This window comes from Pelodiscus sinensis, chromosome 11 (genome assembly GCF_049634645.1).
Source record: "Pelodiscus sinensis isolate JC-2024 chromosome 11, ASM4963464v1, whole genome shotgun sequence".
In the NCBI taxonomy this organism is placed as follows: domain Eukaryota; kingdom Metazoa; phylum Chordata; order Testudines; family Trionychidae; genus Pelodiscus; species Pelodiscus sinensis.
In genome coordinates this window covers 39,769,536-40,346,251 of record NC_134721.1, presented here as the reverse complement: position 1 = coordinate 40,346,251, position 576,716 = coordinate 39,769,536, and the positions used below count along the sequence as shown (strand labels likewise).

Below are 576,716 nucleotides of genomic sequence, written 5' to 3'. Positions count from 1 at the left end.
ACAGGTTTAGAGTCCAATATTGGATGAAAAGTGCAGTTACCTTAGGAACTGCGGCAGACACGTCTAATTTGGGGGTGGTTTAATTTATCAGTCAAAGTTAATCTGTGAAATACTAATGATCATAGCTAAAATGTGATTCTCCAGATCAACATCTGAACAGAGGTGGAAAGTGGGTTTGAAATATATAAATGAAGACTAAACGTACAGTAAAAATAATTGGGCAAAAGCGCATTAATTTTTTTTTTTTAGTAAAACAGATGATATAATATCAACATAAAGAGGAAATTCCCCTACTCCAGTAAGGCTAAAGTAGATGTGGGAGGAGATTGGGAAGCACAGTGAATTCTTCCTCCTCCTCCTTACCTTGTGCAGTAAGAGCCCCCGTATTCCTGTTTAAATCTACTTTATCCATTGCCTACTGCAACTGTTTTGGTCCAGTCCTTCTGCTATTTTCTTGTAGTACTTGATCATGCTACCTCAGGACCTTCTTCACCACTGCCATTCACCTTCCCATTACCAATGCTATCTTCATGCCTTACACTGATTGGATGAATTGTCATCCACATACCTTATTTACTCAATCCATCTACTTATTTTTAGAAGAACAATACCACAATCCCATCTATCCTCAGTTTCTGGCACTTAATTAAAATAACAAAAGTAATTAAATCTAAACAAAAGAGCAGCTAGTATCAAGAAATATACAGTTCATTGTAATGGTATTGTCCAGACCTTCTTACTGTATTTAAGAAATTATCCCATGGCATAGTACCTGTAATCATAAAACTATCTCATTTTTCCCCTTTTTAAAAGTAATCATTACTAAATAAATTATTTTTACTCTTGATTGAAACAGACATTAATGTCCAACAAAATGTCAGTTTAATACCTATAAGTTTCTCTCTCAGAATATAAGAATTAGTCTAAACTGAGTATATAACACAACAAGGCAATTATATATCAGGGGTCCAAGTGCACATGCCTAACAGTAACAAGAGCATGCATAGATCTGTGTATTAATCAGATTAATAACAATGGACCAATTCTTCATGAAGAACAACATGTACACTAACTGATCACATTTGAATACACTAATTAGGTACAACAAACACAGAATGAAAAGAAAATGAAAAATCTGTAGGGCAATTGCAAATTTCACTCCTTCAAGAACACTTCTATAGCGTTGCTCTGTAATAAATTCTATGGGAGGGACAAAAGGTCAATATCTTAACTTTTTTATTTTTTTTCTGCCCACTTTATCCTGTGACCTGCTCCATAACACCAGTGGAACTAAACACACTTTTGAGACCATTCCCTAGTTATTAAGCAAATGCTGGTTTCTGTTTGTTACAATTTATATAAATACACATTCTACTTATTGGTCTAGATTGGAATCAGATTTCTGTGATGTAAGACTGTTAAACCAATCTTTAAATATTCATCTTTTAATTCCCTGCTTGCATGTACTTAAGAATGTTTTCATAAATACATCAATAACTTTCTTGTATGGCTCATTAAGGAAGCTTTTTATCCTTTAGTGTAATAGTACAGTTTACAGCTGCCTGTGAATCATTTTTATGGACCTCCATTAAGTATGCCCTTCAACCTGCAATTATTTGTCAGATTTTTTTTTTTTAGATACTTGAGCAATCACCAGAGAATTTGTGAACATTGAGAAGAGACACAAACATTTGGAACCCAAAACTGGCCAATCTCCAGCAATATGTTATCTTATTATAACGGGCGCTGATACCATATTTTAACAGATTTCTTTAACAGATCCACTCTTGTAAGTGAATCTGTTCATCCAAGTGAAAGACAACCTGTTCAAATGGACTAAAACATTATCCCATAAATTTTCACTTCAAACCTTTTAGGAACCTTTTTTGAAGTTTGAAGACATTTTTTCCTTTTTCCCTGGATACTTTACATTGGATTCATGATATGTCTACATAGCAGGGCTAAAGTCGAATTAAGCTATGCAATTTCAGCTATGTCAATTGCGTAGCTGAAGTTGAAATAGTTTAATTCGGCTTTTGGTGCTGTCTACACAGCAGGAAGTCAACATTCTTCCTTCGACTTCCCTTACTCCTCATGAAATGACGGTTACAGAAGCCAGAGAAAGAAGTCCTCCAGCTCACCGTTATTTCGAAATAATGGCTTGCTGTGTGGATGTGCACTGTTATTTCGGAATAACGTGAGTTATTCCTAAATAACGCAGCTGTGTAGACGTAGCCTGGAAACGGTAGTTCCAAATTAGAACATAAGAATGGTCACACTGCCTGAGACTTATTCTTCATTTAGCCTAGTAACTTGTCTTCTGGTGCCAGATGCGTCAGAGGGAATCACTGGAACAGGGCAACTTACTGGATGATTCAAAATAGAAGGATACGGAGTTTTTTGTTTCAGTGGTGCTATAACAGTTTTTAGGGCGGGGATGCTGAGATGCACCCCCCTTACCTCTGTGTGCGCCCCTCACTCCCCGCAGGCTGGCGTTACAGCTGGGGGTGGCTATGGAGCCCTGGGCCAGTAGCTGGAATCCAAGGGAGAAGCAGAGCCCCTACGGCTGGTGGCTGGGACCCCAGATGACAGCAGCAAGGCCGGAGGCTGGAATTTCTGGTGGTTGCAGTGGGGCCAGCAGCAGAGCCCCTGAGCATGGAGGCCAGGACGCTGGGGCCAGCACCAGAGCCACCAGGTGTGGGGTAGGTGGCCAAGAGCCTGGGTGACAGCAGGAGTGCCAGGGTGCAGGCTGGTGGCTGGGACCTTGGCTGGGGCCACACTGGTGAAAAGGTTTGGGGTGCTATGGCACCCCTCTGTACAAATACTTCCTATGCCCATGCCCAGAGTAAGCTGGCCCTAACCAGAAGTGAGAAGTAAAACAACATGACAGCTAGAAATCTGACATGGTCTGTGTTGCCAACTGAAGTAATTTACACAGATGCCGTGCTTTCAATCAGGGGTTCTCAACCTTCTCTTTTCTGAGCTCCTCCCCACACCATACGCTACATTCCAGCTGTGCTACAGCTGTTTTGCTGCATATAAAAGACAGCATCAGCATTAGAGGGTTGCAAGTAGAGCAGATCCTCAGAACCTGACACCATGGGGCACCACAAAGCTAAGTTACTCAGGCCTTGGCTTGAGCCCTGGAGATCCGGGTTGCAGTCCTATGAAGTAGAACTCTGGTTTTTTGCACTGGCCCGAGCAAGTCTGGCCATGCTTGGCAGTCCTTCTGGAACCTCCTTGCCCCAGGAGGCCTTGAACTCTGGGTTGAAAACCACTGCTTTAAACAACACTCCCAACATTTGGGTATATATTGGAACCTTGAAACTTGTAAAGATTCACCTACACAAGTTACCAGGTTTCAAGGCTGCTGTAGATGGGAAGTTTTTAAAAACGTGTATTAAGCAAAAATGGTGGAAATACAACTAGGAATATGCTTGATAGAAGAAGCAGCTCATTGGAGACCCAAACCTATATTTGGGTATATAGTCCAGCTGAATTCAATGGGACTGCTCTTCTGCATTCAGTTGTGGAACTGGCTTCTTGATTGATAACTCGGATAATTGTGAGGTCAGTGTGGTTTTCAGTCGCATTAACAAAATAATTGTTAATAAATATTCTTGGGTCTTCAGTGTTTCCAGACTTACAGCCAAATCTTACTCCGGTGCCTATTACACATTATTGCGGTAATAGTATTTTGCTACCTGTATGAAGTTCTCGAATCCAAATGTGTGGGATGAAATGTATCAAACATTTAGGCTGATTGGAATTCATAGGTGCATGCCATTAAGCCTGCAAAACATTCAAGAGATCCTTCAGACTGAGAATCATAATCAATTAGGATTGCAAGAGACCTCAGGGGGCCATTTAGTCCAACCCCCTGCTCGAAGCAGGACCAATGTCAACTAAACCATCCCAGCCAGCGATTTGTCAAGCCTGACTATAAAAAGCTCTAAGGATGGAGATTCCAACCACCTCCTTAGGTAACCTATCCCAGTGCTTCATCACTCTCCTATTGAAGTAGTTTTTCCTAATATCCAACCTAGACCTTCCCCGCTGCAATTTGAGACCATTGCTCCTTGTTCTGTCATCTGCCACCACTGAGAACAGCCTGGCTCCATTCTCTGTGGAATCCTCCTTTAGGTAGTGGATGTCTGCTATCAAATCCCCCCTCACTCTTCTCTTCTGAAGACTAAGTAGTCCCAGTTCTCTCTGCCTCTCTTTATAAGTCATATGCCCCATCCTCATAAACATTTGTGTTGCCCTCTGTTGGACTCTCTCCAATTTGTCCACAGTTTTTCTGGAGTGGAGGGCCCAAAACTAGACACAATACTCCAGATGTGGACTCACCAGAATAATCACTTCTATCTGCTGGCAATGCTCCACTATGCCATTAGCATTCTTGACAACAAGGGCACACTGACTCATGGTCAGAATGCTGTCCACTCTACTCCCCAGGTCCTTTTCTATAGAGTTGCCACTTAGCCAGTCAGTCCCCAGCCTGTAGCAGTGCTTGGGATTCTTCCATCCCAAGTGCAGGACTCTACACTTGTCCTTGTTGAACCTCATCGGATTTTTTTTGGACCAATCCTCCAATTTGTCTAGGTCACTCTGGACCCTAAACCTACCTTCCAGAGTATCTACCTCTTCCCCTACCTCAATGTCATCTGTGAACTTTCTGAGGTGCAAACCAACCCATCATCCAGATCATCAGTGAAGATGTTGACCAAAACCAGCCCCAGAACTGACCCTTGGGGCACTCTGCTTGATATCAGTTGCCAACCAGACACTGAGCCATTGATCACTACACACTGATCCTGACGATCCAGCCAGCTATTTATGCACCTTACATTCCATTCATATAAGCCATACTTCCTTAACCTGTTGGCAAGAATACTGTGGGAGACGGTATCAAAAGTTCTGCTAGAGCTAAGGTAAAATAAATAAATGGAGATGCCTATCTCCTAGAACCAGAAGGGACCTTGAAAGGTCATCAAGTCCAGTCCCCTGCCTTCACAGGAGGACCAAGTACCATCCCCGACAGATTTTGCCCCAGATCCCTAAATGGCCTCCTCAAGGATTGAACTTATAACCCTGAGTTTAGCAGGCCAATACTCAAACCCACTGAGCTAGCCCTCCTCCCACTGTGTCCCCCCTCTCTACATAGACAGTTGTCATACAAGGCAAGTAGGTTGCTCAGGCAGGACTTGCCATTGGTGACCCCTTGTTGACTATTCCTGATCACCTTGTTCTCCTTCAAGTATTTCAGAAAGGATTCCTTGAGGACCAGCTCCATGATTTTTCCAGGGACTGAGGTGAGGCTGACCAGTCTGTAGTTCACCAGATTCTTCTTCTTCCCTTTAAAAAGATGGACACTATATTTGCCTTCCTTCAATCATTCGGATCTCCATCAATCACCATAAGTTTCCAAAGATAATGGCCAGTGGCTCTGCAATCAGACCAGCCAACTCCCTCAGCACTCTTGGATGCATTAGATCTGGCTCCATGGATTTGTGTATGTCCAGCTTTTCTAAATAGTACTTAGCCCTCTTCTTTCTCTATTGAGGGCTGCTCACATCCTTTCCACATTGTGCTGCCCAGTTGATAGTCTGGGAGCTGACCTTGTCCGTGAAGACAGAGGAAAAAAAAGCATTGAGTACTTCAGCTTTTCCCACATCATCTGTAATGATGCCGTCCCCATTCGGTGAGGGTCTCACAATTTCCTTAACCTGCTTGCTCCTAACAAACTGGGAGAAACCCTTCTTGTTATCTACCACATCACTTTCTAGCTGCAACTCCTATGTGTTTTAACCTTTCTGATTACACCCCAGCGTGCTCAAGCAATGTATTTACACTCCTCCTTATCTGTCCAAGTTTCCACTTCTTGTAAGTTTCCTTTTTGTGTTTAAATTCACCAACAATTTCTCTGTTAAGCCAAGCTGGTCGCCTGCCATGTTTGCTATTCTGTCTGCACATCAGAACGGTTTGTTCCTGTACCCTCAATAAGGCTTCTTTAAAATACAGCCAACTCTCTTGGACTCCTTTTCCCCACATTTTAGCCTCTCGGGGGATTCTGCTCATCAGTTTTCCAAGGGAAATGAAGTCTGTTTTTCTGTATTCTGCTGGTCTCCTTTCTTCTTTTTGCCAGGACCCTGAACTTCGCCATCCCACTGGGCCACTGCTGCCCAGGTTGCCACCTTCTTCTACATCCCCTACCAGTTGAGCAGCAGGTGAAGAGCAATATTATCCCTGGTTGATTCCTTCTGCACTTACACCAGGAAGTGGTCTCCAACAAATTCCAAAAATATCCTGGTTTGTCTGTGCTCTGCTGTATTGCTCTCCCAGGAGATGTCATGGTGATTGACATCCCCTATGAGAACCAGGGCTTGTGATCTGGAGGCTTCTGTTAGACTGGTGGTCTATAGCAGACGCCCACCATGACACCCCTCTTGTTGCGCCCACCTCTAATCTTAACCCCAAGAATCTCAACAGCTTTTCTCCAATTTCATACTGGAGCTCTGAGCAGTCCTACTGCTCTCTTACATGCAGTGCAACTCCTTCTCCTTTTCTCCCCTGCCTGTCCTTGTTGCACCCTCCTTGTGATTCCTCCTGTTATCCTACTTCCCCTCTTATCTCAGGGCTACTAATGTTGTCAGGCAACATTAATGGCTGTAAGGTTGCCAGGTCCACTGGGCTGTGTGATAGGGTGACTACCCCACACTGGCCAGAAGGGTTAAAGAAGGCAGGAGGGAGTCTGCCCAGAGCCCTGGCCAATTGAAGAGGAGTTTTTAAGAAGCCAGTCAGGGTGCAGCTTGCTGGGGCAGCTGTGTATAAAAGGAGCAGAGAGCAGGCAGTTAGACCCTGACTGGGAAAGATGCAGGACCTGGTTCCAGAGAAGCACTTTGGGAGAGCACTGCTGGGCAGGCTCAGGGGGGCTAGAGAGAGGCTCCAGGCTGATACCTGCCCGGCTGTAGGTCTTGCTACAAGGGCCCAGAGGATGCAAAGGGTCACAGTTGAATTGCTCCAGGGAATAGAAGGCAGTGAAGGGGAGTAGAGGAGGGAAGAACAAGGCTGTTGTCGGAGGGTCCCTGGGTGGGGACCCAGAGTAGTGGGAGGGCCTGAGTCTTCTCCTTTCCCCTTGCACCACATTTTGCCACCAAGTTGCAGCTGACACAGACTGTGGCTTGCCTCTGAGGTAAGGGGCTAGACTTTGGGGCCACAGTTGGCCACAGTGGCAGGTGAAATGGAGAACTGCTGATACCCTCCTAGGAGGAGGTGGTGGCCCATACAGACTGTGGCTTGCCCCTGAGACAGAGGGGTTAGGCTTGGAGGAGACAGCAGAGACACAGGACTGCTGGTAAAACCCCCAGAAGAGGGCAAGAGACTACTATTGAGGGCACTGTAGGAGGACTTTTGGGACCCACCTATCAATATTGTCTACAAAGCATAGAAAGCTGCAAGTTTATTGCATCAAAGCCCAATTCTGTGTCTCCTCCAGAGCACCCACCCAATAATATAGAAATAACCCATTGCTAACATTGGTTGTCAGTAGTGGGTACCCTCCCTGCCCCCATCAGTTTCTCAAATAATGTGGTAAATGTTTAACCCATGATTACAGCCTGGACTAAATCATTTTTAGCCCTGTTCCAAAGAACGTGCCTGAGACTTCTTCGGGAATGAGGGCTCTCCCCTCAACCTTAGGGCCAACAACAACCAGCTAACACTTTTTAGAGGCGTTAAACTGTGTCACCTCTCGATGTCAAACAATGTTTAAAAACATGTTACCCGGCTTTCAAACATGACCTGCTTTCCTAGTCCAGATGGTGAAAGAAGTGCGAAGTTGACTATTTCCAGCTGATGACATTAGACAAAGTCTGAGAGGTTACCAGATCAACCGTGAAACTTTCCTACAAGAAAGAGAAAATGACTTTTCCGACCACTTTGGAATGTTCATTTTTTCTTGTCTAGTATTCTTTTTTCTGCCGCAGATCAATATTTCTTTCACAAAAACAGGAGTGACCGTAACAGCAGGCAATAGTACAAAATCAGTTCAGTTGCACCATTGTGTGCATATGCTAACATCTGATGTCTGGCACCATGTGAGAAGGCTACCCCTCCCACTGCTTTGTTATTCCCCAACATCGTTGCTGATGGAATAAACCTGGTTTTACTGCCCAGTAGAACTAAAAAGCAATTTTAATGGTATTTTCCCCAATTACCATCTAAATAGTCATTAGCTTCCTAGATCTAATTGTATAACACAGACATACCATACAAGTTAATTGCTGCAGCACTCTGCAATAAGTGGAAAATCATTATGTATTCCTTTGGTATTCGTAACATTAATTGTGAATTGTTTTGGTGCTTATATGAATGCACTGTCTGATGCTTTATGGGGAGATGAACTACAGCAAAGACATTCATATATGTTATAAAGCTACAAAAGCAATTGGTTTGAAGTTTATAGTCAGAAATGTATATGCCATAGCAACGATAGGCAGTGCCCTTCAGACAGCTTGTTGTGATCTGCAGCCCTTGTAGAGGGACTTGTCATTGAAATACTATTCAATAGATTTCTATAGCAGTGGCTCAAAAATACTGATCTTGCAATTAATCATCTTAAACTAATTTGCCCTTGCAGGCTCTCTCTTTTGGACAATGCCAAGCCACTGTTTTCTGTTGCTCCCTGCCCTTGGTAGTGAGTTTCACAAGGTCACCGTTCTCTTCCTGAAACACTTCTTTGTTCATTTCCTTCTTTTTATACTGTCTAAGATTTTATTGCCTTCTCTCTTCACTAGACAGACCAGCTGAGCTAGAGCTATTGTTTCCCCTTTTCCTGAGCACTCATGTAGACTCGCAGCACTGATGGAATGAAGATTTAAATGTGCCAACGAGTGCTTGTAAGTCATTCTTTTCTCTATTCGTCGTGTAGCATTTGAGAGTCACAGGTGTAACTAGATAAAAGCTCAGTAACTGGGATATGTGATGTCCACACTGGATTATTGTCACTACGGACTGCTTGATGTCCTATACATGAGTGAGGCAGAACAGGTGACACTGCGTTTCGGTCTTTTTGGAACATATAAGCAAGTATCACTGGCAAACTTTTGAGTCGGGCAGATTGGCATCTGAACAAATTGGTAATAGCTTACGCAACCAAAAGTTTATACATCCATTATTTGTTTGAGGGTCAGATTTCCATCCTGGAAGGTTGAAGCACCACTCCTTCTGACTGTGTCTGACTGGTTCACTTCTACTTGCCATTGATCCTACACGATCTGAAGACTGAAAATGCACATCCAAGGTCTCCATGTTGTGGGCTGATGTTTTGTTGGTGGTGAATTGGGAATCCAGGAGCGTAACAGTACTCTAAGGAAATCACCATCTTTGGCCTTTTCAATGTGACTCTGCCAAATGCAACCTAAACCATGTAGGTTGTGAAATGGTGAGAGAACAGGTTAAGGACTATTTAGAAAAGCTGGGCATGCACATGACCATAGGGCTGGACCTAATGCAGCCAAGGGTACTGAGACAGTTGGCTGATGTGATTGCAGAGCCATTGACCATTATTCTTTGAAAACTCATGGCGGTAAGGGAAGGTCCTGGATGATTGAAAGAAGTCAAATATAGTGCCCATCTTTTTAAAAGGGAAGGAGGAGAATTTGGAGAACTACAGTGGTGACAGATGACAGAACAAGGATCAACGGTCTCAAGTTGAAGGGGGGGAGGTCTAGGATGGATATTAGGGGAAAAAAAACTTATTTCACCAAGAAGGTGATGAAGCACTGGAATGGGTTATCTAGGGAGATTCCATCTTTAGAGGTTTTTAAGGCCAGGCTTGACAAAGCCCTGGCTAGGGTGATATAGTTGGGGATGGTCCTGCTTTGAGGTCTCCTGAGGTCTCTTCCTATCCTAATCTTCTATGATTTTGATAACATGCCAACATCCTGCAGTGGGTTTGGCTGCATCTACACAGCTAACGAGAGGACACACCAACATTCGGGTCAACACACAGCAGCCTCCATGGTGCTGAGGCAAGTGGCAGCAACACTAGAATGACCAGCAACATAACAAGTTTAGGTATCATAATGTAATTATTTTGCAACCAATCTTGCTGCAACCATGGAGCTGCTTCTATGTCAACTTGACACCCTGTCACACAGTGCAAGGAGCTACAGCTGACCCAACATGATGGTTGCTAAGGTACCAACTATTAAGTCCAGGAGTGGACTTAATTGGGAGATGGATGCAGAATGGCTCAAGCAGTTAGGAGGCTGACAAGCTAATGAGAACAATCAACCCATCAGCAGGGAAGAGTTAAAGGTGAGGAAAGAAGAGTAAGGTAGGAGGCTGGTAGGCACTAGAAGGACACGGGATCTCAAGAGGAGATCTTTCCCTTGGCTTCTGGAGAGTGGGCTAATGGGAACTTTTTCTCGTAAGCTGCCACATAAGCCTTTGCTGCTGAGCTGGGAGACCCAATGAATAACACAGAGCTGCTTAGGTATGTGTGCAGCTGGCCACTAACTGGTTATCCAGCTGCAATGGGAGCTGGCTAGTAAGTCAGTCACAATGTGGAACATTGTACAGGAAAATCCAATAACTTGCACTACTCCCTTGCTGTAACCTCCACCCAGGAGCAAACCAATCCCAACTCAAACCTCCTGCAAATATTAGAAAGGCATTATTTATCCAGCATGCAGAGTTGATAGAGGTCTATAAAATCATGACTAGTGTGGAAAAATGAATGAGGAAAAGTTATTTACTTGTTTCCATAACATAAGAAATAAGGGTCACCAAATGAAATTAAGAGGTAGCAGGTTTAAAACAAACAAAAAGAAGTCTTTCCTCACACAGGGCACAATCAACCTGTGGAACACCTTGCTAGAGGATGTGGTGAAGACCAGAACTTTAACAGGGTTCAAAAAAGAGCTAGACAGATTCATGGAGGTTAGGTCCATCCATGGCTATTAGCCAGGATGGGTAGGAATGGTGTTCCTAGCCTCTGTTTCTCTAGAGGGAGGGATCACGTGAGGATTACTTGTTGTGATCCCTCCCTCTGGTGCATCTGGTTTTGGCCACTGTCAGCAGACAGGATACTGGGCTAGATGTATCTTTGATCTGACCCAGTATGGCCGTTCTTATGTTCTTATGTTGATTTTTTTTTCAGTTCAACAGTCCTGTTTACAGAGGGTAACAATGTAAAGAAGAAAACTGGCTGAAATGGCCAAGCATTTCCTCCCATCAATGTCACTGGGTAAGAGGCAGGGTTTTAATCCCAGTATTGTGTATCAGGAAGCTCTGGCTGGGACAGATAAAACCATCTTCTCTGCCCTGCCCTCTTGACTATAAACATCTCCATGCACATTTACACGGACGACAGAATCAGAGGCTGTTGACAGTCGGGTTCTTTTGCAAACACTTCCCCAGCAGTAGCAAAGGTGGGTGTCCACAGCCACCACGGCTGGTAACACATTGACTAAGCCTGCTCAGGACACAGCTAAGCAATTTTCAAGACCGCATTTACTAGGATTCCCATCTCTAATACCCATGGACCTTCTCCAGTGGTAACAATGGTGGATTATTTTCATAAAAACCTCTTTAATATAGGTCAGGTCCAGGAGTTTGATCCTCTTACTAGATTTGATAAGAGTGGGCCTGAACCTCTCTAGGTGGCACTCTCTGGTCCAACAGAATCCCTGCTCCAGCCTGATTTTAGTTAGCCACGTGTCCATCCCTGTCTGCACCCCTCACTGCCTCCAGCTGACACCACAGCAGGGAGCAGCTGCAGTGGTCCAGCTAGGGACCAGAAATTGAGACCGATGGTTGGTGGTGGGAACGTGTCTCAGTGGCTGGGACCCTGGGGCCAGCATCAGAGCCCCTGGGCTGTGGTTGACCTCCCGTGGTCCAGCAAATGCCCTTGTTCAGCACCGGTCAGGTCCTGAAGGTGCTGGACCAGAGAGGTTCAATCAGTACTTCTGGACAAGCTCCAAAAGATAAGTAATGAGAAAAGGGGCTCTACCGCCTCTTTCAGTACCAGATTACTTTCCCCAGCTTATTAATGGCCTTGTCATTAATAAACATTTTTGGTGGGTTTTTTTTGTTCATCTGTTTGTTTTGACTAAGCATCAAATTGCTTGATGGTTTACTTCCAAGTCTTTGTTCAGCATGTGCTTTGGCAATTATTTCAGTGGCAAAATACCTCACAATCAAGAAACCGCTAAAATAAAGAGTCTGGCTCGATACACAGATGTTGATTTCCAGAGCTGAAGTGGTCTGACTCAAACAAAAGCCACAGTGTCTGCAGCTATGCCTCACATTGCATTTTCAGTCACAACAGTGTCTCGGGCTCTGGAAGCAAACACCTCCCCCTATACCGGGTCCTTATTTTGCCACTTAAACATGCCAGTGACTATTTCTAATTTTCTGTGAAGTAGGAAACAGACACTGCCCTACTTCACAATGTATTATGTAATGCACTGATGTTTTCTTTAAGGAGTTTCTCTTACAAGTCCTCCAACACCTCAAAGATGGACACTCTAGATATCCTTCCATGAGCTCCCTGTGCTCTATATATTTAGACTTTGCACAATGCCATGTGAATTCATGAAGTTCTATAAATAATGTACATAATTAACCATTTTAATCCAGCTGTTGTATATTGGGCTGTCGTAGATATAGATCTTGTGTTGTTATAGTAACTGAGTTAGATCATTTGGGATCAGCCCTTCCAGTGCTGGCTGGTTCTAGTTAGATCTGTATTATGGAATAAATGGGAAGCTTGCAACTGCTTCAGCTCTTTGTGTTTCAAGTGATTTCTTTCTTTCAAAAAATGAGTTTTAAGGGTTATTTCGAGGAAAGGGTTTATCTCAAAATAACCCCATTGTTTTCTTTCGAAATAGTGCTATTTTGAAATAGTGCCATAACATAATTATGCAAATGAAGCACAGGATATTTAAATCCCCACTTCATTTGCAATTTTGGGTGTCTGCATTTGCATTCCTCTCGAGAGAGAGGAATGAAATGTAGATATACCTTAAGAGCCCCAGGAAGACCTGGGGAGTAGTTACATTGAATGACTCTGGGGAACAGTTATTTTGAAATAGAGGCAGTGGTGTGTCTATACTACCACTATTTCTAAATAACTATTTTGAAATAGATTTATTGGAGTATAAGCTTTCGTGGGCAAAGATCCACTTCGTCAGATGCATGTAGTGGAAATTCCAGAGGCAGGCATAAATATACAGGGCACATGAAAAGAAGGGAGTACCAATCAAGAGGAAGGCCAAAGATAAGGAGGGCAATTCAGTCAGGGATGATGTGTCCCACTTACAGCAGCTGATGTGGAGGTGTTAACACCAAGAGAGGAGAAACTGCTTTTGTAGTTGGCTAGCCATTCACAGTCTTTGTTCAATCCTAAACTGATAGTGTCAAATTTGCAAATGATTTGTAGCTCTGCAGTTTCTCTTTGAAGTCTGTTTTGGAAGATTTTTTTTTGCAGGATGGCTATTTTTAAATCTGCTACTGTGTGTTCAGGGAGACTGATGTGTTCTCCTACAGGTTTTTTGTATGTTACCATTCCTGACATCTGATTTGTGTCTGTTTATTTTTTTACATAGGGGCTGTCCAGTTTGGCCAATGTATAATGCAGAGGGGCATTGTTGGCACATGATGGCATATATTATATTGGAAGATTTGCAGGTGAATGAGCCCGTGATGGTGTGGGTAATGTGGTTAGGTCCTGTGATGGTGTCGCTGGTGTAGATATGTGGGCAGAGTTGGCACCGAGGTATGTTGCATGGATTGGTTCCTGAGTTAGAGTTACTGTGATGTGATGTATAGTTGCTGGTGAGAAGATGATTCAGGTTGGCGGGCTCTCTGTAGGTGAGGACTTCCAAGGTCTGTGAGAGTGGGGAATCATTGTCCAGGATGGGTTGTAGATCACTGATGATGTGTTGGAGAGGTTTTAGCTGAGCTCCCATCGATGGAGCCATGTAGATTAGGGTTGTAGGCAAAGGCAAATGAAGCCGCGATTTAAATGATCGCGGCTTCATTTAAATTTACATGGCTGCCACGCTGAGCCGACAAACTGCTGATCAGCTGTTTGTCCGCTCAGCGCGCTAGTCTGGACGCTCCCTAGCCGACATCAAAGCCCTTTGTCGGCAGCCCCGTTATTCCTCGTGGGATGAGGTTTACTGGGGCTGCCGACAAAGGGCTTTGATGTCGGCAGGGGAGTGTCCAGACTAGCGCGCTGAGCGGACAAACAGCTGATCAGCTGTTTATCGGCTCAGCGCGGCAGCCATGTAAATGTAAATGAAGCCGCGATTTAAATGATCGCGGCTTCATTTGCCTTTGCCAAAAAAACAAATCTACATGGCTCCGTCGACGGAGCCATGTAGTCTAGACATACCCTAGGTGATGGCCAGTGATGTTCTGTTGTTTTCTTTGTTGGGCCTATCCTGTAGCAGGAGGCTTCAGGGTACACGTCTGGCTCTGTCAATCTGTTTCCTCACTTCCTCAGGTGGGTACTGTAGTCTTAATAATGCTTGGTGAAGCTCTTTCAGATGTTTTTCTCTGTCTGAGGAGTTGGAGCACATGAGGTTGTACCTTAGTGCTTGGCAGTAGACAATGGATCGTGTGGTGTGTCCAGAATGGAAGCTGGAGGCATGTAGGTAGGCATAGCTTTGAGTAAGTTTTCGGTATAGGGTAGTGTTTATGTGACCATCATTTATTCACACTGTAATGTCCAGGAAGTCGATTTCTTGTGTAGACTGGTCCACGCTGAGGCTGATGGTGGGGTGGAAACTGTTGAAATCATGGTTGAATTTTTCCAGGGTATGTCTACACTACAAAGTTAATTCAAACTAACAGCCGTTAGTTCAAATTAACTTTAATAGGCGCTACACATGCAAACTGCTAGTTCGAACTTAATTCGAACTAGCAGAGCACTTAATTCGAACTAGGTAAACCTCATTCTACGAGGACTAACGCCTAGTTCGAATTAAGTAGTTCGAATTAAGGGTTGTGTAGCCACTTAATTCGAACTAGTGGGAGGCTAGCCCTTCCCAGCTTGCCCTGGTGGCCACTCTGGGCACAACGAGGGAAACTCATCTGCCCCCCTCCCGGCCCCGGAGCCCTTAAAGGGGCACGGTCTGGCTACGGTGCCCGTGCCAGGTGAAAGCCTGCCAGCACCCAGCCAGCAGACCCTGCACCTGGCACGGCACGAGCCAGCCACCCACTGCCACTCAGCCCTCCGCCTCTTCCCGGGACCAGGCTGGAAGCTTCCAGGAGCCTGCCTGGGGCCGCAAGAGGCGGGCGCCTGCCTGGTCTAGTGCGGAGATCATGGACCTCATCCACGACTTCCGCACTAGGCACAGGAAAGTGGCCGTCTAGGGCAGGATAAGCTGCCAGCCTGGCCACCAAAGGCCACATGCAAACACAGGAGCAGGTTTGCATGAAAATCAAGTTGGTCCAGTGAGACCTCCGACCCTGAGCCCTGAGCTTAGACCATGAGAACATAAGAACGGCCGTACTGGGTCAGACCAAAGGTCCATCTAGCCCAGTAGCCTGCCTGCTGACAGCAGCCAACACTAGGTATCCTGGAGGGGATGGACCAAAGACAATGACCAAGCCATTTGTCTCATGCCATCCATCTCCAGCCTTCCACAAACTTTGGGCAGGGACACCACTCCTACCCCCTGGCTAAGACTACTCCATGGACCCAACCTCCATGACTTGATCTCACTTCCCTTTAAACTCTGTTCTAGTTGTAGCCTTCACAGCCTCCTGCAGCAAGGAGTTCCACAGGTTAACTATTTGCTTTGTCAACAACAACAACAACTTTCTCTTACTAGTTTCAAGCCTGCTACCCATTCCTTTCCTTTGGTGTCCTCTAGTCCTTCTTTATGGGAACTCAGGAAGAACTTTTCTGAATGCACCCTCTCCACCCAACCCCTGCTTTTAGAGACCTCTATCCTGTCCCCCCCTCCGTCTCCTCTTTTCTAAGCTGAACAGTCCCAGTCTCTGTAGCCTCTCTTCATATGGGACCTGTTCCCAACCCCTGATCATGTTAGTTGCCCTCCCCTCTCCCAGCCTTTCTCTTCCCCTCTCCCACCTCCTTTTCCCAGTCTCCCCCAGTTTTGTTCAATAAAGACAGAGTCAATGTTGGAAGAAACGTTATCTTTATTTTGTACATCAAAAAGAAGGGGGGCTAGGGAAGGGTAAGTGGAAGGAGGTGAGGGAGGAATGGGGTACGAGCCCCCCATGGGGAGGACTGGGCTGGCTCTGCGGGCTTCTGGGGGTGGAAGCTCTCCTGCAGCCCCCCGATTGCTCCCTCTCCCCAGATGGCAGCCTGCGGCAAGTGCAGCCGGGCTGATGGTCAAGTGGTGTGATGTGCCCAGTGTGGGTACTCCGGGCAATCCAAGCCAGGACTGCTTTGCAAGCGGGGCACCCCTGAGAACTGTCTGTCCGGGGTGGGGGTCGGGACCCTTTAAGCGCAGCCCTCGGCTAGCCTGAGACAGCAACTCCACGCTCTAAGTCCTCCTCCGATGCCCTGCCGGCACTGCTTCCGGCCATCCTTAAGCCCTGTTCAGGGTCCACTCAATGTGGACTTGCTAGTTCGAATTAGCAAAACGCTAATTCGAACTAGTTTTTAGTTCTAGACGCGTTAGTTCAAATTAGCTTAGTTCGAATTAACTAATTCGAACTAAGTTAGTTCGAACTAGCGCTGTAGTGTAGACATACCCTTCGTATGGGACCTGTTCCAAACCCCTAATCATTTTTGTTGCCCTTTTCTGAACCCTTTCCAAGGCCAAAACATCTCTTTTGAGGTGAGGAGACCACATCCGTACACAGTACTGAAGATATGGCGTACCATAGTTTTATACTTCCTCTACTTCTTCCCCTGGCTTCCCCCTTCCAGCTCCCTCCTCCCAGGTTTCCCCCTCCCCTCTCCCACCTCCTTTTCCCAGTCTCCCCAGAGGTTAATCCCCGCCCCCAGTTTTGTTAAATAAAGAGAGTTTCTATTTTTGAACACGTGTCCTTTATTTTTTACATCAGGAAGGGGGGCTAGGGAGGGGTAAGTGGAAGGAGGTGAGGGAGGAATGGGGTACGAACCCCCGATGGGAAGGACTGGGGTGGCTCTGCAGGCTCCTCAGGGTGGAAGCTCTCCTGCAGCCCCCCGATTCACCCCCCCGGATGGCAGCCTGCAACAAGTGCAGCCGGGCTGATGGTCGAGTGCTGTGATGTGCCGAGTGAGGGCACTCAGGGCACTCCAAGTCAGGACTGCTTTACTGTCCCTCATCAAGGTAGACAAGCAAACGGAGAACCCCTGAGAACTGTCTGTCTGGGGTGGGGTCAGGTCCCTTTAAGCACAGCCCTCAGCTAGCCTGAGATAGCAGCTCCACACTCTAAGTCCTAACCTGATGCCCTGCCGGCACTGCCTTAACTTCGGTTCAGGGTCCACTCAGTGTGGACATGCTAGTTTGAATTAGCAAAACGCTAATTCGAACTAGTTTTTAGGTCTAGATGCACTAGTTCGAATTAGCTTAGTTCGAATTAACTAATTCGAATTAAGTTAGTTCGAATTAGTGCTGTAGTGTAGACATACCCCGGGTATGTCTACACTACCCCGCTAGTTCGAACTAGCGGGGGTAATTTAGTCATCCGCAGTTGCAAATGAAGCCCGGGATTTGAATTTCCCGGGCTTCATTTGCATGAAGCCGGCCGGTGCCATTTTTAAATGCTGGCTAGTTCGAACCCCGTGCCGCGCGGCTACACGCGGCACGGACTAGCTAGTTCGGATTAGGCTTCTAATCCAAACTAGCTGTACTCTTCGTGGAGACATACCCCCCCAGAGACTCCTTCCCATGGGTCTAGATGATGAAGATGTCATCAATGTAGCATAAGTAGAGGAGGGAGGATAGTGGCCGAGAATTGAGGAAGCATTGTTCCAGGTCAGCCATAAAAATGTTGGCATATTGTGGGGCCGTGTGGGTGCTCATAGCGGTGCCACTGATTCACACCTGCCCTTCAGCTGCTATAAGTGGGACACCTCATCTCTGACTGAATTGACCTCGTTATCGCTGGCTTTCCTCTTGATTGGTACTCACTTCTTTTCATGCGCCTGTATTTTTATACCTGCCTCTGGAATTTCTACTACATGCATCTGATGAAATGGGTCTTTGCCCACGAAAGTTTATGCTCTAATAAATCTGTTAGTCTATAAGGTGCCACAGGACTTCTCTTTGTTTTTGCAGATTCAGACTTACAGGGCTACCCATCTGATATTTTGAAACAAGCATTATTCCTTGTGGAAAGCAGGAGTTATTTCAAAATAATGGGCTTGGTCGTGTGGATGCTCCGCTTGTTATTCCAAAATAAGGGGAGTCACTTTGAAATAACTCCCTAGTGTATACCAGGGCTTAGAGACTAACAAATATATTAGATCATGCGCATTAATAGATAAAACCCACTTCATCAGAAGAGCTGGAGTGGAAATTATAGAGTCCAGAGCATATATAACAATGAAAGCAGTTACCTGTTAATTGTAGGGCCAGTGTGAATGACACTAATTGAGTCAGGCTGGATGTGTCCCATTCATAGATTTTGATGTGTAAATGTGAATATCAAAGGCAGGGAAATTGCCTTTGTAGTGCATTAACCAGTGAATATGGTACAACATATGGATGATTTCAGGCCCCTGACTGTAATAGAATGAAAAAGTAATTTAAGCAGGGAGTGGTTAGAGCACAGCACATAACTATACCAGGGGGGTCAAACTTACTGACTCTCTGAGCCACATACAAAAATCTTCAGATGTTTTGAGAGCTCAGTTTGCTCTAAGGGGCAGACCTGCTGGGGTGTGGGTCTTCTGCTGTGACCCCCTGCATGGGGCTAAAAGAAACTCTACTTTCCACCTCTCTTCAGGGAGAGGGACCCCGCCACAAGGAAGAAGTTCCTACTCTCACCACTCCTCTGGGGCAGAATCTGGAGCTCCGCCACACTCAGTCTGGTAGACAGAGAAGTGGGGGGGGGGGGGGGGAGGGGCAATGCAGGAGAGGCTCTGCAAGCTGCACTTTAACTGTAAAAAAATTACATCCAGCTCACTAGCCACAATTTGAAGATGCCTGATCAGTACTATAATATAGCTTCAAATCTAAGCAAGACAAACCAGATATTTACATGAAGGTGTTTTGCTGCAAGTCAGGAATTTCTTGCATAGGACATTGCACAGAACATTTTGAACACCCCCCCCCCCCCATCCGATATGGAATTAATTATTATACTAGACACACAATTATAACTTTATTAATAGCAAACATGCTAGGCTGCCTAACCCCATTTTGTCTTACATTAACCAAGGCAGGTCCGCAACTGAAAACAGAATATACAGATGTCTTCAACCTCTTTTTGCACAGTGCTATAGAACAAATTCTGTACTGTGTCCACCTGTTCATCACTGCATTTTACTGATACACTATCACACACAGCACACGATGGCCTTTTTTAAAAAAGGCCAACTTTCAACATAGTGATGGAAACAAAACAATATGTTTTGAATTCACTAGCAGGTTAGCTTTCTGATAATCTCTTGCTTTTGAATAAGCAGAAAAACAGATTAGTCATGTAGAGTGCTTTAACAGAAAAACACTCAGTCTAAAACTGAAGGGCATGAGTAATACTTTGTGTCAGTCTTACAGATAAATAATTGTAGAGGCTCAGAATGTAGAATTGAATTTCCAGTTTAAATGTAAGCACATAATTTAGTTTAATCATCTACTAGAATGTAAAACACAACAAATTCACAGAAAGGCATATATTTGACTAGGATGTATTCTGAATCAGTGTCAAACTTCTCTCATCTTTTTTCTATAAAACAAACCAAATAAATCCCTGCTGTAACTTTTGAAGTCATTAGGCCCAATTCTTCTCCTCTGATGTTAATTGGATTACTGTAGATTCATATTGATGTAAGAAAGATCAGGATTTGGTTCACTCATTTGAACACAGTCCCACTTACATATGAATTTGACCTGATGTATTGCATTGTAACATTAGAAACATGTGTGAGATGGAGAAGAAAGTCCTATTAGGTTAGAGTTCACGCCAATATCTTGGCCAACATTTATTTTAAGATAATTGGATTCTTTCAACTTTCCATGCTGTTCAACTAGACATGGTCTTTTTCACTTATTATTATAATATTAGCGTGCGTACATGACTCCTGGGAGGATTGTGCATCTCTGTGCATGCACAGAATTCATGTCCCAAGAAGATCCATATATTTTATCTCCTTTAAATTGGTGAGTAACCTTAACTGAAAATTCATAAAGTGCTTTGAGGCCACCTTGACCATCCTCCTCACAGCATATTTTCTAGCTATTTGTCCAGTCGTGTTTTAAGCTGCATAGGGATGGGGCTTTTACATTGCTTTGGAGACTAGTCCATTGTTTAACTAACTTCATTGTTAATTTTTTCCTGATATTCCCTGAAATTTTTCAATTCCTTAATTTTATCTCTTATTCCTAGTTATACTTCTTCTCTGGAGAACCCAAAGGAGAGCTGCAGAAAGCTGTTCTAATTTGAGCAAAGTTTATTTGTAAACTTTGTCCTACCAAAGAAAAGTTATACACACTATTTCTGCTCTCTATCCATCTTACAAGCTTTGAAATAGTCTGAAAGAGATTTAAGGTAATCAAAATTGTCACCAAATTCATAAAGTATTTCACAAAGTATTTCACATTTGATATTTAATTTTAATTTTAATTTGTTCCACTAAAATCATCACTTGTCTTAATGACAGGGATTACTATTGCTGATGATGAATGTTGTGATTCTGCAAGTGCATGATCAAAGCAAAGATAATGCACCACAATGTACTTTGTACATTTATTGTATTTATGTAACAGTAAGGGTCCATCTACACCACACAGCTATTTTGGGATACTGGAGGCATCCCAAAATAGCTACCACGCATCTACACAAGATGTCTCGAAATATAGCGTTATTTTGAAATTTGGTGCTGTGTAGACGTGCCAAATTTCAAAATAAGCTATTTCAAAATAGATTTGAAATAAGATATGCTATTTGCATAATGCAAATTGCATATCTTATTTCAAGTTTAGGGTGCTGTGTGGATGCACCTTAAGGGAACAGTAATATAGTGTGTGAAAGTGACACTTTGGTAATGAGACTTTATTGTTAAACCCAGCCCCTCGGGAGAGATGCCATTACTAAAGAGTGAATGGTGGAGGGGCTCATTCACCAGATTCTACCCGTGGGTCAGGTATTAAATCTTTGCTGTCAGAGGGTAAAGATTTTTAAGTAGTTGATAAAGTGAACAGTTACAAGGGGTCTAGTGTAATCATTAACTTCCTGTAGTGGACATTAGGTCAGTTATATCCTGTTTTTAGGAAGAGGTTTCCCCTTTGTTTTCCCACATATTCTTGCTTTGCAGTAGTTGGAGTCCCAGCTATTAGGGGTTTCTATCTGAAGCTCTATTCTATTCTGTGCCCAACTCAAGATGCTGGTGCCTCCTTTCTTCCTGATGATCTTAAACTTCATTAAGATGCATAGTGTAATATTGACCATATAAATCAATTACTGTGGATGCCACAAGGCAGTTATAAGATCACCCATGGGAGGAAGGTGGATCCTTATATTAAAATGTGGTCAAGACTATGGAAATATTCAGCACCAACTTGCTCTATCTAATCTATATATTACCCCCACCTTATTTTATGTCTTGCTATTATGACTGAAATGATTTGACAACATGAAATAATTTTCCACAAAGTAGCCTTGGAATTTCAGATTGCTGCTGAACAGAATACTAACCAGAAACATTTCAGATTTGCTATTCATCACATGGTAAATCAAAGTCCTTATACAGCTGTTACCATTATAAGCTCAGCATTGACTACTATAGCTACTCACAGCAACCGTGAAAGCTCCTTAACATAGAAGATGCCAGCATATTAAAATTACTGCTGAGTAGCACATTTAGAAGGGGGTTAAGCTTTATAAACTTGGATTTTTATAGATTGCAAAAGGAGGGAGAAAATATAGCCAGAGAATGTATTATCCAGTAACCAATGTCTTCATAAAATTCATATAACAAGCTTCTGAAATGAAATCCTTACAAATAATCACTAAGGGTATGTCTACACTAGCCCCCTAGTTCAATCTAGGGAGGCTAATGAGGGTGACCGAAATTGAAAATGAAGCGTGGGATTTAAATATCCCACACTTCATTAGCATGTTCCCGGCCAGTCGCCATTTTAGAAATTGACTAGCCCGAAGTAACTGCCCGCATCTACATGCGGCAGTGAAACGGGATTCCAAATTAAAGCCCAAAATCAAATTAGCTGTTATTCCTCCTGGAATGAGGTTTAATAGCTAATTCAATTTAGGGCTTTAATTCAGAATCCCGTTTCACTGCCGCGTGTAGTCGCAGGCAGTTACTTCGGGCTAGTCAATTTCTAAAATTGCAACCGGGTGGGAACATGCTAATGAACCGTGGGATATTTAAATCCCGTGCTTCATTTGCACCCTCATTAGCCTCCCAAGAGCGAACTAGGGGGCTAGTGTAGACATACCCTTACATATTTAACTATTGAGTTACAAATAGCAACTAATATTCCCAAAAGTCTGGGGGGGTCTATGTTTTCTAACATGGACAACTTTTTGGTTGAGAGACCATAAAGGACCTTTATCTATATAAATACTGATCATAGACCTGATAAAATTAGACCCCTTAATGTGCTGAGTTGAGAAACCAAAAACTGAAGGACCCAAATCACTAATCACTTACAAAAATTTAGGCCTCGACTTCTTAAAAATAAAATGAAAACCTTTAACTGTTAAGCCAAACCTTTCTAAAATGTAATTAAGGTATATAAACCACACTATATATATTTAAAACAAATATATTTAAAAGTGAAAGTGTATGTTAGTGAAGTATAAATATATGATAGATTATGAATATCCAACCATTCTCCAACATACAAATTATGGATGGGTAAATCTAGGTCTGAAACACTTAATTTTCATTAGATCTGGTGTCATGTCTCAATTCTGACTGTGCTTGTAATAAACAATCTTCAGTCTGATAAACATATACTGCAGATTTATAACAATTATTTGTAGTGTTAATACTCTTGTGAAATTATCTACATAAATTTGATAATTGGCCCACAAAATGCCAGGAAATTATTTTTACCATTGTACAAGACAACATGCCAACTGTGACTTGGGCTTAAAGGATAGTTGCCTGGCATATAATCTAGTTGTTCTACCCTTCGGTTTCTTTGAAAGATGGCATGTTTGCTCAAATGACTTTTGAACGTAAGTGTATTTGGGCTCATTATTACTACTTGCATTGTTGTGCATCTATAAGTGTCTGCCATAGATCAGACTCCATGACACTGTACAAACACAGAACAAAGGCAGCTCCTGCCCCAAAGAGGTTACAGTCTAAGTATGAAAACCAGACACAAGAGATGGATAAGGACAGATGGGGGAATAGGAGGAAACAGGATGGGTCAACATGACAGGTAGTGAGCTCAGTACTCCAGGAGCCTAGTAATCATCAAGTTTTTTTGTAGGCCTCAGGCTACCGAAAATTTTGAAGGAGGGTTTTAAGTAACTGCAGATGTTTACGAGGACTGCCTTCCACGGATGAGGAGCAGCTAGGAAGAAAGCATGATGGTGCTTGTTTGACGCTGTACTAAGTGGGCAGTGGGGGCAGGCGTCATGGGACAATTGGAGGTAGGAATCAACTTTTTGATATGTAATAGGATAGGTAGGGTGGGACTATGTCATGAAGGGCCCTGTCACAGGGCCCCTGTGGGGCACTACAGCCATATTACAAGTTATGGCTGTCTGCTCAGGATAGGATGGCTAAGGGCATACGCTCGCCATTAGTCTCTAAGCAGTTAAATAAACTCAGAATGTGATTGTTTCATCTTTAAACAAACCAAACAACCTGAAAAGGCAAGTGGTTAGTTGTTGCACTTGAAGACAAAGCCCTGACCTCACTTGTGGTTTTGGGCTAGCACTGAGGATATTCCTCCTCTGAGTCCCAGAAGCAGGCAAACCTTTTGAACTGCCATGCTGGATCCCAATTGGTCAGTGTTTCCTCCTGGTCCTTCTTGCTCTCTGAGCACTAATTCTTGCTGGCATCACAAGCTAAGTGGGCATTCCTCGAGCAGGGAATCGTCAGGTCTGACCAGCCCAGCAGAGAAAACCTGAGAGACAGAGAAGTCGCTTATGTCTGATGCAGAGATGGAATGGAGAGAGATAATGACATGGTCAAAATGATGGGCTATGAAGATGGTCTTTGTGGCATCATTTTGAATGGATATCAGCAGGGCAATACTGAATTTGTGAAGGTCGGAGAAAAGGATGCTGCAGTTACGTGGATGCAAAATGAAGGATGTCAGGATGAGATTTTTAGTTGTGTGGGTAAACAAGAGAGACCATATCTTTGAAAGAGAATGCAGAGAGCCTGGACATGAGGACCTAGAAAGGTCCAAGTCAATAACATGACATCCAGGTTATGGACCTGGAGTGATGGGCAGGATGGTGATATTAACCATAGTGACTAAGTAGCAGAGTGAGGGGAGATTAATAGCTCTTTTTTAGCTCTGTTGAGCTTCAGCTGACTTCTAGACAACCATAAGGGAAGGTAAGAGACAGGCTGATGTTTTAGTTTGGACAGTTGAAGATGGGTCTGGAATAGGGGAATAAATCAGCGTGTCATCCACAGAGAGATGGCAGTTAAATTTTTGTTAGCAGATGAGAATACTCAGAGATAAGGTTTAGAAGGAGAAGATAACCAAGAATAGAGCCCTGAGGACCTGCCCCCCCTTCAGAAACCAGGAGAAGGAAAAGGGTCCTTCAAAGAACAGAGCAAAAATTATCTTGAAAACAACTTACATGCATATCTTACCAGGTGGAACTCGTCTTCCACATGGAAACCCAAGCATATTTCAGAGGACTTCTGGCCCTCTTGCAGGATACGTCTAGACTACCGCGTTTTGTCGACGGAAGTTTTGTCGACAGATACTGTCGACCAAACTTCCGTCGACAATTTGCGTCCAGACACATGGAGTTCTGTCGACAAAGCAAGCCACTTTGTCGACAGAACTCCGTAGTCTGGACGCAACGTTACAGGCAATAACACCTTCTGTCGACAGAACTCTGTCGACAGAAGGTGTTTTGCCTCGTAAAATGAGGTATACCAGCGTCGACAAAACCGCGGAGTTCTGTCGATGTTATGTCGACAGAACTCCGCGGTAGTGTAGACGCTGGTATTGTTTTGTCGACAAAAGTCCACTTTTGTCGACAAAACTAGGTAGTCTAGACACACCCGCAGGGCGTGTTCCTCTAGGTCACAGTTTTACATCTGTTCTTGTAGAAGATGAAAATGACGTCTCTGCCTGGGGTGAGGGTGGTCACTCTATAGAGTTTTCAGTTCTTTGTTCGCCAGGCCTCCCAAACAAGATCAAACTAGCATATGAAATGTCCCCAAAGAGTTAAGACTTCTCCTAACTTCTTACCTGCCCCATCCTGATTCAGTAGATGCACTTCTACTGACCACCTACAGCAGCAACCTTTGCCCTGGCACTGCGATCCTGAGACATGTGGAGGTGAGGACCCACAGGTAGAATTCACTCTTTAGTAATGGCCCCTCCACCATTCACTCTTTAGTAATGGCATCTCTCCCGAGGGGCTGGGTTTAGCTCTATGCTCTGGGTATTACCACCTAGTGCACAGATTTTCAGCACCCTTCGGGTTTGGCCCACTTGTGACAGAAAGGCCACCAAGCCTACTTCAGGTGGGCAGTAACCCTTCACTAGTCTTTTCCTTGCTTTTAGGACTGTAAGCTCTACAACAAGTAACTCAGCAATATAAAGTAATTTAACTACTCTGATGTGAGTTGTTTTCAGAGCATATGGAATCCTCATTCTCAAAGGTCAAAGTTCTCTCGCAGATATTTTAATCGGGAGCATATTTCAATGGAAAACGAGTGGTGGCTTGTGAACCATGAACCTCTCAATGCCAACAGGCAAGGCATTTACAAAAATATCCTGATCCAAGTCTCCTTCTTGCTGCAGTCAGAGTCTGCAGAGTTAGGAAATGCCTCATGGTTCTGGGTACCCTGTGATCTATGGTACAAGAAAGAATTTCTTCCCTGCCCACCCCCTGTAAGCAATCCACTTTTACTCTCAAACATGAGATCTTTAACAGTGTCTTTTTCTCTTCAATGTAAGAGTGGCCAGCAAGTGATCAACCCACAACTAACCTCTGGATATAATTACATCGATTACACTTGCAAGCAGGTCTTCCCACTCTTTCAAGGTGCCTCGTCAAAATCTACACATGACATTCCTTATCCTTGACACAGTGAATTCTTCACATCTATTAGGACTGGCATCTAGCCAATGTGACAAGATACTACACAGTGTATATAATATATTTCTTGTTGCCCTACCTTTTACTGTATTACATTACCCGTTGGCAGGGATTAAGCACTCCTAAAGGGCACAAATTTCTCTAAAAATGAAAAATATGCTCTCCACTCTCCACCTAGCTCTAGTTTAAAAAACATTTCAAAATGCCCAGGAATGCTATTATGGACAGGATCCTATATATCTATATATTTTGCATCTTATATATATATATATATTACATATTCTACTAACTCAATAGCCAAGTCAAAGACTAGACTATAAACCATCACAGATGGTTGATTGACTAGGGTTAAAATTGTATATAGGCTAGTTTCAATGCTAGAAATATTTTATTTGCTTTAAATTACTACAGTTTCCAAACTTATTCATAAGACTCTTCTGTCAAGTGTCATAGCAGAAACAGGGCCCCTTTCAATGTTGTTCAGGACTTTGGTCTAGACATTTATTTTGAGCTTCCATCCAAAACCTGGAAGCAGATAAATTTTAGGAGCTCACAATTTTGGTGCTTATGGTCATCTTTGCAGGTGTTACTTGCCTAGAAGCACTTGTGAAGTTACTGCAAATGAGTTTTATTTGGAAAAGAACACAGTCATATATTTACATAATAGAAAGTGAGAAAAATCCATACCATTTATTGGGGGTAGGGCTGCCCCTTAACTCCCCATTAATAATAGTCTATCTTACTGAGTGATCAAAACACTTACCTGCAATGCTATCATCATTCTCCAATTCCATTACTCCCAGTGGGTGATCAAGCAGTCACCAGAGGAGCAGTGTTCCCTGTAACCTGCGAGCTTCAGCAGCTGCCACGGGGAGATTCAAATGCCACCCAGCTGATTAGCAGAGCACCCACAGTTAGGTTTTTGGTTTCTTCTGGTGGTGCTCAATTTGTACTTGTCTCAATGCACATAAAATGTATTTCATACATAGATGGAAAAAATCTGCACATAGATAGAAAAAATAGATCAGAAGGGAGATCCTCAGCCAGTCCAACAAAATATTTATTACTGAGACCCCTCTAATCTACCACTATCTGGTCTAGTTTCTCCAAGTTCAGTTCCACCATCTCTGCCACTAGTCAGTTGCCAAAACATTCATGTCTGGCATTTGCCAAAGAAAATCCCTGCAAGACAGATTATGACAAGAGGCCCTCTGGGCAGAGTCATTGCTGTGTCAAACAGGGCTTAGCCCCCAGACTCACTGCTGACCTTGGATTTCACAGCCACCAGTCCTCTGTGTTAGTTCCACTTATGGATGCATATTGCACAGTTCAGATGGCCTTTCATAAATACAGGATCATAGAATCACAGAATCATAGGACTGGAAGGGACCTCGAGAGGTCATTGAGTCCAGCCCCCCGCCCTCAAGGCAGGACCAAGCTCCGTCCACACCATCCCTGATGAACCTCTCTAGTCTGGCACTCTCTGGTCCGGCAACATCCGTGATCCAGCATAATTTTAGTTAGCCACGTGTCCACTTATCATGGGTGTGGCCAACTTTCCCACCCTCCCATAAAGTTTGTTTACAGCCACCAGTCCTGGCTCTCAGTGTTCTGTGTTATTAAGCTCTAATTTAGCCCTAAATGTCTTCTAAGAGCCCAGTAAATAGTGGAAATCTTGGTAATTCTACTAGACAATATTGACCTTCTGTGGTCCAGAAAATTCTCTGGTTCGGCACCGGTCAAGTCCTGAGGGTGCTAGTCTAGAGAGGTTCAACCTGTAGTTACATTAAATGACTCTTATATTAATAAAATGAGAATACAAGAATACAAGACTTTTGTCGACAAAACTATACGGTCTTTGTGTTGCCAATGGTGGTACTGCTGCTTGCGACCTTCTACCTTTGGGCTCAGGTTAGCTCTTAGGGAGGAACCTCAAGTGATCCCTCGCAGTTCTGGGATGATTCTCGTTGGGCCTTCGCCACAACGGAGTGTTTCAGGGATGGTGACAATGTGATGGTCCAAGGCAGGTAGAGATCAAACACCTCTGTTCGGTGTCTCCCCGATCACCAGTGCTGAGCCTTCACCACAGCATGGTGTGAGACCCCACCGCAGTTGTGAATGATCCCTCTGCCTTTTCCCTCTGTGGCGCTGTGCTGTCCTCACAGACACAGACCAGAACACTGAGCACCCACACCTGGGTGCAGGTGCTTTTTTTCCTTTTTAGAACCTCTGGCAGGTAAACTGTAAACTTGTGTAGGACGGTGCGCACAATTCCGGGCTGGGTGCAAAGGATCTGCGTGCCTGGTGCAATTTTGGTACTGAGTGCAGACACTCAAGGTGGGAAAAGTTTAACTGAATTTCCAGAAACTCCATTTTGTTTTCCTAAACTCCATTTTGTTTTCAGTTACTGATGGCATCAACCGCTCCTTTAAGTGTGCACCTTACCTACATCCTATTTACAACAATTACATTACATTATAAACAAATCAACATTATAACACACACCACTCTAACACCTGGGCCGGCTGCAGACAGGGTCTGCTGCCAGAGCAGCTTCCATCCGCAGACAGAGGCCCACCGCGGACAGAGGCTGCTTCATGATAACCTCCCCCACAACTGCTGTTACCTCTGATAGAGGCAGCAAGGTGGGGAAGGCAGGCAGCACCATGGAGAAAGTCCTGGGGGAAATGACTTTTAAGCCGGCTCCTCCAGCACTGGCTCTGTCCCCACACCCTTGCTGCCTCTGATACAGAGGCAACAAGGTGGGGGAAAGTGAGTAGTCGAGTCCTCAACTCAACTATTTGCTTGCCTCCCTACTATACACATAATCAAATGCTCTGCAAATGAATAAAATTAAAGCTTAAAACTACTTTTCCCACAACAGCCCTCAGCTCTGTTTTCTCTGCCCTGGTGACTCAGACTGCTTTCTCATCCAAATAGGTTCTTTATTACCCTTTTTTATATGTTCCAGCTCAGATGCTGACAAAAGGCCAGTTTTATTTTTAGGGGATTTATATAACCTGTGTATTTTAGAAAAAGGCTAACAGCTGTACTAATAAACACTACTGAGTCCTCGCCCAGGAGTACAAAAAGGGGGTGTTTTAGCCATATATCAAATACAGCCAAAAAGGTCCTATAAACCTGCAACCTTGACTGAAAAAATACAAAACCCTCCAGGCAGAAATTTTCCAGCAAATTTAGGTTTATGCCCTTTATCAGAACAAATTATGCTTTTCTCCCAACCTAGAATTGTTTTCAACACATATTTTGCTACCACAGAAAGAAGCAACATATATAATGCTACTCAGGTATATTCTTGTAGCTGGAGAATGCTGTTAGTCTCTTACCACCCTGCTGTGCAAAGTTTGCATTGAAAGACCACAAGTAGATCACATCCATGCTTTACAGCTCCAAAATGTAAACTTAAGAAGTTAATAAATTCAGGAGAGCCCAGTATCTCTTGTTGCCTTTCTGCTGTCAAGTTCCCACATCCAATATATTCTAGCTGGAATATGTACTGTATGCATAAACCACATCTGCAAAGATACCTGAGAATTCCTTATATTGGCTATCAGTACTTGATTTTGCAATCTTAATCTTCTTAATATATTTTCGTGGGTAATATATATTACCAGCATCTAAATGAATCTGAGCAACACTGCAAAGGAAAGAACAATGTATGGTGGAAAAAGTCATGGGTAGATTAAACTCAGTGTTGCCCCTGTGCATCTCTAACTCTGGAATATTTAATGAAACAGTGACCAGCGCAGACTCTAAACCACTATAAATGTTTGTAACTAATAATCCAAATTCATGGGAACCTTAAGTGTCTAACAAATCGGAAAACCAAGCTGTGAATACTATAGAGAAAATCCAGCTCATTTCTATCCACAAGAAAACAAAATGAGTAATGAGTCTCTTTGCTCCACAGAACGGTCTGAAAAACTGTGCAGGCGATTAAAGGAAGGAGCACGAGAGTGGGAAACAAAGTTTGACAAAGCCAAAACTCTCCTGCCCAGCAATTCCGCTTACTGAGCAGTTCTGTAGAAATTAAGATGAAAGAAACAGGGTTGCATAAAAATGATACAATTTATAGAATGTGACAGGAAAGGATATATATTCTCTAGCATTTAAGCAGCCTACAGAGTAGCATAGTTAAGACCTTTAAAAGATACTATATAGGTTGAACCTCGCTAGCCTGGCACCCTCAGGAACTGACCAGTGCTGAACCAGACCATTTGCCGGACAATGGGTGGTCAATATTGTCTAACGGCATTACCAACGCTTCCACTGCTTACTGGGCTCTTAGATGACATTTAGGAGTAAATTAGAGCTAAATAACAGCGCAGAATACTTTGCTAGGCGGGGATGTATATTTAAATTAGTCAATCAGGTAATTTAGATCCTAAAACAACAGAACAATTTCTGGTGACAATACATGCCCTTTAGTGGTACCAGGTATAAATCTGTCCCACTTTTGCGCGTGACATAACATACTTTCTCAAGTAAATTAAGCTGTGTTAAGAGTCTTGTTCTAGGTTTAGACTTTATGCTCGTATTTGGAGATAACTCACCTTTGAAGAGAAAGATCCCCCTGAAACAGAGTGTTTTGGCTGCTTTAAAGAGTGAGAGGGCTCAGGGCCCACCAATCCTGTTCCATAACATGGCTCCTTTAAGGAACAGGTGTTTAAGGGAGTAACAGACAAGATGATAAATGGAAGCCAGGTGGCAACGGAAAAGCAAACTCCCAAATAAAATAAAACAAACAGCAGCTGCTAGGTGACTCTGGGGGGAAAAAAGAGCCCTCTCTGCATCTAGCCAAGCTGGCATCTGGTGGGCTGAGGAAGCTGGTCTTAACTATTTCACAGCCCCGGGGGGAGGACTCTGGAAGACCTCAGGAAAGAGGACTTGGAAATTGATATTATGAGAATGGACAGCAGGAGAGTTTGTGGGTGGTAGACTTTCCGGGGAGACCAGGGGCTGCAGTGAGACTGATGTTGTTCCCTGGCTCAGGTGAAAGGAGGAAGAACCCAGAATCTGAAGCCCCGATCAGGGATGAAATGGAAAACCCCGCAGGAGCGGGTTTTCCCCAAAGGGCCAGAGTAGATTACGTTTTCTCAAGACTTAGTAAACTGAACCCCAGAAAGGGGAACTCTAAGTGCTCTGGGCTGTGAGCATGTTATCGGGAGAAGCAGGCGGGAACTGAGAGAGCCACCTTGCACAAGAGCAAGATGAAGGAGGCTGCTGCAGTTTAGTCTACAAGGGCAGAGTAGGCCATGAGCTGAAAGATTTGGCCTGCCTGCCTGACAGAACACACCCAAGGGAAGGGGGAGCAAGTGAGGGACATTGCGTTCGGAGTGTTCTATTGTTGGGTGACTTACACTCTCCAGTTCTTTACACGATTAACTATAAAGAGCGTAAAGTTGATAGGCTGCACCCAGCTTGAGTGCCGACTTCCTCACGACTGCTGTGTGTCCCAAGGGAGCTAAACTGTAAACTAGAAGCTTCATGCCTATTGAGTGGCATTCTGGGAGAGGGGTATGCTTGAGGGCCAGAGCTGTGCCCAGACTGCTCTCCGTGGCTGGCCAGCAGGTTCCAACACTCAGCGGGGGGTGCTACATAGGACATCTGCCCCATGGCATTGTGCTTAGGGCTCTAGGATTGGGGCAATGGCTCGATTCTCTTCATACTCAAGGAATCACCTTTGGAATCTAGACTGGGGCACTTAGATTCCCCTCAAAGCAGTCTTAGGGTATGTCTAGACTACAAAGTTAATTCGAACTAACAGATGTTAGTTCGAATTAACTTTGATAGGCGCTACACATGCAAACCGCTAGTTTGAACTTAATTTGAACTAGCGGAGCGCTTAATTCGAACTAGGTAAACCTCATTCTACGAGGATTAAGCCTAGTTCGAATTAAGTAGTTCGAATTAAGGGCTGTGTAGCCCCTTAATTCGAACTAGTGGGAGGCTAACCCTCCCCAGCTTGCCCTGGTGGCCACTCTGGGCCAAATCAGGGAAACTCTTCTGTCCCCCTCCTGGCCCCGGAGCCCTTAAAGGGGCACGGTCTGGCTACGGTGCCCATGCCAGGTGCAAGCCTGCCAGCACCCAGCCAGCAGACCCTGCACCTGGCATGGCATGAGCCAGCCACCCGCTGCCACCCAGCCCTCCGCCTCTTCCCGGGACCAGGCTGGCGGCTCCTGAGAACCTGCCAAGGTCCGCAAGAGGCGGGCGCCCACCTGGTCTAGTGCAGAGATCGTGGACCTCATCCATGACCTCCGCACAAGGCACAGGAAAGTGGCCATCTAGGGCAGGATAGGTGCCAGCCTGGCCACCCAGGAGCAGGTTTGCATGAAAATCAGGGTGGTCCAGTGAGACCCCCGACCCTGAGCCCTGCGCTTAGAATGGCCGTACTGGGTCAGACCAAAGGTCCATCTAGCCCAATAGCCTGTCTGCCGACAGCGGCCAACACTAGATACCCTGGAGGGGATGGACCAAAGACAATGACCAAGTCATTTGTCTCATGCCATCCATCTCCAGCCTTCCACAAACAGAGGCCAGGGACACCATTTCTATCCCCTGGCTAATAGCACTCCATGGACCCAACCTCCATGACTTGATCTCACTTCTCTTTAAACTCTGTTCTAGTTCTAGCCTTCGCAGCCTCCTGCAGCAAGGAGTTCCACAGGTTGACTATTTGCTTTGTGAAGAACTTTCTGTTGTTAGTTTGAAGCCTGCTACCCAGTCATTTCATTTGGTGTCCTCTAGCCCTTCTATTATGGGAACTAATGAAGAACTTTTCTTTATGCACCCTCTCCACACCACTCATGCTTTTATAGACCTCTATCATATCCCCCCTCAGTCTCCTCTTTTCTAAGCTGAAAAGTCCCAGTCTCTTTAGCCTCTCTTCATATGGGACCTGTTCCAAACCCCTGATCATTTTAGTTGCCCTCCCCTCTCCCAGCCTCTCTCTTCCCCTCTCCCACCTCCTTTTCCCAGTCTCCCCCAGTTTTGTTCAATAAAGAGAGTTTCTATTTTTGAACACACGTGTCCTTTATTTTGTATATCAGGAAGGGGGGCTAGGGAGGGGTAAGTGGAAGGATGTGAGGGAGGAATGGGGTATGAGCCCCCGATGGGGAGGACTGGGGTGGCTCTGCGGGCTCCTCGGGGTGGAAGCTCTCCTGCAGCCCCCCAACTGCCCCCCCTCCGGATGGCAGCCTGCGGCAAGTGCAGCCGGGCTGATGGCCGAGTGGTGTGATGTGCCGAGTGAGGGCACTCAGGGCACTCCAAGCCAGGACTGCTTTGCAAGCGGGGAACCCCTGAGAACTGTCTGTCCGGGGTGGGGGGCGGGTCCCTTTAAGCACAGCCCTTGGCTAGCCTGAGACAGCAGCTCCACGCTCTAAGTCCTAATCTGATGCCCTGCTGGTACTGCTTCCGGCCATCCTTAACCTCAGTTCAGGGTCTACTCAATGTGGACATGCTAGTTCGAATTTGCGCAAAATGATAATTCGAACTAGTTTTTAGGTCTAGATGCACTAGTTCGAATTAGCTTAGTTCGAATTAACTAATTCGAATTAAGTTAGTTCGAATTAGTGCTGTGGTGTAGACATACCCTTAGGGAGTGTCCAGGAAAGTGTGCCCACAATTTGGTCAAATTCCTTAGGCACCCAACTCCAGTTTAAAGCAGTGGAGTGGAGAACCTTGCTTTTTCTGAAGAAAAAGAACTAAAGCTGAACAAATACCCGAAAAACTATTAATGAATATTTGCTTGAATAAAGTCACTGAATTTGCATTGACTGTTCTTTCATTTGCTTTCAGCAGTGGCTTTGCTGATAGGAAGGTTCATAGAAAGAGTGCATTTGAAAGGACTATTGGAACGTTTTCAGAAAGCAAGTTTTGAATGCCTAACTAAGCATCCACACCAGAAACTGATCCAGCCTGCATACAGAATAAAACTGTGACTGGAATACTCAATAACATCCAGTAGTGCTTGTATGAAGTATTGACAATATACTGCTCATGAATTACCTTCAAGAAACTAAACAATTTTGGGAATTACTCCAAAAATTGAGGCCTGCAATCTGTTCATAAACGATTTCTGAATGGAAAAAGGTGAAATTTGTTGAACAAATGATTTGCCCCAACTTTGAAAAAAAATCGTGTGTGTGAGTGTACCAGTAAAACTCACTCTTGGTATCTACATGGCTCTCATCCACTAAATAAATTCCATTTACATAATTAAATTCCATTACAAATAAGAATCTCTTTTCTTTCCGACCCTCTAAGAGAAATAGCTCTGCTAATTCAGAAGTTGCTTGTGTGCTATGGGCAGAACTGGGGGGAAGCTAAGTTGAAGAAATAATTACAATTGCTGTAGTTGGGTGCAATTCTTATCCCTTTCATAGTACAGATCCTGCTGCTGTGATATATAAGACTGCACTTAGCAGTATACAGTTTTCTTGTTTTGGTGGGAAGCAGCTGTCATGGGGCCATGATTGCAGAAGAGCAACTAGGATCCATTCCGTGGAGTACTTTAAATGTCAGGGAAGAGACTGTGAGATGGACTCAGAATGGGAAACAACGCACATTTGGTCAACATAAATATTAGCTGAGCTCTTACAGCATGTGTGATTCTGGATATGAGTTTCAATAATTAAAACTTGTGGTTACAAGTCGCAGATCCTTATGCTCAGATCTGTCTGACAACATGGAAGTGAGCATTTTTTGCCTGCTTGGCTCTTTGGGTATTCAACTGCATTGAGTTGAAAGATACCCAGTTCTGTAGAGACTTATCTGAAGGTGGTGTGTTTTATAGTGAGGTCGATTAGAGAAGGCAAATTCTTTAAAGTGCTACCCTCTTCCTTACCAGCATCATCTTTGCATTGCTTAGATTCACCTGTAAGCAGCTGCTTCCGTCCAGAGGTTGATGTAAAGACGGTGTAGAGCAGGGTGGAATCTGCATACAAACAGGCATTTCAACCTTTGTTCATATGTATCAGTCCCAGAGTGCAAAGGATGAGCAAGGCATCGGAAAGAATGCCAGACTTCACTGCCTTCCGGAGCCCAACACCATATATTTCTCATTCTGACGGCAGAGAACAGGCCTATTTAGGACTCTCCAATTGCAAGAGATGCTCTGCAACACTGGTGTCCTTGATGGAACACTCATGCTTGAGAACTGTCTGCTGAGACGATCTGCTACCAAGTTCTAAAAACCTGTGGAACCCCCTCTTTCCTCCCTGGGTGACTCGGGAGCAGGCCACACTCGCCTGTGTGCCTGATGTTTCTAACATAAAAGGAATCATAGAACCATAGAGCTGGAAGAGACCTCAGATCCGGAGAACCGCAATGGTGATGTTGTATAGTTGTGGATTCCCTATCCACCCCCTTGCTGCAGTCCCTTGTTCCTAAAAGAATATACAATGGCGGTGTCTCCACCTGCCTGGCCCTGTACACACTTAATGGTGTGCCTTGGGAGCCTCCAGGAATAAATTTATTCCAGTAATAATCTGGATTAACTCCAAAAACAATAATTATAAATAATATTCATCTAATTGATTAAATTAGAATTAAGATACCTTTACTTAACCACTTAAAATACAGGGTTTAACAGATTAAAAGAGAATAAAGTCAATTAGCAAAGTACACCAAAAGAAAGGAAACTTATCTAACTGGCATTTACACTGCCACCATTTATCCCACCCCAAAGTGTGCACTCCTCTGGATTCACTTCCTTGCATGGGCATGCTTGAAGGTCTGCAGCTGGAGTGGAGACAGCCCTGTGCAGGTTGTGTGTGTGTCAGTCCAAGCTGAGCAGCCAGCTGCAAAATCCCTTTGCCACTGGAGCAGGCCCCACCAAATGCCAGCAGCTCTGGTTCACTGGGCTGGTCACTCTGCCTCGCTTTGGACCCAGAGTCAGTCTATTTTCTGTGCAGCACTTTTCCAAACAGCCACAAGTACTCACTGTACCTTCTATGCAGGGTTATACAGGCCCTTCTCAACCACAGGCACAGCCAAAGTCTCTCCATGCCAGGGACAATCACACCAATAGCCCCTGAAGCGGCCTGCTAGCTCCAAGCCCCTGCAGGCTCTCAGCAGGCTCTAGCTTCCAGCAGCGGCTACTGAACTAGAGAAAGGCTCCACACAAGCAATCTAGCTGCTCTCTCCAAAATGCAGCCCACCAACTCTCTCTCTCTCTGTCTGGAAGAGCCACCCTTCCCTACTTTTCCCCAAGAGCTCATGGGAGTTGTAGTCTTTAGGGCTAAACTGCAGCACAAAGGATCCTCCCAGTAAAAGTCAGAGGCTCCTGTAGTAAAAGGAAGACATAAGGAGAGTGGTGTAATCCAATGAGGAACACATCAAAAACAGAGACAAACTGACTCCTTGCAAGAGTGGAAAAGATCTTGCTGCTTTTTGTCTGCCATAATTCACAGTTGCAGCATATTGTCAGAAGCATATGGACTGAAATTCCCTGAAGTAAAGGCAGAACTATTCTGCACATCAAGTGGATTGTTTTGAGTTGTAAGATGAGCATCATGAGGGGATTTTATACCCTGAGTTAGGCACTCAAAGGCACTCTAGCTAGATACCCAATCATTGAGTGGAAGTGTCTGTCACCAAAGTCTTGGTAGAGAGAAGTACAGAGAAGGGTACTACACTGTACACATGAAGAGGGTCTTTTTGATAATTTAGTGAGGAACAGACTTCTTACGAGACTTTGACCAACATGGGTGTGTGGCGTATGATGTGTAGGTAGACTAATTTCAGCCATCCTTACAGACAGCATAGGTAAAGTCTGGCAAATTGCATCACGTTGGTTCATAAAGCCAGGTGTCCCAGAAGTCTAACTAATGTCTTTGGAGCAAAATGCAGGACAATGTAGCACTTTAAAGACTAACAAGATGGTTTATTAGATGATGAGCTTTCGTGGGCCAGACCCACTTCCTCAGATCAAATAGTGGAAGAAAGTAGTCACAACCATATATACCAAAGGATACAATTAAAAAAATGAACAAATATGAAAAGGACAAATCACATTGCAGAACAGAAGGGGGATGCGGGGGGGGGGGGGGGGGGAGAGGGAGGAAGGAAGGTAAGTGTCTGTGAATTGATGATATTAAAGGTAGGGAGAGTGGGATGTTTGTGAGTTAATGGTATTACAGGTGATAATTGGGGAAACTGTCTTGGTAATGGGTGAGATAGTTCAAATTCTTGTTAAGTCCTTGTTGCAAGTGTCGAATTTTAACATGAATGACAGTTCAGAGGATTCCCTTTCAAGTGCAGATGTAAAAGGTCTTTGTAGCAGAATGCAGGTGGCTAAGTCATTTAGAGAGTGTCCTTTCTGGTTAAACCACAACACTCTCTAAATGACTTAGCCACCTGCATTCTGCTACAAAGACCTTTTACATCTGCACTTGAAAGGGAATCCTCTGAACTGTCATTCATGTTAAAATTCGACACTTGCAACAAGGACTTAACAAGAATTTGAACTATCTCACCCATTACCAAGACAGTTTCCCCAATTATCACCTGTAATACTATTAACTCACAAACATCCCACTCTCCCTACCTTTAATATCATCAATTCACAGACACTTACCTTCCTTCCTCCCTCTCCCCCCCCCCCCCCCCCGCATCCCCCTTCTGTTCTGCAATGTGATTTGTCCTTTTCATATTTGTTCATTTTTTTAATTGTATCCTTTGGTATATATGGTTGTGACTACTTTCTTCCACTATTTGATCTGAGGAAGTGGGTCTGGCCCACGAAAGCTCATCATCTAATAAACCATCTTGTTAGTCTTTAAAGTGCTACATTGTCCTGCATTTTGCTTCAACTACCCCAGACTAACACGGCTACATTTCTATCACTAATGTCTTTGGGTGAGCTTAAAAGCTAGTCAATGGGGTTCTCTATAATATGGAATCTCTCTGGAGACTGGACAGCTCTAACACAGCTCCTGTGAACTCTGTGCTTTGAGTTAGAGTACGTGCAGCTTTTTCTCTAACGATGAGGCCCACTGTGAACAGTTTTAAGGATATCCCATCTAGACTGGCCAAATGGTGGAAAAGCCTCTTCCAGAAAAGCAGTCAGAAAAAGCTATCGTGTAGACCTAGCCTGAGGTATTTCCTATAATCGAAGCAAATGGATGTGAAGGCAGGCATTTTGAAGGTCAAAAGCTAGAAACCGGTTTTGAGGCTCTATCAAGGGAATTATGAAAGCCAGTGTCACCATGATGAACTTGAAATGATGAACTCAAAGCTCCAGAATGGGATGTCACTCCTTGTACTTCTTTCAGATAAGACAATAGTCGCAATGAGAATGTCTGCCCCTGAATCTAAATGACATCTCCTCCACTACCTCAGGATCTAGTAGGGAGACCTCTTCTTGTCTTAGCAGTATCTTATGAGAAGAGTCTCTGAAGGAGGGGGACAGAATGTAGGAAGAGACTAGAATTTGGTGGAACAATTGCAATTGACAGTTTCCAGGGCTCACTGGTCCAAGGTGATCAGAGTCCAGGCTTAGTGAAAGTCAAAGAAGCAGTTGCCAAAAGAAGGTGGGAGGGTGAGAAGGAACCTGCAAGAGGTTCTATCGTATTTCTCTAAAAAATACTTTTTGAAGAAGAATGACATTTTTTTTAATTGCTCAAACAGCCTGTTGTCATTTCAAGCTGGGTCTACTCATTTGGCCCTGCTTTGGGCAGAGGGTTGGAATCAATTACCTCTTGAGTTCTGTTCCAACCCGATGATTCTCTGATTTGATTATACATAAGGCACTTGGCATTCTTCTATTTCCTAATCAGATGAGAAAATCACATTTGTGTTTCAAGTGCAAATACCCATGTCCATATATTCAAAATTAATTGTAAGTCTGTATATTCATAATTAGGAAAGAGTTGCAGGACTTAGGCCTAAATGAGGTCCATGAATACTAAGTAGGAATAATGGGGTAAAGTTATAACTGACCATTTTTAACTTTGCCTTTCATAACTTGTGTCTATAACATATCAACCATAAGTTTGCATGGCTTGGATCTTTATAGTTATGCAAGAGCTTAAGAAAAGACAGCACAAGAAAACCCATTGATTGTGCAAAATGTGACTGTCAAGAAAAATGGTTTCCATCACACTTCATAATAAATTTATCTAAAAATTCATTTGTTTAAAGTATTGCCTGAGAAAGCTCCCTTGAGACATGCCATTTTGATGCCACTCTTTTCATTATTCAAATATAATGAAGTGATTCTGCATGGTTATGCTGGACTATAAATCATTGCTGTAAAGACACGCTCAGCATGCTAATGGCTTAATATCTGACTTTCCATATACATTTTATCCCCAACACATAAGCCCTAGACAGGAACAATCACCACTTCTCCAAAATCAATCATTAATAGATTTGGGAAGTGTGCAGAAAGGGGATGACTTCAAGACCAGATTAACATTTGGCAGTTTAGGCCCAGCTCCAACATACACACAATGTTTAATGACCCCTTGCTGTCTTGCAAGTGCCCATGGGAAAAATAGATAACGATACTGAAAGAGAAATATGAGAGCAAACAGTCCTCCAAGTTTATAAATGGTCAGTTGAGACTGCAGTAGGAGAACCTGAGTTGTTGGTCCTTTTGTTGGAGGCCTGATATGAGGCCTGAGCTAAAGTTGCAGGCAAGGTTGGCTAATATAAAAGCAAAGGCAGGAACAGTCAGGCTGAAGGAAAGCGTCAGACTCTGCCTGCTCTTGCAAGTTGACCGAATCTGGCAAGAAACACATAAAACTATGTGAACATAAGAATGGCCAGACTGGGTCAGACCAAAGGTCCATCCAGCCCAGTATCCTGTCTTCTGACAGTGGTCAATGCCAGGTGCCCCAGTGGGAGTGAACCGAACAGATAATGATCAAGAGATTTCTCTCCTGCCATCCATCTCCACCCTCTGACAAACAGAGGGTAGGGACACCATTCCTTACCCATCCTGGCTAATAGCCATTAACATACTTAACCTCCATGAATTTATCTAGTTCTCTTTTAAACCCTTTTATAGTCCTAACCTTCACAACCTCCTCAGGCAAGGAGTTCCACAGGTTGACTATGCGCTCTGTGTGAAGAAGAACTTCCTTTTATTTGTTTTAAACCTGCTGACCATTAATTTCATTTGGTGGCCTCTAGTGCTTACATTATGGGAACAAATAAATCACTTTTCCTTATTCACTTTCTCTATGCCACTCATGATTTTATAAACCTCTATCATATCCCTCCTTTGTCTCCTCTTTTCCAAGCTGAAAAGTCCTAGTCTCTTTAATTTCTCCTCATATGGGGCCCGTTCCAAACCCTTAATCAATTTAGTTGCCCTTCTCTGAATCTTTTCCAAATAAGTGCTGAGCCTGAGGTACTCACAGAACCCTATTCCAGAGGAGTGGTGCCAGAACATTCTGATATCAAGGATGGTACAAAAACATTCCCCAGGGATAACAGGAAGACACTGACCTCTCCTAAAAGATACGGTCACAAAAGCAGTGAAATGAATAATGATGTGTTGATTGAACCAACATGTACAAGAAGATGGGTAATTACTGGCCATGTCAGGGGCAGTAACTAACTATGTCAGAAGGCAGTAGGCAACTTATTTGTTTCAGGGTATATAAAGGTCTCTATGAGAAGGTGTTTTAGTCCAGCTGTGGGAGGAATGGAAAGTCCTGCCATTCACTGACCTGTGTTCATTGTCATGGGCATATATGTCTTGGTATTTTTGTAGAGTCTGCCAGGTTCTAGTAATGTCTTTCGTCAACAATAAACTTGGCCTGGTGGCTTCGTATTTTCACAGATCTTGTAGTCATTGGGCAGTTTGGTCTGCGGTGCCAACTGTGCAGAGCTGACAGCAGAGAGAGAAATCATAGAAGAGACTTTCATAGCAAGCAGGCAACACAAAGGCTCAGGCTGGCAAAGGTTTGTGAGATATCATTAGACTAAAACTGCAGGATGGAGCTGATGATGAGCAACAAAGTGAAAGTGGTGAGTCGAGCCATTTGGAGAGAATGGTTCCAGGCAAATCAAAGTTTTAGAAAGGAGTTAAACGTACATAGGAATGCCATGCCTGATCAAACCAATGGTCTGTCTAGTACAGTATCCCCTCTCCAATAGTGGCCAGTACCAACTGCTCCAGAGGAAGGTCCAATGACCCCCATAACAACAGTTGTGAAAAACTTTCCTCAAAATTTCTATCTAACTTAATGATTGTCTTATAAAGGTTTTGCTGTCTCTCAAAACTGGTTTTCTTATTATGTACTATTATAACTCTGATTAAATGTCTCATCCTTTTTAATCCCACTCATATCTTGTAGCAACCCTTTCCACAGGCTAACTGTGCATTATATGAAAATATCTAACTATTTTTTGAAATAGTTATTACATATCGAACTGAATTTGTCATCATTCAATTTCAGTTCATGCACAAAGTCAGAGTATTCTTGCTAATAACTCCACGATATCTATCCTATCTGGTGATGAACTACTGATTCACAGGGAAAGTCTGGCTAATAATCTGTATTCCTTAGTATTTGATTAGTTTATTTTGCTGTTGCTTTGCAACTTTTTGTTACTATAGAGGCAGCATGGAATAGTGAATTTAATTGGGCTGGAATCTAAAAACTCCCAAGTTTTTTAATCTCCACACTTCCCATCATTCCGGGCTTGTCTCAACTAGGCAACTTGAACAGGTGTAACAATATCAAGGGAATTACACTGTTACATCACCTCTAATGAGGTCACAGCGTGAATGCAAAACTGTGTAACATTAATATTACTGTACAGGAAGACAGCCAAATTGAATTCTAATGTAAACAAATGCAACTCGAGCCAATTGAGTTGCATCCATTTGCAGTTTGGCTGAGTTTCACACCGTGAATAGAAATGAATTTTTCTGATCATTCACTTTCAATGGATGTCAATCATAGTTACATGGGATGTCTGATTTTTGTTCAGAGGTTGTGCACCTGCAGGTCCAATTCACTGCTACGGGAGTTTGAGATACATTACATACCTCATAAAATTAAAGCAATAACCTCACATTATGTACCTGATTTTCAAAGAAGGCTTCTTAACGTAAACATTGCAAAGAAATTCTTCAGCTACATATTCTCTTTTCCTTTGAAGTTGCTGGCTATCTTCAGAAATGTCAGGAGCTCATCCTCTTAGAACAGAGGTTTTCAAAGTGTGGGATGTTCTCCCCTCTCTCGAATGGTTCAGAGATACATTCAAGGGGGGAGGGGAAGAGTGGCAGGGCCCAGGCCAGGCCTGCATGGTGGGTCTGTACCCCACTGAATAACCTTTGTAGGCCACCACCCAGCTTGGCATTTGTCTATTTTTGTCTGGGTTGGAGGGCGCAACCAAAAATTGTAACTCAAAGGGGCTTGTCTCAAAAAGCCTGAAAACCACTCTCCTAGGCCGTGTCCAGACTCAGGGGTTTTTTCGGGAAAAGTAGCCTTTTCCCGAAAAAACTTCCCCTGCGTCCAGACTCAAGCCGCGTTCTTTCGAAATTATTTCAAAAGAACGCGGCTTTTCTTTCGATGGCGGTAAACCTCAATTTACGAGGAAGAACACCTTCTTTCGAAAGTTCCTCTTTCGAAAGAAGGCGTTCTTCAATGTAAAGAGGCCGTCTTCGAAAGAGAGCATCCAGACTCGCTGGGTGCTCTCTTTCGAAAAAGCGGATTTCTCTTTCGAAAGATCCGCCTGCAGTCTAGACGCGATCTTTTGAAAGAGGCTCTTTCGAAAGATGCTTTCGAAAGAGCCTCTTTCGAAAGAAGCCTGCAGTCTAGACATAGCCCTAGAGGCTACCAAGCAACCCCTGCCCACAAGGACACTTCTCCTTTAAACGGCTACCTTGCTATGGAAGTTTTCACTTTTTTTAGCCTGTATATTTAAAATTGGGAAATTCATATCAAATTTTATGCCCCCTACTGAGTTTTGCTTATGTTGGTTTATGTCTAAACTCTATTTTTAATACACAGGTGTGATAAGCTTGTTTTTAATTGAGTCGTAATTTTGTCAGGAAGGAAGGACCCTATTCGAGCCATGCTTCCCACTAACCCGTTGCAAACTCCTCCGAAGGGCAAGAGGTGTCTGGAGCATCCGCCAGCTATTGTTTAGTACTTTGCCAGCATTTTTAACTTCCCAGTGTCCCAAGGCAGTTCAGCATGCTTTTCTCCCCCACCACCTATGGCTGGCTTCTGCACACCAATCCAGCTGCCACTGCTTATGTCGTGTATAGCTGGCTTTTTCAGAAGAATGCCCCCTCTCATCCCCACACACCGTTCTGTGCCATTAAAGAATTTGGGAACTATTGCAGAAGTAGAGCAGACTCCAATCTGGGAATCTTTTCTATAATGTCTTTTTTTTTTTTTTTTAAGCTGTCCGGTTGAATTGTACGGCTGAGTGGGGGTTTTGTTATCCAGCCAGGTCTCTAAGCACTTACTGTAGCTGGCTTGGAAGGCAGCCTGCCTGTTAAACCAAGGAGGAGTAAAACAGTGTAAACAGTTGTTTCCATTATCACAGTTTTCTGAAGACTTAAAGCTTCAACACCAAAGTATTTATTTTCTGTAACATAATGTAGCTTTCACTACTTAGTCTACAGGGAACTAAACTAGGTATGTGCACACATCTCTGTGTACATCTTTCTTTTTTAATCAGTCATCTTCCTGGGTGTCCTTACTGATCAATATTAGAACATTAGCAGCATCTCACTCAAGCATAATGAAAGAGCCATATGTCAGATATGAACGGTTGTAAATTGAGTATCTGTAAACTACTTTAAAATTCAGCTTTTAAATTCAAAAAACCAATTAAGACAATACATAAAAACTGCACAGCTAGACCAGACTTTTGGTCCTAGTCAAGCAAATTGCCTGCTTCAAATATATTCAGTGTTGCAGTTTTTACTCAAGCAGAATCCCAGAGGTCCCCGGACCAGTTGTGTAATACTAAGGGAAATACATTCTGCAACACAGTAAGACAAAAACTGATACAAGAAAATAATCCCACTGGGTTTAAATACCTTACTTATAAGGCAGCCTATTACCAGTCAATTAGACAGACATCCTGAGCACTGGACATAAAACACTGCAACTGTGCACATCGATTTCTTGTGCGAGTGTTAAGAGATCAGGCATTGCAGGGCAGAAGAGAGTGGTTTTAGGGACTGCACTGCTACAAACAAAGGTTAATAATCTCCCACACTTAAATAGTATCAATTATTGATTTTTCTTCCCTTGTGTATTTTAATGTTTTTTTTGGCACAAGACCACATATTCAATTATATTCTAGATACCGAGCCATCAGCTATACAAAGAACATATCCACAATGGGAATACACCTGACTTACACTTAATCTAATGCAAAATAAAACATTCCAGGGTTTCTTAAAAATTAGTTTCAGTGTTAACAATGCAAATTTGGGAAAGATGCCAAATGGGTCAGTGTGGTAAAAGCTATTTTATCCTGTTGATAGGAAAAACTCGAAAGACAATTGACTATTTACAGTAGAACGCTCTAAAGGTCAATATTTAACTTTTCCCAGAGTTACTTCAGATCTCTAAGATTCTTTGCATGGGTTGGGAAGAGAACATGATGATATTATGATACAGGCTTTTATAATGGCAACCATATAAACACATATTGTTGTTAATTAAAACAATAATGTGCTGAAAAACTTGGTAAAAAGAGTAAAAAGAATACACTGATTCATGAAGAATCTCAGCACAATTCAGTGCTCAGAATCTGGGCATGATTGTCATTCTGTTACTTCAACAGAGCAAAATCTGGCTAACTATAAATAATTTGGCCAACTAAATTTAATATGATAACGTGGAAACTTCCAAAATCTACTTAACTCTCATCTGTCTTGTCTTCACTGCTACAGAGTTTTAAGCTGTGGTGGTTGATCTTCTGGCATTCGATTTAGTGACTCTACTAAAGACCCGCTAAATTGAACACTGACAGCAACCTTGTCAATCATGATACTCCTCACAATCGTGAGCAAGGGAAATCGATGGAAACGTTTCTCCTGTTGATCTCCTGCTATGGGGCTGCCCCAGAAAAGTGGTGTAAGATACGTTGACTCCAGCTATGCACTTGTCGTAGCTTGAATTTCATCTCTTACGTCGATTTTCTCTGCCAGTGTAGACCCAGCCCTCAGTCTCAGTGGGTTTGCACAGGTCTCATAAAGAGTAACATTTAATCAATTATTTGTAATCCTATACAAGGAATAAGAGGAGCTGTGCAGTGACACATCTAAGATAATTCTTCTGAAGACTGAATTTTAAAATAAATTAAGATTTGAAACAGTATCCAAAATATATATTTACATTACTGCTGTTAACTCAATGATTAATCCTGCCCAAGTGAAGCAACCATAGACCCTCTTTGCTCAGCTAACATAACTTTAGTGAAGGGCAACCAATATCACTGAAAGAATTCAGAGGAACATAGGCGCTGTCATACCAGGACAATGTCCCTGCGTACCAGTCAACTTAATAATGCTTTTCGTGTGTCTTTGCAAAAATCTCTCCCTTTGGAGAACACTGACCTTCATCAAAGTCTCACTTCCAGATCGGATCCTCAAATATATTGAGTTAATATAACCAAAGGAGTGGGAAAAGGCTGAAGGAAATGTATATTTAATAGTCTTATCTCATCTTTCACTGTTTTAAGTCATATTTCAATATAAAGCATACCTATTCTGTGTACCGTCCTTCTTTGCAAGTCTAATTGAAACTTTCAACTCAATAGGTGTTAGGAGCCCAAATACCTTTTAGGATCTGAGCTATGTAGCTTCCGGGCAAGGATCTATGTCCTCATAAAGCTGTATGAACAACTATCACGCTGTCTAGGAAAACAATAATAATCTTGTCTTGTATCATGACTACAGCAGTTATCAATGCCTCTTTTTTTAGAAGTTGCAAATACCCATAAGTAACCTGGCCAAGAGAGGCGAGGAGTCCTGTGGCACCTTATAAACTAACTGAAGTGTAGGAGCATAAGCTTTCGTGGGCAAAGAACCACTTTGTAGTTAGCAAGCCATTCACAGTCTTTGTTTAATCCAGAGTTGATTGTGTCAAACTTGAAGATGAACTGTAGCTCAGCCGTTTCTCTTTGAAGTCTGGTCCTGAAGTTTCATATGCATATGAATATTCTCACCAGCAACTACACACCGCACCATAATAACTCGAACTCAGGAACCAATCCTTGCAACAAACCTCGGTGCCAACTCTGCCCACATATATACACCAGCAACACCATCACAGGACCTAACCAGATCAGCCATACTGTCACTGGTACGTTCTCCTGCACATCTACCAATGTAATATATGCCATCATGTGCCAACAATGCCCCACTGCTATATACATCGGCCAAACTGGACAGTCCCTACGTAAAAGAATCAATGGATACAAATCTGATATTAGGAATGGCAACATACAAAAACCTGTAGGGGTACGTCTACACTACAGCGCTAATTCGAACTAACTTAGTTCGAATTAGTTAATTCGAACTAAGCTAATTCGAACTAACGCGTCTAGAACTAAAAACTAGTTCGAATTAGCGTTTTGCTAATTCGAACTAGCAAGTCCACATTGAGTGGACTCTGAACTGGGCTTAAGGCTAGCCGGAAGCAGTGCCGGCAGGGCATCAGAGGAGGACTTAAAGCGTGGAGCTGCTGTCTCAGGCTAGCCGAGGGCTGCGCTTAAAGGGTCCCGACCCCCACCCCAGACAGACAGTTCTCAGGGGTGCCCCGCTTGCAAAGCAGTCCTGGCTTGGATTGCCCCGAGTACCCACAGTGGGCACATCACACCACTCGGCCATCAGCCCGGCTGCACTTGCCGCAGGCTGCCATCTGGGGAGAGGGGGCAATCGGGGGGCTACAGGAGAGCTTCCACCCCCAGAAGCCCACAGAGCCAGCCCAGTCCTCCCCATCGGGGGCTCGTGCCCCATTCCTCCCTCACCTCCTTCCACTTACCCTTCCCTAGCCCCCCTTCTTCTTGATGTACAAAATAAAGATAACGTTTCTTCCAACATTGACTCTGTCTTTATTGAACAAAACTGGGGGAGACTGGGAAAAGGAGGTGGGAGAGGGGAAGAGAAAGGCTGGGAGAGGGGAGGGCAACTAACATGATCAGGGGTTGGGAATAGGTCCCAGATGAAGAGAGGCTACAGAGACTGGGACTTCTCAGCTTAGAAAAGAGGAGACGGAGGGGGGACAGGATAGAGGTCTCTAAAAGCAGGGGTTGGGTAGAGAGGGTGCATTCAGAAAAGTTCTTCCTGAGTTCCCATCAAGAAGGACTAGAGGACACCAAAGGAAAGGAATGGGTAGCAGGCTTGAAACTAGTAAGAGAAAGTTGTTGTTGTTGTTGTTGACAAAGCAAATAGTTAACCTGTGGAACTCCTTGCTGCAGGAGGCTGTGAAGGCTACAACTAGAACAGAGTTTCAAGGGAAGTGAGATCAAGTCATGGAGGTTGGGTCCATGGAGTGCTATTAGCCAGGGGATAGGAGTGGTGTCCCTGCCCAAAGTTTGTGGAAGGCTGAAGAGGGATGGCACGAGACAAATGGCTTGGTCACTGTCTTCGGTCCATCCCCTCCAGGGTCCCTAGGGTTGGCCGCTGTCGGCAGACAGGCTACTGGGCTAGATGGACCTTTGGTCTGACCCAGGACGGCCATTGTAAGCTCAGGGCTCAGGGTCGGGGGTCTCAGTGGACCCCCTTGATTTTCATGCACACCTGCTCCCGGGTGGCCAGGCTGGCAGCTCTCCTGCCCTAGACGGCCACTTTCCTGTGCCTAGTGCGGAGATCGTGGACAAGGTCCACGATGTCCGCACTAGCCCAGGAAGGTGCCCGCCTCTTGCGGTCCAGGGCAAGCTCCCGGGAGCCGCCAGCCTGGTCCCGGGAAGAGGGGGTGGGCTGGGGGACATCGGGTGGGTGGCTCTGTGCCGTGCCAGGTGCAGGGTCTGCTGGCTGGGTGCTGGCAGGCTTGCACCTGGCACGGGCACCGTAGCCAGCCCGTGCCCCTTTAAGGGGTCCGGGGCCGGGAGAGGGGCATAGAGTTTCCCTGGTGTTGGCCAGAGTGGCCACTAGGGAAACCTGGGGAGGGCTAGCCTCCCACTAGTTCGAATTAAGGGGCTACACACCCCTTAATTCGAACTAGCTAGTTCAAACTAGGCTTAATCCTCTTAAAATGAGGATTACCTAGTTCGAACTAAGCGCTCCGCTAGTTCGATTCAAATTCGAACTAGTGGAGCGCTAGTGTAGCGGCTATGAATGTTAGTTCGAACTAACGTCCGTTAGTTCGAACTAACATTGTAGTGTAGACATACCCTAGGGGAATACTTCAGTCTTCCTGGAAACACAATTGCAGATCTAAAGGTAGCCATCCTGCAGCAAAAAAACTTCAGGACCAGACTTCAAAGAGAAACTGCTGAGCTACAGTTCATCTTCAAGTTTGACACAATCAACTCTGGATTAAACAAAGACTGTGAATGGCTCGCTAACTACAAAAGCAGTTTCTGCTCTCTTGGAATTCACACCTCCAGATCAGCTGCTAGAAGTGGGCCTCATCCTCCTTGATTGGATCCACCTCGTCATCTCCAGCCTGATCCTGGCCTGCATATTTATACCTGCCTCTGGAAATTTCCACTACATGCATCTGACGAAGTGGGTCTTTGCCCACGAAAGCTTATGCTCCTACACTTTAAAGTGCTACATTGTCCTGCATTTTGCTACACTTCAGTTAGTCTATAAGGTGCCACAGGACTCCTCCCCGCTTTTGCAGATTCAGACTAACACGGCTACCCCTCTGATACTGGCCAAGAGAGTAGAACGTATAGAGAAAGAGAATTAGCTTCTGCTTTGGAAAAATACCCTTTCATTTTTTTATCCCATGATACAACTATCAATAATACTCATCTATATATATATATTCTCTAAGCTATTTGCTTTACCAGTGATATATTAAAGCAGCCCACTCCACAGGTGAGAAAGGTATGAAATGCCCATCCCCAGAATAAAATGGAGCAGAAGTTAATAACCTGATTTTCAAAGCAAGGGCTGACACCTGCAGCACTTACTGGCTTGGGAGCTTTTAAAGAATAAATATTTACTCGCTCTTTTTCGTCTTCTTCTCAAGTTCCCATTTCCATTTGGAAGAAAAATTGTCTGTAAGAGATATTACTCCAGTGTTTGCAATCTGTCATCGGCAAATTACTTATTTCACCCCTTCCATGGTTTTTTTTTTTTTTTTTTTTTTTTAATTATTGAGCTTCTAACTACTCCCTAAACCAGAGGCTGTTTCTCAATTCTAAAGGGTGGAGAAAATAAGCATTCTTTCTCTGTCATTAATGTGATTAATAGCAATAATTTAGGACACAGAATTAGACCTAATTACTAGTGCTGATTCTGATCTTTATCCAGCACTCTGTAAACCAGAAAACTTTGCTAACCAGCATTGCCCCCAGCGACAATACTGCCACGTCTTCATGTGCACATCCTGACTCCCACCTGTCCAGTCTGCCTTTGCAGGCTTCTGACAACCAGCACTATTGGCTGTGTAATTCCACTGATTTCAGTGAAATTGCTCCAGAGTAAAGCAGATGCAAAACTTCTACTTCCAGAGTAGCTAAAATCTTTACCTAAATGGACCGATAGGCCATAAAATATGCTCAAGGTGCTGCATTTCAAATTATATTTTCATATTTGGGGCAATACTAGCCACAGGAGAGTGTGTACAAACTTGTGCAGGAGAGGCCAGACAGACAGACAGACAGACAGACAGACAGACAGAAAGAAAGAAAAAGATTTCATAACGTGGTTCAGTTTCTTTCTGAGATGTACCATCCTGAAGCCAAGGCTTAACAGTAACTAAGAAAATGGACAAAGTGCTGTGCTTGGTATCAAGTTCTGCTCCAAGTTCCTGTAGACAGCACCAAATTATGAAATAAGGTATTTTGGAATTAATTAAAAAATTAGCTACGGAATTTGCATAGCTCCAATTGCATAGATTATTTCAAGCTAGGGGTGCAGTGTAGATGCACTCTAACAGATTTACTTGGGCATAAGCTTTAGTGGGTAAAAACCACTTTGTCAGATGCATGGAGTGGAAATCGCAGAGACTGGGATGTGTACAATGGTATATCAAAAGAAGGGAGTTACTTATCAAATGCAGGATCAGTGTTAACAAGGCCAATTCAGTCAGGGTGGATTATGCTCACTCCCAGCAGCTGATGGCGAAGTGTGAATACCAGAGAGGGAAAATTGCCTTTGTAGTGAGAGAACCATTCTAAATCTTTATTCTAGTCCTAATTTGAACATGTTAAATTTGCAAATGAATTGAAACTCCAGTGGTGTAGTGAGGGAGGAGCGTGGGGGAGGGGAAGTTGTCCCCGGGCACCACACTAGGGGGGAGCCAATTTAGTCCCTCTCCACTACCCCTGTTATCCCTTGCTTTGCCTGTTCCTCTTCCACCCGTGGCTGCCAGCTGGAGCCTCCTCCCCTCCTCTCCGTCCCCAGCCTGACTCTCCTCCATCTCTACTGGTGGAGGCGGAGGAAGACGTGGTACAAGTCCCCCCCCCCCTCCGCTCCCAGGTTTGGGTTCAGCTGTGCGCCAGGTTCAGGGCCTAATTTTCTGCAAATGTAAAAAACTTGTTTGTCTGAGTGGACAAGTAGGACTGAATGGACTTGTAGGCTTTAAGCTTTACATTGTTTTATTTTAGAAAATAGTTATTTTTTCCAAATTTGCGAGTTCAACTTTCCTGATAAAGAGATTGCACTACAATACTTGTTATGGGGGAATTGGAAATGTGTTTTGTTTTTTATAGTGCAAATATTAGTAACAAAAATAATGATAAATTGAGCACTGTGCCCTCTATATTCTATGTTGCAATTGAAGTACAAGTATTTGAAAAGGTAGAAAACATCCAAAATATTTAAATAAATGGTATTCTATTATTGTTTTTAACAGTGTGATTAATCACAATTAATTATTAATCACTTGACAGCCCTATTTCCTATTCATGATGTGACTGATAACCATTATTTCTCCTCCCTGTTTGGACAAAACTTTTCTTCCACTGGAGAAAACATCACACAATTTCCAAGAAAGCTTTCCCTCAGTTAACTGCCTCCCTATTTCAAGACATCCTTAATCCCCCCACCTCCCCCGCCTCCAAAAGCCATTTAAGATTTTACAACACTCTATGGACCATGAGGCTTAAGTTATTAAATTGATTTATGATCTTAAACTACTTCAAATCATTTGAGGAGTTTACCAGCTAAGTCACAAAGACCCTGTGGAGAGCATCTACCCAGATCTGTTGGAGAATCATGGACCAATCATGTGAAAAAAATTGAAAAAAATAATTCACCTTGACTTTTGGGAGGAGAATTAGGGATTTTATCCTAACTTTTCACATATCTTTTGCTAGCAAATATGCTTGCACGAGGAACATAGCTGCTAGCCCCAGATACAGTATTAAGTATTCATGCCCATTCTTCACCCAACTTTGTACTGTTCTATTTTAAATCGCAAACTATTTAGCTACTTCCATTCAGATGGTTTAACACACCATCATGTTTTCCTGATATTCAGACAAATAAAGTTCAGAAAAGCTTTTAAATCATATAACTTCTATGCTCCTATAACTTCTTTCCTCATATTTGTGCTTGAATGAAAATTACACATTCACAAGAAATGGCATCTTCACTTGCAGCAATCAATCACTGGGTGGAGAAAAATACCAACAACAGAATCAAAGCAACTACCAGGGTCTTCTCAAAATCAATTAAGAGATCAAGGGCTCAAAAAACAGAGGGCAATAACACACCTCCCGCAAGGTATAAAAAAGAACTAGCAGCAAGTGGTGGTATATGTGCCCATATAACTCCAGCCAAAATAAATGTCTTGTATTAGAGAAACCACACAATCAAATAAAGTCAAAGTCCTAATGGAAAGTAATTGTACTATAGAATCTCTGTGGATAGAAATGTCATGCTTGAATAATAAGAGTATAGCAGTAGGGATATACTCCCACACATCGGACGATGCTGGGGACAGAGACTATGAAATGCTCAGAGAAATTACAGAAGCTACATAGGCATAAAGTGCAATAATAAAGTGTGGGAGAGTATTTAAATTGGCCTCATGGATATGTAATCACAGGAAGGGATGCAGAGAGAAAATTTCTACACACATTAAATGATTGCTTCTTGGAGCAGCTTGTCCTGGAAACCTCTGGGGAGAGACAATTCTTGATTTAGTCCTAAGTGAAATCCAGGATGTTGTCCCGGAGGTGAAAAGAGCTGAACCTTTGTGTAGTAGCAAACATAATGTAATTGAATGTAACATTCTTGGAGGGGGGAAAATGCCAAAGAAATCCACCACAGTCACATTTAATTTAAAAAAATGAGACAGCCAGTTAAAGGAAGATTAAAAGGACCAGACACAAGGATGAAATGCCTACAAACTGCATGGAGACTATTTAAAAACACTATTCAGAAGCCAAAACACTATTTAAAAACACTGTATCAGAGGCTAAAATTACATATACCCCCAAATTTAAAAAAAAAGTAAGAACTAAAGAAGGCTACCAGGGCAAAACAGCAGCGATATAAGAAGTGGTTAAAGGAAAATAGGAATCCTATAAAAACTGGATGTCAAATCCTACTAAGGAGGACAGAAAGAAGCATTAGGTCTTGCAAGTCAAGTAGAGGGGCAGCCCGTCTGGGCCCAATACTGGCCTTTAGGGCCTTCCACCCCAGTGTGGGGTTTGTATACCTCTCATGGGTGTCAAACTTGCTGCCATAGGATGTTATGAAGGCTACAACTATAACTGGGTTCAAAAAAGAATTAAATAAGTTCATAGACAAGAAAACAATCAATGGCCATTAGCCAAGAAGTAACCCCCATGCTACAGATGTCCCTAATTCACTGATTGTCAGAGGCTGGGACAGGGTAAAAGGGAATGGATCACTTGGTTATGGCTATGTGTGGGGGTTTGGAGTTCCCCCTTTACAGTACTTTCTGGACTGTCGTAAGTCTTTCATCAATTTCCGCTATTTCAGTCCCACCACAAGACACATGATGCACATGAAACACTGGCTTGTGGGGTTGGGGGGTCCGGGCCCGCCCTCTCTCCCAGACCCCAGCCCAGGGCCCTAAGGACAGGTTCGCGGGGACCTGTCCAACCGGTGGGGCCAACGCCCGAAACTCACCAGTTCACCGGCTCCACGCCCCGCTCTGGGCTACTTCCTACCCCACCTGTACCTTCCTACGCCCCATCCCGGTCTTCTTGTGAACGCTGACCCCGGCTCCGTCTCTCCCCACCGTGCTCTCTCCCGATCCCCGCGGCCACCCTGGTCGGCTTTCGCCTTACTCTCCTCCCCTCTCCTCCTCCTCCTCAGGCTCCGCTGCCTCTCTCCCCTCTTCTTGGCTCCGCTGCCTCTCTCTCCCTCCCACGACCCTGCTCCGGGTTTAAATGTCCCACACCGGTGTCCGGAGCGCATGATGTCAGCCGCGGCACACGTCACGCACTCCGTAACCCCCGTTCCCCACCTGCGCGCCGGCTGACGCCCTGTGCCCGCTCCGCCTCCGCTGCTCAGCTGAGCGGCAGTGGCGGTGCAAGGACCGCATGCTGATCATGTGCCCTGGGCCGCCCCCATGAGCGAAAGGGCGACCGCCGGATCAGTGCGGGGTGGGTCCGCTTCCGCGGGGTGGACACGGCTCGCCCCGTCACACGATGTAATATCCACTCTGCCTGTATCGCATGGCACTAGCCACTGTCAGAGAAAGGATTTGGAGTTAGATGGGCCTATCGTACTGGTTATCATACTGGTCTGACCCAATATGATTTTTCTTACGTTTCATCTGGAGATAAAAGGTCTTTGCATTATGTTCTCTTAATCATCCATCACAAACAAAATAGCTTCAATCTCTTCCTCTTCTGATAAATGTATATTGCAAAATATCATTTGTGGATGCTACTATATTAGTATTTTCAATTTAAAAATCATTAACAGTAAACTTTTAAAAACCCACATTCTGATCAGGTGTAAGGAAAGGCAGGCAATCAGGAAGAAACAGAAAGCTAACTCAAGCTGCTTGTTCCAGTCCTCATCAACAGTGAACTATTTCCTAATGTGGCAAATAATTGATTTTGAGGACAAAGAGCACATCACGTGTACACATGAAAAACTGAAAAAGCTACTTCCTCACTGTGTGAAATACCCCCCAGCTCAGCAGCAGCTGGATGGCAACCTTTCTGAGAGTTTATTGACAAAAGAATGGCCCCTCGAGGCTTGGCCTCTCTGAAATGATTCCATAGTGCTGTCAAAAATATTATGCGATACAATCCAGATATTAAATCTCCATTGTCGAGAGATCTTATTGAATCACCTTAAAAACGGGGCACGGCTTGACATGATGGGCAAGGGAATTCACTGGTGTCAAGAAGACGGCATAATTAATTGTGCTCGGTGGAACCTGCCCTTTCCATTATGTCTTCGTTATTGAGCACTTGAGACCTTGCACTACATTCTTCTCACTGTATTTCTCCTTTTTTCTCTCTCTCGCCACCATTCTGAAGCTTCTCTCCCTGCCTTTTCCAGGGAACAGAAATCCTGGAAGCCTTTCACTAACTTAGCTCCCTTCACACGTAATTGTTTTTGTGCTGGTCTTAGCAGATAAGAGAAGCACAGAGCTAACGTTCTTTAGATTGGATAGATTATTTGTTATATACACTTTCTGAAGCATTTCTTTGTGCTCCCTGCCATCAGTACGCATAGGTCTGTGTACCTGATATCAGCGTGATAGCCATATAAACGTACACAAATTCGATAATGGTACCTCAAGCCCAGGCTCTGAGTCATGGCATCTTCGGGATCTGTATGCTTATTCCAAAGTCAGCCCCCACCGGCCTTTCACAATGCTGTCATCCATCAAAACTAGCAGGTTACAGATTGGATCAACTGATAAGAGGTCAGAGTGTAACATGCAGAGTAATAGCACTCCTACATCACCGTTAGAGCTTTTGACTTTGACTGCCTGGCTTGCATGATATAATAGTCTCATATGAACTATAAGACTCATTTATAGAACTTAATCATGAACACTGGGTACAAAGAATGACTGAGATTTCCTTTTACCTCCCCTAAGTGATTGGTGTTACATAAATATTTAGAAATATGTATGAGGTGTTTCTACAAATTTACTACACACACAAACAAAAAGCCCAAGCAAGAAGTTGAGTCTGGCTCTAAATTCTGAATCTTCTCAAAAGACAGGCATACTTGGAGCTGGAGGATCAAGAAAATCTGTGACACGCTTATAAATTTTAAGGATAAATAGATGCAGTGCAAAATAATTACAAGAATTATAAACAGAAATTATTGAGTACTTCCTACTCAAACAAGGTTACCATCTACTGAGATAAAGAGCAAGACTAGGATCAATCTTTGTAATGACTAATTGAGCAAAGAAACAGAATACTGAAGTAAACAAAACAAAACAAAACTTTGATTGAATTCAATTTCCCACAGGCCCTTGCAGCCATACATTCACTGGGCTGAGTTTATCCCTAATATAAACATGTGGCTCTCAATAGTTAATGACAGATGAATTTGGCCTTTCATCCCAATTGCAATTCTTGATACCACATATGGAAAAGAAGGCATGCTGACATTATAGCAAATTCGAGAAACCCAATTTCTTTTAGGAGCACAGTCTTTCATTATATATGAGTCACTGTTTAATAAATAGTATCCTGACTTCAGTGTTTTACCTCACTAAACAAAGCAGCTACATTTAACACAAATGCAATCCTTATTGTGCTAATGGGGTGTGATGTTGTCTGAGCACAAATAATCATACATTTTCAGCTTAAAGCAGGATGTGCTGAGCAAACTGCTACCTCAAAGCCCTGATTTAAGATTTAAGGTGTGAAATTTAAACGTATAGAGGGATACTTATGAATAATTAGGTGCTACCAGATAACAAGTTAAACCTTGGTATACATTTCAGTACCCACACTTCTAAGTAAAGGTCACAACTGCCTCACAACTAAAGCCTTCAGCTTTTGAGCTACATTTTCCTCTGGCTGCAAAATGCCACCATTTGCTATTTATACTGCAAATCTACTGATCGCAATGGGCTGCCATCTTGTCTACAGGAAAATTGTTTTATAAACAGTTGTAAAGAAGTCACATGAGGTAGCGATTACCAAGATCAATTGATACTGTCATGTAAGTGACAGAAACTTCTGGGGGCGGGGGGGAGGAACACCTATAGATAAAAATTATTTATCTTCCTGGAAATTTTCTGTTCTCCTGAATATGATGCTGATATTTGTGCTCTATGTAAGAAGAGCCCCGTGTAGATACAAAATTTGTATCCACATCCAGGGCTGCACAAATGAGCTGCAGATAGCCGCATCCACATCCACAGATGTAGAGACTCACAGATATAAAGCGGATATCCATGGATTTGCAGGGCTCTATACATTAGAGCTTTCTTCTTCAGTGCACTGATTTCTGCTTTTTTGTGATCCTGAACAAAGCTCATAATTTGCCATTTGTCACTTTACAGAAATTGGTTACATTTGGTTACAGAAATTATGACTATGTCAGAAGCTCAGAATTCTGATCCAACACAAACTGAAGCAAAAGAAGAATATGAGCTTTGACTGGAAATCAATGATATTTAATCATAACAATTTGATTTCATGTAAATTAAAATACTTAAAAAAAATAAACCTATTTAAAATCAACATTCAAACTGACAGCCTATGTTAAGGCCTCATCTTCATATAATCTACAGGCAGTCCCCGACTTACGCGGATCCGACTTATGTCGGATCCGCACTTACGAACGGGGCGAGAAAAGCTTCTCCCGGTCTCCCTGGTCTGCTGGGGGGGTCCAGCAAAGCCGCTGGACCCCCCCCACCCCCCCAGCAGACCAGGGACACCCGAGCAAAGCCACCCAGGCGGCGGGAGTCCCGCTGCCTGGGCGGCTTTGCTCCTGTCCCCCTGGTCTACTGGGGGGGGGGGCCAGCAAAGCCGCTGGACACCCCCCCCAGAAGACCAGGGACACCCAAGCAAAGCCGCCCAGGCGGCGGGAGTCCCGCTGCCTGGGCGACTTTGCTTGTTTACCCCGGAGCAAAGCCGCCCAGGCAGCGGGACTCCCCCCGCCTGGGCGGCTTTGTTCCTGTCCCCCTGGTCTGCTGGGGGGGGGGGTCCAGCAAAGCCGCTGGACCCCCCCAGCAGACATGGGGGACAGGAGCAAAGCTGCGGAGCACGCCCGCAGCGGGACAGCCCAAGCGCGCCTGGGCTGTCCCGCTGCGGGCGTGCTCTGCGGCTTTGCTCCCTGTCTCCCTGGTCTGACCAGCAGACCAGGGAGATGGGGAGCAAAGCCTCGGAGCATGCCAGCAGTGGGACAGCCGCGGCGCACCTGGACTGTCCCGTTGCCCGCGAGCTCTGCAGCTTTGCTCCACGTCTCCCAGGTCAGCAGACCAGGGAGACGGAGCAAAGCCGTGGAGGACTTGGGCGGTCCGGCAACCCCGTCTCCCTGGTCTGCTGGGGGGGGGGTGCGGTTAGTGCCCCTCCCCCCCCCCAGCAGACCAGGCTTTTCTTGCCTACCCCTGGGGTAGAGCAGCTGGGGGCTGCCGGGTTGGTCCCGCAGTCCGGACCAACCTGGCAGCACCCCAGCTGCTCTGCCCCAGGCGTCCTGATTCAGCCGCTGCTGGTCAGTTTCAGCAGCGGCTGTATCAGGACGCCTGGGGCAGAGCAGCTGGAGTGCTGCTGGGTTGCTCCAGTAGCGCCGAGGAGCCGCACTACTGGAGCAACCCAGCAGCACCCCAGCTGCTCTGCCCCAGGCATCCCCAAGTCAGCTGCTGCTGAAACTGACCAGCGGCTGACTACAGGAAGCCCGAGGCAGAGTTGCTCTGCCCTGGGCTTCCTGGAATCAGCTGCTGATCAGTTTCAGCAGCAGCTGACTTGGGGATGCCTGGGGTTCTTAAGTTGAATCTGTATGTAAGTCAGAACTGGCATCCAGATTCAGCTGCGGTTGAAACTGATCAGTTTCAGCAGCGGCTGACGCCAGTTCTGACTTACATACAGATTCAACTTAAGAACAAACCTACAGTCCCTATCTTGTACGTAACCCGGGGACTGCCTGTACTAAAATCATTTCAATGTAATAAAATAGATTTAAGCATTACATGTTGGCTGCTAAAGTTTTAAAAGAAATTCAAACCACTGAACTGATGGAAGTCACTGGTTCAAGTCACTAGTTAAATATCTGGAACCAGAGTTTGCTGAATTGCTAAACCATCTTTGACAGCAGTAATCTCTTTTGCAGGAACAGAGAGAATATTTTCTTCATTACAGTTTATTCAATTAGTTCAATTCGATGACTACTTCATTCAAAGTTAAGAAACCAACTGGGAATTGAGAATGCAGGAAAGTCACTTCGAGATTCCAGTGTAACATAGACCAGGCCACAGAGCCTAAGTGAGAACATCTATGCTGATCTTTGATCTTTTTAGTGTGGTAGCAAGAGCCTTCATCTGTACATCCAGGCTCTGGATATACAGAGCTTGGATGTACCCTAACCTTAACCCTAACCCTTGTTGCTATTTTGTGTCTGTGTGGATCCTGCTGCTGTACAGTAACAGCTCCCCAGTGCCTTTTGATCTACCCTGTTTTGAAACAGGACTAGACTAAAGCACACTATGTAATGTTAATGCTCAACAGCACCATCCATATGGACCCTTAGTGCTCAGCAAGCTACTGCAAGGTAGATTTTACACTGCAGGTGGCAACAAATTCACAGTTCTTCTGGACAAACGCTGACAGACTCGAGGAGCCTTGGATATATTGTTTAGTCCCTGACCTGTTTTACTGTATTGCTATGGATTTAAATAGAAATATACCCCTTGAAACTTGGGCTGGGTTTGGCCCATCTTGCCTCACAAGGCTATGCAGAAGGTGATGTATTCATGTGCACAAAGTTTTGACGACTTAGAAAGGCGAACTATTATGAAAAATTCTAGTAAGTAGGAAATGTTTCAAAAAAGTTCTCCGAGAAAAAAAATATCCATTTTGGTCCTAGTGATTAGTTAAAACTTTGTTTCATGGCAGAAGATCACCGTTTTCACAGCAAATTCTATTACCTGCTCAGCTCTGCAACCCCTTTGCTATCTCCTGGGAAAGTGGTTGTGCCACTCCCTGGATCAGTTTCAAATTTCAGTTTCCTTTTTCTCATGAACGCAGACTGTGTTTTTGTCTCTCTATTCTTTTTTTCCTTTTGGCAAAGTGCCCTGAGATGTTCCGAGAATCTGAAAGAGATCGACATAATTAATTGAACATTTTACCCGGCTGTGAAAGTCTATTGAATGACGCAGCTTCAAGGAGGGGAAAGCATTTCTAAGGGTTTTTCTTTTTAGCTGATTCATGTTGGCATCTGGAATTGGCTCTCTCATAGAGTTGAGGGAGTTTGTCTGTCTGTGTGTCCATCTGTTTCTTCAAGAACTTCTCCTAAACAGTAAGAGCTAGGACCACCAAATTCTGTATGCAGCTTCCCCTTATCATAACTTAAAGCGCAGGTAAGGATTTGGTTGTGCCAGGAAAATGGGATGTGCCTGGAATGAGATTGCTTCACATTAAACCAAACAGAAAAGAGACAGAATCACCAGGCAAGTGAAAGAGGCTGGCTGGGGGCACCACCCCCTCCCCATTAGGGACTGCCCCAGCCCTGAGCTTCCCACCCCTCAAACGTCCTTTAGGGAGGGAAGGTTGAAGCTACTCTACCCCACCTCTCCCCAGTTCATACAGGAACATTGTTGGCTGTTCCCCTTTGTCAGGGAGCAAGAGGAAAGTGCCCAGTTTGCTGCATTTCTCACTCTGCCTGAGAAGAGCAGGGGGCCATGAACCTCGACCTGCCCCCTCTTCTTCTGGCTGTGCCCACAGGAGCTGCAACAGTCATGGAGAGATGCTTCTCACCTGGCCCCAACCTGATGCAGTGAGAGAGGGCTGGAGCGGTCCTCTCTTCCCAGACCAGCCTGCATACTGGGGTGAAATGTTAAACAAAGGAAAAAAGAACCAAATCGAGACATTGCATTTACTTTTAATAGGAGCTGGCTTAAATACAGAATATCTATAAACAAAGGGTTTCCTGAGTATGAAGAACGGCAGATTTTAACTCTATCGGCTGACCATTTGAGTGGAAATGGGTTTTGGACACTTTGTAGTTCTGGAAGACTTTGCAAGAGACATCTGCAGGAAGTCTCTCCTCCTTCCCACTGACTCTCAACCTATCACTCCCCTTCTGAGCCCTTCTCCTATACCTAGCTACCTTGAAGGGGTGAGATCATCTCTGATTCAATCAGCTGCCTAGTTTAGCAAGGTACTGAAACAGCAAAGGAAACAAAAAATAATAAAGTTGATAGGTCCACTTAGTGCTCCTGCCGCTCTTGTAAATGTCTCATCTTGGCTCTTGACCACCTCAGTGTGACTTGCTGAGAGAGCTGCTAAGTGAAGCTTTGTATTCCTCTCACCCACAAATGCAGAGAAGAATTATAAAGCTTTCCTATTAAAGCAAGCCTCAATATGGAATTATTTGGCAGCCTACTAAAAAGAGGTTTTTCTCCAGCCAAATACGTTGAATAATTGCTTCTTACATTGCAATCTCTTACTTCAGCTTTGTTTTGCTATAATTGATCAGTCTATGAAAGCTTTGTGTGGGTAGCTGGTGCCTCCAGACTGCTCCCCGTCAGCTGCAACTCAATTTGGAGTGGGGAAATCTACTGCTGGAGTCGTACTACTGCACGTGTGCATGACAGTAAATAGCACTCTGCTGTGGAGGGCCGTAAGTCTGGGAAACGTGCATGACGTAGCGGATGGATTTGCAGAGATGGGCTTTCCTAATGGCAGAGGGGAATAGAAGGCACACACGCCAGTTTAAGCACAAGAGCACCTTGCCACAGAAGACATCACAGTTGGTGCTGCTGGCCCTTGTGTGTCACAGTGGGCATTTCACACGTCAACACAGGGTGATCTAGAAAGGCGCATGAGGCACACATCTTCAGTAACCTGTCCAGAAAGCTCCAGGTGAAGGCTATCTTTCCAGACCACAACATTATAGTGGGGAGAAGTGGAAATGTCTATAAAAACCTGGGAGACCTGGCTTATCCCCTACAGCCCTGGCTCATGAAGCCTTACTCAGGGCACCTGGACAGCAGTAAGGAGTGTTTTAATAGCCAGCCGAGCAGGTGCTGCATGGCAACCAAATGTGCCTTTGGCAGATTTAAAGAGAGATGGAGGTGTCTCTGTGGCAGGCTAGACCTTACTGAGGAGAATATTCCTATGGCTATAGTCATGTGCTGCATTTTGCATAATCGGTGTGAATCTAGGGTGAACTGTTTGCTCAGTGGTGTATCACTGAGGTACAGTGCTTGGCCGCAGAGTCAGAGCAGCCAGATACAAGGGCTTTCGGCGGAGCCCAGAGGGATGCTATTAAGATGAGGGAAGCTTTGAGGAAGCACTTTGACAATGGGGTGCACTAAAATACACCTCTTTTGGAGTTGCTTCCCTGCTGCTTACCATGTCACATCGCGTGTAACACAAGAAAATGCTTGAACCGCCTATATCTAGGCCCAAAGTGATTGTTGTGTAAGTGTGTGGAACACAAAATAAAAATGCTGTAATGTTGACAAAGTTTGCCTTTCTTGATCAAGAGAGTGAAATGCACAAAAGAACCCATGCTTGCTGGTATGGGAGGGGCTGGATGAGATAAAACCTCCCAACTCTGTATAGATCCAGGTGTCATAGCCAACGTTGTGAAGTGTATGAGAACCTGAGGATTTCCAGACAGTGAAAAGGAAGGTCTGGACATAAAGAATTGTGCATGTGCTGCAGAGGAGATGGAGCCCAGATCTGCTCACTCTGCCACTTGATTAAACACTTGAGCATGTTGCTTTGATCTTTGTAATGCAGTCAGTGGTGTCCTAAGCAAATGCTTCCTTTCTTTCCTACCCTCTCTCTGCTTCCCAGTGCTCCTCTGGCCTCCTTGACTCTCTGGAGGAGCATTGGATCCCCTCTCTAACCAAATCCTCGGCCATGTACTCGCATCTTCCTTACCTGCCGAGGCCTGTCTGCTCGGGTGCATCTCTCAAAGCTCGAGGTTTCCCCTGTAAAACACAGAGCACAAAAGAGTTAAATTCCAGTTCAGCGTTGAAACATTTTATTTGTGAGCACCTTCTGCAACATGTCCAACCACTCTCTCACGGACCCTGGCAAGGCATGTATGTCTCTGCCCGCACTGTAAGCATGAGGAGGGTGGAGGTGCGCATACGGACAAAAGAAAATACAGTTGGGAGCAGCTTTGCAGGGAAATTGCTCTAATTATCCCACAACCCTCCACAGTCTAGCAGACATCTCACTGCCGAGGTTAAAAAGGGAAACCAGGGCTCAGCTACTGAACGTTTGCAGCTTTCACCCTGCTCCATGTGCAGCCCACTCTTTGTGACGTGTAGGTCCCTGCACAAGTGATTGCAGAGCGGTACGGGAGAGTGCCCTACAATGGGGAAAGGAACACAGCTGCTCTGCCATGGAACCTGCGGCACAGGATTTACTGGATGAGGGAGGTAACCTAGTGAGAGATGATGCAGGAAAAGCTGAAGTACTCAGTGCTTTCTTTGCCTCTGTCTTCACGGACAAGGTCAGCTCCCAGGCAAATGCACTAGGCAACACAGTATGGGAAGGAGGTGGGCAGCCCTCTATGGAGAAAGAAAAGGTTAAGAACTATTTAGAAAAGCTAAACATACACATAAGAACATAAGAACGGCCGTACTGGGTCAGACCAAAGGTCCATCTAGCCCAGTATCCTGTCTACCGACAGTGGCCAGTATCCTGTCTACCTACCAGGTGCCCCAGAGAGAGTGGACCGAAGACAATGATCAAGCGATTTGTCTCCTGCCATCCCTCTCCAGCCTCTGACAAACAGAGGCCAAGGACACCATTTTACCCCCTGGCTAATAGCCTTTTATGGACCTAACCTCCATGAATTTATCCAGCTTCTCTTTAAACTCTATTATAGTCCTAGCCTCCTCTGGCAAGGAGTTCCACAGGTTGACTACACACTGTGTGAAGAAGAACTTTATTTTATTCGTTTTAAACCTGCTACCCATTAATTTCATTTGGTGTCCTCTAGTTCTTCTATTATGGGAACTAATAAATAACTTTTCTTTATCAGCCCTCTCCACACCACTCATGATTTTATAGACCTCTATCATATCCCCCCTCAGTCCCCTCTTTTCTAAACTGAAAAGTCCCAGTCGCTTTAACTTCTCCTCATATGGGACCCGTTCCAAACCCCTAATCATTTTAGTTGCCCTTTTCTGAACCCTTTCCAAGGCCAAAATATCTTTTTTGAGGTGAGGAGAACACATCTGTACACAGTATTCAAGATGTGGGCGTACCATAGTTTTATGCAGGGGCAGTAAGATATTCTGGGTCTTATTTTCTATCCCTTTCCTAATAATTCCTAGCATCCTATTTGCCTTTTTGACCGCCGCTGCACTCTGCGTGGAAGTTTTCAGAGAACCGTCCACGATAACTCCAAGATCTCTTTCCTGATTTGTCGTAGCCAAATTAGCCCCCATCATACTGTACGTATAGTTGAGGTTATTTTTCCTGATGTGCATTACTTTACACTTATCCACATTAAATTTCATTTGCCATTTTGTTGCCCAATCACTCAGTTTGGTGAGATCTTCTTGGAGTCCCTCACAGTCTGCTTCTGTCTTGACTATCCTAAAGAGTTTGGTGTCATCTGCAAACTTTACTACCTCACTGCTTACCCCTTTCTCCAGATCCATAGGTCCTAATTTAAGACATCCAAGGGTTCTGAGGGTACGTCTACACTACAGCGCTAGTTCGAACTAACTTAGTTCGAATTAGTTAATTCGAACTAAGCTAGTTCGAACTAGCGCATCTAGAACTAAAAACTAGTTCGAACTAGCGTTTTGCTAGTTCGAACTAGCGCGTCCACACTGATTGGATGCAGGGGGGCATTTAAGGGCAGCTGAAACCGGTTCTGGCAGGGCATCAGGTCAGCAGTTGCTTTGTGTGGCTGCTGTCTGAGGCTATCTGAGGCTCGTGCTTAAAGGGACCCCCCCGGACAGCCGGTTCTCAGCTTTTCCTGCTTGCTTGCCAACCTCGCCGAGGGACAGCAAAGCGTCGGTCTCTGTGCCCGTCTGTGTCGGTGCTTCCCTTCGGGGGGGACTGCCGCAGGTGGCAACATGGAGCCACGGCTCGCCCTGTACCTTCTGGTGCACGTTCTGGACTTGCTGCTGCAAGCCTGCCACCAATGGCTCGAGGCTGCCTGGCACCACCTGGGGAATGTCAGCCCCCTGCCTCTCCGCCTGGCCGCCCTGGGGGCCGTGGAGGAGCCGCGGCGGCGCCCCGGCACCGGCGTGCCCCGCCGCATCTGGCGTCTGGACACCAGCAGCGACTGGTGGGACCGCATCGTCCTGGAGCGCTGGGACGACCGACAGTGGACCCAGAACTTTAGGATGAGGAGGGACACCTTCCTGGAGCTCTGCGAGTGGCTCGCCCCTGCCCTGCAAAGAAGGGACACTCGCATGAGGCCCGCCATCCCCCTCCAGAAGCGGGTGGCCATCGCCCTCTGGAAGCTCTCCACGCCGGACAGCTACCGATCCGTCGGGAACCAGTTCGGCGTGGGGAGATCCACTGTCGGAGCAGTGCTCATGCAGGTACGGCGCTCGTCGGCCACCGAGCCGGGGGGGAGGGGGGCTGCGAGGAGGGGATGGGCCGCCCCAGGGACAAAGGGGGGGGCGGGAGGAGGCGAAGGCGCCCCGCACCGGAGGGGTCGGGCTGTCCCGGCCGTACTACACGCCGCCAGGGGGGTTGCTTCCGGGAGTGGGCTCCCAGCCACCCAGGCGCCCCACTGATTGACGCTTTGCTGTGTCTCTCTCCGCAGGTGGTCAAGGCCATCAACCGGGTGCTGCTCCGCAGGGTGGTCCGCCTCGCCGACCCGGACGCCGTCATCCGGGGATTCGGCGCCCTCGGCTTCCCCAACTGCGGGGGGGCCATCGACGGGACGCACATCCCCATCCGTGCCCCGGAACACCAGGCGTCCCGGTACGTCAACAGAAAGGGGTACTTCTCCGTCATCCTGCAGGCCGTGTGTGACCACCGGGGACAGTTCACGGACATCAATGTGGGCTGGTCCGGCAAAGCACACGACGCACGGGTGTACCGCAACTCCTCCGTGTGCCAGCGGCTGCAGGACGGGACCTTCTTCCCCAACCGCCACATCAGGGTCGGGGACGTGGACATGCCCGTCTGCCTGGTGGGGGATGCCGCCTACCCACTGCAGCCGTGGCTCATGAAGCCCTACACGGGGCACCTCAATCCCTCCCGCCAGGCCTTCAATAACAGGCTGAGCAGGGCCCGCATCGTGGTGGAGGGGGCCTTCGGGCGACTGAAAGCCCGCTTTCGATGCCTCCTCACCCGTCTGGACCTGGCCGAGCACAACATCCCTCCCGTGGTGGCGGCATGTTGTGTGCTCCACAATTTGTGTGAGCGGAAGGGGGAGGCTTTCCTGCCAGCCTGGATGGCTGAGGCTGACCGCATGGCTGGACACTACGGTCAGCCCCGCACCGCCGCCGTCCGGGAAGCCCAGCGGGGGGCCATCCGGATCCGGGAAGCCCTGCGGGAGAGCTTCCAGGTGGAGGAGGAGGAGGACTGACCTCTCACTGCATGCCCCACCGGGGCCTTCTTCCACCCTACCCCCCCCTTCCCCTTTCCCCTCCCTACCTACTGTCAAATAAAGACACCTGTTTTTCCAACAAAAACGTCTGTTTATTTCACAGAACTGGGGTGGGGGAGGGAGGAATGAAGGTGGGAGAAGGGAGGGGGAAACCTGGGACGAGGGAGCTGGAAGGGGAGGGGAGGGAAGGGAGGAAGGGAAAGGAAAGCTCAGGGGTGGGAGTCCGGCTGCCTCTCCCGTCTCGCCACACTGCGGGTCCGGGGGCGTCGGTGGGGAATGGTTGTGGAGGGGGGGGCAGAGAGGACAGGGGGTGTGGAGGAAGCAGGAGCGGAAGCAGGAGGAGCAGGGGGAGCAGGGGGAGCAAGAGGGGGAGAAAGAGGGGGAGCAGGGGGAGCAAGAGGGGGAGCAAGAGGGGGAGCAGGGGGAGGAGGAAACGGGAAGCGGTCCAGCAGGCTCTGGAGGTGGCCTCGCAGGGCACGGCCCTGCTCCTCCAGGGCCTCCAGACTCCTCTGGCGCAGCCTGAGGTCCTCCTGGACCCAGTGGTCCTGGAGACGGAGCTGTCGGTCCAGGAACCGGAGATGCCGCCTCTGGTAGTCCTCCTGGTTCCTGGCTGACCTGCTTGCCCGGGCGCGGGCGGCTGCTGCAGGCGGTGTGGTGCGCCCTGCAGGCCCCGGTGCTGCAGCTGTGGTGCAAGAAGACCAGCGGTCAATGACCCCAGGGGCCCAGGTGTGTGAAACCCAGCTCCCCTCTGCAAGGCCAGGGCCCCTGCAGGATCCCCAGCTGCTGTTCCGTGGTGGGCAAGGCCCAGGCGCACGGTCCCGGGGCTCCCTCTCGCCCCAGCCCACCGTACACATAAGGGGAACACGAGGGTACTCACAGGTGGACGCCTCCCCGGCCTCTGATGATGCAGGCGAGCGGCTCTGTGGGGTGCCTCGGGGGTCCCGGGTCCTGGGAAGGCTGGCGGCAGGCTCCTGGCTCTCAGAGCCCTCTTCCTCCTCCTCGGTGTCCAGGAGCGGTCCCTCTGCCCCGGGGTCAATCACGTCCCGGGGGGCAGGGACGGCATGAGGCCCCAGGATGCGGTCCAGGGCATGGAAGTGGGGGCAGGCCTCCGGGTCAGCCCCTGGCAGGCAGGCCCGGGAGTAGGACTGCCGCAAGTCCTTAATTTTGCAGCGCACCTGCTCCCGGCTGCGCTGGTGGCCCCTGGCGGCCAGACTGGCAGCCATGCGTCCATAGACGGCCGCGTTCCGGTGGCTAGTGCGGAGATCGTGGACATTGGAGGCTTCCCCCCAAACCTCGATGAGGTCCACGATCTCCGCACTTGACCAGGCGGGCGCCCGCCTTTTGCGCCCCCGGGCAGGCTCCCGGGAGCCGCCAGGCTGGTCGTGGGGAGCAGTGGAGGGCTGGGAACCCTCGGATGGCTGGCTCATCCTGTGGCAGGTGCAGGCTGTGCAGGCACGGGTGCTTGCAGCCTTGCAACTGGCACAAAGTGAGTAGCCAGCCCGTGGCCCTTTAAGGGCTCCGGGGCCGGGAGGGGGGCAATAGAGTTTCCCTGGTGTTGGCCAGAGTGGCCACCAGGGAAACCTGGGAAGCCTTAGCCTCCCACTAGTTCGAACTAAAGGGCTACACAGCCCTTAGTTCGAACTAGCTAGTTCGAACTAGGCGTTAGTCCTCGTAAAATGAGGTTTACCTAGTTCGAACTAAGCGCTCCGTTAGTTCGAATTAAGTTCGAACTAACGGACCGCTAGTGTAGCGCCTAGGAAAGTTAGTTCGAACTAACGTCCGTTAGTTCGAACTAACTTTCTAGTGTAGACATACCCTGAGGGAGTTGGCAAATGTCATTGCGGAGCCTTTGGCCATTATCTTTGAAAACTCGTGGAGATCGGGAGAGATCCCGGATTGGAAAAAGACAAATGTAATGCCCATCTTCAAAAAAGGGAAGAAGGACAATCCAGTGAACTACCGACCAGTCAGCCTTATCTCATTCCCCAGAAAAATTATGGAGGGGATCCTTAAGGAATCCATTTTGAAGCACTTGGAAGAGGGGAATATGATCTGTAATAGTCAACATAGATTCACAAAGGGCAAGTCTTGCCTGACCAATTTGATTAGCATCTATGATGAGGTAACTGGCTCTGTGGACATGGGAAAGTTAGTGGATGTGATATACCTTGACTTTAGCAAAGCTTTTGATACGGTCTCCCACAATAATCTTGCCAGCAAGTTAACGGACTGTACAATGGATAGAAAGCTGGCTAGACAACTGGGCCCAATGGGTAGTGTTCAACAGCTCAACGTCAGGTTGGTGGTTGGTTTCTAGCGGAGTGCCCCAAGGATCTGTTCTAGGACCGGTTTTGTTCAACACCTTTATTAATGACCTGGATAAGGGGATGGATTGCACCCTCAGAAAGTTTGCAGATGGCACTAAGCTAGGGGGAGAGGTAGATATGCTGGAGGGCAGGGACCTGGACAGATTAGAGGATTGAGCCAAAAGAAATCTGATGAGGTTCAAAAAGGACAAGTGTAGAGTCCTGCACTTGGGACGGAAGAATCCCAAGCATTGTTACAGGCTGGGGACTGAATGGCTAAGTAGCAGTTCTGCAGAAAAGGACCTGGGGATTACAGTGGATGAGAAGCTGGATATGAGTCAACAGTGTGCCCTTGTAGTCATGAAGGCTAATGGCATATTGGGGCACATTAGGAGGAGCATTTCCAGCAGAGCTAGAGAAGTGATTATTCCATTTTATTTGGCTCTGGTGAGGCCACATCTGGAGTATTGTGTCCAGTTCTGCCCCCCACCCCAACTATAGAAAGGATGTGGATGCATTGGAGAGGGTCCAGCGGAGGACAACCAAAATGATTAAGGGGATGGAGCACATAACCTATGAACAGAGACTGAGGGATTTGGGTCTGTTTAGTCTGCAGAAGAGAAGAGTGAGGGGGGATTTGATAGAAGCCTTCAATTTCCTGAAGGGAGGTTCCAAAGAGGATGGAGAAAGGTTGTTCACAGTAGTGATGGATGGCAGAACAAGGAGCAATGGTCTCAAGTTACAGTGGGGGAGGTCTAGGTTGGATATTTGGAAAAACTATTTTCCTAGGAGGGTGTTGAAGTACTGGAATGAGTTGCCTAGGGAGGTGGTGGAATCTCCATCCCTAGAAGTTTTTAAGTCTTGGCTTGACAAAGCCCTGGCTGGGTTGATTTAGTTGGGGTTGGTCCTGCCTTGGGCAGGGGGCTGGACTTGATGACCTCCTGAGGTCTCTTCCAGCTCTATGGTTCTATGATTCTATGATTCTGTGAACTACCTCAGGAAAACTTTGGACACACCCTGCTTGGGCTTACCAATTAACTAGCTACTCAGAAACACAGTCAGACTCCCACTTTTCTATGCCCCACACCCACCTCTGCACTACACAAGCCACTGTCACACAGGGCCCCATCTCTTGCTTCCTCCTCTCCAGGGAGCAGCGACTGCGACTGCCTGTGCACCTCAGGAGTGAGAACAGTTACTGCCTGCCTGCCCCACTGGATGACCCTGCTGGGAGCCCCGCATCCTTGTCTAGCTCAACTGCATCTATTACATTATCCCCTGGATTAGGCCCTCTTTCTGCTGCCTCCTCGCCCTCTGGAGTATCCATGGGGCTCTTGGCAGTGAAGGCGGGGTCACCACCCACGAGAGCATCCAGCAGGACCACCAATGGGTGGGGGAGGGGAGATAAAGGGGACAGCTGACAGAGTCTAGAGAACCTGGCTGCCACTACTGCTACTATGGCAGTGGTGTTGGCTGGAGCCCAGGTCCTTTAAATCATTGCTGGAGGCCCACATGGTGTGTTGCAGAGCTCTGAGTGGTGCACTCCGGACATCACTGGGGGAGGCACAGTTGGGCAGCACTGAGGGCTGGCTGTCCCAGCTCTGCCCCTTTTGCCTGAGGCCTTGCCTCTCCTCGGAGAATGGAGCCAGGCCCTCCCATACCTTGCCCAGGGGCCTGGTGCATCTGTCGGCTCACTTGGTGTCGAGCTCTTTATAAAAACAACAGGTCTTAGCTGCAGCAGTGGAGCGACCGTTTGACTTCCTGGCCTTATGGTAGGCCTGCTTCAGCTCCTTTATCTTCGCTCAGCTAAGAGCTCATCAGGCCAGGGAACCAGAGCTTCCATTAAGCCGAAAAAAAATATCTTCCTATTTAAGTCTGGGTTGAGGCACAGACCGTGGCAGTGTGGGAAGACTCAGCTGTGTTTTAGGCCTGGTTTTTGTTTGTTGTTAATGCACATGAAGAATCCAACTCACTGGCTGATTTGTGCCAAAACTTACTGGGTGAAGGCCAAGCCAGGAACATTTCAGCCCAGAGGAATTTGTCTGAGACAGTTCTGAATATCTGAAATGAGGATGAGGGTCTTTACGTAGGCGAGCCTGTATTTCACTCTGGTCTACTTGCATTGGACCATCACAATCAAAAATATCTTTCACCCAATGAGCTCTATGTATTTTTCACAAGCTATATATTTTTTTCTATATTTTTCAAGTATTTCCTGCTCCCTTTCAAGACATACATTTGAGACTGGTAGGTAAATAGCTTTGATTGGAAATTGGGTGAAACCATGAGACTAACAACAACTGAAGCTAATCTCAGCTAGTCATTGTAAAACAGACCGTCCCAGACGAAATACAAAGCCATTATTTGCTTTGTAATCCATGCAGTCAGAACTACATATAGATGAACAGTGAGCCATATTTAAAGAGAATTCTATCCCTGAAAAAACACCGTTCCAGTGTTCAGAGAAGACATAGATTTATTACATAGTAGATTTAACTGATTACACCTCCACATTGTGAAAATACCTTTAATTGCTGGCTTGCTTTTCTCAAGGCAGTTAGATTGGTTTTCCCGGCCATTTAGAACATAAATAATACAGGAAGTGTCATTTAATTGATGGCAGTCGTGCTTTTCATTCAAAAGGTTAATTTTAAAAACTAATTTGACTCAACACTTCTAGTCTTGACATACACCCAATCTTGTACAAATTCAATCTCTGAATTAATTGCTCTGGGTTACATTTTGAGGTGCTTAGTCAGACCTAATGGAAGGTTAGATTGTACCATTTAAGTCCAGCCCAGAGTAAGAGGGACAGTGCTCTACAAGGAACACCAGAAGGCGCTCTGTCAGAAAACCATGCATGTGATTGCATCCCTACATGGGGTGTAATGGATGTCCCTCTAATGCCAGCACACCCCTGTCATCTGTGGACAGAACTGAACCTGGGACCTCTGGCGCCTAGTGCATGAGCCTCTAGCACATGAGATAAAAGCCAGCTGGCTCTCAGCTTTCACTTTTCAAAGAAGTGACTTGCTTTCACTTTTCAAAGAAGATATGCAAATTTGGCATGAATTTGCATATATTCTTCCGATCACTTTTTTGAAAGAGGTTCTTCTGAAAAAGAAAGTAGTCTAGACACGGTTCTTTCGAGAAAAAAAACCCTTTTTAAAAAAAACCGTTCTTCCTAAAGAAATGAGGTTTACACAGTTCTTTCGAAAAAGGGTTTTTTTCTCAAAAGACCCACATCTAGACAATTTTCTTTTTCAAAAGAACCTTTTGAAAAAGTGAGCGGAAGAAGGTATGCAAATTCACGCCAAATTTGCATCTCTTCTCTCGAAAGTGAAAGCAAGTCTACACGTGCCTGTAAAGTTCCAGAGCAGATTAATTATTCTTGCTGTAAGGGGTCTCAGTGCCTCTGGATGGGACAGTATCAAACCCATAAGATGTGCGGGTTACACCCCCACTTCTTTCTCACTTTTCACAACCCTCCTTGGGGTGTCATGTGCCCCAAGTAAGGAAGGGGCAATCCCTATGGTGACCACAGTTCTACTTGGTCATAACTCAAAGGGAAGGGGGAGAAAACCCTCACTGCTTCCGCCCACATAGCGTGCATCCGACTGAGAACAGGAACGACAGGCACTCAGTAAGGGCTTAGGATTTGGCTCTAACTTTCCATATAAGCTCCCACATTTAATGTGCTGCCGCCAAGATTCTTCTTAAATTATCACGAACATGTCTCCACTCAAATCTCACGTCACCATCAAATGTGACAGACCAGAGTACTGGTGTCCTTAGCCCCAGAATAGGTACAGGATGAGTGGCAGCAGTGTTGCCCTCTCCCCACCGCTAAGCCAGTAAGGACCGCTCCATTCATTTGCCTCATCTCTGATTCGAAAGGATGCCATGTAGGGATAAGACCAGCTAGGCTTTCATGCCCACTCGAGTGAGTGTTCTACTTTGTATGGTAGCTCTTGTGCCTTTTACATAGTAAGTTCTTCAAGGAAGGAACCTTTGTCATTGAATAGTGCTAGGTCCACACCCCAAGCGCTGTGGAAATAGTAAAAGATGACAAAGGAAATCCAGTCCATATTTCAGCCACGCTGCTAAGCGCTGCATGACAGTGCTCTGATTGTACGGATACCTCCTCTCACAGCTCTTCCCGGGATTCCCAACGCATAACAGCAGCTCACAGCATAAGGTTGCATAATGGCAGAGTCAAATCCTGCTCCTCTCACATTCAAGTGGTACCACTGGAGTGAACCTCTTTAAGATGCCTGTCACATTTTATACCTAAATACAAACACTTCGCATCTATTTGCCTTCTCTCCTGTACACAGTCAAGTACTTTCAAAGACATAGTCATGTTAATTAGTTTGTGAAAGGAGCAAGACTGATAGGGCTTCAGTACTTTTTTGGGGGGAGGGGAGGAACCCAGCGGATATAGTAACACTAGGAATGCAGTAGGACCAGGGATCTAATTGCTTATCTGGCAATTTCCCTAAGTTCATGCAATACATTAAATGATTTCTACCTGTACAGAGTCCCTGCTGTTGTTTATATGTTCCAACACAAGATCAGTGGTACCCATGTTGTTCTTTACTAACTATTTACCACATTACCAACTCTGGAGCCCAGTTTAGTGCACTGAGTTTATTAAAATTATAATTAATTGTATGAACTGTTTAATGACAGTGACAGGAACTGGAGGTGTCTCTAAACTACACCCTTCTGCCGTCAGAGGGATGTAGATTAGGCACATCACTATTGCAAATGAAGAGGGGATTTAAATATCCCGTGCTTCATTTGAATAAAAATGGCTGCCGCTTTTTGCGTTTTGCCAGCAAAAAGTGGCAGTCTAGATGGGGATCGGTCAACACGGAAAGCCTTTTCCGACCAATCCCTTATGCCTCATGCAACGAGGTTTACAGGATTGGTCAGAAAAGGCTTTCCTTGTCGGCCGATCCCCGTCTAGACTGCCGCTTTTTGCCGGCAAAGTGCTGCGTCAGCAAAAAGTGGAGGCCATTTTTATTAAAATGAATCACAGGATATTTAAATCCCCGCTTCATTTGCAATAGCGATGTGCCTAATTTGCATCCCTCTGTCAGCAGAGGGGTGCAGTTTAGACACACCCATAGATCCCCATCCTAACTATGTCAGATGCTATGGGAAGATACTGTTAGGCAACCAGCATATCCCTTGATAGGAGTGGTACAAAAGAAGACTTATTAATGAGGGTTAAATTCCTAAGAAAATATTATACTTTGGGGCCTGGATTGAAGTGCCAAATCTTTATGTTTCTTAGGCTATGTCTTCACTCGGAGGAAGATTGATGTTGCTGTGATCCATCTTCCAGAGTTCAGTTTAGCGGGTCTAGTAAAGACCCACTAAATCGAACTGAGAAGGCACCCCCATTAGCGGCTAATACTCCTGCTCTTGTGGGGACGGAGGGAAGCCACTGGAAGTGTTTGCTCCTGTGGGCCTCCCACTGTGGGGATGGCAGGAAAACTCAAGTTAAGGTACATCAACGCCAGCTATGTAATTAACATAGCCAGCATTGCGTATCTTATTTCAAGCTTCCCCTTTAGTATAAACCTGGCCTTAGTCTTAGCACTCTCATCTCTGTAACCAGAGCCAGTTCTCTCTTCCACTTGCCTGGCCCTCAATGCCTTTTCCAAGTATCCTCACATCCCTTTTATTCATTCACTAGTCGCTCAGCCTATTGTTTCTCACTCTTCACCCCAGTGGCCATCTTTGGTGTTATTTCCATTGTGAGGTGCACAGAAGCATGTTCTAGTTCTCCTGACAGCTGTCCAACTCAAATTTCCTATCACCCAAATCACCATCCAATATGACACACCAGAGTAGGACGTTCTTAGCCCCAGAATAGGTACTGTATGTGTGGCAGCAGTGTCACCCTCTCGCCGCCACTGAATACAGGAACTACGGCTCATTAACTTGCCTCATCTCTGATCTGAAGGGGTACCATCTAGGAATAAGACCAATTAAGCTTTCATGTTCACTTGGTTTGGATTTTTAACACTTTGCTTCTCAGGTAATGTGTGGATTTCATCTACCATATAATAAAATGCAACTCCCTTACAAAGTCACATAATTTTTCAATCCTCTAAAAGATTATTTCTCTACAGTTAAAGTCTTGGGCTCTGATTATTTTTATGTAGTTGCACAGATTTATTTGTTCCTAACTGTGGTGATGGTCGGAGTCCAACGACTGTAAAATTACTGCAAACAAGTACTGGGAGAGTATTTATATAATTTATATCCTTCATACTTTCCCTCGGGCAGATCCCACTCTTTCAAACTTGTCTATATACTATGACCGGTGAAGATAACCTCTCAAAATTATTTTATTAGGAACAGGAGGTCCCAAACTTATTTTGTTCTGGGAAGCACTAAATATTTAACAAGTGAATCATTTCATTCTTTAAAACCCCTCTGACTAACTGCAAAAAACATACAGGCCCCTGTTATAAGGAAGCTGTTCAAATATGTTTAACAGTTTAATGTAGTACCAGTGTATCATGTGGTACAATTACCTCATCACATTTATTAGCAGAAGGGTTTACAAATTCACCCATGTTCCACATCTAATCTGTACTGTCCAATCAACTTGGGGAAGGTTAAAATCAATATGAGAAAATGCTATTCTTTTCCCCAGGGTAATAGAGGCGTATCAATTTAAACACGGGTGTTTTCAACTCTAATAGAAAATATATCAAGACTCCAGAGCTCTGTGCAAAGGTAGAATTTCCTTCCCTTCAAAAAAGAGCATATTTTCTCATTATAAAGTATTTTATTATGTAAATAGCTATGAAAGAAAAATATAAAAGCAAAAGAAATAGATGGAGTGGGTGACATGTTGAAGTGAAAATGCTGAATTCTCTGAAGTGGGGATAACTATGACTAAGAATTGTTAAAGAGCAGTGGTTATTCTGCAGGGAAATATAGTTATATACAAAATGCAATTTAATATCCAAGAAATGTAACAAAGGATTGACAGTTTTTGCCTAAATTTTCTGAATCAGATTTCTGGATGTCATAAGGAACAGAGGACAGAATGAAGGATGCCGAAAATGCAATATCCCTGATTCTGAAGCATCACTCTAAACGTATCCATCCAATATGTTCTCTCTCCAGGCACAGGTTTCAGAGCAGGGCATAGACTAAGATGTATATGAGATAATGGAGACATGGACCATTTAGGGCTTTATTTGGAGTCAGCATCTTGAACTTCACATGGAGGCAAACTGGCAGTCACTGAAAAGTATGAAACACAGATATGATAATACCTCAGTAAGCTACACTACTTAAACCGTAGGCAGCCGCTAGAGACGTTTCAAGAAATGTCAATGGAATCATATTCTGATATCTGCAATTCTGTCAAAATCAAAATACACTGTGAAATTGATGATTTCACCATATTTTTTCTCCTAGTCTTCTCCCAAAACAAGTTCTGACAATATCAAAAGTTTTGTGTTTTCAGTTGTTTGTTCTGAAGTGTCTTTTCATTTTATAATCTTTGTTTTACATATACAATTTTAAAAAGTCAAAATGGAAATAAAAGGTTTTGTTAAAATGAAACATTTCAGTGAACTTGAAATGGAAAAAAAAAAACCAGAAATATTCCTTCTCAGAGTACTTGAATATTTTGGGGTTGTTCTGAGCTGGAACAAAGCCAGATTTTTAAATCTCAAAATCTTGTGTGAAAAAGAATTTCTGTCCTCTACACAGCTGTAGCAGCCACATTCTTTACCAGCTGGAGATCCTGAATGCCCTTCTAGGGCAGAGAGAGAGAGAGAGAGAGAGAGATCTTCTTGTAACATGTCAACCTTGAAGTGGCAAGGATGTAGATGACTGTGGCAAACTTTCAGATTACTGTGGCAAACCCCAGGCACTGTGCCCCACTAGGGACAGCCCTGGATAAATGCAAAGCGACAAAACAACACCAGCAGGAAACAGCGTTGTTAAATGTCACCAGTTTGGAAAACTCTCTGGTGTGCTAGTGAGGCAGTGAATACATTCTAAATGTTTGGGGACAGATTTAGCAGCAGGCTCTGCCAGCACAAAACAGCTGCAAACCCAGTTTGGCTGGGTGGTTGAATGGGGGTTTGGGTGCATCTTTCAGCTAAAAAGGAGTCAGTAAATCAAGAAAGAAATATAAAGCAAAGATTACTCCTCCAGCCACAGCCTATGACACAGCCCAGCTCCTTCCAAACTTCAGCTAACCAGTGTCCTGCCAGGGTTAGATCAGGCTGCAGGTACCCTCTCCTCAGCATCCCAGACCCCAAGCTGTTCTCCCACAACAATTACCCTCTACCATCATCACTCTCAACAAACAGTCTTAAAGGCCCCACCTGGGTCTCTGGTAGGGTGACGTGCTCCAGCTGACTGCTGTTCCCATCCATGAGACCAGGAATCCAAGACCTTACACCCATGGGCTTCTCCACTCAACCTCCTCCTGGACTGTCTCAGGACCCCAGATGGGTGGAGGGCCAGTCACACACTGCTGTGTAGGGCTGGAGTAATGCAAAGCAACCAGAGCTAATGGGTGAATCCCGTCCATCACTTGGAATCCCATTACTTTCCTGTGACACAAAGGCAGCCAACTTGCCTCTGTCTCCACTCTCCTGCCAACGCTGGCTGCTGAATCTCTGGCTGTCTTTGCTTTGCCTCTCTGCATCCAGCTGTATGCGCTTCCACGTCCCAGGGGTGGCACATCAGCTACCGGCATTGCACTGAACGGTAAAACAAGGCCGCTCTCTGATAAGGCAGGCCAGGGTTCTCAGGAGGGCTGGAGTTTCAGCCTTTGGAGAAATTAAAACTCCGCTTACAAAGAAATGAGACTCCCCATCAGTCACTGAATCATCAGTGTGAAAGCCGCCTTCCTTCAAAATGATCTCTCTCATTTCACAACCTGGGTGGCATCAAACCTGCATGGGTGTTGTGTAAGCATGGGACATTCTTTAAGTAGATGAAGTCACACCTCATCTCATGTGGGCCACAACAGCTTGAGGGAGTTGGAATCTGTCTAGGGACTCACAGTCATGTGAGGAGAAACCCTGGGATCTGCCATGATCACAGACAGTCAGGACTTTGGATTTTATAACCCTTCTGTGAGAGGGCACCTCCAACAGCCCCCTGCTCCCTCCTGCTACATTCGCGGAATGCACTAGCTTAGAGACGGCCAAGCCTTTAGAATCATCAGGACTCAGGTTTCCCTCCTCCAGGGCCCAGCCTTGCTCAGCATATGGGAAATGACCAGGTCACTGCCCCATGCCATCAGGCTAAGGCACGGAGCAGACTTTCCCCCTGCCAGAACAGGAAAGGGACTTTTCTCCAGCAGATGGAGCACCCAAGTCTGATTCGTATGGAGATGGTAGGGCAAGCAGCTAGTTTTCTAATGCAAGAAGCCTAGGAAACCAGCAGGAAGAATTAGAACTCCTGGCACAAAGAACTATGATGTGATTGGAATTCCAGAGACTTGGTGGGACGACTCACGACTGGAGCACTGTCATGGAAGGGTATAAACTGTTCAGGAAGGACAGGCGGGGGAGAGAAGGAGGTGGAGTGGCAATGTATGTACGAGAGCAGTATGACTGCTCAGAGCTCCAGTGTAAAGTGTGAGAAAAGCCCGCTGAGAGTCTTTGGGTTAAGTTTAGAGGCAGGAGCAACAGGGGTGATGTTGTGGTTGGTGTCTGCTATAGACCTCCAGATCAGGTGGATGAGATAGACGAGGCTTTCTTCAGACAACTAACAGAAGCTTCTGGGTCACAGGCCCTAGTTCTCATAGGGGACTTCAATCACCCTGACATCTGTTGGGAGACCGATACAACAGGACACAGACAATCAAGGAAGTTGTTGGAGAACGTTGGGGACAACTTCCTGATGCAAATGCTGAAGAAACCAACCAGGGGCCATATGCAGCTTGAGCTGCTGCTCACAAACAGAGGATTTGGAAGGGGAAATAGATGTGAATGGCAACATAAGAACGACTATACTGAGTCAGGAACTGCACAGAGACGGTAATTTCAGAGAAGCAGTATGATCAATCAAATACATGATTGCCTGTGACTTATTTGTTTGGTCTTAAGAGAGAACAAAAGGACCTGAGTCTTCCCTGCTTGGCCAATCAGCATCAAGACTCAGAGAGCTGGGAGGTGGAGTTGTCTCAGCAGAAGTCCAAAAGATGACCCAGGTCTGCTGGACGGGATCAGTCTCTGAGCACTATTCCAGCCCCACCTCTTTGTGAGGGTCTTCCACAGTGACGGCAACCTCCACTCCCGACACATACACCCCTCTTTGGTGGAGGCAGGGAGGGATGGAAAAGAAGCAAGAGGAGAAGAGAAAAGAGGGAGGAAAGAGGAAAGTTAAAGGACAACCTCCAATGCCCCCAACGAGTCTATGGGACAGTCCTTGGTAGGAAATCAAATCACCTTAACCTAGTGATTTCTATGCCTAGAATTCAGTTCCAGGTGGATCAGACGGGACAGATTTTCTAAACCTTTCTGAGGCTCTTGACCACAAAATCAGTAGTAGGGAAGGAGAAAACTCCAACGAGGTTCCTCCTCAGGCTCACATACGTTAATCCTAATTCTCACTCCCCAAGGAGAGACCTTGAGAAGGAGCCTTGCTGCTGCAAAGCCACCGGAGTCTCTGAGGTTGCCCCTGCCTTGCCCTTCTGTTTTGCCTGGATGATGTCAGGGTCTCTCTATGAGGTCACCACCTCCCCGCCTTTGTCCCCCAATAGGCTGAGGTCCTGCACCAGGCTTTTGTGATGTCACTGCCACACCTACCCATCCCCCACAAAGCTGGTGACCTGCCCCTGGCCAGCTTCTTTGGATATTTGAGTGCCTGGATCGTCCCACTTAACGACAGCTGAGTCTGGGGATCAAGCCAGCTACGCAATAAAGTTCTAGAGACTGCTCCCTAGGGCACACTCAGTTTCTCATTAATTAGTAGATTTTAAGGCCAGAAGAGACTATTAGAGCATCAAATCTGGCATAACGCAGCCCTCTTGTATATCATACTAGCTAACTTTTGATCTAAGCACATACCAGAAAGGCATTAGAAGACATCAAGAAATGGAGAATCCATCACTTGCATTGGTAGTTTGTTCCAATGTGTGAAATATTTGTGCCTTATTTCTAATATGACTGTTGGTTTTCACCTTGCAACCACTGGTCTTGTTCTACTTTTTTCTGAGACATTTAACAGCCCTTTTACACCCAACATTTTCTCTCATTTAGACACTGCAATGAAGTCACCTCTCAGCCTTCTTATGTAGAAGCTAAACAGATTAAGCTCCTTTCACTCTTACCATTTATTATTAGATGGAAAAACTCTCTCAAATATATAGTAGATAACTGGGTCCACATTAGAGGTTACACTGATTTGAATATTTCCATAAGTAATTCCCCAGACAAAAAAAATGGTACACCTGTACAAAATCTGTGAGTAGACAAAGTCTTGCAGATGATCCCAAATTAAGGATCTGAATACAATCAAAACCTGCACAAATCTGGCTCTATACTTCACAATTAGACATTATCTAAATAATAGTCCAAACTACAATCCCAGATTGGGAACCAGGCCCTCCTCTGCATAGGCCAGATATGGATCCAAAGTTCTGCCTTTCTCTAGTGAAGCTTGTGTCCCACCTCAATAACCATGAGGAAGAGGCTTGCACAAAATTCATAAGGACCTGAGCCCATTTTCCACAATTCTGACAGGCTGTAATGGTTAATGAAACATGAAACTATACAAGCGTCTTCTGGTTTTGGCTTTCATTACAAAACCATCAGTCAGTCATGTTCTAGTGCATCATGAATACCTCAAGCTGTTTCCCAAATCGCACTGTGATATTGAAAACCAAGATAGCAGTAAAGTAGCCAAAGTCAGGGTCCATTAATCAACCCTATTTTTAATGGTATATTATGGCTTCTTGATCTGGACTCAGAGTGAAATATTTCATCCTCCAAGAACTATTATGGATTAATACAGACACAATGGACTGCCTTCTAATATTTATTTACTAGAAGACTTATCCAGTATTGCCTGAGTCCTTCAGGGCAGGGGGTTGGTGGTGTGGGAGGTGCAGGAGTCAGGGCAGGTCATTGGGGAGATGGGAGGCTCAGGAAAGGGGGCCACAGTGTATGCTGGTAATGGGGGGTTGTGAGAATGAGGGTTGGGGAGAGGAGGGATTCAGAGCAGGGTGGGGGTGCAGGAGTTAGGGCAGGGGGTCTAGAGGAGGGAGAGCTTAGGAGAGGAGGAAGGGGACTCACGGCAGAGGGTAGGGATAGCTGCTGACCCTTCCCTCTCTCAGCTCTTTCTTGCCAGAGGGGTAGGAGGTGAGGATTGGGTTGGACGTGAGCAACACATCTTGGAGCATTACAAGAGCTGTCTTTTCTTCTTCGTGTGTTTGTTCATGTCAATCCCAGTCAGGGGACTCTCAAACCCAAGTTCAGGTGGAAGGATCAGAGTCTTGCGCTGATTGGAGCACTGCTTTCCCAAAGGCCATGTTCTCTCAGGCCTGCAGCGTGATGGTGTACAGTGTGGCAAAGAGATGGATGGATGATCATGTCGCCACTCGGACACGGGACATGAAGTTTTATGAAAACCTCAGGTATGAAATCCAGGGGTTCCAACTTCTGGAGGAGGGTCTACTTCCCCCTTCAGTCCTCCCATAAATAGCGCCCCAGACTCCTGACTGGCCTCTCATTTTTTTGTGGTATTGGAGATCGAGAGCAGCACCTGTGTGCAGCATGTAGGTGCTGAATGCTGCTTGTACTGTGCCACAAGGCCTTGCCCTTTCTTGGCACAGCCGTGCTAATTGCTCTGCCCTGCCCAGAGGGTCAGAACCACTGACTGTGTCTTTGTCTACACTTAGTTTAAGGAGAGCCACGACAGCACTTTAAACCGAAAGGGTACGTCCAGACAGCGTCACTATTTTGGGATACTTCTAGTAACCTAAAATAGCGTTTTCCATGTCTTGACAGTGCGCTAATATCATTTATTTCAAAATAACGGGCATGCTATTCCAACGTCCTTGTAAACGTCATTCTACGAGGATTAAGGGATGTTTTGGAATAGCGGTTTATTTCAAAATTTGGTGCTGTCTTTACGTAATAAGCTATTTTAAAATTAATTCAAAATAAGCTACTCGCAAGTTGCATAGCTCAAGTTGCATAGCTTATTTCCAGCTAAGGATGCAGCGCAGACGCACCCACAGTGTGGCCATGGCATGAACGCTGGGAGAGAACTCTCCCAGCACTCCATGTAAACCACCTGTGTGATGGAGTAGTTAATAGCCCTGGACGTGCAGTTCCCAGTGCTGTAACGTGATTCACATGGGTGCTTTACAAGTGCTGTAACTTGCTGCGCTTGGGGAGGTGGGTGTTTTTCACACCCAGAAAGTTACAGCCCCTGTAAAGTGCCAGTATTCCCCCTTGGCCTCTGTTCACTGTCTGCCTTAGCCAGGAGGGTAGGTTATAGGCTGCTTAACTATCTACTGTTCTCCCCTGCCCAGAAGGTTTGAGCCACTTACTGAGTTTGAGTTACTGCCTGCCTTAGGGAGGGTTGGAACCAAAGACTCTATTACTTTGCCCCGAACAGAAGGCAAGAGCCTAGATTGCATTTACTATCTACGACTGTATTTACCCCTAGCCAGGAGGCTTCAGTTGGAAACCACTAATTAACTGATGGTTATTGCCTGATGCAGCAAATCAGTGGCCTCCCTCTGAGCCTGACACAGAGGGATCACTACAGCCTTACACAGGCCATTCCTGTTAATACTCCCGAGAATGATATTAGCCTTTTTAGCAACTACATCACAATTGTTGACTCATTCAATGTGTAATTAATAATAACCCACAGATCTTTTTCTGCAGTAATGCTGTCTATCCACTTAGTCCCCGTTTTGTAGCTATGCATCTGCATTTTTCCTTCCTAAGTGTAGTACTTTGCACTTATCTTTATTGAATTTCACCTTGTTCAATTCAAATCAATTCTCTAATTTGTTGGTCATTTTGAATTCTTGTCCTCTAGTGTGATTGCACTCCTTCCCATCTTGCTGTCATCTTGCTCCACTCCCTTATCCAAGTCACTAATGAAAATAGTGACTAGTACCAGGCCTAGGACAGATCCCTGCAAGACCGTACTAGATAAGTGCCCTCCAGTGTGACAGTGAATCTTTGAGTATGGGTTTTCAACCAGTTGTACAACCATCTTGAGGTAATTGCATCCACATCACATTTCCATAGTTTTCTTATGAGAATGTCATGAGGGACTATGCCAAAATCCTTACTAATATCAAAATAAATCACAGCTACTGTTTCCCGCTATCTTGTAGGCCAGTAATCATGTCAAAGAAGGAAATTAAGCTGTTTTTTCATGATTGGTTCCTCATGAATCCACACTGAACGCCCTACAATTTGTAGGTGCTTTCAACCGGCTTGCTTAATAATTTGCTCCAGGATCTTTCCAGGTATTGACGTTACACTCACTGTTCTGTGATTCACTGGGTCCTCTTTGTTTGGCTTTTTAATAGGTTTTACATTTGCCTTCTCCTGCCTTCTGGGACCTCTCCCATCCTCCATGAATTCTAAAAGGTAAATATGGTCCTGTTCCGTGTCTCTAACTGGGTTCCCCTATATACTTAGAACCACTAGCTATATAAAAAACCCTCTATTTGACTTTCCATTCTGCCAATCCAAGGGGATAATGAAAGGATTATATCCAACAGTAAAAAAAGCCATAAAAAAAGACTAATATCATTCTATGGCTGTCTCACCAGAAGTATTAAAATTGCTCAAACCAACAGGCAGAGGGGCATCAAATGAGGGTTGTTTTTTTCAAACACACCGTGAAGATAAATTTCTAGTCAAATATTTAAAATCTTAGCACTAGATGTTAAATATAGCACTCATCTTTAACCAATATGCACAGGACAACAGCCTTAGCACAGAGAGGCGGTGACTGCTGAAAGTACCCTCTGTAGAAAGATACATGGGATACCGTTAACAATGAGGAATTTGAAGAATGTGATTACATTATTTTCATATTTTCTGCAACATGGTAATTTTTAGAAAGTAAATACAAAAAGACGGTGTGGCACATATCTAACATATAAAATGCTCTGATCTAAAAGAAATATTTATTATTGCCACAAGTACAAAACCATCCATCAGAGAATGTCATATCCAACTCGCTAGCTGTCTCCGTGGAATGCAATAGATCACTGCTACAGGCATCACAGCCAACAAAATTACTAGAACACGAATGATGCTTCAGTGTAGCTGCTTGAAAAATAATGCTTTACACTTGCAGTGTATAATCTATTTGTGTTTTGCAACACTGCCTTCAGTTCCAGGGCTTTTCCTGTTGTTAAGCAGTCACTATGATTTGAGTGATGGCAGGGAGGAAATTCATAAAAATGTCCAAATTATTTCACTGGACTTTGCCAGATACCAAGGCTTATCCCTGTAATGTTAAAAATAAGAGATCCTCACAATGATACCCCCCTGAAACCCCAATGAGGTAAAAGAGTTACAGGTTTGGCCAACTCGTTATGTCTCATTTAAAAACCTCTCTGACTGTTCAACGTATAATGGAAATGAAGGCTGGTTACTTGTAACCAGAGTTCTTAGAGATGGCTCTGTACATGTACCAGAGTAGAACGGGGCAAAAGACTGTGTATAAGCGAGCTGAAATGAACAAAGGCCCTAGAAACAGTCTGGCTGCAGCAGAGAGGAAACGGTTCCCAGAATTAGGAGTTGGACAGTGAGGCAACCCCAGGACACTGTTAATTTAAGAATCTGGGATTGGGAGCCCTGTAATCTAGAGTAAGGTGGGGTTCTCCTCTTTTTCAGCCAATCATAAGGAGCTCTCTGGAAGACTCTCTTTTCCCTTAGAAAAGGGGAGGCACTGGCAAGGGAAGGAAGCCAGGGCCAGAAGGCTAAATTCCAGGGAGAGAGAACTATGAGTAGCTACTCTGTGAAGAATAGGCTGTGGCAGCAGGAGGAGCCCTGTGTGGATGGTAGAACTAGGAACCTTTGGATTTCAGTGATAGACTTTATCAGTGGTTAGGAACTACTTGTGGACAGGCCCTCTCAGAGAATGACAGAGGCCCGGGCCACTTAGGCTGTGTCTACATTGGCCCCTATTCCGTAATAGGGATGCAAATGTAGCACTTTGGAATAGGCAAATCCGCGGGGGATTTAAATTTCCCCCGCGGCATTTGCATTAACATGGCTGCCGCTTTTTTCCGGCTTGTAGATAAGCCGGAGAAAAGCGCCAATCTGGACGTGATCCTCCGGAAAATAAGCTCTTTTCCGGAGGATCTCTTATTCCTACTTTCAAGTTCTTTCAAGAACTTTCAAGTAGGAATAAGAGATCCTCCGGAAAAGAGCTTATTTTCCAGAGGATCGCGTCCAGACTGGCGCTTTTCTCCGGCTTATCTACAAGCCGGAAAAAAGCGGCAGCCATGTTAATGCAAATGCCGCGGGGGATATTTAAATCCCCCGCGGATTTGCCTATTCCAAAGTGCTACATTTGCATCCCTATTACGGAATAGGGGCCAATGCAGACACAGCCTTAGAGTTTAGAGGCCCCAGCCCAGCCCTGGGCTCCCGATGTATCTAACTTCTCATCCACAGGATCATACTAACACCGAAAGAATATATAAAACCCATGAGGTGCAGGCCCAGCTGGGGGAGGCAGGACCCAGCCCCGCCCCTTGAGCCAAGCCCCGCCCACTCCCAGCCCGATACAGCCTGGCCACGTGGAGAGCCGGAGCCATCGTGATCCCGCAGCCCCAGGCTGCCCCCCTTATAATTAAGTCATTATACCAATAGCGTGTATATTAAAAATGTAACTTTAATTTGTAAGTTTCCACTGCAAGCAAAACTCTTCATTTTAGGAATGCTTATCTGGCTTTTGTTGTGTGCAAACTTGTTTATAATTGAAGAAAAATCTAATTTACATGCTACATCACTGTTAAACATTATGAGCCCATTCAAACACTCTTGTCCCCATTGTAGAACGATGAAAGTTCTTTACTTGTTTTAAGACACTGAATGTGCATTCAATAAAGCCAGTCCCCATTCAGAAAGGAAAAAGAATGACATTCAATATGTATTCAAGGAGTTTTTTCCAGTTATCAGTTTCTGTGTTCTCTGAGGTCTTCATTTTCTGCCTTCACAGTCTCTAAATCAAACATAGATTCTGCATCTATTGCTACTGTTGGCATTTCTGATTAATGACCTCCTCATTTTGAGGCAGTAGCATTGAAATGTCATTTGTGGATACAAAGTTTTCATCATCAGAACTGGAAGCGTCACTGTCAGTATGATCACTGTCTAATGATGAACGAGAAAGGATGATGTTGGCTTTAAACTCTTAACTGCTGCTTCACTCTGTTGCTTTCGCCATCTCTTACTTGCACCACTTTCAAAGCTCCATTTCATTTTTATAAAGCTGTTCTTTTGAAACACAGTAACACAAAAATTATATAATAATGGTTTAGGGGTATTATTTACTATGCCCTGTCAATGGTCTAAAAATCCCCAACACCTGGGTTAGGGCTCCCTTTTTGCAGGGCCAACCCATCTTATAAACTCTGTAGCTAATGTCCCTCTATCAGGGTATATATGGCCTTTCAGCCTGGTCCAAAACACAGTTCCCTCTGTTAGGGAATATACGGCCCTGCAGTCCTCGTCCCAAAGTACAGTTCCCTTTAGCAGGGTATATATGGCCCTGAGTTCTAGTCAAAGGTAAGCCTCCCAACTGCTAGGGAGTGGGTCTTGTTGCAGGGTGGGGAGGGTAGGGACACCTGAGCCATCCCACTCCACCAGGTCCCAGCCCAGTACCCTGTTGGCAGTGGAGTATTCCGCTGCCTGCTCAGTAGGGATACCGGCTGGAACACGCTGAGCTCCTGGAGGACAATCCTCTGCGCTGGGGTACTTCCTACCATTCCTGGGGCGCTGCACGGCTCCCGGGGCATCGCTCGGCGGGCCGGACCCTCCCAGACAGCTTCCCTAGCTGGGGCTGTCACTGGGGTTGCTGAGGGTGCTGCTGTGGCTCAGGCTGCTGCTGGGGCTGTTCTGGAGCTCGGACCTGAGCTCCTTCCCCTCTGGCGGTTAGCCCTGATTGAGCTGCTCCAGAGGCATTTATAGTTTGTCTCCAATGCCCAGCAAGGCTGCGGGGGTGGGGCCTTCATGGCCAGCTGGGCCAAGGTGGGCCCTTAGCTTCAGTGCGGGGCTGGGGCATCCCATCACAGGCCCATATAGCCTTATTTCAAAGTCTTGAAATTTAATCTGCTAACATATTCCCGTTATTAAATTCCTCTAATATCTGGGGCATTATTATGGATATTAACACAGGGTGATTGCCAGATTAGATATAAAGTTTAAAGTTTATTATCACAAAAAAAAGCCTTTAAAGGTGAATCTAAAACTGGACAAAGAGGTAGCTTACAGCTGACCCTGATATGGTTATTGTATATGAAGACACATTAGAAAAAACAGGAATATAAAAATCTCCTATGCAGAGATAAATATCTAATTTAAAGGTTAAATTTAAATCTCCTCAGACCAACCAAAATCACTTTACAGTATCAGAATTAAATTATGACTTTAAAAGCCTCTAAACTATGCAAAGACTGGAAACAGCATTTCATAACGTAGAATCACTAAACACAGAAGCTACTCCAATCTCCAGTCACGCAGATGAAAACTTGGATGTGACCGAAAAATTGGCAAAGGCCCAAGGTCCCACAATGATTTCAGTCAATTTTTTGCAGGTCTATCTAGTTTCTTTTGATGTTTCTCTGTTATAATGGCAAGGCGTATAATAAATGGAAATGACTAGGTAGAAAAATGTTAACATTTGAGGCCCCTTTGTCTTTTGAGGCCCGGGCCAAATTTCATTCCCCCCTGCCCCGATAGGGCCTGTTTGTGGGCAATAAAACCAGTCCTAAGTGGAGGACATTGAGACTTATAACAGACACAGGAGAACATCTGAAAGGGGCCCTGATTGGGAGAACAGAGGGAAGCCATTGCAAAGGGAATGCTGGCCATGGCGGACTGCTCAGTAAGTAGCAACCTTGACACAGTATCATGACTCAGGAATAATTTAGATGATTATCGAAAACTTTTAGTAACTATTTAAAATGTGCAAGAGCTCATTTTGCATCCAAAGTATATAAAATAGATCCCTTACTCCCCCCCCCCCCCCCCAATTAGAATGCAGCTTTGGGACAAATACTAGCAAATTAATTCTCTGTGAAATTCAGAAACCAATTGGGCTAAAATCTGGGATCAAATCCAAGAAGGGTAAGATCCATACCATTATGACAAGATCCTTGTCATTATGAATAGACAATTAGTGAATCAGCCATCAAGGCTTTTAATTCACTCTTCCTTCTGGGTGATGTTACAGTCATAATGAATGTCATCTTAAAAGAAATATAATACAAAGAACACTCCACCAAGGACTTGAAGGTATTGATAAGATAAAATTAGGGTGAGGATTTCTCAAAGGGGGATACATATTAGCCGGTCTCCCCATCTGTCTGTATCTTCTCTTCCTAAGACTCTTTTCCAGTTACAGAAGACAGGATTGCAAAGCTTTTGAATACAAAATATAAACGAGTATGCTTCATGGCATAAGCCAACCTCGACACAAGGGGATTAGGAAAAAACTTCCCCTATGGGCAGATTATTTCATAATTATCTCATGTAATTTCTTTTGAAGTAGCTGCTATTGTCCTAGGTCAGATATAGGATATTGTATTTGATGGCTCACTGAGTTTAATCCAATATGGCAGATCTTATATAAATATATATGCACAGACACAAAACTAAACAACAGGCTTTTGCAGCCCAGTGTCTGAATGGTCTACCCCACTGATCACGTCTGCCACAGAGGTGACCTGAGAACAGTGCAAGTACCTTCATGAAATGAAACAGTTTCAAATGCTGTGCCTGGAGGACAAAACACAGTGTCTGTAATTCAGTTGCATTGCCCTCCCTTTTGTGTTTGCTTCTATCCCTTAGATCAGCCTAATGGAACAAATACCAATTATCCATTTGTCAAGTCAATCTGCTACAATAGTCTAGAGAATAATAAAAACATAGAGAGCATGGCCTTTATTTGTTGAGATAGTTATGTGGCCCCTATTACTGTGGCATCTGAGTCATTTTGGTACGAGAGTGAAGAAACTAGAGTCACTCAAGGGTGCCAAATCAGTCCTGCATTTCCTTCATCACTTAAGTTGTACTGAGGGAAAAAATAAAAGAAACCTGCCTGGTATTTTCAAGAGTGGAAACACTGACAGGGCTTAACACTTAATCAGATGTTTCAGGAAAGCTTTTCATACTGTGCATTCTTTTTATTCATAAAGACAGCTCTGCTATCTCATGGACCTATCAAAAACCCACACCGCAGCCGGCAGCATTAGAGCTGTTAGCAATTCATTATGTGTTTGGAGCTCTGCAAGAAGAATAGAATTTGATTTCTCTGCTGACTTTTGGGCCCGTGTCAAGTCTTTAACGTCAGGCTTTAACAGAGAGGCTGCATGTAAGGAAAGAGTACTTCATTCCCTGTTTCTAATGCCCTCTCGTTCTAGCCAGCAAAACAAAGAGAAAAAAATACAAGAAGGAGATGGGAAGCATGGTGGGGGTGGGGAAACTGTACAGTGCTCGGGAACCTCAGGGTTATATTTGATATGCTGTTTTAAGATTCCTACTATCATTGCCTAGGTCCTATGCTTCAGTCTCTACAGGAAGCTGTGACGTGTAGGAAGACATCAAATGAAAGCCCAGGTGACTCGATGTCCCATTAATGGGACAGTCCCATATTTAAGCCTTCTTCTGAGTTTCCTGACATTTTGATAACGACAAGCAAATTGTCCTGTAATTTCTGCGACCACCACACAGAGCTAGCAGTGGCTGAGATTTTTCAAGGTGTTTAAGACAAATAAGCATCCACTGATTTTTCAAAGGCCATAACTCACATAAGCCTCTTTGCAAAGCCCAGTAGTTAATGGTGCAAATATTTGCCATTGTGTCTCTTCAGTTAGAAATATGTGAGCAACTGAATGGATAACTAAGTAAGTCTGAGCACTTGCAAATAACCCTTTAATGAACAATACTAAAGAAAGTGAGGTTACTTTAAATGGTTATTTGCCCCTTGAAAATAAATTGCCCTGATTTCACGGCTTGTCAAAATGCCTCATCTATCACTATTGTTTCACATCTTACACGGGGGATAATTCAGGGAAGAAGAGCACAGTAAAACTGTAATAAAATGCTGCAGTTTTATCACAGTGGAGGCCTTTTGTATTTTTCAGAAGCCATATAAAAATTACAGTTAGAAGGCACCCATGTAAAAAGGTTAGTGTATTGCCATTTTCAGCTAGACTAGATAGAAAAGACATGGCCTACAAACAGCACAATTTTCTCAGCTTATTTTTCTTGTTTAGTAAGGTTTTGGGAGGTTTTTATTCTCCTGGGAATAACTAACTCAGTTTCGCTGTGTGTTCCTTTAAAATGCTAGATGCCACTTACTGCATGATTCTAAGTAGCTGAAATTTTGAACAGACAATAGTTATTCTGGATATCTAAAGAAGCCAGATGATCTAGACCAGTGTTTCTGAAAGTGCTGGGGGCTACATCCACACAGCTTCCCTCCTCCACAAAAGACTATGCAAATGAAGCATGGATTAGCATATGGCCACACTTCATTTGCATAATTAATTAGGAGCTGTTCTTGCGCAAGAGGTTTTTGTGCAAAAAGGCGCCGTCTACACAGCACCTTTTTGCACAAAAAACCCCTCGAGCAAGAGCCGTTCTTGAAAAAATAAGGAAGAATGGCTCTTGTGCATGAGGGGGTTTTTGTGCAAAAAGGCGCTGTGTAGACGGTGCCTATTTCCACAAAACCCTCTTGTGCAAAAAAGGCTCCTTATTAATTATGCAAATGAAGCACAGTAATATGCTAATCTGTACTTCATTTGCATAGGCTTTTGCGGAAGAGGGAAGCTGTGTAGACAGAGCCTTAGAGAAACACTTTAAATGGCCATCCTGGTGTGTTTACTTACCGGCGCCGCCGCCACGGAGCCTTGTGGCTCCCACGGGCTCCATTTTGCTCCTTGCAGCAAAGCGGAGCAGTGGGAAGCGGTGGCTCAGCCCATGCCACTTCCCGCAGCTCCCCTGGGCTGCAAAGGATGAAACGGAGCCAAGGGGAGCCGCGAGGCTCCGTGGCCACAGCGCCAGTAAGTAAACACACCGGGGCAGCCAGTGAAAGTGTTTCTCTAAGGGTACGTCTAAATTACTATCCTCTTCCACAAGAGGAAATGCAAATGGAGTGCTCATTTGCATATGTTGTGCTCTCATTTGCATTTCCTCTTTTTTTCTCTTTTGTGCAAGAGGTTTTTGTGCAAAAAAAGCACTGTGTAGATGGTGCCTTTTTGCGCAGAGGGGTTTTGCGCAAAAAGGCGCCAACTACACAGCGCTTTTTTGTGCAAAAACCTCTTGCGCAAAAGGGAAAGAAAGAGGAAATGCAAATGAGAGCATGACATGTGCAAATGAGTGCTCCATTTGCATTTCCTCTTGCAGAAGAGGACCGTAGCTTAGTCGTAGCCTGAGTGTTCCCGAGGAACACTTTCAGAAACACTGATCTAGACAGTACTTGGTCCTGCCGTGAGGGCAAGGGTTGGAACTTGATAACCTCTCAAGATCCCTTCCAGATCTAGTGTTCTATGATAAGCCTTTTGAGTCTACTATAACTGCTAAGCAAGAGTTTTAATCCATGGAAATTCTCTGCAACAATATTTGGTGCTAACTCAAAATTTTAAGAATTATAAAATAATCCTGAGAGGTTGTGCTGTGACAGAATAATTAGCTGCTAAGAATGAGAAAGCTCAACAGAAAAGCTATTTAAACTAGACGTATATATTTTAGAGATTTGTGCGTCTGTCTATGAGTTCATCTGTCTGTCTGCAAGTCCATTTGTTCAAGAACTCCTCCTATGTGGTAAGAACTAGGACCACCAAATTTGTTATGTAGCTTCCTAGTCTAACTTAAAGCGAAGTCAGGGTTTGATTGTGCCAGGAAAATGGGATGTACCAGGAATCTGATTGTTTTCCATAACATGGAAAGGGAAGGGTAGGATTGGAGGGAAAGCTAAACTGTAGAGTGACCACAGAGGGGTGACCGCATAAAGAAGCCAATGGCCAGCTGGGACCAGAGCTTGTAAATTTGCAAACCACTGGCCAAAGTAAGTGTCCCCCCTTCTCCAAACCCCTCCCTTGGGCCCTCAGCCACACCACTATGCGCCCCCCTCCCCCCGAGGCACCACTGGCCACTGGGGCCAGGCACTGTAGCACTGCTCCAATACCTGTAGTTTGGGGAGGGAGGGGTGAACCTGCTGCCCAGGAACTGGCCAGTGACCAAGGGACTGCCTCTCCCCAGCATCAGGTCTAGACCCAGCTCCACAGAGCCGGGCCCACCTCCCTCCAGCAGACCAGGGAGAGGAAGCAAAGCGGCGGAACAGCGGGCAGCTGACAGCCCAGACGAGTCTGGGCTGTCCGCTGCCCGCGTGCTTCCGCAGCTTTGCTCTGCTTTGCTCCCCGTCCCCCTGGTCTGCAGACCAGGGGGGACGGGGAGCAAAGCAGAGCAAAGCCGCAGAGCACGCGGGCAGCGGACAGCCCAGACGCTTCTGGGCTGTCCGCTGCCCGCGTGTTCCGCCGCTTTGCTCCCCGTCCCCCTGGTCTGCAGACCAGGGGGACGGGGAGCAAAGCAGAGCAAAGCCACGGAGCCCGAGGGCAGCAGGACAGCCACGGCGCGTCTGGGCTGTCCTGCTGCCCCCGTGCTCCGCGGCTTTGCTCCGGACGCCTGTGGTACAGCAGCTGGGGCGCTGCCGGTTGGTCCCATAGCGCCGCTCTGGGCGCTACTGGACCAACCCGGCAGCACCCCAGCTGCTCTGCCCCAGGCGCCCTGATTCAGTCACTGCTGGTCAGTTTCAGCAGCGGCTGAATCAGGACGCCTGGGGCAGAGCAGCTTGGGTGCTGCTGGGTTGGTCCAGTAGCGCCGAGGAGCGGCGGCGCTACTGGAGCAACCCAGCAGCACCCCAGCTGCTCTGCCCCAGGCATCCCCAAGTCAGCCACTGCTGAAACTGACCAGTGGCTGACTACAGGAAGCCCCTGCCCCGGGCTTCTTGGAATCAGCAGCTGATCAGTTTCAGCAGCAGCTGACTTGGTGATGCCTGGGGTTCTTAAGTTGAATCTGTATGTAAGTCAGAACTGGCGTCCAGATTCAGCCGCTGTTGAAACTGATCAGTTTCAGCAGCGGCTGAATCTGGACGCCAGTTCCGATTTACATACAGATTCAACTTAAGAACAAACCTACAGTCCCTATCTTGTACGTAACCCGGGGACTGCCTGTATTGGACAAATCGGACAGTCTCTGACAAAGGATAAATGGACTCAAATCAAACATCAGAAATGTTAACACACATAAATCTGTAGGGGAGTATTTTAACCTACCTGGATGCTCAGTCATGGATTTAAAAGGAGCCATTCTTCTACAAAGGAAGTTCACTAGCCAATTAGAGACACTGTTACCCTCGGCTTGAATAAAGACATTAACTGGTTAGTGCACTACAAAGCCAATTTTCCCTGCCATTGAAATTCACATTTGCACATCAGCTATGAACGGGACACATCCAGACCACTTAATTAGCTTCATTTACACGGGTCCTACAACTGACAGCTTTTTCTGCTAGGTACATCTTAGATTTTGTTATTTCCACACCACCTCATCTGATGAAGTGGGTTTACCCAGAAAAGACCATGATTCTATATATTTTTGCTAGTCTCTAAGGTGCCACAGCACTACTCGTTTTTAAAGTTACAGACTAACACAGCTACCCCACTAAGACCATTTCTATAATAGGTTTGTGTGTTTACACAGAGTAAAAGGAAGAGTGATGAAACAAGAAACAATATTAAATCACCTCCCTACATAACATATATTTCACCCCTTAGTTAACTGGGGCTGGGTGCAGGAGGCTCAGTGCAGAGGGCTGGAGTGGAGGATGGGTTCAGGGAGGAGGAAGGGGCTTAGGACCAGGGGCTGGAGTGCAGGAGGGCGTGCGGGCTGGGGTTGGTGTGCAGGCTGGTCAGTGGTACAGAGGGGCTAAGGCAGGCTCCCCCCAGTTCTGGCTCCATGCTGCTCCTACAGCAGCTGCCTCTTGCTCCCCCCAGCACCTGGCACCTCTGGGCAGAGGCTCCTGGAGGGGTAGGTGGCTTCACACACTGCCCTTGCTTCCAGGCACTGCCACTGCAGCTTCCATTGGCTGTGGGTCCCCATTTCCACCTAATGGGAGATGCGGGGAAGGCACCTGGTGGTAAGGGCTGTGCACTGAGTCCTCCAGCGCCAGCCAAAGGCTGCTGGCCACTTCCAGGAGTAGCACAGGTCCAGGGCATGCAGGGAGCTTGCCTTAGACCTGCTGTACCACTAGACAGGGAATCCTAAAGGCCACCTTAAACGCCTTGACTGGCGGGATGTGGTCCCCACGACATAGTTTGACCCTGCTGGATGGTTTCGCCAAAGTGTTTGATCTACAAAACTGGACAGGACATTTTAGAAAAACTGGGTCTCTTCTGAATTCTCTGGACCTCTGGTCAAAGCTAGGAAACCCAGTGTCTGGCTTTTGGCATGAGCTGTCCCACTGTAATTGACAACCTAACTGCTGGGATAGATGAGGCGTCAATATGAAGGATATCTGAGTGCAGGAATGGAGCAGTTACACTGGCAATGAAAAACAAATACTAATGTTTCCTAGTGTGGACCTTAAAGCACAGTAGGAGATAGCAGCTATAAACTGCTTGGGATGAACCCGTCCTGGAATTCCAACTGCAAAGTACATACAAATCCTCAGCCACCTCTAGTCACTAAGGATACATCTACACTGTGCGGTTATTTCAGGATACGGAAGTATCCCGAAATAGCTACCCCGCATCTTAACAAACCACCCGTTATTTCGCAATATTTTTCAAAATAACTAGCATGCTACTTCAGCATCCCTGTAACCCTCGTTCCATGAGGGTTAAGTGATGTCCTGAAATAGCACGTTATTTCGAAATTTGGCACTGTGTAGATGTGCCAAATTTCAAAAGAAGCTATTTCAAAATAGAATCAAAATAAGAAACGCAATTTGCGTAGCACAAATTGGGTATCTTATTTCAAGTTTAGGGTGCTGTGGACAGGGCTGGCCATACCATGAGGCAAACTGAGGCAGCCGCCTCAGGTGCCAGACTGTGGGGGGGCACCACAAGGACCACAGCTGGCTCTAGGTTTTTTGCTGCCCCAAGCAAAAAAATTTTTGGCCCTGGGGGCCCTTTTGGTGGCTTTTACATGTTTGCACTTCGCAATTTTTTTAGTTTTGGTGACAGAGACAAGATTTCCAGCTCCAGCTCACACAAAGCTCTTTTTCGAGAGTGGGAAATGTACCTTAAATCTCTACTTTATTGTTCTTACAGAAATAAGCTACTTTGTAATGCGGTTTGAATGCATGAAAAACTATTAACACAAATAGTTTATATTTCCTTAACTAAGTACCAAAAATAGAAGGGAGAACTTGTGCCACATCTAAAACTCAAGTAGTGTATGGCTATACTTAATCAGTCTTCAAACCAATTACAATCAGCTAACAATACCACTCTGTTTAAACATACTTGTCAGCCAATTATGACAACTATAGCACATAGGACATCTAAACTACATCAATAAATAGTTGTATTGTTAAACTAGATTTGTTTTGGAATGCAGTGGCTCCTTATGAGGCTCTAACACATCTATGTTATCAGAAACTGAGATCAGTGGGTGTGAATGTGCACATTATTTTTGTGTGTCCATCTTTTTAGTAGCCATTATATATTCAAGTTTATGAGGTGTTAGAAGGAGTGGAGAGTTGTATATGCCCAATACAACTAGATATGGAATGAAGCTTGCCTTAGAGACATCAAACACAAAAGTTTACCCAGATCAACGAAGTTTAATTCTTTAAAGAAATATCTATGAAACAGCATGTGTGGTTCTTTGAAGAGTGTAGAACAGTTAATATTCTCTGTGTGTGTGTGTGTGTGTGTGTGTGTGTGCGCGCGCATGCACGCACGCACGCACGCGCTGGATCCTTGTTTGGTTCTACTTCTACTACAAACATGAACAAGACAAATATACCAGGAAAAGATTTCAAAGGGTCCGTGGGGCTGAGGCTGTCAGGGGCTGGGGGGAGAGGCCGGGGGCTGGGCCAGCGGGCTGAGTGTTTGTAGGTTTGCCAGGTGTCCGGTATTTTCTGATTTTTTTTACCGGACAGGAAGTGAAAATACCGGACACGTGGCAACCCTAGGTGGAAAGAGGGCATCTTACCTGGGATTTCCATACGATGTAGGCAGAGGGGTGGCTGATGGCTTGGAGTGGAGAGGCTCTCAGAGGAGGTAGCAGCCGCCGGGGAGGAGCAGGACTCAGGAGTAGGAGACAGGGGTGGCCAGCAGGTTCTGGGGCCAGGCGCACATGGTGGCAGTGCTGGCTGCGCAGATGCGGCATCTCCTGCGGCCCTTTAAATTGGCAGGGCGGGGCAGGGCAGGGCTAGGCGTTGCCGGGGGTGGGGAGGAGCAGGACAGAGAGGAGACGGGGGCGGCCAGCAGGCTCCGGGGCACATTGGGCCGCGGCCCTTTAAATCAGCGGGGCAGGGCGGGGCTAGGCAGAGCAGGAGAGGAGATGGGGGCAGCCAGCAGGCTCCAGGGCGCATTGGGCCATGGCCCTTTAAATCAGCAGGGTGGGGCGGGGCGGGACTAGGCATTGACGGGAGAGGAGAGGAGCAGGAGAGGAGACAAAACCGGCCAGCAGGCTCCGGGGCATATTAGTGCTGCCTGCTGGCTGCGCATAGCCGCGGAGTTTCCCAACATTTCCCGGCCACGGCCCTTCAAATCGGCGGGGCGGGGCTAGGCGTTGCCAGGGTGTCTAGAGCCTGATTTGCTGGTGTCTAGAGCCAGCCGTGACTAGGACCCAGAGTGTAGAAAATTGTGTCTGCTGCTGGTGCATATATATTCTCTCTGCAATACTACGAGAGGAGTAGAACAGGAAGAAGGCAGAATTGAGACCTTTTGAAGTTTTGGCCCAAGCGAGGGGATATGGGGGCATCATTTGAGCTCCCCACCTCAGATGCCAAAATGTTGTGGACTGGCCCTGGCTGTGGAGACACACCTTAAGTGGAAAGTCCACTGAATGGATTTGGAACCCTTTCACTGTGACACAGTTCACTGGAAAAGTGACCTTATTCACAAACAATACACAGACAACTTTCAGTGGAACTGAGCCTGGAGACGTGTGAAATTGCTCACAGAAAATACTGACCTGAATCATCTTCAAAATTCAAACAAACTTATTTTGAAGTATTTACGCCTGAGACAGAGACATACAAAATCCAGAGAACTCAGAAGAGACCTAAGATTTCCTATCCAATGGTGCAGCTCTTGCTAAAAATATTGATAGTTAAAAAACCCCAAAATGACCATTTTCAATTAAGCAACGCTTTATACAGTTCATAAAATATTATCATGATTTTTCTGTAAGCTTTAGATGGTAATGGAAGGAGAAACAACTGCAGAGACACTGACGTTTCTACAAAAAATACTGTTTCACTTGGAAAAAGCTGTGTCATGGGCAGACTGTGGACACAAGTTCAGGAAATGACTTCCCAAACTAATATTTAGCAACAGTAATTTACAAACAATTAATATTTGGCAAAATTTCCTTCATTGGTCACAGATCGGTTGGCTCTATATAAAACAAAAATAAAAAAACGAGTCCTTTCTATTGAAAGTTTCCCACCTTTCTTCAGTCACTGAATTTTTTATAATAAAGTTATGACTCTACTATCCTCTTTCTAATGCAGGAAAATACATACGCCAACTAAGACTGCACCTAAAGCTATTGCATATTTTCCCAGGAAAGGGTATCCAAGGTCAACTTCAATATTCTTGATCTTTGCCCTTCCTTTTCTCTCCACCTCTCAATGCCAATCTGTTTATATAATGAAGTGTTTCAGCAGTCACAATGTTTCCAAACACTCTTAAAATTTTCATTTCTATGGCTTTGTTCTTCCCCGCCTCTTCAGGAGCTGATCCATTCTTTAAACACACACAGTATGCTGGTCACATTCAGAACATAGCAGCCATGTCCAGGTCAAAGAGATAGAGAGAGAAAAATGCTTTTTCATATATAATCTACAAAGGCTGCATTTGCTCTCTCCTGCACAGGTTTTTGTGCCCTTGTGAAGTACTGGACCTAACATGGTTTTATAAATCAAGTAGCTTTGAGCTACTTGGTACACAGAGCCAAATCCTCTCTAAAGTCTACACTAGATGCCAAGATCTTCAGAGTCCACATTTAATCAGGTTTGTCTGTTTTTGGCTCATCTGTTTTTTTTCCCCTAACAAAGGAGGATCTTGACTCATATTAATTACAGCAAACAGTGAAAGGTGTTGTACATGATCTCAGTCCTATAACTTGACTGATGTAATCTGCTTTATCTTGATGTGTCTGTATCTGTCTGTCTGTTTGTTCAAGAACTCCTTGTATATGGTAGGACCATCAAATCTGGTCTGCAGCTTCCTCTTCTCCTAACTTACAGCAAGGTCAGGCTTTGGTTGCACCAATACAACGGGATGGGCCTGTGATGAGATTGTTTCTCATAAAACAGAAAGGGAGAGGTCTGCTAACAGGAATAGTTGTTACATTGTATAATGACTACAGGGGGCAGCAAGGGGCCAGAGATGGGGACCAGGACAGCAAGGGCTAAAGGGGAGAAAGGGACAGCTATCTACTATGTATTTGTGTTTGTGTATGTGTGTGCGTGTGTGTGCATGCACACGTTTATCTGTCCCCCAACTGGGGAACATGCACCCCTTCCCCATCTGTGTCCACTGCAACTGCAGCAGCCATGTTTAGGCGGTTCTCACCTGGCCCCAACCTGAGGCGGTGAGAGAGGGACGGGGTAGTCTTCTCTCCCTGGAGTAGCCTGCATCTCAGAGCAACCATTTAAATGAAAAAAACAAACATTATTTGAGTTAAGGACCTAAGCAATGCCAGGTAAATCCTCAAGTGTCATATAACTGCTTTTGCTGCAGGTGGATTTGCTACTGTAATATGCCTCCCAACAATTTGAGCCTGGAGATGTGTGAAAGTCAATGTGTGAAAGTCGAATGAAAGTCAATGTGTGAAAGTCGAATGAAAGTCGAATGTGTGAAAGTCGAATGAAAGTCTTTGGGAGTTCTTCAGTGGAAAAATGTAGGCCTGGCTTTGAAAATAAAGTTAGTTAGGGACAGAGTCATAGAGTTTAAAGCCTGAAAGGACCATCTAGTCAGCCCTTTGTATATTACGGACCACCAACACCATCCAGCACCTCACTAAACCCAACAATCAAAATAAGGCCAAAGTGTTTCAGCCCACAGAAGACAAGGGTAATACATTCCACAGGCAGAGAATGGGGGGGGGAGGGGGACTGAGGTGCACTAGTGTTTAAGGCAGGCATGTCCAAAGTCCGGCCCGTGGGCCAATTGCGGCCCGCGGTCGGATTTAATACGGCCCCCGCTTCTCCCGGCTCCCCGGTGCTCCTTTTAACTGGCGCGTGCAGTGCAGCGCGCCGCTTTGGGCCATGCTGCCGCTGCCGCCGCCGCCGCCACCGCAGTCCTAGACCCTGCCCTGTAGGGCACGTCCGCAGCCCCGCTCCCCCGCTTGGCTGCGGGTTCGCCCTGCCCCTGTGCCGCCGTGAGGCCAGCGTGCCCTTCGCTCTCCGACCCTGCGGGCCCTCCGCTTTGGGGCTGAGAGTGCAGGGACAGCCCCCGCTTCCTCCCCCTCTCCTGGCTTCCCGGTGCTCCTCTGAACTGGCGCGCGCAGCGCGCCGCTTCCGACCGCGCCGCCGCCGTCCATGGCGGCCACTGTGGTCCTAAAGCCTGCCGTGTAGGGCACATCCGCAGCCCCACTCCCCCGCTTGGCTGCGGGTTCGCCCTGCCCCTGTGCCGCCGTGAGGCCAGCGTGCCCTGCGCTCTCCTGTGCTGCAGTCCAGATCTCAGTTTCACCCTTCACATTAGTTTAGGCAAGTTTTTTTTTCAATTTGAGATGAATACATTGTAAAATCTCAGTTAATGTCAGTTGGTCTAAATCAGTTATAAATATATTTGGATACAACATGTATAGTTGGTGTTATGTTCCTGTTCATATTTTTTGAACTTAAAAGTTGATAATATGTAATGTACTTTACAATGTTCCTGACATATATTTCAGCTTCCTGGATTTTTTTTTCATCTGGCCTTCAGATATGAAAGGCAGAGTGATTTAAAACCTGTTTAGATTTGTCATCCATGTGACGAAATGAAAAGTATGCCGTTTGCAATAAACTTTGCATAAAATAGTTAATTTGCATTTAATTTTAATGGTTCAAAGAATGTCAGGCAAAATGGTCGGCCCTCACGCATGTTCACTTCTTCAAATCTGGCCCTCTTTGAAAAAAGTTTGGACACCCCTGGTTTAAGGCCTCTGCCCTCTGCCATTATAAGCAACTGTGTTAGATGGTAAAACAGCTGAAATTTGTCCATTTCTCTCTTTAAATAAATTGGGTTTTGCCCCCGCAACTTCTTCTGGAAGGCTATTCCAGAAACTCATCTCTCTCCACAGCTGATAGTTATAAAAGTTCTAATTTCCAGTCTGAAATTCCAGTTCATGGCCAATTTGTATCCATTTGCTGTTATGCCACCATTGTCCTTCAGCTTAAATAGCTTTTCATCTTACCTTGTATTTACCACTGTAATGCATTTACAGAGAGCACTCATATCCTTGTTCAGCCTTCTTTTTGCAAGATGAACCAAGCCAAGGTCTTCCAGTCTCCTCTCATCATTGCCCGCTCCTTTCCAATCATCCTCGGAAGAAGGATTTCTGGATCTTTAATTTCATATGGCAGAACTCAGTTTTGTACTTCTACAAAACAGATACCAAGACATTTTGGCCCCAATTGTATTTTCCTTACTTAGCAAAGAAAACATTTGAACATTACCTGTGGTAGGGCAAAAGATTATTACTTAATAATTTCACATACAAACATAATTCACATAATTTCACATACAAACAGCTTTAAATCCATTTTACAACATGGATTAAATAAAGCATTATAACTCTGCTAAAATGATAACGCATATTATATTTCACATTGTATTTGAAGAACCAGAGAGAGGGAGCTTGTGAGTTAGTGGTGACACATTCAGTAGTAGGAGAACCAATAATGGAAACCAGGAGTCCTGAACACCAGTTCTTTGCCCTAATCAATAAATATGCAACACTATTAGTAACAGCCCATGGGGGAGCGACATATTTAGCCACACATGTAGTGTCTCTATTGCATTATGAATGAGCTGCTGCATCAGGGGTGGGCAATAATTTTTGGTGGGGGGGCCAGTCTGAGATTTTGGAAAGTGGCCAAGGGCTGCACTTTTTTGTGGAGGAGATGTGGGGTCTACAATGGAAGTTGGGTGCAGAAGGGCGCACAGAGTAATGGACTGGAGCGCAGGAGGGGCTGTAGGGTCTGAGAGGGAGTTTGGGTGAAGGAGGGGGTGTGACCTGGGGTAGGGGATTGCGGTATAGAGTCAGGGAGGATGTGTGTGTGCAGGATTCTGGCTTGGGGGAGGGGAGTAGGAGAGGTACAAAGTCTGGGAGGGAATTGTGACCAGGGCAGGGGGCGCAGAGGGTTTGGATGGTGACTTGGGGAAGGGAGTTGAGGTGTGGGAGGGATTGGGGTACAAGAGGTTTCAAAAGCCAGGTGTCGGGGGGAGATGCTGCCACTTCTATAAAAGTGCTCATTAGCAAAACCTACTCTGTCTCAAATACCTTCAGCTATTAGGGAGTAAATTTAGCTACTGTTCTCTAATTTGCTTCAACTCATAGGTACAGATACCCAAGTGAACATATGTTGAACAGGCTGGTTAAGAACATTTAATGGGAATTTAGTTACTGATTTGTAATTGAAAAGTGCAAATGTGGCAGTTGCCATAGATTCTTGTAGTTCCTTGCTGGCACTGAGCCCAGGAAAGCTCAAAATATGCCACATATCGATGGGAGAAAAAGGAAGAAAAATAGAATATTAGGTGTAAGGCTTGCTGTAGCAATATTACTCTGCATATGGATCTTAATGAAATTTGTGTGAGCAAGACAAATAATTGTGAATGCATTTACGGATGCATTATGCTGCTGGGATTAATAGTCAGACCCTAAATTCACACTGAAATAAATGCCCACCAGCAATTCAGTTTCCTATTCTTTGTAGCAATGAACAGGATTGTGTTTATTCTGGATAGGTTCTACATTTTTTCAGCAAATGAAATGGTGAGGAATAAACTCTTCACTTGTACCTACCTCCTTGTGACATTTCTGCCATGGAAACAATGATCCCTTTTCTTTAAACCACAGCCATTGAGGAAGGCACAATATTTTCTAATTCCTAGCAAAATGAGGGAAAGTGAAAGAGACAGTTAATGAGCTATTATTAAATAATAGCAACCCTAATGCAAGCAGATGTTAAGCCTATTACATTAATAAATCATGATAAATCTCCTTTTTTCCATGTTCCTCTCTCTCTCCTATCCATTCTTCAGGTTCTTGTGTGTAACAACTAAATTAGCACATCTAGTTAAATTACTGGTTGCGTGCTCTGAGAATTGGACAACAAACCAGCTTGTATTGAAGAGGCTGATTCTGTGAGGCATAATGAGTTCCCACTGGTAAACACTCATACAGGATTGGGCCACAAACTTTATAAATTAGTTTTAAATTAAAGACAGCTTGGGAACACAGGCAACAGAAACTAGATTGGCCAACCTCTCTAGCAGAAATTACCTTCCTTCATGTATTGCCCAGTGCTAAGATCACAGGCAGAACTTAGTAAAATAAATAGTAATGCTTTTATAAAAGTACTGCAATCATCACCCAAGATGCAGTAACACAAGGTCCATTATCAGTTCATTAAGTAGTACCAGAAGTGGAGGTAGTTAGAAACGCCAAACTCTGGGCATGTTCTCAAAATAATCACTCCATTTCCTGGATCTTTTTAACAACTGAGTCCAGAAAGGTCAAATTAAGATTATGATTGCTGCCAGTTTAAATTGGGGGAAACATACAAACTAGAATAAACCTAAAGCAAACTACCTGTAGTTGCATCTGTACTTTAGGGGGGCAAATTGTAATTTCCCATGCTACATACAAATTAGCTGCTGATGTAGGGTCAGATTAAGACCTGCTGAGATCCTAAACTACGTCAAGTTTAAGAGGCCCCATAGCATTGCCAAAAATGCGCATTATTCTAAAGAAAGGACAATGAAAATAGAAATAACATTTTATATTTGCATATATACTGGTACACAGGCAAGGATGCAAATAAAAACTAGTGGTTTTTTTATTTAATTTGAGGTCCTACGTTGAAGTTTACTTAGCTTGTGCATACATCTGGCACTGAGGATTAAATGAAATCTGGATTTGTATTAAATCTTGTAGCTACAGATCTGTATAAATGTCAGGTGCATCTTCTTCCCCCTTGGTCAATGGAAGTGGGATCTTGAATTAACTACAGGGAATGTAACAGTACTCAGAAAGCGGAGGATGGTGGGAAGGATGTAAGAGCAGACATGTGACAAGATAGGAGCTGGCCTCTTCAGTTCCATTGTCTACCTTTTGGCTACGCCATTAACATTGCTGTTTGGCGTCCACCTATTCCCTCTCCATCGTATTTAAATCTTTATGAGATTTTTAAAAGTTTCTTGCTCCTACTCTCCCTGCCCTTAGTTGGAGTGAAGGAGCTGTTGGCTTTTAGGACTCTGCAGGTCTGTTTTGGAATCACAAAGAAATGTTTCCCATCGGGCCAAAGCGAGGTGGAGTATTGGGATTTATCACCTTCCTCAAAGCATCGTGGAGGTAGAGCTGAGTTGACAGAAATGGGACTTAAATGTTTAATAGTAGAATAGGTAAAACTATCATCAGTGTTCTATGCAGATAAAGGTTAAAAGGGCCAGAGGTAAAGTTCCACTTGTGGAACACATCGCTATGTAGAAGAAAAGATTGGAAACCTTCGTGGACCGAGGCTCCAGTTGGTAACTTCTATCCACCCCACATGCACACAGTAGAAGGAGGAGAGGATTCAGAAGAGAGCAGATGTCCAGGGGTAGGTCTAGGCAAGTCTAACAAATTATTGGTTATGAGAATTCTGAAACCCCACACTGGAACCAGTCCTATGACTGGTATGTGCAAATAGGGTACACACACATCGTAAATCTATCCCATGTGTTTGTCATTCATTCATCCATCCGTGTCCCCGGATCGATCTCTACACATACATAGAGGAGTGTTTTGCGCACATAAGTTATTTTAAAATTGCACCCCAAATGAACCGCTTTGTACTGAACTCAGGAAACACCAGCTAATCTAATATATAGAAGTGGTGCTTTAATGAAAGAGCTTTAGCACTTATGGATTCTCCTGATGATTTTGAATAGAAAGTTGTTTGTTAAAATCCTAGTAGAATTGTAAATATATCAAAGTTCATTATTACATCTCAGCATGCAAAAAAGCTTGACTGACATTTAACATGCAAGAATGAGAAACTACTGTAAAGATATGATCATGATAAAAAAAACCAAACTTTGCAAGGATCAGTTATTTAATGGCAGTCTAGATGCAGATCTGTCTAAAATAAACCCTTTTTTAACAGATCCTCTATTCCTCAAAAAATGAGGTTTACAGGATCTGTCGAAAAAGGGTTTATTTTAGACAGATCCACGTCTAGACTGCCATTTTTTTCGAAAAAGCTCCATTTCGGAAAAAACCAGCGGCAATATTTATGCTAATGAAGCACAGGATATTTAAATCCCTGCTTCATTAGCAATTTCGACGTGCTTGATTTGCATCCCTCTGTCAACAGAGGGATGCAGTCTAGAAGTAACCTTTGTGAATATGATGGCAGGGGGTAGGGGTTGATGAGTGGAACTTTGACTCAGCAAGGCGAACAGGAAGCTGGCTTCAGGCTGGAAAGTATTATCCTGGTCCCTGCTCCTGGGCCTATTTCACCCCCCAGGTCCTAATCCCTATCAACTGGTCTGATCCACGCACTGCAGCAGCTACTGTTCCAGTTGTAACAAGAGAGTCCAGTGGAAACACTGCTGAGAGTATCAGTTTCCGGGCAAATTGCTTAAAGGGTTACTTACATCCAGTGCTTTTTTTGTGATGGTATTGCCTGGTACGCAGTACCAGCACCTCCAGTCAGAGCTCAACAACTTTTCCCCTGGAGTACTGGCACTTTTTTTTTAAACCAAAAAAAAAAGCACTTATAGCCCAAGACGGGGAGTCCTCTGCTATGAGACACACTATGCCGGTCACAAAGAGCACTTCTGTTCATCGCACCAGCTAACAAGAAGAGAGACGTGCAATTCCCTCAGACACTCCAGTTCCGTTCCTCGTACAGATGAGAGGTTCTGAAAACCAGTCTCATCAAATAAAAAGGTTCTTCTGACCCCCAAAGGACCAAGCACGTTCCCAGGTCAACGCATAACTTAGACGTTCTGCAAAAAGCACGCTGTTGCCAACCCTTTAGAATCTAAAATCAGAAGGTTTATTCATAGAAAGAAAGGGTCAGAGTTAACATTGTTAAAGGAATCCAATACTGTGGCAGAGCTCCAGTTGTACCCCCTGGGTCCTGCGCTTCCTGGCAGATATTTGGTATGCCTCAGAGGCTCACGGTGATCCACCCACTACCTCGTGTTTCTCTCAGAGGCAAGGGTTCCCCACTTCATGAACTATTTTCATCATAGAAAAGTCACCAGGTTGGAGGGGGGAAACTTCCGTGGTCCAAAAGTCCAAAAGTCCCCCTTCCAGCCCACCAGGGTTCAGGAGAACCCAGTCCTGCCCACTTACTATGGCTTCCTGTCCAGAGCCCTGGGTAGCAGTTGCTAGTGGGGTTCTTGCCCTCATCCCCACGGAGTAGCAGCCTCGCCCTAGGCCACTTCCTCAACCTCTCCCACAGTACCTTCTCCTTGGGACCTTGGAGAAAACCCCTCCTACTTGCAAACTACAGATTGCCTCCACTCTGCACTTCCCCCCTTTCCAATCCATCCCTCTCCTCCCCCCACCTTACCTGAGGGAAGACTTTTTTTAGTGCACGAGTCAGCCTTAACTGGCTGCAGGTGTCCAATTAGCCTGCGTCTGCAGGCTGGCTCTTAATGAGTCCCAGGTGCCCACCTATCTTAATTGCAGAGCAGCAGCCTACTCAGGGAACAGGAACCTGCTCACCTAACGACCCGTATACCTGGCGACACCAAACCCCTGCAGCCTGCGGCCTTTGGTCTGCCGCAATATGCACAACTACAACACAGTTCTTGGATGAGGCTTGTAGCAGAGATGGAAGAAACTCCTGGCTAACTTCGAGTCTCTGGAGTAAATCCACAGTTAGGACAGGTCATTCAGTTCCTTCTTTAGAGCTTCCATTTGTAGGTGAGACAGGATTGACGACGGAGCAGAGGAGTTCCCAGAGCAGCCTTTTATATCCTTGGCCATGTGGAAGGAATCCCATTGTTCTTGCTGTGGAAAAATACAGTTACAAGATGGAGTTTGTCGCGTGAGCAAGTGACGTGTCCATGTAAGACTCAGTTCTTTACCGGTAGAAGCCATTCCTCCCATGCTCGTCTGAAGGTTCACAGAAAAGCTCCTCCAATGTGGATTGGTACCTCCCAAAGCCCATTGTTAGTCAAGTACTTCTGTTCTCTTGGACTAATAATCCTTTCACAATAAGCTGGCCCAGCTTCCTGTTGGTACCCCAAAAGCAAATATTTGAAACACAAGTGCAGAGCCAATACTTACTACTTCAAATATAAAAATGACACATGCATTAATAAACCAGCAAATTTTAGGCTTTTCATAGACACCTCACATGGTGCACTTACTACAAGATTTGCTGCACACATATAACAGTGGTTGCAACAATGATCTGTATGTTCACATTGCCTTCCAATAACATCGCACAGTATCTCTTGGTCTTGCACTTGTCTCTGCAGCTTCCTCCAAACACCAGCCATGCACAAGTTTATTGAGGGGCAGAGACTCCAGAACATTTTGATTGCAAAGGCGCTAGCACATCCATGGCCCTGTTGTTACATATACCTGGCTGTAGCGATTGTCCCTCCCTCCTCTGGCTCACTATGTCCCTCGGACAGTGCCCAGTATCAGGGAATTGATGAATCAAGTGCCAGGGCCTTTGTTTAGAGTGTCAGTTTGTAGTAAAGATCCTCCAGAGGCGAGAAATCTCCAGAAGTGGTGGGTTAGGACAAAACAGCAAAGTAATCTAGGTAGCTCTGACCCTCCAGTAGGGCAGAGCAGTAACGCAGTTGGAGTAACGTCAGCCCTCGTGCTGGGCAGAGCAACCAAGCAGTTTAGGGAGCTCAGAATCTCAGGCAGGGTAGAGCAAAAATAGCCATTCGGCTTAAGGTGACAAGACTTTCAAAGGGGCAAGGAGACCTGGGTCCACCCTACTCCACCAGGTCCCAGGACAGAGCCCTGAGAGTGGCAGAGGGAGCCCCCAGGAAGTCAGCGGGTATCTCACTGCAACACACTGACACAGGTCCACACAAGTCAGGCACTCCTGGGCTACTTTCTATCACAATCCAGTTGAAGGTTCTCAATCCAAGGTCCTGCATCTCATTGATGTACTCAGCTACTGGATAGCCTGTGGTCAGCTCTTTTCTCTGCTCCTCAGCTCAGTACTGGAGCCTACAGCAGGCTTAGGACACTTGGCTCAGGCAAAACTGGGCTAGAGACCCTACCTCTTAAACTTCTTGGCCTGCCTCTTAGCTTCTGGCATGATTCCAGCCTGCTTCTGTCCACCCAAGAGTGGGCCCTGCCCCTCTGGTTCACTGGGAGGCCATTCCACCTCACTACACCGACCTATCATTTCAGTAGCTATTTGCAAAAAGCTGTGAACATGCGAAAGCCCTACTCTACCACTGGCAGACAGGGGGAAAGGAAAAACGACTTCCTTCTAAGTCCACTTGGTTTTACCTTAGACACTAGGGCCTAGAGCACTGGTAGGGAACCTGCGGCCCCAGGGCCGGATCTGGCCCCCAAGGCTCAGGGCTTCCCCCAGCATCAGAGAGTCCCTGCTGGTGCTCCAGCTCCCGCCACTTCCCTGCCAAGCTGGAGCACACAAAATCTACTAGCCTGGGCTCCTGTAGGCTCTGGTGTTCAAAGGGAATGTGGGAAGTGTCTTTCTCCTTAGTCAGGGGCCACATCTCACTTGTGTGTGGTCCCCAACTGATTTTTCTGAGGGTCAATGGCCCCCACCCCAATAAAGGTTCCCCACCCTTGGCCTAGAGTTACAACCCATGTACTGGGAAAAGGAAGTAAGGTTCTTCCAAGGCTGAACATGGCAATGTTATCAAGTTACGGAGGTGAAAACATCCAGAAGTTAAAAGTAGGAAAGCCAAATTAAAGGGCCATTTCTCATTTTGAATCTCCTACCGAAGGCAAAGGGCATTCAGTGGTGCAGAGAATGTAAAACTTGGCCCCAGGGTTTTGAGAGTTATTTTTAGATCTTGTGGGTGCTTAATCTGTCATCTGTAGAAGAATGTTTTAAAAACAGTCTAATGTACTGCTCAAACTAGAACAGGTAAATATCCACCCCTTAAATATCAGATGACTTTTTAAAACTGTTTTGATCTGTTAAATTAATGTTCTGAAAGTAGATTACAAAAATATTTAGTGGATAACATGCAAGAATTGGAATACTTTTCTGGTGAACTTAAGTGTTTAACTGCTGCTGCATTAATGGAAAATAAATAAATCTTTCTGATAAGCATGAGAGTTTTCCTCATGCAGCCATTTCTGGACATGACATTGTTACTATCTTACAATAAGGGTTACCAGTTTAACCCTTTCTTAATATTGCTTAATTTGAACTGGATGGCCATTTTTCTACAGCGGGGTTTCATGTAAATGGAGTAATACTTTTCATCCTATGTGTATGAAAAAAACCTGCTGTGTGCACAGACTGCCACATCCAGAAGTGGACACATATGATATTAAATTACAGGCAGTCCCCGGGTTACGTACAAGATAGGGACTGTAGGTTTGTTCTTAAGTTGAATTTGTATGTAAGTCGGAACTGGTACATATTGTAGGGGAAACTCTAGCCAAACATTTCTCCAGAGCTCAGTTTTATTCTCCCACACCTCACTTCCCTCAGTCCTTTATTCTCAAGCTGAGGTGTCTGCTGAGAAAAGCCGCTCCACGTATCCCTGGTCTGCTGGGTGGGGCGCTAGCTTCGTGTCTCCCTGGTCTGCTGGGGGAAAGCAGCTAGTGCAGGGTTGCCTCACCCCATTTGTAAGTAGGGATCCGATGTAAGTCGGATCCATGTAACCCGGGGACTGCCTGTAGTACAGGTCTTCGTGATATTTTTGGCACTCTTGAATACAGGCAGAGTTGTGCTATGAATAATGTAGCACAGATGAGATTTGTTTTCCCCCCAGAAAAATGTGTGGATAGGTTCTGTTTCTAATGTTCAGACTTCAGAGTAACACAAGCCCTAATCAAGAACAGAAGGCTTGAATGTGTCAATAGTGAAACAGCAATTAATAGCTCATTCTAAAATGTAAAACCTCAGTAAGAGCTGGCTTCAGAAGAGAGTCTTTAAACTGCGGTCTGTGAGCCAGAATATTTGCTGGAGGTATGCTGAGACTGTTTGGTGATATGGCGTTGGTTCCTCATTTCCAGCTGCTAACCCATTCAATTCTTGCCCAATTACTTTTCTATTAAGCAACAATATAACACAAATCACATACACAATCTACAATCTAAATAAAATTAACAAGAACAAAGAATGTCCCCTACCTGATTTGTTAACCAAAGAAAAAGACAAACTAATTGCCATGAAATTCAAATCATGACAGTAGATAGATTGTCAAAGAAAATTCTAGATACTGTTGCTACTTCAAACCTCCTTGGTTTAAACTACACTAGCTTCCTGAAATATAGATGCATGCTATACATTGTGGCTGTTTCTCTCTCAACACTACATATAACTCACTGCTCACATGCTCCCGTTCCTTTCCCTGATGCTTATGTATCTGTCAATTTTATTTGCACTCCTCTCTCTACATGAATAGAATTTACTCACATAGAATTTCCAAGTTTGCATGTATAAAACCGGTGTCTTGCCAATCATTAACAAACCATATCAAATCCATAAGGGCACGTACTAAGGGAGAGACAGGTACCTGCTTCACAGAAACACACACACATAAAATACAAAGATCACTTATGTAACCTTAATTTAGCCAATTTGTGCATATGTATGATGATACAATCTCCAATTATGTGAGCACATACTATTTTTTTCACGAGGTTTACAGGAGCACGGAGCATAAGGGATCGGTCGGAGAGGCTTTCCTTGTTGACCAATCCCCATCTAGACTGCTGCTTTTTGCCGGCAAAGTGCCACGTCGGCAAAAAGCGGTGGCCATTTCTATTCAAATGAAGCATGGGATATTGAAATCTTTGCTTCATTTGCAATAGCGATGTGCCTAATCTACATCCCTCTGTCGGCAGAGGAGTGTAGTTTAGGCACACCCTCAGTGTGCAATATGGACATTGCTCACTGAATGGGCAGTTATACAATATTTCTTTTATACTTGTCATTCAATATGTGGTCCCCGGCATTATCTATCACAAACCATCATATATCCATAAATCTGGAAGGGACTTTTAGAGGTCATCAAGTCCAGTTGCCTGTTCTCCTAGCAGGATCAAGCACTACCTAAACTAGGAGTCTCAATCTCCCAGCCCACAGGCCAGTCCTGGCCTAAGCAATTATGCAATCTGACCTCTCTGGTAGAAGCCCCCAAACACTGCCCCTTCCCATCATTGCCCCACCTTCTCTACCCTATTACAGCCCATCCCCTGAGCACACGACTTTGGGGATGACCAAGGGGCCTGGCACTGCGCGGCGGCAGAGGTTGCACACCCACACCACATGCTCCGTGGCGGCAGGAACTGCTGGAGAAGTGGAGTGTGCTCGCCCAATATGTTCCATTACGACTCTGCCACCTCAGAGAGAGCAGGGTGGAGCGAGTGATCCCCAAAGCCGTGTGCTTAGGGAACAGGGTGCCATGGAGCAGAGAGGGCAGGGTGTTTACAGAAAGGGGCAGGGCTAGGAGGCCAGTAACGGAGAATCACACACACCATGATCTAGACCATCCCTGACAGGTGTTTGTGTAACCTGCTCTTAAAAATCTCCAATGATGCACTGAAAGCACAGAAAAGAAAGTTCCCCTGCTATCGGTTCTAGTGTCGGGACCACAGCAGCTCCCAGCAGTTTGTAGAAGCAACTGCAGGGAAAATATTCCTGTGAACCGACAGTCCCTGGATGGAGTATGCTCAGTCACTCTGTACAGATGGCACACATGCAATCCAGTGGGCACAGAGAAGCTGCGATGAGGATGGAATATGTTTAGATGGAATCCTTAGAGAATTTAGCTGCAAAGTGGGATTTTCAGAGGGTCAACCCTTGACCAGCTTTGGGTGAATTCCAAGACCCTGCTCCAAAGGATGAAAAACTTGACTGCTTTATACATTATTTGTTTAAAAGGTATTTTTTGAGTTTTTAAATTACAATGGCATATCAAACGCCAATCAAAACAGCCAGTAAAAATTATACAAGTGAAGTGTTGGAGAACAGGTATAAATTAGCAAGATGAGTGCTGACAGAATAGAGGAGTTACAGCTACACAAAAGCATCTGATGGGAAATACATTTCTGGTAGGGTACAAATTTAATCAAGTTTCTAATTATTTGTTCACATGAAACAAGTCCATTTCCACACACATTGTCACTGGGTTGGTACAACATTTATAGAATTTAGGACAAAGGCTTTAAAGGAGGACTATTTTTGTATTTTTTTCTGCAAGGTATAGTAAATATTATTGTGTCATTGCGTTCTGTGAACTCAGTTATTTTCCTTAATCAGTGGAATACTTAGTTCCTCCTTCCTCAGATAGTTCAGTTTTATCTAATACAAGCAGGAAGTTGTTGTATTCCTATAACTCTTTCTCTGATCAAATACATTTCTATTGATGCTGTTTGCTTCTGTAGCCAGAGTAAAAAAATCCACATACAATATACTTGGTTTTCTTTCCCCCCAAAGCCTTACCCTCGAGCACAGATTGTCCTTTCGAAATTCTCTCAAAGGTCTATTAATAGTGATTCTTACAGTATCTGGGTTGCATAACTGTGATGCCATTATCAGTGAGAAGGACAGAAAGCAGGCTAGACGGGGGGAGTAGTATAAGACACAAGTGTTCAGTTGACATGATAATGTCTTTCAATTAAATTGAAGAGAAAAGACAGTTACTTCTTGTAACTGGTGCTCTTTGAGATGTGTTGTCCACATCCATTCCAATTAGATGCATACACGTTGTGTGTACGAGCGTCAGAAACTTTTCCCCAAGTAGCTCTTGTCGGGGTTGGCAGTGGAGCCCCATAGAGTGGTGTTGCTATGGCGACCCTTATGTACCACTGCTGCCCCGACCCACCCTTTAGTTCCTTCTGGCTGGCCTATTTGGAATGGCTCCTGTCTGGGTCTTGCCGTGTATTGCCTATGTTGCTGTGGTTGGGGCCTAAATGGCTTCCTCTGGGAGGCTGGAATGTGCATGCTGAGGGATATCATAGCTGCCCTCGAATACCTGAGGCTATGACGGCTCGAATCTATTTGTTCAGAAAAGGGACCTTTGCTACTGAATAGGAGATCTGGTAAAGTTTGCTGGATTTCCGATGGGAGTCCAACACCTGCAGCCATAAGGAGCACCTCATAACCACCCCCGAGGACAGAGACCTTGCCACCGAGTCACCTGAGACCTGGAGTAATGTTCTTGCCAACACCTTGCCTTCTTCCTTTTTGGAGTCAGAAAGGAGTAGTTCTGTTGAACTTAGACATGGCGTCCCTTGAGTTAAAAGCATTTCTGCTGAGGATAGCTTGCTGATTTGCTAACCTCAGCTGCAAACCCCCCACCCCACCCCACCCCCACCCCCACCCCCAACTGCATAGACCTTTCTGCCAAAGAGGTCTGTTTTTTTTTTTAGTGTCTTTGTCTTAGGGACCAGGGCTTGCTGACTCTGCCTCTCCTTTTCATTGATGGCAGAGACCACCAAAGAACATGGATCTGAATGAGAAAAGAGAAATTAATATCCTCTAGATGGAATGAAATAGCATCTCTCTACTCCACTGGCTGTGGGGGAAACTGAGGCTTGGCTTTGCCACAGGGCATTGCTGTTGTTCTGGATAGTCCTTAGAATGGGTAACTCTATCCTAGAGAGACTCTCTGATGCTAGTATACCAGCCATCGGGTCCTCAGGCTTTGTCACTTCTTCAACTGTAGATTCATATTTCAGGATATTCGTTGAAGGTGTTGTTGGTAAGGCCTGTGATCAAAAGAAGGCTGAGAGGAGACATGATTGCTCTCTTTAAATATATTAGAGGAATAAATACCAGGGCGGGAGAGGAATTATTTAAGCTTAATACCAATGTGGACACAAGAACAAATGGATATAAGCTGGCTAGTAGGAAGTTTAGACTAGAAATTAGATGAACGTTTCTAATCATTAGAGGAGTGAGGTTCTGGAACTGCCTTCCAAGGGAAGTAGTGGGGGCAAAAGACCTATCTGGCTTCAAGATTAAGCTAGATGGGTTTATGAAGGGGATGGTTTGATAAGATAACATAATCTTGGTAACTAATTGACCTTTCACTATCAGTGGTAAATAGGCCAATAGAGGGATGATAGGAGTTACTATAGAGAACTTTTTCCTGGGTGTCTGGCTGGTGAGTCTTGCCCACATGCTCAGGGTTCAGCTGATCACCATATTTGGGGTTGGGAAGGAATTTTCCTCCATGGAAGATTGGCAGAGGTTTTTTGCCTTCCTCTGTAGCATGGGGCATGGATCACTTGCTGGAGGATTCTCTGCATCTTGGGGTCTTTAAACCATTTGAGGACTTCAATATCTGAGATATAGGTGAGAGGATTATTCCAGGAGTGGGTGGGTGAGATTCTGTGGCCTGTGTTGTGCAGGGGGTCAGACTAGATTATCATAATGGTCCCTTCTGACCTTAAAGTCTATGAAAGCAGGTTCTGCGGCAAAGGTGCCAGCCACAGCTTCATCCAGAGATGAAGACGAGGATGCTGGTGGTGGCACAAGAGGTCAGACTGAATCTGGGCCTGCTCTTGACCAGAGATAACGTCATTGCCTGGCGTGGGTTCAGGATCCAGCTGGGAATGGTCAGGCCCTGGTACTGCCCTAACTTCTGTGGTCTTGAGGTGGCCATGAGGCTCAGCTATCCTACAGGGAGTTGAAGTGATGGTCGATTGAAGTCACTGATCTGGAATCCCTGGATGCAATCTCTGGATCTGGGGTGGGCCCAGTAACCAGAAGGGCCATTATGCAGATGGAAGCAACTTTGGGTGCCAAGGCACTGATTTCTCAAGCGTATGCCAGCTAACATGGTTTCAGGTGGACTAGACAAGCCACGTCTGACTCTGAGCTGGAAGAAGATGACCATGGAGATGCTGATGACTCTTGAGCTGGGGGTCTGTGTCGAGGGGAAGGCACCGTGGAATGGTGCCGCGATGAACAGGAGGATGAATGGTACGCTGCCACCACTCAAATGCAAAAATCCCTTGAAGCCAAGAAGATGCACTTAGGAACTTTCCCTGAGGGGTAACCCCAAGCTCATACCCTCCGTTAGGAGAGAACTTGAAAACAAACAGTAATTTATTAGCAGACCTTCAGTTTCAGGCATGTGTACACAGAACCTCCTGCTTTTACTTAGGACACAGGAATTAGATTATAGTCTTTAAAAAGGTAATTTTATTAATAAAACAAAGAAATTGTTAAATTTGGTAAAGCATACTTGGTTCCTAGGTGTTACAGAGCAACTTAAAAAAAAAGATTAAAGCATGGAGATTTACTTCCCTGGGATTCATTTTAGTTGCAGTGTAAAGGGAGGTAACCAAACTCAGAAAACAAAGCTAATAACCTGATTGTGTCGAACTATAAACATTCCCTGATCTACTTACATCTCTGTTTTTCTTCTACCTCATCCAGAGCACCTCTCCCTATTAAGGAGGCCCTCTTGGACCTTGCCAAATTCAGATGGCAGACCCCCGTGTCAGTCCCACCAACATGCTAGAGGGCTGACCAAAAAAGGTATATGCTAGCAAAAGACACAGAATGGTACTGGCATGGTTCAGAGAGTGTTTCAAGTTCCACCTCTAACACAAAAAGCTTGAGTCTCAGTTCTCTATCCTATCTGGATCTGGGCTTCAGCTGTTGGCACAAACCATACTTCTATGATATATGGTTCTCTCCCAGGCAGTGGACACATTCAGAGTATCCATCAATCATCAGGATAGAGTCCATGCAACTGAGAACAATTTGAAATCCAGTAAATTGGGCAAACCCTATCATGAGGGTACTCCAACAGTGGAGTGTGGGGAGTGGAGCAAAGCCTAAAATGAAGTGGGGCGGGGGGGGGGGGGAGTTTGTTTGCTTAAGGGTTTTTTGAGTCATAAAGATACAGGAGTAAGTGCAAGAGAAAGAGGCATTTTCCTGAACCTTTCTTTGCTAGATGCTGGGAATGAGCCATAGGTGAAGCCATTGTAGTGAAGCCAATTCCAGTCTTCTTTTTGCCCCAGAGTTTCTGCAGATATAGGTGAAAGTTTAACAAAAGAAGCTCAGATGTGAAGAACTGTTAAAATTTTGATTGAAATACACTTGGTGGAAATACAGTTAAAGGGTTCCATGAAATTATATCCCTGCCACTCTCCAGCGTACAAATCAACTACTAAAACATCAAACATTGCATAATCTAAACAAGCTCATTGACTGTTTACAGCTTGAGCAACTAACACTTTCAAGAAGTTAAAAAATAAGTACATCTCTAAGCACAGGTTTAAAAGTCAGCCAGCTGTTAGCTTTCAGTCTTATCATCAACAGACCTCACATGGCTAATTCATCCCCAAATCCATTGGTAGGTATCTTTAGTGAGGGTGTTGGTGTAGCCATTCCTACTTAAGTGCTGCCAACCTGGTCTTCAAACACCATATTTCAAGAGACAAAAATTATGATTTTAAAGAAACAAGTTTTGGGTTTGTTTTCTTTGTATTTTGATTTCAGGCTTTCAAAGGACTTTCAGATCATGTTTTCCAGATTTTCTCCTCAGCAGCAAGGGCTAGAAATCTATTATTCATATATGAAAGCTGAGATTCTCATGTAACCACTTGACTCCGGGGTTTTAAAAAGAATACCAAAAATCATGATTCCAGATAAACAAATGAGTTGGCAACAACTTGTGCAGAAACAAATCCAGAAAGGAATCTGCTCTGACCATTGTTTTAGTGTCTTCACGACGGAGCCCTACACTGTGCTGACTGATAATACAAAGATTTAATAATGGATTGTTCATCTAGCAGAGAAAGGAATAACAAGATCTGGTGGTTAGATGTTGAAGCTATTAAAAAATTCAAAGTGAAAACAGAGCATAAATTTTAACAATGAGTAATTAACCATTGGAACTACTTACTAATGGCCATGGTAAAATTCTCCATTGCTGATCATTTTTACATCAAGATTGGATTTTTTTCAAAGAAATCTGCTCTAGAGATCATTTTAGAGAAGTTCTATGGCCTGTGTTACACAGGAGGTGAGTCTAAATGAACACAGTGGTCTCTTCTGGCCTTGGGTAATAATTATTATTGTTTGTTTAGTAGTAGGGATAGAAAGAGGTTGGAACAAGATGTAGAATTTGGATCTACATGTTATGGAGGTTTTAATTGCAGCATATTTTGATTAGGACCATCTCCAGAAAAGTCATTTTGAATAAAGATCCTTACAATAGAAGATCTAGAGCAGGGGTCTGCGACCTACAGCTCTCAAGCCAAATATGGTTCAGCATGGAACCAAATATGGCTCTTTTATCATTCCCAAAATACATGCGACTTTTTAAATTAAAATTAAAAATTAATTAGGAATTGCAAAAGCACACTATTGTTCATGTAGCTTGAATGCGCACATGAACCTCAATTTGACCAGTGATGGTTGTAAATTCAAAGAAATGTGCAAAAAGGTGCAGCAGCACCTATTAAATAAAGTCCTATTAAATAAAGTCTGTGAGTACAGTGTTTCATTTATGCTGCTCTTAATCATCATGTCAATTATCAATAATATTAAGTTTTCTATTTTCAGTTATGCAAATGGGCATTCTTATACAGCTCTTTGTTGATCACTTGTTCTGAATTTTGATGTAGTTTGGCACTTTGGTTTGAAAAGGTTGCCGACCCCTGGTCTAGAGTAACCACAGTGGAGGAAATGAGGACATTCAAACATGTGCAAGACTTTCTCTTTGAAATACTGATTTATCCTTTAGCTATAGATGTCTTTCTATTTTGCTTTCTTATGCCAGCAGAAAGCCTCCTTGAGAACAAAACAATATCACACAGCCAGCTTTACAAAACACAATCCCATCCTTTATTTTTATAGACAGTTTAATTAGTTCCCTACCTGCTAGAGATAAACAAGACCTTGACCCTGTGGAGAGTAGACTGGCTGACTGCAGAGATGGCTGCTGTTTTGCCTCAGGCTGGCATCCCCAACATGCTATCAAAATTCCATGGCATACCCGTGCCACAACAAGTGTGCTGCATATAAAAGTCAGATTGAGCATTAGGGGGTAGCAAGCAGGGCAATTGTTGGGGACCCCATGCCATAGGAGGCCGTGTGTGACATTGCTCAGGCTTTGGTACAGCCCTGGGTGGCAGCTTTTGGGGTAGAGGAACTTTGGCTTGTGCCCTGGCTCAAGCAAGTTTAATGCTGGTCCTGTGGAAGACCCATGAGACTAGTTGAGAATCACTGAAGTAAAGTTTCTAAGTAGAGATAAGGTTACTTCATAACTATGCTTCCCAATGCCCCGTGTAAAAGTTTTCTAAAATACACAGAGGCAGGAATAACATGATTTACCCTCCTGTCTCTGCTGCTGGTTCACCACATGACTGTAGGCAAGTTCTCTGCCCCCCATGTCTCCCATCTCTAAGACTGGTAGGACATACTTCAAAGGATGTTGGGAGGCTGAGTTAAAATCTGTAAACTGCTTTGAGATTTTGGGAGGAGAGGCCTGGTAGTGTTTCAATTCCTAATCACTGGTACAGAAGTCAAAAGCTACACATGCTTCTGAATTCACCAATCCTGGAGTATGACAAATATGCTTGGACGAGTCTACATGACTCCTCTACACTGATTAACAATGTTAAAGACCATTTTTGAAGACTTCCCTATGCCCACTGATGGTCTTCATTTGTAATATGCATGCAAATGGCAGACAACTCGCTGAATCTGGTGTCGTTTTCACCAAAAGCCCAGGTACAATGGGTTGTCTTTTCAGGCAGTTTCTCCCAGATGGCCAAGGTGCATCCTTTTCTGCTCGTTCTCAGCTGATCTCAGAATCTTCTCCAGACTGGAGAATCCTGAAATTAATCTGCTGCCCTACCCTTTTGAAAAATCTGCATTTCAGTCCCAAGGCTGGCGCTCATGAACCAGTTTTATACCATGCTAGGTGTTCCTCCTCTTCAAAGCATTAAGCAAAGATCACTGGGGTCACAAGGACATATCCCACATCAGTAATTTTGGAAAATGGCAGGGATGGGACTGTAAGCCCTATATTGAGGTGTGCACCACATTAACGGAGCCTGCCTCAGACTAATTTTGAGGCTTCCCCGTAGTGGGGACATGCTATTTCAATTTTGTAAAAACGGGAGTTAAGTCGAATTTAGTTACTTCAAAATAGTTTCCTAGTGTAGACATGGCCTAACAGGCTTCACTTTAACACTAGATCTGCGTATTCCTCTCATCTATTGTGCTAGTGAACTCCCCTCAGTTACAGAGATAATATCTAGTTCAGGCTGTTTGTGCAGTAGGAAAAGAACTTTCTATTTTAAAAATCTGTCACTGGATCAGTGTCACATTTGGAAACAAACATCTTGGTTTTGACGCTTGAATGCCTTGACTTTGCCTGAGCACTTATGAAGCAGCAAGAAACCATGGTCATTGGATAATGTTCTAGTCCTCTGACTTACCATCATTAAAAGTTCTGATCAAAATCTGTCTCTCAAGTCATCTAGGCAGCCATCTTGCTTAGAAGTGCCATCTGAGGCAGGGACAGCATTTCAACATGAAACAGTAACATTCTTTCTGATTCCTTGACAGGCAGCGAAGAAGAACAGAAATGGATGTAAAAACATCGGCCTTCTCCTCGCGCACTGCCATTATCATAGCCGATTGCACTTCCAGCCACACAACTCCAGCAGCAGAGAGGCAGCTAAGGAATTACTGCTGTGGTTCAAGTCTGCGCTGGCAAGTGACGGTGCAGTAAATCAGCTTCCAGCGCTGTAACTGCCAAGGTGCTCACACTGGCAAGGCACTTCATGTGCTATAGCTCTGTAGTTGCTACACTCTAGGTCGGGGCAGGCAATCATTTTTGAAGGGAGGGGGCAGTTCAAATTTCTGAAGTGGCCACAGACTGCCCCATAAGGGGCGGGGCCTCAGGCAGGACGGGCAGGAGCAGGGCCAGGGCACATCCTGTGCTCCCCCACCCACAGATCCTACCTAATTGGCCTGGGAGTGGGGGAGCGTGTGAAGGCATTGTGCTCCAGCTTCTAAAGAGAATTTCCAGCTGTTTTGAACAGCTGGAGGTTCACTCTAGGCACTGTGTGCGCCTAACAGCAGGAGGAGGCTTCACACGCTCCCCCCACCCTCAAGCCAATCAGGGCCCGGGAGTGTGAAAGCGCAAAAAGTCTCTTGCCCCCTGCCCTACAAGGGGTGCGCAGCACCTAGAGTGAACCTCCAGCTCTTCTGAATGGCCGACAGTTCCCTCTGGTGCCTCACTCCCCTGGTGGGGGAAGGAGACGTCGCGTGCTCCCCCATCCCCAGGTCTCGATTGACTTGGGGGTGGAACAGTGGCAGGGCGGACACGGGCCGGATAAACCGGCTTGGCAACTCCAGCCTGTGGAAACTGTCTTGCCCACTCCTGCTCTAGGTAAAATGCCTTGTCGAGACGCATAGAGCTTGCTGCACTCTGGATACAGCACTGGAGGACCAATGTAGACACTGTAGTGTAGGGCTCTGTTCTGCCTGGCTTCTGGTATCCTTCCCACAATGCCTCTTCTTGCCTCTCTGCCCTAGTGATGAACTCACCATTGTGGGGGGTCTTGTATCTTACGTGTGCTCATCCTGGGGCAGCCAGTCAGTGCTAGGTATGTCACCCAGTGCTTGCTGCTGTCAAGGCCCCCAGTATATGCCTTCATGAGTCACGGCATTATTGAGTAGGCAGGGTTTCCAAGGATCACAATGAGCATTTCCACTTTCCCCACTGTGATCTTCTGGTCTGGAAAGAAAGTCTCTGCTTGGAACAGGCCAGTGTTCCAAAAGATGTATGCGTCATGCACTTTTCCAGACCAGCCTGCAAGTGCCTAGACAACCATGGAGAAACTCCCCTTCTGATGAACATACTCAGAAACAAGGTGGTCTGCTGCCAGATTTGGAATATTTGTGCCATCTACCCACCCTCATTTCCCCAGTTTGGGAAACCCATCTGTGCAAAGCCATCCACAATTCCATGCACGTTGCCCAGAGTCAAGGTCTTTTGGAGCAGGATGCAATTAATGGCCCTGTGCAGTTCCATCAACACAAGTCCAACAGTCAGATTTCACTCTCCAAACTGATTGGAAGATGTCTGGAGTAGCCAGTTTCCACAGTGCAATTGCCACTTCCTTCTCCTCCAGTGGGGCAGGTGTCATTCTTGTGTCCTTGCACTGCGGGGTGGGGGCGAGCTCAGCACACAGTCCCACAAAAGTGGTTTTCCCCATCCAGAAGTTCTGCAGCCAATGCTCATCATCCCAGACTTGCAGGATGATGTGATCCCACCACTCAGTGCTGGTTTCCCAAGGCCAAGAGTGACATTCCGCTGGGGTCAGCACCTCTGTGGATGCCACAACAAACGTTGTGTCGTACGTACACTGCATGTGCTCCTCACCATCACCTTGTAGCTTCAGGAACAATTCAACTGCCATTCATGACGTGCTAGTGAGACTGATCAGCATTTTCTTCAGCAGCTGAGGATCCATTCCTGCACGCTGAGAAGGCAAAATGTGCAGCACAAAAGCCATTAAAAGGTGGCGCCAAATGCGGACAAAAGCCCAGGGTTTGCTGGGATGTGAAGTAATGAACCACAGGGCATTGGGACAGGACCAGGATGCCTCAGACCCTCCCTCGGCCTTCCCACAAACCTCAGCGGCAGAAGAGAAAGATGTGCTCTGTGGGAGAGCTACCCAGAGTGCACCGCTCTGAAAGCCACTGCAAGTGTGATCATGCTACTGTGCTGGTGGCTGACACTGTGGACACCCAACAGCATGTGCTCTGTGAGCAGCACTGTGACTGCCAGTGCTTTACACCTGCCAGTGCAGACACCGACTCAATGAATTGTTTAAAATACCAATTCCTAGTTTGTAAGCAGAATCAGTAAACCAGTGTGGACAAAATTAACTTTAGCCATCAGTTATCCTTCAAACTACCTGGACAGTTACACTAGAAATTGTTGAAGTAGATTAGATAAAAGCTATTCCTCCCTATGGTGCTGGATAAATAAATGGCAACTGGATTGGACAAAACTTGGAGACTCTACAGCCAAACTTTGGGTTTCATTCTCTTCTCTCATCATGGTTACTCAAATGAGCCAAAATCTATTTACAATCAAGAATAAAATTCAGCTAATCTTCCCCGCCCCAGAGTTCTCCCATATTCTATACTAAGTTCCCTTAACAAAAGCAAGATAAATTGTTCTTGTAGTAGGGGAAGGAAGGAAGGAGGGAGGGAAGGAATTTTCTCTATTTCCAGTTAGTCTCACATCTTCAAAAGAGTATTTTAAAGGCTGGATGTTTATTTGGAGCAAGTTTTTGCACTTACCGAGGTTTGTTCATTTATTTTATAAACAATACAACAAATGAATTTGATAATAGCAAGGTGAGTTTCACTTTCATTTATGAATAAAATTAGTGTATCATCATCTAACTTCAGCTAACAAGAGGATCTATCCTGACTGTGTAGAGAAGTGGATTCTGACCTATGCTGCATTTTTATTGTTAAAAAGTAGGGTCCTACCATCAACTCAAATTCCAGCAGCAATTATGTACACTTCACATTTAGGTTCCACTAATTTATGTTTATATTAGAGGTGAATTTAAAAAGCATGACATTGCAAAGAATTAACTGCAGAATTTCTGTTAATAACACATGCATCTGACGAAGTGGGTCTTTGCCCACGAAAGCTTATGCTCCTACACTTCAGTTAGTCTATAAGGTGCCACAGGACTCCTCGTCGCTTTTGCAGATTCAGACTAACACGGCTACCCCTCTGATACTTGTTAATAACACGTGTCACCTGAAATTTTACCTCTTGTATATTCATAGTAACACCTATTAAAATCATGTATAGCTTACTTCTATTGCTACTACTCACTGTGCTTTCAATAGCCTCAATCTAATGTAGTGCTAGTGAAGCATTTGAAATTGACAACATTGAAGACAAAGACCCACACACTCCAGAACAGGTACATGCTTCCCTGCTGGATGAGTAATATCTTTGCTATACTATAATGGAAGGAGAACAATTGTTATTCTCAGTTCCAATTTCATCCATTAGATTCTGCTGCACTCCCCGAAAAGGTCCCGTTCATACCACTTGTGGACTGTAACTCCAGATTTCGCACAGGCCAGAAGCTGCTAATGACGTTCACTCATATAAAGCAGGCCTATGTCCAACCTGGTGAGGTAGAAGTTGAAAGGCTCTAGAGCAGGGATGGGCAACCTTGGGTAGGGAGTGGGCGCATGAGTAGCCCTCCATCTCAGTGGACTACAAGACTGTGGTAACCAAGAGGGTGTCCTGGGATAGGGTAGTTTTGTTAACAGCACTTGCACACCTACAATTTGAGGGGGGTGTCGACTGAACCACAGCAGCGCTTTGATGGGGTGAAGAGGGAGCGCACGGCTCTCACAGTCAGTGCTGTGTGCCATCAGCATGCACCTCACCTCTGTGCGCTTGCTTTGCATGCGTGTCACTTTAGTAATACGAGTAGAAAAAAACCTCTGTGGACGGAAACCAGCGGATTCTGGCAACCTTGCTTGTTGGCAACAGTAAACAAAATGTCTTGCAGACCACACATAGAAACCAAACGGGCCACATGCAGCCTGTGGGCCACAGGTTGCCCACCACTGCTCTAGAGTTGGAATTAATTCCCTGAATGAGCTAGCCAGCCTCTTTCCTTATCTTCCAAGTATCCTTTTAAATTTAGGCTAATACATATATAAAAACCTTTATTAAAAATAATAGTTACCACTCTCTATGCTATGACAAGATTGTGGTAACTACAACTCTCAACTAGCAACATAAATCTGAGGGTATGTCTACACTTCAGAGTTTTGTCAGAAAAACGGCCATTTTTCTGACAAAACCTGAGTTACGTCCACACTGCAACTGTGTTCTTTCAAAAGGAAATAAAAAAACAGAGGGGTTTTTCCGGCATTGGTAATCCTCTGTCTACGAGGAAGAAGCCTTTTTCTGAAGGAGCTCTTCCGAAAGGCATGTGTGGATGGGGAAGAGGGAGTTCTTTCACAAGAAGAGGAAAGAGGAAAAAGCACAGATACCTGGTGGCCATTCCACCCATGGTAATCACCAGATCTCAACAATTAGGGCAATCTACTTGCCCGTGGTGAGTAGATTTTAGCCCGGTGCGGCCGCGCAGCACAGTCAGCGCATGCACAGCACGGTCTGCGCATGCACAGCGTGCCAAACTGCACAGCTGGTGAGCGGGGCTCGCCGCCGCTTGTCAAGCCCTGGTAATCACAGCTTACACGCAAGATAGCGTCCATTCAGTGTAGACGCTATCTGTCGAAAAAGCAGATCGCTTTTTCAATGAGCTTTTGACGCTCTGTTTCTGAAGAAGTTTTTTCAGAAGATCTCTTCCAGAAAAGCTTCCAAAAGAAGCCTGCAGTCTAGATATAGCCTGAGAGACAAGGTGGGTGAAATAGTATCTTTTACTGTACTGACTTCTGCTGGTGAGACAAACTTTTGATCTTAAAGTCCTGGAAAAGATGTGGGCTCATGCAGCACAAGCGCACACTGCACTGAAAGTACCTGGGAAATACCCTGGGTAGGACTCCTCCCATGCCTTCATTCCTACATCCCAGGGAGACATCCCCTTCCCAGGTGGGGCTGGATTTCTACCTGTGCTCTATAGTCAACACATGGCGCTGACAGCTCATTCACAACCTCTTCCTCTTCCACTGCTGTCACTTAATGAAGTCAGTCTAATAACGCAAAGGAGGGAAGTCTCATGTTGCCCCATGATAGGACGGGGGGTTACTAAATCTGTACAAGAGAGGGTGTCTTTACTTATTTCCTTTGGGGAAAAATCTAGGAAACTACATCCCAAAACTACATTTCAAAAAGATGGATTAAAGTTAAGCACCCAAGTCAGGTAATGTACAGTAAGGTCTGTGCAACCTTAATTCTGTCACATTGTGTTAATACATTATGACAGTCTTCAGTTACGTGATCACTTCTTATTTTCAACAGGGCTTCTGCTTCATTCAATGCACAATGTGGCTGCATAAGGGGCAAAATGAAAGTTGCATAGACAACTGAGAATCTGGCATTTTCTAACGTTTGAAGTCTTGACTTAGAAACCGCATTTCTGTTTGTAATTAAATTTGCACACATTACTGAGTAGGCTGACAGTAACACAGATGGCAACCTGTAATATGCTGCTGTCAGATAACCCCGCTCTGCCTAAATGTATGAGTATTTTTAAGACTGGAAAAAATGTTAACACAGCTTCAACATACAAAGAATGAGGATAACACTCAGTTATCAGAAGACCAATTGAAAAACTAAATATAATACTTTTTCATATACATACAAATCAGAAATGCATTAAAGCCCATTAAATAGAATCAGAAGGAGCTAGATACAAGAATGGGAATTATCTCAGGTAATACAAAGCAAAGCATTTATATTCTATAAATGAATAGAACAGCTAAACTAAAAAAAAAATTAAAAAAAAATTGCAGTGGGTCTGGCCAGAACATTTCTCAGGATCAATATGATAAAGGCCTGAGTTCCCAGGAACTTAGAAACATGGAATCATAGAACACTAGAACTGGAAGGGACCTTGAGAGGTCATCGAGTCCAGTCCCCTGCTCTCCCGGCAGGACCAAGAACCGTTTAGAGCATCCCTGACAGGTGTTTCTCTAACCTGCTCTTAAATATCTCCGGTGATGGAGATTCCACAACCTCCCCCAGGCAATTTATTCCAAAGTTGAACAACCCTGAGAGTTAGGAAGTTTTTCCTAATGTCCAACCTAAACCTTCCTTGCTGCAATTTAAGCCCATTTCTTCTTTTCCTATCCTCAGAGGCCAAGGAGAACTATTTCTCTCCCTCCTCCTTGTAACATCCTTTTAAATACTTGAAAACCACTGTCATCTCCCCTCCCAGACATCTCTTTTCTAAACTAAACAAGCCCAATTCTTTTAGTCTTCACTCGTAGCTCATTTAATGATTTTTGTTGCTCTTCTCTGGACCTTCTCCAATTTCTCCACATCTTTCTTGAAATGTGGGGCCCAGAACTGGACACAATACTCCAACTGAGGCCAAACCAGTGCAGAGTAGTGCGGAAGAATGACTTTTTGTGTCTTGGTCACAACACTCCTGTTAATCATCCCAGAATAATGTTTGCTGCACTTTTTTTTTTTTAAACAATAGTGTCATATTGCTGACTCACATTCAGCTTGTGGTCCACCATGACCCCTAGATCAATTTCTGCAGTACTCCTTCCTAGACACACACTTCCCATTGTGTATGTGTGAAATTTATTGTTCCTTCCTAAGTGGAATACTTTGCATTTGTCCTTAATAAACTTCATCCTATTTACCTCAGATCATTTCTCCAATTTGTTCAGATCATTTTGAATTATGACCCTATCCTCCAAAGTACTTGCAACCCCACCCAGTTTGGTATCATCCGCAAACTTAATAAGCGTACTCTCTATCCCAATATCTACATCATTGATGAAGATATTGAACAGTACGGGTCCCAAAACAGACCCTTGAGGAACTCCACTTGTTATCCCTTTCCAGCAGGATTTAGAACCGTTAACAACAACTCTCTGACTATGGTTATCCAGCCAATTATGCACCCACCTTATCGTGGCCCTATCTAAGTTATATTTGCCTAGTTTATCAATAAGAATATCATGCGAGACCGTATCAAATGCCTGCTAACTTGGTATCATCTGCAAACTTAATAAGATGATACCAAACTGGGTGGGGTTGCAACTTCTTTGGAGGATAGGGACATAATTCAAAATGACCTTAGCAAGTTAGAGAAATGGTCAGAGGTAAACAGGATGAGGTTTAATAAAGAGAAATGCAAAGTGCTCCACTTAGGAAGGAACAATCAGTTCCATACATACAAGATGGGAAGCGACTGTCTAGGAAGGAGCATGGCGGAAAGGGATCTAGGGGTCATAGTGGACCACAAGTTGAATATGAGTCAACAGTGTGATGCTGTTGCAAAAAAAGCAAATATGATTCTAGGTTGTATCAACAGGTGTGTTGTAAGCAAAACTCGTGAAGTCATTCTGCCGCTCTACTTTGCACTAGTTAGGCCTTAGCTGGAGTACTGTGCCCAGTTCTGGGTGCCACATTTCAAGAAAGATGTGGAGAAATTGGAAAGGGTACAGAGAAGAGCGACAAGAATGATTAAAGGTCTAGAGAACATGACCTATGAAGCCAGGCTTCATGAACTGGGCTTGTTTAGTTTGGAAAAAAGAAGATTAAGGGGGGACATGATAGCGGTTTTCAAATATCTAAAAGGGTGTCACAAGGAGGAAGGAGAAAATTTGTTCCTCTTGGTTTCTGAGGACAGGACAAGGAGTAATGAGCTTAAAGTGCAGCAGGGGAGGTTTAGATTGGACATTAGGAAAAAATTCCTAACTGTCAGGGTGGTCAAATATTGGAATAAATTGCCAAGGGAGGTGGTGGAATCTCCCTCTCTGGAGATATTTAAGAACAGGTTAGATAGACATCTGTCAGGGATGGTGTAGACGGAGCTTGGTCCTGCCTTGAGGGCTTGGGGCTGGACTCGATGACCTCTTGAGGTCCCTTCCATTCCTATTATTCTATGATTCTATGATAAGCATCCTCTCTATGCCAATATCAAAACCACTGATGAAGATATTGAACAGAACCGGTACCAAAACAGACCCCTGCAGTACCCCAAATGTTATGCCCTTCCAGCATTACTGTGAACCGTTAAGAACTACTCTCTGGCTGTGTCTACACTGGGCCACTTATTCCGGAAAATCAGCTGCTTTTCCGGAATAAGCTGCAAGCTGTCTACAGTGGCCCTTGAATTTCCGGAAAAGCAACGATGCTCTACTGTACAAAATCAGCCGCTATTCCGGAAAAACTATTCTGCTCCCGCTCGGGCATAAGTCTTTATTCCGGAACACTATTCCGGAAAAGGACCAGTGTAGACAGCCCAGTAGTCTTTTCCGGAAAAAAGCCCCGATCGCGAAAATGGCGATTGGGGCTCTTTTCCGGAAAAGCGCATCTACATTGGCCACAGACGCTTTTCCGGAAAAGGGCTTTTCCGGAAAAGCAGCCTGCCAATGTAGACGCTCCTTTTCCGGAAAAACTGAAAACAGAATAGTATTCCATTTTAAGCATTTCCGGAAATTCATGCCAGTGTAGACACAGCCTCTGAGAATGCTTATCCAGCCAGTTATGCACCTGCCTTATGGTAGTAGACTCATCTAAGTTGTATTTCTCTAGTTTATATGGGGCTAGCAGCCATGATTGTAAAGCTTGCTCTCACACCCTCCCTATGTTCTTTCCTACTTTTCTCACAACATCTCTTTCTTTTAAAGTCCCAGAAAGGAAGTGATGGGTGAGATAGCCCATCCCCTCATTATTTTGTCCACCAATTAGCACTAATATTCTATACATCAGTTCTGGTCCATGAATTTCAATTCCTCATCTGTTTTTAACAAGCATAATTTCATCAGGTTTGGGGGGATCTCTAGGTTGGATATTAGGAAAAGCTATTTCACTAGGAGGGTGGTGAAGCACTGGAACAGGTTCCCAAGGAGGGAACCTTATTGCATGTCCTGGCTCAATAGAGCCCTGGCTGGGATGGTTTAGTTGGGGTTGGTCCTGCTTTGGGTAGGGGGCTGGACTCAATGACCTCCTGAAGTCTCTTCCAACCCTAGGGTTCTATCATTGTATGGTTATATCAGTGTGACCTTTCTGGTTTAGGCTAATCCAGATTCTCTGCCAGATCCGTGTGTGTCAATGGAGACTATCTTTGTTGATAGATTCCGTGTAATACTTCCTTCTGCTGCCCACTACACACCAATAACAAATATCCAAATTTCTTAAAAAAAATCAGGAAAGTAAGCACACAGAAAAGTGAGAAACCCGAAGGATCTCAAACTACCTGTGATGGCTGCATGTCTGAGAAGAGGAAGATGTTCAACAGAGAGTTAAATTGTGCAGAGCCCTTTAACTCAATCCTGTGAGACTCAATTCTTATTAACATTTAATAGGTTTCAGAGGGATAACTTCAGGAAACCTGCTATAAAAGATAAGGATTGTGATTACATTGTCAATATTTAGCGTTAAAAGAAAGACTTGGGCATTAATTCACATCCTTACTACAAAACAAACACCACATATTAAATTGCACCATAAATATTGCCACATCTCTTAAAAAAAACCAGATGCTAACAATATGACCTTTTGTCTCTACAGTACATTTTATACATACACAAGACATGCCATATTTAACATTTAATTTTCTTTTGGTCTAATCCTGCTTTAATTCAAAGGCAAAGTTACAATGATGGCAGGATCAGGTCCATATATCATGGTAAAATGTTCCTGGGTGATGATAAATCACTTTCCTTTCCCTCCCCTCCTCACAACGCCAAGACCTAGCTATGTATCAGCGGTAAATTTTTATCTACATATCATAGACCCAAACTAAAAACTTTGCCTCAAACATTCTTTTATTTTTGTAAGGGAGGGATGTTCAGAACTCAACCTGGGGGTCAAGATCTGAATTTGGCTGTTAATCTAAACTCCAGTTCTGAACTCCCACATCCTAGTTTTATGTCGAAGGCACATTTATCTATCTGTGGGGTATGAAATTCTTTGCAGGGGAAGATTTCATAACCACTTTTCAGTCACATCATTTCTACATGTCTTGACAAACCTTCAGGTCAGCTTCCAAACATACCCACTGAGGCAGAAATTGGAAGTTGATGAAGCACAAGGAGTTAAATCTTCATCTCAATGTATGTGAAGAAAGTTAGGGTATTATCCTTCCCATTGCATCCATACACTCATATGTGATTTCTGATATGCTGCTTACAGTAACTAAGTGGCTTTACCACTACAATGTTTGAGAGGCCAAAAGCTGCCCCTAACCTCCCCACCCCAGCAGCTCTGCTTCCCACCGGCCACCCTCCCCGATCTCCCCCAGCCAGCCCCGCTGCCCCCGACCTTGGCCCCCCCACCCCCCGCCAGCTCTGCTTCCTGGCTCCTCCTTTCCTTCCCCCCCTCCATGCCCGATCAAGTGTGTCCGGGGTTTTTTTAGACTATCTGGTAACCGTAGCCATGGGGGGCAGGGCGGGTGCCCAAGCCATGGTGTGTGTGAGGGTGGGATGAGTCCCAGATGGTGCTGGGGGCCACAGACAGCAGGCACGTGACCTAGGGTGGGCAGGGCTGCCCCTGCAGCGCAGTGCAGAGGGTTATGTTTTATTTTTACAGGGTTGAGATCGGGCCCAAAAGTACCTTAAAACCTTCTCCTGGAGGAAAGGTTATCCCATGGAAAGTTTGGTTGCGGTAGCTCTTATACTGTCCAAGTTAGTAGTGCACAAACATACAAATGTTTTCCTTTATATATTAGATAGTACGCCCACATCTTGAATACTGCGCACAGATGTGGTCTCCTCACCTCAAAAAAGATATTTTGGCATTAGAAAAGGTTCAGAAAAGAGCAACTAAAATGATTAGAGGGTTTGGAACAGGTCCTATGAGGAAAGGCTAAAGCGACTGGGACTTTTCAGTTTAGAAAAGACGAGATTGAGGGGGGATATGATAGAGGTCTATAAAATCATGAGTGGAGTGGAGAGAGTGAATAAAGAAAAGTTATTTACTTGTTCCCAAAATGTAAGAATTAGAAGACACAAATTGAAATTAATGGGTATCAGGTTTAAAACTAATAAAAGAAAGTTCTTCTTCACACAGCGTACAGTCAACCTGTGGAACTCCTTGCCAGATGAGGCTGTGAAGGTTAGGCCAATAACAGAGTTTAAAAAAGAGCTAGATAAATTCATGGAGCATAGGTCCATAAAAGGCTATTAGCCAGGGGGTAAGGAATGGTGCCCTTGTCCTCTATTTGCAAAAGGCTGAAGAAGGATGGCAGGAAACAAATTGCTTGGTCATTGTCTTCGGTCCACCCCCTCTGGGACACCTGGCACTGGCCACTGTCAGCAGACAGGATACTGGGCTAGATGGACCTTTGGTCTGACCCAGTACGGCCGTTCTTATTTGTACTATTTAAAGTTGAGGACTGTGCTATTAATATTTGTATGATTAAGCATTTATATAACCTGTTATAAAATATTTGGCATATAGTAAATGTATTAAATCTTATTCATGGGGTCATGGTTAGTGCATGTACCCAATTTCAATCTTGTAGCCCACTAAGATGAAGGAGGGCTATTCATGTGGCCCACTCAGCCTACATTACCCATCACTGGTATACACACCATGCACTGCCTGTAGTGATGTGTAGTGTCACAAGGTGTCATACCGTATAGAAAACTTTACCTGTATACACATAGGTGCTCCAAGAAATCAAAACACTCTGCAATGTAGTACTACTACCGGGTTGGGGAATACCTGTAGAATATTTTATACTTTATTGATTGTATTGTATTCTAATTCTTTGAAAATTGGTATACCATTGGTAAAGTTCAACTCTCAGTGAACCAGAATATTTTATTATCCAGCACCCTTTATTCCCCCAACATGTCAGATAACAGAGCTTTTACTGTATTTTTTTCTAGATTTGCAATGATTATCACCTCTATGTCAAATGTACTATATCGTTTCTCTCTTTCTTCAGGTGAACAGTTCCCATGCACCTATATAAAACACAAAAATATGCAAGGAAAAGGGGGGAATTGGAATTAGGAATATACCACTTCATGGATTCTGGGGCTTTGAAATCATCCCAGACAATTTTGTGAAGTCACACAAAATGGTTAACTTCACGGATAAGTTTTTGGTTGGGTTTTTCTATAAATCTATTTCCCTTCCTCCCCCGACATTGCTAGGCAGAAGGGTTTTTAGTTTCCCTGTTTCAAGGGTGTTATACGCCCAGGGCTCAAAGGAAAAATGTGTGTGTCCCACCCCATCCCCGCCCCCATGTGGAGGGGTGCTGAACCTGACACACGGCTGAGCCCGATCCTGGGAGGGAGGTGGAGGGAGCTTATACCGTGTCTTCTCCCGCCCTCTCTAGTTTGGGGCTGGTCCCCCGCAAGCACTAGCCTGCCAGAGGAGATGGAGGAGGGTCGGGCTGGGGTCGGAGAGGCAGGGAGGATGCTCCAGCTGGTGCCAGTGGGTGGAGAAGGAGCAGACAAGCCAAGGGATGACAGGAGGAATGGAGGGGGACTAAATTGGCACTCCCCCCTAGTGTGGTGCCTGGGGGCAATTGTCCCCCCTCGCTATGCCACTGGCCTCTTTAAAACCAGCCAAGACCATGTTTTACAAACTAATGCAAAGATTTTGCTTATTTATGTATTAACAGAACCATCTCAAAGGCCGCTTGAATACTGTTCAGACAGATATCAAAATAAAAATCCAGTTTAGAAGTCATTTGATGTATACATTACACTATTAACTAGAAGTGTAAAATCCTGTTCAATTAGTAAGCTAGTTAAACATTAAATTTAACCAATTAACTGTTTAAATGGGGCAGATGAGGGGGCCATTCCAGTCCGCTGGGTTGGAGCAGCCCCACACGATGGGCAGGAGCTTAAAGGACACAGCTACAACTATAATGCATAAAACTCCCTGAATGTCACAGTCAGTCATTCACCATCATCTGTTCATTCAATTTATTGTCCACAGCATTGCGAGGGGGAAGGATTTTATACAATGCATATTCCAAACAGCACTGTAAACTACTTCCCACCACTGCAGCTCCACGCTCATGCTCTTCTGAAATACAGAAGTAGCCCTGCAGAGCTGAAAGGGATCCTAAGGCCTATCTTACCCATAACACAAAGCATGCCAGAGCCTAGTTTGTATGCATTAAAACATATAAAATACCCAGCCTCTTCCAAGTGATTTCCCCAATTCAACTAATCTTGCTTTGCCTTCTTATCATTCATAGCCCACTGCTTCAAAATGGGAGCAGCTGACTAAAAAGCTTCTGCCGATGGCAGTCCCATTTTGACACACCTGAGAAAAGTCATTGGATACACTTCCATCACACAAAGGCATTAAATAAGATGAACAAGATCTTTACAAGTCAAGAGAAGAGAGAAGCCCGTTTCTTTCATGCAAAGATACTTGCCAAAGTCTGATAGGTCAAAAAATAAATGAAGGAAATGTAAAACTTTTCAGAGAAAGTCTATGTCTGTGCAACAGCATTTACGGCAAATGAATAATTTTCCTTGTTAAAGAAATACAATATTCAATAGTAGAATAGTGTCCCAAAATGTAGTATTAGCACAAGAGACAGCTTATTTTTCCAGCAACATGTGTTCTTTTTTTCTCCATGGGAAAGTCTCCCTGACCTTCCAAAATAAATAAATAAAAATTTTAAAAAACCTCAAAAAAACAAAACACCACACAAAATAATTTAAGTAAAAGAAACCAATAGACTCTTATTTAACCCATTTGTCACTAATCAGTTTGGCCACTTCATTAAGATGACTGGTCACATATCTCTGCCACACATGAAAAATACCAAAACACTTAAAAACAGAAGCCCACAGAAAGCCTATGTCTGTAGGAGACTAGTCCCAGTTACCTAGAAAACCAATTAGCAACACAGACTCTCCTATGGATCACTAGCTCCACGTTTCGGCAAAAGGAAGGACAGCAGCTCTATTATATTTCCCTATTCTCTCTAACAGCTGTTGGAAAGGAAGCCTGGTGTGATTTACAAAAGATACAATGGCAATGCTAGTTCTACCGTTCACAAGCTTAGCACTCAACACCTTGTGTGTCATACTAAGGAAAGAAAATTAGGTGTGCAGGGTTTGCGCCTATCTGCATTAGTATAGGCACAGTTAGTCAAAGCATTTATTCATGAATAATTATTCAAAAATGCCAACATTCATTGGAAAGCTAATCAAAAATCACTTAATTTGCTCTGATTATAGTGAACAATAGCAGCTATAAAACACAGAGCATCAAACTGATTACTGCTGAGTCAGGCAGCTGTCATTCAAGCACAGGATACAGAAATGTGTTCCCATTGAGACACATAAGGCATATAATTAATTTACAAATAAAAGTAACAGATAATATTAATCTTTATCCCACTGTTACTGGCCACTCCAGTCCTTCCCTGAGACTAGAAACAATTACAAAATAAATTTGCACATCGATAAGTCACAGTTGGGAGATCCCCCGGCAATTATTTACATTTGGGATTTAGCAAACAAATGCACAAAGACAGAGCTCTAGACAAAACACATTTTATATTATTTTGACAATTCTAATGGAATATTTTACCAGGTACTTGTATTCACTACAGGTTATATCCCTCTAGTCCAGCACCCTCAGGACGTGACCAGTGTCAAACCAGAGAATTTGATGGACCGTTGTCACACACCTTCAGTCTTTCCACATTAACATTTTTTCTTATTTCTGATTCAGTGTCTTTGTACAATACTGAGAACTATGGCAGGCATGTCGGTCAAAAGAAACGTGTACAATCAGGAAAAAAAGTTATTTTGTGCCCCTTTAGATCCAGTCTTATACTTATCTTAGGTGTTTTATTATCGTTTAATTATAATTTTGAGCAATCTGTTAGTACAAATGTAAAGCTTCTGGTCAGTAATTCTCTATCATCACACCTAGAGCTTTTTTAAATTAATTTAATATTTGTATCCTTCAATCCTCAAATGCAGTAACAGTTTTTGAAAGGCTGCCTATTTTTATTGGCACCTCAGTCACTTCATTCTCACCTTCTTTTAAAATATTTACATGTATACCATGTGAGCCCATGGACTTTTTTAAATTATGAGTTTAGTACATCAAGTCATCCTAGTACACCTCAGTTCCTCATAATATCTGATGCTATTGTCAGAAATATATAAATCCAGGCTAGAATTTCCTCAAAATCCTATGTGGCAAAGAGTGATACAGAGAATTCATTTAACTTCCCAGCCACGTATTTATCCTTAAACAATGATGGAGCAGACCCTCTGACTCTTTCATAGGCTTCCTGCTTCTGCTATAGTTAAACAAATCATTTTTCTTATACATGCCACTACTGACTCTGAGTTTCCCCTTCACATATTGCCAGCTGCCATTTACACACTTAAGTGTAAACGACCAAATTCTGAAGGCTCTCCATGTGGTTTGCATATGCTGCCTTGCGAATTAGCAGTACTTGTTTACTTCTTGCCACTCTGTCCCCTTTTCTTTAGCAGCACACATGGCGTCTAACACTATTACCGTCTCTTTAAAACAGCGTCCAGGCCACGTCTAAGGATTTTTGACAGGACAATGAGATGGCAGTCTCAGCATCCTAGAGGATTTCACCAAGATAAAAACATCTTGAACTCCACTCAGAAGCCAGGGTAGTTTCTATGGTATAGATGTGATGTGTTCCCTCCACAATGTACTTCCACATTCTGCACCAACTGCAGTTTCCAGAGTGGTCTTTGCTCTAGATCAGGGGTTCTCAAACGCCATTGCACTGCGAGCCCCTTCTGAAAACAAAAATTACTACGTGACCCCTAAGTGGTGGGACTTGTACTTAGGCTCCGGGCAAGGTGCTGGAACTAGGGATGTTGCCACATCTCCTGGTTTGAAGTGGTTTCCATTATTTACGGAGTTTACAGTTTGGTTCAATGGCTCTCAGTGTCTCCTCTGTAAAAATTGTCCAAGCAGTCTTGGCCTCAGGTCCCAGTAAGATTAACAGCAAACATGGTGACCCCATTAAAATAGGGTCATGACCCACTTTGGGGTCCCAACCCACAGTAAGAGAACTGCTGATCTAGATCAAAAGGCAGCACGTTGCAGTAGCTCATAGTTGTGACAGGTCCACATCTGAAAGGAAAAGCCACAAACATCATTGTCACTGTTTAGAAAACTGCACCTCTATTCCCCCTCTGTGGGTCCAGCAAGGACACCCAGCCATTTTTAGCAAGCATGTTGATTCTTGAGGTGAAGGTATCACAGAGAAAACTCAGTAAGAACTTTAAGAACATAAGAACATAAGAACGGCCGTACTGGGTCAGACCAAAGGTCCTTCTAGCCCAGTATCCTGTCTACCGACAGTGGCCAGCACCAGGTGCCCCAGAGAGGGTGGACAGAAGACAATGATCAAGCGATTTGTCTCCTGCCATCTCTCTCCAGCCTCTGACAAACAGAGGCCAAGGACACCATTTTATCCCCTGGTTAATAGCCTTTTATGGACCTAACCTCCATGAAATTATCTAGCTTCTCTTTAAACTCTATTATAGTTCTAGCCTTCACAGCCTCCTCTGGCAAGGAGTTCCACAGGTTGACTACACGCTGTGTGAAGAAGAACTTTCTTTTATTCGTTTTAAACCTGCTACCCATTAATTTCATTTGGTGACCTCTAGTTCTTCTATTATGGGAACTAATAAATAACTTTTCTTTATCAGCCCTCTCCACACCACTCATGATTTTATATACCTCTATCATATCCCCCCTCCGTCTCCTTTTTTCTAAACTGAAAAGTCCCAGTCGCTTTAACCTCTCCTCATATGGGACCCGTTCCAAACCCCTAATCATTTTAATTGCTCTTTTCTGAACCCTTTCCAAGGCCAAAATATCTTTTTTGAGGTGAGGAGACCACATCTGTACACAGTATTCCAGATGTGGGCGTACCATAGTTTTATACAGGGGCAGTAAGATATTCTGTGTCTTATTTTCTATCCCTTTCCTAATAATTCCTAGCATCCTATTTGCCTTTTTGACCGCCGCTGCACACTGCGTGGAAGTTTTCAGAGAACTGTCCACGATAACTCCAAGATCCCTTTCCTGATTTGTCGTAGCCAAATTAGTCCCCATCATACTGTACGTATAGTTGGGGTTATTTTTCCCAATGTGCCTTACTTTACACTTATCCACATTAAATTTCATTTGCCATTTTGCTGCCCAATCACTGAGTTTGGTGAGATCTTGGAGTCCCTCACAGTCTGCTTCTGTCTTGACTATCCTAAACAGTTTTGTATCATCTGCAAACTTTACCACCTCACTGCTTACCCCTTTCTCCAGATCATTTATGAATAAGTTGAAAAGGATTGGTCCCAGTACTGACCCTTGGGGGACACCACTAGTTACCCCTCTCCAATCTGAAAATTTACCATTTATTCCTACCCTTTGTTTTCTGTCTTTTAACCAGTTCTCAATTGAAGAAAGGACCTTCCCTCTTATCCCATGGCCACGTAATTTACACAAAACCCTTTGGTGAAGGACCTTGTCAAAGGCTTTCTGAAAATCCAAGTATACTATATCTACTGGATCCCCCTTATCCGCATGCTTGTTAACCCCTTCAAAGAACTCTAATAGATTAGTAAGACAGGATTTCCCTTTACAGAAACCATGTTGACTTTTGTCCAACAAATGATGTTCTTCTACATGCTTCACATGTGAAGACAGAGGCAAAAAAAGCATTGAGTATTTCAGCTTTTCCCACATCATCTGTCATTAGGTTACCTCCCTCATCCAGTAAGAGCCTCACACCCTCTCTGATCACCCTCGGATTGCTAACATGCCTGTAAATACCTTTCTTGTTCCCCTTCACGTCCCTTGCTAGCTGCAATTCCAATTGAACAATGGGGTTTTCTGTAGCCACAATTTCATAACAATTTTTGCTCAACAAAAATACATATGCATACCAAATACAGGTGGAGTATTTAGTATTCAGAAACAGTAAATAGGTAATCAGTCCGAGAATGATTGTCTCCTCAGGTCATAGCTTGAAAAGATTAGGTCTATGTAGATGGAAATTTGCATTCATGATCTCCTAGGTATTTCCTGAAGTATTTTTCTAAAACCACTTAATTTTGTTTGTCCCAAAAGTTCTTTCTTGTTCATCACTTGTTCATGACTTTCCACATTTCACACTGGCCACCTCTCTCCCCTAGAGAAATGATAGGTCACCCCACAATAATACAGAAACTTTGCATTTATAATACAATTGACTCCTGAGCTATTTTGATTTAATTCTATAAGATCTTGCAAAGATATTGCAGGAAATTGTCTCAGTACTTACCGGGCACAATTTGAAAGAGGATTAAATGAAGTAATAGATAGAAAAATATAGTGTCAGAGGCAAAGGAAACAACACTGTCCATGAATATCAATCTTTCCTAAAGAGAAGTTTTTATTTTTCACTAGCAAGTCACTTATAAGAGCCGCTGTGCAATAAGAGCCGCTGTGCAATATATCAGAGTCCACCCTGTAAAGAAAATCCAAAGATGCAGAAATATTTGCAGTAATGCTTTTTTTAAAAAAAAAAAAAAAAAAAGATGCAAACAATTGAAAAAAAAATATTTGGCAGCTTTAAAAATCATCATTATAAAATTTTAAATTTTGTAGACATTCAAAAAATTGAGTTATAAAAAAAAGTCAGTAAAATTAGAAAAAATCCAAGGAGAGAGAGAAAAATTTCTCCTTTCACAATCACAGGAAATACTTTAATACGGATATTAACATCACATTTTATTGTATTCTTTTTGGCATCAGGTTATATTTATAGAATTTATAATCCTCCATAGTAAATAAACAATATATATCAGCATTGTTCATTGTTTGTCTGGCACAATAGCTGTTTACAAATCCTAGTTACAAAAGTCAAAAACATTTTTGTTAATCACATGTGTAAAAAATAAACATGTTTCTTTTACAGAGTGATAAAAACATTGATTATTTTAGGTTTCAATTAAGTTCCATTTTCATTAATCAGGGCCACAAAACTTCAGAGTCCACTAAATTCAGATACCCTTAATTATGTACCATGGAAACCAGGAACAAAACTCTGACTGCAGCAGTAGCAGAAACAGAGTTGTTATCTACACCATTTCAGTACTGATCTGCATTACAATGCTTGTTTGTGCCTTCTTTGCAAACCTTAAACTTTCACAGCAGACTACCCTACCCTAAGAAAGTATGGTAGGCTTCACTCGTAACTTTAATTCTGCAAGGTAAACAGAAGGTCCAAATTTAGGCCTTCTCTTTAAATAGTGACATTTGTTGACTCAAAACAAGGATTTCTGATGAAACACTCTGAATTTTATAGCTATAGATCAGACCACCTCAGTCCATAAAATAAATAAATATCAAACAAGGTCTCAAAAGGTTTTCCTGCTAAAACTGTGCAGCAGAATGTACATTTAAAAAAAAATAGTGGTGATACAGCACAGGTAAATCATTCAGCCATGCCATATATATGAAATCAATGAAGACCATGTCGATTTTCAGACTAACGTGAAAACAGTAACCAATAAACAAGTTGAACCCATCATAGTTATACAGAAGTCAAACATTATTAAATGTTTGTTAAATTTTAATTTTTAATTACAATTATTAAAACCATTATATCACAGGCAGGTTACAGCTCTGCAATAACTCCTTAACAACAAGGTCAGACAAGAACTTAGAGGGATAGCTCAGTGGTTTGAGCATTGGCCTGCTAAACCCAGGGTTGTGAGTTCAATCCTTGCGGAGGTCATTTAGGGATTTGAAGCAAAAGTTCATCAGGGATGGTACTTGGTCCTGCTGAGAAGGCAGAGGACTGGACTCGATGACCTATCAAGGTCCCTTCCAGTTCTAGGAGATAGGCAATCTCTATTATTATTAGAACAAGAAAGTAATGCAAAATGTACGGACACAGGGGAATTAAGTGTCTGACAAATATATTCAGCTGTAAAGAAAGGGGTAGGCTAAGAGAGAGGGGTAAAAGAATGAGGGGAAGGTTATAAATAAGGAAGATGGAAACAGAACAGATGGGCAGAGGAGACGAAAAGAAAAGTAACCACTTAAAAAAGGCCAATATTTACAGCTGCTGCTTTTCTAATAAGCAATTGTGATAGATGTCATAAGGATATTTTGGGTTTACAAATGCGAGAGGAGATATTCTCAAGAATATACAAGTAATAAGACTTACTCTACACAATTAAACTGATCAACAACGCTGATCAAGTATATTCTGGTCAAAGTTCCAAGTCAAGAAAAAAAATGAAACTGCTGTTCAACGCTTCTCTCATCTGGCATTTTTGGTCTGGTCCTTTCCTGTAAGTGCCAGTTTGCTCATTACGTGACAGACAATCCAAGCACTGAGACACTTATAGTTTCTTTTTAAATCTTTCAAGTCATTTTCTCTTACCCCATAATTAACTCTAGCTGCTCTTCTATGAATTCCCCCCATCTTGTCAACTTTCTGGAACAGAGGCACCCCTGACTGAAAGCAGAACTTTAGGTGCAGCTTCAACAGTGTACTAATGAGGGGCCTTAATGTTGAGAGGGAGGATGGTACAGCTTCCCCCACAGACAACTTTGAGGAAGCAACAGTCCATTACTCTCTCTAATTGTGTGGTGTTCTACTAATTCCCTAGGTAACCCATTCCAGTGCTTCACAACTCTCCTAGTGAAATAGTTTTTCCTAATATCCAACCTGGACCTCTCCCACCATAACTTGAGACCATTGCTCCTTGTTCTGCCATCTGTCACTACTGAGAACAGCCTTTCTCCATCCTCTTTGGAACCTCCCTTCTGGAAGTTGAAGGCTGTTATCAAATCCCCCCTAACTCTTCGCTTCTCCAGACTAAACAGACCCAACTCCCTCAGCCTATCCTCATACATCATATGCTCCAGCCCCCTAATCATTTTGGTTGCCCTCCGCTGGACCCTCTCCAATGCGTCCACATCCTTTTTGTAGTGGGGGGCCCAGAACTGGACACAATACTCCAGATGTGGCCTCACCAGTGCCGAATAAAGGGGAATAATGACATCTCTGGATCTGCTGGCAATGCTCCTCTTTATGCAACCTAATATGCCATTAGCCTTCTTGGCTACAAGGGCACACTGTTGACTCATATCCAGCTTCTCATCCACTGTAACGCCCAGGTCCTTTTCTGCAGAACTACTACTTAGCTGGTTGGTCCCCAGCTTGTAACAATGCTTGGGATTCTTCCGTCCCAAGTGCAGGACTCTACACTTGTCCTTGTTGAACCTCATCAGATTTCTTGTGGCCTAATCCTCCAATTTGTCTAAGTCACTCTGGACCCTATCTCTGCCCTCAAGCGTATCTACCTCTCCCCCTAGCTTAGTGTCATATGCAAACTTGCTGAGGGTGCAATCCATCCCCTCATCCAGGTCATTAATAAAGATATTGAACAAAACCAGTCCTAGAACCGAACCTTGGGGCACTCCGCTAGAAACTGACCGCCATCCTGACATCGAGCCGTTGATCACTACCCGCTGGGCCCAGCCTTCTAGCCATCTTTCTATCCATCTTACCGTCCATGTATCCAATCCACATTCCCTTAACTTGCTGGCAAGAATATTGTGGGAGACCGTATCAAAAGCCTTGCTAAAGTCAAGATATATAACATCCACTGACTTTCCCACGTCCACCGAGCCAGTTACCTCATCATAGAAGCTAATCAGATTGGTCAGGCACGACTTGCCCTTTGTGAATCCATGCTGACTATTCCTAATCACTTTCCTCTCATCCAAGTGTCTCAAAATGGATTCCTTAAGGATCCCTTCCATGATTTTTCCAGGAACCGAGGTAAGACTCACCGGCCTATAGTTCCCTGGATCGTCCTTCTTCCCTTTTTTGAAGATGGGCACTACATTTGCCTTTTTCCAATCATCCGGGATTTCTCCCGATCTCCACGACTTTTCAAAGATAATGGCCAAAGGCTCCTCAATGACAGTTGCCAACTCCCTCAGTACCCTCGGATGCATTAAGTCCGGACCCATGGATTTGTGTACGATTAGCTTTTCTAAGTAGTTCCTAACTTGTTCTTTACCCACCATGGGCTGTCCATCTTCATCCCATCTTGTGTCACTTAGCGCAGAAATCCAGGAGCCGACCTTGTCCGTGAATACAGAGGCAAAGAAAGCATTGAGTACTTCAGCTTTCCCCACATCATCTGTCACTAGGTTACCTCCTTCATCTATTAGGGGCTGCACACCCTCTCTGATCACCTTCTTCTTGTTAACATGCCTGTAGAAACCTTTCTTGTTATCCTTTACATCCTTAGCCAGTCGCAATTCCATTTGCGCTTTTGCCTTCCTGATAACCCCCCGGCATTCTCAAGCTATACATTTAAACTCCTCCCTGGTTATTTGTCCAAGTTTCCACTTTTTGTAAGCTTCCTTTTTGTGCTTAAATTCACCAAGGATTTCCCCTGTAAGTCAATCAGGTCTCCTACCATGTTTGCCTCTCTTGCTACACGTCGGGATGGTTTCGTTCTGTGCCTTCAATAAGGCTTCTTTAAAATACTGACAGCTGTCCTGGGCTCCTGTCCCCTTCATGTAAGCATTCCATGGGATTCTGCCCATCAGATCTCTGAGGGAGTCAAAATCTGCTTTTCTGAAGTCCAAGGTGTGTATTTTACTACTCTCTTCTCTTCCTTTGGTCAGGATCCTGAAATCTACCATCTCATGATCACTGCTTCCCAGGTTGTCACCCACCTCTACTTCCCCTAATAGTTCCTCCCTGTTTGTGAGCAGAAGGTCAAGCTGCGCACGGCCCCAGGTCAGATCCTTCAGCACTTGTGTCAAGAAGTTATCCCCAACATTCTCCAAAAACTTCCTGGATTGCCTGTGTACTGCCGTATTGGTTTCCCAACAGATGTCAGGGTGATTAAAGTCCCCCACGAGAACCAGGGCCTGCGATCTGGCAGCTTCGCTCAGTTGTCCAAAGAAAACCTCATCTACCTCATCCACCTGATTCGGTGGCCTGTAGCAGACACCAACCACAACATCACTGCTGTTGTTTGCTCCTTTAAACTTAACCCATAGACTCTCAACAGGTTTTTCTCCCTCTTTATACTGGAGTTCAGAGCAATCGTAGTGCTCTCTTACATATAGCGCAACTCCTCCTCCTTTTCTCCCCTTCCTGTTCTTCCTGAACAGTCTATACCCTTCCATGACAGCGCTCCAGTCATGCGAGTCATCCCACCAAGTCTCTGTTATCCCAAGTAAGTCATATTTCTTGGACTGGGCCAGGGCCTCCGGTTCTTCCTGTTTGTTGCCCAGGCTTCTCGCATTAGTGTACAAACACTTCAGATAACCAGCTGATTGCCCTATCTTCTCCATTTGAGACAGGGGTCCTCGTTTCTTGCTCCTTCCTCTCTGCATTTCTTCCCGGTATCCAACTTTCCCTCTCCCCTCAGGGTTTTGGTCACCGTCCCCCGACGAACCTAGTTTAAAGCCCTCCTCACTAGGTTTGCAAGCCTTCCTGCGAATATGCTCCTTCCTCTCTTCGTTAGGTGGATCTCATCTCTTCCTAACAATCCTTGTGCCCGGAAAAGAGTCCCATGGTCGAAGAAACCAAAGCCCTCTCTGCGACACCACCTGCGCAACCACGCATTTACGTCCTCAATTCGACGACCCCTGCCCAGTCCTTTCCCTTCAACAGGAAGGATGGACGAGAACACCACTTGCACTCCAAATTCTTGGATCCTTCTTCCCAGCGCTACATAATCCACAGTAACCCGCTCAAGGTCATTAGTTCCTACGTGGAGAAACAGGAAGGGGTAGCGATCCGAAGGTTTGATCAGTTTGGTAAGCCTCTCAGTCACATCCTGAATGCGAGCTCCCGGTAAGCAGCACACCTCTCGAGATTCCAGGTCCAGACGGCAGAAGGATGGTTCAGTCCCTCTTAGGAGGGAGTCCCCGACCACCACCACCCGTCGTTTTCTTTTGGGGGTGGTGGCCGAGGAACCCCCATCCCGAGGACTACGCATCCCATGCCTTCCAGTAGATGGTGTTCGCTTCTGGTTTCTTCCTTGTGAGGTCCCTTCCAAAGAATTCACCTCTGCAGAGCCTGTGGAGAGAGCTTGAAAGCGATTGCTTACCTCTATAGCATTGGGGGATTCCCATGTTGGCCTTTTTCCCCTTCTAGAAGTTACATGCTGCCAGTTCTCTTCTTGGTCACGTTCTGCCCTCTCTGGTTCCTCTGCTTTCCGTGCTTGAAGGATTAAACACTGCCTTCTATTGAGGAAGTCTTCATCCTCTCTGATCGAGCGTAGGGTCGACACTTGTGCCTCCAGTCCTCTAATTTTTTCTTCCAAAATGTCGACCAGCTTGCACTTCGTGCAGATGAAATCTGTTCTTTCTTCCGGGAGGAAGACAAAAATGGCACACGCTGTGCAGGTAACAGCAGCAGACCCATCACCATCCATCACTGCTGTCCTGGAGAAGGGATTTAAAAGAAAGGCAAGAGAACCTCCCGCCCTTCCCTCTCCCCTTCCCAACTCCCTCTCTAAACTCCGTTAGCACTCACGTGTTCGCAAGCTCCTTGGTCGCTTGCCCACTGCCTTATAAAGCCCTGGAGTGCCTGAAAGCCCCTCCCCCTACCAAGGCTCAGCCAATCAGCAGAGGCTTCTAGAATTCAAACTTTAATTAGAAGCCAACAGTTTCCACCTGTCAATCACAGCCCCTACCAATCATAGCCAATCATTGATGGGTCAAATGATAAATTTCTTTGCTGATTAGTGCTGAAGTTATTTTGTTGCCACCACATGCTTAAAACTGTTCATATATTCCTCCATACTCCCTTTCTTTTGTGATTGGGCGGGGGCTGGGAGGGGGACCTAACATCAGTTTCTTTGTGCCATCTTTCAGAAGGGTGGAGCCACTTTATCCAGTCATTGATAAAATAAAAGCAAAGTCAGTTACCTTTTTTTAAAGGTAGTTTCCCTATTGCTAGTGTAACTCCAGCTCATGATTTGTATGACATTTTAGCACATCTCTTCTCTGGTGCTGAAATATGAACTCTGAAAACTACATAACTTAAGCCACTAAGTACTAACCAAACATACTTCCCCAAAAGCAAGTTGATTCAGTCACCTGGATTGAAATACGATGCTTAAAAATGTTAGCCTAATAGTTTTGAACAGTTTTGTAAATTACTTTGGCCAGTTGTTTAGATTTTCCCGCAGCTGTGAATTAGGTTGAAAAATAGTGCAGCTGAACATAATGTTGCTTTGTCAGAAGAGCACTCACTATTGGCAGGGTGTCCAGCCTGGAAAAGTAAAGAGGTCATGACTCCGCATCTGCTTTGTGGAGAACATAGTAATACAGTGAACACTGGGAGTGGAAAAAATAACTCCAGAGTTTAGCTCCTAGTAACAATACGTTTTAGAGTTGCTCTGTAGATTGCATTTTGACAAGATTGCTCCCAGACACAGTGTAGGAAACAACTTTTGGATAAAACGCTCAAATATGAGGGTATATCTACACTACGAAATTAGGTCAAATTAATCAGTGGTTAGCCTCTGATTTTACAAAGCTGATGCTGCATGTACCCAGTTCAACCTCTCACTCAAAGCAGGACCAATCCCAACTAAATCATTCCAGCCAGGATTTTGTCAAGCCGGGACTTAAAAACCCCTAAACGATGGAGATTCCCCCTTCCTAGCTAACCCATTCCAGTGCTTCACCACCCTCCTAGGGTGCATCTACACAGCAGAGTTATTTCGAAGTAACTGACATTATTTCGAAATAACAATGCGATCATCTACACAGCAATTCCATTATTTCGGAAAAAAATTCAAAATAACGGACGGCTTATTCCGACTTCTGTAAGCCTCATTTCACAAGCTCCAATTTCGGAATAGGGCATGTGTAGACATGGCAGCTGGAGTTATTTTGAAATAAGGGGCCTCCAGGAAATCCCACAGGTGCCCTGCTGGCCACTCTGTCCACATTCATCAGGGCTCTATAGTTCCTCTTCCCCTGCAGCCTTTAAAGCTGCAGCCGCAGGGGAAAGGGCTTGTGGCAGGAAGCTGACCCTCACAGCCACACGGCAGCTGTCACAGCACGTCATCAGGCCAGCATGAACAACCCTCAAGTCCCCCCCCTTTCCACTCCTAGGTAACGATCTGACAGCTCCCAGGAGCCTGCCAGGCACCACAAGAGGTGCGTGCCATCCTGGTCGGGGCGGAGATCCTGGCCCTCATTGAGGTTTGGGTCGAGGAGGAAAACCACCAGGATCTCTGCACCAGACAGCGCAACACCAAAATCTACAGCCGCATGGCCGACAGCCTGACTTCAAAGGGCCACATCCGGAGCCAGGAGCAGGTCTAGATGAAAGTGAAGGAGCTCTGACAGGCGTACACCAGGGCCCAAGAGGGCAGCTCCTGCTCCAGGCAGAACCACACTCCTGCCCCTATTATCAGGACCTGCACCACATCTTGGGGGGCGGCGCAGTCTCTTCCCCACCCCTGGTGGTTGACTTAGGGCTGGAGACGCCTGTCGTCGCCTATCTGGAGGGCAGAGCCGGACATGGGGAGGAGGATGTGGAGGAGGAGAAGGACCTCGATATGAGCTGGTACCCCACGGCTTGGATGTGACCCAGGCATTCTCTGAGACCAGGGAGGGAACATCAAGTGAGTGAGTAGAGGTTGTGGGCGACAAGGGGCTGGGTGCGCTTCTCGCACGGCCTTCTAAGCAAGGGGAACACGCTGCAGTAGGTGCACACGGAGGCACGTGCAGCACCAGTCTGGGCCACACAGCCCCAGGAGGCTGCACCAGAGCATCCCTAGGCTCTTGCTCACAGGGCCTGGGAAGGCCAGCCACACTTCTGACACCCAGGTGGGACACCATCCCACCACAAGCCACTACTATGGGTGATGGGGGGGATCACATGAGGGATTGTGTCCCTTCCCTCCAGAGCATCTGGCATTGGCCACTGTCGGCAGACAGGATACTGGGCTAGATGGACCTTTGGTCTGACCCAGTACAGCCGTTCTTATGTTACTAGAAGGAGGCTGGGGACATGCCCCCCTGTGCCCCCACACACACAGGATTGCAGCACTCAGCACACAGCCATGCCTGCACACTAGTGGCAGCACCCACTCCCGGGGACAGTGCTGCCAGGCACAGAAGCATCTGTGGCTCACACACCCCTTCCCTCCTACCCCCTGACCCCCTTACCCCTTGGGACACACCACTGCCGGACCCAGTGTGCGTTTGGCACCGAGGTAAGCCCAGGCGGTCAGAGGCCCCCCTCCCGCCCACAGGATCCCAGTGCGGCCGGCAACTTCCCATGCCTGCTTGTACCTGGGATGTGGGGGTAGTGAAGCTCCCCACCCACAGGGACATCTGGGCCTCTGTAGGAAAGGGTCCGTTGTCCAGGCCACAGATGGCCTTGCTCCCAGTACATCACCTTCATCTGACCTGAAAACAGTCTGCCTCAGCTCAGAGACGAGGGAAAGGCTGCAGGGACAGTGTCTCCAGGGATGACTGACCATTTCTCTTTTCTCCACAGATGGACCAGCTGCGAGAGGGGGATGGGCCACACCACGCAGGGCAGCTGCCCGACACTGGGGGACCCACAGGTGCTGGAGAACACAGGAGGAACTGCTGCAGGAACCCATCTCCATGCTCCAGGCCCTGCATGAGATGATGGACCAGAGGCTCCAGGAGAACATGCAATTGAGGAGAGAGACCTGGAGGTAGTTGCTGCAGTAGGGACGCACTATGTGCAAGGCCATCCAGTCTCTCTTCACCGGCACAGAGCCAGCTCCTGCCCCTGCTGCCCCTCCTGCCCCAGCCCCAGCTCTTGGTCCTGCCCCACCTCCCATGCCAGTCCCTGCCCCACTTCCCATGCCTGGTCCTGTCCCACCTCTCTGTTCTGCTCCCCAACATCCAGCCAGGTGAGGAAGCATCTGAACCTTGCCTTGAGATGCCCAAAGGCGCCCTCCACCACCACAATTGGGCCCACCTGAGCTGGGCATTGAAGTGTTCCTTGCTGGGGTTAAGGTGGCCGGTGAAGGGCTTCATGAGCCAGGGCAAGAGAGGGTAGGACGCATTCCCCACAATGCAGAGTGGCACGTCCCATCCCCGACCCTGACGGTGTGGTTGGGGAAGAAGGTGCCAGCCTCCAGCTTCTGGAAACACTGGAATTGCGGAAGACAAAGATGTGTCGGTAAACTGGCCACAGTGGTCAATGAGGGCCTGTAGAACCATTAAGAAGAAGCCCTTGTGGTTGATATAGACAGATGCCCAATGTTCGGGGGCCCGGATGAGGATGTGGGTGCCATCAACAGCCCCCTGCAGTTGGGGAAGCTCATGGCAGCAAAGCAGGCGATGACGGGGTCCATGTCGCCGAGGTGGATGACCCTGCACAGCAGGATGGTGTTGATGGCCCTCAACACCTGTGGAAGGAGACAAACAGAGAATCACTGGGATGCCTGAGTCCTCGGGAGGTCCCCAAGCCTCCCCTCGCCCTCTCCTCCCTTCTCTCCCCCCACTGTCGTCCTCCACACGCACACCAGGAGCAACCTGCCATGTAGCCCATCCCCTGGAAGGGCTGTGTTAGGGCGGGACTCAAAAACCGCCTGGGGAAGGGAGCTTCCCCCCCACCACCAACACCCTTTCCCCTAGAGTTCCCCATTACAGCACTTCACCCCATTCTCCTGGGACCCGAGTGTGCCATACCTGCATGATGAAGGCCCTGACCGTCCACTTCCCCATGCCAAACTGGTTGCCGATGGATCGATAGCTGTCTGGCGTGGTGAGCTTCCACACAGCGATGGCAACCTGCTTCTCCAGGGGGATGGCAGGTCGCATGTGTGTGTCCTGTTGCATGAGAGCAGGGGTGAGCTAGACCCATAGCTCCAGCTGTATGTGGAAATTCTGGAGCCACTGCTGGTCGTCCCACCATTCCATAACAAGCCGGTCCCACCAGTCAGAATTGGTGTCCAGATGCCAGAAGTGACCATGCATGGTGGGGTGCAGCTGGAACAGCTGCACTCCCAGACAGATGGTGAGGGTCTCATAGATCAGCTGGGCGTTGCATTCCTGCAGGACAAGGAGGGCAGCCTGCAGAAACTGCTGAAGAAACTGCAGCACGACAGATAAGGGCTGTCACCTGCCCAGAGGTAGCTCTGGCTTCGTAACTGGCATGCTGAGGTGACTGCAAGGGCAATCACAGCAGTCAGAGCAAAGGCTTAGCTGTCCCTCAAGAAGGTAGGCAAAGGTGAAGAACCTGAGAAGCAGCTGTACAGGGGAGTCCCTTTAAGCATGAGTCTCAGATAGCCTCAGGAGCAGCTCCTGGAAGTAACTGCTGTCCTGATGCCCTGCCTGAAGTGGTTCTGGGTGGCCTTAAATGCAATTCAGCGTGCAGTCAGTGTGGATGCTCTATTTTGCAATAGCCAAGCACTATTTTGATGAGCTTTAACTTTTAACTTGCTGGCAAGAATACTGTGTATTAAAATCCTGTGTATCTAAAGTCTAGGTATATCACATCCACCACTTTCCCCCTATTCACAGAACCAATTATTCCGTCATAGAAGGCAATCAGGCTGGTCAGGCAGGACTTGCCCTTGGTGGATCCTTGTTGACTGTTCCTGATCCCTTTCTCCTTCAAGTATTCCAGAAAGGATTCCTTGAGGACCTGCTTCACGATTTTTCCAGGGACTGAGGTGAGGCTGAGCAGTCTATAGTTCCCTAGATCCTCCTCCTTCCCCTTTTTAAGGATGGGCCCTACATTTGCCTTTTTCCAGTTGTCCAGGACCTCCCCAAATCACTGCGAGTTTTCAAAGAGAATGGCCAGTGGCTCAGCAATCACATCAGCCAACACTGCCAGCACCCTTGGATAGATTAGAGCTGGTGCCATGAACTTGTGTATGTCTAGCTTTTCTAAATGGCACTTAACCTGTTCTTTCTCCACTGAGGGCCGTTCACCTCCCTCCCATACTGGCCTGCCCAGTGCAGCAGTCCAGGAGCTGACCTTGTCTGTGAAGACTGAGGCAAAAAAGCATTGAGGACATCACCTCATTTTTCTACACCACCTGTCACTAGGTTGCCTTCTCCATTCAGTAAGTGGAGAACTTTCTTTGGCCTGCTTGCTGCTAACAAACCTGTAGAAACCTTTCTTGTTACCCTTCATATCCCTTGCTAGCTGCCACTCCAGGTGAACTTTGGCCTTCCTGATTACACTCGTGCATGATTGTGCAATGTTTTTATACTCCTCCCTACATTTCCTCTTGAGTGAGCTTAAACACAAAAAGGAAGCTTACAAGAAGATTTCTCTGTTAAGCCAAGGAGATTTTCTGCCATAATTGCTACTCCTTCTGCACACCGGGATGGTTTGTTCCTGTACTCTCAGATGGCCATCTTGGGATTCCTGGGCTGCATACCAGACCCTCAACTGGAAAAAATCCATTTTTCTCCTCCAGCTCTGAGCAGGGAGAATTGGAGGCAGATGAGGGTGTTGCAAAGGAGGAGGAAAATGACATGGATCATGAAAGCAACTCATCAGCCCACAACTCATCATCCTGCCCATCATCTTGGTGGGTCCTACTGCTGGCCAGATCCCTGCTCACCACCCACCTGCCCACCAGCACTGAGTGGAGATAATGTGTGCAAGGCTGGTGGTGGAGGAAAATGCAGCACCTGGGGTCAGCAGCATCCCCTGCTGGTCTGTCAGTGCAGCCACTGTTGCTCTCAGGCAACAGCCCCCTGCTCCTGTCCTGTGTCTAGCGCGTACTGGCTGCAGCAGTTGGTGAGTGTAGGCAGGCACCAGATGGCGGCCAGTTACATGTCACCTCCGCTGCCCATCCATGAGCCCTGTGTGCTTCCCCATTCCTTAGCTCTCCCTGCTTTGGCCCTTCAATCTGCTTCCTCCCTCAAGCCCTGCTGCTCCTCCATATCCCCGCTAGTAGGGCACATCCTGCTCCCAGAACTGCAGGGAGAACCAGCCCCTGAGCCAAGCACTGAGCTCACTAACAGCAAGGCCGGCAGGCTCCTTCCTTCCCCCATGCCTCTGGCTGGGCCAGTGCCTTAGGAAACCCCAACACCCTCTGGCCCAGGAAGAGCCAAGTCCTGCATGTGCCAAAGTCCTGCGCAGCGCTGGTAACACCAGCCCCTCTGCAGCTGGTAATGCCAGCCCCACTGGAGCAGCAGGAAGAGGGAGCAATTTCAATCCTGTTCATACCCTTAACTTGCTGGCTCCACACAGTCCCTGGGCCAGAGGCTTAGCACCCTCTTCACCCACTTCTATCCCCAGCCCTTGGTCCTTCTATGTTCCCAAGGGTACCTTCCTCTGCTGAGCCAGCTCTGAGTTTGCTGAAGTCCCTGCAGTCAGGTTCCTTGGATCCTGGTGCACGATGCATGCTTAGGGCTTACCCCCTTCCTGCATATACTGTAACCAGGGGACAGGAGGAGGCTGGGTTATCTTTGTGGCCAGCAGCAGCCCGGGGATGTTAGCTGCCTTTTGATATTATGCGGCAGGAAGGAACAAGCTGTTTCCAGCCACATCGGAGCAGTGGAAGGGAGAAGAGAGGAGCTCTGCCATATCCTCCCATCCCCTCCTCCCCTGCAGCTGGAAGCAGTCACATCCTTTCCCTTCCAAATAGTTCCAAAACACTGCTGCTGGCCACATTCTTGTGAGAACCCTGGCAGAAGTCTGGGGAGGGGGCATGTGACCCTGCATTCCCCACCCACACGTCACCCTGGAAACACACTGTGCCAGGTACCACAAAAGGCACAGGGTGTTCCCTGGGAGCCCTTTCAGGTGTGGAGGACAGAGAGTGTCAGGCAGGAAGGGTTGGGTCAGTCAGTAGCCCTCTCCCTCTATGTGAGAGAGGTGTATGGGAGTGTGCGCATGTGCACTCGCTTGAATCCTAAAGCCTTAAAGATGAAGGTAAATAAAAAGAATCCAATCACAGTCTTTCCTTTTAACAATGGCTCAATCCACTTGAGGGTAAACTGAACATTTGTACAAATATCTGATTGGTGTTGAACTTGCTTGAAGAGAAGTAAATTTATCAGGTGTTCCATATTTAGTATTGGGAAATGTGGTCACCCTACGCAAGGTCCTCCAAGCTCACCCTGCAAAACACTACACTATCACCCCATGCTCTGGCCGATGTTATATTGGACCTTGCTGTGCTCTTTGAAACAAACCCCGTGACTCAAAGTCCCTGTCAACCACAGGGGAGGCAATGCTCTTCAGACATCGACAGGGGCACTGCTTGAACAAGAGGAGGGAGTTATTCACATTGGGGAGTAATGAGGGTTCTTTGGGATGTTTCCTTGTGACACGCCACTCTACTTTGGAGTTTGTGATGCACCACTCTAGGGGGAGAGGTAGATATTGGACAGCAGCCTGACCTAGACAGATTAGAGGATGGGCTAAAAGAAATCTGATGAAGTTCATCAAGCACAAGTGTAGAGTCCTGCATTGGATACGAGTCAACAGTGTGCCCTTGTAGACAAGAAGGCTAATGGCATATTAGGTTGCATTAGGAGGAGCATTGCCAGCAGATCTAGAGACGTGATTATTCCCCGTTATTCAGCACTAGTGAGGCCACATCTGAGAATTGCGTCCAATTCTGGGCCCCCCACTACAGAAAGGATGTGGACGCATTGGAGAGGGTCCAGCGGGGGGCAACTAAAATGATTAGGGGACTGGAGCACTTGACCTATGAGGAGAGGCTGAGGGATTTGGGCTTGTTTAGTCTGCAGAGAAGAAGAGTGAGGGGGGATTTGATAGCAGCCTTCAACTTCCTGAAGGGAGGTTCCAAAGAGGCTGTTCTCACTAGTGCTGGATGGCAGAACAAGGAGCAATGGTCTCAAGTTACTGTGGGCCTGATGTAAGCTGGATATTAGGAAAAACTATTTCACAGGGGTGAGGAAGCTTTGGAATGGGTTACCTAGGGAGGTGATGGAATCTCCATCCCTAGAGGTTTTTAAATCTTGGCTTGACAAAGCCCTGGCTGGGATGATTTAGTTGGAGTTGGTCCTGCTTTGGGCAGGGGGATGGACTTGATGACTGCCTAAAGTCTCTTCCAGACCCAGGATTCTATGATTCAAGTTCTATGGTAGAGAAGGATGTCAATGAGTTGTGTTGTGTCTGCAATGCATCAGACACCAACAACTCAGACAACCACTGTGCAAATGTGCCCCAAGGAAGCACTGCTCTGAAAATCTCTGATCTGCAGCATGGGGACACCCCAACACCTGAAGTGGAGAAACCTAGGACACACCTGCACAAAGTGGATAACTCCCTCTTATCTCCAGTTAAAAGTGAAGATAAACTGAGACAGAAAATACTATGATTCGGTCAAGATCATAGGTAAATTGATGACAAGACCATCATTAGGGCTCGGGTCTTCTTGATTCCCAAATCTGTACTCATTTCCAATCCTTCTCATTCCATTACCTTTTAATACAGGTACATACTCTGCCATTTGTTTTGCCTTATTTGATCTGACTAGTTTGACTAGTTATGAGAATGTATGTTCCAGTGCAACACAATGGTCTCCCCAAAAATTAATTTAACTCTGTAACCACATTCATCTCTGCTGCCCCTTGCATAGTAATTCTTAAGTTACACAGAGCCCTGTAAAGGACTCTGCCATGTCTTGGGAGACAGGAGAGATTCCAGAGGACTGGAAAAGGGCAAATATAGTGCCCGTCTATAAAAAGAACAACCCAGGAAACTACAGACCAGTTAGTTTAACTTCTGTGCCAGGGAAGATAATGGAGCAAGTAATTAAGGAAATCATCTGTAAACACTTGGAAAGTGGCAAGGTGACAGGTAACAGCCAGCATGGATTTGTAAAGAACAAATCATGTCAAACCAATCTGATAGCTTGCTTTAATAGGATAATGAGTCTTGTGGATAAGGGAGAAGCGGTGGATGTGGTATACCTAGACTTTAGAAAGGCGTTTGATACGGTCTCGCATGATATTCTTATCAATAAACTAGGTAAATACAACTTAGATGGGGCTACTATAAGGTGGGTGCATAACTGGCTGGATAACCGTACTCAGAGAGTAGTTATTAACGGTTCACAATCCTGCTGGAAGGCATAACAAGTGGGGTTCCGCAGGGGTCTGTTTTGGGACCGGCTCTGTTCAATATCTTCATCAACATAGATATTGGTATAGAAAGTTCACTTATTAAGTTTGCAGATGATACCAAGCTAGGAGTGATTGCGACTAATCTGGAGGATAGGGTCATAATTCAAAATGACCTGGACAAATTGGAGAAATGGTCTGAGACAAATAGGATGAAGTTTAAGAAAGACAAATGCAAAGTGCTCCACTTAGGAATGAACAATCAGTTTCACACATACAGAATGGGAAGCGACTGTCTGGGAAGGAGTATGGCAGAAAGGGATCTAGGGGTTATAGTGGACCAGAAGTTAAATATGAGTCAGCAGTGTGATGCTGTTGCAAAGAAAGCAAACATGATTCTGGGATGTATTAACAGGTGTGTTGTGAGCAAGACATGAGAAGTCATTCTTCCGCTCTACTCTGCGCTGGTTAGGCCTCAGTTGGAGTAGTGTGTCCAGTTCTGGGCACTGCATTTCAAGAAAGATGTGGGAAAATTGGAGAGGGTCCAGAGAAGAGCAACAAGAATGATTAAAGGTCTAGAGAACATGACCTATGAGAGAACGCTGAAGGAATTGGGTCTGTTTAGTTTAGAAAAGAGAAGACTGAGGAGGGACATGATAGCAGTTTTCAGATATCTAAAAGGGTGTCATAAGGAGGAGGGAGAAAACTTGTTCATCTTGGCCTCTGAGGATAGAACAAGAAGCAATGGGCTTAAACTGCAGCAAGGGAGGTTTAGGTTGGACATTAGGAAAAAGTTCCTAACTGTCAGGGTGGTCAAACACTGGAATAAATTGCCCAGGGAGGTTGTGGAATCCCCATCTCTGGAGATATTTAAGAGTAGGTTAGATAAATGTCTCTCAGGGATGGTCTAGACAGTATTTGGTCCTGCCATGAGGGCAGGGGACTGGACTCAATGACCTCTTGAGGTCCCTTCCGGTCCTAGTATTCTATGATTCTATGTGCATCCTAACTTTTGCCCTTATTCACCCTCTAAAGCAGGGGTCTCCAAACTACGGCCCGCGGGCCGGATGCGGCCCGCGAGGCCCTCTCATCCGGCCCGTGGAGACCTTTTTGTCTACGGAAAAAAAATTACGGAAATTTACGTGTATCCTGCCAAGATCAGCCGCCGCTTACGTGGACGTTATGTTTTTACCGAATTAAAATAGAGGCACGCAGTAGTGCGTTATGTTTTCCAACCGATCATTACATTGCAAAACCTTATTCGCTGCTTACTTTTTCTACTTCCGTTCACAGTCAATGAGATGATATAACGCCATCTAGTGGCGGAGTTTTTAAATGGTTTGCTGCTGGTTCAAGACTTGATTATTTTGATCACAGTACAGGCCAACAACTTGAAGCACTTTCAGCAGTGCAAGGTCTTCATGGCTGAAGCAACAGCTGAGTTCCCCACGTCATTTGCATGCGAGATCATCAAAGACCTCCAGCTGCAGTTTCAGCAGCAGTTTTCTGACTTGGATTCAAAGGCAGAAGAAGTGAGATTGTTTCAAAACCCATTTGAAGCAGATGTGGCCAGTTGCCCAGATGAACTGCAGCTGGAAGTCATTGAGTTGCAAGCAAATGACCTCCTTAGGGACAAGTTCAAAATAGGACTGGTGGGTTTTTACCAGTTTTTGCCCAAGGAAGACTTTCCTAATGTCAAAACTTTTGCATCAAGGTACCTTTCAATCTTTGGAACAACATACCTGTGTGAACAAACATTTTCAAGAATGAAATACGTGAAGAACAATTTGAGAACAAACTTGTCCGATGATAATCTCAGGTCACTGTTGATGTTAGGGACAACAAATCTAAAGCCAGAAATGTCTGCTATTTTGGCATCCAGGAAACAATTTCACCATTCACACTAATACAGGTGTTCATGTGTAGTGTATCAATGTGTTATTAAATAATAACTGAATAAAATAATATTAAATAAATAATTAAAAACAACATCCATGTTTTGATTGTTTTTTATTTGGACCTCAAGTGTGTAGTCGGCTCCCGAACTGCTGTTTGATAGTTAATGTGGCCCTCGGGCTGAAAAGTTTGGAGACCCCTGCTCTAAAGCAATCCTCCGGGTAGGGTCGAGAGTGAAATTTACCTCTAGAAATCAACAGTGTGAATAGCATACACATTAATTATTTCTGCTTTCTTGGTACAACAGCAGTAGCAGCTCTTGGAAAGAAGCACTATCTTCTGGAACCTCTGAGAATAAGTTTATGGATATACATGACAGACAATTCTGGCTCCCTATCTGGACAGCTGAAAAGTTTCACAAAAAAGAGCTTAGTGTGCAGTGTCAGATTGCAGTGTCTATAACATTACTATAAAGGCAGGCTTCTGAAAGTCACACAAAGATTTTCTAAGGAGAATTAGTTACCATATTCACCATTTTAAATGAAGAAACAATAGCGAGTAATGAATAAAATATAAGCAAATTGCTAACTTAATTCCAAGTACTATACATTTCACACAAACAATAACAAAGAATTAAGTAACTGTAAAAGGCATTCATTCCTCAAATTAAATATAAAATGCTAACTGTAAAAAAAACTAAAATTGGTTAGTCACTGTTAAACAGTATTGAAAATAATCTGAATATACATAAACTGAAAAAATTAATGTAGAAAGCTGTAAATTATGTAGCAAACAACTAAGCCTGGATCCTGCATATATTACCCATAAGAGTAATTTTACACAGGTGAATTATCTGATAGTCCAGGGAAGCATTGTGTTGCAAGGATTATGCTCTGGGACATCACCGCCAGGAGAAAGTCCTGTGACCAACTAAAATTTAAATGAGAGACTGAAAGAGGTTTAATGTTAAATATAATAGAAGTTAAAGTATTTTGACATGGTTTAAGCAAGATCTGTTTCATCTTTAGCAGTAAAAATTGTGCCTGAATGCCATGTTATTTATTTATATTAAAAATATGAACTGGCTATTTTTATTAGCAGAAGGAAATCTGTCCCCCCCTTCAAGGACCTACGGTTTTTTCAAGTAGGAAAAAACAAGAAACAATGTAAGAGTGGGTAGGAGCAGCTATTGAGGAGTGGGATGGAAGTGGGATATGAGATGGCTTTCACTGAACTTTAACACCAGTATTCCTGTAACTGGATGCCATTACTAAATCCATAATTTGTATAAAGACTGACTGAAGTGCATGCTTGTATGGCACCTGACCACAATCTACAAATTACACATTTAAAACCGTAAGTGTAAATGTTGCTGTTTTTCAGTAAAATGAATAACGTGGAATAACCACTAGATTTTGAAAAATAAGGGCAAAATCCTATACTCGGTAAATATAACTGATATATTTGGCTGTAAAAAGAGTGATTGGAATAATAGTGATGATTTCTTGATCCTTTCGCACCACAAAAAGCATCCAATACCTGAAGTCTTTTATATGTATTTCAATTCATCTAAAGGATGTTATTTTTCTATATTTTTTCTAGTTCACTTATATCACATGTTCAGTTTGGAAATGGGAACTGTAACCTACTATTTGAAAAGAAATGTACATTGCACTCTCTCCTTTCTCGCTCTCCCTTTCAGTTTAGTCAAAGTCCCTTTACTTCATTAGTTTACTTCATAAAGCAATTACATAACTGTTACCACACTAGAACTGGAATAGTGAATTACATTTACTGAAAATAACTGCAATTAATTTGAAATGATCTTCATGCAGTCATCTCCCACATATAACAGAATTATTCAAATGTCTCTGAACATTTTACATGCAGTACTGGAATGAGTTAGATCAATCAAAAATTAATTGCTTCCAAGGCATCAGCTCGGTCTTTTGGGATCAGTTGAATCCCAATATGTCACAATAGAGTCATAATAACTGATGTAGCACAGAATCATGCATTTGTCACTCACTCATAATAGAAGCCAAGCAGACTAGGTTACAAAATGAAAAGAAAAAAGAAATGAAAATAAGTTAAATACCAAATAGTAGCTATTAGTACAGATTGTACCTCTCTTGTCCAGGATTCTGTGGTCCATCAATATCCATGGGCTGGCAGGACCACAAATGTTGCTAGACCAGAGAGCCCCAGCCGAAGAGGTTGACAGTGGTTAGGAGCAGAGCAAGTCTGGTTGGTGGCAGCCTGCAGAACCACTGATATGGGGTTAAGGAGCCACAGGAGCAGCTGCCACCCTGCGCAGGGCTGGAGACAGGTAGCAGAGCCCTGGGAGCTGGCTGGGGGCAGCAGAGCCAGGCAGGGTAGGCTGGAGGAGGTCAGACCTTTGGACCAGGAACAGCCAGGAGGGGAGCCTCAGAAGAGCCCAGATGCCTGACCTTCCCTGGTCCGGCAAATTCCCTTATTCAGGACCACTCCAGTCCTGAGGGTGCTGGACCAGGGAGGTTCAACATGTATTGATTTGCTTCTGTGCTAACACAGCTAACATCTTAACACTTTCCTTATGCTTAAAATAGCTGTCCTTGTTTTGCACAATTACTTTTTTCAGTTATTTTGCATAGACAGTAAAACCTGGCTTTCAATTATCAGTGCAAAATATTTATATTTTGGCCTTTACTTTGATGACTTGGACAGCTGTGTGCTATTCAGTATCTATGGAACGAGGTGTACCGGTAGTTCGAATTAGAGATCCTAATTCGAACTACTTACTCCATGCCGCGTGTAGCCGCGGGCACGGCATTCGGACTAAGGGGGATTTAAAAATGGCGGCGCCTGGGAAGTTGCAAACGAAGCCCGGAATATTTAAATCCCGGGCTTCATTTGCTACTCTGGTTGCCCTCATTTGCCTACCTCGAACTACCAAGCTAGTGTAGACATACCCTTAGGTACCATGCAGACCATTCAATAGCAATCCTGATGTCAACTACTTTCCTTTAATAGCAGCAATTGGCCCAGAAACGACCCAGCCTCTTCACTGTATTGGAACTTGAATATTGGCCATTGGCATGATACTCTACAGTAACTTCGTTTTGAAAAAAGGCCTTTGCCATAGGCAGGTTTTCACCGCTGCAGCCATAGAAGGAAGTGCTGGCATGTTTCTTCCCTGGCTGCAGTCCTACAGTCCTCCCACCACACAAGCATGTAAGGGGCTTGGGAACCCACATCCCCATCAAGAGGGGAGCCCTTGCTAGAATCTAGCACCACAGACTGGCAGCATAGGCTGTACGCAAGACAGCAGCAGAAAGAGGGACTTCAGCTTGAATGCCCACAAGGAGTAGAGGCACTAAGGCTTCATGAAGCCGCATGCTACCTCTTCCCATCTTCTCTGGGGTGCACCCTTCCCTAAAACCCGGGTCCCAGACCCAGCACATTCCAATATTTCCTTCCCTGACTACGAAGTTCAACAAATTCTTTGATAAGATAACGAGCCTTGTGGATAAGGGAGAAGCGGTGGATGTCATATACCTAGACTTTAGTAAGGCATTTGATACGGTCTCGCATGATATTCTTATTGATAAACTAGGCAAATATAACTTAGATAGGGCCACGATAAGGTGGGTGCATAATTGGCTGGATAACCGTAGTCAGAGAGTTGTTGTTAACGGTTCTAAATCCTGCTGGAAAGGGATAACAAGTGGAGTTCCGCAAGGGTCTGTTTTGGGACCCGTACTGTTCAATATCTTCATCAATGATGTAGATATTGGGATAGAGAGTACGCTTATTAAGTTTGCGGATGATACCAAACTGGGTGGGGTTGCGACTTCTTTGGAGGATAGGGACATAATTCAAAATGACCTTAGCAAGTTAGAGAAATGGTCAGAGGTAAACAGGATGAGGTTTAATAAAGAGAAATGCAAAGTGCTCCACTTATGAAGGAACAATCAGTTCCATACATACAAGATGGGAAGCGACTGTCTAGGAAGGAGCATGGCAGAAAGGGATCTAGGGGTCATAGTGGACCACAAGTTGAATATGAGTCAACAGTGTGATGCTGTTGCCAAAAAAGCAAATATGATTCTAGGTTGTATCAACAGGTGTGTTGTAAGCAAAACTCGTGAAGTCATTCTGCCGCTCTACTCTGCACTAGTTAGGCCTCAGCTGGAGTACTGTGTCCAGTTCTGGGCCCCACATTTCAAGAAAGATGTGGAGAAATTGGAAAGGGTACAGAGAAGAGCGACAAGAATGATTAAAGGTCTAGAGAACATGACCTATGAAGCCAGGCTTCATGAACTGGGCTTGTTTAGTTTGGAAAAAAGAAGATTAAGGGGGGACATGATAGCGGTTTTCAAATATCTAAAAGGGTGTCACAAGGAGGAAGGAGAAAATTTGTTCCTCTTGGTTTCTGAGGACAGGACAAGGAGTAATGGGCTTAAAGTGCAGCAAGGGAGGTTTAGATTGGACATTAGGAAAAAATTCCTAACTGTCAGGGTGGTCAAATATTGGAATAAATTGCCAAGGGAGGTGGTGGAATCTCCCTCTCTGGAGATATTTAAGAACAGGTTAGATAGACATCTGTCAGGGATGGTGTAGGTGGAGCTTGGTCCTGCCTTGAGGGCGGGGGGCTGGACTCGATGACTTCTTGGGGTCCCTTCCAGTCCTATTATTCTATGATTATTCTATGATTAAATATACAGGTCTGCTCAACAGAACAACTTACAAACCAGACAGAACCAGAAACTTCCTGAAGAAAAAGACACTCAGGTAATAATGTGTCTGTCTTTTACATGGTAGAATAGACTTGTGCCACTGGTTCTTATTTTGGAAGTTGCATAACTACTATATATCCAGTTTGTACAGGAGAAATTTAAATGACCATATGGAATGCAAAGCAGGGAAAGTAAGTGTACACAGGAGCATGTTTCTGCCTTGCTACTCCCCAACAGAAGAGCAAGATTTTTCTGGACGGACTTCATATTTAGCAAAGCCATTGTAAGAAGGGTTTCTACTTCAGTCCTTTCTTAAAATCACAACTCTATTGCCACTAACTCCACTGGCAGCATCTGTGATTATAAACACAAGGTACTGACAATCACTTATGCTAAAGTACCTGAATGACAGGTTAATTATCTACTTCAGTCAACCTTTCTGAAACTTGCTTTCACCAAAACCTTAAACTTTATCTCCTGTGGCTCCTCAATTATCGAAAGGACACTGGCTTAAATGGCGAAGGAGTTTACAGTTACAGAAATCAGATTCCTGTAATGGTATTAGGACATTCGCCCCAAGCTCTTGAATTTAAAAAGTAGTCTTGTAGCACCTTAGAGACTAACAAAAATATATATACTATCATAAGCTTTTGTGGGGAAAAAAACCCTACTCTTGGATTTTAAAGTTACAGGCTAACACGGCCACCCCTTTGAGGCTGAATTAAAACCTTTGCTAAGTCTACTGAAGTCCAGAATGAAAGAGCCTCCTTAGCCCAATGACTGCACCCTCAGCAGGTGTCCACAGAAAAGTAAATGATAGAGGCAAAAAGAATAATATGTAGCATGAACCTGACTGCTTAAATTATTCTGTGGTCATTACACCAACACCCTTAAGGGGGTGTCATGTGTGTCATGATCCCGTAGGTCAGGCGTCTCCAACCTTTTTACACCCAAGATCACTTTTTTAAATGTCAGGGCAAGCCAAGATCTACCCCATCCCTTCCTCACGACTCCACCCCCTATCTTGAGACCCTGCCCTCTCGATTCCCCTCATCTCCATCACTTGCTGTCCCCAGCCCTTACTCTCACTGGGTTGAGATGGGAGGTGCGGGCTCTGGGAGGGAATTTGGGTGCAGGAGGAGATGGAAAAGCAGCTGCTGGCTCAGGGAGGGGGCTCCAGGCTAGAGAGTGTTGGAGTCAGGTGGAGGGTTGGGGTGCTGAGCAAGCCACAGGCTTGTTGTTTCGGTTGGGGTGAGTGAAGAGCTCGGGACAGGGGGTTCAGGTGCATAATAGGCTCAGGATTGGGGTGTGTGGGAGGTGCAGGAGTGTTCTGATGCTGTGTCCAGATGGGGGCGTGGCCCCAACTGGGGGCTTGCTGGTCAGGTTTCATTTTTAAATAAAATATTATGTCCAATACAAAATGTTGCAACATTGTCTTTCTTTATGAGAGGGGCAGGGAACCTGTTTTGGGTCAGGGGCCACTGACCCACAGAAAAATCAGTCAGGGACCACAAAAGTGAGATGCAAAAAACCAACCCCTCCAAAAAAAAACCAAGCCTCACTGATGTGGCCCCAATGGAGACACCTTCCTCCCCTGCCACTCCAGCCCTATGGTGGGGGAGTAGCTAGGACTGAGGTTCAAGGCCTCAGGCCAGATTAACTCTTCTGGGTTCCAGGATTAGTGGATTTTGTGGGCCCCTCTACACTATGAAGTGGGGCCAAAAATGAGGGATCTGATGTGTGGGACAGGGCTGACAGTGAATGGGATAGGGATGGGGGTACAGAATCTGGGTGGAAAATAGGGTACAGGAGAAAGCTGGGGATAGGTGTCTAGCCAGGAGGGAGGGGGCAGGAGCATGGTGTTGATGCATGTTTGGCTATGGTGGCTGGGTGCTGATGGGGATCTAGCCAGGGACCAGGGTGCTCGTGGGGGTTTGGGCAGGGTGCTGGCGGGGGTCTGACCGGAGGGGCCGGGGTAGAGAGAGGGGGCAGGGACAGTCTCTAGGGATGAGGATCTCTGGGTAGCGCTGGAAGATGCCGCTCTGGATTCTGCTCTGACATCTTCACCACCACCACCACCACCCTACCAAAGCCCGGGGAAGAAAGGGAAGACAAGAAAGCCCATCTGCTGTTGTGGGCGGGGGAGAGGCACGCATTTTCTTGTCTTCCCTTTTTTCCCCCATGCTGCCTGCCTGTGCTGTGGAGGGAGGAGAAGTCCCACGGCTGAGTGTCAGAGCCAGCATCTCAGGAAGTGCATCCGCTGCTGTGGGGAAGGGAGGAGCAGCACCCACTTCCTGAGACATCAGATCTGGCACACAGCCGCAGGACTTCCCCCACCTCCATTTTGGAGTGCTGATGCGGGCTCCTATTGGGGGTGGAGGGGAAGCAAGAGGAAGCTGGGAACACCTCGCAATCAAGTGGTCGTGCCCCCACAATCAACCAGTCGATTGCAATCAACTGGCTGGTGACCACAGCCATAAGTCATGGTCTGGAAACAAGTTATTCAAACACTGCCCAGAGTAGTGACAGCATGATCTAGTGAGCAGAACTTTGGATTAGGACTTGGGAGAGAGGATGTACTCTCCAGCTCTGCTACTGACCTTCTTTATGACCCTGGGAAAGTCGCTTTGTCTCTGGGACACCATTTCCCTTTCTGCTCCATGCAATGAAACAACATGGCTCTTAATCACTGAATCTGACAGTTCCACATTCAGTTCAAACACCACTGGATTTTAGCTAATATTCTAATTTTAATGACAAAAGTAAGAGCAATTGAACAAAGACCCATATTCGATAATAACTGCACACAATGAATAGCTCTATTATACACACTAAAACATACATTCTGGAACATACGGTCGATTTTTCTGTAGAAAAAAATAATTTAAAAAGGCCACTCTACACTGTGATTTTTACCTATTTCTACACCAAAAGCTTGCTTTCTCACAAAGACATTTCAATGATGCACCAATTACCTGTTCTTAACTGTAATAGCAGTCGCTCTACTTCAATAGTCATCTGTACATGTAGCTTCTTAGATCATTTTCATCAATCTCCATACCAAATGGTAAAATTTGGATGTGTACCTATGAAAAAAAATGTCTCTTAAAAGGCAGTATAAAGTTCTGTGTATTTTAGAGAGTGTTTTTCTGTCTGTGAGTCTGTTTGTTCAAGAACTCCTCCTACACTGTAAAAACTAGGACCACCAAGTTTGGTATGTAGTGTCTTCTTATCTTAACGTAAAGAAAGATCAAAGTTTGGTTGTGCCAGGAAAACAGGAAGTGCCTGGACCAGGATTGTTTTCCATAACATGGAAAGGAAGAGAACTGATTGGAGGTTAAGCTATACTGCAGGGTGAGCACTAGGGGGCAGCCACACCATCAGGAGAGTCTCCAGCTGGGGCCGGGCCCCTCCATGTTGCTAGCCACTAGACAAGGCAAGTGGCTCCTGTGCCCCAAATAGGGATGTGAAAATGTATGCAATTGAGTAACCTTATAACCGCTGAAAATTTCAGTGGCAACCTCCTGGGAGCCACCAGCTTTTAAAGTGGCTTCTGGAATGCACCAGCTCTCAGCTGCAGCATCGCAGGGATAGCAGCTGGCTCCCCAGGAGCAGGGCAGGAGCCTGTGCGTAACCGTGAACAACTACTGATAAGCCCAAGCTCATCGGTTAACCATTTATATGGTTAAACTTTCACATTCTTAGCCCCAAACAGTGCCGGATCAGGGAGGGGGGAGTCTGCCCTCCCACTGGCCTTGCCGTTGCAGCCCCCTGGGACCAGGACCAGCCCCCACCCAGTAGACCCTCTTGCAAAGGGAGGCTAGGGCCCGGAACTGCAGCCTGGCCCCTCCCCACCCCGGAGGAGACCCCTCCCAAGGAGGCAGTGGGGCCGGGAATCATGGCCAAGCCTTGGACCAGCTGCAGGCCAGGCCCCCTCTAGACCAGCTGCAAGGCCGGAGAGGCAACAGGAGGCTGGGGCCAGCCCACAGGGCCCCGCTCACCACAGACAAGCCAGGCCCCCTCAGCCCTGACCCCCTGGGAAGAGCCACCACCACAGCAGCACTACCTTAGCTGCCCTGGGCAGCTGCCAGTAAGCTCCCTCCCCTTCCAACCCCTTCCTCTGAATCCTGCATCTCCCTCCCACTACTTACACTTCTGCACCCCCGCTCCCTGCGGAGCCCCCCCCCCCCCCCCCCCCCCCACACACACACACACACACACACACTGAATCCTGTGCCCCCAGTCCTCTCAGCCGCCTTCCCTCACTCCTACACCTGTCCCTTCCCTGAGCCCCCTTTCATCCAAACTCTTGGCCTTACCCCATTCCCACCTCGCTCCCCACCAAACTCCCCTCCCTTAGTCCTCCACCCCCTTCATCACCCACCCCTACCCTGAGTCCTCCACCCACTGTCCTAATTCAATGCACCCTCTTTCCTGAGCCTCCATACACACTCAACCCCCTGCGCTGAGCCCCCCCCCTCTCCCTTCCCTGACTCCAGCACCCACCCACTCCCTGCCACAAGCCCTCCACATACTTCCCACCCGCCTGTTCCCGAGCAACGCCAGGTACATCTACTAGAATATAAAAACTATGAACCTGTCCTGCCTTCAGGACTTCCATTTTTCATGGCAAGTGCTTCTTTGTATTACTTTGTATTTATTCCTACTGTACCTGAATTATCACTATTTGATCACCAAGTGTGCTCAGCACTGTACAAACAGGACATGTGCCCATGGAGGCACTTACTGTTCAATACAGAAAAGCAAACACTAAATACATGTAATCACCTAATTGACTGTATTTAGGTGAAATTTTAAAAAGAATGAAGCGTGCCTGGCACAACCAGCAGGCATTTCCTTGGATCTCACAGTCCTATCTCCGCTCCCTCCCCCAAAAGCAAATTTGTGCACTAACGACAGCTATTTCAGTGAGATTTAAATGCCAAAAAAATGCACTGTATAAGAAAAAAAATAATGGGCAGCATTTGATATAAAATGTAAAGATAATTTCTGTCCATTTATCTTGAAGATTATTAAAAGCTTTAATGTGACTTCCGTAACATCACTGATTAGGTACAAAAATGAGAGAGCGCTTCATTAATGAATCCATTTATTCCATTAATATTACACAGTTCTGATATACTATGATTTTTCAGTTAAAAATGAATATTAAGTAGTGGAACTGATTACACTGAAGTAATGGGAGCACTGACTGATGATGCAAATCAATATTATGAATTTTTCCGCCTTAATTTCACATTCTTGTAAACAACATATTTTGTGCTATCTCTGAGATTTAATTAGCAAATGAGATATTTATAATATTAAGGACTAATTCATCTGCATACATATGTCACAAAGAAAAGAGTCTGGCAATTCAACTATGTGTACAGCAATAGGAATAATATTTAGTGTGCATCTGACCGGCTCAGAAGGCTAATTCCCAACAGTTTGGGGCTTTCATGTTTAACTTATACAAGGACAAAACTTGAACACTTTCATCACAACGCACGATTTCATTGGGAGCAAGACAGGAAGCATCCAACCTGTTATGGGTAAAATACAAAAGCAAACACTAGAAAACAGTTTCAAATCTGGGAAGCGTCCTGCCCCTTTAGTCAACAGGACTGGGCTCTGCTGCATATCAGAGATTTCTGTGTAATCCAGTTGAAACATGTTAGCAACTGCAAATTTCTTAGAGTATGCAACTCATTACCAGTTACGTAAATAAAGATGACTTTATATACGATTCTTGCTAAAAACATTAAGCAAGGATTTAATTAAAAATCTAATATTTTCATAAACTAAAAATAAATCCAATTTACAAATCCATTAAGTTAGGCAGAAGAAAAGGGTAGAAAAGAGCCAATATTCACAACATACTTCTCGCAGGAATACCAAAAAATGTATGTTTCCATTGAATTCAACAGGAAACATCATGCAAGTTTTCAGGTTTGTGAGATGATCTCATGTGTGAAAATGGATTCATCTGTATTACAGCACCCAAATATCTCAACTACATTCAGGCCTTCTTTTTACAAGGTGCACATATACATTTTAAGAAGTTGTAAGCTCTTTAGTATATGGACTTTCTAAATAAAAAAGGCACACAAACAATAAAAAAAATACATTTTATTTGATAGTATCCTTACATTCACCCTTAAAATGCAACAACTGCTTCAACTTTATGCCTCTCAGTGTAATCTGACATCAACACACAGAAGAAAGAGGCAAACTAACCCTCCTCCAGACTCAGTCTCAAGTCTTTCCAGTACATCTGCAAAAGAATTTGAGCCTCTCTAAAGTCAGTGAACTAAAGACAGGTTTTATGAGTGTCTGAAGCACTAGGGATCCACAACATGGGGACTCAAAATAAGTTGCAGTTGTTAGGGGAAAAATCATGACAAACAACAACGGGTTGAAATTTTAATCAACATCTTTTGAAACAAAAATTGATAATTTACCTTAGTCAGGAAAGCTAAAAACAACATTCACGTTAAAAGCTGCAACAATTTCTAAGCTGTACACTTTCTATCTCTCAGTCTTTCACAGCCCAAACTACATATTAGAAAACCATAGTCACAATTTTAACTTAAAAAGGAATGTATTCCAACCCTATAACAGTGCAACAGTTTATTGAACCATATTAATATTTTCCAAAAGGCAACTGGCTGATTAATATTAATCTATTCTTCTCTAAGTTAGTCCCATTTATGCATCCCAGTATTTTTCCCCACATCAAAACCTATGAAGATGAGCGGGTTTTTTTTAAAAAGACTGAACAAAGAATTAAAGAATTACAAATCAAATGTTCTTTGATGGAGGCAGGGACCAGATGACCTTTTATTTGTCCTTTTTTGAAAAAAAAAATCTGAAATACTGTAATAAAACACACAAGAATGACTGATCAAAGCTAGTTCACAAGATCAAAGCTAGTTCACAAAAGTAGAGACCCTCTGATTTGGCCAGCAGTAGGGGTTAAACCTGCAATAATTATTTATAGTCAGCACCTGAACTGCTTAACTGGGAGGCAATCATGTTCAGACCCTTCCAAAGCCTTTTCACTAGGAAATCAAAGTAATGATTCATTTTAAGAAAATAAAACTCAGAATTCAGCTACAAACCATATACCACTTAAAGGCAAAATTGTTAGAAATGGCATATCATCTCTCCTCAAAAATGTTAAGATTTCCCACCCTCACGTAGGTCAATGGGAAAATCCATTCAATGTGCAATAATCAAAAAAGCAACCAGAATGTTAGGAATATTTAAAAAGGGGATATAGAATAAGACACAGAATATCTTATTGCCTCTCTATGAATTCATAGTGGCTACGTCTAAACTACATCCCACTTTCAAAAGAGGGATGTAAACTAGGCAGATCAAAAGTGCAAATGAAGCAGGGATTTAAATATCCCATGCTTCATTTGCGGACGGCAGTTTCACTTTCGAAATACCCTTTTTCGAAAGAATGCTGTGACACGATTATGCAAATGAAGCGCAGGATATTTAAATCCTCACTTCTTTTGCACTTTCCATCTGCCTAATTTACATCCCGCTTTCAAAAGAGGGATGTAGTTTAGACATGCCCAGATCCTGAATACTGTGTGCAGATGTGGTCATCTCATCTTAAAGAAAAAAAGGTATCTTAGCAATGGAAAAAGTTTTTGAAAGGGTAACAAAAATTATTAGGGGTATGGAATAGCTGCCATACAAGGAGTAATTAGTAAGACTGGGACTTTTCAGCTTGGAAAACAAACAACTAACTACGTGTGAATATGGTCTGCAAAAATCAAGATTGGTGTGGAGAAGGTAAATAAGGAAAAGTTATTTACTCCTTCCCATAACACCAGTAGTAGGGGTCACCAAATGAAATTGATAGCCAGTTTAAAAAAGAAACAAACAAAAGGAAGTATTTATTTACACAATGTGCAGTCGACCTATGGAATTCCCTGCCAGACGATGTTGTGACTTCCAGGACCATAACAGGCTTCAAAAAAGAGCTAGATAAATTCATGGAAGTTAGGTCCATCACTGGCTATTAGCCAAGATGGGCAGTAATGTTGGTCAGAAGCTGGGAATGGGCAACAGGGGATGGATCACTTGATGATTACTGGTTCTGTTCATTTCCTCTGGTGCACTAGGCATTGATCACTGTCAGAAGACAGGATACTGGGCTAGATGGACCTTTGATCTAACCTATATGGCCGTTCTCATGTACTAAAATGGTTAGTAGCAAAGGTAAAATACCAGATACAAAGAAAAGCTTTCATGACAGTGAAAAAGGCAGGCTAGAGTAGGGTAAAAATCTTCTTCATACTTTTAAAACATCTTTTTTCAGAGACACTCAAAAACACTTTACATAAACATGAATTTTTCAAACTTCACAGTACTGTGTGAGGTAGTTATACTTTACAGAGTAAGATGCCGAAAACACAACAAAGTCTCAAAACATACAACAATAAAGAGAGACAGTGCCTGGAACAGAATCCTAAAGTCTGACTCCTGTCTTGTCCTTTTAGATGATGAAGTAATACCCCCAGATAATAAAACTATACAAGTAGATAACAAAATGGAAAAAGATCTAGACCTGCTGCAATCCAAGGCCATGTGCTCCACAATGCAATCATAATCAGCTAGAAGTCAAGAAAAAAAATGGTAAGAGAATAAAGCATGGAAACAAAACAAAAAAAGGCAAACCTATTCAAAGGGACTCAAGACATTTCAATGAAGATGCTGGGTTCATTTTTATCAGAAATTTGAGCAGCACAGAACCAGGTTTCTACTGCCCTCCACCTAAGAATTTAAAATATCAACATCATAAGGGAAGACGTTGCATACCCAAGTTTCTTCAAGAACACATTTTTAGGTCTGTTAAGGTCTCCCTCTCAAATCCATGACATTTTGCTGAAGTAGCAGTGATGTAAATATAGTCTGCTGTGTAGAGGTACCCAAAGTTAGGCAATACTCTTATGAAGGAAAGGGAGCTGATAAGAATGATAACGAGAATTACCTAGCTCCGGGTTGTTATAATTTGTGTACTAGGCTGGAATATGAATTTAAATGATTTGAAAATGGAAATAATATCTGGTTGCCAAATATTTCCATTTAAGCTCCACAGTGTCATAAATATTCAATAGGAATCTTTTAAAAAAAAGAAACCTTACAAAATATCATTATAACTTATCCTATATATATTTTATATATAAAATATACCTGTGTAGCAAACATACACATACATAATAATTATTGTGTACATGGTCATTTTAGGTTTCTTTCTTGGTATACCGCGACAGGAACTGAGTTCTAACAAAGTTAACCAGCTTGGTCTCTGCGAAGAATATAGTGATGAGTGTTGCAGCGAAGCAGAGAGCTCCCACAGTGATGTGGATCAGCCTTGCCAGCCAGCCTTTATCACAGCACAAGAATGCCTACAAAGAAAACAAAGTAAGCAAGCAGTTGTAGAAAGATTACTGGTAGAGAGGTGAATACTCTACATTATTGATAAGTATGATTTGGTATGTCTCTTGACCACCATAGCAGCACTACTGGCAGCCAGTCCTCATGCAAGGCAATCAGATAGATTCATCTAGTGTAACTTAAACTTGCAAAAAATGGCTCATAATGGCCATGTTTATATTTTTATAATACTATTAGCACATTTTCTCGGTGTTGCTTAGGTCCTTAAGGCAGGGGACTGGAAGTGGGGTAGAATGCAGGAGTTGGGGGTGGAAGGTGAGGAGGGGCTCTGGGCAGAGGAGACAGACAGAGGGAGAAAGAAAGAAGGGAGGAGGGGATGGAAGTGTTTTGCTCCTCTCTTTCCTGTCAGGGAGAGAGCAAAGTGCATTGCTCATTTGCCCCGAGTTCCCTAGCCAGAGTGAGGAATGCAGCAAACTGTGCACTTTCTCCTCAGTCCCTAATGAAGGGGAAAAGCCAGCAATGTCCCTGAATGAATCTGGGGGACTTCCCATCCCCCCACCGCACTTCCTAAAGGACACCTGGGGGGTGGGAGGCTCAAGGCTGTGCAGTCCTAGACAAAGAGGGTGGAGGGCAGAGGGGTTGCACTTCCAGCCAGCCTCTTTCACCTGCCTGGTGATTCTGCCTCTTTTCTGTGTGGTTTTATGAGAAGTAATCCTATTCTGGGCATATCCCGTTTTCCTGGCACAACCAAATCCTGACCTTGCTTTAAGTTATAAGAGGAAGCTTTATATGGAATTTGGTGGTTCTAGTTCTTCCCACATAGGAAGAGTTTTTGAACAAACAGACAGAGCAAAGCCTCTCAAATTTACAGTAGACTTCTATGAATACAGTATACACAACTAAGCATTTGGTAAATATTTGATCACTGTAGAAGTTATATGCCATCATACATCTTCACTGTGCACACATGAAGTTAAATGATATACTTAGGAAAACTATTTTCTTGTTATGCGTTACGACTAAAGCTGCACATCATTCCTTCATTTCTGCAACCATATATCAACCGATGTTTAAAAGGAGGCCCTACTGGACCACCTTTTACAATATAAAGCTGTGGTTTCTAGCCTTTCAGAGTCATGACTTAATTCATGTAATTGTTACAATAGAAGATCTGTAGTTAGTCAGGATGGAACCTTGCCTATCTTCTACCCTGGATAAGTGTGAACAGAGAAGGAATGCCACATACTGAGAAGGGAGGCCCACAGACAGAGAGGGGAACATTTTCGTGGTAAGTTGTTGTTGTTTTTTGGGGGGTGGGTAGCTGTTTGAAGCTGTTGGGAAATTTGAGATATTGAAATAAAATCCAAGAAGACTGATCAGTAGGCAGAGCACAGGAGCTCTGGTAAAAAATGGTATGATTAATTAAACTATCAGACTCCTGCCACATGTCAGTGATAAATATTACACACACACACACACACACACACACACACACACACACACACACACACACACACACACACTGCATGGTAGAACTTATGTACCTTATGTATATACACTTAGAAAAAACTATTTTCACATGTCTCATATATACATATATGCAATATAATCAGCCTTGCAAAATTGTAATGACAATTTAACAGCATATGCTCATAATCATAATAATAATGTATGCCTTTTAGTGAGATTCTGATAATGAAATGATCTGATATGAGCAAACTTTTAATAGATCAATAGTGAAATCTGACACACACTCACCTCTGAAAAAACAGTGATTACTGCACTTAAGATATAAACAAAGATTAGAGATGTTGAGAGTAGCAGCCCTTTCAAAGGCCTGTAAGGGCTCTCTTTGAAGTAATTGTAGATATAGCGAATGCTGTGTGCTATTCGAATACTCATATTGAAACAGTTTGCAAGGATAAAGCCTACACTGCCTTGCCACTGAGTCAAGAAATAAGACACACACAAGAATGTGAAGGACAAGGCCAGCATAACAAAACTGAACCTAAAGGGAAAAAAAGAGAAACAAATTAAGCAATGTATGCAGGGAAGATATATCAATTTACATCTATGTCAGAAAGAATCCCACATTTTTCCCCTTAAAATAAGAAACCAAACTGATTAATTTTGAACATTAACAGTAAGGTGCAGTCCAAAATTTCTGCATATCAAAAAGCAAGAGTGGAAAAGTTTTGTTGTTCACATTACTAAATAAAGGTTTGGGAGAGAAAGACCAGCTCTTAGCAAAGCAGAAAAAGATTCCGATTTAAAAAAAAAAAAAAAAAAAAAAAAAAACCACAGAGCCAGATGGTCATTAAAACCTAATATGGAAGTGGATAATTGTAGCCTACTTAATTTCTGAGACTAAACAGTTTTCAAACACAGCTAATACTGGGAAAGGGATAGAGTTTAAATAAAAACACGTTTTGTTAAGCAATATTAATCTATTTTATTTGAACTTAAGTGCAGTGGTGATTTACTATGCACAGTTTATTTTGTGTGTGTGTGTGTGTGTGTGTGTGTGTGTGTGTGTGTGTGTGTGTGTGTGTGTGTGTGTGTGTGTAAGTAAGTAAAAGTGAGCACACAGTCTCCTCGCTTGCTGGACATTTGGTACAACATGAAGTATACCTGCAATCAGTATGCAGAGAGCTAGACATAAATTTAGACAAAAATTCACTTCACTTGATCCAATTTCTATTTATTTTACAGTATCAATAGAAAAATATTTAGATCATACATGATCATCCTGAATTGCAACAAGTTCAGTAGTTCAATAAAGTTATGCCTCTGAAGATAAAATTGATATGAACTAATAAAGAATTCATGAAAATAGAAATTAATTCAACATTACAGACCAAGTCTAAAAGAGTACAGGCAGTCCCCGGGTTACGTACAAGATAGGGACTGTAGGTTTGTTCTTAAGTTGAATCTGTATGTAAGTCGGAACTGGCATCCAGATACAGCTGCTGCTGAAACTGACCAGCAGGGCTTCCTGGAATCAGCCGCTGATCAGTTTCAATAGGCTGAATCTGGACGCCAGTTCTTACATACAGATTCAACTTAAGAACCTCAGGCGTCCCCAAGTCAGCTGCTGCTGAAATTAATCAGCGGCTGATTCCAGGAAGCCCGGGGCAGAGCAACTCTACCTCGGGCTTCCTGTAGTCAGCGCTGGTCAGTTTCAGCAGCGGCTGACTTGGGGACGCCTGGGACAGAGCAGCTGGGGTGCTCTGCCCCAGGCGTCCTGATTCAGCCGCTGCTGAAACTGACCAGCAGCGGCTGAATCAGGATGCCTGGGGCAGAGCAGCTGGGGTGCTGCCGGGTTGGTCCAGTAGAGTCCAGAGCGGCACTACGGGGCCAACTGGCAGCGCCCCAGCTGCTCTACCACAGGCATCCGGAGAAAAGCCTGGTCTGCTGGGGGGGAAGGGAGGCGCACTAGCTGCACCCCCCCCCCCCCCCCCCGCCCAGCAGACCAGGGAGACGTGGGCGGCGGACCGAGATGCACGGTGGTCCCGCCACCCGGGTCCTCCGCGGCTTTGCTCCGCGTGTCCCTGGTCTGCTGGCCTCCAGCAGACCAGCGAGACGCGGAGCAAAGCCGCGGAGCACGGGGGCAGTGGGACAGCCCAGACGCCAGCAGACCAGGGAGACCAGCAGACCAGGGAGACGGGGAGCAAAGCCTTGGAGGACGCCAGCAGCAGGACAGCCGTGGCAAGTCTGGGCTGTCCCGCTGCCCCCGTGCTCCGCGGCTTTGCGCCGCGTCTCGCTGGTCTGCTGGGGGGGCTGCCCCCCCCCAGCAGACCAGGGAGATGCAGAGCAGCTTTTCTCGCCCCGGAGGATGCGGGCGGCGGGACCGCGGCGCATCTGGGCGTCCTGCCGCTCCCGCCCTCCAGGGCGAGAAAAACCCCGTTCGTAACTGCGGATCCGACATAAGTCAGATCCACGTAACTCGGGGACTGCCTGTATAGTGAACCACTTCAATGCACCATTGGTACAGTTGATAATGACAAGTCCAGCTGTCTCTTCCATTACATGAACACTGCATCTGTTGCATTTCCCAATTAAGCATAGATCAAAAATCTGCAGCCTTAAAGGCACATTATACATGTGACAAAAACTGAAAATTTAAAGTGAGGAAAGTTAATACAACACTTTTTCAAGTCAAGAAAAAATTATTATACCATAACAGTAATTATTCTGCTATAAGGCTGTGGTTAAAATGCAGTATATGCTGCCATATTTTCATTGCTCTGCTCTTGATGCTCTGGAGTGAAATTCAGTTTGAAACATGCCATCTCTGCAAGATACTTAGATTGCTAAAAAGACAGGATAGGTATACAGTCCCACTAAGGCAGGCAATTAATCAAACATGTTAAAAGTTAGCTTTTAAATCTAATATCAACTCATTTTAAAAATACAAATTTTGGAATTATTTTGATGAACTGAAATAAAAAAAAATCACAATTGGAACATTACGTTAATTAAAATGACATACTTGAAATAGACCAGTGTCTCAGAATTTGGACCTGTAAAGTCAAGTAATATAATCTAAAAAAGACTTTGGTCTAAACAGTACACATGTTTAAAACATAATGTGAAAATTTTCTGTGCCAAGTCACATGTTATAAAAATCTGTTTCCTCAATACTGGGTGCTTGCCAAACCAAAAATAGTCTAATGAATATTCTTATACTACTGCTTCCATTATTTTGACACTCCTATTATATTGCTAATCATTTCATTCTTAAACTCAACAATATGCCACAGAAGTAGAGCTGATCAGAGAAAAAAAGAGACTAAGTTTGTCCATCAAATTTTTTTTGAAAAATCTTATTAAATAATATATATAAAGCAGATTAAACAAGACAGCTATTTTGTGATGTATTGTAAACATTTATTCAGAAAAATACATGAAATTAAGGATGTTAAATTGCAGTTATCTAAATAATCATGTGGTCGATACAATTTGTATCGACTACGCAACTTGTTGATAATGACCGCTATGCAGAGTCACAGTGGGGCCAGCTCCAGCTGGGACTGAGCAGTTCCAGCTTGTGCCAGTTCTGGGAGGCACCCGCGCTGTGGCTCTGCATTTTAAATGTAGTAAGAATCGCCGGGCTCTTACTATATTTAAAATGCAGAGGCTCAGCATCCCGGATCAGCGGGAGCAGGAACTGCTCCGTCCTGACTTATGCTGATCTGCCACAAATAGGGGCTACTCCAGCAACAGCTCCTGTTCCAGCAGCAGCCCCTGGCCGTGGACAGTTCAGGCTGCTGCGAACAGGGGCTGCTGTTCTGCCCATGGCGAGCCTCAGCCCACTGTAGGCAGAGGCTGCTTAGCAGCAGCCTCCCTCATCCCCCTGTCCCGCTGCCTCAGATAGATGCAATGGGGATGGGCAGCACCACAGAGGAGGTGCTAGGCAGAATCAGCTTTTAAGCTGGCGTCTCCAGAACCAGCTTCTGTTCCCCCCACCCTTGCTGCCTCTCATAGAGGCAGTGGGGAAGGGAAGGGGGACTAGCCGACTACTCTCTTACATAAGTCATACAGTGAAAGCGATGTATCCGGCACTCGGTTAACCAGAAATTTTTGTAAACTGGCATTGCCTTCAGTCACAATACCGACGTTTCTTTAGGAGCACGCATCTTCAGGTGCACACACTTGACTCCTGGCTGCCCAGCCGGCTGTTGCAGGGCTTCTGGCAGCCAGTACTGCCAGCTTACATCATCAGTAAGAACCTCCTTCCCCTTTAGCCTGCCTTGAGCTGCAAGGAGTCGGATCGGGTAGGGGGCAGGGATGGAGCAATATGCTTTGTTATCAGTCACATTCATTTAACTGGCAATCCCCATTTCCCATGGGTGCTGAATAGCAAAGCTTTCACTGTACTATTAAAGCAATATACTTTATAATAAAAATATTGATATTATTGATAATTACTTTTAAAACTACTCAATGGACACAAGTACAGAAACTAAGGTTTAGCATTTTTTTCATATTTTGACCAGATGTGTATTCTGTGTACATAATGTTAAAACTTCTGTGTGCCAGGATTATCCACCAAATCTATATTTAGCCTGTTTTTAAGCTTTCACCTCAAAGGGAGGATTGCTGGCTGCAAAGTGTAAATCAAGTCACTTACTGAAAGAACCTATATGGATTTAGATATGTAATCTTAGGAACCAGAGTCTGAACATTTTGACCATATTTATATTAGTTGAGAATGAATTACTGCTTTAGAATTGGCATGGAAGATATAAACCTCAAAACTGAAGCGTAAGTGGTAAAACAAGAGTATGTAAAAAGGAATCAATTTCCAGTGTTTTTCTTCCCCTACGACCCTTGATCCCTCCCTCTAGGTACAGATGCACTGTAGACTGACAGAATCACACCTGCAATAAATTTGTTAACACTTTAGGGGTTGCTTACAGATCCATACATCTTTTTGCTTACCTGTCTACCTCTTCTTTGCACATAGAGGCAAATGTAAAACATTCTGTTACTCCATTTACAGCAAGAAGTAGGACATATAAAGAATAGCAGCGCAGGAGACCTGGACCTAAAGTGCAATAAGACAATAAATGAACCAACATGCCTATAACGCCTCTGAACATACTTCTCATAGACCAATTCTACAAACCATTACAGATACTTTAAAATTCAATCTGCAGTCTAAATCACACAGGCACGTTCCTATCCATACTATTATGAGACCATAAGCAGACTGAACAAAAAGCCAAGGACACCACTTGTAACTCGGACCTTTTCTTTCCCCATGGCCAAAAGTATATTTTAATAGAAGAGATTTATTTAATAAGGATGAAAGCTTGTTACATCCAGCATTGTCTTTTGTAAGGTCTGAGCCCAATCCTCAAGAACAGAAAGCAAGGGAGAATATACAGTCAACCCAGAACATATTGTCATAAGAAACAGACAGTAAAACAGTACTAAACTACAAGTTATATGCATATTTTATGGCACAGATAATTTATAAATGAGTTAAAAATTCTACACCTAGCTTTGGAAGTTTAAAAATTCACATGGGAGTATTTTAAAAGACATTAAAGATGAGAAAATTACAAAATGGCAGCAAACACTTCAATTTGCTCTGGTAGCAAAAAAATGAATGTTGACAAATGAACTCATCTCCCAGGACTTAATTAATCAGGAAGATTATTACACTATGCACTCTCCCTCTGTATCAAGTCCTTAGCACATGGAAGAGGAAATATTCAACTATGAAGATGCACATGGAGGCAATCAGAATCAGACTACAAGCACTCAAGAAAGTAAGAAAATTTAATAATTTAAAACAACTAATGTATACTCAAGGAAAATCAGAGTGGATACAAGTGCCAGTGTGTTATGTTTAGGATCCAATTTTGTGACTATACTTGAGAATGACTAAAGGAGCGAATAGTTCTCCTGAATTGAACAAGCTTGGCCCATAAATACAGTTAATGTTTGACAGATTGGGCCCACAGAGAGTAACACCTTTTTTTCATTTTCCCTTTACTAACTCCTTACATTTTACAGGGGGAAATAGCATAGCAAGTGATACAATCGAGGGGACAGAAAACATTCCCTTGATAAAGTGGGCTAATTGCTGCTATTCTAGGAAGTGTGTGTCCTGAAGGTCAAGGGTGTTCCTAGTGGGAAGGGTCGGTCTGGTACTGTCTGGGAGCCTTGGACAGAAGCAGGGTTAGTGCTTAAGCAGCCACCACTCGGTGGCTAGGAGCCCATGAAGACATGTTGGGATTGGTACCAGGCTTGAGACTAGTCCAGCATCAAGGACCTAGATTCCCTCAGGGATCAACTTCTCCTGGAGAAGTTGTGTCCAGTGGATCTGCGGTGGCCGGTGGCCAGAGATCAATGTCTTGCGCTTCGTGAGTGGTGCCACAACTGCAATCTGGACTGTAAGGCAGAGTGTGGTTGGTACCTGTAACAAGTCGACTGCTATGGGGAGGGGCCCCCACGTGAGGGGCCACACCATTCGCACAGGCTGGTGCAACGACAGTACCAAGGATTCATCCATCTTTGGTGTCGCTGTCCCTGTTCTTGGCGCGGGCATGTGTCTCCAAAGAGCTGGTTCTTATGCTGGAGAGTCATGCTGTGAGCCTCTGAGATGTGGTTCCCAGCCCAACAAATGTAGTCTAGTTAGCGGAGTTGGCTTGCCCCAGGTTGACTCCCAGCAGCGGCATGCCTCAAAGAGGTGCCTGGACTCTTCCCTCGACAGAGTCCGGTGCCATTGAGGTGGGGAGCCAGCTGAACCAAGCCTCAGTGGCAGGTACCGGCAGAGTCAGTATCACTTTCTTGGCCAACAGGGTCTCCGACGTGGAGGGCACCTGAATGTGACTCAGGGTCCAGCTCATAGCCTAGAAAAGAGACACAGAGCCGGGCCCAGTGAGCCCGAGGGGGACAGAGTGACATCTATGCTCATTCTTTGCTGTTTTCAGAAAGGGGTGAATGATCCCATACTGTCCTCTTTGGTTTCTTTGCCAGAAATGGAAAGTATCATAATACAGTAAAACTCCATTAGTCCGGCATCCAATGCTCCGGGACTCCTGATGGTCCGGCACCATCAGGAACCCGGAAGTGCTGGGGCAGCCGGACAGGCTTCCCCCATTCAGCTGCTGCTGAAACTGACCAGCAGCTGAATCGGGGAAGCCGGAAGCAGAGCAGCTGGGGTGCTGCCAGGTTGGTCTCGTACGCTGCCCCTCGGAGCTGCAGGACCAACCCGGCAGCACCCCAGCTGCTCTTGGCGATGCCTGGGGCAGAGCAGCTGGAGTGCTGCCGGGTTGGTCCCGCAGCACCGAGGGGCGGCGCTACGGGACCAACCAGGCAGCACCCCAGCAGCTTTGCCCCAGGCGTCGGGGCAAACAGTAGCGTCAATTTCACCAGCAGGCTGAATCCGGACGCCTGGGGCAGAGCAGCTGGGGTGCTGCGGGGTTGGTCTCGTAGCGCCACCCCTCGGCGCTGCGGGACCAACCCAGAAGGACCCCAGCTGCTCTGCCCCAGGGGTCCCCAAGTCAGCCACTGCTGAAACAGATCAGCGGCTGATTCCAGGAAGCCCGGGGCAGAGCAGCTCTGCCCCGGGCTTCCTGGAATCAGCCGCTGATCTGTTACAGCAGTGGCTGACTTGGGGACCCCTGGGGCAGAGCAGCTGGGGTCCTGCCAGGTTGGTCCCGCAGAGCCGTCCTTTGGCGCTGCGGGACCAACCCGGCAGCACTCCAGCTGCTCTGCCCCAGGCGTCCCCAAGAGCAGCTGGGGTGCTGCCGTAGCGCCACCCCTCGGCGCTGCGGGACCAACCCGGCAGCACCCCAGATGCTCTATTGCAGGCATCCCCGATTCAGCTGTTGCTGAAACTGACAACCAGCGGCTGAATCAGGGACACCTGGGGCAGAGCCGGACTATCATAAGGGGGGGCTATGAGGTGTCTGGGGTGGCATCCCCTCCCACCCCACTCCAGACCCCTCATAGCCCCCCCTTCTGATAGTCCGGCATATCTGATAATCCGGCACCCCCTGGGTCCTAAAGGTGCCGGATTATCGGAAGTTTACTGTACTTTCATAATATTTTCTTCAGTCCTTGGCTCCTGCAATCATGTAATTAAGCAAGCATCTCAGTTTTCCACTTTCAAAAATCAGTAAGTTTGTACACTCATGGTTGCAAAAAACAGCTTGAAACATGACCCTAAAGACTTAGGAGCTGGAAGACAAAAAGAACCCTCAGCATCTTTTTGTAGGGATTGGGAAGGACTGACTCATGATTATTTATCTCTGGGGGTTGGTAATATTGCTTTATAACTAAATGCATATTATCTTTTAAACTGCCTTTCAACAATAGGAAAAAAATTATGTGATCACTAATTAAACTCTCTGGCAAATTAAAACTGAAGATAACCATTTATATGAAGAGGCTGAATACTAAAAACCAAAGTTTTGACTCAAGTAGACAAACTATCGCATAGGTCTCCATGGGAGCTAGATATGTGTCAAATGTGATATGAAATGAAGGAAACCAAAACCTCCCAACAACAGAATAATGGAAATCTACAGGTGCACTGATGAGCTGGACACACATAAAATTTTATATGAAATATACCTGTAACATCATGCACATAAAAATATTATTAGAAACATACCATTTAATCACTACATAATGCCCCCTACCAAAGTATTACTATGCAAAAAGAATAAAATTGAACTCTACAAAATGTTAACTTCAAATATGTCAAGTTCCACAGTGCTTCTGCACAATGGTCCATCTTCCATGGCAGTTCCCAGAAGCTACCTGGTTTGATATCAGTTCCCTAGAGCCATTACATTTTGAAGTTAGGTGTTTACTACTGAACAAACGGATGAAGCAGATTATCCAAATGAGGTCAGAGCGTGATACTGCAGACTGCAATGCAGAAATGCTGCAGGATTTTAAGGACTTCTGTTTCTCACGATCAAGTTAAACAAAGGTGCTTTTCCACTTATCACATAATTTGCCCTTGACTGACATAGGATTTGTTCAGAAAGTTTTCTAAAACTAGCAAAAAGTGATTAGTTACCTGATCCGGAACTCAACATTGAGCTTCCATAAATATCCAGAGCCAGTTGAGAATATGCGTAGCCAAAAACTGTAATGCTTAGGCCAACCAGAAGCACGAGTTTTAAAAGTGATTCTAACACTGCTGCAGCCATTGCAATGTCATCCTGGGAAAAGAATTTTATGATCTACATGAATAAGAAGCTTTAGAATTCTGCAGTTTATTTTAATGGACATTTTCACAAAGAATTACTTCAAAGCAATAGATAAATACTATTCTTTTTTGGAGAACTGGTAAAGTTTTCCTTAAGTTTTGAGTTATCCTTATACATTTTGTATGCACAAATATATTTCAGTCTGAACACACTTGTAATTTACCTAGTGTTTTCTGTGTTCACAGCTCTGTATTCTACATCAAGCCTGACAACCCACTGTTAAAGTAAGTGGATATAGTGGTAAACTGAAGGGTAAAATATTTTCCTAAGGCCACAGTAACTGAGTGGCAAAATCAAAGGCATGATTTTTACTGCTGTGCAGCAACACAGGATTTTCCAATCCAGAACAGTCTATTAATGCTAGTTTTCCATCTGTAACAGTGGCCTATCCTATATACGTGACTGAAATGTGAAAATTTATAACGCTGGCCTATTATGCAATGCAGAACATGAGAAAGTATCTATTTTACTCTTCACCAATCAACCAAAGCCTTGTAGCAAGAGATTTCACTAACCCTGTTGTATCGTGTAACAAGTATTGTTGAAAATAAAATACCCAAATAGATTATTTGTAAATTCCAGGAACTAAACTTTATATTTATTAAGTGCAGGTTGAAACTCTCAACTGTGATTCTCTGGTCTAGCAACATCCATGGTCCGGCACAGATGCTGCAGGAGCAGAGAGCTCCGGTGGAGGGTTAGCAGCAAAGGCCCCTGTGAGGCCGGCAGGGCAGCGAGGGTTGGGAGCTGCAGAGGTGATGGCTGGATGGGACAGAGAGCCGCACTGTGCAGCTGCCCAGCAGTCCCGGACCCCAGTGTACGGCTGCCCTGTGGTCCCGGAGCCCCAGTGCTCGGTGGCAGCTGTCCAGCAGGTCCCGGAGATGTGGCATGCAGCTGCCTGGCAGGTCCCAGAGCTGCAGCAGCAATGGTTGTTCAACGGGTTGGCAGGGCAATGGGGCCAGAAGGTGGGAAGGTGGCCAAGAATCCAGCTGGCCAGGACAAAGCAGTCAGTGGGTGGGGTTCAGAAATGACCTCTCTTGGTCTGGCAAAATCCCAAGGGTGCCAGACCAGGGAGGTCCAACCTGTATTCCTTACATAGGATTGTATCTGTAATTCACTTCCTGGAGTAATCCTCTTGTTCTATTGTTATTTACCTCCATGAAAAGGGAGTACAATGCAATTTTTATTATGCATTTCATAAACTCAAATAGTTAAATTCCCACCTGATTCTTCTCCTTTCAAAATTAAAAAAAAAATCATGTTTTAATGGAGTAAATGTCAGTACAACTAGAGTATCTGCTCTGTTCCATATATTTTCCAAGCATTGCACAAAGTAAGTAGGAGCATTCATTTCAGGTGGTATAGAATATTTTCATGTGTGTGAGAATTAACCTATATTAAGAGAACCTATGCTATGTGAAAATGCATTGGGTGAGGTTTACGTAAAATTATTTTGCTGTCTATTAACACTGAAGCTAACATTCTGGGAAATTCCATGCTATGGAGTTTTGTTCCCCTTATACATTTTTTACTGAAGAGAAAAGAGTGATCATATTGGGCCAAACTAATGATCCATCTATCCCAGTATCCTGTCTTCTCATAATGGCCAATGTCAGATGCTTCTGAAGGAATGAAGAGAGAAGGACAATTATTGAGTGATTCATCCCGTCATCCAGTTCCAGCTTCTGGGGCTTCATTTCTATCCATTGATGGACCTACCCCCATAGTCTTATCTAATTCCTTTTTAAACCCATGTATACTCTTGCACTTCACAACATCCCTTGGCAATGAGTTTCACAGCTTGATAGAGCATTGTGCGCAGAAAGACTTACGTTTTAAACCTGCTGCCTATTAATTTCATCAGCTGACCCCCTTGTTCTTGTGTTAAGTGTAGAGGTAAACAACACTTAGTCTTCCTTTTCTCCATCTCATTCATGATTTTATACTCTTCCTTAATCATTTCTTTTCTAAACTGAAGTGTCCGGGTCTTTTTCCATCTTTCTTTATATGGAAGCTGTTCCATATCCATAATAAATATTGAAGGAAAACTTACCACTGTAGAAATTGGTAGATTTTTTATTATTAGTTCTTTATTCATCTTAAAACATAGTTCTATAGCATATATTTACAAATTTAGAATTACACTCAACCTACTTGTTTCTGTAGCTTTACAGCTGTCCCTCTTTCCAGCACTTTAGCAAAGAAAATGTAAAAACTCTCCTCTACTGGCAAAAAGATAAGTCTAGGTACCAGAGAACCAAGGTTATTCACTATGTCATACACACCTTAAACAAAATAAAGAAACAGTATATTAACTTTTATAAAATACTGTCAGCTTCCTAGATCTAGATCATTAAAAGTTATGTGCATGTAAACTTTTCTTGAGATGACATTTCTGGTGAATGGTCATTTAAAAAAAGCTCCTTGTCTCACAATATATAGAAGAACACTTTTTAAAGAAGTAATATTCCTATCCAAAGGGATTTTGGACCTAAACATATTGACAGCAGTAAGCCACTGGAACAACAAATCTCAATTTTGGATAGACAGAAAAGTTTAAACAAGATTTAATTTATGTGTAACTGCCCCTCATATTACATTGACATTAGCAGAGGATCACTGTAGGAAAAACTTGCTAAGATCAGCTGATACTGTAGAACAAATGTTGTTTCGCTTAACGGGTATGATATGAGGACTTTAATAAACTTAAGGAAAGGGGAACAGCCATCTTCAAATGCAAGGCTCTTTTTTGTTCACATTCAAAAAGAGATCTGAAGGCAGCAAAAGCCCCAAAAGAAGGCAAAGACAGCTTTAAAAATGCTAATCAAGATACATTATAAAATATGTAATGTTCTAGACTTTTCAAATACTATGGGGAAAATTACAGTCTTTGGTCAAGATCAATCGATTGCGTTCTCTCTCTCGATAGATATAGTGCAATTCCTCAATTCCTTTTATGATTAAGTCAAGAAGGCTTTCAGATAATCTCTAAAATTTCAAAGTACCTTTTCAACATGGTATCTTAATTTCAAAGTTTATGTGAAAGCATTAGTTTTTACATAACAAATTTGTTTTACCACTTGGTAATACACCATGCTTACCTTGGTCTCCAAAATTTAGCACATTCAAAAAAGTCATCACATATCGTTCACCTATAAATTAAAAACAAGGACATTAAAAACTAACAATTAACGTTACTATTTAGGTCCTTTTCCAGTTTTTATTCATACATTTCTAGCAGGCAATGTAGTGAGGAGGATTTTTCACCTTTTCTTTTGGCTTGAAGTATAGCTACTATTTGCACCCTTGATTTGACATGAAGTGAAGTCAACTGGAGTTGAAGAGATGAGCAACTCTGGCCCAAAGTGTTGAACTGGACAGCCAGAAACAGAAACAACAAATCTGTGGCCACTTTAAGAACATTTTGTCCTCACTGATCAGTAAAGAAACATAACTTCTCTTGAATTAAATCTATCATGTCTACTGCATCCCAGAAATCATCAGCAGTGTAACTAATATAAAACTTCCAAAATGGATCAAACATGACACAGATTTCTCAAGCATTAGATCAACCTTAATTTCCAGTCATCCATTAGTCTTTTAAGATTCGCTTCCTCTTGTCAATGCAGCAGATGCTGGACACTCATATACTATGGTAGATGTTAATGTTTATACTAATGCTTGACCTACGGGTGAAGGGTCTGATCCTGAGTTAAGCTAGGACCCAGGCTTCAAGCCCTATTGATCTACAGTGTTGATGGAGCCAAAATGGTCTTGTGCTCTGAATCCTGGTCTACACTAGGGGATAAGTTTGAATTAAGATATGCAACTTCAGCTATGTTAATTGCGTAGCTGAAGTCGAAGTATCTTAACTCGAATTTTGGCTCTGTGCACACTGCGGGAAGTCAAAGGGGAAGACTCTCCCTTCACCTGCCCTTACTTCCCATAGAATCAGGACTATCAGCATCAACGGGAGTGCCCTCTCAGTTTGAATTAGCCTGTCTTCACAAGAGCTGCTAATTTGAACCCCAGAAGATCAACTGCAGCTGCTTCAATCCTATCTGTAGTGTAAACACAGCCTGATCAGCAAGTTATTCATTTTTAAACACCACCTTTGTGACAGGTTTGGACACCGAGATCGCCTTGAGATTTTCACCTGATGGGCTGATCATACCACTGAGCCCACCCACCTACCTTCTGGGGCACCGCAGAGTTGGGGTCATACCCCAAGGCACAGCAACACAGGCATGGAAAGCAGCTCCGCTCTGGGAAAGCTCAGTCACAGGGACTTGACATGGCACCCGGGTGCACAGCCCCAATGGGACCAGAACCCCAGATAAATCCACCTTACTCTGTATAAAAGTTTTATACAGAGCAAGCTCATAAATTGTTCACTCCCTTTATTAACAAAAGAGAGATGCACAGCTATTGTCCCCATCAGGTAACAATTATTTACACTGGGTTTAATAACAAGCACAAGTGATTATTAAAAATAAAAAGTAGCATTTAAGTGGTTGCAAATGATAACAGGCAGATCAAAGTCAGTCACTAGGCAAAAATACACCAACTAAGCTTAATGCTCTAAGAAACTTGTTACATGCAATTTCTTACCATAACAGTAGTTTTAATTATCTTTTCTTACAAACTAAGCATCCTACTAGCTTGGGCTCGATCCTTCCCACTGTTCAGTTTTAAATGTCTCTAGTAGCCATCTTGGTGGTAAGCAGGAAGTGTCTTGGTGTCTGACCTCTACCAACTCCCCCTATAGTTTGACTCCCTGCCTATAAATAGATTTTGCCCATGGCAGCAATCCTTTGTGTTCAGCTTCAACTCTTTCCCCTACCCCAAGGAGAAGTACCACATCTAAAATGGGTTCCAGCATCAGGTGACCTGCCCACATGTCTTGGCAGGACCAACCATATTCTTTGCTTACAATCCTGGACAGGTACAAAAAGTGCACATCACACTCACCCTCGGTCAACATCTGTTTCAAGAATGATTGTTTAAAGAAACTCCAAGTCAACTTAGCTTCTTTCCAGTCAATCACATTCTGCAAGAAAGACATAAGTATTGTGATTTAACCATTGACAATGCATTTTGAGAATCTGAATTGCAAGGTGACACATGAATACATTGTTCTGATAATCAAGGCCACCTCCATCTACTCTAACCCCCTGTACTAACCTGGAAAACTCTCAGTTATTGCCACTAATGACTAATCTAAAATATTCCTGAACACAAGGGTAGACCTAATTACTGCAAGCTGACAGATCAACATCTGTGTTCATGGCATTGCACCGCACAGAAACAAAATGAACAAGAATAGTTGAAAGATTCTTCTTCGCACAGCACAAGAAGGGACCGAGCAATATATTGCAGCTGATTCCCTTGATACACACTAAGAACAGATGCAACATAATAGTCCAGGGATGGGCAATAATTTTTTAATGCAGAGCACTTCACAAATTTTGCAAGTGGCCACAGGCCAAGCTAGAAGGGGTGGGTCCTCGGGTGGAAGGGGCAGTGTGAAGAGCTACCCTACCAGGAGCTTTGCTGGGCCTGGGGTCCCTGCCCCCTGACCAATGGAAGGGAACCTGGAGCAGATGGGAGGACCAGCAGGCGAGCCCTTTAAATAGAAGTAATTGAAAGGGCTCGTGTCTCTGGCTCCCTAGCAATGCGCTAGAGTGTTTTAAGTATTTCTATTTAAGTGTTTCTATTTAAAGTGCTGGCACCTTCCCTGCACTTGTTGAGCAACGCATTATCTAGCAGATGCATGGAACACAAGAGCCCTTTAAATAGAAACAGCTGAAAGGGCATGCAGCTCCCAGCGCCTCTAGTGTATTGTTAGGGAGAAAGAGAAGTGAGCCCTTTCAATTGTTTCTATTTAAAGGGCTTGCACCTTCCCTGTGGCTGCTAGGCAAGGCGCAGAAGGAGTTGTGGCCAGACAGACTAACCCCATATCATCCATCTTATTTGCCTCTCTGAAGCACAGGGCAGAGAGGGAGCAATAATATCAGCATAGTCTATGCTGGCTCATCTGATCCTGAGAAGCTGAAACACAGATATGTGGATAGAGAGCAGTTAAGTCAATAAGCTGGCCTCGAGGCTGCGGCTGGCACCTATGTTGATTCGAACACACACAGTCCCTGGAAGGGGAATTTCCCACTGAGAAAACAATGTCCCGTACTTCCAATTTAATCATCTCAAATCTCTCTTACAAGTGTAAATTAAGTTCACAACTCCCTTGTAAGAACTGGTCTCACAGCAGACAGACCAGCATCAATTGGCATTACAGATGAGAAAGAAAAATACGTGACCCCATGAGTATAAAAGATGGGCCCAGCACACACTCACTTTGAGTGTCATTCTACCCTCTACCTGCTGGTCGGGTTAGGTGTTTGACCTCCCGAGGTTCTATGGGGACGCCCACCTCGTATTTTCGTCTTTCCTAGGAATTGAGGGACCGGCCCTGGCCTGACATGCTGGAGTCGAGAGGCACAGAAGGGGGTAAAAATTGTACCTGGATGTGGTCCTCTGTCTTAAGTGTACACATAGAAAGAGTAAGCTGTTACTTGGTACCATTATTTCTATTTTTCTATCTTTATCTTCTTTGTAACCATTTTTAAGATCTATATTTTGCTAGCAGTATCTATATTTTGCTAATAGTTAAGAAATAGAACAATAGCCATTGCAACCATATGACTTATAAGCTTCTTTAATAAACCTGTAACTGTTTAAGCTTTAACCTGCCTCCTTCAGTTGCTGTAACAGAACCAAGCACAATTTAAAAGAACTTCAGCCGGTCTAAAGGGACAGTTATAGGAAGAGCTTGGGCGTTTGGATCTGTGTCACTCCCAGGTGACAGGATCTACTGGGGCATCTTTCAGTCTTTCTCCAAGGCTGCCCGCTGCGAAGGAATTATGAATTCTAGCAGCTGAAATCTAAGATGTAATAAGCTCTTCCTATATAACGGGGCGTCTGTTGGCCTACTGGCCACCCTCTGCGATGGGACCCCGGTCCTAGCAGTAAAGGCACGGACGTTAAACCTTTTCTCGGAAACATACACACACACACTGCCCTGACCGTCGGCTGACAGGAGTGAACCCTTTAAATAGCAGTAGTTAGAAGGGCTCGCGCCCCTTTCCTGCTCTGAGACAACACATTAGGGGGCGTGGCCTGGAACTGCCTCACAGGCCAAGTCAAAGCCCTAGGCAGGCCGGATTTGGCCCACTAAGAGGCTTTTGCCCATCCCTGTAATAGTCTATAGTATACTGTCCACAAAAGAGATTTTTCTCTACACCATCACTATTACTCTGCTAACCCTCTACCATGAGGCCTGATGAAACATTAAGAAGAATCAGCTTTCTTTCTGTTTTCTGTTGCTTTTGAATTGTATGCCAATCCTGAGCAGATTGAGGAAGTTGTTCTCAATGAAGTCTGCCTTGGATATGACTGGAAAAGGCTGAAAAGAGGGAGGGCGCAGTGCAGCTGTAGGGGCAGTAGTAGGCATGGAGAAAGTGAGCTGATGACTATGCTTCCCATATTTAGAAACAAGTTCTACATCCAATTGGAACAAATACAACTGATCCAAGTCCAAGGAAGCAAAATATTAATATTTAATGCTCCTCTAGTTAAGAAGGGGTTGCCTAGTGCAGTAATAGTGAACAATGAACCATTTAATATATTGAGATTTGTGGCAAATCAGCCCTGGTTAACTTAATCATAGCCAAAGGACAAGTTGGAACAAAGATTCCCACCCTGAGCTCTTGTGTTTACAAAGCAGACAAACTCTGATTTGGCCCCCTTTTGCTTAACTGTAAATGTATTTCTTAAATTGTGGTTTATTTAATTTTTGAGATGAGAAACACCATTTCTGTTAATAACAATTAGTTGTCCTGTGGTACCTTAGGGTACGTCTACACTGCATCCCTAGTTTAGACTAGGGATGCAAATGGAGACGACCAAAGTAGTTAATGAAGTGGGGATTTAAATATCCCGCGCTTCATTAACATGATCTCGCCGGCGCACTAGTTTGAAACACAGCTGATTTGAACCAGGAAGTGTGTGCCGGGACGCGTTAGTTTGGACTAAAGCCCTTAGTCCGAACTAACGTTACTCCTCAAAAAATGTATTAAGCCCTGAATACATTTGCAGGGCTTAAACCAAAAAATGAGGAGTTAGTCCAAACTAACGCGTCCCGGCGTGCACTTCCTGGTTCAAATCAGCTGTGATTCGAACTAGTGCGCCGGCGAGATCATGTTAATGAAGCGCGGGATATTTAAATCCCCACTTCATTAACTACTCCGGTCGTCTCTATTTGCATCCCTAGTCCGAACTGGGGATGCAGTGTAGACGTACCCTTAGAGACTAACAAATATATTAGGTCATGAGCTTTCATAGGTAAAACCCACTTCATATGACTTGAAAGAGATATTACAGAATCCAGGGTATATACAGCAGCAAAAGAATCTACCTGTGAACTGAAGGACAAGTGTTAATTAAGCTAATTAAGTCAGGCTGGATGTGTAGATTAGAAATATAGTGAATGAGACAATATCTTTTATTGGACCAACTTCTCTTCTGTTGGTGAAAGAGTCAAGCTTTTGAGCTTACACAGAGCTCTTTTCAGTCCAAAGCTGAACAGAAATTGGTCCCATAAAAGATATGATCTCATCCACCTTTTCTCTCAAATATCCAGGGAACAACACAGCTACAGTGTTCTATATTGTTTATGAGCACTTTCTTAGTAATAACAGATTTAGCTGTCCCTTATAGCTCATCAAGTGAGGTAGCATGAAATGGTTTGTAATAATTGTGACTGACATAAAAAAAAATGTAGTTAGCGTCTATAGCTTACACTATGGCTTAGATGTACTGGCAGTACCATTTTAGGCTAAAAGTTAATGGGTGTTATTTCACATTCCATTGACTTCTTGAATACATTTGCAGGGCTTGAACCAAAAAAGGCTTTGTACAAAAATTCTGTTGCAGAAATTTGTAACTGAAGTTATAACATCCTTAAAGAGATGGCCTTGTTTCAAAGTAAAATAGTTTCTAGTTATTAAAAATGAATTTCAAACATACAGAAACGTTTACTTATGATTCTTCATAAATTCAAATTAATAAGACATATGGTAAAGACTTCTTAAGTTCTCTAGTCCGTTCCCCCCCAGTAGTAATGCAAGTTTTTCCCTACCTTATACTTTGATCAGTCTAATTGTAAAATGTAAGTATCTCACTAATCAGATTTTTCTATTTTACAACATTCTAGAATGCATCAACTCAGACGCTGTCAGCAGTATTGATAATGCATGTATTGTTGCTACTAGTGAAGTTGTGTCTGACTCAGTAGTGTTTCTGGTTACCTACTACAGTACATAAAAACTGCCAATATTAATTATAGGAAAATTCTCTTATTTGCAGAGGAACAGCAAGTAGCAATGCCAATAGCATCAGCAGTGCAGATCTGTAATAAACAACCATCATTACTTTACTGTGTATCTAAACAGGTGCCTTTAGCTTAGTAGTTTTCAATCCACTTGTGGCCTTAGTAAATAGTTGGGCTATCAATTGACCTGCATTAACACAATTAACACAGGACAGGATGAATGCGTTATAAAAATTAACGTGTTAATTGCAGGACTTAATGTTGCACTGCCCCTTTGAAGTGCCGGAGTGGCAGCACAGTATTAAGGCCTGTGAGTATCACGTTCATTTTTTTAATGCGTTAATCCTGTCCTGTGTTAATTACAGGCATTAACGCAGGTCAATTGACAGCCCAACTATTTACTAAGGCCACAAGTGGATTGAAAACGACCAAAACGGCACTTCAAAGGGGCCGTGCAAGCGGAGCCAAGGATCAGCTGGGGACTGACCCCCGGCTCCGCTATTGAAAAGCACGCAGAGCCGGGGATCAGCTGTGCGGCAGCTGCCCCTCGGCATTTCAAAGCACCATGGATGGAGTCCAGGGTCAGCTGGGGACTCCCCAGCTGGTCCTGGGCTCCACACAGCATTTCAGTGGAACACAAGATCAGCTGGGGAGTCCCCAGCTGACCCTGGGCTCCATAAGGCATGCAGCGCAGCATGGAGCCCGGGGTCAGTGGGGGACTCTGAGGCTCCATGAGGGCACTGTGGCTTTCAAATTCACAAGAGCCCCCACTGGGGACTCTTGTACATTTCAAAGCAAGAACCCACATGCAGCCCAGAGTCTGCGGGACTTCCTGCTGGCCCTGAGCTGCACGCGGAGGTCCACATTCCTCCTCCGAAATGTACAAGAGCCTATATATTTCAAAGGAGGAATGCGGAAGGGCCTATTGACTAGTCGAGTAGTCAATGGAAATTCCATCTACTACTCAACTAGTCAATTAACTGCAATTTAACATCCTTATTTTGGACAGGAGCTCAGGGAGAGGGGACTCAGCAGTCTCTGCACACTTACACCTCCCTGCTGATATACGCGAAAGAGCAGCAGTGCTGCCTCACATAAAAATGACCATTGAGTCTGCAGCAGGTAAACCAGCATGGCAGGCAGGTGAACATCAAGGAGGAGACAGGATGAGAGGGTGGAAAAAACCTGCAGCAGCCAGAATTAATTACATCAGTTTGGGAGGAGACTCAGCAAGCAGTTTTATGAGAGGCAACACCATCGCCACTTGAAATTGCTGCTCCAACATGCCACTGCTGAATGTTACAAGCTGAAACAAGCAGAAAACTAGCGTGTACGGATGCCCACTTCTGCCTCCCTACTGTTGGGAAAATTGGGATTCTTGCTCAACTGTTTCCTCTGCAGGGAGGCTACATCCTGCAAAATTACACTTAAGGTGGGTGTTGCTCAAGTAGATTCTCATTCAGCAAAACCAACTGAAATTCCCCCATGCATGAAAGACTGCAATATTACAAACATTAAGCTCTGTCATATACCTGGCCTTCAGTCAAGCTGGGTAACAGGTCTGTCATTTTAGAAACTGGAAATGATTCCTTTGTTGCTTCAGGAGAGCCCAAAAACTTCATGAAATATATTACATAGCACAGCACCAGAATACTGGTGTACAAAAGCTGAAAGAAAAGATATAAACTATCAACATCATCAATATAAACTACATATTTAGAACTATGAACTAGTATTTCTAGCTAAACAATAATTGAATAAAATACAGCACAATTATTCTAACATGTCAAATGTCTGGGTGAAGGAACAGCGAACAAATATTCTAAACCAAATGACTACTATCAATAATAATCTTAACGCACAAAAATCTCATAACTTTTTTTTAAATTAGCACTTTTTAGCATTACTAGCCCCAATCTGTGTCACTCTACCTTACGATTGGTTGTGCTTACATTACAATAAAACAGGGATAGGGAACCTACAGCCCACAGGCTCTACCTGGTGGGAGAGGGAAGGAAGCAGCTCTGAGCTGGGAATGGCAGTGCAGGGAACTTTTGTCCCCCTGTGCTGACTTACAGGCTCCACCCCTGTTGCTACCATTGGCGGAGAATCACAGCCAGTGTGAGTGACAGGGGGTGGTGCCTGCCAGTGTAAGATAGCATGGAGGCACCCGCAGTCCCTCCCTCCTCGGTAGCTATGCCAGGTGGGAGCTCCAATCACCTGTCCCCCTCCGCCCCCCCGCACCCTCCTCCCATCCGGACCTCTTCCACACCCCATCCTGTCCAGACCCCACGACCCATCCCACTCTTGCTTCCACTCGTGCCCACACTCTGTTCCCCACCCCTCTCCTGCACCCTATCACCTGCCAGACCCTGCATCCTCATCCCCAGCAGCTTCCTCCCAAAAACTGAATCCCTTCTTTTTAACCTCTCCCCAGAGCCCAGGAGGAGCCTACAAAAATCTACTAGCCCAGGCCCTTCAGAAGAGTTAATCCAGCCCTGGGGTGAAGCCCTGAGCCTTGTCACAGTGCTAGAGTGAGAGGGGAACCCTGGCACCTTGAACTGCATTAGTGAGGGGAGTGTCTTTTCTTTGCTGCTTATCATCTGGGGGCCACGTCCATGCAGGGTTTTTGTTTTGTTTTCTTTGCTTTTCATTTGCGTGTGGCCCCCAACTGATTACTCTGTGTGTCAGAGGCCCCCGACCCAGAAGAGATTCCTCACCACTGCAATGAAAGATTTACAACATGGCTGTAACTGGTCAAATGATTCATGCTCGCAGGTCTCAGGCTGCAAGGCTAAAAAGTGCAGTGTAGATGTCTGGAGCCAAGGCTCTGAGACCCCACAAGTCTTTCATTGCAGTGTTTTCCTCTTGTGTTGTCCAAGTCATTTGTCCTACCTGGCAGATATCCAATTATAAAGCTTTAATTTATTTATAGACTTTAATTTAATGTACAGAATATTTTCTTTTATTGTGTTGTTCTGTGCCACAAGTACTTACATAGGGGAAAGAGGCTTATAAACTATTCAAACAGTTGAAATTTGCAGCCAAATTTATAGTTATCTTTTAAATGTATATATGTTGTACTTCACAAAACTGGGACACAGAGCCCAGGACAAGGAGGTCTGGTGGTGGGACTGGGAGTGCTGGGGAGGCAGGGGGAAGGGAAGGAAGGGCAGCGACTTGTGGCCCTAATTTGGATAATGTACATGCATACATTAAACATGTCATGTGTTTTCGCTAGCACTAAATTGATCAGTCACAATGCTAAGTCTGTAGCAGACATCTATATACAAGAACAGTATTCCGTACAATATTGCAAAAGCTTCTTCCTCTTACTTTCAGAATTAGTTAATGGCTAAGTCCAAGAGGCAGCAGCAGTGAATTACAAATATACAGACGAGAACAAAGAAAAAACTTACCTGAGCCAAAGAAAAAATGTAAAGCCCCCATTGTGGATATAGAACTACTAAAATAATTGTGAACACGCATTTTGAGATTACCGAAAGACTTTCAGCAATTACCTTAAAAAAGAGAAAAAAAAAACAGATTCACTACCAACTGCATGAGTCAGAAGACCTAAAGTGTACAAAAACAGCATAGTGACTTTTTCTGTGTATGTACATTTAAATACATATGCTAAATATTAAGTATTAGACATTCAAAGCCAAAGGTTTTTATCACACTAGTCTAACTTCATTCAGAGGTATATGGTTAAGTCCTCCAGTCATCTTTGGCTACCTCAATCAACACTTTATCTATCATTGCTCAGTACACGTAAGTATAGTGCTCACTTTACTAACCTTAAGCCTTACAAACAAATGTGCTTGTGCCAAAACCCAGAATGGTTCTCCTAGAAGTTCAACCACTGCAGAAAGACCAAATGCAACTACTCCAATCTGATAGTAGGGAACCACATTAGGATCAGGAACTTCAAGTAACTGTAGCCAGATCCAGCCCAGGAATAGTGACCAACACACCCCCAAAGGAACTCTTTAAATAAATAAATAAAGTCAAATAAGTTGTTTTTCTGTGTTACAGAGGTGCTTCTCTAAACAGGAAAAAAATTAAGTGATCACATATTGCAAGTAAAAGAGAAGGAAAACATGAAGTTTTTATTTTGCTATTTAAAACTAAAATATTCAAATAGATACTACAGGATGCAAGTATATATATTCCATTTTTTTATGATTATATTTACATAAACATGTTAAACATTCTAAAAGAAAATGTTCAAAACAACCATTCAACCCACTTTTTAACTGCTCCAACCTCCCCCCCTCAAAAAAACCCCTCAAAAACTCAAACCTGCCCCTTGTTGCTGTTATTTTAAATAGCTCTTTTTAAAATTCTGTTCATCTCTTTTTACAGGCTTATCCAACTTAGACTCTGTCTACACCTGCAGTATTGAAGTGCTTCCACACTTAGTTTAATGTGACAGTGTGGTTACAGTGCCAGCACTAGGAGAAAGCTCTCCAAGCACTTTAGGAAAAAATCACCTCCACAAGGGGTGTAGCTCCCACCACTGGGAGGCTGTCTACACTGGCAAGTTACTGTGCCAGAAACTTGCTGTGCTCAGAGGGTGATTTTTCACCCTTCTGAGCAAGAAAGTGTCAGCATGGTAACTTGCCAGTATAGACAGGGAGCAGCTCCTGCCTGCAGGGTGCCCTAGCCCACCGCAGACAGAAGCTGTTCCAGAGGAAAGCAGCCTCTGTCTGCAGCAGGCCGAGCTGGAGCAAACCCCTGCCTGCAGCAGGCGGGAAGCTGCTCCAGCCCCCACCAGTTACCAGTTAACTAGGATGATGCTTACCGGTTAACCAGTTAACCTTTCACATCCCTACGTACAACCATGCAAGACTGAGCCTTCTTTCTGAAAAAGCAAGTCTTCAGTAAGACTAGAGAAAAAGACACTAAATCTTTTAAGTTACAATATACTAATGAATATTGCATTATCCTGCTAGTAAAATAAAAGTATAGAAATAGGAATTACGGTACAATTTATCTTGCCCTGTGATAACATGGACTGGAAACAAAGCCGTATTAAAAGCCCCTGAAACACACAGGCAAGTAGGAAAAACTGCTTTCTCTTAGGGTGTATCTACACAGCAAAGTTATTTTGGAATAATGGCCATTATTCCAAAATAAATATGCGAGCATCTACACAGCAATTCCATCATTTCAAAATAATTTTGAAATAATGGACGGCTTAATCCAACTTCTGGGAACTTCAAACTACGAAGAACACCACCTATTCCAAAATAGCTATTTCAAAATAAGGCATGTGTAAACATTCCACTTCTGCTATTTCGAAATAGCCCCTCACCAGTGCAATTTTAAGTTATTCCTTCTGGGGCTGTAAATCGAGATAGCACGTTTACATTAGGAAAGCCTGCCTCGGACTAATTTTGAGGCTTCCCTGCAGCGTAGACATGCCATTTCAAAATACGCTATTTCGGAATAACTATTCCGGAATAGCTTATTCTGAAATAACCATGTAGTGTAGACGTAGCCTTAGAGATTTAGTATTAACAATGTAAACCAAATTATAATTACCATCATAATTTCAATTATGGATGACTGCACTATTTATTTTATACAACTAGAGGTCTTTTTAGCTATGTGTTTTACCATATCTGAAAAAACAATCTGTAATTAAATTTAAGCAATATGGACAGTAACAATATTTTTACATCATTTAATACAACAGGGCCCTGATTGGCTGGCTTCAGCTACTAACACAATATAAGTTAAACAATAATAAAATTAATTAATTAAAAAAAAGCTTTTCTACAACAGCACTTGGTTCACAACAAGCTGGAGGGCACACTACATGCTCATGTGGACATTACTAACACACACTAGCAATTCTTTAGTGTGCTTTAATCTACTTCCATTTCAAAGCAGGGCAAATAAAGTAAGGAACGCTAAGGAAGTGTCACGGAGTGTCAGCAAGGTCCACATGGACACTTAGTGCACAGTAGGTTTGTGCTGGCTAGATTCACACCTCATCTTGCCATAAACTAATAGTCTGTATAGACAAGCCTGAAGAATCTAAGTAATAAGTAACAACACACACTCCATTTTGGCTGCTAGGCATGTAGGCTAGGCTCCTACTTTTGCTTGAATCTTCCACATAAATTAAAACCTTCATTTTTTTTGGTTTTACTTCTCCACATGGGAAGAGGTTAAGCAAACACACGTGACAGATGTTAGGCACAGAGCTTAAGGCACTATGAGAAGGTGTTTAGGTAGAACAGTGATGAGCAATAAGAACCTCTACAGAGTTTAGGTCTAATACTTTTAGTTCTAACAACATATTCCTAAATAATCAAATTTTCCCTTGTGTGTATCTTGACTATGGAATTTACATCCCCAGTATAGCTCCAAAAGAAGCCAAGTCCATGGGTACTCATAGCACAGTATAAACATCACAACTTAACTCATACAGCACTTTTCATCAGTAGCTTTCAAAATCCTTTTAAAGAGGAGGTAAGAATCATTAACCCCATTTAATCTAATTCCTTGATTCTTTGTCCTGGGGCTGCAGCTGAGGAGATCATAATGTGCTACATAATGGAACAGTAATCTAGCTAGGTAAAGACATATTTTCATCTTTATAAGTACTCGGATATCTGAAGTGAATGCTTTTACACACAGATTGGAATTAATAAGAATCTTGAAAGGAAACTTACGCCAGCCACAAAAGATTAATAGTTTTGGTCCAATTTTGCTTTGTGCTGCCACTCAAACAAGCTCTACGAAATGCCTCTCTGGCTAAGAAAACAACTGTTGAATAAAGCAGTGTTAGCCTAAAGAAAGGGAATAAAAAGAGAAAGTGATTCCTATAGCACTTTAGCGAAGATGCTGCTTCTCCTGACAGTGTAGTTAATCCACTTCCCCAAGATGTTTACGGGAGAAGCTCTGTCCCATCAACATAGCACTGTGTACATGGGCGTTAGGTCAGTATCTCTAGGTCACTCAGCGATATGGATTTTTTACCCCCTGGACCGATGTAGTTATGCCAGTATAGGTCTGTAGTGTAGACCCAGCCTTAAACAGGTCTGAGACAGTACTGAGAATGATAAAGCACTGAGTAAAAACATAAACTGCTTGGTAGAAAAACTTCTTCAGTTTCATTCTTTCAGGTACACAAAGCAATGTAAACATTCTACCTCACCCCAGCACAAAAGCAGATAAAGCTATGTTATGTAATTATCCATAAACATATGTGGAGCAAAACTTATTTCTAACAGAGGGTTGACCAACAATGAGGGAAAATGTGGTGATAGCATACATTTTAATATAGATGAGGAAAAGAAAATACAATTTGCCTAGCTGTGATATATTGTTAACATACAGTTTGCCTAGATGTGATATATAGTTAACATACAGTTCTCCTGAAGGGCAGGAAAAGAATAAGGGTACAGCAGTGTTTTTCAAATGGATAATCCAATCTTAACCAGATAAGTTTTAAGCAAGTTGGGAGGAAAGGGAATATTTCACCTAACTGGTTTAAGATTTTGTACCTATAAATATTGAATATTAAGAATCTATTAGATAGTTATTCATTTATAACTTCAAAACTGAACATTCTGGCTACTCTTATCACAAGATTACAGGCATATCATTGAATAGATCAAAATTCACACAGAACTCTTTCTAATATCACTGAAAATAGCTCTAAATATTTCACTTAGTCTGCTAGTCCATGAAGCAGAAAGTAAAATGGATAGAGAAATCAAAGGAGCAAACAGCATTAATATCAAAAAGTATTATAAATTAGATTTTAAAAGTCTGAAGTGTTACTAGTAATATTTACTTTTGACGCCCAGGTACTTATTTATATTTAGAAAAGGAACAATGTGACAAACTTCTATATTGGAATCATCTACCATGAAGTCTATTCTTCATTACCTTACATTCACAAGGCCAATAATTTCTTTCGATACATAGCGGAGAGTAAATGCATTTAAGCCAAAAGTAATCACTCGAAACAATATCTGTCAAGAAAACACACAGAATAAGTTGTATTAGTTGTTTTCACATACAGGCCAAGATCAATCTTAAAAAGCAACCAGATCCTGCACAGGTCCAAGCACCTTCTGAAAGGCACTGAATTCTTTCAACTCCCACTGAAATTGATGAGTATGTGCACTCAGCTAACACCAGGTGTCCAGTATCTCACAGGATTAAGCCCATGGACCAGGGCGACCCCTAGGAGGGTGCAGGACCCAGGACATAGGTGCCGAGTTTCTTCTTCTCCCCCCCTCAAACTCCGCCGAAGCCCCACCACCACTCCACTCCTTCCCACCAAAGCTCCACCCTACACCTGCCCTACCCCTTCCATGCCCAGTTCCACCCCCTACCAAGCACACTTTGCCCTCACTCCTCTTCCCTCCTCCCAATGCCTCCTGAGGCCGCAAAACAGCTGATCCACAACAGGCAGCAGGATAGTAGTTGGCAACCTGAAGCCCACGTGACCCATCATGTGCAGCCTGAGAGATATTTTATGTATCATTGCCCACATGCAGTGCTGGCAAATTCCACTATTTTCCATCTACGTAGGGTTTTTTCCCTAAAATGACATGCATGTGAACGGAGGTGCATGCTGACTGCACACAACATTGACCATGCCAGTCATAGGCTACATTGCCCATCACTAAACTAGGTGATAGCAGGGGGAGGTTCTGGCATGAAGGCTGCCAGTGGCTGCTCCAGCCCCAGAGCAGTCACCCAATTCCCTGTACCGTAAGGACGACTCTGCCACAGGCAACAATTTTTACTATTTGCTATCTAAATGAGTGGTTCTCAACCACCCCTATGTCAACTTATCTGCCCCACTGTTTTTCATTATAGAGGCTGTGACTCTCAATGGGGTCAAGGGTGGAGTTAAGGGCAGTGTCTGTGCAGGGCCGGCATTAAGAAGTGGCAACCAGGACAACTGCCTATGGCCTTACACAACAGGGAGCCTGTGAAGCTAAATTACCAGCTTTAGCCCCAGGTGGCAGGAATTGGGGCCCAGGCAGTGGGGTCAAGCCTTGGATTCCTCAAAGCGTCCAGTCACCTGGAAAGGCTGAGAACCACCAATTCCTAGCACTGATATACTGGAAACAACTCACAGTGCTCATCGGGAAAGGGGGGGATTACGTCTAGGGAAGAAACGCCCCGAGGGGCAATGGCACCTTGCATGCGCTGGAAGCACAAACGGACTAAGGCGGGAAGCATTGCTCTGCTTCCCAGATGCGGCTTCTGAGGAAGAAGCCCCAACAGGGGTGCGGCTCCGCTACCAAGAGCCTCGCCCCCCCGAGCAGGGGCCAAGGTGCGAGCTGCTGGTGCCGGTGCTCTCCCGCCTGGGGCCGGGGGGGGCCTGGCACTGCAGCAGACCGGGCCCAGGGACACGGGGCTGACGCTCCAGTGGCCGCAGGGGGCAGAGCGCGGCTCTGGAGGAGGCGGGGGCGCGAGGGCGGGACGCGGCGCGCGGGGGAGGCCGCGCTCAGCCGGACGGGCCTGGCGCGCGGCGCGGGTACCTGCAGCAGGGCGCTGGAGGAGGCCAGCCGCGCCGTCTCGCGCAGCACGTCCCGGGAGCCCATGGCGCGCGCGGCGGCCCCTCGCGGAGCGGGAAGCGGCGGGCGCGCTCCGATCCCGTCAGCCGGCCGGGGCGGGGCGTGGGGCTCTGCCCGCCCGCGGGCCAAGCCTGAGACTCCCCCCTCCCCCCCCCCAGCCCTGCGTGAGGCGGGGTGAGCGGGCGCAGAACCGCCTCCCCGCGCGGGAGGGGCGACCTGGTCCATTACAATGGGCATACATGTGCTAGAATAAATGTAGACATCTGATCATAAGGATGGCCACACTGGCTCATACCAAAGGTCCGTCTAGCCCAGTATCCTGTCTTCCGGCAATGGCCAATGCCAGATGCCCCAGAGGCAGTGAACAGAACAGGGAATCTTCAGGCAATCCCTTTCCTGTCATCCATTCCCAACCTCTGACAGAGGGCAGGGACACCGTTCCTACCCATCCTGGCTAATAGCCATTGATGGACCTCACCTCCACGAATTCGTCTAGTTCTTTCTTGAATCCTGTTAAAAGTCCTGGTCTTCGCAACCTCCTCTGCAGAGTTCCACAGGTTGACTGTGCACTGTATGAAGAAAAACTTCCTTTTGTTTATTTTAAACCTGTTACCTATTAATTTCATTTGGTGACCCCTAGTTCTTATGTTATGGGAACTAGCAAATAACTTTTCCTTATTCACTTTTTGCACCCCAATCATGATTTTATAGACTTCAAACATATCCCCCCGAGTCTTTTATTTTCTAAGCTGAAAAGTCCCAGTCTTTTTAAATCTCTCTTCTATAGGACGTGTTTCAAACCCCTAATCATTTTCGTTGCCTTTTTCTGAACCTTTTCCAATGCCAATATATATTTTTGAGATGAGGTGACCACATCTGTATGCAGTATTCAAGATGTGGGTGGACCATGGTTTTATATAGAGGCAATAAGATGTTCTCTATCTTAGGGTATGTCTATACTACAAGCCTCTTTTGAAAGAGGCTTTTTTGAAAGAATCTTTCGAAAAAGCCTCTTTTGAAAGAGAGCGTCTAGACTGCAACCTCTTCTTTTGAAAAAGTGAGCCGCTTTTTCAAAAGAGAGCACCCTGGCAGTCTGGATGCTCTCTTTCGAAAAAGCCCTGTTTGCACTCAAGAACGCCTTTTTTCAAAAGAGCACTTTTGAAAAAAGGCATTCTTCCTCGTGAAATGAGGAGTACCGCCGTCGAAAGAAAAGCCGCGGTTTTTCTATTTAATTTCGAAAGAATGCGGCTGTAGTCTAGACGCAGGTGAAGTTTTTTCGAAAAAAGGCTACTTTTTTTGAAAAAACCCTGCAGCCTTATTCTCTATCCCTTTTCTAATGATTCCTAACATTCTGTTTGCTTTTTTGTCTGCCACTGCATATTGAGTGGATATTTTCAGAGAACTATCCACAATGTCTCCAAGACCTCTCTCTTGAGTAGTTGTAGCTAAATTAATCTCCATCATATTGTATGTATAGTTGGGATTATTTTTTCTACTGTGCATTACTTCACATTTACCAACAATAAATTTCATTTGCCATTTTATTGCCCAATCACTTAGTTTTGTGAGAGCTTTTTGAAGCTTGAGCAGTTTAGTATCATCTGCAAATTTTGCCATCTCGCTGTTTACCCCTTTCTCCAGATCATTTATAAATAGTTTGAATAGAATTGGTCCCAGTACAGTATTATGGACATCTCATAATATCATGCAAGCACAGTTTATTAAAACTACCTTATCTATTATCATTCTATTTCAAATATACATATATCATAATAGCTCTACTACATTTTTATATAGCTTCCTAAAACTCTAATTGATACTTCCTTATCTAACCATTACTGCCCTTCTCCTTACTCAGCCTAGTTGTCTTTTCATTACTTTCATGTGTTCCATTGTTTTTTACATTTGTCTTAATCTTACTTATTTACTTGTTGTGGCATTGGAGTTTTTAGTTGGTTAGTCCTGTCCAGATAGTATTCTGTGATTCTATGACACTAGAACTGGAAAGGCCCTCAAGAGACCATCAAGTCCAATCCCCAGCCCACAAGCAGGACCAAGCAACATCCCTCAGAGATGTCTATCCAACCTGCTTTTACATATCTCCAGTAATGGAGATTCCACAATCTCTCTAGGCAATTTATTCCAGTGTTTAACAACCCTGACAGTCAGTAAGCGTTTCCTATTGTCCAACCTAAACCTTCCTTGCTGCAATTTAAGCCCCATGGCTTCTTGTCCTATCCTCAGAGGCCAAGGAGAATGATTTTTCTCCCTCCTCTTTGTAACACCCTTTTAGATACTTGAAAACCGCTATCATATCCCCACTCAGTCTTCTCTTTTCTAAACAAGCCCAATTCTTTCGTCTTTCCTCATAGGTCATGTTTTGTAGAGCTTTAATCATTTTTGTTGTTCTTCTCAGAACCTTCCCCAATTTCTCCACATCCTTCTTGAAATGTGGTGCCCAGAACTGGACACAATATTCCAACTGAGGCCTAATCAGTGCACAGCACAGCGGAAGAATCACTTCTTGTGTCTTGGTCACAACACTCCTGTCAATGCATCCCAGAATCATGTTGGCTTTTTTTTACAACAGTGTCACATTGCTGACTCATATTTAACTTGTGGTCCACTGTGACCCCTATACTCCTTTCTCTTTCCAAGACAATCACTTCCCATTGTGTGTGTGTGAAACTGATTGTTCCTTTCTAAGTGGAGTGCTTTGAATTTGTCTTCAATAAACATCATCCTCTTTACCTCAGACCATTTCTCCAATTTGTCCAGATCATTTTGTATTATGACCCTGTCCTCCTTACAACCTCTCCCATCTTGGTGTCATCTGCAGACTTAATAAGTGTACTCTCTATGCCATCATCTAAATCATTGATGAAGATATTGAACAGAACCAGTCCCAAAACAGACCCCTGCAGAACCCCACTTGTCATGCCTTTCCACCATGACTGTGAACTGTTAGTAACTACTCTATGAGAACAGATATCCAGCCAGTTATGCACCCACCCTATAGTCGCCGCATGTAGGTTGTATTTCCCTAGTTTATTGATAAGAAGGTCATGTAAGATCTTATCAAATCTTTTACTAAATTCTCGGTATACCACATCCACTGCTTCTCTCTTATCCAATCCTCTCTTTTCTGTCTGTCTTGGAAGAGTTGCACCTAGCAGAGAAATCACACATTTATCTGGGTTTTTTTGCCCCATCAGGTACGCAGACCGAGAACCAACTAAACATATATCAGCTTTCTGATTTTTTACAAATTTTGAAGTTGTTTTAATAGAGTTTTGAGAGCTGTGTCAACATGACACACAGAAAGATCTCTTTTATATTTTCTTGTAATACTGTTAAATATATACTATCTATTTCTCTACCATTATTTAATACACATTTATCTAACATTTCATTATACATTTCTTTATAGATCAGCTGCATTCGTGCTGTATTAACTTCGTGGCTTACGGAGTGACAATTACATGTATCAAATATCGATACTCAAGTGTCTTTAAATAAGCAATATTTCCCCAGGTTTTTTAATCAGTTGTTTATATATTCCAACCCTGCCCACAAGTGTTATCCCAAATCTCATGAGCATAAGATGCTTCAAATGCTTCATAGAACAAAGGCTCATCTATATATGGGCTCTGCCTTTACTTTCTGCTTTCAACATGTGTTTTCTGTCTGGCTGGAGTTCATGTATCTGTTTCCCACAAAAGAGAATAATTGCAAGTCAATTTGGTAAGAGTAGGCTGCCCTCCTCAAGGCAGCATTCCTGTTATGGGCCTTATTCCTTTAAGCATGGACATTTTGGCTACGTCTACACTGTAGTCTTCTTGTGGAAAAGCTTATGCAAATGAAGCTCGGCGTGGAATATCGCCGTGCTTCATTTGCATAATTAATTAGCAGCCATTTTTGCACAAGAGGCTTTTGCACAAAAAAGAGCAGTATAGACGGTTCCTTTTTGAGGATAACCCCCCTCTTGTGCAAGAGCCGTTCTTCCTCAAAAAGATATTCCACGCCAAGCTTCATTCGCATAAGCTTTTGTGCAAGAAGGCTAGAGTGTAGTCGTAGCCTTTGAGACTCCAGCATAATATAAAAACTGAACAGGTATATTTAAGGAGTGCAGTTCTGAGGTCTGACTCAGGAAAGAATTTTTTCTGAATTGTAAGTTGTGGTAGTTAAGAACTACATGTCTCTCTGTAGCTAAGAGAGAAAAGAATGATTCAGTTATAGTTGAGAAGACTTTGAAGAATCCCTGTAGATTTGGTCAGGGATGTTGTAAGATTTCCTATGAAGATTAATAATAGGTAACGATGATTGTAGCCTGGAGCATTCAGTGTCTTTGCAGAGCTGAAATAGGCAGATGTATAGTTGCATCTAATTTTGTAGGTAAGAGATTGCATATTCATGCTTATTTTCTGGTATTTTATAAATACACTAAGCACATGGCATTGAAAATATAGCCCTGAAGCCTCATTTCTTTTTTTAAAGTATATATTGAAACGCCTCTACAGTGTTGAACATCATTTAACACTCTTACAACAAGTAGATTTTGTGTGCTCCAGCGATAATGATGGTATAGCAGGGGTCCGGAGGGCTGGAATGCCAGCACAGGCTCCTGAATGCTGGGATGGGGACACACCCTGAGCCTCAGGGGTCGGATCCAAACAAGCCAGGAGACGCAGGTTCCCCACCCAGCTTTGAATTACATCCTTTGAGTTGGGAAGATCCGAATTCAAGCAATATGAAGACTGCCTTAAAATCTACTGCAGTATTGCTCCTTTTCTCCTGAGCAGTTAGCCAGTATTTGGGACCTTACTTGGTTATTTCTTTTAAAGGAGAATCCAAGTCTCATGAGCCCCTAGGATACACTGTCTCCCTTCACCTTATTCTCCCCTTCTACTGCTCTCCAACCAAGTCCTAGAAGGGAAGTGCAATCAGAAGTGTCAAGATGTGTCAGATTCAACAGATCTCTAGTGGTGGAAGCTGTATCATAGATGACCTGAGGTACACTCTGCTTTATCTGCAATGGTGGAGAATTATGGGTCTGAACTCTTCCATTATGGGCAAAACCACAAATTATCTAGTATACCACAAAGGGAAAGAAAAGATCACTTAATAAATGGAAAGCAAGGCATATCTACAAACAGAGTGACAATGATTTACATGCCCTCCACTTTTCTTTGCATATGTAAATAAAGTGGAGGCCTAGAATTAGGAAGGGGAGAAATCTGTGCTCACTGAAGGCCATTGTTTGGTCTTTTACAGGCACCTACTGTGAGCTGCTGATGTCTTTCTGGGAGTTTGACTTGCCACCTCATAAACTTGAAGCGGTAGAAGCTAGCTAAAGAGAAATTAGTAACACTGGTTTTAGCTGGAATTATTTCAAGCACCTGCTTCCTTTTTCTGTTAATGCATCTGAACCACTAGATGGCAAGCTTTCCTTAAGGCATCAAACAGGGAACACTGTTAAGTCCACAAAGCATTATTTGACAGGTCAGCTGCGTCTAGACTGGCATGATTGTGCGGAAATACTTTTAACGGAAAAGTTTTTCAGTTAAAAGTATTTCCGCAAAAGAGCGTCTAGATTGGCACGGATGCTTTTGCGCAAAAAGTGCTTTTGCGCAAAAGCATCCGTGCCCAGTATAGACGCGCTTTTGCGCAAGAAAGCTCCGATGGCCATTTTAGCCATCAGGCTTTCTTGCGCAAAAAATTAAGGTGCCTGTCTACACTGGCCGTCTTGCACAAGTATTCTTGCGCAAGAGGGCTTATCCCTGAGCGGGAGCGTCAAAGTATTTGCGCAAGAAGCACTGAATTCTTACATTAGAACATCAGTGTTCTTGTGCAAATTCAAGCGGCCAGGGTAGACAGCTGGCAAGTTTTTGCGCAAAAGCAAGTGCTTTTGCACAAAATCTTGCCAGTCTAGACGCACCCCTCATGTTTAAAATGAATAACTTTAGCCCTTTAGCATCATCACTGCTGCTCTTACATGCTTATGTCTGAGCAACAGTTAAACTAGATCTGCTTGCTAAAGCAGTGGAACACACAACAGCTGGTCAAACGCAGCATAAGTGTCTTCTTGAATACTTTTTTGACATTTGACATTTTGACATTTGAACCATGGGTTTGTAACTCCCTTGGGAAAGTGAGCTTCTTCATGTATCTGTTAATGTTATTTGAGGCTATCAAGCCTTTCATTTAGGACAAAGATACTGAATTGGAACAACGATCTGGAAAAGGTTTTGTCAGCCTAACCAGCCTAAGTCTTTGAAGAGCAGTCTGTAATTTTCCTAAGTTAATCAGAGTTGCATATGAAACTTGGTAGGGTGAGCTCCTAACTTAATTCTTTGAAGGTAATATCAGTCCATGCGCTGTTTGCCTTCTTTGCACTGTCTAGACCTGAAACAGAGCTTCTCTGTTCTGTGTCTCTCAGGGGCTTTTGTAAGAACAGCAGATTGTCCCAAGCCAAAATTTCTTTTTGCCTGTAGGACTTTGTGGCGTTTAATAGCTATGACAATCTAAAATAACTGCAATTCAGTGCTACTGTTAGTGACGTATTTCAGCATGAAAGGGACATTATAAATGCAAATTATTATAACACTTGCCAGCAGAATTATTCGCTTATTAAAGCTTTTTTCTTTTATACTTATTTCTGGCTTCAGCCGATTAAAGGGAAAGAGCATTTGGTGGTTTAAATGGTTCAGATAACAAAGCACATGAAAGTACTACAGAAAGCTTTAAAATGTGCTAAGTGCAGTTAAAGGTCTGTTCAGTCATCTCACTTCCTCAGAGGGGAAATCAGCTTTAACTAAAATATTACAGCTAATTTCCTAGGGTGCAAGCATTTGCAAAATAATGCTAATGACACAGAAAGAGTTGGGAAATAGGAATCTGTTAAACCAGCAGCCAAACCCTGCGTGGAATCTGAACGGCTGACATTTTTCATCTACTCTGATACAAAGGTTTCTTCCTAGAATCAAAGCCAGGGCAGATTAATGAGCAATATCAGAAGAGAAATCTTAGTGTTTTATTAACTCAAATTAACACTGTGCTTCACAATTAGTAGTATAAAGTCTACAAGCATAAAGAACATGGAAAATTATCTTTCCTGTAAAAAACGAAGAGTCCTCAAGAAACAGAGGTTGGAGCTGTAACAGTTTTATTAAATCTTGTATATATTGCACAACATTAACTGAATAGGCCATAAGCTCAAGTTGTGGATTTCTTACAGGAGTTGAATGTGCCTCTTGCTTTGCAACATACAAATTCTTTGTAGTCTGGGTTACATTAGAATTTGTAATTCTTTTAAAATTCTGTATATGAGGGAAATACACAAATCCAGCCTCATCATCCCTGGCTGCAGAGAACTTCATATTGGTTCCACAGCATGAATAAGCGGTGGAAAGGCTGAAAGCTGTGCATGTCTTGTATACAGAGTAAAGCCTTTGTGCCATGGACCAGGGAAGAGGTAGACATACTGAAATTGCTAATGAAGCAGGGATTTAAATATCCCGAGTTTCATTAGAATAAAAATGGCCAACGCTTTTTGCCGACGTGGCACTTTGCTAGCAAAAAGCGTCAGTCTAGACAGGGATCGGTCGACAAGGAAAGCCTTTTCCGACCGATCCCTTATGCCTCGTGCAGAAATATGTGCCATTGCCCTCAGTGTATTTAAGCTTTATACTGCAGAGCCTGTAGTCAGTGTATAACTATGTAACTGCTACGATTTCTAGCAGCTACCTTTCTAAATGAATTTTTTACATCTCTAGTCTAAGCTGACTCCTTCTCCACTATAAAAGTGGCGGGAGAGTCTCTCATGCAATGGAATTTTTTTATTGCCAAAACTGGGCATTTTTCCTGACAAAAGTCACATGGCAGTGTGTAAACTCTCTTTATTTTGTCACCAAAAGGCAGTTTTCAACAACAAACCATTGGCCTTGTGAGCCTTGGATTGAATTCTGTCCCATCAGGTTTAAACAGTGTGATATGGGAACATGTTAGGTTTCCTGGTTTGATTATGTTGCATTGATTATCCAAAGAACAGAGGGACTTCTGTTCTTCCCAGTTCCTGTTATAGTCTTAAGTCATTGGTGCTTTACAAATGGAGGTGTAATAGAGTCTGACGATTAATTAAATAAGGGTAACAAAATGAAATTGCGTGACTATAGTTTAATGTGAAAAATCTTATTGTAAAATTCACCCTAAGTAGGCTTTGCGCTCTGTTGGGAATGGACACCCGACTTTATGGACAGAGTAGAGGTCAGCTCCTCAGCCCTTCCGCAGTCTATTCAAGTCCATGGGTAATCCCAGAACCATCCAGTCCCCAAACTCTACACACCCATGGCCGTAGCAGGTTGGAGGAGCACCCTACTTTGGCATATATAGGGGTAATGGCGTTTCCTGTATGCCTGCCATTTGTAAAGGAGTTCATCTAGTTGAATACTGAATTCATACTGGTTGGAGGAGCACCCTACTTTGGCATATATAGGGGTAATGGCGTTTCCTGTATGCCTGCCATTTGTAAAGGAGTTCATCTAGTTGAATACTGAATTCATACTGGACCGTAAGATCATTTCTGTCTCCTTCCCTGGTTATCAAGAGCAAACCAATAGTGGGGGCTTAGTGTAAATTGGAATTAATAAAATGCATTTATGGGAACAACAAATAGGATTGTGTAGTTGAGTCTTGTGCTAGTAGAGAAACAGAAGGGCTGGAAAATGTTTAATCCAAACTAGTATTTGTTATATATATCTTCTGTTAAGCGATTGCCAGTAGTAATCACAAAACAGAACTGGAGGCGTGATAACTTAAATTGTTCAGAATGCACCTATTATATTTGAGTTGTACCAAAAATATTTTAAAGACACTTTTGATGCCAGTAAAAGTTCCCCAAATGGGTTAGGCACGATTAATTCTAATGGAATTTGGCCCCCTGAAAATGGGTTTGATGTAAAATCTTGGGTTCATCCTAATTTCTCCTCTGCTTCTTCCTTTGAGTTGCTTAATATACTAAATGATATGTATTTTTAAGTGGCTACAGATATGTCAAAGTCACAGTTAAGAACCGTAAGGAACATCTGTGGAACATCAGAAATGTTTTGTTACCATATATGTAAAAAGAAAATAGCTTTTGTCTGGAAACTCTGGATTCTCTTAAAATAGAATGATTATATGTTTTATATTTTTAATAAACCAATGACCTCGTTCGTGTTTTCCTATTATAAAATATTGTAACTGCTAGCCTGCAAAACAAAGTGAAATAGAAGTCAAGTATCTTTGAATGTCAGAGTATTTTATGGTACTGAATGCTTATTTCAGAATAAGCTTTTCCAGAAGATATATTCTGAAAAAGCTTATTTTGAAATAGAGCATCCACACCACAGGGAAGCCTCAAAATTAGTCCAAGGCAGGTTGCCCTAATGAGGATGTGCTATCTCAAGTTAGAGCCCTAGGAAGCACTGGGGAGAAATTACTTAGAATAGCCCTGGTGAGGAGCTATTTCAAAATAGCAGCAGTGGAATGTCCACACTGCAGCTATTTTGAAATAGCTATTTCAGAAGAGGAGTTATTCCTCATAGAATGAGGTTTACAGAATTCAGAATAAGCCACCCATTATTTTGATATTATTTTAAAATAGCGGAATTGCTGTGTAGACACTCGCATTGTTATTTTGGAATAATGCTAGTTAATCCGAAATAACAGTGCAGTGTAGACGCACCCATATCGACTTTACTTCCATTCTCTATTAGGATATTTCCCATTGTAGAAAGCAATTATCAATATGAAAAATTAACTTAGTACAATATCAACATGTCCCTACTAGCACCCTCTGTTTTATCTAATCTGTTTGACATGAATTACAGTTTTTGGATTCTCCTTATTCCCTAGTCACAAACAAGGAGTCTATTTCCTAAAAGAGTCAACAGACAGTCAAAATAGTCCCAAACTTATGCTCAGGAAAGGCCATTACCATTACCTGTAAACTAACATCTCTTCCAGTACAGTAAATCCTGTTACACAAATCACTAGCTGGAAGAAAGGCACAAGTAGCTAGCTGCACACAGCAGAGTTTTCCATGAAATGAAAGCAAAGCACAAGAACACTTCTCATATGTACCGAATACTACATTCCAGGGAAGAGGTCCCTAAACTTTTAAGTTATGCTCCCCTTTACCCAGATCTTTGCTCCCTTGGAGTCAAGAACAGGGCCGCGGCTGGTGGGTAGGGAAAACACCTATGGGAGAAGGAGCTGAGGTTGGGGCTGTAGCTAGAGGTGGGTCTGGGGCCAGGAGCAGTGCTGCGGCCAGGGGCTGAGGCTGGATTTGGGAGCAGAACCACAGCTGGGCTGCTGAAGAGTTGACAGCTAAGGCCTTGTCTATACTATGAGACAAGAACGAATTTATTAAGGTCTGTTTTCTAGCGCCCCATTTTGTAAAGTCAAAGGTGCATGTCCCAACTGTGCGCAAGAGTTCAGCGTAGTGCCTCCCCCACCCACCCGACCCATTGCCTTAACCCATGCATAGCATGATTAAAAATGCGAACTCACCAAAAGTGCCCTCTTTTGCCACCAGGGCTCAGCAGTGAGACATTCTGGGAAGACGGGATTGTCTCCAAAATTATAAAACGGTCCTGGCTGGCTGTGAAATCAGATGTTCTGCTCGCCTGCTAACCGATCTCTTCCTCTTCCTCCTCCTCTTCCTCATCTACACTGTCCACCCTGCTGCTGCCCGAGGCTGCCAAAGGAGAATCTTGTCAGGAATCCATGGACTGGCTTGGGAAACTGGTCGGGTTCTCCCTTTTCCCAGAATCTCATGCAGTTACTTATAGAAGCAGCATGTTTGCAGCTCTGACCCAAACCATCCGTCTGCCTCCTTTGTCTGCTGGATCTCCTGCATGCTCCATGCTGGAGTTCATCTGTGACCCTGGGCATTCACGGTCAGGTGTGCTGCTGAGGTGAGATCTAGGGTTGCCAGGTATCCGGTATTGACCCATACACTCCGGTATTTTTTCCTCCTGTCGGTAAAAAAATTCAGAAAATGCCGGACACCTAAAATGTCTGGTATTTTCTGTTTTTTTCCTGGCCAGGAGGCAAAAATACCGAGTGCTTACCTGGTTCCGCAGGGGAGCTGTCTTCCTGCTCCAGGCCAGACTAGATGGCGGACAGCCACCATTAGCCTGTTAGGGCCAAAAAGCCTCAAAAGCATTTCTTAAAGGGGCCACACTGGGTTTTTTTATTTTTTTTTTATGTTTTTGCTTAACAACTCTGGGGTTCCTTTTTTTGCTGGGAGTCCCCGCCACTTTCCCCGCCCCCACCAGGCTTCTGGGCAATCACAGGCTCCCAGCGCCAATCGTGGCCCCGCCTCTCAGCCTGGGAGTCCCAGCCGGGAGGCGGGGTCACGATCATTGCTTATCCCACTTTTTTTTTTTTTTGCCTGACCAAAAAATACCAGGTGTCCGGTATTTTTGGGGAGACCATCTGGCAACCCTAAATACAGCAGTACCATAAAACCACTCTGTCATACTCAGTGTGACCAATTCTTGCCACCAGTGGGGCTGAAAGGATTGCCAGGCCCATGGGCAATTGGGAGGAGAGTGGCTCTGCACTCCCAAAAGGAGCAGCACCTCGTGAGGAAGGGGCAGAGCTTGGGCAGCCAGCCCCCAGCGCTGCCTGGACCATGCAGCACCCTCCCTCCTCATGCCAGACCTCTGAGCGGCCCAGAATGTGTGGCATGGAGCTCTAAAGCAGGCCACACTGAGCCCCCGTGGTAATTTAAAGGGCCCAGGGCTCTCCCTGCCACCATGGCTGCAGTAATAACAGCAGCAGCTGGGAGTCCCAAGACCTGTAGAATCACCAGGCCCCAGGGCAATTGCCGCATTCATCCCCCGTCAGTGGGCCTTCTTGCCTCTTCTTTGCAGTTCTTACTATATTTGGTGCTTTCCTTAAATCCCCAGCTCTTGTAATCACCTTATGTGAAAACTTAGCTTCTAAGGGAAGCTAGCCCTCACAGTTGTGGAAAAACTGTCAAACCCATGAACGAATGTGTCCTAAAGTCTCAGACTAGAAGTTAAATAAAAAGAATCCAGAACGAATTATTTCTAACCTCCTGATTTTTAGTAAATCATTTTGAGCTCCGACTCAAGATATTTTCTCATGCTTGGCAGAGTTTTAAATCATTCTTCTACTTTCACTCCATTCTGTTGCAGACAGATAGAGGGCAGCATTGTTACTTCATGAGCTGATGGCCAAATCATTCCAAAAGACAAACAGGAAATATTTACAGAAACATACCTATCTTAAAACCTGCTGTGACCTGGACTCTTTTTGACCAGTTTTTTTTATTACAAATCACTACTTATGCTCAACATTTTCCTATGGCTAGCATGCCCCGTTAGTCATATTTTAGTCCCCTCAATAGTGTCCTGGACCACAAAATCATTTAATTTATCTATTCATTACTTCTCTGGTGTGGCATCACAAATGAGCTGTTGTCATGAAACCATACAGACATAAACCCATTCCACTGTCTTAGGAGGTTTCTATCCATGTTGGAGACTTGTCTGCTGGCCCAGTCTCCTTCTCTCACTGGACACCAGTCTGGGTATGTCTACACTACCCTCCTAGTTTGAACTAGGAGGGTAATGTAGGCATACCGCACTTGCAAATGAAGCCCGGGATTTGAATTTCCCAGGCTTCATTTGCATAAGCGGAGAGCTGCCATTTTTAAAACCCCGCTGGTTCGAACCCCGGGCAGCGCGGCCTCGTGGAGGTGTACCGGTAGTTCGGAATAGGAAGCCTAGTTCGAACTACCTAGTTCAAACCCCGTGTAGCCGCGCTGCACGAGGTTCGAACCAGCGGGGTTTTAAAAATGGTGGCTCCCCGCTTATGCAAATGAAGCCCGGGAAATTCAAATCCCGGGCTTCATTTGCAAGTGCGGTATGCCTACATTACCCCGCTAGTTCGAACTAGCGGGGTAGTGTAGACATACCCTCTGGGTATGTCTACACTACAAAGTTAGTTCGAACTAACGGACGTTAGTTCGAACTAACTTTAATAGGTGCTACACTAGCGCTCCGCTAGTTCGAATTTGATTCGAACTAGCGGAGCGCTTAGTTCGAACTAGGTAAACCTCATTTTACGAGGACTAACGCCTAGTTCGAACTAGCTAGTTCGAACTAAGGGCTGTGTAGCCCTTTAGTTCGAACTAGTGGGAGGCTAGCCCTCCCCAGGTTTCCCTGGTGGCCACTCTGGCCAACACCAGGGAAACTCTATGCCCCCCTCCCGGCCCCGGACCCCTTAAAGGGGCACGGGCTGGATACGGTGCCCGTGCCAGGTGCAAGCCTGCCAGCACCCAGCTAGCAGACCCTGCACCTGGCACGGCACAGAGCCACCCATCCGATGCCCCCCAGCCCACCCCCCCTTGCCGGGACCAGGCTGGCGGCTCCCAGGAGCTTGCCCTGGACCGCAAGAGGCGGGCACCTTCCTGGGCTAGTGCGGACATCGTGGACCTCGTCCACGATCTCTGCACTAGGCACAGGAAAGTGGCCGGCTAGGGCAGGAGAGCTGCCAGCCTGGCCACCCAGGACCAGGTGTGCATGAAAATCAAGGGGGTCCACTAAGACCCCAGACCCTGAGCCCTGAGCTTACAATGGCCGTCCTGGGTCAGACCAAAGGTCCATCTAGCCCAGTAGCCTGTCTTCCGACAGCGGCCAACCCTAGGGACCCTGGAGGGGATGGACCGAAGACAGTGACCAAGCCATTTGTCTCGTGCCATCCCTCTCCAGCCTTCCACAAACTTTGGGCAGGGACACCACTCCTACCCCCTGGCTAAGACTACTCCATAGACCCATCCTCCATCACTTTATCTCACTTCCCTTTCAACTCTGTTCTAGTTGTAGCCTTCACAGCCTCCTGCAGCAAGGAGTTCCACAGGTTAATTAATTGCTTTGGGAAGAACAACAACTTTCTCTTACTAGTTTGAAGCCTGCTACCCATTCCTTTCCTTTGGTGTCCTCTAGTCCTTCTTTATGGGAACTCATGAAGAACTTTTCTGAATGCACCCTCTCCACCCAACCCCTGCTTTTAGAGACCTCTATCCTGTCCCCCCTCCGTCTCCTCTTTTCTAAGCTGAACAGTCCCAGTCTCTGTAGCCTTTCTTCATCTGGGACCTGTTCCCAACCCCTGATCATGTTAGTTGCCCTCCCTTCTCTCAGCCTTTCTCTTCCCCTCTCCCACCTCCTTTTCCCAGTCTCCCCTAGTTTTTTTCAATAAAGACAGAGTCAATGTTGGAAGAAACGTTATCTTTATTTTGTACATCAATAAGAAGGGGGTCTAGGGAAGGGTAAGTGGAAGGAGGTGAGGGAGGAATGGGGTACGAGCCCCCGATGGGGAGGACTGGGCTGGCTCTGCGGGCTTCTGGGGGTGGAAGCTCTCCTGCAGCCCCCCAATTACTCCCTTTCCCCAGATGGCAGCCTGCGGCAAGTGCAGCCGGGCTGATGGCCGAGTGGTGTGATGTGCCCAGTGTGGGCACTCAGGGCACTCCAAGCCAGAACTTCATTGCAAGCGGGGCACCCCTTAGAACTGTGTGTCCGGGGTGGGGGTCGGGACCCTTTAAGCGCAGCCCTCGGCTAGCCTGAGACAGCATCTCCATGCTCTAAGTCCTCCTTTTATGCCCTGCCGGCACTGCTTCCGGCCATCCTTAAGCCCTGTTCAGAGTCCACTCAATGTGGACTTGCTAGTTCGAACTAGCAAAACGCTAGTTCGAACTAGTTTTTAGTTCTAGATGCGTTAGTTCGAACTAGCTTAGTTCGAATTAACTAATTCGAACTAAGTTAGTTCGAACTAGCGCTGTAGTGTAGACGTACCCTCTGTTATTAATGGACCCAACAGCTGGATCCCAGGTGCATCTAAGCCTTCTGGGTTTGGTAACTGACTGGTCACTGTTCCTCACTCTGCACCTCTCCAACACACTTCCAGGTTCACAACCCTTGTCTGACACCTTTCTTGGCAATCTGGCATCTTTAGACTCAACCAATGCCCCAGTCCTCCTGAGCTTCTATTTGCTCAGAGAGGACACGTCTATACTGCAACACAATTTTGGGTTACTGGAATATCCTGAAATAGCTATCCCACATCTTCACAGCAAGCCCGTTATTTCGAAATATAATGGACTCGCTATTCCATGTCCCTATAAATCTCATTCCACGAGCCAAATTTTGAAATAAGCTATTTCGAAATAATATCAAAATAAGATACCCAATTTGCGTAGCTCAATTTGTGTATCTTATTTTGACCTACGGTGCAGTGTAGATGCACCCAGAAGCTCCCTCGGAGTTCCACTTTGCAGTGAGAACTCTGAGTTTTTTGACACCTTAGCAGGGATAACATAGCAGTCAAGCAAGGAAGAAAAGATTAGCAGTGGAATTTCTTCTCTCTGAGCACTTCTATTTTTAAACTGCTCTAGAGGGTTATAGATCATCAGAAAACAACAATCCTGAATACACCCCTCCAAATTTGATATCACTTTTCCTAGCAGTCCTGGTTTGGTCAGCACCCTTAAGCTAGGCAGCATGTCCTGCCTCCTTGGCCTGGTCATCATCTGGCCTGCTGCTTAGAAAAGCAGACTGTTTTAAAAGCAGACTTGTGACGTGTCCCAGGCTGCAATTCGGAGTGTTGAACGGATGTGTCCCCTCAGGTCTCCAGCGTGGGTGCCTTTTACGTGGCCACACTGTGAAAGCAACCACTCCTGCGCTGCTCACTCACAGCCTCTAGCATATAAATTACTCCGAATATGAGTGCTATGGCCAGACACGCTTGAACTGCACTGCAAAGCAACACCAGCAAATTCTCAGCCCCAGACTTTCTGCCCAGAAAGTTGCTTCTTGTTCTTCCCAGCCCTCTCCTGGACAACACAAGCTCATATAAAGTCCATAGCTTTATTAATAGACATGATATGCAGAAATCTTGTTATCCCAAATAATTCAGCCAAAGCACAGGTATAAAACAAGCATATGAACTACAGAAAGATTTATTTTAAGTGGAAAAACTTAAAAAACAATGTAGTATAGCAGCACCTTAAAGACTAACAAAACATGTAGATGGTATCACATGATCTTTCGTGGGTACAACCCACTTCGATGGATCTCCACTCCATACAGCGGAATGCAGTGCTTTGAATGTTCAAAAGCTTCAGAGGGGTAGCCAGGTTAGTCTGTAACTGGAGGGGGCTACGCCAACCCCCCTCACTTCTCCCCAGAGCACCAGGGAGGTCATGCAGTTCTCATGCCCCACACGCCCAGAGCAGCAGGGAGGCCACAGGGCTCCCAATCCCCCTGCCCACAAGCACCAGGGAGACTGTGCAGCTCCCTCCCCGCCATCCCAGAGCACTGGGGAAGCCACGCGGCTCACCCCTCACCCCAGAGAGCACTGGGCAGGGAGGGAGGGAGAAAAGATGCCAGGCAGCTGAGGGGGAAAGGGTGGCGGGACGCAGAGTGACTTACTGACGTCACTCTGTCATCCCACAGGAAAAGGGTTTTTATATATACAGAGAGAGAGAGAAGTATTGAAGCGTAAGAGTTAGAATTTGTTACAAAGAAATGGTAAAATGAAACTAACACCTAACTTAGCAAGCTAAATGAATTCAAAGCAAAAGTTTCTCCCTACATGTTTTAGCAGTCTTTCTGGTGGAACTCCTTTCTGCCAGGATCCCCAGTGATACTTCCTTTGTCCTGCAAGTTTTGTCAATGCCACGAATAGAGATGAAGGAAGAAAGTTGGTTTGGGGTTTTTGTTCCCCATTCGTATAATAATTTTTCCTTTGAAAATCATCGGTTCAGGAGACAGCATGGGGATTGGAACCTTCAGCTCTTTCTTTGCCAATATAGAATTCTTACCCTCACCATTTTTCTTGCCAAAGAACGGCCATTTACCCAGGTGTTCGTCCATCTGATTTTGTTGACAACCGGCTGAGGCATCAGCTTGCTTCTTGCCTTTGAGGAACTGGTTTGTGTCTCCTTTTCTAAACTGGGAGCATGTCTCATATATGACATACAATAGAACTTTATAATTTTACATATAGTATTGCCATGCATATTTTACCAAGACAATAATGATCATCAAATTATGAGTTTTCAATTATACTTCTCAAGGCATACTTTGCACAAAATGTGTTTCAGCCTTGAAAAAGGGGTGAACATAAGGGGTACGTCTAAACTACATGCCTCCGTCGACGGAGGCATGTAGATTAGCCAGATCGGCAGAGGGAAATGAAGCCGCGATTAAAATAATCGCGGCTTCATTTAAATTTAAATGGCTGCCCCGCTCTGCCGATCAGCTGTTTGTCGGCAGATCGGGGCAGTCTGGACGCGACGCGCCGACAAAGAAGCCTTTCTTGATCGGCACAGGTATGCCTCGTGAAACCAGGTTTACCTGTGCCAATCAAGAAAGGCTTCTTTGTTGGCGCGGCGCGTCCAGACTGCCCCGATCTGCCGACAAACAGCTGATCGGCAGAGCGGGGCAGCCATTTAAATTTAAATGAAGCCGCGATTATTTTAATCGCGGCTTCATTTCCCTCTGCCGATCTGGCTAATCTACATGCCTCCGTCGACAGAGGCATGTAGTTTAGACGTACCCAAGGGTATAAATTATCACAGATTTATGCCCTTGGGGTATTTACTGGGGGAGTTTTCATGGACACATACACACAAGTCTGCATAAGTTTGTGTATAGTCATTCAAACTTAGTGGCCCTCCCAGCAAAAAAAAAAAAAAAAATAGTTACAGTAGGAAAATCATTTAACCTTGATGATCCATTATGGCTTGGTCACAGCTCCCCAGACACAGACTTTCTGCATGGTGTAACACTCTGTCTATAACATGGATACTCTACTCCAACCGTTCTCAAACTGCAGGTCGGGACCCCAAAATGAATTGCGATACCATTTATCATATCATATATATTTTCTGGCAAGATGTGTTAAATGGGAAAAAATTTCCTGTCATTCAGGTATCATTAGCTTCCAGAATTCCACAGAAAATGTGTTCACTTCAGACTATGCTTGACAGCTGTACTGTACAGCCACACTAGAAAAATGATGTGTAATATCAAATGGTGCTGTAGCACCTTTCACCTAGGAGGATCTAACAGTATTTGATCTATTTAAAATTATACAAACTCTACATTGGATTATTTGTCATTGCTGAAATGAGGGTATCGAAAGAGCGAGACATGTTATCTATTTACTACCACACAGTAATATTGCAGATGGCCTACTACCACACAGTAATATTACAGATGGCCTACAAGAAAATGCATCTTTCCCATGCAATGCAGATGTGTTAACATTTCAGTCATTGTCATGTGTTGTACTACCGATACTCCTGTAGTGTTCAGGTATTATTTGAAAGACACTTACACAAATACAGACGGCCACTTTTGTTTGTCTCATGAGATCAAAGGGAGCAGCACTGTATGGCCTGTTGTGAGGCCTGTAATGTAATGCTATCTGCCTGACTCACAAAGAGTTACAGGAGTTACACAAAGCGGGTGGAAAAACAAAAATAACAAACGAAAGCAGTGCTCATTATTATTATGGGATTATTATGGGATTTCCCCAGACGTGTCCCTTATTTGCTTAAAGGCTTCAAATAAATTTCCCCCTCTTGTTTCTCCATAAAATAAGCTGTTACAGTATATCTCCTTTCAAACACACACTTCCTTTATACAGCTTACCTCTCACTTGAAAAAGTTTGTGCTCCATCAAGGCAGTTAAAGCAATCAAGTAAAAAGACATACTTCCCTTTCTGCACTCAAATATGACTAAACCACAGATAAACCACAATGTCAAAATGTTAAGAGTCTGGCTATAACTGATGAAGCAAGAATGTTCACTCCATCCTTGTGTACCTCACAAACACAGACACTACTCAGAGCAACAGGTATATTAGGCCAAAATGATCCCTGGGGGAAGCCCCTTGAAGGTGAGAGAATTACAGCAGGAATGGATTTAGCTGAGTCAATACTACTGGTTGTTCCACTTTTTACTTCTGCCTTTTCATCCTGCAAGTTCATAGTCAGTGAGTTTCAGGGCAAAGTTCTCCTATAGCCACAGATTTTTGTTGTTACACTCTTTGCCATGCCTGCTCCGTGTTGTAGACAGAGAACTGGCTATATTGCAGCAGGAGTTGGTACACTCTCCTGCATTGCTAAGAAGCCCCCCTTCAGATGAATGGATATTGGTTTGTGGCTTTTCTGTTGTAACTTGTACCGGTACAGCACTAAGATCTTCAGCTCATTTCTTGGGACCTCTCTTCTCTACCTGGTCCACGCTAGCACCTCAACCCAATAAGCCTTCATTCTGTACAATCCCATATCCTCCTGTATCGGAGCTTATGCTGTTGGAAAATATAACTGCATCCTAGCGATAGGGCGTCCCTATTGAACTGTTCACAAAATCTGCCTTTTCTCACTGCCTTCCCACTGCCTTCTCTCTTCCCTGGGGACAGAACTCCTAAACCCATGTCCCAGGGAACTAGAGGACACTTATGACAAGACAATATGCCAACGTCTTTATGGTTGACCTCGAACAATGTTTCCTCAGCTCTCACCCTCAGTATCTTTAGGGCAAGTCTACACACAGGACTAAACTCAAAATAAGCTACGCAACTTGAGCTACGCTAATTGCGTAGCTTAAGTCAAAATAGCTTATTTCAACTTTTGGCGCTGTCTACAGAGCAGTTATTTCGAGATAGAGCACTCTTCCCCGACTTCCCTTACTCTTCATACAATGAAGGTTACAGGTGTTGGAGTAAGAAGTCCTCCATCTCAACATTATTTCGACGTTATGTCGAAATAACTGCTTTTGTGTAGATGCAGACTATGTTATTTTAGAATAACCTGGGTTATTCTGAAATAACACTGCTGTGTAGACATAGCCTTCCTCTACTTATGCTACATTGACAACATTTTCACCATATGGACCCACAGGAGGGAGACACTTGAAGAATTCCACAGGGATTTCAAGAACTTCCACCTCACCCTCAACCTTAGTCTAGACCAGTCCACACAAGAGATCCACTTCCTTGAAACCACAGTACAATTAAATGATGGCCACATTTCCACCACCTTATACTGGAAGCCTACCGATTGTTACACTTACCTACCTGCCTCTAGCTTCCATCCAAGACACATTTCCCAATAACTTGTTTACAGTCAGGCCCTAAAATACAACCAAATTTGCTCCAATCCCACAGACAGAGACAAACACCTACAGGATTTCTATCAGGCATTCTTAAAACTGAAATACCCACCGGCGAAGTGAAAAAACAGATTGACAATGCCAGAAGAGTACGCAGACATCAGCTACTTGAAGACAGGCTCAACAAATAAAACAACAGAATACCTACAGCCGCCTACTTAAGCCCCTCCAACACATTATCAACAATCTACAACCTATCCTGGAAAATAACCCCTCACTCTCAAAGGCCTTGGGGAACAGGCCAATCCTTGCCAACAGACAACCCCCTAACCTCAAACAAATTCCTTCCAGCAATCACGCATCACACCTCAAATATACTCACCCAGGAACCCCACCTGCAGTCAACTCCAGTGCCAACTCTGTCCACACATCTATACAAGTGACATCATCATAGGACCTAACCACATAAGCCACCGCATCAGAGACTCACTGCACATCCATCAATGTGATCTATGCCATCAAGTGTTTATTTTTGACAGATCTGCATCTAGACTGCCATTTTTTTTTAAAAGCTCCGTTTAAAAAAAAAAAAGCAGCGGCCATCTTTATGCTAATGAAGCGTGGGATATTTAAATCCCTGCTTTATTAGCAATTTCTATCAGGTTGGTTTGCATCCTTCTGTTGACAGAGGGATGCAGTCTAGATGTAGCCTTAGTCTCTAAGGTGCTGCAGGACTACTTGCTGTTTTCTAAGTTATGACAAGGCAGTTAACTCTACTAGACACTAGAGATATCCTTTTACTGTATTCTTTTGGATCATGCTACATGGGTTAGGTGCATAAAACTTCCAAGAGCTAACATACATGCATGATCTGAGCACCACATACTTTTAGCACAATGACCAGAAAGGATGATTATTGATCGATTAATGTGAGAAATAAACTTTTCATGAAACATGCAGAAAAATAAGACCCACCAAATACGGAAAATATCATAACTAAGGTGACTTTATTACAGGAGGGGGACCTTACCAAAATAAAAATCTGGGTGGGCACCATTTTTTCCATCAGACACTACTAAGAGCCGTGGTTCTCAACCATTTGCATTGTGAAGGAACACAAGTCTGACACCGTGCAGGTTCAAGCACAAGGCCTTTATTACACACAGCTGGTGGAATGTCACTTTGCTTGCGAGGCTCAGTGACACTGACAAACAGCTGATTACAGTGGATTATACCGGGCGCCGATAGGCGGAGAGAAGCAACGGGGTAGGAGTTCCTGAGCCCCTAGATAGGTTCTAGCAGCAAGACATAATGAGCACAATAAGCGAATAGTCTAAAAGATTACATGAACACTCTGCCCATAACTCACGTTTACATGTTTGCTAGTATACAAGTTTTCCTCTTGCAGGTCCTTAGAAATGACGGGTGGCACCTCTCAACAGGTTTGCCCACACGTACATTCCTATATGGTCTTAAAACAAAAAGAACAGGAAACAGTACACAGCATTGGCAATTGTATATAGTTTATCAACACGCCCCTTTGGACTTGAATTGGCAGCTGAGAGGGGCAGATATCATTACTCATACTGACATGTTAGCCTTCTCCCTGAACGCGGTTGGTATTTGGGGCGGATGCATTGTTATCTCTTCCTGAACTGGGGAGCAGACTTCGAAGCCCCTCTTAGTGAGTTATGTGCCTATAACTCACGACAAGGCCCCGATTACTGCTCTGCACTGGGGTTATGCTGTCTCAGCTTTGTTTTATGTGTAGTTGTACAAACAAGGTTTGTTTCCTGCTTATCTTTGCTTTCCATTAGCCATCCAATGTTTTGTCCATTGTTAGCTAGTTCTCAGGCATCTGCCTGTCCCATTTGCACATATGTGAAAGATTCTTAACAAAGGCTGTGGTCAGAACCTTGCATACACATTATTGAGATTTTGGCTCTTCAGTCCCTCCTCTTGACCCTAGGGATCCCTAACCCGCCTGGTCAAATACAACAATTTTAACATTTTTAGCTTACTTCAGAAGCACTGGTAAAGCACTAACACTGGCAGGAATGTCAGAATGGACACTCCCCACATTATCTGGCAGAATAGCACACAGATCCATCCCCTGGAGATTTTGTCACCTGAGATGGCATTGCCCATAATCATTGTTTTAACTTCCACCGCCTAGTTCAGTGCCTTTGGATATTTGGCATTGGCCTGGTCTATGGTCTCACCTATCTGAGTGTACTTCAGATGACCTACCCTAATGCATCTCTGGCCTTGGCCACCAACTCCTTGATCTTTGTCTGCAGGGCCCTTCACATTGGTAACCCTCTATCACATAGCAAACCTCTGAGTGTAAATGTAAATTGAAAACATTTTTTATATATTTAACACCCTTATAAATGATGGGGAAAAAGAGGGATTGAGAGTGGAGGCAAAAAAGGGTTTGGGGTGGAGGCTAACAGCTTACAAGCCCCCCATGTAGTAATCCTGTGATCCCCTAAGTGTTCCCAACCACCAGCTTGAGAACCCCTGGCTTAGAGACTGTGAGGGGCATATGTTCCTGCTAGGTCTTTGTGTCTACACAGTATCATGACTCGAAATAAGATACTCAATTTGAGCTATGCAAATTGCATATCTTCTTTCAATGCTATTTCAAAATAGCTTATGTCGTCATTTGGCACTGTCTACACAGCACCAAATTTCAAAATAAAGTGCTATTCAAAAATGTGCCTTACTCCTTGTAGAATGAGGTTTACAGGGATGTCAGAATAGTAAGTCCAAAATAACGGGCTTGCTGTGAAGATACGGGATAGCTATTTCAGGATACCCTGGTATCCCGAAATAGCATTGCAGTGTAGACATACTCTTAGAGAAGATAATAGGCTGTGTTAAGGGCCACCAGAATTTTCCCATGGCCTCTATGGCCACTGTTTGTGTCCAAAGGAAGGCTTCATTTATTGAAAGAAACTTCATCTTCACAATTTGATTCCACATTGGTTCACCCTTTGGGTTGCCATCTAACTAACTCTCCCTCCCCTCCAAGTACACTTCTAATCAGCATGACGCTGCTAGAAACCTGGAAACTCAAACCACCCTCACACCATTGTGAACATGTGCCCCTTTTCTTCCTTAGCCCACAACTCAGTCATAACCCACTCATAATCATACTCAGCTGAGATACTCATCTCCTGCTTTACCCCACCCCAGTCACCACCCAGAAGGCTGTAAGAAAAGCCCCGGTGGCCACATTTGAGAAACCCTCCACTCACTTCCGACCTAAAACAGGACCTCTCAAAGTCTTTTCCTGGAGACCAGTGAGGGCACAATGCCTTCCAAGATACCTTGTCGGGGTCACTTAAGTCTTCACACAACCGATTAATCTCATTCACAACTAAGAGAATCTGGAACAATTGAAACAACAGGATTTGACCAAATGCCTTAGAGTAGATCAGCAGTGAATATCCTCTCCTATACACAACATGCTCCACCAAACACCTAGTATGAAGTAAATGGACTTCAGCATGCATGTGGATTTCACAGTATTTCTGTCCCTGTTAGTCCTAAGCAGCTAATCCAGTTTTCGTACCCTGGAGACATTCCAACTGGGAGCAGAATATGGGCCAGCACTCCCCTGATGCAGTTGTTTATTAACAGAGTGTATGAAATCCTCTGATTTATTAAGCTAGGTCTACACTGCAGACTTATATCAGTGTAACTATGTCACTCAGGGTTCTGAAAAACCCACACCCCCAAGTGATATAACAACACCAACCTATCCACCGGTGTATAAGCACTATGATGTAACAATACTAACCTATCCACCCATGTATAAGCACTATGATGTAACAATACCAACCTATCCACACGTGTATAAGCACTATGATGTAACAATACCAACCTATCCACACGTGTATAAGCACTATGATGTAACAATACCAACCTATCCACCCGTATATAAGCACTATGATGTAACAATACCAACCTATCCACCTGTGTATAAGCACTATGATGTAACAATACCAACCTATCCACCCGTGTATAAGCACTATGATGTAACAATACCAACCTATCCACCCATGTATAAGCACTATGATGAAACAACACCAACCTATCCACACGTGTATAAGCACTATGATGTAACAATACCAACCTATCCACACGTATATAAGCACTATGATGTAATAACACCAACCTATCCACCCATGTATAAGTACTATGATGGTGGAAGAGCTTCTGCTACCACCTCTCGGGGAAGTGGATTAATTATGCTGAGGGGAGAAGCTGTCCTTTTGCCTTGGCATAGTACCGTCTTCCATAAACCATCACAGTGACACAGCCGCACCAGGCCAGCTGAGCTGTTGTAGTGCTCTATGTGAAGAGAAGGCCCAAGCGTATAGTCCCAAGACTCTCGCTAACAGACCCAAGAGCTTGCTCTCTCTTTCTTTTTTGCCTCTGTGCCTTTGTTATTGTATGTCCTCCATTTCTATGTGTCTCCTCTCACATCCTCATGCATCGTCACAATACCCTATCGAACCCCACATAGTTCTAGTTTGGGGGCAGACTCTGTTAGGCTTTGTTTTAGGTGTGGTCCCTTAACTGTCTCTTACAACTGTCTTAAATGGAGGACTTGTTCTCACATTAGTTTGAATCAGCTTTTAACTCAACGAATACCAATATTTCACTCATAGCAACTTTTTATTTGACCCAGGCATTTTGGGAACCCAACATAAAAGCCGTTCTGGCACAGCAAACTAGCTCTTGCCATCTTTGCCATCAGGAATCCACAGAGAAAGTATCACAATCACAACTTAGCTCAGACTAATTTCTTCTGCTTCTCGCCCACCGTATTCCACTAACACCTTACCAAGGACTTTCATAGATTTTTAATTGCCTCACCATCTCTTAGCTCCTGGTTGGCTGATTATCCTGGAAGAAACTCAAGGAGCAAAACAGAGCACAAAGTGCAGCATGGCTCCTGATTTCTCAGTATGCTTTAATCCATAAAGTCATTGGTTAGTTGGCATCATTACTATACATATTTAGGGGGAGTTATGTTGTACCTCTCACCCAGCAAGTCACCCTGATCTTGATAGTCTGGCAATAGCTCCCACAGTTTTGCCATTTATTGCCCAATACACTTTTTTTCAATGTTAGCTGTGAGATGCTGGCAAAATTATTTCTGGAGAGACAAGAATCTTCTCCCAGTTCCCAGCCAAAATAACCAAACTGGCTGCATTACACACCGAGAGCGCATATAACCTGCAACAACCGCTGCTCAGATTCTGACAAGTCCCTGGCCTTCTATAGGTGAACATTGTTTTAATTCCCTACAGGTTTACTCTTGGCTCCAAATTCTGCTACTCATTGCATCATCTTAATGCAGAGCTCTTTACTTTTATACACAGGGATTCAGGATAGTTTTTGGTCAGGCCACAGAATGGGGATAATTTTTACATAGTTTAGCCCATGGTACTCTGCTTTCATCGGGATACAGAGCTGTCTGCTATTCAAGTGAGACAGTGAGCAGCATAAATTATTCTCTTTTACTAGGACTTCCTAGCAAGAGCACTGAAGGCTTTACTGCCCTGTTTGTCACATAACCTACTCAGGACTATTTGGTATCTAGTTACTTTATGTTTAGTTGTCAGGAAAAAAGAGGGATAGGGCGGAGCAAGCAAAATTCTCTTGTTGAAGTACAAGATTAGGATGGAATCTGTCAGTAAATCTGACTTTCTGTGGGCAACTTCAAAGGAGCTTGAAACTCTTTACATCTGACTTTTTTTCCAAGAAAGAAACCGTCTGCTCTTTTAAGGCTGTCATCAATTGTGACTGCTAATTACAGGCTTCTGTAATTGCCTTTCCTTTTCGATAAGCTATTTGCTTTTACAGTGCCAGTTACTGATTTGCTTTCTTACTGTTGTGTTGCCAAGCGTCAAAAGAATGAATGCAGTCTGCAGAAGTTATAAGTCTCTAAATCTGAAATCTGTAGTGACAGAATTGCGACTGGACAGTTATGTAATCAGTAATTATAAATTTGACAATAGAAAACACTACCATATGAAAGTGGGGAAAAACAGTATTTTGTCTCAAGCATATATTAACAAATAACCACATGCTGCATTCGGCGTCCTATTTGAACAATACAAATACTTAATGGATGGCCAAAACCAAACTACATTTCACTAAATGTGGTGTCTTCTCTGAACCAGCATTATATTCAGTCATTTTCCCCTCTATGCTAGAAATAAACATACTTAAAAATTAGTGACCTTAAGACAGCCTGTTAAAAATTAATTCAGTTAACTATATTCATGGGCAACCTGGAATGATTTACAGGGCTCTATCCATATTCAAGTGGAGGAGGTTAAAATGACCAAACAAGTCAACTACAAGTTAAATAAATTTGATACAGCAACAGCTGTAAGTGCTGTTTTGATTTTATAAATAACCAGTAAACAAAAATATTGGTAGGAAAAGCAACTTTTAAGCCTTTCTTAGAGCACACTCATGGATACTGTTATACTGGTAAATTTAAATAATCCCATTTCAAACTTAATAGTAAGAGTGTGTTTTATCTAATGGGGAAAGACACAACACAATCAGACCCGCGTACAAACAAAATGTATTAATATAGCTCAAATTTTGCATACCGAGAATTGTTACAAGCTTAACTGCCACCTTTCATTTTTAAAAAAGCGTTAATCACATACGCTCATGTAAGCCAAACATATGTGCACCCATACTGAAGTTAGCACCATGTGGGTGGAGGGTTCCACCAGGTGTTGTTTGATGACAGATGCACATTTGAGAGACAGACAAGCTGAAGTGCAGACAGAAGCACAGAGAACACACAAGGACCTGGGAGGGGAGTCAGAAGCAGGAGGTCGGAAGCCAAGCAGACACAGCCTGAAAGAGCAGGCCAAGCTGAGAGAGAAAACTTTGGGGTCCAGAGTGCTGTCTGGAAAAGCAAGCTCAGAAAAACAAGCAAAGGAACTGTGTCCTCCTATGTGATGTGTACCCTGTCCAAAGAAACTGATTTTTTTCATATGCTTTGTAAATAAACAAGATTGCATCAAAGATACCAGATGTCATCTCAAGTTTTGCCTCTCATCTGTAAAAAGCTACAAGACTGCTGATTTTTGGTTAGCTGCTTGGATCAAATAGGCTAACAACACTAAGATAAACTGCTCCTGAAAAACTACAGACTGTTTTTAGTATTCATAAAACAAATGTTACAAAGAACAAATCTGAAGCCCTGATAAGCTCATCATGGACAACTCATAGAAAGAAGGAGGTGAAACTTGAAGCATAAATTAATTAAAAATTAGCATCAATTCTGCTCCCATTCAAACTTTCATGAGAGCCCCATCCTTGTGAAAAGGATCATGGATAGAGCAGTGGATTGGGACACGGGAGAACTGGATTGGATTCCTGGCTATGCCACTGACTTGCTGGGAGACCTTGAAGTCACTTAATTAACAAATAACATTTAACATTCCTGTGGTAGGAAGAACACCTCAGCAGCCCAACACTTTGGCATTTAATTTCAAAAAGGGGAACTATGCAAAAATAAGGAGGTTAGTTAAACAAAAATTAAAAGGTACAGTGACTAAAGTAAAATCACTGCAAGCTACATGGACACTTTTCAAAGACACCATAATAGAGGCCCAACTTAAATGTATACCCCAAATTAAAAAACATAGTAGAAGAATTAAAAAAAAGCCACCATGGCTTAACAACCATGTAAAAGAAGCAGTGAGAGATAAAAAGGCATCTTTTAAAAAGTGGAAGTCAAATCCTAGTGAGGTAAATAGAAAGGAGCATAAACACTGCCAAATTAAGTGTAAAAATGTAATAAGAAAAACCAAAAAGGAGTTTGAAGAACAGCTAGCCAAAAACTCAAAAGGTAATAATAAAATGTTTTAAGTACATCAGAAGCAGGAAGCCTGCTAAACAACCAGTGGGGCCCCTGGACGAGATACAAAAGGAGCACTTAAAGATGATAAAGTAATTGCGGAGAAACTAAATGATTTCTTTGCTTCAGTCTTCACGGCTGAAGATGTTAGGGAGATTCCCAAACCTGAACCTTGCTTTGTAGGTGACAAATCTGAGGACTTGTCACAGTTTGAAGTGTCATTGGAGGAGGTTTTGGAATTAATTGATAAACTTAACAGTAACAAGTCACCGGGACCAGATGGCATTCACCTAAGACTTCTGAAAGAACTCAGATGTGAAATTGCAGAACTATTAACTATGGTTTGTAACTCACAGACATTTACCTTCCTTGCCCCGCCCCCCGCATCCTCCTTCTGTTCTGAAATGTGATTTGTCCTTTTCATATGTGTTCATTTTTTAAAATTGTATCCTTTGGTATATATGGTTGTGACTATTTTCTTCCACTATTTGATCTGAGGAAGTGGGTCTGGCCCACGAAAGCTCATCATCTAATAAACCATCTTGTTAGTCTTTAAAGTGCTACATAGTCCTGTATTTTGTTTCTTACGTAAATTAAGATGTCATGGGATAAGAGAGAAGATCCTTTTATGGACTGAGAGCTGGTTAAAAGACAGGAAACAAAGTGTAGGAATAAATGGTAAATTTTCAGAATGGAGTGGGGTAACTAGTGGTTCCCCAAGGGCCAGTCCTAGAACCAATCCTATTCAACTTATTCATAAATGATCCTGGAGAAAGGGGTAAACAGCGAGGCGGCAAAGTTTGCAGACCATACTAAACTGCTCAAGGTAGTTAAGACCAAAGCAGATTGTGAAGAACTTCAAAAAGATCTCACAAAACTAAGTGATTGGGCAACAAAATGGCAAATGAAATTTAATGTTGATAAATGTAAAGTAATGCACATTGGAAAAAATAACCCCAACTATACATATAATATGATGGGGGTAATTTAGCTACAACTAATCAGGAAAGAGATCTTAGAATCATTGTGGCTAGTTCTCTGAAGACATCCACGCAGTGTGCAGCGGCAGTCAAAAAAGCAAACAAGATGTTAGGAATAATTTAAAAAGGGATAGAGAATAAGATGGTGAATATCTTATTGCCCTTATATAAATCCATGGTATGCCCACATCTTGAATACTGTGTACGGATGTGGTTGTCTCACTTCAAAAAAGATAGACTGGCATTAGAAAAGGTTCAGCGAAGGACAACTAAAATGATTAGGGGCTTGGAAGGGATCCCATATGAGGAGAGATTAAAGAGACTGGGACTTTTCAGCTTGGAAAAGAGGAGACTAAGAGGGGATATGATAGAGGTATATAAAAGCATGAGTGGTGTGGAGAAAGTGAATAAGGAAAAGTTATTTACTTGTTCCCATAATATAAGAACTAGGGGCCACCAAATGAAACTAATGGGCAGCAGGTTTAAAACAAATAAAAGAAAGTTCTTCTTCACACAGCGCCTAGTCAATCTGTGGAACCCCTTTCTTGAGGAGTTTGTGAAGGCTAGGACTATAACAAGGTTTAAAAGAGAACTAGATACATTCATGGAGGTTAAGTCCACTAATGGCTAGTAGCCAGTGTGGGTAAGGAATGGTGTCCCTAGCTTCTGTTTGTCAGAGGGTGGAGATGGATGGCAGAAGAGAGATCGCTTGATCAGTACCTGTTCAGTTCACTTCCTCTGGGACACCTGGTATTGGCCACTGTCGGTAGACAGGATACTGGGCTGGATGGACCTTTGGTCTGACCCAGTATGACCGTTCTTATGTTAATTGCCCTCTGCCTCAATTGCCTCCTCTGTGAAATGGGGGTAATAAAACTTTTCTCCTTTTGTAAAGTGATATTAGACTAAGACTATGTCTAGACTGCAGGCTCCATTGAAAATCCCAGCCAATGTTCATAAGAACATTTCAACCACAAGGCTTTCAGGACGTCTTCTTTAGGCATTTCTCATGACAAAGGCTTGCAGACTAAAAATCTTTGCAGCATGAATTTAACAAAAATCCCTTTTATGCAACAAACTTAACATAATTGTTTACTTCAACTACTTTACAGCATTCTTTTACCAACCAGGACAGGAGGATGAAGATTTGCAATGAGAAACTCAGAGCATTTGTACCTACTTTTTAGATATTCCAGGAGTGAAGCTTCATATAAATCTTTATATTCTTAAGCTATCCTTGGGGTGCAGTGACATATGCTATTAGTTGGAGAGTTGTATGCATATTGGTTCTGACATGAATGCATTGAAAGCAGTACCCTGCACTACTTTTAGTGACTGCCACTGTACTGTGCAGAACATAGGCTGTGTGATGAATTACGAAGCAGTTTGTTGCTGTCACTCAAAGGGCGTGTCTACACAGCAGGGCGTAACTCGAAATAAGCTACTCAAATTGAGCTACACAGCGCTTACTTCGAAATAGAGCACTCTTCCTCTGACTTCCCTTATTCCTCATAAAATGTGGGTTACAGGAGTCAGAGTAAGAAGTCCTCGAGCTTGACAGTATTTCGACATTATGTCGAAATAACTGCCTGCTATGTAGAGGCAGACTATGTTATTTTGAAATAAAGCTAGCTATAATGTTGCTGTGTAGATGTACTGACTAAACCAAACTATGTTAAATTGGGCAACAAAGTGTGATTCAGCCTAAAAGATGACTTTTTCTAAAGCATTTTAAAAAATTCTTCAAGTCCATCGCTATTCAGCTATGGTGTTAAATACATGCTGAGTCTGAAATAATTGCTTACATCTCACCCATAGACCTGAACACCATTGTAGTTACAAGTGTGTGCAAGTGCGTTGCTGAGAGAGAACCTTTGTACAGAAATTCCTCCTTCCGTGCTGTGTCCCTGTTCAGTCTTGATCTTGTCCTGGTTGTTGCTTTTTAAAATAGTGTTCTCAGGTGGGATGTTTTAATAAGAGCTGTCCAGCTTTGGAAGCACAACCCAGTGTACTGGCTGCAACTGACAAATAGAAAAGACAAGTCCTTTACCATAGCTAGTATTTTTGGATTAGACTTGTGTATATATATCAAAGTCATGCCCTGTATTTCATAAATCACTTTCATCCCAAAGGATCCTAGACCCTTTCTTTGTATGTTGTCTTAAATCATTTTGTTCTTTGTCACAGGAGCTGGCTCCAGTGGGGCATTAGATACCCAGCCCACCTCTCATCAGCCTGCTTAAGGAGAATAGCCGACTCAGATCCACCAGTGGATAGTTAATTGAGTAGGTAAGATACATCTGGGCTTACTGTGTTGGCTCATTCTCCTTAACCAAGCCTGTCACAGGTGGGCTGAGTGCCTGATGCCCCGCTGGGGTCATCCACCTTGGGTTGGACCACTGCTGATCCACAGGGCAAATAATACTGCTTAACTGGTTCGGACAAGAAATGAAGATCTATTGTGTTGCCTATTGAAATAGTTGCTGAATTACCTACACCAGACAGTCCTTTATGCCATTGTCATGTTCCTCTTATCTGGACCGAGGGAATCATTACTAATGGATCTCTCCATGTATTGTTTGAGAAACGAGTGGGGACACATCTTCATGTGCCAGATCAACATGAGTGATTTCCTGAGTGGTATCTTTAGTTTGCTGTTCATGAAACTAGCCAGCGATGGTTTCATTTCAAAGAAGACAGCTGTCTTGACTGATTCAGATTGCTACTCTTAACCCACGCACAATAACTCTTTACCTCTTTTCAATCATGTGCCTTACAGCTGCAGTCATGAGCTATTTCACGCATGACTGCAAAGAGTGAGATAGCGCCAACCACAACGTACATCTGATCACAAGTGCTATAGGCTGTTGCTACACCATGTGACACTTTCATCACTTCTGGAAGTAGTCATGCTGGAAGATGATGTAACACCCTTTTAAGATTACATATGTAGCTCTGTCATTTATCTGTGCACTGGATTTACATTCCAAGAGCTTCTGTATTACTTTGGGGGACAGTTCATACAAAATGTTTCAGAGGCGGCAAACTTTTTCAATTGCTGCATCTGTAAAATGCAGCTAATGCTCTTTCCAGGAAAGGTTTTTTGAGAGTTGGTTTAGTAATGATTATGAAGCCCGGGAGATCCTGGGAAGGACTATAGAAAGGCAAATAATTGTAACAGAGAGTTATTACCCCGAAAATGCTTTTTCACTCTTTTGCTCCTTCTGCTTTTCTGTATTTCAGTTTTCAGTCGATGATTTTCCAGGCTGCATGGTGTAGAAAGTCCAGCAGGTCTTCCATAAAACCAGCCCTCCTGTGTTCCTCTTTTTCATGTTTACCTGTCTCATCTACATAATCTGTCCCACTCTATTCTCTACTTTTGATGGGAGTTTCAATGGCTTGCTGACATTATGAGTCAGATACTCAGTTTCAAGTGGGCAGAGGTTTCCAATTCACAGCTAATGGAACAAGCTGGTAGCATTACTGCATGGCACAAAGGTCCACTTCCATGTTGGCAGCCCAGGGATGACAGCGACTAGTAACCTTCATTCCATTTCCAGTGTCTGTGATTCTGTCCTGAACCCCACCTTTCCCCAGGGACATTTGTCAGCTCGTACACTGGGTTGGAGGCACTAATGGACTTCCTCTTCAGGGATTTTTACCTGCTCTCCTGCTATGGAAGAGGGATGCTGTTACCTTACACAGAAAACCTGCTTGGCTTTCTCTCAGGGTTGCTTGGCCTTAGGAAGCTGGAATATCTCATCTAAGGAAGCAGCGATGGTTTGTTAACTTGAACATAAAAGTAGACAAGGGTCTGATACTGTGTGGCTGATACTGTCAAAAGCTGCCACCACCCCCTCCCCTGAGTATGTCTAAAGAGGCCAAAAAGAAAACGGAGGTGAGATAATATCTTTTTATTGGATCAACTCCTGGTGGAAGGAACATGATTTTTGAGATCGCTGTGTAAACTTAAAAGCTTGTCTGTTTCACCAACAGAAAAGCTGGTTCAATAAAAGATATTACTTCACCCACTCTGCCTCTCTAATATCCTGGGACCAACCTGGCTACTACACTCCAAATAAAAAATGAAGCGGTCAAATACAGTTAAACTCTCCTGTTAGGAGAGAACTTCTTTTTGAATAAAATAAAAGTGTGGTTGCTGCTGCACAATCAAGGCTATGCTTTCCCTGGGAATAAGTGTCTACTTATGTTGACCATCTCTGAGAGGGTATTAAAGGGCCTCCTCTCTGTCAGTCTATAGAGAATGAATTAGTATAGCTCCAACATACAGGCTACATATAGACTGGCATGATTTTCCTCAAATGCTTTTAACGGAAAAGTTTTCCGTTAAAAGCATTTGCGGAAAAGAGCATCTAGATTGGCACAGACGCTTTTCCGCAAAAGCACTTTTTGCAGAAAAGTGTCCGTGCCAATCTAGATGCGCTTTTGCACAAAAAAGCCCCGATCGCCATTTTCGTGATCGGGGCTTTTTAGCACAAATCAAATCTGAGCTGTCTACACAAAAGCTTTGCGCAAAAGGACTTTTGCCCAAACGGGAGCAGCATAGTATTTCCGCAAGAAGCACTGATTTCTTACATGAGATCATCAGTGTTCTTGCAGAAATTCAAGCGGCCAGTGTAGACAGCTGGCAAGTTCTTCTGCAAAAGCGGCTGCTTTTGCGGAAAAACTTGCCAGTTTAGTCACAGCCACAGAGTATTAACTCAAGCTGTAGCAGCTCATGCTTTTGGATTTGGATATCCCTGGCTCATTCCCCAGTTTTCCTGGCAGTGTTTTCCATTGTACTTGTCGTGCCTTTATTTGATAAGAAACAAAACTAGAGGGAAGCCTCTAACTTTGGCTGGCTAGAGACTGCCAGTGTGCTGAGGTCTTTCTGAAAATCTGGCAATTTGGTGTTTAAATGGGAGCTGAGGTCTTTGGGAATAAAATAAAAGTGTGGTTGTCAGGCCTGTTATTTGCCTGACTTCCAAGAGTTGGTGAATGAAATCCAGCTTGTCTAACTCCATTTGCATGCACTAACCACTAGGTCATTCATATCACACCCTTTTGATGGATTTGCAGGAAATCAGTCATAGGGCAGACTCTGGAGGAACGTACTACTAGGGGGAAGCAAGTTAGTTTTCACTTAAAGTGCTGACTGGCCAATCTAATTGCATCATAAAAGCAACAGGCAAACATATGTGGCTCCCAACTAATGTTTGTGATGCCCTAATTCTTGATGTATACATCAGTTTTACGAGCTAAGGCTGTCATATATGCAGAGGACAGCAAATTATGTAGCTTGTTGCTGGCAAAAGCATCTACATTTTAATCCAAAATGAAGTTTAAATATATTGAAGACTCCACTTTCAGCTTAGCTGTTTGTGGAAATCTACTTTCTGCTCAGTGGGTGGGAATTAAAACTGCTTGATCTCTTTAGCTGTCTCAAGTTCTGGGTGCTGTGCTCTCTGTGGGAGATTGCATTCACAGGTAAAATCAGATATATATGCACACAAAAGGAGATCGAGAAGTACTCGTTAATTTTTAAACAAGAGCACGTATTGTAGTAAATATGTTCAAACACGTTTGATTAACTTATATATTACTAAAAATATAATATTCACTTTAAATAGGGAAGGTAACAGCCCTTGTACGTATTTCAGCATGTAGTTAAACAAAGTACTGCGTGTCCTTCCAAGACATCTGTTGCCTCCAGCCTTAAAATCTAAGGGCCAGATCCTTCGTCCAGTGAAGTCCACGTCAAGTCTCTCATTAACTTTGACATGAGCATAATTAGCCCCTCACTACTTTCCATCTTCACTGAGGCTTTATTGGATTGAGTGCTCGATCCCATGATATGCTGAACATTTAGCTGGATTGGTCCTGCCTTGGGCAGGGGGCTGGACTTGATGACCTTCTGAGGTCTCTTCCAGGTCTATGGTTCTATGATTCTTAGCTCCCATTCATTTGGGAGGGAGGTTGCTCTTTCCATCACAGAGAACCTTACCATGTTAACAGCAATGCTGCTATTCTGGGAGCTACAGGAAGGTCAGCGTATTACTGGACATAACTGTAGAGTATTTGTGGGAGGGACACACTGCCAGCCCTTGGATAGGTACAGACGTTCGTGTGCCCAGTGCCAGCATAGATGCACAGCTCTGTGACTCAGGAACACGTTCAGAAACTTTCTGCAAAGACATCTGGGCTGTGTCTAGACTGGCAAGTTTTTCCGGAAAATCAGCAGCTTTTCCGGAAAAACTTGCCAGCTGTCTACACGGGCCGCTTGAATTTCTGTAAAAGCACTGACGACCTCATGTAAGATTGTCAGTGCTTTTCCGGAAATACCATGCTGCTCTCATTAGGGAAAAAGTCTTTTTCCGAAAGACTTTTGCGCAAAAGGGCCAGTGTAGACAGCTCAGATTAGTTTTCCGCAAAAAAGCCCCGATCGCAAAAATGGCGATCGGGGCTTTTTTGCGGAAAAGCGCATCTAGATTGGCCACAGACGCTTTTCCGCAAAAAGTGCTTTTGCGGAAAAGCGTCCTACCAATCTAGACGCGCTTTTCTGAAAATGCTTTTAACGGAAAACTTTTCTGTTAAAAGCATTTCCGGAAAATCATGCCAGTCTAGACGTAGCCCTGCAGATGGGGTAACAAGTATGAGAAATAAAACAGCTGTTAGCGTTCTTCAGTGCCTATCTTTTCCAACCTAAAAGAAAACAAGTTCCTACGATCCTGATAGGCTTACACAGACTACAGAACCTGGCTACGTCTACACTGGCCCCTTTTCCGGAAGGGGCATGTAAATTTCACTAGTCGTCGTAGGGAAATCCGCAGGGGATTTAAATATCCCCCGCGGCATTTAAATAAAAATGTCCGCCGCTTTTTTCCGGCTTTTAAAAAAGCCGGAAAAGAGCGTCTAGACTGGCCCCGATCCTCCGGAAAAAGTGCCCTTTTCCGGAGGCTCTTATTCCTACTTCAAAGTAAGAATAAGAGCCTCCGGAAAAGGGCACTTTTTCCGGAGGATCGGGGCCAGTCTAGACGCTCTTTTCCGGCTTTTTTAAAAGCTGGAAAAAAGCGGCGGACATTTTTATTTAAATGCCGCGGGGGATATTTAAATCCCCCGCGGATTTCCCTACGACGACTAGTGAAATTTACATGCCCCTTCCGGAAAAGGGGCCAGTGTAGACGTAGCCCCTGGGTACAGCAGCCAGCCAAGATGGTCTCTTTCCAGCCTCCAGGTAAAGTATTATTACAGCTCATCACTGGGAGAAAAAAAAGGGTGTAGGGGAGAGGGAAAGGAACAATTCTTTTTGCTTAGTGAAGACTAGCTTCCAGCACCCTACACTAGCTATGGACAGTCTGAAATTTCCCGTAGAGAGACAAACAGAAGCAAATTGGGAGAAGCACACTACAATCTGTGTCCTAATTCAATGGCTGTCCTAACACCTCAGCGTATTACTTTATCCTGTGAATGGATAAAGACTTGGTTTTGCTGTTAATCCAATAATGTTCTTGGAATCAGTGTGCACAAATTGATTAGATTAAGGGATTAGACATGAAAAGCAGAATTGTGCACCCATTGGCGTAGATGCATAATTGAATCTTTTCTTTTAGGCTTTTACTTCACTGACAAAAGAAGGCATTTGTTTGTTGTTTGGTTCTGTTCTGTGGGATAACTCAAGTGCAATAGCTATGGTAGGGAGACCAAGCACCTGTCATTTTTACTGCAAGGTGAGATCAACCACAGGCAGGAGGTATAGTATTGACCTAACATCTCACAGCAAAATCTACAAATGCCTTGTCTTCCCTAGGGTTTTACAGAGGGATGGCTGATGTACATTCGTTATCCTCCTATTGAAAACCAAAACCTTTTTTGCGGTGAAGATGTAGCCTTAGACATTTTAGAAACTACTGTTATTTGCATTATGCCAGGGCACTCTCCTAAACATTTATTTATTTGGAGTGATTTGACCATCAGAAGGATTTCTCGCAATTTTCTTTACTGAGTATGACCCATGAAATTCCATTTCTTTTCAAGTGTACTCGCCAGCATGAAATGGCCAGTGCAAAGCAAGTTTCCCATTACACCTGTGCAAATTGATCAGTTTCTAGACTTACAGCTCTCCAGTTATTTCAATATTCTGTGTCTGCAAAGCAGAAATTACTGTTTAAAATGGAATTTGATTTAGTGGATAAAGCAGGTCATTGAGAGCTAAGACTTTCCTATTTTATTCTCAGCTCTGCCAGAGACTTTTGACCTTGGGAAATTAACTTCTCTGTGCCTCATTTTCAACCATATGTAAAGTAATTCCTTGCCTCATAGGCTGTGGTGTCCAACCAGTTCTGAATAGCAAATTAGGCACACACAACCAGCCAAATAGCCACATGTGACTAGCATGTTGGACTCCACAGCTCATAGGGGTGTGATATCACAAGATAAAAAATGCTGTAGAAGGGCAAAGTAGAGTAGAAAGTTGCTAATAGTAGTGAATGAAAGACCAAGTGTGAAATACTGAGACAACAGTACAGCTGTGCTTACACTTCATAAAACACTAGTAAATAACTTGTAGATTGCTTTGTGAAAGCCATGAGGTTTTACATATCCGATCACATTAGACCATCCAGCTCTTAAATCCTTACTGAAAAGTCGGAAGAAGCTGTCACTGTTCTATAAGCAAATTATGTAGATTTCTTACTAATTCCTAAGTGGCTCATACTGTATTTTTATTCACTTGCTAAATCTTTCAGCAGGAATTTTTCATATATTCATTCTAATTTTTCAAAATGAAATATACACCAACTCTAAACTGTTTTCAGATTATATTTTGGTGTCTCCTGAATTAAAACAACTGGTGGCTCTTGCTTTTGAGAGACTGTTTTAGCTACACGATTAGCCCTAAGATCGACTATGTAACATGTCTTCCCAGTCTCAGCAATAGTACTTTCCCATGAAATCTGCTTGGCCACATGCTTCATACAATGTTTCACATGCTATATTGAAGGGTTATAGGTAGAGTAATCTGGAAGTGATGATGAACAAACAGAAAGGTTTGTATTAGTAGCCTCTTCAAACAAAAGTCTCCTTAGGTCCACATACAATGTATTAACAATGTGTTGGCGTAAAAGGCTGCAAGAAGCAAAATAGGATGTTAAACATGAATACAGTCAAATCTCAGTCATTTTAGTGAGACATTGATTATATTGTGAAACTCTATTCATAGCTGAGGAACATCCGCTGCTGACTTGCACACTGTGAATTTTGCTGTGTACTTCAGTTTTCAGAAGAGTTTTTGTGTTGTCCTCACTTACTTTGTAACTGCTTCACACAAATGAATAAAGCTTAACTGGGTTAATGTCAGTGCCAGGGCCGGCCTTAGGCCGATTCAACCGATTCAGCCAAATCAGGCCCTGCGCCTAAGGGGGCCCCGCGCCCCTGCACCCGGAGTCAGGACAGCAAAGGAGGGTGAGGAGTTGGGGGGCAGCAGGCACCAGGGGAGTTGATGGCACAAGGAGAGGAGACATGGCAGCAGAGAGAAAAGGTCAAGGTTTATAAAATATTTATTAATAACTTGGTATCCTGCCCACGGCCAGTTTGTTTGCGCCCCACGGTGCAGTTTGGGTTTATGTGGGGATCAACACGTGGCCGGCGAGTGGGAGCTGAAACAAAAAAGTAGTCTGTGTAATGATCTTTTGTTGAGATGTGTTTCAGTAGTTAAATTCTTGGACTGTCATTGCTCATGAAAAGTGCTGTCACATGGGTAGAAATCGGGTAAATGTTGCATTTTCTTAATATCAGCAGAGCTGACTTAAATGGGGCCTGTGTGTTGTGTAATCGTGCCTTAATCTTTGTATTCATGCCTGTCAGTGTGAGAGAAGCTATTTGTATTTATTTGCTTGCATATGCAACCACACTTAAGTTGAGGCCCTCAGCATGTTCTGTAAGTGTCAGTGTGGCCCCTGGGACTTCCAAAGTTGAGTTGCCCTCGCTCATCCCTGACAGGTGTCTATCTAACCTGGTTTTAAATATCTCCAGTAATGGAGATTCCGCAATCTCCGTAGGCAATTTATTCCAGTGTTTAACCACCCTGACAGTCAGGAAGTTTTTTCCTAATATCCAACCTAAACCTCCCTTGCTGCAATTTAAGCCCATTGCTTCTCATCCTAACCTCAGAGGTCAAGCAGAACAATTTTTCTTCCTCCTCCTTATGATACTCTTTTAGATACTTGAAAGCTGCTCTCATGTCCCTTTTCGGTCTTCTCTTTTCCAAGGTAAACAAGGCCAATTTCTTCAGCCTTGCCTCATATCTCATGTTCTCTAGACCTTTCATCATTTGTGTTGATCTTCTCTGGACTTTCTCGAGTTTCTCCACGTTTCCTGAAATGTGGCGCCCAGAACTGGACATGATACTTCAGCTGGGGCCTTATGTAGATGGCTCATTCTGTGCTTAGAGGACATGAGACTGGGCGGGTTAATTTCCAATCCTCCTGTTTATTCTTTTCCTAAGCCAGGAGGGAATGGTAGTTCTGATGGAGGCTCTGCAGGAAGGCAGCCCGCACTGCCCTCTGCCTGAAACCGTGTGCTGGTGTTAAACAGCTGTCCAGCCCACCCTAGAGGTGACTGCATTTCAGCGTACCTGAAGCAACACTGCACCAGCAATGGACAGGAGAATGGCTCCCGGGCATGGCTTGCTCATGACTGCTTCAGTCCCATTGATGGGCCTCAACCTCTTTCCTTCCACTCCCCTGCTTTGCAATGGGGCTGTAGACTCTGGGGGAGAGGGGTGGAGGCAGGCAGAGGTGTCTCCCTGCAGCAGATGTAGACACGTCTCTGTATTAATCATTCTCTCTCTGAAGTTTTTAGCTTTGTATTGAGTCCTTTTACATAGAAACTTTGTATTGCATCTCAGTAGAATATTCCCTAGGACAAGTGAGGCAGAGACTGGCCCTGTGGGGTGAATGAGGTAGGAATGGAGAAGGCGGAAGGTGAGCACCTCTGGGCAGTTGCAAAGGTTGGCGAGGGGATGGAAGCCAGATCCAAGATCAATGAGCCCTGGGCAGTGAGCCCATTGAAAGGAGACTGGACCTGTGGATGCCTTGGGGGTCTGCAGCAAGGTCCTGCTTTCGGAAGCCCCCTCTTTGGAGGTGAATGTGGCAGCATTGAGACACCACCCAGAAGCGGGCAGACACCAACTGCAGAGTCATCACAGATCTTGCACATGCCTAAGATGATAGATCTGCAGGAAGGGGGCGGGGGTGGGGGAAAGTGCGGTAGTGAGGGGGCCAGAGGTGTCAGTTGTCCCTGGGAGAAAAATAATATAAAATTTAGTTAAAAATAGATGTCACACATTTTTTAAAGGAATACCATATCTCCTGCCTTTTGTCTATTTTTGTCGCTTTAGGCCCCCAGTTAAAATTTTCAAAAGCACTCGAGTGACTAAAGTCATTTTTGAAAATTGGACTTGGAAATCTAAGCTCAGATTTTCAAAGGCAATTAAGCTCCTAAAGAGACAGTTGCCAACTCGGATCTTCAAAGATAGCTATCTGATCTTTACACACCTTTGAAAATCTGGTCATAAGTGTCCTGGTCAGTTCTGAATGTGAGATGTAGGAGCCCAGTCCTAATTCCTTCCGGCTTTTCTTTTTTTTTTTTAATTTGAACATTTATCTACACTAATTCCCCTCCTTTCTCTTTCACTATCCAATAAATGCATGGATCAAAATTATAGGTGTTTTGTGACTATGCTGACTTGAAAGTGGAAAGATTTCATATTGTCATGTATGATTCCTGGTAACCCATCTCAAATATGAAAACCTAGGTTGATACCTGTTCATATCAGGAGCTCATTTCCTCATGTGAATTCAGTTCCTCATTTGCAGTATCTCACTAGGATGTTTAGTGGAGAAGATATTGGCTGTGTCTAGACCGGCCAGTTTTTCCGGAAAATCAGCCACTTTTCCGGAAAAACTTGCCAGCTGTCTACACTGGCCGCTTGAATTTCCGCAAAAGCACTGACGATCTCATGTAAGATTGTCAGTGTTCTTGCGGAAATACTATGCTGTTCCTGTTTGGGCAAAAGTCCTTTTGCGCAAAAGGGCCAGTGTAGACAGCTCAGATTTGTTTTCCGCGAAAAAGCCCCGATTGCGAAAATGGTGATCGGGGCTTTTTTGCTCAAAAGCACATCTAGATTGGCACGGACGCTTTTCTGCAAAAATTTTTCCATTAAAAACATGTGCGGAAAATCATGCCAGTCTAGACGTAGCCATTGTGTGTGTGTGTGTGTGTGTGTGTGTGTAGGGGGGGGGTATTTATTTATACTGTGGGCAAAGTATGGGCTCACAAGAATTCCTCTATTGTTTTACCATGAGTCTCAAAACATTTGGGCTACGTCTACACTGGCCCCTTTTCCGGAAGGGGCATGTTAATTTCAGCTATCGTAGTAGGGAAATCCACGGGGGATTTAAATATCCCCCGCGGCATTTAAATAAAAATGTCCGCCGCTTTTTTCCGGCTTTTAGAAAAGCCGGAAAAGAGCGTCTACACTGGCCCCGATCCTCCGGAAAAAGCACCCTTTTCCGGAGGCTCTTATTCCTACTTTGAAGTAGGAATAAGAGCCTCCGGAAAAGGGCGCTTTTTCCGGAGGATCGGGGCCAGTGTAGACGCTCTTTTCCGGCTTTTCTAAAAGCCGGAAAAAAGCGGCGGACATTTTTATTTAAATGCCGCGGGGGATATTTAAATCCCCCGCGGATTTCCCTACTACGATAGCTGAAATTAACATGCCCCTTCCGGAAAAGGGGCCAGTGTAGACGAGCCCTTGGTGTCTTTCTAAAGACCTGGAGTCAATTGATTATGTAGGAATCTCAGCTTTCATTTAAAAAAAGTTCTCTATACTTCTGGGCCTTACAGCTAAGGAGGAAAGCTTTAAAACATGAACCCTAAATACTCAAACAAAAGGCCAATAAAAATCCAACATGTTTTATTCTTAAAAAAATCTTATGATTTGTAGACCAATCTCATAACTTTCTGTAGTTTGGGTTGGCAATACTGCTCTTTGATTAGTGAATTCAGAGAGGTCTCTCCCTTCAGTTTCCCTTTCCACCCTCCTTTTTTGTCACAGGTCATCAGCGAATCATAGAGACAATGGAGAGTAGGGTGAGTCCATGACTCTGGTTAATGACTGGTCAGGGTGACTAACTATTATCAGCCAGTGGTCTGAATGAGCTATCTACTGTCATCTGTTAATCAACTGTCACAACTAACTGAAAGTCACAGAAGATGGAAACAGGTTTTATTTCTGGTGGTGTAGAGTCTATTTGGGAATCCTCAATTATATCTGACCCTTTACATCCAAGGCTGTGTCTACACTGGCATGAATTTCCGGAACTGTTTAAAATGGAATACTATTCCGTTTTCAGTTTTTCCGGAAAAGGAGCGTCTACATTGGCAGGCTGCTTTTCCGGAAAAGCCCTTTTTCTGGAAAAGCGTCTGTGGCCAATGTAGACGCGCTTTTCTGGAAAAGAGCCCCGATCGCCATTTTTATGATCGGGGCTTTTTTCCGGAAAAGACTACTGGGCTGTCTACACTGGCCCTTTTCCAGAAAAGCTTTTCCGGAATAAGGACTTGTGCCAGAGCGGGAGCAGCGTAGCTTTTCCGGAATAGCGGCTGATTTTGTACAGTAGAGCGTCGTTACTTTTCCGGAAATTCAAGTGGCCAGTGTAGACAGCTCTCAGCTTATTCCGGAAAAGCAGCTGATTTTCCGGAATAAGTGGCCCAGTGTAGACACAGCCCAAGTGTTTAAAGGCAGAGCTGACTAGAATCAATTGAGAGTCCTTGTCTTGTCTCAGTGATCGCTTGAGCAAAAATCATTGATAAAAATCTTGTGTAGACTGACTTTGGACTCAACATGCCAGCAATACGTTGAAGGGCAGTGCAAAGGAGGTAATGGTGTGGTGAGGTACCATATTACCTAGTGAAATCATTGGTGCTGAAATCACTGAGGACTGGAATTTGACCACAGAACTGACACTTTCTTAACAAAGACTCAATTTTTGCTATTTAAAAAATAAATCAATGTAACAGAAAACTGCAGCGCTCTCTGGTAACTTTTTAAAAATTAAACTCAACAAAAAAATCCTGGGTGGGGGATGGGGGGCCCTGCCAAAATGGTTCGAATTGGGCCCCGCACTTCCTAAAGCCGGCCCTGGCCAGTGCAGTTTCTTTACTATCACATTCACTGCATTCAAGATGTTAGGCTCAATCAGTCTAAACATTTCTCGGGCATAGATTTTCTGCTGTCCTTGTATCTTGTCTCCACTACTTAACATCATCCAACTGTGATGAAAGACAAATTAAAAAAAAGGGAGGGGAATTTTCTCAGTCACACCGCAACCTGCCTGTCAGGTGGATCTTACCACATGAGGTGTGAATAAGATGCATTTGCTGTTACATAAAAAAGCCTCCGCCTGAGCTTACTTGCAAAGCTACACCAAACTGTAGGGGCGAAGGTTTTAAACTGCAACTCATTGTGATCTTTGTCAGATTTTGTAATCTGTGTAACTCAAATTTACTGTAAACTGCAATTTTGTAATCTTTGTAACTCTCAGCCGCCTTACTTGTAACTTTCCCTAAGATGCATTCTCCCCTGAGTGAATGGAGAAAGAGTATGAGAGTGTGTTTGAAGAAGGCTTGGAACAATGGAGCACATTTCAATGTGTCATCACAGTCTGGGCATACTCCCTGCTAGATAAAGGAAAGTCTGGGTGTGCTCCTAATGATGCCGTGAATGAGTCACAGGAGCCATTCAGACACTATATAAAGAGAAGGAGCACATGCGAGACTCTCTCTTTTTTCCTTCCCCTGCTCCTGAGAAGCTCCTCTCCAGTGTCTCTCCTCCTGACCAGCTTCCCCAGCCATGATGAGCAGACAGACCCTTCAGGATCCACATGCCATGGCTCCTTCTGCAACCCATATGTCTGTGTAAATGTGTGAGTGCCTAAGGGCAGGAATGAATGGGTGTGAATGAATGGAGGGGTGTGTGTGTGAGTGAGTTCTATCTTCTTTAGTTTAAACCTTTGGTGGCTGCTTACTCCTCTTTAGTTTTACCTAGTGGAAATAAACCCATACTAGTAACCCTGGGTGGTCTCCAGTGAGAATATTTTCGGGGTAACATTTACCTCCTGCGGATATGACTACTTCTGCCTCTTGCTAGGTATTTGAAGATTCTACCCCTCTTTCTTTGACTAATGGATCTAGTCACTATATAAAACTGAAACACATATTCTGCCTTCGGTAAGGAGGGGAAAGTAAGGAAAAACAAAATGTAGATCAAGCTAACTAGTGGCCATGGGAAACCTTTGAAGATTCATCTTCAACTTTATTAAATATGATCATGTCTCACTGCAACACTTGAAATGCCTTTCAACTCAAGCTCTCAAAGTCTTCATAAAGGAAGATGAACAGAATTGGCCCTACTTTATGGATGAGGAAATTGAAGCAACTCACTAATGTCATGGAGCAGGTTGGTAGCACAGGCTCAACTAAAACCCAGGTCTCAAAAATAATGGGGGACAGCCAGCCATTACTCTATGTGGAATTACCATAAATCTATGCACTGTTCTCTTTGGACATGAAATTACACACTTTAAACCTTCTGATTCTACTTCAATAGCTTTAAAAAAATAACTGAGTCATAGGGAAGCCAGGACCTGTGTTCATGAACAAGCTGAATTCAGCATACTGTAAAGGAAAAATAGTTACACTGAGTAGACTAGTTCAAGAGTGTTCGATTTCAAGAAAATGTCAGTAAGAAACTTGGTGGGTGGGTGCTATAGGAGAAGGTATTACAATTGATTTGTATGGGAAAAAGAAGTTGGAGAATGTTGCGAAGATAATAAACATGAGATTACTTCCTCCAGAGAGGACGAGCATTGAGTTGTGAGTTAATAAGGCTTCACGAAGAGCCACAAAACAACTTGAGAGTAAATGACTCGATACAATGATGTCGGAAAAGGGGAGAGAAGAAAACAGAGGTTTTCAGGCAACAGAGGATGGCAGTAAACATGTGCCATGAGTTAGTGTGGAGGAGTCAAAAGGAATAACTCTTCAATTCTGGCGAATTAGTCATGACCAATAAACAGCCAGTTTTATAAAGTATACGCAATAAAGATGGTGGCTTTTTTATACTACTGGAAAATTAGGAAAGAAGGTAATATAGGAAGCTGTGATTCCAATTAATTTTACAAATAAACCTAAGACACTGTTTCCCAAAATGTGTGAAATTGATCTGATTTTTTCCTCTGAGAGGAACAGTCCACACAAAGTGTGGAATAAAATACTTTAGAAACAGTAGGTGGTGCAGGAGTGATAAATAAAACGCGACATGTTTATGCTGCTTTGTGAAAGAAGGCAGAGGTACAGAGACAAATTCCCACACATTTTGCTTTGATTACTCTGATAACAGTCAGTTTCCGCAGTAAATTTTGTCCTAATGTTTAAACAACGGACCTTATTCATTCCTAGATTACTCCACTGAAACAATTGTCAATAGACTTAAACCAAGGGGGAAAACTGGCTGAAGAATGAGGCTTGCCACATTCCTGGGGGAAAAACAGAAGAGTTACTGTTAACTTATATTACTGCTACTTAAAGACTGTCAGATTGATAACAAACAATGCTACCAGAAGAGTCTAACTGCAACACAGAAGAGATCAGATATTCCCAAAAATGCAGTATGCCTTGGATTTCATTGAGTCCACCTCTGTTTAACTTCCAGTTTCTCCCTGAGGTCACAAGTTGTTTCAGGCTGGGAAAGTGCTGATTCAGAGCTTAGTAAAAAAATATTGTGTGCTAATATATGCCACACATGAGTTGCTATTGATTCAGAGAACTGTAACGTGGGAGTGATTAGTGGACATTTTGTAAATTCACTCTGACAGTTATACAGGTGATTGAACTGTTTCACAGATAGATGTTACAGATGAAAGGCCACTGGTTCAAATCTGAACCAGATTGGGAACTGATAGGACCATGATGTGGGTGGTCTTGTACTATTTCCTAATAGATAGGCATACCTAGAACAATGTGGCCACGGCTTTCCTTGTAGGCAGGCTCAGCTGCCCTGATCAGAAACAAGAGGTATTACAACTGTTTAAATGGAGGTGAGGTCGTGCATTGAAGGTGGAAATACTGATTACTTTGTTAACAATAGCCAGATGTGCTGATCCGGGGGACAATTGCCCTTGCCTCAGGCTCACTAATAACTTTATTTGCATTAGTAAACTGACATTTCAGAATGCTGCCATTTCTCAGGCCCTGACAAAAGCTCCAGAGCAGCTTCCTTTTTACCTCAGCTGGATAGCAACTCTGCTTTTCACAGATCCCCTACCAGCAGATATCTTAGTACATGTAGTGACAGACAGAAGAATTCTCTCTGCAGTTGAATTCCTATTATATCAGCCTAAGAAGTACTATGTGTAGACACACTGCATGAGAAAAGAGGGAAATAACATACAAAATAAAAGTATACCTGTAACTGGGTGGCACTCACCTCCCACCAGCCCCGTCCTTCCCCCCATTTGGCCTAGTGCAGCTTACTACACGGCCTCCATCTTTTAAAAGCCTTGCAGCTACTCAGCCCTCCAGCGAGTCACACAGCCTCATGTGAATTCACAACCCCCTTCCGGGGTACAACTCTAACAGGGGCCCATCCCAGTACCCTCTGCAGTGTCCCGCTGAGTCCGATCTCTCAGTCTGTTTCCCCTTGGTCATTTTCCTCACTCAGTAGGAGAGTGGTGCCTCCAGGGCTTCTCCTCCTGGAGATAGTGTGCAGAACAGCTCCCTACTCTGAGCTGTCACTGGTTCTGCCAGCCAACCCGCTTGACCTTCTCCCTTCAGGTCTGGGCAGCAGCTGAGCTTCTGCTAGGCCACCAGATCATTTTGTAGTCCACCCTGCCCCCTGATTGGCCGGTTCCTCCAGAGACTCTCTAGCTTCCTGGAGGACTTCACTATGGCCTTTCCGGCCTTAGGGCCTAGCCCCATTACAATACCCCAAATGGAATTGAATAGGAAGGGATGGGGAACAGTCTGCCCACTTCCTATGCTGTTATCATTTGTTTGTGTATTATAAATATGTAGCTGGATTGATCAAATTGCACATATTGGCCACTCTGTATTTAATACAACTTTTATCCCACACTGCTCATCCTAAGAAAGTGACTCAATTCTGACCTAAAAGGACCTCCTCTAGAGGCAAGAGTAATACAGTATTCATGTGTGTTTAATGCAAATACAGTGGTCAGACCTATTGGTCAGAACCAGAGTCCAAGCCAGGGGCTGGGAAAAGAGCTAGAGTCAGGATCAAGTTTTGGAGCAGCGGCCAGTCAGGTCATCTCTGTTACTCGGATTCATGAGTCCTCTAGAAGAGAGGTGGCAGGTGCCCCTCCCCCTCATGTTGCTCTGTCCGGATGCATCTCAGAGCTCTTAGGGCCCTCCTGCTAGCTGTGCAGAGCAGGGGATCCCCCTGTCCCTGTCCCCCACCTCTGCAGAATGTGGGACAAGGAACACAGGAGGCTCTGACTCAGGAGGTCTTGGGTTGGAGCTGTTTCCTTCTACTCTGAATAGTGTGTGTGTGTGTGTGTGTGTCTCTCTCTCTCTCTCTCTTAAAGAGACAGTATGCAGCTTTGAGATTTCTCCCACAGCCAGCTCACACAGTCTCTCTCTCTCAGGCTGTGTCTACACTGTGCCACTTATTCTGGAAAATCAGCCGCTTTTCCGGAATAAGCTGCGAGCTGTCTACACTGGCCCTTGAATTTCCGGAAAAGCAACGATGCTCTACTGTACAAAATCAGCCGCTATTCTGGAAAAACTATTCTGCTCCCGCTCGGGCATAAGTCCTTATTCCGGAACACTGTTCCAGAAAAGGGCCAGTGTAGACAGCCCAGTAGTCTTTTCCAGAAAAGCGTGTCTACATTGGCCACAGACGCTTTTCCGGAAAAAGGGCTTTTCTGGAAAAGCAGCCTGCCAATGTAGACGCTCCTTTTCCAGAAAAACTGAAAATGGAATCGTATTCTGTTTTAAGCATTTCTGGAAATTCATGCCAGTGTAGACACAGCCTTACATACACACAGTCTGTGTTACACTCCCTATAATAATAATAATCAGGAGATATACCATCTCATGGAGCTGGAAGGGACCATGAGTCCAGTCCCCTGCCCTCACATAGGATCAAGAACCATTCCTAACAGATTTGCCCCACATCCCTAAATGGCCTCCTCAAGGACTGAACTCACAACTATGGGTTTAACAGGCCAGTGCTTAAACCACTGAGCTATCTCTCCCCCATCGCTTCGCCTAGCCAGAATAATTATCCCTGGGGTAATTTTTACATCTCTTTCTACAATGCCTAGGTTATTTGTTTCTAGTGGCAGTGCACGTCTGCACAGGGCTGGGTGCGCATAGCGGCATGTATTGCTCACATGGAGTCAGAGGGAACATACCAACAGCTCAAGAGCAGCACCACCCAAATGTCAGGCAGATCTCGTCCTGGGCCTAGAATTTCTGTCAGCCTAATTTTATCGAGGCTCCCTAATTCTAGGTGGGGCAGGCTGGATTTTCCTAACATCTGGTGTTGTGCATGGCACACCCAGGTTTCCTAACCTACACTGCAAAAGTGCAACCCACACAGCTCCGGGGTGTGCTGCAGCGTTCCATCGAGTGGCACTGAGGTGGCTTACCGAGAGACTAATGAGTGTGCTTTTGGCTTATGCAGTAGAGAGGCTCATGCACCAAGCGCCAGAGGTCCCAGTTTTGATTCCACCAGTTGGTGTTGCAAAAGCAAGTGTGAACCGTGGTGCCCCTTGACAGAAGTAATGGCACAGCAAGTTGAGACAAACAGCTATGTTAAGAGGGAAAACAAGCTCCCATGTCCTCCCTGAAGAGTTTCCTCTGCAGGGATAACTGTTTCTACATTTTAATGAAATGTTAACACTGCACCTGGCGCATTAGGCTGGCACATACCTCTTGGTGAACTCACCAAAGACTGGATTCTGACCTAGCACTGCTAGCACCTAGATTTTATTTATTTATTTATTTGCATAATTTTACCCCACCTCTCTATTTAAAATATTCGAGGCAGCCAGGATTGGGGTCAACACCAGCAAAGCAAGCACGAGTGGAAACAGGAGCAGCACAAGACTCTACTTCCTTTTTGGAAGAGAAGTGATTCGGTTTTGTGGGGAAATGAATTCAGCGATAGGTGTTGGCGGATGCGCAAGTCTAATCTTTCTACAAAAAGCCAGGAAAAGTACTGCAGTCAACAGGACAGAAAGGAAAAGAACACTGCCTTTCTGAATGCCAAAGGTACACACTTGCAACCTCTGCAGAAAAAGCAGGCTGATATTGGCAGCCTTTCAGATGCAGTCCAGCTCCTTTCATCTGAACAGAGCTCTGCTCAATTTGCCATGGACAAAAGGCTCAGCATTTGTCTAAAGTGGAGATTCTAAACTACTCTGAATCTCACAAGTGAGTAGCCACAGAAATACAAGAGTGAAATGCTCCCACCCTCGAGGCCCCTCAACAATCCCTTGTCAGGCTAAACCACAATGCTGCCCCAGAGACGGACTGAGGGATATAACTTTCCAAGGGAACATTTATTTACTGCATGTTTTCCCCCCCCCGAACAATAATAATTCAGAAGGCCCTTTCTAACAATAAGGGAGTCTTAATAAAAGTTTTCAACTTAACTGAAGGAATCTCAAAAGTCATAGTGAAGCAACTGTGACTGAGTAGCTCCAGTCATCAAACTTAAATGTTGCATTCTTTTTCACTGTAGTGATGGTAGTACAGTCTCAGCATACAATATAGTGAATTAGTCCCTTGTTCTGTGAAACAAAATTGTACCTTTCTTCACATGGAAATGTAGGCTAAGGACACACAAGACTGGGCAGTGTTCCATGATTTTAGGATAAATAATACTTTGTTGTACCCACTATAATTGCACAGAAGCAAGGTGAGGGCTGTCCAAATATATACGCTCGCTAAAGGAACCATGAGGGCTGCACTAAATTTGTGTGGACCAAGTAAAAGTATTAAGGCAACTTAAAAAAAAAAAAGGACGAAGACTAGGTATCGCTGTCATGCTAGAAAATGAGCAATGCAGTTAAATCATTTTGAAAGGTGGCTGTTTCCCCACCCAAATACAGGTAAAAATGTCCCATCACTGCTACCACGTGTTTGGCTCTGCCGATGGGCGGATGATATCTCAAACATAGCTAATCAGATGTGTTCTCTGTTAAGCAACCTGCATGATCCACCTTCAGAAAGAGCATTTGTCACTCAGGATAAAAAAATGAACCATGTGGACTCTCAGCAGGGCGACAGCCACTGCAGGACCTGGGGCGAGGCGTGTGTGGCAAAGGTGGCTCTACGCCCGTGGAAGGGGTGGGGCCCAGGGTGGAAGGGGCGGGGCTGAGGGCAGTCAGCCTTTAGCACTGCCCAGACCATGGGGCAAAGCCCCGTCAGCCCTCAGAACTGCACAGAGTGGCACTCAGGGACTCCTGCAATAATTCAAGGGCGCTTGGGGCAGTAGCTCCAGGATGGTTTGAATCTTGGGGCCCAGAGCAATCGTCCCCTTTGTCCTCCCACCAGTGGTCCTGGTCATTCTACTGCAGCCTCCCTTGTTTACAGACAGTATGGAGCAGACTGACTATCCCCATGTCCCTTTGTGCTAAATGCCACCCTTATCAAACACCGCCTACCTGTCATGCAGATCTGCTCCACCTACTGCTTCGATCTCGCTGCCAAATCAGCTAAGGCACTGGTTGTTTTCCAAAAGTCAATGATACATTGATGGCATCCCTTCATCTACACAGAATATAATGTTGCCGATTTGCTAAACCAAGGGGCCCCTGCAAACACTGAAGCACACATACAGCTCCCGCCGACAAGGCACGGCTCACTTTGTGGTCCCTGCGTGGTTGTATGTCGAATCCACACAATGACATCGTGACACTGCTGTGCTTCACAATGCTTGCCACAAGTACTGCTTACTGCACAATCACATAGCCCAGGTCGGACCTCTCTGGTCCAGCACTCTCGGGACCTGACCAGTCCTGGACAAGGGAGTTTTCTGGACCAGAGGAAAAGGGGGGGGGGGGGCTCAAGCCTCGGTTCTGGGCTCCTCTGCCAGGCCACCAGGCTCTGCTTCTTCCCCGGGCCTCAACAGCTCCAGCATCCCTGCCAGTCCTACAGCCCTTCCAGGCTCTGGCAGCCCCACTAGGCTTTCCTGTCCCATCAAATGCTGGCTCTGCAGCCTCACAAGCTCCAGCAGCCCTGCCAGCCCCACGGACTCCGCTGCCATGCCAGATTTGCTGCCCGCCAGCTGCAGGCTCTGCTGCCCCACAAGTTTGGTCCCTGCTGTCACTGGCCAGCTCTGCTCCTAGCCACCAGCAACCTCTGGTGCTGGGGCTCTCTGGTCCAGCAACCTCCATGGTTCTGCTGGACCGTGGACGTTGCCAGACAGAGAGTCCCAGGCCACAGAGGTACAGCCTGTAGCGACACTAATATAATTAGTCCCTCCATTTGAAAGGCCACCGCCTTGACCTACCCCTCTTTTGCAACGTACTCCAGTAAGCTTATGAGCTAACGCACGTGGGGTATGTTTCCACTTGGTGTGCCAGAACCGGGACTCTAATGAACTTCACATACCAGACCAAATGTGTGCATTTCCATTGGCATCAGTGCAGAGCCTGACTCCTTGAGTGACCCCATGATCCTTAAACACTGATGTAGCAACTGATGGTAAGTTACGTACGTCATACAGACAGGCTCAGAAAGAGGTATGCGCCAGAAAACCTGTGGTGAAAATATATTCAGTTTTATTCTTGGCTTTCCACAGCATAAACTTTTCATGTTGAAAATGGTCCCTGATCCCAAGACAACTGCATCCGTTGAAAGTGAAAAATTGTCCTTTCCTGGAAAGGCATGTTAGACCTACTGGAAGGGAATAAATACTTGACTGGCTGCCAGTTGTGCAGACACGCCGCTGGAATACTGCACAGCAGGGAACCAAGCAATGAGCTCACCCTGCAAGACGTTGTTTTTATAAACCTGACAGGACCCATGTCTCAAGCTTTTATTAGTACGTTTATTGAAAATGTTTAGTCTCCTCCACCGTTCCCATGTTGACTAGCGCTCCATGAGATTTTTTTTCAGAAGTGAGATGGAATTACAAGTGAACCCCTTTAATTTGGCAACCCTGGGGAGCAGGGTTTGTCGGATTAAAGGTTTTGCTGGGCCAGAGAGGGAGTGAGGGGAATAGGGGCAGGGTGCTTACCTGCTGCTCTGCGTCCTCTGCTGCTCCCCAGCACTGCCTCCATCCCCACTTCTCCCCGCCCCCGCTACTGTGGGAGAGGCAGGGAAAAGTCTCTGGCAGAAGATACATCGCTTCGGGGGGAGGTGGGGGAGGAAGCAGCAGCATGCAAAGCCACTTCCTCCTCCCCCTGCTGGGGTTCCTACCACAAGTGTTCCCAAATTAGTGACACCTGGAGTCCAGAAGTTCTAGTGTACTAATAGCCTGGCACATTTTGTGATGGCTGTATCTTGTTTAGTCTCGCTATGCATGAGTATGCACGCTGCTCAGCTCTGTTTCTGGTTCATAGTTCACCAAGTTCTTAACACATTCCAACGATGGTTTTCATGGAATTATGGGCCATGAACAGAGGCTTCTGAACTTGTTTAACCTCTTTCCACAGTAAATACAACAATACAAAGTTGCCAGGGGGTTCATTCCTGTATGGTTAGTGCAACCTCCATTCGCTTCAACAGGAGCATTCCGTGTACCTGGACAGGTTCTGGCCTCTGAATGCCATATGCTGCTACGGATCCCCACAACAGGCTGCTGCCTCCATGTATGTACGTGCAGTTGGAACATTAAGACTTTGACTGTGATAATTCAGAGCCTACACGATTTCCAAAATTAGTCAAAAATCACAGCTTAGCAAATAAGCCAGCTCTCTTCAATAGAGACCTCAGGTAGCTGATCAAAGCAGGCAGTGGGTGTATTTCTTTCTTTCTTTTACATTTTTTTTCCTCTGCTAGGAAGTGGTAATTTAAACCTCTGAGGGCTGGTCTACATCAGAAAGATTTACCAATGTAACTATGTCAGTTAGATGAGTGTGTTTTACTGGCATTTATATTGCTATAAAGCCCAGTGTGAATGCAGTTATGTCAGCATATAATAAGTGACTTATACTGACATAACTTGCTCAGCTTCTGAAAATGGCATCTCAGAATAGTTTAAAAAAAACAAAAAAATAAAGAGTCTAGCAGTACCTTAAACTCTAACAAAACATGTAGATGTAGATGAGCTTTCCTGGGCACATCCCACTTCTTTAGATGACTGTAGTATTAGAAGTCCAGATCCAAGAATAAATAAGGAAAAGGGGGGACGGGGAAGGAAAAAAAGAAGAGGGGGAAGAAAAAAAAGAGAGACAGTGAGTACATACGCTTCAGAGGGGTAGCCAAGTTAGTCTGTAAAAGGAAAAACTAAAAAAACAACAGAATAGTTCAAGTTGCATTACACTGACTTTGACAATAAGGAAAAGAATTGGCTGGATTAACTCTTAACTCTTCTCAGTCTGTGGACAAAATTAATCTCGAAGATTCATTTTACTGGCCATATGGAAGCTGCCAGTGCCATGCGGATTTACACTATGGACTGGTCTACATTGAAAAGTGACATCAGCAGAGTACATCTCTCAGGGATAGGAAAAATCCACATCCCTGAGAAATGTATTAAGCCAACCTTCCCCCTAGCCTAGATCAACATTAGATCGATGGAGGAACCATCATTTTTAGAGGAATTCAGGATCTGTTGAAAAAGGATTTATTTTCAACAGATCTGTGTCTAAACTGCCATTTTTTTTAAAAAAAAAGCTCCGTTTCAAAAAAAGCAGTGGCCATGGTTATGCTAATGAAGCACGAGATATTTAAATCCCTGCTTCATTAGCAATTTCAACGTGCCTAATCTACATCTCTCTGTTGACAGAGAGGTGTAGTCTAGACATAGCCCCAGTGTTATAAAGGAGATAATTTTAATGGCCAGTGACCACAGTATTCACAGCTAGGGCCCTAGCCTAGAACAGGGGTGAGCAATAAAATGGTGAAGGTTTGCCAAGGTTAGCCTCTGGTGGGAACAGGTGCCTTCAGTTCCCATTGGCTGTGGATCACCATTCCCAGCCAATAGGACCTGTGGGAACCAGCACAGACCAGTGCACAGCTCCCATTGGCGGAGAACAGCGATCTGCCACCAATGGGAGATGCAAGGGCCCCTGTCTTCAGAGGCACAGGTAAATACAGTGGAGGTAGCCCACCAGGAGCTAATCATAGCAAACTGGATCCAACCCACAGGCTGATATTTGCCCACCGCTGGGCTTGAACCTGCTCCTATTGAAGTAACTGGGAGTTCATATGCCCATGTCACGGGGAGCAGAATTAGACCCTCTCACAAATTCATCCAGTGCTATGTACGCTATTGAGAAACAAAAAGAAATGATGCCGCCAGCTATTCCCTTTCTATGACTGCTTGGGATAATGGATGCAGCAAGGAACCAGATATGGGCCACTGTCCCACAAGTAAGAAATTGCCCGCCCCAAGGCAAGCCTTGTCCCTGTGTCCCCTTCGTCATCAACTTCCAAAGATAGATTTTAGGTTTCCATAGGCAATGTATTAAACTCCTACGTTTGGGCTGTAATGAAGCCTGCAACATTAGACTCTATCCTGAACCGTATCTGCTGGGAGTGTGAGGGCCAAGGATTCTTCCTAGACCCTGCACATAGATGCATGAAGGCTTCTTAGTTACCCGCCCTGTTCCCCCTGACTTTGGTACCCTGCTCAGGAATCACCAAATTCTAAACACCATCTGCACAGCTTACACATCGTCCAAGGCTTGCCTGGTCTCTCAGCCTGAATGGAGCCATGGAATGCTGTTGTGTGCTTCTCCTCAGCCTCCACACAGGACATGCCTGCTGCTCTTTGTTCATGTTACAAGGAGCATGTCGAAGAGCGTTATGTTAATGGAGAGTGTGGGAGGGAAACTCGGGCTCTTCCCTTAGGCTCCAAAGACACAGTCCAAAAATGTACCCAGCCCCCTACAGAATTAAAAACATTATTTCGCTGTGTTTGTGGGCTGCCGCTGCTGTCTACTACCGATGGTCTTGTCCCAGCCCCGATACTGCTGCCTGTCTTGTGTTTCAGTTTCAGAGAGAAAACTTTTAAACGTGAGGAGAATGGCACAGTCAAATCTAAGCAGAAGTAAATGTAAAAATGACATGTTGCCTCAAGTTACTGTTTCTATTAAACATGAAGAGATGTCAGGAAATTATATGCATCTCAGGGATACACTTCTCGCACTTTAAATAGAGAGGAGCATCGTCTGCAAAATTGGCATCCAGCTTGGAAATGAATTTCCTTTCTCTTTTCCTTTCCTTGGAGCGGAGGAAGAGGAGGATCAGATCAGCTGCTACAGTCATGTTTCAGCATCAAGTTTAATTATGAGAAAATGCTACGGGTTGGTACCATAATCTGAATTTTCCCATAAGATATTTCAGGTCCATGAAAGATGTGGTCTTTTGGTATTTCCCATCTCTTCTCTGGAAGCAGTAACAGGCCTTTATTCTAGATAACGGATTCCCAATGTTTTCCTCTGAGGCTATGTCTAGACTGCCCCCTCTTGCGTGAGAGAATATGCAAATAAGGCAAAGTGGTGACTATTGCCAAGCCTCATTTGCATACTTAACGAGCCACCATTTTGCGCAACAGGCTTTTGCGCAAGAGCCGTTCTGCCACTTCTTTTTAGGATGAACGGCTCTTGCTCAAGAGTGGGGAGTTGTGCAAAAAGGAGCAGTGTAGACAGCTCCTTTTTGTGCAAAAGCCCCTTGCACAAACATTGCATCTTATTAAGTATGCAAATGAGGTGCGGCGATATTCACTGCTTCGCCTCTTTTGCATATTCTCTTGCACAAGAGAGGGCAGTCTAGATGTAGCCTGACATTATCCTTTTGACCACAAGGACATCTCTGTCAGCTGGTTAGCACCCAGAGGAATTATTTAAGCTTAATACCAATGTGGACACAAGAACAAATGGATATAAGCTGGCTAGTAGGAAGTTTAAACTTGAGATTAGACGAAGGTTTCTAACCATTAGAGGAGTGAAGTTCTGGAACAGCCGTCCAAGGGAAGTAGTGGGGGCAAAAGATCTATCTGGTTTCAAGATTAAACTAGATGGGTTTATGAAGGGGATGGTTTGATGAGAACATGATCTTGGTAACTAATTGACCATTCATTATCAGTGGGAAATAGGTCAATGGAGGGATGATAGGAGTTACTATAGAGAACTTTCTGGGTGTCTGGCTGGTGAGTCTTGCCCACATGCTCAGGGTTCAGCTGATGGCCATATTTGGGATCGGGAAGGAATTTTCCTCCAGGGTAGATTGGCAGAGGCCCTGGAGGTTTTTTGCCTTCCTCTGTAGCATGGGGTACAGATCACAGCTGGAGGATTCTCTGCATGTTGGGGTCTTCAAAGTATTTGAAGGCTTCAATATCTGTGATATAGGTGAGAGGATTATTCTAGGAGGGGTGGGTGAGATTCTGTGGCCTGTACTGTGCAGGGGGTCAGACTAGATGATCATAATGGTCCCTTCTGACCTTAAAGTCTATGAGTCTATGAGACTCAGAGTAGGGCTTGGAGTGATTCAAATAATACTGTATTTGTAGGTTGGAGCACAACAGCTGCAGTAGCAGTTTAGTAGGTCCTTTAGTATAAGACCTTTATCAAATGGACAGAAAGGGGGAGCCTAAAGAACCACTCATGGCAGGACTAAATATTATCTAGACCATCCCTGACATATGTTCATTAACTTGCTCTTAAAAATCCCCACGGGATTTTTAATAGCAAGTTAAACAATATTGCCAGTTCCACTATCTCTCTAGGCAACTTATTCCAGTGCCTAAGTCTCCCTTGCTGTAATTTAAGCTCATTGCTTCTCGCCCTACCCCCTGAAGTTAAGAAGAATTTTCTCCCTCCTCCTTGTAACAACCTTTTATGTACTTAAGCTGATATCATGTCCCTTCTCAGTCTTCTCTTCTCCAGACTAAACACACCCATTTTTTTTCAATCTTGCCTCATAGGTCATGTTTTCTAGACCTTTAATCATTTTTGTTGCTCTTCCCTGGAATTTCTCCAATTTGTTCCCATCTTTTCTGAAATGTGGTTTTCAGAAATGGGCAGAATATTCCAGTTGCGGTCTAATCAGTGCAGAGTACAGCAGAAGAATTACTTCTAGTCTCTTACTTACAGAGCTCCTAGTACATGTGAGAATGATCTTTGCCTTTTTGCAACAGTGTCACAGTGTTGACTCCTATTTAGCTTTTGATTCACTACAAGAGGAAGTTACATAGTGCAGTAACAGGTTCTTTGAGACATATGTCACTGTGGGTACACCCCACATCCCTCATCGCTGCCTTCACCCCAGAGCCTTTACCCCCACCCCTCTTCTGCACCCCAGACCACTGCCACAGCCTGATGAAAGTGAGTGAGGCTGGAGGAGAGCAAGCAACAGAGGAAGGAGAGATGGAATGAATGCGGGGGTGGACTCAGAGAAGGGGCAAGGCAGGGGGTCCCCCCAAAAATGTAAATCAAAATGGGACCCTTGGGTTGCTAAAGTTTGGGAACAACAGATCTAAATCATCGATGAAGATACTGGACAGAAACAGACCCAGATAACAGCCACCCTGAGACAGAAAATGCCAGAACGAATTCCTTCTTGCTGAAAACATCTCTGTCCAAGATCATGCTGCCAACAAAGAGAACGGAATGGAGCCACTCATAAATAATTGATGGCCTGTGATGGGCATTTGTCGGGAATTATCCGCGTTACTTATTAATGACCATCTCTCCTCACAGAGGAGAAGCGCTTGAGGAATGTCCGGCCTTCTCAGAAGCTCTGGCGCACGTCCAGCCAGTAATGGGGCTGTGGTGCTCCAAATGGACATCAGCACAAACTCAGAAAGAAACCTGCTGCAAAATTGATGACATGAGATGGGCAGGGAAAGGGCAACTTCATGACTTGTCACTTGGCTTTTCAATAAAAGCCTGGGAACTTGATCACCCTGCATTATATCATATCTCTCGCTGCCCTTGTAGCAGGCTTGTGGGCTCCGGAGACAAGGACAAAGAAGCTTTTGCAAGAGATAAACCTAGTAGATTCTCTGGTGGCTTTGGAGATCCATCTCTGCTTGTGGCCAACGCAGACAGGAACACCGGACTTCTGAAGAGGCGAGTGTGCTGAGCATCAATGCCATACTCCCGAAAGGACCTGACTGATCCCGGATGAGGGATTTTGCCTGTCCAAGGGAGGCCATTTCTGGGCCCCCTGCTGCTGGCCCCACCTCCTTGCCCCGCCACCCCACCGGGCTTCCAGGATCCCCATGCAACCTAGCTAGGTCACATGCTGGACTTCCCACCACCACCCCCCACAGTCCAGCTGAGCCACACACCAGGCTCCCTAGTCCCCCCCACACATCAGCCTAGTTGAGCCACATGCTGGACTTCCTGCACCCCCCGCCCCTGGCTGCCCAGAAGCATCCTGGCTCTCTGGAGCCATTCTGTACAAGCCACCGAATTCCAGCTGTTGCAGAACCAGAGGGTTCCAGTTTATAGATGTGTTACTTTTAATATGAAGCAATGTTTGAACTGCAGTGAAAGAATCCTAGAATCCTAGAACTGGAAGGGACCTCGAGAGGTCATCGAGTCCAGTCCCCTGCCCTCATGGCAGAACCCAGCACTGTCTAGACCACCCCCGAAAGATGTCTATCCAACCTGCTCTTCAATATCTCCAGACATGGAGATTCCATGACCTCCCTGGGCAATTTATTCCAGTGTTTAACCACCCTGACAGGAAGTTTTTCCTAATGTCCAGCCTAAACCTCTCTTGCTGCAGTTTATTGCTTCTTGTCCTAGGAGGTCTATCAGAAACTTAGAAACAACTGGCTTTGGTTAAGAACTGGTTATTTATTCAATTTAGTTTTAAGGATTAAAAAATGCCCTGGCTGTTCAATGGCTAGCTGCTGTTGAGTCAGCTGTTTGTAAACAGATAATATGGGTGTGCGTGCATGCAGCTTTACAAACTGATAGCTGGACTCTTGCAGCCAGTTCTGCGCTGACATTAATCTTCCTGTGCGGCTAAACGATTTGTGCCAAGAAGAGAATGCTGTTGCCAACTGCATTCAAACGTGGGCAGAAAATAATGACAGCAGTTAAAATTTGGTCCAAATCTTGGTTTACCACATGGCCTCTTGTGGAAACTTTCCTGGATGACCACAAGTACTCAGAGCCTGGGTTTTGTTCCCTCTGAAATACGGCACCTTCAGGAGCTGTGTGTCTAACACGGAGCAGTGACATTGGTTCAGTATGGATTGGAGGAATCATACCATGTAATGACTGAGCAGCATGATGTGGGTCTTCTTCAAAAGGCTCCTGCATGGCCTCTGACCTGGCCCTTTCCCTTGTATTTTGAGTGTAACCCCATGGCTGTGTCTACACTGGGCCACTTATTCCGGAAAATCAGCTGATTTTCCGGAATAAGCTGCAAGCTGTCTACACTGGCCCTTGAATTTCCAGAAAAGCAACGATGCTCTACTGTACAAAATTAGCCACTATTCCGGAAAAACTATTCTGCTCCCGCTTGGGCATAAGTCCTTATTCCGGAACACTGTTCCGGAAAAGGGCCAGTGTAGACAGCCCAGTAGTCTTTTCTGGAAAAAAGCCCCGATTGCGAAAATGACGCGTCTAAAAGGGCTTTTCCGGAAAAGTAGCCTGCCAATGTAGACACTCCTTTTCCGGAAATACTTATAACGAAAACTATTCTGTTTTAAGCATTTCTGGAAATTCATGCCAGTGTAGACACAGCCCTTGTGGCAAACACACATTGCAATTATAAAATCGAATCTCGGGAGGAAAGACCTGAAATCATCTTATCACTCAAAAAGCTTTGGACCACAGTGATCCAGCACTAGGCATGCACAAAAGGGAAGGGGTGGGTGATCCTGCCACCTATGAGCCAGATTGGGATGACCCAACTCAAAACAAAAGCAGCTAGTGGTGCGATCTCTTCATTTTTAGGAAATTCGGGCTCCATACTGAATTACAATGACCAGAGAAGTAATTGCCCATTTAACCAGCGTTATTATAACTCTACAAGTCTGAGCTGAGAAGATAAAGCCATGCTCCCAAGATGGACAAGATGAATGTCCCGGGAAATAACTCGCTTAAGAGCTAAAATAGACTATTCCTGAGCTAAATGTGGAATTCTTGTTAATGTGTTGTGCCTTGTATTTAACAGAACATAGCCAGAATGGATGTACAGAATTGTTGACCATAAAATTTAATGTCTTGTGTAAGAATTAAGAGGGTGACCAACATAAAAGATAAGAATACAGCAGAGCTAACTGCAGCCTTCAGTTCCTGAGAGTAAGCTATCAGTGGTGTTGTGTCATTTCATCACATTTGGCCCACTTCTTGTCGGAAGTTCAGTTCTATTACAAATGTAGTCCTTGATCTCTTGCCTCCAACTCTGCCCAGCCACATTGCTATAGGCGGCATTTGGTTTTGAAACCATGGTAAGGAAATATCTATATTGGTTACAGGACAAGATTTTTCAATGATTCTGTTTGGCTAGTGTCACCAGCTGGGATACTTCCACTACAGCATCCCAGCCGTGTTAGTCAAGATCTGCAAAAGTGACAAGGAGTCCTGTGGCACCTTATAGACTAACAGATTTCAATGGCTTGATAAAATGCATCGCTGAAAGTATGATTGCTAAGGGGAACTTACTGCCTAGGGAGGATTTGGAAAAGAGAAACAGAAGATGAAATGAGAGAAAAGGAGACTGATTTAACCCTATGATCATAAGCAGACAGCAAGCACAAGCCAGCCTAGCAGCAATGTTACGGTTGATTACTGTTTCAAGCAACACATGGAAGTCACACAGACGCCACTGAGTGCTTTATAAAAACACTTGTTCTCCAGGAAACACAATGCCCCAAGCAACTATTGGTGGGGGGAAGGGTGAAAAGAGTATACATCGGTTTAAAAGCTAAGGAAAGTCATTACTATTACCCATGACTATTACTAGTTAGTGTTAGGTGGGAAAATTCAGCACACCTATAAAAGATTCATTGCTAGGGAGTTTTAATGTTTCAATATTTCTAATTCTCTCTCCACTTCCATCGAATTCTTAGAGAAGATAGCTGTGAAAAAAGACAGGGCTGGGTTAGTTTCTATTGTTATACATGTCCAGTGCCGTTCAAGTCCATGACTTTACATGCCGACTATGTAGCTACACAAAGCCAGGAGAAAGTCCACAAGAAAATGACGCTGTAAAAAGACATTGCAAAGCTCGGTATGTGTCTTAGGCTATGTCTAGACTGCAGGCTTCTTTCGAAAGAGGCTCTTTCGAAAGCATCTTTCGAAAGAGCCTCTTTCGAAAGATTGCGTCTAGACTGCAGGCGGATCTTTCGAAAGAGAAATCCGCTTTTTCGAAAGAGAGCACCCAGCGAGTCTGGATGCTCTCTTTCAAAGACGGCCTCTTTACATTGAAGAACGCCTTCTTTCGAAAGAGGAACTTTCGAAAGAAGGCGTTCTTCCTCGTAAATTGAGGTTTACCGCCATCGAAAGAAAAGCCGCGTTCTTTCAAAATAATTTCGAAAGAACGTGGCTTGAGTCTGGACGCAGGGGAAGTTTTTTCGGGAAAAGGCTACTTTTCCCGAAAAAACCCCTGAGTCTGGACACGGCCTTACTGGTTTCCTGGACAAATGGGCTGACAGCAAAAAATGACTGTGACATAGTGGGAATTGCATTGCTGTGGTGCTTTGTTGTGCTGTGTGTGGTTCCTACTGTCCTGGGCACGGCAACACTGTCTGGAGGAGGGGGAAATGACTCCCTCGGAAGTGTATTCAGCCTCTCCCACCTGAGGACCAGGCATAGGAGATAACAACTCTGCCCAGGAAGGGAGACAAAGGGTAGGCGGGGCTGACATCAGGCTGGGGCCTAGGGTCTGGGGGATGGGTCAGTCTTGGCTGAGTTAGGATGAGAGAAGGGGGCTCAGAGCAGAAAAGGGGGGAGAAGGGCTGGGACCCCTTCTTCCTGAGAGGAATTATCCTGCCTGCTCTTGGTCCCTGTGTTCACATCAGTCCTATGTTACGTGGTGTCCCTGTGAACCAATAACCCTTCTGGTCTACCTGCCGGCTGAGAGTCCCATCTGGCTGCGGATGGGGGTGCAGGGCCCGGAGACTCACCAGCGTTCTCTTTCCACGTTGGCGCCTAGATTCGTCCCTGGCGCAGATGCCGGGTTGTCCCATCGCTTACACCCCGGCAGCCTTGAGTTGGGGTGCACTGGTGTAAATCAAACCATCTCAACCCTGCCGTTACGATTTGTTGCACAAACTAGAATCGATTCTTTCCTCCACTGTTGGTTTGCAATGTAAAACGCCATGTAAAATAGCCAGGCCCGGCCGAAGAGTGAACAGGGTCCCAGGTAGCACAGCTGCGTGGTTCCCAGCCGGGTGGGTGGGGCAGGGAGCTGGGCAACAGAAGGCCCTCAATGTGTGGGGCCCAAGGTGACTGCCTCACTCGAGTTGTCCAAGGGCCAGGCCTGAAAATAGTTCTAGGGAATTAGTGGCATAGTCTTAGAAAAGTGCTCTATGTACATGGTGACTTTTCAGAGTAGAGGTACACCTGTAATTAATCTATAGAGTTCTTCCTGTCAGGTGCATTGAATTCCTCATGTAACCCTCCAGAAATGCATGGATGAGAAGTTATAATTGTAGGAAATCCCCATCTTGGTTACTGTCATTGAAAAGACCCCTAATAACAGAAAAGTCAGTGCTGTGGGCTGTAGAAATCAGAAAAACTGTTCTGACAAGCTTGCGGTCCAAAACCGGAAATAATGGGAGACCTAGAAAGGAGGATGTTGGATTTATATTTTTTTTGTGCCATCTGACGCACTTTTCCGCTAATGTAACAAGAAGGTGACAGTGGTCAAGCTCCAGACTTCAAAACATGAATACTTCTTGCTGGTTTTATTAGTAGCCAAATCTCTTTGAATTGGGTCCTCCTATTTACAAGGGTGTATCTAGACTACAAGGTTTTGTCACCAAAAGTGGACTTTTGGCGACAAAACTATACCTGCGTCTACACTACCGCTGAGTTCTGTCGACATAACATCAACAGAACTCAGCAGTTTTGTCAACGGCTGTAAACCTCATTCTACGAGGAATAATGCCTTTTGTCAACAGAGTTCTGTCACCAGAAGGCGTTATTGTAGCTACACTGTCCTTTGCGTCTACACTGTCATGTCGACAAAGCGGCTTGCTTTTTCGATGGAACTGGATGTAGTCTATACGCTCTTTGTATCTGTCGACAAAGCTTCTGTCGACAAAAGCCTGTAGTCTAGACGAACCCCAATAGTGCTAAGCTACTGTTGCTATACTGACTTGAATGGGTTTATGTGTGATGTAAGAGGAAATCAGGTCCTGTGGGTTCAACTCTGTGGCCAGAAGAAAATCCCATCTTCTCTGACTTCAACCAGTTGCAGGGCATCAAAGGCTACAAAGCTTTTGGCTTAGATTTCCTGCAGGGTCTTTACTGCTTAAATTCTTGATGGCCAACCGGATCATCGGGTAACCACCCAAACCTTTATTTTTACCACCCACCCTTTGTTTCATTGATTTGTACCATTGGATGACCACCTGTGCCTTATTGTGAGATGTATTCAGATTAATAAATACAATTTTAAGCATCTAATTGAAGTTTATGGTAATTGCTTTGTATACTTGAGGGCAATAGAAATGTATGCTGGAGAGAAAAATACATTATGGGTACCTCTAGACTACACGCGTTTTTTGACAGAGGCTTTTTCGAAGGTATCTTTCAAAAAAGCCTCTGTCGAAAAAGAGCATCTAGATTGCATGATGTGGATCGAAAAATCGATCCACTTTTTCGAAAAAGAGCGTCCAGACTGCCGGTCACTCTTTTGGAAAAAAAAGGCTCCTGGAAGTGCTTCTGGCAGGGCAGGGGGGCAGCCTTTATTTCCAGGAGCTGCTGCCTGCCCTTTGCAGAGATGCGTGCTTAAAGGGATCCCCCTGGACAGCCATTGCTCTGCTCCTGCTTCTGGCTTGCCTACCTCCTGGAGCTGCTGCAGTGCTTGCTCTGGTTGCCCTGCTTCCTCAGACACCACAGCAGTTTATTTTCAGGGTTTTTTCTGTTTTCACTGTGTTTCTGGAGCCCAGAAGGTATACTGGCTACCATCCTGCCCCTCCCCCCCACACTCACACATCCCATGGCCAGGCAGCATAGACAAGTGTCAGGCCACAGTTGGGGTTCCCATAGGTTGCTGAGAGTCCTGAACCTGTGTGGCAATCCCAGGGTCCCCAACCCATGCCTGTACCTGGCATCAGTGTCTGCAGGAGCGGGTGGTTCCTCTCAGCCATGTGGGTGCAGGGGTAGGACGGCCCTCCCTGAGGTGTGCGCCCCCTCCCAGGCTGTGATCAGCATGACACGTCACAGTACTGCACCGTCCACTTTGCTCCCGCCTGCCCTGCCTGTGCGTGTTGGGCCCTCACAGCTCTCACCTGATGATGTCTCCCCGGTGTCCAAAGTTGTCTGGGAGGCCTCCTGCATCTGGGTGTCCGGGTTGCTGTGCTCCTGCTGGTGTCCTCCTCCTCTTGGAGCTGCTGGTCCTATGGGGTCTCACCCTGGAGCTGCAGCCGCTGCTGCACAGGGGTCTCCACCCCAGACTCCACATCCCTCTCGGGAGACAGGGCTTCCCCTGCCCCCAGGATCTGGTCCAGGTCCTCATAATAGGCACAGTAGTGTGGTGTTTCCCCAGAGCGGGAGCTGCACTCACGGGCCCTAACATACCCCTGCCACAGCTCCTTCACCTTAGCCCTGACCTGCTCCAGTGTGCGGGGGCGGTGACCTTTTTTGGCAAAGCCATCAGCCATTCAGTCAAGACAGACCCAAGAAAACCAACAATAGAACACCACTTGTCATCACCTACAACCCCCAACTTAAACCTGTCCAACACATTATCAAGAAACTACAGCCTATATTGGAACAGGATACCATACTCAAAGAGGCTCTGGGAGACAGACCCATAGTCTCCTATAGACAACCACCTAACCTCAAGATGATTCTTACCAACCACCACAGGACATACCACACTAATACCAACCCTGGTACCTTCCCTTGCAACAAACCCCGTTGCCAGCTTTGTCCACATATTCATTCTGCTGATACCATTATTGGACCTAACCAAGTGAGTTATAAGATCAAGAACACATATTCCTGCGCATCCAGAAATATAATCTACGCTATCATGTGCCGAAAGTGTCCGTCTGCTATGTACATTGGACAAACATCTCAGACACTTCGCCAAAGGATTAATGCCCACAAAACAGATATTAGACAAGATCACAAAGAGAAAACAGTTTCTTGCCACTTTAACCAGAAAGGACACTCTCTAAATGACTTAGCCACCTGCATTCTGCTACAAAGACCTTTTACATCTGCACTTGAAAGGGAATCCTCTGAACTGTCATTCATGTTAAAATTCGACACTTACCACCAGGGACTTAACAAGTCTTTGAACTTTCTCACCCATTATCAAGACAGTTTCCCCAATTATCACCTGTAATACCATTAACTCACAAACATCCCACTCTCCCTACCTTTAATATCAGCAATTCACAGACACTTACCTTCCTTCCTCCCCCTTCCCACCCCCCCGCATCCTCCTTCTGTTCTGCAATGTGATTTGTCCTTTTCATATTTGTTCATTTTTTTAAATTGTATCCTTTGGTATATATGGTTGTGACTACTTTCTTCCACTATTTGATCTGAGGAAGTGGGTCTGGCCCACGAAAGCTCATCATCTAATAAACCATCTTGTTAGTCTTTAAAGTGCTACATTGTCCTGCATTTTGCTTCAACTACCCCAGACTAACACGGCTACATTTCTATCACCATCAGCCATTCTGGCGTAGTTGTCCACATTCCTCCTCTTGGACTGCGGGGCCTGAAGAGACTCCGCCTCAGACCAGAGTCCCAAGAGGGCTTTGATCTCAGGGCCAGACCAGGAGGGTGCCTGGTGTTTGGTGCCCCTGGCTTCTTGTGATGATGTGTCCCTGGAAGGGCAAGGGGGAACTTCGGGGGGCTTGTCCCTGGGACATGGCTCTGAATGGCCCTACCAGGAAGAGCTGAGCAGTCAGGGTCCTGTTTGGAGCTACCTTGCTGACACAACGCTACTCCTGGGTGCCTGTGGCTTTAAAAGATGGCTACAGGCAGGAACAATAGAGATGAAAGGTCTGGCAGGAGTGTCCACCAGGGCTTCTTCCTTTATTTTCGACAAAAAAAATCTTCCCCGCTGTGACGGGGCAACCCCGCCCCGCACTCAAGCCCAGGGAAACCACCTGGTGCCGGGGGCGGAGAGGGCCCCACCCACATAGCCCTACTGGGCATGCTCCAAGGGGAGCATAGGTATAAAAGGCTGTTGGCCTGCTCAGAAGGGGCAGACTATGGCTAGAGGTGGAGGGAGCACCCAACTGCCGAGGAGGGAGTCGCTGGGATGGCTGAACGCGCCGCTGCCAGGCCCAAGCCGGGCCCGACCCCACCCCAACGAAGGAGCCGCCGGCCAACACCCCGGGACCCAGGCATCGAGCCGGACACTGCCAACCCCGACGCTGACTGGGGAAGTGCCGCTACAGCCACCCGCCCAATGCCAACAGGTGGGACCGCTGCCGGCCGGGGGCAGGGGGTAGGAAGCGACCCAGGCAGGGAGCTGGAAAAGCTCGGTGTGTTGCGGGGAGGACCCCCTGCCGAGCCAGTGGTGGGAGCCACCTGCCACTGACAGGGCCCTGGGTCAGGGCCTGGTGGAGAGGGAGGGCCCGGGCCCCCCACCCGTCCTTCCCTGACCTCTGGCGAGTGGGAAGCTCAGCCGGAGGACTAGGCCAGGAGGCTGTATTTCCCCTAAGAGAGGGACATTATACTTTGGAACTAGGCCAGTGGGCCATATTTCCCCTGAGAGGGGGGCATTGTACTTTGAGGGCTAGGCTCAGGTGGGCCGAACTAGACCCTGGATGGGGGTGGCAACCCTAAGTCAGGGGGGAACCCCCAACACGTGTCCACACTTCCCTTTTTTCAATAGATCTCTGTCGAAAATAGCATTATTCCTCATAAAACGAGGTTTACTGCTGCTTTCTGTCGATTTACTAGCGACCGAATGCAGCAGCAGTCTAGACGCAGGTAAAGATTTTTCAAAAAAAGGCTACTTTTTTCAAAAAATCCCATGCATAGGAAAATGGTGTTTCCCTAAAATGTCTCTTAAAATAAAGCATTGCCCCTTCTTTTTCATCTGTTTTCCCCTTATTTCCATGCAGCAAGAATGGACACCCTAGATCATAGCTAGTACCATCAGGAAAGAAAACTTGGCTAGCTGCCACCTAAAATGATTTCCGTGGGACCTGCTTTCTTGCCACTTCCAAAAAAAATTGAAGTGCAGCAGAGCAATGCTGGGATGCAGAACCTGTCAAACCCACGTTAAAGCAGGAGCTGAGAGAAGGCAGATTTTTCAGCAGATGGCATAAATGTTTTCAGCCAGGAGATTGACAGGGTTGCTTAGGGAGGCAGAACACACAAATATTATTGTTCTACAATTGCTAAGAGTAATAACATTTCTAAAGTGTTACACTCAAATGACAATCTGCATTGGCAATGGCCATTGCACGGCGTAATCCAGGTGGCCAGAGATTAAGGATAAACTGGTAACAAATGGACTTCACATTCAGTCTCATGCTCTGGTCCAGATTAATCCTTTCACTAGTGCAGACTAAGGGGAGGTGGCCTGCAACTCCTTTATTCAGGGCCTTCAGGGGACTGCAGGAGACGTTCAGTGCACATGGGGAGCCTAGCAAGACAGATGTAATTCTTGTCTTTTCTCTGGATTTGCCAGTGCAGATGCAGCCCAAAGGTCCTGTGGCAATGTCTGCATGCATAAGGTGTTCCTGTGCACTGCCCAGACTCCAGCTCTGATCCTGATCTCTCTATATTTATGCTGCAGTTTCCATAGCATCGGGGACCTCCCACTCCCCGCCTGACCTGTTACGTTGCCAAGTTACTCCTGGGTGGGTTGTGTTATGGGTGGTTGCAGTGATGTCTAGTCTATGTGTAGTTTGACAGTTTCATAAGCTATTTTAAGAAGAAAGGCCCTATCTAAGCGTGAGGTATCTTATTGGACACTTGAACATTCCCTCGATATCCAGCTGCCTTTTGTCATCTGATTAAAATTGGGAGTCTATAATAAACAGCGAGGCCCTAGACGGAGACACTGATATGCTGAGTTACTCTGTAATTTGCATGGTCACTGCAGGAGAACTGCATAGCTATTTACAATGCCATAAAAAGGCCCAAGAAACCAAGCCCTGCCCATCTTGGTCAGTTGGGACCCTGTAATTTGTGGTAGCAGCAAAGCAAGTATTTGTAGGAGGGGGTCATGGCACCATGCTAAGGTGTTTCATGTATAGCACTACAGTGGAGCTGGTAGCTCAGAGTTCATTGGGGGCAGAGGGAGCTGCATTTCCAACCCAGCTCCTACGGTTCGGCCAGTTTACCCAGCTTCTGCCAATTAGCCCTTCCTAGGGTCAAGGGCTAGTTAAAGAGTCATATTAAATAGTCATGAAATCTGTATGAAGGGGCAGGGTCCGTTTTCAGCCATGTACTATGTGACCCCAGAATTGTTTGGCGTGAGACAGGCTTAAATATTGAAGTCAGGAGGTGTCCCAAGGAATGAAGTCTCAATGTGTGGTAGCATCATTGTGCTAGCAAAACATATTTTAAGACACTTGAAATGTAACCAAAATCCTTTTCTTAGAGTAGGTCTCCTCACTAATGAATGACACTTATTTCAAAAGAGTAGTAGAAATAAAATCACAAAGCGCAGTTTGAACATATCTGGGGGCTATTTCTGTCTCATGCCAAGAATTAACTTGTTTCTATTCAATAGCCTGCACATCACCTCTTGTATCTTCTTCTTTGCAACTGTGTTGTGTCTCTTCAGGTTTAGAAAGGTAGATTGAAGATACTTTGGGCTATTAACAGAAATGCATATAATTTGTAGTTGAATAAATACACACTATACACATAAGGGACAAACTGGACCATGGACTAAGCAGCCCACTTAAACTGGATTTGATGTAGCTAAATTTGGCTCATCAAGGGTGCATCTACACTGCACTGTAACTCAAAATAAGATACACAATTTGGGTAGCTCAAATTGCATATCTTGTTTTGAGGCTATTTCGAAATAGCTTATTTCATCATTTGGTGCTGTCTACAGCAAATGCCAAATCCGGGTATTAGGATTTTGCGGGGAAGCTTTTGTAACCAGTGCCTAAGTGGAGAACTGCTTTGACAAGTTTAAATAGGTAGATTTAAAGAAAAGTTTACTTATGTCATGCTGCAAGCATACTGTTTGCATTGTACTAGAATTGAATTTCATGCTGCTTTACCATGATTTTCAGGCCACTAATTTGAAGGGTACCAGATGTCTCTCTTGACAGATTCAGATGTATTGTAAAACAAGGTGTTAACTTACAGACTGATAGCATTGGGAAGTGTTGGGGGCAGCCTATGTAAATTCAACATATGAAGGGTAGAGTGATGGATTAGAAGAGGCTAGGACCAGACAAACGCAAATTCTGAAAATATAACCTATTTGTCCTTTAGTTAAAACTCAGTCTTAACTAGAGGTAGGTTTCAATGCACGCTAACAGACTCAGGGTATGTCTACACTAGCCACCCTAGTTCGAACTAGAGTGGCTAATGTAGTCATTCGAACTTACAAATGAAGCCCAGGATTAAAATATCCCGGGTTTTATTTGCATGTTCCCGGGTGCCGCCATTTTTAAATGCCTAGTAGTTCGGACTCCCTGCCCGCGGCTACATGGCCTAGGTAGTTCGATCTAAAGCCCCTAATTCGGACTGACGTTACTCCTCCTGCAATGAGGAGTAACGGTAATCCGAATTAGGGGCTTTAGTTTGAACTACCTAGCCCGTGCCGCGTGTCGCCGCGGGCAGGGAGTCCAAACTACCGGGCATTTAAAAATGGCAGCGCCCGGGAACATGCAAATAAAACCTGGGATATTTTAATCCCGGGCCTCACTTGCAAGTGTAGACATACCCTCAGCGTCTCATTCAAATATGAATTTCCCTGAAGTTCAAGGAGGAGAACACCTAACACATTGGAACCCATCTTGAAATTTTAGTTTCAACCAATAATAGGTACTCTGCTCTGTATTTATAGTTTCAAGGCTAGAATTTAATTAGATGTTTAATTTAAGTTTGTACAGTCTCGCCAGTGTTCAAGGTAATTGTAGGGTACAATTGAAGTGTACATTTGTCTGTAACATAGGAATGTTGACGTATTGAATCTTGAAATTTCATGGAGCCTGCTATCAGGAGGGACAGATGTAGGGAGGGAGATTTTGCTTGGGGGGGGGGGGTTAGGTTTTGTTTATCCTTAAACTAAACAGTTCTGAAACTATTTGCAAAACTATTTGCTCTGTGTGACAACTATTAGTGGTAGCTTCCTTTATGCACAATACCTCAGCAAATGCTTCACATGTGGGTTTGCCTTTCACGAGTTCACAGAGCAATGTTTGAGACAGTCTAGGGGCAACATTGTTGCACTTTAATATTACAGCCTTGACTTTCCTTTTGGTTCTTCCTGACAGAGGTTTTCAATTATCAAAGGCTCTTTCTGGTCCCGAAAAATAGGCATGCTAATGAGTTGTCTGGGTGGTTTTTACCATTCCTCAAAGGTAGAATAAGATTCCGTTTCTTAGAACCTTAAGTTGTGTTTGGGGAGGGTGGCAGGATGAATACAAGTGCACCCATGCAGAAAAACCTCTCAACAATTGTCAAGACTCAAAGTTCTCGACCGTCCTCTCCATCACTTTGGGGATGGCAAGGATTCCCCTATGGTTGGCCAGTTTCCCCACACTTGAAGCAGCTCCAAGCCCTCCCCTTGCTTTGGGATTGTGAAAGAATTGCTTATCTCCAGTAGAAGACAGGAAACCAAAATGTTAATGTATGCATAAATTGCAGCAAGGGAGTTTAGGCTGGACATTAGAGAAAAACCTTCCTGATAGTCAGGAAGTAAGCCCTAGAATAAATTGCCTAGGGAATCATAGAATCAGAGCTGGGGGAGACCTCAGGAGTCCTCAAGTCCAGCTCCCTGCCCAAAGCAGGACCAACCCAAACGAAATCATCCTAGCCAGGGCTTTGTCAAGGCGGGACTTAAAAACCTCTAGGGCTGGAGATTCCACCCCTTCCCTAAGGAACCCATCCCAGTGCTTCACCACTCTCCTAGGGAACTCGTTTTTCCTGAAATCCAACCTAGACCGCCCACACTGCAATTTAAGACCATTGCTCCTTGTTCTGCCATCCGTCACTACTGAGAACAGCCTCTCTCCAGCCTCTTTGGAAGATTATGGAATCTCCATAATTGGAGACATTTAAGAGCAGATTAGATAAACATCTGTCAGGGATGAGCTAAATGGTTCTCGGTCCTGCTGTCAGGGCAGGGAACTGGACTTGGTGACCCCTTGATGGTCCCTTCCAGTGCTAATATTCTATGATTGTATGAAAATAATGCTAAAAACAAAATGTGCAATAAAAGCAATCATGTAACTTAAAAGTAACTCTCCTTCATTGGTTAGTATTAGCAGCAACTGCAGCACCGATGCTCATATATTATATAGGTTCCAGTCAATTCCTGCCCCTGGTCAGATGCACTCTGTTAATCACTCATGCCATAGTAAGTTGTGCCTGAGTGAACCAGGACAAAGTGGTATGTTGCAGTATCTTTTCCTTTCTCCTGCCTGAATACTAGTCCAGCTGCAATAATGCCTAATGCTTCCTAGTCTAATCTATTTTTGTCTCAGCTTGTTTGCTCAGGGCTGGAGCCCAGTGGCAGGAATAGCCCATGAAGCTTGTTATATTTCTCTTTTAAGGAATTCCATTTGAGGTTTCTGTACTGCTGCTACGTTCATCAATTTTCAAGCACTGATGTTCTAGAGTAACATATCAACTTGCAAATATCATCTCTAGCATATTGGGCAACAGCTTCTGTCACGTCAGAGGCATTCAAAGTGTTGCCAACTCTTGCAATTTGATTGGGTGTCTTTCAGTGATTAGTAAATTTCTTAAAGGTCCAGGTGCTAAAGGCACATGAATACATCCCTTTCTCAGCTTTCATTTCAAAATAAGATCCTAGCCCCTGCACTTTCAGAGAAATATTTGAAAACATGACTCATAGACTTTAAGGTCAGAAGGGACCATTATGATCATCTAGTCTGACCCCCTGCACAACGCAGGCCGCAGAATGTCACCCACCCCCTTCTAGAATAATCCTCTCGCCTATATCTCAGATATTGAAGCCTTCAAATACTTTGAAGACCCCAAGATGCAGAGAATCCTCCAGCTGTGATCTGTACCCCATGCTACAGAGGAAGGCAAAAAACCTCCAGAGCCTCTGCCAATCTACCCTGGAGGAAAATTCCTTCCCAACCCCAAATATGGCGATCAGCTAAACCTTGTGTATCCTAAAACTAGAAACCAGACAATAAATACAAAGAGCTCAAGGTTTGAGGGCGGGGGTTAATTTTTTTTTAAACTATTTGGGATTGGCAAAACTGTCACTACTAACTACTTGATATTATGAAGACACTTCTTCTGTGGACAGGGTATTTCATAATTGTCCATGAAAGGTCCTGGAAGTATATGTTACTGGCTACTATTTAAAACAAGGTACCAGATTCTATAGACTAAAGCAGGGGTTCTCAAACTTGTGATATCGCAACCCACCTCTCAGTTGCTCACAACCCCCCTCTCCATTGTTGCAACCACCCTGTCAGTTGGTCACAACCCCCCAGGGGGTCGGGACCCACAGTTTGTGAAATGCTGGACTAAAGGTCAAATATGGTATAGCTTGCCCCACACTACTATGATCATGTTGCCTTTTTAGAGGGAGTATGTTGCAGCACGAGAGCAGTTGAAAACCACCAGAAAACAACCCCTAATTCTCCCTGTTTTAAAAGTACTAAAAAAGCCAAACGCATTGACATTGTTAAAGTATCTTTTTAATCTAATCTAGTAGGTGTATAAAAGCCAATAATGATGGAAACCTCTTCAGTAGTTTATCTCCGGAAACAGATGTGTGGTTAAGGCTTTGTGGTGGTTGCTGTTCTCCATTTGTGTAAGAATCCTTTTTTTTTCTAGAATAGAAGCATCTAATATACTTTGCAAAAGTATATTGCAACTTCCAATCAGCTCAAAAGCTGAGATGCATGCTCTCTAGTATTCCCTCATGTGGATGACCAAACTTACTGCAGGCCAGGAAAAGTCACATTTATAAAAAAAATTAGCAGATGAACGATTTTTTTCTCCCACTACCCCTTTCAGTCCCTTGCACCAGGTTCTCTTCAAATGTTGTTAGTTCTCCTGGTTTGTCAATGTAAACTAGCTCTTCAAAGGAAGCTTCCCCCGCTGCAAGTGGCTGACCAAAGAACATTGCGTCAGATCAGATGCGGGAACAAAAGCACTGACCAGCAACCTGTGCAGAACGCTTGGCATCACCACTTCCAGTCCAGGGAATGGCTGCTAGGGTGCCTGGTTTTATCAGAACTAGATGCCAATCCTGTGAAGTGGATATAAGTCTGCCTATGGGTGGGGAGAGTTTCAGTGCCACAAAAGCAGCTGCACGTTGTTTATTTTGAAATCTCATACTGCGAGCTGAGTGGGATCTGCTCATCTGAGTAAACATTTCAGAAAACTGTAAAACCATAAAGCTGCGGGCAATTCCAGTGACATTTTAAGTGTGCCACAGAAAAGCAACTGTAGGAATTTTGGTCATTTTATTGCAGAAGTGAGCCCTGCTACTACTGACACCCCTAGCCTGTGGCTTGTGTCTTCTGCTTGATTAACAATATGTATTGTTAAGACCAGAAAAAACCCTATTTGCTAAGCCTGTGGACTAAAACAAGCTCTTAAATAGCAAACTGTTGATCAGTTGCTTGACCACTTCAGTTCATTAGGAAATATATTCACAGACCAAATAACCAATATCAGATAGGTCATCGTGTTAGTCTGCAACTCTTAAAACAACAAGACGTCCTATGGCACCCAAGAGACTAACAAATATATAGATAATATCATGCACTCTCTCATGGTTCTATGTATCTTTTTTTAGTCTCTAAGGCTACGTCTACACTGCAGAACCATTTTGGGATACCTCCGGTATCCCGAAATAGCTATTCCACATCCTAAGAGCAGGTCCATTATATTGAAATATCACAGGCTCACTATTTCAGCATCCCTGTAACCCTCACTGCATGAGGATTAAGGGACGTTTCAGGATAGCACTTTATTTCAAAATGTGGCACTGTCATTCTAAATAAGCTATTTTGAAATAAGATTGAAATAAGCTGTGCAAATTGCATATCTTATTTTGAGTTACAGGTGCAGTGTCGACACACCCTTCTAAAGTGCCACAGGACTACTCATTGTTTTTAACCAGTATCAGTCAGGTTAATTGCTATTAACCAGTAATAACGTGTAACAGGAAGAAACTTCCATACAATATCAGTCTCTGAAGCTGTCGCATGCAGAGTTGTTCCAGGCATCTTATCCAGCAATGCTCCAAGAGATATTCTCCTCAAGCCACCTTTTAATACCCTACAGCTGTGTCTACACTGGGCCACTTATTCTGGAAAATCAGCCGCTTTTCCAGAATAAGCTGCGAGCTGTCTACACTGGCTCCTTGAATTTCCGGAAAAGCAGTGACAATTTACTGTAAGAAATCAGCTGCTTTTCCGGAAAAACTATGCTGCTCCCGCTCGGGCAAAAGTCCTTTTTCCAGAAAACTGTTCCAGAAAAGGGCCAATGTAGACAGCACAGTAGTCTTTTCCGCAAAAAAGCCCTGATCGTGAAAATGACAATCAGGGCTTTTTTCCGGAAAAGCGCGTCTACATTGGCCACGGACGCTTTTCCGGAAAAGGGCTTTTCTGGAAAAGCATCCTGCCAATGTAGACGCTCTTTTTCCGGAAATACTTATCACGGAAAACTGTTCCGCTTTAAGCATTTCCGGAAAAAGGTGCCAGTGTAGACGTAGCCTACCTGTTTACGAGTAAAAGATACTCTGTACATCATCCAAAACTTGAGTTAACCAGTCGCTTTTCTGGCACCACGATATTCCCTTTATCTTTGTTCTGAAAACATGAATTCCAGGTACCAAAGGACACGAAGGTACCTCAGCAATGTGTAGTGCAATAAAACAGTCCTATGTCTTCTCCTTTTCCTTTGGGACGCTCAGTCCACTACTGGAATGTGAAAAGAACAACCTACCTGTCCCTACTCCAGATCTTGAACCCTTTCCATTCTATTTAAGACAAAGCGTACTTCAGCTGATGCAAGGTGTTACGGGATACTTGGCATAAGCGAATAGAAGTATAGTAAAGGTACAGGCCAATTTAGGCTATATAACTGTTGTAGTTTTGATGCCTAATGCTATTTGTGCTTTATACATGAACTAGAAGATTTACCCAGTGTTACTCCTTTCTTTAACTCGATGTTTTTAAAATAAAATGAAAATGTCCATGCTTCATTTAAATCATTGCTGTGGAGTGCGGCTGGGGATGAGGGGTCCAATTTGCAGGCTGCCCTTGGGAGAGAGGACTACCTCAGCCCTCTCTCACTGCCGCTTATTGGGACCAGGTGAGAAGCGCCTCTCCATAGCTACTGCAGCTCCAGCGGGCAGAGCCGGGGGCGGGGTGCATGTACGCCAGCCAGCGCAAGGACAGCTTTGTCTGCCCCCCCGCACTCCCAGCCACAGTGAGGAAACTGTTCAAACTGCATTTTCCCCTTGCTCCCTGATGAACAGCCAGCAACGTCCCCATATGAATTAGGGAAGGATCTTCAGTTCCCCTAAAGGGTTACCTCAAGGCCGGTATACTCTTGGATAGACAGCATGCCCCCAGCCAGCCCCTTTCATTAGGGATGTCAGTGTGCAGTTGCCTACACAATTAACCGATAAGCCTCTGATAGAGAGGCAGCAGCATGGAGGGTGAGGGAAGGCAGTCGGAAGTCAGTACACCCAGAAAGCTGGCTTTCAAGCTGGCTCCCCACATGTATGAGCCCACATAAACTGCTTGTCCCTCTCTTGCTGCCACAGAGAACTGGCTTCCCGCCCCCATGCTGCTGCCTCTATCAGAGGTAACAGCACAGAGCAGGGAGCGGGGAAGCTGCCATGAAGCAGCCTCTGTCCGCAGTGAGCCCAGGCTCGCCATGGACAGAGGCTGCTCCATAGAATGCAGGTGCAGCCTCTGACCATGGAGAGCTCCGGCCCCTCACAGACAGGGGCTACTGCCTCCACCCCCACTGCTGCCTCTGTATCATGCCTTTGTTGTTAAACCACCTTCTTTCACAGACCGGTTCCCACCTGCCACCCCGCGCTGCTGTTTCTGATACAGCAGCAGCAGAACAGGGTGGCGAAGGGTCCCTGACAGTAGGACTGGGACCCATTGGCTGCCAGCCCATCCCTGCAGACTATTGAATAGTCATGAAACTGCTAAAATTTGATGCAGTTACGCAATTATTCAGTTACATGCTATCTAATATCCTTACCTTTCACTGGCTTGATTCTCTCTTGTCCATTTGGTTTTATGAGAAGCAATCCCAATCTGGGCACATCCCATTTTCCTGGCACAACCAAAGCTTATGTTGCTTTAAGTTATAAGAGGAAGCTGTGTACCGAATTTGGTGGTCCTAGCTCATACAGTTTAGGAGGAGTTCTTGAACAGACACCCAAACGGACAGATGGGCGGACAGACAGACATGTATGTTGCAGATAGTACCTATAGTTAGTATAATAGCATAGAGCAGCCAAGCAAACTGAATGCAGCAGTAGTATTGGGAACAGGAAGGGCTTGTCTAGAGTATCACTGCAGTGCTAATGCTACTATTGCTGACCAAGATTAGGTCTTTGGCCAATCTGCAATAGTCATGTCTGAAATCTATCTTTTGCCTTTAAAAAAAGGCTTCACTCTCTGCTGCCTCAGTGTTCCTTCTTTGTGAGCCTTTGTTGCATTTTAAACAGCTATACACTGAGATACACAGTGGATGGCAAAACAGGAAGTATTGTGAAATGCCCTTTCTACATATGAAGAAATACTGAACTGATGCAGCCTATTGATTAGTTAGTGGTTAACAGCCTGTGGTCTGCAGTCCCAATTCTGGCCAATAGCATAAGAACAATGCATATGAGGGGGAGAAAAATCACCAGAGCTGAACGGCTGCTTTAGCTTTAGTTCTATGTTGAAGCTGGCAGAATCTGTAGACATGGCTGGTTCCTGGCCCTCCATGACTCCCAAAGAAAGGGGGGTCTTTTTAGGTGGATATGCCATATAAAGAGATCATTCTGAAGAATTATTTCCAGAAGAAGAACTCAAGAGGCAGCAAGAAAAGGCTGAGCTAGAAAAAGCCAAGATGGCAGCTGCTGGGTCTAGGTGCCTCATGGGAAGAAGGGAGAAAGAGAAAGGGATCCCTGTGTCTGCAGTACATTTTGAGGAGCAAATTTAGCGCTCTAAAAATGTTGGCATTATAGATGCCAAATTGGATGAATCGAGGCTGATCTCAGTGAAGGGTTAGAGTGAGTGGCGTGGAAAGCAGCGTGTGAGAAAGAAAAGACAGTCATCTGTTTCTGTAACTGGTGTTCTGTGAGATGTGGTGGTCCTGTCCATTCCACATTAAAAAAAATAGGTGTGTGTGCTTACCACATGCACCTGTGCTAGAAGTTTTTCCCTCAGCACTATCCGTAAGGGAGTGGCTCTGGTAACCCCTGGAGTGGTGCTTCCATAATGAGGCATAAGGGGTGTTGCATGCTCGGGCAGTTCCTTCTTGCCAGAATCTCCAATAGCAGGGAAGGAGGATGGGTCATGGAATGGACATGAACAACCCATCTTGAACCTCAGCTGTGGAACAGGTGACTGTCCTTTCTCCTTCGAGTGATTGCTCATGTCCATTCCACAGTAGATCTCTCCAAGCAGTATCCATGGAGGCAGATAAGAGTTCGTGGCCATGTTGACTGAAGTACAGCTCTGTCAAACCCAGCATTGTTTCTGGCCTACTCAGTGATGGTACAGTGAGACATGACTGTGTGGACCAAGGACCACATGGTGGCTCAACAGATGCTTTTGATTAGGTCAGTCCTTTGGGGATCCTACTCAAAGACACAAAGTCTACATTAGTACCCACTCAAAGGATAGACCTATATATTCTTTAATTGGAAAGGTGCATATAACAACTGCTGCTACCCTTTCATGTCATGCTCCTGGAGAAGTGTAAGAAGTGCGGATCCAGTTATCATCCATGTATTTATTATATTTCTACTTAAGCTGCATATTTTCAGAGCTTGAAATTTGTTACCCAAAATTCATTTCCTTTTCCAAACACTCCTGATTTTAGTCCTAGGATCAATGGAAATTTGGGAAAATGAGATACCTAGGGTTTCAAAGGCCATGGGGAAAGAACTAGCTTCACCAAGCACTACCATCAAGCTAGTCAGATCAGATATTTACTGTACTGTATAACATCAACCCTAATAAGAGACCTTTTGCAATCTATCCCCATTAAAAGGCAATCCAAAGCAGAAAATTATAAAGAATGGATCCATTAATAATATATTTTTTAAAAAAAATAGGTTCACTGTTAATCATAGAGAAACCATCCCCAAGTGGGGACCTTGGTGTTTGAGAAAAATCCCAGTGCCATAAAAATAATCTCTTAATCCCTACAGGTATGTCTACACAGCAAAGTTATTTTGAAATAACTTTCCTAGCATCTACACAGCCAAACGGCTATTTCAAAATTAATTCAAAATAGCGGAGTGCTTATTTCGAATTTGGTAAACCTCATTCCACGAGGAATAAAGCCAAATCTGAAATAGCTATTTCGAAATAAGTGCTGTGTAGACACTTACATCGAAATAGAATTATAGGACTGGAAGGGACCTCGAGAGGTCATCAAGTCCAGCCCCCCGCCCTCAAGGCAGGACCAAGCTCTGTCTACACCATCCCTGACAGATGTCTATCTAACCTGTTCTTAAATACCTCCAGAGAGGGAGATTCCACCACCTCCCTTGGCAATTTATTCCAATATTTGACCACCCTGACAGTTAGGAATTTTTTCCTAATGTCCAATCTAAACCTCCCTTGCTGCACTTTAAGCCCATTACTCCTTGTCCTGTCCTCAGAAACCAAGAGGAACAAATTTTCTCCTTCCTCCTTGTGACACCCTTTTAGATATTTGAAAACCGCTATCATGTCCCCCCTTAATCTTTTTTCCAAACTAAACAAGCCCAGTTCATGAAGCCTGGCTCCATAGGTCATGTTCTCTAGACCATTAATCATTCTTGTCGCTCTTCTCTGTTCCCTTTCCAATTTCTCCACATCTTTCTTGAAATGTGGTGCCCAGAACTGGACACAGTATTCCAGCTGAGGCCTAACTAGTGCAGAGTAGAGCAGCAGAATGACTTCACGAGTTTTGCTTACAAAACACCTGTTGATACAACCTAGAAACATATTTGCTCTTTTGCAACAGCATCACCCTGTTGACTCATATTCAACTTGTGGTCCACTATGACCCCTAGATCCCTTTCCGCCATGCTCCTTCCTAGACAGTCACTTCCCATCTTGTATGTATGGAACCGAGTGTTCCTTCTTAAGTGGAGCACTTTGCATTTCTCTTTATTAAACTTCATCCTGTTTACCTCTGACCATTTCTCTAACTTGCTAAGGTCATTTTGAATTATGTCCCTATCCTCCAAAGAAGTTGCAACCCCACCCAGTTTGGTATCATCTGCAAACTTAATAAGCGTACTCTCTAGCCCAATATCTAAATCATTGATGAAGATATTGAACAGTACGGGTCCCAAAACAGACCCTTGCGGAACTCCACTTGTTATCCCTTTCCAGCAGGATTTAGCACCGTTAACAACAACTCTCTGACTACGGTTATCCATCCAATTATGCACCCACCTTATCGTGGCCCAATCTAAGTTATATTTGCCTAGTTTATCAATAAGAATATCATGCGAGACCGTATCAAATGCCTTACTAAAGTCTAGGTATATGACATCCACCGCTTCTCCCTTATCCACAAGGCTCGTTATCCTATCAAAGAAAGCTATCAGATTAGTTTGGCATGACTTGTTCTTCACAAACCCATGCTGGCTATTCCCTATCACTTTATTACCTTCCAAGTGTTTGCATATGATTTCCTTAATTACCTGCTCCATTATCTTCCCTGGGACAGACGTTAAACTGACCGGTCTGTAGTTTCCTGGGTTCTTATTCCCCTTTTTATAGATGGGCACAATATTTGCCCTTTTCCAGTCTTCTGAAAATAGGGGGACTCCAGCTTTCCCAGGGTGCCCTGGTGGTTACTCCAGCCTCAACCAAGAACTCTCCTCTCCCTCCCCCCTCCCTAGAGCCCTTAAAGGGTTTGGCTCTGGACACAGTGCCTGTGCTAGCTCCAAGCCTGCCAGCCCAGAGCCAGCAGTCACTGCCCCGACCCAGTGGCCCCAAACATGAGCCAGCAACCCACTGGCAGCCAGCCCTCCACCACTTCCCAGGAGCAGTCTGCCAGCTCCCCAGAGCCTCTCTCCCATCTCCTTTCCCTAGTCTCATCAGAGTTTCAATCCCGCCCCCACCCCCAGTTTGGTTAAATAAAGAGTTTGTGTTCATGAAAATACATGTATTTTATTTCCCATCAGGAAGGGGGATTAGGGAGGGGTAAGGGGAAGGATATGAGGGAGGAATGAGGCACAAGCCCCCCATAGGGCAGACCAGGGAGGCTCTTAATGCTCCTCAGGGTGGAAGCTCTCCCACAGGGCCTCCTGGATACTGACAGCCCCCCAATGGACCTCCTAGATGGCAGCCTGCAGAAAATGCAGCCAGGCGCACAGCAACATGTCCCCTAGAAGCACCAGAGTGCCCAGGGGCAGCTCTGGCTCCATGTTGCAGAGTGCTGTGGTGCCCCAAGTGAGGGCAATCAGAACACGCAGAGACAAAATGCTTTGCTGTCCCTCAGCGAGGTAAGCAAGCAGGGAAACCTGAGAACCAGCTGTCTGGGGGGGTCCCTTTAAGCACAGGCCTCAGATAGCCTCAGGCAGCAGCCACACAATGTAACTCCTGACCTGATGCCCTGCCGGACCTGGTTCCAGCCAGCCTTAAATGCGATTCAGTGTCTACTCAGTGTGGGTGGATGCGCTATTTTGAAATGCATTTTGTGTGCAGATGCATTATTTCGAAATAAGCTATTTCAAAATACCTATTTTGAAATAAGGTATTTCGAAATTACTCTGTAGTGTAGACATACCCAACCTTTAAAAACCCCAAACCAACCATTGCAATAATACTGTGGTCAGAGGACTACTATTCAATGTATGTCTCTTGTTTTGCTTTTAGTCTGATGCTCCAACAAATGATATTGAGTGTGGCTCAGTCACTGGCCCTTTGCTTCAAAACGCTATGGAATTTGAGAGCATGCTTTTGTTTTCAATTATATTTCCTCCTCTAGGAATGGAGTCTGTTTTGCTCTGTGAGTGGCAACAGCAGATGGAACTGGCTGAAAATTGCTTTCATTACATACGAAGTCAAGAAAACTCAGGTTTTCTTGTAGAAAAGATTCAGGGACAAAGCTAACCAGAAAGAGAACTTAAGACGCTTGATTAAATCTGTCAGACATTGAAACTTTTTTGTGGGTAGTGTGCTTGGCCCTCGTATAAAGGAAAGAGCACCTTGCAATGGGGTGATGCAGGGTTTAAGGAGTGTGTGTATGAAGCCATCAGCACTGATGGTTTCCCATAGGGATGTAAGCGACTAATTGACTAGTTGGCTACCCTAGTCGACATGCTAGTCAACTAGTCACTTCCTCCCCCGCTGCCTCTACCAGAAAGAGGCAGCAAGTAGGGGGAAGAGGAGGAGTGCTGGGGGGAGCCAGCTTAAAAGCCGGTTCCCCCCAGCTCCAGCTCCAAAGGAGGGAGCAGAGGTGCAGCGGCGGTGTTCCACCTTTGAAAGGTTATTGTCCCCACTGGGGATTTTGAACATTTCAAAGGTGGAATGCTGCAGGGCTCTTCCGCTTTTGAAATGTAGCAACAGCCAGGCAGACTCTTGCTACATTTCAAAGTGGAAGCGCCCTTATCAGATCTAATGTTAATGTCCCTAGTTTCCCATCACACTGCTCCTCAGAAGGAAATGGCAGTTGGACTATAGCTAACTAAGGCCACGTCTACACTAGACTGCTGCAATTGATGAAGTAGTGTTGATTTAGCAGGTCTAATGAAGACATGCTACATTGATTTGAGAGTGCTCTCTCATTGAAGCCTGTACTCCTCCCTGAGAGGTGGAAGTTATGTCAATGGGAAAGCATCCCCTTTGACAGAGCATGATGTAGACATCACTGTAAGTCAACCAAAGTTATATTGACTTCATTAGGTAGTTTACGTAACTGAAGTAGCGTAACTCTAGATTGACTTCCAGTGTTAGTGTACATTAGATCTATTAGTGTAGACTAGTTACCCTATTCACAGCTTTTCCACTCCCCACGGAGAGTGGGAATATTATACATGGAAAGGTTACTGTAGCTGGCACAAATACAAAAACCGTTTGTATTATCAAGCCCAGCTACCCTGAGTGTTTCAGTGAGGAACTAATCTGTATGCAGTTTTATTTATGGATTTCTCTTCAGAAGCAGAGAACCAATAATTCCAGGTACAGATCAATGGAGTTGAGGTCCTGAAATCACTGGCGGCTTCAGAAAGTTTTGGCCTTGGTGACTTGCTCAGGGTGGCACAGGAAGTTTGGAAAAGCTGGTAACTGTAAAACATGACAGACTTAAGCGATCTGGAATCTGAGGTACATAGACACTGTCTCTTACACAATGCACTAGGTGTTATAAAGAGAAGAAAATACTGGGTATAGATACTGTAGGGCAGCGTGCACTTGAATCTCTTATGCACCACAGAAATCGCCAGTTCCTTTATTCAAAAAATTTGGAATTACGAGGCTGTTCAGGTGTGAGCCATAGAAAGCTGCCGAGATTCTGAGGCACTCAAGAGAGGAGGTCTTTCATGCACAGGTTAGAGTAGAAATGTAAACTCTTGCTAAACTAGCCATTTTTTTCCACGTCGCCATTTTGGACCACAGGAGACAAAAATCTGCCCATCCAGGCTTAACCTTCTCCAAGCAGAAAATAAAGAGAATATTTTTTTAAATATGCGGTTCCTGTTGCTTAATTGATATGCTGCCACATGTGTCCCTTGGAAAAGCATTCTTAGGAAGGGTAGGTGCTCCCTTGACTCTCCTTTTCAATTTGCAAATCATCAGCTTTGCCATGAGAGGAAGTGTACATTTTTCTTCTAAATCTTCAGGGAGATGTTGCTTCATGTTTTTGCAGCTGTATTTGCCAGAGTGCCGTTCCCAGCAATCCCTTGGCCCTCAGTGCCTTGAATATCCTGTAGCTCTCACTCTTCAAAGAATAATGGCTGACTCCTCGTCAAGCCCAGCAAGTCACACAGTTGTATTTAAGCCAGCATTAGACTACCGGTGATTTTCCTGTCTTGCAATTGCTCCCATCTCTCATAAGACAGCACCGCCAGAAATCACCTTTCACAACGCAGTGGCTAGAAACAAAGACAAGTCTTTCTAATTCAGATTGCAGGAGTCTGATAAAGGCACAGACCAGGCATTCACAGCCATGCTTGGATGGAGATGATTTGGTGTTGGAAAAGTTGCTCCCATGATTCTACTGTAGGCAGTTCCCTCTCTAAATTCTGGATGCTACCTGCACAAGGCTGAGAGCACAAATAAGAGTCTATCTATGTAAGGACACAGTCAAGGAGGTTTTCATTGTTCTCCCTGGTGATCTCAAGCTATCCTTCCACATCTCCTTTTCTAATGAGCATGGGCAGCCGGTATAAGAGGCAACACCTTCCCTGGGTCTTAGTGCTCAACCTTACCCCCCTACCTATCTCTTTTCTGACTAGTCTTGAAGGCTCCTATAGGAAGTTGTTGCAGACTGGTGATTCTTGCCTGGAAGTGGATCTGTTAACTTAAAAGTGAAAAGCCTTCCAGTTTGCCAGACCTATTAGCATAACATTGAACCTGTGAAAGAGCCATGCAGTGGTAATGAAACCATTTAAGAAGCATGTGCCAACCTTGAACTTACTGACAAAAACAGGACCTGTCTCTCCAGGACCTTACATTTTGCTTTAAATATTTCAGTTGTTGCTGATGGTTATAAATTGTATCTCTAAAAATCCTCACACAGCTATTTAGATGCACAACCTGAGTATTCAGCTTTAGCCTTAAATGCTTGGCTCTTCAGACACATAGGTTTTTGATAAATTCTTCAAAAGACCAGCTTTATCTAAAATACACATTTTAATTTTAATTACTGTAGTACAAATACTTGTTTCTAAAGTCTTCCTGTCCATCCCTACACTTTTTTCACCTCCCTGTTGAAGAGAGCCCTTAAAGGGACAACACGCCCTTTCTTCCAGACAGCTGAACAAATGAGTTTTCCTTTACTTGTGACTATTTGATGAACCTATTTTAAGAGACTTCTCCACCAAACTCAGGACCTTACTAAGATATAAAATCCTTTGTTATGCCTAAAATCTCTGGAAACATATTTTAACAAACATATAGTGAAATTTCACAAACACGTCTTGTTATGAAAATCACACAAAATAAATTAGTTTTCCCTTTTTCTAAAAACAACGAACTTTGTTATGACAACACTAACTTGCTCTAAATGATTTATTTACAATAATAACTTGGTTTCAGTGAGTTTAAACATGTAGTAGTCTGGAGTGATGACTTTATGAAGTTTAAGAGTATATTTAAAATATAAAATCAGCTTAGAAATACTAATGAAGAAAATGTGAAACAGAGAAGGGCTGCAGCATGTATTCCATAATATTTAATGTTGTATTCAGCAGGACAACTGATTTTCCCATACTATAAAGTTTTTGCAAATAAATCTGACAAAATTCAGAGTCGATCAAAAAACCCGTGACTTACTTGTTTTATTCCCAAAGTGAATGTTTTTAATTAGCATTCTTTCTGCACGCCCAGTCTTTACAATCTGGCATGCAGTGCAAAACATGCTCCATTTTCTTTTAAAAAGAATTTTAGAAGAGGTTGTCCCCGCCTCCGACCCTGCCTCTTACGGCATTTGCACCATTTGGGTTCAGGGGTGTGCCTGGAATGGGTGAGCAGAGAGAAGAGGGAGACAGTGAAGAGGGGGGTGGAGTGAGGAAGAGCAGGGGTGGGGTACGGGCAGGGCCACAGGTTCGGGAGCCTGCCTCCCCAAGCAGCAGCTCCCCCTCGGTCCATGCTAATGAGCATGGCAAGTCCAGGTATCTCTGTGGACTAATTATCTTGACTGCAGGGCTGTGCCTCCTCTCGGCACTGGTCTCCCTCCTGCAGCCATCCCCAGCCAGCACTCGGCTGCCACTCTCACAGGCTCAGTACAAGAGCTGAGCAGCAACCTCAGTGACGTCTCTTCCCTGACGGCCTTTGGGGCAGAGAATTGCCAGTATCCAGGAGAAAATCCCTGGAGAAGCCTTTGTGGGAGGGAGGGTCAGAAAATTCACAGCCTTCCTCCCCCCACCACAAGGGTTTCCCATAAATGGGCAGAAAAAGGCAAACTCAGGGGGTTTTGGCTGTCAAGTATTTACAGGCCTGAAAAAATCCCACATATTTCCCTCTCCCCCACCTATCGCTCTCAGGCTGGGAGACTCCATGGTTACCACAGTACACAAGCTTGGAAAGCAGCTTTCCAAGCCCTGTGCTGGAGGCCCTGCGTGTACTGTTGTCTCTTCCAACTCCGAGTAAAAAAAATCTCACATCCTTTTCCTCAGAATGAGGGAGATAGATTGAGGAACATGGGGGAGAGTGAATTAGCATGCTCATGAACAAGTCTCATGCCCTGTGAGCGAGACGTGACGTGTCTGAAAGGGTCAAAGCAGTTAACATGTCCGTGAAAGTGTCCACCATTAAACAGGGTTAAACAAGGATCCGGCTTTGCTGATCAGCCTGCTGAGAGCCATGGCAAACATCTCAGTAAAATCCTGTTAACCTTTCGATACAGTCACAGGAAAAGAAGGAAAAGCAGTCCAAGCATTTGAAATGTTTCATTTTAACATTCTTTGTTCCTTTTCCCTTTTGCTGGAGATTGGTTTTAGAAGCGAAAAAAAATTGTTTGTTTGACAGTCTCTTAGATGACATCGACGACAATGACTATCTTTTTGAGGAAAAGAGAAGTTCGCTGAAATGGGCTGCAGCTGGTCCCGTTTCCTAGAAGACAAAAGACAAGTGCACACAAAAGGGGAGAGAAAAGACTGACAGAAAATGCAGCCTCTGTCGCTGGCATTGGCTCTCACTTGCCATCTCCCTTCAGGGAAATTGCAGGCACGGCAGGAGGAAGACCTTGCAAACTTGTACCGATGTGGACTGTTTCAACGGTCGGCAACCTTTGCAAACCAAAGAGCCAAACTACAGCAAAACTCAGAACAAATGGTCATTGAAGAGCCGTATAAGAATGCCCATTTGCATGACTGCAAATATACAAGTTAACATTATTGATCATTGATGTGATGATTAATAATATCAATGGAATGTTGACTGTGGCACTTAAGTCCTTTTGTGGATCTAGTTCTGTCTCCACTTGTTTCTGTTGGAGCAAGGGGGCTGGATCTGGGGCTAGAACTGCATGATGGCTGTCCAACAAATCAATTGTGAGACTGATTTCTGGCACCACACTTTCCTTATTTTCCAAGCCTGATCTTACTACAGTCTTTGGATTGAACCCTGCCGATAAAAAGTGATCTTGTCAGTCTTTTTTTGTTCGGACTAAGTTTTGCACCTTTTCCCACCAACACTTGTGCAATGGGTGACTGTGCTCTCTTTTGAAATGCACACTCACTTTTTATAGCTGAGCTCACAAACAGGATAAACCTCTTGGTCCAGTTATCACACCACCACCAAATCAAACTAACAGTCTGCACTAATAAGACAATATCACTATGTAAAACCATGGTACACCCACACCCTCAGAAGTGCCAATGGTTCTGATGGCCCCATCTAAAAAATTAGAATTTGGAAATGTAGAGAGAAGGGCAGCAATTGACATTGTTCCTTGTTATTATTGTCAAGGAACAGCATCCGTAAGAGGAGAGACTGAAAAGGCTAAGACTGTTCAGTTTGGGAAAGAGACAGCTACATGGGAACTACGATCGAGGTGTATAAAATCCATGAATAGTGTGAAGAAAGTGAATAGGGAAGTGATATTTGTTCTTCACGTAACACAAGAACAAGGGGTTGCCCAATGAAATTAATAGGCAGCACATTTAAAACAAAACCAAAAAAAGGAAGTACTTATTCACACAATGCAGAACCAACCTGTGGAACTTGTTGCCAGGGGATGTTGTGAAGGCCAAAAAGTAATTAGACATGCTCGTGATGGATAGATCCATCAATGGCTATTAGCCAAGATGATCAGGGATGCAAACCCATGCTCAGGGTTTCCCCTAAGCCTCAAACTGTCAGACACTAGGCTGGATGCCAAGGCTGAACCATTCAAAAGTGCCCAGTTCTGTTTATTCCCTCTGAAGTATCTGGCCACTGTTGAAAGACAGGGAACTAGGCTACATGGATCACTGCTCTGACCTCGTATGGCCATTCTGTCATCTACATGTTTTGCTCCACTGATCCAAGGCAAATTTTAAACTTAAATTGTGTTGATTTGCCATGACTAGTCAGACAAGCCACATGGCTTACTGTTTCTGTTGCCTAACTGAATGAGTGTGCAAGCACTTTTACACCAAATTTTAGTTTCTGCAACTAATTGTGCATAGGGCTCTGAAATTCACCTAATCATTAATATTTTGCCAGTCAGTCAAACTCGACTGTTCAAGCAAAAACAACCAGGAAAGCGTGCATTGGCATGGCATGTTTATTTTAAAATGTCAAGTTAATAGTCACCTGAGGAAGTGGGTTTTACCCACAAAAGATCATGATTCTATATACTTTGCTTTGTCTCTAAGGTGGCACAGGACTACTCGTTTTTAAAGTTATAGACTAACATGGCTACTCCTCTGAGATTTACGAACATTACCTGTTCACGTTATTCTCCCAGTTCTAGCTGACACTACAGCATGTGCTCTGCTGCTAACTTCAGAAACTATGGCGCACCAGTGGGTGTTTCAGAGTAAGATCCAAAGCACACACTTTCAAAATGAATCTAAGTTTATTACAAAATTGGCCACATGGGGAGGCGGAAGTCTAATTAGCTCCAGAAAGGAGTGTCTCCAAGAGCAGGCAATGAACTTTGAAGACCTTGGTAGGGAAAACACTGCAAAGGAGAATTAAAGTGGGAGAACATAAGGACTCATGCCTTTCGCTGAAGTGTGCTGCCACTTGTGCTGAAGTGGTAACCTGAAAGCTCAACAAGCAAGAGAGACACTACTACCCCTTAATTTTTTTTCTGTACAGCTAATCCAGAGAAATAAGATAATGTAATGTAAAATATTGGTTGGTAAATTAACCACCATAAAAAGGTAGTAGTCTATCCCTACACCTGGGGTTAAACACATTTATTCCAATTTGTTCAGCATTTTCAGACCCCTCTCGTATCTAAAGAAACTCAGTTTCCCTCTGTGTTCTCAAATTCTGCATGCTGCAAACATAGGAAAGGTAACTGATGTGTGCAGCTGCTAAAAGTGCAACAGAAACCATGCAAATATCATGCAGGGAGAACAACAGCAACATTTGGAGCAGGACTGGTTATAAGCCGTCTGGCTCCAGGCTCAAATGAATCTCCTTAGAACCTCTCACTGGCTATCATTTGCCTCAGAACTAACAATTTAAAAATGAAAATAACCTTGGCAGGTTTTGAGAGAGCGCACTGTGATTAAATACAGTTCAGCACTGTACTTCGCAGAGCAGCCAAGCAAGCCAGAGGGTTCAGGTATCTCACTGAAGCACTACTTTTCCTGGCAGCCTTTTGCTTTCTCTCTGAGTCTCTCAGGTTCATGTGAGAGGTACTGCTACTGAAATAGTGCACACTGTATTTATACCTCCACAAAACACTACACGGTTTAGTCATCAGTGTGTGACTGTGACCACACCCCTCAGGACTAAAAATAGGACCGGGTAAAGCGTACTGAAACCAGCTTTACTGAATGACGTAACAGTACTACACCTGGTGTCAGAGAAACTTTATTGGCTCAGTTTTTGCAGCAATTATTTGCCCAGCAATAAGCAGGTAAGTGACTGTATCTCCCTTGCAAACCAGATCAATCATAGCAAATTATTACATGATTAATCTATATAACCATTGACTTTTAAGATTGCTAAAATGCTTTTCCAGCCCCTCAAAGACACAGTTTTTCCGCATAAAACTCTTGTAGGAAAGGCAGTGGCAGGTCAGTTTCATTTTTGCATACTCTGATGTGGCAATGTTTCAGTCACTATGTCATATGCTCTCTGTGTAAACAGAAAATGTCCATATACGGGTTTTCCTGAAAAACGGAAGTCCCTGAAATATGACACCAGTGGCTAATTAGGCTACAGCGTCCAAGTGGGAGTGAGCTACACACCTGAAGAAGGTGAACTAGAAAAAAAGAATCAATCCCAGACTTTCAGGCTGAAGGATTCATTAATAAGACCATGTGGCAAAACTGAGTTTTAACTCTAATTTCTCTGTGAAACTCACCTAGTCCTTCCTAGTTGCTCGATATTCCGTAATATATGACTCTGGATGGAAACGGGGTTAGGCTTGAGTCTGAGGTTACATCTAGACTGCAGGCTTCTCACACACAAAAACGCATCGAAAAAGCAATGTGCTTTTGCGCAAGAGAGTGTCCAGACTGATTGGACGCTCTCTTGCATACAAGGCCACCCGGAACCACTTCAGTCAGGGCTTTAGGTCTCCAGTTGCTTCTGAGTGCTGGTGCCGGAGCCCTTGTAGAGACACGTACTTAAAGGGACCCCGCTGGACAGCTGTTTCTCTGCTGCTGCTGTGTGCTTGCTACCTCTCTGAGGGACAGCAAAGCTCTCGCAGTGCCCGCTGTGGTTGCCTTGTTCTTTTTTTGGATGCCACAGCTTTGTTCTTTTGTGCCATGGAGCTGGAGCTGCCCCATGGCATGCGATGGCCCCACATGGCCATGCTGCAGTTCTTGCAGCACTTACAGTAGCTGCCTTCCTGGTCCTGCAGGACATGGACCCCGAGCTCATTCCGGGGACCCTCTCTGTGGCTGTGGTTGCTTCACTCTGGCTACCGCACCCCACAGTCAAGAGAAGGTTCTGGAGGCTGAACACCAATTCGGACTGGTGAGACCAGCTGGTCCTGGAGTGGTAGGACAACCAGCAGTGGCTCAACAACTTCCGCGTGCAGAAGGCCTCCGTTCTCAAACTGTGTGCCTGGCTCACCCCTGCCCTCCAGAGACACGACACCCACCTGCAGCCCACTATCCCCATGAAGAAGCAGGTCGCCATCTCCCTGTGGAGGCTGGCCACCCCCAACAGCTACCGTTCGGTGGGCAACCAGTTCGGCATGGGGAAGTCCACCGTCGGGGCCCTCTTCATGGAGGTAAGGCAATTCCGGGCTGCAGTCCCTGCAGGGGTGGGGGGCGGGAGAGTGTTGCATAAGGTGGCCCCTCGGGAAAGGGAGGCTGGGGGCTGTGGAGATTGGAGTGGGGGTAGCGGGATGCTCATAGGGAGTGGCTCCTGGGGTGTTTGGGGGGGCAGGGGAGGAGAGGAGGGCAGCCACCTCCCAAGGACTCAGGCACCCCCTCTGTCTCATTCTCTTTTTTTGTGTGTTCCTGTGTCTCCTTGTGCAGCTGATGAGGGCCATCAACTCCCTCCTGCTGCAGAAGGTCATCAGTCTCAGAGACCTGGACATGACTGTGGCCGGATTTGCTGCTCTGGGGTTCCTCAACTGTGGGGGAGCCATTGATGGGACACACATCCCCATCTGAGCACTGGACCATCGAGTGGCCCAATATATTAATTGAAAGGGCTACTTTTCCATTGTCCTGTAGGCCCTAGTGGACCATGGGGACAATTTACAGACATTTTTGTAGGGTGGTCGGGGAGGGCACGCTATGCCCAAGTATTCCAAAATTCAAGCCTGTACCACAAGCTGGAGGTGGGCACATTTTTCCCCCGCTGGGACTTTGCAGTCAAGGATGTGCACATGTCTCTGTGCATAGTGCGGGATGCAGCATACCCCCTCATGCTGTGGTTAATGAAACCGTACACCGGCCACCTGGATCCCAGCATGGAGCAATTCAATGTGCACCCGAACCGAGCCAGGATCCAGGAGGAGTGCACATTCAGCCACCCCAAGGCACGTTTCCGGTGCCTCTTCACCCACCTGGATGTAGGGGAGCACAACATCCCTGAGGTGGTGGCAGCATGTTGTATCCTCCACAATATTTTGGAGAGGAAGGGGAATGCCTTCTTCCCAGGGTAGGGGGCAGACACCGGCCGCGAGGGGAGAGCCTTTCAGCACCTGTGGACAGCTGCCATCCGGCAGGTCCATCAGGCCGGGATGCGCATCCAGGAGGCCCTGAGGGAGAGATTCTCTCAAGCACCCCAGTAACTCTCCCCAGGGCTTTCCAATAGGGGCCTCTGGCTTGCTGTTCTATCCCTTCCCTACCACAACCCCTCCCTTTGCCCCTTCCCTGACCTCCCAATAACAGTCTGCAGCCCCAAGAACATCACTGAGGCTTGGAGGGGAGGAATCAACTTGCGCTGAAAATCATTCAACCACATTAAAAAAAAAAACCCTAAAGATATAACACAGCTGTGAAGGGAACTTGCAAGGGGCCGGGAACCAATGTGATGGGTTTCCAACAGACAATGAGAGACCATCAGCATGGAATAAGGCAAATGCATCTGAGGTCTGGAAACTGTTTAGGAATTGCTGGACTGGACCAGACCAGAGATCCAGCTAGTTCTAGATTCTTTTTTAGTATTCATCTGACTAGATGAACTTTGCAAGGTATCTGGGGTTTTTTCATCTGATCATCTCTCTATTCCTAATTCAACTGCTTGAGTCTTAGAAGATGAATTGGGAATTTTATATAGACTCTCTCAGAGAGAAACAATGTTTTGAAATGGAGATTTTCTGGAGTGCAGCTCTCTGCCTGAAGGGCACCAGGTGTGTCTTTTCCAGGACTGTGGTCAGACCGACTATTAGGAAACGCCTCCTGACCACAGAAGAGAATAGTTTCGGGGGCAAAAGGTGACAGCTCTGTAAACACATGTTTTTATCCCAGTGAAGAATCACTGTGCAGCAGGCGCATGAGAAAGCAAAACATTTTGTTACTTGCAATTCTCGAGTTATCATATGTGCAGAAGAGTAAATGTTAAGTTTTCCTGTTATGAATTGGCTCCAATTTCTGACAAAAAAAAAAGACAGTTTTCAACAAATTCATACTTTGCAGAAAAGCCCCAAATCTTCTAAAATAAGGATGCTGGAGGGGGCAAATTTTACAAAACCTCTCAACACTGCTCCTCGGTCCAGTTTTCAGACACTTGGGCAAATCTCACTTTTAGCATTCAAATTACAAACTACATGTGGTTTGCTTGATACAGCTCCAGGCCACTGGCATGTAAATTTCTTCTGTACTGCAGAGTCCACTGCGTATGGTGCGGAAAGAGAAAAACTATCCTACTAAACAAAATAAAGGAAGATGTTAGGAAACCATTTATTCAGGTAATGGTATTTCTTTTTGGTTCCTGACCCACCCTTAATCATGAGCATTGAATTGGTCAGTGAAGAAATGTGATGAAAGACTCCTTGAGTCCCCATACACTTCTGATAGAAGGCATTGCATTGATAGGAGTCCCCAACTGATAAAAGGCATTGCTGAACATCTCAGATAAACCCTAGACTGCATTGCAGATTGCTGGAAAAGGTTCTTTCCCCAAAGGGAGAGAAGGAATTTTCCTGTCTCTGAGAACAGTTCTTTTTACCCTTATCTCTGTCATATCAAAACTATACAGATTCGCCATGGACCAGTCTAGAGATAAACTGACTGGAAATGGAGCAAAACTGTTCTCTTTCATTTGTGTAAATCCAGAATAACTCAATTGATTCCATTAATTATTCCAGACGTGGGTTGGTTCAAATGAGAAAAGTCTCGCCTCTGATGTTCTGCCATTACCGCCTGAAGCTGGTATCCTACGGTTCAAGCTGAGGTTCACTTCTGAATCACACATTGATTCAGAAGGAGTCACTTCAAATAACACGGTGTCCAGCTGGGACATAACTTTTGCAACGTGGGAATTTCTGAAGCTGGGAATTGGGTTAGCTGCAGATGTGTAAACAGTACACCAGAAACCACACACTACAAAGGAGCAAGTGTTCTGAAGGATGCAGGTCTCTGCACTAGGGATGTTAAAATGTGTTTAATTATGTAATCATGTTTAGACACAGCCCTGGAGAGCTAGGCTCTAGGCCACCAACTGGACTCTTGAACTAGAAGGGAAACATGCTTAGAAGACAGACTAAACATGGATATGGGGGGAAATGTACTTTTTAGGCAATGCAGTTAGTGAGCGTGTTTGATAATAAGGAGACCAAAGGAAAGAAGATGCTATGATAGAATGCCCAACTGAGGCTACTGGTTGAGGGCTTTTCTATGTGCATTTAGCTAGAGTGGGCTGGTGGCACCTGAAAATGCCAAATACAGGCTTGTATCACCCTCCAACGACTAGTGATGGGGCGTTGCTGTGAGTTAGTATCAAGCGGACTGGCCTTGGGGAGAACATAAAGGCTTATCTAAGGGAGATGCTATAGGCTGTTGCAACATTGGGTTGGACTGAAGGCATATCATCAGCACCCATTGCTACATTCCACACAACACGAGTGCTAAAGATGAGCAGGACCCAGGGGAGGAGAGTCCTGGAGATACAAGTCTAGCAGCTGCCGTGAGATCTCCACAAAGTCTGCTATGGACTGTGCCTGCGGCTTCTGTTCAGTTGCTATGGATGTTGGGCTGTGCCTTGCTTCTCGGGTGCTCATCACGCCGAACCAAACACTTGCCCCAGGGCAGGCTGTGCTGGGAGAATGCCAGCTGCTCACGATACATGGTCTGCATGGTGTTGTTTCATTTCCATTAAGGTCTCCAGGAAGCAGTCAAGAGTAGCACCCAAATGAGACCTTCTAAAGCAGGGGTGGGCAAGAGGCTGGCAGCGGACCAAATCCGGCCTGCCACACCATCTAGCCATGGCTGCCTCCCCGGAACCTTTAGGTAGAGAGCGGCTCACACTTTAAAAGCCAGCTGCTCTCCACTCTGGATGGCTGGGGAGGGAGGAGGGAGATGTCTCATGCTGTTCCCATCCCCCAGCAAACTAGCTCAGCTCCCATTGGCCAATTTCTCAGTCTCCAGCCAACTGAAGCTGAGAATTTTTGCTGGGAGCAGGGGCAGTGTGGGAAGGCTTTTCCCTCCCTCCCTGTCCCCATCATGCCCGAAGTGGAGCCACATGGTGCAGCGAGCAGCATGCAGCAGATAGTTTGCCTCAGGTTTCTGCAGGTAAGTGCCTCCCAGCCACAGCCTACCTCTGGCAACCCAGCCCCTCTCTCTCCTCTGACTACTGCCCCGAGCCACTATGCAAACTCTCTGTATCCATTTTCAAACTTCTCCCAGGTCACAACTCCCTCCTAGACCCCGCATCCCCTACACCCCTCCCACAGGCCAGAATACTCTCCTGCACTCATACCCCCGCCCCCCAACCCTGCACCACATTCCCCTGCCTCAGGTCACCACCCAAACCCTCTGCACCCCCTTCTCCCTGGTCACAACTCCCTCCCAGACACTGCACCCCCTCCTAGAGCCCCTCTTCCAAGACAAAATACTCTCCTGCACCCATGCTCCCTACTGGAGAGTGCATCCCAAACCCTTGCCCCAGGTCACAGTACCCTCTTTCACCCAAACTCCTTCTCAGACCCCTCACCCCTTCCTGTGCCCCAGCCCCTACCTCAAGTTCCCTTCTGCACCTAATCTGCGTCTCAGACTACACCCCCCTCCATAGAAGTGTGGCCCTAGACCACTTGCCAAAACCTTGGAGTGGCCCCCCCTTAAAAATTATCGCCCACTCCTGTTCTAAAGGGTCTCCCTTGCTAACTTTTATGCTCAGTTTACTTTTGAGACACTGAGTACTCTCTCGTGTGTCAAAGCATAACGCCCGTAAAATGTTTATCTGTAGTTATACTGCTCACATTACCCTGCATAACACAGAAACTGACTCCTGAATAACTCCCTTCAATCACATACACGCACCAAAACACAAAACAAGGAGCATTCCAGTTATGCAAGGTGACAAGAAAAACAAGAAAACACCAAGTTCATGCTGAGCTGGTATGCTCCTGCATAATGAGTCACTGCTAGACCAACCAGGAAGTCAAAGAAGAAACCCAGCGTAATTGATATAAATCACCTCTCACCGGGAATTTCCTCATTTGCATTAACTTGGAATAGTTCAAGTAATTTTCTTTGCTGCTCAAGTCATTTCAAAGAAACTTTCTGAAACCACTGTTTATGTAACAAATGTAATATCATTCTATGGGAAATGTACGCTGCCAAGTCAACATCACGTACTCTAACCCTATCTCATAGCTACTGAACTATCCAATACTGCATTGTTACATCTATCTTTAATACAGTCCAAACAATAGCAATAACATTGGATACTTTTTATGGGTATCTGACTGTGATTCTTTGCTCACTACTCATGCAAAACATCTGTTCTGCAGGGGCAATACTTCAAGCTTTCAGAGGTGGTTATTTGTTCAGATTCTGACACATTAAATTTCCTTTAAACTAGTTTTACACCACAAGCTACAGAAAAGCTTAAGTTAAACGTGGTAGTAGTAATAATTGCCTAAGGAATGTAACTTTTCATCCTAAAGGGTCTGCAATCGATGAGGAATAAAATAGAGAGAGAGCTACATTTCAGTGGTAGTTGAAGCAACCTATCTCTGGTAAAATAGGCCAGCTGCTACACAGCCCAAAGCAATGTTGCACAACTCAGAATTGGAGACCTGAACAACAATATGCAAGTGGTATCTCAAGGGAAGGAATTTAGGAAAGCAGTGCTGTCCACAGTTGCCTGCAGTGAGACTTAGTCAGAGTCCTGCTGTTGACTTCTGTTCCTTACTCTTCAAAGGCCCTGGAATTTTGCTCAGAGTGCCATAGTCATAGCTGCATTTATCTGATTTTGCTATAGACCTTTGTCTTCTTTTTCATAGGAATATCTCAGAGGGGGAGCTGTGTTAGCTTGTAACTTTAAAAACAACCCGTAGTCCCGTGGTACCTCAGAGACTATCAATAATATATGTAGTGTCATTAGCTTTCATGGGCAAAATCTACTTCATCAGATGAGTTGTTATGGATTAGGCTGCCTGTAACCTGTGTTAAATTCTGGAGACTTTATTCATGAAATGTCACCCAAAAGGTCATCCTCATGACTCAAACTTCTCACCCTTTGTAAATCTGTCTCCTCCTCTAAAAAAAATCTTGATCTCCTTTTATTTCATTAAACTCAGTCGCCGGTAACTCATTCCACATAAGGTATTTTCTAGCCCTTGCTCCGGGTTATAGCCTCACCTTTCCAATTCAATCGGATGGGAAATGAGCACTGAAAACGTCATCGGATTCTATGACTTCACCATAAAAGGTTAGTCACACTTCTATAAAGTTATTTTACCTTAGTTTTCTACTGTGCTCGTGAGCTTATTTCATTCGATTTAAGTTCCCTGTTTTTAAAATTCCTCACAGAATTAAAAACAAAACAAAACAAGCCACCAAACCCTCAGAATATTGCATAATATTCTACTTGTACCCTCCCTTACTTCTCCAGGAAGTATAAAACAGGAATGAAAGGTAGGTTTGTTTGTTTGTTGGTTGGTCATTTCACAAATGTATTCTACTGGAAAACCCTGTGGTAACAAAAGAATTGATTGAAAGCAGAGTAATTGTGAACAGAAGAGATTTTTAGTCACTATTTTAAATATTTTTTTTAAAAAACCTAGTCAGCTTTGTTTAGTAAACACACTGGAGAAAGGATGTCTTTGTAGAAAATTCTATACCCCAGACTTTCAATTAAAGCATGAGAACTAACAATCGACATATTCTAGAACATTCTGTTCATTCTCCAGGAAGGCCAAAGTTTACATTTTTTGGTACTACCAAAGGGGGAAAATGTGCAGAAAAACTAATCAGAAAAGGACACAAGTCCATTCTTTTAAAACATCCACCTTTAAAAAACACCAATACTCTTCAATGTTGCCAACTCTTATGACTTACAACAAAACACATGTTTGTTAGATTTTTTAAGCCCCACCTCCAAGATTCATGTAATTACATGAGAACCTCACTTTCTATTTAGAAAAAAAAATTCTTGTCCTCATGGCTGTGTGGAAAGCATGAAAACATGACCACAATACACACTAAAAGCTCAGAAAGCAGCAGTCAAATAACAAGCAACCCTGTGGACTGGTACCATCCTAAGCCACCTCCTCAGGGCCTGAGACAACCCTACTGATTCCCCACTCTACCTTTCCTTGCAATGATAATATAAGGTTGCCAGATGGTTTCAGAAAAAATACTGAACACCAACAATAAAAGCAAGCCAGGAAAAAGTTTGTTGATCAAAAAAAAATAATAAAAAACAAACAAACCAGGCCCCCGAGAATTGTTAAGCAAAAAAAACTGAACAAACACCGTGGCCCCTTTAAAAACCACATGGTGAGGCTTTTTGGCCCTAACATGGCCACCAGCCATCTTGCCTCCCTGCACCGGGCCGGACAGCTCCCTGTTAAGCATTAGAGTTGCCAGGCTGCTTCCATATTGAGCTGGACAGTCCGGGATTTTCACCTCCTGGCTGGGAAAAAACCAGAAAGTACCAGAATTTTATGTGTCTGGTATTTTCTGATTTTTTTTACCGGATAAGAGGCGAAAATAACGGCCTGTCTGGTTCAGTAAGGGACACCTGGCAACCCTGATGACAACCTCTGGCCACAGTACGTGGGTTGTGGGGTTTTGTGTTACTTAATCCTTTCCAAAACCAGAGACTTTTACCCTCAGGCCCGCTCCTTCTTTATTCAGGGGTCCCCAGCCCTCCTGGGAGGCTGCAACGATTTACTCAGTCTTCCCCTTCTGAGCTCAAGAGTCCCACTGTCTCTTGCTTAGGGCTGAGCTGATCCAGGTTCATTGCACCAGCTTCCTTCCCAGTTAGTCTCCTTTGTAACTCACCGGCTTGCCTTGCTCAACTGAGGCAGGACAGCCGTCCTGCAGCCCTGCTAGTGTCTGCTCTGTCATAAGCCAGAAGACAGAACCTATGCTGCCTTTCTTCTCAGGGCTCCTCCCAGTTGCTAGGACAGACAGTAGCATTGTCCCACCTATACTCCAAGGCACCAGGACCTAGCTTCTTAAAGAAACAATCGCCTGGGTTTTTCCTCTAAGCACCAACTAGTCCCCCAGGAACCAGCTCCCTTTCCTAGCACCTTCCTCTTTGGGCTTTCATCTACTCCAAACCTTGCAGGAATCTTAAAGGGACATGCCCTGGAACAGGGGTTGAGTAACCTCTCGTCTCTAATACCTGTTAAGGGGGAGAGTCCCCTTGTTCAACATCCTCAATTTTAAAAAGTTTAAAACAAAACCTCATTTTAATCCAGTGTCATTGTTTCGGGGATCCTGACCTTTGAATGCTCCAGACAGGCAATCCTGTGAGTTGTTGTCTGTAGTCGTAATGCTGTGGCTCTTCCACATTGTAGCTATGGCACTTGGCAGTGACTGCTACCTCCAATCCCCTGTGGAAATGCCACTTGATGAAGTCATTTGTTCCTCGGCTTTGTTCCAAGGTGTACTAGGCTTGAAGTCAGATTCCAAACAGACCTCCTTAACTTTCTCTCATCAAACAGACTCCCAGCTTTCCCTTTTACTGGGTTACAACAAAGCACATAGGGTATGGATATATTTTTAAGAAAATTAAGGACATACATGGAAGACCCAGTGAGCACTGAGGGGAACAGTGTACTTTATGAAAGCTATAATAGGATTGAGAGGAACAGTAGCTCTCTTTGTTAAACATTCACCATGTTCCCAGTTTCTGAGGGGTTTAGTTTTACATAACCCATTCAGGAAAGCATCTTATGCAACAATTGCTGATCACTAGTAGGTCAGAGAGGAATGGAACATGAGACTATGTTCCTTACTGTATGCAGGACATATGGCAGATTCCCTGTAGATAGATAGATAGATAGACAGACAGAAAGCTTCACTAACTGTAGTTCACTGAGAAGAAGCATATCTTCCCCTACTACCTCAAAATAACCTGTTTCAATAGTAAGCCCACACAGCTACAGAAGGAATCAACATTTTAAAAGTAAGTTTCTCATGGAAACTGGCAACCTTTGTTGGTCCACATATCTGCCAAACTCTAACAAAAACTCTCAGTGTGTAGGAAAGCCCTGCCAAAAGGCTGGAAGAAGAAAACCCAGAAAACGGAAACAGCCAAAACAGCAAGGAGAGCAGGCAGAGCTGTGGTAGAAGGTTCATGGTGGGAGAAAGTCCACATATTTAAGAAATACTTAAGGGCTTGATTCAGCAAGGTTTCAGGCACATGCCTAGCTGCAATCCCGTGAGTCCTCTTCAATGAGACTACAAAGTGCACAATTACCCTGATGAATTCGGAATAATGCCTTTTGCAGTTCCTTTTGTTATATTGCTGCAAACTTTGTCCCAAAGACAAACTTGAAAGCATTTTTCCTGCAGCCTTATATGCAACACTGTCCCTCTGGAAGAGATGAAAACAGAACCATGTGCTCGAGTAATTTCTTGGGACACACAATCTAACAGCTGTTTTCCTGGGGGAGGTTGTCTTTATTTTGCAAGAAAATCTTTCTAGGCAAGCGAGAACAATGTGTAACGTGCCATTGCCAGTTTAAGTCCCAATGGCAGAAAGTCAGCACTTTACAGGGTCTGACCCTGAATCAGAGAACTGGCCAGATTTTGTAGTCTATTTCCAGTCTACGTGCTTAAGACTTCCCTGTGGATAGATGTATTAAGTGAGATCTGGATCTGTTCATATACTTCTCCTTTCCCTATCTTACAAAAGTGTGTTCGTCTAGAGTGAATACAATTTTAGCTATTGCTACCTTTGCAGGAAAATAAACAAGAACCACAAAAATCTTAGTGTGGTTGCTTGAAGTTACAGTTGAAAAAAGGCTCTGAGGGAGAATACTATGGATATAAATGGGTAACCAGTTAACTGATGCTCAGGCAGGGGGCAGCTCCAGTGTAGCTGGGCCCACCATGCCATGTCACGGGCCAGTACTGGCATCTGGCAGCCCCATGGGGCCAAGAACTGGCAGCTCTGCAGGGCTAGGAGCCAGTAGCTGGCAGCCTAGTCCAGGGCCAGCCCACAACATTTTGGCACCTGAGGCGGGGAGCTCAAATGACGGCCCCATATCCCCTTGCTTGGGCCCAAACTTTGAAAGGTCTCAATTCTGCCTTCTTCCTGTTCTACTCCTCTCAAGGGACCGCTCTGCCACCTACATATGCACCAGCAGCAGACACAATTTTCTACACTCTGGGCCCTAGTGGTGCCTCTCCCCCACCCCCCAGTCTGGTGCCGGATGCAGCCGCCTCAGTTCACTTCATGGTAGGGCCAGCCCTGGCCTAGCCCCATGGTTAGCAGTGTAACCGATAGAATTTTTATCATTACCCAGTTAATATTTGTATATATATTTTTACATTCCAAGTGAATACTAGATAGCTAGTGTCTGAGAGGGTACTAAATACAAAAAATAAGAAAACCACTTGGATGATGATTACACTTCTGTAGCAAACCCGGTTTCTAGAGGTAAAAGTTTCACCAGGCAGAGTGCACACTCCCGTGTTCACTGACCTCAGTTTAGATGAATTAATTTGCTTCAGGTTCCTTGAGCATAAGTGTCTCTCAGGTCTCATTATCCAACCCAGAATAGTTTAGTCAGTTGCTCTTCTCTTGTTCCCTTAATCCAGACTCTTTCAATTGATGATTTCAAAAGAACTATGAGAACTGATACAGCCCAGTGTTCTCCACCCTGACCTATTCTTTACAACGTATTGTGCTGGGTAACAAAGGCACTGAAAGGTAAACCAGTTCAAGGGCTTTATCATGTGTTTCCTTGGGGCACTTTGCATTGTGCTCTGCAGCTCTCATTTGTATCTAACACATTAGTAAAATCTGTTCCTCCTGGTGTGCTTTTCAAACCTTGCTCCATATCTTGCAGCTTTCAGGCTTAAAACCTGGGACGAAGTCATTCCAAGCCCCCACCTGAAACAAGCTGTATTTTATCATCCTTTGGTTTGGAAAATCCGTGGTCCAAAGCAGTGTTTTAAATGGCTACCATTATGAATGACAACAGAGCATACAATGGGAACAAGTGGGAATCAAGGACACCATTTGTGTGCAGCCAGCCAAAGAGCGTTTGGCACATACAACGCTGGTATCACTTCAGCTCTCTAATATACATCAGGGGTTCTCAAACTTCACTTCATCATGACCCCCTTCTGGCATCAAACATTATACCTCAGGGGGAGGGACCAGAGCATGAGCCCGCCTGAGCCCCTCCAACCATGGGGGAGACAACACCCAAGGGCTTCAGTGCCAAGCAGGCCTGTAACCTAAGCCCCACAACCCAAGGGGCTTCTGCTTCAGCCTCAGGTGGTAAGGCTCCAGCTTTGGCCGTGGCCCCCTGCCAGCCTGAGTCAGCCATGGTGAGCCCATTAAAATGGGGTCCTGCCCTGCAGTTTGAGAACCGCTGGTCTGTATGTAATACACGTCGCCAGTGACAATAAATTGCAATGCCTTAAAATAGACAGATTGAGCTAATCTGAAAAGGCCAAATCACTTCATCAAATAGGCCAATGTTTCACAATTTTATTTGGCCATGGAACCCTTTTCAGCTTTCAACCCTTAGGGTTGCCATTTGTCAAGCAAAAAAAAAAAAAAAAAAAGAACAGCCTGAATTTGTAGAGCAAAAAAATAAAAATTAGCAAAATAAACTGTCTCTTTAAGAGTGGGTGGGGAAGTGCCACTTTCTCGCGGAACCCTTCCTTTCACTTCGTGGAAGCCCAGGGTTCCGCAGAGCACCAATTGGGAAACACTGAAATAGGCAAAGTCAAAGGATTCCCTTCCTGGGCACCCATCTTGGGTGGGATTTGATAGGGTATATGTGCCCTAGCTGTTTTCTAAAGTGAGCTTTTCAGAACAGCACTAAATAAACTCGATAATGGTGGGCCAAATTCAGACACCGTAGTTATGGGCTTGGCTCCTCTTTCATCGGTGTTGTGGTCACTTCCGGTTGCATTCACTTGACCTGCTGAACTTAGTCCATTACCTTGAATAGAGGGCTTTTTAAAATCCAGAGACTTTAGTACACTTAAGAAAGAGGGATAACTTCTTATTCCCATTTTACAGTGAGTCACACCAAGATGCCATGAATTCCCATGGCCACAAAGCAAATATTCTGACTTTCAGTCCTGTGATCTTCCCACCAGAACACACTTGCTCACAAAAACTAGAAAAGGTACCTATATTTCCCCATTCCCAAGCCATCAGTGTGACTTTAGGAGGAACCAATTTCTGCTACACGGTTGGTATGAAAGAAAATCTGGATCAAAGGCTGAACTGACCCTTGCTGAATCTGGGAAACAACTAGAGGTAAAAGTAAGACATTTATGTGTCTTCCTCTAGCCCTGTTTTGCAATACCAGTAATTCCTAAAAGCCACATTAGACCATGACATGGTAAAATAGAAGACTGGCCCACAAATCTTAACTGATCTTCTTCTTAATGAGTCTCATTATTAGACTCTTCATAGAAATACTAATGAGCTCAGTCTATTAAATTTCTCTCAGCCGTGGGTCAGAATGGTTTAGTTGTATTGGTAAATATATAAACCTGGATAAATTGGCCTCATCTGCACTAGGGAAAAAGCATTGTGTCTGTGTCTGCAAATTTTCCAAATCAGCTGAACAGTACTTTGCCCTTCGTGTGGCGTTAAGTGACCAGAATTAACTCAGAGTAAACAGAGGCAGGACAGTGGTGCAAGTTGTTTCTCACACCAGTGCAGTGGTGCAAAATCTCCCAGTGTAGACAAAGTTGCATTTGGAAAAGTCACAAGAGTCAACCTGCTAGATTAGATTAGGCCACCACCCTGCTTCTAACAGTGATCACTATCCACTATCCCAGATCCACTTAGCCCATAATGTAGTTCAGAAGGTGGAGATAAGAAATCCTTTCTGACCTTGCAGGTCATCAGCATATGTCTGAAACATGAACAGTGTCTTATTGTGCCTAACTACTTATGTATCTCGGTCTTAACTAGCCTTCCTGCAACTATGAACAACATCAGCATGGCCAAAAAAAACTTAGGCTCAGCTGAAAGTAGCTGTGAAATTCTGGGTGGGGACAAGTGCTTTGCTACATCAGGTTGCATATATTCAGAAACTTACGGGATGGAGCTGTAAGTTGGGACCAGGAGACACAATTGGAAATTGTGTGTCTGGAGGAAGATGGCTCCCTGTCAACATTCACAAGGAACCGCAGCTAAAACACAAGGCGTTCAGCTGCAAGTTCAAAGTGAATCTGGGAAGCAAATGACCATGCACTGATGCTGTAAGCTCACAGTCCCCATTGGTTTGATGGTTCTCAGCAACCTAAGCCATTGGCCACATGGGGCTATCTCTTTACAACAACATTACACTATAACAATGCTGCTAATTGGGCCACTCTTTGAGTTGCCATAACACTTCTATGATAAATGTCAGCATTCCGGGTTTATAACTATACTGCACAAGTATAATCTACTCTGAAACTTGGTATTTTTAAGTTAAAAAGGCAAAAACCAATGTCACATTGGAATAACTTTATTTCCACTTCGATAAATAAATCTGAGTTCCAAATATGTTCATTCCCAGTCTCCCGCCAGGCATAAATGTACATGTCACAAAGAGATTGTTACTGCTGTTAGAAGGTGAAGAAGCTTCAACTGATCTGTAAAGGAGAATTGGTTCCCAGGACAGTCAATCAGACTATGTGAATTGTTTTCAATGTCCCATTCACCATCTGACATACATACTTATGAGAGTTTCTATTTTGCCATGGAAAAACATTGAAAACAAGCTCTTTTGTGGTGCTGAATTACCCAGGCTGTAGACTGACGTGGTGCTAAATATGGATTTATGGAGCAGATTCGCATTTTCTGCACTTCCTTTAAACTCTTTTATAAAGAGAAGTTTGTGGTTTAAAACAACAGTGTTAAGGTTACCAAAAAGAAAAGCACAATTTTAAATCTGTCTCTCTTCCGTTAATTCAGACCATTGGCTTTCATATTTTTCACAATAGTCTGAATTACGTCATATTCTGTCAACTCTTTTTGTAAAAGGTTGGGGATTTTTTCAGTTTTATTATTGCTCAGGAACAAACAAATAGGCAAACTGATTTTCCTTCCAGTCCACTGCAGTTAATGCATTTGGTACATTCACCAAAATGTTTGTACGGGAATTTATGGGAAGTCACATTCCTTTAACATTCACACACGTCATGTGCTGAAATAATAAGCTATTACTAATAACTTGTGTTAGCTAATGAAATGCTTTCAACCAGCCAATAAAACAGTGTTAACCAAAACTATAATGGATCTCATGTTGGAGTGCTGAGTGCCTTTAGCTCCCACGTTGAGGGCTAAGTTGAGAGAATTTAACAACTCGCAGGCTCAGGCATTAAAATCTCTTACATGTAGTCACTATTACTTACATAAAGTGCTACAATGTTAGGGTACGTCTACATAGCAGCATTATTTTGAAATAACTGAAGTTATTCCAAAATAACAAAATGTGCGTCTACCCGTCAAGCCTTATTTCGACTTAATGTCGAGCTGGAGGAGTTCTTACTCCAACTCATGGTAACGCTCATTTTATGAGGAGTAAGGGAAGCCAAAGGAAGAGTGTTCCTCTTTCAACTTCTTGCTGTATAGACAGTGCCAAAAGCCAAGTTAAGCTATTTTGACTTCAGCTAGGCAATTGGCGTACCGTCGCGTAGCTTAGTTTGACTTTGGCCCTACTGTGTAGATCAGGCATGTCCAACTGGCATTTGGAGGGCTGCGTGCGGCCTGATCAAATTTTATTGCGGCCCACCAGAACACTGTTATAAAAGAATGAACTGTGGCCTGCTGGCCGCTCGGAGCACGTGGCCGAGTGTAGATCACAGCTGGCCAGGGCCGCTCTGCGCCGCAGCAACTGCTCATGGACGGCTGGGCTGCTCTGCACTGGGTTCTTCAGCAGGCGCTCACAGATGGCCGGGCCACTCTGTGCACATGCTCACGGCCAGGTGGGCACTCCAGCAAGTGCTCACAGCTGGCCACTGTGCTCATGCCACCCCAGTGCCTCAGGCGGCAATGTCAACTCCAGGACCCAGGTATTAGGTTGGGGGGCCGCTGGGAGAGCCTGACTCTGGGGGAGGGAGGAGGCTTTAGGTTGTGGGGGAGCTGGCTCTGGGGGAGAAGCGAGGCATTAGGTTGGAGGGGCTGGCTGTGGGAGAGCAGAGGAGGGTTGGGTACAACAGGGGTATGGGAGTGCTGAGCTCTGGGGGAAAGGAAGGGGTTATTTTGTTAATATTTTGTTTTTCCTAAATAAAATCACAAAATGTATATTACATTTATATCAATAAATATGTCAATTTTTTTGCAATTGCATGAATAATTATATCTTTATGCAAAATGTCAAACTTACAGAGTATCTGAAATGTTCACAGAAGCCTGTTCTATTTGATTAACCATGGTCTATACTTGTTTTTATTTCAACAAAACAAGTTATGTGTCATATACAAAATTTAAAAGTACCTTAATTTTATATTTAAATTAAAAAGTATGTAGTAGTAATTTAAAATGTATGTAATATGAGCAAATAACTTTACACATCAAATTATTGTAATATTATAAAATATACCTAAAACATAATCTATAATAATAAATAGCTATGACTTTCCAACAAAGTACATTTTCTTTGGTGGCCCTAAGATTGCCAGGTGTCCGGTATTGGTGCCTTCTGCCTGGCACCTAAAATGCTTTTTTTTTTTTTTTTTTTTTTTTTTTTTTGCAATAAACCATCTGGGAACCCTAGGTGGCCCTGAAAGCTATTAGTTTTCGTTTGTGCCGCCCTCAGTAGGTTTTGAGTTTGACATGCCTGGTGTAGATGTTCCCTTACACTTTTATGTGATCAGCATTAGTTATATTGTATCCAGTAACCATACTTGATAAATGTTACATTATATCCAGTATTCATGCTCTAAAATATGTACCCAATTTCTGTAAAGCAAATGCCATACCGATAATAATTTACACTATAAAGTAAATTTGTACTTTGATTTCTTTGTATAATTCCCATTAATAACGGGAATTGCGTTCATACGCTGATCGCCAAATGTAGACATGAAAAGCATTAATGCAACTTTGAAAATCTTACCCTAAGTCCCATTTTAAAATGAATTGAGAGTAAATATCCAAATCCCTTAAATGGCTTTGAACGTTTTTACTCTGAATGTGTGTGCACATCTCTTTCAAATCTCTCTCTGACGATATGAGGGGGAGGGAGATTTGATTTATTCATATTAGAGTAAGACATTACAATTATATTGTATTGACGTGTATAGGTACATATAATAATATAGAATTAATCATATTAAGCAACATATTGCATATTGATGATACATTGCTCTAGCATAAACATTTTCTTTTCTTCCCCCTCCCAAAATTTTTTTATTTAAGCACAATTTAATATAGGGTGTGTGTGTATGTTTGTGTATATATATATATATATATATATATATATATATATATATATATATATATATATATATATATATACACACACACACATACACACACACACACATATATAATTGATTTTGTATTTATATGTATAATAAAGTAGAAAGAAAGGAAAGCATTATTTCTGGTTTTAATCTTTTTAACAGGACACATCCCAATATACATGTTTTTCAGTTTTGGTTGATCTCTCTCTCTTTTTAATTTCTTTCAGGGTGGCTTTCCAGAAAATTGCTACCATCCACCTACTACAGCAGTCACCTATCAAGTGAACAAAGCATGGTCTGGCTGTGTTGCATTTCATGTAGATCTTTTGGGCAATATTATGCATTTTATTCCATAGAAATGACACACCATACTTTCTGTAAACTAAATAGTTGTGAACTTGCACCAGTTGGTTAGATTTACAGGTGATATGTCTCTGCATTGTCCCATTTCATTATTTTGCTGTTCTTTCATGTTTACATAAATTAATCGCTTATGCAGTTTGGGGTTTAAAACCATAATCCTGAGATTATATATTCTAGACATACTTTCGGTTGCAGAAACGTCAAGTCTGTGCATACTATTTTCTAAAACTGATAATTTCATTCATTAATGTCTTCACTAAAAGCATTTTTAATAAAGTAAGTAATCTCTATAAACTCATAGTACACATAATTTTTACTATATCAGTTACATCTGCTTGGACAATCCTAAGGAAATGCTTCCCTTTATCATAGTGATATTTGCTCCAAAAAAAAAAATGTATTGAGACTGTGATTGAAGACCCTGTTATTTTGTACTTTGAAATTAGCATGATCTGCTCTTTTTGTTTGGTTAGGTGCCTCACATACGCCCAGTTAGTAAAAGCACTTTTAAGTAGCAAGTAGGGATGACAATATGGCTTCACATGTCCCCGATCTTGACTGAACCTTCAGGGTGAAGTCCCTTGCCCTCTCCTTTCCCTTCCCTCTCTGTCCCCCACCCCCTGGTGTTTCATAAGGTTTCAACTACCTAAAGAGAGGTTCCAAAGAGAATTGAGAGAGGTTGTTCTCAGTGGTGACAGATGGCAGAACAGGGAGCAATGGTCTCAAGTTGCAGTGGAGGAGGTCTAGGTTGGATATTAAGAAAAATGATTGGAGGGTGGTGAAGCACTGGAATGGGTTTCCTAGGAAGTGGGTGGCATTTCCATCCTTAGAGGATTTTAAGTCCTGGCTTGACAAAGCCCTGGCTCGGTTGATTTAGTTGGGATTGGTCCTGCTTTGGGCAGGGGCCTGGACTCAGTGACTCCTGAGGTCTCTTCCAGCCCTATGAGTCTATGATTCTCTCTCTCTCCAGCTCTGGATACTGCAGAGAATCCAGGGCCTCAGGTGCTGGGCAGACGACTCTGCAACTCTTGCTCAAAATGTGCATGGGGTCAGAAACTGCCCTTGCACTGTGCACCTTCTGGGATGTTGGCAGAGACTCTGCAGGCAGGGAGGCTACACCTAGGAGCACTGATCCCCCTGCCATACAAAACTCCTCCCTAGCACTGGCCCCCTAACACAGCCCCATGATGAACAGCCCTGACCACTTGTACTGCCAGAGAGAGCCTGCACAGGAAAGAAGATAAGACACCAAGGGCTGGGGTAGGCAGCAGACCTTGTGTAGCAGGGGACCAGCACTCATGGGTGTATCTTTCTACCTCACCCCTGACCCTGGCCCTTGAGCACAGCTCCATCTGCTCAAGATGGGAGTGGAAAGATACACCAACGAATATTGCCCCCCTGAAAAAAGGCCTCTCACACTAAATTATCAAGGGTCACGGCATTTTCTATTTAAATAAGGGAAATCCCACGTGACATGGGGCTGTTGGAAACCCTACTATCAGATGGTATTTCATGGAGAGTAGAATTCTGGGATTTGAGTCCCACACATCTCTCCATACATATAAAAAAGTTTTTCCTGCTAGTGACAGAATGACATCATCACGCTCTCATGCTTTCTAGCTACAAAAGCCCACCAGAGAGAGGGGGATTAGCAAGTGTAGCGAACACAGGTTGTAGCTTGCTAATAATTTTATAATGAACAAAATCTAGTAGCGCCATGCCTCTGATCACAAGTGGATGTTCTCTTTTTATTCGACCCAACGCAATTTAGAATAACTTTGTACTTTAAAATAAACTTTGTTTTTTATTTCCAACATTAATTCTCTGAATGTCTTCAGTATCTCTAACCTTTTCAACTAGTAATTTGAAAATTAAATCACATCATAGAGGTGATAAGGGATACCCTGGTCTCATTCTTTTGTATAATGTGACACATACATGACATAGACCTTTGTAGATTATTTTAACCTACTTCTGAAAATATCCCCAAACCATATTTCTCTTATATTTGAAGAAAAATGGCCATTCAACGGCGTCAAAAGCCTTTTCTGCATCTATCGTTAGAATGCAGGCTACTCTTGGAATGCTGGACTAAATGTAGACATTTTTGTATGTTAATTAAGGAGCTTCTGCATTTCACAAAGCCAGATTGGTTCTGGGGCACTAATTGAGGTGTTCCTGACTTTAATTTGGATTCTAGTATTTGAGTTAAAATCTTATTATCTATATTTATTAATGACATGAGCCTATAAGACACTGGATCTAGTAAGTCCATTATTTAGTTTAGGTGTTACAACCCCATCTGCTTGATGTAAGGTATTTGGTAGGCTGTCAAAATTACCTGTGTTTTGAACATTATAATTTGGAGATGTGGCTAGCTGATCCAGGACTTTTCCCAATTAGCCCTATGACACAGGGAAAAGAGGGTATGTCACAGGGCAGCTAGCTCATTGAATGAGCTGTTGCAATCCAAGTGCTCCCACGTGGGCCAATAAAGAGGTCAGGCAGCACCCAGGGACTATGAAGGCTGATGAGAGCACAAGCCAGAAGAGGCTGGTTCAGTTAGGCAAAGCAGCTGATAGGAGCCACTAGACAGAGCGAATGTGATTTCTGGGAGAGGGCTGAAGGCAAGAAATTGGCAAGAGGGGGTTGCTAGCTGGGGTTCCATGCTAGATGTCAGGGCAGAAGGCAGCAGTGGAAGCAGGAGACGTGTACTGACTCTAAACTGCAGAGTAGGATTCAAGGTCCAGAGAGGGCTGGACGATGGAGCTATGGAGGGGCTTATCTGCTGCTGTCTCCTTGCTAGAATTCTTAAGGGGCCATGAGAGGGCCACAGAGAGTGAAGGAAGCTCACTCCCTGGCAAGGAGGCTCCCAGCAGAGCGGCTGTGTGAAGAGAGGCATTTCATCCCAGTAGAAAGGGCTGGGCCTGTGGTCCTGGCAGAGGGACTGAGGAAGACTGACAAAGAGCCCAAGTATGGGGAGAACCACGTTGGGTTTTAAAAATCAAGTGCATTGGGAGTGATATGGTTGTTTGTTTGGTTAATAAACAAACTTTTAATAAAAGGGGAGGGAAGTAACTTGGGACTGTAAATGTGAATGTGGTTAGTGGAGACTTAAAAATGAACAAGGTGAGAGCAGGAGCAGCCCGAGGCCGGCTGCGGCAGCTGGTGCCACAGTCGGAAGGCATGATTGGTGCCCCCGCCTGCACGGCCATTAATGGCCATGACGTAATCATCGGGCACCCGGTCATCAGGCGCCCCGGGCCGGTGGCACCCTAAGTGACCGTCGAGTCTGCCTATGCTCATGGGCCACCCCTGGGTGAGAGGGTCACTTGCCACCCTGTCCTGAGGTTGTGAGGGGCCACCCCTGAGGAGCCCATTTCTGTACAGACAATCTAGCACTTCTTGCATTTGTAACCCTTTCGCCAGGAGAAGCCAGCAGCAGCCAGGCCCAGGTTCAATAACGAGGGGTTCCTCTCCATCCATCCATCCATCCAATACAGAACTGGCTCCAGCCCCACCCAGCAACCTGGGAAATTCACACCCCTGGGCGCTTCTGACAGGTGTGCAAGCACTTAGAAAAGAAACTTTTAATAAAAGGTGAGGGAAGTAACTTGGCATTAATTTGGGAAAACACCACAGACAGAGTTCATAACCAAAACCACAAGTAAAAGTCCCACCCCACGTAGGTTGGGCAACGTCCCTTTTCTCTCCGATTTTTAAGTCTAGCAATGTAAACGTCCCCTTCACAAGCCCAACCCTTCTCTGCTCCCCACTCACAGTTGCAGCCCTTGATCAGGGCAGACCAAGCGCTCAGCAGTGCATCTACAGAGTTCACTTGCATCTGTGCTGCTTACTGCTCATCATGCTGCTGCCATCCACTTGCTGTGTCTGCTGACTGGTGGTAGATTTGGCTCTTGGCACAAAGCAGAGTCCAGCCACAAGAAATTCCAGCATCCACTGGAGTAAATTTAAATAATAAAAAAGACTCCTTGTGGAACCTGTCTCTAGCTCTGTCATTGAAACAGGGGGGATTGAACCAGTCTTACAGTTCATGCCTAGCGGGCATGTAGCCTGCTGACTCAGAGTCCTACTCTCCCCAGCTTAACCTCACAGGGCTCTGGAAGTAGAGCTTCTGTCCATCCAAGTTTATTTACACTGCCAGTGTCTCTCTCCTTCATGCCAGCGTAAGCACAGACTTTCTTCTTTTGTATTTCCACACTAATTACAGACATTGTAATTAGTGTTAACATAATTTATGACCCAACACCAGCCAAGTCGATTACAATGAGCAAAACACCAATCCATACATATCTAAGCAAAGCAGGGGTAAACTATATTTACATAGACACACCCAGGTTCTCTCTCCCATTCTAGCTAGCTGTAAGGAAAGCATTCCTTCAGTCCCTGCTTTACACATAACATGCCAGTCTCAGCATTTTCAAATCCTGCAGTATAGCTCTCGCTTCTTCCATGTTTATGTATTTGCTAATATTCATCTTTTCAAAATTTCTGCTAGTATTTTCTTAATCCCTTTGTTTGTGGAATATTCTGGGTTTTTTTATCCTTTAGTTTTGATATGTTCTGCTTTGTTTGGTATGGCTGTTCAAGTCTTCTGCTGAAAATCAGTCATGTGAGTCATCTGTCAGATTTCTTCTCCCCATTCAAAAAACCTTTGTTCGCAAATAAGAGCTATTTTGATTTTTTTCCTTCTAGTGCTTCTAATGCTGTTCTTGAATTCTTAAAGTTTTGGCACACATCTTCATTATTATTCAAATAATATTGCTACTGCAAACTTGTTTCTGTCTACTTGTTTTTTGCTGATGTATTTTTCCTTTCTCTTTTATGAGAAAGATCCCCTTATTACTGCTTTACAGGACTCCCACCTAGTTTCTAGGCATATATCCTGTAGGGATAATGTCTAATATAATTATTAATAGGACTGACCGGGAAATGGTTTACCATTTTATTCAGAATATTTGTCTTCTAGCAATGTATTCCTAAATCTCTTTCTCTTATTCTTTAATAGGACTTCATTTTCAAGAACATGGTATGAGATGCATTATTCTGATTCTAACTTTGAGCAACACCTAAAAGAAATTTTGCTTTCAAAACTAGATTTATTCCAGTGTAAATTTTGGCAGTGTCAGAGAGGAAAACAAGTGATGCACTTGCATTAGGATGTAGGACACTCCAGCTATATATCATGTCCTATGTTTTATATGCTGATCACATTGCGTGAAGATAAGTTTTGTTTTTTTTAACTGAGCTTCTTGTTTTAACCTGATGGGTAATAAACTAACCTATTGTTACCTGTGAATTTGGGACTAGTGAAATTATTCCAAAATTACTATTTTAAAATGACACATTATATATTGTAACAAGTTTATACTCTGCACAGCACTTCACCAAAAACAATATGCCCTCTGGATCCATTTGGATCCTTTCACATTCCCATGCTATTTGTGTACACACCACTATCTTATAGGAACGGAGAAGTTCCATGGACAAAGAATTCCCATTCCCTTTTGTTTTTCAAGAAGCTTCTCATGGCACTGTGACCAATATATTCTCCTTTGTCAAAGCAGAAAATAGCTTTCCTTCATTTTATTGTAGTGTCCTCACATTGAACACCAAACTGTTCCTGATTTACTTTTTTTTAAATATTGAGTTTTGTCATTTACCATGGAAAAGGTACTACCTGGTGTATACTGGTCATGCGCAATAGATATGATTCATTATATCATGAATCTCACATAGCAATCATTAAACATGTTTTCCCTTGTATACACATCACATACTCTAAACTGAAATACTTCTAGCCTAGACACTCGGGGCAATGAAAACCTTTTAAATGACTTCTTCTACTCAACAGTTGGTGTACCAGATCATAATACATAATAAAATCTCAAAGGACTACTTCGAGATGATGATGATTTAGACATATTTAACAAGTCATACTTCACAATAAATTGCACATTGTACTTACTACTTTTGATATTTGCTGCAATGCTGTGAATCCTTCTGAATTATTTTGCATTAATGTGGGTAGAATATATACTAGCAGAAAAATTCCATTATAATTTAGCATCATTTGATTCACCAGGTGGTATACATGGAGTTTCTATAGCACCTACACTCTTGCTACACTGTCAGTATTTGACTAATACTTAAAGCAGCAGTTCCAGATAGAAAACCCAAATTATATACCATTTCAGAAGCACTTAAGAAGAATTGTTCTTATTTTTGTAAGTGTTGATTTAATATTGAATTTCCATATGCTTCTATTTTTACTGAGATATTTTGTTACTAATAGTTATATAAAATGACTTGGCTGTCTAAATTGAAACTAAGAATATTACAATATTTAATCAAAATGTCCTCATTTAAGTCGGAGGGAGAAACAAACTCATTGGTAGACCCACTTGCACAAATGATGTTTTTGCTTTCAAACAATAAAACTCTGCAATAAAAAATATTTCCCCCTTTGAATGTCTTAACTCACAATTGATTTTCATGTTAGTTTTTTATTAAAAGCAGAAATCTGACATCTTATTTACTGACTAACCTCTAATTCCCCACACCTAGCTAAACATCACATACTACGGAAGATCCAGAAGACCATGGCTATGTCTAGACTGCAGGCTTCTTTCGGAAGAAGCTTTTCTGGAAGGATACGTCTAAACGACAAAGAAGCAAATGAAGCCAGGATTTGAATTTCCCGTGCTTCATTTGCATAATTGCTTCATGGCATTCTGTTGAAAAATGCTATTTCGAAAGTGAAAACGTGGTTTAGAAGCAGTTCTTTCAAAAAGAAAAGCTTTTTTCGAAAGATCCTGTACTCATTTTTTTTCTTCCCCATCCACACACACCTTTTTCCAAAAGAGCTCTTTCAGAAAAAGGCATCTTCCTTGTAAAAAAAGGGTTACCAATGTTGGAAAAAACCTTCTGTTCTTTCGATTTTCTTTTGAAAGAACATGATTGCAGTGTGAAGTTTTTTCGGAAAAATGGCTGTTTTCTGAAAAAACTCTGTAGTATAGACATAGCCTTTAACATAGTCATAGTGTATGCTGAGAGAGCCTGATTTCTCATCGGTACCTTACATAGGCTACGTCTCGACTGAATGCCTTTTTTGGCAGAGGCTTTTTTGACAGTATCTTTCGAAAAAGCTTCTGTCGAAAAAGAACGTCTAGATTACATTATGCGGATCGAAAAATCAATCTGCTTTTTTGAAAAAGAGTGTCCAGACTACCAGCTGCTCTGTCGAAAAAAGAAGGCACCCGGAAGTGCTTCTGGCAGGACATGGGGGCAGCCTTTATTTCCAGATGCTGCTGCATGCCCTTTGCAGAGACATGTGCTTAAAGGGATCTCCCTGGACAGCCGTTGCTCTGCTCCTGCTTCTGGCTTGCCTACCTCCTAGTGGGAAAGCAAAGCTGCTACAGTTTTTGCTCTGGTTGCCCTGCTTCCTCGGACATCACAGCAGTTTATTTTCTGAGGGTTTTTTTCTGCTTTTCACTCTTTTTGGACATGGAGCCTGAACTGCCCCTGGACAGGCGATGGCCCCATGCTGCCATGCTGCAGCTTCTGCTGCATCTTCATCACTCTGTCATGAAGTTCCTGCCCCATATGGACCCGGACCGCACCAAGGAGACTCTCCTCCGGGATGCAAGAGCTCTGTCCTTGCCCCCAAACTTTTTTGGAGACAGGCAGATTTGGAGGCATGAGATGAATTCGGACTCGTGGGATCGGCTCATCATGCAGCTCTGGGATGCCAACCACTGGCTCCGCAACTTCTGGATGCAGAAGGCCACGTTCCTGGAGCTGTGTGCCTGGCTCGTCCCTGTTCTGGAACACCAGGACACCCATCCTGCGGCCCACCATCTTGTGGAAGCTGGCCACCCTTGACAGCTACCACTCTGTGGGACACCAGTTTGGCATGGGGAGGTCTACCGTCGGGGCCGTAAGTCACTGTTGATGGAGGTAAGTCACTGTCAGGGGACATGCCCTGCTGAGTAGGGGTGTTGAGAAAGGGGGACTGCCAGGCAAGGGCAAGAGGGAGTGGGGGATGAAGTGGCACTTGGAGGCTGCTTCTCGGCCACCCCTGCACTGATGCGGGGGAGGGGAGCGTCCTGACAAGGGGAGGGTTGGGTGTGGGGGGAAGGGTTCTCCTCCCAAGCGCTTAGGTAACCTGTCTAACTCCCTGGTTTCTGTCTGTCTATTTGTCTCATGCTGCAGGTGGTGAGGAGCTGCTGAAGAGGCTCGTCCATCTCGGGGACCTGGACAACATCCTTGCCGGGTTTGCCGCCCTTGGCTTACAGAACTGCAGAGGAGCCCTCGATGGGACACACATCGCAATCCGCGCACCGCCCATCGAGCAGCCCAGTTTATAAACAGAAAGGGCTACTGTTCCATGGTGCTGCAGGCCCTGGTTGACCACCAGGGACACTTTACGGACATTTGTGTCGGCTGGTCGGGGCGGGCACATGATGCCGCATATTCCGGAACTCCTACCTGTACCGCAGGTTGCAGGCAGGAACATTTTTCCCCCAGTGGCACCTTGTACTCGGGGACGTGCAGATGCAGGTGTGCATAGTGGCCGACGCGGCCTATCCCATGATGCCATGGCTCATGAAGCCCTACACTGGCCACCTGGATGCGAACAAGGAGCTTTTCAACAGACATGTTTGCCAGGCTCGCATTCAGGTGGAATGCGTCTTTGGCCGGCTGAAAGGGAGATTCCGTTGCCTACTCACACACCTGGAGATAGGCAAACGCAACACCCTGGGATGGTGGTCGCATGTTGCACCCTCCATAGCCTGGTGGAGAGGAAAGGGGAGGCCTTCCTGCCAGGATGGGGGACAGGTGCTGATGGCGAGGACAGGCAATTTCAGCAGCCCCAGATGGCTGCCAGGCTCACCAGGCTGGTGTCCAAATCCGAGAGGCCCTGAGGTAAAGATTCTCAGAAGGAGCCCACTCACTCTCCCCAGGGCCTCCCCCATGGGGGTTGGCCTTGCCCACCCTACCTTCCCCTCCACAACCCTCCCTCTCTTCCCATTAAGAAGACATAGACCCAGTTTTCTTTGTAAACAGAATTTTTTTGATTAGAAATACTGGCAGTACAGAACAGGTGTGAACTGTGTATAAAGCACCTTTCTCTTCTCACTGCTCAACTGTTTATAAACAAAGTAAATCTGTCAGTCAAAAATAAAGATTTTGTTCCATAACTGGGATGGTAGGGGACTGAAAACCTGGATGGAGGAGGGGGCTCAAGTAGGCCACTGCTCCCCTGATCACAGCGTCCTCCACCTTCCTGCATCCTGGCATCGCCACGGCCTTGGGATCGGGTGGAGCGAGAGTCAGAACTGGCCTGGGCAGGAGGGGGGCAGCTGTTGTGGCTCAGGAGCAGGAGGGGCTGGAGGGAAGGGGAGTTGGAAGAGCAGGAGGGGCTGAGGGGGAAGGAGAGGCTGGGGGAAGGGGGGTTGGAAGAGCAGAGGGGGCTGGAGGAGCAGGGGGAGCAGGAGCCTGGCGTGCAGGAGGAGCGGTGCCCATGACAGGGGCAGGCAAGCCAAGGACCTCTCGCACTGTGGCACAGACAGAAGTGCGCTGCTGGACCAGCTCATCCAGCAGCCTGTTGTGCAACTCAGCCTCTGCCTCCGTCCTCTGCTGGAGGGTCCTGTTCAGGTCCTGCAGGGCCCTTCCCTCAGCAGATCTGTGTAGACCCGCCAGTGACTGCGGGTGCCACGGGTCCGGGATGGGGGTGGGGTGGGTGTGGTGCTCCCTTGTTGGGTGGAGGGTCCGGCTGTGGAGGAAAAGAGGAGACAATCAATGTCTGTATGCACCCCTGCTGTCCCTGAGGGCATGCCGTGGCTGTCAGGGACTCTCCTTTGGACTGGAGACTCAGGGGTGTTACACGTGACACTGCGTATGAGTTGGGCAGCAGCCTGAAAGCCTCACAGGGGCCCCATGGTGGCAATGGGACTAGATGGCCCCCCGCACTGCCAACCCGCCCCTGTGTGGTGACTCCTCAAAGCACTCACCTGATGATCCCTCCCTGATGTCCACGGACGCCTGAGAGGCCTCTGGGGTCACGAGGACCAGCTCCTGGGAGAGGGTCCCTGCTGCCTCCTCTTCCTCCTCCCGGTGCAGCTCTCCCGCCTCTCCTGCCTCATCTTCCTCCCTCAGGGGTCGGTCCATGATGTGGTGGGGTAACCCGGACTCCACCACACGCAGTGGAGTCTGGGCCCCTCCCCCCCCCCCACGCCCAGGATCTGCTCCAATTCCTGGTAGTAAGCTCTCTGGGGCTGCCCTGGAGCGGGAGCTCTGGTCCTGGGCTTTGGCATATCCCTGCCACAGCTCTTTGACCTTGGCCCTCATTTGTGCCATGGAGTGGGGGTGATGCCCTTTGGTGGTCAGTCCCTGGGCCATGCGCCCATATATGTCTGCATTCCTGCGGTGTGTTTGCAGGGCCTCTTCCTAGGACCAGAGCTCTAGCAGGTTTTTTATTTCTATCCCTGACCAGGCTGGTGCCCGTCTTTTGCTGCCCCTGGGTGGGTTCTCCTCTCTGTCCCGAGAAGGGCCAGGAGGGCCTTGAGGCTGGGATATGGCTAGCACAGCTGGCACGGGTGCTCTGGCTAGCTGCTGGACAGCAAGGCCTGTCTGGGTGCCTGTGCCTTTAAGAGGCTGCGGCCAGGAACCACAGAGGTGCTCTACATGGAAAGGCTGGACTGTCCATCAGGGCTTCTTCCTGGAGGCCTTTTTTTCCCGACAGAACAGGCTCCCTGCGCCACACACACCTTTTGTCGACAGATCTCTGTAAAAAAGGTGTTTTCCTCGTAAAACGAGGTTTACCACTGTCAACATAACTGCCGTGTTCGGTCGATTTACAGTCGACAGAACACGGTGGTAATCTAGACGCAGGTTTAGTTTTTTTTCGGAAAAAAGGCCACTTTTTTTAAAAAAAACCCTGTAGTCTAGGTATATCCATATTGTCCATGTTACCATGTTTGAACTAGGTTTTTATTTGGCAGACGTTTTCTTCATGACACCTTTATTGGGAATAAGTCAGACTCCTTCCCACTGAGTAAAGTACACCGTAGGAAGCCGTACTACAAACATCCCGAGCACCATCCTGCTAAAGGGATAACCCTGAATTGGAGTGACCATTTCTTGGGATGAGAGAACAGGTAAGTCTTTGGCTGCTTTGTCCAGCCTGCTGACATGAATGTTCAAAAGGCCCATTAGTGAGAGTGGCTTTGTGATATGGTTACTTGTCCACTAGAAACTGGACTTATTGCACAGATAGTAATACAGAGTGGAGAGGGGGCAGGGAGGGAGCAGAGTTAGAAGGGAGAATGAGGCAGGAGGAGTGGGGTAAGAGTGTGAAGGGGAAGGGAAAAGTACAGAAAATTGAAAGGGAAGAGGTGGGATGACAGGAAAGAAAAGGGCAAATTTATTGAAAGGACTGAAGCCATGAGACAGACTAGGGATGTCAAGAATGGATCCGCCTGGGCTGTGAAGTTTGGATCCTAATAAATATGGGATTTGGGCCCCAGGACAGAAAACTGGATCTAACTCTAGTTAAGAAAAACTGGCCCAAACCCAGCTCAGTTCCAGTGCTGTTTATACGTCCTATAACTAGAAACTCAACAGGAGCTGAGTCTATTGTAATGTTACCCTTATCATTATGCATTGGAATATCACGCATCTATACATCACTAGCCTCCTCGGGCTGCCCCGTTAACACATTCAGGCCAGGTCTACACTAGACTTGGAAGGTCGGCTTAAGGTACACAACTCCAGCCACACAGAATACGTAGCTGGAGTTGGCTTACCTTACGCCGAGCTTGGCACCATATCCACTACAGGAGGCCAACGGGAGTAAATGTTCCCATCAGCTTCCCTTAATCCATGTGACTGCAAGGAGTACAGATGCTGACCAGAGTTGCCCTCAGTGTTTGATTTACGGGTCTATACTAGACCTGCTAAATCATACACCATAACGTCAATCTCTGGCACAAGAAGTGAAAACGCGCCCTCAGTAAGTGAATGGTGAGCTCAGGGTGTAAATGATTGCTCGGGAGATACAATGTATATATGTTCTCTGCTTCCAATAGAACTGCTATTTATTTTCCAGAAACTCTATAGTGTTGCCAACACTGTACTTACCCACAATTTTATGAGTGGCCGCTTGTAGATTACAGGGACAAGCCAAACTGATACAAGTGCTTGCCTAAACCTGTAAACACCAGGTTTAAACTGTTATAAAAGTGTCCATACCAGAGATTTCCACCTGTTCAATGACAGGCTTAAAGTTAAAACTAAATACAGGACAATGTAGCACTTTAAAGACTAACCATATATACCATTGTGACTATTTTCTTCCACTATTTGATCTGAGGAAGTGGGTCTGGCCCACGAAAGCTCATCACCTAATAAACCATCTTGTTAGTCTTTAAAGTGCTACATAGTCCTGTTATTTGTTTCAGCTACACCAGACTAACACGGCTACATTTCTATCACTAGGCTTAAAGTTACACCTTCAAACTAGGGGGACAACTATAGGCAGACAAGCCTTTCATGTGCACAGAATTGAACCCTTTGATTTAATACCCTCCACTCAGGCATGGTAATGTCAAGTAAGTAAAGCAAAGTGCTAATGATAATCATGAAAATAATACAAGATGAAGCTCTAAAATTTGGGATTCTCTGGTCCGGCAACATCTGGGGTCTGGCAGGACCAAGGAGATTGTTGGACCAAAGAGCCCTGGCTGGCCAGGGTCAGGAGTGCAGCCCTATCCAAGGATGCAGGCAGTTGGGCCAGCGGCGGGGAGTGCTGTCTGAGCCCAGCGGCCAGGTCTGGCACCTGAGAGCAGGGCAGACAGCTGGGAGGGGAGCCTTGACCTCTTCTGATCCCTGATTTGGGACTACTCAGGTCCCAAGGGTGCCAGACCAGGGAGGTCCAACTTGTATTGATAACTCCCTCTTCCTCCACAGGGTGAATTTTTATTTGCACGAAGTTAACCCATAGGAGGCATAAAATGTTATTGACATAGGACTAGAAGGGCCCCCCTGGGACACTAACACCAGCCCCCTGCTATGACTGGTAATCCTGTCATACGATCCTATTCAGAAACGTAACAAATTTCACTATTAAACTAGTTAGGTTATTTGCTCCCCATCCTACTCCTCTTGCAAGGCTGCCCCTACTCCTCTGATGCTTAGAAACCTTTATGTAATTTTCAGGATAAATGTGTCTATGGCAAGTTTTTACCCATTTGTTCTTGTGCCATTTTTGTCCTGTAGCTTAAATAGCAATTTTTCCCTCCTTGGTTTTTACCCATGTTATGTTCATACAAATGATTTGTGTCAGTCTTGCTGCTCTGTTCTGTAAATAAATGAAACGCTTATTTTCAATGGTTTTCCAGATCCTCTGATGGATTTCCTCCTGCACTGCACAATATGGTGAGGCCTATCCATGTAGTTGCAAAATTAACTGATTCAAAAATAGAGTCCAAGTTGCCTCCACCTTTACTGTCTTTTTTTAAATGATCGCTTTCCTCTGACATTTTTCAGAAAAGAATGGGAGAAGTCATGTGAAATCAAATGAAGTCACTGTAACCAGATGGGTTCTTTCAAAACTTTCAGCCTGAGTGCCATTTCCAAAAGTGACTTAGGTTCCTCGGTGCCTAAGTCTCACTGAAAGTCAGTGGAACTTGGGTGCTTTTGAAAATTCTGCCCATGATTTAGTCATTCATATATCAACTCTTTTCCTAAACTGAACTAATTGGGCATAATGAAAATTTTTTAATGATACAGAAATATAAGAAGAAGAATAAACAACAGAAATAAATGTTTTGTTGAACACTGTGCTCCACGGGTATCTGCTTCAGAACCATTAGTTAGAGTTTGCTCTGCATTAATCCCTAATTGATGCATATGCCTCCGTTTACCATTTGCGGAAGGGAAAATATCACTTCACAGGGAGAGGTAAACAGGGGTAATTTTGTATCTATTCTGAGAAATAATGTTGGAATGTCTGGAAATGCTGTTAAGACTCCACTCTAAAGCAATCTCTTTTTAAATGCATTGGAGTGCAGAGTTCAAGTTACACAAGCAATTTTTGCAGAAGAAACTGAAACTTGTGTTTTTTGTTTTGAGTGGTAATCTAGTCTTTAGAAAACAAGGGGGAAAATCTGCGTTTTCAAAGTGAAAGCCATAATGTATAATGAATAAAAGAGAAGAAAAGCAGGACAATTATATTATATTACAGAAAACAAGGGCTGTGGAACAACTGGTTTCCTACTCCAACGTGCTTATTGTCCTGTTTCATGCATGCTGCATAATGGACTTAATTAAGTGCAATTTCCTAGCAAAGACCCAATCAGGCATTTACCAGAAAAATGCAAGTGGCACACCTCTATGAAAATAGAATCCTTTTGCCCACAGTATCTTTTTTCTTATTAGAGGCCCAATGCAAAAACTTTGTGAGCGGGTCAATTTCAGATAAGTGCTTCAAAATGTGGATGTTAATCAGTTATTCTCAGCAATGCCAAATTGGGCTGGGAATTGCAGCACAGAGAGCTTATTACATCTCCAAGACTATAAGCAAGTACCACAAAAAGCACCCAAAAAGAAAACTGCTTTACTTGGATCCTAATCCTCAAGAAATAGACATGAAAAACATGCAGTGTAGATGGCGACCCGGGGTTACTTTTAAAAAGATTAGCTAAAGCAATTCATGTTCGCTTGCATCTGCTCAGTCACTTGTTTCGGTTGCACATTGACTAAAATGGTACAGTTTGGATTTTGTGCTGCATTTCCTCAAAATGGACACATGGGTGGTTTACATCATACTTCCAGTCAAAAGATAATATTCACTGCTTCCTCCATACATTGACTTGTTTGCTCTAACTGTAAGCACAGGAAGATTACAGTCAACACATTATCTCTGTTGGGTTCTTCTTTCACCCCCCTACCCCACCCCAAAGGATTGCTTCAAAAAATTCTGCAACTAATGATGAGCTAATTCTTTCTGTGGAAAAATAAATGTGAATGACACACCTTTCCAGGTGCTTTTGCAATATTAGAAGTTTAAAAGAAAAAGCTGTCTTGCTCTGAACTGCCATTCTTCTCCCTTAGCTGGAATGGAATGCTCCTTAGAGCAAGAATGACTCTCAATTCGAGGGCTAGGCCGAAAATAGCATGGCTAGATAAATACAATAGAAAATTATCAATCCTTTCCCACTTCCAAATATCTTGAGTCACTCTTACTCTCTAAAATTGGCTATATCCATCTTTCCAGCCACAATATGGCCATCAATCTATGGGTTGGCCACACATTTGCTGCAGCCATTAGTTATGACGAGGTCAGGGCACTAAACTCTGCCCTCAAGATATATATGCTAAGTCCCAGTGCGTTCAAAGAGAGTTGCAGAAGCATAAACAAGCACAGACACTTCCGCAGTTATGCACACCTGTGCAAATAGTGTGCAAAATGCTACCCACTCATAATGGGACTGATTTTTATAACTGCTTTGGTTGTGGGTAAATGACTACACCAGGTGCTACCCAGTAGAGCACTAAACCCACCAATTTCAGCTACATCTTTTGCATAGCTTTGTATTTGAACTCGTAAATCAAAGCATCTAATAACTTAGGGTATGTCTACACTTGCACCCTCTTTTGAGAGAGGGATGCAAATGAAGACATTCGAAATTGCAAATGAAGCCAGGATTTAAATATCCCGTGCTTCGTTTGCATAATCGCGTTATGGTGCTATTTCGAAATAGCACTATCTCCTCATACAATGAGGTTTACCAGTTATTTCGAAAGAAGGGTTTTCTCTCGAAATAACCACATCTTAACAGCGTCTGTTATTTCGAAATAGCGCCATAATGTGAATATGCAAATGAAGCTCGAGATATTTATATCCCGGCTTCATTTTCAATTTCGATTGTCTTCATTTGCATTCCTATCTCGAAAGAGAGTGCAAGTGTAGATATACCCTTAAAGGGGATTGGGCACGAAGAAAGAAGTGAGAAACAAAAAACTGCACCATCTAAAACTCTGTTCTATGTTTTGCAAACATGTTTGGAAAGAAGTGGATCATTAAAATATAAGCTCAAGTATTTTGTTTGTAGGAATACTTTATTTGCTGTGTTGGGAGGGTGAAAAGAGCAATACTTTAGCTAATATTTAGAAATTGGATTAGTTCTTCCATTCTCTGTGTATGCCAACAGTGCTTGGGCAAGTTTCTATCATGTCAGCGTTCAAAGCTGACTGGTGGAACTGGAGACTGTACTTACTATCCGAGGGCACACGAAGGAGTAGTGAGTGGTGGTGCCTATTGGAAAACCACTCTTCTTATCTATTATTTATTTGAGAGAGTCTGTGCTTCTGTCTGTGAGTCTGTTTGTTCAAGAACTCCTCCTGAACGGTCAGAGCTAGGACCACCAAATTGGGTACGCAGCTTCCTCTTCGCATAACTTAAAGCCCGGTCAGAGTTTGGTTGTCTCAGGACAATGGGATGTGCCTGGAGAGCAATTGTTTCTCATCAAATGGAAAGGGAGGGCGGTGATAGAAGGGACAGTTATACTCCAGAATGACCCCGGGGGCACCAAGCAAGCATGTCTCCGCTGCCCCAACCGCCCCAAAGAGCCGAGAAGCAGCTGTCGGCCGTGCAGCGCTGCCCTGATGGCCCTGAAGAGCTGTGGAACAGCTGCTAGCCAGGCAGAGCAGCCTCTGCCACCCTGGCCGGGCCTAGGGCAGCGATACCACTGCCCAGACAGCACAGCCCTCATCGTCCAGGGCCAGCCCCAGGGCAGCGTGGTCCCTGGTGCCCTGGGCCAAACCAAGGGAACAGCTGCTGGCTACTCCCACCCCATAACCTGAATCCCTACCCCCTCTTCTGAGCTTCCCTACACCTTCCAACTCCCTGCCACAACTCTCCACCCCCGTGGTCTGCCCTGACTCCTGCACTCCCCATGCTCTCTGCCCCCTGCCCTGAAGGACCCAAGCAACACCCAGTAAATGTCTAGTAAAGTCATATTTTAAAAGAGCAGTTTTGTTGTAAGCATTAAATACAATGTTTGACCATGCCGAAAGGCATTTCTGTACTCCAAAGCCTTTAAACAAAAGACTTAACGCTAACTCGAAAACCCAAAGTAGACGCATTCTGTTTAATCGGAGCTGAACTTTCAAAAAGTGTTTAGAACAGGAGGACCATGGTTAAGGGCCTGAGCCTGTAATGCCCCAATCCCACAACGTGGAGAAAAATTTAGAACAGTGGGGTTACACACAAGCATGAACAAAAGGGGAGCAACATGAAAAATTAATTATTTTGGGGATGGGGGAATCAGAGGGTGGCCAACAGTAGTGGACCCTCATTTATAAAGTGGGAATAAGAAACACCAGCTTTAACTACGTTCTGCTCTTAGGACCAATAGACCGCATTTAAGGGGCCATCTGCAAGTGGGCTTTGAGGTGAGTAGACCTCCTCACTTCTGCTTCTGGGCTCCTTTCATCCCTATCCATAAATGAACATTTAGAAAGAAAGTGTCTTCCTTCTTATCGTCTTTCACAAAGCTAGTCTGAGTTTTCTCAGTGAGCTCTCTCAGTAACGATCACGTGTTTTAAAGGAGGATCCAAATCTTGTGTTTCACCTAAGTACAAGTAGCACTGGGGAAGCAAAGACCCTGCAAAAACTTTTATCCAGAGTGAGATGAATTAATCTGGGGTTTTGGTCCCTTTTGAGGGCTGTGCTCTTGGATGCTCTCAAGTCCTACTAGATGACCCCTCCCAGAGCTGACCTGATTCAGTATCCGGGGCCGTCCTTAGGCATACGTGGAGTACGCAGTCGTGAAGGGCACCACGCTTTCTGGGGCACCTCTCTGCCAGCCCGGTACGGAGACGGAAGCATAGGTGTGCGCTCTGCACGGAGCCAGTAGGGGCGCTGCTGACACTTAGGGCCCTGCCAGAAGACCCCACCAGGCCGAAGGACTCCGGCAAGGAGGCCGGCAAGCTGACCCCGGCTGGGGAAGGGACGCTGTCAGCCCGGGCAGCAGCATCAGGAGGAGCCGGGGCTGCGCCGGGGGTAGGGTCACGCACAGCGAGCCGGAGGGGGCAGGGTCAAGCGCAGCTTGGCGTTGCGGCGTTGTTTTAAAAAATGGCCAAGCCGTGCCTCGGCAGGAGACGCGCCAAGCAGGGCGTGGGGGAGCAGAGCCTTGCTAGGGTGGGACCGGCCGTGTTGTGATGGGCTGGGGTTGCAAGTGCCGAGCAGCACAGCTCCGGCTCCGGCTCTAGCATGTGGTCTGGAGCCTGGGCTGCAGGGACTTCTGGGGCCCAATCGCAGCAGACTCCAGCCCTGCAAACGGGAAGGCAGAAGGTAGGTGAGGGCGAGGGCGAGGTGGAAAATAGGGGGAAGAGGTGGGAGAGGAAGGGGCTTGTGCTGATGGGAGGGGGGCAGGTCAGGAGGAGAAGCAAGGGGAAGGCACCAAGGGAGGGGTGGAGGAGAGACAAATGCCGAGGGGGGCAAGTGCAGACAATGAGGAAAAGGGCAGGAGGGGAGGTGTCAGTGGGAGGGGGACAGGGTGATGCTGGGAGAGGAGAGGAGAGGAGAGGGGAAGGGTATTGGGAGCAAGAGAGGGGAGGGGGAGGTGCTGGGAGAAGGCATGAAAGAAGGGGTGGGGATGGAGCAAGTCATGTGCGAGGGCACAGAGGAGCGTGAGAGGAACAGGGGCAGAGAGTGGTGAGGGGGTGGGCATCAGGGGAAAAGAGGGCAAAGGGGGCGGGGGCAGGGGCAGTGAGGGAAGGGGGAGGCACGAGGAGGGTGCAGGGCTAAGGGAAGGTGCAGATGCCAGGGGATTCTGGGGGTGAAGCAGAAGGGCAGACACCTGCAAGGGAGGGACCAGCACCAGCAGAGAGAGGCAGGGAGGTGTTAGGAGAGGGGATGAGGAGGGGTAGCTCACATGATCAGAGTGGGGCTACTGGAGAAGTGGGCACAGGGAGGAGAGAAGGGCTGGTGGAGGGGGGCAGGTCTCAGGAGGGCTGAGGGCAGTGAGAAGGGCAGGAGTCAGGACAGCAGAGGAGGGTGAGGGGTGGGGGGCAGCAGGCACCAGAGGAGCTGATGGAGCAAGGGGAGGAGACATGGCAGCAGAGGGAAAAGTTAGAGGTTTATAAGATATTTATTAATAACTTGGGTGCCACAGTGGCACGTCCAAACAAGCCACATGAACTCAGTACTTGTGCACAACACAAAATTCATTCTGCTCACGGGAGGAAACTCTTGGAGGGAACACTTCCCCCAGCCTCTCCACCCCCGAGTTAATGTCACACACGTTGGGTTAATGCAATTGCAGGATAGTTGCATGAGGGGAGGTTGGTGAGGGCCAAACTAATCCCTATTGGTAGGAGGATGGTGGGAAAAGTCCTTGGGTGGGGGAGGGTCACATGACACCTTTTACTTTTGGTCATGTGTCCATCTTGCCCCGAGAGTGTTGCCTCCACAGGCCTGGCTAATGGGGGTCAGGGCTGTGGCTAATGGGGGTCAGGGCTGTGGCTAATGGGGGTCAAAGTACCTTTTAAAAAAATGCTTTGGGTGCACACCCTAATGAAATGTGCTGTGCATGCCTACGACGGGAAGCAGTGGAGCATGTAACAGCAGGGCTGGGTCCTAGAGAGAGCCTAATGCACTGCCTGCAGCACAGTCTGAGGGAGGGGATTGGCTCCTGGGATCTCTGGGAAGGACAGGGAGTAGGGGGTGGAAGAGCAAGTCAGTCATAGGGGCACCAGTTTAATAATCTCACGTAGGGCACCATAAATCCTAAGGACGGCCCTGTCAGTATCCATGCTGCTCTGCTGGGGGGCTGTTACCCCAACTCTGTGCCTTGGCTAGGGGAGACAAGAGTTTCTGGTCCCACAGGACAGGGTGTTGAGGTACCCCAGTGGTATGATCAGCACACCGGGTGACAGCCTCAAAGGGACCTCTGTGATTAAACCCATCACAGACTCCTGACATTTTGAACACATAAATCCATCTGCTAAGCTGAACTTGTAGGGATAAGTTCAGCAAACTCAAACAAGGCCACAGCAGGCTGTTCCAGCTTTCTGCCCCGCCCTTCTTACTGTGCAAACTTACACAGAATGAAGTTTCAAAACCATTGTTCCTGCTGACTAATAGGCCGATTCGAATGTACTTTGCATGTGTTACCTTGTTTTACTGATACTAAGCTTTAAATATCAGTACATCTACTGCCAGCTTAATAAAACCTTAATATACTTTTCATGACTCAGCTACCATCATCATAAAATAGTATTTACTAAAAAGAAATTAGACTACCACTGTGTTTCTGCCTGGGGAACAGGCTAAACTGAGACAGCACAGAGAACATAAAAACTGAGAACAATGTTATTCGTCACAAATATGCTATGAAAAAGATGTGGTTACATCTAACCCCACAACCCTTTTAAGTCAGGCCTAGAGCCCGAAGTAATAGCAAACAAATGGGACACAGAACTAGTATTAGGAAAGACATTTCAGTTGAAAGCATATGATGCATAAATTAAGCTGGGCATTACGCAGGGTCGGAACTATTTGTTAAGGTTACACAGCTGTGAACTGCTGATTTAAACAATCCCTTATTCAAACTGAGGAGTATGATTGGTCCCTAATATTGTTTCCACATTCTGAGTGAATGGCTAAAACATTTTAAATGGGACAAAAAGACTACTATCCAGGATGGATGTTCAGTTAAATAATAACTTGTGCTAACATTAACAAAGATTCCTCAAAATGTTCATAAACACCAAGTAGTAGTCTGTATATTAATGAACAACACATATGGTACCATGAATCACAGTGAACAGAATACAACTCTCATCTATAAAAATAATTTGTGAATTAGATAAATTTGGCGTGTCGGGTTTTTTTTCCTTCTCGCTATTTGAACAGCCTTATTATTTAATCGGACATCATCAATCAGCAGCAGTCCCCTGACGGCTGGCACCCTTGATGTGTGGCAGTTCATTCTTAATTTATTTAAAAAAAAGTACCCAGGGTGGGTGGGAATTGGTGATCAGCTATGGACAACAGAGGCCATAATGCACATAAGGACGTTGTGGAATCTCCATCTCTGAAAGTTTTTAAGTCCCAGCTTGACAAAGTCCTGGCTGGGTTGTTTGAGTTGGGGTTGGTCCTGCTTTGGGCAGGGGTCTGGACCCGATGACCTCCTGAGGTCTCTTCCAACCCTAGGATTCTGGGATTCCATGAAGTGTGAAATCTCAGGCTGTCTCTACACTGGCATGAATTTCCAGAATACTATTCCGTTTTCAGTTTTTCCGGAAAAGGAGCGTCTACATTGGCAGGCTGCTTTTCCGGGAAAGCGTTTGTGGCCAATGTAGACACGCTTTTCCGGAAAAGAGCCCCGATCGCCATTTTCGCGATCAGGGCTTTTTTCCGGAAAAGACTACTGGGCTGTCTACACTAGCCCTTTTCCGGAACAGTGTTCCGGAATAAGGACTTATGTCCAAGTGGGAGCAGAATAGTTTTTCCGGAATAGTGGCTGATTTTGTACAGTAGAGCGTCGTTGCTTTTCCGGAAATTCAAGGGCCAGTGTAGACAGCTCGCAGCTTATTCCGGAAAAGCAGCTGATTTTCCGAAATAAGTGGCCCAGTGTAGAGACAGCCTCACTGTAGATAAATAGGAATTCATTTTTCATCTCCTTTCAGCTGAATTAAGATCAAAGAGAAATGTTATAAGACAAGCAAGCAAAAGAGGACAGTTTACATTCCTGCACATGGTACTATAGCCCCTCCTGCACCAGTCATAGCAATGTAAAGACAACTAGGAATAGGACTGTTGCCAACTGCAGAACTGCACCCACACACACTCTTCATTGTTGTACTATCACTTTCCCCACTTCTTACTTTCTTTGCGAACTAGCATTGAACTATGTGGAAGTGACACAGCAATGTTGGTCATCACAGACACAAACAGATTCACTCCTGGCAGAGTCAGACCTAGCAGAAGCCCAGTGGGAGTTTTAATTGTACCCGCAAGTCTTTTTTCGTATTAAAATTTTTTCATGAATATGGATTAAACACAGGTGCACTATCGCCAGCCCCAACATTCTGTGCTCATGAAACAGAACCTAAAACAATCAGCTTTTAAATAACACAACATTGTGGGTTCTTTGGATTGTCTTCCTGGATTTTGAACCTGTATGATCCACATGGGTCATGTTTTCGACCTTCCCCTCCCCCAATCTCAAAGGCAAGACAGGTAGTTTCCCAAAATACAAAAATGCTCATATATAATGCTTGGATTTGAAATGAAGAATCTCTTAACTCTTGATCTCTATACCTGACCAGTCAAAGCTATAGGCTGTGTCTACCTGGGCAAGATTTTGCGCAAAAGCAGCCTCTTTTGCACAAAATCTTGCCGCCTGTCTACACTGGCCACGAGTATTTGCGCAAGAACACTGACGTTGTAATGTACAAAATCAGTGCTTCTTGCACAAATACTCTGACGCTCCTGCTCAGGGATAAGTCCTCTTGCACAGGTGTTCTTGCGCAAGAGGCCAGAGTAGACAGGTAAGATCAAGAGGCCAGTGTAGACAGGTAAGATCAATTTCTTGCGCAAGAAAGTCCGATGGCTAAAATGGCCATCAGAGCTTTCTTGCGCAAAAGAGTACCTACACTGGCACAGATGCTTTTGCGCAAAGGCACATGCCAGTGTAGACACTCTCTTGCACAAATACTTTTAACGGAAAAACTCTTCCATTAAAAGTATTTGCGCAAAATCATGCCAGTGTAGATGCAGCCATAGTGTTTTACTTGCCATTATCTACTGAACTGTATACAATTGAAAACATGTATGTAAACATAAGCTAAAATACGAAGATTACGTCTGATTCTGAAATATGTAGCAAAACGTAACATGCCTCCACCTATGGCAGTGTTTCTGAACGTGGTCCACGGACTCACCCTGAGAAAGCTGCTACAGGGCAGCTGTGCTTTGTTTATGCACCGGCTCTGAATCCTCGTGACTCCTATTGACTATGGTTTGCTGTTTGCAACCAAGAGGAGCTGCGGCAAGCAGCGTGGCCTGGGCTGCTCTTCCCGCGGCTCCCCTTGGCCGCAAACGGTGAACCAAAGCCAATAGAAGCCACAAGGCTCTGTGGCTGCAGAGCTGGTAAATAAACAAACTGGAGATGCCCGGAAGCAGCTTTCTCCGAGAGGGTCCGTGGGCCACTTTGAGAAACACTGACCTATGGAGATCCATGGTGACATCAGCTGCCATCAATCTACACGTGGCACAAGAAGGCCTACAAAGCGTAAGCATGGTCTGAAGGACTGCTTGCACTACAGCTAGCCGAAATGGAAGAAAAACCCTGGGTGTGTCTATGTAAATACAGTTTCCCCCTGCTTTGCTTAGATGTGTTAGATATTCAGCAAATGGAGTAGTAATTTGCTCATTGCAATCAACTTAATTTGTGACCCAACACCAGCTAGGTTTGTATTAAATGCAGGGATTGCAGAAATATTGATACCAATGTTTGTAATTTTGTGGGAACACAGAAAAGTAGGACTGTGCTACGTTGTGCCAAATGAAAGGGCTCACAGTTAGCAGAAAGAATCTTGCAAGAATCAAGCAGGGGCTTGACTTTCCAGAGCTCTATGGACATACGGGAAGGCTATTCTGGTCTGAAGGCTATTTGGCTTCCCCTGCTTAGACTAGTTTGATCTTTTCCCCTTCCCAATTGTTCATAGAACAAAGTTAAACAGGCATCAGTAGGTGCCTCTCTCCTTATGTTAATTGTGTTGCATTTGTGTTTTTTCCTACTCCGCCTGCTAAGAGTTGAAATCAGTGGGAGCTGAAATCAGTTGAGCGCCAAAAAGTGGAGTGGCTGTTTGGATGGACTTCTGAACTCTGGGTCTGCCCTGACCAAGGCAGAGAGGACTGCAGAGAGTAGGGCATGTAAAAGGGACATTCAGGTTGCTGGAATTAAAAACCTGAGAGAAAAAGGACACTGCCCAGTCTAGCTGGGGTGGGACTTGTATTCATGGTTTTGGTTATGAGCTCTGTTTGTGGTGCTTTTTCCAAATGAATGTCAAGTCACTTCTTTCCCTTTTCTGTGTGCGCGAGTGGGGAAGCATTGCCTCTCAGAGGCATCCGGGGTGGTGGGAGAATTTCCAGGTTACTGGGTGAGGACTCGAGCCAGTTCTGAGTTGGATGGATGGATGGATGAGGAACCCCTAGATATTTAACCTGGTCCTTTCTGCTGCTGACTCCAACTGGCAGAAGGGTTACAAAAGACAGAAACAACTGTCACAGGTGCGGAGAATGAAATGCTGACTAATACAAAGAAAAACACCTTCATAAGTCAATATCAAAATTAAAACGATTAAAAAAATCATATTGCCATGGAAAGATCCCCTAAAGCCGAGTTCAGCATCCTTCAGTCTCTCAAAGGGATAAGGCAGGCAGACTTTATTAAATAAATTAATCTTGCCCATTATGTATCTAACTCTCATTACTAACCAAAAAACATGCTTCTGGAGGTAAAAAATATGAGAAACTGAAGGAAAAGTTTGTGTGCCGTAAGAGGCGGCTCCCAGGGAAGACACCAACATTCTAAAGCCAGCTGTTAAAACCATAATCAACATTCTGAACATTTCCAAAATAGAAAGACAAGATAGAAACCAATTAGTGCAGGCAGAATTCAGCCTCTCTACCTTTGCTGTTCTCATTAATGGAAATCCCCATAATTTTTATATTAGATTGTAGCAGGCTCCTCCCTCTATCACTCTCTTCCCCTGTCTCTGTGAGCAAAAGGGAAGTGAGACTAAGTGTTGCTTAGACTTGGGAAACAGATCAACAGACACTCAACCTCCAGCTGCAACATGGCTTGGTGAATAAAAGTATAATTGTAACTGCTGTTTATTTCTTTGTTGTGAATTGATGCTTGTCTATGTATCATCGTGTATCAGTAAAACACCTTTCCTTAATTTGACTTCCTGCCTTGTTCCCGTGAAACAGGTACAGCATTAGTACAACTCATGGAAGTTAATCACACAACCCCTTGGGAAAGTGCTAGGTATTGATACTCTTTTTTTATTCGGTTTCTCAACTGTGAATCTTTTGCTGTCAACTTCACTGTAGCTAAATTAATTGCTCACTTCTTTTCATCTACTTGTAAAATGGCTTGTAGTCATACCGCTTTCTACTGTGACCCTGTCAGATTTCACACACGAAGCAGCCTCAGGCAAGGTATTTTAGATGTGAGATCTCTAAAGAAAACCCAAATATTTTCAGTATTAAATCAATACCTCAGCAGGGTGGGGAGGGGCATTGTGCTACCTATGGTGCAGTCTGACAGAAGCAATATAAAAGCACAATTGTCACCACTTAAGGTGGGAAAGTCCCACAATATACTTCACAAGAGCAAAACTATTTAGCCCCAGTGTCTTGACCAAATTTCTGCTTGTATGTTTCCATTTTACCTTGCTGATTTCCCCCTGTATTCTCAGTTATATACAGCGTGCTTGACTGCTGACTCACTGTTCAATAGCTACTGGCTTTCACACCATAGCTGAATAGCCATCTGTGGTTAGCAAAATGATGTGCTTAGGTATCTATCCAGATGAGACACTATCTACTCTGTCCTCTCCATGTTCTCCTCCTACCACTTTCATCACTCCTCCAACATGTGCTTTGGAGGATCCTCCTCTTCTGCCTTTCAGGTTTTGGTGGGAGTTCCTCAGGACTCTGTTCTTGGTCTCCTTTCTAACCTGACTTGTGGGTAATCTCATAACCACAAATTCAACAATTTATGGGTCTATGTTTCCTCCAGGCCCATCTCCTGTCTGAATTAAAATTTTGGCCTGTCTCTCTGTTATCACTTTGTAGACATATTACCGTCGCCCCAAATCAACATGGCTAAAACACAGATTTTGTTCTGTCCCCAAACGTGTCCTGTTACCTCCTTTCTCAGTGACAGTAGGCAACATCACCTGTCTCTCAGTTCCATAACCTCAACATCCACTTCCACTCACACCTCTTTCGGACCCCACATCCAGGTTATGTCTAAATCTTTCTGGTTCTTTCTACGTCACATTTCTAAAACAGAGTGTTTCCCTCCCACCCGTCCATCCATCCAGCCAGCCAGCCTCTCATCCTTTTGCATCTTCATTACTTTAAAATCCTTTTCACTAGCTTTGGCAAGTGCAGTCTTGCTCTACTCACATTCACTCAGAGTGCTGTTGCAAAGATGACTTTCCTACATAAACAGGGCAGCCAGATTCCTCTGGTTTCCATCCACATAGGTTTTTTTTCCTATGGGTGTATTACTAAAGTGACACACAGGTAAAGAAAGGGTACATGCAGTAAGGTGCATACTGATTGCACATAACACTCCCTCTGCATCCAATCACAGCGCTGCTACTGTTCAAACAATATCTCCTGCAAATTCTAGGTATGCTGGCACAGTTTGCAAATTTACTCTAGGCCAGCAGATGACAATGGTGATGACAATCTTGCGGCCCATTGAGATGGAGGGTGGCCCACTCACTAGCCTAGGTTGCCCATCACTGACAATGGGATCCTGATTCACCAGTCGGGCTGCTCATGTTTCAAGCGAGAGAAGCAAACCAAAGTCATTAGGAAAAGGCAGCTGAAAACAAAACTAGAGTTTTAGAAACATTGGTGATTGGACTGGAAGGAATATCAAGTTGCTAAGGCCAAGACTCTGCTTTATCAAGCAGGAAAGAGTCTACACTGAACTCTCTATGAACCAAATGTAGGCAAACTTCCCATTGACTTTAGAGAGCTCTGACTGAGTAAAGACATGAAGATTTATATTCACAGGGACATGAAAATCTCTTCTCTTATAACCCTTGTGAAAATCTTATAGTCCAAAGCTTAAGAAGCTGTTTGTTTTAGAGAGACTTATTTTAAAGTCATGGACACTAACAGAGATAGCAATCAAGTTTTTGTGCCACCATATAACAAAATGGATTCTCCTTGTATATTTTATACTGTTTTAAACACCAAATTAATAAGAAATTATATGACATCCATTATAAAATGTTACCCATTTAGATTAAGCTCTTTGGAAGTTCTGACATCAGGAAAGCCTCATTTGGACAGATTTGAATCATGGCTCCTGAATTTATTTTCACTTTCACTTTCCATTTAATCCTTACAATTTTACTTTACAGAAAATATATCTATAAATTGCTATCATATATTCTTTATAAATTGCGTTGGAATTCTATGCGGTACTGTAACCCACACACCTAGCGTGGTTCACTGTCCCATGTAGTGGCACTTAGATCACTTACAACTAGAGATAAGAACAAGGGAATTCTATAGCCTACGCTAAGAATCCTCTGTTAGAAATGTTTCTCTCTTCCATACCAAGGATGAGACTTGTATTTCTCTGTTATCAATTGTTCTGGGCATACGTTTTATGTTTTTTTTTAACAATTATAAATAAAGGTCTAATATTATCATTGGAAATGCTGCTTTCCAGTAAAGGAAGATCAACCCCAGACTGATTCATCATCTTCATAGCCTATATTTTAAAACTGGATAAAGGGAGGGACATTGGGTAACTCCATCCAGGGGCCTAAATCCAGGCCCTCAGGAGGGCATTGTAAGACCAGGCAGGAAGACACAGCTTCTGTCCTGAGTTAACACAACTCCCTGATCCTGCAGACATTTGATGCACATGCTTAGCATCATGCACATGAATAGTCCCAATGACTGCTCCCATGCATAAAGTTAGACATGTGGAAAGTGTTTACTGCTGAGTTTTTACCATCCTTTTATAACACAACTTACATGTTAAAAGCCATTAAAAAAACCTATTTTTCCCCTTTAAAAAAACTCTGTAAACATTAGACAAGCTTTCCCAGAGGATTAAGAACATATCCCAAGCTTTAGCACAACAAAAACTTTTGCACAGATGGAAGGAATTCAAATGTACATCACCAGTGGTTGAACATCATAAGCCACCTAAAATTATTTTGGAGTCTTCTGTCCAATTTCTGGTGGATAAGTGCCCCAAACAAGAAAAACAGTGAGGTGGGGCCTTGCTGCCAAAACCCCATAATGGAGCCAGAGTTATTAAATAACTAGAGCGAACATTAAAACCACCTGTCCAGATAAAGTAAGCTCCCAAAGAGTTGCTGCATACACTAAGACTGGATGAGTTTGCTTGTCCCATACTGGAGCCTTTGCCTTTGATGCCGACCTGGAATTGAACTCCTGGATCCAGCCACCTGGTCACAGAAGAAGGCAAACATGAGGTAGGCGAGTAAAAGAGAAGGGGAAGGCAACAGTGGAGAGGAAGGGGAGGAGGGAAGGCAAAGGAAGAGAGACGAGCAAAAGAGGGAGAAGGAGCATGGGGGAAGGAGTAGGGAGGAGGAGAGAAGGGAGGACAGAGCAGCAGAAGGGGTAGGCGCTGGGAGGGAGAGAAGAGGCAGGACAGGGGAGGCAGAGAGGTGCAGGAGAGAAGGGGAAGGATGGAGAAGGAGGGTAGGGGGAGGGAAGCAAGGGGCAGGACGGAGGGAGACGGCAGGCGGGAGGGAGGGAGAGAAGGGGCAGGACAGAGGAGGGGAGCAGGGGGGGGAGGGAGAGAAGGGGCAGGATGGGGAGGGAGGGAGCAGGCGGGGGAGGGAGGGAGAGAAGGGGCAGGACGGAGGAGGGGAGCAGGGGGAGGGAGGTGGCAGGCGGAGGAGGGAGGGAGAGAAGGGGCAGGACGGAGGAGGGGAGCAGGGGGAGGGAGGCGGCAGGCGGAGGAGGGAGGGAGAGAAGGGGCAGGATGGGGAGGGAGGGAGAGAAGGGGCAGGACGGAGGAGGGGAGCAGGGGGAGGGAGGGGGGGAGGGAGGGGGAGAAGGGGCAGGACGGAGGAGGGGAGCAGGGGGAGGGAGGCGGCAGGCGGAGGAGGGAGGGAGAGAAGGGGCAGGACGGAGGAGGGGAGCAGGGGGAGGGAGGGAGGGAGGGAGGGGGAGAAGGGGCAGGACGGAGGAGGGGAGCAGGGGGAGGGAGGCGGCAGGCGGAGGAGGGAGGGAGAGAAGGGGCAGGACGGAGGAGGGGAGCGGAGGGGGGGGGAGGGAGGGGGAGCAGGGGCGGGACGGAGGAGGCGAGCAGGGGGAGGGAGGGGGAGAAGGGGCGGGACGGAGGAGGGGAGCAGGGGGAGGGAGGCGGCAGGCGGAGGAGGGAGGGAGAGAAGGGGCAGGACGGAGGAGGGGAGCAGAGGGAGGAGGGGAGGGAAGGGGAGCAGGGGCGGGACGGAGGAGGCGAGCAGGGGGAGGGAGGGGGAGCAGGGGCGGGACGGAGGAGGCGAGCAGGGGGAGGGAGGGGGAGAAGGGGCGGGACGGAGGAGGCGAGCAGGGGGAGGGAGGGGGAGAAGGGGCAGGACGGAGGAGGGGAGCAGGGGGAGGGAGGGGGAGCAGGGGCAGGATGGAGGGAGGCGGCAGGCGGGGGAGGGAGGGAGAGAAGGGGCAGGACGGAGGGAGGCGGCAGGCGGGGGGGAGGGAGGCGGCAGGCGGGGGGGGAGGGAGAGAAGGGGCACGACGGAGGGAGGCGGCAGGCGGGGGGGAGGGAGGCGGCAGGCGGGGGGGGAGGGAGAGAAGGGGCAGGACGGAGGGAGGCGGCAGGCGGGGGGGGGGAGGGAGAGAAGGGGCAGGACGGAGGGAGGCGGCAGGCGGGGGGGGGAGGGAGAGAAGGGGCAGGACGGAGGGAGGCGGCAGGCGGGGGGGGGGGGAGGGAGAGAAGGGGCAGGACGGAGGAGGGGAGCGGGGGGAGGGAGGCGGCAGGCGGGGGAGGGAGGGAGGAGAGAAGGGGCAGGACGGAGGAGGCGGCAGGCGGGGGGGGGAGGGAGAGAAGGGGCAGGACGGAGGGAGGCGGCAGGACGGAGGAGGGGGAGGGAGGCGGCAGGGCAGGACGGAGGGAGGAGAGAAGGGAGGCGACCCGGGCGAAGGAGCGAGCGGCCCGCAGGGCGGCTCTGTCCCGCGCTCTGCCGGCACAGGGGCTCCGGAGCCGGCGGGCAGGTGAGCGCCAGGCGGGGCGCAGGGCTCGGTGGCTGCCGGGGGCGGAGCGCGGGGCGGGGCGGGCAGGCGGGCCGGGCTGGGACTCGCTCGGGGAGCGCTCGGCCTGGGAGCTGCGGCAGCTCCGCGCCGTGTGCGGGGCTCGGCGCCCGGGAGAGGTGAGTGGCGGCTCCGCGGGGGGCGCGCCGGGCGGGTACCTGCGGCGGCCGGGCTGGGGATCCCCGCGACGCGCCCAGTTCCTGCCCCGCCCGCCGGCCGAAGGAGGAAGCGGCACCGGCGCTGCCGCCCCCGCCCGGCGCTGGAGTCCCGGGGCGAGCTGGGGGCCCCTGGCCGGGGTGCGCTGCGCTCGGGCTGCCTGCGCCTGGGCGCCCTCTCCAGCGGCCGCTTCACTCCCCCTGCCAGGGCGGCGGGGTGTCTGGGCTGGGCGCCGGCGTGTGAGCCGCGAGGGGAGCCCTGCCTGTCCCGCGAGCCGAGCCCGCCCCCTGGGGTGAGCCGAGGTTGCCTCTGGCATCCTTTGCCGGAGAGAGGGCTCCCCTCGGCTTCCTTGTTCTGCCCGCCTCCATATTTTGCGCCGTGACTCTGGGCAGGGGGAGGCTCCGCGACCCGAGGAGCGAGACCCGCGAGTTTTCTTGATTTCTGCCAAGTTGGCTCGGCACTTTCGTTTGCTGATTGCGGAGCCTCTTTTTCTGCCTGGCTGAACTTGCCTCTGACCCTGTTGTCTGGAGCCTTCGCTGGGGACGTGCTGAACTTTTGAGTGGGAAAGTTTGTAAATCAGCAAGCGATATTTATGAAATCGTTGACAGAATAGTTATGGGTCAGGTCAGTAAACATTGAAACAGGAAAAACTTAAACAAGTGTGTAGACGCCTATGTCAGGAAGGATGCTATCAATTGACTTTGATTCTTATCTGCTTCGTTTTAACTACCCAATCTTCAGATACTTATTCCCTCTAGCTCCTTGTCTCTCCTCCCCTCTGTCCCCCCCCCCCCCCCCACCTCCTCCTTTCCTATTTATTTTGGGTCTGAACATCCTAAACTCAAACCTCCGGTCATCTGAATAAATGGGCTGTGCCCACAAAAGCTCATGATGCCATCTACATGTTTTGTCAGTCTATAAAGTGCTACCAGACAAAGATAGCTTCCCCAATTATCACCCCCTAATATCGTTATCTCATAGACACTGACCTCCCCCCCTCACCTCACCTCTGTTCTAAAATCCGATTTGTCAGTTTTATATGTGTTCACTTTTTTGATTGTATCCCTTTGGTATATATGGTTGTGCCAATTTTCTTCCACATTTTGATCTGAGGAAGTGGGTCTGGCCCACGAAAGCTCATCACTTAATAAACCATCTTGTTAGTCTTTAAAGTGCCGCATAGTCTTTTTTTTTTTTTTTTTTTTTTTTGATTCATCAAGACCAGACTAACACGGCTACATCTCTCTTACTACCAGACCATTTGTTATTGAAATGTGTCATTATTGTTGCTGAAGTATAGTCAGCATGACAGTTGATGCCAATCAAATGGTCCTTGGAACAAATGATGACCGTAAGTCATGCAGCTTTTAGTTCCTTAGGGACTTTCAGTGATGTTTTTGTTTCAGGTACCAGGCACTAAGAGGTAAGGAGGCTGACTCTCCTCCCTGGTAGTAGTTGTATCCCTGTGTGTATGATGCCTCATTTCCTGAATGAGACTTTTTCTTCTTGTTGTGGACTTTGTCCTTAGCATATCTTGCAGTTTCACTGTAATAATAGTGCTCATTACCTCCAGGAAGTATAGGTAACCTGGACAGGGAAACTTTGCGTTCAGGGAGGAGTCATAATTTACTTTATTCAGTAGCATTCCTCAAGTTGTATGAGCTCATCTATTTATCCATAGGTCAGCTACAAGTTTGATTATAAAATAGTCTTAGTTTCTGTTGATTATGAGACACTCACACCTTCACCCACCCATAAGCAAATGGGAGCAAAGCAGAGTTTTTAATGAGCTAAGCAAATTGTAACTGTATGACATACAAGGTAATTCTTCTTGTCTTCAGACCTTATTCAAATATCTGGCACATGTGTAACCCACTGTGTGTGTGTGCATGCATGCGTTGGTTGGTTGGTTTCACAGGTCCCTTTGTTTTGATCCATGGAGAATATGAGTTATTACAGTGTCTGACTGTAGTGCCTTGGCCCTTTCATTCAAACTCATGGTGTGAGCTTTTGAGGTCGTTGGTTCAAATCCTTTCACATCAGCCAAGAGGATATGGTCACACTTGCACGTAAATCTTCAGTAGGGTACAGTTAATCTTTTCAGCCCAGAAACACATATAATCAGTTTTTGTTTCTCAAGAAACACTATTGGATATGCAGCACATTCGAATTGGAAGTGTAAGTGCTCAGCATGTCCAGCTATAAAATTCCTCACCATGTGATCAAAAATGGATCTTTTAAAAGCAGTTAGAAAACAGAGTAAACTTTAAGGAATGTACCTGTTTGATCTCCCCTTTTGATATACATGCTATATGTGTACACACATAATCACTACTATATGTGTGAGTTCAGGAAATGTCAGGATTCCCCAATGAGAATACTATATTGGAGTTTGAGCCATTACCATTCTTGAAATATAGCATTTTGTATTCATAGCTGAATTTACAGGTTGTGAAGCGTCTCTCCTAAATTACCTAGCTAGCCCAAAGAAAGTAATATTGGTTTGCACCTAGGAACTTCAAGGCCCCAAACTTCATCTAGTCTAATATACTCTCAGTTGATAGTGGGCAGTACCTGGGGAAATTATAAGAATCCCACTGAAGACAGAGGGGAGATTATCTGCAACCCATGTTGTCTCACTTTGTTAATCTCAAATAACTAAGAGTTTGGTTTAATCTGAAACATGAGGTTTAAAGTAGGGATGTAATAGTGTAGTCCGGTGTTTCCCAATTTTATTTGGCCACGGAACCCTCTTTTAAAAGAAACGGCCAGGAAAAACTGGTTGACCAAAAAAAAGGGGGTGGGGCGACTGTCAAGCAAAAAAAGAACCAAAACACCGGCTTTCCCCTAACACCACTGTGCCTGGCGGCCCCTTGAAAGTGGCAGACCCGGGAGACCGCCTGGCTCGCCCACTCCTAAGACTCTCTCGGTGGGGTGGGGGGCAGGAGGGAGGAAGTGATCGGGTTCTCACGGAACCCTTACTTTCACTTTGTGGAACCACAGGGTTCTGCAGAGCACTATTTGGGAAACACTGGTGTAGTCAATTAACAAATAAGCAAAAGTGTATAAATTAATGCTATAGAATACACGCATTCTGCCTCCTCCCCCATCACTACATTTTTTCGCAGGCTGGCTCATTTCTTCCATGCACCAGGTCCAGGATCTACCCCTGCTGCGGCTCTACATTTAAAGTGCATTAACAGCCAGACGGGCAGGTAACCCAGCTCAGTTCTGGCTCGCGCCAGGTCCAGGAGCTCAGTGCCTCCCATGGACAGGGGCTGCTACCACCCCACTCTGCTGCTTCTGAGGCAGCAGCACAAGGCGACATGCAACTAGTCTGCGAGGGAAGCTGTTTTTTAAACCGGCTCCTTTCGCAGAGCAGCTCCCACCTGACACCCTGCGCTGCTGCCTCTGCCTCGGGAGTGGGGCACAGCTGGCTGCTGGCTCTAAGCCTGGTGACTATAGAATAGTCGAGAAACCAATACGAATTGATGAGGTTACTCAACTATTCAATTAACCGATATTTAACATCCCTGTCTCTAACGAAACACTGTTAACATTTAATTTTCATAACTCTGGATATTCTAGTTATTCAGATAAATGTTCAATTTGTTTTGAAATTTAGTAGATTCTTGGCCCCCTGTGCACATTTAGGGCATGTCTACACTGCAGCCAGGGGTGAGATTTCCAGTTTGTGGGCATGCACATGCTTGCTTTAGTCTAGCTAACCTGCTAAGATAGCAGTGCAGGCATGGGCCTTTCAAGTCTGCACAATCTCCCCGCAGCTACGTATTCAGGTTGCTAGTCCTCACTGAAGGCTGCGCTGCTGCATCTTCGCTGCTATTTTAGTGAGTTGACTAGATTAAAGCTACTGTGGATATGCCTTCATGACAATTAATGCAAATCACACCTCCATTTGCAAGGAAGGCATAACCCAACTGCTTCTCTCACTCTGCATGCTAACCTACTAGTGAATGCATTCATATGTAAGGTCTGTTGTATGCAGCATCAAAAGAAACAACCAAAGAAAACAATGCCACTGAGTTTTAAAGTGACAGCAGCAACATTGTAGTTTTCATGAAATGTTCCTTAACTGCCCATCAGCTACTTCAGTAATTAAAAAATATGTTCAGCATTTCCTGTTTAGAGTAGTTCCTGAAAATATCTGTTACAAAAATGTATAATGAACTAGTATCTAATGTTCTGCCTGATACATTATCAGTTACCCGAAGCCACAATGGAAAGTCTACAAACTTTGGGACAGAGTTAAACACTGCAGATGGCAACACACTAACTTCAGAACATTATCTTCTTTTTCTGTTTCTTCTTCTTACCTCGAATCATATGTTCAAAGTAGGTCTGTTGATAAATTGCAGTTAACTCACATGATTAACTCAAAAATTTAATCACACTTAAAAGGTAATTGTGATTAATTGCACTGTTAAACAGTAGAATATCAATCGAAAGGTATTAAATATTTTGGCTGTTTTCTATATTTTCAAATGCATTGGTTTATATTAAAGCACAGTACAGTTGTCACTTTATATAATTTTTATTACAAATATCTGCACTGTAAAAATGATAATCAAAAGAAATTGTATTTTTCAATTTACTTCATACAAGTACTGTAGCGCAGTCTCTTTCTCATCTAAGTGTGACTTAGATAGATAGATTGTTTTGTTTTTGTATGCAGTTATTTAACAATGTGCCTACAAGTCCAATTGCTCAGACAAACAAGTTTGGTTACAATTTGCAGGAGAGGTAATGCTGCCTGCTTCTTGTTTGCAGTGTCACCTGAAAGTGACAACAGGTGTTGGCCTGGCACTTTTGTGGCCATCATTGGAACGTATTTACTGACAGATATATTAAACATTTGTATGCCCCTTCGTGCTTCATCCACCATGCCAGAGGACATGCTTCCATGCTGCTGATGCTCATTAATAAAATTATGCTTTATTGAAATTTGTGACTCAACTCATTGGAGGAGAATTGTATGTCTCTTGCTCTGTTTTACCCGCATTCTGCTATATGTTTCATGTCCTGGCAGTCTTGGATGATGACTCAGCACATGTTTGTTTTAAGAACACATTCACTGGAGATTTGACAATCAAAAAAGGTACCAGTATGAGATTTCTAAAAATAGCTACAGCACTGGGCTCAAGATTTAGGAAGCTGAAGTGCCTTCCAAAAATCAAGGAACACAGTGTGGAACTTGCTTTCAGCTGTCTTAAAAGAGCAATGTGCTGTGGAAACAAAGGAACCTGAACCTCCAAAAAAAGAAAATCACCCTTCTTCTGCTGGTGGTATCTGATTCAGCTGATGAAAATGAACATGTCTTGGTTTGCTCTGCTTTGGATTATTATCGACCAGAGCTTGTCATCAGCATGGATTCAGGTCTTCTGGAATGGTGGTTGAAGCATGAAGGGACATACTAAAAAGTATGTCTGGCATCTAGTGTCGGTGACTGCAGCAGTGCCATGTGAATGCTTGTTTTCGCTTTCAGGTGACATTGTAAACAAGAAGCAGGCAGCAGCATCTCCTGCAAATTGTAACAAAATGTGTTTGTCTGAGTGAACAATAAGTAGACTGAGCGGACTTTAGTATCTAAAGTTTTATACCCTGTTTTACTTTTAAATGCAGTTATTTTTGTACCTACTTCTACATTTGCAAGTTCAGCTTGCATGATAAATAGGTTGCACTACAGCACTTGTATTGGATGAATTGAAAATACTATTTGTTGCAGTGCAAATATTAGTAATAAAATATAAAGTGAACCCTTTGGTATTCTATGCTGTAATTGAAATCAACATTTGAAAGTGTAGAAAATATCCAAAAGTACTTAAATGATATTCTATTATGTTTAACATGATTAATCACATGATTAATTTTTTAATCACTTGACAGCTCTAGTTACAGAACAATCTCTGAGTTCCACAAATGTATTCTTATGCTGAAATGTAAAAAAACCCGGTACCTTCTCTATATCTTATTCTTTTTATAATAAATTCTTAACACGAAGGTTCAGTGATTGTCTTCTCTCAAAATCTTTTTATGATGGTCTCCAGTTATGTATTACCTTTTCATAAAATTTAAAATACTGATATTTCTAAAGGGCAAAAAGATGGAAAAGGGTTAAAAATGCACATATTGGAACTGTACTTTTAAATCAAAATTTTGCATTTCTCTACAACACGAGAAATATTACTCAGTTAAGCATGAATTAAATGGCTTTGTATAATGATAAATGGAAGGGATTAACCACTGCTAATACTACCAATCTAATTCTAGAAATTAGCTGTCAAGTTATTACTGCTGCTTAATGGCAATGAATGGCTTAATATGACAACTGTCATCTTTTACAAAGCTGTGTTGAAGTAAGACAAATGTAGTTGTTAAATGCAGGATAGGGTCATTGTTTGTCTGATGTGAAGTAGTCTGAGACCTGTCCCGCAGCAACTGAGCCAAAAGAACAAACAAAATCAGTAGACCAGGGCTTGAAACATCAGACACTAATCAAGGGCAGTTAGAAAAGGAGACAGAAAAGGAGGGAAACAAGAGTGAAATCCTGGGGCAACCCACTTGCTATGAGAAGACCAGCTGCCCTGCTATTCTTTGCTGCTGCTGAGATGAGTGCTGGGATTCCTACCAGAATGATGGTCTCCCTGGACTTTACTCTGGGCTTCCATCTTGGATATTGGCTTCTGACTAGTAGATGCCTGATAAGTATGAATGTTCTCAGTTCTCATATCAATATGGCCATTTATTTAAATACATGTGTTAGGTTATGCAGAAACAGAGGTTTTGAAGCCCACTTGCCAGGAAAGGCTTCCACCGGGCAGTGGCAAGACAATATATTTTTCCACTAGACCGAGTTAGCTTTTGCACCAAATTTTCTGTCACTTGTTGCCTTTCTTTCAACTGACAAAATTCAGTAAGAGTACGTCTAGACTATATGCCTCTGGCGACAGAGGCATGTAGATTAGACTACCCAGCATAGGAAAATGAAGAGGCGATTTAAATAATCGCCGCTATATTTAAATTTAAATGGCTGCTGCGCTGAGCCATCAGCTGTTTGTCGGCTCAGCGTGGTAGTCTGGACGCTCCGCGGTCGACATCAACGGCATTTGTTGACCTCCCAGGTATGCCTCCTGGGATGAGGAGGTCAACAAATGCCTTTGATGTCAACCACGGAGTGTCCAGACTAGCGCGCTGAGCCGACAAACAGCTGATCGGCTCAGCGAGGCAGCCATTTAAATGTAAATGAAGCAGCGATTATTTAAGTCGCCGCTTCATTTTCCTATGCCGGGTAGTCTAATCTACATGCCTCTGTCGCCAGAGGCATATAGTCTAGACGTACCCTTAGAATTGATGCTGTTCTAGCTAGGAAGAGGGAGAAGCAGGAAAAGACCCAAAGGCATAAACTGAGGTGCCAGACTCTAAAAATAAATATTTTATAAAATGTTTCTTCAGTTACAGGGAAGGGCAGCTGCACAAAATACATGATAGAGTATGCATTGTTGAATCCCAGTCCAGTATTTTTCGGTAGGTGTGGAAATGGGAACAAGGAGCAAAGCAGTAGCTTGACACTCTGTTTACTGGAGAGAATGTCTCATGCTGAGCAACCAGCAACCGCAATAGAGAGCCAGCTAGCTATTCCTCCTTTGTCAGCAGGTCCATGATGATAGGATGCAAATCTTTGGGGATTATGGGAAGAGTTAAAAGTTCAGGAAACTTGGGAATGTCCTTGATCCATCTCAGAAATAAAGGGCCTTTACGAATTGTCACAGTACTGGTGCTGAGCGATTTGAAGGGCTGGAGTGTGAGTGTGTGTGTGTATTTCTGATGATAGATTTGTCAAGCCTTTCAAATAAAAAGATATTTTATTTTCACTTAATGCTTAAGGCTGAAGCTTTCAAAAGATTGAGATTCAATGGGAGTTAAGTACTTGTTTAAATATCCCAGGATACATATTTAAACACGTTCTGCTGCAAAAAGACATCCAGCATGAGGATGCTGTATCAATATGGCTGCAGCACATGATGACAAACTAAAATTGTTTTTGTGTGGTCAGTATCTGGCACTATAATGTAAACCCAGTTTCTATAAACACAATTTCAGAACAAATCTACATAACTAGAAAATAATGTTAGGTATTGCAGTCGAGGGCTGGAATTACAGGGGAGGGAAGGGGGATTGTTGCAGCACCCCTTGGATGGAAGTGGTTTTCATTATATACAGGATTTACAGTTTGATTCAATGTGTCTCAGCACCCTCACTATAAAAAAAAAAAAAAAGATTCCAGCCCCCAGTATTTCAATTCCTATAAATCTGGGTTAACATTCAGGTAGTTTGCTGTTGTGAGCATTGCTGAGTGTTGAAAAGTGTAAGGACGCTTTCTCAAGCACACTGGAGTGGCATTCACGCAGTGATAACTGCTTAATAAACAGTTGGGTGTGTTTCTGTGTGACTGTCTCAGATCATTTCATAGAACTGTAGCAGTGGTCCCTCTAAGGTGCGCAGCTGATTCATCAACCCCACCCACTCAGTTCCCTGCATGGAGTCCTGAGCCTCTGACTTGGTGGGGCTGATGAATCAGCTGTGGGGGGCAGCTTAGAGCAGGGGTTCCCAAACTTTTTGACACGGGGATCAGTAAATCCATTCACGAACTTTTGGAGGACCAGTAAATGTTCATTTGCATATTCAGTAATCAAATGATGAATAGTCAAATAAGTTGTTTCTGGTCCTCCCAAATCTCCCAGTGCCAGCTTTAGCAAGCTTTTGATATGGTCACTCACAATATTCTTGCCAGCAAGTTAAGGAATATGGATTGGATAAATGGGCTGTAAGACAGACAGAAAGCTGGTTAGACCAGGGTTTCCCAAACTTTTTACTTTAATTGGAACCCTTTTTTTTCAGTTCTGCTTTTTGCAGCCCAAAAATATAAACACATGAAAAACAAACTGAGAAAATACCAGACATATAACATGTCTGGTATTTTCTCAGTAGGTAAGTTGTATTATTACTAGATGTATCGGTTTGTAGTTTCGAACTGCCTGGCTGGTAAATGTGCTCAGGCTGCATGAGTGTGTCTACCAGCCAGACAGTTCGCAACTACTTGAGGGGAGTGTGTGTGTGTGGGGGGGAGGGGACGACAGTAGAATCCCTGTACCGGACTAACTCGTGCTTTGTGCTTTGTGGGTGGGGGGGAAGGGGAGAACAGAGTCGGGTCAGTCCCACTCCTTGCAGGCCAATTCATTCCTCCCCCCTGCTCCCCTTGCTGCGCCTCTGGCCAGCCCCACTTCCCCCAACCCCCTCCCAGGCATCCAGTTCTCCCCCGCTTCTCCTCCCAATCTCCCTTGGCCAGCTCCTTCCAGCGGCCTCTTCTCCCACCCCACCCACATCTTCCCCGGCCAGCTCCCTGCCCCCAACCTCACACCCCCTGGCAGCCCTGCTTCCACCAGCCCCCCAATCTCTCCAGCCTGCCCCGATTCCCCCATCCAGTTCTGCTTCCGGTGGCTGGCTCTCCTCTCCTCCTCACCCCAGAATCCCCTGGCACCTGCACCTTCCCTTAGCCCTGCACCCTCCTGGTGCCTCCCTTTGCCCTCTTTTTCCCTAACACCCACCCCCTCACCAGTCTCTGCCCCATCCCCTCCTGACCCTCTGGGCCCTCACACACGATTTGCTCCATCCTGACCTTCCTCATGCCCCACCCTTCTCTCAAGCCTTCTCCCAGCACCTCCCCCTCTAGCTCCCAATACCCCTCCTCTCCTCTCCTCTCCTCTCCTCTCCTCTCCTCTCCTCTCCTCTCCCAGCATCACCCTGTCCCCCCTCCCACTGACACCTCCCCTCCTGCCCTTTCCCTCATGGTCTGCACTTGCCCCCCCTGCCATTTGTCTCTCTCTCCTGCACCCCTGTACCTTGGTGCCTTCCCCTCTCCCGCCCAAGCCCCTTCTCCTTCCACCCCTTCCTCCCCCCCCGCAGCCTCGCCTCGCCTTTGCCGCTGCATGAGGAGGTTCCCCACCTTCTCCTTCCACGTTGCAGGGCCGGGGTCCACGCTCAGGCTCTGGAGGCCGAACCCGGAGCCAGCCAGGCCCTGCAACGTGCCTCCCGCAGGTTTCAAAACCCCAGGCCTTGACGTCACATCACGCCCGGGCATCCTCCCCACCCACGTGCAACGCCGCGCATGGATGGCAGGCCAAATGGGTCGAATTGGCCTAAGGGCCGGCAGCCACCAGGCACGCTGAGGCCCGGCATTTTTTTTCCGCGGCCCGGTAACGCACCGCGGACCATAGTTTGGGAAATGCTGGCTTAGAGGGATCACTGAACTGTAGTATGAATAACTGCACCATAATGGATTTAACTGGAAAGGGATATGCTCAAAGTTGCTAGGCCTTAAATTGTACACGTTCAGGTATGTTGTGGTGTGTGTGTGTGTGTGTGTGTGTGTGTGTGTGTGTGTGTGTGTGTGTGTAGGGTTGTGGGGGGTCTTTCTGAGGGGACAGAGAATCAGATCTTTAAAAATTTGGCTCAGAAAAGGATTATTGTAGATTCTGATGTTACCTATATGCAAGAACAAGGCAGATGGGCGAAGTACCAAGGAGAACAAGAGATTAATTTGGATGGCATTAATCATGGGCAAAGTATGGTGTAGGTTGTTTGCTTAGTTGGTATGTCATCTAATTAATCATGTAACCTAAGTACTTTTATACTTCACTGATAGTTGTATTATTTATTTGGTAGCTTCTGTGAGCCCCCCAATCATGGACCAAGTTCCCATTATTCTAGACATTGCACATACATATAGCAAAAATCTGTTCTAGGATATGCCCCAAACAGCTCACTATAGATGAGTATTTGTTTTGGGAGCAGAAATATGTGTTCACTGATGGTATATACGTGTTTATTCATATCAGTGTGTGTTAGATGGGTTGCATGAAATAATGTCCTGTTTCTGTTTTAACAGCAAACTTAAAAATGGCTTTGTTTATGCACAGGCCACTTTTTTTCATTATAATACCATAATCAAAAGTATCATCCTTCTTTGGTTTGCAGAGCTGATTGAGGGATCACACTGTGACCATAATCCTGACTGTGTGATGGTAAACACTGATATATCTTGCAGCGTATCCAGCAAAAACAATGGATTTTCCCCTTCCCCTCTTTCGCCCCTGCAACATAAAAAGTTATACATGGTGTTTGTTGGGAGACAGACATCTAGTCCAGTGCTGGTTTAACCTAGTTTTTTATTATGTGTTTGTTTCATCAGATGACAGAACAAAAAAGTGACACTTAATTTTAGGACACTTGTATTAAAGGTCAAGCTTAAACCTCATTTAGAACCTAATTTTTCCCAAGTAGCTTTGTGTTGCAAACCTGTTAAAAGTAATATTTTTGAATGTTGATTTTTTGCATTTCCTATCATTTTAAAATTCACGGTTTCTTGTGCAAGTGCAGTTTATCTTTGCTACCACATTTTTCTGCCTAACTAAGGAACTTGCTAAACCTGAACACTCAGTGATTACAGAGTTTCCTCCTATTCTTGCCTGTGGCAGCTCGTTTATGTCAATGCACCTGATACACTTTGTGTCAAGATGCAATTTGGACAGAGTTACAGAAAGTGGCGAGTCTTATTGTTTGCTGTGATATCAGACTTATCTTTTTGTTTGCTGATTTAAATATTTGGCCACCAGAGTCCAGAAATATATTTCAGGGCATCTAGATTTCTAAAGATGCAGCTAGGCGCTTTAGTGGGATTTCAAAAGCACCTAACTCACTGAAATCAATGGGACTTGGGCATCTAGGTGCTCTGAAAATACCTCCATATGCCTAGATACCTTTAAAAATCTGGCCCTTAGTCAAATATTATGGACTAGACCCTTCAAGACTATGACTTATTCAAAACACCCACTTATTTCAATGAAGCTTAATTAGTTTATTGCTAACAGAGCAATTTGGTGATGTTTTTTAAAACTAAACTTCCCAGGAAATGTGCATAGAAACATTTGTCTGGGAATTGCTTTGAACTGGTTGGGAAGCAGGGTGAGGCATGAAGCTTTTTCATTTAAAGATAACTTGCTGCATGAGAAATTAATAACAGAGAAACTCAGGGCTAAATTCTTCCATAGTGCCATCCTCATAAAATACAGGTATGAAGATTCCTCTCTCCCACCCTCTGCCCTATGCCTTTGATTTGCTGTTAAAAAAAAGTTAGAGATGGACTTTCAAAAGATTTTTGTGTTAAAATTAAACTACCTGTTTTAATGGTGAGATTCTCATCATTATATGATACCTTTTGTAATGCCTCCTGGTGACTGCATTTGGTTGGCTCAACTAAGTAACTAAAGAAGGAAATAACTACATTTTTGTAGTGTTACTTGGCTTGTACTACTGTAAATGCTGACTTGTGGCAATGACAGATGATATTTTCATTGAAAACCTTTTGCCGAAGTAGAACTTATTGCTTATTTTTAACAGTTTCTGATTCATTTAAATAGATGTAAGAAAAGAATACAGTGAATGTATTTATTTCAGGGTAGGCTGGATGTATTTTCCTGTTAAAAGCTCATGCTTTTGACAGTGAACTTTGCTTCCTTTATAGATCTGAGTTGTAATTACTACAATAAGATCTAAACCCCAAACAGTCATACAAGTATGTGTGCATGTGACAGAGTAGGAGTTGATTTGACTAAAAACGCTTTAAATGTGACAGAAAACTCTTCAAAAGCACCTGGAGATCGTTGCTGAAAAAATAAAACATTTCTCATACTCTCTTTTTTGGTGATACTCAGACTTCAGTGCGTCAGGGGCCAAATTAACAACTGGCATTACACAAGCACCACAGTGAGAATTCATTTTTCATATGCTATATATTGATATTTAAACAGTATGATGGAAATTATATAGATTACTATATATTTTAGAAATATGCATCTGTCTGTCCATCTGTGATTCTATTTGTTTAAGAACTCCTTATAAGCAGTAAGAGTTAGTGTGGAGCTTCCCCTTATAACTTAAAGCAAGTTCAGGATTTTATTGTGCCAGGATAATGGGGTGTGCGTAGAATTCAATTGTTTCTCGTACAATGGAAAGGGTGGGGTCTGGTAGAAGGGAGTTATACTGCAGAATAACCACAGGGGGGCAGCAAGGGGCCAAAGATGGGGACGAGGACAGCTATAATCCCATTGGGCCAGCAGGGGCAGAGATGGAGAAAGGGACAGCTATCTACTGTATATTTCAGAGAGTTTACCTGTTAGTGTGTCTGTCTGTCCCGCAGCTAGGGAGTATGCACCCCTCCCCTGGCTGTGCCAGCTGCAGTGACAGAGACCACGGACAGGCGAGAGAGGGCTGGGGTTGTCCTATCTCCCCAGGGCAGCCTGAAATTTCTGTGTGTGTGTGTGTGTGTGTGTGTGTGTGTGTGTGTGTGTGTGTGTGTAAAATATTCTCACAGTAAGTTGACTGACTATTGCTTTATCAATGACAATTGTTAATAATATAGTAAAATAGCCTATTTGCTTAACATTTCGATTAATAATTAAATCACACAGTTTTCAATACCAACCCTGAAAAGAGCTGCAGGAGACATGTTAAAGATCCACTTGGTAGCTTGCAATCCTCAGTCAGTGTATCACTGCTGTAAGATTTTAAATGTGTGGGTCTGTGGACACATCACTTAATGCTTTATCATTTAGTTTTATCCATTAGAGTTCTGTTAATGCAGAATTTCCAGGGGCTTCATAAAAGCTTAACTGTGCGCTTATGCATCTGTTGGCTGAGAACTTTTAGTGTACTAAAAAATTCTTGCTAAGATAAGATCTCATCACGACATTCAGAGAGTTCATTAATACTGTTATTTGCTTGCATTCCTTAGCAGCTGTCTGAAGTTGACCTGTCATTTTCGTTCAGCAAGTTTATCCTGGTTCACACAGGATTATGTGGCTCAGGTGCATAAGGGCACATCTCAGCTGACTTTGATATGCTAAGAGCTGGCCCAAACTTGGAAGTGAGCTCACGGCCCAGTGTATAGGGATCAGAAGGAGGGGTTAGCCCTGTGCTGGGGTCTTCCCCCCTCCCAATTACACCGCTACAAAAAGGGGGACTTTGTCTCACCACTTCTCCAAATTAGGGATATGCAGTCGATTAACCAACTAACCGATAAGCTAAAGCTTATAAATTAATGCTATAGACTACACACATTTCTTCCTCTCCTCTGCCAGTAAATTTTTTAGCAGGCTGGCCAGCAGCCCAGCTTACTCCTGGCACGCGCCGGATCTGGGACTTACCCCTGCTTCGGCTCTGCATTTAAAGTGTATTAGGAGCTGGGAGGGCAGGCAGCCTGGTTCAGTTCTGGCTCCTGCCAGGTCCAGGAGCTCAACCCCACCACCCCCGGACAGAGGCTGTTTCCACCCTATGCTGCTGCCTCTGTATCTGGCTCCCCTCACAGACCAGCTCCTGCCTGCCACCCTGTCCTGCTACCCCTGACTCAGAGGCAGCAGCACGGAGTGGCAGGGGTTCCTTGGAGTGTACTGGCTGCCAGCCCAACCCCCGGGGACTGTAGACTAGTCGCGCAACCAATAAGAATTCATGAAGTTACTCGATTATTCAATTCACCGATATTTAACATCCCTTCTCCAAACCCAGCACAGATGGAAGGGGTGGGAATGAATGGAGCAGAGGGGCTGTAGGCAACTCCTATCATGCCCACTCTGGCCCAGCAGAAGTTCAGAAGAAAAAACACTAGAGCCCAAACTGTGTTAGCACATCCTGTGAGAAAACCGGGCTGCAGGTCCCTGGGGGCATGTAGGGGTAGGGGAGAGTCTGTAGTTTATTTCACAGTGCACAGGGAGGCTACCCCTGCACTTCCACCCTATGGAGTCAGAGGTGGACCTTGCTGTGGAGCCCTGTGCCAGAGCAAGTGGCCCCTGATGTCCTTAACAGTCTCCAAAGGTAATCCCAGAGTTTTAATTACATGTATCTTCTGGACTGCTTGCCTGATCAGTTGGGTTAGGTCTATCTAATTTCCTTTTCCTGTGGGCAAAGATAAGAAATGTGGCTTTGCTTGAGAGAAGCATTTCTTTAAAACAGAGACAATGTTACAAAATATTCCCACAGATAAAATATTTTATGGCAGTTGTACCTCATCATGTTCTGAAGTCTTGGAATTTACGCTGGTGTCCCAGCTGGGGAAGGACAAAGAAAGCATGGGTTTATTGTGACTTCTTATTGTAATTCCCATGTTTGTGTATGTGGTGTTTTGTTTTTCTTTATTCTCTTATTTGTTAGCAGCTGTGGGCCTGATCTTATTCTGAGTGAAGTTAGCAGTAAAAATGTTATCGACTTCAATATGAGTAAGATCTAGCCCTACATCCTGAAGTTATATATTAAGCTCATTCAGGTGTATCATTGGATTTTGGAAGCGCCTTGTGTCAGTCATCCATTTATTCATTGAACTTCCAGCCAGAATAAAAAGGTGTTGCAATTCTTATTACAACAGTTGTTCTCATCCCAAAAGCTGCTGTCACTATAAGAGGCTGCAGCAGTACTGGCTTAACAAATTGCGGGTTTTCTTTTCACATGGATGCTATGAAGGTTCTAACCTGCTATGTCAGATTACATGCTAGATCACATTACCTTTGCCACCTAAATGGCACAGATGTTTGAGAAAATTCATCTATAAATAGGTGAACTTTATTGTTTCCCAGGAATCCTGGATGGATTTTCCAGATACGTCAGTCACTAGAGCAGAAGCCTTTTAAGAAGGATATTGTTACTAAATATTTGCAATGTTAGCTAGTTATGTTGGTTCCAGGATATTTTTGCTGCTTTATGGTGCATAAAGAAGATATTAGAGTGTATTGAAATAGGAGTTTTTAACTTGTTTTCTATGTATAGTTTCTCTTTGTGCATACACACAAACTAGTAGCCAGGATATGGTCAAGGAATTTTTTTGGGGAATTTCTATGGTCTGTGCTATACAAAGGACAAATTAGATGATCACAATGGTCCCTTCTATGTCACATGTTTACAGAGATGGAATTTATCTGCAGTATGAACTGCACATAGCTGGAAATCCGGTATTGTAGTGGCACTTCCCCATAATGTCACCCATTAGCAGGTTCTAGTTCTTTACAAAGTTCTTGTAATGAACGTTATTTCATGAAACAGAGAATGTTCTTTAAATATGCTTTGGAAGAAAATCTGTTCATTATAGAAGCCAATAAGAGTTGTGGTTAATTTGTTTTCTTAGTGAGGAGCATGTTAGGACACAGGAGTGAGTTTGTAGCTTTTGTTCCTTTTAGGTAAGTCCTAGAATCTAGGTGCTGACTGAATTCAACAGATTAATGTGTGGTGGTTTCAAAATGCATCTAATTCTGTCTGTGCTATCATTGTCAAATCGGACATTGGATTGAGTATATTGAGCAGATTGCTGGCAATCTGTGCAATTTGTCTGTTCACAGGCTTTCCACAGATGTTGCTGAATAGCCAAGAATATAAACATCTGTTTTGAAATATAAGGTTTAGATGTTTGGTTATGTGTTCTTGCTGTGCAAATCTTCAGACTCCTGCAGATGAGACTGAATCAGTAAACATGACATCATGTTACATAGTGGGACAGTGGAGAACAGCAGGATGTGAGGTGTAGCCAAGGGGACGGATGTCCCGGGATGTAAGGAGGAGTCTGAGAGAGATTTTTTTCATAAAATTTCAGATTTTTGCTACCACCGGTTTGGATCCACTAATCCTTTAATGAGTAGGCGTGCTAGTGTATACAAGTCATTGGTGTCTTAAGCAATGTTTTATAACTTCACAGCACAGCCAACACCAGATAACTCTGTCCTGCGGTTAGGCTTGAGAGACCCTATTCAAGCTGCAGATGCAGCCAAATTTAACTTCTTTCGTTAAACTTTGTTTTTGCCCAAATGTATTCTAATACCCAGTTGGTCCAGCCTGTCTGGATGGCAGCATGTAATGACATAGCCCAAATTAATCTATCTCAGTTGTACAGGTCTTTTAAAATAGTTTTGAGCAAAACCAGAGTTTAATTTCTCCCTGTATATAAAAAAGTTTTTCTCCTGGGCCACAGAATGATGTAATCACACTCTTACCCTCTCTGGCCAGGAAAGGCACAGAAGGGGGAGGAGGGCATGTTGGACCATAGCGAGCACAGGGCGCAACCCGCTAGTAATGTTTAATTTTTTTTTTCCTACTAGAGATAGGCACACTAAGGAATCAGTATGGGCACATGGCTTAACAGGCCCACAGCCAACACTTGCAGTTTCCATTGGCCGAGAATGGTGAACCATGGCCAACAGGAACTGTAAGTGGCCATACCTGAGCATCCTCAGGTAAATAAAGCATCTGGAGGCGCATGAGGTGCTGACCCTGGTGAACCAAGTCAAACCAAAATAAGTGTGTCCACATAGTCACTTGGAAGGTTTTAACTAGTTTTGAAATACCAACGCTTAAGATAAACTGGTATAAATCTGTGCTTAGACAAGCCAGACGGCTGTGTTTCACTAACAGTTTTAGGTATGGTATTACCAATAGGTGCGCTCCATGACAGCATTGTAGAGGAAAATGTGATAAAGGCAGGGCTTGTATTTTCATCACCGTGGTAAGGGTGTTAAAATGCGATTATCTGGCTAATCGTGTAGTCGATACAGTTTGCATCGACTGTACAATTAATAAGCGCTGCTGTGCAGAGATGCAGCAGGGGTAGCTTCGGGAGCTGACTCCAGCTGAGAATGAGCAGTCCTAGCTCTTGCCGGCTCCGGAGTCACCTGTGCTGCGGCTCTGCGTTTACGACGAGCGAAAAGTTAAGACCCTGGTATTCGGCATAATGGATGGTCCGAATAGAAGAGGCAGACCCCTCAGAGAATGGGTAGATGATATAGTAGATTGGTGTGGAGCTAGTCTACACAAACTAAGCCACTCCACAGTGGACAGGGAAAGAAGGAAGGAAATAGTGAGGGAGGCATCAGACACCAACGGGTATTGAACCCCTGGTAGTTGATGATGAAGAAGAGCCACTGGGCTTTTACTACATTTAAAATGCAGAGGAACAGCGATAGGCACTAGCCAGGAACAGGGACTGCTTGGTGGCAACAGCCCCTGTCTACGAAGGGGGCCAGTGTCCCCTATCCTCCTATCCACGGAGATGGTGCTGAGGGTAACCAGGTTTTAAGTCGGCTTCCACCGGCTCCTGCCTCTCATAGAGGCAGCGGGGTGGGGGGTCATTCCACAGAGAGCATGGGGTGAGCAGGGAATGCTTGAGTGCCTGCTTGCCTCGTGCTCCCTGCGGCACTTCTGCTTTTGAAAACTGTACATTTCAAAAGCAGAAGCACCCGCAGTGGGAGCAGCGTAAGCAGGGACTGCAGACTGCTGATAGAGGCAGCAAGGTGGGGAGAAGCGACTAGTCGACTATCCAATGTGCTTATTGGATAGTCGACTAGTCGCTAACATCCCTACACCATGGATAGGCTAAGACTATATGACAATGTGTGTTAAACACACCTGTGCTTTTTCTGCGCTGTGATGTCTTCTGTCAGTGGAATAGCACCTAGGTGAAGTTTCACATCTGAAAATCCTAGTGTAGAGAAAGTTTCACTGAGAAGGAAAGCACAATTCTGAGTCCGTTTTAATTTAAGAAAGAAACGTAAACATATGGATGTAATTGCTAATATAGTTTTGCTATTTCTATTTTCCATGTGATTAACATCCTAAATTGGTGAGAAGCTGAGACTTAAGTTTATTATTTTAGGAAATTGTATTAAACCCTCTTCTAATTCTCCTTGTGTTTACTGCACTCATTCTTTATTTTGTAACGTTGTGTTCTTATGCATGAACTAGCTCCAAATTGTTTTAGATCAACCTTTCTTTCTCCAAATGACTTCTTGTGGAAAGAGTTGCATTTAATCCTTAAATCGAGACATTCCAGAATTGTTTGGAATTAGTTTTTGTGTGCTGCACAAGATATAATAAACAGCTAGTGAATAGCTGCTTTAAGAAACTTTCCTGGATTTCATCCATTTTATCCTTTTCACAGGTTCAGAGTTCAGACTGTATATAATCCAGACACACACAATTCATGTATTTTACTTCCCTCTTTGTCCAGCATATTCTTCTTTTCCTTTGTAGGTGTTCTACTTTATTAAAAACCCAGTTTGTTAAAGGAAATGTCAGCAGAAAGCTGTTTGAAGAATTGTTTGCAGAAATTAATATAAAATGCACCAAATTGCTCATCTTGGTGATCCACTTCTAAAGCTGATGTTCCTGGTATATCTGAAGTGCTGATTGTGAATGTTTCCACTATCAGCATCTTGACGTCAGGGATGCCAGGTCAAAAATTACGTTGCCGTGAATCCAATGTCATTCCTTAATCTCAGTATATAAACCGTGCAGAAATGATCAGTGATACAAGAAAAATCTCTGGTAGGTTTGTGATCTTCAGAGGCCTTATTGTGGACAGGGTTTTCTCTCATCACACTAAAGCTACCTATTTATCTGTCTATGTCCCGGAATCCTTTCTATGCCATCCCACATGCAGTTTTTTAGCTCAGACTTTCCAAACACCTGTCATGTCTGTCTGTCTTATATTTGTTGCGCTTCATCTGTTCACTGAAGACAGCAACATGTACTGTCCATTGAACTGGATCATTTCATTTAAAAAAAATAAATACAGCTTTTAAATTTTGTCACCCATTTCTTGTACTACACATTCCCAATGTCTCTGAGTCCAGTAAAACAATTTTCTCTTAATATTGCATGATTACAGTAATCTAACTCTCATTAAAGTGTGAACATTTTCTTTTTGACTTTCTTAAAGTGAAGTCAACAAAGATGTGACTACTCAGCATAAAATTCTAGAGAATGATACCATAACTTAGTAAACCTGTTCTGCGAGTACATATAGTTCTTAATGTAATTAATTCTGCTTGTCATCACTCACATTGCTTAGGAAAAGGTAATACAATACCGATATTAGATCAGTGCCAAATTTGTGGAGAAATCTAATGCATTCTTCTACAGTCTCACAATTTGGGTATGTAAATACTGGTTCTTGTACAGAATCTGTTTTGTCCTTGTAGCTAATTTTTCCTTCATATAAAAGAGTCTTTGTTGTGCTCTGTGGCTCTTTTCTTGCAGTTGATACACAGGGCTAAGATTTCCTGTTAAGAGGAAGGTGGCTAGCTTGGATTTGCTTGGTGTAATGCAATTCTGAACTAAAACAGACCTGGTCGTGAGAAATGGAAACAGACTGGGTTTTATTCAGCTGGTAAATTTGAACCTTTAACGTGTTCCTGGTTATCTCTGTCTCACTCAGCCTGATGGAAATAGTGAACAAACAGTAATCATTTAATGGTTCAGAGATTATGTAGTCCGTATTATGACTGCAACTTCTCTGTAAGTACTAAGCCTTGTTTTCTATGGTGTTTTCTTCCCTGTGGAAGAGGCACAGTTGAACTATGGCCCAAACTTTCTCAGGAAAGAGTGCAACTTAAATCTTACAAAAAGTTGTCTGGGTTACACAGTGGTGAAAATGTAACTTGCTTCTGACTTTTGCAAAAGGTATCTAGTATCTTTTGCTTGCTCCTGTTTCCATCAGTGGTTTGATTTTATTACCGTCTTGTCATAAATTTAAGCCTCCGATTAACTAGGTGTCTGTCAGATATTCTGAACACTTTTTTTCCCTCAAAATGTATTGAGTGGTTCCAGGGACAAACAGAAAAACCAACAATTTTTCCATGAATTGGACCACGTACACTTAACGTTTCAATTTTTTTGTTGGTAATTATTAATTTAAATGGATGCTATCAGGAAAACAAAATTAAAAACATGTCTATATGTGGTGGGAATATTTTAAATTGTTGAAAGTTCCTTCTTTTTTAAACTTTTAAACATTTGTGCTGTTTATTTTTCATGGTTTGAACAGAACAATGAAAAAAACAGTAGTAATCCTATTTTTTTGTGCAAGAGGGAAGTGTTACATTTGGATTACAATCAGTTGGGGAATATTAAAATCAAAATGAAATACAGCTCTCATGAAAACTTTGGAAGAATTTTTTTTTAGATCTATGGATACTAACATTTGCAAAAGACAACTACTACATTTTAACTTAACCAGTCAGACTATCTCTTTTCATGCCTCTTTTCATCAGAGGTAGCTGCAAATAAACCATTAATCTTTTTATGGATAGAGAATCAGTGAAGAAAAACCATGTGACCCAGTGCTGAGCGGCTATAATGGATGCTTGTCCTTGGAACCCCTCCCAGAGTATATACTACAGCTATAGCATCGTCTTGGTAGGTGACATCAAGGACAATATTGCCCAGCCTTTTTATGACATATCTCTTAATGGTCACTGTGCTGAATCGAAGAATTGTTCCTAGTTTGCATATAATTTTGCATGGTCATATGATAAATAAATGCACAAAACCACTTTGGACAGGTGACCAAAAATTGCCTTGTTCTAGAGTTCACCATCTATAAGTTTCCTTTAACCACTCAGCTGGGTCCTTTCGTGCATTTACAGAAACAAACCAAAGTTCTCTTTTGGCTGCATTTCAGTAAAATCTTCCCTATTAAGTACAGTTGTATTACGATGTGGTTTGCATGGGGGAATGCAAGGAAATTCCGGGTGCAGTGAAAAGTGTTGATGCCTCAGCTGTCAGCTACTGAGAACGCTGAAGGTTCTGAAGGGACCACGAGGAGAACTTTCACTTTATGTAATAACACTTCTTTTAGGTATTTTTATTTTTTCTATACCTCACTGTCGCTTTCGTCCTCACTAAGTGAGTAAAACAATTCCTTTGCACCACTGCTTTATTTCTCTTCCTTCCCACGTCTTCCTTACTTTTTTTACCCTTCTTCCCTGTTTGCTTATCCTCTGTTCTTTCTCTGACATTTCCTTTCCTGTCAAAAATCCAGATTCCAGCATCCCTTGAACTTTACCGTTGCTTGATTCTTCAGTCCATCTGCTAAAATGATCAGCAAGGAAATATCTAATTTTGATGCTGAAGCAACATCCCTAGGCTTTAGAGCTGATAATTTAATGAAATAAATAGCGGTATGGGAGGTTACACCACTGAATTATTGCCTACAGACTGACATCGCTGTCCACTTGAAAGGTTTTCTTGGCAACCATGAGGGCTAGAAAGGCACTTCCAAAAATGTAAAATGAAATCTGATACAGTATAATCTTATATCCTACATGCAACACAATCTGATTCAGTATAATCTTATATCCTACATGTAACACAAATACATCATGTAGAAAGAATATTTAATAGCTTCCCCAAAGACTCCCTGTAGTTTATAGTATAGTCTTAAAACCTGTTTTAGGACAGGAAATTGTTACCTGTTCCTATGTTCTGCCTCAGAAATTGTTTTAGGACAAGAAACTATTACCTTCCCTTTTCTGTATGGGGTAAGAATTTCTGTGAATGTAATATTGCAATGTTGGTGTTTTGGAACTTTTGAAATTTCTGAACAGTTTTAATTGGGTCTTAACTTCCGAAAAGATGTACCATAGGAAACATTTAGCTGTCTGTCTGCCAAGGAAAGGCACTTGAAAGAATTCCACAGTGTCCCTCAGAATATAGAGAAAATGGTATTGTTCTCATTCTCTCATAGAATGAATTATGGTGGTGTTCATGTTCTAGCTCATTACAGTATGTTGTGCTAGTCATGGTTAGGTAATTGTAATATTCTGGGAATCTCTCCTCTTTATTATTATTTGGAAATCGTTCATCTTTATTATGAATCATGTGTACTAATTCAAATCAAGTTGACATTTTAACATACCTGGTCACTCAATCATGGATTTAAATGTAGCCATTGTTCTATAAAGGAACTGCAGAACTGGAATTCATCTACAAATTTGACACGTTAACCTGGGCTTGAACTAAGACATTAACAGGTTAACACATTACAAAGCCAATTTCCCCTGCCTTTGAAAGCCGTATTTTCACATCAAAAGCTATGAAGGGGACATATCCAGCCCATTTAATTAGCTTCATTAACACGGGTCCTACAAATGACAGGTACTACCTTTGCTGTTCTATATATCTTGGATTCTGTTATTTCTATTCCAGCTCATCTGATGAAGTGGGTCTTCCCCAGAAAAGCTCATGCATGATGCTATATATTTTTGTTACTCGAAGGATGGGTCTACTCTGCACCCTTATCTTAAAATAAGCTACACAATTTCAACTATGCAAATTGCATAGCTTATTTCAAGTTAATTTCAAAATGGAAGGCCAAAGCTGTTTTGTTGGACATCCTGAGTAAATGTAGCTAGATGCTGAAAGCTAACATAGTGCAACCTGAGTGGCACTTCAAGGAGTTAAAATCATAGTAGGTGAAAAGTCCTGCATGTTGAACCATCTTGCTTATAACTGCAGCTGCACCAGCTGGCAAACATTCAAACTGCCATGTAAAAGATAGAATAATTACTTATGATTGTGTCTGATCATGAAGGAAACGAATAAATTGCAATATAGGATATCCAGTCATAGGCCATTTCTACAAAATGCAGAGGATCACGTGGACTGGTTTTATCTCTACTGAAGTAATTTAGTAGAGATCACCCAGGCACGCACACAAGAATATCATTAAGCTTGCAAAGTTAAGCACTCAAAAGTTATGGATTCCACAATAAAGATTGCATGTGCAACTTTGTTACTTTTCTTGTGCTCATGTGTTACGGTGCAGTTTTTCCAGCTATTCTGTGTTTTGTTGTTTTCCTTGTTCAGTGTGTGGTTCCAGTCTTCTTTACCACACACTATTCAAACGGGGCTCTGAACAAAGAGTAATTTCTTCATGAGCGTTTCTAAAATGCTAGAAAAGTGCTTTACAAACATTAATCTTCCCAACAAAATTGTGTAGTAAGGTAGGATATATTTCTGTTCTATAGATGGAGAACCGAGACTCAGAGAAATTCAAGTAAAATTTCCACTAATTTTGGGTGCCCAATTTTAGCTGCTAAAATCAGTCTTGTAGCTCGGATGGTGTGCTGCTGCCACGCTTCCTCCTGGTCACACTGGGAATTGGCTATGACCCTTAGCAGGGCACCCACTTCTGGCTGATGTCTCGCTTGTCGCTCCGCTCCACTGTTTCTCTGCAGATGCAAGTCAATCTCTGGCAGTATCCACTAGTCCGTTCTTACTCCCTTCTGGGGGTATCTGCAATCCCCAGCCCTTACACCTGCCATAGCAGCCAACTGCAGTGCCAAAGTCTAGACCAGTGTTTTTTAAACTGTGTGCCGTGAGGCAGTCGGAGGTGTGCCACAGAGAATAAAATGGCCACCCTTAAAGGAGCAGGCGATCTTTTTTGGGGGGGGGGGTGTTAAATAACTTTCCCCGCCACCTCCCCCCCCCCCCTTTTTTCTGCTCAACAAAAAATCCTTGGTGTTCCTCATTTAAAAAAAATGTTTGGTGGTCCTCACTGTTAAGAAGTTTAAGAAACACTGGTCTAGACCCTTGCCTCCGGGGCAAGCATCAGTCTGTATAGGCCATTCTCTGTGGTGGCTAGATGGAGCACAAAGGGGAAAGCAGGGACCCAGGCTCTCCACTACTGTGTCCTAACCCAGGGACCCTCGTGCAGTAGCCTTGTCCTGCCCTCCTTCACTCTCCCTTTACTGCTCATGTTCCCTGGGACCCTTGCACCTTCTCTGCCCATGTATCAAGGCCTACAGCAGGGGTGGGGAACCTCAGGCCCAGGGACTGGATGCAGCCCCTGGCTTGCCTGGATCTGGCCCCGAGTCTCAAGGCTCTGCCCCAGCATTGGGGAGCCTGCCGCCCCACCACAGGACTGGAGCACACAAAATCTACTAGCCTGGGTCCCCATAGGCTCTGGTATGTGAGGGTAATGTGGGGAGAGTCTTTCTCCTTCTCAGTTAGGGACCACGTCAGTGATGAGGTCAGCTTCTCACTTGTGTGTGGCCCCCGACCCAAAAAAGGTTCCCCACTCTGGCCTACAGCCTTGGAGGTAAAAGGCTGGAGTGCCTCTCCAGCTCCCCTGACCCTGACCACCACTGCTTTCTCCAGGTGCTCCTATACCTTGTAAATTGTACCATGTCTGGTGATGTGTAGGCCCTGCATTTTGAAAAATTGTCACCACAGGCTTGGAAAAATCTACTTACGTGCCTGAAGGGAGTTGAAAATTTTCCCAGAGCAGTGCCATAGAATTTGTGTAGCATCTAAGCCTTCATTTAAAAATAAAAATAAAAATAAAAATCTAGTCTTTCTAGTTATAAAGAAAATGTTTCCAACCAGGAACTAAGCATGTCTGAAGATGGATAGTTCCAGAGTCTTCACTGCTATTTACAATATTCTGAAGCTGCCAAGTCTTTTCAAAACTTTGCTGGCAGCAGCGAAAGTGACAAGAATTGGGTCATTTTGATGTTGTGCTACTTACAAAAGCTCTAAAAAGCAACAGAAACAGGTGTTAGAGCTAGTTGCCGGGGAGAACTCAAAAACTTAAACTGGAAGGAGCAGAACAAAATAGACAAGGTGGGTGAAGGCCAACTTCTGTGGGTGAAAGAGACGGGCTTTGGAGCTTACACAGAGCTCTGTTAGAAAAGAATTCAGTGTATTACAGCTAGATACAAGTATGCAGCCCCTCATGGCAGTCAATTGCATTAGGCAGGGCACTTCAGTTAAGTAAGGGAAACAAAGATTTTACATTTCTTTTGTTTCAGGATCTGGACACTTTTCTAATATTTGGGTTTATCATGAAAAGTGGTCCCTGGACTGCATCCTGATAGGAATCCCAGCATCTATCCCCAGTCTTGAAATAAACGTAAAACTGAGACTTAATTCCATTTAACTATATTACACAACAAACAGCTCACAACTCTTAGTTCCTTTCCAATGTGGAGTTCCTGGCTATTGAGGTTGTGTCAGAGGGTGTTTTTATACCGTATATAGAGGACTTAGCACTTGGTCTAGTAGGTGCCAATAAATGTTTTTCAAGCCTTGCTGTCAACCCATGTGTGGCCTTATTTTACTTCATTCCTCATAAAATTTCTGTATTGCATTGCCTGCGCCCGTGTGGTCCAACAATTTGAGTAACAATTTTGATGTTTGAAAGATTTATAGGAGTTTATTTACTCATATGGGCGGAGAAATGTCCACTCACATGAAGAATATCTGGGAGTTCTGAAGGAACTCAAATATGATATTGCAGAATTACTAATTGTGATAATCTCTCACTTAAATCAATTTCTGTACAAGATGACTGGAGAGTGCTAATATGCTAATTTTTTTAAAAGGCTCCAGAATCAAGCCTGGCAATCACAGGCCAGTATGCCTAACATTAGTACCTGTCAAATTGGTTGGAATTTATACTAAAGCACAGAATTATCAAACACATAGATGAACACAGTTTCTTGGGGGGGGGGGAGTCAACATGGTGTTTGTAAAGGGAAATCGTGCCTTACCAATCTATAAGAATTCTTCAAGGATTCAACAATCATGCACACAAGGGGGAATCCAGTGGATATAGTGTACTTATGGTCTCAGCAAGCCTTTGACAAAGTCTCTCACCAAAGGTTTTTAAGCAAAGTAAGCAGTCATGGGATAAAAGTGAAAGTCCTCTAATGGATTGGTAACTGATCAAAACAGGACCCAAAGGGTAGAAATAAAGGTCAGTTTTCAGAATGCAGAGGTAAATAAGTGTCCCTAAGAGTGCTATACTGGTAACAATGCTGTTCAACATATTCATAAATGATCTGGAAAAAGGGGTGAAAGTGAGGTGGCAAAATTTGTAGACAACATAGAATTACTCAGGATAGTAATCCCACCCCCATACCTCATTTTGCCCTGGCTTCAGCACTTGCCCTAACTCTGCCCCCAGCTGCTTGACTCCCTTCCCCCCGCCCTTGCAATCAATCATTTTCCACCCCCTTTTCAGACCCTGGCCATACATCTCCTCCGATTTGCCCCGTTCATGTTTTTTTAACACTTTGTACACCTAAGAAGGAAGGCTGAAAGGCAATGGTTTCAGCAGATGTTACAGAGCATGCTCAGTTCGTTTATGTAAGCATGGGAGAGAAAGTCTGCTTCTGCTCCCACCCCAAAGATGACTGTGAAGAGCTTTAAAGGGATCTCATACAATGGGGCAACAAAGCGGTGGATGAAATTCCATGTTGATAAATGCAAATACATACAAAATGACTGGATCTAAATTAGCTGCTACTATTCAAGAAAAAGGTCTTGGAGTCATTGTGGGTAGGTCTCTGAAAAATCTGTCCAATGTGCAGTGGTGGGCCAAAAAACTAACCATGTTAGGAACCATTAGGAAAGGGATAGATCATAAGACAGAGACTATCATAATGACACTACAGAGATTCCTGGTATGCCCACATCTTGAATACTGTGTGCAGATTCAGTGACTCAGTCTCCCACGAGATACCTTAGCATTGGCAAAGGTACAGAGAAGGGCAACAAAAGTACGGAAGGGTCTGGAACAGCCTCTTAAGGGAAGAGATTAAAAAGACTGAGACTTTCCAGCTTGGAAAAGAGCTGATGGGGCGGGAGGGGTATGATTAAGGCCACAAATCTTTCACGGAGGTCACAGATTCTGTGACTTTCCGGAACTTCTGTGACTTCCTCAGTTGCAGCAGCTGGTACGGCTGATTCTGGAGCCAGGCCAGCCACTGCTCAGGCAGCCCCAGGCTGTTGGTCGTTGGCACCATCCCGAAGCAGCAATCTAGGAGCAGCGTTGCTGGTGTCTCATGCCGGCTGTCAAGGGGCCCTTCCCATGTTTTATGAAATGGACCTATGGACCCAATTCAGAAAGATGCTTGGGACATGTAACTTATCAATCTTCACATCTTAATCCGCTGGGTCTCTATATCTCACTTTGGTGTGCGGATCATTCTAGTGTGTTCAATTAGACATATGGAGCACGGAATGGTTTATGGTTTTAAATGTGCAAGGGAAAGCCATCAAAGGTGTTTGCAATGCTGGGATGCCTCAAAGTTTGGGCAATCCTATGTAAACAGCCTTTTGTCCTTTAAGTCTTAGCAGTGGCTGGTCCTGCGAAGTCATGGGACCTCCCTAATTGGTAGGGGCTAGCCAGGTCACTTCCCATCTGAGGGTGATTTCTGAAAGAGAATTCCCACCCAAAGTGGGAATTTATAAAGCAACAGGGAGCTTGGAGTTTCTGGGTCTTGGGCTGGCACACCCGGGAAAGTGAACCAGAGACCCTCGGAAAAGAGAAAACTTCCCTGGCTTGAAGGCTGAGCTGGAACAAGAACAGTTTTAGGGTGAGTTTGTAATCAGTTTGTAATGAGGTTTTAGTGTTAGAAGTAGCTAAACATTTTCTGTTATTTTAAGTTTGTAATCTACCTTGCTCTGCCTGTTTTCACTTATAACCACTTAAAGCCTACTGCGGGTACGTAGTAAAATCACTCCTATTTACTGTCAGACTCAGTGTAAATAATTGTTACCTGGGGGAGCAATCAGTGTGTACAGCTTCCTTTGGTTGGTAGAGGTTGCTTGCCTAAATAACCCATTTGGGGAGTGGTATCCTGGGAAGCTGGGCCCCAAACTGCCTTTTCCTTGGACTTGGAGAGTTTCAGTGTCTGTACTCTGCTTGTGGAGCGGGGGTTTCAGCTCTGTGCTTTGGTTTGGGGAGACCAGGGAGCTAGCCCAGCAGGACAGGGTAGTGAGACGCCCCAGAGTGCAGGAAGGTGAGTGGCAGTGGCCGTGTCAGCCTCCCGGGAAGCACCCCCCAGGGGTGTTCTGTGACCTCACCCCATCACACACCCCTCCCCCGCCTGAAGGAGGAGTGGATTTGGCATGGCTTTGGGCCAGACCCCAGAGTAACAGCAGCCACTTGAGCACCCTCCATCCCCAGCATCTAAGATTTAACTGGGGTAAAAGTCAGGAGCAGGTCACTTTTGTTGATTGCCCAGGACCAGTCCATGACTTTACTAAAAATACCCATGACCACTCTTCATACACTGCATAGACAACCCGTGGACCTCTTTGCCAGGGAATGTTGAGAAGGCCAAAACTATAAAATAATTTAAAAAATAATTAAATAAGTTCATAAAGGATAGGTCCATCAGCCAACCGTGTGCCATGGGTGTCCCTAACCCAGAGATGGCCAGGCTGGATCAGGGTCACCAGGGTTAGCCCCTGGCAGGCCACCGCTGCCATATTTACCTGTGGTTTGGGTGACTGCAGCTCCCATTGGCTGCAGATTTGGGCTCATGACCAATGAGAGCTGTGAGAAGTTGTGTCCTGGTCTGTGACGCTTCCCATAGTTCCCATTGGGTGGGAATGGCAATTTATGGCCAATGGGATCTGCCATTACCCATACCTGTGGAGGCAAAGGTAAATATAGCGGCAGCAGCCCACCAGGGCCTAACCCTGCTGAACCTCCAACATTTTATTGCCCACCCTTGCCCTAACTGGTGATTGCCAGGAGCTGAGAGTGGTTGATAGGGATGGATCACTTGATGATTGCTTCACAGAATCATAGAACACTAGAACTGGAAGGGACCTTGAGAGGTCATTGAATCCAGTCCTCTGCCCTCCTGGCAGGACCCAGTGCCATTCTAGAGCATCCCTGATAGATGTCTGTCTAATCTGCTCTTAAATATCTCCAGAGATGGAGATTCCACAACCTCCCCAAGCAGTGTATTCTGGTGTTGTTTGTTTATTCCATCTCGTTCTGTTCTTTCCTTTCTAGGCACCTGGCATTGGCCACAGTCTGAAATAGGATAGATGGGACCATTGGTCTGACCAAGTATGATCATTCTTATGAAATAACAGAGGTGTGATGGCAGCAGGGTGAAAAAACAAACTGTGGTGCTCATAGTAGTAACCACCAGAAAACTTCTGAAAGGGCAGTGTGCTGCCCTTCCCTCTTAGGCTACATCTACATTGCATCATTTTTGCAGATGAGGAAATGCAAACGAAGCACTCATTAGCATTTCTCATGCTCTCATTTGCATAGTCTCTTCTGATCCTTTTTGCAGAAGAGGTTTTTGAGGGAAAAAACACCGTGTAGACGGGGCTATTTTTCCACACAAAACCCCACCCTTTTGCACAAGATCCCTTATTCCTCAAAAAATTAGGTTTACAGAATCTTGCACAAAAGCTCTTTTTTTTTTTTTTTTGCGAAAAATGACCCCATCTACACTGAGGGTTGTTTGTTTTTTTGCAAAAACCTTTTCCGCAAAAAGGATCGGAAGAGACTGTGCAAATAAGAGTGTGAGAAATGCTAGAGAGCGCTGCGTTTGCATTTCCTCTTCTGCAAAAATGATGCAGTATAGACATAGCCTCAGAACCCAGGCATATATGTCTGTTAGAATTGGGAGCTGGACTGTTAGAATTGGGACATGGTTGCATTTGCAGTCACCTTCACCTTGACTGATTGGTCCTTCAGCCGTCATGTAGATTGCACCAGCCACAGCACATCTTCCTTTCTTCTCATATCCTGGCCTTTCTTCTCCATGTGTTGCCATGTATTTTCATTCAGCTGAATGGTCATTTCAGTTCCTGCACATACTGCTTGGTGGCAGCTGCAGTCCGTTGATTATCAGGGAGCCTCACTCTATGCCCAGCCCTTCACATTTTATTACACCCCCCCTTCAACAATGACTAAGGGTACGTCTAGACTACAGTCTTTTTGGCAGTGTAGACGCAAAGGACAGTTTGGATGCAATAACGCTTTCTGTCGACAGGACTCTGTCAACAGAAGGCGTTATTCCTCATAAAATGAGGTTTACCAGGGTTGACAAAACTGCTGAGTTCTGTCGACGTTATGTCGACAGAACTCAGCGGTAGTGTAGACGCAGGTTTAGTTTTGTCGACAAAAGTCACTTTTGTCGACAAAACCCTGTAGTCTAGACACACCCACACTGAATGCCACTCTTCTGTCTGATCACTTCACTGCGGACTCAGTTGTGGATTGAAATTCTTTCCATTGCCCTTTCTGTGACAGGCAATTGCTGCTCCTCTGTCTTCACTGCTATAGAGCTTTGCTGGCACGGCTGTTGAGTTGAAGAGGCTGGTGCCTTGCTGATTTTTCCTTGGAAGGCATCCTTGATATAATTGAATGCACACCAACCTGCTTTCTTTCTTCACGAGAGTTCATCTTCTTGATTGAGGTGCATGTTAGTTTCTTTGCCCAAATAGACATTGATCAGCTTTCTCTATTTTTTTCTCCTTTGATTGTTGTTTGGGCTTTTGGCAAGGTGTCACACGACATAAGTTGTCTGCTTCTCGTGTTGAGTGCTTGCAGCATTTTCTGTAGTTTGATATTATTTAAAGCGATCAACACAAGATCTGCGAATCTGAGATAGTTTAACTGCTTTTCTGTTGACTCTACCCTTCCATTTCATCCACCTTACTACCATTTTGAGAGAGGCTATAAAGAGTTTCGGTAAAACCGTTCCCCTTGTTTCACACCTTCTTTAACTGTGATGCAAATCAGAGTATCAAAGTTACATCTGTAGTACAGTCAGAATTTGTTTCCTTAATAGTTTGATGTAGCTTGTATTGATGCCCTACTCTGCAAGAGCTCTCAACACTGTTTTGATCTCAACTCTGTCAAATGATTTTTCATAGTCAGTGAAGGCAATAGATAAAGGAAATTTGTATTTCCTTGAGCGTTCCAATATCTCGTTGATAGTGAAAATATGGTCCATCGTGCTGAAAAGTCTGCCTGCTGTTATTACTGACCCCCTTCCTAGGTGTGGTGTACTGTCCCATCTAGTGGCACTGAGCAGAGAGAATAATGAGTCTCATCTACATCTTTAGTTACCAGCTTTAGCTCAGGTGGTACAGGCTCACATACTAAACTCTGGAGGTTCCAGGTTCAATTTCATCCACAGACAACCAGAGTCTGCCAGTGTTACACTCTCTCAGCTGCTGCTGGTCCAGAGTCTGAGAGAGTCAGTTGGTGGCTGTTGTTCTGGTGAACAGATTGTGAGAGCAAGCATGTTGGATGCTAGTTTTTAGAGCTTCGCTATCACCATTCTTGTACAGCAGAATGGAGTAGAACTCCTTCTATCTAGTTCCAGGGTCTCAAACTCCCAGCTTGTGGGCCAGTCCCAGCCAGGCCAGACCGGGACTCTCAGTGGGCTGCGGAGGAGAGTCCATTACCAGTCCCCCTGCCCCACCCGTACCTGCCATCATCCGCACCTGCCATCATCCGCACCTCACCTCCTGAGCATGACTTTGAGGATCACTGGGGGAGAAAGGGCTGGTGCCGTGCAGCGATAGCGGTTGCACCCCTCACACACATTCCCGTGGCTCCTGCTCATCACTTTTGTCTTCCGCATATTAAACGACCAAGTGTGTTACTGTGAGTTGTCTGTGTTTTCAGAAGCCTATAGGAGCAGTTGGTGTGAATGGCTGATGTAGCCCTAAAGTCAAATGATATTCTGAGAGAGAGTTGTTTCCAGGAAGTCTCTCTGGAAAGACATTGTAGCATCTGGTGGCTGATGCTTTTCGTGTATGTTTCGTGTTCCATGGAGACAGCTGCAGCTGATATTGATTGGAATTTGCAGGCTCCCTAGTGCAGCTCCCTTCCTGCCAATTATTTTGCTTTCTTTTTTAGATGTTGGCTACAATGTCAACTCCTAGCTCCAAATTCTGGTGTGAATCTGTGTCTAAGAACAGTTTTTCCTATTGATTAACATTCCATTCCTTGCCTTTAATGCTGTTTTTTGAACCTCTTATCAGATTATTTCGAACAGTTGATCAAACCTGGTAAATATCACTATCCCTAATTTATCAGGGTTAACTGAAGCACAGAAAAGTTAAATGGCTAGCCCAGTGTCATAATATAGTCAATGACAAGGTTGGGAGTAGAATCCTATTCTTCTCACCCCATTTTCTTGTCTAACTACTAGACCCCACTGCTAGAGTCGTACACACAGAATGTGCACAGATAGAGCATAGAATGAGGAGAATTACTAATTTTTCGGTTCAGTGGCAGTTTTTCAAACTCCACTTGAGTCAAACTAAATCTGAAATATTCAGAATTTTGATTAATCAAAAAGGTCCATTTTGGATCTGTTTCAGAGCAGGGATTCAAACCTGGGTTGTCATCTCAGGGAGTGGGCTAAAGATTATAAATAGAGAGGGCAGGGCAAGGACAGCTGCTTGAGCAAAAGTATTCATGTCAAATTCATGGTTTCAGATTGACCCAGACTGCATGTTTCAGCAAGGAAATTGAAAAATTTTGCCCAGGTTTAACAAGCAATACAGCTTCTGTTACAAATCTAAATTATTCTTGCCTTTATTATATTTCATTGTTGAAAAGGAAAATTCAGTCATTCATAATATAGTAAAAAAATGTTTCTTGGGGACAGTAAAACTTTTCCCCTTTATAAGTGCTTGTGAATCATGGTGTGATGCTGCACTTTTGTATTGAAGTAAGAATACATGGCATTAACTTGTGCATTTTGTTTTTCTTCATTAATAAAGGTTTTTGCAGAGAGAAGGGCTGTGTCTACACTGGACCACTTATTCCGGAAAATCAGCCGCTTTTCCGGAATAAGCTGCGAGCTGTCTACACTGGCCCTTGAATTTCTGGAAAAGCAACGACGCTCTACTGTACAAAATCAGCCGCTATTCCGGAAAAGCTACGCTGCTCCCGCTCGGGCATAAGTCCTTATTCCGGAACACTGCTCCGGAAAAGGGCCAGTATAGACAGCCCAGTAGTCTTTTCCGGAAAAAAGCCCCCATCGCGAAAATGACGATCGGGGCTCTTTTCCGGAAAAGCGCTTCTACATTGGCCACAGATGCTTTTCCGGAAAAAGGGCTTTTCCGGAAAAGCAGCCTGCCAATGTAGACGCTCTTTTTCTGGAAATACTTATAATGAAAACTATTCTGCTTTAAGCATTTCCAGAAATTCATGCCAGTGTAGACACAGCCAAGGAGAAAGATATTGCTTTTGTGCTTTGGAAAAGTGTTTGTGCTCTTCTGTTGGAAATAATTCTCTTTCCTTTTCTAAGTGGACTAGATTAAAGACATTCTCGTTGTTCTCCTACTTTTGCTGTGTAAAATCTGCCTTTGAGAAAAGTTCTGCTAGTCATCCAGTTAGGAGGTATTACTCTTATCATAAAATTCAATTAGGTTTATAGGAAAATATAGTGAATTGAATAACATTTTTTGATACTTCTAGTTCTACCTCCCTGTTTCATTCAGTCTTCATCAGTCAGCAGGTTTGGCTGTTTTTATGTGATCTGGCTTATACCGATTGTTTTTTGTGTAGGTGTTTATACGCCAAACTTACAGCTAAGGTCCATCAAGTGTATTACTTATCAGCACAATCACTAAAAGTCAAGGAAATCACCAATTAAGGCAGCACTAAGACCAGGCTGAGCTTGCATACTTCTCATCCAAACATGACAGTGTTCAAATTCACTCATACTTATTGGCTCTACAGCAGAATTTCTTTCCGTTCCAATATACAATTGTCCACAAAAGCACACACCCAGGTCCTCTCAATCACGCTGAGGCATGTAACTTGTTTTCCTGGTCCGCCGTTATGAAACTGGGGGACCTCTGCATTTCTAGACTGCATTCATACATTGTGCTCTATTTTGGAGTTTATATTAAAGCTATTTAAGAAACTGATTACAATGCAGAATGCAGCAGCTTACTTGTTTATTAGGATAACTCACTATGAGTAATACTGCATTGTACTTGGGATCGACACTGGCTGTCCGTGGGGTTTCAGAACGGTGATTGAAGTGTTGGTTTGACCTATCGCATTCTAAGTAATCTGGAGTCTCTCTGACTGGGAAGCGGCTCTTGTGCCATAGTCACGTTATCAATGTCCGTTTTAATGATTGTTCAGAGCCACTTGGTCATTAGCTTTTGAAAGGAGCAGTGACCCTAAAGATTTGTTAAATCAAGTTTAAGCTGGAGAAGATTATTGCATATTAAATGTTACAGTCCCAAGTTTCAATTTTAGAAATTCAAGATGCTGGTAGTAATAATCTTCAGAATAATAAAGTAACCTGATCCAGATGCTCAGATATGGGTCTCAGTGTGTGGATTATAAGTGACTAAGGAAGTCCGGTTTCCAGGGGAAGAGAGGGTAGTGTATGAGAGAAATCCCATCCCTTTCAGTGTCTCTGAGCTGCTGAAGTAGAGTAGTCCATTTGGTCACCATGTGGCTTCTCCCAAAATTGCTAAATGATTGTGTTGATTCCAGCTATGCCTCCTCCTAGATGGCTCTATACAGCTATGGAGGGTCTGAGAGTCTTGAATGATGAGTTTCATGGCCCATGGTTTTAAAAAGGATAAAGGAACAGTCTTTCAGAGGAGAGATTAATTACTACTAAAATGAGCTAACCTCTCCTTTATAAGTACAATGTTCAGTCTTTTAATTGACTAGCAGTAGATTTGATGAAATAATCAAAAAGAATATGAAATAAAATGGCAATAGCTTGTCAACAGCACGGTTTATAATGCATTGATAGCATCTTCTCTTGGCACTTTGCAGTTTTGCAATTTTACACCCCAAGCCAGGGGGCTAACAGACAGGCCCACTGCTTTAAAATAGCATGGGCTGTTAGTACCCCTCCCTCTGAGAATTTTAATGAGTTTTTTATATGGTTGCGTACGTGCTCACAAGTATAAAAGGCAGTTGAAATTAACATTGCATTGGAACCAGTGTTGCTGCAGGATTTACTGGCGTGGTGTCCTGGCATAGCTCATGCTCTGCCAGTGATGATAACCAGTCATCTGTGTGCGTGTGTGCTCAATCGTGTGCTGTGTGGACCTGTATAAGTAGTCAACACAGCAGACTCCGAGAGAGCCCCCATAGACCACAAATCAGATAAGGATTGATGGCGCCCAGTCAGGTTTATTGTTAAACGAAGCACAGTAATAGATGTTAGTAGATTCTACTGAACCATTATGCCTAGGTACCCCCTACAATGGACCGACTCAGTCAGTGATATGGGATGGTACGGGAATCCATCACTGCCTGCTATGCCAGACAAAGGCTGCCTTTCTAAGACACCACTTTATATAAAGGTACAAACAAGTTGCACATCACTCCTGACATCAGGTTACCACCTTCTGACGTTACTTAGATACCACCCATCACCCTGCACTGCATGGTTCAATTAGAACATCTCTATCCACCGTCCTGTCATTTTTTACCCTTTCCTGAACCTGGATGGGCATCTGTGTGGAATGTGGGTCCCAGGGTCTTTTTTAATGGGCTGATGGTACCCTCCTTTGGGAATGTGCTTTCCACTTGTGACCAGTACCAAATACTGTTTTACAGTTGGTACCTAGTACCAATTACTGTTCTACACGTGGGCCTATTCCCAATGAGTGTTTTATACTCTCACCCATTTGTGCCAATTTCTGTGAGCAGGGCCCTTCTGCCTCTTGCTGACAGCTTAGCTTTGATTCTTATTAGCCAGGTTTTGTCCAATGTTAGCTAGGCCTCAGGCCTCAAACCAGGCTGTGCTACATGGAGTTTTGTTTCAGGCCCTTTTCTTACTACAATCACATACCTTAATGATAAGTCTCTTCTTCCACTTTTTGATCTGTGTATTTGGTGGTGTTCATTATTTGTGTTGCAGCAGTGCTTTGGGGATCTAACCATAGACAGTAACTCATTGTGCGAGGCTCTGTACCACAATCCATTGATCTTGTCTCTTTGTAACTCTGCTAGGTAACATCTGCTCCTGAAGGCCATCGGTACTTACAACTATTTTTCAAGTCTTTGTTTTAAAACATGATCTTCTGCAATGCGGCTATGAAACTTTCAAGCCAAGAAGCTAATCACTTAACAAGAAGCTATTCCTACCCCACTGTAAATTGTAATTCTTGTGTTGGGGGGCCTATGAAAAAAGAAAGAACCTGCTACCCTGCAGTCATCTCTTCTACAGCTCTTAGTATACTTCGAATGGACTCTTTTTTTTTAATCTAATGTATTTTAACATGAGATAATAGCGAAAGTTACATTTGGAGAACACAGTAATTGAGTTTGAGTTGCACAACATGCAGAGAATGTATTTTGTTTCAACCAAGAGGTGGTGGTGGTAGTAATAATTAATAACTGACATGAAAAACAAAACTAAAAATACCAGTCTCCCACAGCCAATCACAATACAGTGCATTATATGCGGTTCCTACTAAGTTTTCCACATGGCTGTGGGGTGTGTAAATTGTAATTGTGGCATCCATTATGTGCTGCTTTTGATTGCTTCGTTCGTTTGAATAGGTCTTTTCGAATATTCCAGAAGTGTCTAATTCTTGCTTAAAGTTTCACTCTGCAAATATCTAACTCTTGTTTAAAGTTTCACTCTGCATCATATGTATTTAAAAAAAAAAAAAAGAGAGAGAGAGAGAGAAACTCAAGCCTGACAGCTTCACATCTAATTTAGAAGAAAGGTCATTCTTGGGAAGTGACGCTACACTGAGCGTTATTGCCCCCAAATTTCCCATCACTCTGGCCACTTCCGTTCCACTAGGGGAAATTTTAGGAAGGCCTTGAGCAACCCAGAGACTTAATCTCTTGTAGCCTTAGTGTACCTATTTGTATGGGTCTAATCTGCTCTGAGCTCCTTACCCCCCAGTTCTCACTCTTGCACCCCCCAACATCCCCAAACCCCCTGCTCTAAGGCCCTCCTCAGCCCACCATTCCAACTCCTGCCCCTCCAATCCCCAAGGCCGTGCCCTGACTCCTGCACCACAATCACCACCACCGTCCTGCCCGCCCTGGCAATCCCGTGTAACTCTTCTAGTTCAGCCTATCAGCTCCTTGTGCATACCAGTCACGTGTATTTTACCCATACATGTCTCCATATTTATTTCCTTTTTCTGCTGTTAATCCCCCAGAGCAGCTACAGTCTAAGAGGTGATGTGGATTCTATTCTGTGTTGTACATCATGAGCCACATTTTGAGTTCTGAGTCTTCCTCTGCCCCCTTCTTCGTGTTTTGTGAAAGAAGTAAATACCCCCAGCTGCTGGGTTTTGTTTTTTTTAATAATTCGGTTTCTTTTCAGGATGGTCAATAAGAAAAATACTGTTTCTTTGGGGGCCTCTGGATTATGGCAATCTACCACTGTGCCACTTTAAGAAGTCACATTTTGAATTACAGCACCACTTTTTAGGGAGCTAAATAAAAATTGCTGAAGCAAATGCTCCAACATAGTCTTGATTCAGCACCAAGTAAATATTTAGATTTAAAGTTTTAAATCCCTCATAACTAACATTGTGTACTAGAAACTGATCAGAGTATTAAATACAGCAGTGCAAAATCAACAGCTTTCCACAGACTATTCCACGGAATTACCGTTTTTAGTAGGGATGTTAGAGTATTACTGAGCAACCATTTCACTGATAAGCTAATGCTTATCGGTTAATGGTCTCGGTTACACTCAGCCAGTTCCCAGAGAGGCGGCTTCACTGTGGCTGGGCAGAGAAGCCTCCTTCCCAGGAGTCCAGCAGACAGAGGCTGCCCGCTCCGCTACCGGAAAGGCAGTGCTCCTGTGGACGCTTTGCTGCGGGTAACTATGTAACAGCTGAGATTACCCTATAACATGATGTTTTACATCCCTAGTTCTTAGTGGAAAAAAGTGATTTCCTTATTGTGCCCTTCAAGAAGGGATTCTGAAGCTTTTTCATAGTGTAGGCCATAACTTAATAGTGTCTCTCATGGACACTTCCCACCACGTTTTGATCATGTGAACCACCTCAGGTTCCTGATTACATAACATCTCTGTGGCTACCACAGCGGTTACTTAAATTCTGCCCTTGTATTCATTTTCCATATTGTGCTGACAGCAGAGTTAGTGCAATGAAGCAGCTGGAGATGTGGAGGACAGCCAACACCACCTGGCAGGGGATCACTGTGCCTGGGGATTATTGTGAATAGGGAAGCCCTCTTCAAGCTTCCTGGATCAAATGATGTTATGCTGTGGTAATGGTTGGTTTTACATGGGCAGACCGAGAGGTACCAGAGCAACATACAAAGATTTAATATGAGAGGTGCTGATGTATGAAACAAAAAGAGGGACCTAGTCCATGCTCCATGGAGTTTACAGTGTAAAAGACAAGGCAATTCAGGTATACAAAGCTCTGATTGACCTGGATAGAGATTCACTGAAATCTGAGGGGACACCATAAAATTGGCTACATGGAGGAAGAAAGGATTTGGGAAAAGTTACTTAACTTGCCTGGAGTGGAAAGGCACTGTATCAGGCAGCATGGAGTGGGTGGTCGAAGCAAAAAGGAGGAAGATAGAAATGGAACAGGTTTGGGAATTGCAGGAGTAACAAGATACAGGTGAGTGGAGAGTTGAGAAGAGCCTTAAAATACACATCTACTCTGAAGAGTAACTTTTTTAAAATGGCTGACAGCACCTATTCAAAGTCATACAGATGTGGCAATCTAAAACAAATTCGTCTTTGCTTGAAAAGTGGACACATTTGATCTGAGGACACTGACGAGAGAATCCACGGGGAAGTACATAGGGTTGTTACAAATACCCTTTTAAGAATAGAATTGCACTTTAAAGATCAGGAGGCAGAATTTATTCTTGATGTAAAAGGACTGGAGTCAAGTGAACAAGCCAAGGGAAGGAGTAGCAACGTTATAGTGGATTGAAGAAGAGTGATGTGAGAAGGGAGGGACAATGCCTTGAGTGCGACTTAAAGATATTGAGCTTTTTCTCAAAAAGACCAAGAGGTGGCTTACCTATGATATTATAAATAGGTTCACTGAGTATTAAAGGGCTCTTTAATTTAGCAAGGAGGGGCATAAAAAGTCCTGGTAGCTAAAGCCAGAAATTTTCAAATTAGAAATAAATTGCAAATTTTAAACAGAGAAACCTACTGAGGGGAATGATGGATTCTTCATCCCTTAAAGTCTTCAAATCAAGACTGATGGATGCCTTTCTGGAATATACTCTGAAACTCAAATTAGTGGGCTGAAGGCAGGAATAACTGGGTGGAATTCTGTAGTCTGACCTCCAGTGTATCACAGACTTCATGTTGTAACAATACTTTCTGGCCTTAAAAATCTATGGAAAAAAATTAACAGGTTCTGACAGCCTAAATGTGAGGAAGGGGAAGTAGGGAGAGGGCCGTATGATGCTAAATATAAACTAATACAAGCTAAGCAACAAGAAACACAATCATAAAATGTTCAAGTTTTTTAAAATCGTTCCTTTGTTTAAATCAGAGAATAGAGGATCTGGACTACTCTTTAGCTTGGTACCTTGTGGCAGCTACCTGTCTACCCAAGAGAGACAAGTGCTTATTAGCAGTTTTGCATATTAGGGCTGTTGAATGGTAGTTGATTTCCACATAAGCCTTCTGTTCTGGCCATTCCTCCCCACACACCCAAAAACTTAAGAGAAACTTGACTTCCTTATGCCAGGGTTCAAAGCATGAAAGCTGAGGCGAGAGAAATAGAAAAGGAGAAGGAAAAGTGATACTAACTGGAGGAATGGAGATGTTCCAAAATGCAAGGATTAAACGGTGTTTTTTAAAAGTGTTGCAGAGTTACTGTTGCCCTCTAGATCAGTGTTTCTTAAACTGTGTTCTGGGGAACACCAGTGTGCCGCAAGCCAGTGGGAGGTGTACTGCGGAGAACAACAGAGTTCAAAATGACCGTCTTTTTTTTTTTTTTTTTTTCTCAATTACTTCCCCCCCTTCCCCTCCCCACCTTTTTATTTTCTCAACAAAAAGTCCTTGGTGTTCCTCATTTTAAAAAATTGTTTGGTATTCCTTGGTCTTAAAAAGTTTAAGAAACACTGCACTAGAACATGGGCAAATACTGTTTCGACTCATTCATGAATGGATTTTCCTGCAGTCTTTTCCTGAGGTAAAGGTTACAAGTGTGGTTTTTTTTTTTTCTTCAAGAATTCATTGGTAGCATCACTTGCCCATACGTTGGCTAAGAGGGTCCATGCAAAAGCATGGCTTTCATTAGAATAATTTTGGTGCATCTGTACGTACCCAATGTGGGTGTCTGGAACCCATGTGAACACTAAATTCACATGTTGATAATAAATGAAAAGGTGGCAGATTTGAAAACTTGGGAGGTATGGAAAAAGGATGCTACTGATGACCTGTTAAAGCTAATCTTTTATGGTTCCATTCTGGTATAGCTGGCTTCATACACAATCATTGTCATTTCACCCCATCACAACAAGCTTCTTTGACATTTAACCATATTGCAGCACAGACAGCTCATTTCAGTTCCCCTGTTGCAATCGTGAGTCAGTGAGTAGGCCTTTTTGCTATCTATATAGCGTGGGTTAGTGCAATTCTTATAATGTGCAATCTATGCTTTTCAGAGTTGGAATATTGTTTTCCTTTCTCGCTGTGGTTTCTGGTAGATGTATGAGGGAAAGTGATACGAGAGAGATGTTTTTATGTAGGCTCTTCCATTAAAAGATAAAATACTTCCATACTGTAGTCATTTGTCTAAAAAGCACTCAGCTAACATTAATCAAACCAATTACAGATCTTTTAGCATTTAATGCTATATACGGTATAGTCCACAAAATATATTATACTAGCAGACTAAGCCGGCATTGCTCTGGTCCTTCAGGGCGGGGCCTTCGGAATGTGGGGAGGAGGCAGGGCCATTTTTTCTCTCCTGATAGGCCTCTCCCCCCCCCCCCTCCAGCCTGCCTGGATCCTGTTCTTCCCCCCCACACACACCAATATCCCCCCAGGGCCAACCCACCGGAGCCTCCCCCCTGCCTCCCATGTGGTCAGGGGTTTGGAGTGGGGGACTATTTACCCAGTGTGCTGGCAGGCAAGAAGATGGAGCCTCATCCCTCCTGGCCTCACTTCTGGTGGTGTGGCTGCCCCCAGTGGACACTCTGTATATAGCTCTCCCCTGTGGGCTCACTGCCCCCCATGGCCACATATGTTGCATCCCTTGGAACAGCAGCTCCTCCCTGTGCATGTTACAGAACACTGTCCCTTTCCCGGGGCTTGTGGTTGTTTTGGCACAACCAAACCCTGACCTTGCTTTAAGTTAAGAGAAGAAGAAGCTGCCTACCAAACAAATGGAATTCTTGAACAAATGGACTCACAGACAGATGCACGCTAAAATACAGCTATAGATCAGTTTGTATCAAAGAGGTTATGAAGAATATGTTGGAACATTGGAAAAGGAGAAATTAACAGTTAGAGGGAAAAGTGTGTATAATATAACATAAAATGCAGCTGCCTTCTGGGATGATGTGGTGCACTTGTTTAATAGTGCAGTGAAACAGAACACTGCAGGGCAAAAAAATGTCTTCGTTCATTTGAAACTACAGTGGGAATTTTGATTATTTGAGACAGAATTTGCCTGGGACACAGGAGCCAAGCACCTTACTCTTTCTGATTTGCATGAAAAATCATAAGGAGCAACTTAAGCAGCAGTAGAGCACCTGTGGAGATTCAGATACTGATTCAGAGGGAAGGGTGCCATCTACTGATTTGCCAACACTGTTGCTTATAGTGTCTACCTTTTCCTGTAAAGACTGTCTTATGTCAGTGCTAATGATGTCCGATCCTTCTTAACTTAAAATCCAATAGAATCACAGCTTATAATGGCATGGCTGCAGGCCAGGAAGAGATACATAAGTGGAAAAAAAGTCTGTTGTGATTTCTAAAGGACTACAGAAAATTGCTGTGGATCATTACAAAATAACACTGTAGAAAAGGAAACAGAAGTATTTGAAAAAAGTTGCAGTAAAACTATCCAGACTTTCAGCCTATTTATGAAAGGGATTGTGTTAATATTTTATGGCAGAGCAAACTACAGGTTGAACTTCTTTAAGCCACAATTCTCTGGTCCAGAAACATCTGTCACCCGGAATGATTTTAGTTGGCCAGATATCCACTTTTCAAGGTGTGGCCAAATTTCCCATGGTCCCATAAAGTTTGTTTACAGCCAACAGTCCTATCTCTCAGTGTCGTGTGCTGTTACTTAGCTCTAATTTACCCCTAAATGTCCTCTAACAGCCCACTAAACAGTGGAAGTGTTGGTGATGCTACTAAACAATACTGACCTCCCACGGTCCAGAAAATTCTCTTGTACAGAACCGGTCAGGTTCCGAGTGTGCCCAACTAGAGAGATTCAGCCTGTATAGGAAACATTGAGGAAGGAAAATTCTAGTGACACTATTTAATACTGTCCTGCTTTTGTGGATGTCTTGGAGGCCTGGTGGCAATGAGACCGAATTGTAGTGAAGTGATACTAGCTTACTTACTTGTAGGTAATGTGCGAGTACTTGGGCAAGTTGGTTATTTTACTCTTATTCCCATTCTAACAATACATTTTATACAGATACTGCAAACCCCTGTCTTCTTTTTGAGACAAACCATATTACAATACAGGTTGAACCTCTGTAAACCGGGACTCTCTGGTCCGGCAACATCTGTGGTCTGGGAGGACCATGGATGTTCCAGGACCAGAAAATCCCGGTAGAGGGGCTGGTCCCTAGGAGCCCTGTGGACTGGCAGGATTGTGGCAGGAGCCTAAATCGCCACAGCTGAGAAGCCAGATGTGCCCCAGTGGGGGCTGCCTGGTGGGGTTGGGAGCCCAGCGCGCCACAGCTGGCCTTCTCAGTGAGGCTGCTCAGTGCTTCCCAGCTGGGCTGTCCAGAAGGGCCGGAAGCCCGTCACACTGCCAAAGAGCTGCCTGGAGGGCTTGGGAGCAGCTCATCCCACCTGGCTGCTCGGTGGGGCAGGAGCCCTGAGTGCTGTGAGCTGGGTTGCCTGGCATGATGGCAGGGACCGGCAAAACAGCAGGGCCCACAGCCGGTGTAGCACTGGGGCAGTAGCAGAGGGGGCCAGAAATAACCTCCTCTGGTCTGGAAAATCCCTCATCTGGGTCCGGTCAGGTTCCAAGAGTGCCGGATTAGGGAGGTCTAACCTGTACTAAAATGATCAGGAAGAGCTGCAGAACAAATGGAGATTGGACAAGCTTTTAAGTGGAGTTCTTATGTATGCAATTTATTTTTCTATTTATTTCTGTAACTGTATGTGTGTGTTATTCACATTTATCTCTTCTACAGTTTTCTCGTTGCAAGGGGGATGTGGTGGCATTCTTCCTGGAAAAAGGGTCATGTTTCTTCTTGGTCTCCAGAATCCTAGAGATTTCAGAGGGACATTTTCAATCGAGTCCCAAACTCAATCCATCCAAGTCTATCAAATTTTTAACTAGCTAATATTCAAGGCACGTTGCAGGCTTATTTTTTCAGCTTTGCCTGTCCAAGGCACTATTTTTTTTCCTTCATTTGAGTCCCATCATAAGTACAGGCAGTCCCCGGGTTACATGGAACCGACTTACATCGGATCTCTACTTACAAACGGGGTGAGGCAACCCCGCACTAGCTGCTTCCCCCCAGCAGACCAGGGAGATGCGAAGCTAGCGCCCGTCCCCCCCCCCCCCCCAGCAGACCAGGAAGACGCGGAGCGGCTTTTCTCAGCAGACACATCAGCTTGAGAATAAAGGACTAAGGGAAGTGAGGTGTGGGAGAATAAAACTGAGCTCTGGAGAAATGTTTGGCTAGAGTTTCCCCTACAGTATGTACCAGTTCCGACTTACATACAAATTCAACTTAAGAACAAACCTACAGTCCCTATCTTGTACGTAACCCGGGGACTGCCTGTACGTTGTTTGTGGATGCAGTGTAGGCTCCTGGGCTGGGCAGGGAGCTCAAGGTGTTGGACCCTGCTGCTGCTATGCCACATATCTCTTAACCCTGTGTGGACACACTCACGAAGAGTCACTTCAGCTGGATGGTCTCCTGGGCTATGTCTAGACTGCAAGCCTCTTTCGAAAGAGGCTCTTTCGAAAGATACTTTCGAAAGAGCCTCTTTCGAAAGAGAGCGTCTAGACTGCACGTTGAACTTTTGAAAAAGCGGTTTGCTTTTTCGAAAGAAAGCATCCAGTGAGTCTGGATGCTCTCTTTCGAAGAAGCCCTATTTACATTGAAGAACGCCTTCTTTCGAAAGAGGAACTTTCGAAAGAAGGCGTTCTTCCTCGTGAAATGAGGTTTACCGCCATCGAAAGAAAAGCCACGTTCTTTCGATTTAATTTCGAAAGAACGTGGCTTGAGTCTGGACGCAGGGGAAGTTTTTTCGGAAAAAGGCTACTTTTCCCGAAAAAAACCCTGAGTCTGGACACAGCCCTGGTGTTTTGGAAAGTATGTTTCAAAAGTGCCTTTTAATTCCAACATTTTAGAAGGCATCTGATCTGTTTTTAGCTCTTGTTGATTTGATGTCAGTTTTGCTCTCTCTTTCTTTTTATTTATTTATTGCTTTTAGTTCCTTCGTAGGGATGGGTGATGCCTCCTAACAGGGAAATGAAGGAGATTTCCAATTGCATTCACTATTAAAACAATTTGCACACAACCTCTCTGGTGTGGAATTGTTTCCGTTTTAAGGGGAAATAGGTGGGTTTTTTCTCCTCAACAAGATATTACAAATATCATAGAATACAAAGAAAGAGACAGAGATCAGCATCTGATATTTTAAATATTTGCCCTGAAATGCTTTCATGTTGTATTTATGTAAGTTTGGTGCCAGGACTTCCGAATTATATATTTGAATTTTGGCGGGAATCAGAGGTTTAATCAACCACCTGAGAAATATGTTCCTGTTTAAAATCAAAATCTGGAATTGTGTACTGTATCCTCAATATCAAGATATTCGGCCTAAAATATTGATTGAGAATGGAGTTAAAGGGGTGGGATAGACTTTCCTAAATATAACTTTATCAGAAACTCTGCACTAAGTTCAGTCTTCAACTCATGGAGCGCCCAGGAGTGCCTTTGTTCAAAATCATAGAATTATAGTATCCTAGGCCCAGAAGAGACCTCAGGAGGTCATCGAGTCCAGCCCCCTGCCCAAGGCAGGACCAACCACAACAAAATCATCTCAGCCAGGGCTTTGTCAAGCCGGCACTTAAAAACCTCTAAGGATGGAGATTCCAACACCTCCCTAGGGAACCCATTCCAGTGCTTCACCACCCTCCTAGTGAAATAGTTTTTCCTAATATCCAACCTAGACCTCCCCCACTGTAACTTGTGACTATTGCTCCTGGTTCTGCCATCTGTCACTACTGAGAACAGCCCCTCTCCGTCCTCTTTGGAACCTCCCTTCAGGAAGTTGAAGGCTGCTATCAAATCCCCCCTCACTCTTCTCTTCTGCAGACTAAATAAGCCCAAATCCCTCAGCCTTTCCTCGTAGGTCATGTGCTCCAGCCCACTAATAATTTTGGTTGCCCTCCACTGGCCCTCTCCAATGCATCCAAATCCTTTCTATAGTGGGGGATCCAGAACTGGATGCAATACTGCAGATGTGACCTCACCAGGGCCAAATAAAGGTGAATAATCACTTGATCTGCTGGAAATGCTCCTCCTAATGACCCCTAATATGCCATTAGCCTCCTTGGCTACAAGGGCACACTGTTGACTCATATGCAGCTTCTCATCCACTGTAATCCCCAGGTCCTTTTCTGCAGAACAGCTATTTAGCCAGTCGATCCCTAGCCTATAACAATGCTTGGGATTCTTCTGTCCCAAGTTCAGGGCTCTGCACTAGTGCTTGTTGAACCTCATGAGATTTCTTTTGGCCCAATCCTCTAATTTATCTAGGTCACTCTGGACCCTATCCCTGCCCTCCAGCATATCTACCTCTCCCCCTAGCTTAGTGTCATCCACAAACTTGCTGAGGGTGCAATCCATCCCCTCATTCCGGTCATTAATAAAGATTTTGAACAAAACCAGACTTGGAACTGATCCTTTGTGTATTCCACTTGAAACCAACTGCCATCCAGACGTCGAGCTGTTGATCACTACCCTCACAGTCTAACTAGCCATCTTACAGTCCATTTATCCAATCCATAGTTCTATTCCTGACCATTTTCCCCTCTGCCAAGGGATTCAAAATGGATTCCTTCAAAATGTCTGACTGTTTGCCTCCTTAGCTCTTTGGCTTTTACTTGTCTTTTTTTAATGGTAAAGGTTGTACAGCAAATGTATCTTGCTGTATTTTCAAATCCTAGAGCTATTGGGCTCTGAGGGTACATCTACACTACATGCCTCTGTCGGCAGAGGCATGTAGATTTGTTTATTCAGCAAAGGTAAATGAAGCCGCGATTTAAATGATCGCAGCTTCATTTACATTTACATGGCTGCCGCGCTGAGCTGACAAACAGCTGATCAGCTGTTTGTCGGCTGGCCGCTAGTCTGGACGTTCCCCCTGTTGACATCAAAGCCCTTTGTCGGCAGCCCCGGTAAACCTCATTCCACGAGGAATAACGGGGCTGCCGACAAAGGGCTTTGATGTCGACGGGGGAACGTCCAGACTAGCGGTGAGCCGACAAACAGCTGATCAGCTGTTTGTCGGTTCAGCGTGGCAGCCATGTAAATGTAAATGAAGCCGCGATCATTTAAATCGCGGCTTCATTTACCTTTGCCTACAACCCTAATCTACATGCCTCTGCCGACAGAGGCATATAGTGTAGACACAGCCTGAGTGTGCAAGGTAGGCATTCTGCTTAGTGCCTAGCTATGGACAGAGGCTGATGAAAATGTAGAGCTGACAATGGACAATTGGTGATGGAAGCATGTAGGAAGTAAATGTGATGTTTCTTGTTACTCCATTTATTATAATGAAGAAAAGAAAAATCTATAAAACAATGAATAGTCTTGCAGCACCTTAGAGACTAACAAAACATGTACTTGTTATCATGAGCTTTCATGGGCACAACCCAGTTCTTCTTCTGAAAGCTCATGATACCATCTACATGCTTTGTTAGTTTCTAATGTGCGCCAAGACTATTCATTGTTTCTTAAGTTTTTCCAGTTATGGACTAACTTGGCTACCCCTCTGAGGTTTTAGAAAAATGTACGGTTGATCCATGTATTTGTGTTTACTCCAGTGTTTTAAATAATTGAATTGTGAAGATGGGTTTAAAGAAATCAGCTCCTTACAGTACCTTTACTTTTGATTAGTCAAGGCACCAGAACAACTGGAAACTGGTACAGTTCATAACCAATGCAATATATGCCTGTTTCCAAAGAATAATGTTTTTTGACCTTCTGGTGAAGAGAGATCTAGGTCTCAATTATGGGGGACAATGAACTGTAGATATTGCTGAGTTCCATAGTGAGAAAGGGGGGGGATATCTGAAAACCACCCCAAATCTATACTTGTATAGAACAGGGCTATTTAACAAGTGGCCCATGCATGTTCAGTACAAGTCAAGCAGCAAATTGTGCAGGATTGGCCCCAGCTGTTCCCCCCTTCACCAACCCACACACGCACATAATCACCTCTTTCCAGGGTCTCCTAAAGCACTGGAAAAATCTAGGGCTTTTTTGACAGATAGCTTAGCAATTAGATGACAGAAACTCTGCATTTAATTCCTTTATAAAAAAAGAGAAAATTAAATAAATATTAGACCCACTCAGCTCTATACTAACATATTCTGACATCTTGTAGCAATTTACGGGACATTGGTAGCCTTAAAATTTTATTATATATTCTTACTTTGTTACTAACTCTGCAGAGAAAGAGACTGTGAGGACTCCTGGTCTCTACCTCAGCTCTGAAGAGTAGGGCCTAGTGTGTTACAGCAGGGCTCTATATAAGAACATCAGAATTACCATACTGGGGTCAGACTGGGTCCATCTAGCCCAGTGTCTTGTCTTCCAACAGTGACCAATGCCAGGCGCTTCAGAAGGCGTGAACGGAAGAAGCAAGCGATACATCCCCTGTTGCCCATTCCCACCTTCTGGCAAACAGAGGCTAGGGACACCATCCCTGCCCATTTCCGGCGAATAGCCATTGATAGACCTATCTTTTGTTCTTATTGGAATCCTGATACAGTTTGGGCCTTTTCACCATCTCCTGGAAAAGAGTTCTAGAGGCTGACTGTGAAGAAATAATTCGTTTTGTTTTAAATCTGTTGCCTATAAATTTCATTGGGTGAGCATCTTGTGTTATGTTAGTGAAGTAATAAATAACATTTCCTTATTCAGCTTTTCCAGACCATTCATGATTTTATAGACCTCTCACATATCCGTGCGCACCTTAGTCATTTCATTTCAAGCTGAAAAGTTCCTGTTTTGTTAATCTCGTCTCATAGGGTAGCTGTTCCTTACCTCGAATAATTTCTGTTGCCCTTTCTGTACCTTTTCCAAATCCACTATATCTATTTTTTTAGATGGGGTGACCAGATCTGCATGCAGTATTCAAGATGTGGGAATACCATGACTTATATAGAGGCAATATGATATTTTCTGTTTCATTATCCTTTCCTAATGATTCTCAAAATTATTTTAGCTTTTTAGACTGCCACTGCACATTGAGTAGATGGTCTCAGGGAACTAACCACAAAGATCCAAAGTGGTAACAGCTAATTTAGACCCCATCACTTTTGTATTTAATGTTGGCATTACATTTTCCCATGTGCATTACTCTGCATTTATTAACACTGAATTCCACCTGCCTGTATCTTGCCTGGTGATCATTTTGAAATCTACCCTAGTCCCCCATAAATGGTACCCTTGGTTCTTGGTTTGTCTCCTGTCTGATTTGTGGATACGTGAGGTCTACACTTCTTACAACGAGAACATTGCTTCAAAACTGAACTGCAGAGAGCTGAATCCAGCCAGGAGAAGCTCGTGCAGTGGGAGCAGGTGGGGGATGGGTTCTATCAGACAGGAATGAACCACAGAGCTGGAACAGGTGGCAGACCAAGTATGGCTATTCTGATGCTGAGCACAGACCCATCTCCTAATTGGCTTTTTTTGGCTGATGGCTATTCCTATCAATACCCATCCTATTTGTGGTCCTGAGGTTGAGTAAACCAAACCTGAAACTGCAGGGGATTAACATGTAATATTGATCTGTAAAATGTAGAAAATGTCATTTGGGAAATATTTTTCAGGACAGTTTGGGGTTGAATTTTAATTAATTAAAAACAAGTCCCATTTTGAATTGTTAAAATACAGAGTTGCATTTAGGTCCTGTCAAACTAGACATTTTAATCTTTCCATGCTGGTGTTTTTACTGCTTGTCAAGTTGCATTGGCTTGCACAGTCTCTAATAAAATAAACAATGAGCAAACTCCATTGGCTGCAGAAAGATCTTTTTAATATCTGGAATTATGCTTTACGTTATTAGGCAGAATTTCATTCTGCATCTGCTTCAAACATGGTTATAACAACAGTGGGAAACTATCATAGTTCTAAATTGTTTCTATCTACCAGTTAGTCCTGTGCTTTCAAAACGAAGAGAGACTTCATTAGACCCCAAAGTGTGGTAAATTACTTTTCCCTCAAAACAAAACAAATACCTTATTAAAGAACTCTGTGTTGAACTCTGGCAAATTCAGTTTTCATCCACACCATCCTGTAATAGAAAAATTCTGTTTACAAGGTATTTTCTACCTTGTTCCTATCAGATCTTTTACATCTCCAACCTAAGATGCTGCCTTAGATTTGCCTCCCACTCAGGAAGTCTAATATCATTAGCTCACAGACATTTACCCTCCTCCCTCCCCCCCATCTCCCTTCTGTTCTGAAATTTGATCTGTCCCTTTCATATGTGTTCATTTTTTTTTAAATTGTATCCTTTGGTATATATGGTTGTGATAATTTTCTTCCACTATTTGATCTGAGGAAGTGGGTCTGGCCCACGAAAGCTCATCACTTAGTAAACCATCTTGTTAGTCTTTAAAGTGCTACATAGTCCCGTTTTTTGTTTCAGCTACACCAGACTAACACGGCTACATTTCTATCAGGAAGTCAGTACTTTCAGGACTAAAATCTTATCTTCCACACACTTGCATTCAGGCAATTTTAAAATAGCTAAATTTGATTATTAGACTAATCACGTGTCATTGGCTGCTCATTCAAATTTGAGTTAATACTTAAACAACTTGGACATTTTATTGCTTGCTTGTGATTTGTGTATGAAAGTAACTTCACTCATCCATAACTTCTTTACTGTTCTCACCCTCATGGAGGATGGGTGTGTGGTTTTTTTTGTTTTTTATTTTTGGAAAAGGGCTTTTGACTCTTAGCAGTTCTGAGGTGTTTCACATTAATAATCTGCACAGGAAGCCATATTTTGGATGGCTTTCATTATATGTTGGATCTGCAAAACATAGAAGCTGGGGGCATTTCCAGTGCTTCTGGTTAGATTGGAAAGAGTATGGCAAGAATATCTTTGGAGCTAAAAATTGTCTGTTACATATGACATACCTAGCAGAATGAGTTAGAGGCAGTCAGTGCTACTGTAATACAAATAATGAATAACAGAACTCTTTAATACGGTGTTGCTTTTGTTACTAGTCTAGGCCTGAATGAGGAAAAGCAGGCATACACAAACGAAAATAATGTGGAATTAGAGAGAAATATGAACAGTATTTTTTTTTCAGATTCAGAAGGGTTTGGGTTATGTTTCCGGTATATTTTGTTTGGTCAAGAATTTTCTAGACCAATTTCCTTTACCGTTATTTCATATCTTCTGGATTTTTTAAAAATTACATTACATTTTTAAAGAGTCCCCAATTCCTAAGAATAAACTGAAAATTGCAAAGTAATCTGAAGAACTCTATGGGCCCTGGCAATCAAGTCTTACAAATTGTGGTGTTAAATTTCTTATCTCTTTCCTTCATTTTAGTATTCTGCCATGTGTAAAATTATTATGGATGTACATTTTTGAAAATATATGACCAGTATCTGTATGGGGTGAGACCTTACTTTTCAGCTCTCTGTTGTTTTCATGCAGTGGTGGTTGTTCCAGCTTCTCTGTTCTTAAAACATAATAATAATTAAAAAAAAAACTCCTCAAGGATACAGTGCGTTTGTGTGAGTATTTAGCAGCTCTTATTCTTAAATCTGCAGTTGTGAAAATCTTTTATTCTTTCTTTCTAATAGTTACTCCATGTGGCATTTTATCAAAACTATTTTTGGAAACCTTCATATTTCTGATTGAGAGTGCAGGATCCCTTTATAGGTGCAAATGAATCCAATAATTGCAGCAAATAAATACTTGTCTATAGGAGGCAGTCATACCTTTCTTATTTTACTCTGCGTCGGCATCCTTGCCCTCCTTCAGCATACAATTCTTTTTTAGTTTCACATTTAAGGTAAATCAGAACTGTTATTTATTATTATAGCCACAGTTCCTGTGAGCTATTAGGATCCAGTCCAATGTAAATAGATAATCCAAGTGTATGTGAGACTCAGCTGTAAATATCATGTCCTGGAAAATCTCATGCCATTGTGATATTTTGTTTTAATGGAAAAGCTTATGCAAAATGCTGGACTTCTAATTGACTAGACAGAGTAAGGCAGAATCAGAAGAGAAAATTACCTTCTCTCACCCTAAACCTGTCATTGGGTTAAAGTTAACAGAAGTTGGCTGTTGACTTCAAAATGATAGAGGACTAAGACACCAACTCTACCCATCCTGGCTAATAGCCACCGATGGACATAACATCCGTGAATGTATCTAGTTCTTTTTTGAACCCTGTTAAAGTCCTGGCCCTCACGCCATCGACATCACAACACCCTGGTACAGTAACTCTTAGCTTCAGTGTCTGTCTTTGCCTGTATTAATATCGGCCTGTGTTGCTGTGCAAGAGATTGATACAATCTTGGGTCAGTCTGTAGCTCACTCTTTGACAAGACTGAAGGAATTTCCAAAGGGGAATTAGGAAGTGAATATATATATATAGGGCTTGGTTGTGCTGTGTACAGGGGAAGTGGTGGGAATGGGTCTGTTTTCCACAACATGGATCATGCATGTTGCTGGCCAGGCTACCTTCTACTGGTAAGGTCCCCTTCCCCCACAACAGCTACAAGGCCTGGGCATTGTCACCCATCCTGCTACAGGGGGGCTGCACTCTCCCCCTCCCCCACTGCTCCACATGGGCATGTGGTGTCCATCCCCGCTGCCCCCCGCTGTGAGGCTCCTACGGGCAATTCTCTCCCCTTCCCCCACCCCCACACTTTACCCAGAGAATGGAGATTCCCTTCACCCTCTCTCCCCTCCCCTCCCCCGCGCTGCTCCTTTTGGGGTCTGGGGATTCCCCACCCCCACCCCATGTGCTTATGGGACCTGGGTGTGCCCTTACACAGCTGAGCAATGCTGGGTAATTCTGCAAGTAGGGATAAAAAAGGGAAAGCATGTGTGAAACTCTGTGTGTATTAAAAGCCCCCACACGTGTAGTTACTCTATATGTACCATTGTCTGCTTTAATCTAATTTTTTCAGCTATTTAGTGATTTTAATATTAATGGGATTCATTCGTTATCATCAGTTGACGTAAGCAATCTTCCTGACTTTTATTCTCCACTAAGGTAAAGTTTTAAGGGCTGGTTCCAGGCTATGCTGCATACCTACAATAACTCCCATTGACGTATCAGGAAACTATAATTCTTAGTACCTCTGAAAATCAAACTCTCGGAGAAGAAAGTAGCATCTAAATGTGCTGAAATCCTATTAAGTTTAACTATAGTTTCTTTAAATCATGAGTCTTTTTTTACACTTACAGTGACGTTCATTCTTTGAGCTGGAATGAATTTTTTTCTTTTGAGTAATAAATACTTAAGTCAGAGGCTCTAATGGAAAAGCTGGCTGACACAATGAAGTACAGTATTCCTAAGTCTGTTTGGGAAAGCAAACTTAAAAATGGAGAAGGAGAAAAATCTAAAGAGTAAAATAAATCTAGGGAACCATTTCATGGCAGCTAAGTTTTAGGGAAATTACACAGCCTGTCCTGGGTCTTCAAAAATATACTGTGCTTGAAAAAGTTGAACTAATATTTTCAAATGAAAAGTTCTTCAGAAAGTTTTGCAAAATCCCTGAAACTGTACAAAGGTCCCCTGCATCACTAATCTTTTATGTGCAGACACATTAGCCTTCACCTCCAGTACTTCACCAGAAATGGGGAAATTAAACACTTAAATTTGCTGTAGCAAATTACTCTACAGAAGAATCTAGTTTAATTGGAAATAAAAGATTAAATGTGTAAGAGAAGCCCATATTTTTAAAATAATCCTACATTTCAAAAAATTGAAATGTGAGTTTTAGGGATGTATTCTTCAATTTTTCGTATTTTGGGACTGATCCTATAGACCCTTTCCCCTGTCAATATGAATGATTGTGAGGATAGAGACTATGCCTGTTTGTGATTCACTTCACTATTTCTTTCCTGTACCTGCAAAAAAAAAAAACCCTGTCCTTCATTCACATTTTCACATCCTGCTGTGAAACCCAGTAGCAGTTATTTTTTCTATTGGGTCCTGGGCTTTGGAAGTCCTGCACATAACCTGTTAGTGGCTGAGGCCCAGGTTAAAGGACACGTTCACAAATGGGACCTGCAATGGAATGGTAGGGCCAGTTCTGTTCTATATAGGTTTTTCTATTCTGCTTCTCACTAATGTATGTGAGCCTCTTCCAGTTGTGCATTAAGTAGTGTGTATGTGCATGTGTCTTTAATCTTTTCTGCAGAGCAAGAGGCATGTGCAGTGCCATGGCTTGTTTTGTTAGGTTTTTTTATTATTATTATTAAATAAATGTACCTGTTGCTAGGTGTTTCTATTAGAGCAATCAGTGTCAAAGAAATATGCTTGTCCTTGAAGTGGAAAGGGCGGTTTGTGATGGCCCCAAATCTCTGGAGCTGTTTGTTTGTTCCACTTTTTTGGGCACCCACAGAGAAAGTTCTGGCACCCCCACAGACAAGCTTTATTTTTATTGTTGCAAGTCCCATTGTGCCAGAGAAGGAAAGTGTTCAGCCATGATCTCTGTCCCACTGCTTTAGATGATCTTTTACCGATCTCCGGCCCATGCCATGGAGTGCTTTGAAGACTGGGTTTGAGACTTTAAACTTGATTTGAACTTCCATGGGAAGCAAATCTAATGCAAGCCATCCTTGGTGCACCCCCTGAGACCTGCTCACAGCCTCCCAAGGTCCCCAGATCTCTGATTGAGACCTACTAGATAGGAAATTCTGTCCCATGTTGGCATATGATGTTCTGCCCTCAATTACTGAAGCCTTTATCACCTCTCAGCTGGACTACAGCACTTGCAATATAACTGGGAAGGTAGGTAATGGTAGGTCACCTAAAACTCCAGCTGTTGCAAAATGCTGCAATGCATCTGCTTGCCAGTATTAGCTACCGTGAGCACATCAAAACTGTTCTGCTCCCTGCACGGGTTTCTGACAGAGTATTGACTCAGGATCCAGGTCACGTTCCTTATGCTCAGTGCACTCCATGCCCTGGTCCAAGGGTATCGAAAGGATAGCTCTGGGTTGGAAATTTGTTGGCAGCTTTGCTATGCATGGAACTCTCTGCAATAAGGGTAAAACTCATCTGTGCAGGAGACGGCTTGCTCAGAGCCTTTGGAAAGAACTCCTTTGGGAAATAATGATGATCACAGACCTCACCATCTTCCCCTGTGAGTGCACAGTGCATACTGTAATGTTGCCTTCTCTAACAAACCTGTAACAATGTGTGTGCATAAACAAAATTCCCAAACAAAACCCTCCACTGGGGAGACGATGTGAAATGGAAGACGTGGGAGAGACTATTCACATTGTTTAAAGGTACTACTACTAGAATGATGAATGCATGTTAAAGAAAAAACTATTTGGGGAGCCACGAGGACCTTAACCAAGTTTCACTTCTGGGGTGGGTATGGTGGGAGGGTACTTCAGGCTGCTCTCTGAAGTTATCCCCAGAGAGCAGGATTTTAAAAAGCCAATCGTGTGAAGAGGGACCGTTTTAAAAGCAGTTGTCCTTTTTTAATTATTAATCTTGTTAGTGTCTTTAAAATGTTTCTAGATGGTTTATAATTTACAGACATTTTACATAGAGTGGGAAACAAAGCAATAATAAAACAGCTCTGAAGACAGTAAGTGCCAAAGGGGCTTTGCTTCTGATTTTTGTGCTGCCTTGCAAGCACACCACCAGTTAACAGCCAAGGAAAGGGCATTCTTTGCTGTTGGGAGAAAACAGCTTTTTTATGCAACCTCATACATTCCAGACAGCATGGAAAAGATCGTCACCCTTTTAGTGCGTGCAGCTCTACATCCATGTTGCGAAATGCAGAAATGCAGGTGCCTCTCTGGGGGCTGCTAAGAAATAAGAAATATGAACACCAGAAGCTTTTCTTAAACATTGTGTCTGTCAGTGAACGAATATTGTTTCCGCTATTTGGACCCATTGGTTCTCTAGGCCAGTGTGGTACGAGTGCCCTTAAGGGTACTTGAGAGAAGTCTGGGGGATACGTCACCACAACTGAAATTTGGAGAAAACTGAATTTTTGTTTAAAGTTTTACAATGCTTTATTATTTTTGTACTTTTTACACCCCAAAATTTCATAGTCTGCTGGCTACGATGAAGTTGTTTAAACAAATATGTTGCAATGTGTGATGGAGTCCCCGCTCAGCCCTGTGGTCTGGGACACCTTCTGGTCCACAAATCAGCCCGAGGGACTTCTGGAGCCATCACCCCTGTCTTTGTCAGTTCCCAACACCTTCTATTTACAGAGTTTACAATCAAGTCAGCCAGCTCCTCTGTCTACCTGGGAGCACACTCAGCCACACCCTGGCTTCTTGCTCCTCCTTGCCCCCTTCCTTATATAGCCCTCTCCCAGTGAGGCCCACAACTGTTTCTAATAGCCCTTCAGGCCTGGGCTTACTCAGCTGTGGCCATCAGCCTCTTCAGCCAGGATACAGTGGCAGAGCTCTGGCTTAGCCAGCACTCTGTCACACAATAGTAGAAAACAAAATGGTGGGTCTGACAACAGTAGGTACTGGGGGTACTTAAACTCTTTTTTAAAGGGGTACTTTATTTAAAAAAAAAAAAGGTTGAGAAACACTGCTCTAGACCACAGAGCTCTGGTTTTCTGGCTTGTCATTGTTTCCTGTGAATAGTGTATCTCACAGCTTTGATGTTACTTTGATGCAGAAGAGATGCAACTGTGTCTTTGTTTTTGGATCACTATAGACATGGGCTACTATTTTACAAGAAGAAATAATTGCCTCTGTAGTAACAAAGGCACTTGAACAAGTCTGCAGCGCTGACTTGAGTGCTGCTGTTTATGAGCTCCAGATAGATTTTGGGGAGTGAGAGAAGATAAAAAATGAACCCTTTGTCTTTCACCCCACCAGCTGCTGTTGGTTAAGACACTTTTCTGCACTAGCTGAACTTTGTAACAAGGAACCTAGCAATATTTTGGGGGTTTGAATGTTTGAGACTGAACCGATTTATTTTTATTTTCCTATGAGGATTTTCAAACACACACAAACAGTCCTCATTAGTGAGCAGATTTTTGGCAACCTCCTTAAGTTTAATAATTCAAAAATGATTGTATGGATTGCTTTCCAGTTTAATTCACTAAGAACTTCCAACTTCTAAAACTAACCTGAAGCTGCTGTAGAATTTTCAGAATATCTGCCAGAGCACTGCAGAATTCATAGACGTGGCTGTACAGCATGTGAGTTGTTGCTTTTGGCTCTCCTTTTGCAGTGAAAAGTGGTACTGGTCCCCGTTTGGCTCTGTAGTCTGTAGCATGGCAGTTTCTGTGCAATTTTCTCTAGAGTGATGTTGGGAAAGATTTCCCCCCTTAGTTTTAGATAAGAGAAACATGAAGCTTTTAACTATTTGGACTATTGAACTTGTAACTTGCATTGGTCCTGTTTTTAGGGGCTTACATCTCCATTTCCCCACTATTAGGTATGATTGAAATTAAGGGCTTTAAGGAAAGCCATTTGGCTGTCATATTTCATAAAGGTAACAAATTTCTCATGAGATGAATGTGATCCTCTTTTTTTATTTCAGAGCTGGGCTTTTTGCAACACCTTTTGACTTCTTGTGAAATCCTGTAAAAGCCTGAGTCAGCATTTGTGATCCATTGTGAAGCTGGGATTGGCAGGATCTCCGTTCCTGAGAACACTAGGAGTGAGTTGTGTGTATTGGCTAGATGTGCATGTGGTGGTGTTTTTTTAAAATGTGACTGAACTTCAGATGACTGGTTATTCTTTAGGGGTTTGGAGGAATTTTTGCTGATTAGAATGAATCTCTGTAGCTATGTCTTCACTGCCAAAAAAGGTCGGTATTTTTACAGCAAGATAGTTAAGGCACATCAGATATCTTACTGTAGAATCTGAATTGATTTCACAGCAAGATAGCTAACACATATTCCTTACCTTGCAGTAAACACTCATGCTTTGTGGCACTGAAGACATAGCCTGTGTACATTAGGAAAACTGAGTTGCTTTTTTGTTGTTGTTGTTGTGGGAGCAAGTTAACTTCCAGAGTAATTCATTTTATTGGTAATAAAAAAGCAGAGGTAGTTGTGATTGGTCCTGCCTTGGGCAGGGGGCTGGACTTGACGACCTGAGGTTTTTCCAGCTCTATGATTCTATTATTCTTTTCTTGCCTGCAGCCTTGAACTGACCTAGCTCTTCCCAGCACAATCAGAGTGTGGGGGACTCTTGCTGTCCCCATGTGTATGTTTTTAGCAAGCTGGTTACATGTAGGTAAATGTTTGAACTCACCAGTGAAGCTGTCATGAGGGGAAAAAACCCACAGGCTGTGTCTAGATTGCACCCCTTTTCCATAAAAGGAATGCAAATTAGACACAGCGCAATTGCAAATGAAGCGGGGATTTAAATCTTCCCCACTTCATTTGCATAAACATGGCTGCTGCTTTTTTCCGGCTCGGGGCTTTGCTGGCAAAAAGCGCCAGTCTAGACGGGGATCTTTTGGAAAATAAACCTTTTCCAAAAGATCCCTTATTCCTGATTTTAAGAGAAATAAGGGATCTTTCAGAAAAAGCTTTATTTTCCGAAAGATCCCCGTCTAGACTGGTGCTTTTTGTCGGCAAAGCCCCGAGCCAGAAAAAAGCGGCAGCCATGTTTATGCAAATGAAGCGGGGAAGATTTAAATCCCCGCTTCATTTGCAATTGTGCTGTGTCTAATTTGCATCCCTTTTACAGAAAAGGGGTGCAATCTAGACACAGCCACAGTGTTTCGGGAGATGTAACTACATCTGGAGCTTGAAAGGCCAGTTTTGTACCTGACTATCAGGAAGGGGAAAGATCGCACTGGTTCATTTAGCAAAAACATACTACATCAATATCTTTACATTGTACATATGAAAGTAGTTCTCTGAAAGTTCATGCAATGGGACTTAATGTTCACTTTAGGGACTCATACTAGTTTGAACAAGACACATGAGCAAATGCAGGGCAAATTTTCATCCAGTCTTGCCAATGAATCCCTCTGTCCAGAGGTGAAAATCCACAGCATTTGGTTCCTAGTTACCCTCGTGTACTGCATGTTACTTGCTATCAGTGGGCTTGTGTTGATAGATTTGGGTAGTCCTTTAAGAATCCTAGTCTTAGTGAACAAAGAGCCTTTCTAGCAATATAATGTGTTTCTCATTATAGGTTTTGATTAGCATTATATTTACATTGCATTTGGTGGTGAGAGCTATGGCTGGGGAATGTTTCTTTGATAAAGCAGGGTTTTTTTCCCATGAGGAGGTCATTTGAATCCCTAATCCGGTCAAATGGAGCTTCAGCTCCATCAGCTTAAGGTTCTGTGGGGGAGAGTTGCCTTATTAGAGACCAGATGACATAGTGTGTAAATTAGCATTATATAGGGCTGCTTCTCAGTTGTCCAATGGAATAAAGTGTCACCAGGTAATTGCAAAGCTGATTAAATCATAGCCTTTCAGCTTTTTCTTGTTGTGGAGAGGAACAGGCCATTGATCAAAATTAACATAGACTATTTTATTTTAGAGATTTGTAAAATATTCCTGTTTCTTGTTGTTGTTGTTGGGCGCATTCCATTTATAGTAGCTGTATGGCACACAAAAAGAGAGTACTAACAAATATATCCCTTGCAATGCACTGATTTGTCTCAAATGTCACAATCCTTTGTCTAAATCACAAAGCCTCAAGGGGTTGGTGAGAAATTTTTGCTGTCACTCAACAGTGATGCTTCTGAGTAATTTAAATAACTATGCTGATAAGCTCTGAAGAGAACCTAATCATAGAATGATGCTAGTCATGTGATGTGGAGACTCTGAAGTTGGATCGGTCAAATTGTCTTGGCTCCATGAAGGATTTTGAATAGTTCTCCATGCTCTTCTCCCAGAAAGAAGAGCAAAACTATGTTCCACTGGAAAAGAGAGATAGAAATGTAGCCGTGTTAGTCTGGTGTAGCTGAAACAAAATACAGGACTATGTAGCACTTTAAAGACTAACAAGATGGTTTATTGGATGATGAGCTTTTGTGGGCCAGACCCACTTCCTCAGATCAAATATTTGATCAATCACTATTTGATCTGAGGAAGTGGGTCTGGCCCACAAAAGCACATCATCTAATAAACCATCTTGTTAGTCTTTAAAGTGCTACATAGTCCTGTATTTTGGAAAAGAGAGGTTAGCTAGCTTGGAGAGGTGAGGAAGGGCAAAGGTAGATCTAATAAATTATTGAAAATGGTGGTGGAAAGTCTGGGACACACCTGTGCTACCTGCTTGCAAAAACAGTTAATCTAGGGCAAGTCTGGCATCCTACAGTGACTTAAGAAAATTAACGGAGTCACTATGTGTGGTTGAAGCCTTGTTTCCTTGTTAGAAGGTGATTGATTAAATATCAAAATACTAGTGTTAAAATAACAAAATGAGAAGGCTGGTGTTCATTGTACATCCCAGAAGCTTGTAAACAATGAATTTGGTTATAAACTGTCATTAGGAAATCCTGGTTCATGTGGGCTAATTCCAGGATGCTACCCTGGCAAATGCAGAGTCAGGTTTCCTGTGCATCTCCCTTACTTAGCTCTGTCGTGGATTAGAACACAGACCCGTTGATTGTCTCATCTGCGGTTTCTAAAACTATTTACAGTAAAAAGCAGGTTGATCTCATTTTTAATTCCTGTGCCATCATCCTTTTACTTTCCCCCACTATTTATCTTAGCCCTTCACCTTCTTGTATCAGAGCATATCTCCTTTTTATTCTCTTCATTACTTCCCGGTTTCTGTAGCTAATGGCAGCACTACCAAATAGCTGCTTAATTTAACTATTAAGTAATTTGATGCCTAATTAAATAGAATTGATGTAGTACAGCACTTGGTGTAGTCATTGGATATCATTTCATAGCTCTTATTACTGAGAATTATAAATTGAAATCTGCTGCAAAATGACTTACCAGGCTTTTTTAAAGTGAAGAGAGAGTGAGGTATCAGAGTGGTGCCTTTGATCTTTGATTACTTCCCCCCCTTCCAGGTTCACACTTTCCCAGCTCCATAGCTACTAGCTTAAATCACTAATTGTCATGTAAAAACATAACTAAACATCCTTCCTCTCCTAGTAGTAATACTTTTCAATTTACTAACTTTGTTTTCCAGACAAAATATGAAAAATGAGTCCCTCCCCCTGGGTACAAATTTTGAATCTTCAGTGTTAGCTTACTAGCTTGTTTCTACAAGAGGAAACATTTTGTTTGCGCAAATTAGTAATTCAGAAGAACTGGTTAATATTTTTGACTGATTTGAAGGAAAGGCAATAAATTAATTGACCATTTTTTTACCTTCTGGACTATTATATTTCACAGTAAAATATCAAATAAGGTACAGACACAAATTTTCAATTGAATGAGGCTAGTGATAACCATGGGCCTTCTGTTAGAAATATAATCACCTTTATGTTAAATCAAGAGGTTCAGACCAAGACAAAGAGAGATGTCACCTTTGTGAAGCCAAAGGTATCAGCCACATTTTCATTTTAGAAATGTACTAGAAGATTTACCCGGCGTTGCTAGGCTCTTTAACTTGATTAATTTTTTTTAAGTTTACACTTTCACATCCTTAATACATGCTTCATTTAAATCCTTGTTCTGGGATGGGGCTCGGCATGAGGGGTTCAGTGTGCAGACTGCCCTGGGGAGAGAAGACTACCTCAGCCCTCTTTCAACGCAGCCGCTTGGAGCCAGGTGGTAAGCACCTCTCCATGGCTGCTGCAGCTCCATTGGGCACAGCTGGGGGAGAGGTGCATCTCTGCCAGCTGTGACAGGTCCAGGTTTGTCTGCCTCCTGTACTCCCCAGCCAGAGTGAGGAATGCAGCAAACTGTGCACTTTCCCCTGGCTCCCTGGTGCAGGGGAATAGCCAGCAATGTACCTATTTAAATCAGAAGGAAGTGTGGCTTCAGCCTCCCCACTCTCCCCAAAGGATGCCTGGGAGATGGGAGGCTCTGAGCTGGGGAAGTCCCAAATGGTGGGGGTGCCCCCAGCCAGCCCCTTTTATCTGCTTGGTGATTCTGTCTCTTTTCTGTATGGTTTTCTGAGAAGCAATCCTATTCCTGGCACTTCCCATTTTCCTGGCACAACCAAACCCTGACCTTGCTTTAAGTTATGGTAGGAGGAAGCTGTATATGGAAACTGGTGTTCCTAGCTCTTGCCATTTAGAAGGCATTCTTGTACAGACTGACAGACAAGCACAGACTGACAAACTCTCTCAAATATATAGTAGATTAGGAGAATGAGGGCTCAGAGAGATAAAAGATTCTTGGATCCTACTTAAACAGGATAATTTGCAAAACTGAAGTGGTTGCATTAGTTGTAAAAGATATGCATTGTATAATTATGCTAAAATTCCATAGTGGAAAATAATCAGTCAGTGGAGTTTATTTGGTTACAAATTGCACTTAACTGAAATACTATCATAATTCAAAGAGGTATTTTGCAGGCTAATGACCAAGATTCCATTATATGCAAGTTGCAGTATTTTTTTTGGTAAAATAATACTGTAATGGGCAATAATAACTGTTCCATTAACAGAACCATATATCTAGGAATGGTTTGGAGAAACATCATTAGTATTCTAAGTGATTGCATTTTAGAATACAGTATACTCCTGTTTAACCAAATAGACGAGGAGGTGGACACAGATAATTAGGATAATTGAGAGCTCAGATAATCAAGAGGACAGCCTCTTGCTCCAGGCAGCCATGAACATCTCCTTTGCAGCCATGAACTCTCCTTTGCAGCCATGAACATCTGGACATGGTATAGGCCAGTGATACTCAGACTGCTGTGACTGAGGAGCCAAATAAGCCATCAGAATTACCCAAAAGAGTTACCATAGTGCAAATTCATTGTTCCAATTCCAATAGTACTAGATACTCATATTTGAACAATATGGCAGGGGAAATATTTAGTTTTTGTATATTACAATGTTATTAACCAGTTGTAGTTGATAAAATATATAATCAACTACAATAATTGGTTAGTATTATCGCATTGGTTAATAACTTAGACTGGTGGATAATTATATCACACAGTGTTTTAGTATCATATGCGTCAAAGAGCTGCAGGAAATTCAGTAGAGCCATTTGCAGCTCGCCAGTATCACTGGTATGGACTTTACTGTTGTCTCTATGCAGTAACAGCAAGTCAGCAAATGCCCTAGTACCCAGGGTCCTCGTGTAGCTGCTTGGCTCAGTGCTTGTGCGCCCCAGCTCCTGTAGTCTGGACCAGAATGGAGGTCACACTGAAGAGGAAAATGGGCACCTGAATGCTGCATCCACCAAAGTTACAACATCAGCTCAACAGGGGAGGAGGCAAGGGGACAGATGTGCATGTTAGCAGGTGGCCAGGGTGGCTAATTGGACATTGCATGCAGGCCATTGTTTTAGGGGCAGAGAGCCTTACTAGAGAAGACAAATATGTGATACTATGCCCCCATATTTTTATGAAAATATGTTTTGAATATGAGTATGCATAACTTGAAAATGCTTTATGCAAAATACCACATGTAGCCTCTTGTGGAAAAGCTTGCAGTCTGCTGACAGTGTATGTTCTATTTGTGTGCATGTAACATTCTTGTATGTGTAGTTAGAAATATGAAGTGGAAACCTATTTGTTAATTTAGGTCTTCTAGTGAAAGCCATTTAGTGGTACTTAATGAACTTAATGGCTATGTGCTCAAGACAATAATCTGTGAATGGTCTTGTTTTTTCCAGTAAACCAGGATTATGGTTGGTCCTACAAAAATCGGTAACCATGCCACCTGGTATTGGAATCAGTCTTGAATTTTGTACTCTTCCAGATGGGGGAGAATTGAGAAAAGGATTTTCATCCTGGGGAAATTTTCTTTTAAGAGATGGGGAGCAAACAATGATGTTCTTTAGTTGGCTTCACAGACTGCCCTCCCATCACAAGAGGACAAATGAAGACACTAGGAAACAAAGAACTCTTATGAGGAGAGGAAGCAGGTGGGCTCTGGTCAGAAAAAAAATCAGCTGTGGCCTGAAGGACTAGGGTGAAAAATTATAATTTGTAACAAATTCGCTTAGGCCATATCTATATTTACCGGTGAATCAACGCTCCAGAAGTCGATCTCCTGGTGTTCAATTTAGTAGGTCTAGCAGTCACGAGGAGTAAGAGAAGCCAATGGGAGTGTCTTCTCCCGTGGGCCTCCTGCTCTGTGGACACCACCAAGCTCAGCTTAAGGTATGCCAACTCCAGCGTATGTATTCTACATAGCTGGAGTTGCATATTTAAGCTGACCTTCCAGGTCTAGTGTAGACCTGGCTTTAATGTTATTTGGCATAGCTGGTGTGTTTTATTTATTTTAACTTAGTAATTTACTTTAATCTGTGTGTTATCACTTGAAAGCACTTAAATCACATTTTTATATTTAATTAAATCATCGTGTTTATTATCAAGTCTAGTGTAAATAATTACCACCTGGTTTTGTGTGTGTGCGTGTGCGCACGTGCACATGCGGGGTGGTGGGGAGGAGGACCAGCTATGCATGTCTCTCATTGATAGAGAGCTTTCTCTATGTAAAACTTTTATACAGAGTAAGATAGATTCATTTCGGGGTTTAGTCTCTTGTGAGGGCTGTGCTCCTGGGTGCTATCAAATCCTTGTAACCGAGACTTCCTAGATCTGAGCTGTTAACAGTGTCTGTGTTACTCTGCTGGGGGCTGTTACGCCAACTCTGTGGATTGGCTGGAAAGACCAGAACTTCTGGCTCAGCAGAACAGAGTGGTGGGATGCATTTTGAAGGGAGAGGAGAGAGAAAGGTGAGAAAATGGTGTGTGTATGTGTATAGTTGAAATATTATCAGTTCTCTGCTGGCACACTTGAACAAGGGAGTCACTTCCTGAAATTAATATTGGGGAAATTTTAAAGCCAATAACGGAATAATTCTTCACAGCCTGTGAGATTTAGAGCTCCAGGAAATCAAACTCTTCTACTAGAGCTAAATTTAAAAAAGAACTGGATAACGTGATGAGTGATAACTTTAGTAGGCTTGTGCAAATGAAAGTAATCTGCTCATAATTGCATGATCCAGGAAGAAATTCCCCTCACACATTACACACGTGCCCAATTGGCTAAGTGGGTTATGGCTTTTACACATACACACTTTTTTTTTCTGAGGCATCTGTTAGTGGCTGCTGCTTGAGACAGGATATGAAACTTGAACAGTTGTTAGATCTTGTCTGGCAAACACTGTGTTGCTCAATTTTTAAAAAATTGGGTTGTTTCCTAATCTAGAAAGATAAACCACTTTGACATTTAAGCGTATTTCTGAGGATTTGAAACCATTCAACATATAATGATGGTATAAAGTGAATATCGACCAGCATATTTATTCAGTTACTGTGACCTGTGAGAGAAGGTAATTCAGTCAATGCCTTATTTTCCAAGCTTTGTTAAATCCTAGGCTAAACTTTCAAAAGTGACCTAATTTTGGACGACTCAATGTTTTGAAAAAAAAATCTTCTCATGTCTGACTTTTTCAGAAGCTGAGCAGCTGACATCTGAAATTTAGAACCCTGAACGCTTATATGCCACTTTTAAAGGAAGGCTGTATTGTTCCCATTTTACATATTGGGGAAACTAAGGCACAGAGAGGGGTAATAACTTGCACAAGGTTATCTAACAGGTCAGCAACAGAGTCATGAATAGAACACAGGTGTCCTGACCTACAATCTACAGAACCCTGTTTTAATTAGAAAGTCAGAATGCTCACTAGTTCATTAAAAGTTCTAGACTTCAAATATGAAGGGTGTGGTTCTAATCTTGTTCACTCCAGTTTTACATAATGGAGCCATTCCCAATTTAGAATAGTGTAGGTGAGATCAAAATCAGATCTAAATTCCCTAAAAGAAAATATTTAAAATGTCATGACACTTCAGTCCAGACCAATAAATGACTTTTCTTGTCATGTTCTCAAATGTCCCATTAGAAAGGAAACCCCATTTAACAATAGAATTAGACAAGCAGAACTTTTCTATAATTACTTAGCTAGAACCTTCTGTTGATAGCCTGGTATTCCACTGTATTATCAAAGTTTTGACCTCAGTACCATAAATTAATCTTAGATTTATTTTCTTATTCAGAGGAGTGTTTATGGTTTTGGATTCTTCGTCTCGCCATTATTTCCAAACAATTCGTGGTTGTATTTGATTTTTATCAGTGAGAATGGATCAAAAGCATTCAGTGTCTCTGTGAATGGCAAAACAAACATTGAGTTCTCAAGGATTAGTTGTGACGTTGTTGGTGGACAGAGAAAAGGATGTAGCAATAATTGTGACATGAGATAAGAAACTGGATTAGAGTTTTAGCTGAGTAGATAGCTAGAAAAGACTGTACTGTAGCAATGTTATGAAGAAAGAAACAGCAAGATTTAGAAACTGCTTGTGTGTGAGGGCCTAGAGAGAAAGAGGTGCAAGTCCAAGATTACACCCAGACTATGAGCCTGAGTGACAGGTAAATAATGATGGCTTCTAGTGATCGAGAGAGGAGATGAATTAAAATCCCTGTTTTAGTCATATTGCAGTTAAGCTGATGGCAAGACTTTTACTGAAGAAGTTGCAATGTTCTAAACGCCTCAGAACTAGCTTTGATACAAAGAAAATGATAGAAAGGCGTGGATAGTCTGGCATCTCTATTTAAAAGTACCTTATGCAAAGCTGCCAATAGTGATCACTGAATAGGAGGAAAGTCTTGGAATAATAATGAACAAATGAGCATTGCTCAAAAAGATGAAAGCAAAAGTGTGAAGAAAATATTTCTATATTAAGCATGTAACAAAGTAAGTAAACAAACATGGACTAGCGATGTATGGGCTACTTTTTCAAGCAGCATGTTGTTGAAGTTGAAAATGCACCCGTATGTAGTGATTACTTAACACTGATGGGGGGAGGGGAGTTATCCTGACTAGTCAAGACAAGATTTTCTGCATTGTTTTGGAAAAATCTATTGTAGATTCAGTAGTTCTCCAGGTGCTTCTGAAAACCAATGGCAGTGTATTAAAGGACAGAAGTTGTGTTTCTTTCTACTTTGATTACCTACCTCTTGAAGTTGCTCAGAGAGTTGACAATGTAGCTGTGTCTTGGCAGGACCTCATAGCAAATAGAAGACAAGACATTCTGTACTCCCATGATTTCTGTCACTTTGATGTTAAACTCCATACCAACCGAATCTCTTAGAAGCACTAAGGATGTGTCTAGACTACAGGTTTTTTTTTGAAAAAGTAGCCTTTTTTCCAAAAAAAAACCTTTACCTGCATCTAGACTGCAGCCATGTTCTTTTGAAAGTAAATCGAAAGAATGCGGCAGGTTTTTTTGATTGCAGTAAATGTCATTTTACAAGGAATAACGCCTTTTTCAAAAGTACTCTTTCAAAAAAAGGCGCTATTGAATGCAAATTGTGCTTTTACAAGGAAGCGGCTAACTTTTTTGAAAAAACTGCTTGTAGTCTAGACGCTCTCTTTCGAAAGAGGCTTTTCCGAAAGATTCTTTCAAAAAAGCCTCTTTCGAAAGAGAGAGTCTAGACTAGACGAAGCCTTCGACTAAAGGCTTCTGTTGGTATGGAGTTTAACACCAAAGTTAATCTATTGACTTAAGTGACAGTATGTTGCACAGCCTTATGTATTTCAAAGGGCCACAAAGAGGTTGTAACTATGATTTGGATATATTGGGGGAGATAGTCTCTTCAAACGTGCGTCTGTGACTAAAATATCCTCTTTGTCATACGTAATAGTTTGGTTTCATTAAAATTAGAGTGTAATGTCATACTCTCAAAAATGGCCCATACATTTTTACCATGCGAGTTTTGCACATTGACATAGATGCATTGGCAAAAGTAGTAAGGGCAAATTTAGAGACTGGATTTGGGATCACTTTGATTGAAGGACACTCATGTTAGATTTTGGTTTTACAGTAAACTTCCGATAATCCAGCACCTTTGGGACCCAGGGGGTGCCGGATTATCAAATATGCCGGACTATCGGAAGGGGGGGCTATGAGGTGTCTGGGGTGGGGGGGGATGCCACCCTAGACCCCTCATAGCCCCCCCTTCCGATAATCCGGCTCTGCCCCAGGCGGCCCTGATTCAGCCACTGCTGAAACTGACCAGCAGCGGCTGAATCAGAGACGCCTGGGGCAGAGCAGCTGGAGTGCTGCTGGGTTGGTCCCGTAGCGCCGACCCTTGGTGATGCGGGACCAACCCGGCAGCATCCCAGCTGCTCTTGGGGACGCCTGGGGCAGAGCAGCTGGGGTCCTGCCGGGTTGCTCCTCGGTGCTACTGGACCAACCCGGCAGCACCCCAGCTGCTCTACCCCAGGTGTCCCCAAGTCAGCCACTGCTGAAACTGACCAGCGGCTGACTACAGGAAGCCCGAGGCAGAGCTGCTCTGCCCCGGGCTTCCTGGAATCAGCCGCTGATCAGTTTCAGCAGCGGCTGACTTGGGGACACCTGGGGTAGAGCAGCTGGGGTGCTGCCAGGTTGGTCCCCGCAGCGCCGAGGTGCGGCACTGTGGGCACCAACCCGGCAGCACCCCAGCTGCTCTGTCCCAGGCATCCAGATTCAGCCGCTGTTGAAACTGACCAGCGGCTGACTCCAGTAGGCCCGAGGCAGAGCAGCTCTGCCCCAGGCTTCCTGGAATCAGCCACTGATCAGTATCAGCAGCGTCTTACTTGGAGCCGCCTGGGGCAGAGCAGCTGGGGTGCTGCCGGGTTGGTCCCGCCGCACCAAGGGTCGGCGCTACCGGACCAACCTGGCAGCACTACAGCTGCTCTGCCCCAGGCGACTCCGAGTCAGCCGCTGCTGGTCAGTTTCAACAGCAGCTGAATCTGGATGCCTGGGACAGAGCAGCTGGGGCGCTGCCGGGTTGGTCCCCACAGCACCGCACCTCGGTGCTGCGGGGACCAACCTGGCAGCACCCCAACTGCTATACCCCAGGTGTCCCCAAGCCAGCTGCTGCTGAAACTGAGCGGCTGATTCCAGGAAGCCCGGGGCAGAGCATCAATGCCTCGGGCTTCCTGTAGTCAGCCACTGGTCAGTTTCAGCAGCAGCTTAATCGGGGACACCTGGGGTGCTGCCTGGTTGGTCCCGCAGCCCCGAGGGGCAGCGCTAGGGGACCTACCCGGCAGCGTCCCAGCTGCTCTGCCTCCAGGTTCCTCGATTCAGCCGCTGGTCAGTTTTAGCAGTGACTGAATAGGGGAAGCTGGGGGCAGAGCAGCTCCATCGGTCCGGCTGCCCGGAGCACTTCCGGGTTCCTGATGGTGCCGGATCATCAGGAGTGCCGGACCGTCAGATGCCGGACCATCGGAGTTTTACTGTATTTGTCTCGGCCCAATTTTTTTTATTTTAGGGTTTATATATGTGTATACATATATAATCTGTTTGTTTGTTTGTTTGCCTAGGTTTGTGCCACTGTGGTGAGCAATGGCTCCCTTCTTACGGATATCTTTCAACTCCTTTGAAGTTGGACCTATGCAGAATGAAGGGGACCAACTGCAGCCCTTCTGTGCTATAAAGATGAAAGAAGCCTTGACAACAGGTACAAAAATGACTGGCATGCTTCTGGACTGGAATGTGCTTATTAGAAATTACCTTTTCTACCCGCATGCTCTGGCGGGATTGCAGGTATCAAGACTCCATCCTACAAGTGCATAGGTAACTGGTGCCTACAACGAGGGAGTACAAGGAAGGTCACCCAGAGGAACAGGGAGACAGCATCCCATTTAGCATTGAAGCTTTTGGCAGGAGTTCCATGGGGCAGTGCACCTCCTGAGCACTACCACAAATTACCTGTAGTGCAAGGTGCTGCGGACTCTTGTCCTGATTCTGCAAAGCACTTAATAGTGTTGGCTTCTCTTAAAGAAACGTGACAAGTTTCATTGATTCCACGGAGCTCATGCATTAGTGCTTTGATAGATCCAGCCCCAATTGCTCAGCGCTTTACCGGATCAAATCCGTCCTTATTAATTTCCTCTTTCTCTGCAAAAAAGAGATGCGTTTGGCAAAACTGTCTACTTGTCCTATTTGCATGGGGTGTGGGGGTAACTGCCTGATGAGTTAGCATTTGTAAATCAGCTGTTGATGTGCTGCCTAAATTGGTAAAATGTGCTTATCTGAAAGCATGGGGAGAACTTGGAGTGTCTTATAAAAGCATTCGAAATTGCCTTGAGGATGAGAACACTTTTTTTCAGTTGCAGGACAGTAAATGGCTGCAGTGTGTTAAATGAAACATATATCAGTGGGAAATTTGATTTATTATGATCACCAAGGTTTTTTGATGGCAATTAATTTGTTTGGAACAACCTATACTCTAAGTAAACATGTCCCTATGAGTGCATGTACTATATTTACTTGGGGTTTAATGTAACATAAACAATAATAATTACCTATGGGGTCAGTGGAGACAAGTTCTTTGAACTTCTTTTCAAAATAAAATTCATGGAGTCTCATAATCCTAAAAGTGGAAGGAACCTCGAGAGGTCATAGAGTCTAGTCTCCTGCACTCATGGCAGAACCAAGCACCATCTAGACCCAGGGGGCTATTTGGCCAGTTGAGTGTAGCTAGTCAGCTTCATAGAATCATAGAGCTGGAAGAGACCTCAGAAGGACATCAAGTACAGCCCCCTGCCCAAGGCAGGACCAATCCCAACTAAATCAACCCGGACAGGGCTTTGTCCAGCCGAGAATTAAAAACCTCTAGGGATGGAGATTCCACCACCTTCCTAGGTAGCCCGTTCCAGTGCTTCACCACCCTGCTATAGTTTTTCCTAATATCCAACGTAGACCTCTCCCACTGTAACTTGAGACCATTGCTCCTTGTTCTGCCATCAGTCACTACTGTGAACAGCCTTTCTCTGTCCTCTTTGGAACCTCCCTTCAGGAAGTTGAAGGCTGCTATCAAATCTCTTCTGCAGACTAAACAAACCCAAATCCCGCAGTCTCTCATCATAGGTCATGCGCTCCAGCCCTCTAATAATTTTGGTCGCCCTCCGCTGGACCCTCTCCAAGGCATCCACATCCTTTCTGTACTGGGGGGCCAGAACTGGACACAGTACTCCACATGTGGCCTCACTAGAGCCGAATAAAGGGGAATAATCACTTCTCTAGATCTGCTGGCAGTGCTCCTCCTAATGCACCCTGATATGCCATTCGCCTTCTTGGCTACAAGGGCACACTATTGACTCATATCCAGCTTCTCATCCACTGTAACCCCCAGGCCCTTTTCTGCAGAACTGCTACTTAGCCATTAAGTCCCCAGCCTGTAACAATGCTTGGGATTCTTCCGTCCCAAGTGCAGGACTCTGCACTTGTCCTTGTTGAACCTCATCAAATTTCTTGTGGCCCAATCCTCTAATCTGTCCAGGTCACTCTGGACCCTATCCCTGCCCTCCAGCATATCTACCTCACTCCCTAGCTTAGTGTCATCTGCAAACTTGCTGAAGGTGCAATCCATCCCCTCATCCAGGTCATTAATAGAGATGTTGAACAAAACTGGTCCTAGAACAGATCCTTGGGGCACTCCGCTAAAAACCGACCTCCAACCTGACATCGAGCGGTTGATCACTACCCGTTGGGTGCGACACTCTAGCCAGCTTTCTATCCATCTTACAGTCCATTTACCCAATCCATATTCCCTTAACTTGCTGGCAAGAATATTGTGCGAGACTATATCAAGAGCTTTGTAAAGTCAAGGTATATCCAGTTACAGAAACATTTACCTCATCATAGAAGCTAATCAGATTGGTTAGGCACGACTTGCCCTTCGTGAATCCATGTTGACTATTCCTGATCACTTTCCCCTCTTCCAAGTGCTTTAAATTGGATTCCTTGAGGATCCCCTCCATAACGTTTCCAGGGACTAAGGTAAGGCTGACTGGTCTCTTGTTCCCTGGATTGTCCTTCTTCCCTTTTTTAAAGATGAGCACTACATTTGCCTTTTTCCAATCACCCGGGATCTCTCCCGATCTGCACAAGTTTTCAGAGTTAATGGCCAAAGGCTCCGCAATGACATTTGCCAACTCCCCCAGTACTCTTGTATGCATTAAATCTGGGCCCATGGATTTGTGTATGTTTAGGTTTTGTAAATAGTTCCTAACTTGTCCTTTCCCCACCAGGGTTTGTCCACCTCCTTCCCATACTGCGTTCGTTGCCTAGTGCATTTGTCTGGGAGCTGACCTTGTCCATGAAGACAGAGGCAAAGAAAGCATTGAGTACTTCAGCTTTTCCCACATCATCTGTCACTAGGTTACCTCCTTCATCCAGTAAGGGCCCCACACCCTCTCTGATCACCCTCTTATGGCTAACATGCCTATAGAAACCTTTCTTGTTATCCTTCACATCCCTTGCTAGCTGCTATTCCAGTTGCGCTTTCTCCTTCCTGATAACTCCCCTGCATTCTCGAGCAATATATTTATACTCCTCCCTAGTCATCTATCCAAGTTTCCACTTCTTGTAAGCTTCCTTTTTGTGTTTGTTCTCCGGTAAGCCAATCTGGTCGCCTACCATATTTGCTTTTCTTGCTGCGCATCGGGATGGTTTCTTCCTGTGCCTTTAATAAGGCTTCTTTAAAATACTGCCAGCTGTCCTGGACTCCTTTCCCCTTCATGTAAGCATCCCAGGGAATCCTGCCCATCAGTTCTCTGAGGTAGTCAAAGTCTGCTTTTCTGAAGTCCAGGGTGTATATTTTGCTACTTTCCTTTCTTCTTTTGGTCAGGATCCTGAAATCTACCATCTCATGATCACTTCTTCCCAGGTTGTCACCCACCTCTGCTTCCCCTACTAGTTCCTCCCTGTTTGTGAGCAGAAGGTCAAGCTGTGCATGGCCCCGGTCAGTTCCTTCAGCACTTGTACCAAGAAATTATCCCCAGCATTCTCCAAAAACTTCCTGGGTTGTCTGTGTACTGCTGTATTGGTCTCCCAACAGATATGAGGGTGATTAAAGTCCCCCATGAGAACCTGGGCCTGTGATCTGGAAGCTTCTTTTAGTTGCCTCATCCACCTAATCCGGTAGTCTATAGCACACACCAACCACAACATCACGCCTGTTGCTTCCACCTCTAAATTTAACCCATAGACTCTCAACAGTCTTTTCTCCCTCTAAATACTGGAGCTCTGACCAATCCTACTGCTCTTTTACATACAATCCAGCTCTTCCTCCCCTCCAGCTTCCTCCCCTCCAAAGAATTTGCAACACTCTCAGCTTGGTATCATCTGCAAACTTTATAAGCATACTCTCTATGCCATTATCTAAATTGTTGATGAAGATATCGAACTGGTCCCAAAACTGATCCTTGCTGAATGCCACTCGTTATATTCTTCCTGTTTGACGGTGAACCATTGATAACACTCTCTCAGAATGCTTGTCCTACCAGTTATGTACCCATCTTATAGAAGCCCCATATAGATTGTGTTTCCCTAGCTTGTTTATAAGAAGGTTATGCAAGACTGTATCAAATCTTTACTGAAGTCTAGGGTTACCATATCTTCCATTTCCCCTTTATCCACAAGGCTTGTTATCCTATCCCAGAAAGCTATCAGGTTAGTTTGACATGATTTCTTCTTGCTAAATTCATGCTGATTATTACTTATCACCTTGTTATCTTCCAGATATTTGCAAATGGATTTGTTAATTACTTGCTCCCTGATCTTTCCTGGCACAGAAATAAAGTGACTGGTTTGTAATTTCCTGGGTTGTCCTTATTTCCCTTTTTATAGATGGGCACTATATATGCCCTTGTCCAGTCTACTAGAATCTCTCTTGTCTTCCATGACTTTTAAAAGGTGAAAGCTAATGGCTCACATAGCTCCTCTATGAGCTCCTTGAGTGTTCTAGGATGCATTTTACCAGGCCCTGGTGACTTGAAGACATGTAACTTTTCAAAGTAATTTTTAACTTTAACTTCTGAACCTACCTGATTTTCTCCAGCATTTGCTATGGTAGGCATTCAATCACCACCAACCTTCGTGCTGAAAACCGAAACAAAGAAATCATTAAGCACCTCTGCCATTTCCACATTTTCTGTTATTGTTTTTCCCTCTTCATTGAGAAATGGGCCTACCCTGTCCTCGGTCTTCCTCTTGCTTCTAATATATTTGTAGAATGTGGCCTTGTTACACGTTCTGTTTCTAGTGAATTGGAGCTCATTTTGTGCCTTTGCCTTTCTAATTTTGTCCTTACATACTTGTGTTATTTATTTATATTCATCCTTAGTGATTTGACCAAGTTTCCATTTTTTGTAGGATTCCTTTTTTATGATTTTTAGGTCATTAAAGATCTCCTGGTTAAGTCACAGTGCTCTCTTGCCAGACTTCCTATATTTTCTACACAATGGAATAGTTTGTTCTTGCGCCCTTAATAATATGTTTGAAAAACTTCCAACTGTCTTCAATTGCTTTTCCTCTTACTCTTGTTTCCAAAGGGACCGGACCTATTAACTCGTTGAGTTTGCTAAAGTCTGCCTTCTTGAAATCCACTGTCTTTATTTTCCTGTTCTCCCTTCTACCATTCCTTGGAATCATGAACCGTCATTTCATGGTGACTTTCATTTTCAAATTTTCAACCAGTTCCTCCCTATTTGTTAAAATCAGATCTAGAACAGCATCTCGCCAAGTAGCTTTCTCCAGCTTCTGAAATAAAAATTTATCTCCAATGTATTCCAAGAACTCGTTGGATAATCTATGCAGTGTTACTTTCCCAACAGGTGTCTGGAAACTTGAAGTCCCCTGTCACCACCAAGTCCTGTGCTTTGGATGACATTTTTCGCTGTTTGAAAAAAGCCTCATCCACTTCTTCCTTCTGTTTAGGTGGTCTCTAGTAGACCCCTAGCATGACATCAGCCTTGTTTTTGACCCCAGAGACTCTCAACCAATCTGTCTCCTATTTGCATATCAACCTCAGTCTTCCTGGGAGTGGTGGCTGCAGACCTTTCAACCTTGGGGATATGTGACTCCTCTTCCATCTTAACCACACAAGGGGAGGGTGATCACAAGGTTGATTGAGGCTGATCAAGGGTGATCAGAAGAACAAAGGCTCAAAGAGTATGGCTGCACTAAAGCAAGTAACAGTTTTGAAGGATTTAGAGGCTTCTAAAAATTGTCTTCCCATAGCAAGAATTTAGACCCATTTCTTCCTATGAAATTGCATGATCAGTAAAATTGTAGGAATTGCCATGCAATATCAGACCAAGGGCTATTATTCTATCTCTGACAGTTGCCCTTACCAGGTGCTTCAGACAAATAGCAAGAAACACTACAGTAGGCAGACATGGGATGATCTCTCCAATCTATAATAGGTAGAGATGGTCTTAAGATCTGATGCATGAGCCTTTACGTCTCTCCCAAAACCTGTTAGCACTAACTATTACTCTGAATAGTCTTGTTACCTGTATAAATATCCAGTCCCTTTTGGAGTCTTGCTAAATCCTTGGCCTCTGTGTTTTTCTGTGGCACTAAATTCCATGTGCTTTAGGAAACGGTTTCCCCCTCTCAGCCGTTCCAGTTCTTCGCACAGCCCTTGTTCCTGTTCGGTGAAAAGGAGAACAGGCGCTCTTGATCTCCCTCTACGCCGTTCCTTCTTTTATTTATGATTGCCCTACCTCTTACTTGTCTCCATTTTAAGATAAACAGTTCCAATCATCTGTCTCTCTTCATATGAGATGGCTTTTTTTCCAGGCCTGGTCAGTCTCAATGTTCCTCTTTGAACCCTCTCTAACTCTGCAATATTTTTTTTAGATAAAATGACTGGTTCTGCAGAGTGTGTTCTTACCCAGCTGCTCTGCTGTAGGGCAAAGTAAGGATACACCACGGTGGGATAGTATTTTGCTTTTTCATTGTGCCTAGGGCGGTGAGTCAATTTACTTGCCTGCCTCAGCAAGAGAGAGACTTGCTTGTGCTGAACTGGGACAAGGCTCCCTGTACTGAGTCTTTAGCTACCTAAACAAAGTATTTCCTAAGGGCTCTGCCAGCTCTTGCTGTGCATAAGGCATGCCAGTCCCAAAGTCCCCTGCATGTTCAGCCCTTAGCCCTGGACACTCTCAGAAATTACCAGGCAAGCTGCCCCAGAGGAACAGTGCACACATGAGCCTGTTTGACTGAGCTATAACATCATAGCACAGAGGTATATTTATAGTGAAAACATAAGTTTTTTATTAAAAAGCTAAGATTTAGTGAGTAACGGTAACAATGGAAACAGAAATGTGTGTATATAAAACACAGTATAACGCACTTCGTAAAGTCTAAATGGATCTTCAGCAAGCTAACATCTAGAGTAGTTTCTCAGATGAAGTAATCTCTTGCTGTCCCCAGCCAGCATGGCTGAAAATCCTTCTTTCATGCAAAAAGTGCTGACCTTATAGCATCTTCCATGAAGGATGAGACGTCCTCTTTGCTCTCTCCTTGTGTCACCAAAGTTCATTGTTTTGTCTGCAGAAGGAGGGGCATTTGTGGTTTAGTCCCATGTATGATGGCCCCATATTGCCTTCACATCCTCATGTCAGTGTCATATGCAAACAGGTGTCCACTGTGTTGGCTTATGATGCTCATTTTACATGTGAATGAAGGCAGATGTTTGGTCAGAAACCTGCTTGGTAGTCAGTGCTCATTCAGTCTGTGTGTGTGTGTGTGTGTGTGTGTGTACGTACACGTACAGTTCTGTAAATATCAACCCTGCATATATCTCACAAGGATCATGTAACAGGCTTTTAGCAGAGACCTCATTTGAGGGTCTTTGCATAAATATTATGGTAGCAATGTGGTGGGTGTAGTGACCGAGCAATGAACCCTTTTGTCATGTGGCACTGAGTGGCCCTTAGGGTCCCAGGCAGTAAGGTGGCTCAGAACACGATCCAGCAACCTCACGCTAAAAATCCTGTTTTTAATGGGATTGGGGAAACGAGGCTCATGGGGGGATCTGAGCACCTCCTGCCCAGTGAGTGCAAACATGCACCCTCCCTCTTTGCCCTCTCACCCCCGGTCAGCTGTTGCCCTTGTCAGATGTGTCTTCAGTGGCCCAGCCCTCTGGCCAAGTCTCACACAGTCAATATGCATGAACGTACACACCCCTTCTGGGATAGAAAGTCCAGACAGCCTAGTGAGGCAAGGGGGAGAAAGCAGGAAGTGTATCAGCTTTCCCTTCCCCTCGTCTTTTGGAGAGATGGTAGAGATGGGGCCTTTGTAGCAGGAGTAAGGAATGGTCTTGACACAGCCTTCATTTCCCATTTTCATGGCTGACCTGGAGAGTGTCACCAATAATTCTGTTTCAACTTGTTGCTACTGCATCCTGAGTAGGGAAAAGATCATCTCTTGGGCCAGAGATAGAAACCCTGGGAAAAGGAAATTCGTGCATGGTTTGGGGTTAAGCAGATTCTCAAGCATTAAAACGTAATGTAAAGTCGTACTCGTAAATACACAAAATGACTAAAAGGGTAGTGAGAGAACCTTTCAACATTCTTCTCCATCGCTGTTCTTTGGGGACATTGATGTCTGTATTTGTAAGCAGGTAACTTGATCAGTGGCAAGTCCTGACTAGTATGAGTTATACTGAAATAGATGCATAAACAATAAAAGCAGTGTGGCTGAGTGGAATCTGTTCTAGCAACTCTGGCTGTTTCTTCAGTCTTGAGCATTTTTAATGAATAGGTACGTCTGTAAAATATGTATTTCTAAGTGGAAACTTGTTTATAATTTACATGCTGATTCCCACAGGAAATGGACCCCTGCTAGTGCTTAATAGACTTTTGTTTAGTTAAAAGGTTTCTAGACGTCTGGGAACCTTCTTTGTTCTGTGGAATGTTTTCCCCATATATAATGTTGTATCTTCTGCCTGGTCAGAGCACCTTTTAATGGGGTTTATAAGACCAATATAGCAGACATGAAAAGACAGGATTGGATGTGAATATTTCTCTTTTTGTAGAAGGCGCTTTCCATTAATTACTCTTTCTGATGTTCCAAGGGCAACATTCAGTAGCTTTCTGTGGGTCCATTTTTACCAATCAAAGGACAAGGCCAGTCTAGTGGCTGTGCCATGCAGAAGATTTGGTTTTGAGGGCCTGTTTCTGCTGCACTGGGCAATAACACACTTCAAGCAATGAGAAGATAGCACACTCATTCCATAGGCTTGTGGTTCAACAGACACCCACACAACTAATCAAGTCCAGTCATATCACCAGTTAGCTATTCCTGCCTTTTCTTTGAAAGATTATTGGGATAGGAGAGGATTTAGAAGGAGGAGAAAAACTTATAGGGAGGAGAAGATCCTTTAGAATTATAATAAAAGTTCTGTCTCATAGACTCATAGACTTTAAGGTCAGAAGGGACCATTATGATCATCTAGTCTGACCCCCTGCACAGTGCAGGCCACAGAATCTCGCCCACCCCTCTTAGAATAATCCTCTCACCTATGTCTCAGATATTGAAGCCTTCCAATACTTTGAAGGCCCCAACATGCAGAGAGTCCTTCAGCTGTGATCTGTGCCCAATGCTACAGAGGAAGGCGAAAAACCTCCAGGGCCTCTGCCAATCTACCCTGGAGGAAAATTCCTTCCTGACCCCAAATATGGCGATCAGCTAAACCCTGAGCATGTGGGCAAGACTCACCAGCCAGACACCCAGAAAGTTCCCTATAGCAACTCCTATCATCCCTCCATTGACCTATTTCCAACTGGAAATGAATGGTCAATTAGTTACCAAGATCATGTTATTTCATCCAACCATCCCCTTATCATAGAATCAGAACTGGAAGAGACCTCAGAAGGTCGTCAAGTCCAGCCTCCCACTCTAGGCAGGACCAATCCCATCTAAATCAACCCGGCCAGGGCTTTGTCAAGCCGAGACTTAAACACCTCTAGGGATGGAGACTCCACTACTTCCCTAGGTAACCCATTCCAATGCTTCACTACCCTCCTAGTAAAATAGTTTTTCCTAATATCCAATCTGGACCTCTCCCACCACAACTTGAGACCATTGCTCCTTGTTCTGCCATCTGTCACTACTGAGAACAGCCTCTCTCCATCCTCTTTGGAACCTCCCTTCAGGAAGTTGAAGGCTGCTATCAAGTCCCCCCTCACTCTTCGCTTCTGCAGACTAAACAGACCCAAGTCCCTCAGCCTCTCCTCGTAGGTCATATGCTCCAGACCCCTAATCATTTTGGTTGCCCTCCGCTGGACCCTCTCCAATGCGTCCGCATCCTTTTTGTAGTGGGGGGCCCAGAACTGGACACAGTACTCCAGATGTGGCCTCACCAAAGCCGAATAAAGGGGAATAATGACATCTCTGGATCTGCTGGCAATGCTCCTCTTAATGCATCCTAATATGCCATTAGCCTTCTTGGCTACAAGGGCACACTGTTGACTCATATCTAGCTTCTCATCCACTGTAACCCCCAGGTCCTTTTCTGCAGAACTACTACTTAACTGGTTGGTCCCCAGCCTGTAACTATGCTTGGGATTCTTCCGTCCCAAGTGCAGGACTCTACACTTGTCTTTGTTGAATCTCATGAGATTTCTAGTGGCCCAATCCTCCAATTTGTCTAAGTCACTCTGGACCCTATCTCTGCCCTTAAGCGTATCTACCTCTCCCCCTAGCTTAGTGTCATCTGCAAACTTGCTGAGGGTGCAATCTATCCCCTCATCCAGGTCATTAATAAAGATATTGAACAAAACCGGTCCTAGAACCGAACCTTGGGGCACTCCACTAGAAACTGACCGCCATCCTGACATTGAACCGTTGATCACTACCCGCTGGGCCCGGCCTTCTAGCCATCTTTCTATCCATCTTACCGTCCATTTATCCAATCCGCATTCCCTTAACTTGCTGGCAAGAATATTGTGGGAGACCGTATCAAAAGCCTTGCTAAAGTCAAGGTATATAACATCCACTGACTTTCCCATGTCCACTGAGCCAGTTACCTCATCATAGAAGCTAATCAGATTGGTCAAGCACGACTTGCCCTTTGTGAATCCATGCTGACTATTCCTGATCACTTTCCTCTCATTCAAGTGTCTCAAAATGGATTCCTTTATGATCCCTTCCATGATTTTTCCAGGAACCGAGGTAAGACTGACCGGCCTATAGTTCCCTGGATCGTCCTTCTTCCCTTTTTTGAAGATGGGCACTACATTTGCCTTTTTCCAATCATCCGGGATTTCGCCCGATCTCCACGACTTTTCAAAGATAATGGCCAAAGGCTCCTCAATGACATTTGCCAACTCCTTCAGTACCCTTGGGTGCATTAAGTCTGGACCCATAGATTTGTGTACGTTTAGTTTTTCTAAATAGTTCCTAACCTGTTCTTTACCCACCAAGGGCTGTCCATCTTCTTCCCATCTTGCGTCGCTTAGCACAGAAGTCCAGGAGCCGACCTTGTCCGTGAATACAGAGGCAAAGAAAGCATTGAGTACTTCAGCTTTCCCCACATCCTCTGTCACTAGGTTACCTCCTTCATCCATTAGGGACTGCACACCCTCTCTGATCACCTTCTTGTTGACATGCCTGTAGAAACCTTTCTTGTTATCCTTCACATCCTTAGCCAGTCGCAACTCCATTTGCGCTTTCGCCTTCCTGATAACCCCCCGGCATTCTCGAACTATACATTTAAGCTCCTCCCTAGTCATTTGTCCAAGTTTCCACTTTCTGTAAGCTTCCTTTTTGTGCTTAAGTACACCAAGGATTTCCCCTGTAAGCCAATCCGGTCTCCTACTAGGTTTGCCTCTCTTGCTACGTGTCGGGATGGTTTCTTTCTGTGCCTTCAATAAGGCTTCTTTAAAATACTGCCAGCTGTCCTGGACTCCTTTCCCCTTCATGTTAACATCCCAGGGGATTCTTTCCATCAGATCTCTGAGGGAGTCAAAATCTGCTTTTTTGAAGTCCAAGGTGTGTATTTTACTACTCTCTTTCCTTCCTTTGGTCAGGATCCTGAAATCTACCATCTCATGATCACTGCTTCCCAGGTTGTCACCCACCTCTACGTCCCCTATTAGTTCCTCCCTGTTTGTGAGGAGAAGGTCAAGCTGTGCACGGCCCCTGGTCGGATCCTTCAGCACTTGTACCAAGAAGTTATCCCCAACATTCTCCAAAAACTTCCTGGATTGCCTGTGTACTGCCGTATTGGTTTCCCAACAGATGTCAGGGTGATTAAAGTCCCCCATGAGAACCAGGGCCTGCGATCTGGAAGCTGTCTAATTTATGGCTTTCTGTAGTTATTCTTACCATCTGTTTATCTAAAAGCCTTCCTAGTAATTATAGAGAGGGCTGAATGCTGGAAGGAACTTTGGAGTAATTGAAACCTTTGCTTCCTACAAGACTCTTTGAATCCCAGGTAATACAAGGAAAGGAGAAGAATCAGAAGGTCATAACAAAATGCAGGAGATCCTCAGGGGGCTGTTTGTGAACATTCTGAGAAGGCCTTTTGGCCAGCAGCCTTAAGCTACTTGTCAAAGCTGTAATTTGTAACGCTGTTCTCGGCAGGCATTTCCTAATAAAGAAATACGGGCAGGTTATTCTTTACTGCTGTTTGGACAGCTCATCACGCTGAGCAGAGTGCATCAAACAAACGGCTATTGAGTTAATATAAACTTACCTTGGAATTCATGCCTCAGAAAGCTGTTTAGACAATTGGAGTAAACAGAAATTCTACCAATGACTTCTATGGGAGAAAGATCGTGGCCTCGCTCCAGTGGGACAGGGCGGTGCTCTTGTTGGTTTGTAGAGCATCTAGCACAGGAGAGTCTTGGTTGGTAATGCAGGCTCAATGGCACACGATAATACAGAGGATGATAATCATTGAAGTCCATGTGTGCTGTACAGCCGGAGAGAGATCTTGCAATACGTTGAAAGCTATAGAAATCATGACTGGGTCAGACCACAACTATGTTACAGGTGACTTTCCCTATGCTGCTTCTCAACAGAACTGCAAGAAGAATGTCAGCATAGGTTAGGAGACAGGTTAATGAGAATGTTCTGCTGTAGGTCACCAGTATGAATACAAACTAGGCCAGCATTCAACATTTCTTAACTTATCTAGTGGTGGATGCCTGACATGAGAAGCTGGTGATCTAATCCCATCACACTCTATCCTAGTGCCCTCTAGGCATTTTCAGCAAACAGCTTAGTGACTATCCTGGACACTGAACTACCCTATGAACTAGAGATGTTAAAATGTGTTTAACTATGTAACCACTGAAAATTGCAGTGGTTACATGGAGGGGAGCCACCTGCCCCCTCTCCAGGAGCTTTTAAGCTGGCTCCCCATGTGTACCGGCTCCAGCCTGCCTCCTTCTCCTGCTGCCTGTGATACAGAGGCAGCAGTGCGGGGGAGGGAGGGCTTGGATCCCCGGGAGCCGGTGTGCACCATGTGTATTGGGGGACCTGTGTGTAATCGTGATGGTTAATCGATGAGCAGGTTCATCAGTTTACCATGTACACAGTTACACTGTCACTGGGCTATAGCTGGTCTCTATACAATAACTGATTGTGGATAAATGTTACTCTCTAGGATCAGGGACTTTACCAAGGTTTGAGTATGTTGGTGTTCACCTGGGTGGCAACCACAACCCCAGGTTTTCCAAGGTTCTCTCCTGCTTATTTCATAGTGAGGGGGGCATCTCAATGTTGTTCTTCCATTGGAAATCAAATCAGATACTGTCCTATGTAGAGCCGTCACTTCCTACTTATCCCACTTTCCATGCGGTTTTCAGAGAGGGGGAAAACTTTGATTCAGAAGAAACCCACCATGTATCCTGAATGGAAGTCTTCCTTTGATGCCCACATCTATGAAGGACGTGTCATTCAAATTGTGCTCATGAAGGCAGCAGAAGAGCCGCTGTCCGAGGTGACCGTAGGGGTATCCGTCTTGGCAGAGAGATGCAAGAAGGGCAACGGCAAATCAGAATTCTGGGTAAGTGTGAAGAGGAATCTGTTCAAAATCATTCAACTGTGTGTTTGTCTTGTTAGATTTCACTCAAGCTGAACAGACATGCCATGTAGCTTCTAAAAAGAATGTCTGCTCCCTTTTGATGTGCATGGCAGTCCAAGTGAGACAATTATTTTAGAATTGCTAATGATTGAATAATGGAATGTCAATGTCCACAAAGTTGACAGTAAAACCCTGGACTTCAATATCTGAAAATAACGACCTGTATTACACTAAAATCTTATCGTGTCAAGTATCGCAGACATGAGTATGGTCAGCATGTATGTTAATAGAGCTGGATTATCACAATTAGCTTGTACATGATAAAAAAGTGAAGCTAATTCTAAGTCTATTTGATTTTTTTATTTTGCTTTTCAAAAATAATTTCTACTCATGCTTCAGTATGTAGCGTCCTTTCTTCCTAACCCCCTACTCATCTATCACCCTTTCTTGCCTTCATGTCCTGTGACACATGAACATTTCTGTTTACAAATGTGTTTTGAATGCTTTGCTTCTAAACAAAAGCTCACTGTTGTAATGATTATCATTTTGCCTGTGCTATTTACATGGCATATGGTTTGCAAATCTCTTAAAACTTCCTCATGACATAAATGATAAAAAAATGTGTCATTGTCTCATCTTGCCCTTGAGTAAAGAGCAGCTCTGTGGGTACGTCTAAACTACATGCCTCTGTCGTCAGAGGCATGTAGATTTGTTGTTTTGGCAAAGGCAAATGAAGCCGCGATTTAAATGATCGCGGCTTCATTTACATTTACATGGCTGCCGCACTGAGCCGACAAACGGCTGATCAGCTGTTTGTCGGCTCAGTGCGGCAGCCATGTAAATTTAAATGAAGTCGCGATCATTTAAATCGCGGCTTCATTTGCCTTTGCCAAAACGACAAATCTACATGCCTCTGGCAACAGAGGCATGTAGTCTAGACACAGCCTGTCTTACAGGACACGAATTGGGTTTACCTCAAACAATTGAAGGTTGTCTTGGTAGTCTAGTGGTCTCCGTACATACTACCTTGACTCTCTCATAAAACCTTGACTCAAGCATAGGAAAACAACATAGGGAACCTTGTGTTTACAATCTCTTCAAATTAGGCAATATGAAATTCAGTACAAAGTTTGTGGTTGTGTAACCACCACTGGGCAGATTTGAACCTGGGACTTCTGGAGCTTAGTGCAGGAGTCTTTACCACTGTGCTGAAAGACAGCTGGCGCTTGGCTTAAGCTGGAGAGCTCCCTTGTTCTTATCTATTACTGAAAGCGGTCTAAGTGCCACTACATGGGACAGTGAACCACACTAGGTGTGTGGGTTACAGTTGTTTCATGACATTTTGCAAATTTCCTAAGCATTCCTAAATTGGTCATTGGAAATTATTCTGGATAGACACTGAAAACCTCCAGTGACAAAAAGATGTAAATCAGTGGTCCCCAGCATGGTGCCCGCATGGCGCTTGGAGGGGGGGGCTGGCTCTGGGCGCGCGGCGCTTGGGTGGGTGGAGGGCGGCTCTGGGCGCGCGGCGCGGCTATGGGGGGAGCCCCGCCCTCTGGCGCTCGGCAGGCGAACGGCCATGCCCCCGTCACCCGGTAGCCTCAAATGGTTGGGGACCACTGATGTAAATGTCCAAAATCATGTTCCCAATAGAAATAGAATCAGAACCCTGGATTGAACATCCAAACCTCTGGTGAAATGCAGATGAGAATTCAACCTTTGTAGCCTGGGTCCATCTCGACATTTAATATATTAATGCTTTCACTTGATTAATTTGGCTTAATTGATTTTTCATTAACTAAAATCCGAACTTATGTCTTATTACAAAATTGTTTCCCCGTCAACTTCTCTGCTTTCGTGGCTTCATTCACGTGAAGTGAAAACAGAAATATTTTTCCGGTGTATTTTATTTTCCCCTTTTCCTCATTTACTAACGTAAACAAGATCCTTGTTCCATAAGACAGAGCTTCTGTATCACTTCAGGGCAAGATGACTTAGCAGCATCCCATAAAATTTTATGGCACTTTGAAGTGCTTGTTCTCATTACTTACAACAGTAGTATAATCTCTGTTTAAAATGTTAGCGAGTCTCTGCATATTAAATCACCAGTCTGCTGTGCAAAAATATATGGTTAATTTTACAACCAGAGGGAAATGCTTATGCTTACCAAAATTTCGATGAGGTCTCTCCATTTATATGGTTGGGGGCACCCAGTTTATGATCATACCTGGTAAGCAAGTATGAATATATATCGCCTCACTGATATGCATGTAAAAGTGGACTCCAGAGAGCTCTACCAGAATGCTGCTGTGTATGATAACACAGGAAAATGTCCATCTCTGCCTGAGAGAGACAAATTGAGTAGTAACATAAGAGTGGCCATACTGGGTCAGACCAAAGCTCCATCAAGTCCAATATCCTGTCTTCCAACAGTGGCCAATGCCAGATTATCTCTTTTATTGGTTCAACTTGTGGTGATGGAAGAGACAAGTTTTTGCACTTCACAGAGCTCTTCTTCGGGTCTGGGGAAGGTAACCAACATGTCTAAACTAAATACAAGGTAGGACAACTCTTGAAGCCTAAGGGGTGCGCAAGTGTGGTAGGAGTCCACTAAAAATGAAGTGAGGAATTAAGGGTTAGCTGGCGTCACATTATAAGAACCATAAAACCAGTGTCTCCGGAAAGTCCATTTTTTTTAGTAACTAGCAGAGTTATAAATTTAAGTTTCCATGTGTACCTTGTGAAGGTCTGATGCAGGTTTCTTTTCAGGACTAGGGCTGCAGGGTCAGATATGGAGTGTTGCTTTGTGGAAAATATTCGCCCACCGGTAGTATCATGTTTTTTTCCCTCATTTTTCCATGTGAGTTCTTTCAAGAGCGTAGTGATCGTCTTGCTGCATCCACACAGTAGTTGGGGCATTTGTTGTACTGGATGAAGTATACTGTTGCATGCTGTGATCGGTATATATGGGACCTATTGACCCTGAAAGGTGTGTTGTACTGCACATTGATCATCAAAATAGTGGAGCTACATCTACTCTGCATCAGCTGTTCTGGCAGTCAATGGTATATCTTGGTCTATGGGGCGCTTGCTTGTAATTTGACCTTGGTGAGGTTGGGGGTGGGTGTTCAAAGTCCAGATATCAGAGGACTGAGATGTGGTCTCCATCAAGTATGGGTTATAATTGTTTGATGATACCCCATATGGGTTCCGGTGTGAAGGGGTAGGTGACAAATAGTGGTTTGCAGTCAGTTTGTATTGTATTTTATCAGTATTAAAGTAGGTTCTCTCAAGGTATTTGGGTTGCCTGTTCCATGATGCAATCTATTTCTTTGTTGGGGAAAAGTGAAGGCAGTTTCAAGTGCATGTAGTGTATCCCAGACTTCCTCTTTGGAGTAAATTCTGTGGTATTTGAGTGCCTGGCTGTAGAAAACAAATTTCTTGGCGTGTGTACGTCGGTCGCTGTATCTCTGGAGGGATCCTTGAGGTTCTTCTATATAGTCAATTGTAGGATTACATTTTTGAATCTGGTGTTGGTGTCCAAGGAGTCAGTACTAGTGTGGGAATCTTAGAGTGAATGGGATGGATGGGTTGTGGTGTTAGATTTCCTTCACAACTTTATAAGAAAGTTTAAGCCGTCTCTCCAGAGGATGAAGATGCCATTAATGGATCTCAGGCATGTCTTTGGTTTTATGGTGCATTTTTCCAGAAATTCTTCCTTGCCATTGAAAAGATTGGAATATTGAGGAGCCATCCTAATACCCCTGGCTGTTCCCATGGTTTGGACAAAATAATTGTTGTTAAATGTGAAGGATGAAATGGATGAGTTTGGTGACGGATGTTTGCTGAGAGTGGATTTCTGAGCCTTGTACATCATCTTGGAGATATTTGAGGCAGACACGGGTACTGGAATGGAAAGGGACACTGATGTAAAGGGAGATCTCTGTGGCCAGGATGGTGTTCTATGGAAGTTTATGAAGTTTCTGTAGGAAATTGCGGTGCCTTTGAGGAAGTGGCCCTGGATGTGGAGAGTAGTTTGGAAATGGCTGTGTGTAAGGGTGCCATAGCAAGGTCTGGGCCTGCCTGGTTCCCTCGTTTGTATATCTTAAGAAGCAAGTAGTATGTCCCTTGGGTGGATCCTGGGGTATAGGATGGTAGGGTTTTTTAAAAAAAAATGTTTGGGGAAGGATTTGATGGTGTCTTCAAATTCCTGTGTAAATTGTGGGGGGTGGATTGGTCTTTGAGTTCTTTATAGGAGGTAAGATCAGAGAGTATCTGTTTGCCTCATTGGCATGGCCATCTGAGTAAGTACTGCAATCGCTCGTAATTTGTTTGCTGGTTTGGTCTCTATCTGCTGACTGGATTTCAGGGATGATATAGCTGTGCTGTCAGTGGTGGAGAGATTGTGGTGATTGTCGTGCTTTTGTCTGCTGGGGGGGAGGGTCTAATCAAACTGTTCTTGTCTCTTGTGATCGTCGGTGGGGACGTGATAGTTGTGTGGAGGATGTTGTCTTTGTTGAGAGAGAATTCCTTGAGGCAGAGTTGACAGAGGAACATTTGTAGCTCTCCACATGTTAGTACGGTATCTGGTTCAGAAGAAGTGTAGTCCCTTGGAGAGTTTGGAGAGTTAAGTTTCAATTAGGGATAGTCTTGATAGAGTGTAATATCCATTTGATAGGTCTCTGCCTTTCATACCATGGCTAGTGGGGTGAGCATGGAGGAAAGTTGTTCAACGAGAGTAGACTAACTTGACCTCCTTATAAGCTCTGTTATTCTGACACCTAAAGCTTTTAGGAAACCAGCATGTGCATCAAAGTAGTTTGCTTTTCCAGAGGTCGGGTGCTCAGAGAGAACATGCCACTGGGTGCTTTGGCAGAGGGAGAGCTGGCAAATGAGTGCCAACTTGCACAGTGTGTTGCAGAGCCGGAAGGCTCAGGACAGTCAGTAGAGAAGCGTAGTGGGGAGTGTTCTTGTTGCTGCTTTGATAAAAAAAAATTGAATGGAGTGCATCGTTTCTTGGTGCATGCCATGGGCTGCAATGTAGGTTGTCATTGGATACGGAAAGGCCTTCTGCACCTTTTACAGGTACATTTCTGCAGCACAGAGCAGGATTTGGCTCTCAGCAAATACCAATCAGTGCGGCAACAAATATTTTAACCGCATTCAGCAATACAGACATAGCAATGTCTACATCATGCAGCACAGAATATTTCACCACAGGATGACGCTTAATTGTACTGGTCCACTAATGTTCAGAATTGGATGCTCCTCCACTTGAAGGCCTCTCTTCTTCTTGCTGCAGGGAGGAGAGAGCCTTAACCATTAGGTTCTTCTCCAACCCAGACTGACCACCCAGAAAAACAGTAAAGGCCAGTGAAGAACAATGAAAAGGAAAATGACATTCTTGACCATGTCAAAGCTCTGGCCATGCCCTGTGGGTCCTGTGCCTCTAGGCGTTGGTTCTGTGCCTCAGAGTCTCGCTGTGACTCTCCACACTGCCGTTTGTCTTTTCTAGAGGCCAGAGTCACAGCTTACTGAGCCAGTCTCATCACTGGCAATGTCAAATGATTAGGGGGTGACCCCTCTGTAATCCTGGGCCTCCTTTTTTCCAGGAACCAACTTTTTAGTGTTGTGGGGAAGACTGGGGGGGGGGAGGGTAGACCCAGGCCCACCCACTACTCTGGGTTCCGGCCCACGAACTCTAGGCAGCAGGAAGTGACAGGGTTTTCCCTCATTACAATACAGCAGCCTTTTCCCTGGGCTACTTCCCCAAATGCTCCTACTAACTTCTCCCTGGTACCTGAGCAAATCTTTCCTTCTTAGCTCTCAGCAACACACTTCCTCTTCTCTTTCCCCTCTCCCTTACTTGAGGGAAGCCTTTTAAGAGCCACAGGCCTTAATTGGCTGCAGGTGCCTGATTAGTCTGTTGCTTCAGACAGGCTCTTAACTTACCTCAGGTGCCTGCCTGCCTTGATTATGTGGCAGCTGCAGGAAACAGAAAAGCATTCACCCAGCTCCTGGTATGTCTGCCCTCCATCAAACTATTGTAGCCAGCTGCACTGGGTCTGTCACACTGTGTATTTGCATTTGCACTGTACTGACCACTGTTCAGGCTCTGATCTCGGTAGTGGCTTTTGAAAACTATCATGCTATGAGTAGTAACAAATGATAACATGAAAAATGGAGTAAGGAGAGAGTGGGGGTGTCTCTCAGCAAGTCAAGTAAGTCCATCTCATGATGCCTGATGGATCCTACATTGTAGCAGTATGCACTTAAAACTTACAGGTGCATAGACAATAATGGGCCAAGCACATTTTAGAGAACAACTTTATTCAAACGTGCTTAATTCTGATTTAATTTACGTGTATTGCTGGGATACAATATTAGGTAATTGGTTCACCCTTTGTGTGTCAATGTAACATTTTCAAACTTTGCATAGTGACCTTGGTTTCCCTACAGTTCTTCAGGCCTGCACATTTAGTTTTTTGGAAATTAAAAATTAACAAAGGGTGAATTGAGAACAGGCAAATGGTTCTGTATAGATAGTGTTCTAAACTGAAGTTCTCTATTACCTACACAGCAGGTTCAGTGCAGGCATCAGCTGTGCAAGCTTCCTCCATATTGCTTCAATCCTGACTCGAAGAGTCCATATCTTGGGACAAGAAGGTAGTTCAGTTTCCATAACTCTGTCTTAGGTCTGCCTATGGGTACTGACAACTAAAGGCAGTTATGGTGTGAATCCTTGTTTGCCACTAACTTTACCTAGACAAGCAAGCATTCATCACAACTGACTTTTGGTCGTTAACAGCCATTGTCTGTTTTAACCAGTGACTGAGGGATGAAAAGCTCCGTTCTTCCACAACATTTCCTTCTATCCTCCAGCTCCCTAGTGATCCTACTGTGGTGCCTGGCCCTGACATAATAGAGATGTCAGAAATGCTGTCCCGGAAATGGAGAGGCAAGGCACTGTGACCAGATAAAGTGATTGTAGATCTGGTGAAAATCTTGGGCGAGAGTGGCATAAAACCATGTGGCAAGACAAGAGAATACTTCAAGGCAGAGGCCAGTCGATCCCGGTCCCAATACATACAAAGGGAAGCATTCATTAACGTGGAAAAGAGTGGGGGATAAAATTGTTGTTGCATGGAATGAAAATACTGAAAAGTATCCAGGATTACATGAATGGCGGAACCCCTCCTGGAACAAGAAAAGTTCAGCTTTAGAAAAGGATGAGGTGCCATCTTTGTTATTCAGCAAGGAATAGGAAAATAGAGTCCCAGTGGATTAGCTTATGGGCTTGCATGGACCCAAAGGACACCCACACTAGTGTAAGGATTTAGTAACTATGGTGCATGCTCTGTATAGCACCAAGAGCGATCAGACCAAGTTCTGGAAAAATAAGTCCCTTTGAAGTTTAAGTCACATTGCACCAGGAGTTGGCCGAAGTCCCTCGCTGTTTATCATATTGGTGTATTATGTCAGCAGGAAGATGAGGGAAAATCAAAATTAAGACAAAAAAGTAAGCACTCCATCAGTGGTCTTGAGTACAGCAGAGAGCGCATAAAACAAAATTTAAAAAACCCAACAACAAGTTGACTGCATTTCACAGTCTGGCTGACACTGCTACATCAAAGTAATGGAGGAGGCAAGAAGAGATTTTAAAAAAAGGATAAAGTTGGCATTGTCACAGCAGTGAAAGATCCCTGTCTCCCAAGATGTCATTCTGTCATTTTACTTAAATGACACTTTCTAATTCCATTGAGAAATATCAATTAAACTAAATCACGGTATGTTTCCTATCAGCCCAGTAATTCACTCTTGGTATCTTTCCTCTTACAGCTTGACTTACAACCTCAAGGGAAAATACTGATGGCTGTGCAATATTTTCTAGAAGATGCAGGTAAAGTAAATTTTAATTTAGTCAAGTACCAACATTTGTAACATTTTCTTATATTTTGTTTTCTACAAATGAAATCACATTGTGGAAAGTACATTATTCCAGGAAAAGTTATACTCAGTGGACTCTTGTAATGTATGAAGTTATGACTTCATCAGAATCTAATGTATCTAGCTTAGATAGTTATACTACAGTCTCTACTGCTGTAGTATTTAAGCACCTCACAGTCTTTACTGTATCTTGGCTGATAACACCCCTGTGAAGTAAGGAAGTGCTAGTCTCTCCATTTCATTGTTGGGGAGTTGAGGCATGGGGAAGTTAAGTGACTTGTCCATGGTCACAAAAGAAATTAGTGGCAGAGCAAAGAATTGGTCGCTCATCTTCCAAGTCTCATGCTAGTATCTTAACCAATGAAGCTAAAAACCGTGTGATTGAGTGAAGTAATTGAATGTGTGTCAGCATGTGAATAACGTCAGTGCTGTAACATTTCATTTTAAATGCTGTAAATTGTATATGTATTGGGAAAGAGTCAGTATAGTGTATGGACCTCCCACAGAACATCATCCTTGCCACCAACCCTGCTCCCCAGCGGGCGTTCAAAGGCCAGACAAAAAATATGTGCTGTGCTGCATATGACCTACGGGCCAGACTTTGCTCACGCCGCTGTAGAAGGCTGGAGCTCAGGAGAGAACTGGAAAGGAAGGAAAGCTGACAGTCAAGTACTTCCGGGGAAGTTTTTTAGAGTCAGGTAAAAAAAACTGCAGGAAGTAGAATGGAGCGGTAGGCATCCATAATCTGTGCCATCACTGAAAGCCAAACTGGTTAAATCTCAGACAGACTAATGCAGTGATGGCATCAGCTGAGGGTAGGGAGTCTAAGGCTGTCAGGCACTAGGCTGTGCGACCAGTTTGAGACTGCTGACAAACAGCATCTTACTTTGGATGTTCTACACCCAGAATGTGAGCAGCTTTTATAAAGCTCAGAAAAATCAGATGAAATTAATAATTGTTGCCTATCTTAGGTGTAAACCAGAAGGCTCTGAGCTATGGTAATTGGCCTCCTACTTCATTCAGTCCTGTGGTCTCCTATGGCTGACTATAAAATATGCATAGGTGTAAATGCCAACCACTCCTTGTGCCCCCCCATATACAAAAAACAGCAAAGAACCCTAAAACCTTTCGTGAGACAGGAATGTGTCCTAAAAGTATCATCAGTTTATAGTGTTCAGTTTGAATTAGTACAGAAGGTTTTCACTCATGTCGATGGGATAATACTGATGACTTATCTACATAGGAAAATTATTCCAGAATAGCTACTCCAGATTAACTTCATATATGGAGGCTCTTATTCTGCAATAAATGTGCCTTACTCCAGATTTTCTTCATCTACATAGGAAGTTGATCAGGAATAGTTAATCTGCTTTCAATTCACACCCTATCTGTGAACCCAAAGAAAGGCTACCATTTATTGTAAGAAAAGCAAAAGGTTGCTATGCTCTGTAGTTATCTTTGTGCTGTGCATGAGAGTTGCTTAATACATCTTCAGGATTGCTATGTACTTTTGAGTGTGTTGGCCAGGAATGAGTGATAGCCAAAAGGACCAAAATGAGAACGAAAATTGCAGAACCATCATTTCAGAAAGACTGACATTTAAACATTTGAAAGCTGAGCGTTGAAGGCTATGCACTATAAGAGCTATGCCTAAATGCCCTATTAGATGGCAGTAGTTTTAATTAAAAGCAAAGCGTCTAATTATCACAGCTCGGACAACTTTTTCTTGAACTTGTCTCAACAGAACAGATCAATTCAGAAGCAAAAATGGTAAAAGACTTACAAAATTCTCACTTACAATCTCAGTTTAAGTGGTAAGGCATTTTGCCATCCTGCCAGAGTGTGTTTCTAAAAAAGGAGCGCTAACTACTGTTTTTTCCTTGTGAGTTTAACTCTGTGTCATAACAGAAAATCAGAGGCTCTGGTTATTAATAGCTAAAAGAGAGTAGATGCATAGAAGACACTGCATAAGGGGCTTCAGTGTTCAACACAGACAATGTTTTGCTCTAACCAATAGTAATCTATGCTCCTTGCTATAAAAAAGATGTATATGCCCATTAGCTGTGTTGAGAGAGGGCTCTTAGGCTGCTGATTTGATGAGAGAACATGGGATTACATCTGTTTGACGTATATATAAACTAAACAATTCAAAATTTAAGTAGGTCAGTTTTTTAAACAGGCTCAATATTGACCTGCACTTAAGTGCTTTTTTAAAGGCACATTTTATAAAAGGAATTGGCCATTCATGCACTGACAATTCATTTCAAATGATATCAGAAGTGTTTTATAAGAAACAATAAGGGATTTTTGAGGGAATCAAACTAAAAAATAATAGAAGAAAACAAACCATTTTGTCATCTTATGGGAAAATAGCATAATAACTTCAGTTCTGCAGAAACAGTATTCTGCAGAACAATGTATTATCATATTTTAATGGTACAGGTAGAACTGCAGTTAACTTTTTGAAGCAGAAAAGTTTGTTAGTGCATCTGAGAAATGTCTGTGCACTCATCTTTACTTTTCTTATTGGTGCTATAACCATTGGCTATTGCAATAAAAGCTACAGGCAATGTAAAGGAGAAATGAGATTATATTTAGCAACATCACCGTGTAGACAAGGTTTTCTTTTTACCTCACAGGCTTATATATTTCTATGAAAATCTTCAAAATTTATTTGCTCATTTCTCTAAGATATCGTAAAACAGGATTAGTTTAGAGTTCCATATTTTAAGTGTCTAGCAGGTTGTGGGTTTTTTTTTAACAATATTGCTAAGATGTCTGTCTTGAGATACAGTAATAGCACTTCACTCTTGTTCATTTAGGATTGCCAGATGGTTTCAACAAAAATATTGGACACACTTGATGTTACATCACAATCTACATTACATCTTATTTAGAAAATACCGGACATTTATATTTTCTCAATTTGTTTCCCGAACAGAAAGCTCAGATGCTGGACTGTCCGGTTCAGACACCTGGCAACCCTATGTTTATTTGTTGCAGGTTAGGGTCTGACAGGAAGCCTGCTAGGTAATTTGGTCATAGAAAGAGGTCTCCTTCCTGGTCTTTGAAGGTCCTTTCTCAGGGACTCTTTAAAACAGTGGCTACAGAGCCCTAACTTTAGGGCCTCAGATTGACCCAGAATGAAAATTTCTTCTTGCATTCCCTATTGCCCTTCTTTAAGCAGAAATACTGGGGATGAGCCTGAAGAGACTTTTCTTCCTGCAACAGAAAATGGAACTCTGCCTCACACTATAATGTTAAGAACTTTCTCCCCCACTCTCATATTGTGTCATTGGAAATAAAGAGATGCTCTTGAAAAGCAGCTGCAGCTTAATAGTGTGCAGATGCAATGCATTTTATGTCTGGCTTACCCTTGTTTATTCAAATGTAGTTAATGACCTTATCCAGTAAGAAACCCCAGCATCACAGTGAATGGTTCACGCTAGCACCTCTCACTCTGTGTGAAAGCAGCTTTGGAAGCAGTTGGAACAGATTGTATTTTGTTTTGGGTTTTTTTTCTTTGTTTGTTTCTGGACTCTGCCTTGTCATGCTGCTCACTTCAGCTTCTAGGAAAAGGGGTTAGTGAATTATTTTTCTTTTCCGAGTTCTCAGTTCTATCAGAAGACAAATGCTTCACAAGTCACTTCCAGCAAATTATCTGGTCTTTCTGGAGGTTGGGAACATGAATTGTTCATATGTAGTGTGTCTTCTTCTGCATGTTGTGTGGGGAGTGCTGAGTAACTAAGCATGAGACTTTTAAAGGGGGAGAGCTGGCTTAGCTCATTTTCATGCTAAGAGACAGATTTACAGGTGTTCAGCTTACACCATCTGCCTGCTGAGTAGGGCTAAATTACAATAGAGTACAATTTTTGATGTTCAAAGCATGTTTGGCATTCTTGTCTCCGTATACAAATAATAAATCAGAATGGCAAATTAAAGTCAGAAGATGGCCCTATAATGTATATGGGAGAGGGAGAATATATATAAACCAGTGAACAAGGGGAAGAATAATATCTCTTAGAGATGCCATATTGTGATGTTTCCAGTACTAAACTGAACTTTTAGTTTTCTTCAGGTAAGTAGATGGTTTATATACATGAACATATGTGGACTTAACTCTTAAAAGGTGAAATTTTTTGAAAAGCAAATGAAGTATTAAATTAATTGTATTCTGTCATATAGCCACACGTTACACTGCAGATGTTAAGCTAGCAATGTAAATGGTCAGCCAAGTACCATAAAGCACCAGGCAGAGGGAACTGAATTTGGTTTTCCCAATGTACAGGAGGTAGATAATGCATTTACAGACATTACAATGAACTGGCTCGCCTTGTGCTTTAAAACAGCGTTCCTTTGTTTACAGAGAGCGAGAGCTAGCAAGCATTTCTATGCACACATGTTAATTCTATGAAAACATTTAGGGTGAAGTCATGGTTCCATTAACATCAGTGAAAAAACTCACTTTGAGATCAATGGGATCAAGATTTCACCCTTCAAATTCTCCTCACTTCCCACCCCCGTGTCTTGTTGTGGCAGTAGGTGGGTGGATTTGGAAGGTGACATTTTTTTTATATTGCCATTTGCCAGGCAACCACTATGCATAGCAGACCATCACAGCTGGAAATCCTGAGTTCCTCCCTTGCATCTTAGCAAGGTATGCCAGGCAAAGGACAATAGAATTTAGGACTTGACCCTTCTCCCAGTCAAGTCCATGGAAAAATTTCTATTCGCTCTAATGATGAGGATAAAGTCCTAGACCACTTAGGATATAGCGTGATGAGAGAAAGGCCAGTCGTACCTCTCAGGAATGAGCATTAGCTGCAGTTTTTTAAATGAGAAGGAGTTTATCTATTTACTCCTTTGCTCAATGTGATGCTCTACCATTTTTGTGTTAGAAACTTGTGCTGGCTGTGATGTTCAATACACAATCTGCAGAGTTGTCCATCTGAATCAATTTCCACCTCCCCCGTCTAAAACACGGGTGTCCTTACTTTCTCTTTGTCCTAAGAGTGCTTTGGCATCATTAACTTTCACCAAACCAGGATCTCAAGAGCACACGCAAAGGCAGGTGTAAATATAGTGGTCCCGTAATACCATGATGCCGTGTCCAAGTCAAAGCAGTGGTAGGTCAGCTGAATTCTTGGCCTGGCACTTATTTTATTTATTTACTTACAGCACCCTACACATGAGAAGAGTATGTCATCTATAAGGCAAGGTGCCCTGGCCGTCTTTAGGAAAATACAATTACAACTAACTCTGTTAGTTACTCTGAAGAGCAGAAACTTCTACATATGTATTCTGTTAAATGGTTCCATGGGGAGGAGGGATATTTGATTAGTTACTCATGTAAAAGGTTTTAACATAACTAGCTAGGGTTGGTGTAGCTTGAGAGCGAATGTTATATGCAAAATCACTATCAAGAGTGTACTACTCATGTTAGTAAACAAATGCAGAATGTTAGTGGTATTGAAACCTAAAATATGTCATCAAAGCCAAATCCACAATACTCTCAGAACAAACAATTCAATAAAATAAACAATTAAAATACCCAGAACAGAATATACATGATGGTGATGCAGTAAATGTGAACAAAATGTACTGTTTTGGCAAAAACATAGTAAACAAAAGTGAAGAAAATAATTGAGAGTAGCACATATATGTTTAGATTTATTATTAAATGTATTGTTCTGGAAAATTTTCCCTTTTAAAGTAGCTTTTATACAGGTTATTTGTGTGTGTGTGTGTGTGTGTGTGTGTGTGTGTGGGAGAGAGAGAGAGAGAGAGAGACGTGTCTGTAGCGTGCATGCAAACTGTAAGGCTTGGTAGAATAACTGCTTTGTCTGTGCAACGCAAGAAATCGTGTTTAGGGAAAATGTGTATTGCTGTGCAAAGGGTCTAGATGGACGTTTTTATTGTATTTGGCCCACAGGGCTTTGTTAACATTCAAACAAACTAATGGCAATGCAATAGAATATTTAAAAGGACACTGTGAACTTCAGCTTTAGTAAATTTTAAAATCAGAAGTGGTGGTATTAACATGGGGGGAAGTATGTCTGCAACATGTTCATTTTACTTTGCAAGTGTTTCTTTAGTGGGTCAGACACTTAGGACAAAACTGGATTTGGCTTATCCACACAAATCACCGCCATGGCAAGCTCGCCTTTTAGTCAGATCCCACAATTTGCTTTCCCATGTCTAAGCTTTCAGAAAACCAACTGCCCCATATTGTGTACTGAATAAATTAATTAATATCTTGTGGGTTCAGATCCCACATTTATATGCATCTCTCTGTGAATGCATAGACGTTTGTCAGCTTCTGGTAAAGACTTTTCCTTAGGAGTGGGGAATGAATGGGCTTATTAAGCTGAAGGAGGGAGTGCTCTTGGCATATTACCATTGTGGTTAGACTACTTCTAGTAATATAGTTTGGGTCACTCCATAAAATATATTCTAGAGCAGGGATGGGCAAGAGAGCCTCCACAGACCACATCTGGCCTGCCAAGCTTATTGATTAGGCCTGCGGACACCCTGCCACTCCCCCAGCCCCAGGCCAATCAGGGCCTGGGGGTGTGGGAGCGCGCAAAGTCTCCTCCCCTGCCAGGGGTGCACATCGCTTAGTGAACTACCAGCTGAGCAGCTGGCGGTTCACTCTAAGCACCGCGCGCCCCATGCAGGTTGGGGGCAGGGAGCAAGAGACTTCACGCTTCCCCCCGCCCTCAAGCCCTGATTGGCCTGGAGGTGGGGGGACCACACAAAGTCTCTTCCCGATGCCAGAGGCACAAGCACCCGCCAGCTGTTCAGAACAGCTTGCAGTTCTCTCTGGGGGCGGGGTGGGGGCAAAGACTTCACTTGCTCCCCATCCCCCAGGCCAATCAGGGCCTGTGGACAGGGGAGCAGGGAAGTATCCTGGCCCCGCCCCTTACAGGATGGCTCTGGGGCCCCTTAAAAAATATGTGAAGTGGCCCCCCCCTTCTAAAATTATTGCCCACCCCGTTCTAGAGGTATGAAATGCTGCTTGTATAATTATTGTATACATGCAGAAGCAGGAATAGCACTGAAGAATTTAAATAAAATCTGCATGTTCACATAGCTGCAGTGCTTGTGTCATGATTACAGAGTCATGATTTGGAGACTGATTTTACCCCCTATCTTAATGTATAAATATTGGGAGGAAGTTTTAGATGTATTAAAAGAACCAGTTTGAGAAAAGGATCTGGATTTTAGGATGAGAAAAGGAAATATTTGAATAATAAGTTAGTGTTAAATATTTTTCAAATTTCTCGTTATTTACTAAGCAGGAAACATTTAGAAAAGCAAAATGTTAGCGTGTGTTCTAGGACTAAAATCTTGATGGGAACTACAGTTGTGGCCATGGGGGATTTTCTGACACTGTGAGCAACATAATTGTTGTTTGTGCAGTTGTTATCTTACCATTTCCAAGTGTGTTGTTTCCAGGCGTGTTGACCATGCATAGCACAAGAAACTGTCTGTAAAAATCCTGCCAATCTCTGTTGAACTTTCCATGACTTCACGCTTTTGGGGAAGGACAAAGTTTCCCATTCTTGTGTGCTGCCCCCATCTATTTGGCATTCTGACTCATTTCCTCAGCCTGCTTATTCCAACCCCGAAGGCCATCTGAATCTCAGCTCAAAAATAAAATCTTTCTTCCCTCTTGACCCGATGATGGCTCCACTTTCTGAAATGGTTTCTGGAAATTGTAGACATTTGTATACAAAATGGAAATGAAAAATACTGTAATCTTAGTCTCGGAGGGGAAGCTGTATTAGTCTATAGCTGCAAAACAACAAGGAATCCTCTGGCACCTTTACACAAGTACCCTCTTTCTTTTATTGTCCTTTGTTATCTGTTATTTAAAAATGTCGGCGCCCAGCAAGATGCAAATGAAGCCCGGGAAATTCAAATCCCGGCCTTCATTTGCAACTCCGGTTGCCTACATTACCACCCTAGTTCGAACTAGGGTGGTAGTGTAGACATATCCTAAGGTGGCACAGGACACCTCTTTGTTTTTGTAATCTAAATGTAATTCACTTTCGGTATCATTTGAAAGCAGACTTTGCTTCTCAGATGCAGCCAAGCAATGGCCGCTGTTCAAACTTCCCTATTTCCCGAGGAGGTGGTAAAGCACTGGGATGGGTTCCCCAGGGAGGTTTTTAAGTCCTGGCTTGACAAAGCCCGGGTGTGGCTGATTAGTTAGGGTTGGTCCTGCTTTGGGCAGGGGGTTGTACTCAGTGATCGCCGAGGTCTCTTCCAACTCTATGATTTCCTCTGGGGCACAGAGGTGAAAATATTCTTTTCAATAATAGTTTGAGATATTGGTTGGCTTTGGCCAAAGCAGTGCAGATCCATAAGGCAGTCAGGCGTGGAAGCGGGTTATTCTGGAACACAGATTTTGACATTGATACTGTGTGCAAGGATTCTTAGGCCAAAAGTGGAATGGTAAGATTAAGGACAGTGACTGTTTCATTAGTTTCAAATGATACATCTCACTACACTGTATGTGTTGACTTCTGAAGCTTAGAGACCAGCTTTTCTTTGGAGTTCATTATCCACCTTCTCCCCTCCCCCCCCCCCCCCCCCAGCATCATCACCCCATGTCCTACAGGTAGAAACACTAACAAGTGCATGATATGAGCACAGATGTGTGCACCTCCTGATCACTGGATTGAGACGTGTGTGTGTGAGAGAGAATTAGAATTAATAATATATATACACATAATGAGATTAAATTATAACTTTGGGGCAGGGATAGCAATTCATTTTCACTACAACTTGGTTTCACTTTAAAACAGTTTCTTTCTTTGTTTCCCCTAGATTGCAAGCAGTCAATGAGGGAAGATGAGGGCATTGTGACGATCAATAGGAGAGGAGCTATCAAGCAAGCTAAAATCCACTACATCAAAAACCATGAATTTATTGCCACCTTCTTTGGACAACCCACATTTTGCTCTGTCTGTAAAGACTTTGTCTGGTAAGAAGGAAACAATATATGTAAACTCAGGTATATTCTTAGGAGTGCAATAATTACAAAACAATTTGCTTCAGATGTCCTGAGTAATGATGGAAAATGTAAATCAGCCTTCATTCCTTGATCTTGCATGTTATACATCACATCAGATGGGAACAATACATTATATTTTGCAGTACTGTTGCCCTTAGAAGTCCTACATATAAATTTTTTCCACATTATGCCATGGTAATGATTTTAGTATGGATCCTGACCCTTCTAAGGTAATTGGCAAAACTTCCATCAATCTCAGTGGGAGCAAGATCTGGTCCTTACCTGGCAAAACCTTCTCAAAGGAATATGTCTGATAACTGCTGAGGGCATAAAGTGGTGATGTTCAAACCTTTTATGGAGGGTTGGTGGAATGATGGAAAGGTTTCCCTAAAGAGGAACCTTTCGATCTACTTCATTGAGAATAACAGGGACCCGGACTGATATTAATCAGTACAAATATTCTTGTGATTTAAACTTTGAATCTCTGGCATGTGAAAGCAACTAAAAAATTTGTTTTGAACAAGACAGACATTTAATGCTACACCTTCTGCATTTGTGATTTTCTTTTTGTATTGTTTGTTTTTCAGGGGACTTAACAAGCAAGGATACAAATGTAGACGTGAGTTGACTATGCATTTTGTAACTATGATAAACTTTTTAATATTATTCTGTCGATAGGTATATATGTAACATGGATAATACACTGTGTAAACATTCATCACATAATCAGTCTTTAAACAAGAATGTTAATTATAAAGTGTTTGATGCTAACATAGGGCTCTATAATTCAGTGTGAAATGACTAACCCATCTTTGAGCATTGAGTAATAAGTTAATGGTCCATATTCTCTGCTGGTGTAAATGGGTGAAACATCCTTGAAGATAACAGCTGCACCCATATACAACAGCAAAAAATTGGGCCCAGTTGTTCCATTTTGGAACAATATTGGAACACGTGGGAAATCTTTTCTAAATAGAGTTTGAGAATTGCCATTTTTCCAACCAGAAGAAACCCTTGATGCTTCTCTTATGTAGTTAGTGATAGCAGTACCTTGGAGTCATAGTACATCTGTATGGTAGCACCAGCTAATGCCAAAGTACATTTGTTTCCAAAATGTGCAACTATAGTAATGCTACCCTCCCCCCACATCACCCTCCAATGCCAGTGGCATCACCTGCAAGAGAGACTGGTGGCTTAGAAGTCAAGACACACAATTCCAAAATAGAAGCTAGAGCATCCTCTCTCTTGTTTAGAGGGAGACACTTTCACGTGAGAAATATGGATTGACAATTGTAATTTTTAGGGAAAGCATGTTTCTTGTTAGACGTTTCCAAAGAGGAACACCTAATCCTCTGCCTCAACTAACGGGTGGGTCATTTTCTTTTTATTTCTCTCTTGAAGAATGCAATGCTGCTATTCATAAGAAATGCATTGATAAAATCATTGGGAGATGTACTGGTACCGCAGCCAACAGCAGAGACACAATGGTAAGAAATCAAACATTTTCTCTAAGCATGTATGATTGCAAAAGTAGCAAGACTGTGATGGAACCATAGGATCCACCTGGGAGGTACTTTGCTGCATAGAAATGACTGTATACTGCCCCCTCTAGATATTAGACATGGTATGAAGCTGGAACGTGAGTGAAACTTTGGAGAAAGAAGAGCAGTTACAATTGCTTCACACATTTTTTTTCCCAAGTAAAAATGTAATTCTTTAAGAGTGTAATAAATCATGCAGTAACAGAGACAGGTTTTGCAAGCTTTTAAAATACAAAATAGCTCCAATTTGTTGAACATAAGGGTTTTGAAGCATGGCCTATCTCTTATAGGGGTATATTTTCCTGCAAGGCATACTGTGTACTATGGGAATTCTTCTGACTTTGTTAAGCTGATGGGCTATATTTTTCATGTGATTGTAAGTTTTCATTGTTGTCAGGGTACCTAGACCTACAAGCATTTTGAAAACAAAATAAATGCATATAACAATGGCTTCACATCCATAATAGCTTTTAAATATGTGACACAAGAGAGATCTGTCTGCTGAGGTAGAATAGTGACCAGAGTCAACTTTTTGACTGAAATAACTTTAATTTGCCCGTTGGCATCTCATTTCCTCTTGGTTAGACTCACATTTCACCCAAATTCAGCCTGTTAACTATCTTCAGAGACTGTACACTTAAAGTACTCAGTTTTGGATAATTTGTGAGTGCTTTTTAAATGTGATTTTTAAATTGTAAATCTGTGTGTGAGAGAGCAATCAGCCCCCTGATGTCCGACAAGGTTATTTATTTGTGTAAATTTGTCTTCAGTTTCAGAAGGAGCGCTTCAACATTGACATGCCTCATCGATTTAAAATTTACAATTACATGAGTCCCACCTTTTGTGATCATTGCGGCAGTCTTCTCTGGGGATTAGTTAAACAAGGATTAAAGTGTGAAGGTAATTTAAAAGCTTCTGTGCTATTTGAGTTTCTGCTTTATGGAGAATGGGGGGAAAAAAGACTTGTCAGGGTGTTTTCTGTGGAAAAACTAATTTGTGGTGAAGTGTGCCCAGATCTTGTTTGTGGGTGTGCTTGAGTTTTATATGACATCTTGTGAGTAACAAAAATCACACTTCAAAAACAGGCTTGGTCTGTTTAACGTGCATTTTGATTATTGTGGTGCTGTAGAGAAGTCGAGAGCAAGAAAAATTGTTTCTTTGGAACCAATAGGGACCGGCAGTTCCCAGATGCGATTCAGCTGAATGTATTTGTTATACCGTATCTGAGTACGTACTCTGAGACTGAAGATGCATTTTCCAAATGTTATATATACTATAAATCCATCTCATCATAATTCTTCAACCAGAAAGATCAAATTTAAGTTAAAGTATTCTTTCCAGTTTGTAAAAGAATGGGCCAAAATTAGAACTGAGTCAAACAGGTGAGCAGAGATTTATCTGTCTTCTCCTGCCAGGATTTTGGCAACTTGCAATTTAAGTGCGTTGGGGAAAACAAGATAAAATTTGAATTGCATTTTTATTAAAGACTGTAATCAATTAAAAGAGCAATTTGTTCATATCCCAAATCCAGGCTATCCAAGTTTCTGAACAGAAGTATTGAATTAAAAAGTCTTTCTGATGGATCTGCTGTTTCACAGGATTTTGCATAAAGTTCACATTACTGTCCTTCCCTTTCTTTTAGAGTGTGGGATGAATGTGCACCACAAATGTCAAAAGAAAGTGGCAAATCTCTGTGGAATCAACCAGAAGCTATTAGCAGAAGCTTTAAATCAAGTTAGCCAGGTATGTTGCACTGATTTTTGTCGTCCATCTAGTTGTATGACAAGCACAGGAAGGAGGTTTTTCCTTCCATTACCCCTTCAGTCATCAAGTGAAATAGGCTGCTGGGGGCCTCTGTGTAAGTGGTGAAGGCCCTTTTGAGGCTTTAAAGGGAATCTGCAAGTCAGTGTTGTCTTAAATGTTAAGTTTTTGGTTTTTTTTTTAAACCCAAAAACTGTGATGTATTCAAACTCGTTCCACTGAAATGTGTTTTTGTTTTATCTCAGGAAAAACATTTTTTCTTTTTTGTTGCATTAAAACTTTCTTCTGCAGTGTTTGGTATAAATGGTGAAAAACAAATCAGATTTTTCAAAATGTTGTTGTTAATAATCTCTGTAGCTTTTCACACCATGTGGAAAACACAGACGTTGTACTCCATGTTTTTAGCTGATCAGAGGTTCTGTGTGCTGGAACTAACACATGCTCAGGATTAACTTCTTGGGCTTCTGTGCCTGGTGGTTGCTTCTGTTCCAGCTTGATAGCACGGACTTTCATTTAGAAGCAGAAAACTGTGTACTGGCTGTGAAAGAACAGCATAAATGAAAAACAACATGCTGAACAACATGAAATACATCTCAGAATTCCATCTTAAGCTACTCTTCCGAAGCTTTTATGCGATATTTGCTTTAAAAAAACCCTTAGGGCTGATAGAACAATATTTTTAGTACATGGAATTAACACTGCAGTTGTGTAAGGAACAGCAATACAAGTTGCTTTACATGTGGTAAACACCAGTAAACTTGTGATTCTTTTTTATGTCTAGGACACCTGTCAGTTAAAATAATACACACTTCTCCCACCACCATCCAGCCATGGGTTTTTTGTTTGTTTCTTCCACCCTATCATTAAAATGAAGATATATTTTGAACCCATAATTCTCAGTGGATTACGCTGGCAGAGGTGTGGTGTAGTGCAGAGTACTCAAGCATTTTTAGCACCATTTTGAATTGTTTATTTTCTTCCAACCTATGACAGTGGAAAGTTCAGCTGCTATAAAAGGGAAAGTATGTAATACTTCAGCTTTCCACTACCAAAGTCTTTCTAGGCAAAGGAGTAAATTCATATTCTTCTTCGAGAGATGTCCCCGTGCGTGCTTCACTCCAGGTGCTGGTGTGTCTTTGGTGATTTTTACAGCAGCATCCTCATGAGTCACACGTAGACAGTACCTGTCTTGCACATGTGCAGCCTGTTATTCTCTACTGTCCCCAGGCTGAGACAGAGCTCAGCAGTGTTGCTAACATTTTTTCTTTGCTATCCCCAATAGTTACATTAGTTTTAGATTAGTTTTTCTGGTTTATTCAGATAAGTTTCTGTTGCCCTCTTTTTCCTCCCGCCCTCCCAAGTTTTCCCTCACGCCATTCCCTGTAGTTACTCAGATAGGTTTCAGTTTTGCATGGCTCACCAGGGTTTAAAAGGTGCACTATGTGCAAGGATATCCTTCCCATTTCTGATGTGTCTGTTGTTTGGGGGAATCCCACATTCCTCAAGAAATCTCCCCTATCGACTCTCCAAGGCACTGATCAATCTGACCGCACTGCGGTCAACCTCTGTGCAGAACACCCCGGCCCTGTCCTATATCACCACGATTCTCCCACCAGACGATCGTCCTCCTGATGCTTGATAGTCTACTGCTCCGTACCGACATCCCCCGGGAACATCAGCACCGTGCCATCATTTATTGCCAGCTTCATTTTTTCAGTGAGGATGAGGACGACAGAGGGAGTCTTCTCACCACAGCACTCCTCCCCCATCAATACACCCACTGCCTCGCCATCAATCTGACCTCGGTCATCTTATGCCATGGATTTCTCCTCATGGTACAGTCTCCTGTGGATGGGACCACCCATGCCCTATGGCAGTATTAAAGGCCCTGCACAGACACCACCCCTGCACAGTAGCCAACAGGTCTCCAACCCAACCCCATCACTCCTTGGCCACAGTGGAGGAACAGGCACCATCAGACACAGAACAAGTGGCACCAGACACCTTGCCAGAGAACACCAATTTTGCCTCATTTGACGAGGCCACCATGTCATCTCCACCTATGTCAGCTGATGGTTTTACCCATTTTCAGGATCTCTTTATGAGCGTAACTTATGAGCTCGATATTACCCTGGAAGAGGTCTTTGAGAACAAACAAGAGCTCACTGATATCTTGCATCGGCAACATCTTCCAAGATTGCTCTTCTCATTAACTCTGTGGTGTTGGACCCCCACCACGGCTATCCGGCAAACCACAGCCACTATCCTGCCCACTTGCAAAAGACAGGACTGGAAATATTGTGTTCCATTGAGGGGCTATCCTACCTCAAATGCACTCATGGTGTAAACAGAGCACCAAAAAGAAAAAAAAAACCTAAACATGATTTCCAGTCTATTTCCCTAGTTGCGACAGCAGAAGACCACATCTATTCAGCCACAAAGTTTATGCCTCATCCACCCTACAATTTAGGGTGGCCAACTATGCAACTCTCCTTTCCAATACAACCATAAAGTTTACTGACTTTATTAATGACATTCCTGAGGTAAAAAGATGACAAATCAAAGCTGTCATCGCAGGAGACCATGCAATCTCCTGGCCTGCACTTTAGGCTGCTCTTGATGTGGCAGACACTGCCACTTGATCCACAGGTATTGCTGTCATTGTGTGCCACGTGTCATGGTTCAACACCTCCTTTCCACAGGCGATATAAGCCACTGTAGAGGACCTCCCATTTGATGGTGAGAAACTCTTCACTGCAAAGAGCCCTTGGCATCTGCACACTGGCACTTAGCCTTACCCACAACCACAATATGCTTTGTACGCAGAGCAGCAGCAGCAAAGACCATATGAGCAACATTAATCTCAGTGGCACAGAAACAGGTCTCAGTGCCAGCGTCCCCTTATGTCAACCGAGTCCCAGCCTTCTCAATCTAATAAACAAATTTGAGAGATGAATTGAGGATTGAGAAGACCTTCCACTCTCTCCAGTGCTTCCAACTTCTGTTACACCTTTTGGTCATCACTTGCAGACTTTTTATAATAATTTGCAAGCTGTCACCTCAGACAGATGGGTCCTGCATATCGTTGGACTGGGCTACTCCAACCTACAATGCCCTTTAACCATCTCATCCCTCTTCAGGGATCTCTCTCACGACCAATTGCTCCACCAAGAGGTACGGCATCTCTTTTGACTCAGAGAAGTATAACCATACCTGCCCAACAGAGGGGGAAGGGATTCTATTCCCATTACTTTCTGACAAAAGAAAAATGGGAGGATGGCATCCCATTTTCGACTTCAGGAGGCTGAACAGGTATATCAAAAACAAAGATTCAAAATGGTGACCCTCACCACCATCATTCCAGTGCTGGAGCAGGAGGATTTGTTTTCCTCTCACTCCTCAAGTTGCCTATTTCCACTTAACTATACATCCAGCTCACAGGTGTTTTCTTAGGTCACAACCACTACCAATTCAGAGTATTACCTTTTGGCCTCTCCATAGCACCCAGAGGTCCTGGTAGTAGTAATGGCACACCTTAGGACGGAAGTTGCCGTCATCTTCCCTTACCTGGAAGATTATACCTAATAAAGGTATATTCTCTTTAGGACACATTGTTAATTACATTCATAACCATCCACTACTTCCGTTCCCTCGGCCTGCAAATAAACATAAGCAAATCCACAGTGATGCCTACCTGGCAATCAGAGTTTATAGGAGTTCAGCTCAACTCCAAACTGTGATCACTGCTCTCCCACATGACAGATTCAACACTATTAAGGCCCTGGTCATAAAACTGAAGGGCTTATTTCCCCAGGTACTAAATGCTATCACAGATAAACTCAGCAGGCCTTTTCCCTGGGAACACAAGGGGGAGATAAACAACAAAGCAGTGCAGAGAGTCTTCAGTCTCTGGGGGTTTCCAAGAATCGACCTATTCACAACAGACAGATGCAACACTCCAACCTACAGATATTTCACCTCCAAGCGTGGCTGCTCCATGGTTCTCTGCTTAGGAGCTAGAATACTCTGAGCATGTCCAAAGATTACTTTTACCCAGTAGGATGCAGTCTACACACACAACCTATCTTCACAAATGGTCAAGGGTTTCCCACTGGTGCTTTAACAAACTGATTCCTTTGCACCTCTTCCCTTAATCCTTGATTACCTCTTACACCTTAAAACGTCCAGCCTCTCCCTTGTCTCCGTAAAGGTTCTCCTTGCAGCAATCACAGATTTCAACTCAAGAGTGATGACACCTCCATATTTGCACCCCCAGTGATGGGGATTCCTTAAGAGACGACCAGCTCTCTACCCCAGATATTAAACCGCCTGCCCATCCACAGGACCTGCACTTGGCCCTAGCTGCTTAAAGCGTCAACCTTTCAAAATTGGAGCACTCGTGGTGAACCCACTAGGCACTATATTTTTTAAAGTCGCTTTTTGCAACTCCCCACATTTCTTCCAAAAGTCCATTCCTCTTTCCATTGCAATGAACCCATCCACCTGCCAACATTCTTCCCAAAACCACATGCAAACACCTTTGAATCCACCATGCACACTCTCGACGTGCACAGGGCTCTCTCCTTTTCCTCAATAGAACAAAACCATTTAGAGAATCACTTAAACTTTTCATACCCGTTGTGGACCACTCCTAGGGAAAATCTGTCTCTTCCCAGAGGCTTTCCCACTGGATATCTGATTACATTCATACATGCTACCAACACCACCACCAACAAAAAATTCTTCTAGTAGGGAGCACTCCGAAAGATCGATATCTGCCTCTGCAGTATTCTTGCACAAACTCTCACATGGGCTTCGAAAGATACCTTTGCTAAGCACAATGCTCTCATTCAGGGGCCACTGTCTGATACTAGAATGGACAGAACTGTACTTTCCACAGCCTTCCTACCAGACCTGAAGAACCTACCTCCTTAATGAACTGCTTTCTAGTCACCTGGAGTGGAGCAGCCACAGCAACCCCCCCCCCCCCCCTCTGAGATTACTCACCTGTGTGATAACTGATGTTCTTTGAGATGAGTATCCCTGTGGGTGCTCCACTGCCACCCTCCTCCCCTCTACTTCAGAGTTTCTTGTGGTCTGTTGTAGAGAAGTAACTGAGGAGATAGGCCATGCACACGCAATGTTAGGGCACTGTCTGTATGCAAGGCAGGCACCACACATACGCAGCCTGCACAGAGACTGCTGTAAAAATCTCCGAGTGAGGGCACAGGGCCACGCCAGCAATGGAATGGCACATCCACAGGGTTACTCGATGAACATCAGTTACTGCACAGGTGAGTAACCTCCTCTTTCGCACAGGAGTGGGCTTTGCTTAAAATAAAGACAAAGCAATAAATAAAACTCTCTTAGTTAATACCTACTGTAACAAAAGCTTGAATAATATCTTGCTGTGATAAACATTACAAATTACAGTGCAAGAATAACCTGAAATGTCTCTTGTTCCTGTACAGAAATCGACCAGAAAATCTGATTCTGGGTCATTAGAAAATGTTGGTATTTACCAGGATTTTGATAAGAAACCTAAAGCTTTGGGTGGAGATACAACTGGTAAGAAATTAATTTTCACTTAATTATGTAGAGATAATTACCAGACTGATACCTATATTGAAATGTTAATCATGGGCAGTTACTTGCTATTACTATACCTTGAAAACAATGTTTTCTTATTTTTCTAACACAAAGGCAGCTTTAATATACAAAGATAATTGCTGCACAACTCTGTGACTATGTTCAGATAAATAATATTTATAACTTTACAAATATTTTGAACATTGAATATCAATAACACATCATTTGCTATTTTAATCATTTAAATTTATAATTCATTTAATACAGTAATTGAATTAATTTTAAAAATATTATATTTAATAGTTTGTTGTCTGAAACTAATTATCCCCAGAACATCGAAAACATTAGTAAGATTTTATTCCTCAGACACTTTTTTCTTCAGAAACACAGAATATTGTGAAAAAAAATGTGAATTTATGAAGATGTGTGGGTTGATCTGTCCAAAAGTAACCACAGAAGTATTGAAATAAATGAGAACAGGATCAAATTCCTGCAGCTTTTGCTCTATTCTCATTCTAGAATAATTTCCCTAACAGAATTTGGGAAAGGAATGTTCATTGGAGAGGTGCGCATATAAATATTCAGCATATTGTAATTGAAAAATGTACAGTACGCAGTCTGAAGAGCTTGACTGACTCTCAGCATGTCGAAACCTTTGTGAAATGACAAGCAGGCTGTTCATCTGAAAAACTGGCATCAACTAAAATATATGAGTTGGGACTAAATGGAAAAACTACTTAAAATTCCCCACAAACACTAATTCCATGCATGCAGTTCTGTTCAAAAGTAAGATAACTGGATGTCATTTTAGAACACATTTACTATAATCTTATTGACAGGGTTGTATCAATTCTCTCAAAGTAATTATTATTCCATTAATGTGATCATTATAGTATTTGTAGAGTGTGAAAACAGATAGGGTAATCGAGGGAAGAAATCTTCAGTAACACAGATCAGAATATTGGAAGGAAAATTCAAAGTGTCTTATACCAATGTGGGTGGTTCCATGAAGTCTGATAGTAGCTACTAGGATCAAGTAAGAGATGATAATCCAAGGTTTATAGGTGGTATTTTTTCTTGTGTATGGAGCTGATTTTATTGAATCGCTTGATCATTCCTAATATATCTTTCCAATTTCCCATACTAATTCCTAGCAAAAGAAAATCTAAAGCATATAGTAAAGGCACATAGGATCAGATTCTTTCTTACATTACAGCCACTGGCACTATAGCAGCTATTTTGCTTATCTAGGTACTCTCTTCAGATAATCTAGCAGCACCTTAAAGACTAACAAAACATGTAGATGGTATCATGAGCTTTTGTGGGTACAACCAGCAAATGCCAGCAATGCCCCTCTGCCATGTATATTGGCCAAACTGGATAGTCTGTATGGGAAAGAATTAATGGACATAAATCAGATATCCAAAAAGGCAACACACAGAAACCTGTTCAAGAGTGTTTTAGCCTGCCCAGGCACTCATTAATAGATCTCAAAGAAACCGAGTCCTTTGAGGCCAATTCCACAAGCCAATACACAGGGAAGCATTGGAATTTAACTTCATTTACAAGTTTGGGACCCATCACAAAGGTATGAATAAAGACATTACTGGCTAGCACACTCCCTTCCACATCCTCATGACTTAACCAACCAAACAATGGATACTTAAGAACAATTTGCACCTTCTCTATCAGCTTCATGTAACATGAACACTCTAAGGCCATGGTCACCAACAGGTCGATCACAAGCTACTGGTCGATCACGAGGCCTCGACCAGTCGCTCGCGAGGCGTCCTGTCTGCCCCGCCCCCATTTCCCTCCCACCCCCAAGAAGCCCCACTACTTACCTCAAGGTAAGGTAATCCCTATGAGTCAGCCCCGTGGGAGGCGCACAGGGGGTTTCCCGGCATGCGCGCATGGGAGGGGGCGGGCTTGGCCCCGGGGCAGGCGTGCACGCAGGGCTTCCCTGCGCGGGAGGTTGGCGCCAGGGCAAGCACGCGCAGGGTTTCCCTGCGCCGGGGGGGTCGGCCCCCTGGGCAGGCACGCACGCGCGCAGGGCTCCCCTACACTGGTTGACCCTGGGGCAGGTGCATGCGGGGTTTCCCTGCACGGGGGGGGGTTGGCACTGGGACAAACGCCTGTGGGGGCGGGGCGGTTGGCCCCAGGGCAGGCGTGCACGGGGTTTTTCTGCGCGGGTGGGGGTTCGGCCCCCTGGACAGGCGCGCACGGGTGGGGCTTCCCTACGCGGGGGGGGGAGGGGCCTGGACCCGGGGCAGGTATGGGCTGGTTTCCCTGGGGGGAGGGGAGAATCCTTGGAGGAGGGATATACAGGGGACTCTCCACCTCCACTGGCACCCCACTCCCCAGCCACAGAACGCTGTCCCCACTCTCCTGTCCCCACTCTCCGAACTCTGTCCCCACTCCCCTGTCCCCAGGCACAGAAATCTGTCCGTACTCCCGTCCCCACTCCCTGAACTCTGTCCCCACTGGCACCCTGTCCCCTGCTGCACAACCCTGTCCTCTGCCCTCCCAGCACCCTGTTCCCTCTCCCCTGCCCCTAGTCGCAAAACTCTGTCCCCACAAAATCTATAATTATAAATGCTTCATATAGATTTAAATAGCATGAATAAAAAACAGACCATTTATTTCATAACTATAAACACCTGATTTTAATTTTATGTATCGCATAATTTAAAAATAAACTGTTTATCAGTGTGTGTAAGTAAGGGCTGGGGATAGCAAGTGATGGACAGGAGGAGAATAGAGAGGGCGGGGCTTCAAGGAAGGGGCCGGGCGATAGATCTTCACCTGTTATGAGATTTAAAAAGTGATCTTGGGTGTAAAAAGGGTGGAGACCACTGCTCTAAGGCTAGACTGCAGGATTCTTTCAGAAGAACCTTCTTTCTAGAAGAGATCTTCCGAGAAAACATCCGAAAGAGAGTGTCCACACTGAATGGACGCTATCTTGCATCTAAGCTGTTAATACTATGGGCGGAGTGGCCACCAGAGCACCTGTGCTTTTTCCTTTTTTTTTTTTTTTTTTTTTTTTTTGAAAGAACTCCCTCTTCCCCGTCCACACATGCGGAAAAAGGCTTTTTCCTCATAGAAAGAGGATTACCAAAACTGGAAAAACCCCTCTGTTCTTTTGAATTACTTTTGGAAGAATGCTACTGTAGTGTGGACGTAACTCAGGCTTTGTCAACAAAACTCGGTAGAGTATACATACCTTTATTCACTATTCTCCCCCGGACACTGTTTATTTTAGAACTGGACTTTTAATATTCCATTCATCTGAAGAAGTGGGTTGTACCCACAAAAGCTCATGATACCATCTACATGTTTTGTTAGTCTTTAAAGTGCTACTAGACTATTTGTTGTTTTTTTAAGTTTTTCTTGTTACAGACTAACTCGGCTCCCCCCTGAAGCGGAGGTAGCCAAGATTGCTTTGCCTCCTGGCAGCCCCTAGCTGTTTCAATGGGCCTTTGCCACCCCCACTTCATTCCCCCAGTGTAAGGGTGTGTCTAAACTACACCCCTCTGCCAACAGAGGGATGTAGATTAGGCACATCATTATTGCAAATGAAGCAGGAGGCATGAGGGATTGGTTGGAAAAGGTTTTCCTTGTCAACCGATCCCCGTCTAGACGGCCGCTTTTTGCTGGCAAAGTGCCGTGTTGGCAAAAAGCGGCGGCCATTTCTATTCAAATGATATTTAAATCCCAGCTTCATTTGCAATAGCGATGTGCCTAATCTATATCCCTCTGTCGGCAGTGGGGTGTAGTTCAGACACACCTTAAGGGAGCAGGCTCTAAACCAGCGCCCAACTGACCTAGGATCTGAGAAGGTGGCTTAAAGCAGCCTTCAAAACATACCCTCCCCCTACAGCAGGCTATGCTCACAATTTTAACTCCATTTCAATGATTTAGTTTTATAAGGTCCTCAGGTTTGTGGTCACCATTGTCAGCAGCATATTTGCTGAACTCTTGGCATATTAGCACTCACAAGTCAACCTACAGCCAGGGTTGGCTTTAAGAAGCGCGGGGCCCAATTCCGGGGCCGGGGCCCTGCATGCGCCCGGGACAGCACTGTGCATGCGTCGCGCGGGGGAACACTGCACGTGCGCTGTGCACCCAGGACGGCTGTGCGGCTGCATTACACGCCCAGGACGGCAGTGCGCATGCTTCGCACTCCTGGGGGGGAGCACTGCGCATGTGTCGCGTGCCCGGGATGGCAGCGTGCATGCATTGCGCGCCTGGGGGGGGAGCACTGAGCATGCGTCGCGCACCCGGGAGCGGGGCCCCCTTAAGCGCGAGGCCCCATACCGGGTAATCGGCCAAATCGGCCTAAAGCCGGCCCTGCCTACGGCCATCTCCAACGTGAAAATTCCTTGCCTCTGCTGAATGTTAAAATCCTGGCTTGCATTAGCAGATTACAGCGACTATGATAAGCTTTGGGAGGGTACTACACCACGACCAGCTTCACGAACCAGGAGAAAATTCACCATAGACAGCTTTATCTTTCACAAAGTACTCGGGAAAGGGAGCTTTGGAAAGGTGCGTAACAAGCATGAATTGCTTACTTTGATTTACATTTTATTCTTAGTAATAAGTAAACATTCTGGCTACGTCTAGACTGCAAGCCTCTTTTGAAAGAGGCTTTTTCGAAAGATACTTTCAAAAAAGCCTCTTTTGAAAAGAGCATCTAGACTGCAACCAGTACTTTCAAAAAAGCAAGACACGTTTTCGAAAGAGCACCCAGGCTGTCTGGATGCTCTCTTTCAAAAAAGCAGTTTGCATTACATAGAGCCTTTTTTCGAAAGAGCACTTTTGAAAAAAGGCATTATTCCTCATAAAAAGAAGTTTTCCGCGGTAAAAAAAACTGCCACTTCCTTTCGATTTACTTTCGAAAGAACATGGCAGCAGTCTAGATGCAGGGGAAGTTTTTTCAAAAAAAGGCCACTTTTTTTGAAAAAACCCTGTAATCTAGACACACCTCTATGGGGAAGAGAATTGTATAAACCCAGGTTGTGAACGTGTTACTGCTAATGGAATGCGATCATCTGAGCCTGAGGCATTAAAAAGCAACGAATGACGAGCCGAGTTGGAACTCAGAGGATCCACATTGACGTACCCCATTGTAGCTTTCTTTCTGGATTTTGTCCTTTAATACGCAAAAGCCTTTATGCTCTAAAGTATAACATGATGTTGTGCACTCATATGTACGACACAGCAGTGGCCCAGTGCACTGAAATCACCCTGAAGGGATGAACAGGGTTCATGTCCTTTCTTCTAGTCCATGAGCAACCGAAGAGCTGCACAGATGTCCTACATTTTACCATCTGTTTGGGCGGGTCCAATTTCTATGTTGTACCCTGTCATAAAATCCATTAGCTTTGCTTTTGGGCTGGGGGGCCATTGAGGGATGGTGTGAATCACCACATTTTTGAATAACTTTCTTGTAGTGCTTTGCAACCTTCTTTCAATTCCTTGGCCTGAAATTCTCCTCTGCTGCTTTACAGCATTAGCCAAGTCAGCTTCTCTTATGAATGCCCTGAAGTCTTCCTGTGTTTGCAGGTTCTCCTGGCTGAACTGAAAGGGAAGAATGAATACTTTGCTATCAAAGCTCTGAAAAAGGATGTGGTGCTAATCGATGATGACGTGGAATGTACCATGGTGGAAAAGCGGGTCCTTGCACTTGCGTGGGAGAACCCATTTCTTACTCACCTCTACTGCACATTTCAGACAAAGGTATAGTACTGATTTCACTTTTGCCTTTATGGGAATACTGGTGGCCATAGCAAAGCAAAATGGATGTGTGACTAGGCACACACTGTTTCTTTGCATGGGTTGAAATATGTTTTCATTGCCTGGAGGAACTGGTTCTGATTGTTCCTCCCTTGCACTGGTTTGTGCAAAGTGGGTGCAAAATGCCACTAAGCCTGGCAAAGAACAACATTTACAACTCTGTGTCCAGAGCAAGGTGTGGTTGATATTTCAATTACTGGTTTCATCCTGGCTGACAGTATCTTTATGACTACTCACACAAGGGAAGCCCAAATGGATGATCCATTCAAATGTACGTTCACAGCTGACTTGTAAGCGCATGACAATAAGAGTACATCTAGACTACATGGTTCCATTGACAGAGCCATGTAAAGTAGTTTACTCGGCATAGGCAAAGAAGGGGGGATTTAAATAATCCCTGCTTCATTAAAATAAAAATGGCAGCCACGCTATGCCGACGATCAGCTGATCTGGCACAGCGCAGTAGTCTAGACACGGCGCGGTCAACAAGGGAAGCCTTCATCGACCGCTCCGGTAAACCTCGTTTCACATAGACGGAGCCATGTAGTCTAGACACACCCTAAGATACAGAGGATGTCACTGAGCTAATGAAATCTGTAGCAATGGGACTCTTGATTTTGGTGAAGGTCTGAGCAGGAGAGAAAAGCTAAAAAATTCAAAAGAGCCTTTTATAAAAGCCATTTACCAGCTTCCTCTCTCGCTCGCCTCATCTTATTCCTTTTCTTGGTCAGAGGGAAGCAGCACACCCACGCTGGGTCAGAGTTGCGAAAGCAAGTTAATTTTGTGTTCTCTCCTGCTTTGTGAATAGGATCATCTGTTTTTTGTGATGGAGTTCTTGAATGGAGGGGACCTGATGTTCCACATACAGGACAAGGGGCGCTTTGATCTCTACAGAGCAACGTAAGTCCCAAATCAGTGAGCAGTTTGCTTTTCTTGGGGGGGTTTAAAATAAGATTTAAACATAAAAAATGGCTCTTGGACAAGCTGTGCTGCGAGAACAGGTTGTCAATTTTGTCTTTCTTTTTGCTGCTCATCATCCTAAAGCACCTAATGATGTTGAGCCAATCTGTTTGATTGGCTGAATATTCAAGATGTATTTGAAAGCGTTTCTTCCATCCACTGCACGACCTTCTGTAATAAGAAGTGGGTGACACAAGGAAATGTTCTCTCAGCCTTGTTTTCATTTCCTTTGTAGGGTTGGGTTTGATTACTTTAAATAGCCTGAGGAACTTAATGAGACAGGAAAGAAGTTGTAGAACGTGAAATGTTTCTTAGCAGTGATTGAGATGAGTTTTCCTCTTAGCCATGTCTTCTGCAAGACTCTGACCCCTCTTCTCTATATATGGAACTCCAAGATGTGAGAAACGTATTCCCTTCCCTTGGGTTTCCAATTTTTTGGCATAGTAAAAATGAGTAACCATCAGCAAATTAGGGTGTCTTGATATTGTACACAGAGACGCTCTACTTATTTTGCAGATCAGAATCCAAATGTTTTCTGCCAACCCTTCAAGCATTTCCATTGGGAAAATCAAAATGAAACGTTTTCTTTTCAGGTTGGTTCAACATAAAAATGAATATTGTTGTGTTGAACAGACCTGCAATGGTTCATTTAGAATCAATTCAATTAAAAAAAACCACCTCCTGTTCTGAAAATTGACAACAAATTTCAACTTCTTGTCCTCATTTGGAGTGAAAAGAGATGTCACTTTCCCATAGTTTACCTCGTAGTCCAAACCAAATTTAAAGTGCAAGCTTCATTTATTTTCTCAAGGTCCAAAAATTAGCAGAATAAAACCACCGTGTTAACTGGCTGGTACATCAAAGTACACTATATACTTATTCTTTATTTAAACACTATCAAAATAATTAGTTTTCTGAATGTTTGGCAAAAAATGACTGATCCGCTTCCTCTTCTCTTAGCTGAGAGTAGCAATAAAACAAATCACAAAAAATGAACTCGTTCAAAGTTTAGTAGTAAGGATTATGGATTATTTATGGACACATTGAGCAACTAATCATGTGATTAGAAGGAATTCAACTTCAGACAGCAGGATTTGGTAGCTATAAGATGCCTTCTGTGAAATAGTTTTTAAAAGCACTTCCATTGACTACTTGATTAGTCAATAAGGGGGGAAACTGCAGAGCTGCAGCAGGGTTAGCTCATGAGCTTGGGTGCTAACCCTGGTCCATCTTTGCCTTTTAAATGTATTAAGAGCCGGAAGGCATAGCAGGAGGACTGGGTGCAAGCCGGGATTCAGCCTCTGCTTATTAAATGTATTAAGAGCTGCCAGGACAGCATATGCTTCTCAGGTAGTCGACTGGCCAACGAGTCGCTTACATCCCTAACTAGCCTTTTGTTGTCTTCATTAAATTTAGTGTGGAAAAATGTTAACATGCTTAAATGAATCCCCACCTTGCAGCATCCACTCTCATGCGCTATAGGAGAGGGCCAGCTATCCAGTCATGTCTCTGGTATTGCTTTCAGTAAAAAAGCTTCTCAGATTACTTTTACTTGAACTGTAGGTTAGTGTGGGGGACTTGGAGAGTTTCTCTCTCCACATTATGTTTTTCAGGCGTTCTGGATTGTTTACCAAATGCATCTTGTTCCGGGAATGGGAACGAGCTGGCATTTGGGTTTTAACATTTTTCAGTGTAGCTCTTCACAAATGGGTGGTGATATGGGAGATTTGAAGGGTTCCCTTTACTTCCTTCCTCCCCCTTCAAATATGCCATGTCAGACGGGAAAATCCCAGTTTAGGTTCTGTCACAGAAGGGTCGTATAGGCAGCAAGGAACAGCTCCCTCCTGTCTGGATGCAGAGAGCCGTGCTCGGAGCAGAGTTTGATTGGACTCCAATTCCCCTAAACAGCAGTGATCCCTCCCAACAATCTTTACAAGGAGGCCACTTGCATTAGAACACGCTCTGGAATCACCGAACAGCCTACGGTTAGACCAACCTCTGTTAAACCACAGCCTGTAGTGTAACGTCTTACGTCTGATTTTCAGTGTAAACTTTGGTGAATGCTGAAGGAAGGTGTTCAGGTGTGATCAGCTCTACCTTTGTGTCTCTGACTTTTCTATGGTCAGGTTTACTATTAAAAGATGGGATGTAATGTTCTCTAGACACGAAGAATTCTATCCATTTTAAGATGATCCTGTGAGATTCCTAGTAGTCTGACCCGTTACTGTTGCCTTTTGAAGCTCAGCTGTGCAGCTCTCTGCAAGGCTACGTCTAGATTGGCATGATTTTTCAGAAATGCTTTTAACGGAAAACTTTTCCGTTAAAAGCATTTTTGGAAAAGAGTGTCTAGATTGGCACGGACACTCTTCCGCAAAAGCACTTTTTCTGGAAAAGCGTCCGTGGCCAATCTAAATGCGCTTTTGTGCAAAAAAGCTCCGATCGCCATTTTTGCAATCGGGGCTTTTTTGTGCAAAACAAATGTCAGCTGTCTACACTGGCCTTTTTGCGCAAAAGTTTTGCGCAAAAGGGACTTTTGCCCGAACGGGAGCAGCATAGTATTTCCGCAAAAAGCACTGATTTCTTACAGTAGGAAGTCAGTGCTTTTGTGGAAATTCAAGTGGCCAGTGTAGACAGCTGGCAAGTTTTTCCGGAAAAGTGGCTGATTTTCCGGAAAAACTCGCCAGTTTAGACACAGCCCATGGCTGTGTCTACACTAGGCCACTTATTCCGGAAAAGTAGCTGCTTTTCCGGAATAACTTGCCAGCTGTCTACACTGGCTGCTTGCTTTTCCGGAAAAGCAATGACAATCTACTGTAAAATTGTCAGTGTTTTTCCGGAAAAACTATGCTGCTCCCATTCAGGCAAAAGTCCTTTTCCGGAAAAACTGTTCCAGAAAAGGGCCAGTGTAGACAGCATAGTAGTCTTTTCCGCAAAAAAACCCCGATCGCAAAAATGACCATCGGGGCTTTTTTTCCGGAAAAGCAAGTCTACATTGGCCACGGACGCTTTTCCAGAAAAAGTGCTTTTCCGGAAAAGCATCCTGCCAATGTAGACATGCTTTTTCCGGAAATACTTATAACGGAAAACTGTTCCGTTTTAAGCATTTCTGGAACAGGGTGCCAGTGTAGACGTAGCCCAAGTGTATAAAGGGAGAGTAAAGATTAGATTTGGGAGAATGTTCCGTAGAGGTAGCAAAGCATCAAGAAAAGAAAGCTGCTGTCTCCTTGAATGCTTGGAGCTGTGTATAGAACTCAACAGGAGTGTTAAACAAAACTAATCCCTTGTAGCTGTCAGGAGAGGCATCAAAGTGATACTGTAAACTGCCAAGCCACGCTCGTTGGAAAGATATGGCAGAGTAAGGATATGAGAGATTAATTTTACCTGCAGTCTTACTACATACCATAACTCACAAGTAGTAGTATTCAACACTGCATTATGTCCATATTGTAAGCAATACGGGTTAATGATGCAACATCTAAGTATATGGGATTTTCCCCCCAAACAACTAACAATTTTGTAAACTTGCAATACTATTAGTCTCTAATAAATAAACACCTTTCTGGGTTGCATTCACTATGTAGAAAAATGTCATTTAATTAAGCAAGCCAGTTTGAAATGTTGTTGCTCTTATTTCAGGTTTTATGGAGCTGAAATAGTGTGTGGCTTACAGTTTCTTCACAGCAAAGGCATTATTTATAGGTGAGTGAGTGCCTCAAATACGGGGCCTTTATGAGTTGGTATATTTCTTGTGCTGTATTAATGGAGTCTGCAAATAATTTACAAGTAGGACACATACAAGGAGCAATTCTTTATTAAACATTTGATTTTATTCCAAGGGCTTTAAAATGCAATTCAGTATATACCTGAGAACAGTTATAGGTCGTCTCTTGTGTTTTCCCCTTTGCAATAAGAATAATGAAATATTGTGTTACACAGACGTGTCTTTGTTTCACATTAGTTATTGACAAGCGCCGTGTTCAGACTGAAACAGTTTGACTGTAGGTTAGTGGTAATGGAGATTTAGAGGTTCCCTGAGGCTGTGTTTATTCCTGCCGATGATTGTGTGAAAAGCACAAAAGCTAAAACTCTATGGTGCTGCCTTCTGTAGGAAATTAGGAGAGACACATTGTTTCCTGGGCTGTAACTCCAAATCGGAAATGCGCTTGCAGAGATGGAAATGCTTCCCACTGTTTAGACCTGGCAGGGCACATTCCGATCTCTAGTGCAGTTGGGTAAATATAGCGTCATGCCATCGCTGGTTGTTCTTGCGCTCAAACATTGTCCGTTCTTTTCCCTATTGAAACATAAAAGTCAGAGGTGGCAGAAGTTAAGATTTAAGTTACCCTGGCTCAGCATATATGTACATGGTTAGTAGTGTGCCTAGGACAAAGACCACTAACTCTATGCTTTGGTGCTGGCTGCAGTCCTGCAATTCAGTAGTTCTGGTAACACTAGCCCTTGTGTGAAACAGATGGGATAGGCCCTCTCTTCTTAGAGAGGCAGGTGTTCCACATCTTTCCTGTCAATATTTGGGGTGCACCTCTGGTGTACATCCAGCTACAAGCAAATTTCTGAAAGTGGGTGGTGGATAGAGCTGCTAAAGGCAGCCCACACTGCATCTTTATACAGGCTCTAATGTACATTTGGCTTAGAAGACACAAGTGGAACCACACGACAAATGAAAATCTCTTGTTTAACTGTCCTCATTTACCTACATGAGGACATCTACCAGCAAACAAATGGTGGAAACTAGAGGATGTGCCTCCATTTGCAAGGGAGTTCTGTAATTTTCCCATGTAGACAAGCCCTAAAAATCAATAGAAACTTTAAATGTTTGCAAATGGTTGCGATGCTGGAATGAACATGTTCCAGGTGAATTTTGAAAGGTTATTTGATTTTCATGGAGTAAACAATCCTATACATGAGGGTGACGTTTCTGTTTGTGTCAACCACTAAAATCTACTGGGGCAGGCATGATGGCAAATCTTGGAGAGAGGATTAATGGCGCAGCCTTAGCATCTTGTCTCAGCTGACTGTGCAACTTGATTGACCTTTGGATGAAATCTCATTCTGTTGGTGCCAAACTTCCAAAAACACAACTGAATACAAATGACTCTGGGCAAGTAGAATATGAACTACCACTTGCATGCAGCAATGGGCAGGGTAATTGGAACAATTTTTAACCCTGAAAGAAAACAACTGAAGAAAAGAATTCAGCTTGCAGAAGGAACTGGGTTCCCCAATCACCAAGCAACTTTCAAAAACTCTTGCACTTGCTGCAAAACAGAGGGGTAGAATCCAAATTGAGGAGAAGCAGCAAGTCTGGGCTGTGGTTCATTGGCACCTAAGGATTTCCACAGAGGATACTAGTACAAGAAATTAGTTTTGTTCAGGACAAATGCCATCTTTGCAACATGGGTAGGGAAGAGCTGGGATGTTTCCCTTAATCAGGGTGCAAGTGTCTGCCCCATGGCAGTAGCTTCTCATGGGGGCACTTGGTGGCGGGTGCACACTGCTGTCCCAAAGCCCTCATAGCTTGAAGGGAAAAAGTCTGAGGCGCTGGCAGGAACGCTTGCAAAACAGTCGAGAGCCATTTGTAAAAGGCAGCTGTTTTCAGGGGTTTAGTTCTTGCAAATTGTGAGTATCTAGGACAGCGTTCCCTCTATGGCTTCCATCCCTGAACAGGCGTGCGCAAAAAAAAATTCACATTGGGGGGAGCGTGGCCAAGGGTACTGAGTGTGGGACGAGGCTCAAGGTTGGGATTCAGGGTTATGTAGGTGGCTCACTGCTGGGGACAGCAAGGAAGGGCCCCTTCCCAGAGCTGTGGCAGCTCCAGCCTAGGGCAAGCATCTCTCCATTGGCCATCCCAGCAGCTCCATAGTGGGGCCGGAGATTTCTCCCCAGTGCAGCCCTGAGCCTCTGCCCAGGCCTTAATAGAAAGCTGTGCAGCTGCACAGCTTAGGGGGGGACTTAGATCTAGAATGAAACCCTTGGTACAGAATTACTTAACGTCTTCCCTTTGACCACCCCTGAAAATGGGGACCAGGAGTGATTGTCCTGAACACACGTCTGTTTCCTTCTAGGGGATATCATCACAGTGGCAAAAGGTACAGGTGGTAAGGGTAGGTGAACACGAGGGTAACTAGCCATGCGCTTTCAGGGAAAGGGGAGAACTTATTCTAAAAGATGCAAGCAAGGATAGGAATGCAGCACCTAGCCATGGCTCCTGTGTTTAAGCTTGCAAAAACTTCCCTTTCACCGCACTTACTACGCAGGTATTGTCAATGTGGGAAGAAGAGGGGAGCACAACAAAATTGTCTCTTAGATTCACATTTTCAGCCCGTTGAGATTTCAACAGAGACCGATTTGCTACAGTTCCAGAAATGTAAATGAGAAAACTTCTCTTATTTGCTGAAAGTGTTAACAGGGTGAGAGATAGTTACTCATTACTGCCAGGAAAGGTCGGTCACTTGTTTTCAACAAAGCAGTGTACTGATTTGGGGGATTTTTTTCCCGTTCCCATCTAGAGACCTCAAACTGGACAATGTGATGCTTGATAAAGAAGGTCACATCAAAATCGCTGACTTCGGGATGTGCAAAGAAAATGTGGTTGGAGAGAACAGGGCAAGCACTTTCTGTGGTACCCCAGATTACATAGCCCCTGAGGTAAGCACAGACCCAGTCAAGTGCTTCGAAGAGCAAAGTTGTGCTCTGGGGAATTTGCTTAGAAAGCCTCCTTTGGCGCACACCAACAGATAATTATCCTTCCTTTCACAGAGTAAGGGGAAATGGCTGAATTGTACTTAAATTAGCATTCTAAAAATATTTATTCCTGAACGATAGTACTCCAGTTAGAAAATTAGTCCAGACACTGCCCTAAAACTACTGCAGCCTTACGAGTACCTGCAGAACTAACGCATGCATCATTTTTTTTTTGAAATATCAGTTCACTAACTGGATAGATTTAAATGCCCTAGTGCCCAAAGAACACAGGTGCGTCTCCTTGATTGTGAGGCACCTTGCCACTTGCCTGCCCTTCATGTGAGGGGGGGGTCTGGTCTGTGTCTGCTGTGGATCAGCTCCTAAAAATCATTACCCTTGCAGGCTTCCCACTCTCTCTACAGGCAATGGTAGGCACATGCCATCTGCTGGGCAGTCAAGTGTCTCCCAGACTAAAACTTAACAAGGCTTTCCCCTAGTTCCTACAAGTTCTTTCCTCAGCATTTTCAAGCAGTGGGACTAAGACCATGTCTCATAAGAACAAGCCTCCTATCACCTTGCCTTCATAGCTGCAGTGAACGAGGATCATATACTCAGTGTTCCACACTTTACCCCAAATGGTTCATTGCCCTTATTATGAAGTGCTAGTTAACTTTGTCCTGTTTTCCACTTGGAAGATTTCACAATCCTTCCTTAGCATTGAGCTCAGACAGGAAATGGAGGTCCGTATGCTCCTTAATTTATAGTGCCTGAAAAAACCCTGCTTTTTATCCTTGTGGGGACCAATCACTAGTCACAGATCCCAAGAATGTAATTATCGGTATATACACACACAACTGCTTACATAGGTTTTTCAGTGCTATTGTGACACAGGCTTTCACTGGACACCTTAGAACTGTGGTCACCAACCCGTCGATCGCGATCGACTGGTCGATCCTGGGGGGCCAACCAGTTGATCACAAGGCTTTCAGGGGCCCCCCCTCGCTGCCTCCATACCCAAGATGAACTTTGCACTCATGCTACCTCCAGGAACAATGGAGGTAGGGTGGTGGGGAGTTCTGCAGCTGCAGCCAGGTCCTAGAAGCGTGTGGGCTGCTCTTCCTCCCTGCCCCCAACAGCTGGCACAATACCTAAACCGCTGGTCTGTGGGGAGTGAAAGAGCAAGGCGTGTGCTGCTGGAGCGGGCACAGTCCGGGACTCCCCCTCAGCCTGGAGCCCCCTCCCTGAGCCAGCATCCCGTTCTCCACATCCTCCTGCATTCAAATTCCTTCCCCGAGCTTGCACCTCTCACACTTTCCCACATCTAAATCCCTCATTCACCCCCCAGTGCCTGTATCTCCTGTCTCAACCCAGTGAGGCTAGACTGCAGGAGTTTTTCTGGCAGACATGCTCTTCTGGCAGCTCCTGTATTCCTTGTTCCATGAGGAACAAGGGGGCTTCCAAAAAAAGGGGGGTTTCTGACATTTGGCCCAGTCCAGATGAGCCAAGTGTCAGAAAAAAAAATTCCAACAGAAGGATTGAAAAAAAAAAAAGAAAGGGGTGGTGTAGATCTTGGCTTGTCCTGACATTTAACGAGTCAGGATTGCAGAGACACCACTACAACACTATTGGCATAATCATATTCTTTATTTAAAACATTAACTTGGTCAAAATTCAAAGCTGGTCATTTTTCCTTCTCCTGCATTGTGAAATTCAAAGTGAAACTAGGTTGTGTCTGTAATGCCGACAGTTGGAATCAAACCTGGGACCTCTGGAGCTTAGTACATGAGCCTCTCCTGCTTGAGCTAAAAGCCAGCTGGCACTCAGTGCAGATTGTAGAGCAAACTCATTCTCTCTCTCTGTAAGTGGTCCAAGTGCCACTCGATGGGACAGTGCACCACACACACAGTGTGTAGGTGACAGATGCATTTTAGTAGACCACCCTCAAATCAAGTGACTTAGCATAAATCCAACTGAAATACAAGAGGACTTGTGCTCTTAAGTTACCTAGGGGCTTTTAAAAACTCATCTCTAATACAGTCCCGACTGAGCTAACCAATAGATATTAGCTGTAACTAGATTTCAGATAATAGATTGTGATCAAAGAAACACATTTATCCAGTTCAGGGGTCTCCAACCTTCTTACGCATGAGATCACTTTTTGAATTTAAGTGCAATCCAGCATCTACTTCAAACCCAAATGCCCTTGCCCCGCCTCCTTCCCGCCACGGATCACTTCATTCCCCCTCCCTGCCTCACTCACTTTGGGATGCAGGGAAAGGGGATACAGGCTCTGATCTTGGGCTAAAGGATTTGGAGTGGGGGATGGGCTCTGAGCTGAGCCTGGGGCATGGAGTTGAGGTGCAGGAGGGGGTGCAGGCTCTGGGAGGGAGGTTGGGGGCAGGAGTATGGGGTCAGGAGGGGGTTCAGGACTGGGGCCATGGTTCAGAATGTGGTGTCTAGCTGAGCACTGCTTATCACAGGTGGCTGCCGGGTGGTGGTGTAGGGGGGGAAAGCAGACTCACCCCTCCGGTGGCCCTGCACCCCTCCCAAAAGCAGCCAGCAAACTCTCTCCCACCCCTGCTCTGTGGAGATGGGATACAGGGTGGGGGGAGGGGCACCCTGACATCAGCAGAGGAAGTGCCTGGCACACCTGTCATTGTGAGGAAGAGACACTGCAAATACTTAATCAGATAAACAGAACACTGGTCATGATTAAAGAACTTATGATGTGCTATGGAGCCTGATTTAACTTTTTAAAGTGAGACTTTTAGACTTGACGAAAAAGTTATTTTTGAAAGACCTGGGTCAGTGAGCTTCTGGAAGTAGCATTTCCTTGTAAGAATTTGTTTCTCTCTCTCGTCCACGTCCTGTCATGACAACAGATCCTTCAGGGCTTGAAGTACACGTTTTCGGTGGACTGGTGGTCATTTGGAGTCTTGCTATATGAGATGCTTATTGGACAGTCTCCTTTCCATGGTGACGATGAGGATGAGTTGTTTGAGTCAATCCGCATGGACACACCTCACTACCCCCGGTGGATTACCAAGGAATCAAAAGATATATTAGAGAAGGTAGATGTTGGCCATGACACAGGTGGTAGGTGGCAGTGGGTGACTCAATTCCACTCATGTTGTGGTACCCCCAGATCTAGCTTACAGCCCCATGTTCCCTTTCCCACTGAGGAGATGTAAGGAATCAGAGCTCTCTCTTATACATGTTGTGTTTCGTAGCTCTTTGAAAGGGACCCAACGAAGAGACTAGGAATTACTGGGAACATCAAGGAGCACTCTTTCTTCAAAACGATCAACTGGACTGCACTAGAGAAGAAGGAGGTAGAGCCTCCATTCAAACCCAAAGTGGTACGTATCCTTCCGACACAGCCAGATGCTTCATATTTACTGTAAAAGCCAGAGAGCACTTATTGTCATTCTGATTTTCCCAATTCTCATTCCTGAAGCTAGAGACCAGTGGTACTTTAGCCTAACTGTCTGACAGTACTTGCTTATGAGGATACCACTAGTAAAGATGATTGTTGAAGAAACAGTGTGTCAGAAAAGCTGGACAATTTCCAACAGGGGGAAAGGAATGTGAACCATTCATTAGTTAAAGCTAATTTGGGGGAAATGAACTACAATTGGATGCAAGAATTCTTCAGTGAAAGAGTTGGACTAGCTGTAGCTTTTTCCATTGAAGAGCATCCTATTCTTACATGTTATCAAGCATAGTGTAGGATTTATTAATAATCTTGTGATCAATCGACTCCTACTGCGTGAGATGAAACTTTCAAATAGCATGCAATTTACCGTAATTTAGCAAATATAACCCGTGGGTTATATTCGTTTTTACAAACCCCCCCGCGGGGTATACTCGGGTGCGGGGCATACAAAAATTTTTAACACACCATCTCACCGCCTGGTTCCTCTGCAGTCGTAGGAAGGGGCGCTCATCTGGCTGTACAGGAACCGGGCAGCGAGCGCTCCCCGGCCTGGAAGCTGGTGGCTGCGCAGGAACCGGGCAGTGAGTAGCTGGCGAATTCCCCCCCATCCTTCCCCGCACCATAGATATACCCCCAGCACAGCCTTATATACCCCGCGGGTTATGCTCGTGCGTGAGTATACAAGATTTTTTAACTCAAAAGCAAAAACCGTGGGGTATATTCACTAAAAGACGGTATATGTAATCACTGAGAACTACCACCATTCAAACCAAACCATCTGAATGAAGATTACAAGTCTGAATATCTGTTTCAAGAGAACTTCCACTATAATCCGTCTTGGCATACAGTCATTTGCACCTGGATTAGGAATCTTCCAGAAGCACATGTAAAGCACTTCATTTAGCACCAGATGCTGCTTTCCCATAATGAAACAGTAACCAATGAGGCAATCTCTTTTCCATCCCTAATCTTGGAAAGAAAAGTACCTATCTGCTCCACACCACCTCAGATCAACTCAGTCCCTAGGGGGAAGGAAGGGTTTCTCTTCTTCACATGCACTGTTTAATAGTTAAGTTCTCTGAGGAAAGCATGGGGAGCCTTGTAACCCAGGCCCCTGTGATTTTATCACTTATATTCCATGATTAGGACCAGCGTTCCCTCTAAGCTGCATGGCAGTCCAGGTTCACAGGGGATTCATCAGCCCTCTTCCCCCAAGTCAGTCAGCTCCATGCTGGTTAGTTGCCTGTGAAGCTGGGCTGCTGAGCGAGAACAAGGGTTAGGACAGAGGCTTTCTACATCCAAGAGCATTGCAGCCTAACTATTTCTACCCTCTTTCTTTAACAGAAATCAGCAAGTGACTACAACAACTTTGACCGAGAGTTTCTGAGTGAGAAGGCCCGGTTATCTTACAGTGACAAAAACTTGATTGAGTCTATGGATCAGTCTGCATTTGCTGGATTCTCTTTTATTAACCCTAAGTTTGAACAGATCCTGGATAAATAGTCTCTGAACATTCGGAATTAAACATTGTGAACAGAGGCTTCCAAATGCTAAGTGACATGTGGTCCAGCAATATTGTCCTGATACCTTTCCTTCAAAATAATATACAGTAGCGTGAATTATTTCTTACTGCTGATTCACTGGCAGTGGTCTTTTGCATGGTTAGGCTTAAGGTATTAAAAATCATGTGTGTATTAATTGGGAAAATGTAAATTTTGTGTTTGGTTACTTGAATATAATTATATATATGCTGTATATTTTGCTCTGGAAACAAGACATTAGAGAACAGTGTCTTTTTTAAACTATGGTTGAACCTTTTATCCATCTTCAATAAAATAATTTGAAGTTATATTAAACTTTGACTTTAGCCATTTTTTCCCCTCCAAAATGACACTCATTTACTTGCACGCTACTGTTAAAGGGAAATTGAGATTATAGAAACTTTCCTCATCTAAAAAGCAATGACTTGAAAGGATACTCCACCCAGGACTAGTTTCTCTCTTAGTGTCAGAGACTTGCCTGTTTGCTCATTCTGACCAAACAACTTTGCATCATTACAAACTAATATTTTAAGACCTCTCATAAGTGCGGTGACTCCAGATTGTTCTAGGCTAAATAGTTTCATGCCACAGCTAACAAATGTGTTGGCCATCTGTGGCTGCTATTTGTGACTATTCTCTTAAGTTTAGCCTCAGCGTCTCTTTAGTTTTTGACACACAAGAATGACTAAGTACTGCTAAACTTAACTGATTTCTCTCCTCCAGCCACTAATGTAATAGTTACAATCTTCCACCTGCAATGTAGCTTAAAGGGATGGGGTTATATTATGAAAAAAGAAATTAGTCTCAATTCACTGTGTGACATTTTTTCCATGTGCTATGCTTCACTGGTTACTCTAAATATTTATCCTTGGCAAACATAAGCATCAGATGTTCTGGCCCAAGTATCTGGCAACAGCCCACTTCCTAGGAGTAAATTTTTAGAGGCTGAAAGACAAGTTTCCACTGCTATAATGTATTAAATGCATTTACTAATACATGGGAGCAAAAAGATCACTGCCTCTTACAAAAATGACCTGGTTCAGCGATTATATGGAATATAATCCACTTACCGGACCTGTCACAGAGAGAACATTTCCACTGAACTGCCACCAGTTTTCACAATAGACTCTATGAACCCCATGGCTGCGTCTAGACTGGCAAGTTTTTCCGCAAAAGCACTTGCTTTTGCAGAAAAACTTGCCAGCTATCTACACTGGCCGCTTGAATTTCCGCAAGAACACTGACGATCTCATGTAAGAAATCAGTGCTTCTTGCAAAAATAATATACTGCTCCCGTTCGGGCAAAAGTCCTTTTGCGCAAAAGGTCCAGTGTAGACAGCTCAGATTTGTTTTGCGCAAAAAAAGCCCCAATTGCGAAAATGGCGATCGGGGCTTTTTTGCACAAAAGCATGTCTAGATTGGCACGGATGCTTTTCCGCAAAAAGCGCTTTTGTGGAAAAGCGTCCGTGCCAATCTAGACGCTCTTTTTCACAAATGCTTTTAATGGAAAACTTTTCTGTTAAAAGCATTTGCGGAAAATCATGCCAGTCTAGACGTAGCCCATGTCTTTTCAGCGTAACTCTTGCTAAAACAAAATCCTGCTTCCACTTAATAGCTTATAGCCACCTGTGAACTTTATACTGTTCAACACCATCTGTACCTGAAAGGGAGAAAAATAATTCCATCTAGGACAGGTTAAACCACTTACATTACACAAGCCTACTTCCAAGTACAGAGAGTTGACTTACTCAAAGTATAATCTCTATTTGGCTCAGAACCAACATTAAATATCCATCTGGCACTATGGAATTAGTCTTACACTTCAACTGAGCACCTTAAACTAATAGATAGATAAAAAATGATACTGAAGTGCTGCTGTCCTACAAGTTTACTGCATAAAATAGGGCCCTAAATTGCTAACTGGTCAGAAAATTCCACAACTGTAACTGGCAGTGGGCTAGCAAATGGTGCTACACAGCAAGACAACACACAGGTGGTGGGTGGGTGGGTGGGTGTGTGGGTGTGGGTGTCACAACCATTAAGTGTAGCTGCTTCAGAATATTTGCTATCCTAGGGTCCATTACGTTTAATGTTTATTTAGCTTCTGGGGAGAAGAGGATTTTTTAAATTTCATAAATCAGAATTGCTCATTAACTCAACAATCAAGTGTACCCTGCATATACAATTTAAACGGCTAGAAGCTACAATGTTGAGATCAGAAGAGAATTAATTCCTTCTTGGGATTTCTTTATCCAAGGTACACTAAAAAATTGAGGGGGTTCTTTAAGAAATTAGGAGCTGTTGTTTCTGAGCATGAGAACATCCTATTGAAATCCTTCCTGAGGTACTGAAATAAACCACAGATCTATGCTAAGACAAGGCCAGTTAGTTTCAGAAGAACTTTCTACTAAGTGTGATGCTCAAACATGGAATATTTGGCAGAAGGTTAGTATAGTTCATTGAACTACAATAAAACCTTGCTATCGCTGGCAAATCCAGTGCAGAAAGATTTAATTTTGCAAATCAGTGGGTAAGCAGACACAAAGAACTAACCACGAAACCTACACTGGTTAATTTGACAAACATAATTTTGATAGAATACTTCATAGCACAGGAGGTTTCACCTGGATGTGTACATGATGGCTCAAGGAGACACACCCGCACTCGTGTTGATCAAGCTAAGAAGAATGTAGCCACAGCAGCAGGAGAGCTAGCTGCCCCCAGTACAGATGTAGCAGCTGAAACAGATACACGCTTGGTGCGTAGTTTTGAGCCCTCTATGTCTCCGCAAACTGGAATTCACATCTCTAGCTCAAAGTGCAGACATGCCGTAAGCCTCAGGCAGATGAAACCTCGGTCAGGAAGACTGCTCTGGCTTTTTAAATTGTAGATTCAATCATATCACTTTCTTGGTTTTGTGTTTTAGAAAAGCAGCATTACTTTATAAAGCTGGGACCTCCAGCTGAAGCATCAGTGTTCTCATAGTAAGTTCAGGTTTATACAGGCAGACCCAGTTTGGCATTTTGTTTCAGATAAAAGGGTCCCTACACACTGGGGATCTGCCCCAAAATCAGCTGCCTAATTGCAAACTCTCAGCATAGGCAGAACAAAAAATAAATATTAACACACAGTTTGTGGTTTCAAGCAAAGGTAACCTAACCAGAGATGCCAACCAATGGCTGAAAGGGGAAGGGGGAGACGTCACCAGAACTAAGAAGGCTTAGGTCTGACTTACCTGGCTACACTCTTGTCCTTTACATTTGAGATTGTTGTGCCTAAGGATGCTTCATCCTTCTGCAATAGAATGGCAGAGATTACTCCAAGATTACAAGTAATTACAAATATAGTTTCAAATCAGGCTCTCAACACACTCAGATGTCTTTTTGAGACCAGGACTTCAAGAAGGGAAAATGTGTATCTGCTTTAACCAAAGAAAGAAGGAATTTTACAAAGCTTGCACATCACTCTAGCTGGTAGGGGATGCTGAAATGATTTACTGGGAGTTCCTGACTCAGATAATCGGTGTCCATCAAGAGGCTTACTTAACATGTAGGAAGAGTTAATATATCCTCCAATGAGTAACCGGACACACACTGCAATTTTTAATCGGCATCAACACAATACACATTTCAGATTTTAGACATTACAAATATTTTCTGTACTGCTGTTCAAGTGACAGTCTAATTCCCCACTGATAAATGGAACTAAGTATTTGATCACTACCATTAGCCAACAATTAAATACAAACCCTGTAACCATTGTGCGTGAGAGCCACCTTGTGGAAGACAGCAGATTACAGCTATAGTCTATCCAAACTGGTCTGGACTGGCCACAAGGGCTTAGTTCCAGCTGCTGCTAAAAGTGGCCATACAATTCACTGCAAAGAGCTGTTTTAAGGCCGTTTAGAAAAAAAGGCAACTGGAAATGAGTTACTTTTAATAAACCATGGTGCTACATTTGAGGAGGAAGAGGGTATCGCAATTGCTGTGGTAGATAAGTCATCACACTAAGGGGAACTAAAGCTACTAGCAATCAACATTTTCCAAAAAGGCCGTGTGCCTGGCAAGGCTGTCTACAACACAGTAAGTTGTGGTTCCCGATATGAACACGTCTGAGAACCCCTAGTCTAGATTAATGACGGCTGGGTTTGCATTCTCATATACCGCAACATAAATAGAAAAAGCATTACTGACACTGTTACATCTAGCTTACTTATACTTGCACAAATGGACCATTTAAATCCAAACGCTATAGCAGACCAACCTTTTACTTACTAATTTGCAGCTACTGGTACTGATGATTATCAGGTAGATGAAAATTAATCTTTTTTTTTTTTTTTTTTTTTTAAGGAAAAAAAGGAACCAAAATTATATTTTAGAAGGTCATAAATTCTAAACATTTAAAATGACAAAAGCAGTTAATTTTCATTGAAATTTAGAAAGCATCACTTTACAATCATAATTTCATGTGTATGTTGATAAGCTCTTCTATTTTAAATCTAAACTATGGCTGCTTCTTTGCAGCTGCAAAAGATTTTTGCCAACCTGAGCAAATCTCAGCTTCTGCCACACACTACAAGTAAGATAGCCCGTGTCCCTCACCTCCATGAAGTAGGTGATAATGAAGTGAAGAGAAAGTGACTCACCTTATGCAGTAACTGAGGTTCTTCAAGATGGTTGCCCTTCTGTGCCTCATCGGAGATTTGTCGTAACAGGACCCTCAGTAGGCTGTGCAGGAAGGGCAGCCATGCAACCACCCCCTCAGTTCCTTCTCTGCCACAGAGGATTGACAAGTATACTCCAAAGTGAGGAGGGAGGAGAGGGGGGAAGCACCGATAGGGAGCAACCATCTCAGAAGAACCTCAGTTACCACTCAGGCAAGCAATCTCTTCTACTTCAAGGAGCCTCTCCCCTTGTGGGTTCCTGTACCAGCTGCTCCAAGCAGCAGTCATTTAAGCTAAGTTGCTGGAGTGCAAGAGCCCCTGCCACTCAGGCAACGCGCATGCCAGCTGTTTGGGGAGGGGAAGTGCAGTCATACACTTCCCAGGACCCAGAGGTGCTGCAGGATTGCCAGGTACTGATCCTGGCTGCCCCTGTCCCCTGCCCAGACCCCCCACAAGTGCCCTGTCCCTTGCCCCAACCAGCACTATCCCCAGCACCACCCTGTCCCGAGTCCCAGCAGTCTGCCACCCAACGCAGCACCCACCCACCCACCACCGTGCCCAGCAGGACCATGTCCCTGACCCCAGCATCCTGCCACCTATGCAAGCATCCTGCCACCCAGCAGCACCCTCTCCTCAGCCCCAGCACCCACTACCCTGTGCCCAGCCTGCACCAGCACAGTTGGGATCACATTAGTGAGGCTTGGGCATGTGGCGTGGATTTTTTTTTTCCATCTCACTTGTGTGACTTTTCTGCAGGTCAGTGACCTTTGACTCAAAACATGTTCCTCACCCCTCTCACATATAAAGACAATGCTAAAACCTTTTGAGTTTGAATAATATTTTATTTAAAAAATGAAGCCAGGCCAACATGCCCCCAATTGGGGCCAAATCCCCATTTCATTGCAGCATCATAACACTCCTGAACCACCTGACCCCAAACCTGAGCCTATCATACACTGGAACCCCCGTCCTGAGCCTCTGACATCCCCAAACTCCTGCATCCCCTCCACACTGCAAATAAGTCTTCTGCCACAACATTCCTCCACCTTCCACACACTGCAAATCTGTGTCCTGAGCCCATCATACTCACAGTCTCCTTACCTTGAGTCCCTCACTTATCCAACCCAACTCCTGCACCCTCACATCCACAAGCCCGTGACTTGCTCGGCACCTCAACCTTCCACCTGAGCCCAACAGTCCCCAGCCTGGAGCCCCCTCCCTGAGCCAGCATCCTCTTCTCCTGCATCCACATTCTCTCTCAGAGCTTGCACTTCTCACCACTTCCCACACCCAAATCCCTCATTCCCACCCCAGAGCCCGCACCTCCTGTCTCAACCCAGTGAGAATGTATAAGGGCTGGGAATAGCAAGTGATGGAGAGGAGGGGAACAGAGAGGATGGGGTCTTGGGGAAGGAATGTGATTTTCATGCATTGCTGGGTTCCCCTCTTTTTTTTTTTTTTTTTTTTTGGCTTGATAAACCTAGGGGTTCCTTGAAATTCTGAAAAGCTGAAAAGGGTTCCATGGCCAAATAAAATTGGGAAACACTGGTATAGTCGATTAACCGATAAGCAAAAGCTTATAGGTTAATGCTATAGACTACATGCATTTCCCTGCCCTCTCCCTTGCCAGTGATTTTAACAGCAGGCTGGCCAGCAACCTGACTCAGTCCTGGCTCGCGCCGGGTCCGGGACTTACCCCACTGTGGCTCTTCATTTAAAACATATTGGGAGCCAGGCATGCAGGCAGTCTGGCTCAGTTCCTGCTTGCACCAGTTCTAGGAGCTCAGACGCACCCCCTACACAGGAGCTGCTGCCACCCCACGCTGCTGCCTCTTTATCAGAGGCAGCAGCACAGGGCAACAGCCTCGTCCCCAGGGACTATAGAATAGTCGACTAACTGATATTTAACATCCCTATTCAAGGCTGTTTCCCTATTGTCTGCATGCAGTTTAGGGGGAAAATACAAGTATGTATATGGGTCAGTTAAAGTAGAAACAGGAGGCTACTTTAGTATTAATTTTGAGTGTGGACAAAGCTACTTGAAGAATGTCATGTACTTTCTTTGTACATGGACATGGGTTTACTATGAGGGCTCCCAATTTCCCCACTCCTCTAGCTGAAGTGATTGCAACTAAAATGCAAGTTTCAAGGACAAGTGCAAAAGCGAGCAAGTGGCAAAGGGCTCACAGGGTTTGCCCATGAGGGTGCAGATGACTAGGTTGAGGCCCCACATGGGGGTAGGCTCCCGGATGTGGGGTAGGTCAGAAGTTCTGGATAGGCTCTCAGATGTGAGGTAGGTCAGGAGTTCTGGATAGGCTCTCGGATGTGAGGTAGGTCAGTAGTTCTGTATATACCCCCGAGAAATCATTTCATGATTGGGTGAACAAATATACTAAACCCATCAATAGTGGTGTGGATGGTGGCTATTGCAGAAAGACGGTCTCGGAGAGAGCTGACGGAGAGGCCTGAGAGCTTAAGGGACAGCATCTAGTCCAGGATCGTGGGGAGTGGAACTATTCATGAGGAAACATGACAGATTTGACACCATGTACAGAAATGCTACCACTTATGCGTGTAGGTTATCTGTGTAGATGGTTGACGGCTGTTGAGCAGAACCTCCGGGACTTCAATAGAGCAGGCATTAGCCAGAGAACAGCCTTGCCTTGAGCTGCAGTATCTGAATGTGTGGATGGTAGAGATGACCCGCATCCCGCGTGAGGAGGCAAGGTACCAGAGGCAAGGACCATGGCTGTTTGGTGATAATGCAACTGAGGTAAGGAAACCAGGTCACGTTGTGCCCAGTAAATAGGCTGCTATGAGGTCTTCTGTGTTGTAGGGAATGCAGATGATGTCTTCATCATATGGACCGGACCCAGGCAATCTAAAACACCATCTAAGGTTGTCCATGAGAATCTGAACGATCTTGCTGCGGATGTGCAGCAGGAAGTGATGGCATGCATTGCAGACCACTCGCAGCTCCAGGAGGTTTATATGCAGCGTAGACTCTGTGGGTAACCATTCATCCTGAACAAAGTGTTGTGAGAACTGGGCTCCCCACCTCATGAGTGAGGCATCTGTAGTTATTGTTAAAGATGGAGGGCTGCATTTGAAAGGATTTTGGTATAGACATTGTCTGGGTTTGTCCATCAAGTCAAGGATGTCTGATTCTGAAAGGCATGGATAGCCTTTGTTTTTGGAGAGTACAGTTCAGAGACAAGTCTAGCGGGGTCTCAAGGAGTCAAGCATATTGGACAAACATGGCATCTACCACATGTTTGGCAGTTGTTTGAGAACTACTTTGTATTACAGAATGAGATTCGTCAGAGTGTTGAAGCAAGATTACTGATCCCATGGTATAGTGGAGATGGGTGCCTATAAATTCAAGCTGTTAAGTTGCATTTTTGAGGGTTGAGTTGCAGGCCCAGTCGAGTGAAGAGATAGAAGCAGTTTCCTTAACTAGCAGTCGCAAGTTGGTTAGTCCTAGAGTTCGAGGGTCGATAGCCAATCTCACCTGTCCAATGCACGGGTAACCAGGTTGAGTCTGAGTAGAAATTGAGCATACATAAGAACCTGCTGGTTAACCAATGCTTAAAGCTTGGGGAGCCAGGCATGGCCATGAGGCCAGACAATGACCGCCAAAATGGGTGAGGAGAAAAGGCGGCAAAATAATAAAAAGGGTAACTGTAGGCAAAAAGAGGGACTGAAAAGTTTTCTGAGGGCACTTCTCTTGTTCCACCCAAAGCCAAAGGTGACAGAGAAGGCACTGAGGGGACAGGTGGCTGCGCATGCACGACAGCTGCTTGGAATGGTGCGAGTCATCTGCTTCACATGCACAGCCTACTGAGTGCAGCACTACCACAAATCTCTGACTAGAGGAGTGCTTAGATTCCTGGAGTGGAGCACCCAGAGGGACACTCCTCAAAGAAGAACTTAATCCTTCCTCATCTTTACTCTCATGCATCTGAAATGTATTTCACAGCCTTCCAACGTGGACAAACCCATAAAGCGTGTTGACCTGAGGAGATATTACACAACTCTTCATGCTCCTGTAGCATAGTTGGTCTAAGGGGACCAGGAAAGAAACACAAACATCTTGAGTTTTCGCATTTGATCTTTATTACTTTGCTCAAAGGTCACATAAGATTCATTTTGCCTAGAAGATTAAGTTGAAAGCTAGCCACGTCAGAAAGGTTAGTTTAAATCATCTAAGAACTGTAACACAAACATAGTAAGCCATGTTTAGTAATTAACCCCTCTGAATAATGACTCACTTTTGTGAAACCAAAGGGAACGTGTACAGTTTTTAGATAGTAATGAGCAATTCTTGTACAATGTATTTCCAGAGCTCACTATTATTATTTTTTTAAACAGGAGAGATGGAGGTGATCATTTACTTATTTTTACATTCTAGTCTTTTTGTGTTTTACTAATTCGGCAGGTCAGATGCAGTCAATGACATTATTTGTAAATTAAAACAGAATTGGCAGCTACAGATTCTCCTTTTTATTTTTAAATACTGACATACAATTTATTCATACTTTTACACAATGATTTTTTTACTATGCAGCCATCTTGCAAATGAGAAACTGCTCTGATCACTGTATATTTAAAAGCAGTCTATAAAAATATCTACTATACATAAAACATTTAGCCATATAGAATTTAACAGCACCTCTGAAAGTTCTGAGACCAAAAACACACAGAGAACAGGCTCAAAACTATAGTAGTCCAAATGCTATTTTGGTAAACCTCTGCTTTTCAAAGCACATTAAGAAAAAATACTTGGGAATTTGCTCTTAGATAACTATGGATAAAAGCTAAGTTTCCTCAATTTACCATCATTAAACATAAATAACCCCTAATGTTGTGTGGCCCAGGTCCAGAGGAAACAGGACAAATTAAAGGATAGGGCTGTTTTTCTGATTTATTAACTAATAGGTGGTCAGAAGGGAATCTGCCTTCCAGCATCTCTTCCCTCTTCAACACAAACATCTTTAGGGTTTATTTTGCTGTGCACCAACAAATGTCTTAGTAGTGCTTTGTGCTCTAACTTTAGACAGTAACTATTAATAGATATAATAAATTATATACTTTTCAATGCATATTACTGGTTGTATGGATTACAGACAAAAAGCTTTTGATGCTAAGGTTCTAAGCAAGTGGTTTTGATATCCAAGGCATTAATTTTCTGAAATGAACTCTAGCAATATGGCTTACTTCCAGTACATTGACTATATTGCTAAGATTACCTTAAGAAAACAAATCACAGCCGCAGTGCATTATATTGGTGTCCCCAACCCTGCTTAAAACCGTACCATTTAGCCCTTGCCTGCAAAGCTACCTTGGCAGAACCCAATTCTCAAGACAGATTCAACTAAAATGTATTAACAGATAAATACCAGGGTTGGATTAACCACCCAGATAATACAGTTATCAAAGAGATACTCTGATAACTCATGGGCAGCTTTCTTAATTTCATTAACTATTAGGAGATACCTATTGTATTGCCAGCTAAATTCTATCTCCAACACAACATGGACACTATATAATGGCTTGAGACAATGAAGAAGGTAGTGTATGGCCTTGACATGCATAGAAAATTCTACCACTTTTTAGCATCAGACATAAATGCACTTGCAATTTCACTGAAGTGTAAAGATTTTAAAATCAAAATACAGAGATGACATTCTTTAAAAAAAAATCAATTTCCAAATTCGCTCAAGGGTTTTTGTATTTATACAAATCTCAGGAGGCTAAAATCCTATTTTAACATTCTCCCCTATTGATTTAATGCTCCTTCATAGATAAACATTTTTAGGGTAAAATGTATTGGATCTTTTGAGAGCCCAATACATGGGAGTATATTTCACCCTGAATGTGGAAGTTGTATCCTCTCCTGGAAAGTTTGCTTAACCTGGGCAGTAGAGATATTCTGAAAGTTATCTGCCATCTTACCCTTTAATAATTGCTATCTAGAGTAATTTGGACTGTTAACAAGCCAGCTATCTGTACTTAAAACCATCCTTCCATAACAATCAACAGGGTACAATGGTACAAAAATACCATTTTGCACAGAGAATATAAAGGAACTTGCTGTGATAGCAAAGCCCCCTGTCAATATAATATCAAGTAGATTTTTAGGCAAAGGGGAAAGTAACCCCACTTCCAAATACACACACACGGGTGCTTTGCAACCCCTGAACTATGCTAAAACACAGATGGAGGATGAAAGAAAAAAGGGGTACTTGAGAAACTGCGTTGGGGCCTCCCATATCAAGTGGTTTTACATCAAATGGAGCTTCCAATGCATTAAATGCAGAATTTCACATTATATTCAAAAGAATATATACATACTAAAAAAGTCATCTCATTCTAGGCAGGCATTCACAGTAAAAATAAGAGGTACTCTTAGAAAAGCCACTACTGAAACAAGTAAAAAGTTCAGTTAAAACTTGACAGTAAGCTGACAAGAGCAATTAACAATCTTGCATGATCCACAGATGAAGAATAAAAACAGTTGAAAAACTGCATATTCACAGAAGGAAAATTATAAGCAACTTCACTGGGTTTCCCATAAATATTTCCAGACTTGCACATTTCATCTTGCAGCATTAAAAATCCTCCAGAAACATGGATTTTCCCACAAGTCATTGAAGCACACTCTAAAAGCCTTACAGAGAGGGGGAGTGTGTGCATTTGACATTGCTTGATCTCCTTGGATGTCTTCTCCAGTCTCATGTACCTGAGGTATTTCCTTAGTGCTTCTCTAGCAGGCAGGGGATGTTGTCATGGTCCACGGGAGTTATAGGTGATTAGGTACTGTCCTCAAGGCTTCCTCTCTCGAGCGATCTACATCTACATTCTGTAAGCCAAAGACAGAAAGGAGATTTAAGCAAAGTTTCTCCCTGCTTTGATGCATCAGACTGAGCAAAAACCTACATCACAAAGGGTAAGAGACGGAACTTTCTTTTCTTACACAGCACCTTGAATGCTCATTTTCCTCAGAAGATTTGAAATGAGACATAAGGCTCAGCCTACACCAGCCAGAGCTTGGAAACCATGATTAAAACTTCATGCCAGCTATTAAGTTCTCTACAAAGCCAACTCTCTACTATCAGATCACAGGTCTTCTTTGCTGCATCAGTTAGGAAGTCGATTATGCCAGCTGTTAAAACACTCTCATATAGTCCTATTAAGTTTATCTTTAAAATGTGGTTCCTTATCCGCACTGTGTTCTATGTCAGTTTAGTGGGAACTGCACCCCTTGTACGAGCATAATCTCAGATACCAGCTTGCAAAGACTGCATAGGAAAACGAGGCGGCCTGTGTACTGAGCAGTAGCTGTCACAGAGCCCTGGGCATTAGGCCCTACGTGACTAAAAGGCAAACATGAATCAGGTCCCCAAAACACTAACTGCTCATATTTCAAGTTTTATTAACTAGTAGCAGACTGAAGTGGGGAGAATTCATTTTTGTTGATTTCTGCAGCCTTAGAGAAAGTGTTTTTCATTGACTATCTTTTCTGGTCCCTCAAAATGAAGCAAAAGACTTACCCTGAAGTTTATTTGAACAAGCAAAATGTAAATAAAACTGAAGGGTCTATTCTCCCCTCCCTTCACACACATAATTACTGTTAGGGCATAGGGTGTCTAGCATGCATGTATGTTACAGGAATAAGTGCCATTAGATGTAATTTTAAAACCACCTTTTCTACCATCTGACCTCAATACCACCCCAAACCAGCTTGTATGGCAGCTGAAGTTTCTACAGGAGGCCCCCAACTTGCAACACGATTGGTTCCACGGGAAGCATCGCAAGTCAGGGGCATTGTTACTCGAACCCTCATTTACAATAGGCGCCGTGCACCATTGTACATGCGGGCTGAGGACATAAGTCAGGGGTTTCCGGCCCCTTACGCACTTACAAAAATGGTTGTCAGTGCGGGGGGGAGGGGCGGGAGGTGTTGGGCAGTTGCAAGTTGGGGGCCTCCTGTATATCACAGACTAGTTTCACTCACTCAGAAACCATACAAACATTAACGGAGAAGTAATGAGTCTACAGATCTTGGGGAAGAAGGGTGTTGCAGAACGCACAGCACTTTCTTTCTAGCACAGTTCCTGTTTAGCAACAAGAGGAAACCCCAGCTGCAAAGACCATTGGTATTACAAGAAAATCTCCTGTTGATAATGGGCCTGATGCAAAGCCAGCTTGAGATACAGAATCTATTCCTGATGTTGCCACAGACCGTCTCCCAGTTCTGTGCTTTCACCACAAAACTGTTCTTTTACTATCAACACTGCAAGCTGCCTTTCCTGCAAATTCTCTCAGAATTTGCTTTTATTGCTGCACCTCAGGTTTTCATGAACTGCAAAAATTTCCCCAGAACGCTCCCTCCCCTAACCATTCTATGTAGCCTCAAAAGAATCTGAATTTCTTTTCTGATTCTGTATTGGTCTGAAGCACTATAAAGGGGCAAAGCTACTTCAGTACAAAAATTAAATAATGAGAGCCGGTCCTTTTAGTAAGTTTCTCAAGTTCCTCTTCTACAGCAGAAACCAGGCAATGACTTGATTTAGTAAAAATTTAAGAAGTGAGTTAAAAACATTATTTTGGGATGATTAGTTGCAAGCAACTCAGGGTTTTATCATATTCAATGGGATGCTATAAAGTCACTGGAAACAACTTTAGCTTCAAAAATAAGTTTAAACATGTTTCAAGGTTCTACCCGTGCCAATATGCCCCACAACCATAAGTGCTAGTTCATTTTTGTGGTTTTATTCTCATATTTGCCTTTAAAAATATTCTTGTTGATCTGGAAAAACCTACATTAATAAGACAACATACACTGATTTATACACAGAGGAAACAGCAAAACTGACTACATATCAAGTGCAGTCAAAAGCAAACAAAGAAAAGTAACTGAAAAACAGAGAAATCCATTTTTCCTTAACCCTATTTCTGTAACAGAAATCCAGCTCTTGCTTATGAAAATCATATGTAGAAAAAAGCCTGCAATTTTTCTTCACTTGAGGGTGCCCTCGCTTTTTCTTCTGATAATCCTCTCTATTTTAATTCATTCAATTTCTTTCAAATCAGCATGTAGAGCCTTGGATAAATATGGAGATCCAGGCCTCTAAGTGGGGTGTGGGGGTGAAGGGTGCAAACCCACCCCCCATGGTTCCCCAGTAAGCATGATCTGCTCAAGCCTTCCTCCCCCATGCTCCGGCCACTAGGGGGAAGGCTGGGGCTGATTTCTCCCCCCTCTCCTAGGAGCAAGGCCAGGGCTGGGGCTCGCTCCTGAGAGAGGTAGGAGGGAAAATCAGTCCCAGCCTTCCCCAGGCCAGCCAGAGCGTGGGGTGGGGAGGCTTTGGCAGCATGTTGCTCCTGTCTTCCTGCGGCCAGAGCAAACTTATTTGGGTGGGGGGAGAGGGATTCACACCCTTTGCAGTCCACATTAACAAAAAAGAGCCCCCCACAGAAATTCCTGCGTTCGGGCCTGAGATCTTTATTTACACACACAGCTAAGGTTTCTTAAGACTAAATGCGGGAAGACTGATGAGTCATTGCAGGCCTTTTGACCTCCAGGCCGTGAAACTGTTCCTCTACCCAACAGAAAAACCAGAACAGAACCACTTTTCACTTCAATAAAACTGGGTGACAGGCCTGTTACTGGAGGGTGTTTCAGTTTGGGAAACCATCATAAAGCTGGAAGATAACTGCAAGAGAGAGGTAAGTTACGACTGTTAGCTCACCGACTCTCCTTGCTGAAACAGTAAGCAAGCAAGCAGGCCCTGAAGAGTTGACAGAATAATCAGGGATGTGCCAACAGGCTCAAGGAACTGGTTCCAATAATGTTATTAAAACTAGGTTAAAATTCCAGGCTAAGAGAATGTATCTTGCAGGAGATTTGAGCCTTGAGAGAGAATTATGGAAACCCCACTCTGAAACCAAACCTGGAAGCCTGCACTGCCACAGACTCAGCCCTCATAGAATCCCTCCAGAGGATATGCAAGAGGTCATTCTGATTACACCCAAAGCTGAATTTTCTCTGGGCACGCAGCAAATTCAGGATGTCTTTCAAACTCTTCATGGGATCAAGAGTAGTGTTCCCTCTCAGACTTTCCATCCATGAGTGGAGTGAGTTGTGCCTTGTGCACCAATATTAATGTCATGTGCACAGACTCACCGCAGCCTGGCTCCAGCTGCAGCACAGGGGGTGCCCCCCCACCAGGCAGCCTGGGCTGCCAGAGCAGCCCCTAGCCACCAGATCATCGCCCCCACCAAGCTGACCCCCTCTGCCACCAGGGACTCTCCCCAGCAGACCTGCTACAGCGTGGAACTCCCATGTGATGGCTGGGAAATGTGATAGCTGCACTGGGGTAGGGCCATGGTGCTATTTTTAGCACCCCTGCTGTGGCACAGGAACAGCTACACCATAGCCCCAGCCACAGTCCCGGAACATGGGGCAGCCACCCAGCATGCGGCCCCACCTGTGGGAGCAGCTATGGCTGTGTGGCAGCTGATAGGACAGCTGGGGCCATGATGCTATTTTTAGTACCACGGGCCAGCCTCCAACTTCCAGGATGTGACCCAGCTGTTCCTGGGGCAGGGCAGCCACCCGCCACATGACCCTGCCCCTAGGAGCAGCTGGAACTGTGGCTGCTACTCTGCTAAGGAAGTGAGTGGAACTCAAATTTTTCATGTGTGCCCACACCTTTGAGGGAACTCTGATCAACAGGGTTCCAAGAGTTGAAGAGAGCACTTATGATCTTTTCAGACACTCCTTTTTCTTGGGGCAATAATCTTTTATGCAACAAGCCAGCAGAGGCCAAATGCTGGAGTTGAGTCACGGTCCTGTTTTGGGAAAGACTATAAGGGATTTGGAATCAACACCCACCTATGGATATTTGGCTTTTAGCAAGCCAAGCCCTGAATGGCAACAAGGAGCAATGGTGGTGGTGGCTGTTCTCTCTCTCTCTCTCTCTCTCTCCATATTTTTGAGAATAACTTGTGCAACTCCGGGACCAAAATAACGAATCCAGTACGCTCCTTGCTCTGAGTTATTGAAGGGTTGTCTATGCGGGTTCTTGGAGAGCCTGCAGAATTGGCTGCAGCATCTTGGGGAAGCTGGATATTTGCTGTTGATCCAAAAAGATGGAAGGCAAGAAGCCAAATTCCAGGCAAGCTCAAGGAAAGTAAGAGACCAAGTAGTAGTGGGAATAAACGCCATGATAGAGGCCTAAAGTGGGGAGAGAGAGATCCTTATCAGAAAGAGTACAATGCAGAAAAAAGGATTTGGGCAGGGAGGGGAAGGATGGCCTAACTACACTGTCTGGTAATGAGAAGTTCTGATCACACCCCTAAATCTCAGATACCTACAGCAAGCATGTCTGTGAGAGTAGATGGAACTAGGATAAGAGAGAGAGTTTAACAGTAAGTGTCTTTTTACTGACAGGAATTGCGTAAGTCTTGAGAAGACCAAACTAGGAGTCAGCCTGTCTCCAGGATACCCTTGGCTTACAAGAAAAACAAATCTGGAAGAAATGAAGTAGGGAGGACAGTATCTTTCAGAAAGAAGCCAGATGTGGAATTATTAAATATGCTGAATGCAGACATGGCCAATTGCCCAAAAGACTAAATTCACGAAGAGCATTCATGTTCAAAACTAAAAAGATAATGTAATACACAAGAATAAATCAGTATCCTCTGGCACCTGAGGCACTATTGCTAGCAGATTTCCTTTGGAGCGCTGTATAACAAGCTCAGAGTTAAAAATCCATTCTGTCCTCTACTAGGGATTCTCTAGTGCTACAACTGCTGTAAGCTGTTATTGAACCACTTACTCCATTGCCACATTCAGGCAATTACACAAACTGAAAGAGACATCTTAGAACTGCTTACCAACTCTTACCTACTAGGCCTGCAGGATACAGGTATTAGAGCCTCAGACAACAGAAGAAGCTTTAAATTAACTTTGAATATATATTTACAATTGAATGGGATCTCCTTAGCAATGGGTTGCACTGTCTCTTTCTCTCTAAGACTTAGGCCTTGTCTACAATGGCATGTTTTGTTACCAAAAGGCAGTTCTTGGCAACAAAAAAGCGAGCATGTACACATGACAATGCAACTTTTGTTAGGAAAACACCCAGTTTTGGCGAAAAAAAAATTCCAGCCCTGCAAGAATCTTGTGTCTTTTCTTCTCCCTTTATGGTTGACAAGAGCCAATGTGGACTCTGTTGTTTGTCAGAAGAATTGGCTTCCACCAGTATTCCACAATGCCTGCCATGATGGTTGTGCTCAGTTTTGTATAATCTCTGCTGCCCTGCAGGCGTGTGCTCCTCCCTTTTCAAAGTTATAGAACTCAGCTCCATTTGGGGAACAAATCATTAGAATGCTTTTGTTCTGTCCTGCTAGGAACACAGTGATAGGCAGACTGCTGCTTCAGGGGGGAGGGCTGGAGAGACTGGTCTGCTGCTTTGACATTCCTTAGCATGAGAGGCTCACAGAGATATGAGGGAATTCCAAGATCATAGAATTCTAAGGCTGAAAGAGATCTCAGGAGATCATCGAATCCAACCCCCCCGCCCAAAGCAGGACCAACCCCAACTAAATCATCCCAGCCAGGGCTGTGTCAAGCCGGGACTTAAAAACCTCCAGGGATGGAGACTCCACCACCTCCCCAGGTAACCCATTCCAGTACTTCACCACCCTCCTAGTGAAATAGCTTCTCATAATATCCAATCTAGACCACCCCCACTAGAACTTAAGACCATTGCTCCTTGTTCTGCCATCTGTCACCACTGAGAACAGCCTCTCTCCATCCTCTTTGGAACCTCCCTTCAGGAAGTTGAAGGCTGCTATCAAATCCCCCCTGACTCTTCTCTTCTGCAGATTAAATAAGCCCACAGCCCTCCTCATAGGTCATGTGCTCCAACCCGCTAATCATTTTGGTTGCCCTCCACTGGACCCTCTCCAATGCGTCCACATCCTTTTTATAGTAGGGGGCCCACAACTGGATGCAATACCCCATATGTGGCCTCCCCAGTGCCGAATATAAGGGAATAATCACTTGTGTAGATCTGCTAGAAATGCTCCTCCTAATGCACCCCAATATGCCATTAGGCTTCTTGGCTACAAGGACACACTGTTAACTCATATCCAGCTTCTCATTCACTGCAATCCCCAGGTCCTTTACTGCCCAACTGCTGCTTAGACACTCCATCCCCAGCCTTTATCTGTGCTTGGGACTCTTCCATCCCGTCCCAAGCGCAGGATTCTGCACTTGTCCTTCTTGAATCTCATCAGATTTCTTTTGGCCCAATTCTCCAATTAATCTAGGTCACTCTGGACCTTATCCCTGCCCTCCAACATATCATACCTCTCCTCTTAGCTTAGTGTCATCTGCAAACTTGCTGAGGGTGCAATCCATCCCCTCATCCAGGTAATTCATAAAGATATTGAACAAAACCAGTCCTAGAACAGATCCTTGGAGCATTTCTCATTAAGTCAACTGCCAGCCAGACATTTAACCATTGATTACTACCCATTGGGCCCGACAATCTAGCCAGCTTTCTATCCGCTTTACAGCCCATTTATCCAATCAATACTTCCTTAACTTTCTGGCAAAAATACTGTGGGAGATGGTAACAAAAGCTTTACTAAAATCAAGGTATATCACATCCACTGACTTTCCCATGTCCACAGAGCCAGTTACCTCATCATAAAAGCTCATCAGAATGGTCAGGCACAACTTGCCCTTCGTGAATCCATGTTGACTATTCCTGATCACTTTCCCCTCTTCCAAGTGCTTCAAAATGGATTCCTTGAGGAGCCCCACCATGATTTTTCCAAGGACTGAGTCTGTAGTTCCCTAGATTGTCCTTCTTCCCTTTTTTAAAGATAGGCACTACATTAGCCTTTTTCCAGTCATCCGGGACCTCTCCCAATCTCCACGAGTTTTCAAAGATAATGGCCAAAGGCTCTGCAATGACATCTGCCCAACTCCCTCAATAACCTCAGGTGCATTAAATCTGGGCCCATGGATTTGTATATGTTTAGCTCTTCTAAATAGTTCTTAACCTGTTCTTTCTCCACTGAGGGCTGCCAAAGACAAAGGCAAAAAAGCATTGAGTACTTCAGCTTTTCCAACATCATCTGTCACTAGGTTACCTCTCTCATCCAGTAAGGGCCCCACACTCCCTCTGATCACCCTGTAATTGCTAAGGTAGAAATCTTTCTTGTTACCCTTCACATCCCTTGCTAGCTGCCATTCCAATTGTGCTTTTGCATTCCTGATTATTCCCCTGTATTCTCGAGCAATATATTTAAACTTCTCCCTAGTCATCTGTCCAAGTTTCCACTTCTTATAAGCTTCCTTTTTGTGCTTAAGCTTGCCAAGGATTTCCCTGGTAAGGCAATCATATTTGCTTTTCTTACTGTGCATTGGGATGGTTTGTTCCTGTGCTTTCAATAAGGCTTCTTTAAAATACTGCCAGCTCTCCTGGACTCCTTTCCCCTTCATGTTAGCATCCCAGGAGATCCTTCCCATCATTTCTCTGAGGGACTCAATGTCTGCTTTTCTGAAATCCAGGGTGTGTATTTTGCTTCTCTTTCCTCCTTTTGTCAGGATCCTGAACTCAACCATCTCATGATCACTGCTGCCCAGGGTGCCATCCACATCTTCTTCTCCTACTAGCTCCTCCCTGTTTGTGAGCAGCAGGTCAAGCTCTGCATGGTCCCTGGTCGGTTCCTTTGGCACTTGCACCAGGAAGTTATCCCCAACATTCTCCAAAAACTTCCTGGATTGTCTGTGTCCTGCTGTATTGGTCTCCCAGCAGATGTCAGGGTGGTTCAAGTCCCCCATGAGAACCAGGGCCTGTGATCTGGAAGCTTCTCTTAATTGTCTGAAGAAAGTCTCATCTACCGCATACACCTGATCTGGTGGTCTATAGCAGACACCACCACCCCTACTACCTCTGTTGCTCCTGCCTCTAAACTTAAACCAAAGACTCTCAACAGGCTTTTCTCCCTGTGCGCAGGGATCAGCTCTGCTTTCCCACAACACTGCACTGTGGGATGCTTACCCACATTGCTTTGCTTTGTTGACAGGGTGCTAGCAATGGAGCCATGAAATGTCAAAAATAGGAGTCATAAAAACCTGTTTGATTTGTTTTCACTTTGGCGACTTTTACATGACAATAGCACCTTTGCTGCCAAACCTTCTCAGTGTAGACATAGCCTTACTCACTATCTTGTTACTTTCCCACTTCTCTGGTTTACATAACCAACTTCCCTGCAATACCAATGGCAGCAACAGACAGACTCCCAATCTAATGTCCTGTCCAGTGACACATAACATCACTTGAAACCTTAAATTTGATACTAGAATTGTATCTGTACAATAGGTTATTTGCAGGAATCAGCTAGCTATCAATGAATCCCTCTCACTGTACTATACAGGATCTCTTAATGAGATAGCAGTCTACTATATATTTGAGTTTGTGTGTCTGTCTGTTAAGAACTCCTAAACAATAAAAACTAGTCTCAGAGAAGTAAGTCATGGTAGTCTGTAACTTTAAAAACAAACAGTGCTGTGGCACATTAGGGTACGTCTAGACTACATGGCTCCGTCGACAGAGCCATGTAGATTTGTTTGTTCGGCAAAGGGAAATGAAGCCACGATTTAAATAATCACGGCTTCATTTAAATTTAAATGGCTGCCCCGCTCTGCCGATCAGCTGTTTGTCAGCAGATCGGGGCAGTCTGGATGCTCCCCTGCCGATATGAAAGCCCTTTATCGTCCTCCCCAGTAAACCTCATCCTACGAGACGTAACGGGGAGGTCGATAAAGGGCTTTCAGGTTGGCGTGAGAGCATCCAGACTAGCGCGCTGAGCCGACAAACAGCTGATCAGCTGTTTGTCGGCTCAGCGCAGCAGCCATTTAAATTAAAATTAAACCACGATTATTTAAATCGCAGCTTCATTTCCCTTTGCCGATCAGTCTAATCTACATGGCTCCATCGATGGAGCCATGTAGTTTAGACACACCCTTAGGGTATGTCTACACTACCATCCTAGTTCGAACTAGGGTGGTAATGTAGGCAACCGGAGTTGCAAATGAAGCCCGGGATTTGAATTTCCCGGGCTTCATTTGCATAAAGCCGGGCGCCACCATTTTTAAATGTCCGCTAGTGCATTTACACGCGGCACGGACTAGGTAGTTTGGACTAGGCTTCCTAGTCCGAACTACCGTTACTCCTCATTTCACGGCTGTGCCCAGCTTCATGCAAATGAAGCCCGGGAAATTCAAATCCCGGGCTTCATTTGCAACTCCGGTTGCCTACATTACCACCCTAGTTCGAACTAGGGTGGTAGTGTAGACATACCCTTAGAGACTAGCAAATTATTAGATCATGAGCTTTCGTGGGAAAAAGCCACTTCATCAGAGGTGGAGTGGAAATTACAGAATCCAGGGTATTATAACTGCAAAAGAAGTTACCTGTCAATTGTAGGGCCAGTGTTAATTCTGCTAATTCAATCAGGCTGGATGTGTCTCAGTCATAGTGTTTGATATGGAAACGTGAATAGCAAAGGCAGGGAAATTGCCCTTGTATCATGTTTACCAGTTAAGATCTTTATTTAAGCCTAAATTGAATTTGAACTGAATTGGCAAATTAACAGCAGTTCAGCTGTCTGCCTTTGTAATTAGGTGATAAAATTCCTTTGTAAAAGAATGACTACTTTTAAATCCATCACTGAATGTTTCCCTTCAGGCTTGTGTGTTACCATTCCTGATGTCTGATTTGCGTCCATTTATCCTTTGGTGCAGAGTCTGACTGATTTGGCCAATATACATTGCAGAGGGGCATTGTTGGCACTTGATGGCATATATCATGTTAGTGGATGTGCAGATGCATGAGCCCCTGATGGTGCTGCTTATGTGGTTAGGTCCTGGGTTGGTGTCGCTAGTATAACTCTGTGGACAGAGTTGATAATGGAATTTGTTACAGAGGTAGGTTCCTGGGTAAGCGTTTCTATAGTGTGGTGTGCGGCGGCTGGTGAGTATTTCTTCAGGTTGGGCAGGGAGAGGGGTGGCTGTCTGTAGGCGAGGACTGGCATGTCTCCCAAGATCTGAGACAGTGGGGCGTCGTTTTCCAGGACAGGCTGTAGATTGCCAATGATGCACTGGAGGGGATTTAGCTGGGGACTGTAGGTGATGACCAGTGGTGTTCTGTTATTTTCCTTGCTGGGCCTGTCTTGAAGTAGGTGATTTCTGGGTACTCGTCTGGCTCTGTCAATCTGTTTCCTCATGTCCCCAGGTGGGTATTTAAGTTTTAAGAATGCTTGGTAAGGATCTTGTAGCTGTTTACTCTGAGGGACTGGAGCAAATCCACTTGTATCTTAAGGCTTTGCTGATGCCTCATCACCCTCTGATTCTTACAGAGATATTGCTGGCTGTTCCCCCTTCATCAGGGAGTGAGGGGAATATGCAGAGTTTGCTGCATTCCTCACTCTGGCTGGGAAGCGCAGGGGATAGATGAACCTGCCCTCACTGGGAGACATTCCCCTGTCCCCTGGCTCTGCCCACTGGAGCTGTAGTGGCCATGGAGAGGTGCTTCTCACCTGGCCCCAAGCTGCTGCAGTGAGAGAGGGCTGGGTGAGAGAGGGTTGTTCTGTCTCCCTGGGGAAGCCTGCATATGGAATCCCTCATCCCCAGCTCCATCCCAGAGCAATGAAAGGGAAAAGAAGACCAAAATTAATTGAGTTAAGAACCCGAGCGATGCCGGGTAAATGTTCTAGTTATTTTTATATCCAAAAGCAAAATTCTTAGTTTCACCAAAATGAAAATTTTCATAAAGATACACAAGCTGGAGAAACAGACATTAACTGAACAAGCAATTTAAGCAGAAAGGGACTTGTGCTATTCTTTTCCATGAAAAGTAATTGCTTATGAAACAGCCAATTATCCAAGATCTAATGCAATATAAACAAAGCTGTCCCTGTCACTCAGACACTTCTACATTGTATTTCATCTCTATCACCAAAAGCAATTAGGCTGGCCAAAGTGATGCTCAGCTGTCCAATGAGCTGCAGTCTCTTTTTGCGCAGCATTAAGGATTGTAGACAAGGGCATTGTCTTGGTGAACGAGTGCTTGACAACCAGTAGTAACCCTGTGATGTCTTTCATACAAGTGTTTTAATAACACTTCTGGTGGAGTGTGCCAGGAAAACCTCTGTCCAACCCTTTTATTTTTTTAAGTACAAATTAAAATCTAGATACGAAGAATCTGAAATGGCCAATGCTCTTTGTACTGTAGCCAAAGTAAGCTCTGATAAGGTCATCTACATATGACCAGCATACTTCTAAGAATTGGTGTGGCTGCTGCATGCCAAGCCATGAATAGGGAACTTTAAGATTCTGTGTTTCTATCTTAATTCCTAAATAAAAAAACAAATTAAAATTGTTACTGTATACACAGGGAACTCCGCCGTCCACTCAATGGAAAAAATATATTTTAAGAGAAACCATACACATTAAACTATTCATATACTTCTCCTAATTATATCTGAAGTCTGGAACAAATTAAACTTCAATTTGCTCACCTCCTCCACAAATACGTCCATTAAAATGTGCTTATGTACCACACTAGCACTATGGGTGAGTAGAACTACACTTTTTTGCTAACTATGGAAATGTTATTTTCTGCTACAGTTACAGTCCAATCACTCCCAAGGTCAGAGAAACAAGTGCTGCTTGTGCGTATGTTAAGCCTCATTGCTTTCAGACTTCAACTAGTGTCCAGTGGTCACTGAAGCTATGAAAAAATCAATTTAAAAATTAAAGATGTGAGATCACAGGATTACAGCAATCTTAAAAAAAAAATCAGTATTTAAACAGCCAATTAACGTTCAACAATTCATCCACAGCAAATTAGTAGGCTACAGTTTCACTATATCCGGACAAGTTGAGGTTATGTGCTGTACAATGATTTAAGTATTTTTTTGTAATTGATTTAAAAGTGATTGGAATGATTTTTTAAAAATGTATTTTAAAGTAATAGGATGAAACAGCACCACACGTTTGATAGCTGATCTGGACACGGGTTCACTGGTGAGCAGGGACTGTTACAAGAGCTTCCTCAGGAGGTCTGGAAATGTCTACATTCTGTATAATAATAAAAATACAGAGGAGAATATTTATCATGCAGCAACAAAATATCCATCCTTCACAAGTACACAGCTGCACTCTGACAAAAGATTTTTCACTCCAATTCAGTGAAGTAACAGCTTTTTAGTGCATTAGTTCATACAGCAACACAGCTTACATAAAACAACTATCAATCCTACATACAATTTTCTGCCAATACTGCAATTACTCACTTGTAGAGGATGCCTATTATAGGCTCCAATCAGGAGAACTCTTTCGCATGTGCCTAAAAACATTTCTACTGAGAAAAGCAGCTGAGCACATACTTGATTTCAATGGGTGGTGACTATAAACTGCTTTCTCTGCCATCCTGAACTGGGACCGTTCACAGCATTTACATACCATGATCTCCACTTTACCTGTAATACAGCTAATATAGTTTTAAAAAAAAAAAACTACACCAGAGAAAATCCCTCCTCCAAAACTAAAAATGGTGAGAAGACCTCTGATTAGTTTGCAGAAGTTACACAGTATTGACCACATTCAACGCAGCACACGTTAGACAGTACAGCTGCTAAGCCGGATGATGGCTGAACCCATGCAGCTCAAGTTGGAGGCCTACAATATTACCATCAAATTCAAACAAAATACCTGCTAACTTGGTCCCCTACTTATTACTCTACAAAGCCAAATGCTATTCAAATCAAACCATTCCAATTCAAAAATATATTTCCCATTTCACAAAAGGGGTTGGGTGACATGTTTTGCTTGGTTCTCCTCCCAAAATCTGTGTGAGTGAGCAAATTTTACTTTTCTTTATGATAAAAAACTGAATGAACTCAGTCTAAAATGAGTTTTTGCAATGAACGACCAGGTTTTTGCTAATGTGTGGACTACGATATGTAGTAAAAAAAAGATATTTTACTGTCATACATTAAACTTCCTTTCAGAAATAAAATTCAAAACATCACAGACAGAACTCAAATAATTGTTGAAACAGCTCCATAAGATTTATTCCCCAAGATATTCCTTCCTTCATCCTAGAAAGGCTATATCTAAACTAGATTGCTCTTCTGAAAGAGGAATGTAAATGAGCCTGAACGAAAATGCAAATGAAACATGGATTTACAAATCTCGTACTTCATTTGCATAATCACATAGCGCGCTTTTTCAAAAAAGAAACCGCAGTCTAGACAGGGTTTCATTAGGAAAAAAAACAAAAAACTTTTTCGAAAGAACCCGTACACCTCATTTTTTCAAGAGTTTGGGTTCTTTCAAAAAGGATTTTTTTCCCCAACAGAACCCCATCTAGAGTGCAGTTTCTTTTTCGAAAAAGCGCTCTCATGCGATTGTGCAAATGAAGTGCGAGATTTGTAAATCTGCACTTCATTTGCATTTTCCATCAGGCTCATTTACATTCCTCTTTCAGAAGAGGAACGTAGTTTAGACGTGCCCCAAGACTAAAGTCATTACAAATCTGATGCTACTGTACATGAACAGCCAGATCTGTGGTCCAAATTCAGATGGATTATAGTTTTTATAGAAAACACAGGAAAGGTCAGTTATTCTACTCCTTTATATTTATTTCTGCAACGTAAAAAGGATAGTTGATTTTTTTTAAAGAGTGCATAAAAAGTATTTTAAAACAATATTTTCAACTTCTGCTATGGACAGTAGCGTGCCTTATATATTAAGATGGAATTTATGTTGATGAGTACACCTTGTACAGTTCTTAGGCAAATAGTCTGATTTATATTTTATAAATTGGTAACTTTAAAAAAAATGAAATATTATAGATGTTCAGCATTAATAAAGAGTATTTTAAAATTAGATTTTACAGAAGCTGTTACCATCGACACACAGAGTATAAAATAAACAGTTTATACTCTAATACCACACTCTAATCCTAACCTAATCAACTTAGCATTTCATCATGCCTCATTAGTTTATTCATAGTGGGTCTTTCAGAAGACATCTTCAGTACAGGTCGTTTGTGACTCTTTATCAGTAACAAAATCCACACAGGTCTTCCCTGAAAAACCTGAGTTTGACCTGCTAACCTTGGCCAAAACTTTTAACTAGCTCCATTACTGTACACAGTTGTTGCCTTTCTTCCCAAACATTATTACATTTTAGCATTGCCATATGTTACAGTTTGTGACGCACGTCAGGTAAAAAAGTGAGAAGTAACAGCTTTAGGTGCTCAGTAACGCTTGCGTAACACTCAGAGCTAATGCAGTGCCTCAACAGGTTCTCTTCCCAAACAAACATTTTTAATAAGCTAACATCATAATGAATATTCCTAATAGCAATTCCCTGGAAATACATGGCCTGCTATAAGACACAGTGGCAAACTCAGGTTTATCAGCAGTAGACACATCCGACAAGGTAGATTTTTACCCATGAAAGCTTATGCCCAAATAGATTTGTTAGTCTTTAGGGTGCCACATGACTACTCATAGTTTTTGCAGATACAAACTAACACGGCTACTACTTTGATACAAGCTTCCCATTATTTATGCTGTTCCTATTAAGTGGGTTTAAGTGGAATCGATTAAAAATGTGGCAAAATATAATGTATGAAGGAAAAGAAGAAAGTGATAAAGTTTAAACATAGTAAAAGTACCCACACATAATGAAAGCACTTGACTATAACCGCTATGGAAGCCAAAGTTTGGTCAACTAAATATAACTAAGACACTAAGACAGGGTGTGGAACCTTTTTTGGGTCGGGGCTGCTGACCCACAGAAAAATTAGCCAGGCCCATGCTAATAGACTGTGTGTGCTCCCACCCCATGGGGCCAGATCCAGGCAAGCTTTAGGTTGTCCATCCCTGAACTAAGACGATAAACTTCTTGCAAAGCCCTGTTAAAATGCCACATATATGCAAACATATGCCATATTACACTTACACACACACCCATATCATTTTCATACACACAAACATTCAAAAACTCGTATCTTCATACACACAACTTCAACCACCACCACAAATCCCAACTTCTCACTAAAATATAAATTAACTTTACTGCACTAATCGATTTGCTTTAACTCTGCCCATACTATTCTTTGTAATGGTAGCCAGCTCACTTCAAGGAAGACTTAAGGACTGTAGATACAAAAGCTAGAGGCACAAGAAGCAAGCTTACCAAACTTTTATAATACACGAGTGGCACTTTTGGAGTAATATGGGCAAACCAAACTCATGTTACTACAGAATAGTGTGGCACCACACACAGCATCTCATACTCTGATACAGCAAGAATGTAGTAAGTTACCAGGAGCCTGACTTCCTAACTCTTCTTACACACATTCCATCTCTTTTTTCTAAGCCATTAGGCCCCCTAGGTGGGGTGTGTATAGGTTTACTTCGACTAGCTACAGTTGAGGTATTTCAGTATCTCAGTGTAAACACACTGCTATCTTTTGAAGTGAAGAGATGAAGTCTGAATTGGCTGGGCTTGCTTTGAGGTGGCCTAGAAGCCAGATATAAAATCACCTGTTCCTCTTCTGAGCCAGTGTTCCCACCATAGCTGGCATTGCTAAACATTCTCAGGATAGACAAAGCCTTGTAATTGCAGGCAGCGTAAAGCAAGACAGACTTCATTAATGCTTCCTAACAACACCTCTTGCACATTTTGGAAATGCATAGTGGATTATGCCAATTCCACAATGGAAAAGGGCTCAATAATTTTCCTCTAAAGTTTAATATACATTATTATGCACTTGTAAAAGGAAATAGATACAAACTAGCTCCCAACAGACTAAATAGCTTATTCATTGCTCTATTCGTTACTAAATCTTTGGTGTTTGTGCTGTCTAACATAAAAATAAAAAGGACATTGAGTTAGAAACACATGGTTTATATTTCTGTAAGAGGTAAATTCTGGCTTTCTGAAATCATACCATTTTAGGGGTGGGCGAGATTCTGTGGCCTGCACTGTGCAGGGGGTCAGACTAGATGATCATAATGGTCCCTTCTGACCTTAAAGTCTATGAGTCTATGAGTCATTTTAGAAAATGTCAGACAGAAAATTTCTCTTCACAAACATATCTAGCAGACAATACGTATGCAGATGAGGAACTTACTGGTTACACAAAGTTGGTGTGTAAAATTAAATATGCTCAACATTTCTAGCAATTCAATTCTACATCTGGGTAATAGACATCATCATAAAAAAATCACTTCGGAAAATGCAATGCATTAAGTAAGATATTTGTGTTCAAGACTTGTCCTACCTCTGGTTTATCTCTGTGCGTGTTTACTGCTTCGACATTCAGGAATATAGATTCCACCTTACAACCTGTCGACAGAAATTAACCTGATTAGCACTCACTTATATTGTAACTTTTTTTTTTTTAAAGCAACATATTGTATCACCCTTTCCCCCCCCCCCCCCCCCCCCCCCTTTCAGCTCTTGGCTTTCACTTGGATTGCTTTGCTAAGTTCTGACTGTCGTTGACCTCACAATGTACCAGTACCAAAGGGATCAGTATTTATCTCAGTTTGGTGATGAATCCAGGTCTCATTATCTTCAACCTCACATTCTCAGTACTTTCAGTAAAACTTGGAAGATAAGTAATTCACTTTTTCTAAAAACCCACCAAAATGATGCCGGGCATACACACAATCATAATATTTCATACCCACTTCTGTTTTGTAGGCTATTTTAGCCTTAGCACCACATTGTTATGCAGAAGGAAAGTACTGGCCTCAGATTTTTAGTAATGTTGAATACGAACAAAAACCTGTATATTTCAGATTTTTAAAATCCCCCATTACTAAGGCTGGCACAGGTAAGGATATTAACATTTACCTAACATGTTAACAAATCAAAATCTAAAACTAACTTCTGGGGAGAAGCCACTTTTTCCCCAGTGGATAAGTCAGCAAGCTCAGAGAAAGCAGGAAAGCTATACTTAGCTTTAACAGGGGCCTCCTGCAAAAGCGGATCCATTTACAGAGTAGTGACTATCCAGTTCACTTAAAATGAAATGATTGTTTGCAGAGTGCAAAACTGCTACAGGTTGGAATGGAGAAAGAATTTACCCCCCTCTCTTCAACATCTCAAAACACAGAAGAAGTTCATCCAAAGCACTTGCCACTAATCTGCATTCTCTGAAATTTGGTGGTCTGTCCTAACTCCTTAGCAATGTTTAATAACCAAGGGCTGTAGTTCAGATTTCATATTAATACACCATTATTTTTTATAAAGTACACTACAAAATACCTACTGACTAGTACATGCTCTGAAACCTCATGCGACATTACAGCAAAGTATCATTTGTGATACATTATGTGTTTTCTAATTAGTCAGTTCACTTACTAATTACTGTGAATCAGTCGCACATTCTTTTCCAAATGCAAATCAAGCAGAAATCTGCCATACTTCCGAAAATTAGAGCTACATCAACAGTCAGGATGATACAAGTGTGTTACATTCCTTAGAGGCAGATCTCTTCTGACTGAGATAGCCAATAGCAACTAGCAATGAGAGCAAATACTACACCAGATGGCTATATCCTGCAGACACACCCATAAAAGGGACCCAGAGATGAGAAACAGTCCCTAAAGAAGAACCCTACTAGTTTTCCCACTGGCACTTATCCCCGTACACAGGAACCATAGAATCATAGAGCTGGAAGAGACCTCAGAAGGTCATCAAGTCCAGCCCCCTGCTCTAGGCAGGACCAATTCCAACTAAATCAACCCGGCCAGGGCTTTGTCAAGCTGAGACTTAAACACCTCTAGGGATGGAGACTCCACTACTTCCCTAGGTAACCCATTCCAGTGCTTAAAGGTTCAAAGCCCCAGGCTTGGGGCAGGGTGTTGGGGAAGGGGCAGACGGGGGTGCAAGATGTAGGCTCTGGCCGCGAGGCACTTACCATAGGCAGCTCCCAACCATGAGCACAGCTGGACACTCATGGTGGCCCTACGCTGCTCAAAGTGGGTGGCTGCTGCTGACAAACATGTCTGTGCGCACATACTGGGGGAAAGGAGCAGTGCGTCTGTGCACTTCCCATGACTGCAAGCACCACCCCTGCAGCTCCCATTGGCCAGAAATCAGCCAATGGGATAGGTGACAATAGTTCTGGGGCAGGAGAGGCATGTGGAGACCAACTTCCCCTCCTCTGTCTCCAAGTGGTGCCCAGAGACCTGCCTGCCAGTAGCAGCCAGCTGCTTTGAGCAGCATGGGGCCACCATGACAAGCAGGGAGCCTGCCTGCCTGAGTGTCCCACTGGTCGGAGTTTCCTATGGTAAAGACCTCGCCGTCAGACCCTGTATCTCGCATCTGCGTCTTCCAGGACCAGAGCAGCCAGGGACACAGCAGGCATAGAACTTTTAGCGGCCCAGAAATCCATGGCAGGCTGGAGGCAAACATTTGGCAAGCTGGATCCAGCCCTCAGGCCATATTTTTGCCGGACCCTGGTGTAAGGACACAGGGGTGTGGAAGGGGATGGCTGAGTAGGGATGCAGGGCCACACAGGTTACAGGGAGGGAGTGGCTAAAAGAAGGTGCAGGGCCACATGGGGCATGAGGAGGGGTGACTGAGTGAGGGTGAAGGCCAAATGGCGACAGAGAGATGCATGGGCACAAGGGGATAGGGCAGATATACCTGAGCCAATGGGAGAGATGAGAAGTCAGCCAAGATCTGCATGGGTGAGGCTCCCTAAAAATCTCTGCCCCCGAAACCCGAACTGTTCCATACTTCTCACACCCACACCCAACAGCCCCCCACGCTCATTCCCAGGTTTCTTTCCAGCAATCACTTCCTTCTCCATCAGCTTCTCCATTACTCCTGACTCCCACAAGCCTTCACAATGCTTCTGAAGGGTGCAGAAAACACGTTTCAGTGTTGCAGTTCAAATGAATTATTATTTAACGTTCTGAATTAACGGAACTAGTAAGGAGTCAATTTGCCTGCAAACATTTCTGAATTTTTGTCGTCCCCATTATTACAAACACACTTGATGAGAGGTGTGTTGTCTGCCAGGTGCTAAGATACGGAATGTGGAACTGAGGTTGAAGAGGATTATTAAGGCAGCAGGAAGGAATCCATTGATCATCCTTCATGTAGGAACAAATGATACGGCTAGATTCTTGCTGGAACGAATTAAGGGAGACTATGCTAGCCTGGGGAGGACGCTCAAGGAAATGAGGCTCAGGTGATCTGTAGTAGGATTCTGCCTGTTCCTAGAGAAGGGCAACTAAAATGTGACAGGATTATGATGATCAATAGATGGCTTAGGCAATGGTGCTATAAGGAGGGCTTTGGGATGTATGGTCACTGGGAGGCATTTATGGACAGAGGACTGTTCTCTCGGGATGGACTTCACCTAAGTAGGGAGGGAAATAGACTTCTAGGATGGAGGCTGGCTCAACTGATTAAGAGAGCTTTAAACTAGGAATTTGGGAGAGACGGTTGGGAGATGTCCAGGTAATCTCTAAGCCGGATTTCAATACTGAGAGGGAGGAAAACGAAGTAAGAAAGGATATAGCTGGGGGTAGGAGAATGTACATGAGGAAGGGTAGGGTGGATACTAGTCTAATAGGTCATATTGGAGGTACAACGTCCATGCCAAATTGGGTAAAGAATGTGAGTGAGGCCAACCAGCAAAAATTAAGATGTTTGTACACCAATGCAAGGAGCCTAGGTAACAAAATGGAGGAACTAGAGCTATTGGTCCAGGAAGTGAAACCAGATATTATAGGAATAACAGAAACATGGTGGAATACTAGGCATGACTGGAGTACAGGTATTGAAGGGTATGTGCTGTTTAGGAAAGACAGAAATAAGGGTAAAGGTGGTGGAGTCACATTGTATATCAAAGATGAGGTAGACTGTAAAGAAATAAAAAGTGATGGAATGGAGAAGACAGTCTGTTTGGACAAAAATCACATTGGGAAAGACAACTATCAGATCCTCCCCTGGGATAGTGCTTGGGGCGTGTTACAGACCACCAGGATCCAATTTGGATATGGATAGAGACCTCTTTAATGTTTTTAATTAAGTAAATACTCATGGAAACTGCGTAATCATGGGAGATTTCAACTTTCCAGATATAGACTGGAGAACAAGTGCTAGTAATAATAATAGGGCTCAGATTTTCCTAGATGTGATAGCTGAACCAACAAGGGGGGATGCTATTTTAGATTTGGTTTTGGTGAGTAGCGAGGACCTCATAGATGAAACAGTTGTAGGGGACAACTTTGGCTTGAGTGATCATGAGCTAATTCAGTTCAAATTAAATGGAAGGATAAACAAAAATAAAGCTGAGACTAGGTTTTTGATTTCAAAGGGCTAACTTTAATAAATTAAGGAAATTAGTTAGGGAAGTTGATTGGACTAAAGAAATTATGGATCTTGAGGTGGAGGAGGCCTGGAATTATTTTAACTTAAAGTTGCAGAAGCTGTCAGAAGCCTGTATCCCAAGAAAAAGGAAAAAATTTATAGGCAGGTGTGTTAGACCACGCTGGATGAGCAAGCATCTGAGAGGTGATTAAGAAAAAGCAGAAAGCATATAAGGAGTGGAAAATGGGAGGGATCAGTAAAGAAAGCTACCTTATTGAGATTAGAGCATGTAGGGACAAAGTGAGAAAGGCTAAAAGTCAGGTAGAGTTTGACCTTGCAAAGGGAATTAAAACCAATAATAAAAGGTTTTATAGCCATATAAATAGGAAAAAAACAAAAAAAGAAGTAGGACTGCTAATTACTAAAGATGGAGTGGAGGTTAAGGATAATCTAGGAATGGCCCAATATCTAAACAAATACTTTGCTTCAGTCTTTAATGTGGCTAATGAAGACCTTAGGAATAATGGTAACATAACAAATGGGACTAAGGATGTGGAGGTAGATATTACCATATCCGAGGTAAAAGCCAAACTTGAACAGCTTAATGGGAGTAAATCGGGGGGCCCAGATAATCTTCATCCAAGAATATTAAAGGAACTGGCACATGAAATTGCAAGTCCATTAGCAAAAATTTTTAATAAATCTCTAAACTCAGGGGTTGTACCATTTGACTGGAGAATTGCTAATATAGTTCCTATTTTTAAGAAAGGGAAAAAAAGCGACCTGGGTAACTATAGGCCTGTTAAGTTTGACATCTGTAGTATGCAAGATCTTGGAAAAAATTTTGAAGGAGAAAGTAGTTAGAGACATTGAGGCTAATGGCAATTGGGACAAATTACAACACGGTTTTACAAAAGGTACATCATGCCAAACCAACCTGATCTCCTTTTTTGAGAAAGTAACAGTTTTTTTAGATAAAGGAAATGCAGTGGACCTAATCTTCCTCAACTTTAGTAAGGCATTTGATACAGTACCACATGGGGAATTATTGGTTAAATTGGAAAAGATAGGGATTAATATGAAAGTTAAGAGATGGATAAGCAACTGGTTAAAGGGGAGACTACAGCGGGTCATATTGAAAGGTGAACGATCAGGTTGGAGGAAGGTTACTAGTGGAGTTCCTCAGGGATCAATTTTATTTAATCTTTATATCGCTGACCTTGGCACCAAAAGTGGAAGTGTCCTGATAAAATCTGCGGATGACACAAAGTTGGGAGGTATTGCCAATTCAGAAAAGGATCGGGATATCATACAGGAAGATCTGGATGACCTTGTAAATTGGAGTGATAGCAATAGGATGAAATTTAATAGTGAGAAGTTTAAGGTTATGCATTTAGGGATTAAAACAAGAATTTTAGTTATAAGCTGGGGACACATCAGTTGGAAGTAACGGAGGAGGAGAAGGACCTCGGAGTCCTGGTTGATTATAGAATGACTATGAGCCGCCATTGTGACATGGCCGTGAAAAAGGCTAATACGATCTTGGGATGTATTAGGCAAGGTATTTCCAGTAGGGATAAGGAGGTGTTAGTGCCATTACACAAGGCATTGGTGAGACCCCATTTGGAATACTGTGTGCAGTTCTGGTCTCCCATGTTTAAGAAGGATGAATTCAAACTGGAACAGGTACAAAGAAGGGCCACTAGGATGATCCGAGGAATGGAAAACCTGTCTTATGAAAGGAGACTCAGGGAGCTTGGCTTGTTTACCTTAACCAAAAGAAGGCTGAGGGGGGACATGATTGCACTCTTTAAATATATTAGAGGGATAAATACCAGGGAGGGAGAGGAATTATTTAAGCTTAATACCAATGTGGACACAAGAACAAATGGATATAAGCTGGCTAGTAGGAAGTTTAGACTTGAGATTAGATGAAGGTTTCTAACCATTAGAGGAGTGAGGTTCTAGAACAGCCTTCCAAGGGAAGTAGTGGGGGCAAAAGATCTATCTGGCTTCAAGATTAAACTAGATGGGTTTATGAAGGGGATGGTTTGATGAAGTAACATGATCTTGGTAACTAATTGACCATTCATTATCAGTGGGAAATAGGTCAATGGAGGGATGATAGGAGTTACTATGGAGAACTTTCTGGGTGTCTGGCTGGTGAATCTTGCCCACATGCCCACCCCCACCCCCCTTCTGTTCTGAAATTTGATTTGTCCTTTTCATATGTGTTCATTTTTTTTTAAATTGTATCCTTTGGTATATATGGTTGTGACTACTTTCTTCCACTATTTGATCTGAGGAAGTGGGTCTGGCCCACGAAAGCTCATCATCTAATAAACCATCTTGTTAGTCTTTAAAGTGCTACATAGTCCTGTATTGTGATCACTGTGTTATTCTGAGTAAACTGTCTAGCTAATGGGGAACTGCTGGACTCAAACTATTTCCACACAAGCTTCTGAGCCGTCTATCCCTTAGCCATTAACTGAAAAAGTGTCTCTTAGGGCCCTGACCTAGGTTCCCCCTGGGGTGTGCGCCTGCGCAGGCGCAAAAAGAACTTGAATCCCACCCACTTCCTCAGCAGAGGCACACAGCAGCACTCCCCTTCCTGGAGGGTAAGCTGTTGGTGGTAAGGGGGAAAGAGGGGCAGGTCTGCATGGTGGAAGCCCAGCTGCCCCCAGAGCGGGGAAGCGTGGCAGGCGGCTGTCCTGTGTGCTGGGACCAGAACCAGGGTCAGCTCCACCCCTAGCACACAGGACAGCCTCCCACTACGCGGCCCCACCTGGGGAAGCAGCTAGGCCGCCACCACCCAGCCCTGGCCCCAGCTTTAGCCCTTTCCCAGGGCTGAAGCTTGTGGCCACGGCGAGGTCGCATGGCAACTGCAGGAGCTGGGGCCAGGGCCTGTGGTGCGGTGCACAAGGTCAGGGATGGGGGTGTTGCCTGGGAGCAGGACTCAGGGTCCCAGCAATGGGGGCCGGGCTGGGGTCTCTCAGGGAACAGCACCACTGGTGGGCGTCACGCACATGACCTCAATATTGGTGCACAACACTCACTCTGCTCATGGACGGAAAATCTTAGAAGAAAAACTTCCCCAACTCCTTGCCTTGTCTCCTCAAGGGGAGCTCCAAAAGCACAAGTTTCATATAAAAGTTTATACAGCATCAGAGGGTTAACTCTGAAGCTGATGTCTCAGCGTGGGCTGCTAGGGGAGTGTTAAGATAACAAACAGAGCCCATCTGTCCATCCCTACCAGTCACTAAGGATGAACACCCTGCCAAGTAGGTTCTTGGGGAATAATCTGACACACAGCAGATACTTACAGGAACTAAAATACAACAGTTATATGCATAACAAAAGGACTAAGATATGTTAAGCTCAGAGCAGCAGATAATAGCAACTGACTAGAGGACACAGGTCTCCCAGACACATGGAACACATATGGGTATTTAATATCTCATGTTTTTTCACCTTTTGTCTCATGAATCTAAGTGACACAGCAATATTAAAGAGTTTCATAGAAATATTAGAAAATTAAAATATGTATAAATTTTAACTTCTAAAGCCAAACTTCTTGAGGACAACAACTTTGTCAAATGTCATGGTTTCAGTTGATGAGATTACTAAATAATTGGTAGCTGCAGTGTAAACCTATCACACAAATACAAAAATCCTTCCTCACAAACACTCCTCTCCCCCGGTTTTAGTCCATCAGTGTTAGAGGGGGCCTCATTAACTCTATTTTTATATCTAATGTCTTAAAATACTGTTAATGGCATTTGGGCCCCAATGTCAAACTACACACTATAAAGTACTTGAAATCATTTAATATCCCAGTACAATTTCTATGTGAAACTCTAGAATAGCTTGGAACTGGGAGATCTTCTGGCTTCTCAGAGATATTTTTAAATACCGGAATTCCCAGCTTGTTGTAAATGATTTTGAACACCGGGTGTCATTACAGTGAAGAGTTCTGTTGGCTTGTTTAAAAAGCAAGACTACTTCTGGAGATCATTTCAAGTCTATAGAAATATTTTTTTCAGGTATGCATTCCAACAGATTTTAACAATAATTTCCTAAATCTTATTTAGATCTGAACAGAAGCTATTTGTAACCAATTCCCAGATAAATTATGAGATGTTTGTCTTCCTCTACAGTTAACCTTCTGAAGATTGATTAACCATCACAGTGTAAAATTAAACAATTCAAGGACAATGAAGCATGTTAAAGATAGACACCTGAATTAGATGCACTTCAGAATCTAAATAGTGATGAGTTTATGAATGATGTGTGAAAACCATTCTAGTAAGTATTCAAAGTTTTATTTTTGTATGCTGTAGATTTCTAACAAATTAAATATTCACATTTACAGAAAACAAATCCAACAATAATAACTATTAATAAAAAGTTTTGCAGAAAGTGGGGAGACAGCCAGGAAAAAAGGAAATAAAATTAATTAAAAAAATTAAAAACCTAATCCATTGTTTTAAAAAAGATGTACCACAAATAAATGCTTCAGAAAAAACAATCAGCAGCCTCTTTGGGAGTAAAAGTTTGACAATTACCGCACTTCCATTTTATGCACAACCTTCAGAATGTCACTTGATTATTTTTCATTAGCAGTGGTATTAAAAACAGCGCCCACAGGAGGCAACCAGAATTGGGGTCCCATAGAGCTGGTCCTGTACACACACACAATCAAGAGGCCTTTGCTGGTGGAATTAGCGATACATCATTTTGACTAAATTAATGACTACATGAGAGAAAGTGTATTCTGTCTCACTAACTGGTACTTTATCTCTCCATTATCATACAGTTTTCTGATATAATCAACACCAAGATTTTGGCCCTCAGCAGTTAGATCAATTTAATTATTTGTTTTGTAAAGATATTTAATGAAAAAGTGTTTTGACTAAATAACTGTATTGATATTGGGAAAGTTATATTGGAAAGGACTTTATTTTATTAAAGGTACATAAAGTTAGGGATGACATTGATAATACCATGTTTACAAAAAAAAATTAACTTACCATAAGCCACTGGGGTTAGCTTTAAGACACTATGGAGTGGGCACTTGAGATAAGGCAGTTGTTCTAAGAAATTAAAAAACAAAAATACATATGAAACACTGAGGACAAGAAAGTTCACTTACCTGGAATGTTTTTTATATTAAAACTATTTAAAAAAAAAAAAAACTTTTCTTCCTAAGAGACACAGAGACCAGTTTTTTGGTTGGGCAGAATAACATTTGTTTACTCCAAGACAGGAACTGTTAAATATAAATGACAAACCAGGCATGCAGAAATATAGGAAGGTCAGCCATGAAAAAAAAAATCTCCTTTTCCATTCACCCAAGAGAAGTAATCCTTGATATGCAAGCGAGTTATCGTTAGAATTTACTGTCATATTAACATCTTGTCAAGGGATGAGTGAACTATGTGCTTGGGGCTTCATAAATTGCTAAGACCATTTACAAGGCTAAGGTGGCCCCACTGTATCATAACATCAATACTGATTATGAACACATACCTGCAGTCTTGTCCAGAAAGTAGGCAAGCAGACAGCGCATAACTGCTTGGTGACATATAACAAGCACATTTTCCTGCCTTTCCAGCTCCATAATTACTGGCTCCAGTCGCTGAACGAGATCTTCATATGACTGGAAAAGCAACAGCATACAGTGCAGTCAGAGGCTCACTTAGGCAGGAATTACTACATACAGGGGCAGATGACCATTTTGCGGGGCCCAGGGCAGCATAATCTTGCGGGGCCCCCCTTTGCCACGGCGCATGAGCGGGGCTTTTTGAAGCGCGGGGCCCAGGGAGGCCACCCCGCTCGCCCTGCCCTATATCCGCCCCGACTACATATTCAGAGGAAACAACTAATACTAGTTATCTTATAAACAATTTATTAAGACACGATATTGACTAGAAAGGAGGTCATACATTTGTATAGCACACACTAAAAAAATTATATATAAACTTCCCACACACACACACACACACACACTCTGTAGAGGAAGTGCCTTGCTCCTTAGTCATTATCTCAATTATCCTTTAGCCCTCTCACAATTATACTATTAATATTTAGCCTGCCATTCCTTTATTTTCGTGAACTTCTATGCTCTGATATCACTTATTCATACTTTATTCCTTGTCCAAGGATATTTTTTGTTTTTGTTATTTTCCAAGTTTCTGGATTATGCCTGCTTGATTAAAATAAAAAATAAAAACCTTAACTCATTGTCCCATTTTAGGCAGTTTCTATACTGCACTTTTGTCCAGAAAACTATTGTCAATTGGGGTGTGAAAGAAAATACACCTCTGCCCAACATAAGCTTCTCCTACAGAAGGACCAACATAAACGCTGCTTGTGGGGGGGATGTTTTAATTATGCCAACGGGAAAACTCTCTCTCCTCGGCACAGAGCATCCACCTGGGAGATCTTATAGTGACACAGCTGCAACAGTAAAACTGTGCATGTCTCTAGTATAGACCTAACGTTTGTCAATTAATCCATAACCCTTCCTGTTTGGGTCATCTTATGCACAACTATTTAACTGCAGCAAGAAGATCATGAGTGGGCTCACATTTAGATAGCTGCTCTATACTGACTTTTATATCAAGGTCAGATTCTAAACATTTTTTGTTGTTGTTGTTGTTGTTGTTGAAGAGTACCATGTCTAAATTATTATTTAAACAAAAACATATAGCTTTCAGCACGGAAGTTACTAAAACTAGTCCTCATGTAATGTCCATCTGTTTATCCACTATCCATATTACACACAATAACAATAAAATAGTAAATGTACTTTATTACTGCAATAACTTCCACTCTACAGAGATAAGAGCCTGGGTACTGCACAAAAAATGTGTATGAAGTTGAATAGGATTTTATAATAATTTCTAAAAAACCCTTTAAGTAATTTCTCAGCTTAATAGCCCTAATTCTGCTTATTGGTTTGAAAACACTACAGAGAAGGTAACATTCTCTAACAAACTCTAGATACCTTTTTCACAGAGGCTACCTTGTCAACTCCAAAAAGTCTCTCCAGCTGACTTTCAAGGATACTGACAAGATACGAAAAGGAAACTTCCATTGCCACTGCCCACTTTGTACCTGCCACTTTTTCAAGCAACCTTAAATAGTTCTTGCATGTATGTTAAAGCCAAAATATAAATGGCACGAATGGTCCAAAGCTTAATTTATTTTGATTTTGACAACACTAATACTGAATATATCTCAGCCTGGTAACACTGAATGACTCAGCTTTGCTGTCATCACCAACAAATATATTTATTTTCAGAAATTAACAAAAATCACTACAAGCAATGGAATAGTCTGAAATGCGTGTTAATCGTTTGGAGCTAGCACTGATGTAAAAAACCAACAATTCTTGTTTGAATACATTCAACACGTTTCAGTTTAGTGATCATGTCATCACTACATGAAAACATTTTATCACTCACCTATTCTGGACTACGCTATTGATGGCAGAGAGAATTAAAGGTCTGTTTATGTGCCAATGGAGGCCGCTGCACAAACATCAAAACAGGTGTTCTAATTAGCTCAATTCACTGCCACTATGATTCCTACAAAGACAGACCATGTGACTATACATTAATTGACTCAGTTTAATGACTTGATATTAGTCTCCTCGTAAAGCTGCAAGCAGGTTCACTTGTTTCTGAAATGCAGGACAACTTTTGCTAGCTTACAAGGGAAGCCAATACATCTACAGTACTGCACAGCACTGAACCAAAAATGCATGTTATAGGTGACATTTATCACACACAAAAAGGACAATTATAAATGGCACTGTTGATACGCACACACCTGCATGTCTAATAATAATAAAACCTGCTCAATCACCTTGTGAAACAACCAGACTATCAATATAAAATCCATGGTAACAAGAAAATCCTTCCAGGCATATTTCCAAATATGGCATTTATTTAAAAGCCAAAAACCCCATAAACGTACACAAAGGGTATAATATTCAGCTAAAATGTTTTGGATAAATAAGATAGACAAGCTCCTGTAGTCCTTCTGTGTGAAAAGGACAACAACATATTGCTTAATTTTCTTCAAGATATCTAGCATTGTAAGCACAGACTCCAAGGTGCTCCGGGCCTGGAGCACTGATGGAAAAAAATAGCAAGTGCATAGCACCCCTCTACTCCCCCTCCCCCCACTCCCCACACATGCCCCGCCAATCCTCCCAGGAGCCCAGTGGATTAACTCCTCCACCATTCCTCCCAAGCACCTGCTGCAATCAACTATTTCCCTGTGTGCAGCAGGCTCAGGGAGGAAGGAGGAGCAGCGGGGATAAAGCCCGCTCAGGAGGGGGTAGGCAAGAGGCGGGGTAGGCGTGGGAGTGGAAGCTTGGAGAGGGGTTGGAGGGGGGTGGAATTGCGCAGAGAAGGCGGTTGAGCACCCTCCCTCCTCTGGGCCTGGATGAAGCTGGCACCTATACCTAAGAAAACATGATGCTTCCTTAACTTCTCAATAAAAAGAAAGACACGTACCTCCCCCTTGGGGTATCTGTATCTGTATTTGTCTTGGTCTCTCAAAGCAAATTCAAGAGGAAAGTTTTCCTGAATTTCTTCATATGTCATTTCTTCACAGACTCCCTAAGGGTAATAAAAACAAAAGGCACAGAAGACGTGAGGAAGCCCTCAGACCCATGGGCACAACAGTAGATCTTTATCTCCCATATCCACAGTGGCAGACTTGAAGCATCTATGTAATTTATTAAACCTATGGGTGACCTAGTCATTCACACAGACTTCAACAATGTCAGTCATACTAATGTAGAGAAACATTTTACATATAAAATCCCTTTTTTCTAGAGATTAGGGATGTTAAAACGTGTTTACTCAGGTAAACATGTACCTGCTGAAAATCTCAGTGGTTATATGTTTACACACAGGGTTGAGGCGGCTCCCTGTGTTGTGGAGAGCCGTTTTTGCACCAGCTCCTGTGGAGCAGCCACCCTTCCCACCCCACTGTTGCCTCTGATACGGAAGCAGAAGCATGGGGGTGGGCAGGAACACTGGCTCCCCAAGTACACCAGGTCCTGCCTGTCCCCCACCCTGCTGCCTCGGATATAGATATGGCAAAGCAGGGGAGGGAAAGCTGCATGTAACCACGAAGGTTAACTGATGAGTTAACCATCTACACTATCACACCCCTAGCTGTCATCACAATGGTGACCATAATACCATACCAGATAATACCATACCAGCATACAGTTGACAGACACCCAGGAAAACTATCAGTTTCAAGGACCCTACCTGTAGTCTCCAAAGCAGATTCAAAACTTATAATATGCCTTACAAAAGGTAAATAAGCGAGAAGTCTCAAATATTAACAATTATTCTCTCTCCTAAGAGCACTCCTGAAACTTTGGACCTAGAATTCTAATGGGCATCCTTTTAATTAGCCAGATCCAACACACAACTGAGGAGCATTTCTTTGCTTGCCTATAATGAAATAACCTTTGAATGTTGCATATGATTCACTGCAAAAATTCAGGGAACATTCTAGATATCAATGAGCAGAAAGCTATTGATTTGTGGAAAGTCAGAAAATCAGAAGTGTGAAATGAGGGAACATGCAAGAGTTTCTAGCTTCAAAAAGACTGCAACTGTCTACATATCAAAGAACAGCCATTAACATCTTCATCTCTTCCTCACCTCTTAGCTCTGCACAGTTCAAAATGCAGACACCCTAAATGACTTATCTCCCTGAAAGGGGGAGAGGGGATTTTAAAAGTGGTGAGGAGGAAGAGGAGTTTGAGTGGGGTGGGAGAGAGGAGAGAACACTGCAGAGTCCCTATCAACTGAGAGGGAGCTTGTGAGGGTGGGGAATAAAGTGTCCTTGCTCCGCCTACAGAAGATATGAAATGTGCAACTCTGTAGTTGCATATTATTTAAATGAGGAAGACAGACCAGGTCTAAATTCATTAGGGCACCTTTCAAAACATTTAAAACCACTAATGAGGAAAAGCCATAACCTTCCAATCCACAGAACCATAATGTTAATTGGCTATGTCTGCACTTGCACCTGATTGACAAAACTTTTGTTGTTCATGGGTGCTTTACCCTCTTCCACCCCATAAAGCGCCAAAGCAAGTGTGAACACTACTTCATTGGCAGAAGCACTCTTCTGCCAACAAAGCAAAAGCCACTCCTTGGAAGCAGAAGTATTTTGTCAGCAACCAACAAATAGCATTCACACATGCTGTCCTTTAGCACCAGGGCTGTGTTGACACACCTTTGTCATAAAAGTTGCGTAGTGTAGATATTTTCTAATCCACACAAGGCCTACTATTGCACAATAAAGTACTCCCCATCCTTCACCCAAAACAGAATCACTTTCTCAAACAGTTACAAAAAAAGAAACCCAGGAGCACTTACCGCATCTATTTCATTCAAAACCTTCCACTGTTCATAAGGCACACCCAAAGCCTCCGCAGTCTGAATTGTCCTTTTCATCTGACTGGTCCAAACTTTCAGATCCTTGATGTTTTGCTCATTAATGAACTGCGCCAAATACTTGGCAAACTGAAAAACACATTAGAGGCTGGGTGAGGGACCACCAGTGCTGATATTCTGTGCTTGAGTTGGAACCCAAAAGCTTCTTGCCCCTCACTACAAATTCATTACGTTACTTTAAAAAGGCTCTTTAGACTTTCCCTAAGAATATGACAATTCCTGTTCAGAAAAAGAAAAAAAATTATACAAAGATGAAAACAATCCTCTTTAGTACCCCATGCCAGCCCCAAAATAGCTTCTTCTTCCATCTTCACCTTAATACAAGGTTCACAGGCACCCATTAACTAAGGAGTCCTACCGGTTTTAAAAACCAAAACCCAACTTAAAATAAGTGCTTTGAGCTCAAGTTAAACAAAGTGAAGAATGGAAAGAGAAGTCGTATATAAAAAGCTAGCATCAAACTACAACCCAGCTTGCCCACCCAAACCTCTTACCCATTTGCATGAAATTACAGTCCAGGAAAAAGGGCTATTTATATGTGTTATAAGGAAAGGATAGAAGAAAGAAAGGAAACAGTAAGAGATAGTCAACAACATAACACCCAGACTGGATCAGACTCAGGGCTCATCTAACCCAATATCCTGTCTGACAGTGGCCAGTGACAAATGCTTTTAGAGGGAATGAGCAGAACAGGGCAGTTTTAAGTGATGCATCCCCCGGTCATTCAATCCCAGGTTCTGGAAGTCGGAGGTTTAAGGACATCTGGATCTGTTGCATCCCTGACCATACTGGCTAACCATCAGAGATGCACCAATCCTCCACGAACAACGTCAACACCCATGCACACAAGGCAATGAATTGTTTGAAGCCACTTAATAAAAATTATCTTACCTCTTTCCCCCTAAAGGATAGTCCAGTATCGCCTCCTATTCGCCCTTTCAGATTCAGTTCACTTTCTCCATGTCGACAGAGGTAGATAGAGCGAGGAGTTACGTGGATATTCATGAGGTAGTAGACGATCCGGCTTTGGATATGGTCCATTACTCTATTCACAAGGTAACTCCTTCCAACATCCATGATTTTAATATAGGAAAGATCCCTTTTATGGCAAACAAATGAGATTCATAAGTTAGCGTTTGGTTTCCTCTCTCCTCTAATCTGCACCATACACCCCCAATAAACATCACCATTCAAAAAACAAAAAGGCCACTTCCAAAATTACCAGAAATTGGATAAATCTTCATATATATGAATATATGTATCATATAGCTGAAGATTTATACTAAACTTCACTACAGAATCTCAGCCTTGATGCCTGGTAGCAGAGTATTGTGAGCAGAGGTGCAAGGAACTCATGCTAACAAATTTATTTTCTCCTCACACACAAAACTCTCCCCTCTCTCATGGTTCCACTTCACTTGTGCACTCTTCTCCAGCTAAATCATGCCTCAAAGGCACAGCCTGTTACTGAAAAGCAGATTCAGGAGCAGTCCTAGGAGAAATTCTGATTTGCTGACATCATTCTGCAAATCGCAGCTGCTGCTTCCCAAAGCTAACAGATGTTCAATACAAAAAGGGATTGGAGCCACGGTCAAATCCACATGCCTCACTTGACCCCTTCTAAAAAGGCAATGGTGATCAAAAAAGTTAGCAATCCCAGCCACATTGTGAAGCTGTCTTTGGCCAACCTTTGTTCTACCCACCGACATAGGGTAAGGTGCAAATCTGACTTGTTTTGTCTAGTTCTTTTCCTCCCCACTCCCATCACCACCAGCTTATACAACTAAGCTAACAATTTTGAGCAATATTCAACTTGGCAAAAAAGTGTGTTGGGACTGCTAAGCCTAAAATGAGCCTTGCTGTGTTTTGCACTTTGAATTGAGAAAGCACATGATAAAAAAAACAAGACAGACACCATCACTTAATCTCTGCAAGCATCGCTAATGTTAATCATTACTGATCTGCACAAGCACAAATGTCACGGCTCTTAAAGAATCGACATGCACTGATGGCTCTGACAAACAGCTTGTTGCCGCTCATGGTCAATTACACTAAAATGTATTTTTCAGCACAGCAAGAGCCACAAAACAAACAATGAGAAATTTATCTAGGGGAGGAGTACAGCACCAAAGCCTAGGAAGACAACATTGAATGTTGGTGCTTGGATGACAAAGGAAGAGTTCTTCCCATGGTTTCCAGACCCTACCTTAATCTCTAAGTGCGTTCCAGCCCCACCCCTGGGGAGCCCCGACACGCCACTCTGCTCACTACAGATGTGCAACAGCCTCTGCCCATGGTGAGCCTGGGTCCGCCTGGGTTCACCATGGGCAGAGGCTGCTTTGCGGCAGCCTCCCATACCCCGCCCCCATGATGCTGCCTCGGATAGGGGCAGTATTACAGGGGAGGGGGCATGCGGCACCACAGAACTGGTGCGGCTTTTAAGCCAGCTCCCCCTGCTCCTTGCTGCCTCTGATACAGAGGCGGGGGCGGGAGGATGCGAGTATTCGACTAGATTAACCAATAAGCCTAGGCTTATTGGTTAATTATATAGTCAACTACTCCTTTACATCCCTAGTTTGGAAGTCAAATTTACTGAGGCTGAAGCATGAGATTTAAGAGTCAATGTGACTTGTGTCCTTAAATCCCTTAAGCCTTGTGGGCCCACAGGAAACTGACTAATAAAAATATTCCAGAATAGCAATTCTTCTATAGCTACCCTTGAATCAGCTATTCAGGAATACAGGCAGTCCCCGGGTTACGTACAAGATAGGGACTGTAGGTTTGTTCTTAAGTTGAATTTGTATGTAAGTAGGAACTGGCGTCCAGATTCAGCCGCTGCTGAAACTGACCAGCAGCTGACTACAGGAAGCCCGAGGCAGAGCTGCTCTGCCCCAGGCTTCCTGGAATCAGCCGCTGGTCAGTTTCAACAGCGGCTGAATCTAGACGCCTGGGACAGAGCAGCTAGGGCGCTGCCGGGTAGGTCCCCGCAGCGCCACACCTCAGGGCTGCAGGGACCAACCCGGCAGCACCCCAGCTTCTCTCTCCCAGGTGTTCCCAAGTCAGCCGCTGCTGAAACTGATCAGCGGCTGATTTCAGGAAGCCCGGGGCAGAGCTGCTTTGCTCCGGGCTTCCTGGAATCAGCAGCTGAATCTGGACGCCTGGGACAGAGTAGCTTGGGCGCTGCTGGGTAGGTCCCTTTTCTCGCCGCGGAGGACGCGGGCGGTCCCGCCGCCCGTGTCCTCCGCGGCTTTGCTCCGCATCTCCCTGGTCTGCTGGGGTGGCCCCCCCAGCAGACCAGGGAGATGCGGAGCGGCTTTTCTCGCCGCAGAGGACGCGTGCGGCGGGACTGCGGTGCATCTGGGCGGTCCCGCCGCCCCCGTCCTCCGCGGCGAGAAAAGCCCCGTTCACATGTAGGGATCCGACATAAGTCGGATCCACGTAACTCGGGGACTGCCTGTACGTCTTCCACGTGGGCAGTATTCTGAAATAAAAGTAACTTTATTCTGATTCTAGCAAATTGCGAGTCAAGTAATTAAAGCACTTTTGTTTCAAGAGAGAGAGTCCACTCAGGGACAGCTATGGTGGAATAGTTATGATAGTCACTTCCGCATGTAGGCAAGCTGCTAGAGCATTAGAAAGTTTCTCTAAATTGCCAACAAATTGAGAAAGTAAAAAAAAGTGATGTTTCCTTGAGAAGCAGACTGAGTACACATTCCCTAATGCCATGTCATAAAATAAAGTGGCTATGACCACAGTATTATGCTGCCACTTACTTGTCAAGAGTTTCATCTAGCATCTCGTATGTGTTCTTGTAGCACTCTATTCTTTTCATGAAGTCTTCTGTAGCTTCATCATTACTACAATCAACATAATCTGGACTGCCAAGTTTCACTTGCTATTTAAAATAAAGATAAAAAAGCACATGCATTTTCTTTCCCATTTTAAAGTTTAAAGAAATTTGAACCAAATTTAAATTTCTGAACATTGAAGATGTGTGTAGCAGTAGATGGCTGCTTTTAATCAAAAACTAAAGTCCATATTTATTTGATAGATGGGTTGGAAAACAAATCCAATGGAAAATGAGCTGAGGTTTCTTTTATTTTAGGAGTCCTGGTAAAATAAGCCATTCAAAGCACAGCCTGGTTAAAGGCAGATTAAAGAAAAAACAGAACCAATACAAAGCATGACCCAACTGCTAATAATGTTTCCTCTTAAAATGAAAGGGCGCAGTTTTATATTACTGCCATGAAAAGACATTCTTGCTCTGTGCTTCAGCAAGACTAATGCGAAAGGAGAGAGAAAATGAGACTAAATGAAAGGTAAGAAAAAGCCATCTTCATAATATGGCTGATTTTAGAGAAGCAACAATAACTCCTATCTTCAATTTAAGAAAACCTTCCTATAACTCACCACGATGTTTGCAGCAATGACCTCCGGATCTACGCATACTGATTCAACAAAGAATGTCTATAATCCAAACAGGAAATCACATGTGAAGTAAGAGGGAAGAAAGAAGAGACATTAAAACTGCTCCAGTAATTGACACAAACACAGATTCCATCAGTTCATGTACCCATCTTTGGTACATGCCGAATGCCAAAAATTCCTATGCTCAAATATAAAACTTCTTATCTGTACAAAACTCTAACCAAGACAGAAATTCTCTCTCCATGTATCAAAGTTACTAAGGAAGACAGTGATAGAACCTTGATCAGAATCAGAACTAGACTAATGACAACCATGTTTGATACAGTTATTGCTACCTGAATAGCATGGCAAGCAACAGTCTACAGGAGCCATAACATAAAAGAGGCCTACTGATTAATTTCAATAGGGTGCAAACAGCATGAGTCTCAGGGAAAAAACCCTCACCTTTCTAAACTTGTCAGGAAAAATGTGCTAGATCTCAATTGGCTAACACCATTTAAAAACTTAGCCGGTGTGAGCACAATTCTGATCAGAAAGTGACTAGAGCATAAGTCAAAACGAACAAATCCAGAGTCATATTCCAAACATCTTAGTTATTGACTCACCTTGTAGCCATTGTCCTCACCAAATCTGAAGATTGTTTCTCTGCGTTCTCGTGTTGTGTTAGTAGCATCAAAAACCTAAGACAAATGACAGAGAAAAACATATCAGAATAGCGTTAAAATATTGCCACATACTATACTGACAAAAGTATCAAACTATCAATAAAAGTTTCCATGTCCTTTAACCTAAAAAACAACAAACAAAATCTCATAAACTCCTAGGAATGAACCATTTGCAGAAGCAATGGCAAAAATGACCATAAGAATTCTGAACAAATAAATTAATATTGGGTTCAGAGCCTACTTTTCTGAAGCATTTTCACTTGTCCTAGCAGTATGCATCAATGAAAATATCAAGTTTCATTTTTACAGTGGTCTCCATTTTCAAAAAGTAAATGCCCCACAGAGAAAGACAAACTAGTTCAGTACTCCTGATTATTAAAGCTAGAATTTTCAAACTCACCTAATTTAACACACCAAACTTTTAGAAAATAAAAGTCTCAATAGTATTCACTTCAAGAACAAACATGATGAGCATGATCTCATGAGATCCTGTTTTGCTCTTTTGTTATTACGCCATGTACCTCCCAGACATTTAAATAGCTGCATATAGTCAAACTCGTCAGACCAGTACAAAAGAGATAAACTTATTGGATTTCTCTATAGAAGTTTTTCAGCTGTCAAAAGCTTTCAGAAACTAGATAAAATGGGAAAGCCTCCATAATAGTATGTGATTATCCACATAAAAATGGAGAAGCATGAGCTAATGAGAGAGTCTGACTATAATAAATGGCAAGAATTATACTTCATTTATAGTGACTTTAGAAGTCATTCATAATATTCCTATTCATAAGCAGAATGTACAAAGTGAACACTGTTGGGCAATAACTGCACATATCTGGGGCATATTGCAAAATGGGACTAGATGCAAATATTTTCAGCCACAAATTCTATTATGCAAACTTTCGTGTTAGTTAAAATATCTATGAAATGAGCTGCATTTTGCAATGTATTTTTATTTTTAAAATTGAGCATAAAAATAAAAAGAATCCTTTAAATAACATGTCTTTATTTTTCAATACTCCAAATAATAGGAAAAAATTTAGCTCTAATGTTTTATTTTACTGATCTGTCTTAGGTGTCTAAACACTAAGAAATAAAGAGATATCTGCACTACTATGAGCTCACAGACAGATTGAGTTTTGAAATAAATGCATATTTTACACCGAGATCCTTATATATTCTAATAGAAAAACTTCTTTGGCAGGTAACTATACACCTTATTGTATATAAACAAGCACTATATTAGTCAAAACATTAAAATGTACAGTAAGGTGTAATGATCTAAACAGATAGCAAGAGTGCTACATAACTTATAAATCATACCCAAGAATTGTAGGTTTTCCTAATAGTGAAACAGGCATTCATTTCTTCATAAGCTGACATTTAAATAGTACATAAGATATAAAATGTTCTTTTGAGTCTGACAGTATGGCTTAACCTTACAACAAAATGCTAGTTTGACTAACTCACTGAATGCTGAGTAACAGCTTCACATGTCAACAGATTCTCAAAAACAGAGTTCAAGTTGTGCAAAAAACTTAACCCTCCAGAGGAAACAGAATTAAAATGACATTTGATGAACAGCTGTTTTCAATCTTGACACTAGATGAGCAGAGATTCTAACAGCCAAATTTTGCACTGAAGATGCAAATCTCAAAAAATAAGCCAATTAAGTTATAAACTTAGCAGAAAGAAACGGCATGTGTGTGTGTGTGCGCGCACATTTGAAAGTAGTTTTTCATTAACAGTTATATGGCATTGCAATGGGAGTTTGCAGCAAAAATGCCAGCAAAATTTAAAACACTGATGTACTGCCACCAGCGTTGCACATTTGTCAACCCATTCATTGTGCCCCACTGGATTTTATTTTCACCAGGGAAGAAAATGTTCAGCAGGTTAAACATAATTTTGTTCTACTACTTCTCCCAGACATTTTTAGAGATTCAACAACACTAGTATAAAGACACTTCTTTAGGAGAATTTTAAAAACATTTTAAACGTTGATTTAAACATTGGAGTAGGATACCAAATGGCTCTGGATGCATCTATATTACAATTCAATAGGATATCTTACCATAGGTACACAGGCATTTCCCTCAGCACTAGCACAGACTGGTAGCATTAGACATCATCCAGACATTTCTAAGGGCTGTTTCAGGTTTTAATTATAAAAATATCATGTTTTCCTTCACATGACAACCACTGCAGTAGCAACATAAATCCAGTTTCCATTTACAAAGAAAACTTAAGGCTAGGGATGTTAAAATGCGTTTACTTAACCGCTGAAATGGTTACACATGGGACTCCCCATGAACCAGCTCCCGCCTGCCTCCCACCTCCACACTGCTGCCTCTGTATCAAAGGCAGAAGCATGGAGGAGGGGTGGGAGACAGGTGATTCCCACTTACCTCCCCCTGCGGCTTCCTCTGGTACCATGAAGGCTCATCAGTTAAATGTTTTCACAGTTACATTTTCTCACTGCTACTTAACACACATAATGAAATGATTGTGGATGGAATATGATTATGTATAAACCAGTACAGGTTGATCATTTTGCAGAGACCACACCCCAAAACTTTGCCTTCAAAAAGGCAGAAAACTTACAGCCACATGCCCATTTTCTTCACTGAGGTACTGTTGGACATCATTCAGCGCTGCTAAGGCACACTGTCTTAAAGGGAAAAAGACATATGCTAGTTTAATTTAATCATCCATAATTGCGCTTAGAACTACATAGCTCTTTGCTTTCGAAGTGCTGCAGAAACATTGGTCATACATCAATATATTCGATCTATTCTATACTATCTCCACAATACAGGTGGGGAAATAGGTAGAAAGGTCAACTGACTCACCCAAGGCCATAGATCACGGCCACACAGCGTTGGACGAAAACAAAAGCAGGCCTTTTAACACTGCCCAGGTCAGCAGGTAACATTCTGAATGTTCTACTGCCTAGTGTACAACCCTAGCTCAGTGTTCACAGATCCATAATATAAATACTCTTTTTAAAATGCCACTAAAAATGAATGTCCAGTCCCATTCCCCTCCCGCCCCCGCCCCCCGTTCCCCGAACACTTATCCATGGGTGATTGACTCTTAACTTGTTTTTCTAGTAAGATGACATGGCTGCTCAGTGTTTTGAACTGTGGCCTCATTTTCTTAAGTTAAAATGAATAACTGTTGCAGATATATGCTTCAAGATATTTCTCAGTAGTCTACGTGTTTTGGACATCTATGCTGGGATTTCTTATGTTTTTTTTCTATTGTCTTCAGCATGTCCGATTCATTTTGTCTTAAATGCAGTGTGTATTCATTTTAATGTAAATTAGCATGACCAAAGCCATCAGTACAAAACTAAATTACAAATGAAACTACGCAATATTTAGAGAGCTGAAAAAAAACAAAGAAAACCTTGCCATTTTGATTTAAAATGGACAAACATTCAGACCAATTTCCTTCCATTCAATTATTTAACCAGATCTAGTAATAATCTCAAAGTGAAATAATATTTTCAATGCCTAAATAATCCTGTTGATAATGTCTGTTAAATTGTCCATTTCACAAAGAGTAGTAATCTACTAGGAAATGGCATATGTTACATGGATCATCAGATAGCAACAATTTTTGCTACCAGCCAAAATGACATATAATAGCTACCAAACAGGCTGGATTTGAACCACATCTGGATCAATATCCTACAATGGGTTTTAGTGATATTGCTATTCTTTAAGTTCTGGAATGAAATTCCACCAAGTGAAAGCTATATTCTGTGCTTTGGGTAAAAACTTGTCTTAAAAGAAAAAAAAATGTTGTTTTCATTACAACTTATTTTTGCATACATTTCTACATACACAGCTACTTAATAGGGTTTGGAAGTTAAGATGAATCAATCACTCCTACAATAACTGACTCTCAGCCAAAAAGGCTGATCTGATCACATAGCTTATCGACTATTGTAATTCCAGCCATATAGTCTAAAACCATCATGGAAACACACAAAGCCTGAATTTGATCTATAAGTAAAAGATCAATGAAATGCACCGTCTATCTCATGCCACGACCATACAGCAGGTTCTTCTGCAAACTGCCCTGTTCCTGGTATTAGAATATTGCTCATTGCAAGAGAAATACAAAATTATGAACTGAAGGTTTCAGTGATAAGAAAAGAAAGATACACATTTCAGAGAGAGACTTTGGTTCGCTCTTCTCATGCTGCCCACCTGCCTCCCTCATCTCTGCTTCTGCGATACAGAAACCCTCCCTGCACTCCATACCAGTGGTTCTCTCAGCATGAGCAGCAGCCTTCCCTCCTCGCAGTTTGGAGGCATTCCATCTGCTTTCTTTGCCCACAGTATTCACCGCTGGTGCTTCACTCCCTATGCCTAATTCCCAAGCACAACAAACAGAAAGCTAATCGGTGCAATTCACCAGTAGATTTTTACTGCACACACAAAGTACAAAGCAGTTCTCAAACTGTCAGACGGAGACAGAGCAGCTCCAACTCACCTGAACCACTAATTGGAACATATTCAAAATTAGGGCTATCAAGCTATTACAAATTCATCAAATAATCCTCATTTCTCACCACTAAAAACAGCTTCTCTCCACCCTCTTTGGAAACCCCCTCTCCCTTCATGTGGCTGAAGGCTGCTATTAGATCCCCCCCTCACTCTTCTCTTCTGCAGACTGACTAAGCCCAAATCCCTCAGCCTCTCCTCAAAAATCATGTGCTCCAGCCCCCTAATCATTTTTGTTGCCCTCCACTGGATCCTCTCCAATGCGTCCACGTCCCTTCTATAGTGGGGGAAATAAAAGGGGAATAATCACTTACCTAGATCTGCTGGCAATGTTCCTCCTAATGCACCCTAACATACCATTAGCCTACTTGGCTACAAGAGCACATTGTTGACTCATATCCAGCTTCTCATCCACTATAATCCCCAGGTCTTTTTCGGCAGAACGGCTGCTTAACCAATTGGTTCTCAGCCTGTAACCGTGCTTGAGATTCTTTCATCCCAAGTACAAGACATTGCACTTGACCTTATTAAACCTCAGATTTCAATTGGCCCAATCCTCCAATTTGTCTGGGTCACTCTTGAGCCTCTCCCTGCCCTCCAGCGTATCTACCTCTCCCCCTAGCTTAGTGTCATCCATGAACTTGCTCTAAGGTTTCACTTCTTTGCTATCTGATGCCATAGCCCTACAGAGGTCTCCGGGACATACAAAATCAAAATTTACAGCATTTTGAATAGAAAATTATAACAAACCATTAGAATTAAACAGGCATTCTGTAAAGCTAAAAATATTCCAACTTACTTTCTTATTTTCAAGCCCTCTTCATTGTCTGGCAAGAAGAACTCAAAGGATTTGTATGTTTTTACCAAATCTCGACGGTACTGACCAACATTAAATTCTGTGGAAAAGAGTCACTATTAATTGGGCATCTTTAAAAATCAAATTCAATGACAATTCGGAAACAAATTCATCTCCAGGAACAGATCAGTCTGGTTTATATCAGGACAACAAAGCTAGTTATACTTCTCATTTCAGTAAAGAAAAGCCTTGTGGTTGAAGAACAGGACTGAGTGTGAGAAAATATAGGTTCTATTTAACAGTGTAGTGTACACCTTTGGGCAAATCACTTCTTTCTGTGCCTCAGTTTCTCCACCTTTAAAGTGGGGTAAGTTGCTTCCTTCCTCACAGAGATGCGAGTTAATTTATATTATTGTAAGCACTTTACAGATAGTTTTTTCCTTCCACAAATTGTTTTCATGAAACTGTATTTCTATAGCACCTAATCACAGAACCAGAATGGACCTCAAGAGGTCACAGCAGGCCCAAGCACGGTCTATATCATACCTGATAGATGTCTGTCTAACCTGCTCTTCAATATCTTCAGTGATGGAGATTCCACAACCCCCGTAGGCAATATATTCCAGTGTTTAACAACCCAGACAGTCATGAAATTTTTCCTAATGTCCAACCTAAACCTCCCTTGCTGCAATTTAATATCCAAAGACTAATTATCACATAAAGAGAAAAGTGTTATATGTGGAATTAGCCATCTTAGATTTTAGCTAAATACACCTTACATTCTCTCCATCTTCTCCCCCCCCATCCCCCCCCATGAACTGAAAGTAGTAATAGGCATCCTGAAAAACATACCATGTATTAAAAACTCAGAGAGAGGTACAAAGTACAATGCATTTATTGCACATGTATTGAATAAAATGTATCACTAATCAAAGGTGAACTGTCTTGTGTCTGGACAAAGGTCTATGCCAGCAGCAGCATCACGGCACAGGTGATCAAAGTAAGCAGTAACTTTGCAAACAAGATAATGGAATTGTACCATTATTAAGTTCATAAAATAGAGATCCAAGTACAGTAACAAATGTTTAACTTCTTTTGTGTTTATGGTTTTCTTTGCTTGAGAATATTGTTTAAACTAACCTGGATTGAACATTCTGTATGAGGAACTACTGACAAAGACCATTCCTGAAGAATCTGTACTTGCCAGTCTTCATTTCCAGAAGACAAAGAATTAGGAGAAATTAATTACTGAGCTGATGTTCAGATTGTCCTGACAACAGCATAAAAATGTGCACTGAAAAGGGATACAAACTATGAAATTAATAGTAGTTTAATCCTTGGCAAAACATACAGCTGAATTTGAACAGTCATTGCAATAAATTATCTAGTATGGTCGATGAAAACTTTAGTAACCAACTGCATGGCATCAAGACACTTTCCACACAAACTAGTCATGATGCCACCATGAAACATTTAAGAACCAAAAAGAAGAATATTCTGATGAGGGAAAAGAACGGTTAGAAACAGGCCGCTTCTTCATGTCCAAGCCCTTTAAAATGCAGAACTACCAAAAATAGTTTAGCAAGATCAGCAATACATGAAATTTTCTAAAAGAAAAAAAACGATTATATTTTACTTCTCCCTTTTCCTTATGATTAGTATTTACTTAAGACATAAATCTCACTGAAGCAACCCAATTTAGTTTCACACCTTGTGCTCCAACTGTGATACACAATTTGGGATTATCCAAAGAAGCCTAATGAAATTTCACTGAAATTCAATTGAATATGAGCACTCAGCAACCTTGGGCTACTTGGATTTGATTTGATCAGAAAGAATTAGAGAAGGTATCTTTAAATAATTCTCATTATGGGATCCTCCGGCTACTTGTCTCAATGTTCTTAGACTCTACGTGAGAAGATGCCACCCACCTAGCCTCTGGATTTTTGATAATCTAATAACTTTAATACCTACATCAAAGGCTTTAAAATCTTACTATACTGGGTACATTCTGCTATTTTTCAATGATATTAAGAAACCTCAGGGTGAAAAGCATACAAGGCCAGACATTTATTACACAAAAGATCATCTACGTTAACCTGTGACAAATAGACAATGCATTATCTATCTTCTCTAGGGGTTCTCAAATGTCATTTCACTACAACCCCATTCTCACAACAAAAATCACTACATGACTTCAGGAGGTGGGACCAAAGCATAAGCTAACCCAAGTCCCACACCCCAGGTGCGAGGAGAGGGCAAAGCCCAAAATATGTGCGCTGCAGATTGGAGGGGGGGGGCTATAACCTGAGCTCCACCATTAAGGACGGAAGCTGTTGGGTTTCAGCTTTTGCTCCAGGTGGTGGAGTTTAGGCTTTGGCATCAGGCCCCAGCAAGTCTAAACACCAGCCCTGGTGATTCCATGAAAATGGGGTGAGGACGCTCAACTCGATTACAGGACCGGTATTTTAAACTGATTCAGCTGTGATGAAATTGCCTTCATGATTACCACATAACAAGGTGTTCACCCTAAAGCTAAAGATTAAATGCAAGATGTGTTTTGCAGCAGCGGCAGAGAGGACTACACTACAGGCCTATGACTGTAAACCCCTAGCAGCCACAAGCCGGACAACCCTCACTGACCAGCTAAGGCAGGAGTTAGAGACAGCAGTTGAACCGTGCAAAGTACAAGGTTTATACTAGAGTGTATACAGAGGGGAGTGCACCTTCCTGAGCATCTAGCTCGTTTTACAATTTAATTTTTTAGAAAACAAATATCTAAATTTACAGATCAGTTACCTAAGACAGTCTGTGGAGTTTTTACCCCAACACAAGCCAATTGTCCCTGCTTACTGCAACTGGAATCAACAGGTGCTTAGCACCCACTGCCAGCCAAGCTCCCCGCATCCCTAAGCCCCAATCAACCTCGCCTGCGCACCGCAGAAGAGCTGTGTGCAGGAGGCGCTGGGAAGGGGAAAGTGCAGGGCAATGTTGCCTACCCTCCACAATTTTCCTGGGCTTTTCTGGAATTACAGATTAATCTTTAATCTAATATTATGTCATGCAATGAAACCTCCAGGAACACATCCAACCAAAACTCGCAACCCTAGCCAAGACAAGCTTGGGAAAGGGGGCGAGAAAGGAAAGGCAAGGTAGGAGCTTGAGGAAAGGGTGAACTGGGGGTAGAGCTGGGGCTGAGCCAGAACTGAGCAGCCGCTGGAAGCCAGTGCCTGTGGATGAGCCCCACAATCTACTCCCCCAAGTCTGGGACAATACATAAGACAGTGCTCTTGTCCAACACAGGATTTTTGGTTCTCAAAGTTGAATGTCCAGCATTTACCTCTTTGAGCTCAATAACCATCCCACTGTGGAGTGTGGTAAGGCAGCAGAGGAATTCAGGCTACTGAAATAGCTTGCTGAGCGACATTTAGCTTAGATACCTTTTAAAAAAAAAAAAGTTTCTTTTAAAAAGTCAGTGAAGTGGTGAAATGGCTAATGTGCCCATCCTCTGAACAGGCGATGTCACCGGGGCGCTGTTCCATTGCCTTCCAAGCTCTTTTTTCTTTATGTGCAAGTTTTGACTCTCAGGAAGACATACTAAGGGGATGTTAATTTTGGTTAGAAGAAGCTGCAGGGGGAGCAATGGGGAGGGATGGGGAGACAGAGAGAGAGAGAGAGAGAGAAAAAGTTGCATGAGCAGGAGAGTTTGCTCTCTGCCTTGGGCTCTGATTAGGAACAATTCTTGACAAGAGCTTCTCTCTTAAAACTAGACAATAGTGCTGGTCTGAGATACCTGTAAGAAGGCAATGGCCTGCATAAAAGAGGACAATGGACATTAGAACTGACAATATTTTGGAGATATATATATATATATATATATATATATATATATATATATATATATGCCCCACTATAAGAATACTAAGCTTCTATCAACCACCAGTTTCAGCTGAAGAAGTGGGTTGTACCGATGAAAGCTCATGATACCATCTACATTTTTTGTTAGTCTCTTAGGCAGGGCTACTCAACATGTGACCTACGGTGCAGTTTGGATTGATGCAGGGCTCAACACGCAGTCCACAGGTGGGATCCTTTGAACGTGGCCTCCCCTGGGAACACGCTCCACAACAGCAAGTCAATAGAATGGTCTTCTGTTGATATGCATTTTAGTACTTAAATTCCTGGACTGTCATTGCTCATTAAAAGTGCAAATCGTTGGAAATTGGGTAAATATTGCATTTTATTAATATCAGCAGAACTGACTTATATGAGGCCTGCATATTGTGCAGTCTTGCATTAATCTTTGTATTTGTGTGCATCAGTGTGAACAGCTATTTGCATACATATTTGCATATATATGCAACCATGCTTAAGTTGTGGCCCTCGGCATGTTCTGTGATGATCACTGTGGCCCCCGGGTCTTCCAAAGTTGAGTAGCCCTGCTCTAAGGTGCTGTAGGATTATTCACTGTTTAAGTTTTTATCAACCACCAATAAGCCACATGCCCTCTCCATAATCATCTACCTGATGCAAATAATGTTTGATTTTTATTTATAAATAATAATGTTTAAAGCTCCATTCTAAACTAAATAGGAAGGTTGAGACAAAGTCAAATGGCAGTCTACATACAGCCCGGAACACGTTTTCCATATTTCTCCTTCAAAAGTAGTTAAGAATTTGATCTCAACATACGCAGTCAGCAATTTGACCTTTCACATTCACTATATTGTTTTACTGCATGACATGTATTTATCTACAGTATTTATATTGCCCTCATTACTGTAGTAACATACTGAGTCTTCACATTTAGTGATGTATTTATCCTCTCAAACTTCTGTGAGGCAGGGAAGTACTATTATTCCATTGTGCAGATGGAGATACAAGGCACAATATATGGCAGAGGAAGATACTGAATCCAGATCTCCCAAGTGCCAGGCTAGCCCGACGAACCATTTGTGTGCAATCTAAATGCAGGTGCAAAATCCACAAAAGTTGGTTAAATCTTCCACACCTTAAATATTTAGTCATCTCTAAAGATTAATAATTTGAGGAGTGGGCAGGAACTCTGACTTTATTTTTACCTACTGCCCTTTATCAGGGCTCTTAAAGTGCTTTATCAACGTTATCGAATGAGCAACAGCGAGCAGATACCATTGCACCCATTTTACATAATAAGGATAAAGACTAGCTTAGAGCAGTTAAGAGATTTATTTGCTCAAAGGTCACAAAGAGAGACAATGATAAAATTAGGAATTGGTTCCAGGAGTGCTAATTCAGACCCATCCAGTAAACAAGATCTCTTCTCAGATACCAAACTAGTCAGACAACTGTACAAAGCAATACGCAGAAGATAAACACAGGGAGTTTGTTCAGGACTCTATAGAAAAAGAGAAGAAATGATCAGACGAGATATACGATGTAGAGTGAAATTTAAGTGGAAAGAAAGTATACACTGACAAAAGAACATTGACAAGAGTGTTGGAAGAAATAGAGAAGCACAAAAGCCCTAACAAATCCCAAGAGAAACCTCGTGATGTAAACGAAAACAGAACAGAACCTTTTGTAGGCACTCCAATCCAGTTTAAGTAGCGCGTCAATTTCTTGGAGATGTAAGTTTTCCCTCTGGCTGGGAGGCCCACCATGACAATCAGCGTAGGGCAATTGGTCATACAGACTGAAAGAGAGAAAAAGAAAATGATGTTTACAATTAACATGATGCCAAGCAAAAGCTCAACAGCAGGAAATTAAGGAGCATAAGCCTCTAGGAAGTGGCTGGTCAGGCAGGTCATGCACTTTGTGTTATTCCATTACAGCATTCCATTTGCACTACTTCCCAAGTGTTCCTGAGCAAGTGCAGTGCAACTGAACTGTGTTCTACTTTGTGCACAGCTTTAGCAGTGAGAGTCAGTGGGAAAAGTGCGACTCTGGACATTTATCATTGCTATTTGAATAACAAACAGGAAACTTACACATCTGACACCAAATAGCCAGAAGCTTATAAAAACAAGCACACCAAGAAAGGTATTGTGTATTCAACTTGCCAAATCATTCTCCTACGACCAAGCAACACACGTTGCCACAGAGCCACAAGTTACAACACAACTGAGAGAAACATAAATGTAATTTTCATCAGGATAGCAAATGTGACTACGTGGAACAGCATTGTTTGTACCAACTAGGTACTCCCTAGCAAATTTTTGGTTTTAGATTCCATACAAATTTTAGAAAAGGAAAAAAAAATAGGTTCCCCACAATAAAGAAAAATCAGGATTGTCTAGTCTTTTAAAGCAATAGCAAGCATAAATGAGTTAATACCTCTGAAGACTGAGAAAAACCAAGAAATGTTTTTATTTCCTATTTCTTGCACTATTTCACAATAAATGTGCTCATGCTTTGCCAATATTTTGACATCAGATCAGAATATTTAACAAGTGATCTTGTGAAATTTAAGACCATAAATTTAAGTTTACACACTGCCTAAAAATGTTTCACTTACATATATGAAACTGTTCCTCTCCTTCCATATACCTAAAACATATTAATAATTAATGAGGAGTAACGTTAGTTTGAACCAAGGGGTTTGATTCAAACTAACCAGAGTGCACTTCTTGGTTCGAATCAGCTGGTGAGCGGAATAGCGCGTGGGTGAGATTATGCTAATGAAGCGTGGGATATTTAAATCCCCACTTCATTAGCAATTTCAGTCGGCTACATTTGAGTCCCTAGTTCGAACTAGGGAGCAAGTATAGACGTACCCTCAGGGAGCCTCATGGCTCAGCTGGGTTGGGGGGCGGCCTCTCAGCTGGGCATGGACAGCAGCAGGGGGGCCAGAAATGACCTCTCCTGCTTCAGCAAAATCCCTCATCTAGGGCCAGTCAGGTCCCGAGGGAGCCAGACCAGGGAGGTCCAATCTGTATTTGGTATTTAAATGAACTTTTATGGTCAGCACTCAGCAGAAGTATTAATTAGGGTATCACCCAAACCACACCGAATACAAGAAGTTTCCATTAACTTCAATGGGCTTTATATAAAGCCCTTAGTCTCTGAAATTAAAGTACTCTTTAATTCAGACAGGCCCATACCATCCTCTAACTAGAATACACAACCCCAGAGGGGAGAAAATAACCTCTCCCAAATAAGATGGTTCTACATATTACGTCCCATCCTGTCCTATATTTTGTCACATTTAACTACCTGTGCATCAGTGCTTTGTAAACTCACATTGTCTTCAAGACCAAAGAACAGAGAAGCAGTAACCGTAGCCTGATTCTCCTCCAACAATACACAGTAGCTGCATCTCTAAGTGCTTAGAAAAGCAAATGAAAATTAGGAGTGCCCTGCAGGTTAGAAGATAAGCCAGGTATGCAGCAAATTTTATAAAATTGTACATACACTGGTGCTGCTTCAGTTTGTGTATGTTAATCCAGCCCAGCACTTCTGACGACTTACTTTGTCTTTGAAGCCTTCCATTTTCATTACCAGGACATTAAGTAAGAGGGTTACACTATACTGCTCTTTGACCCACCTTGTGCCCTCTCCCTTACACATAACAGCTGCTCTAACCACAATTGTCTCCAGTCAGCACAAATAACCAGAAAACTTCACTTAGCCTCATCTGTGTCTCTGATTATCACCTACTCTCCTCCCACCTTTCCCTCCCTTTGTCACCAAAATTCTTGTGTGCACTGTTCATGCCTCCTGCTGAGGCGTATTTTCGCTCCTGTCTAGTCCTTTTGCCCTTCTTATTTCATCAAAAGGCTCCTGATCAAAGTGACTAACAACCTAGTAAGGGGAGGAAGCCCTGCTCTGCCCTGTTCTAGAGCCATATGCATCCTTTACAGATGCTTGTGGTCATTCTCCTTCATGCCTCCGCTTCTCTCATCGCTTTACTGATCACTCTCCCTGCTCCCAAATCTGTGGAAGCCTTTCGGTGTATTCATCTGCCTGTTCTCTTTCATATCACGTTCAATTATCACCTCTGTGTGGGGGATTCCTAATTCATCTCTGCTTTCCAACTGGTTTTACATTTCCAACTCTTGCCAGATATCTCCTGGACACCCAACACCCATCCTTGCTTTCAATCCTCTCCTCTCTGCCAGCCTTGGCTAATCCAGGATCCTTCTGGAACCAGCCTTGTAATCTTGCTCAGATTTTTAACTCCCACATTCCCATCGCCGCTCTTCCCAAATCCCGTTGCTTCTCCCAGTAAGACATCACGGTAGAGTCATGTAACCGCATGAAATCTTAGCACTTACATGACTATTCGATAGTCCCCGGAGGCGGGGCTGGCATCCAGTGTGTTCCTGGCTCCAATCCTGGGGAGCCCCCTGCCACCCCATACAGAAGCAACAGTGCAGGATGGCAGACAGGAACTGGTCTGAAAAAGGAGCCCGTTTAAAGGAAGCCTGAGATCCCTGTGGACAGAGGATGCGCCAGCATCCCATGAAGCAGCCTCTGTCCGCAGCGACCCTGGGCCCACCACGGACAGAGGCTGCTTTGTGGCAGCCTCCCCGATCCCCCACACACACACTTCACACTGGGGCCAGTGCTCAAAGCAGCAAGGGGGAGGCAGGCGGCCCCACAAAGTCAGCTCCCCAAGCGTATTGGTTGTCACTTGCCCCATTCCAGCTGCTGCCTCTGACAGCTCCCTCCCCAGAGCTGAAGAGGCGCTCTGTGTAGCTCTAGTCTAAAGCTTGTCTCTCTCACCAACAGAAGTTGGTCCAATAAAGGAAATTAACTCACCAACCTTTCCTCATCTACAGCTTGATCATCTAACATTTTTATTACTTTAACCTTCCCTTCTCTGAACTATCTGCCTCTCACTAATTTGTTTTCCCTCCTCTCACTTATCCAAGATATTGCGGTAGTCATCCTCAGCTGCTCTGCTCATCATCATCCCTTTCTCCCATTTAAGCTCCTCTATGGTGTTATATAGATCACTGTACATCAAGGCCCCACACACTTCTGAAGTAAGTTCTCCAGGATAGCTATATGGACCTCACATAAAAAAAGTTACTCAACTTGTCTAAATTCTATTTTTAACAACCATCACCAATGCAGACAGTTCCAGGAAAATAAATTTTTAACTGCAGGAAACATGGCCTTTATTTTTCATCTCGGCTTTACAACCTAAAGCATCAGCCTTCCAGCTCTCCCAAAGCAAGTGTTTAGCTTTAATATATTTCACTGTTCTCAATTAAATCTTATGCTTGGATTTGATTCCTAGATACACAGAATTTAAAGCAACCTGACAGGTGAACCTAAAAGTAGCTTTGATCAAGGCTCCCGCTACATTTAAACCAGCTCCTACTACATTTAAACTGCAAAGCCGCAGCAGGGGTAGCTCCTGGATCAGCGCGACTGGGAAAGAGCACATTCCCTTCTCGACTAATCATGTAGTCAATACAAATTGTATTGACGACACAATTAGTCAATTACCCACCTCTTAACATCCTTGTTAAGATGTTAAAGGTCTAAGCTAGTTACCATTATTTAAAACCATCAGAAGCCACTTATTTTTGTTGAGAAGATTCAAGCAGATCATCAGTTCACAGGTATCTAATATACATTTCCATTGCATACCTTAAATTTTAGTTTCATCGGGCCTTTTTTAAGAAGCACTTAAACTGTGTAAAAGCTGTCTCTATAACAAATTATCACCTGATGAAAACAGAGTCCTCCAAAGTGCTTTTTTACTGCAGCAATTCATATTTAGGTACTTTTGCATTTTTTCCATATTCAATTGCTATTACAAATTTTTTTAAAAATTGCGAGTTTTATTTCATACACAAAAATTAGTTTAATAATTTGAGAAATCAATGTTTAGGAGCATTTTTAATGGATGGACAAATGTAATACTTTAGATCATGGAAACATGATCGCAAATATTTGCCATACAAGTCCATAATAACTGCAGTCCATCCACACATGAATTCAGTGCAGGAAGTCCCCAAGCTATAAATGGGCTGTGTTCCAAAAGTTGGTGTTAAATCAGCTGTTTGGAACTCGGAACACATTTTCCCACAGAAACACTGTTATAAATGGTAGTTAGGTTCCCAGGCTAGCCCACGAAAGCCTATTTAATCCATAATGTAGCTGCAATATTGTATAATGGCAATAAAAATCGTAGAAATTTTATTTTATTTAACTTTGAATTCTGGTGTGTGAGGAATGACAGGTTTAATTCAAGAAGGATGAGGAGGTAGGTCGAGATTCTGAAGGGGACTTCTGGGCATCCCCTGGATACTGCCAACCCCTACTCCGCAAGCTCTGCACTCGCTCCAGGGCCAGTCCCACCTACCCTGTGGACTGCACCCAACCCACTCTCACCAGGAGGCAGCGTATGAAGCAAGCACGGGTCACAGGACTCCGGAGGAGCAGGGGGCAGCCATGCAGCTTTTGGCTGGAAAATGCAACAGTTTCCCCTTCAAAGCGCCATTGCTCTTCAGCGGCTTGCTGCACAACTGACCCCTGCTCCTCCAGCATCCTCCTGCCAGCACTGGCGCTGCTGACCAGCACCCATGCCTCTTGCCTCCTCCCGAGGCTGCAAGTGAGCTCCTGTTTGTATGTGCGGGTGTACGCAAATGAGATGTTTGTAACTTGGGGAGTACCTGTACTGCTGAAACCCACTGGCCCAAGAAGGTTGCTATGACTTAAGCTTGGCGGGTTTAATCAAACTTAGACAAAGTTTCTGTGATAAAAACTTTTACAAAACTGACTACAATAATGTTAAAAAGCCAGAAATCAGAAGTCCTAATGCCTAATAATTCAGTGACTGGACCTCAAAAAAAGATGTATTAAACCATGTAACTTAAATTTTTAAAAGTGAAATGTTTAATTATTTGTTTTAGAATAATCTAATTATGCACCTAAATCATGCAGAATTGTTAAACTCCTTAGGCCAAACTTAGGCCTAGCAAGGTGCAACTCCATTAACTTCATAGAATCAGGTCTGCTTATTTCAGCTCTGAGTTCAGACCACTGTTTTAAGACATAGAATCAGGCTTGGAAGAGAGCTCAGGAGGTCATTGAGTCCAGCCCCCTGCCCAAATGAGGACCAACTCAGATCTGGACTTTTTTTTAAGCCAGGATTTAAAAACCTCTAGGGATGGAGATTCTACCACCTCCCTAGATAACCCATTCCAGTGCTTCACCACCTTTCCATCTAAATAGTTTTTCCTAATCTCCAATCTAGACCTTCCCCACTGCAACTTGAGACCAGTGCTCCTCCTTCTGCCATCTGTCACTACTGAGAACAGCTTCTCTCCATCCTCTTGGAACCCCCCTTCAAGTAGTCAAAGGCTGCTATCAAATCCCCCCTCACTGGTCTCTTCTGCAATCTAAATAAGCCCAAATCCCCCAGCCTCTCCTTATACTTCATGTGTTCCAGTCCCCATCTTACAGTTAAGGATGTTAAATAGCAGTTAGGAAGCTAATCGAGTAGTCAATGGAATTAGTCGAGATGGGGATTCGCTGTGGCTCTGCTTTTTAAATGTAGCAAGAGCCTAGCTCTTGCTACATTTAAAAAGCAGAGCCACGGCATCTGTGACCCGGTGCAAGCCGGAACTGTTTTCCTCGCTGCATCTCTGCCTCCCCTTCCTCCCGTGGAGATGGTTCTTGGGGAAACCCGCCAGCACTGGCTCCTGCTGCCTCTTACATCCCTTCTTGCAGTTAAGACATACAACTGAATAAAAAGCCTATCTGGTGAAAAATTATGCACCACTGCTTTTATTTAACAGACCTGTGTTTGATGCAGATATATGCTCCATGCAGCCTTAACTACAGCTTTGTAAAGAGCTAGAAATGTGCTGAGCTGAGCTAGAAATGATTTATGATATGGCACTACACTGAGTCAAACAGAAAGGAACTACAGTAAACTTCCGATAATCCGGCACCTTTGGGACCCAGGGGGTGCCGGATTATCAAATATGCTGGACTATCGGAAGGGGGAGCTATGAGGGGTCTGGGTGGGAGGGGGTGCCACCCCAGACCCCTCATAGCCCCCCCTTCCGATAGTCCGGCTCTGCCCCAAGCGTCCCTGATTCAGCCGCTGCTGAAACTGACCAGCAGCGGCTGAATCGGAGACGCCTGTGGAGTGCTGCCGGGTTGGTCGGGATAACGCCGACCCTTGGCGCGGCGAGACCAACCAGGCAGCACCCCAACTGCTCTTGGGGACGCCTGGGGCAGAGCAGCTGGGGTGCTGCTGGGTTGGTCCCGCAGCACCACTCCTTGGTGCTACTGGATCACCCCGACACCACCCCAGCTTCTCTGCCCCAGGCATCCCCAAGTCAGCCGCTGCTGAAATTGACCAAGAGCTGACTCCAGGAAGCCTGAGGCAGAGCAGCTCTGCCCCTGGCTTCCTGGAGTCAGCTCTTGGTCAATTTCAGCAGCGGCTGACTTGGGGATGCCTGGGGCAGAGCAGCTGGGGTGCTGCCGGGTTGATCCAGTAGCACCGAGGAGCGACGGGGAGGGACCAACACAGCAGCACCCCAGCTGCTCTGTCCCAAGCGTCCCCAAGTCAGCCGCTGCTGAAATTGACCAAGAGCTGACTCCGGGAAGCCAGGGGCAGAGCTGCCAGCATGAGCCTCCCATGGAGCAGGGAAGCCCTTGTCATGCGCCCCCTCTGGGTCCAACTCCCTCCTCCCGCAGAGAAGTCCCAGCGTGCGCCTCTGGGACTCCCCCGGTAAGTTCCCGGCATGCCACAGACCTGGGGCAAGGAAGCAGACAGCACATTTCCAGAACCCCCGGAAGAGAAGCGCAGCAGCAGGACTTCCGTCTACCCCACGGGAAGCTGCCACTACCTCCATTGTCACTGAAGGGAGGTGGTGGGGCTTCTTGGAGGTGGGAGGAAATGGGGGGCCAGGAATGCCTCGCAATCGACTGGTCGAGGCCTTGTGATCGACCAGTCGATCACTACTGACAGGTTGGTGACCATGCATATAAAAGTATAAGAGAACAACAAATGTCAATCCCCCACTGTTTCCGGGCTCCATGCTACGGGCTCCCCTGGCCCTTTGAATCACACTAAGGCAGCAGTTACAAAGGGGCAGCAGCAGCACAGCTGATCAGCTGTGAGGAGACTGCCCCTTTGAAACTGCCACCTCCCCGCAATTCAGAAGGAGGCAGGGGAGCCCAGGATCAGTTAGGGAGTCCCCCACTGACCCCAGGGTCCACGCAGCACTTCCCTGGAATCTGGGGTCAGCTGTGCAGCTGCCGCCTTGGGGTTTCAAAGCGGCATGCCACACTTTGCTGTCTCTATTTCATAGAGGTAGCGGGGGGGGGGAGGGGAATTGACTAGTTGACATTACTATCTGATAAGCAAATGCTTATCGGAGAGTCGACTAGTCTTTAACATCCTTATCTGGAATGCAATTTGGTTTCATATACACAAGATCAATAGTTGACAAGGACTAACATTCTAATCAAATCCCACAACACACTAGTGCATCTTGTATAAAGGGGACCTTAGTGCAAGCTGGAGAATTCTAAAGCCAACCGCATGCTCTTAAAATGTAAAAGGCTCAAGACATTACTGGACATTATTCAGACACAACGATCAATTCTATAAGCAAAAGTGTAGCAAAAAGTGCAAAGTACAAGAGAGCCTGCAGATTTCTACCTCAAGCCTCACAACTACATCTCATGGAAATAGCCATACCACAAAACAGAGACCCCTTCCAGATGCATCACCTTATGCTTCCTAAAAGAAGAAAAACGACAGGAATCATGCAGAGATTTTTCTCCATTTCTCAACATGCCCAGCACAGCTTACAATCAGAGATCGGACATGCCCTGCTGTCCCTCACCTTGAAAATGATATCCCGCTCAGCAAGTGCCATGTCTCTCAACCCATGCTCCCTACCTCCTGCTGTCCCCCCTTCCCACGCTACCCCGAACAGTCACTCCAACAACTCGTGCCTGCCTCCCCCACCTCATCTTCACCCGCAGCCTTGTTCGGACCCCCAGTTCCGCCGCCTCCCTTCCAGCATCCTCCCCCCCAGACCCCCATCCCATCCCACCCCCCGCGGCTCCAGGCACCGTTGTCCCCAGCGCCCCCACTGGCCCCCTAAGCAGGGCCCCGCCCCGCGCCAGGCCCTTTGTGCGGCGCTCACCGCCGCGCTGCGCGCTGTGCCGGGCCGGCAGCCCGTTGCTGTAGGGCTCCCAGGTCTTCTGCAGCGGGTTCTGCGTGAGCTCGCGGGCCGGCGACGCCGCCATGCTCGCACGGGGCCCGCTGCGCCGGGCAGTGGCGGGCAGAGCCGGGCGCGCTGCAGCGGCGGCTCCGCCTCCTCGGGCCGGCGAGACCCGGAACCAGCCGCCGGGCAGGGGGCGAGGAGCGGACGCGCCCCCAGCGCCGGCCCGGGGCAGCGCAGCGCAGCGGCGACGAGCGGGCCCCGAGCCAGCCCGCGCTGCACGCGCCTCTGGGGGCTTTGTTGCGGCGCGTGGGCGGGTTGCAAGCGAGCAGGGGGCGCTACGGCCCGAATCCGCCCCCGAGCCTCGCAGTCGCACAGCGACCCCCGCGGGCGCGTGTTCGGCTCAGTTCAATGCCGAAGCCCGAGAGCTCCGCCTGCAGCCCTGGGCGCCCTCCCGCCAGCTCCTCGCTGGTACTGTGAACCAACAGCTTTTGAAAAATGGACTCAGACTCACAGGCTGTGTCTACACTGGCATGAATTTCCGGAAATGCTTAAAACAGAATAGTTTTAGTTATAAGTATTTCCGGAAAAAGAGCGTCTACATTGGCAGGCTGCTTTTCTGGAAAAAGCCATTTTTCCGGAAAAGCATCTGTGGCTAATGTAGACGCGCTTTTCCAGAAAAGAGCCCCAATCGTCATTTTCGCAATCGGGGCTTTTTTCCGGAAAAGACTACTGGGCTGTCTATACTGGCCCTTTTCCGGAACAGTGTTCCGGAATAAGGACTTATGCCCGAGCGGGAGCAGCGTAGCTTTTCCGGAATAGTGGCTGATTTTGTACAGTAGAGCGTCGTTGCTTTTCCGGAAATTCAAGGGCCAGTGTAGACAGCTCACAGCTTATTCCGGAAAAGCGGCTGATTTTCCAGAATAAGTGGCCCAGTGTAGACACAGCCATAGACTTTAAGGTCAGAAGGGACCATTATGATCATCTAGTCTGACCCCCTGCACAGTGCAGGCCACAGAATCTCACCCACTCCCTCCTAGAATAATCTTCTCAGATATTGAAGCCTTCAAATACTTTGAAGACCCCAAGATGCAGAGAATCCTCCAGCTGTGATCTGTACCCCATGCTACAGAGGAAGGCGAAAAACCTCCAGGGCCTCTGCTAATCTACCCTGCAGGAAAATTCCTTCCTGACCCCAAATATGGACATTCTGTGCACAGCGCTCAAGGGCTGTGTCTACACTGGCGGGTTCTTACGCAAGAACATGTCCACACTGCCACTTGCTTTTGCGCAAGAGCATTCATGGCAGCGTGGACGCTCTCTTGCCAAAGAAAGCTCTGATGGCCATTTTAGCCAGAGGGCTTTCTTGTGCAAGAAACCCCAGCCGCACATCCACACTGCCCTCTTACTCAAGAGGGCTTACACTTGTTAGAAAAGAGCGTAGCTCTTGTGCAAGAAGCCCTCTCTTTCAACACCATACTGTAAAACGTTTTGCGCAAGAGCAGACGGGCTGTGTGGACGCTCTGCGGAAGAACGGCTGTTCTTGCACAAGAACCCACCAGTGTAGACACAGACAAGGTGTCTGCAGCAGGGGTGGGCAATCTGCGGCCCCAGCGCACCATTGGGGTTCTACGTGCAGAACGCAAGGTATTTTGTTTACTGTTGCTCACAAGCAGCATTGCCAGCTTCTGCTAGTTTTCATCCAGGTAAGTTTTTTCCTATCGGTATTACTAATGTAACATGCACTTAAAGCAAGGGCACGTGAAATGAGATGCATACTGACTGCACACTACATGGACAGCGAGAACCAAGCCCTGTGCACATGGGCATGGATGATTACCCAGCTTGAGAAGGCAGCCCAAGCCCTGCCCCTTCCACCCAAAACCACACCCCTATCCCTGAGACCTTGGCCTTTCAACAACCCTTCCCTGTCCCCCAGTCAAGCCCACCCAACCCCAGTGCAGCCCCAACCCCTCCTGGGGAACTGGGCAGTGTAGGCAGTTTTGCCTAGTTACCTGCTGCCCATGCCTGTGCAATAAATCAAAGTGCTGCTATGGTTCAAATCGTCACACCATGTGAATTTTAGGGTATTCAAGCACAGGTAGCAAAAACTACTCTATCCCGGGAAACTGTCTTAGTTATGGGAATCTTGGGAGCCACTGAGATGAAGCCATTAACAACCACACAAAATATTATATGCAAACATGGAAGTTTAATTTGCAAAAAATGAAACTTACAAGTAGGTACAATCAGACTTTGTTAGACTGCATGTCAAGCTCTGTACCTTAGAATATTATTTACATAATACTGCACATCTGCAGTATAATAAAATAGAAATGAAGTTATTTCTTATCAATATTTTTCAACTGTGTGAATGCCATCTTCTGCACTAAAGGCTAAAACCATTCCAAGGAGTTACCTTGTTTTCAATGTCCCTTTTAAAAAGTATATGAAATGTGCATTTTTAGGAAAAAATTAAGATCTCACAGAAAAATTCTACAAAATAAGATATTCAAAATTCTCTAACTTATAACCTACTTGCAATAAAAATTTGTTCAATCATTTTAACCTTTTTCCATTTCCAATAAGTGTTCAAATATTATGAGACTAATGCAAAAATTGTGAGGATTGAAAAATAAAAATGGTGGGCCCTTTTTATTTGCCTTAAAGGTTTTGAGCCTTTAGAGGTTGTTTTCCTAACCACAAGGGCTGGAAACATTTTTAAGTGAAAAATGAGACTCTATGAAGGAAGATTGAAAGAACTGGGTCTGTTTAGTCTGGAAAAGAGAAAACTGAGCGGGGACATGATAACTTTCAAGTACCTAAGGTTGTTAAAAGAAGGAGGGAGAAAAAAATATTCTCCTGAGCCTCCAAGGATAGGAAAAGACTCAATGGGCTTACATTGCAGCAGCAAGGGAGGTTTACGTTGAACATCAGAAAAAACTGCCTTTCAGAGTGGTTAAGAACTGGAATAAATTGCTTAGGGAGGCTGTGAAATCTCCATCATTGGAGATTTTTAAGAGCAGGTTAAATGAACACCTGTTAGGGACGGTGCTTCTTCCTACGGTGAGTGCAGGGGACTGGACTTTATGACCTCTCAAGGTTCCTTCCAGTTCTAGGATTCCGACATAACCACAAAACTAGGGCTTTAGGAAAAACACTATAAATCACAAGACCCGTGATAAAACTGCAAGAGTTGACAACACTGCATGTCTTTTCTCTCTCCTTAGCACTAGTGTTTGCTTACTTTCTCTCTCCTCTTCCATCTCATTTCCCATTCCTCTGCTTCCCTGCAGGTCCATCACATTCAGTATCTTTCCCTCTCCACAATATTCTTTAATACTTGTCTTTGATCTTCTCTATCCCAGGAGACTTGATAGCAATGGGAGAATGTGTTAAAAATATGTCACAAGTGTCAAGCAATTGAAATCTAAGCAAGTGAGAAAGGAAGGAAATTTTCAACTGCCCAAAACTATTAATTTATTTGTTAATATCTGTTTAATTCCAATAGAGATGTAGCCGTATTAGTCTAGTCTAGCTGAAACAAAAAACAGGACTATGTAGCACTAGTCTTTAAAGCGTTTAATTCCAGTGAGTAATCAACATTTTGGAAAAATATACATTTTTGTGAAAGATTCAGCACCATCCTTTGCTCCTTGAAATTTTGGAGCAAAATTTCACAACACACATCCTCCAAAACTGACAAATAGTGCTACAGCAAAGCCAAGCATGTCCAGATTGGACATTCCTGATATCTCCAAAGACTAATATACACAGAAATAATATTTTTTACTTAAAAATAAAAACCACAAAATGCTTTTCAGGCCTTCTTGACAATTACAATTATGAAATACCAAAAAGTCACATTTCTCCACCAGTCCTTTGCAGTTCATCTTTGAAAACTGAGTATGGAAGAGTAACACCTTGCCCTCAGCAGATTTGTAAACACAGATGCATCCAGAGAGGCAGTGTCTTGTTTTAGTACCAAAAGACCAGATTTACAAAGATATTTAGATGATTAAAGATGCATGTAAATGAGGTCCTTCTTAAAGATTATGATAGGGTGCACTGTGTGGTTTTCAAAAAGTGCCAAAATACCTTTGATAATGTATCCCAAAAGCTAAATTTCATTGTTTTTTATGATTATGCTAAGCCAATAGTGCTAAGAAAGCACTAAAGAACCTTGATTACAGCTGATAAGCAATAAGATATAAAGATTTTATCTTGACTCCCAGATCCCAAATTGAGATTACAAAACTGGCAGATTTAAAAAAAAAAAAAAACAACTTTGAAAATTTAACATGGAATATTTTTGACAGTGAAAACGAACCTCTTTACTCTGAAATGAGACTTCAAAACTAGAAACATAAGGACACTATATTACAAGCCATAACATGGTTCACTTAACATGGTCTGATTCCAAGTGAACAAGCAAAAACAATCACATTAACATTACTGGAGCACAACTATGTTCTAATCAGGCTCCCTAACATAAAAGATTACAAAGCAGACAGGACCTAAGACAGCTTCTAGAGACATTCTTGAAGGTTCAGGCAAATTCCAGAGTAAAGCAAAAGCACATGACTCCAGTGAAGGTGTCTACGCTGCAGCTGTGAGGTGTAATTCGCAGCTGAGCTGGTGTACATACACTAGCTCTCACGGAGCTAGCACACATGGAGGTGCAATACAAGTGTGTACCTGGTGGGGGTCTCAGATGGGATTATAGAAGGTTTCTGCAGAGAGTACTACAAATTGACCAGAGCCCCTTCCATCATGCAAGGACAAATCTCAGAACCTGTCCCCAAGAACCACCATTTTTTCTGTTCATCCACATGTAGGAATACTTAGTTAGCTCTCATGCTGCATACACGAACTCTCACGTTTCTACTCACATACCGAGAAGGGGAAAGACACCCAACCAAGATAACAAAAATGCATCTGTAGCAGATTCTCTCAAGAACTTAGAAAAACAAAACTTTAGGTAGGAAGTCTTGGAAGCAGACAACCTACAGGACACCAGGCATCACTGAAAGCAAGAAAGAGCTTTGTCAAAAATCTCATTAAATCGTCATCACCAGGCTCACCAGGGTTCTTTCTATGTGTAGCCCGTATGACATTTTGTTTACTGTTGCCCGCCCCCCCAGGTTTGCCAGATTCTGGTTACATAAGTAATATCAGTAGGAAAAAAACAAGTGACACACAGGTAAAAAAACAAAGGCATGTGAAGTGAGGTGTGTGCTGATTGCACACAACATTGATAGAGAGCCGTGTGCTCCCTCTCATCCAAAGCGCTGCTAGGGTTCAATTAGCACCCCCCACAAATTCTAGGTATACAAGCTGAGTTAGCAAAATTAACCTATCCTAGAAAAAAATTGAAAAACAACCAGTAGTCTAGTAGCACTATAAAGACTAACAAAACATGTAGATGGTATCATGAGCTTTCGTGGACTGTCGTCTGAAGAAGTGGATTGTGCCCACAAAAGCTCATACCACCATCTACGTGTTTTGTTAGTCTTTAAGGTGCTACTAGACCATTTGTAGTTTAAGTTTTTCCTGTTACAGACTAACTCAGCTACCCCTCTGAAGGGCTGATTAGTTTGGAGAGAATCCTTAAAGTACCTTACCTAGGCTTGTGCATGCCTCTCTCCTATCTATAGTCTCATAAAGAAAGGGTTCGAACAGCTGAGCATTGGAGGCAAAAGCATCCCCTGCACCAGCTTTTGAAGATCACAGCAACTGAAGCATTACATTTTGATGTTGCTGCCACCTGACCATGCCCAATCCTATTCTGAGAAGCGCTACCAATGTTTCCCCTCAATAGAACAAGAGAAAGCTTTCTCTACAGCCTGCAAGTTGAGAAGAGGAAACATGGAAAGAAAGAAATGCCAACATAAAACTCATTTTTCTTTTTGTATCATTTTTGAAGATCAAGATTTGTCTTAAAGTGCCATTATCTCCCAAATTTTAAAGAACATGGTTTTTTAAGTTAGTCATGCTTTCAAGATGGGAAACATTCCAAGAAGTGGTGCATTACAAATATGTGCCACTTGTAGAACTATACCTTCTCAAAACAAGGCACAAACTCATACTATTCTACCACTACAAGAGCTCTGGGACGCTAGTATATTATACAAGCTGAACAACTCAATCTCACTAGAGGTCAGTATTAATTTTATGAAATAGGTTTAAGCGTTGAACATTATTTCCAGGGCTGCTGACAGAATTACTGGGCAAAGTCTATTTGGTTTTCTGAAAGCTTGACTGTTCCCTACTGGAGCTTGAGAGCTCTGGTATAAGGCCTTAACTAAGCAGCTCATGTTTTAATATGCACATCTTTAAATGGTTGCTGGATTGGGATCTTGAAATCCACTTTCTGTTCTACAGCCAAGTTTAAAAGTTACGAATATAAAATCATAGTTATATGATCACACAGTAATTGATAAAACTACTGGAATTAAGGGTGAGGGTTTTTTAATATCACACACACACTATGGTAAGCAAGTGTCTTAAGAATCACAAGGAGAATAAAAGCCAAGACGCAATCTGTGTGTGAAGGTGACACATTACTAAGTTTGTTACATCTACACTCACTCTCCCTCCCCCCGCCCCCACCAAAGATCTTTCATTTTTATTCTTGGAAGGGGTAAGATATCCAAATATAAGAAATGATTTGTTTTAACCGATCACCTTCCATTGCAGGGTGAACAATTAAGTTCTGAAAAATGGGAAAAATTATAAAAAGATGCTTTGGGACAAACACTGCCCAGCAGGTGGCACTTCTGCTTTCATTTTGCAAAGGTGCATAAGGAAAAGAACCCAGCACACCAAACTATATTACGTTAGCCCTCAATATTTAATTTAAAAAAAAAAATCACACTGTTATGTAAGCATTTCAGTCTTCCAATGGTTTACAGACAAGGCTGGAGTATTTCTTTGAATATGAAATATGGCTGTATCATGCCAAATGTTAATAAAGGTTACAGACCAGAGATGTAAAAAAAATGGTTACAATGTAATTGTGTAACTGGTAAAAATCCTAGTGGTTACTAGCATATACATGAAGCTTTTATACTGCAGGGCCCACAGAGCAGCTGGCTCCTCAGGAACCAGGCCAGCAGCTGGGAACCAGTGCGCACTGGAAGCCAGCTTATAAGGGGAGCTGGCTATGCTGTGGGATCTGCAGTATAAGCCTCGTAGGACTGCCAGGGCTGCTGCTAGGAATGTGAATGGTTAACCAGTTAACTGGTAAGCCTCACCCTTAACAGGTGAGGCTTATTAGTTCTGGTTAACTGGTAGGGGCTGGAGCAGCTCCAGCCCCACAGGGCCCTCCAAAGGCAGGGTCAGCTCCATCCAGAGCTTGTTCCTGGTGGGGGAATGCTACTCCAGCCTGGCCACGGCAGGAGAGAAGGGGGTGGTGCTCCAGCCTAGCTGGGCTGAAGTACCCTACCCTCTGCCCTCCCACCCACCTGCCCCTTTAATTGGTTAACCAGTTAAAGGCAATGTTTAGCTGGTTAACCAATTAAACAGGATTTCACATTCCTAGCTGTCAGACTTGTGGGGCTGCTGGTAGCCCAATTAAGAGTTTAATCAGTGGGGCTAACAAATATGCATCAGCTTACCAGTTAACTGGTTAAACTCTTATATCCCTATTCCAGATCAAATGGTATATTCAAAGAAGGGTTTGAAGCTGGGTAAAATGTTGCCAAGTGAAGATCAGAACAGAAAACTAACTAGTGTAATTCTGTTAGATTAGCATATATTCAGATGTTCTACGTACAACAGTTACAAAAGTTCTAAGAAAAGTAGATCCAAAGCATGCAAACCAGAATCAAGGGGATTCTGATCAAACACTCAGATTCAGAATCAGACACATTATTCACCATTATATAAAACCACCACCACCACACTACCAAACACACTAATGCTCTACAAAAGACAGTCTCATTGGCAGAATTCTAACTGACCTGATTAGCTTCGTAAAGAAAGATATTAACTACGTAATTCCTACCGGTTGGTTCTTTTCTTCCTTTCATGTTTTCACTTCACAGATCTCTTACAATTAATTTCACTTAGAACAGAAAACTGCACACAAACCAAACCTGGGCAATGATGAGAGAGAATGCATTTTATTTACTTCAGTCCCAATACCACAAATATTTGCATGTGAAAACAATGAGGAGTCCTGTGGCACCTTAAAGGCGAACAGATTTATTTGGCTATTAGCTTTTGTGGGTCAGAACCACTTCATCAGATGCATGGAATGGAAATCACAGATGTAGGGATATTTGCATGTCAGTAACCTCAGAGGTAACTTGTGTATAACCGTTTGCAGCATTCTGGATAGCAAGATACCAAGCGCAGCCCTTTTAAATCTTCACAAACAGTTAGCATTAAATGCATCAGCCGCAGATATTGGAACTAAAGTCTCCCACAACAGCCTCATATATGTTCAAATACACCAAACTGCAAGTACAAAAATCATGGGACTATACAAGTCTAGTTTCCGATCGGGGGGGGGGGGGGGGGAAGTGGGGGAGGGGGGACACAAATCTGTTCCTTCACACTTTACCCACCTGAGTTCCATAAACAATCTATTAATCCTACTCAATTTGCTGAACCATTCCATTGCAATCATAAACTCATAATAAAAAAAATTTGCCATATTCTGCTTCACTTTATTGACAAAACTAGGTAATCACTGTTACACACACACCCCTCCTGAGAGGGGTTGAGTAGGCCAATCTCTCAAAATGTGAAATACTAATTTATCAGTTTTTGTCATTACATTTAGCCTGAGCAATTAATACTTTTCTGAAGCAGATCATTTTCTGTTCTGTTTAAAGGTCAAAAGAATGAATCCCTGAAGTATAAATGATACTTTAGTCTTTAAATCTTGCAGTCCTCAGACACAAAAATACACAAAGCAGTGTGCCTAGTGAAAATACAGACTCAAATTCTCATTGCTTTCCAAAACAATTAGCAGTCAGACTTCTACTGTCAACCAGGATATCACCAGTTAGTTTAAATAACCCTTTCCTGAAATACACTCATTTCCATAGATTTCAACTAGAAAAGAGTCCAAATTTCAGAACCTTTAAAATGAATAATAGATTATAAAAATTATTTTTGAATGAAATGAAATTCCAATTTGAAGAACCTTCAAACAGGTTAAATAATGCATGATGTTTTTAAAGGACGGGAGAGGCTTTAAATGAAAATACATCATTCATACACAGCATTAGAGATTTCTGTATTCAAAGGAATTTAGAAGTATTAGCATGCTCATGTTTTCTCTAATGCAGCCACCAGTGTCTTTTCTTGCAAACCTCCGGGGCTGTGATTTGAGAAGGGGAAGAGCAAAGCAATGGCCCTTCTCCCAGAACCACCAACAGGGATTGAGCCCTAGTCCCCCTCCAGAGACAGAAACATTGGAGGTGCAGACAGCTGATGAATTCCCCACTTTCCCAGGGGCCCATGCAGTGGCAGGCTATGGTTCCAGCCTGCAATCCCATGCTCACTAACCCCACTAATGTCCCTTCACCCTGCTGCCTCTGTGCCCACCTCCCCATCCAGGGCTTAATTTGACCCAGACTGCTGGGGCTGAGTATGTCCATTCTAAAAAGTGATTAACAAAGATACAAACACCATTTTTCACAGCAGCAGACTTACTAGCTAGCAAGTCTTTAAACAAAAAAAAAAAATCAAAAGATACAAGACAAGAACACGCAACGCACCTGATATTTGTTTCTGTTCCGTAATGAATTTTTATTACTGAGTCCAAAATAAAAAGCCTGAGTCCAAAATAAAAAGCCTACATAAATGACAATGATGTGGACATACATATTATATGCATATTTGTTTTTCCTAAAGTTAAATAAGTATTAACAAGAGTTGGTGGCTGCACTCTGAGGCCATCAAAAAAAAAAAAAACTTGTGAGAATCCCTACTCTATGTTTTACGCCATGTATTTGCAAATAATGCCAAGGTAGCAGAGAAAATCTTTGATGGCTCCCCACTAGTAAAACAAAGCTCAAACAGCTTCTCAATGCTGTGGCAGATCGTTGGCTGACGTCTGTGCTAGCTGGTCAACACTCAGCATGAAAATAAAGTCACCAACCTTCCGACTGACCAATGCCATGACATCGTCAATAGACAAAGGGACACTGTGATTGACATAGCAACAATTTTTAAAAACATTTTCACTGAGAAAACCATACTTTCTAAACGTCAAGATTTGGATTTGGGGATGGAATGACAAGGTGCAAAAACCACCACACACACACAAAAACCCCATAAGACCACAAGCTACCCAGCACTCCATGTTTAACTCTCAAACATAACCCCAAAACAGCCATATGCCATGTCAAACCTAGGTTAGCAGGAGCAAAGGAAAAACATGCTCCCCCTACCAGCATCTTCACATAAGGACCAGTTATGGAAGAAACAGTTTTGTCCATGTTTGTGGGAAATGTACAACACAGATAATGTTCATCTCGTGTTTAAGAGATGCATGCGGCTGATGCGTCACAACAATACACCTCCCAAACATGGGTGAAGAAGCAGCTGCTGATCAAGAACTGGGTGACAATGTCCCAGCAACGCAGGAGAAAGGTAGCCAAGACAAAAAAGGATACAACCACAGGGAGTGCTGATGCTGAGAAGACTGAAGATGAAACAGAGAATCCAACAGGTAATGTCTTTAGTAATAAACATGCAGGTACACTACACTATTTATAAGGTAAGGAGCCAGACTGGTTTTTGGAGGGGAAGTTCAGGTAAATCCCAGGCACTGAAGGCAGGAAGTGATATTGCTGATTCAACAGGAATCTTCCCTGTGGGTCAGCAATGAACCAACACCCTTAAACGATGACAAAGCACACTGTGAGTAAGGAAATGCCATCTTCCGATGGATGGATGGATGGATGGATAAAATGGAAACATCAATTTATACATATTATAATCATATTGCATTATAATGAGACCAGTTCTCTGCCCTCAAGAGCTTCTAAAGAAGAGAATGAGAAATGAGACAAAAGATGGTTTAAGATGTTGTTCAAGATGTGCTGTCCAGTAGGTGTGCACATGCTGGGTGCACAGTCATCGGAAGGTACCTAGTGGTACCTTTGGGGTCAGCTGTGGAGCCCCATGGCATGGCACCTCCTTAGCAGCGTATATAGGTCCCTGCCTACCCACCACCTCTTCAGTTCCTTCTTTCAGGATACTCCAACAGAGAGGAGGTGGGTGGGTCTTGGCATGGACATGAGCAGAGCAACACATCTCAAAGAACAACAGTTAAGAAAGGCCTGAACCCATTTTTTCTTCTTTGAATGATTGCTCATGCACTACCCGTCCTTTCATTACTGTGCAAACTGGGGCAGAACACCGCCAGAAAGAGGTCCTGTTTGCATCAAATTGTGAAACTACCTTTGAGAGGAAAGCTGGGTGCAGTCACAATAGTACCATGTCCTTATAAAACATAGTATAGAGCAGCTTAGATGTCAGAACCTTAAGCTCAGACACCTTTCTGGCTGATGGTCGAGCCAGTAGGAATGCCACTCTCAAAGAAAGGTAAAGCAGAGAGAACATTGCCAGGGGCTTGAATGGAGGAACAATGAGCCTGAAGAAAACCAGATTAAGATCCCCTGAGGGGACAGGCAGTTGTACTGTGAGAGTACCATCTCTCTAGCTCTTGGAGGAAGCAGCCAACCACGGGCTTAGCAAACACTGAGCCAGGATGGAAAGCCGACATCATAGCCAGATACAGCCTAACTGAAGACACCCAGATACAGCTTAACTGATGACACTGCCAGTCCTTGCTGCTTCAGGCATAGGAGAAAGTCCAGAATGAAGAGAACTGATGGCTGCAACAGCAGAGTCCCCTTTTTCCAAGGGCCAAAGAGAGAACCTCTTCCATTTAGCCAGAGAAGTGGCATGAGTGGATGCTTCCTACTGCCAAGGAGGACCTGCCTCAGAACTGGAGCACTGAAGCTCCAGCAACTGTAGTCATAGAGTTACCTACCTGCTGTGAGGTGGAGAAACGGAGTTGGGTGGCTGAAGACTGCCTTGGTCCTGGGTGATCAAGTCTGGTCTGAGATGGACACCTCCTGTTACTCCTGTCCCACTTTCTGTGCATGGGAGGAGCAGAGTAGAAGTGTGGGGCAAGCTAGGGATTGAAAGGTTCTCTCTGCGGTACTGGGGTGTGTGGCCCTACAGTATAAAAGGGTTGCCCGTGAGTCCTTCATGTATGGAGCCTAGAGAGTGTCTGGCTGCTCTGAAGAGTGACCTCAACAGTCAAAAGGAACGTTTATGCAGAAGCCACATGACCTGAAGCCAAGAGCTGTGCCTCATGGTTTATAGCTGAATCTGACAAGTCCAAGGTGGCTTGTAGCAAGGTCCTTACCACCACCTTGCTCTCCTCCATGACACTCTTCTGGCCTCAAATTTGCAGTCGGAGGCTGGAGGAAGTGGTTCCTGGAACTTAGCTCAATCACTCTAGGAATGATAGCAGTAATGGCTGAGAATCGCCTCCTGGTTCACTGCAGAGCTAGAGCTCCCCAGCGGAGTACACTTTCTGACCAAAGAGCTCCAGCATTTTAGCAACATTAGATTAGGGAGCAGGTCCCGACTGCCCCTCCTTGTGGTTGGCTGCCTCCTCCACCAAAATACCTGACTGTGGTGGGTAAAAAGGTGCTCAGACCCCTTAGAGGGCACAAAGTACAGTCGTTGGTGGAATAGAGGCAGGTGTGTGCCACAACACTTCCGTAGGGTTCGGGAGCGTCTTGATGGGGGGCACAGAATGTCCACCATCAGATTGGTCTCCTCCACCTGCATATTCGAGTTCTGGGACACCCTCCTGAGTAGGTCCCTGGTGTGCCCATGCTTGGCAGAATGGAGGAGGTCCCTGACATTGCCTCATCTGGGGAGAACAAAGACAAGGCTCTTGATGGCACTGGGTCTTCTTAAGCCTCCGGTTTGCAGGGGCCCCCTTGCATGGCAATGCCTTGGACAGTACAGGGGACAGCAATACTGTCCAGCCATTTTGGTGCTGGGCCCCATGCTGGTATTGGCACTGACAGGGGCTTCCCCATCCTGTCCAAGGGCAGACCTCTATGCCAACAAGATAGCTGAAGGACTGATCTGCATCTCTGACAGGGACTCTGGAGTCTGGCTTGGTGGTAGGTCCATGGGGTCCAAAATGGCCCCTGCCACTATAAGGGGCAGGACATGACAGGCAATGGTTGCCCTTTGTCCTGCCATGGATGGTGCCAGGAGCAGTGCCAGCTCCACCCGCACACATAGGAGTCCATCTCTGAATCCAAAGAGTAGTATGATCCTGGAGACCCAGGCAGTGCAGACTGCAACGGTGCCAGCGAGCTGTGCTGCACCACTTGGTGCCACATCATGGTGGCTTCTCCCCGCAATGAATCAGTGCTAGTGTGGACGTTGATTCCAGTGCCGGTCCATGGGCCAGTGGAGCAGGGAACTAACCCGGCAATCAAATCCCTGGCTGCTTTGAATATGTCTGGCATAGAGGGAGAATCCAAGTCCTCCTCCAAATCCCCCCATTGCAGGGAGTCCACCTCCACGGCTTACTCGAGAAGCTGGAGTCAGTGGTGCTGGTATAGTTGGTCACAAAAGTCAGGTGTCCCAACACAGGATGCACGTCACTGATGCCCACGTTCCACTTCATGAGTAAGAGCTGACAGGGGACGCTCCTCTTTCTTCTCGTGCGATGCCAGTGACTGATCAGTGCCTCAGACTGATAACTATTTCCCTTCTTCCCAATACCTCTGATGCCCTAATCTGCATCCCACCATTTTGAAATGCCTTCATTTGTTCCTTCACTTACGTAGCCCAAACCCCATTCAACAGGTGAATGGAGTTATTAAAGGTCCAGTTCCAAAATAAATAAGAGATGGCGGGGGGGGGGGGGGGAGGAGAGAGGAAAGAAGGGGAAAAGGAATAAAATAGATGACTCTAATGTACTCCGACTTCCCCCCCCCCCCTTTTCCCTCCTCCTCTCCATCCCCTATTTATTTTGGAACTGGACCTTTAATAATTCCCTTCACCTGAAGAAGTGGGTTTTGCCCATGAAAGCTCATGATACCATCGACATGTTTGGTTCGTCTTTAAGGTGCTGCTAGACTATTTGTTGTTAAAGTTTTTCCAGTAACAGACTAACTCGGTTACCCCTCTGAACCCTATCCAACAGACTCTCCACCGAAAGTGAGTAACAGTCAAGTTAAATGTCCCAACATTTTAAGCATCCAAAACAGGGGTGGGCAATAATTTTTGCCTGGGGGGCACTTCAAAAATTTTTGAAGTAGCCCGGGGCCACCCCAGAAGGGGTGGGGTCTAAACAGGAAGGGGAGGAGTTACCCCCAGACCACGATTGGTCTGGGGGCGGGGGAGCCCCTTTGACCCCCCTTCCCACTAGGCAACCATGCCCTGGAAGAGGCTTGGCACACTCCCCACCCCCAGGCCAATCAGGGCCTGGGGGCAGGGGAATGCGGGAAGCCGTCTCCTGCCCTGCGAAGAGCCCGTGGCACTATGAAGTGCTATGGGCTCCTCGCAGGGTCGGGCAAAGGAAGTTTCACACAGCTCCCCAGACCCCAGGCCCTGATTGGCTTCCCCACCCCCAGGCCACATGCTCCTGGCAGGGCGGGGGCAGAGCAGAGAAGGCTTCAGGTACTCCCCCACCTCCAGGCCTTAATTGGTCTGGGGACGGCGGAGCAGCAGGGCCTCCGCGGGCCAGATCCAGCCCACGTAGGTCCTTTTGTCCACCCCGATCCAAAACTACCAATATGACAAGCTCCAGGGGAAGCAAGCACTTCAGTGGGGTCTCCTTATGACCTTTCCCCAGTAGTTCCTTCAAACTTAGGGCCTGCTTCAAAGACAACTGAAGTTAATGGGAGTCACATATCAAGCCCTTATTTACACTGAACTTCACGGACACTGAGGATTCCTGAACAGCTTTCACAATCAGGCTCTGAATACAGTAGCATGTTTTGAACTTCAAGTTAGTTGCAATACTGTTACCACGAGTTCTGTGTTAGGGGACTGGACTCAATGACCTCTCCACTGCCCTTCCAGTTCTAGGATTCTCTCTCTTTTATAAATTATCTAGAGCCGTGGCTTCCAACCTTTTTTATACTGGGAACCAGCAAACCCATTCACAAACTTTATTACGCAAATAATGAATATGCAAATAAAATATTTCCAGTTTGTCAAAACTTATAACCCAGCCCTAGGCCTCACATACTCTCCAAACCTGACTCCTGTGGCCCCTCCATATTATGTTAGTTAGCCCTGGCTGCCAGAGCAGCCACCCACCTAGAGCAGGCCCCAACCCCGCCACCGCCATGCGGTCACAGCAGACCCCGGTCCCCGACCATGGTAGAGCCCCTCTACCCCCTCCCCTACTCCGGGAGAAGGCCCCAGTCCCGTGCCATGTGGCCACAGCAGATCCTAGCCTCCTGCCATGCAGCAGGCCCCAGCCACCAGAGCAGAAGAGGCCCCCCCCACCACCTCATGGCTGCAGCAGGTCCCAGCCACCCACCAGAGCAGCCACCCACCACCCGGCCTCAGCCACTCTCCATGCGGCCCTGCCAGCCAGGCCACATAGCGACTGCTGGAGCAAATCCAGCCACAGTAAATCCAGCTGCCCACCATGCCACTCACCCTGCTGCTGTGTGGGGAAGTGAGCAGGAAGGGAATTCCCTTATGGGGATCCCCAGCAGGCAGAGCTAATCAAAAGCTAGCGGCATGGCCTGGCAGTGTGCCACAGCCTGGTTAGGAACTGCTGATGTAGAAAGAAATAAACCGCCATGTCTTTGTAGCACAATCGTTTTCTTTTCAAAAGATGGTTGATGTTAATGCATGAACATTAAAAGCCATACATGAGTCAGCGCATGAAAAAATAAGCTTTTCATAATTCATACTTTTTATAAAATGAAGCCATTTTTTCAATGTACATTTAATGGTCAGTCAGACTATTGCACGGGTGAATCAACAAGAAAAACAATTATTTGACAATGAGCAACCATTAAAAAAAGAATTCTGTCCAGTGCTCAACAAGTGAGTACAGGTCTGGCTCTCTAGTCTGGCACTCTTTGGTCCAGCGACATCTGTGGTCCAGCATTATCTGAGTTAGCCAAATGTCTTATCATGGGTGCGGCCAAGTTTCCCATGGTCCCATAAAGTTTGTTTACAGCCACCAGTCCTGGCTCCCAGTGTTCTGTGCTGTCATTTAGCTCTAATTTACCCTAAATGTCTTCTGAGAACCCAGTAAGCAGTGAAAGTGCTGTTGATGCTGCTAGACCAGGGGAGGGCAATAATTTTTGACCAGGGGCCACGACTCTTCCATGCTTCCCCACCCACAGACCCTGACTGATCTGTAGGTGCGGGAGCATGAGAAGTTTTTGCCCCTGCTTCTCCTAGAGAACCGCCAGCTGTTAAGAATAGCAGGTGATTCCCTCTAGGCACCTGCATCCCTGGTGGTGGGAGGAGACTTCACGCACTCCTTCCCTTCCCCCATGTCAATCAGGACTTGGGGGAGCACGCAAAGTCTGCCCCGCCCTACAAGGGAGCACCGCGCTTAGAGCTGCTGCTCAGCTGGCAGTTGACTAAGTGCCGAGCCCCTTGCAGGGTGGGAGAAGACTTCACGCGATCTCCTTGCCCACATGCCCTGATTGGCCTGGGGGTGGGGGGGAAGAGCGCAGTCTCTCACTCCCTGCCCTCTGGCGCACAGCACTTAGACTCAAGGTTGACTCAAAGCACCGCACGCTCCCCCGTCCCTAGGCACTGACCAGCCTGGGGGCAGGGAAGCAGCAGGACCTCCGTGAGCTGGATCTGGCCTGCGAAGGCCCTTTTGTCCACCCATGTGCTAGACAATATCGACAGCCCGTCGTATGGCAAATTCTCTGGTTCAGCACTGGTCAGGTCCTGAGGGTGCCAGACTACAAAGGTTCAACCTGTAGCAGCCTAGAGTCTACGCATCCACAAAGCTGCGCAAATGCACGATGTAAGGAGAGAGTCCCAACCTGTATTATAATAATACTGTTTCGCACAACTAAATCATCTGTTTTCAGACAATCACAGGACTGGAGGGGACCATGAGAGGTCATCACATCCAGTCCCCAGACACCACACCTGACCGGGCTTTGCCTAACCTGCTTTTAAAAATCTCTAACGATGGAGATTCCTCAACTTCCCTAGGCATTCTAACCTAGTAGTTAACCTACCTGACAATCAGGAAGTTTTCCCTAATGTTCAACCTAAATCTCCCTTGCTGCTATTGAAGCCCTTTGCTTCTTCTCCCACCCTGAGAACGTTAAGGAGAATAATTTTTCTCCCTCCTCTTTGTATCAAACTTTTAGGTTCCTGAAAACGGTTATTCTGTCCCCTCTCCGTCTTCTTTTTTCCAGACTAAACAAATTCAGTGCTTTCAATCTTCCATCATAGGTCATATTTTCTAGACTTTTCATTATTTTTGTGGCTCTTCTCTGGACCCTCCAATTTGGCCACATCTTTTCTGAACTGTGGTGTTCAGAACTGGAAACTGTTCCCCTGTTGAAGCCTAACCAGTGTGGAGTAGAGCAGAAGAATTACTTCTCATGTCCTGCTTACAATATTCCTGCTTCTGCATCTCAGAATGGCATTCGCATTTTTGGCAACAGTGTCACACGACTGATTCATATTTAGCTCGTAGTCCATTATTTAAATTTGAAGCCAAGTGTGACCGGGTCCCTGGAGGCTGAGTAGCCTAGTGGCTAGGTCACTGAGTAGGTGGGCAGGAATGGAGGGAGGAGGCTGGGATCTTGTGCCCATGTTCCTGGCTCAGGGACTCTGAGCCACTCCCTATTTCAGCCCTTAAATTTGGGGTGTGGCCCCAAGAGTCCAGATTCCCCTTAACTGGGGGTTTCTCCTTTTTTCCCCAGAGGAGTGGCATAAGGACTTCTTCCAAAGCTGCTGGGCTTTGGTTCGTGCCCTCAAACTGGCAAACTAAGCTCCTGGCTCCTCGCCAGTCAGCCCTAAACTGAGCCAGGATCCGTCCTGTTCTCCCCCCTCCAGGCCTGGCATTGGTTGCGGATAAATCAGAGTGGAGCCTTCTTTTCCCTTGGGGTGCTGGGCCCTCCTTTCTCCATTCCCTCACAGCAAGATTGGTCTTATTCTCAGTCTGTACTCAGTAAAACACTGGTAGCATATACATCCAGTGAGAAACTCATTCACATCCTCACTAATAAAACTCATCTCAATAGCTGATGAAGGAAGAGTTGACAGGGTTTATTCATCCAATTACCTCATCCCAACACCTCTTATAAGTAAATGCCCAATGAATTTGCATGTGTGTTGTTTCCCAGAATCATTCACGGAAACATCCTGACATGTCTTGCCCAGACAATGAGTGACGGGCCATGGAGGTGTAGCCCTTAAAAGGAGCTTTTGTGAATGTCTGGGTTGATGCTCATGATTAGGTGCAGTATAACAAATTACATAATTACGATCAGAGCTAATGATAACAGGACATTGGAATATTCATTGCATCTCCGCCTTTAAGATTTGCTTATTGTTATTACAGAAGAAAATTATGCCAAAACAGATTGGAAATGCCCATTTGGAGCATGTGTCTCTTGGGACCACTGAGAATCTAGAAGAAAGCATTATAAATCAATCAACGTGATTGGGGTACACCTCATCAGAAAAGAGTAATAGCAAAGCAGCATAGATACTACATGAGATTCTCAAGCACAGCCAGGTGGTTGAAGCACAACACAGCAAAGAATATTTTCATTTTTTAAAGAGATGAAGAGTCACTCATTGCTGTACTATCACAAAGATAACCAAGGAGGAGAAGATTATGTAAACCCACATCTATTCTCAGAAACTTCACCTTAAGTTTTACTGCTCAACACCTTTTTAATATATGAAAAAGTCAGGTAGTGAGCACTCCAGTTAATCAGGTTTAGAGTTTAATGAAACAGCACTTATGTCTAAAGAGAGCAATAAAATATTGAGGGGGGAGGGGAGACAGGGAAGTATACCAATTAGCTGCTGAAGCACTCATAAAAATATCTTAGTTTTAATGTTCACAGAGGCATAAGATATTGTACAAACATATGCTGGTCCACTTAAGCTCATCTCCTTCTTTTAAAGTTGAAATATTGTTAGAACAACAGCTATTTTGCAATCTGATCAGGCAAGACCCCACCCCCAAAAACCCATGCACAACATTGTAACAAGTTCATGCATAATGAGGAAACAATAGTCCATATCTTCAACTGATTTCCATCCAACATTTTATAAATTTCTGTAGGATATTGGTTTAAATCTGCCAATTATATGATGAAGACTAGACCAAAGCACATGCTGATTACAAGATTTTCATTGTGTAGGTTTCTATAAATCTAAGTGTTTAAATCCTGTAACTATAACTTTGTACAGACTTAGGAGTTCAAATTAAATATGGGTTTGTGTGGGTGGGGATGTGTGCACATGTCTGTGGGGGCATGCATATAGAGAAGTACCAACATACAGTAAAGAGAAATGACATCACATTTACAGAAGTTACCCAATTTCTTTAAGGGACATGCTCTCCATTTCCAGCATGGTAAATCTGTTGAGGACTGTCATACCTACGCCTTGTTCGGGTAGCAACCAATCATGTTACTACAGCAACGGCACGTACTAAATTATGCAATCTCTGGGCTGCCTGTGGGTGTGTTGTGAAACATTTACAACATTCTTTGTCCTTCATGGAATTATGATACAATGCTGTCAGTTTCACTTGCCAGTTGGTTCAGCTGTTTGGAAATTGTGATGCAAGTCAGAAGGCCTGGTGCTTAAAAACATTCATTAAATTTGAGGAAGGAGGAGTGGGGAGAGAGAAGGGGGTGGAAGAGGAGGAATCTCCTAGTCACTGTGATGTTTCCATCTTTTCTGGGCAGATTAAAATGACAACAACATCAACTCCTATGACCTGGAAAGTGTTCTTATTGTTATTCCATTCGGGTAAGATATGTTTGATAGAAGAGGTTTCCACAATTCAGAGTCAGGTTTTACTTGTGAAATTTCGATTAGTCGATAAGGGATATTAAATTTCGATTAGTCGATAAGGACTAGTGCGGCATTTTGAAATGCTGTGTGGAGCCCAGGGCCGGTGGAGATTCCCTCGCTGGCCCCAGGCTCCATGCGGCACTTCCACTTTGCTATGTACTGAAGCCCCAGCGGAGACTCTTGTACATTTCAAAGTTGGAACCCCACCGCTGCACCCCTACCTCCTCCCACATAGCTGGAGGGAACTGCTTTTAAGCTGGCTTCCCCCAGCACTCCCTCCTCTTCCTGCCCCTTGCGGGAAAGCCTCTTTCTAATAGAGGCAGCAAGTGGGGGGAAGTGACTGGTCGACTAGTGTGTCGACTATCTGATAAGCTTTTGCTCATCGGATAGTTGACTAGTCACTTACATCCTTAACGTACAGGGTTTTAAATAAATCCAGTTAACATCATTTGAAATTTTTTCAATTGACAAATTATATAATATGAGTTTTCAGCACACATGCTCCATATACTCTTTATTCCATGCATCCAAGATGCTGTAAATGTAAGATGTGATCACAAAAAAATAGTGGTAAATAACTGATTACTTATAAGAGAAGTAGAAATATTAAATATTAGTTGATTGACCTCATGAATTCTTATCAGTTACTCGACTATTCTATAGTCCCTAGAGGCAAGGCTGGCAGCCCAGTGCGCTCTGGCCCCACTCCCAGAGAGCCCCCTGCTACTCCATGCTGCTGCCTCTGTACCAGAGGCAGCAGCATGGGGTGCCAGGCAAAAGATGGTCCATGAGGTGAGCCAGTTTAAAAACCAGCTCCCTGTGCAGACCAGCCTGTCACCCTGTGCTGCTGCCTCTGATGCATAGGCAGCAGTGTGGGATGGCAGCATCCCGTGTCCAGGAAGGGTCTGAGCTCCCTGACCCGGCACGAGCTGGAACTGAGCCAGGCTGCCTGCCCAGCTGGCTCCAAATACACTTTAAATGCAGAGCCACAGCAGGGGTAAATCTGCTAAAAAATTTACTAGCAAGGGAGGAGGAGGGAAATGTATGTAGTCTATAGCATTGACCTATCAGCTTTTTTCTTATCGGTTAATCAACTACACTATTACATCCCTAAAGTGGAGTTATGTTTTGAGATCTCTGTATAGAAGGAACTACAGAAGAGCAAAGTATCATCATAATGGAGTCAGAAAATATAACCATCCCTTCCTAATTAAACCCTACCTAAAGAATTAACAACTCCCCCCAAAATGGAATGAAGAAGATATTTGCAAGCCAATCTGTTCACCAATGTTATGCTGTATCTTTCACTCTACCCTTTGATTTTTTTCCCCCACTTAGATCGTAACCTCTTCCGGGCAGAGAACATCTCTTATTCTCCATTTGTGAAGTGCCTAACATACTAGAGCACTACATTCTCAGGTGGTCCCTATGCATGGCTGCGATATAAATATTAGAAAAGTTCATAAAATGATCAACATCAAATAATATTTTAAAAAATGCTAAAAACAAATCTCTTTGAAACCTAAAGTTATAACAGATTATAGAACTAGAGCTACTCAAATAAATACACGAAGGAATTTTATTTGAGAATTCAGTTCAAGACCAGCAAAGTAATGAATACATTTTCATCCTTCACTAACTTCTGTGGTATTTGAAACCACACAGCAGCTTGCATTATGGGGCCCACATTTCAGATTTTGTAGCACTATAAAACTTTTTCCATCCCCAGCATGGAAGCCTCACACGTGAATGAAGTCAAAAAAATATATATATGGAAAGATGCTTGCATAGTACAAGGGACAAAATGAATCTCTTGGTCTCAAAAATGTTAAGCTTCAAGAAAAAAAAATCATAGAAGCTCTACTATCTATCAGATAACTAAGATATTCATCCCCAGTCTTATTTACTACATTATTCAGTGGCCTGGGTATAGTTTAATGCAAGTACAAACATGGCCAAACTTATTTTTTGGCACGCTAATAATTTTTCTAATAAAATGGAAAATTCTTCATTACTATATAAAAAAAAGCATGAGGAAATTATGTGGTCTTGGAATTCTATTTATGTGGTCTTCCTAAAATAATCCTTTGTAAAGAAAACAAAGCTATGATCAGGAATCTGAGTGATAATTAGGATTTATTACATGTATTTGGACAGAGAAAAAGAAGTAAAACAGTGCCTCAGGAACCACAAGACAAAGGTGAGAAATTAGCAAAACATTTATACTGCTAATGGTGCACAGACCAGTCCAGAGTAAAGTACAGCTTGGGAGAGGGAGGAAATGCAGAGTTGGGGAGAGAAAGCAAGAGTCTGGACTATTTAGGACATATGTGAAGATGTAATTAAATAATGAGTCCTTTCCTGAAGGATAATAGCAAAGATAGGACAGCCTACATTACCAACCTGTGAAGTAGAAGGTCTGCACTAGAATGAATCTCTGATGTATATTTGGTGGCAAGCCCCTAAGATTTTGTAAGAGGGAGATGAGAACAAGGTTCCTATGCATGGTCCAAACACAGTAGTTGTTTGTAAAAACAAACCACTCAGTAAGGTGGAAAGACACATGAAACGTGTAGAAAAATTCACATCAGAGCTCACTGTCTCCATCTGACTAGATTTTCTACTGATCAGGAAAGAAAATTCATTGACTTTTCTGAAAGAAAACAAAGAAATGTTGGAATTTAATTTAGCCGAGGACCTTTGTTTCTACAGAAAGATTATTTTAAGTTTACATCTGATCCACTGCTTAAAAGATCTAGCATGAGCAGCATTTTAATTTTTCCACAGATATCTTTTGCAGGGCTTAGGGGAGTCTTTTTCTACAAAAGCCATTCTGGGCCCCCCATCACAGAAAGGACGTAGATGCATTGTTCCAAAACACTGTGTTGGCCTTATGTGCCTGGTGTAAATATTTACATTGAATTTGTTTTTCAACCGGACTGTCCTATGTTCTTTTTTACCTACTGTAAAATCCTACATGTATTTGGGGGAGGGGAGATAATGATCCACATAAAAGCCTGTGAATATAATAGAAAATATAGCTCTTGTTTTGCAATCGCACAAAATATGCAAGTGATATGCAAATCGCTTGTCGTAAGATGTCATGAGCTCATGCAACAACACAAGGAGAGTGTTGGAAACAGATCTATCATGCAAGATTCTGTATAGTATGTACAGTGGAATCTGGCTCTAGGACAGCAGTTCTCAAACTGCAGGCTGGGACACCACAGTGGGCCATGACCAGTGTTCCTGTTGGGGTCACTGGGCATGATCCTAGGTAACTTGGGGGAGTGGAAGATCACAAGGATCGATGAAGCCCCCCCGCTCTAGGCCCAAGCACCCTAAAAGCCCCCCCCTTCCGCCTCTTCCCCCCAGGCATAACTTTTCTCTGGCTCGCTAATAGCTGGGAAGAACAAGACAGACAGACCTTGAGGTAGCCTAGTTACTATCAGTGGTATAGAAGAAGAATTCAGATGTGTTTCTGTAGAGGGGAGGAGGAGGATGTCCCAGCGTGGGAACCTTGCTACAGTTCACTATTTTCCTGCAAGTAAACAACCTGGGTATATAAGGAGGGAAAACTGCTTACGTTGGTGTGCTTGATCTGAGATGTCTAGTCTCCTGGCACCTATTTGAGCGTTCAAATAAACTCTTTTTGCTTCTCCACACCGGTGAGTTTATTGGAGCGCGCACACCGGGCACCAAACCCAGCTGTTACCCCTCTCGGGCCTCTGTGCCAGCAACATTCCCCTTAAGATGTTCCATCCACGAGCGGAGTGAGTTATCTTGTGTGCCAACAACGAGGCCACGTGCGCTTGTTTGGCTGTGCACCACTGTGGCACCCGCCAGTGGCACTGCTCCCCAAGAGACTCTCCCAGGTAGCGCCCCCCCCCCCATGAGGAGAAGGGGAGACATGCTCCCACAGGAAGCGCTGCTCCCTGGGCAGCCTGTACGCAGGGCAGGGACTGCCCCAGTCTGCTCCCCCAGGGCTGAGAGTCCCCACCTGGGACAGAGGGAAGCTGCTGCCAACACCCAGGGTTTGTAGGGAGTGAGGTGCTGGGGGTGGGGGCAGTGACATGTGGGGGGCAGGAGAGGGGGGACAGTGGGTGGAGCAGCTGGGGGCTCTGCGGGGCTGAAGTCTGAGCCCCACTGCCCAGGGCCAAAGGCAAAACTCAAGGGTTTCTGCCCTGAGGGGTGGGGCACAGGCTCCCCCTATCTGAGGCCAATGCCCCGAGTGCAGGATTCAGACTTTGTCCCCTCTCACCCAGGGCAATGGGGTTTGGATGGGCTCAGGCTTCAGTGCCTTCCCGCCCCCTCAGGTCATGAAGAACTTTTTGTTATCAAAAGCAGGGCCGGCGCTAGGCACCAGCAAACCAAACATGTGCTTGGGGCCCCACATTTCCAGGGGCGGCATTCCGGCCAAACTTGTGTGTACTGTGCCCCCGATCCACCGTCACCTGCCAGCAACAGCCCCTTCCATGCACCCCCCATGCAGAGGAATCTCCCTCTCGGCCGTGTTGAACTCTGCACTTGGACACTGCCTCCGGGGAGGGGAGAGAGGCGGGTGAGGGGCCGGAGCGATCTAGGGGAGGAGGTGCTGAGCGCTCAGCCCGGGTGGGAGGCTGGGGGATCCAGGCGGGGCAAGCACCCCCCTCTCATGGGGGTCGGCGCGGGCACTGTGCTCTCCGGCTGGTCGCCCGCCCAAGCCCCACTGCCCTGCCCTGTCCTGGCTCCTCCTCGCTTGGCCCTGGCAGCGCTCTGCCGCCGCCTCCACCACTGCTGGCTGGGGCCGTCCCCTGCAGCTGTCGCACCATTTGGCTGTCAGCTGGTCACAAAGGCAGTGCTGGGCACGTTATGGTGGGAGGTGCCGGCTCAAGGGGAGGGAACCCTGCAGGGCAACGCGGGGATGGGCACAGTTGGGGTAGCTGCGCAGCGACTCTCCCCCCAGCACTAAGGAGCGGGGGAGGGAAGAAGGCTGCCCCCGCCCTGTTGTCAATTTGCATTGGGGGGTGGTTGTTTTTGGGGCGAGGGAAGCCCTGGGTCCATAAATCCTCAGCTCCTGCAGTCCTGTTACTACGTGACACTCTCCATTTTCTACAAATATTTCTAAGCTTCATGGTTAAAGAGAAAATCTTCGAAGGTAAATCCCATGCCTCAGAGAGGCCAGTAGAACCACCTCCTCCCACTAATTATTTTTAATCATAATTTCAGAAAGGCGAACTCAGGGATTTTTGACCATTTGGATCGATAGTGTATGCTCTATAAAGCATAGTTAAGGTTGTTTGAGTACCCTTATATTCCCATACCTCTAGATACTTGTGACATGGAACTTTCTGAAAGGTCTGAGCTATATTATCCCTAGCGATATTTGTACATAATGGTAGCTTTCTCAACCAACTCCCTTTGACAGTTTACAAGATTGTATTTGTTCAGATCGGTCTTACTTGATTCTTTGTAACAGTTCCACAAGAATCTAACTACACCTTGAAATGATAAATGACCTACAGATCTGACATATTTCCATTCCTCCGCCCGACCTCTCAATATACCTTTGCACCTGTTTGCATGTGGAGGGTATCATCTGAATCTCTTTGTCCAAAAATATCTTTCCACCTCAGGCAAATATCTGCCACATTAGTTTCAGTGCCTACTTCCTTGGGTAATTTAACAAACAAGCATGCAGCAGGTATGTAATATATACACTTGGGCAGTTCTTATACATATCGTTCTCTTATGCCTATAAAAGTAGCGAGAAAAACATGATATTTTAACACTTCTGAATATCAACTTCTATAAATCTCATCTAAATAGGCATATCAGCACATACACGCTAGACTGTTGCATAACGGATTTATAAAACAAATGAAAAGTTACTCTTTCCAACTCGGTGCAGTTGCAAATGCTTCTGTAATACTATCGGACATACCTCAACAACTCTTCTGTGATCAGTTCTGAAGTCATGATATGCAAGCATATATACATACCTCATTATGCACATATTACTGATTGTTCTCTTACTACTGTGGACCTTTCAGTTACCCTTTCCCCCCGCCACCCACACAATCCCCCCCAAAAAAGACAGCCATTTAATTATCAACCCCCCCCCCCCCCACACACACACCTTTCAACCTGAAAGAGAAAACTACTGCAACATGTAAAGTAGGATTAACTCATAATTTGAAATCTAGAATCTTTGTTACCAACTGCTCACAAAGAAAGTGCTTTAAAAAATCCTCAATGAGATCGTCAGTTTGTTGTAAAGACTTCAGTAAGCTACAAAAGTACAAACAACAATCATCATCACCATGAATTAGATCTACATTTTCCAGCTCCGTCTACCATATCCTCAGATTTATTCTTACTCAAATAAGCAGTTGGTTTCCAAGTAATAGAATTTATAGTAAAGGAAACTCAGATTTCTTAAAAACAGTAGACTTAAGGCAAAAGAGATAATTTTAGCTAACTAGGCCATATCTAAACTACACAACTGCCAGTGTAACAAAGTCAGTTCAGAATTTGAAGAGGTGTGATCCCTGAATGACATAGCTGTACTAGCAGAAGGCCTTAGACTCAGTTTATCTTACTTCATCCAGTAGAAAAGGGAGAGAGGAGGCTGGAATTTGCTATAGAGACAAAAACATTTTTTCTTGAATAAACTACACTATCTCTGCCAGTATACGTGTGGCTTTAATGCAAGGCATAGGAACATGCATCTAACTTCAGCAATGTCATTAAGACAAAGATTAATCATCACTCCTCTCATATGAACTGCTACACTTATGTGCATACTCAGCTATAGTTTTTTGGTGGACAGTATTTGCACGTTTTCTGTCTTTTGCTAGAATACAAAGGGGTGGGGGTACAGGAGTGAGGGCAGGGGGCTGGGAGAGTTGGGAAACTCGGGGCAGGGGTTGAAGGGTGCTGGAGTGAAGGCAGGAGACCGGGGGGCTGAGGGCACAGGGTTTGGTGCAGGGAGTTAGGGCAGGAGTATAAGGCTGCAGGGCTGGAGTCAGGGCAGAGATATGGGGGACTCTTGGTAAGGGGTAGGGTTTAAGATGTTTGGGCAGGGGGCTGGAAGGTCTATGGGGGCAGCTCAGGGCAGAAGGTGATAGAGTGAGGGCAGGAGGGGTGGATTCAGGGCACAGGGTCTGGTGGAGGGGGGGCTCAGAGTAGGGAGGTGGGGCAGGAGGTAGAGAGTGCAGAACTCAGAGGAGGGAGCTGGAAGAGATTACGAGGCTTACGAGGGTGACAGTGCTGTGCTGACGACTTCTCCCGGGCAGACAGAGCTTCGCTTTCCTGTCAGCAGCTCCTGCATAGGCTGCGCCTGGCCTCAAGTTTGTCTGGGGTGAGCAGGGCTCCAAGGGCCAACCCTGGCCTTCAGCTGGCCCCCATCTTGCAGCTGGTGAAGGAGGGCAGGGTTCTGGAGCCCTGGAGCCTGTCCAAAGGAACCTAAGAACGGTCAGACCAAAGGTCCATCTAGCCCAGTGTCCTCTCTTCCAACAGTGTCCAATGCTAGATGCCTCAGAAGCGGTGGACAGAACAAGGAATCATCAAGTGATTCCTCTCCTGTTATCCACAGGACCTGGCGGGGCCCTGTGGAGGGAATAGGAGGGGGAGGGGCATGGGGCCCTGTGGGGGGGTTGTGGTGCGCAGGCGTCCATCTGGAGGGGGTGGCCAGGGAGCCCCAGCCCCTCCCCACCCAGTCACCATGCTTGGCTGCTCAGGGCAGCAGCGTCTCCCCGGCTCCTGAAGGGGAAACTGAGGCAGCAGGGAAGCGACTTTCCCCAGGCAAGCCAGCAGCAGTGCCAGGGACAGAACCCAGGCATCCAGGCTCCCGACTGGCACTCTGGGTCATTCGGGGCTGGTCCTAGTCTCAGGCCGAGCTCTTATCCCCATGCCGGGCTAGATCCTGCGGCCTGGGCCAAGAGCGCAGAGCAGAATGCCCCCTCCCTCTGCACCAGGGGGCCTAAGCTGCAGCCGCACCTGCTCCGGGCCCAGGTCACTTCCAACAAAAAAGGGGGGAGAGGGCAGCCAAAAATTTTTTTGCTTGGGGCGGCAAAAAACCTAGAGCCAGCCCCGATCAAAAGGAGGTGTTGTTGTAATAAAGTTTGAGAACTCCTGCTCTGGCTCAAATATAATGAATGCCGTTTTTGAATGCCATTTCTTGTGGGGACTGATATTTGTTGCTTGTTCATACTTGTAGCACTAAAATTGGAATTTTGTAACTAGTAAGTCAGTTATAATAAATGTATGTTATAGCAAAAGGTTTGGATTAAACTTAAATACAAGATGTAGGTCTGAGACAGGCCACACTAATACCAACCCTGGTACCTTCCCTTGCAACAAACCCCGTTGCCAGCTTTGTCCACATATTCATTCTGCTGATACCATTATTGGACCTAACCAAGTGAGTTATAAGATCAAGAACACATATTCCTGCGCATCCAGAAATATAATCTATGCTATCATGTGCCGAAAGTGTCCGTCTGCTATGTACATTGTACAAACATCTCAGACACTTCGCCAAAGGATTAATGCCAACAAAACAGATATCAGACAAGATCACAAAGAGAAAACAGTTTCTTGCCATTTTAACCAGAAAGGACACTCTCTCAATGACTTAACCACCTGCATTCTGCTACAAAGACCTTTTACATCTGCACTTGAAAGGGAATCCTCTGAACTGTCATTCATGTTAAAATTCGACACTTTCCAACAAGGACTTAAACATTTGAACTATCTCACCCATTACCATGATAGTTTCCCCAATTATCACCTCTAATACCATTAACTCACAAACATCCCACTCTCCCTACCTCTAATATCAATTCACAGACACTTACCTTCCTTCCTTCCCCCCCCCCCCCCCCCCGCATCCCCCTCCTGTTCTGCAATGTGATTTGTCCTTTTCATATTTGTTCATTTTTGTCCTTTTCATATTTGTTCCTTTGGTATATATGGTTGTGACTACTTTCTTCCACTATTTGATCTGAGGAAGTGGGTCTGGCCCACGAAAGCTCATCATCTAATAAACCATCTTGTTAGTCTTTAAAGTGCTACATTGTCCTGCATTTTGAGACAGGCCAGGCAGCTTTGCTAACTTAGCTCCAGCTCTGTTTGATGTTAGCATACTGAAGTAAAGAAATGGAATGGTATAATACATAGTGATGTTGCTATTAGGCAAGGCCTTGTAGTAGATAGAAAGAAGTTTAATGTTGAAAGACTTTGTAACTTTTTTTAAGTGACTAGAAGTACCCTTTGTTCCATGCTGCAATTCTGTAAACATATTGTATGTGTGAACGAGAGAGAGAATGTTTTAGGAGAGACAAGTGTGAAGGCCACTTCATGCTCAAGTGTCAGAGGAGAGGCCAGAGATTCAGAAGCACCAAATAATTATCAACAACTAAGTGAAAGCACACTGAAGATGCAGATTACCGGAGGCAGACTGATGAACTCTGAAGTTAGTGGCAAGCACCCCTTGACAGGGAATCGATAACAACTTTCACCAGAAAGACAACACCCACGAGGGGTTGTCAGCATATGGATATCAAGTGACTGTGAGAACAACTTCTTCCTGATAAGCATATGTCATAGGAAGATTGATTGTGATGCTGAGTGACTAATCAAGGCCTGACAAGGCAAAATGCATAGACTTGCATGGGAGAAAACCCCTATAAAGGAGAGGGTATCTTATATGGTTCCTCGGGTTCTGTCCTGCTAAGACCAAATGGATCATCAGTCCAGACTGACAAGAACCTGGTTGCTTCCTTGCACCCGACCTATCTGGCCAATAGGTCGGGCCAAGCAACAAACTGGTAACTAGTCCATCAGCGTGTGCGTGTGCTACTTTGTTATATTATCAATGAATGCAGCACGTTCCCTTATCTCCCTGAAAAAGGTCCCATGTGCTTCTTTTAAGCATAACATACTAATCTGTGGTACACTGAGCAATGGATTTTCAAAGGACCCCATGGGAGTCACATATGCAGTCCCATTCAGTTTCAACAGGAGGTAAACATCTTAGGCTCCTTTGAAAATCCCAGCTTCAGTCGATAGTCATTGCTTAGATTTTTGTTGACAAAGATAGGCAATAATTTCACACCTTTTGGGTTTGCATTTGAAGTACGCTAAGTTGTGGAAAAATTGATTAGGGCTAAAGATATTAGCATCATGACAGTCAAGTAAAACATTTCTTTTTTAATCTTTGAAATAATTAACCCCCCCCATTTGCATGTTTCTGATTTAGAAACTCACTACCGTATATTCCGGCGTACAAGACGACCTCTGATGTTAAAAAACATCCCCCAAAAATCGGGGGTCGTCTTGTACACCGGATGCCCTGCCGCCGGAGCCCCTCCACGGCTTTGAAAGCCTCGGGGGAAGCCGGCGGCGGGGCATCCCAGGCGCGCATGGGCTGCCCCCCCGCCGGAGCCCCTCCGCGGCTTTGAAAGCCTCGGGGGAAGCCAGCGGGGGGGCATCCCAGGCGCGCATGGGCTGCCCCCCCGCCGGAGCCCCTCCGCGGCGGCGCGGAGGGGCTCCGGCGGGGGGGCAGCCCATGCGCGCCTGGGATGCCCCCCCGCCGGCTTCCCCCGAGGCTTTCAAAGCCGCGGAGGGGCTCCGGCGGGGGCGCAGCCCAGGCGCGCCTGGGATGCCCCCCCGCCGGCTTCCCCCGAGGCTTTCAAAGCCGCGGAGGGGCTCCGGCGGGGGCGCAGCCCAGGCGCGCCTGGGATGCCCCGCCGCCGGCTTCCCCCGAGGCTTTCAAAGCCGCGGAGGGGCTCCGGCGGGGGGGCAGCCCAGGCGCTCCTGGCGGCTTTGCTCCCGGTGCCTCTGGTCTGCTGGGGACCATCTCCAGCAGACCAGGGACACCGGGAGCAATGGAGGCGGAGGGGCGCTGCGGTATAAGATGAAACCCTATCTTTTAATTAAAAAGATAGGGGGTCGTCTTATACACCCAGTCGCCCTATACGCCGGAAAATACAGTAGTTAATGGATCTGGATGGCCACAACATAGTAAGAGTCTAATAGTTACAAGGGATGAATTCAGAGCCACTTCTACTGTTTCTCTTTCTTTGTATACCTTGTTGCATCTGGACAAACTAGAAGAACTCCTGTTGTTAAAAAGCCAGGGACTGTAGGCATGTGAACTACAGTTATTTCACTGCCCTGCACAAAAGCTGCTGATATTAGTTTATCAATGCTGACTGACCTCTGTGACTGAAAGATGGTTGCAAATTGCCTTCCACCTTCACTTCCTAAATACCAACAAAATGCAGAAGAAACAGAAGAGACCTCAGGATGTCACTGAGTCCAACCCCTGCCCAAAGCAGGACCAACTCCAACTAAACCATCCCAGCCAGGGCTTTGTCAAGCTGGGACTTAGAAACCTCCAGAGATGGAGACTCCACCCCCTCCCTAGGTAACCCATTCCAGTGCTTCACCACCCTCCTAGTGAAACAGTTTTTCCTAATATCCAACCTAGACCTCCCCCAGACCAGGCCTATATTTATAGCTGTGTCATGTAAATCATTTGTCCATTAAGGATGTTAATTGACTAATTGTGTAGTTAATACAGTTTGTATCAAGTACACGATTAGTCGATAAGGGAAGGTGCTCTGTCCCGGCTCGTGCCAGTTCAGGAGCTCCTCCGCTGCAGCTCTGCATTTGAAATATAGCAGCCCAGCTCTTACTACATTTAAAGTGCAGAGCCAGAGCAGTCCCGGAGTGGCATGAGCCAGGACTGAGCCAGGCTTCCTCAGTCCCAACTCAGGCCAGTTCCAGCAGCCCCTGTTCACAGTGGCAGGGGCTTTGGAGCAGCCTCCTCCCTCCCCTCGACCACCCCCCCTCCCCCCCTCCCCCACACACACGCTGCCTTTGATAGAGGCAGCAACGTGGAGGGGGCAGGTGACACCACGGAGACAGTGCTGTGGGGAACTGGCTTTTAAGCCAGCTCCCCTCAGCACAGGCTCCTGTCTCCTCCCCCCAACTTTACTGCCTCTGACATAGGCAGCAAGGGGGAGGAGGGAAGCGAGCAGGCAACAACTGGCTTACATCCCTGCTGGACATATAACTTCTTTGGTGATCAAAATATGTTTTAAAAAGTCACTCCTTCAAAGTTCTGACACAGCAAGAATCAGAGCATTTTTATTTCCTATGTTTTCGCATTTGCATCTTGGCAAGTATTGCTCAGGGAGTGACTGTAGGGCTAGCAGCACTTGGTTCTACAGCCTGTGCTTTGGAGTTCTGTCCTTCCTCAGTGGCGAAGAAGCACAGCATCTACTTCTGATTTTGACTGTCAGTGCCTTACCTTAGAGGATGTACACACCAGTCAAGAAACCATCATTCACCATCAGCTCAAATATTATCCTCTACCTAAATATTATATTTATGGACATTACATTGAAAAGGATCATCAAATCACCAAAATTTCAATACTCTTCTCGCTTCAGCAAGAATGCGGAGATTGGGATTGTTATTGAAATCTGCCTTCTTTACCAGGCCTGGGCAAAATATGGCCTGCAGGCCACATTCAGCCCACCAAGCCACTGGCTCTGGCCTGTGGATGCTGCGGGGAGACCCAGGCAGGGTCCCTGCTTGCCTTGCCCCACCCGCATGCCACTCAGAAATGCGGTTGTGGGGCGGTTTCACTTCCATCCCAGACCCCGCACCTCCTCCATTAATATCATGAAAGAGTGCGGCCCTCAACCACTTTCCAAATTCTTGGATTGCCTTCCCCTCCCAATCAAAAATTATTGCCACCCCTGCTGTATACCCTGAATACACAGTGGGTTCTCCTATACATTTTTTTCTGTTACATATTTTTCAAACTTCCTACTCTTGCCAACATGCTCAGCTCCATTGGCTTTACCAACAACGAGAGCCTTAGGACTGACAGGCCACATGATTCGTAGATTGTTGTGCAGACCTACCTTTAGTCCAGCAGAGAAAGGCATAACAACATTGTTCAAGTCTGGAAGCTGAAGCTAAACAAAATCAGGCCAGAAATAAAACAGACATTTATGATGTTGAGAGTAATTAACCATTGGAACAATTTTTCAAGGGTTGTGGTGGATTCTCCATCACTGGTAATTCTTAAATCCAGACTGAATGTTTTTCTAATTACGGGGACATTCTGTGGGCTGCGTTGTAGAGGAAATTGAACTAGATGATAAACAGTTCCCTCTGGCCTTGCAAAGAAACACCCATCCCTTGTCAGCTGACTCATGATTTTATATCATTCTAGTTTCTTAATCACAGCATCATATGGTAGGAAGTCAAGGGCAAGGATTTCTAGAAGGATTCTCTTTAATCTCTTTTATCTCTTATGCGACATCACAAATAAACATCTCTGTAGCAGTCTGAGATCTGCAATAGGCTTCCGTAAGATTCTTTCAGACCTGAAAAACTGTTTCTGCAGAACATATAAAACATCTCAGCACGTGCTGCTTCTTGGAGTAATGAGATATATCAAATAGACTCACTTACAAACATAACACATTCAATATGCCTCCCAAACACTTGAGGCATGTAAACCTTCTACTTATGGATTAACAAAGCCCAAAGTTGAAGCCTCGCTGTGGGGGTCATGCAACAGATACCCAAAATCTTGATACCATAACATACATTCCAATTCTCGCCAATCAAGTCACAGAGGGTCACTTTTTATTCGTTTTTACAATAAAAGATCTGCTTTTAATATAACTACTTATGACTAATTAGAAAAAAAAAAGAAGAAAATGTGACCTCGGTGACATTAATTTCAGAGCGAACACATCTAAACCAAGAATACAGATTGAATGTGTATCAAAAGGACGCACATTCTTCCTTACATAATAACATTCCATCTGTATGTCTTCTCCGAGTAATAAAGCGTATCCATTTTAAAACTTATTCAACCCAATTTGAAGATGAAGACTGTTGCATTGCTTCCCAAGCTAGAATTCTAGTTATTTATGGTGGTGAGGTTTTATGTGTTTGATATTTTCCAGACCAACTAGCTCCCTAAGGAAGTGACAATCTAGGAACTGGCAGACAAGTAAATTGAGCTGAGAGGAAATGGAAAGTAAAATATGCTGCTTCTTTTTACTTAATATGAATGTCAAGATTTAATGTAGTCATCATGGCAGAAGTGGATCTTCAAGGAGGACTTTTAATATGCAGAGAGTAGAGCCCTGGAATGCCATTACATACAAAAGGACAGCACTGTAAAAAATATAAAATTGATTGAGGCTGTCAAGAATGGACATACCCAGAGAGCGGAGTATGATTCGTAATAGGACAAGCTCATATAAGAAGGAAGCATCAGAGTTATATAAAGCTTTAAGGGTGACAAGAAGCTGACATGATGCAACAGCTGAGGAGGTGCAAGAGGAGCAACAGAAAAAGGGAGGGACATGACCAAAACTAGAAGGAAAAAGACTTTTGCACAGACTGAAAAGGAAAATGTGGACTTTAGAAAGGTAAAAAAGGATGCTAGGAAGATCATAGTGTGGGCCCTCGAGAGACTCAGGAGAAGGAACATGATGCAGGACTTAGACATAGCCTGGACTTGCGGTGCAGGCTGAGAGGAAGAGCTGAAGAATAACTTGCAGATGGTAGGCCCAAGAAGGAAGCCTACTTGGGAGGACTGAGAAAGAAGATGAAGGAGTTTGGTTCGGGACATAGTAAGTTAGATCTGATGATAGAACATGCAAGAATAGAAGCTGAAGAGACAAACCAAGATGTAGGACGGATGGGAAGGAGACAGACCAGGATGGAGCGTAAATCTGGGAGTTGTCTCAGACAAAGAATTTGACAGCCATGAGATCAGAAGGGTGACAAAGACAGTGAGAAAGGAGAGTAGGAAAGAGAGGACTGTATCATGAAAGACTGATGACAGACTAGAAAGGAGAAGAGGATGACTGACAGTGCCAAATGCAGTACAGATACACCACGGATAAGAATGCAGCATAGACTGTAGCGAGAGCAGTTTCAGCAAGAGCAGGCTTTCTTGGAGATACAAGAAACCAAATTGGAAGGGATCCAAGATACATTTAGATGGAGAGCTTGAGAAACACTACACTCCATAATGAAGAAGAGGGAGATGGAGATGCAGGTGGCATTAAAGGAAAAGTATTGCAGGGTAGGATACACCATGACATCTTGTACACACGTTGTATAGGGAAGGAGCCATAGGACAACAAGAAATTGAGAAAATGAGTAAGCTCAGGGGCAATGGAAGTGCCAAAGGTTCCGATCCCTGGGGGCAGGTAACAATTAGTTCTAAGTTCTTAGGTGTAGATAGGCTATCCTTGTTGTGGGGCAGATATCATGTGTACCTCACAAGAAGTTGAGACAGAAAGATGGCTTCTGTTTTCAAGGCTGACTTCCTAGTTATTTTAATAGTAGATAAGACAAAGCATAAGGAAAGTAACATCAGTGGGCTTACATGGACATATTTTTAAAATAAAGTAAGTTAAAGGAAAAATAGTCTATTCACATAGGAATCATAATTTTTAAAATCCTGGTGGTTTTCTAACCATTGTGTTTTTCACATTTCAACAGAACCCCGTTCTTCAATTTGCAGTTTCTGAAGAGAAGTTTACTTAATCTGAATTTAAAGAGGTGTAATGCTAACGTGTATTTTATTAAGACCTAGTTTCACAATGAAAAAACATGAAAACATGACTAGACTAGACAGCTGCTGAGAAACCATGGTCTGATTGGGAATCTTGTTCTCATGGCCTTTACGGTAAATTTTTTTCCATCTTTCTGTGTTTTTCAAGCATAGCCCACTGACTAGCTATATAGCTTTCTGAAATTCTTCAAAAACACAATATAGAAGATGAATAAGTTTAATAAGGAAGGACAATAAAATTATAAAATCCAAAATAATCTAATTTACCAAGCACAGATAAACTAACCAAGAGCAATAACATTAGCAGAGCTGTGACAAATGCAAACATTTACCCAAAGAGATACAGTACTATAAAATAAACCTAAAACAAACAAAAATTAGACAAATGACTATACTAGCAATAATATCCCTGCATTTTTCTCACTACTACTGAAAATATTTTTTTTGGTTTGAATACAAGACTAATTCCTAAGAACCAAGTATCAGAGGGGTAACCGTGTTAGTCTTAATCTGCATAAACAAAGAGAAGTCCTGAGGCATCTTATAGACTAACAGATTTATTGGAGCATAAGCTTTTGTAGGCAAAGACCCACTTGCATCGGACGAAGTGGATCTTTGCCCACGAAAGCTTATGCTCCAATAAACCTGTTGGTCTATAAGGTGCCACAGGACTTCTTATTGTTTATCCTAGGAACCAAACTTTCATTTTGCTTCTGCTATTAAAGATCTCTCTGGAACATGGAAACGACTGCAATATCACAAATTATAATATACAAACTCAAGGCAGGCTAGAATAGCAGACCTTTATAGTTCAGATGACACAACAATGAAAATGGTGTCATTCTGAAAACTGTTGATAAATTAAACAAGCGTAGATTAAAAAACAATGATTTTTTTTATAAAAAAAATCAAAAACATTGGATTTTTTATTTAAATCTGATGTTTTGATAAAATGCTTTTTGAGGAAAAACTATGTAAAGATAGTTTTAATTAATATACCTCATAGCTCAAAGCTCTCTCATCATGAAATAAGGATTATTAATTCTAATTCTAATTAATGTAATGTTCAAGAAGATGTGTGTAAATGATTTCCAAGGGTTCATGGATTAGGGGCCCTATTTTATGGGGTTCTAGAGACTTCTGTAGAGATTATTTGGGTTAATTTTTCTATCTATCCAGTGGGACACAGTGCTCAGTCTAGAAGTTAGTTTCTCAGTTCTCAAACTGGGGCTGTCTCCCCAGAGATAACATGCTTGTTAACAGCAAAAATGTTTTAATAAAATAAAATAAATATCTAGAAGTGAGAAATAACATACCTCAACCCTATTGTCCCCTTGCAAATTTGTGAACACAGAGTCAACCCCTTACCTCTCTCTAAAAGTACAAAGTTTTGAAAAGTTCAATGAATAAAAGCCAGTATTTTAAGTTTCTCGTGTTTACCTGGCTGACATAGTCAATTTAATTCTTTTAGTTAAAAACAATGTTAACAACAAACAAAACTGATTTTATTAAAACTTAAATATTTAGCTAAATTCAAAAACTATTATGTTTGTTTTATTACATGTTTGCTGTTGAAGAAAAAAATCCAAAATATATAACATTGTTCTGTTTAACTAAAATAACAATTTACATGTCTGCCTGGTGATGTTGTTCTTCTAATACAGCATGGCAAGAAAATGCTACAAATATTAATGAATTGCCTGTTGAATTGGAGATAGTTCACCTCCCAATGACTTCATACATATCTGCTTCAATTACCTTTGATGAATCAAATAACCAATCATTCATTTTCTGATACAGCTGCAAAACTAATCTGAAAAGTTTTCAAAATAAATCACTGTTCAAAAATGTAACCTACATCTATTTCTGAGTTGTGAAGAATATGATTTAAGTTTTGACCGCCAACAAGAATGCACTTTTATGTAGAAAAGCATGATTAAATTGAGTCTTCCTGACTAGTGATTTAAATCAAGGCCACCTGAATTAAACAATTTATTTTGATATGTTATTCAAGCAGAATGGAAAATGGTAACTTGTATACATGCAATGCACTGCAGTAATGGTACATACACTTCTTTGAAAACCCCAGCCTAAGAAGGTAAAGTATCCATATTCCAATCTCAGCCGCAGTGATTCTGACTACCCAAAAAACACTGCTATGTACAATATACACACACGTACACCAGATAAGCATGTGTACCATATGTGTAAATTAAGACAGGCTCATGAGCCTATGACAATGCAGGCAACTGGCCACTTTCAATTAAACATGAGAGTTTAGGGGATGTCATTTAAATTGTCCTTCTCCAAACCAAGAGAGGAAGTGTTTCTCAGCCAGGCTGCTTTACAGTGAAATATGGGCACATATGTGGGTCAGGGTAACTGCAAGTGCAAACAGGAATATTTCACTCCAACACGATGCGTTCCTGCATTCTTCACTAGCCTGGTTCTCACGGGACTGCTCAGACAGGCCACTTGGAACTTTTTAACTGAGAAAGGTCACGAACCTCTGTAAAATTCCCCATTGTCTTGGGAAGACTAGTTTCACATTAATGATGAAAAAACTGCAAAAGCTCTTCTAAAAAAAAATTTCAAATAACGTAGAAGAAAAATACCATGAAATTCTCTGACTTCAAGGAACGAAAAGGACAAAAATCAGGATACCCATGAACTATGAACTTAACATGTTTTACACTAACCACATCAACCAATCTTTAGGGAAATTTAAGACAGAGAGAATTTAAGAGGAAGAGACAATCCTGAGCCAAATATCATGTTGGGTGATGATAAACGATGGAAGTATATTTGAAGCCTATTAAAATCCTCCAGTGATTTGAGCTCAGAGAATTAGTATGTGATAAGACTTTATGTATTATATTAAAGCTTGGCTTTATCAATTAAAAATACATCACCACAAATGTCCCATCCCTTGTGTGTCATATCTGATTTCCACTATACATTCAGAGACTGTATTTAATCCACACGAGGGCAGAAATGTTCTTATTACCTAATGGAAATTATCCTGAATTTACCATCTAGACCACATTGTAGACCAAATCATTCCAGATGCAACTCAACTGAAATCAATTGAGTTATATCAGGGATTAACCTAAACACAAAGTTTGTGATTATCTGCAAGCAGTGAGACTGAAGGCCTGGTCACATCACCTATTTTAATCCATTTCAAAGGAAAGTCATACCACTTTCAGAATGACTAATACTGCTGTGTCCACAGTGTGCATCTCTAAATTGCTTTTCAATTACATTACCGAACTATGTACAAACACAACAAGGAATTAGTAGTTAGCATCTGCTGTAATTATTTTACCTCAAGGAGAATTATGTATAATCCCGACTGTTGGTCTTCTCAGGTAATTTGACAATGCAAGTCAACTATTTAAGTGAAGAACATACTTTACAGAGTAGGATAGGAAATTATATTCACGCTAGAATATAGTGAATGCAGAAAAATGTATGTAGAAAATGTTGTTTGTTTTAGAAATGGGTTAGATAACTAAAAATAATGTTACTAGGAAATGGGCACTTGAGAAACTAATTATAACACACCTCTTTTATTTACTAGTGTTACGTATGAAATGTATCAGCACCACCCAAGGGCTTAGTATCATTTCAACTGTGTGATTCACTTATAGCACCAAAACCCAAGTACAGCTCTACACAGAAATAAAATGCAATACATTCCATGGGGGATGCCATGTAGCATTCTTCCTATTTTGTAAATGCAAACTAACAACAAGAGAAATACCACTTTAACTGTCACACAATACTATAGAATAGAAATGTAGCCATGTTAGTCTGGTGTAGCTGAAACAAAATACAGGACTATGTAGCACTTTAAAGACTAACAAGATGGTTTATTAAATGATGAGCTTTAAAGTTAGACTTTAAAGTGCTACATAGTCCTGTATTTTGTTCACACAATACTATGTACTCTGGAACACATCTGAATGGGTTCCTGGAAAAATATGGCAGAGATTCTAGCTGCCATGTTAGAACTATATTGCAAAGTGTTCTCTAAACCAGTGTTTAGCATGTCCAAGAGCCTGTTAAATTTGTAAAGGTTTTGATATGGATTTTGGTTTGCAGATTCAGATGCTTGGCTCTTGGGATTACTGAACATACGATCATGAGTTTATTTTGCAACTTCTTAACTCAGAAACAAGGTTAATGGGCTTGCATCAACATTAATATGTGACAGAGACATTTAAGCCCAGGATCTTACAGGCCCCCAGAAACAGCACTTTAATCAGGGAAAATGTTTCAAAGGCTATCTAAAACTAGGCCCAGGCACAGTCCACTCCATTGGTTTTTTTTGTTTTTGTTTTGGGGGTTGTTGTTTTTTTTTTTTTTTTTTTTTAAGAAGTTCACAATCTTCAGGAACAACACTATGATTTCCTTATGTTATAGGTGGGGATGTTAGCAAACATTTATTTTTGTAAATGTGTAACTTCAGCGGTTACATGTTTTCATGGGGGGATGAGGGTAAGTGGGAGCTGGTGCTCCCTTCCCCACAAAGGAGGGGGGGAGGCAGGGGGCTCCACAGGAGCCAGTACACACAGGGAGCTGGCTTCCCGTATGTACCGGTTCCTGCCTACCTCCCCACTGCACTGCTGCCTGTGCGGAGGCAGCAGACGGCTCTATGGGAGCCAGCCTAAAAACTGGCTCCCCACGGGCACCGGCTTGCAGAGGGGAGTACAGTCATTAAAATTAACCGATAAGCCCAGGCTTATCAGTTAATCATGTAAACTACTACACGCTAACATCCCTAGTTATATGCTGTTCTGTTGCTCGATCATAGTAATATCGCAGCAGTTCAGAGCAATAGGCGAAAAACAAAACGTGAAACTGACTAGTCTATGAGCTTCTAGGAACATAATGACAAACCAGAAGTTTGCTCCAGAGTTGCAGAGCCCTGTCCCCTACCACCATAAGCAACCCCACCATATAAAACACTCATATTGAATTCACCTCAAGTGAATTCTCCTCCCCCTCCTAGTGTCAAAATGAGCACCTCCCATAAAAAAAACTGTTAAGATTTTTTTTTTAAGCATTTACTTTATTTTTGGAAGAAAATTTATCCCCCTTCCCGCTCCCAAAAAATGAGTCAGAATTTTACAGCCTCTTGATTTCTAAAAAGGGTCAGCAGACAAAAATGTTGTATGGTCATCCTGACCACAGAAGAGAAAAAAAATACACACACTCACATGTGGAAAATTTAACCCTCAAGACAGTAAAAGTCAAAAGCAAGTGCTCATTCAATATTAGTAAGTGGTTAGACACACATTTGTATTGCTTTGCCAGCAATTTAAAGACAATTTCTGAATTATGTCAAGATGTTAATTCTGAAGTGATGTTAGATTTATTATAAATCTAGGGCCAGAGTCTGAACACAGTTATACACAACAATCACTATGTGATTAGTCCTATTTCAGTATATGCCTCTTATACAAATTGTGTGAACACATAAATGCAGTAATAACATTGTTCAAGTTATTATTTCTCATTTACATTAAATCTCTATTTTAATTGCATCTATAATTAAGTAGCATCTAACAGCTTAAGACTGTATTTGCAAATTTTTACTGGAAAATAATTAGAACTGCTCAATAGTATACTGAAGTGTGTTTAAAGTCTGATAATCATTATTATTCAATTCCATTTTCAGCTTTTTTACACAGGCTTGTCACTGTAAAAACAAATGACCATAACATGGAATGCAAATCAATTTACCCTAATTTTGTCCCACACTAACTTGTTGTTATCCAGTATTAAATACCAAGTGTTTATATGCAATACACCCGCAAAGACCTAAACACAAGAGTAATAGAAAATGTTTATATTAAAAATCATGGGAGACTTGTGCTTTTTTAAGTTTTTTCCTTTATTATAATATCTACCTATATCTTTAAAACATCATTATAACTAGGATACACAATCACCTAGGATCCCTCATTTTGGGTTGATGCCTAGTTAGGCCTTAACAGGTTGAGATTTATGATACAGGTGGACCAGGGATGGGCAACTACAAATAGTGGGTGGACCACACATGTGGCCCTCCTTCACCCCTGTGGGCCACAGCAGCCCACTGAGTTCCACCTGTAGCCCTGCAACCCCCCCTCTCAATCTGCTTCTCCCCTCCCCCCAACCTCTTACTGTTCCTCCCCTTCCCTCCCATCACTTTCAAAGCACTCAAATCGCCTGATTTACTCTCTGTCCCCACTCTTCCCTCTCCCTCCCAGAGCTGGAACACCGTGAACAGCTGCTTCATGGCACTCCAACTCTGGGATTTAGGGGGAGGAGCAGGGATGGAATGCAAGTCAGACCATTTCTGGCTCTTCCTGAAGTGGTAGGAGGGAGGTCTGAGGCATAGGAAGTGTAGGGCTCCAGGGCCCCAGGGTACAAGAGTTGTATGGGGGAGGGAGTGCACGGGCCGCGGGTGAAGTCCCTGTGGCCCATGGGCTACAGGTTGCTCACCACTGGTGTATACTATTCAAATCTATTCTCACCCCTCCATCAAAGCAAGAGGTGATTTTTGGGGTGTCTATATGGACACATTTTTCTTTAAAAAGGCTTAATCAGCTGGGCTTATTCACAGAAACAACATTCAAAACATTCACTATCTTTTAAATTTCTGTGGCATCTTTCATTCTGAATTGTTACTCTTGACGCTCTTTTTATACACTGAGCACTTAATGCATTACTGAAATTCAGCCCTTTCTGGGGAAGATCACCACCAACTCTAGTAGCATCACATGACAGTTTAAGGCAGAAAGTTAAAACAGCCTCTCTTTGTGAGAGTAGAAAAACAACAAAAGATAACATAGTTACCAACCTAAAAAATTACCATAACATTGCAGTTAGCAACCTGCCCTTGCCAAAATGATTATGGTTACCACAAGTAAGCATTTTGTTCCAAAGATCTCACCTCCAGCAGCAAAACACTTCAGTAGGGAAGCAATATTAAAAACTACTTTGGAACCTGCAACAGACTCCAGCATTCTAATACATGTGTGCACATCATGCCTTCTTTCCACCTTGCAATCTCTCCTCAGGCTTCAGCACGCTGACTTGTAAACCCTAGTTTCCTTCCCTCATCTGACAACCTCTGCTGCAATTTCTGGGTTATAATTTCCCTTCAAACTCCAAGCCCGTGGAGGACTGAATAAAGAGGGAAGAACCTCCAAGTAACTAAAATCGATAGCCTATTTCCATGTTTATACAGTACCACACCAAACAATGCCCCCATCTTGGTGGGTATCTTAGGCATTACAACACTACCACTGGTGAATTAATTGCTGGTTTTAAAAGGATACCAGAAACTGACAGTTTGACATTTCCTATTCTGGCAGAGTATTAAGCTTGCTCATATTCCAACAGAGTCTGTGCTTATCATTTCCCCCTTTTTATCCAGGGGTTCTCCCACCTTATCCCCCCAAAATCAGGGATAGGTTGAGGAGTGGGAATGGGTCATCTCCTAAAGCATTTCAGGAGCCACTCTGCACCATAAAGCCCCTTGGGTCTTTCCTATCCCCTGGTCTCTAGGTCTGTGCCAGGAGGAGCAGAGGTCACTTCATTGTTAATTCAACTACTGTCCCTTCAAAGGGATGCTAGAGATGAGACAACCCTCCCTCGCCCTCCAAGGGATCACAGGGGAAGGGAGCCAGGGCTGGAGAGGTCAGAGCTGGGTTGCCAGCTTGCACCCTAGAGGCAGCGACCTTTGTCCTCCTCCCAGAACCCCCAGACGCCTGCTCGCTCAGCCCTGACTCAGGCTCCCTACTGAGTCACCAGCGCCACTTCCTCCTGCAGCACCTGGGCTGCCGGCTGCAGAGGGCCCGGCCACACGCCCGTCCCGCACCTCAGCCCAGCCCCCTCCCCGCCAAACGCTGGTAAACAAGCAGCAGCCCGCGCGGCGGGAGAAGGCGCCCAAGGCGGCGCGGGCGGAGGGAGCCGGGAGGGGACGCCCGGGGCAGGGCACACGGCTCCCCCAGCCCCCGAGCGGGACGGGAGGCGGCGCCGCACGCCGGGCAGGAGCCGTGGCCGCCCCTCGTGCCAGCGGAGCCCGGGCAAGGGCCCCGGGGCAAGCGGAGCGGGCGAGGCCGAGCCGGCCGGGCAGCAGAGCGGCTCGGCAGCGCCGGGGGCCCCGCCTGCGGCCGTGTGTGCAGCGCGAGCAGCCGGGCCCCTCACCTCGCCAGTCCCGCCGCGCCTCGCCGCCGCCGCACCTGGAGCCCGACATCTGCGCCGGCCGCGTCCCTGCTGCGAGCTGCGCCAGGCGGGGGCGCCCGGCCCCGCTCGCCGCGCCGGCCGGGAGGGGCAGGGTGCGGGGCGCCCGCCGCTCACGGCGCCGGGCTGCGGCCACGGGCAGGGCGCGGCGGCATCGCGCTGGGGCGCAGAGCCCGGCCGGGTCCCGGCGCGCCCGCGGCACAGGGCGCCCGCCGCGCCCGCGCTGATTGGCGAGCCGGGCAGGAGGTGGGGACCGGGAAGGAGGCGGAGCGCCCCGTCCTTCCGAGGGATCCCAAAGCGCTTGGCGGGGGAGCCAGGCGGTGGGCCCGGGGCTGGCGAGGTTTAATGTTCTACCCTCTAGGCCGACTGGAGCCCCGCAGAGAAGCACGAATCAAAAGACACAAATTCGAGGCAGGTATTTTCTCACCACCGCCCCCAAACCACCCGGCTCCCTGGGGCTACCCCGGAAATGTTGCAAAACGCATTGGCCCCTGGAGCTCGACCCCGCTGAACGGGATGTCGAGCAGCCGCATGAGCTCCGGGCAGCTCAAAAAGGGACCCACTTGTCGCTGCGGCTGGGGGATATTTTGTTCGCCTGCGGCCAGAGAGCTACACACAGAAAGGCCGGGGAAGAAACCATGGAAGGACAGTATCACCCCAGAGGAAGATCGCTCGTTTTTTCCATTTCTAACGTGAACCTCCCCAGCAAGGGGTAGATCAATCTGGGAGAGACTGGGTTTTCTCTCCTAGCCAGCTGCACTAGTGCCTCTTTATAGGTAATGGTCAGCTTCCCCCTCCCCCCAAACATCTCAGCCTCCTGCCTATTCTTAGGCACAAGTATGCATGGCATGGGGACAAGTTTATTAATAAACAGTCTACCCCGCGAAGGGGCCATCCGAGCTGATTCTGCACGACTACGTTAATGCTGATTTATAATAGGGGCTCAGAGCCCACTAGGGAAAGGAGGATGCTGTGTACCGGTAGTTCTCAGGCAATCCTCCCCTAGTTGCTGCAGCACAGGGAATGTGTGGGGCAAGATGGATTCAGGCTGCACTCTAGCCCCCACTGGTAGAAGCAGCTGGGTCCTACCTCCACCCTGTGTTTTTCCTCTGGTAATCCGGCAGTAGTAGCTCAAAGGAGACTTGCTGAAAAATCCTAATGTAGAGGAGACTAGTGTTAAGAAATGCTCACTAGTTCTCAAACATGGAAAGGGGAATTCAGATATGTGGGTGTTGGGAAAGATTCCAGGTGGTAGCTCTACTGTACCTTGCCAAATTGAACAAACCACACTGATGAATGTTAGTCACCTCATTTAATGCACTATTGGGAAGGGCTCAGATACCATGCTGATGAAAGCAGTACAAGAACCTAAACAGAACCACCACCACAAAACCCACATCTATTTACATTTCTTGTGCTTCAGTTAAGGCATCTCCAAACATGGCCATAGTATTACTGTATCTATCATGTGCTATGATGTTATTAAATCACATTGGAAGATAGATATTTCACTGGAGAACTAAC

General features: G+C 44.0%; 3 protein-coding genes and 1 non-coding gene across 18 annotated transcripts; 2 read left to right on the top strand and 2 right to left on the bottom strand.

Moving 5' to 3' along the window:
* The first annotated feature begins 14,081 nt into the window (after positions 1–14,081).
* On the top strand, positions 14,082–14,272 carry LOC142831025 (small nucleolar RNA SNORD17). Its single transcript, XR_012906615.1, has one exon. It is a non-coding gene; the product is annotated as a small nucleolar RNA SNORD17 (small nucleolar RNA).
* A 151,566-nt stretch (positions 14,273–165,838) lies between these two features.
* Positions 165,839–198,963, bottom strand: RFT1 (RFT1 glycolipid translocator homolog). Of its 4 annotated transcripts, none has more exons than XR_012906528.1 (14): positions 198,801–198,963; positions 197,188–197,273; positions 195,966–196,082; positions 193,077–193,266; positions 192,696–192,797; positions 190,809–190,943; positions 184,860–184,938; positions 182,990–183,040; positions 182,043–182,173; positions 179,696–179,840; positions 175,591–175,696; positions 170,905–171,154; positions 168,943–169,157; positions 165,839–168,362 (listed from the first exon to the last, which is right to left on the bottom strand). XR_012906528.1 is itself a non-coding variant. In XM_075939364.1 (14 exons), exons 1-13 carry the CDS (start codon positions 198,861–198,863, stop codon positions 168,993–168,995), a joined length of 1,620 nt encoding a protein of 539 aa, XP_075795479.1. In that variant the 5' UTR covers positions 198,864–198,963; the 3' UTR covers positions 165,839–168,362; positions 168,966–168,992. The 4 variants fall into 4 exon arrangements, 3 of the variants coding, with proteins under 3 accessions (XP_075795479.1, XP_075795478.1, XP_075795480.1); XM_075939364.1 differs by having other exon boundaries at positions 168,966–169,157; XM_075939363.1 differs by having other exon boundaries at positions 165,839–169,157.
* Positions 198,964–336,284: 137,321 nt separating this feature from the next.
* On the top strand, positions 336,285–464,446 carry PRKCD (protein kinase C delta). 5 transcript variants are annotated; one of them, XM_075939350.1, is made up of 19 exons: positions 336,302–336,435; positions 394,453–394,572; positions 406,342–406,478; positions 419,629–419,828; positions 427,686–427,746; positions 436,629–436,785; positions 437,403–437,434; positions 438,217–438,302; positions 439,127–439,256; positions 439,999–440,099; positions 445,589–445,685; positions 450,127–450,254; positions 451,275–451,448; positions 452,314–452,405; positions 456,102–456,164; positions 458,993–459,131; positions 462,050–462,238; positions 462,398–462,526; positions 463,948–464,446. In XM_075939350.1, exons 3-19 carry the CDS (start codon positions 406,364–406,366, stop codon positions 464,104–464,106), a joined length of 2,052 nt encoding a protein of 683 aa, XP_075795465.1. In that variant the 5' UTR covers positions 336,302–336,435; positions 394,453–394,572; positions 406,342–406,363; the 3' UTR covers positions 464,107–464,446. The 5 variants fall into 5 exon arrangements, with proteins under 5 accessions (XP_075795467.1, XP_075795465.1, XP_075795466.1 ...); XM_075939353.1 differs by lacking the exon at positions 336,302–336,435 and adding an exon at positions 336,482–336,590 and having other exon boundaries at positions 450,130–450,254; XM_075939349.1 differs by lacking the exon at positions 336,302–336,435 and adding an exon at positions 336,482–336,590.
* Positions 440,616–575,420, bottom strand: PFKFB4 (6-phosphofructo-2-kinase/fructose-2,6-biphosphatase 4). Of its 8 annotated transcripts, none has more exons than XM_075939356.1 (15): positions 531,269–531,575; positions 522,715–522,831; positions 517,161–517,257; positions 514,449–514,515; positions 511,785–511,859; positions 511,162–511,218; positions 510,525–510,646; positions 507,643–507,850; positions 506,674–506,820; positions 504,781–504,885; positions 501,782–501,911; positions 501,283–501,345; positions 492,198–492,262; positions 467,380–467,438; positions 440,616–440,655 (listed from the first exon to the last, which is right to left on the bottom strand). In XM_075939356.1, the coding sequence occupies exons 1-15, from the start codon at positions 531,369–531,371 to the stop codon at positions 440,631–440,633; spliced, it is 1,440 nt and encodes a 479-aa protein (XP_075795471.1). In that variant the 5' UTR covers positions 531,372–531,575; the 3' UTR covers positions 440,616–440,630. The 8 variants fall into 8 exon arrangements, with proteins under 8 accessions (XP_075795471.1, XP_075795469.1, XP_075795470.1 ...); XM_075939354.1 differs by lacking the exon at positions 440,616–440,655 and adding an exon at positions 456,302–456,759 and having other exon boundaries at positions 531,269–531,578; XM_075939355.1 differs by lacking the exons at positions 440,616–440,655; positions 531,269–531,575 and adding exons at positions 456,304–456,759; positions 575,157–575,420.
* Between the last annotated feature and the right edge of the window lie 1,296 nt (positions 575,421–576,716).

Excerpts from the sequence above, each read along its gene's own strand:
- RFT1 (XM_075939363.1), bottom strand. The coding sequence starts at position 198,863 with ATGGGCTCCCGGGACGTGCTGCGCGAGACGGCGCGGCTGGCCTCCTCC. Across the intron at positions 192,798-193,076 it reads ATTTGTTTGTAAGGCTTAAG|GTAATTGCTGAAAGTCTTTC; the intron begins GTTAGTAAAGTG and ends CTCTTTTTTAAG. Across the intron at positions 184,939-190,808 it reads CCAGCTTGACTGAAGGCCAG|AATGTGATTGACTGGAAAGA; the intron begins GTATATGACAGA and ends TCTTTCTTGCAG.
- PRKCD (XM_075939352.1), top strand. The coding sequence starts at position 406,364 with ATGGCTCCCTTCTTACGGATATCTTTCAACTCCTTTGAAGTTGGACCT. Across the intron at positions 452,406-456,101 it reads TTTGATCTCTACAGAGCAAC|GTTTTATGGAGCTGAAATAG; the intron begins GTAAGTCCCAAA and ends CTCTTATTTCAG. Across the intron at positions 456,165-458,992 it reads AGCAAAGGCATTATTTATAG|AGACCTCAAACTGGACAATG; the intron begins GTGAGTGAGTGC and ends GTTCCCATCTAG.
- PFKFB4 (XM_075939354.1), bottom strand. The coding sequence starts at position 531,371 with ATGGCGGCGTCGCCGGCCCGCGAGCTCACGCAGAACCCGCTGCAGAAG. Across the intron at positions 522,832-531,268 it reads GCACAGCGCGCAGCGCGGCG|TCTGTATGACCAATTGCCCT; the intron begins GTGAGCGCCGCA and ends TCTCTCTTTCAG. Across the intron at positions 514,516-517,160 it reads GAGGGCTTGAAAATAAGAAA|ACAGTGTGCCTTAGCAGCGC; the intron begins GTAAGTTGGAAT and ends TTTCCCTTTAAG.